The sequence below is a fragment of the Equus quagga genome, chromosome 8, assembly GCF_021613505.1.
Source record: "Equus quagga isolate Etosha38 chromosome 8, UCLA_HA_Equagga_1.0, whole genome shotgun sequence".
Taxonomy (NCBI): Eukaryota; Metazoa; Chordata; class Mammalia; order Perissodactyla; family Equidae; genus Equus; species Equus quagga.
The window spans coordinates 66,755,505-67,275,849 of NC_060274.1; the positions used below are offsets into that span (position 1 = coordinate 66,755,505).

General features: G+C 38.9%; 2 protein-coding genes across 10 annotated transcripts in view; one reads left to right on the forward strand and one right to left on the reverse strand.

Moving 5' to 3' along the window:
* ICA1 (islet cell autoantigen 1) overlaps window positions 1–60,318 on the reverse strand; it is a 141,329-nt gene extending 81,011 nt beyond the window's left edge. For 2 of the 9 annotated variants that reach the window (XM_046670318.1, XM_046670309.1), the window contains exons 1-6: window positions 59,849–59,923; window positions 39,920–40,018; window positions 36,639–36,804; window positions 33,314–33,386; window positions 28,174–28,297; window positions 24,051–24,249 (exon numbers count right to left, since the gene is read on the reverse strand). In XM_046670318.1, coding sequence (XP_046526274.1) covers window positions 24,051–24,249; window positions 28,174–28,297; window positions 33,314–33,386; window positions 36,639–36,804; window positions 39,920–39,936 — 579 coding nt within the window. In that variant the 5' untranslated portion in view covers window positions 39,937–40,018; window positions 59,849–59,923. Of the gene's footprint in view, window positions 1–24,050; window positions 24,250–28,173; window positions 28,298–33,313; window positions 33,387–36,638; window positions 36,805–39,919; window positions 40,019–40,441; window positions 40,549–45,346; window positions 45,400–59,848; window positions 59,953–60,196 lie in introns of those variants that run through there. The other 7 variants (XM_046670312.1, XM_046670319.1, XM_046670311.1 and 4 more) reach the window with 7 other exon arrangements.
* Window positions 60,319–207,295: 146,977 nt separating this feature from the next.
* Window positions 207,296–485,241, forward strand: NXPH1 (neurexophilin 1). Its single transcript, XM_046670372.1, has 3 exons — window positions 207,296–207,443; window positions 208,304–208,467; window positions 483,455–485,241. The coding sequence occupies exons 2-3, from the start codon at window positions 208,414–208,416 to the stop codon at window positions 484,214–484,216; spliced, it is 816 nt and encodes a 271-aa protein (XP_046526328.1). The 5' UTR covers window positions 207,296–207,443; window positions 208,304–208,413; the 3' UTR covers window positions 484,217–485,241.
* Window positions 485,242–520,345: the final 35,104 nt, after the last annotated feature.

Here is a 520,345-nt window from a genome sequence, read left to right on the forward strand (position 1 = left end):
TCCCCCCGTCTGGCTGGGATTGTATGGGCATCGTCTCAACCACTCTTTTGGCTACTTCAGCATTTCTCATTTCTACTCAGGCCACAACTGCCTTGAAAACTCCAACTGCAGATGGACTCCGTCACCCACTCTCTCATGTCTGTGCCTGCAACAACCTGCATGCTGTTGGAGAAAAATCACCCTCTGGGGCAGAGTGCTGTTACCCTGCAACTGCATGAGTACAATACAAGCATCCCAGATGGTGCCCGCCTGTGAATCAGAACAAGATGTCCCTTCCTCAAGGCACTTGACTTCTCTGTCAGAAAGCTGTGGTAATAACTTGATTTTGCAAGAACAAGATACTTTACTGCCATCAGCCAGAAACTTGTCATAACATATATAAAAATCTATGATGTTTATGATGTGAACAGTGCCCTTCTTAGAAATGGAGACCCTATGCAATACACAACTTGCACAGCTGTATATGGTGGCCCTGATGACTACTCTCAACCAGGCATTCATGCCACTAAATGTTTCTTTAGTCAAATATGTCACGCATTTTCCTATCTTCTTAAACCAAAATCTTCTTTTTTCCCTTTATTCTCAGGGGATTTCTATTCCTGATACTTTAAGGAGAAAAAGGAGCCATGATATGAGAACTCCCTAATTCTCTTACCATCAGATCCACAATCTTTCCACTGTTTGTACCCATCCTTTCTTTCTTTCCTCTTCCTACCAAAGACCAGTCCCTTTGTGTGGACTCTGCATTCCAATCCTTCTAATCTTCTAGATGGGACCCACTAGCACCAAGAGATTCCTTTCTCTTCTGTATCTTCCACTTTGTACCCAACCTCCTTCCCATTTCCCAACTGCAATTGAACAAGCTTTAGAGTCTCCTATTAGGAAAAACCACTCTCAGGCTTCTGTCCTTCGTCTACACTCTACTTCCCACCCTCGCTTCTTAAAAGAGCTGTTCTCACACCCATATCTCCTTTTCCTCAGATCTCCTCATTCTTCCTTCCACACATGCACAGTTACTCAATAATTCTACAAAACTGCCCTTGTCTGACGCTAAATCCAGGAACAGTTTTCATTCTTCATCATACTTGACATGGCAGTGGGGAAATTCAGAGTTGACAGAGTCTTCCTTTGAAATACTTCATTTTTTGGTTGCCATGACACCAAATAATCTTGCATTTTTTTTTTTTTTTTTACTTCTTTGGTTTCTCCTCTACCTGACCCTTAAAAGCTGAAATTCCAGTCCCCCTTTCTTTGTATTCCAAATCCTCTCCTAAGAGATTTCATTTTCTTCTCATGTATACCAATCACAGCTACCAACAATTCCTAAATGGGAATATCTCCCCTGGTCCTCCTCTTTGGCTCCAAAATGAAATACACAATTCCACTTGGATCTATCCCACACTCATCTCCTACATAATACCCTCAAAGAATGAATTATTGTTCTTATGCCCTAAACTTGCCTCTTATCCTGTTTTCCATGGCTCAGTAAATGGTACCTCTCTCCACTATGCCAGATGCCTAGGGCCCATCCTTGACTCTTCTCTCCCCATAAGCAAGCCTTCACCAAATTGTGCTCATGCTAACCCCAAAGCAGAACTTAGATGCCTCAACTTTCTTCCACATTAATCACTGTTATTCTTGTCCAAGCCACCATCATTAGTCACCTTACTTCTACATTAACAATCTCCCTCAATCCATTCATGCCCCCCACTCCCTCCATCATCCATTTCTCAAGATACTCTCAAAAATCCAGGAGAGTAACCACTAAAAATACAAAGCTGGGGCCAGCCTGGTGGCGTAATGGTTAAGTTCACGTGCTCTGCTTCTGTGGCCCTGCAAGGTTTCGATCCTGGGCATGGACCTAGCACTGCTTGTCCAGCCACACTGTGGCAGCGTCCCAAATGAAATAGAGGAAGACTGGTACAGATGTTAGCTCAGTGACAATCTTCCTCAAGCAAAAAGAGGAAGACTGGCAACAGATGTTAGCTCAAGGCCAACTTACACACACACACACACACACACACACACACACAATCTGATCATTTTACTCTCTTGTTTATAGTCCTCCAATGTCTTCTCAGTATACTTAGCTTAAATTCCAAAATCCATACCCATTTTACAAAGTCCTGATGACTTAGCTCCTGCCCTTCACTGGCTATGCTCCAACAACACCGGCCTCTTTACCCCCATCCTTTCCCACCCCAGGACTTTCACACATGCTGTTATCTCCACATGGAACTCACCCTGGAAACTTCCGGCTGTCACCAATGCATCCTCAAGCTCTCAGCTAAAATTAGTGACCCCACACAGAGAAGCCTGCTCTAACTCTCTTGTCTAAATGACTCTCATAGCACACTGTAGTTTTCTTTCACAGAATATGCCATCATTTTTAAAGATGTATTCTTCTCTATGAAATATCTATCATGTGTCTATCCCCTATTATTGGCATGAGGGCAGCGATTATGCCTGCTTTGCTCAGCAGTCTCCCCAGTGCTGTGTACATAATAGGGGCTCAAAATATTTGTTGACTGAGTGAATGCTAACACCTAATGGCACCTGTGAATTGAAATATTGCTCTTCCTCTTTGATTATTACAATGGATTGAATAACAATATTAATGGGAGCTTGTTAAGAATAAGATAGCCAGCTTGTCCAATTTATATAAAATAGTACCAAATAATGAGATGGTCAGATACCCAGGAAACGCCTTGGGGGAATGTCACTTGTCGATATCTACACATGGGTATCTATCCCTTACATCAATCTAGGATTTGTTTCCTTTAACTTGCTATCTCCTATTAAGCCATGTGCCCTCAAGGCTGCCCAACACCATGTGTACTCAATGGGTGGCACCTGACACATGTTTGGAGCATGAGTTAGACCACATCGTGGATGGAAACTTCCAAAGCACCAGAAGCAGAGCTCAAAGTAACCCCAGGACTATTTTGGAACAATGAAGAAGATGCAGAAAGCAGGCCAAACACCGTGGATCACAGAGGTGCTGACTTGTGAGGAGCTGTGGGGTTAAAGCTTCCTGCAGAAGCGTAGCACTCACACAGCTCATTGCTTCCAACTGAGGTTTAATCGTGAAGAGACAGGCAAGAAAAATGCCAGAAGCAGCTACAATGCTGGTTCCGAGCATGCGTGTGTGTGTGCTCTCACATTTGTGTGCACACACACACACACATACTTCTCTCTAAAACCTGGCAGTACCTCTAGATTTCCCACATAAGGGTGTCACCATAACACTTGTTTTTCCCTGTTACTTTCCCTAAGAATAAGCAGAGCCTTAGTATCCACCAGTAATTTCAAGCTTATTTCCTGTTATTTCCAGCCAGAAAGCTTGGCTGGTATGACCAGTCTTGCCAGTAGCTCTCTACCAGGTCACACTCAGGCTGAAGGGGCACTAGATGTGGAGTCAGCAGGAAAGTGGGTCTCTGCCCAGTTCTCTCAGGCTCTCCAGTGCGACCATGTGTAAATCAAACTCTGGGAGGCCCTCCCTTCCTCCTTACAATGTCTCTCACACAGCACACAAGCTATCACTTAAAAAAAGGAACAATGAGGGGCCGGTCCCGTGGCTGAGTGATTAAAATTCCACGCAGTCCGCTTCGGTGGCCCAGGTTTGTGGGTTCGGATCCCGAGAGCGGGCCTACTCCACTCGTCAGCCATGCTGTGGAGGCATCTCACATACAAAATGGAGGAAGTTTGGCATGGATGTTAGCTCAGGGCTAATCTTCCTCATACACAAACAAGGGAACACTGAGGATGATTAGTTATTCTTAGAGATCTTTCCCTCATCTGGTTTATGAATTTTAATTTAATAGAAATATAATTAGTTTAAAGAGGCAAGTTCTCCCAACTTAGATCGAGCTTCATGTCCCCCGTGAGATTCTGGGGGGACAGAAATCTAGAGAAATGCCCTACAATGCCCTACTTGTTGAATACCAAGCAACCAAGCATATTCTCTCCCTTTTATGAGTATACATGTTATCTCCCCAACTCAACTGTAAAGCTGAGGAGGGGGCTGTTTTAGATCTCTGCTCTATTTCTCATAGCATCTAACACAACAGGCACGTTCAGTAATTGGCCACTGAAGCCACTGAAGGAAGATCAAAGAATGGAAAGTAAGCCCAGAGTTTCTGCTGACAGGCGATTTATCTTTGAAGTGAGTATTCTTTTTGCAAATGTAACTTTTTGCTCCCGAATCAAAGCAGAATGGCAAAAAACACAAATATTGCCACAGAGAAGGGAGACATAGAGGCACTCAGGCTGGGATGAATTGGAAAGCATCTCCTTTTAAAAACGTGATTCCTTCCTCAAGCGACATTCCCATCAATTTTCTAGCTACTGCTCTTCATAGAGGGGTCAGTCTGTCCCTCTGGGAGCTTCTTTCTAGGAGACTGTGGGGAGCAGACCAGAATTCTGACCAGTATTTCAGGAAAAAACTCTGCCTTTAGAGAGGGAACAACATAAGAGGTGAAAGGGCCAAGGCAGGCCTTGCTGGCCTGATTCAAGAAAGATGATGAAGAACAGCAAGGCTATAAAGTGCTTCTAAAAACAAGAATTAGTCTCTAATGACAAGGGATTTTCAACTAATGCACAAATAGGCTTATAAAAATGTTTGACAGAATAAATGAAAAAGGAACAAGATTTCTGCTTGAAGCAGAGGGGGAAAAAACCAACAAAGGGTACCAATTGGAGTCACAAAGCATAGTCTCATTTAATTCAAATTCCTCTAGGGTGTCCAGGGCCCTGATCTAGAGGAGGCATGCACATTTCATTACTAAGTGGAAACAGTGCAGCCAGGTAAGGTTGATAGAGTACCTACCTCTTTGGCTTAAATGCTAAAGGCTTTCCAGTCTGCTTCGCTAGAAAATGCAACTATCATGTAGACAGGTATGCACTAAGATCTAAAGGGGACACAACAAGATCATCCACTGTCTTCTGCATCTAAAACATCCAAACAAGTCCACCTCTTACTTCTTTAAAATCTACAGAAAAGGGAGGGTGTTTTTCAGCTCCCTTAGGACTTTCCCACATTAACAGTTAATTTCTTCAGGACATTTATTGCCAAGTAGTGCTGCAATCTTGTCTGATTACCGAAGCTGAAGAGCTTCATTTTACTATGAGGGAGTGTGGGCCAGCACTGGATGGACAAAGTTGGCAAGGTCGTAGAGAACACGGGGAGTTGGGGGTTAAAAGATAAGCACAGTAGATCCTTGAGCAGAGATGCAGCATGACAAGACCACTGTTTGCAGAAGATAATATTTAGGTTAAGTGTGGGTGGGGGAGGAGAGAGAAGGCAAGGAGTAGGAAAGGGGCAAGGGAGAGCGAGGGAGTCACTCTGTTGGGAGTCTTTCATTAAAGCCCTGAGTGATGAAAATCCAAGACTAGGGCTGCTGCAATGAGAAGCAAGCGGAAGGGACAGTGCAGGTGCATTTTGAAGGAAGTCTCAGCAGGATATATATGGTGGCTGGCTGGATAAAGGAGATGAGGTAAAGAATGAGTCAGGTTTTGAGTTTCGGTCCTACAAGACTGGTAGGGTTATCGACAAAGTCAGGGATGTTGTTAAAAAAAAAAAGAAGAAGCTTGTCTGGGGAGGAGACTGGAAATGGACAGAGGGTAATGTCATGGTGAGTTTGGGCACAGGAGTGTGGACTGTGAGGAGACCTTAGTGTTTCCTAGAAGTTCTCATATATCTTAACAGAGAAATCGGGCTTAACGAGAGAGATCTAGCGGTCAACATGGAGACAGAGGAATTGAAGTTCTGAGAGTTGATTAGGTTGCTTAATGTGAGGATGATGAAGAAGAGAGGATCTGCTGAAGATTTTGAGGAATGCTCTATTCGTCAGTTTGAGAAAGAAAAGGCGCCAGTTAGTGAAATAGACAGAAGGAGAAAGAAAATTTACCAGAACAAGCAGAATAGTGGCCAGCTGAGAAATTAATCATTTCTTCTGTATTTCCAGGGCTTTGGGTGCAGCTCACTGCACTGGAGTTATCATGTATGTGTCTACCCGGCTGTCTGGGAGTCTATTCAAGGCAGCGACCCCACATTCCTGCTCTGTACCTTCACTGTCTATCTGACACACCTCCCGGATAGAGAAGTAGCTGCCGAGAAAGCCACATGTCAGGGCACAGGTGGAAAGGTGAGCTGCCTGTGTCGTCACACTGCTCATTCTGTGTGTGCTCGGTTCCCTAGCAACAAGAAAGCAAACAGCGACGGAGCTACCCCTTCAGATCCACAGTCCTGCTCAGGACTTCCTCTCCCCGGACCGAATCTTCCCCAACCTCCCTCCTTTGCAAACTTGTCTACCCTGCCCTCTGCCCTTCTAGTGAAGGGAGAAAGAACTCCCCATCTCCTTATCTCTTAATGTTTTAAGGGGAGGCACACGAAAACATCTCACTACAGATTTAGGCTGTATCCTACTCAAAAAGGTAAAACAGGGTTTTTAATACTAGCTTGTTCATAGAATTGTCGAGAAGCCTAATGAAGTAATGTATGGCCCAGTATCTGGCCCACAGTAAGCATCCAGTACGTGTTAACCATCACTACCCATTGCATACCTGATGCCTAACACAACTCTTGTTACACAGTCGTGGCTCAAAAATGAATGAATAGTTTAAGCTCAGTTACATAAAGCCTTCATTACCCCCACAGAGCTCTCATGTTTGGGTGATTGTGAAACAGGTATACATATTCAAAAAACCTCCTCCTAACTATAGATTTCTCTTTTATAAAGATGTACACTTTTATTTACAACCTGAAAGAGATATTCAGTGTTCTGACAAAATGAAATGTTAGAAAATTGGAATGAAACAGAAATAATGTTAGAAATATTTTCATCTAGTCTGATCCTCCCACCATACACTATAGATAAAAATAAATTAAGAAAGCAGGTCAAATCAAAAGCATTTTCTAACCATTTATTAGATAAAGCAGAGTGCTGTGTTTGGAGGGTGATATGGAGGTAAGGAAGGCGTCTTAAAGTCTTTGAGAGACTTTAGCGCAGTTGAAGGAAAGAAAATTTTAGGACAATTACAAAACAGTATATTAGAACAGTCACAAAGCAGTATATTAACCAAAAAGTGAATTCCTGGAAGTTCTGGGTTTTAAGCCAGGCTTAGAGATGATAGAGACCGTAAATTGATACGGAGGAAGTAAAGGAAGAGACTAGCTGTTTGGGGTGATACACCCAGGCGCGGGACAGAAGCACGAGTCTGTTCTTGCCATATGAAGGTTAATAAACGCGCAAAGAGTTTTGTTGAGAATCAAAGAGATGAGTCTGATGAAGGACAATGGAAAAGAAGTTGAAGGAACACTCGGATATAGAAAATTGGATTAGTTGACTACTGAAGGTCATTTAGATTCTTGAACATGATGAAAGAGCTTCACGAAGATTTAAGCCATGGTCACAAACACTAGCTGAGTTGTGAGCTGGTGGCTCTGGGCTCCTCTACCAGATGTCCAGCAGTATGCTTTCATGGTTTGTCATTCTTTTCTACTTTCTCACTGTCAATTGTTATTTCTCAGGAAATCTGCCGATAGTGTTGGTTTCTATTTTTGTAACTGCAGATACCTTCTGGATTACAGTGAAGTGTTTCATGTCTGATTTATTTTTATCACTGCTCCTTTCTTTCAAGCATAAAACCAAATTTCATTCATTCTAGTGGTCAGTGAGTATAGAGGATGAAAGCATACATTCTTAAATGAGAAGGCTTGTGTTCCAGGTGTGGGAAATTGAGGTAACATTTTTTGGAAATATGTCGACGTGCTTTTCTGTTTGCATGTCCATGCACCTGACCTTCTCCACTGTCAGCCTGGGGCATATATCTGCCTGGGGTATACAGGAGGCTGTTCAGTTAGATTGTTGTAGGAGAAATACAAAGAGAAAATGGTACTCGCCAGCTTCTACAGGCCCCAAATGGGGTTTTCAAGTCTGCAGCAAGATAATGAGCTTGAAACTCAGACTTTACCAGACAATAAAGGACTACCCAATTTTTATCTCCCACTTTAGCAGGTGGACTTGATCATACTTTTCTTATGGTGGGGGTGGGGTGGTACATGACCAGAAAGAGGAAGGGAGAAACCCTGCCCATCCCCTCCTGGGTGGTGCAGTCATCAGAAAAGTGGGCTGAGGGAAAAACTAAATGCAGAATGTGGCCTGCCCTACTATCTGCTTGGGCGTTTGCAAGGGGCTTGCCTTTCAGGCCCATCCGCTCCAAACAGGATCAGACGCATGCAAGTAAAGCAGCGCAGTTGACAAAGGAGGGCCAAAGTTAGCTCCCCGGTATCTCCCTGGGCTCTTAGGGTGTGGAGAGGAAGAAAGGCAGAGGAATCTCACATGACCCATGGAAAGAAGAGGCAGGTGGCTAAGGGTGCTGGTTACTGAGCTTGCCCAGGAGCGGCCCTGGGTTGGGGGCCAAATTGGAGTCCAAGGTAGTCTGAGTTGCCGTTAGGGTGATTCATCAAGGGAAAGTGGCTGAGGCTCCTAGAACATTGTTAGGGCTGTGAAAAGAGACGAGGCATTACCCCAGCCAGAGGCTTCAGGGACATGCCATGCAAGCTCAGATTGGCTGCCTGGCAGTAAAGACAAGAAATGAGCCAGGGGATAGAGGGTGGCTTCGAAGACGCCATCCGCCCCGCCCACCTACAGGACACAGTCAGCCCAATGCCCTCCTGGGGAGAAGTGAGCGGAATTCTGAAAGAGCATCTCAAAAGAGACTATCTAAACCAGTGCTAATGGGAGGCCAAATTTTGAATAGACTAAACATTTAAACTGAAATGAGGGAGGCTATTTAACCTCATCTAATTGACAAATCTAGAAGTCCCCACCACGCATGCTCATAAAGAAATCACTTCAGGTCTAGAAAATAAGGTAAGGAGATGTGTGCCTAGATGTGGCCTGAGTCAATTTACAATCCCTTCCCACTTGGCCCAGCCACATTCTGTGTGACACTGAGAAAGTTGTGTAACCTCTTTAAGCTTCAAAATCCTCATCTGTGAAGACAGGGCCGTAGTACCTACCCTTTGGAGAATTTAACGAGCCTATTCATGTAAAACACTTAGAACAGTAGCTGGCATATGATAAACTTTTAATAATATATTTGCTGATTTTGTTATTTCTACTATTAGATTCAACTTCAAAGTTTCTTTTGTCCTATTTAAGAATGGCTGAACATCTGTCAAGAAATGTCAAACTACCATATTCCTGACATTCTTCATTTAAGATGTCACAGCCTCTAATGCATCCCCAAAGGAAAGAAATGTCATTCTGGGACACATGAGAATTAATCTTTTCATACCATCCCTGACTCTTTCTCAGTGTTTTGGTACTTACTGCAGAAAGCACCTCAGAGCCAGGACATTATTTCTTATGAATAATGTTAGCTGTAACAAACCACAGAGGAAAATGATGGCAGTGTTGGAGGACCTGGCGGTGAAGCCTTCTCAGTCTGAGGCTGATCTAGTTCTAAGAGGACGGACCAGCTACAGGCAATGGAAAAGCCACAGGAGCCGAGAAGGATGCAGAGGGGGAGGATTTATTTGTGACGCTGCAGGCATTTTTTTAACATGCATATTGGGACACTATCAGTGCCAGCTTGCTCCTGGAAAATTCCCTGTGTTGAATACGTATAAATTAATTCTCAGAGGTGTTTGCTGCATGCCCACAAAGCAGCATGATTCCGAGTAATCAATTCTAGATATTGACTAACATGAGGCTCTGTTCTAGCTCTTTCAGTTTTCTGAGTTAAGCCAGAGAACACTGAGGACGGTTAGTTGAAATGGAGAAAAGATTTAATTAGCAAAGTTAGTACTGACTGTAGATGAGCAAAGTAAGTATATGTGAGTGCCTATGGTATACAAATCCCTAGGCTCTAGAGTTGAAAGAAACATGTATGGTGAATACCAAAAAGCACAATAATGCTTAATAGAGCAGGATTCCTGGGGAATCAAGTGTTTCATTTAAGCGACTTTTCCATATAATTCAAGTTTATTCTATTTTTTTTTTTTTTCTGGGGAAGACCAGCCCTGAGCTAACATCTGCCACCAATCCTCTTTTTGCTGAGGAAGACTGGCCCTGAGCTAACATCTGTGCCCATCTTCCTCTACTTTATATGTGGGACGCCTGCCACAGCATGGCTTGATAAGCGGTGCGTAGGTCCATGCCCGGGATCTGAACTGGAGAACCCTGGGCCACTGAAGCAGAGTGCGCAAACTTAACCCCTGCGGCACTGGGAGGGCCCCAAGTTTATTTTATTTAAAAAAAAAATTTAAAAATAAGAATCTTCACACATTTGACATCTGTCTAATGAAGACATCTTTCGTCTTGAACGTTGTTAAATAGAACAAGATCACCTTTTTTGTTGGATCAGCCATCACTGTGAGCATCAGCTATTCCACAGTGGTGCTCTGGGGAAATATGGCCCCAGGCATGGTCCCAGGCTCCAGCATGGGAATCACCTTGGGAGCCCATTAAATAATCAGCCTTCTGTGCCCCACCCCAGGACTCCTGCATCAGAGTCTTTAGGTGGGACCCAGGATTCTCCATGTCCAAGTTGCTTCTCAGAGTTGTTATCCTCAACGTAGGCCAGAGAGGCCCTAACTCAGGGTTAGTTGAATATGCAGGAAGATGTCCTTTACTGGAAACATCGCTGGGGGCCAGCTCTCTTTCTCTGTTACTTTCCTTTTATGAGTAAAAACTTTTCCATAGCGTACTGGCTTTAAACCCACAAGCCAATATGCACAGGACCCTTGGCCAGGGTGCTGGCCTTTGCGGTGTCTACTTTCCATCAATGAGCCTTATATCATCCCCTCAGGCCTGGGACCCTGAGCTTGAAGTGTAACTGCTGTAGGATTCAGGCACCTGACCCCAAGGAACTCGTGCTGGAGACCAGCCATTTCACATCAAAAGGGCAGTCACAGAACAAGGTGGAACGGGAGAAGTGATAAACGCTGAACACAGAAATATCTGACTAGATATTCAGAAGACAGACAGATTGATGGGCTGGCCTGGTGAGAAGGAAAAAAAAAATCCCAATACTCCTTAAGGGTGCTGGTAAAATGACTCCCTGGGGTCAGAGGAAATGAAAACAGAGGATGCAGAACATGCTGGAAGATGGGGCTGTTACTTTAATGCAAAGCTGGATCTCTTCCACCACAAAACCACTTTCTCCCACAGCAACCCAGCGCTACCCAGAGACCCATTTACTGGATTAGGAGGAACTTGGGGCTGAGTGTAGAAAGAGCATTGACTACGGAGTCAGAGGACTTGGGTTCGAATCCTGGTTCATACATGTGGCTGTGGGCAAGTCAGACTCCTGGGACCTCAGTGCTCTTAGCTGTGAAACGGGACAAAGACTTCTTACCCCTACTAAACTGCTGTGTAGATTTCATGAAGTAATGAATATGAAACAGCTTTGTAAACTGAAGACCATTTTACAAATATTTAATCAGAAATAGTCTACAGTATGTACATATTTAAGTAGCTGCTACATCTATCTATAAGGCAGAATGCTAAGAAAAACCCCAGGCTGGGAAAAAATTCAAATATGTTAATTATCTTACATAAATAAACCTATCATATTGTTCAGTGTGGAGCTTAAATATCTGCTGTGCTTTTGTATCATGAAAAAGATATATCTTTAAACAAAAAATGAGCAATATTTTGACTTTTTTCACAATTTGTGTTTAACACTCTCTTAAAATATGTTGTTCTTATTTTCTTGATTGAAGAATAAGTGAAAAAGTCGATGAAATCTTCATTTTCTTTTCAAAATCCTCTTTCCTCACATCAGTTTCTCAATGCCTACTTTACTTACACAAGTTATTAGCTGAAATTGCAAAATGGTGGGGGAAATGGGGATATGCCAGGGAGAAAAGAGGGACAAGTAGGTCAATACAGAATACAAGAGGTTTTGCCCCAAACCTAAAATACGCTAAGGAGAGGGAAGAGGAAGCCTCACTTAGGAAACCGAACCATTGTCTGGCTTCATGTCACTAATTTTAGCTGTTGCTTTTTATTTTCAACAGGAAGACGTGCAAAACTTTTTTTAAAAAAAGGCAAAGCTAGTTCTTTTGGCACAGAATTAAAATTAAAAGCAGACGGAGGCCCGGATAATAAGTACCAATAAAAGCTTTAGCTGACATAGCTTCAATTTACAAATCACTGGCTTTTCCTAGCAGGGCTTGGGGAAGGAGGGGGAGGAAGGATCCCCTACACAGCCTGGATGAGAAAGGTATGGAAGCTTTAAAACTAAAGATGCTTCCAACGTTCTATTCTAAAACACTTGATATGTGGTGACCATGATAAAATTCCAGTGAAACTTGAGAACCTATGCTGTCTCTGGAAACCCAGGGAGCAGCGATGGCCTTCTGCCTTCCCAGTTGTATCTGACTTTGACACACAACTCTGTTAGCAGGAGCCCAGTCCATAACGTGTGAGCAAAAAGATGTGTGATTTAGAATCTGCATGTATTTCAATTACTTTTTAAATGTGAGCATTAAGAGGCCCTTGTGAGAGTATTAAAAATAAACTAGTGATAAATACATACTAAGAAGCCAGAGGGATATAGATTGATTTGTGGCAACTGATATTACTTCTCAAGAAATTTTAATGACAAAATTAGGGCTCACAGTAGCCTAAATACTCTTGGTTTAGTTTGTAAAATCTGGAAGACTACCGATAAAAAGTAACTGATGAAACTGCTAGATTTAGAGGAAAAGAGTTGAGAGAGATACTGCAAGGAAAGATTTTGGCTGAGCATATTAAACAGCATGAATGAGAATTAAAAGTGGACGATGAACACAGCACAAGTCATTAAAGCCAGCAGAAAACTTCCAAATTAAAAGACCAAATATCAGCCTATATGATGCTACAACCCAACTCAAAGGCCTCAGCATGGGGTGGAAAATTCTTTGGGAAGGAATTTTATTTACATTCTCACTGGTGCAAAATAATAGAAGTTGTTCCTTCTAGGATGAAATTGAGGGGAGATAGGAAAAATTATCTTTTTACTTTCTCACCTTTTTCTAAACGCTTCAGGATAAGCATAACTCTGCTTATCCCAGTTCTCTTAGAACAGTAAAGGCTTTAACAGAAATGTTCTCATCTTTCTTGATTTTGGTGGGTTTCCCTCAGGCGTTGTTTCGATTCTTTCATCCCTCAGTGACTTAACCACCTCACATGGCTCTCCCTGCTGATGGCTTTCGAAAATGACTTCATCCTCCGACCTCCTCCATCGGGCTGCCCGTCTGACATCACCTTTGGAACTTAGTTTCCCATCTTGGCTTCTAAAGCCTGTCTTCTCTCTTCCTTTTATTATTATTAAAAAGAAACAAACAAAAGAACTGTCCCCATTTTTGTCAACTGAAGAGAGTTTTCTGTCATTCTCCCTTTCCTTCTACCAAATCTTATTTGCTGTCATTCTAATCTCATTAATTCTCATTATTTTTTAATACAAATTACTTTAAGGATAATACATGCACACAGCACAAAATTTTAAAGGCACAAAAAGTCATACGGTGAAACCTCCCCTCACGCTCATCTCTGCTTATCTTCCCTCCTCTCACCCCCTTCCACCCCCAATCTAGTTCCCTGCCCCAGAAGCAATTACTGTAGCCTGCATCCTTGTCCCCCTAATTTAAGATTAAAAAAAATGAAAGGAAACAAGATCCTAAATGTAATATATTTTACTCTGCTAGCTTCTTTTCAGTCTCCCTGTCTATTTGAGAAATTTCTTCATTTATTTCACACGCATTATTAATCTATGGGCTTTTCATATGGTCCTTCTTCCCTCCATGTGGGTATTTTCCAAGTCTCTTTGCTTGGACCTCTCTCAGAACGTGAACTAATACCCATGAACTATTTTTGCTTTTAAGAATGCAGAGTCTTACCTCTAAATGCCTAGAAAAAAGAGACAAAAACTATTTAAAAGAACAAAGCAGAAAAAAAACCCAACCAACCCATCCCTCAATTTGTTTATATAATTAATCTATCTTGAGAAGTATCCCTTATTCCAATGTCAGCAGTCGCCAGAAGAACCACAGTAAGGAATCAGCATCTAAATGACAATGCTTGTCTCAGACTCACAGCTGGGGAGTGAATTTAAATAGATGGATGGACAGATAGATGGGTAGTCGGATAGAAAGAGCCAATCAAGTGTGAAGTGTTACCAAGCCCTAAAATCATATTTCATTTGATGGGAACAACAGAAGCTTGATTAATGCATGTGGGAATTTCATTTCAAAGTTGTACTAATGGCCTTTCAAGGGCCTGCTTCTTTTTAGAGCTCCCTGAGTCCATGTAAAATTGGCCAGTTTAAGATTTTAGGGCTCCTATATACGAGTCTCATTTATCTTGTGCAATGATTAAGTGTGGGATAACTGCCGAATATGAAACAGAATTTTTTCACTTGGGGTAATTTTATTATACCTGGAATTGTCCTGAAAATTTTATGCTAGAAGGCTAAGCACAGATACTTTAAAGCTGCTTTCTGTTTGAACAAAATTGTCCCATTCACAACAACATGGATGGACCTTGAGGGAATTATGTTAAGTGAAATAATCCAGATAGAGAAGGACAATCTCTGTATGACTCCACTCATATGAGGAATTTAAAAATGTAGACAAAGAGAACAGATTAGTGGCTACCAGGGGAACGGGGGGGTAGGGGGTAGGCACAAAGGCTGAAGTGGTGCACGAACAATACGACTGACAAACAATAATGTACAACTGAAATTTCACAAGATTGTAACCTATCATTAACTCAATAAAAAATAAAAAAATAAAAAGCTGCTTTCTGTTTAAGTAATTTTACTTTTACCAAAACTCATTAAAAGAGGCAAAGTGAAGCTACTCTTTGAAGAAGTGAGTTGAAAGTGGTCAAGAATCCTGCACAATTTAGTGAACAGACCCACCCTTGGCTAAGTCATATGCTGGGTAATACTCCGGCCTCAACTGGCTAATTTCCCTCTTAAATTAGTATTATATCGTTCTCTGGAGATCAAGGAATCATCAATTTTTTTTTTTAAATCTCAGAACTATGAATGGAAAATACGAGTTTCCTATTGACTCATTATTTTGATAGTTCAAACAATCAAGTATGGCTAGACTTGGGACTTGGGATACAAGGGGATTCTGAGTTTCCCTGGGAGACAGGAAACCTGTGAAAGCACTGCCAGTCTATGACTCCATTAGGGGGCCAATACTGCTTGGGATAAATCCTGTTAGGAACACTTTGTTGGGGTTCACAAAAATAATTCAATCATTTAAAAAGTGCTATTCAAAGCTTCTCAATATCCCTTAGAACACAGGTTTTCCCTAAAGCAATTGTGATTTAGAGATTTCTTTCTGAAATATTAACTCTGCATAGCCAATTTATAAATCCAGTCTTATGTGAAAGTGACAATTTAGTCAACCATCAACTCATTATTTTTTCTGTCACTGAAAAGTCTGGTTGCAAAGAAGAATGTATTTGAAGGAAATTCTTTTAAACTCTAATAAAAGTAGCTTACAGGGGCTGGCCCAATGGTGTAGTGGTTAAGTTGTGTGCTTTGCTTTGGCAGCCCAGGGTTCACAGGTTCAGATCCCAGGTGTGGACCTATACACTGCTCATCAAGCCATGCTGTGGCAGCGACCCACATATAAAATAGAGGAAGACTGGCACAGATGTTGGCTCAGCGACAATCTTCCTCAAGCAAAAAGAGGAAGATTGGCAACAGATGTTAGCTCAGGGCCAATCTTCCTCACCTCCCCCCCAAAAAAGGTAACTTATAGTACTATAAAGCTATTGGCACTCAGGAAATAGTAGCTATGCTGCTCCTGTTTGAAATTAAATAAATCTTACATTTTTTATGTATCTAAGTAAATCAACATTTTATAAAATAAGAGTAATAACATAGTGAGATGAATCCCTAAATCATAAACATTTAAAATGAGAGTGCTAAGCTGACCCACGAGGGTGCAACTGTCTTTTTTCATAGTAAATTCTTGAAGATGGTAAAAATCATAACCAATTTGCCATGAGAGAATAAGAGGACTAGCTAGAAAAGATGATATTTGATGATATTTGAAAAGATGATATTTCCCAAAAGGAAAAGGGTAATCTAGAAGGATATAGAGATATGACAGACTTGGAGACTGCAACTAGAGAGAGAGTAACTAGTATATCACCCTACTTGAATACAGTAATTTTCCATTTAAGCATAATCTATAATGACACCTTCTTCAGGAGCTACCAAAAGGAGGCAGAGGCAGATGGAACAGCCTGTGGTTGGGCAGGAGAGTGGGGGAGGGTGTCATGGGCACCAGCCATCCCTCTGACCTTGCAGCCAAAAGCACAACACGAGGAAACATGGAAATAATGAATCCATCCAAGAGATTCTAGCTGCTGAGCACTGAGAAGCCCTTGTTGTAAGATGGGCTCATTATATGGCAGCATTTTGACCTGAAACCGAGGATTCTACTCAGTAAAATCTGTATATTTTGTATATTATCATCCACGAAATTCTAGAAACCAGGCTTGCATATGCCATCCAACAAACATAAGTCTTAGGAAGAAAAGCCAATCTGGCAAAAGGAAAACTATCTTGGGCCAGATCAGTTCACACTTCCATAACGCACTTTTGTCTAGAGTTCACTTTGAAACTTGAGTCAAGCAAGCTTTTCCCTTAAACAATTTAGACAAATGCCATAGGCAAAGATTTGACATCCGTCTCAAATAAGAAGTAGTCCTCTCCAGTCCTCCAGGAAAAAATATATTTTATACCGACATATTAACTTTTACAGTATTACATATGTTTATTTTTTAAAACTGTACCAATATTTATTATTCTTATAGGAATTAGATAATCTAAATTATGAATTAGTATGTGTAAGCAAGATGTTCTAGGATAAAAATCAAATGATTCCACCTAGCATAGCCTGAGTCTCATTTTTATTCAATGGCAGGATTAAATTTCATTCAGTAACACAAACATTTATAAGATGCATATTATGTTGGTTTATTGTGCATTTGGGGTTCACAGGAGGTTCTTAAAGAGTTATTTACACACCTATGTTCATAGCAGCACTATTTACAACAGCCAAGAGATGGAAGAAACCCAAATGTGTCCATCAATAAATGAGCAGAGAAATAAAATGTGGTATATACATGCAATGGAATACTATTCAGCCTCGAAGAGGAAGAAAATCCTGCCACAGGCTACAACATGGATGAATTTTGAAGACATTATGCTAAGTGAAATAAGCCAGTCACAAAAAGACAAACACTGCATGATTCCACTTATATGAGGTATCTAAAGTAGCCAAATTCATAAAAACAAAAAGTAGAATGATGGTTACCAGGGGCTGAGGAGGGAGAGAAGGGGAGTGGTTGTTTAATGGGTACAGAGTTTCAGTTTTGCAAGATGAAAAAGGTTTGGAGATCTGTTGTGCAACAAGGTCAATATACTTACTACTGAACTAGGCACAAAAATGGTTAAGATGGTAAATTTTATGTTATGTGTTTTACCATAATTAAAAAATTTTAAATTCCCCAAACTCCTTAACCTCAACATGTACTACAGGTGTTTTTTTTTTTTTTTCTTTTTTTACAGGTTTTTGGTTTTTTGGAGTTTTTTTTGTTTTTTACAGCAAACTCTTTTCTGTAACAGGGCAAAAAAGTAAAGATTTTGGCTTTGCAGACCACACTCTGTGTTGTAACTACTCAACTCTGCCATGGTATTGTGAAAGCAACCATAGACAGTAAGTAAATGAATGGGCATGGTTGGGTAACAACAGAAAGTTTATTTAGAAAAACAGGTGGCTGGCCCATGGGCCACAGGTTTCTGCCCTTGCAAAAAAGTATTAATATCTAATTAAGAGATAAATATTATCAGTTTGTAAATACCAGAGGCTCCTCTACCCAAGAATTATGAGTAAAACATTTTTCTTTTCCAGAGTCTAAGATTGGAGCAACAAGACTGAGCAGACTCAGCAAGTAGAACTTCCTTGCAATAGGAGGAAAACACCACACCAACAAAGGACATGTTAGCCTTGCCCCAGTGTCTACACTTCTCTGTAGATGCACTTAAGGATTTTAGAGCTTAATGATGTAGAGAAAGAATTAATAAAAATGTTACAGCTGGAACAGCTTGGTGATCATCTAGTACCTACCTCTCCTTTAGTGTGTGAGAAAATTGCAATAGACTTCTAGACTTATCCACACTGTTACAGCTGGTCGTAGGCAGGGCTGGGAAGAGAGTGTAGAGCCATCCCAACTCTGAGGTCATGTTCCCTCCTCCTCTCTACTTCTAATCAGGAGCAGCAGCCCGCCAGCCACCAGCTCTGCAAGAGTTATCTGTTTCATGCATGCTATCCCAAATGGTCTTGGCTTAACACTGAAACTAATTTTTGCTGTTCACCAAGTTCAGTGGGGGAAATCAATAAAAGATACACAAAGCCCCAAAGTCCTCATCTCATGAAATTCAGAAATGAAAGCAAGGGTGCAATTATTTGTTCCCTTCCCAGTGTGCCATAGGAAAAGGGCATGTTTTCCCTATGGCATTTAGGTAGTATAAAGAAACAGTAACCCAAGGGTGGGGATTAGCAGCTAGATTCAATCTTCTTGGGGACCACAAAAAAACAGGTACCCTATGGGCACAAGGAGTGCAGGGGCACATTTATATGGTGTTTGACAAATATTAATGTACAACTGAAATTTCACATTATAAACTATTTAGACCACAATAAGAAATTTAAAAAAAAAACCCCCAAAACAGGCAGCCTAGTTAAACAACCAAAACAAAGCAAACAACAGGCACACACCAAAAATCAGCAAATGAAAATGGAGAGTCATGAAACAGATCTGTTAAAGACAGTATTAGCTTTACAAAAGGAACTGTCACCTCATCAAAGAACTCAATCCAGAGCATAGACTTTTAGAACTAGAAGAGACAGATGAGACGATGGGTCAACCCCCGCTTCCCATTTATGTGTGAATTAAGCAAAGCCCTGGGAGTCCAGGTACTGCTTAAACTGACAGACAGTGCTGGCCTATTGTATGGGCCCAAACCGGAATGTTCCACATTCACTTTACACAACTTGTTAGGTGCTGTCCGTCCTGCCCTTGGCACTGAACTGAAGCAGAACACTGGTTTAAGCTGGAAAGCTGGATGGTCCAGGCAAAAAGGAAAGGCCTTTATCACAGGACGGGGAGACGGCTGAGTGGTGATGCTCCTACATTACTTGGCATCTCCAGTTCCCACGGGACCTGCCCTCAATTGCTAAGAGTCCAACCTCTGACAAAGACCAATGCTCTCAGCAGTAATTAATGATACTGTCAAATTAATTAACCCAAGTCTTTGCCCACAGGAAAAAAAAACCTCTAACATCAATACTGTTTACTAGTCTTTGACCAAGCTCTATAGACCCAAACCTTCGCTGGGACACAGGAACACCACTGACTGATGACCCTAATAAAGTCCCAGCTATTAAGCACCACCATTTGTTAATAAACCTTCTCTTCCTTGAGAATATGACTTAACTGAATGAACAGCTCTCCAAAACCTAACACTATTTTAAATAGATATAAGCCCGAGAATACCAATGTGTATCATTCATATTTCCTACCTTGCCTTTTAGATACCGTTTTGAATTATGATGACAAAACGCTTGACAAATGCTGTAGGATTTCACTAAGCCATTTAGAAACTGGCCCTCATTAAAACGCCGGTCCCTTGTCCTTGTCTATAAGGACTCCGACTCATACAAATGCCCACGTATACATTTCCATATTATCTCTTTAGGGGATTCAGAACTATTTTCTTACACCTAACGCAGCTTTTATTCCATTTAGAATAATTACCCTCCATCCCATTTCTGACTTTCAAGAAAAACAAGACACTTAATTGACCACAGGAGGACTCTCTCAAGGGCATCAGGCTGCAAAGGCTCTTCTGTGAGCTCACAACTTAAGCTGATGTAATCTGCTACAAGAAGCTGACTTCTATTTTTAAATTATACCCTTTTACTCTGCCTTCAAAGGACACATATATCACACGTTGTAACTGCTCGTAAAATACCCCGTGGTGTAGTCTCCCGTCCATTTCCCTCTGGGGTGAATCACACCGTCAGGAGGGGCTTCCAGTGTACACGGCGGCCCAGCCCTGCCTATTTAAATTCACCCACTGCTTCCTATTACTGGGTCTTCAGGAGAACAGCTACATATGGCCACACTCTCCAGGTGTCTTGTTTATCACGGTAATTTTGACAAGGAACAGATGACTAGCAGGGTCCTTCTTGAGGGCTGGGATCAAGTTTTTCCACCTCTTTGTATTTCCATCCCCAAATACGGGCGCTTAATAAATGCTTATTAATGTTGCTGCTGAGAGCTCTGTCATCAGGCCCACATGCTTCAAAGGGTGCCAGAATGAAAACAGATTATTTGCTTTGTTTAATTTTAAGGCTTTCATTCATCATTTCGGTCATGCTCACTGTGTGTTATTAAAAAAGTTTCTTAGCATTTCGAAGACTATGAAAAAAGCTTTGGTTGGAGGTGAAAGTACATTTGATCTTGCTATTTATTTATACTAATTCTGCTCTTTTCTAAATTGAACGAAGAGCTTGGTAATTAAAGTGGGGCCCTTATGGAGTGGGGTAGAGGTCAGAATGGGATGTTTCTCTCTGGTCTGCTTTCCTCTCCCTTCCATGGGTACCCAGGTCTGGAAGGGGCCCTACAAAAGCCTTCCAGCAGCTCTTGCAGCCTCAGTGCGCGGGTCCTTCCAACCCCTTCTCCACATTAAAATCCAAGTGAGCCAAGAGAACTTAACTTCCATCACGCTTCTCCCTTCTCAATACCCTTCCCTTCCCCCAGCCCTCAGGGAGATGGCCCTTCTGGTGTGGCACTGCTTACCTTTCCAGACCCATTGTCTGGGCACCCCTGTCCCCACACCCACCTGAACTTTTGTACTCTGCTCATGAGGACCTTTCCCGTCCTTGAAAGTGCCCTGTTTTCTTCCACCTAAAGGCCTTTGTCTAAGCTGCTTCCTCAGCCTGGAACTCCGCTGTGCTGTCCCTACACCCTCCACCCATCTCCTCACTCATCCTCCATGTCTTGTTTAGATGCCACTTCCTCCAGGAAGCCTCTCCTGTGGCACCATGTGCTACCCCAGAGAATGAGTCATCATAGTGCATCATGTTTACCTGCTCTATCCCCAAGTGACGACACTCGACACAAGGGCAGCAATCATGTCTGCTTGTTCACCACTATATCTTTCAGCATGTGGCCTAGCATGCAGTAGGGCTTCAATATCATTTGTTGCATGAATGAATAAATGAATGAATGCATACTAAAGATTGCAACCAGGGGAATCACATTTGTGAGGTGTGAATTAGAGTGCTGTCTCCTTAGGAAGTGTGAACTCAAAGAACAGAATCTACAGCAAAATACTACTATAGTTCAGGATTCACCAGTTGAAACGTGAAGGTGGCAGCTGGCTCTAAGGAGACTGAAATTTGCCCTCCCACAGTGACTCCTAAGGACCCACCTGCAGCTGGATGGCTCTCCCAGAGGACTCAGAAATACATTTCAGTAACACATTTCTGAGAGAGAAACAGAGACTCTGTTTAAATGGAATCCCACTGGGGCGAAACACTAAAGCTTGCTGGAAGTTAAATTTCATGTTAAAATTCCAAGCAAACAGCAAACTCCACAATTTAAATTCATCCCAGAGAGGGCAGCAGCCACAAATTAATAATGCTGCTTCTTACCTGCAAAACCACATGTCAATTTTCAAAGCATCACAAGATCAGTTGCATGTGGTGGGAACGCCCTGGAGGTTTGAGAAAACATGGGTCTGGCACTTCAAACTCAACGGCTGGAACCCAGCCATCCGATATGAGTGTTAACGTGGGGCCAGGTGCTAGGCTGGCCCTGGGGTTAATGGCAATGAAGACGACCAATCCAGTCCCTGTCCTCATGGAGAGTCTCACCTAATCAAATATACACTTGAATACAGACTTCTGAAAAAAAAATCTGTTCCCTAAATTCTAAGTACACCATGTTCAGCTATTAAATTAAATTCAGCACACATGGGATTGTGAAGTAAGGCATTGCTTCAGCTACTTTTGCATGGCAAAGGATCTTTTTTTAAATCGTATTTCCAAAATCAACAGATTGATGACACTAAAGAGTGGGAAATGTTTCAACATTCAAACCAAATGACGAAGGGCTTGGTTTCTATTTCATCCTTACACAGCGAGTAACCACCCACCAAAACAAAACTAAACACACACAATTCCACGTGAAATTTTCCCACCTTCCAGAATAATCATATGTATTCTTTTATTACCTGGCACATAGAAGGTTCTCAATAAATATTTGTTGAATGAATAAACCACAGGACAGGTATTACTATGAAAATGCCTTTCTCAATTTTAGGCATGTTCTTCAATTTCCTTTTTTTCTCTCTTAGGGAAAAAAATTATGCATATTTACTAGGATTCTGACTTTCACTGCCCTGTCTGACTTTGGGCTAGTTACTTAACATAGGTATCATTTTCTTCATCTATAACACAAAATCTGTGCCTTGGTTATTGTGAGGCTTAAAGAAGGCAGTATACATAAAGTGACTGGCACTGTGCTCTGCAGATAACATTGGGTTGGTTTTTTTTCCCCCTTTTTCTTCTTTAACCTTTCCACTCCATCCTCCTCCAACACCCAAATAAAGCCCTGAAGACAAACCAAATTACTGGCATGATTAGAAAGTCAGGTAACTTCAAATGTAGCCTGGGCTCACCAAGATCTAGCTATCAAGTCTTAAAAAGTTTTATTCACTATTTTGGGGTCTTTTCTCTTTTATAGAATGAGTGAATTTCACTAGATCATCTTTAAGGGACTTTTCATTTCTAATTTTCCATGATCTCAGAAACCTGTCTTACTGAGAAGTTAGATGCTGCTAACACATTAAGAACATCCATGATCAGAAATAAAATGGACCTTCATAGGGAAGGATTCTTAATCACAAACCAAAATAAAACTTGACCTTTAAAACAATTTGTATCAATCTAATACCTAGGTCAAGAATCGGTGACCCTATTCTCAAGTAATAGAAGGTCCCTCCTTACGTCCATCCCACACATCTAACCTCTTGCACACCATTCCATTTACAGCCCCACAATGATGTACTTAAAAAGAAATCCAGGGATTTTAAGCAATATCACTAATTATAAATGGATCCTTTGAAATGAGTAAGACAGTTGACACAATATTATGTCAAACCTCACATTTGCTTGATTTTTTTTCTTTCACACTCTGAAATTTATCCAAGTCGACCAAACAAAGAACTACCAAGATTGCACACAACAAAAATCTTACTGCATTTCATAAATACTCAGTTTATGACTGCCACCTAGTGGCGGGATGTACCCTTCTATGACAAAATCTCCAAACAGCTGAATTGACACAAAATAATTAAAAAACCAATGGAAGATTCTTCCTCTGCTGCTCACCAGTTATTTCACAGAAACTTAAGGGCATATCCATCTCCTCAGCTCCCTATTTTCCTCAGACAAATTTCTGAAGGTGTCCACTGCAGATGGAGTCAATGCCACATTATTTAATCCTTACAACTAAATCCCACTGCTTCTGAACTTCACAAAACAAAGGAGCATTACTCTTCTATTAATTTTAATATTCATTAGCAATTAAAAAAGATTTCCCCAAAAGTCTCTTCTCACCTTTCAGTTTCCTTTGATCTAATCTCGATTTTTAGTTATGCATGAAAAAGCATTTAAAAGTGACAACCTTACAAAAAGTGCACATTATATGAAAATCTGACTTCAATTAGAACCAGTTACTAAATCCCAGCAATTTCTAGCTGTCTGTTCTATCTCATCCTTAGAGAATTATATATCACATTAATTGGTATTCTGTCACATAAGAAGACACCAGCAATGATTAATTGCATCCTCAGTGCTTTGGAACGAGGTCTTCCTCACTAGAGGGGTTCAAATCACATCTCACTACCTTCCAGCAGGTACCCCTTTTGGTAACCCTCACAAAACATCGTACCTTCCTGAACTTCTCCATTTGCTTGTAGAGGTCTGGATCAAGCTCCTGTGACACGTCCTTCATCCATAATAATGCTCCTCTGTATTCAGTCCGGCACTGCTCCATGCGGTTCACCGTCAGCCAAGTGTCCGAGATGGCCCGATGCCGAAAAGTCTCCACTTCTTGGTGAAATCGACACAAAGGATTGCGCAGGGCCAACCTAGACGAGAGGATAAAGCCACAAGCTTGAAACTAAGTGGACCAGCAATTTGAATCCTTGACACTTTACTAATCTTAAACTCATGAGCCTAGAACAGTGCATGGAACATACACAATGCTGCAGAAATAGTTGATGAGTTATAATGGAAAGTATGTGAACTGATGAGTCAACCAGAGACGATTACCCTTAGATTACTGTTACTTGACTACACCACCAGGAAGTACTTCTATCAGTATTGTTAGGGGTGGCATTATGCCTAGGCAAAGAATGCTCTTTTGAAGCTAAAACCAGTCCTGTGTTAAAGGAGGACTAATCATTAACCAAGGCATAACCATTTCCCATGTCTACTCTCGGCCCCTCTCTGCCTTCTGCTCCTCTGAAGCCTGCCCTTTGAGGAGGGATGGACATGCGTATGATTAGAGCCTCCTTGGCGAGGCCATTTTGCATGACTTTCCAAAGGCCAGGGCATCTGCTGTTTGCTCCAACAGTTGCAGAGAATAAAGAATGAATAGAAGCATTTTTAAATGGTCTAGGAAGGGGGAGAAGTACATTTATTGAGGGCCTACTGTGTTAGGCACTTACAGACAGGTTATGTGACTTGATGATTATAAAAAAACAAAACCTAAGGATAGTACACCAGAAATGAATGTATATTATATAACAAAGTGTGTATAAAATAATTATAATATTTGCCATAATATATTGTCATTTATATGCAGCAAAAAAATGTTTGAGGAATATAAAACTTTGAACAAAATATCTATTTTTGGGGGGGAAAAATACTGCTTCTTCCATCTCCCTACACAAAATGAGTGTCAGATGAATTACACTCTTAAAATGCAGTCTTCTCCATGAAATTGCAAAGGTTCAAAGAATAAAAATATGATAAATATTTACGTTTCAATTTAAATGCAATCTTACTAAGTGGAAGGCAACAATGGTGCTGGCAGCTTCAGTCAGCTCTCAGCAGTCCCGGGAATGTCTGCAATGCCTCACATGTGTATAGCACTATAAGATTATAAATGGTGCTATCGACTTTAAGAAAAAAAATCCCTTTTTCTATTCTTTCTAGTTTTCCTCTTGTCTGCAAAGCATTGTTTTAAAATATTCAGCACTTCTCTAAAGATAGCTTGCTCACGCCATCCTACCTAGGTGTTGCAGGTTGTTTTCAAAGACATATTGTTGTGCCATAAAGTAAGCTTGTGTTTTATCACCATTGGATTAAATTTAATACTCACTTTTCATCAAATTGAATGAGCAGTTGTAGCAATGACTACCAAATAAGTCAGCGAAACAAATGCTGGTGTGAAGGTTTATACAACTGAAGCCTTCTAATTAAGAGAACGAGTCCTCAGCTGTCCCCCTAAGGAGCCTGTTCATTTCTGGCCTCCTTTTTCTCTTCCCTAGGATTTTGCCAATTTTCCTAAACTGGCTGAAAAAGAGTCTTGTGAATAAAATATTCTCAATTTCTTTGACAGTTGTCAAGTTTGACAGAAACCTTTGAAGATGTAATGACATGATAACGGATGTTAAGATCTTGAAGAAAAAGGCATACAAAATCATTTCATTTTTTTTCCCTGTAACTTGTTTCATATAAAATCAGAAAGGTGAAAACCCATTTACTTGTGCTACCAGGGACCGTCTGGACCAAGAAAAAACTCAATAACCAGAAATATCAAGCTTCAGTGAAAGACTGGCCCACACTTTCATTCAGGAAAATTGACCCAATGGGGATAGTTAATAAAGTGCCTAAAGGTCTACTCCAAAGAAATTTCTCCTTTAGTAGGAAAAGGTGGAAGTGACTTGAGTAGTGGCCAGCAGGCTGGGTTACGTATCATGGCACGCCCAGATAATGGAATACTATGCCACGGATGTTTTTAAAAATGTATATAGTGACATTAAAAGGTCTTAAGGTTATTTGACCAAAAAATCAATTTGCAAAATAATCAGTATGAAATATTATACAAAAATTCTATGGTATGATGCTGTTTATATTAAAAACACATTCTGGCATATCCCACATTATGTCCATTCAAGGTTTGAGAATTCAACCTCACGAGAGTTTTATGTCATCCTCCTACTTTCTTCAAGTCTAGGAGGACTGGTTTGGATTTCATGTGCCTGGTGAGCAGCTGAGGGTCGTGAAACCAGAGCCATCTTGCAGGAGGCCACCTTCCAAATTGCAAAGTTGTCCAAGCTGCATTAAATGATGGATATGGGGCAGTGTGCTGGTTTATAGTAGTAATACTTTCAAGTATCATTTGAGTTGTGTGGGTTGATTTACTTTACTGTTTTTGTCTGTATCCAAAGGTTAGATTATATAAAACTTAAGGTCATATGTGTGCTTTGTGAGCTAATCTGGTACACAACCATGAAAGGCCATTACTGGATAGCCATGTTATAAAATAATTATGTGATCGGTAACAGTAACTCTTGTAGTGATTGTGTCCAGAGATTTGGCTTTCTTCCCAAAAAATGGATGCTAATATTAGCATACAGGTATGTATAAGAATTTTTCCCACTGAAATTAGTGATAATTATATGTTTAACATACGAGAATAACATATGAAAGATTTATCAAGGATCAATTATCCTTGCAAGGCTAGGGAAAGCATATACGCATAGAAAGCGTCTACCAAAGGGTGCAGAGTGGGTCATCTCTACTAGTAAACTTTCAGTTGTTTTTTAATTTTCCCCGTTTGGTTTGTTTCTGTTTTTAAATTTTCCAATAATGAGTATGTATTATTTTTACAAGGAAAAACCATTATAAATAAGATTAAGAGGTACAATTCAAGATTATAAACACATACTTTTCTTGGAAAATGTAGAGAACTATTGGAAATGGTTTCACTCCACTCTAAAAGTTCACATTGCCCACAAAGTCAGGGTCCAAATGTCATTAGGAAGAACCAAAATGCCCAGGACGGGGACCACTGAAAAACTGACATGGTTTGTCTCTTTTTTTCTACTCCACCTTTCTTGGGTTTTCATAGGAACACCTGTGTAACAGGCCAACAGTCTGCCATGGGCCCACAAGGAGAGAAGTCAGTTGGGAGAAATTAACAGAAGAAAATGTCAGACAACTGGAGAAAGTGAAATTTTTGTAGCCCGAATATTTTTGGAAACTACCTACAAGCCTTATTTAGGTATAATCCTACCTAACATTAGTGAGTGCCATTTTGGAGGGCTTGTTAGTTACTGAGGGAGGGGGAGGAGAGAAGGAGCATCAATCTCTCAGATACAAAGTGCAACTGTATGCAGGGGCTTCTGCTCATTCTACCCCAACCATAAAAGTGAGTCATGGTAGTCTCAAAAAAGTCATCGATTTATCACAATTTTCTCTGCACCAGAGCTTCTCAAACTTGAATGTACATCGAAATCAACTGCATTGTTAAAACGCAGATCTGGATTCAGCAGTTCTGGGGTGGGGCCTAGACTCTGCATTTCTAACATGTTCCCAGGTGAGGCTGCTGATGTTGCTGCTCCAGGGTAGCAGCAGAACGATTCAGGGCATCTTAAACAGCACCTCTCTAGAGTTAATTTGCCCACAGAGAGGGAACCCTCCACTCGGTTTCATTAGATTCCTGTTTTAATCAGCTGCTGGAAGGGGACTGGACTGATGCTATGAACAATGCTGAAGGTCAAATATAAGCCTAGGACAGCACTCACAGTGACTGGCACATAAAACACCCCCTATAGACCAGAAGAAATATGAAAAAAAATGTTTAATTACTAGGGAGGAAAAAAGATCATACATGTTATCTTAATTAGAGATTTCACTACCAACAGACTAACAACTGAGAACAGAGCAGCTCCTCAGTCTCCGGCAACTTCTAGAGGACATTGGGAGACTCCCCTTCAAGAGTCAGCGGGTCCCAGATTCTTGGAAGATCCCCCAAGTAGAGCCCGAGTGAGGCCACACACCTTTGCTGGGAAGAAAAGCAGAGGGCCTTTCCTGTCGCTTGCATCATTTTTCCTGCTCTGGTTTTATCTTGGAAGCCTTGGGATCGGAGAAATTTTCCCAGTTCGTTTTCTTCTTGAGACAAGACTGGTGAAGAAAAGACCAAAAGGAGCCATGAACAATGAGCATTTTCACGAGAGAGAGAAGGAGAGAGACAAACTACAAGGTCTTCTCTCTTCTAGAGGCAAAGACAAGATGAAATTAAATCCAAGCGGCAGGCTACAAGGTAGGCACCCCCAACCCGCCACCCCATTTAACTCTCATGCTGTTCTTCCATTTACAAAACGAGAGATCAAATTCACTTGAGTACATCTGTCAGTGCGTTTGGTGACCTGTAATCAGAACCAGAAAATGACCTCTGTAGTGAAAAGCGAGCCGATAATGTGCTGCTTCGAGCTGAAATAAAAAAGTTGAGTTTGTCAAGTAGGACTGTGGGAACCTTTTGTGGCTGCCTATAAAGTAGGGTTGGTTTCTTCCTATTATTCTCTCTTGCTGACTTTTGATCTCTGCTTTCTGAGTTACATTCTACTTGATTGTAAAGCAATTCAAACGCCTTCTCCATGGCACAGGTTTTTGGCTGGAGGTGGGGACGGGGACTGAGGGTGGGTAGGTGATCAGATTGATGACTTGGCGGATTTTTAAAATGCAGAGCTGGAACCAAATCTGAATTGGTTATGCCCAATCTTGGCCATTTTTTTTTCAATTGAGGTATAATCGACTACAATATTATATTAGTTTTAGGTGTACAACATAATGACTTGATATTTCTATATATTTGGCATTATTTTTAAAGACAACCTCAGATGGCACTATTGGTGAGATAGTAACTGGTATAAGCTTTCTACAATTGATTTGGCAGTAAATATAAAAAGTCACAGAATTATATGTATCTTTTGACATTGCACTTCTGTTAGGAGTACCTCCTAAGGAAGTAGTAAAATAGGCACAAAGACGTACATACAAAGATATCACAGCATTGCTATTTATAATAGCAAAATACTCTCTTTCCCTATACTGGGGACTGATTTAATCAAATACAGTGCATCCATACAATGGAACAGTGGGCTGTTATGCAACCACTGGTCCGGAATACACATTCACCAACAGCTGAGCAAGGAGTGACACTGAGCTTCCTAGAATGTTTTCTTCTCTAAACACAGCATTTACTATGGACACACTTTGAACACTACTCCTATTTCACATTTCTGTATTGATGCATTTACATGTCATGTGTCTCTAAGAATGCTTTTAAGTGGTACTAGGATTCTTTTCTGTTTTCATGAACAATCCAGACTTCTTTCAGAATCCATCCCATTTCTGACACTTCTCCAACAATAGCTGTAGAATGTTAACCAAGAACCACAAATCCAGAAGTGAAGGTTGAACCCATTACTGCTTCCTTATTAACTTGTGACTGTACTTCACGCTAAACATGCCAGTGGAGAAGAGGCTTTCAGAAAGCATTCTTCCTGAGATAAATGGCTACTCTCCTTCTTCTTCTGTCTCTCAAAACCAAGTTCATCAGTCAAAGCCAACTAAAAGACTACCTCCTCTGTGAAGCAGTTGATCCCTGTTTCTCTCAGAGCAGCGCCCTCTAGGCATCTGGAATCAAGAGTGTTCGTGGTGGGGGGGGGGGCGGGGGGAGGCGGGTGGTGGGTGTGTGTCTGTCTTTCCCAGGAGACTCAGCTTTCTCAGGACAGGGACCTCATCCAAACCGTGGATTCCCCAGGCTGAGCATAAAGTCTTATTCAGGGCACTAGTTAAATGCTTGTGAAACTGAATTAACTATAATTTTCGCCTTACTAAACTTGTGCAGTTTATTTTATTTTGTGTTAGATATTTATGCCATAGTTCTATGTAGCTTTACAAAAATTCCTGTAATTACATGAAGTTTTGTTATTTTTTAATACTTTCTATTCTTTCTCTTCTCCACTTACTAAGATGGGACTCATTCAGTTGCGCAATGAATCTTTCCCCGTGGAGAGCAATTTCACATTTTTGTTCATAATAGCATGAGGCTACTGTTACCTTTTTTTATCTTGAAGCCTCAAGTCACAACCAAATGAACATATTTAGTTTAAGGCTAGGAAGAAACCGCTTCATGGCACCTGAATACACGGTTGGAGAAATGCACTCTTTCCTAAACAAATCTAAGCAGGCTGAAGCACCTGAAAAATCATTTTTCATTAGTTTATGGACTTGAGGATTAAACTTGGGGTGGTAAACAGGTTTCATCTTAAGAGCTAGACTCTGATTAATCGGCAGTGCTGCTCAGAGGGTGGTGGAAAAAGTTTGAGCTGCACTGGGCTCCAGGTTGGATTACTTAGTGATGACCATCATTTTCTGAGATGAGATAGTCATTCCTTAATTTTAATTTTAAAATTCAAATGCTGAAATTAATTTATAGAAGTTCAAAATTCAGGAGCAACACAGGTATCAAAAGTTTCTACTTATGAAAGTTTCACTTAACTGGGACTTAAGAATTCAGAGACAAATAAAAACCTATTCATACTTAACCACTGATCAGACTTTCAGATGTACCCTCAAAAGGCAACAGAAGAACTATAAAACCAATTAGCTTGGCAGCGTTAATTCACTTAGCACAGATTTATGGATGATCTATTACGCACTCTGCACTGTACTTGCCACTGGGAACATAGAGATGGACAAGACACACGAGGTCCCTGCTCTAATGGAGCTTACATTCAAGTAGCAGGAGACAGAAAATATGTAATCACAAACTCAAAGCACAAAAGGAAAAATACCAGATGGAGCCATAAGAGAGGGAGGGTAAGAGAGCATGATTAGAAGCTGCTTTGGGCTGAGCGGTCAGGGAAGGCATCTCTGAGCAGGCAACCATTAAGCTGAGCTCTGAACAAGAAGAAGGGGCCGCTCTTGGATTATTAGGGCAGGGACATTCCAGACAGAGGAAACAGTGAGTACAAGAGGCCTCAGGTAGTATGGTGGGTAAAGGCAAAAGTGGCTGGAGAGGTGAGCTGGGCCCGATCATGGAGGAGTTTATAAGCCATGGTATGGAAGTGCACATCTTACTTTAAGTGCTATTGGAGGCATTTCAGCAGACAAGCAATATGATCCATTGTACACTTTTTTTAACTTGTTATTTTGAAATAATTTTAGGCTTATAGAAGAATGGCAGCTAGAATCCAGAGTTTCTGTATACCCTTCCTCAGCTTCCCCTAATGTTAGCATCTTACATAACCATGGTACAATTATCAAAACCAGGAAATTAACATTGGCACTATACTGTTAACTAAACCACAACCTTATTTGAATTTTACTGGTTTTCCCATTAATGTCCTTTTTCTGTTCCAGGATCCCGCACTGCATTGGGTTGCCGAGTCTCCTTCAATCTGTGCTGTAACAGACTGCCCTCAGTCTTTCTTGTCTTCCATGATCTTGATGCCCTTTAAGAGTACTGGTCAGGAATTTTGCAGAATGTCCCTCAATTTGGGTTTGTCTGATTCCTCATGATTTAGACTGGGGTAACAGAGTTTTGGGAAGGAAACCACAAAGTTGGGGCGTCCTTCCTAGTGCATGGCATCGGGGCTGCGTGATAGCAACACGCATTATCATAGTGATGTTGACCTCGATCACTCGGTTCAGATGGTGTCTACTGGGCTTCCCCACTGTAAAATTATGATTTTTTCCTTTTGTAATTATTAAAAATCCTGGGGGGAAATACACAAGACTATATAAATATCCAGTTTCTCCCCAAACTTTTGCTCACTGATTTTAACATCTTTTAGTGAATCTTGCCTGCCACAATTCCTACTGTGGTATTTGCCTAATGGTGATTTTGTGGTTCCCTCATTCTTTCTATATTCATTAACTGGAATTATTTTATAAGTAAGAGCTTTCTCTTCTCCCTCATGTGTTTGTTTGTTTCCATATAGACTCAATGGATATTTATTTTACTTTATGGGTTATAATTCAATACTATCATTATTTATTTTATTGCTCAAATTGTCCAAGCTTTGAGAGCTCAACCAGAGAGCTCTCTGACTGCAGTTTGGACAATGGGCTGGAGAAGGCAAAAGTCTAGGCAGGGAGATGAGTTAGGAAGCTGATGCAGCAAATCAAGAGAGTGATGGTGGTGGCCTGGACTAAGGTAGTGGCAGTGAAGATGGAGAGAGGAAAGAGAATCTGAAAGCTAACTAGACAACAAAATAGACCAACATTTGAGACTGACTGGATGTGGGACAGAGAAATGGTGGGGGATGTATGTGATGTGTCTTGATTTCTCATAACTCAAGATTATAGAGTTACAGCCCTGGAGAAGTCTTAGCTCAAACACTTGGTAAACAGTAACATAAATAATTTATAAAATTCTGCCTCTAAGTCCAGGGATTTTTGTGCTTCCCCCAAATAGTCTTAATAATAGATTACTAATGAAGGAAAATTACCAATTGTTCATTTGTGATTACTGGAAAGGGGTTTGGCAGAAGTTGGAAACAGAAAAACTTCCCATATTTTAGTCTCAGAAATATAGAAATTGTACTATTAAATCACCTACAAATGGAAATTAAAAACATACTAACGTGCAACTTGATATTTAGCATTTCAGGGATAACTTTGTTGGTAATGATTTTAAACAGGATGGCCATAGGAAAATCTTGCTCCCTAATACCCAATATCCAACATAAAAAATGTTCATGAAGCAGCACTGTCAACAAAATACAGTCAATGATTTAACTGTATGCTCCCTCTCTCTCCATTTGGTCATTTAAAAATGAACAAAGTGGATATAAGAGAGCCAGGGCAATCAAATAAAAATAACCCCAAATTTAAAAAATCCTAAGATACAAAACTGAGAAAGCTTATTTATAATTAGGAAAATAAATGGCATGTACTCATGCATGGGAGACCCAATACAAAATTCTTGTTATGGTACTTGCATTGAAAGATAAACAGCCCATGTAAAGGATTTCCAACAAAATTATCAGAGACCCCCCTCCCCACCAAATAAAGAGCAAAGACAGACAATCCTAAATAGTTTCCTTGTCTTACTTCCTAAACACATAAATGACATATCCTATTTCTTACTGTCTATCTGATCGGTATTCATACTTATGGGATACTTACAACATATTCTCTTTTGATAGAGTACAATTGCTTTAGACAAGTCCAAACAGGTTCTCTGAATCGAGTGAAACAGCTATAATAAAAATACAAACAAAATGTTAAATAAAACAGACAGCAGTGACATAAAAAATAATTACATTGAACATAACTGCAGTGTGCGACGTGCCCACTAAAAACAAGGTCACGTGCTAGGTGTGCTTGGTGTTATGTGGTGTCCTGGACAGAAACTGTGACCAAAGCCTTTAAATGTGCTCCTATTAGTCCATATTTATTGGCATCCGTCATCTCTGCGATCTAAATTAAGATCTGCAGAACAATGATTTCCTCCAGACTCTTGAAATAATAGCTGAAAAACAGAAATCCTAAGTGAAGGGCCCAATTAGAGGACTCGGCAAACCAGAGACCCAATATTCATTCATAATCTAATTTATTTCTTTTACCACTTGCTGTCTTTTTTTTTTTAATGGAGGATCTGTCAATTAAGCATCATATTTAAAACACAATATTACCTTATTTTGTGTTCCTAATGTATTTTATGGCATGCTTAAACAACTCTATAAAAAGCAAACCAAAATCAATCAGCTGAATGTTCTGTTTGTTCAGAAGACATCTGGTAAAATGAGTTTAGCTAGCAGTCCCTCTCACTCCTTATTTTCCCAATGATTTCATAAAATATACAGAGAAGTAACCTAATGTCATGCTATGACCATAACAGAGGAAATTAAGGGAAAAGCAGGTGGGCTGTACTGAGAAGAGTCTAACTAGATTTTAACTCTTGGTGGTCTTGGTCTTTGCTTCAGAAACCGAGGCAGCTCAAGAGAAAATAAAATAGATACTTCACACTTTCTGCACCCCCTGTCTACCAACCCAGAGACTAGGGCTGGTATCAATTAGAAAACCCAGGAGACAAACATTTGGCCTCTGAAAAGCCACCCAGTGAGGCAAAGCAAGGCTTTGCTCCTCTCTCCTGACTTACTGGCCGTGGTGACATAGCAATTATGTGATTGTATTGGAAAGTACTTCACTATTTGAGTCAAAATAGATGATCTGCTTCCTAATAAATATGGCCAAATTATCTCATAAAAATAGACGCATGCATATATACTTAAAAGATTAAAACCATTCCCAGGAATGCTTAATACGATAAAACTTGGTCATGAAGAATATAAATTTTATTAAATCTCATTTCATTACACTGCATCCTCTACCTGTTAGAAAAAAAAAGACCCTTTACCATAAAGCAAAACAGAAAACCAGCAGTCTTATTCTGGGTCACAAACCACCAACACATAGTAATTCCTATACGTAGGAGAAAGGAAGTTCAAAAAGTATGTTCAGGAGCTGTTCTGTTGTTGCTATTCACTTTTTAAAAAACTGAGGTATAAATTAAACGCAATAAAATGCACACCTCTGGGGTTTTCAGTTCTGTGAGACTGACAATTGTTTACACTCTTGTAACCACAACCAAAATAAGAAACATTTCCACCATCTAGTCAGTCTGCTCTGCCCTGGCACCCACTGAAAGGCTCTGTCATCACTGGTTAGTTTTGTCTGTTCTTGTATTTAAGAGCTGTTGTTGAGAAAATGATTTTATTAACATGCAATTTTGACAAATATTTAAACTTAGTACATTTCTAGATTAACTTCCTGACAGATTGTAATAGAATCTGACCATTACTATGGCTTGGCACACACGCTTTCGGCGCCAGTAGAATAAAAGTTCTTGTTTTATAAGCTAGCCTTTTATGGATAACTTAGTAAAAGAACACATCAAAACGGTTTGCACATCATTTACATATGTTTTATGGATGGAATCCATTCTCTCTATAAACATTAACATCACTAGCAATATTTCTGTAACAGAAACCTCTATCATGTAAAATTATTAGTCGCAGTTAAGTATTCTGGATGCTATGTGCCTCAGATAGCAGCTATTTTGATTAAAGTATAGTTAGTTCAGTAAAAATGCTGCTGAAGAGCCTAAACATAAAATTACTATATTGTATTTAATGTACTAATAATTAACACATTAAATTCCTTTTTGAATAATGCTCATATTTACTAGGTTAAGAAGAAAAAAATAAAGTTCTAAGATGTGAAAAGCGTATGCAACTTATAGTCATTTCAACTGTATTTAGAATACTAAAATCAGAATAGATGCCTCCTGGCTCTACTTTTCTCCATGAGAACATCCCTGTCAAACCCAGCTTCTGTTTGAACAATTTCAATGACAGGGGGAAGGGCTGGGAACTAATCTTAATTGCATTACCATGTACACTTATGCAGTTACTACTTGCAGAATGTGCACTGTGTCTGGCTGAGGATACAATGGTGAATAAGGCTGACATGGAATTTGACCTCCTCGTGGAGGGAGGGTGGGCAAACAAACGAACACTTGAGATAATTTCATGAGACGAGTACTATGAATAGTGGCCCTGGGTCTGGTTCTACCCTCAGATGCATAGACGAATTATCACTCTTCACATGACAGACCTTCCTATGCAACCGACAACTAACGTATCTCCTCTTAAACCTCTCGGTCCCACTATAACCGTGGTTTCCACCATCCTGGCCACCCTTCTCGGAAAGCTTTTTGAAATCTTGAGCTGTTTATTTTAGTCCCACTAAATGTTCAGCTCAGTAACTTCAGCTTATATATTAAGTTTAGAGATCGTTTGATTTCTTTTCATGTCATGTGACACTATTCCTCTCAGTGCCCTGTCATTCGCAGAAGTGCTAAGTATGCTTTTCAATTTTTAATCTGAACTATTGGCAGAATGTCCAGCAAGACAGGAGTTAGTGGGCCTTCTACCAGTTATATTAGTATTTGAGGATCAACCAGATATGAATTCAGCTTACTGTATTATTAACTAGTCTAACTAAATATCTTATTCATTCTAGAATTTCCCAGGGTTCAATACCAAGCTTGTCAGACTCGCTTTCCAGGACCTTCTGCTGTCATCCTTTTTTGTTCTTTAAAATGTAAACATTTGCCTGATCCTAGTGTTGCTATCACTAGTGGTGGCTCTTTGCATTAATTTTTTTCAACAAACATTTACTGTGAATTTACCATATGCCATGCATTCCAACTAAGTGCCTGAAAAACAAATTAACTGAGACATACTAGAGGTTACATGAGAATTTATAGGTCTTAAAAACTATGCTGGGATTGAATTTATCTGATCCTAGATCTTCCTCATGAACTACTTGTTTGCAACATGTTTTCAAATAGAAAGCACACCTATGCTTGTCCAGGTGAGTACCCTCGAGGACCACGACCCTAGCAAGGTGGCTATGCTGGGACTGAGAGCAAGACAGCACTCACCTCCAGCTTGGCGTCCAGGTCTGCGTCGGAGGCAACGACATGTTCATCTTCCTTCTTCCCTGTGGCTTTAATAAAGGCCTGCTTTGTCTCCCAATACTTCTGCTGCATCTTATTCACAACTGACTTATCTTGTGCATATCGATCCTGTAAGTCCCAGGGGTAACTGCTAAAGAACATTTAAAAAGCCATTTTAAAAACATTTAGAGGGACTTGTACAAAGTTTAAGATATTTTAGTGTGAACAAATTTACCTAAATATTACACATTGATAGCATTCATAAACATAAAAATACTTTCTTACATGGCTATTACACCAAAAATTTAATCAACTCTAACTTACTCCAAAACCTTAAAAGTTAGTAAGGAAAGTAAGCAAGTTTTGTAGGAAATTGAGAAACTACACCTTGAAGAGAGTTTAGATTATCAACAGGTTGACAGATCACTTTCAGAAGTAGAGAACGGGGGCCAAGCCAGGCAGGGTGACGGGCTCACGCAGCCCAGTGAGTCAGAGATAAAGCCGGAGGCCCGTGTTCTCTCCACTTCAGCATCACAGCCAACAATGAAGTGACGGCAGAAAAGCAGAGATAAGGGCTGAAAAACAGCATGCTTAAAACCTGCCACAGAGGTACCTAAAACAGTCAAACTCACGGAATCAGAGAGTAGAATAGTGGTTACCAGGGGCTGTTTGGGGTGTGGGGGAAATGAGAAATTCTTAATTAACAGGCATAAAGTTTCAATTATGCAAGATGAATAAATTCCAGGGCTCTGCTGTACAACACTGTGCCGGGAGTTAACAACACTGTATTTTACACTTAAAAACTTGTTAGGAGGCTAGGTCTCATGTTAAGCAGTCTTACCACACTCAAAATTTTAAAAATAAATAAAATTTTAAAAACCTGTTTCAGATTTCTGATATTAAAACCTTAAATTTAAAAATATAGATAGAAAGCCATTCTTCAGGAGTTGCTTCATAGTGAAGATCAAATCAAAAAGTATGTAAAGAAGAAATTAGAAAAAAAACGAATTGAGAATGAAATGGAGTTCTGTAAAAGTGACCAGAATACCTCAAATATTGACAGAAAGTTTGCTGTTGATGCTCCATCCCTCACCATGTTATCTACACTGTCCTCCTGTTGAGAGTTCCTGTTCCAAAGGCCCACACAGGACCCCTCAGCCTCTTCCCTCTGCAGACATGTACCTTCTTCCACCCATCCTATAGCCACTCAGAATGTGCCAGACCTATGTCCCAAAACACGATTTGCTTTACACTACTATATCAAAACATCTGTATCTCAAAACCTGATGATTTATACTCTCCTTCTAGACAACATTTACAATTTTCAATTTGACACATTTATTCTTAAAAAGTCAGAAAGGGTCTCAGATGACTTCCTTAGCAATGGTTATCATGAGAGAGAAGTAGGATTTTGGGAACTGGCATGCTTTTGGCATTATTTAAAATTTTATTATGATGGGGCCGGCCCCATGGCCGAGTGGTTAAGTTTGCATGCTCTGCTTCGGTGGTCCAGGGTTTCGCTGGTTCGGATCCTGGGCGCGGACATGGCACCACTCATCAGGCCATGTTGAGGCGGCGTCCCACATGCCACAACTAGAAGGACCCACAACTAAAATATACAGCTATGTACTGGGGGGGTTTGGGGAGAAAAATCAGGAAAAAAAAAGAAGATTGGCAACAGTAGTTAGCTCAGGTGCCAATCTTTAAAATTTTATTATGAGATTACATCAGAGAAAATAAGATGAAAATATACATAACTTTTATGTAAAAGATAATCTCTCTATATAATATGTGCATTAAAAGACTGGAAGGATATACCCCCCACCACCGAAACTGTGGTTATATCAGTGGAATGGAATTTTCAAGAGTGGGGAATAGGGCAGACTTCTTTGCAGTGTATCTTTTTTTTTAATCAAAAGTCATGGATTACCAGAAAAAAAATTTCCATTTTGAAAAAAAAAAAGGAGGGGGAACTTTAAAGATGTAGTGAACATCCTTCATCCCCATCATTTAACAAATGAGATATCTTAGGTTTCAAAAGGTTAAGAATCTCGCCTGCAGTCACACAGGATGAAAGTCCAAGCCTCTAAATTCCAGTCCAGCGTTCATTTCAACGTTCTCCGCAGCCCTTGCACTTCAGCAACAGCAATGAAGCGGCAGAGTAAGTGGGAGAAAGACTTTGGGGAAGGGCAGCTTTGTGGGGCTCTTTAGTCCTTCTGGGTTGGTGACTACCTACTTCCCCGAGCCTGTTGCCAGGATATGACAGCCGTTACGAGGGTCACGAGATGCAGCCATCCCCCTGTCTTAATGAGGCAAGATGGAACAATTAAAATAACAGTCTGACAGCTCTTAGTTAGAGAGCTGTCAAATGGGGATACGCAGGGAAACTAAATCCCTTAGCCATTTATTAATTACCTTTTAAAATGCATTACATTTTAAGACGCAAAAATTCTTTTAAAGTTTGACATTTGACATTACAGAGGACTAGGGTCTGATTGCTTCTCTACTGAGAGAGTAGGGATTAAAAAGTATATTCTTTATTATAATTAATTGTACATTTGAAACACAAAAACACGCACCACATTTTTTCATGATATAAATTAACTGAGGTAAAACCTGACGAGATCTGCTTACACAGTGGGTCATGGGTTCAAAAGGGTTCAGAAACACTGCTTGAAGCAGATCTGGAATTTATAAGAGGTGTAACATGATGCTTAGATGTGTTATAGGCACATAAATGACAGTGCTAGCATCGCTATGTGGTACCCACATTTTATTCAGCAACATCTACTTCTAACCATGATTGGCTCCTGAATGTTCATGAAGTCGTGACTATAAATTAATGAGTCTGAGTTTGTGTTCATTCATTATTTTATAGCTGCCCTACATAAAATTCCCTTATAATCCTAATATTAGAAGTTGTTAAGATAGTGGTAAAAGAAATGTATCAACTCATTACATTTGAAAAAACGGTGGTAAGAAAAGCCAACATTAGATTCTCACAAGAAAAGTTATATGTAAACGAATTTCTTAGAGAATACACATTAGGTAAGTACTTACAATATTTTTGGATACTTGGTTTCCATATTTCATTTAGTAGGGATATTGAACTTGACTATATTCAATACTAGACAGGGGCTAACAGGTTATTCACTGCTAACGTGACTCTTGATTTTTCTATTCAATAGACATTTTTTGAGCATATACTATGTGCTTTCCTCTTTTATTAGCCTCTCCTGATTTAGAAAAGATAACAAATTACTTACCATTTCTGTCCTGACATGTTTTCTTCTTCTTTTTCTACTGTTGATGATTTGGGGAGAAGGGGCAGGGAAAAAGCATGAGAGGATAAGTTATATTATAACCTGAAATAAAACAAATATGTTTAACAGTTACACACTATATTACAATTATATGTTAATTTGACACATATAAAATTTTCCACTCTAAGCTATTTCTAGTTGTATTTTAGGGGCTACACACTATTATGCAGTAACACTGTACAGTGGTGTCGAGAATAGTTTAGCTAAGTAACCCTGGAAGAAATATCCCAAATGAAGTTTAGGAAGTATACAGGCAGGCTGAATGAGAAAAGCTGGTTGCAGAAGACTACATAAAATATGAGACCATAACCCTCAAAGCAATGCTATATATTGCTGAGGTATACAAATATCATATAGTAAAGGTACAAAGAATTGCTTAGGAGTGATGAACACTAAGTTCCAGAGAGCAGTTACCACTGCAATGGGGGTGGGGGACATTATTCCAGAGGGGTACAAGGACTTCACCTGTACTCATAACGTTCTTTGTTAAGCTAGGTGGTGAGTACGCATCTGTACGCCTCTTTACAGATTTGAAATAGTTCATAATCATGCTCACTTCAGCAGCACATATACTAAAATTGGAAAGAGATAGAGTAGATTAGCACAAGAATCCCAAACCAGGAAACCCCACCCACCCACTCATCCACCCAACAGAAATGGAAGGCAAGAAATACAAAAGATAATGTGGTAACTATAGAGCTTGTGTGTGTTGGGGGGACCAGCCATGGGGGTCAGACTCGCTAGGGTTTCTCTTCTTATCTGTTCTGGGTGCCAGGAAAGGCGGAAGAGTATGTTCTTGGTGCTTAGGATTTGATCCTGTGGTTGGCCTTTGGCCATGCTGATGCCCGACTCTGTGCCCTCGCAGGGACTGACCCCTAGCCCAAGTTCTCGTTGGTAGGTGGGCTCTGACATAGGGTCCTGCACTTGCTGAGGTTCCCCATCACAGGGGCAAGGAAGGGAATTATCACAACCCCTCCAGGATATGAGGGTACTGGCCTAGCCACAGGGAATTCCTTGCTCTGATCCCTTCCCCATACCCAGGGAAATAGCTCTCAACTACTTTTTATTTTTGTTTGAAAAAAGTCCTTAGCTGGCCAAAAAAGAAAAAAAGACAAATATTTCATAATCAGTATTTCTAAAATGTGAATCAGCACATTGCAAAAACAAAAAACAAATGAAAAAAGTTGATAAGCTACAATAAGATACCAAGAAGGGTTCAAAGGAGGAAAATGTGATTATTTCAGTTTTCACCAGCCTAGCATTGTATTTTCATCTCATTAGTAAATATGAGTAACTTCAAACCCTTGTCCTTCACTCCATTTGCCCACTCGTGGAAGCTAGCCAACCTCAGGGGCAGAGCCAACCAACCCACCCACACTTGCCTCCCAGTTGCCAGGAAGAATGGGGAGCTCACTACCTAAAGGAAAGGCCTCTGGCCAGACACAGACTGCCGGCTGCCGGAGTGAATGCTCAGCGTGTGAACGCTTCTGGCTACTCCACAAAATCAATCCAGTCGTTCTCCCTCTGCCTCAGAACAGAGCCTGGCAACTGGAACCCCTAAAATGATTAGAGTTTCCCAGGCTTTGAAAAAATGTCTTAAGGGAACTAAATTGAGACGTTGGCATTCCAGGCTTCAGGTATGGGGACAGGAGAGAGGAAGGAGGACATTTTCTTAGAGTGTCCAGTTGCCTCTGAAATGACAACAGCCCTTTAATCAGAATCTTCCATCTCAAGGGCATCCAGGTTTTTGGACAAATTGCTTTGGAAATGACATTCATGATGAGTAAGGCTTGCCCTCTACTCAGGAAATTACGGAGAGGCCACAAACTTCCATTCCTCTCACCACCCACAAGGCTTCACCAAAGGTACGCATTTACTTTATTTAGCTCAAAGCTTCCAATGAAGTTTCTCATAGAAAGATATTATTCAAGGAAACCAAACTATTGTACTCTTTCCTTGAGTTCAATTTCCCCATGAACTATTAGAATAGTTGGTACTTTTTGATTAATTTTTTTATTGAGGTAGAAAACACACAGATTTATCCTCAACAGTTTTTAAGTGTACAGTTCAGTACTGTTAACTATACGCACACTGTCGTACAACAGATCTCTAGAACTCTTTCATCTCGCAAAACTGAAACTCCATACCCATTGAACCATTCTCCATTTCTCCCTCCCCCCAGCCCCTGGCAACCACCATTCTACTTTGTTTCTATGAATGTGACTACCTTAGATACTTCATGTAAGTGGAATCATGCTGTGTTTGTCTTTTTGTGACTGGCTTATTTCACTTAGCAAATGTCCTCAAGGTTCATCTATGTTGTAACATGACATGGTTTCCTTCTTTTTTTAAGGCTGAGTAATATTCCATTGTATGTATATAGCACGGTTTCTTTATCCATCCATCCACTGATGGATGTTTAGGTGGCTTCCACATCTCGGCTATTGTGAACAATGCTGCAACGAACACTGGTATGCAAATATCTCTTTGAGATCCTGTTTTTACTTTTTTTGGATATACACTCAGAAGTGGGATTGCTAGATCATAGCAGTTCTATTTTTTATTTCTTGAGGACCCTCCATACTTTTTTCCACAGCAACTGAACCATTTTACAATCCCACCAACAGTGCTTCAAGCATTCCAATTTCTCCACATCCTCACCAACACTTATTTTTCTGTTTTTGGTTTTTTGGTTTTTTTGATAGCAGCCATCCTAATAAGTATGAGGTAGTATTTCACTGTAGTTTTGATTTGCATTTTCATGATCATTAGCAATACTGAGCATCTTTTCATATGCTTACTGGCCATTTGTATTATCTTCTTTAGAGAAATGACTACTCAAGTCTTTTGCCTATTTTTTAATTGGGTATTTTTTTGTTTGTTATTGCATTGTAGGAGTTCTTAATATATTCTAGATATTAACCCCTTATCTGAAATATGGACTGCAAATATTTTCTCCTTTTTTTTTGGTGAGGAAGATTGGCCCTGAGCTAACATCTGTTGCCAATCTTTCTCATTTTGCTTGAGGAACATTGTCGTTGAGTTAACATCTCTGCCAATCCTCCTCTATTTTGTACGTGGGACATTGCCACAGCATGGCTTGATGAGCAATGTGTAGGTCCATGCCTGGGATCTGAATCTGTGAACCCCAGGTGACCAAAGCAGAACTTGTGAACTTACCCACTATACCACTGGGCTGACCCCTTTGCTCCCATTTTTTAGGTTGCCTTCTCACCTTCTCACTACTTCCTTTGCTGCAACTTTTTGATTAATCAAAAATAAATATTTAACAACTTAAGTTCTTTGTATTATAACAGATAATAAAAATCACTGAGCACACTGACCCTTCTACCTGGACTTCCAGGCTATTCCCAGATTTCGATGCCATATGGCAGTGTCCTTGAAGGTACTGTTTACAGAGCACTTGCACTGGAATCTTCTAGAGTGTTTAACATGCAGACCTGGGCCCCATCCCTTACCCACTGAACCAGAATCTCTGGGAATGGATCTGGGAAACTGCATTTGTAACAGACTTTGTAAGTGACTCTCAAGGACATTAAAGTCTAGATATCACAGCTAAACGGCACATAGGAAAATTCCTTTCTGGAAATGCGTCTTCCTTGAACAAACTAATGGATTATATGGCACTAGAGTAAAGGAATCACAGGCGGCAAAATCAGGTCAACTCCACAGGGCACATCGTAAGTTCTCATAAGAAGACAGGTGCAGTCCTGGCCCGCATCTCTTTTAATGTAGTTCTAGCCCCATACACCAGAGACAATTAATAAACATTTTAAGATTTCCTGACAAAATCCATCTCATCTTGCTCTATCACTTTCTAAAACCATAGTGTCAAAATCACTACTTTAAAAAATCATTACAATTCTCATCCATTCATTCATTTCAATTCAGCAGTTTGGTTTATCAAACACACACTGAGCATCTAATTAATATGTGCCAGGCACTCCCCTTGGCCACAAGGAACTTATAGTCTAGATCAGCTCTGTCTAGGAGAAATATACTATGAGCCACACATGTAATTTTAAGTGATTTAATAGCTGTGTCAAAAAAGTAAAAATAAACAGTAAGATTTTAAAAATAATATATTTTATTTAGCCCAATATACCTAAAATATTATTTCAACATGTAATCAATAAAAAAATTACTAATGATATATTTTGCAACCATGTTTTTGTACCAAGCCTGAAATCTGTTGTGCATTTTACACTTACAGTACCTCTCAGTTGAGACTAGCCACATTAAGTGCTCAATGGTCACATGTGGTTAGTTGTGATAGTATTGGACAGTGCAGGCTAAGCAGGAAAGACAGACATACAAACATATTTCCAGATCCAGGAGACTCTTGACATTCGCAAGGGACATAAAAAAAGATCTTCATGATGGGGCCGGCCCGTGGCGCGGCGGTCAAGTTCGCATGTTCCGCTTCTCAGTGGCCTGGGGTTCACCAGTTTGAATCCCGGGTGCGGACATGGCACCACTTGGCACGCCATGCTGTGGTAGGCGTCCCATGTATAAAGTAGAGGAAGATGGGCATGATGTTAGCTCAGGGCCAGGCTTCCTCAGCAAAAAAGAGGAGGACTGGCAGTAGTTAGCTCAGGGCTAATCTTCTTCTTCTTCAAAAAAAGATCTTCAAGAATCCCCAAATTTGTAAACTCTTTTTTGGTTTTTTGTTTTTTTTCCCCAAATTTGTAAATTCTGCTATAAAAATGTAATTTCCCCTGTAAAATACAATGAAGTCTATGATTAGCTAATACTTCAGTTCATGATTCTGAAAGAAAGCTATTTTTCCACTTTGGCCACAAGGTACTTATGAAATAAGCCCAAAACGAATAGTATCACAGCTCAAGGTTTTTAATGGCGCAGAAACAACTTCCTAAATTTCTGCTTGTGGCCACCTTACCTTGGGAGATAAGCAAAGAAGAGTGAAGAGCAAGTTGTTTATGGACTGTGGGGGCCATGATAAGAAAAATAAAAGCACCAACATAGTTCAATTCAGCATGACTTGAAAACATGAATGTTTGTGTTTCCTTAAATTCTATCTCCCCAAGGAAGGCAAAGCAGATGAGCCAATGATAATTAAGACCTACTCAAAGAAGTAGGGGCCCAAGAGTTAACAGGTCAATGAAAAGCAAGTTCCTAATTTTGATGTAACGACCCTGAGGGTGGGGAGATGAGTTAGTGAGGAGCAGGCTCTGTGTCCAAGACAAGAAACAAAGAGGAGAGACATCTCCCAGCTCAGAGATGGAAAAGCTGCTGAGGTCAGCACCTTCTTCTTAGATGACACTACTACCGACCCAACCCTCTTAGAGCTTCCCAGGCTCCACCGTGACGGGGTTACAATACGCTCACCTCATGCTCCAAGGCCGGGCATTAAAACCACAGCCGTTCTCAGCCACACTCATGAGGCTGAAAGACCATCTTGCCCTGTGGGGAGAACAGGGAGCAGGTGCTTTGTTCAGATTTTGTACTGGGCTTCAGTGCAATAATTATGCTCATTTTTCCTCTATGCTTTTCTTACATTCTTGCTATGTTGAGTCTTCAATTTTATCCACTCGTGTGGACAGACTACAACTGTCCCACTTGCTTTTATTCCCTATAGCTGTTGAAAAGCCATTTTGAACAGGTTGCACGGCCAATACATAAGCAAAAGTTTTTTCCAAATACCTCAAGGTTTACAGAATGCTAAAGCAAGCCTGGTTTAAACAAAGTTTGATGCATCGCTACAAAGAAGAGGAGTCAGTCTGTCCTTGGCTGCCTTAAACCCTGATACTAGATTCTCCTCCTTGGAAATACAGGATGGGAAAGTATTTTCATCCCATATAGGCTGGCTTCAGCTGCACTGAACATTTGTTCTGGCCCAGAACCCTTTTATATGAGCTTACGCAGTTAGCTGATGGCACCTCCGATAACATTTGAATTATGCAAAGAATCTAAAATTCTTGAGCCAACCCTTACTCAGAATAAAGGTAGGATCAGGAGTTACATTTCACCATATCAGTACTCTCAACCCACAAACATATTTCAATAAGTTTCCTCTTGAGTCACATTTCCTAAGTGTGTCGTGTTTCTTGAGCAGGTTCATGTCTCAAATTAATTACCTTTCCAATTTTAGCAGTAGAATTTTCTCTTCTATCAGTGAGCAGTTTTCTATTAGTTGGAGTACTAGCTGAAACTGAGTCCAGAATCCCTTTTTCCTGTCTCTATACTGGGCATATGGCGGTTCTCTTGAATTGCAGATTTGAGCCACTGCCAAATTTGTTATCTTCCTCTCTAATTTATTCAAAATTTCTATATTCTAACTAAAAATTGTCACTGTCTTAGAACTCTTCAGTTCTGTTGTGCACAACAGCATTTAGCTTTCTTTGAGAAGTGGGCCATTTTTTCCCCCATGAGAAACAAACTTTCTAAGAGAATAGAACAGAGTCTTACAGCGATGTGGGTACAAAGTGATATGTTTGAACCACCCCAGAGTAAAGTCACTCATTCCCACACACCAGCTTCATGGCACCACATGTCACTGAATAGGTGCAAATCTGTTCACATTCTAACATTCCTGAAGCTGGGATGTGTCCTACAATTGATACCCTGTCAACTGTTTGGCAGTCATTTTTCTTTCTTCATGGAACATAAAATAACAAAAGATCTCACAAGCAATGGTTCCTTATATTTGATGAAATATAGAATAATTCTTTAAAATGAAACTCCAGTAAAATTGCACATCACTACATGCCACAGACTTTTGGGGCTATTTGTGTGTAACTGAAAAGGTGAATCTAAAGTCAGGGAATGCCAAGTGTTGCCTGTGATGTGGAATGAGTGACATGACAGAGGAAGGTACTGAAGGTTAGAGGAACAGAGAGGAGAAGGCACAGGGCTGGCTTCCTACATGGGCTCTGGGCTGAGTTTCTAAGAATCAGCAGTAGCTGGCCAGGCAAAATGTAGGAGTGTGTGTGTGTATGTGTGTGTGTGTGTGGGTGGTGATGGGGTGGAGGGAGTATTATTGCAGGCAGAGGGAAAGCAATGAACAAATTCTTCCACAGTATAACTGCCTGGTGTGTGCATGCAATCAACCATAAGCATTTGTACATTCCTATAACTTAAAGAAAGATGAGACGTGACTGAGGAGACACAGGGGCCATTTTTGGTCACTTTCAGTATTTAGATATATTCTGTAGCTACTGGAGGGTACACACTCAATGCTATTTATTTCACATTCAGTGTGTATCTTCTATGTCCTGTCTTTGCTAGAGAGCTCATCTTTGACTATCCATAACTCTTGGCGGCCTGTGGCATGTCTCTTGCATTTAGCTTTCAGTTGCACCTAATTTATATAATTTTCTGCTAGTTCCATCTTCCCATTATTTCAAAGATTAACCTCATCTAGAAATATTACCAGTTCTCGGTATTTTGTTTTGTATTTGGGTTTCTTTCTCTGTGCAAGCTCAGAGCTAATGTATGTCATATAATTTAGAGCTTGGAGGAAGTTGAGAAACAACAGAATGAAGCCCTTTCCTTTTAAAATAGGGACCTGTGATCCAGAGAGGTGACTATCAGGCCCGAGAGAGCAAAGCCAGTGAGCCTCAGAGCCAGGCTTCAGTGTAGGCTCACCAGGGCTTGCCTAATGAACAGAAGAAAGACAAATTTGTCAGAGGTTCTAGGTACTGGATTAGAAAATAATTCAACGTTTGTATACTTCTTTTGCTCAAAGTATGTTTCTTCTTTTTTTCTAGAGGTTTATCTCTAGTCACTTTCTCTTATGTCAATGGCGATTTTTATAATTTCCCATGGAGAAGGAAGTATGTTCTAAGTATAAATATTAAAACTTTCGTAAAAACAAGGAAAAAACTGAAATAATTCTTCCAGGCGTAATTAACTATATTTATTATTATTTTAAAAATCTTGATTCATCAAAGCAAATTCACACATAGCTGAGAAAGAGAAATCCCTATGGAGGGTGGGAAGTTGGATTCGACTGTCATCCTTTCAAGAGCTAAACTTAAGATACAGATCTTCCTCAACTTATGATAGGGTTACATCCCAATAAATCCATCCTAAGTTGAAAATATCATCGTTGAAAGTGCATTTACTACACCTAACCTACCAAACACCACAGCTTAGCCCAGCCTACCTTAAACGTGCTCAGAACACTTCCATTGGCCTAGAGTTGGGCAAAATCATCTAGCACAAAGCCTATTTTATAATAAGTGTGGAATATCTCATGTAACTTATTGAAGACTGTACTGAAAGTGAACAACAGAATGGTTGTCTGAGTAAGAATGGTTGTAAATGTATCGATTGTTTACCCTCGTGATTGCATGCCTCACTGGGAGCCACGGCTCGCTGCCGCACCCAGCAGCATGTGAGAGTACATACTGTACTGCATATCACTAGCCCAGGAAAAGATCAAAATTCAAAATCTGAAGTATGGTTTCTACTGAATGTATATCGTTTTTACACCATCGTAAAGCAGAAAAATCCTAAGTCAAACTATAAGTCGGGGACTGTCTGGAACGTGGTTTTGACTAGCATTTATGATGTTTTTCCTCTCTCTCAGATATCCCACAGCTTTTCCTTTCAGACTTTGATAAGGGTTTGATTACTTGAGCACTCCATATAACTTTAAATGGATTCTGTTTCTAGTTTTGTGTCCCCTACAAATGATTTTTGACATTTTATAAATTCACAAGTAAAAGTGAAACACGATCATGCTTTAATTTTGTGAGTCATACTTTAATTTTGTGAGTCAGCAAATCTTACAAGGGAAAACAGAATTCTAACTTTATTTAAGGCAGCTAAAAGATGAATAAGTTTTTATTTAAGCCCTATAAGGAAGTCACTGTTAAAATTTACAGTTTTGGTTAATAAATTGTGGTCTTCAGATACTTTTAAATGATCATTTCATTCACATTTCAAAACAGCTCAGGTATTATATACAGGCATTAATTAAGCTTAATGCCTCCTAAATCTATTAAAATCACATTCCTAATAAATATTTCTAATGCCATTATAACTTGTCTCCCAATATGCTTCTCAATATAAAAGCCAGTGAGCCCATGACCATGCCACAAATGTGTGCCTCCTCCAAGTCACTTCAGCCACCGTCTGACCTCACTTAGCTCATCTGTAAACAGCAGACTAGGCTAGCTGACATCTAGGAAGCCCTCAGTCACAAAAACTATAAAACTAATTTTAATTACTTTTAGAGACACTTATGTCAAAGTGAAAGCCTAGAGATCATGAACACATCTTCCTTTTTAAAGATAAGGAAATTGGGGTTCTAAAAAAGGAGACGACTTGTCCAAGATCAGGTTAAAGATCAAGTTCACAAGGAGGAATGCTGGGGTTGAAACACTCATCACCAGTTAGCACCCTGGTGCTCTCGTCAGTCTCCTCGTCTATTCCGAGAGATGTTTCTCAAAGGAAAATATCAAGCATAGCACCTCATATTCTAAGAAACTAAAAAAAATAACCAAGAGATTCTCTAAAAGGGTTTCATCCCCAACCTTAATATTAGTTAAAAATTTTATGTCCCCACAAAACAAGCTAAAAACAAAAGAAACCACAAACCTCAGACTGCTCACAGAGGGTCTGATCTAGGTCCTGCTCTTCTTTCTCTTCCTTAAAGCCCTGCTTGTTGCAAAGGATGAGGGAGGGCGAATTTTGTGCTATAACTGAGATCATGGCAGCAATAACAAAGAGGCTGGCATTGAAAACAACAACTTCAAAGAAATCTACAAGAGCAACTGACATAAAATAGATTAGAAGACTTGAAACAGAAAAAGAACAGATAGCTGTCTTTGCTAAAGAAAAGAGTAACTCAAAAAACCCTTGCTGTATAAATTATATTCACCTTTGATTTTATTTAGGTTGGTTTATGTAAGTTTGTTATATAATGTCAATTCAAATTTAGCATACGGATTTTACTGTCTAGTACTCATGGTGGCTTTTTCTGCAAAAGCTTAATCTCAAAAGGTGAAGAAGGAAGGAACACCTTAGACAGACAAAAGTGTCAATCAACTTCTGTAAAAGAAATACCACACCCTTCAACTGCCAGCACAGAACATCATTAAATGATAGGAATAAATGTTTTCCTTAAATTATATTTCAAACCTGCATTTTATAATTGGGATAAAATTTTTTATGGAAGAATAATCTAAGTTAACTTTTTCATCTAATTGTATTGTATTGTATTTCATCTAATTTCATCTGTATTGCACATCTGCATTGTCCAATACAGCAGCCACTAGCCACATGTGGCTACTGAGCAACTTGAAATATGGCTAGTCTGAATTCAGATATGCTTTAAATGTAATGCACACCCTGGATTTGGAAGATTTAGGTACAACCCCCCAAAAGGAAAATGTCTCATTAATAAATCTATATTTTGTATTAATCTATATTTTGTTTATAAAAATTATATGTATTTTACATTGATACATTTGTATATTATTTAAATTTTATATAACTATATTGCTATATTATGTATTATATATAAATGTATATTTACATATTCTGTTATATTTAATTATATTTTATATTTATTTGTATTTTATATATGTACTTTCACATTTTTTGTTGAAATAACATTTTGGATATATTGGGTTAAATAAAATATAGTATCTAATTTCAGCTGTTTCTTTTTAATTTTTTAAATGTGCCTACTAGAAAGTTTTAAACTACATATGTGGCTGCCATTACATTTTACTGGGCACCTTGGTCTAAGGCATTAAGCAAAGAAGCAAAGAGTTAAAAATTAATTCCATAACTCAGGTCACCAATAGTCTATACAGATACAAATACCTTTAAACAATTCTTTCTCTCCAGACTCTCTGATAATTATCCTGTTAGAAATATAATTACAAAAATAAAATCTCATATATATATATGTACATATACAAGGATTATATACGTATACATAAACTATATATAGTCTTTTTAAATGACCTACAAAATGGTGGCACTCCACGTTTTCATAAGTTGCTTTAAAAACGTCCAAATCTATGTGTGAAATGTACCATTTGTTTTAAATCAGATTCATGGGGTTAAGTGAAGTGGATGAACTACTATAAGACTGTCAAACGTGGGGGGGCGGCCCTGTGGCCTAGTGGTTAAGTTCAACACGCTCTGCTTTGGTGGCCTGGGTTCCGTTCCTGGCCGTGGACCTACAGCACTCATCTCTCAGTGGCCATGCTGTGGTGGTGACCCACATACAAAATAGAGGAAGACTGGTACAGATGTTAGCTCAGGGCAAATCTTCCTCAGGAAAGGAAAAAAAGTGAAAAGATAAGGATAGTCTCTCCCCACATACATATGTACACATATATAAATATATACCTACAAATATAAAATGTACACATATGTTTATACATGAAATATATATAATTCATATACAAACATATAGAAATATATGAATGGTTAATAATATTACAAATGTGAAGGAAGAAAAAGTGTGTGAATGTGGTAACCACAACTCTATGAAATTACACATAAGCATAATGTCAGCAATCAGAGTAATTACAGAGACACTAATGTTTACAAGGTTCTCTTTAACATTAAATTCATAATTTAAGGCATCTTATAGAGATGATCAAGTAATTTCTTATGCCTCCATAGGATCACTCAGAGCTTGCAGGGAATTTATATATCATTTAGTCCAATCTCCTCTTTTCACAGAGGAGGGAACTGAGGCCCAGGACTGAAGAAAATTTCCCAAGGCAAAGAATAAGCCTTTTTCATTAGTGTAAAATTACTGACACACACAGACACCAATATGTGGTTTATAAAATGTCTATGTTGTGCACAGGTCCTGTAAACAAACCACCACAGCTGCTTTCTTTAGAAATGGCATGCATTCAAGGACTTTCCTTGGTAAAGTTGTGGCCGCTAAATCATGTTTGAGTTTAGGCTGGCTTTAGAGCAAGGGATGAAGGCAGCCCAGGTAGGGAAGGGAGAAGCAAGAAGAGGCTCTTAAAATACAAGGCAGCAGCAGAGGGAAGCAGACAGAGAGAGAAAGCTCTGTATTTTCACATACCCCAACTGAGAAAGCCACCCTTGCCTGTACTGAGTCATTCTAATTGGTGTTATCTGAGAACTAATAAAAGATCCCTTTTCCAGGTTCTCTCTACTTTCTTAGGGAGGAAGCTTAGGGATTAAATAGCGATAATGCCCAGAATGAACAATGCACAAGACTGGTTATTCTGATGGGGCTCAGGAAAGATAGGGCTACTGGGCATATACCCGATAGGGCAGGTAGAATAACCAGGAAGGAGCCCAAAGGCACAGAGCTCCAGGTCAGCAGTGCAGAGAAGAGAGAAGCAGGAAGCAGAAAGAGGGGAGTGGTTTGGCACCAACACAAAGTTTCCTACTTCACAGTGATGCCGATGCTGCCTACGGCAACACGGAGGAAAGAGCACTGGATACAAGGACACTCAACTCCTGGCCTTCAGGGAGCAGCAGGTGGAAGAAAGCTCCCCAGGGTGATGATGACCAGTCTCCCTCCTCATGCACTGTGGGGAATCGTGGCCCTTGGCATTGCACTGGGCACCTCCTCTCATGGTTTCCACTCCTCATGCACCACTGCTCACTTCTTTGGAACTATCCAGCACCGTGACTAGACCACTGCTGTTCCTAGGGATGGGTCTCATCACCTTGCCCTTTCCCACCTTAGTCCATCTATCATCCTTTCTCTTTCAAGTTAATCAACCTTCCTTTCTGGCCTCAACCCATATTCTTCAACCTATGTCTTCCTCCAGTTACCAATCTCTTCCTTCTCTTCACTGAGTTCTTCTAAGTCCACACAGTCTGGTTCTTTTCTCCACCATACCAGAGAAAGATTTTCACTATGAGCCCAACTCAAGTCCTCATCTCACTTGACCTTCGACTAAGCTCCCCTCTCTTGATTTCTCAGGAAATACTCTCTACACTTTTGTCATCTTTTCACTTTTCTTCGTTAGCTTCTCCTCCTCTGTGCCCATATCTCAAATATCAGTGATCGATAAGGTTCTAACCTTAGTTGTCTTCTATTACACTTTACTTGCTGTTGCTAGGTGATTTAATCCACTTCCCTGGCTTCAACCAACAGCTGTATGTCAATGACTTCCAAAATTAAACACCTCACCTGAGATGACAGCAGCGAGATGGAAATGCGGATCTGGTGCTCTGGAGAGGTGTTTAAATTTCCATCTCCCGACTATAATCTTCACCTGGATGTGCCATAGGCACTTCAAATTCAGCACATCTAAAACCAATCTCTCTCTATCTCCACCCCTAAATGTTCTTCCTCCTGTGGTCCCTATGTTAATACCAGCATGAACTCCACTGAGCATCCCAAGTTAGAAACTTCTTTTTCCTCTTTTGCAGCCAGTCTCCAAGTTCTCTCCATTCTACCTCCTAAAAAGCTACATAATACATCCTCTCTTTTCTATATTCACATCCAGGACTTAATCTAGGCCGTCACAGGCAATACTGTCCCTGTGTCTGTGCACTCTAATCTTTACACACCATGGTCTGGACTATAATATGCAAATCTAACCATAACACCCTCCTACTTAAAACACTTTCATTGCTTTCTCCTGCCATTAGAGAAAGTCCAAACTTCTTAGCAAAAAACCCAAGCTCCTCCTTATTCTGGCCCCTCCAAAAAATTTTATTATACCTCACTCAGAACTATTCCTTCTGGTCATTTCAGAATGCTGGAGCTTTCCTGAATATATTGTGCCACTTCAAGGCTTTGTGAAGTTTCCTGCCATTTGAAATGCCCTCTCCTCCTTTGTCCAATTGGCCAACTTACACCTTACTTCAAGACTCTCCTCAAATGTCACTGCCTCAGTGAAGCCTTCTGCAACCCAATACTCACCCTCTTGCCCCTCCCTCCCAAGGGGCCTCCCACTCCTGTCCACCTCACTGATGAATTAACTGTCCTATGCTGGTGGTACCCTGTACTCCCACACTCTCCTGGGATGAGTTAAGTACATCTGCATCTCCTGCACTAGACTGCAAGCCCCTTGAGGGCAGGGACCCTTATTGGTTCACCTTTGCCTCCTCATACCAAATACAGTAACTGAAACACATCAGGCCTTTAGTAAATATGTGCTGGACAAAAGGCAATAATTACGTGCTGTCATTTACTGAGCACTTTACCTGTGTGAAGCACTTAACACCACTATCTCATTGCCACAACATCACCATGAAGGGGGTACCACCCCATTTCACAAGTGAGAAAAAAAGCTTAGAAGGGGGAAGTAATTTTCCCAAAGTCAACAACTGGTAAATTCAGGTCTGCTTTTGACTCCGGAGCTCCTGTTTTTAACCACTCCACTCCTGCATGAAAGAGATTGGATAATGGGTTCCATCTCTATAAAAACAATCCCTCCTAATCAAAGGCTCAGGTGCTGTTTTAGTCCCAAATCCATCACCACCACAGTGCTCGTGCACAACAAAACCTTGCTGATGGACTCCTGGTGGCCATCAGGCTTCCTGCCAATAAGGAGAAGAGGTGCCATGTATCACAATTAGCTCCTCGGTCTCTGGCTTAGGATGCACTACCCCAGCTGATTTCCCCTAAGTACCATTAGGTTTCAGATACTGGTGTACATGCCCTATTCTGGGAACAGAGAAGTGGGTGTAAGAGATCATGATGATGGTAAGTAATGGAATGAACTGTAATGTGTGCTCTGGGAAAGGAGCTGTAATACTTTATAGCTACTCCTCTACAAATACTCTCACCATCTAGAACGAGAGGACCTTTCCGCTCTCAAATCTAGACTCTCAGGGTCAACAATATACCGTCATGTATATATTTGATGGCTCATCACTGAACACACATACCTTGTGTTTCCCACTCCACAGTACTGTATTGCATTCAGTTGTCTTTTTCAGTCACCCTCTTTTAAATCTATATATTTTCTGAAGAGAGAAAACTGACCTCTTCAATTTTCTCTAGTTCTAACGGGGTTTAAATATCAGTCCCCTATTTCCTACTAATACCTCCACCACCTCTATGACTATCCAGCACGTAACTGAAATCAGTCCTGTGCTTTCCTGATTAACACATTTAACCTTCTCAACTCACAGATGATCAAACTTGCCCAAGGTCACTCAGCTAATAAGAGACAGCCATGAACACTGGGCTCCAGACATGAGGACTACCTGCCAGTATTCTCTCCCTTGGTACACCTGGATTCTGTGTTGGGAACTCTCTCTCTCCATTCCTCACCCTTTTTCATCTGTCAAATTCCTGTTGGTCCTTTAAGGTTCAACTCAAGGGTCACCTCCTCCATGAATCTTCTCAGGCATTCTCTGCCCTCTCTCCTATCTAGGTGGGGTGGGCTTCATCCCCTCCCTGCTTTCCCTGAAATGTAACTGTCAGGTGACTTCTCTATCTCCCTGAATAGGCTGCAGGCTCCTCCAGAGCAGGGTAGGGTCTGGGTCTTGTCTTGGAATTCCCAGTACTAGCACAGTGCATGGCCCATGGCATATACATGATAAATGCTTGCCGAATACTGAGTAATGACCCCACTTTGCAATGACGTCATGTGACTTAGCAGGAGAGACTTCTCATCATGAGCAGTGCCATTTTCTCAGCCTTTCATAAACTCATTTCCTCTCACTAGGTGTACATTGGGACAAATAGCTACCATTAGTTGAGGAATTACCACTTCTCAGACACTGAGATGTATGCTTCGTGCACGTTATGCTTATCCTGACAACCCTGTCAAGTAGACATCGTTATTTTATGGATGAAGCTCAAAATCAGTTATCCTAAGTAACAGATCTATAGTCACACAGAAGGAAGGCTTTGTTTTAAAGGCATATATAAAATGCCCCATTATGTACAGTCATCCCTATACTGGAGAAATTCATTACTATTTGAAATTACTTACACATACACACACACCACACACACACACACACACACACACACACACACAGCATTAATCTGGATGCTGGAGTAGGGAAAGCATGGTTGGCCAGTATTTATAGAGGTTCAAGGCAGTCCTACCTTATGCCTTATCCAGGCCAAATCATGCCTGTAATCTTAACTTTCTTATCTGATAGATAGGGATTATGATACCTACTTACTTCATAGGGGGTTGAATACCAAAGAAGCTCATGTTTGCCAAAGTGCTTTGTTAAGGAAGAGGGCGGAGGCCCATCTTAGTGCACCATGCTGGATAGAGCATCGTGCAGTGTTTCTCAAAGAGCAGTGGAAGGACCCGGGGCATCAGAGCCCCACTAAGTGTTAACAGCAGATGGGAGAAGGTAGGCTGGAAATCCACACTTAACAAGCCCCCAAATGACTCTACTGGACACAAAAGTTTGATAAATACCAGGTTAGAACAATGCTCCTCAAACTTTAATGCACACATGATTCACTTGGGGATCTTCTTAAGACGCAGACTGGAATTCAGTGGGCCTGGGGGAGTGAAGGTGGGTTGAGATTCTGCAGGTCTAACAAGCTCCCAGAGGAAGCCAATGTTGCTGGTCTATGGATCACATTTGAGTGGCAGGGGTTTGGAAAATCTAGCCCCACTGGAACAAATTAGCTTTGCTTTGTTCAGGACTACAGACTGCATTCTCCAACTTCAGGGAATATTCCACAAAGCCCAAGCTCTCAGTAATGCGTCAAAATCTCTTGAACTACTCAAAACCAAATTGGAACACATTACCTATCACAGGGAAAAGTAGTAGCATCCTTTTCAGATAGAGATAGCACATATGTCTAGCAATGTGAAAGAATAATTTACTGCTACTACTTGAGTCCTATTTACTGTGCAAAGAGGTTTTTTTTTTAAAGATTTTATTTTTTTCCTTTTTCTCCCCAAAGCCCCCCAGTACATAGTTGTATATTCTTCGTTGTGGGTCCTTCTAGTTGTGGCATGTGGGACACTGCCTCAGCGTGGTTCGATGAGCAGTGTCATGTCCGCACCCAGGATTCGAACCAACGAAACACTGGGCCACCTGCAGCAGAGCGCGCGAACTTAACCACTTGGCCACGGGGCCAGCCCCGCAAAGAGTTTTATATGTATTATCTCTAATCCCCACCACAACCCCACAAGGTGGATATTCTTGCTCTATAGATAAGGAAATGAGGACAGAGAGAGCATAAGTAACTTTCTGAAGTTCACATGGCTATTTAGGTGTTGCAGCTGGGGTTCCAATCCTGCTCCACTGGGATCTAAAGCCTGTGTGCCCTCTGCAAATCTTCCATGGTGCCAGATATGATTGCGGTAAAAAACATGACAGCTTAGGGAAATAAAATGGGGAAAAATGTTTCTCCTGTACCAGTCATTGAGTTTAAGGCTCTGCTGAGGCAGATTCTGGATGGGCGTGAGCACGCATATAAGGTTAATTAATTAGCAATCTGTGTAGCCGCTTGGACAAAAACATGCAGCTAGCATCCTTGCCCATGGTTCCCATAAATCTGATAATGGAGATGGAATAAAAAGTGACTAGTGCACTGATCCTAAATGTTGCCACCTACTCTCAGGCTTCTAGCTGTGGGGTCCACCAATGAAGAGGAAAAATGCTTCCTGATCCTTGTGGCCTCTCTACTTCCTCGCTTTCTCCTGTATGAGGTTTCTGTAACCTTATAGTTCACGCCACACAGGTTTACTCCACCATGTCATTTCACAATTGCCACACCTCCCTGCCTCTGATAAAACTGCCTACACCTGAAAAACTGGACTGTTCAGTCAAATATATTGAAAATGCAGCAATTTTGAAGGTTTTCTTTTGAGTAACAAAATTTTCTGTATTTTTCATAAGGTTGACATGGAGAGAAATGCAAGGCAATAAAGACACTTAGAGAAAGCAGTCAGACAGACACTGGAGTGTACCAAATGGGGGAAAGACAGCTATAAAATTAACTGCCCAGGTATCTACCATCCAGTGTCTTTAGCATTTAATGACCCATGGGTGGAGTATCCATGGTCAGTTTCTTTAACTTCACGTCTCTCCACTATCATAATTAATACTCAATAGCTTAACTGTCGTTTTCTAAGGATCCATCTTTAATAACTACAACTATTTACCTATCTAATGCAAAGAGATACAATTAGAGAGCACCATCTCCTGCAATTAAATATAAACACAGCAGGGGTTGGCCCAGTGGCAGTAGCGCTTAAGTTCCCCCGTTCCACTTTGGTGGCCCGGGGTTCGCAGGTTTGGATGCTGGGTGCGACCTAGCATTGCTCCTCAAGCCACGCTGTGGAGGCGTCCCACATAAAATAGAGGAAGATCGGCACAGATGTTAGCTCAGCGACAATCTTCCTCAAGCAAAAAGAGGAAGATTGGCAACAGATGCTAGCTCAGAGCCACTCTTCCTCCCTCTCTCCCTCTCTCTCTCTCTCACACACACACATAATATAAACATGGTGGTTAAAAACCAAACAGTGATATTTGAACTATTAAGGATTATAAACGGATTTTGCCCCTATGGTATTCTCCACACATGATGTTTCAAAAATAAAGACTGAAGCCTAGAAAGAAACTGGTTTCAAAACCCACTTAAAAGTATTTTTAGAATTTGTGTGTGTTTTAAATATAAGGTAGGAAACTGAGTCTGGAACGCTGACTTCAAACAAATAAGCATTTTCTATTTCACTCCCCAAGCCCCAGGAACAGTTCAGATCTCAGAAAACCTAAACTAAGGTCCACAGAAACCAATTAGAGATTTTTCTGGAGAGACTTTACTGAAATGTTTGCACAAGAACATGTTTGCAATGAGTCATAATTTATAGGACCTTAACGGCCAATGCCTTATGTGCCTTTCTTCCTACCTTCAATATCATTCTCAAGCCAGCTGTTGATGTATTTCCAAGGGCCTGATAATTTTTATAAAGTTACCAGATCTTAATTACCAAGGCTGCCAGCCAGCACCCCTTCTCATACTGATTTTTTATGCTATCAAAAGACAAGAGAACCTGATTCCCTTTCTAAACTATAACTCTCCCCAACCAGGCAGTTAATGGCTTTCGCCAGCGAAAGGGCGCAGTACTTTTAAGACCCCCAAAGAGACGCTGAGGGCCCTCAGGGGTTCTCCAAGTAAAAAGGCAGTGGAGGTTAACCAGGAGCCGCTCTGGGCAAAGGCAGACATCATAACAGGATATGTCCGTTTCTAAAGGAAGCAAGAGCTGCAATAGCCCGGGGGCAGGAAAGGCGGAGCCAGCAGCACCCAAAGGAAACGGGCGTACCAGGGTTTGCAGGCACCTGGCCTGCTTAGGGACTCTTGCTCTAGTCAGGTCCGAGGCTGGTGAGCAGGTGTCCGCGAGAGACCAAGCTCAGGCCTCCTGGCAGTAGTGGTTATCAAGACGTACCCATCTGCTCCATGCCACCTCCGCCAAAGATGGGCAATGGGAGAAGAGGAAAAGCCAACACCAGGCGCCTCGGCAGGTGAACTTGTCAACAAGTCAGCCCTGGACGCAGGTCCCTGCCCAGAAGGGACCTCGTGGTCCTGGGGCTGGAGCCGCCGAGAGGGCGAGGCACGGAGTGGGTGCGGTGGGCTGGCGTGCGCGGGAGTGCCGCCGCGCTGGGGCTGGAGATGGGGCCGGAGCCGGGATCGCGTCCCTCCCGCTCCCCCGGGACTGACGCACGCTCTCATGGCGCGCGCATCCTCCAGACCTTCCCAGGCCCGAGGGAGGAGGCGGGGGAGGGGAAGGGGCTGTCGCGGTTCCCACACGGGGATCAACGGCAGGAGGAGGCTACCCGCCTGTCACCCGCCGCCCGCGGAGGGCAGAGTTGGCAGCCCCAGGCCGGCGCCCCCGACCGCCCCGGCTGCCGGGCGTCTCCCGCTGCAGCCTGCAGCCCTCCCGGCGCGCTCCCGCCCCGGCCCCGGCCCCGGAGGGCAGGTACCTCGGAGCCCTGGCCCCCAGGAGCCTCCCGGCCGCGGTCGGAGAGTCCCTCCAGCTCCCTCATCCGACGTCAGCGTCAGCAGAAGGCGAGGGAAGGGGGCGGGGGAGCACAGGAACCGGCCCTTCCTGCGGCGGCCGCAGCCAGCCGGAATAGCAGCCGGCGGAGCCCGTGCGCGCCGCAGCGCAGCGCAGCGGCTGGGGGGAGCGGGCGCCCTCGGCTCCGCCAGCACCCGCCGCCGGGGCGCCGCCGCCGCCTCCCCTCCACCTCTCCCCTCCGGAGACGCCTGGCCGGGCGACCCCTCCCAGCAGGACCCCAGGACCCGGAGGAGGAAGGGGGCGACAGCCTCACCTTGTTTGGGGCGAGTCTGGGATGGAGGGAGTGAGTCTCCCTCTCTCTACTCCCTGGGGTCTTTCCTGGACCCCCATCTCCTGGGGTATCCCCCGCTCGGATCTGCAGCCCAGAGTGACCCCACCCTGCTCTCCCGCAGGTGTTCCACGTGTCCATAGCATTTGCGTCACAATGACCTGGCCGACAGGTGGGAGCCGCAGCGAACGCCCCAGGGTTCGCTCTGTGCTGCGCAGCGTGCGTGCTGCTTGCTTCCGCTGTAGATTTCTGTGGCTTTAGGGGACAGGAGACTTCATGACTTCGATGCCAAGAAAAGTTAGAGAGGCCTGTACCTGGAAATCAAGTTTGAGCTTAAAAGAAAAAGGGTATATATTTCATTCCCATATATTCATATATGTTTTATACTTAAGTTATTGACTTCTCTTATCTTTGTCACCGGGAAAGAACAAAACTCCTGTTTCTGGAGTACGCTGCAATGATCACCAGAAGAAAAAGTAATGGAATAGGTGCTTCCTAAAATTGTCTCTGCTAAAAGCAATCCCAGTGTGCTATGACTCAGTTCCTGGTTATATGTTTCTAAATAAGTTCGTTGAATAGTCACTGGTTGAAATAATTTAATAGAGTGGAATGAAAAATAGTTACTGAGTAATGATGCAAACAAATCTGAAATCCACAGCTAACGTGAATGGGCTGCTCCCTACTGTGCCAGACATGCTGTTTACTTTACATTTAATCCTTACAGCAACTCAGTTCTGGAGGTAAAGTGATCACCCCTATTTTACAGATGAAGATGCTGCCCAGAGTCCCATAAAGGCATTCAGCTAATAGGATATTGAGCAGGGTTTTGAATCCAGGGTTGACCGAACCAAGAGATTTGGCTTAATCTCAACATTAAAAGGTGCCTGGCCAAGATGGGTAGAGAAAAAGTACAGGAGAAGATGTTGATATTTTAATAGAAAGCTAGTAAGACGACACAGCTCCAGAAATTTATATAACCTTAAATGTTGACATTACTCTTTGGATATATTCTTTGGGGATTCTGTTTGTCATAGATTTGAACTTGTCCCAGTATGACACAAAATATAGAGTTGAGTAAACATTGAGTCCTTAATAAATGTTTATAAATAAATAATGAATATGGTCTACAAAATAGCAAATTGTCACAAAGCTGAGATTCAGGAGAAACTTTGGGAGAGAAAAACATTGCTCCCATATACTTGGTTTTATAAGAAGCATTCAGACTAACTTGTTAACAACACACCCAAATGATTTTGCTGTTTGTAAGAAAGAAAAAATGAAAAAAAAAAAAAAAACTCTTTGAAATGAGAAACAAAGACTTCTTTGCAAAAGAAACACAATTAAGATATTTTGTTTTAAAATATTTGATTCCAAAAACCATTAACTTATGTGTAAAAACCTATCAGGAGTTAAAAAGAAAGAGATTATTATTTTTAACAGAATGAAGTGCTATTTTTAACATAGTAGGTATAGGTGCTCCCTAAACGTTGGCTGAATGTATCAATCAGTTGATTGAAGTGTTGAGAGAGAAATCACAAAATTTCCTGACTCTGTAATCTTCTCTTTTCCACCATTCATGATTTACTAGTTCCGTGAATACGAGTAGAAACCCTATTTATCAAAGCCTGGCTTTGTGGCAGATATTTGCATTTGTTACAAGAGAGCCATCGGAATGGCAGGTTGCTTGTGTGTTCAAAGTATCCCCTGAAAATGCAGGTAATTGGAACACAAGCACTGGGGGAAGTGAGCCAGAAAGCTGATTTATGTAACTAATTACCAAGCTTTCCTTTTACCTTTCCAAAGGCCAAGGTGATAACCTGGGCATGAGTCTAAGGACCTATGATGGAAGCTAAAAGTGGCTTCCAAGACAACGTTTAAAAGCGAAAGGATGTGTGATACAAGCACTATCCGGTCAACATGGACTGAAATTCCTCGGGCTCCCAGAGAGTTTAAGATAAAGCTGTAAATGACTTTCATCACTATTAATATTGTCCTAATATTTAGGATAACATTTGAGAAGGAAATAAACTTATGCTCATTCTACATTGCCACAATGAGTGCTTTTCCTTCCTATTTTAAAAGTTGCTCCATCTATAACACTTCCATTTCTTTCTGGATATCAAGTTGTTGTCTCAGTCTTACAGAGCACCCACCAGGTGCTAGTTGGGCACCTGAAACCGTTTCTAAGAAAAGAATGGCTATTGAATGATGGAATCTGAAATAAAGAAAGAATGTGCATTTTCCAGAGTGCAACAAAATGACAAAGAAACTTTACAACAGAAAAAATCCTTACATACTCATTTGATGAGCTTTTTGCTTTGAGGATTTCCCAGGTTCAAGATATGCTAATAGGACCACATGATTTAGGAATTGTGTTAGGCTGCCATTAACAGAGACCCAGAATAACAGTGGATTAAGTGAGATAAAGGTTTATTTTCTCTCACATTAATGAAATTGGAAAGTAGGCAATCTAGAGCGGGCATGACCTCCACTAGGTCATCAGGAGGTTGCCTCTCTCCTTCTATTCTACCATTCTCAGCAAAGCAATATTGCTCAAAGGTAAATCCAGGTGAGGATAAGGAGAAATAGGAACCATCATACATTGCTGGTGGGAATGTAAAAGGATGCAGCCACTTTGGAAAATGGTCTGGCAGTTCCTCAAATGATTATACATAGAGTTACCATGTAACTCAGCAATTGTACTTCTAGGTATATATCCAAGAGAAATGAAAACCTATGTCCACACAAAAGCTTACACACGAATGTCTATAGCAGCATTATTGAAAGTAGTCAAAAGGTAGAAACAATCCAACTGTCTATTGGTGGATGAATGAATAAACAAAACAAAATGTAGTATATCCATGTAATAGACTATCACTGGGCCATGAAAAGGGGTGAAATACTGATACATGCTGAAACTTGGATGAACCTCGAAAACATTATGCTAAGTGAAAGACACTTACCACAAAAGTCCATATGTTATATGATTCCATCTTTATAAAAGTGTAAGATGGGAAATCTATAGAGACCGAAAATAGGCTAATGATTGCTTAGGCCTGAAGAGAAAAAAAATGTATATATATGGATATACATATACAAAGTATTCACGTACATACAATACATTTTAGCGGACCATTGATATATATTTTTAATATATATTTTTCATGTTCTGATGCTCCCTATGCTCTCAGCCAACATGAGCAAGTGAAGCAGAATGCCCTTCTTCCTCTTGGTGAATGGGCACCATAGGTGTACTCTACCATCCATCCAGACAGTTTCCTACAGCTCTGAGATCATTTTGTTTTCTGACTCATCTTTGACGGCATCATGTGTACTCATGGTACCTGTCCTAGTATAAGATGCTAAGATAGAGTGTGAGCTATTATTGTTAATCAATGTATGTGATAAGACCTATACATATAAATCTCTCCAAAGCTCAGCTCATTAGTGAGAAAAAAAATGACTTTTCCTTCAGAGTTTCTGGGAGATTAACATTAGATAATCTATAAGAATAAACTTTGAAAAAAGTTTTAAAAATTCTTATTAAATTTATTGTCTGATTTTTACTGGTGATAGAAATTTGAGGAAAGGTTAAGCTAAGTTTTATTGGCAAAAATAAAGTGATTTATTTCCTATATTCTGTGATACTTAAAGAGGAATTAGATGTAACATCCTCAAGAACATGGACTAAGCGTCTTGACCAATTTTGGTTTAATACTTGTGATCAGTTGTGCTCTCTACATAGCAAAACAAAGCTTCTGTTACACTCTTGGCAGTGGTAGCTATATCTTTAAGCAAATTTGTGTGCGCATGTGGAAATAGAACAAATGTTTAATTAATAGCATTAACTTTTGTTAATTAAAATTAACTTCCTTTCCCACAAAATTAAGGCTACAATAAAGAGAGGAGGCTTATTTTACGTTAAGGAGAAAGGTGATTATTTTCATTGCCACACCAGCTTAGATTTCTGCATAAATAACGAAGCTCCCCACCCCTTCACCCCCAGTATCATCCACTGGAACTTCTGCAAGAAAAATGCTGATGGTAGCATCAAAAAGGGCCATCTTACTTCCTGCAGGCAGAGAATTTTGTCTGTCATGTGCCATCTAGCGTAATCCTGGGCAAACCTTAGCCCAGAGTTCGAGCTATGTTCTGGTCTTGGCAGACAGACATAAGGCTAATGACCCCTCAAAGGGTTACTGTCCAGTAAAGAAGAAGACTTAACTGAAAGGTTAGGATAAAACTTTGGGTCTTTGTATCTCTCTCTCCGTGCAGAGGGACAGTTTAGAAGAATCACTGAGAACTCAGGTGGAGATGGTAAGGGTAATTCAGGTGAAGCATGGACCAAACATTTGATTTAATCGTGCGGTAAGAGGCTGAATGAGGACTATAACCCATATTTCCCAAGTCCCAATCAGATGCACTTTTCCTCCTCTACTTTTAACTCCATCACTAACTTGCTTTGGCAGAGACTGTTAATTGTTTTCCTATATTTATTCTTCCTTTTTTTCTACAGTAATATAAGTTTCAGCTGAGCACATTGTTGCCCAGCCAGAGACTACATTTTCTAGCTTCCTTTGCTGCAAATTGTGGCCATGTGACGAGGTTCTGGCCAATAGGATGTGACTGGAGTACATGCATCTAACTTCTGGATCATGCCCTTGAAAGAAACACACCTTCACCTTTGCCTGCATCCCTTCCCACTGGTTGTACCGCCTTTGGCCATGCAGGGGGCACAATACTTTAGGGATTGCAAGGAGCCTTGATCCCTGACCACCTGATCTGCTGTACTGCCCCGGTCCTCCTGCATGGATTGTTTTATGAGAAAGAAATAAAGTTCAGTTTCATTTAAGCCACTATATTTTTGGGTGTTATTATAGCTCATCCTTTCTCCTAATTAATCCATCTGCCCCATGATGTTGGGTTAGATCTTCATTTCTCATGAAGTTTATCTCCTAAAATAATGATTTTCAATCCATGGGTCACAGGGCCATGAGAGTCTGTAGTGTCAATACAAAGGATCATAGGATTCAAATCCCTAAGAAGTACTGTCTGTGTACGGATGCAACATCTGCTTGAGATATAGAGACTGCAATTTTTGTGTGTGTGTGTGAGGAAGATTTGCCCTGAGGTAACATGCATTGCCAATCTTCCTCTTTTTTTTTTTTTGCTTGAGGAAGGTTAGCCCTGAGCTAACACCTGTGCCAATCCTTCTCTACTTTGTGTGGGGGATGCCTCCACAGCATGGCTGACCGAGTGGAGTAGGTCCCCACCTGGAATCCAAACCTGTGAACCCAGACCGCCCAAGCAGAGTGCATGGAATTTTAACCACTTGGCCATGGGGCTGGCCCCTGCAATTTTTGAAATATATATGACATGATTATAAAAATTTATTTAAAATCATTAAGGAATTTCTTGAAAGTATGTTGGTGATGAATCTTTTAGCTTTGTACATCTGAAAAAATCTATTTCACTCTTGTTTTTGTAAACAAACACTGGTAAAGAACTCTAGGTTGACTTTTTTTTTTTTTTGGTACTTTAAAGATGTTGCTCCAAGGTTGTTTCCAGATTACGTTGTTTCAGATGCAAAGTCTTCTATCATCCTTATCTTTGGTCCTCTGTTTCTTTTTTTCCCTCTGGCTGCTTTTTAAGATTTTTTTACCCCTTTCCATTAGTTTTTAGAAGTTTGACTATGATGTCTTTGGTGGTGTTTTTTCTTTTTTCTTTTTTTCTTAAATTTGAAAAATCTTTTCTTGATCACCCTATCATATATTAAAAATACATTAAATATATATATATATTATTGCAGTAATATTGGATTATAACATTGTATAGCTTTCAGATGTACATCATAATGTATTTCCAATTCTGTGTAGATTACATCATGTTCCCCACCCAAAAACTAATTATTGTCCATCACCACACATGTGAGCCTAATCACCCCTTTTGCCCTCCCCCCTCCCCGCTTCCCCTATGGTAACCACCAATCCAATCTCTGTTGCTATGTGTTTGTTTGTCATTGTTTTTGTCTTCTACTTATGAGTGAGATCGTATGGTATTTGACTTTCTCCCTCTGACTTATTTCACTTAGCATAACATCCTCAAGTTCCATCCATCTTGTCACAAATGGCCAGATTGCATAATTTCTTGTGGCTGAGTAGTATTCCATTGTGTATATACAGCATATCTTCTTTATTCATTTGTCCCTTGATGGGCACCTAGGTTGCTTCCAAGTCTTGGCTATTGCGAATAATGCTGTAATGAACATAAGGGTGCATCTGTCCTTACACATTTATGTTTTCAAGTTCTTTGGATGAATACCCAGCAGTGGAATAGCTGGATCATATGGTAGATCTATTCTTAATTTTCTGAGGATACTCCATACTACTTTCCATAGTGGCTGCACCAGTTTGCACTCCTGCCAGCAGTGTACGAGGGTCCCCTTCTCTCCACATCCTCTCCAACACTTGTTGTTTCCCGTCTTGTTAATTATAGCCATTTCTGACCAGAGTGAGATGATACCTCATTGTAGTTTTGATTTGCATTTCCCTGATAGCTAATGATGTTGAACATCTTTTCACTGTTGGCCATCCGTATATCTTTGGAAAAATCTCTGTTCACGTCTTTTGCCCATTTTTTAATTGGGTTGTCAGGCTTTTTGTTGTTGAGATGTATGAGTTCTTTGTATATTTTGGATATTAATCCCTTATCTGATATATGGTTTGCAAATATCTTCTCCCAATTGTTAGGTTGTCTTTTTGTTTTGTTGATGGTTTCCTTTGCTGTGCAGGTGGTGTTTTTTCTTAACTTGGGAGTTTGTTGAGCTTCTTGGAGCTGTAGGTTTATAGTTTAAATCAAACTGTGAAAACTTCAGCCATACTCAGAATAGCCAACACAATATTGAAGGAGAAGAACAGAACTGAAGAACTGACACTACCTGACTTCAAGACTTACCATAAAGTTATAATAATCAAACAGTGTGGTTTTGGCAAAAGAATAGACAAATAGACCAATGGAACAGAATGGAGAGTCCAGAAACAGACATTCAAAAATATAGTCATTTCATCTTTGACGAAGAAATATAGACAATTCAATGGAGAAAGGATTGTCTTCTCAAAAAATGATGCTGGAACAACTGGACATCCACGTGCCAAAAAAATGCATCTAGACACAGACCTTATGCCTTTTGCTAAAATTAACTCAAAATGGATCATAGACCTAAATGTAAAATACAAAACTATAAAATTTCTATAGAAACGTAGGAGAAAATTTAGATGACCTTTGGTTTGGCGATGGCTTTTTAGATAAAACATCAAAGGCACAATCCAAGAAAGAAAAAATGAGTAAATTGGACTTCATTAAAATTAAAAACTCTGCTCTGCAGAAGACTCTGTCAAGAGAATAAGAAGACAAGCCACAGACTGGGAGAAAATATTTTCAAAAAACCATATGTGATAAAGGACTCTTCTTTAAAACATACAAAGAAATCTTACCACTCAACAATAAGAAAATGAACAACCCAATTAGTAAATGAGCAAAAATTCTGGACACCTCACCAAAGATGATATACAGATGGCAAATAAGCATATAGAAACCTGCTCAACATCATACATCATTAAGGAATTGCAAATTAAAACAACAGTGAGACAACACTGTGCGCCTATTAGAATGGGTAAAATCCAAAACACTGAAAACACCAAATACTGGTGAGGATGTGGAGGAAAAGAAATTCTCATTGCTGGTGGGAATGCAAAATGATGCAGTCACTTTGGAAGACAGTCTGGCAGTTTCTTACAAAACTAAACATACTCTCACCATACCATCCTGCAACTGAATTTCTTGGTATTTACACAAATGAGTTGAAAACATGTCCATACAAAAACCTGCACACAAGTAGGTGAGTAGATAAAAGAACTGTGGTGCATCCACACAGCAGAACAATAATGTGTTAAAAAGAAATTTGCTATCAAGGCATGAAAAGACATGGAGGAAACTTAAAAGCACATTGCTAAGTGAAAGAAACCAGTCTGAAAGATGACTGTATGGCATTCTGGAAAAGGCAAAACTATAGAGACATTATAAAAAAAAATCCGTTGCCAGGGCCTTGGGTGGCAGGAAGGAAGTATAAATATATTTTCCTAATATCCAATATTTCCAGTGGCATTTTGTCTGTTTTAGGTGTTTCAGGTGGGAACATAATTCTGGTCCCTGTTGTTCCGTGTTGATCAGAAGTAGAAGTCCCTCCATTAATGAACTAATAGTAGCCTTGCACTACGTATTTTCTTGATCTATGTTATCTGTGTTACTACTGTTTTATGGGAGAGATTCTAGGAATTTTTGATATTGAAGGAGGGCCCTCATAAACACTTCAGCTGAAAAATGGGCAAAGACCAGGGACAGGCAATTCATACAAGAAGAAACTGAAATACTAAAAATGAAAAAAAGACCATTTTTGAACTTAAAACATTTTTACCTATTATCCTGGCAATCATGAAAAACCTAATGCTCAGGGCTGGTAAGGATATGGGAAATGGACACTGTCATACTCTCACAATATGAGGAGAGAAACAAAATTTCTTTCCAGCTTTATTGAGAAATAATTGATATACATCACTGTCTAAGTTTAAGGTGCACAGCATGATGGTTTGATTTACATATATTGTGAAATGATTACCACAGTAGGTTTAGTTAACATTCATCATCTCACATAAATACAATAAAAAGAAAAGAAAAAAATTTCTCGATGTGATGAGAACTCAGGATCTGCTCTCTTAACACCTTTCCTATATATCATACAGCAGTGTTGACTGTAGGCATCATGCTGTTATGTTACATCCTAGGACTTATTTATCTTATATCTGGAAGTTTGTACCTTTTGGCCATCTTCCTCCAATTCCCTCTCCCCTCACTCCTGCCTCTGATAACCACAAAGCTGATCTCTTTCTCTATGAGTTCGTGTGGTTTTTGTTTTTGGTTTAGATTCCACATATAAATGAGATCATACTGTATTTATCTTTCTCTGTCTGACTCATTTCGCTTAGCATAATGCCTTCAAGGTCCATCCCATTTTTTCGCAAGTGATCGGGCTTCCTCATTTTTTTATGGCTGTATAATTTCCATATATCTACACCATGACTTCTTTATCCATTTATCCATTGATGGGCACTTAGGTTAGAAAGAAACGTTTTATACATCTTATGGAGGGCAATTTGACATATACAAAATGTTCATTGTGCATACCTGTGACCCTGCATTTCCACTTTTAGGATATTTTCCTGCAGAGATAATTAGGCGAATGTACAAAAGTGAAGATGAGCATCACACACTGTTTATAACCTTAAAACTTTGAAAATAGTAAATTGTCCATCCAAAGGAAGGATTAGTTACCTAAATTATGACACATTTACATATTGGAGCACTGCCAGCTGCTAAAAAGAATGAGGTCAAGGTGGTTTTTTTTAAGTGAAAGTAGCAGCTTCCACAAGACCATGTGAAATATGATTCTATTTAAGTAAATATTTTATATATAACATTAAAAGCATAGGTTTTTAATGATATTCACTAAAATGTGGACAGAGGCTGTCTCTGGGGAGTGACCTATTTTTGGCTGAGGTGGAGGTGGAAGGAAAGTTGCATTTTCACTTGCACTCTGGTGATGCTTGGCTTTTTTACAGCGTATATCCAGTATTTTATAATTTTCAAAAATAAGGAAGATTTAATTTGTTTTGAGGAAGACTGGCCCTGAGCTAACATCTGCTGCCAATCCTCCTCTTTTTGCTGAGGAAGACTGGCCCTGAGCTAACATCCGTGCCCATCTTCCTCTACTTTATATGTGGAACACCTGCCATAGCATGGCTTGCCAAGCAGCGCGTAGGTTCACACCGGTGAACCCTGGGCCACGGAAGCAGAATGCGTGAACTTAACCATTGGACCACCAGGCCGGCCCCTAGGAAGATTTAAATTTTGACGCTAGAAAAAAATAGGAGAGATCCTCACATTTGAAAACGGTTGGGACTACTGGTTTATATGATTACTAAAATTCCTTATTGATTTAATATTCTGTACTTCTAATCTCTAGACTAACCTTTCAGATTCCTCCTAACGCTGTAAGTCCGTGGCTTCCTCCTCTTGCTGCAGTGCCATGACAAATGTGAACTGCTTAGGGAAAGCATAGGCATTACCTGATGGGGGACCCTCATGCTGCCTCAAGTAATTGTTATTTTTCCTCATATTTCAAGTGGCTTTCTTCCTGGGTGACAATCTTGAGCTGGTTATGGGAAACATGCAGAAAGGCATTTGAGGTCGGAAAAGCTAGAAGTGGTTCGAGGAAACTTTGCACTTCTTTGGGGGTCAGAGGTTGTCCAGATTTGAGAGGAAACGGAGAAGCATGGGTTGACTTTTCATATATATCTAGACTTTTCTATTTTACTCCCAATTCAAGACATCACTACTAAGATGGCTTATCATTCATTCAGTAAGAATTTATTATCTCCAATTTGGTGTGACTGAACCATATTTTCCTCCCGGAGCTCTTTCTCTTACTTATCTTGGCAAGCTAAAAAACTCAAAATTATTTTGAATTCATTTCTAGTAGTTTGCCTCATGTACTCAATTAGTTGTTAAATTCTGATTCAAACTTGTAGTTTATGATTCACTACAAGAAACTAGTTTCTTTGTAGTGTCTCTCAGCTGTTCTGCCCATTTTTCTCAGTCTTATTTGTGTTGTCTTTCCAACTCTGACTGTTTCTTACTTGGAATTTAAAAATGTCTTTCCACCTAGAATTGTGAATTTAGACCAATACTAAGTCAGTTTAGATCATCACAATGTAAGTATTTTAAGTACTGTCATGCACCTCATAAGGATGTTTTGGTCAATGACAGACTGCGTATATGACGGTGGTCCCATAAGATTAGTACCATATAGCCTAAGTGTGTAGCAGGCTATACCATCTAGGTTTGTGTAAGCATGCTCTATGATGTTCACAACCATGAAGTCGCCTAATGACATGTTTCTCAGAACGTATCCCTGTCATTAATCACACAAGACTTATTTTTCTATCTACTTTATGCTAAGAATTGAGTGTGTATGTGTGTGATTGTGTGGGTGTGGTGGGTTATGGTGGGATGGTGGAGACAATGACGTGTAAAGTAATAGAAGACAGAACCCATGCCTTAGAATTACATGAAGTTGATTAAACTCTTTTGTGATCGTCTGGCTTCAGACCCAACTACAAAATCTCCCAAGAATTACATCAAAATAAAAGGCCTGATCAAGAAATTCAAAACTTCATCAGTCCTGGTTTGCCTTACGCTCCTTCCAACACTGATTTCTGCTTGTCCTTTGTTGTTCACCATGCCCCACATTCACCTGCCTCTCCCTGGACTCATTCACACAAGGGTGATCACTGGCTCCAATCACCAAGGTCAAACTTCCACTGAAGGTGTCCTTCAACTCCTGGCTTGTAGTGTCCCAGTAACTTCTGGCCCTCTTCTTATCACTACCACCACTTTTCCTATATCCCCCAAATACTTGTCGGAGTTCTCATTAGGTACTTGCTGAAGCAATCTTAAGTGATGACATTCTCAATTAGGAAAATAAGGACTATTGGACTCATAACCCAGAACCCACTCAAACAGTTTGCATTTTTCCACAACAGATGTACATATACATAAAACCAGGTCTTTGAGGGCAAGGGCTCTGTCTTCTTCATCTTGTGTGTCTTCTACTACATGTACCAGAGAGCCTTAGCTGTACAATCTTAGTTGTTTAACAAAAGTTTGTTGAATTAATGAACAGTGAATATTCTGTATACAACTAGACTCTCTGAGTGTGGGGTGTCCAGTTAGTTCTCTTGGCTTTGTTTTGGTAAAGTCTCTCCATTCATGCTTAGACGTTTTTTAAACCTAACTTTGCCGTTCAATATTATTATTTTCTATTACTGATAAGGTTTGATATTCTTTATTATAGTTTTTTCCACTCTTATTTTATCTTAAAAATCACGTAAGCACTTGTGCTATAGACTGTAAACGTTGTGTCCCGCCAAATTCATATGTTGAAACCTAGTCCCCAGTATGATAGTATTTTGAGATAAAGCCTTTGGGAGGTGATTAGGTCATAAGGGCAGAGCCCTCATGAATAGGATTAGTGCCCAAATAAAAGATTCTAGAGAGCTCCCTCTCTGTGTGAAGACATTGCAAGGAGAAAGCCGTCTATGATCTAGAAAGCAGGCTCTCACCAGACACTGAATCTGCTGGCACCTTGGTCTTGGACTTCCCAGCCTCCAGAACTGTGAGAAATAAATGTCTGTTGTTTATAAGCCACCCAGTCTGTGGTATCTGTTATAGCAGCCCAAATATACTAACACAACTTCTGAACATGCACATTCTCTAGGCCCTTTCCAAATCTACAGAATGGAAAATTCTGTGGAAGGTCCTGACAATCTGTAATTTTAACAGGTCCTGAGAATCTCTCTATTTTCTTTTACTGAGGTCATAATAGTTTATAACATTGTGTAATTTTGGTTGTACATTATTATTTGTCAGTCACCATATATATATGCCCATTTACCCCTTATGACCCCCAACCCCCTTCCTCTCTGGTAACCACTAGTTTGTTCTCTTTGTCCATGTGTTTGTTTGTCTTCCACATATGAGTGAAATCACATGGTGTTTGTCTTTGTCCGGCTTATTTCGCTTAATATAATAGCTGCAAGATCCATCCATGTTGTTGCAAATGGGATGATTTTGTCTTTTTTTATGGCTGAGTAGTATTCCATTGTATATATATATCATGGCTTCTTTATCCATTCATCAGTCAGGTGGGCACTTGGGTTGATTCCACTTTTAGCTATTCTGAATAATGCTGGATTGAACATAGGGGTGCATAAGTCTCTTTGAGTTGTTTATTTCAAGTTCTTTGGATATCCCAATAGTGGGATAGCTGCGTTATATGGTATTTCTATTTTTATTTTTTGAGAAATCTCCATGCTGTTTTCCATAATGGCTGCACCAGTTTGCATTCCCACCAGCAGTGTATGAGCATTTGCTCTTCTCCACAACCTCTCCAACATTTGCTATTTTTTGTCTTGGTGATTATAGCCGTTCTAACACGTGTAAGATGATATCTGAATGTAGTTTTGATTTGCATTTCCCTGAAGATTCGTGATGTTGAACATCTTTTCATGTGCCTATTGGCCATCCATATACCTTCTTTGGAAAAAATGTCTGTTCATATCTTCTGCACATTTTTGATTGGTTTGTTTGTGTTTTTTTGCTGTTGAGTTGTGTGATTTGTTTATATATTTTGGAGATTAACCCCTTGTCCAAAATATGATTTACAAATATTTTCTCCCAGTTGGTGGGTCGTCTTTTCATTTTGTTCCTAGTTTTCTTGCCTTGCAGAAGCTCTTTAGTTGGGTGAAGTCCCATTTGTTAATTTTTTCTTTTGTTTACCTTGCCTGAGTAGATATGGTATTCAAAAAGATTCTTCTAAGACTGATGTCAAAGAGTGTACTGCCTGTATTTTCTTCTAGGAATTTTGTGACTTCACGCCTTACCTTCAAGTCTTTAATCCATTTTGAGTTAATTTTTGTGTATGGCGAAAGATAACTGTCTGCTTTCATTCTTTTGACTGTTGCTGCCCAGTTTCCCAACACCATTTATTGAAGAGCCTTTCCTTTCTCCACTGTATGTTCTTAGCTCCTTTGTTGAAGATCAGCTGTCCATAGATGTGTGGTTTTATTTCTGGGCTTTCGATTCTGTTCTATTGATCTGTGTGTATGTTTCTGTACCAGTACCATGATGTTTTGATCACTACAGCTTCGTAGTATATTTTCAAGTCAGGGATTGTGATGCCTCCAGCTGTATTCTTTTTTCTCAATATTGCTTTAGCTATTTGGGGTCTTTAGTTGCCCCCTATGAATTTTAGGATTCTTTGGTCTATTTCCATGAAGAATGTCATTGGGATTCTGATTGGGATTGCACTGAGTCTGTAGATTGCTTTAGGTAGTACAGACATTATAAGTATATTTATTCTTCCAATCCATGTGCATGGAATATCTTTCCATTTCTTTATATCATCATCAATTTCTTTCAATAATGTCTTATAGTTTTCATTGTATAGGTCTTTCACTTCCTTAGTTAAATTAATTCCTAGATACTTTATTCTTTTTGTTGCGATTGTAAATGGGAGTGTATTCTTGAGTTCTCTTTCTGTTAGTTTGTTATTAGAGTATAGAAATACAATAGATTTTTGTAAGTTGATTTTACACCCTGCAACTTTGCTGTAGTTGTTGATTATTTCTATCAGTTTTCCAATGGATTCTTTAGGGTTTTCTATATACAAAATCATGTTGTGTACAAACAGCAAGAGTTTCACTTTTTCATTGCCAATTTGGACACCTTTTATTTCTTTTTCTTTCCTAATTACTCTGGCCAAAACCTCCAGTACTATATTGAATAAGAGTGGTGAGAGTGGACACCCTTGTCTTGTTACTCTTTTCAGAGGGATGGCTTTCAGTATTTCCCTGTTGAGTATGATGTTGGCTGTGGGTTTGTCATATATAGCCTTTATTATGTTAGTACTTTCCTTCCATACCCATTTTCTTGAGATCTTTTATTGTAAATGGATGTCGGATCTTGTCAAATTCTTTTTCTGCATCTCTTTAGATGATCATGTGGTTTTTATTCCTTATTTTGTTAATGTGGTATATCACATTGATTTTGTGGATGTTGAACCATCCCAGCATCCCTGGTATAAATCCTACTTGATCATGGTATATGATCCTTGTAATATATTGCTGTATTTGGTTTGCCAATATTTTGTTAAGGATTTTTGCATCTATGTTCATCAGCTACATTGGCCTGTAATTTTCCTTCTTTGCATTGTCCTTGTCTGACTTTGGGGTCAGGGTGTTAGGAAGTGTTCTTTCTTCTTCAATTTTTTGGAATAGTTTGAGAAGGATCGGTATTAAATCTCCTTTAAATGTTTGGTAGAGTTCTCCAGAGAAGCCATCTAGTCCTGGACTTTTATTTTTTGGGAGGTTTGTGATTACTATTTCAATCTCCATACTTGTGATTGGTCTATTCAGATTCTCTGTTTCTTCTTGGTTCAGTTGTGGGAGGTTGTATGAGTCTTAAGAATTTATCCGTTTCTTCTAGATTGTCCAATTTGTTGGCATGTAGTTTTTCATAGTATCCTCTTGTAATCCTTTGTATTTCTGTGGTATCTGTTGTAATTTCTCCTCTTTCATTTGTAATTTTATCTATATGAGTCATCTCTCTTTTTTTCTTAGTGAATCTGGCTAAGGGTTTGTTAATTTTGTTTATCTTCTCAAAGAAATAGCTCTTAGTTTCATTGATCTTTTCTACTGTTTTTTTTCTTTGTTTGTTTCAATTTAATTTATTTCTGCTCTAATTTTTAGTATTTCCCTCCTTCAGCTGATTTGGGCTTTGTTTGTTCTTCTTTTTCTGGTTCTGTTAGTTGTAGTTTAAGATTACTTATTTGAGATTTTTCTTGCTTGTTAAGCTGGGCCTCTTAGGACTACTTTTGCTGCATCCCATATAAGTTGGTATGATGTATTGTCATTTTCAATTATCTCCAGGTATTTTTTGATTTCTCCTTTAATTTCTTCAGTGATCCATTTGTTGTTCAGTAGCATGTTGTTTAGTCTCCACATATATGCCACTTTCCCAGCTTTTTTCTTGTGGTTGATTTCTAGTTTCATAGCATTATGGTCAGAAAAGATGCTTGATATAATTTCAGTTTTCTTAAATTTATTGAGTCTTACCTTGTTTCACAACATATGGTCTATATTTGAGAATGTTCCATGTGCACTGGAGAAGACTGTGTATTCTGCTGTTTTGGGATGGAGTGTTATATATATAACATATATATACATAATATATATATATATAACTATATATGTATATTAAGTCCATCTGGTCTAGTTTTTTAATTCCATATTTCCTTGTTGACTTTCTGACTGGATGATCTATCCACTTCTGTAAGTGAGGTGTTAGGGTTCCCAACTATTATTGTTTTGCTATTAATATCTCCTTTCATGTCTGTTAATAGTTGCTTTATGTGCTTTGGTACTCCTGTGTTGGGTTCATATAAATTTATGGGTTATATCTTTTTCATGGAGTGTCCCTTTTTATCATCATATTCTCCCTCCCTTTGTCTCTCATTGCCTTTTTTATCTTGAAGTCTACTTTGTCTGACACAAGTATGGCAACACTTGCTTTCTTTTCTTGGCCATTAGTTTGGAGTATCACCTTCCATCTCTTCACTCTGAGCCTGTGTTTGTCTTTAGAGCTGAATTGTATTTCCTGGAGGCAGCATATTGTTGGTTCTTGTTTTTGAATCCATCCAGCCACTCTGTGTCTTTTGATTGGAGAATTCAATCCATTTACATTTAGAGTGATTATTCATATATGAGGGCTTAATGCCACCATTTTATCACTTATTTTCTGGTTGTTCTGTAGTTCCCTTGTCTCTCATCCTATGTATTTTGGACTGCCAATTCAGTTTGGTGGTTCTCTATGTTGGTTTTCTCAATTTTCTCCTTATTTATCACTTGTGTCTCTGTTCTGATTTTTTGTTTAGTGGTTACTGTGAGGTTTGTATAAAAAGATCTAGTAGATGAGATAGTCCACTTTCTGATGCCTCTTATTTCCTTAGTCTGAGCAGGATCCATCTCTTTTCTCTTCCCTGTCTAATTTATTATTGTTACAATTTATTCAGTTTTGTGTTGTGAGTTTGTGGTTAAAATGCAGTGATTATATTTTTGTTTCCCTTCCCTTTACCTTTAATGTTATAATTGGTTGCTAACCTATTCCGATAGAGAGCTGCAATTTTCTGATTTTTGTCTGCCTATTCATCTCCTTGCTCAAGGCTTTTTAAACTCTTTCTTTCTTTTTCAGGTATGAGGGCCTTCTTGATCATTCTTTGTGGGGTGGGTCTTATGATGAACTCCCTCAGCTTTTGTTTATCTGGGAAAATTTTTATTTCTCCATTATATCTGAAGGATAGCTTTTCTGGATAGAATATCCTTGGCTGAAAGTTTTTGTCTTTTAGAATTTTGAATATATCATTCCACTCTCTCCTAGCCTGTAATGTTTCCGCTGAGAAATCTGCTGAAAGCCTGATAGGAGTTCCTTTATAGTTTGTTTTCTTCTGCCTTGCTGCCCTTAATATTTTTTCTTTGTCATTGACTTTTGCCAAATTTATTAATATATGCCTTGGAGAAGGTCTTTTTACATTGATGTACTTAGGAGTTCTATTAGCTTCTTTTGCTTGTAATTCCAGCTCCTTTCCCAGATTTGGGAACTTCTTAGCTATTATTTCTTTGAACAAGCTCTCTGCTCCTTTCTCCCTCACTTCTCCCTCTGGAATATCTATAATCCTTATGTTACATTTCCTAATCAAGTAGGATATTTCTCAGAGAATTTCTTCATTTCTTTTTAGTCTTAGTTCTCTGTCCTCCATCTGAATCATTTCTATATTTCTGTGCTCTAATTTGCTAATTTTGTCATCCATAATATCAGCTCTGTTATTCAAGGACTCCAGATTTTTCTTTATCTCATTCATTGTATTTTTCATCTCCAACATTTCTGATTGGTTTTTCTTTATAGTTTCAGTCTCTTTTGTGAAGAATTCCTCTGTTCATTGATCTTAATTCTGATTTCATTGAAGCTTCTTTCTGAATTTTCTTGTAACTTGTTGAGGTTTGTTTATGATAGCTATTTTGAATTCTCTGTCATTTATATTGTAAATTTCTGTGCCTTCAGGATTGATTTCTGGGTGCTTATCATTTTCCTTCTGGTCTGGAGTATTAATGTACCTCTTTATACTATTTGATGGGGTGGATTTGTGCTTTCACATAGTGGAAGTATCTGGTTGCAGATTCCACTGCTGCCACTCACAGAGGGGGAGTCAGGAGCTGTGTCTTCTGAGCCTGCTGCAATGCCTGTCAGCTGTGCCTGACCTTTGGTAGCTATCTTGACAGAGTCTGTCTCTGTTTGCCTGATCACCACTGCTACTTTACACCCTGTATGTGCTGGCACTCTGGTGGGGGCCCCTGCTCTGGCCGACTGGCACAGCTGGTGTGCCAGGCACGGGAAGGGGCACTTTCTCTCATGTGCAATCTTGGCGGGGGCTCCCACTTTGCCCTCGTTATCTGCTCTCCTGCACTGCTTTGCTCCATGAATACACCCCTGTGATTGCTTTGCCTCCTCGGGATGGAGCTTTCCCATGGGCTGTGAGCAAACTCAGAGAGCGAAGGTGTTCCTGTGGAGGACAGCTCCCTCCTCGCTCTCCTCTCAAGCCTTCATGGTCACTTGCCCTAGGCTGCTAGGCTGCTGCAATTGGAGGAGCGAGAGGATATCCCCTTACCTTCTTCCATTACCTCCTGGAGGGTCCAGCACCTCCACCTTCAGACATATGGCTGTGTAGGTCTTTCAGACATCTATTGTGTTGTGTTAATGTCCTCTGTTATTTTATGAATGTCCTTATCATTGTATCTCATGGAGGAGAGTCTAAGAGAAGAGCTTACTCCATCATGATGCTGACATCACTTTCTAAGAATCTATATTTTTGACACTCAACTCAAGTGATTCTTACGGACAGAGAAATTTGGAAACCCTGCTTTATTGAGAAGCTCAATATGTATTAGTTGAGGTTAATGATTATATTTGATCTTTATGCCGAATACAATTCCTTGAGTGTTAACTTGATGTCAAAATGCCTGAAGTCCAATCTCAGTAATTACCATTTCAGTGATTTGGGGCTAGTCCAGTGTTTCCCAAACCTGTCTGCCAATTAGAATCACAGGGCTGTTTACAAAAATTCTAAAACCCAGGCCACACTCAAGACCAGTTAAATCTCATTTTCTAGGGCTGCAACATAGGCATCAGTATTTTTTATGCTCCCAGTTTGGTGATTCCAACATGCAGACAAGTTTGGGAACAACTGGATTAATCATTTACCCTCTCTAAGCCTGTTTCTTTGTGAGTAAAATGTGGACAATAACTCCCATTCTAAAATGCTATTAGGAATTAATCTAATTAATGCATGTGACTATACATTGTAAATGATAAAACTCTATAAAAATCTAATGCATTATATTTTAGACTTCAAAATATTTTGAAGTATAATTAACATATGTGCAGATAAGAATTTTTTACATTTTCTTTATCTTTATAATTGTGATTGCCAGTTCAACAGTTTAGCTTGATAGATTCAGCTTGCAAAAGAAACCACCATTCAGAAAGCTGTCCTTACAATTTAGGTACATTTCCATCAGATGGCAAAAACATATCTATGGTCCCTGTTTAAAGCAGTAGTTCTCAGCTCTTACAGTGTATCAAAATCTCCCTTGGCTGGGGTTTGTCTCCAAAGATTTTGATTCAATAGGTCTTGAGTGGGATTCTAGCAACTATAAGTTTATGAAGATCAGCATGTCAATCTCATGCCCTGTTGCTAACCATGATGAGTTTACTCTTTCTGTTTAGGCCTTCTGCTCAATCCACCAGGTTTAGTCAAAAATGTTCTACTTTTTTAATGTCAGAAGTCTCTTCATCATGTAAAGCAGAAAAGAATTTTAGAATAGTTTAAAAAATATTTGAATCCATGTTGATACCATTCCTTATTACCACTGCCATTCAATCTTTTTCTAATCTAATCTTATAATTTTTATTTAAAATTTATCCTGGCCTTCTTGATATATACTCAACATTCCCAGTGGCCATGACCTCTGTTTGCCTCTTAAAAGAGGCAGAGAATGTGTGGTTCCCCTGCTGGTCTGGAATTTGTCTCTCCGGGGCCATGGTTCTTAAACTTTAGAGTGTATAACTAGTACCTGAGAGGCTCATTAACAATGTACAGTCCATCACAGACCTAGTGGATTAGCCTCTGGGTTGAGGCCCAGGATCCTGCATTTAAGTTATCTCCCTATGTTATTCTGATGCATACTAAATTTTGAGAACCATTGGCTCTATGGAACCAAGAGAATGGGATAGCTTTGGTAAGGTAAAGAACACTAAGGGAGGGCTTCTGGGATCCAGATGCAAAACTTATAAGGACTCTCTTCTCTTCTCTCCTTCCTGTGCTTCATCTTTGTGCAAATAGTGGTAAGTAACTATGTTGTTATTCAGGGACCCTGAGGAGAGTTATCAAGCATTGGTTGGTGTTAGTTCACAACCTCAGGAGTTTCCCAGGGTGAAATTGGGAACTAACCCCCATACACAGAGGACAAGGAGAGACTGAAGAAAGAGGCAGAAGATTTCAGATTGGCAGGTGGCAGTTTTAATGAGCAAGGAAACTTACATATGAGGCTTGTCTCCAGTGCCACAAGGTGGGTAGATCTCCACATCTGCCCACCAGAATCTTAAGAGTTTGGATAGAGGCCTTAATGGGGTTCAATCATAAATACCATCTGGACGATTTCAACAACACGGCTCTCTCAAGGCTGTGTCTTTGAAATGGCCCCCGCTGTGGGAATGGTGGGCAGAATGTAAATTCTAAGGATAGGGGAGGAAGTAAGGAGCCTCGGATTTCCTGGGTGCAGCTCAAGTGTCAGCTGGCAGTCAAGTCCTCTCAATGACCTCCTCTAACACTTGGTGAGTTTGTAACAGTAAGGCCTACCAACTTTTGTTTCCAGTCCCAGCACGGAGCCTGGGTCAGAGAAGATGCAGTAAATACTGGTTTATGTTGAGGAAATACTCATTTTCCTTCTCTTTCTCTGTTTTCCTTTCCTTCCTCAACCCAACCTTTTCTCATCTATTGTCTTTTTTCCCTGGTTTGTTGGTTTGTGGTCCACTCTTGAAGAAACACCCATTTAGAACAGATCTAGACATCAAAAAGAAAAACCCTATTTCTGAAATATTGATAACAATTAAATCACCCAATTCATCTTTAAATTGCACTAACAGCACACTTGATAATTCACTTGGGTTAATTACTTTTACTGTATGTATAATTGTGTTTGGCTCATCTTTAGTTTCATGACTATGCTTTTATTTCCAACTGTTTTCTTTCACTTACGAGCATTTTAATATATCCTGAGGCTTCATCTGCCTTTGATTTCAGATAAATTGTGCTCCTTCTGCAAAATATGCAGTAAATGATTTTCTACTAAAATATGTTGAATTGGTAGGAACGCATGATAAGGATGGATCATTGGATTTTCATATTTGGTATTTTATGTCTTAAAGAAACTTGTGAATTGCTAATCAATTTTTATGTTAAATTGGTATTGAATAAGGATTAGCTCCAGCAGTACTTGAAGCCAGCAGAATCTTAAGATTAGACTTAAAAAAAAAGTTAGATTATCATAAAAGCAGGCAAATTGATTAATCTTTTCCAAAAGCTTTGCTTAAAACTGCAATTATATACATCTCTCTGTCCACTTCCCCTCCCACCCTGCCGCTGTAGATAAGTTGTTTTCTTTATTGTGCTTTGGAAAGGACTAACCACAATAGCTAGATCAGCACTGTTTAAATAAGAACCATAATCTTATCCCCACCATCTCCACTTTTGTTTAAGCATTATTACTTCTTGTAAAAATTATGGCAGTTACTTGTCCTCCCAGAAGTACCCTCCCAATCCATTCTCTAGCCTGAGACTAGGATAATCTTTCTAAAGTACAAATTTAATTATTTCTCTCTTTTGCCTAAAATCTTCTGTTGGTCCCCTATGTGGTTGTTATCTGTTTTTCTGGCCACTCAGAACTACTTCTTTATTTAGAAATGAAATGAGATTCTTAAATTTAATACGAGAGGGAGCATGTTCTAGTCTTTCCTGGGGAGTGGAAGCTAAAAGAGGACAAGAGCAAGAGCTGTCAATGCCCATGTTTTTTTTTAACCAAGTGCAGGAAGCCAGTCAACAGCGAGAAAGATCAAAGCCAAGCCATGGGGAGAAGCAGAGATGAGGGATAGGGAGCAGTCCCCTAGTGGTGTTAGAAGCCCTGGTTAAAATTGTCCCTCACCCTGGGCTTACCTTTGTCCTTCCAGAATTCTGTTGTTCCACCCTTCCTGCATCACATGTGATACCCAGTACATTCCTTTAAATTCCCCCTTTCCACCTAAGCCAGTTGGAAATAAATTTTCATCACTTGCAAACAAAAGGGTCTTGGTTAGAATAGCTTGTAAGGCCCTTCATGAGATGGCCCCAGCTTATCAATTCAGTTTTCGTATAACCCTTAGGAAAATGCTCAGCTGCGAGTAAGAGAACACAGACAAGTGACTTAAATAATAAAACCATTTCATTCTCCCACATACGAAGAAATGTAGACAAAGACAAAGATAGTCTCAGGGATGGCTTATCAGTTCAACTAAGTGCTGATGCCTTAGTCAGGTCTTTATAATTCTTTGGATCTTTTCCTTGATCACAAGATGGCCATAGCAGCTCCAGACAGTCTCTAAGACTTATATGAGCATCCCAGGCAGGAAAGAAGGGGGCAACAGCTTTCTCCTTGGGAGGGTCTGTTTTTGGTTTTAGATTGAAAGAGAAGCTTCAACTGACTTCTCTTTAGATTTCATTGGCCAGAACTGGGCCACATGCCCAAACCTAGACTTATCATGATTGTGAACTGAAAATTACCTCAATTCATTCCCTTGCTGTCCTTAAATCAATGGATCTGTGCCGATTATCTGGGGTTCTGTTTGCAGAGAAAGGAAAGTGGGGCTGCAGTGTAGGCAAGGAACCATGTCTCCCATGCATATATTCCCATCACCCTCCTTACCCTTCCACTACTACTGTCACCACCACCCCAATTCTAAGAGCTAGCCTTACTGAACAGCCTTCAACACTCGAACAAGCTATGCTCGCTGTGGTTTCTGGGCCTTTGCATATAACTTTTGCTCTGCCCAGAACATGCTCTCTTTCCTTTATTTACTAGCACGCTGGTTTGCATGGCTCCTATTTCTCTCCTTAGGTCTCAGTTTAGATAGCATTTCCTTTGGAAAATCTTCCCTGACGCCCAATACCACAGCACTCTCTTGTTAGTCCTGTCTTAGAACTTGTCAAATTGTCCTGTAATTTTCTGTCTACTTTTTCATATCTCCTACTAGACTCTGAACTCTTTGATGGCTATTGACTGGCTCTTTTTTCTCTATGGCCTCACATAGAGCTTACACATGATAGATGATCAATAAATATTTGTAGAAGTAAATGAAGTGAAACACTTTTTGGGTGTACTCAAAATCAACTTGTGTTAAAAATCACTTAAAAAACTCATCGGAATGTGGGTTTTAATTTACTTCTGCTTTTTAAAAAGAAAATAGACAAAAGAATGATTTGCTCAAAAATTCCTAATAGACATTTACATTTAAATCTAGGTTCTGATGGCTTCCAAAGAAAGAGCATGATGAAGGATGATTTCCCACTTGGGTAGGTCAGTATTTATTCTGCTGGTCTCACACAAGAACTAAAGATTCTAAGAGTTTTTGAATGGTCCTTAAATAGTTTTTCAAATGGGCAGATTTCTGCATGTGGATTCATACCACTGAAACTAAAAGCAGCTAAGTGATGAACTTCCTTACTTGAATTTTATAAGATACTCTCTTACCCTTCAACTTCTTGCTACCATTTTATTAGGAAAAAACAATAATGTGATGTGACAAGACACTTTTAATCCCTTTTATAAGAAGATGAAGTTTTTTTTTTAAAGACTGGCCCTGAGCTAGCATCTGTTGCCAATCTTTTTTTTCTTCTTCTCCTCAAAGCCCCCAGTAGAGTTAGATATTCTAGTTGTAAGTCCTTCTGTTTCTTCTATGTGGGATGCTGCCACAGCATGGCTTGATGAATGGTGCTAGGTCCGCACCCAGGATCCAAACTGGTGAAACCCTGGGCCTCCAAAGCAGAGTGTGCTGAGTTAACCACTTGGCCACGGTGCCAGCCCCCAGTAGAAGTTTAAATCAGAAAGGAATAAATGAATGAAATGAAGTGGGAGAAAAATAATCACCAAATTTGATTAATATGATAGAGCAGCATTTTGAAATTTTTGCACTTTGAAGTTAAATATTGAGTTTGTAATTTATATGAGGTAATGAAACAGTCATTCACAAATTTTTAAAGAGAATTTACAAGACACAGTGATTTGAAATCTCTTTGGATTTTAGACACAGTATTGCCACTTTTGGGTGTCACATGCCGACCTTTTTCTGAGTGATCTCCAAAAGCTACCAGTTTGGAGTGAGGCCCAAAGTGAGAGGGGCTCTCCAGCTGGCCCAGGCTGGCAGGTAAGCAGCTTGCCCCAGCCCTTGTGAGCCAGCAGATCCAGTGCTGCTGGAATGGTCTGTGGCCTGTCCAAACACTGTACAGAGCCCATGACAAGCCCCAGCAAGGCCATCACAGAGGAGACCCTTTGTGTTTGGGAAAATGCAAAGGCTCCTTTAGCAGATTACCCTTCATTTTGAGAAATGACTCCTGGCTTGTTGCTAGGCTCCTGTAGAGACTGATTCATGCAACCATCTGGCCTAAGATGGCCGTGGTACCTTGATGTCTGACATAAAATGGTGCTGTCACATACACTTAGCCATAAAGCCAGGCATTCCCAGTAGTAATCTACATCAAGTGGATTGAGAAGGACGAGAAACCTATGAGGCTGAACCTGTGAGAAGCCTGAGGACACAGGTAAGTTGTGTGAGCAGGTGGTGCACTCCTATACTATTCTTTCTTCCTTGTGCCTCATAGGCAGTTTCCTATGACTAGTGTACCAGAGACAGAGTAACTTGAACCTGGTGTACAGATGACTTTGCACGATATCATGGCACCAGACAGATGAAAGGAAGTGCGGTTGTTCTTCAGGGTGGCCCTGAACTGTAATTGAGAAGAAAAATGCTTACAATACTTCAATTTTGAGTGGAATTTTTTTATTTTCAAAAAATCATTTTATCGAGGTCATATTGGTTTCTAACATTGTGTAATTTCAGGTATGCATTATTATATATCAGTTTCTGTATAGACTGCATCGTGCTCTGCACCAATGTCTACTTCTTATCTGTCACCATACGTATGTGCCCCTTTACCCCTTTTGCCTACCCCCCACACCCTTCCCCTCTGGTAACCACTAATCTGTTCTCTTTATCCATGTGTTTGTTTATCTTCTATACATGAGTGAAATCATGAACTGTTTGTCTTTCTCTCTCTGGCTGATTTCACTTAACATGATACCCTCAAGGTCCATCCATGTTTTGCAAATGGGACGATTTTGTCTTTTTTTATGACTGAGTAGTATTCCATTGTATATATATATTGAGCAGAGATTTTATTGTTCATTTTGCATATAAAGAAACATTTTATTGTCCACTTTACCTGAGGTCAGGATCTATACTGATTCTTCAGCTAATTGTTTGGCACAGAGGTGATATTCAAAATCTGTAACAAGTAAGGCAATTGGAATCTAGTACTGGAACTGGGGATGAAAATTCTCTGTTGTTCCAGACAGCCCTTTCATTGCTGGATTGAGGGGAGGTCAGTGATATCTCTGAGGGAAGGACCATAGTGACTTGGACAATGGTGGATGCTCTAGGGCAGGGGTTTGAGACAGTGGCAACATTTTAGAGATGGTTAAGGCTGAATGAGTACATAATAGGTCATTTTTAGTCCTGGTCTGACTAGATGGTCAGGGACTTAGACGGATCAGGATTGTAAAACTGATGCCAAGGAGGGTTTAGGGAAGGGTGGATGGACCATCAGAATGGGCCCAGAGTGTGAGGATATCTCTGTCCATGTGAATCTTCACTAAGAGGCCACTATTGCAGAAGAGGTTCTTAATAACCAAAAGAACGAAATGATTCCTTTTGAGAGTCAGTCATCCGCCTTCTCCAACCAGGCTTCTGGTTCATGGACATAACAGCTATGATGACCAGAATGGAAGTGATGCTTGGACTCAACAACATAAATTTCCTTTCACCGTGCCTGATCCCTAGACTGTTAGCAACAGTGAGCAGCAATGCACTTCTAGGAGACCTGGGTAACTACCCTGTGGCAGATAAATTATTTTGAGTTGGAAGTCCTCTTCATCATGGAGGAGCAGCAATTTATCCTCATTGGAATAGTCTTTCTGGATTTGAATTTGCTTTCCCTGCTTATATGCCTCTAAAGCATCACAGGATTCCATACGTAGGTTCTGACCGATGAACTCACTGCATTGCAAACAAGCAAGACAGTAGGCTGCTAACTAACTTCATGACCTTACTGCATAAATATCCAGTCATCGTGGTGAAGCCAGGCTTTATTGGAATGACCTATTGGAAATTTAGCCACAACATTTTCTAAGAAGTAGCACCTTGTGATATTGGTGTGCTATGTTGTAGGATGTAGAGCATGAGTAGAACCAGTGACCAATACATTTGATATTGTTTTCACAGCCAGAATACAACCTAGGACCTAGGGGTGAAGGCACATCTTGCAATTACACTTACTCTTTCACTTTCAGAATTTTTGCTTTAACTCTTTAAAATTATTTCTTTAACTCTTTTAATTCTAAGGAATTCAGTACTCAGTGAAGGAATGCTTCATCCAAGGGTTAAAAAAAATGTAGATTTTATTGAATTGGGAGCTGAGACTACCACCTGAACGTGTTGGATTCTTTGTGTAATCAGGGCAAAGATCCTTGGCAAGCTGTGGTGTTGGCTGAAAGCCGGGGGAACTTGGAACAAGCTGAGAAGGAATCTATCTTGTATGTCAGCTGCAGTCTTGTGAATGCCTGCAGAATGGAGGCCTGTAGCTTGTACCAGTATTTCCATGCAGAGTATGCTATTTAGTCTCATGTTTCATTTTTAAATGAGAATTATAATAATTAAATTTTTTCTTTTCTTTCCTCTTTCTTTCTTCCAGGGGTACATAATGTCGTGGATGTATTTATCATGTCATTCAAAGGCTGTAAACTACTGAGATGGGATTGTGACTGAACTGAAGAGGAATGAACATAAGCCAGGGGTCCTCGACTTGAAGGCTGATATCTCACCTCTGTGTGCAGTGGCTGGGGACGACTGTGGTTGTCTCCCATTGCAGCTGTGTGAGCATTGGTTGGAACATGTGTTATGAGTGTTTTTTAGATATAGAGAAGAAAACGTATGTATATGAGAGTGTGTGTGTGTGTGTGTGTGTGTGTGTGTTCTGGACAGCCAGAGGGTGGATTATAGCAGATACCTTTGGAGTGGCTGTATGGTCAGCTGTGATTTTTCCTTTGTCAGACAGATTTTTCCTTTGCCCATAGACACAGGCATCAGGAGATCAAATCTGTACTATGTGTTCTGTCTACCTGGCCATAGATGTTTGTCCAGGTTTTGCCACCTGACTTAGTTCTGCATCCTGACGATTAACATTTAGAATGGTGAGACAGAGAGTTGGGAAGCCATTTGATCCAAGTCACATTAGTGGCAAATTCTAGAGAGACATCTGTAAACTCCTTGAGGCCCTGAAGCCTCCCCCATTCTCGTCCTTTTGAGCCTTTGACTTTCGCTCCTTCCTTGGATTTCCTGCAATGCTCTAGAACACATCCCATAATCTTCCCGTGTCATCTAATTAGCCAGAGTTGTTTTCTGTTCCTCACAACCAAAGAACATTAGTTAACCAATATAGAAGTTAAAGACTACCTAGGTATATGGTGATCCTAGATGTGCTTGCTCAATTTTAACTAAAAATCATCAATTATATGTGAAGAGGAAAGCTACAAGAAGAAAAGCTTCCAAGTTAATCTCTTTCTTTATGGGGTTACCCTGCTCTCCTTCTTCCTTTAATTCTTTCGTGGAAAAAAACTCAACATTGATTACTGGAATAATAGTATTTGTTTTTCTAAAGTTAAAATTTGGATCTACAGAGGAGATGGCATAGGGAGGGATAAAAAAAGCCATCTGGAATGATCAGTAGCATAGGATAGCTAGTCTAGTGAGAGAACTGGGTCAGATGCACAGGAAGTGAAGATGCATAGACCTGGAGTAATGAAGGGCAGAGGTCAAAGCAAATGTAAATACAGAAGCTGGAGGAAGTCCTCCCGTGCCAGCTTCCTCATATCTGTACTGTTTTACCAGTCTTGCTGCCACTGGGGCAAAGATAGATGTTCTGGTGATGTTGGATACAGGCCATAAAGAAACTTGCCACATAAACAAAATTATATATTGGTGGCTTTAGGTATATTATTCAATAATGTCACCTCATCCTGTTTATTTTTGTTCACTGGCCTTTCCAGCTTTCTCCTCATTGAAATCTAATGTCTTCTCTTATCAATGCATTCAGTAATTCTCAAATTTTAGTAATCCTAACAATTACCTAGGGGATGCTTGTTAAAATGCATATTCTAAGCCTGCCCCTCGGATGTCCTAACTTATTAGGTTCAAGGTAGGACCCAGGAAGCTCTACTTTTAATAAGAACCAGGATTTTCAAACGTGTTTAGTCATTGGTTGAGTGACCATATAAATTATTTTCTAAACCAGGACACTTTTGAGAGTGAAGCAAGTTGCTGCTAATAATTACTCTGAAAGGACAGAAGCAAACCAGCACTGTTCTAGGAAAACCATGATAGAGTCAGTCATTGACCACATTTGAGAAACCCTGCTAAGCAAAATTAAATTTCAGTCATAGCGACTCAGACAGTTCATATTTAAACTGATTGTGCCATAAAAGTCTTTGTTTAATATGAGAAATTTTAGGCTGCAAGAAAAAATAGATCAAAGTCCATTTATTTTTCATATGGAGGAATGCCTGCCTGCTGTACCCCAGAAAATTCATTTAAACTCTGGTGGGCTTATTTTGCCTGTTGATTTGTGGGATAGTTCAAGCACTTTTAAGTCACAAAAGTTCTTTCCTTCCCTCTCCCTCCGCCTGTCCCTCCCTCCCTGTCTCCCCTTAGCCATTTATTTATTCAGTATTAATCTAGTAATCCAGAAGACAAAGTCAGAAGCTGAGAGAACACAACCATGGACCTCATTCCTCGTCCTATCCATAAAATGCAGAGACAACCCAGCTCCTGCAACCAGTGGGATTTGCTATTGCCTGGACAGATGCTTAGCTCAACATCACATAAAATAAAACAAAATAAAAAAGAAACCCTGTATTTTACTTTGATGCTAGCTTAGCAATTCAACCAGGAACACTTTTACCTTGAATGCTTACTTCATTCAAAGTTACTTCAAAGTATCTTTAAGTGATGTTAGACTGTAAATATGAAATTATGTCTCTTTTGTCTGGCATGATTGTCATTGTGTTTAGAGTCACTTTTGTGGTTGAAGATAAGGTTTCACTTTGTTCTTTGCCAGTTAATTTTGGGTTTGCATTGTAGAGAACAGATCAAGTGTGTCAGAAAAGTAGGCACCTACCAGGGAGGAGGAAGGCATTAACTATTTCGGGCCACTAATAAGAAAAGGTATTTGCTGCAGAATTAGCAAATTACACTCATGGTGACATGGACGAATTCATGTTCCTTAAAAAATTCCTGACTTTTTGAATTATTTGCCTTGTAGAAAATGACCTCTCTTCCCAATTTTTAAAGTTGAGAGTTTTAGTGAGCTTGGCAGAGCTTTATGATGTTTGCTTTTTCTCTCCTTTATCAAAAAGAAAAAGGATTTACTTAGGCAGATAATATCATTCTTTGATCTTTGTTGATGCTGTGTCATCTTATAGATGTTTTTAAAGGCTTGGAACAACATGAAACACTTTGATGCAGAGATATATATTTTTTAGACAAGTTATTTTTTTCTTTGTCCTTTCATCTTTCACATACTAATTACTGTAAACACAATTTAAAAATCATAAGTTGAAATTCTTTATTTAGATTGAGCTCTCCTTCAGGAATCCAACAAGAAGCAAATATCAACTCTAAACAAATCTTTCTTATGCATAGGCCATACTATGGTGTGTGTATTTTCTATAAAATAAATGTCACTTTCAGCTTCTATTAACCCACATTATGCCAGGAAATTTCCTAATGGTTCTTTTAGACATTTTCTCTTTCTGTAAATCTATTACTGTGAAACTAGTTCCTTCCTGGCTTCCTGTTATGTTTCTCCGCTATTGCATTATTGGTATTTATTGTGTTGGAATAATCTGTCTTTATAAATTAATTTTGCCTTTTTCTTCTTAATTTTTTTCAATACGCTTGAGTTTTTCAACTTATACCAGCATTTTTATTATTAATTCCTTTCTGAAGAGCCATTCATACTTAAATGAGATTTATTCTGTTTGCAAAATTTAATTAAAATTTTCTCCTTCCTCAATACATTAAACCTGTAATTGTTCTTGGATTTTATTATTTCCTGTCAGGTCAAATCAATAATGGAGAATGAAAATGTTTATACATTGATCTAAATGATTTTCCTTTACTTTCCTATTTTTCCAGGAGCTATTTGAACATTATTTATTTTATCGTCTTTGAGATCCCTTGAATGTAAAAACATATTCTTCTGTCTCCTCTATGTAAAGAAAGTTATTTTCTAATTCTTCATATATATATATATATCTTACACATCCCACATTTCTGTTATTTGTCTTCTCTGTGTCTGTTCATTCAGCCAGACATTTATGCATCACCTATCCTGGGTCAGACACTGTGTTAGGTTGTTTATTTGTTATTGTTTCTTTTCAATTGCAGTTTTTTTGGATTATATTTCTAACATTGCTCACAAAAAGTACACTTAAAACAAACTCTCTTACTCTGATTTGAACCTTACTCTCTTGCATAGTTAATTGAACTGTAGTGTGTTTATAGATCTAAGAGACATAACTACTAACTAAATACACTAGTGGTTCTGATAATTCTAAAAATACCCAGTGAAATCATCCATCTATAGGGTCTTTCTTCATGTATAAAATTTCATTAAGATCTGCAAAAATTATGGAAAACTTGATGACTGTTACTGGTAATACTTTTATTTAAAATGGCAAGTTAAACACATGGAACTATAACTGTAACTTAGTATCATTTATTATGCACCAACGTGGTCAAATCAATGATTTCATGTAGCATAAAAAAAGCTAGACACATGAAAAATTTTTGGCAGTCATGTTAAAATTATCCTACTCGCTAAAAACTGATCTTTTTCAAATGAAAAGTTTTATTTTTAGATCTTTATAGGTTATTCTGAGAAAAGTATCAGGAGAAATAGAAAATAAATTAAAAGTGGACATTTTGCTCAGATGGTTTAATTAATTGGAAGCCATTGCTATTAGCCAGGTCTTTTCAGCCAGCATTGGTAGAGAAGAGGGTACTGTTTAGAGCAACTAAATGTCCAGGGCATTCTGGAACAACTGTGAAAGGAATTCTGTCTTTTTTGCAGGGGAAGATTTACTCTAAGCTAACATCTGTTGTCAATCTCTCTCCTTTTTCCTTCCTTTTTCCCCCACAAAGCCCCAGTACATAGCTGTGTATAGTTGTAAGTTCTTCTGGTTCTTCTGTGTGAGCCACTGCTATACCATGGCTACTGACAGACAAGTCATGTGGTTCTGTGCCTGGGAACTGAACCTGGGCCACCAAAGAGGAGTGCGCCAAACGAATCGCTAGGCCATCAGAGCTGGCTCAAGAGGAATTCTTGACTTTGGCCTCTGCTGTCCTCAGTGTCCACATTTTGCCTGATTGGACCCAGGACTGGCCAGCATTTTATGAATTGTAATATGGTGATTTATAATAAGAAATATATGTTTTATCTTCATCTCTGTTTCTAGCACAGAGCTTCTAAAACCCTTGGACTTTCCTAAGTGATGAGAGCCATAAAGGTGTCTTGTTATGTGAATGAGGTGACGTCTGGAAGAACTAAGAATGGGGGCTGGTTGCTAGGAGAACCGACCATGTGATTAGAGGGTTGGAACTGTCAGTCTCACCCCCAACCTCCAGGGAGGGAAGAGAGGCTGGAGGTCAGATCAATCACCAACTGCCAATGATTTAATCAATCACGTCTATGTAACAAAGCATCCATAGAAACCCAAAAGCTTCAGAGAGCTTCCAGGCTGGTGAATATGTGGAGATTTGGGGAGCGTGGTGTACTTGGAAAGAGCATGGAAACTCTGTGCCCTTTCCCCATGCATCTCTTCCATCTGGCTATTCCTGAGTCATATCCTTTTATAATAAACTGGTAATCTAGTAAGTAAAATTTTTCTCTGAGTTCTGTGAGCCACTCTAGCAAATTAATCAAACCCAAGGAGAGAGTGGTGGGAACCTCTGGTTTATAATCAGTCTGGTAAGAAACACAGGTACCAACCTGGACTGGTGTTTGAAGTCTGAATTGGTGGAGAAGGGGCAGTCTTGTAGAACTGAGCCCTTAACCTGAGGAATCTGATGTTATCTCTGGGTGGATAGTATCAGAATTGAGTTAAATTGTAAGACACTCAACTGGTGTCCCGAGCATGGCTTGATGGTGGTGGGGGAACTGCTCCCCCTGACCCTCCGCATTGGAATTGGTGTCAGAACCATTTTAGACTCATGTGTTTAAAAGCCTCGTGTATAGGTCTTCTTGAGAGGTTAATATATGCAGGAGTAAGATAACTTCTCCCTAGTGAGATGAACTGATTTGATGAGATAGGAATTAAAAGTCACAGAGAAAAGTTGCCAATTAATGGTGGATGCTGGACCTAAAAGGTCAAATGGATTTGAGAACTGAAGTCTCCATTTGGCCTGTTGCAAGCTGGTGATGGAGGAGAGAAGTCTCTGTAACTCAGCAGAGGAAGCCAACTGAGGGCTGGTAGGGGATTGGGGGGGTAGACAAAAGAAGAATGGAACTGACAAACAAGGGAATAAGGAAAGGGGTGTGTGTGTGTGTGTGTGTGTGAGAGAGAGAGAGAGTTTAGTTGATCACAGCTAACCTACTTTTTGCCCTTCTTGAGGGCTTGTGATTTAGCTTTTCTCCTTTAGAACCTCCTCTTTTCTTCTGCTTTAGTTTTAGTGACTGTATTCCATGAATTCAGGAGACCTTAGAACTTCTGCTGGAAGCTTGATTATGACTTATGACACTACACAGGGGGAAACTTCACCTCTGCCCCTGTCACGTGGCAGCCTCAACCAACAGAGAAGGGGATTCTGGCCTTTTTTCCCCGTGAGGGGAGATATTGGCGAGAGAACTTTTTTGCCTCTACCCACATGCTTGGTTTCTGTCCCTGAGGGACAAATGGCTCATCTGATTGGCTAGACTCTCACGCTGATTGAGCCACATTTTTACTGCTGGGCAGGGTCTCCATGTGGAAGGCCATGGTTCATGTTTGGGGTGTGTTTTTCACTCTCTCGTCTGCTTTTGTAATCCATGCGCTGGTACAGTAAGAGAGCCAGAGCATTTTCCCTGTGTGGGGAGTAGCCCAGCCACATTCTCTCTGCATTCTCTTTACTCAGATGGCAATCTGACTTAGGCCGCTGGCACATAAGCCAGCAAGGGACAAGACAGCTTGGCATCAGGCAAGGGGACAATGCGTTCTTCCTTCTTAGACCCTGGTACTTCCTTTACCCTGGTGTTGCAGAAGGGTTTTGTGCTGGTCTCCTCTCTCGTTGCATTGTAATAACCCCACTTTGACATCAGAAGGAAACAGATAGCAGGTCCGTGTGGGGAAACAGGAAAATTACCTAGGTCTTCTGGCCTAAGCTGTGTCCTCCAATCTAGCTTTCTTAAAAGCTGCATCACAGACTGTCACAGTTACTTGCCAAAATTTATCAAGCTGTGCTTCATTTCCTACCTGCACTTGTATGTTTACTCTCTGGGTGGGAAATGCTAGAGTAAAGAAGAGGTGAGTGGCACCTGGGCCTCACAGTTAGCGCTCATTTCATTATTTCAAATAGAATTTAAATTTAAATAATATTTAAGAATTATTTTAGTCATGTATGTGTTGGATCTTGCATTTTAATAATGTGAAAAACTATCATTAACTTTATTGGGCCCTTTTTATAAAGTCTATTTTATTAGCTCAATTTCCATTAGGGGAAACACATACACATACATGAAAAGGACAATTAATGCCAAAATCTTGGGATGCAGGAACATGTAAACAAAATTCTAGTTCTGGTCAGTCTCCTCCATTGAAAACACCTGCTCTGAGCCAGGCAGCATGCTGGGGATGCAAGGGGACTCACCTGAATCATGAGCACGGACGTAGCCTTATTTCTGCTAGATTTAAGCTATGTGATGCTCTGTGGAATCACTTTGAAACCCTGCTGCCAGCTAAATAGGATGAAACACAATTGTAAGCATTCTTTAAACACTTGATAGTTTGTGTTTAAGCACACTTATTTCCAAAAACCCAGAGACATGGCACGATGCAAAAGAAGCCCCAGACTCTGCTCCTATGTCCCACCCAGGCGTCCCATCCCCTTTCTGCTCCGTCAGATGTCTTGCCAATCACTCTTCTCAGGGGAAGTTCCATCCTCTCCTCACAGTCTACAACTTGTGTCTTGAACAGTTGGTAAGTTTACTCATCTTTGTGGTAATCAATGTTCTCGGGACTTAATATTTTATCTTTGATCGTGTACTTCTTTCTGAGATTTATTTTTCACTTGCTTTTCCTTTGTTTACCGTTATTGTTGAAAAGCACCCACACTATTTATAGGTTAGATTTTTTTTCTTAAGTTAGACAGTTTTTTCTCCTCCCCAAATGATATAGGTTAGAAAGTCACTCGTAATGGAGGCTGAATCATTTTTGCTTCTAATCCAATACTTAAAATAGTGCTCTAGCTCCGTAGACTGTTTGTACTAGTTTTCTTAGTTCGATCCATGTGGCTTTGGCTTGGTAGAATTTGAAGTGCTCGTGAATGTAAAAAAGCACCCAATATAAGCAACTCAACATTGAGCAGGAGTAAACAAAATGTCCCCTGTGTGGTTACTAGTGCGATGTTTACTGGTCTTGCTCAGGAAGAATCATGGCATCTATAGCTTAACGTCTTGGAGTATTCAGACTATAATTAGGAAAGGCCACTTCTCACCCATTGGAGTTTAAAAATGTTGACACATGTCCCACTCTTAAACTGATAGTCTAATATTAGAGCTTTTTCTCTATGAAATAAAATGAAAAAATATTGGACATAAATATGACTTGATATATATGTCATTTTCTACTCAAATATGTTTTACTATGAAAAGACTTGTATATGAAAATTTTTATATATCTAGTCCTGAGATATTTGATATTGATCCATTTCCATTGCCATTATGAATACTTGAACTTCTTTGCAGATGGACCTGGATGCAGAGTAGAACAAGCAGCAAGCATCTTGACTGACCCACTATAGGATTTTCTTTTAATGAGGCTTATTTCTAGTTGGATATGTTGGGATTATACCTGATGTTTGCTAAGTGCTCGATAAATGATTATTTGAGTGAACATATGAATGAATGAACAAATGAACTTGAAAGTAGAAAGATAAAGCTAATTCTATGCTCTGCCTCTAAGGGAAATTTATAGAAATAGACAATTTAAATTACTTTCAGATGTTAAATCTAGTTAGGAGAGGGATAAGTTTTAAGCAAAACTAGAAGAATGCATCTAGAGTGGGGGTGAGGTAATGAGAAATGCATGTGAGGTATTGAAGCCTTACTGTGTACTCACATTATGCTACAAAGTTCCACAGATCTTACCCTCTATATATTAGATAATAACCCTCTAGATGAGGCATTACTAGTCTTGCTTTACAAGGGAGGATACAGGGGCTCCAAAAGTTAGGTAACTACCCAAGATTAGAAGTGATGGAAGCCAGATTTAAACTTCCATCGCCATATCCAGTGATCTTATGATGATGGCCTTGTCTGGATTTCAATATTGTTCTGCTGAAACATAATGGAATCCCCACAGCTATAAGGTGAGTTCAAGCGTGAGAAGGAATGAAAAAGACATACTGCATAAAGATTTCATTCATCAGGGAACCTTAGGGATTTGGGAGTATAAACTAGCCTAACAGAAACTAATTCCAGACCAATTCATTTCATTTATTCATTTATGATTTATTTATTCATTCAATAAATATTGATTTGGCGTCCTCCAAGTACCATGGCATGGGTCTCAGGTGTCTCTCTGGTACCATGTTGCATTTATATGGCTCGCCAAAGTGAAACCTGTGTTTGCAGGCTCTATTCTTGAATCCATCCACTGAAGTTGAAATGGCAATTTGCCTCAATTTGCAGCCAGGGACTTCCCAGTTAGTGAGAGAGGCTGACATAAAGAAGAGTGAAGAACCACAGGAGGTAATTTGTCTCTATTTCTGCTGATAAGACCACCCAAGCAAGTTTTCCTGAGGCTATGGTAATCTGGAAAGCTGTCTCTCATTTGCTATCTACAGAATCTAAAAGCTCTGTGGCCATATTGCAAAGATAAACTAATGAGCATATATTACCCAATAACCGACACTGAACTATCTAATCTTCCTTTGGAATTGGAAGGTGGCCTGGGAACGCCAGATGCTAGAGACAGGGTTTTCTTGTCACTTGTCTAACCAGTTGTATGTGCACTAAGTGCATGAGATAATGAGTAAAATACCTAAACCAGATTAAGAGTTAACTGGTTAACTGTGAGTATAACAGATAAAATGAGCTTTGAAAGGCCAAAGTGCTGTAAAATATTTGTTGCTGTGACAAGTCCTTTATGAAGGACTTCAATGGACTGGTTATGTTACAATTAGTAGGTATTAAAATCTCATAGACTTTCCTATGGACAGCTGGGTGGTATAAGATGATACGTCTCTAAATTTAATATGTATATGAATCCCCTTAGGATCTTGTTAAAATGCAGGTTCTGATTCAGCAGCTCTGGGGAAAGACGAGATTTGGCATTTCTAAAAAGCTACCAGATGATGTTGATGATGCTGGTTCATGGACCACATTTTGAGTAGCATGGATATAAAACTGAGGGTATTATCATCCCTTAGTTCATGGGAATTTATGAAACATTTCCCTAAAAATATACATATATTATGTATTTGGTGCAGTTCTCATTGTAAATCGTTAAATCATCTTTGTCTTTTCTGCCTCTTTAAAATTTATCCAGTAATCACTGAGTGCCCCTGGATGAAAATGTCTCCAGACCCCAAGACTTTTATGCTCATGCTTAGGTAATAGATCATCCTACTGTCAATTAAGATCACAAACCAGGCTCAATTCAGTAATTAGATTTGGGGGCTCAAGATATTAACCAAGCTCTGACCCTGATTTAACAGGCAAACCTCCCTCTGCCCAGCGTGGGCCTGCTTCTCCGGCAAGTCTGCCCTGGAAAGAGGTCCTCGGTAGCCTTTCTCTATTTATCTATCTTGGGTCTTTTGGTTTAAAGCTGATTCTTTCCTCAGGGCACACTTTTGTGGGGTCTTTGTGATTCCAGGTGCTGGGGACCTCCCTCCTGCAGTTCCCTTGTTGCTGCCTGGCAGAGCCATTTGGATTCCTGGTGGCCACTTGTTCCTCCTGCTTTGGATCCTAGGAATCTGGCCTCACTTCCAGCTTCTGGCTGCTCCCCTCTAGGACTCCTACTGGGCCAGACTCTCATCCAGTGCCCACCGCTGGTCCACAGGAAACACTGTAGTGTCCTGTGCCCTGAAAATGTTTGGGAAAAAAATGCAGATGGATCTTCCCCCCAGAGCAGTTATTCAGCTATCCCTGGCTCTCTAGATTTCCTGGGCAGAAGGCAGATGGCAGGCCCGGGGTTGCCAAAGTGCAGGGACGCACCACTCGGGATCACCAAGTGGAACCCCCGAGGCCTTCTCAATAGAGTGGGGTGGTAGAGACTACTAACAAGGCAACGGCTCTGTTCAGGGTGCTTTCTTCACAAATACTCCTTCTCCATCCCTCTCTTAATCCTTTCATGTTCTCAAAGCGGGTCAGAGGGTTCAGAAGTCATGGGATGGATTCTCAGAAATTTCCTTTGAAATACTTTATATGGCAGTTTGATACCTCACTTTTAAATGTCACTCTTGTTATTATTATTGTAACAGAAGTCAACAACCTAAGTTTAGCAGGCACAACACACCATCAGGTAGGCATGATGCATTTCCCCATTTTACAGGTAAAGAAACTAAATAACAGAGAGATTAAGTAAAAAATGCTGGATGTGAGCCTAAGAAGTTTTGCTCCTAAGTTTGTAATCTTAACCACTATGCTGGGTCTCTGGTAGAAAACTTCCCAATATTTGAAGGCAACTTAATGATATGTCCAAAAGAGAACATTAAAAAACAAGCGCTATGTCAGATCTGCAGAGTAAAATCTTTGAATAATATTTTTGGTTCTAAGTCTTAATTGCCTTGAAGGATATATCCTCAGACTGCATTTCCTAAAGTGTGTTCCATGAAACACTAGGCCCATGGATCCCTCAATCTTTCAACACACTCACTGCAAGCCGCCCAGAAAATTCCAACCCTCTTGGAGATTTACAATCTATCATTATGTTATAGATTCCAAGAAATCCTATAGAAAAGAAAAGTGCATTTAACCCCAAATTATTTGATATTGGATTTTTTTGGTTTGACTTTTTTTTGTAAAACCAGTGCAGTTTTAAAGCACTGGCTTTTGGGGATTCCGTAATGGATCTATTGGTTAATTCAGAGTGAGTAATTCATGAGTGAAGGTGCATCTACTAATTATATTTTCTTCTTCCTTTGACTTTAAAGAATGTTCATTTTGCAATCACCTTTGCAGTAATTAGACAGATTTTTCCCAAGCACATTTTAAACTTAACTTGAAGCTAAACCCCTTTATATATAACACTGATGATAACAAAGCAGTAACGTGTTAACATCTGTTTGTGTAAAATGTGAGGTTTGCTTCAGAGATGCTTAACCTCGTCTGTGATTAGAATCACCTGGGAAGCTTTTAAATCTCAGACGCTCAGGCCACTCCCCAGGCCAGTTAGAGCAAAATCTTCAGAGGTGGGATCCAGCACTGTCTAGATTGAGGCTCTGATTTGACCCTCCCACAGTCCACGTGATAAATAACCCCGGTACTTGGGTGAATTCAAACTGTCTCTCTGAAAAGGAGATCAAATTATCTACTACTAACAGATTTAGTCTGGCTGAAAGAACATGGTTAAAACATGTAATGTTTCCCTCCTTTTCTTAAAAAAACCTAAATGCATACTACTTAACGTTTCTACATCATGGCAATTATCTAGGATATTCCTTATTGAGGCTTTATAATTTATGACCTTTTGTGTAAGCCCCCTCTCCTCATTTGGCTCCCATTTGTCAATTTTATATTTTCAAGCTGCACTCTACTGAAAATAACGAAATTAGATCAATATAGTTACGTTAATGGATGCAATATGCAGCTCATTTGAAAGAGAATGGCAATACATATTTTCATAAGTTCTACATTATTCAACTCATTGACCAGAAATGTGTTAATGATATAATGCTGGTATTTTGAATGTCTGAGAGGTCTGTTGATGGTACCTTAGAGATAAAAAGCTACTTAATGTGCTTGAAACTGGAATCAATGACTTCACTGAATATATTTAAATTATCTTTAATGTCCTGTTTTTAGCAGCAAATTTTATTCAAACTCGTCAACTATTATTCCTAGAACTTAAATAAATCAACTATGCACTTTTGTTCATCTTGGCTCATGCAATTCCTTGTCATTTTGTTTGAATAGTGAGCATAATTCTGTTTACCAAATGAAAGAAAAACAAAATCGTGGAGCTATAAAAAACACAATGCTAGAATGGTGTGATTTAAAGAGAACAAGCCAGGAGCAAATTCCTACTTGGAATTTTCTTCTTCTCAATCTCTGTTGCACGCACTTCGTTGATTTCCCCATTGCTCCTTCCTTTGGTCGTGTATTGTTTCTTGGTTCCAGATTTCCATTTGTAGTGGGGAAAACAATACTGAGGGTTTCTATTAGTGAAGAACTTCCAAGATATCTTGCGGTATCTTCAGGAAATAGAAATCTATTAGATGTTTTCTCCCTGAGAAGGCAGTGGAAGGTACAAGAATGGGAAGGAGATAGGAATGTACAAGAATGGCTTGTTGGAATACTAGAATGTGGGTGAGGATGCAGAAGGAGTCTTGTTGGAGAGAAAATGGATTTGTGTAAATGAAAGACTGCTTGCTATTCTATAGAGAGAAGCTAAAGGATTAGCAACAAAAGATATTAACATTTCATCTTCTTTATACTTGTCAAAAAGTAGAGAGGGACCGGCGTGGTGGCATAGTGGTTAAGTTCATGTACTTTGCTTTGGTGGCCTGGGGTTCACAGGTTTGGATCCTGGGCATGTGACCAAGCACCACTTGTCAAGCCATGCTGTGGTGGCATCCCACATAAAGTAGAGGAAGATTGGCACAGATGTTAGCTCAGTGCCAATCTTCCTCACACACACAAAAAAGAGAAACTAATCACAGTCTGGCCTGATGGTGCAGTGGTTAAGTTCATATGTTCTGCTTCAGCAGCTTGGAGTTTGCCAGTGTAGGGGAGGAAGGCATTTCCTCTTCCCAAATGTGGGTTCGTCTGGCCGGAGAACGAATTAAATTCACATGAGACAGAATAGCAAGAGAAAATTAAACAAAGCTTTATGAGGAACCATGGCCCGGGGCCTTTCTTCCCGAAGCAAGAAAGGGCACTGAAGAAGTGGGGTGCACATAGTGGTTATATACCCCCAAACAGGGGGTTTCACATGTGATTAAAATGTCCCTCCCACAATAGTCACAAGATTGCCCTGTCGGCACAGCGCTTGATGGACACAGCGGGTAGTGGTCTGCTATCTCGGTGGGTGTAGCAGGAGGCAAGTCTATTGTTTGGAGCTGGGCGGTCACAGATGAGCGCAGAAATCAGTTCCTAGCCTAAGGAAAGATGCTTAATCCTTAAAGAAATGCCAAAGTTGGGAGGGGGAGGGAAGTCAGTTACAGGAGGTTACCAGACAAGCACAATAAAATGCAGATTTAAGTCCTTGCCTTTGGTATTGATTAAGAGTTTCTAGAGAGAAGGTCATCGCCTTTCTTCTTCCTGGTACAGAGAGGGAGGCACCTTTACAGATAGAGATTTACCTTACAAATGTAAATGTGTCCTAACAAAGGGCAAGTTCCATTCCTCAGAGCCTCTTTCCCTGTCCCAGTTTATCAAAAGCGATCAGCCTCAAATAATCCTGATGCCAAAGAGACATATCTTGGGGTGGCCAATTCCAGGTCCCCACACCAGTTTGGATCCCAGATGCAGATCTACACATCACCTGTCAAGCCATGCTGTGTCAGGCATCCCACATATAAAGTAGAGGAAGATGGGCACGGATGTTAGCTCAGGGCCAGGTCTTCCTCAGTAAAAAGAGGAGGATTGGTGGCAGATGTTAGCTCAGGGCTAATCTTCCTCAAAAAAAAAGAAAAAAGAGAGAAACTAAGGAATAAAGTTGTCCTGGGTACCCTCGTATAGTGAAGAAGTCACTTGTAAATTTCAGAAATATGAACAGCTTTCTAGGGACTAATGTTTAAATAATCACCTGACTGAAAAGAGTATATTTTAACTGGACTTTGATTGGCAAGTTCTTCACTACTTCCTTTCCCTTTGTGAAGATTTGTTTCAAATGGCAACATCCAAGAGTATGTTGTTTTAAAAAGGGAAAAGGTGACCAAACCCTCCTACCCAGATCTGAGCCCTGTGGCACAGACAACAGTTGTGATATAATTCTTTTTCCTAGTTGTAGTTTACTAGACAAAGAGCATCATTTAACTGGTTTCATTTTTTTTTTAAGTAAAAATACTTGAGAAAAGCACTAGAACGGGAGTTTGAAGATATTAGATGAGTCCTAATTTCTCAGTAAATAGCTGGGAACTACCTGGATCGTTGATGAAACCAACTAATGCCATCAAATGACTCTTGAGACCCAAAACTGTGTGAGTTAGCTTTGGGCTAGATAGAGCTATTTGCTTAAACCAATGGTGACATCTGGTGGCTAGATATGCTAATGACGGTTTATATGCCTTCAAGCTTTCCCAGGGCTGAGTGAGGCTTGTTTGTAAAAATGGCTGCCTTTTCCACTTGGTAATGTTTCACCGGCCAGTTGGAAGTTTTTTGGTTCAGATTTGGTCTCTCTAATTTATTGTTTATACTATCCATTTTTTTTAAAAAAAAAATTGTGATTAAGTAGGTGAATGAACAACATGTTTTCAGTGAGTGACAATTGATAACCTTTTTCTCTTAAATGCAATACTATAGGCAAAGCTCTCACTTCCTCTGGTCTGGAGCTACCTCTCTGAAGCAGATTGTGCTGCTGCCAAGCAACTGCTTGCATTAGTGCCAGCTGTCAAAAGATAAACTGACGCATATTAAAAATTTTAAGAGTTTATTTGAGCAAAAATCAATTCAATCGATTGTGGTGTTTCAGCTGGGACAAACAGTAAATATTCCTGGCAGAATTGAGCAACCCCTTGGACACAAAAGGCATCCCCAAAGAGGATGAAAAAGATACTCCAGAGCCACTCCCAAAGATAACCCAAAGAAAGACTCAAACAATTCCCCTGAGAGCTGGAAACAGTCAGTGGGACCGTACCTGCAAGTGGAGTACAGCCCGCATTTCCATATAGCCACATCCAGCTGCAAATGGGGGACAACCACATTGCTGTCTAGCCATACTTTTGGGGTCCCCAAACTATCTTGCCAAGCCAAGTTCTCAGGGTACAAAATGAGACAAACAAGAAGGCAATAGTTGTCCCTGAGAGAGAAAGAATTAACCTGAAAGAAATTTCCTGAGTCACAATTCAAAGATCTAATTCTTACAGATGTTTTTTATTGCCTGCCAATTTGAATTTGGAAAGGAAAAGCCAACAGGAAATGTTGTCTTGCTCTCTTGACCAGGTACCACAGATAGAGTCCTGGTAGAGGTGACTTTGGTAAGAATTGCATTGTTTGCCGGCTTCTGCCGGTTTTCCCAGGATCCTGCCTCCAGGCTCTGGAGCACATGGGGTGTCCCAGTGGGTCTCAAACTGGTCACTGGAAACTGTAGAGGAGGAAACGTAATTTTTCCTTTATCCGTTATGGTGAGTGTTTGGCTGAGACCCCTTTTTCTCTAGGGCACCTCATAAATGGATAAGCTTATCTGGGTTAAAAGTTCTGCACTGTGGCCACTGTGATCCAAGATTATCTTTGGTAAGGTTAACCTGCTTGGTCACCCTTAAAACAAAACTTTATTCACCTGAGGGCTCACATTGGACCCAGTCCAGCTTAAGTAGGATCCAGTCTGACCCCGACCTCATCCAGTTTCTAAGTCAGACCTTGTCTGATCACCAACCCCATCCAGTTTCTAAGCTGGACCTAGTCTGACCCTAAATCAGATCCAGTCTGACTTAGGTTGGTTTCCGGAGCCAGACTGGAAAAAGAAATGCTTAAATAAAGTCTGAAAGCTCTTTCACACAAAAGCTGTGGAGCAGGATTCAAGAGGGACTTACCCACCATCTCTAGAGGCAGTGAGAAAGCAGCGAGCTCAAGGACCTCCACGGGGATCTGTGTCTGGTTGATCATTGCCTGGGGGCCTTCGGGGATGTTCTTTGGTTCCTTCTTCTGACCCCAGAACTGTTAAAAGATAAACTGAGGTATATTAAAAATTCTAAGAGTTTAGGGCCAGCCTGGTGGTGCAGTGGTTAAGTTCACATGTCCCACTTTTGCTGCCTGGGGTTCGCTGATTTGGATCCTGGATGCAGACCTATGCACCACTTGTCAAGCCATGCTGTGGCAGGCATCCCACATATAAAGTAGAGGAAGATGGGCACAGATGTTAGCTCAGGGCCAGTCTTCCTCAGCAAAAAGAGAAGGATTGGCAGCAGATGTTAGCTCAGGGCTAATCTTCCTCAAAAAAAAAAAAAAAATTCTAAGAGTTTATTTGAGCAAAAATTAATTGTAATTGGGCAGCATCCAGTCTAGCAGATAAAGGAGATCCAAGGAGCTGTACAAAATGAAAGACTTTTATAAGCAGAAGAGAGCAGAACAAGGAAGTTATACTCAGCAAAAAAAGCAGGTTGGTTATTGCAAGATCCCTTTCTTTTGGGGCATGGTGGGCATCTATCTGGCAGATTACCTAACAAGTGCTGCTCAGGAAATTCCTGATTGACTGGTTTAAGATTCCATTTCTGGGAGAGCTAAAACTGCAACTTAAGTCTTGGTTTAGTAACGCGGGGCTTAGCACAAGCAACTCCATTTTAGGCCTATTGTCTTGTTTTTAACAAAGCTTAAACTTAAAGACAAATAAACTTGTTTAGGGCCAGCCCTGTGGCCAAGTGGTTAAGTTTGCGTGCTCTGCTTCAGCTGCCCAGGGTTTTGCAGGTTCAGATCCTGGGCACTGACCTAGTACCACTCATCAAGCCATGCTGTGGTGGTGTCCCACATATCAGAACCAGAAGGACTCACAATTACAGTATACAACTATGTAGTGGGGGGCTTTAAGGAGAAGAAGAAAAAAAATGGAAATAGAGGTTTTAAAAAAACCCAAACTGTTTATTCTCTCACTTATTCAACTCTTACTCTTCTGTCAACCTCGGTGCTGGACCAGTGGGAATTCAGAAATAAAAGCACACCCCCAACTGCTGAAGCCTCTGGTTTAGAACCTGTGGCACTGACAACACGCTGGCCTGGGTTTGGGCTCCCTTTTGCAAACATAGACAGCAGCACAGTAAGTCTTGATTTTCATTTTTTTCTCTATTTCCTGGTTTACCTTTCATGGTGGTGAGACCCTCACCCTGCTTTCTGAATCCCAATTCTCCTTCTCTCAGACAACTCTTAGTTTCTACACACCAGTGAATGAATGAGCAAGTACATTTTTATGGAATGTTTACTATTTTCCCTGTGTTTAATATTCACGACTCATGATGTGTAGAGTCCTGATGTTTCCTTTAGTGCAGAGTGACCAGCACCCCTGGCTTAGTCCTTCTCTGAACTATCTGGCTGACTCAGAATTCCCACCATTCCCAGTCTCTCCCAGGGTGCTCTATTTTATTTTTTTTCATAGCATTTAAAGTTATTTACAATGGTTATTTTTATTAATTTGTCTATTGCTGATTTTTTTTCTCCTATGAGGTAAGATGAGAAAACTGTCTCAGTGCACTTTAAACAATTTCCCTGAAACTTTACTAAGGGACAGAGTGAGGAACCTCATCCAGGTCTTTAGACTTTCCAGTCTGGAGTCTTCTCAACACATCCAAACTGCCTTAACTCCTGGAATGGCGAGATCCTCCCTATCCACTTCCTCCTCTTCAGACCCTCTTTTCTTAACTACTGTCTATGGTTTCTGGGATGTTTGTGGACAAGAAAGTGGATCCAAGGAGAGAGAATGTGGAGAGCACCTCTCTCTTGTCCACTGTGGCTTATGAAACAGGAAGTGGAGTCATAGGCAGGTAGATACTCAGTTTAGTTTCCCAAGGAACACTGACAGGTGGTTCAAAGAGAAATCTGAATTATTTATAAGTGATTGTAGGAAAATATTTACTGTAGGAACTCTTACCATTTTTCGCTGGAATCATTTATAGTCTCTACATTTTAGAGCTGCAGTTGGCCTTACTGTCATTTCTTCATTTGTGCATTGAGTCAGAGAGCCTTAATTCAGCAGCTCCTGTGGAGATGAGCCAGACTAGGTTATTTCTTAAGCATTTAGGAGTCAAAGTAAATTTGATAGACTTACAATTGTATTTAAAAAATATTACTCTTTCATTTACATTCCCTCAGATAGTCTATGGGGAGAATGGATTCTGGAGCACTCAACAGTGACATCGGGGATGGCCTGTTATCTGTCCCCAAATTCTAAGGTATGCGTGTGCCAGCACCTAGTAGTGCCTGTCAAATGGCAGATGTTCAGTGTATAATTGTTAACTGGCTGCCTGAATGAATATGATGATGCCATCCTTCTGCTTAAAATCCTCCAATGGCGTCCTATTGTACATGCAATGAAGTCCCAACTTTGACTTTCAATCCTGCTTATCTTTCTAACGTCACTCACGCAGCCGCATCTGCTCTGGTCCGTTTAAACTCTATCCCATCCAAGGACGTTTGCATATTTTTCTCTCGGCCTGGAATACCCTTTCCTCTGTCATTCTTCAGGTCCCAGTTCAGATGTCCCATTCTCAGAGAGGCCTTCTCTGACCTCACCATTTACGTAGCTCCCCCTATCACTCTCCATTTCAGCACTTTGTTGCCTTTGTAGCGTTTACCTCAACTTTCAATTATTTAATACGTAATATAGGTATTTAAAAAAATTCCTATTTGCCTTTGTTCCCCAGGCAGCTAGCTGAGGGTTGCCTCTAGTAGATCCTACTGGGATAGCAGTCAGGGATAGGGCAGTGCGTGAGCACCCTTGTAGGGGGATTGCTGTGTGCCTTTTTCAAACAGCTGGAGAGAATATGCGGGTAGAAAAATTTATTTTTTTCTCTCTGCTATAGACCTCAGATTTTCTCTAATCTTCTAGGGTTAAGGTTTCTCTAATCTTCTGAAAGATCAAGAAAATTTCTTCTTGGTCCGTGGGTCACATAATTCTGGTTTCCTATTTGTAGATAATCTTTCTGCTATTATAAGCTTCATTTCGTAGAAGAAAAGCACTGGTACTTTGTTATAGTTTGGACAAACAATGGACGCAGACACCAACCATTCTCACCTCTTCCACTGTCATCCCTAAATCTAAGCCCCTATCATCTCTGGCCTGGACTATTCCTGCCCTCCTACATTTTGTCCTCCACTTTGCAACCAGAGTGAATTTTAAAAATAAATCAAGTAGATGGTTAGGCCTAGTTACAATCCTGGCTCTGCTATATACAAGCATGTGTGATGATGTGAAATCTTTCTGGGCCTCAGTTTCCTTATCTGTAAAATGGGGATAATGATAGCATCTATCTCATAGGCTTGTTAAATGATTAAATGAGTTCATATTTGTAAAGCACTTAGAGCAGCCCAAGTGCATAGTCAGCACTATATTTGAATTTTCAGATTATAGCTAAAATTCCCATTGCTTCTCATTACACCCAACATAAAATCCAGACTGCTTACATGAGCTTCTAAGGCTCTACATTATCTTGTTTCCTGCCTCTGTCTTCAAACTAACTGCTTACGACTCCTCCTTGTTCACTATGCGGCCACCTTGGCCTTTCTTCTAGCCTCTAGGTCTGAAAACCTGCTTTCCCAAAGCCTAGAACGCTCTTCCTCTAGCTCTTTGTTTGGTTCTCTCCTCACCAATTCAGGTCTCTGTTAAAATATCACCTCTTCCAAAAAACCTTTCCTAATCCCCTTATCCCTCACCTTTCCTCCAATCATACTCTATTCCTGTATCTCTACTGTTTTTTTTTTCCCCCAGTTACCGTAACCTGCAATTACATAATGATTCATTTCCTTGTTTATTTCCTGTCTCCTACATTCCCGAGATATCTCCGTGATATCAAGCTCGTTGTCTGCCTGGTTTATCTTTGTATCCCAGGACTAGAACAGTGCCTGGCATCTATTAGGTGCTCCATAAATTTATTGAATAAATTTGCAAAACAGTCTTATAGGCGCACTTCACCATATGGGGGAATTGTTTTCATTTCATTCTTCTTGGCTAATGCATAGAAACTATGGTGTAATTTAATCTTCTTAAATTAGCTATAAACACTTAGCTGGGATTAAGCAAATTGCAAACTTACATAATTGTAGTACAAGGAATTGTTTTGACCTCTCATAGTTGCGTGTTTCAGGGCTTTTTTGTATTTTCAGTGCACTGAGTTATTTAAATAGGCCTGCAGTGTGATTTTTTCCAGTCAATACCACTTCTATTAAATTATTATGTAAAACTGTTATCTCTGGTCTTCCCTAATAGATGCAATTTAAATTTAAATTCTCTGAAATAGTTGAAGAAGATAAAGAAAGAAGGATGTAAGGCAGAGGTGTTCGCTTAAGACTTACAGCCCAATATGCTTTGAGGAAAGTGTATTCTGATTCATGACACGTTTTATCACTTTGGTATGAATGGAGTAAGCATAGTGATAGCCCACTGCAGTGTTACACACAAAATTGGAAAGGAATATGGAGGAGGGAGGCATTCATACTGACTAGACAGGGCTTTGGACATAATAGTAGTGAAATTAATTAGAATAAATGAGATAACTGTAACCCACCACACCAAAAGCTCTAAGGCAGTGCTGGAACAGCAATATTAGCATGATGTCTGCACTCAATGGGCCTTCTGCAGTGAACGCTATATTTCTGGAAAAAAAAAATCCAGTACTTATAAATATTCATAATCTTTTAGGGTTTTGCTTTGTTTCTAACGCCTTGGTTCTATGGATACATTTGTTGGCCCCTACGGCCAGGAATCTGTCAGAAGTGGTCCTAAAGCAGAGGGAACCAAGAGCTGCCCACAGCATTCTCAAGGGCTTTGCCAAATTGGGACATTAAGGAAATTATATAAACATACCCCTCTCTCTTCACCTCTAGTCCACACTAAGAATACCTCATGGTTGCCTGCAAATGAGTCCTTGATTCTTCCAAGCCTGGTTTGTGTATGTTTTTCCAGCAATATTTTAAGAGACTGATCTATTTGGTTCAGAACATTTCCTCTACTGAATCCATTGAATGGCCATTGTTTGTTATTTACATAACTCAATGTGCAATGTAAAATAGAATATAGAAGAACATTTGGCAAGCCTGTCAGAATGCAAAATCTCTGCATTCTATCTCTGATCTCTAACCAGTTGCTAGAAACTTTGAGTTTCTATTTTATTTATTGCTGTAATTATTGGGTTTTTAATGAAAACAGATTACATTTATACTCATAGCAAAACATGTAGTTATTTTAAATAAATCTTAAGTGATGTGGTAGACAGAGCCTAAGGTGACCCACAATGATTTTCCACTACTTGGTGTCCATGCTTTTGTGTAATACCTTCTCTTTGAGTGTCAGTGGGACCTGTGACTTGCTTCTAACCAGCAGAATATGCCAGAGGTGATGGGATGTCACTCCCATGATTAAATTATGTTATATGGAAACAAGAGATTATTGCATAGGCCAGACTTAATCTGAGGAAAGCACTTCAGGGAGGGCCTGAGCCTCCTCTGAGGTGAGAGACTTTCCTGTTGGACTTGAGAAAGCAAGCTCTTATGATGTGACCTGCTCTTTTGGAGAGGGCTGCCTGACAGGGAACATACAGTCCTGCAGCCGCAAAGAAATAAATTGGCCAGCAACCAAGTGAGCTTGGCAGAGGACCCTGAGTTTCAGAAAGGAACACAGCCCAGCTAACACCTTGATTGCAATTTTGTAGGCAGGACCCAGCTAAGCTGTGCTCAGACTCCTGATATAAGTACCAATTTCATTCACATGCACACAAACAGATTTTGTAATGCCAAATATAATGTAACCACCTTAAATGTGAGACTAACTATGTAAGAAGGGATTCTCTATATTCTTAGATGAATGTGGCCATATGAACTGCCATATGATTTAGGGTAAGGGTGGGAAAGGCGTCTATGTAAAATAAAGTCAAATCACGTGGGGAGATATGAATTTCTCTCATAGGATAGAGAGCTTTGGAAGAAAAGTACTCCTACTGGGCTTAGCTGTGTTGCTTTTGCAAATTGAAGGGCCAAATTCTCCACCACCTCCAACCATTTCCCAGGGACTCCCCCTGGGAGGGAGAGGAGGCCGCAGCCAACAGGACACCAAGGAGAGCCTACTCCTCCCTTTTCTTGAGCAACACTAAGTGCAGAGGAGAAAAGCCATTTGCAGTCTGTTCTCCAGCCTGGGAATTGTTAAAAGGGATTGATGGGGACCTAATTATTTCACTAGAGAGAGGTTAGAAACCTGGTACTTGGAAGAGGAGCACAGATGCAGTGGGGGAGAGGGCAAAAATGCTGGAGGGGGAGGAGTTATGGGGGAAAAGAAGCGAGAAGTGAAGCAGAAGAAGATGAGTTGGTAAGAGATGGTAGTGTACTTGCAAGCCCTGGGGAAAAAACAGGTCTTCCTTCTCCCTGTTCCACATGGTCCACCCCCTTCCCATACCCCACATCAAAAGAGAAGAATGGCCCCTTGTGTGAAATGATGGTGTAGATCTCTAGAACAGTGTCCACCATGCCCAAATCCCCGATTCCTCTCGTTTCCTTTCCTTCCAACATCCCCCCACACCTCCCTTCAATACCAGGCATCCCATTGCAGGACGATCTCCTGTGCACCTGAACCTGAGAATAGGAAATGTGCTCTGCCCTGATACCACCCACCCCTCCCTCATCTCTGGGGTCTGATAAAAACCTAATCAAATAAGGCTGGCCTAACAAGAGGAAAGCATTGCAAAAAAGCAAAGGAGTCCATCTTCTCATATGCAAAACAGAAGAAACTGCCCTTATTAAACAACTGAAGAAATTTAAATAAAAGCAAATGATCATTCAGTGCACAGATCTTTTGAGGCATAGGTGAATATTCAGAGAATGACAGAAATTCTGTTTAGAATCATTGATGTCCCCTTCTAAGATGTGCAAATGTGACACATATGAGTCTCAGAAATGGAACCTGACCCCAGGCCATCCCTCAGTTCATTCTTGGCCCTGCCTTGCCTTCAGTCTCAGTGCCTTGAATCTCAGAGAAGGAATGAAGCTCATCACTTGCAGAAAAGGAAAGGTGGGAATTGGACGGTTTGTTTTTAGGTGGTGTCCCCATGTTCCTGCTTCAAAGTGGTTCCCTCAGGTTAGTCTTGTCATATTGTCCTGGCATCAAAATGGCTGCATCAAAGCAGCTTCATACATCATACACTCAAAATAGAAAGCAGGCACAACGTTACCTCAACACGAGAGTAGTTGTGACACCATCTGCCCTTTTGAACACGCCTCACTGACACTGACGCTAATTAAATCAAGTCGATTACAACTCAGTAATGAACTAATTCCAAGTCTAGCACATCAACAGCTGTTTGTTTATCCCAGTTATCAGAACAGGGCTACCAAGCTGCAGAAGTAATTTAGGTGGCACTTTCTAAGCAATGTAGATCAATTTCAAATGAATTCACTGTGATAGGTGACTCACGGCAGAGTAATGAGATCAAATCTATAATACATAATGTCTACAAAAGGAAGAGAATGTGACAAGAGTAAAATATCTTAATTGAGTTATTAAAATTCTTCAGATGAGTCAACTCAGTTAATTGATTTATTAATTGATTTATGAATTGATCAATTCAGCAATTAATTTATTGAATGCCTCCTACATACCAGACATTGGGGGTACAACAGTGAACAAAACAGACAAAAAAAATTCCCTACCTTCATGTAGCTCTCATTTGTGTAGGAGGGTCAATAAGAACATTGAAAGTTAAATGTGTAGTATGTCAGAAAGTCAGTGCTATGAAGAAAAATAATGCTAGAAAGGGGAACATTTCACTTCTAATCGGTCAGCTAAATCTGATGTTTTTATTTTACTTCACTTTACTTTCATATTCAGAATCCAACCACTTTTGCCACTCCCCCTACTCAGGCCAAGCCACCAATATATCAAGGGCAGAATAATGCAGTGGCTTCTGGATTGGTCACTCTTTCAGTTTCTTCTTCTTTTGTTTTGTTTTCTTTTTTTGGTGAGGAAAATTGGCCCTGAGCTAACATCAGTTACTAATCTTCTTCTTTTTTTCTTCTCCCAAAAGCCCCACTACATTGTTGTATATCCTAGTTGTAAGCATTCTGGCTCTTCTATGTGCGATGCCACCACAACATGGCTTGATGAAAGGTGTGTAGGTCCACACCCAGGATCTGAACTGGCGAACCTGGGCCACCAAAGGGGAACATGTGAACTTAACCACTCAGCCACAGGGCTGCCCCCTCAGTTTATTCTTAATACAGCTTTAAGAGTCACCCTGCTAAAAAGAAGTTAGGTAATTTCATTTATCTGCTCTAAACTCTCCAGTGGTTACCCAGAGTAACAGGTCAAGTCTTTATAATAGCCATCAAGGCCCTGCATTATCTGGCCTTTCCTGTCTCTTTGTGTTCATCTCTTATTACTTTTCCCTCTGCTCCTGCCCCACTGGCCTGCTTGCTGTTCCTTGAACATTGGGCATCTCCTGCCTCAGGGCCTTTGTTCTTGCTGTCCCTCTGTCTAGAAATCATCTCATCTATTCTTTTTACTTTGGATGTCACCTGTGCTCAAATCACCTCTGGTATCTGGGCTGTGCTGATGGTTCCTTCACAAAGCAGGAGAAGCAGGGAATTTGACTCCAATTATCACCCTTCAGCAGTTTTGCCTGCCTCACTATCAAGCACCATGTGCCACATTAAAAGGGTCGCAGCACATGTTACATCTTGTCTTGTTCTGTTCGTCACTCCCATCCTGTTACTCTACTACGAATTTTCTCATTTCCCCATTACCCTGTTCGTTGGACCGATGCTCTTATCTTCCTGGAGTAAGCACTGGCTCCTCTGCTCTAGGACCCTGCCTCTCCATCCTCTGATGGACACTTGAACTGCCTTGGGAATGCACCTTCCTTCTGACTCAGATCCAGGGAATGTTTCTAACTGAAGGCTGTCACCTAGCTCACCCATGCCTCAGACACACCAGGCAGGATTTGCACATCCTTAGCTTGAGGAGGCAACTTCCGTTTTAGCGTTAGTAATAAATAGGAAAATGAGATCCAACATATAAAATTTTACCTTAGAGCTGGTAATGGCCCTTAGGGTGGAACGGAAGTTCTTTACTAAGCTCTTTGTTCTAGGAGGAGGAAATGTTATTTTGAGTGGATATTTAGATCATTAATCAGGCCATTAGTGGGCGGAGTATTAATAGCTGTGCCCCTGGCAGAGATCTGACTTTTCTGGTCTATCTCTTGCCCACACTGCAGCAGCGATAAATTCTGTTATCTTTTGCTCTCTTTGGTCCTTTCATGTTGCAGGTCTTTGGGTGGTAAGATTCAAGATTCAGGTATGGGCTTGGAGGAAGGAAGAAGATATGGTCCAACTAGCTTTCCAGAATCCTCTCCTAATATCTGCTAACAGATAGTCTCATTTGAATATTATATACATTTAAAGTCATTATACATATATAATGACTAGTTGGGGTAATTTCATTATTCCTAGTTTCCCATAATTTATGCCATAGTGTCTCAATTCCTCTTTTATTTCTAACAGTCAGCGTTTTAGTTATCTATTGCTGTGTAGCAAACCACCCAAAACCTTAGTGGCATAAAACTAAAACCACTTTTTTATGTACTTGAACTCTGTTGTTAAGAGTTTGCACAACACTTGACGGGGATGGCTTGTCTCTGTGCCATGAGGTCTGGGACCCCAGCTGGGAAGACATGAATGGCTGGAGACTGGAACCATCTGGAGGCTTCTTCCCTTACACGTTTGGTACCTGGATTGGGATGTCTTCAAGGCTGGACTCAGCTGGGATGCTGTGAGCTGGTGTTTCTGCCTGTGTGTCCTGTCCATGAGGTTTGGGCTCTCAACCATATGATTTTCATTACACGTTAAAATGCGGTACAGTGCTATCTAAAATAGAGCTGCCAAGTGGTAACAAGTAGCTTTCACAAGTTCTGTGCTCCAAAATCTCTTAGGCCCTCATTCGAGAAATTGTTACTCTTATTTTCACATGCAATTCCATTAGGGGTACATCTCACGTTACTTGGCTGATGGCAGACTATAAGCAGTCAATGAGACAGTCGAGGTGACTCCTACAGGCAGGTGAGCCGATAGGGCAGTAACTGTCCGATTTGTATTATAGTAACAATGGATTATAACATTATATAACTTTCAGGTGTACATCGTAATATATTTTGAATTCTGTGTAGATTACATCGTGTTCACCACCCAAAGACTAATTACATTCCCTCTCCATACTCGTGTGCCTAATCACCACTTTCACCCTCCTTCCTCCCCCCTTCCCCTCTGGTAACCACTAATCCAATCTCTGTTGCTAAGTGTTTGTTTGTTGTTTTTATCTTCTACTTATGAGTGAGATCATATGGTATTTGGCTTTCTCCCTCTGACTTATTTCACTTAGCATAACACTCTCAAGTTCTATCCATGTTGTCATCAATGGCCAGATTTCGTCATTTCTTATGGCTGAGTAGTATTCCTTTGAGTACACCACATCTTGAACATACCACATCTTTATCCATTCATCCCTTGATGGGCACTTAGGTTGCTTCCAAGTCCTGGCTATTGTGAATAATGCTGCAATGAACATAAGGGTGCATGTATCTTTATGCCTTTGTGTTTTCAAGTTCTTTGGATAAATACCCAGCAGTCAAATAGCTGGATCATATGGTAGATCTATTCTTAATTTTCTGAGGAAACTCTGCACTGTTTTCCATAGTGGCTGCACCAGTTTGCACTCCCACCAGCAGTGTATGGGCGTTTCCTTCTCTCCACATCCTCTCCAACACATGTCATTTCCTGTCTTGTTAATTATAGCCATTCTGACTGGAGTGAGGTGATGTCTCGTTATAGTTTTGATTTGCATTTCCCTGATAGTTAATGATGTTGAACATCTTTTCATGTGCCTGTTGACCATCCATATATTTTCTTCGGGGAAATCTCTGTTCAGATGTTTTGCCCATTTTTGTTTTTGAGGAAGATTAGCCCTGAGCTCACATCTGCCACCAATCCTCCTATTTTTTGCTGAGGAAGACTAACATCTGGCCCATCCTCCTCTATTTTATGTGAGACGCTTGCCACAGCATGGCTTGACAAGCAGTGCATAGGTTTGCACCCGGGATTCTAACTGGCAAACCTTGGGCTGCTGAAGCAGAACGTGTGAACTTAACCACTGTACCACCCCCGGGATTGGTCCCTCTTTTGCCCATTTTTTAATTGGGTTTTTGGCTTTTTTGTCATTGAGATTTATGAGTTCTTTGTATATTTTGGATATTAACCCCTTATCTGATATATAGTTTGCAAATATCTTCTCCTAATTGTTAGGTTGTCTTTTCATATTGTTGATGGTTTCCTTTGCTGTGCAGAAGCTTTTTAGTTTGATGTTGTCCCACTTGTCTATTTTTTCTATTGTTTCCCTTGCATGATCAGATATGGTATTTGAAAAAATGCTGCTAAGATGGATATCAAAGAGCATACTGCCTATGTTTTCTTTTAGAGGTTTCATGGTTTCTGGTCTTACATTCAAGTCTTTAATCCATTATGAGTTGGTTTTTGTGCATGGTGTAAGGTAATGGTCTACTTTCATTTTTCTGCATGTGGCTGTCCAGTTTTCCCAACATTATTTATTGAAGAGACTCTCCTTTCTCCATTGTATGCTCTTGGCTCCCTTGTCGAAAATTAACTGTCCATAGATGTGTGGGTTTACTTCTGGGCTCCCGATTCTGTTCCACTGATCTGTGTGTCTGTTTTTGTGCCAGTGCCGTGCTGTTTACTATAGCTTTGTAGTATATTTTGAAATCAGGGAGTGTGATACCTTTAGCTTTTGAAGAGAAGTTCTTAATTCAGTACAATTTAATTTACTAAGATGGTTTGGTGGTTTTCTTTTCTCTCTTTTTTCTTTCATTCTTTTGTTCTTTCTTCTCATTGTTTAATAAATCGTTTTCTGTCTCAAGGTCATGAAGATATTCTGCTGTATCGTCTTCTAAAAGCTTTATTATTTTGTCTTTCCTATGTAGGTCTATAATAGATTTGAAATCGAGTTTTTGTGTGGTGTGACATGGGGTCTGATTTCATTTTTTCCCCATATTGTACAATTGTGCAAACCCTATTGTGCAAACGCCATTTATGGAAAACATGGTCCCATTCTCACTGGTCTACACTGTCAGTTTTGTCATGTATGCACAGATCTGTTTCTGCTCTCTTTATTCCGTTTTCTTGGTTGATTTGGATATTCTTCCACCAATATCACAACCTCTTCATTACCTTAGCTTTATGTTAAGTGTTGTTATCCAGCAGAGCAAATACTCCCATCTCGTTCTTTCTCTTTTGGGTTGTCCAGAATATAAAGTATTCTCACATCTTTGCATTTCCATATAAATCTTGGAGTCAGCTTGTCAAACCATACACTCACATGCAATCTGTTGTTATTTTGATTGAGATCGTGTTGAGCCTGCGATCAATTTTGAGGAGAATTGAATCTTTACAACATTGATTCTTCCAATCCATGAACATGGTAGATATCCCTATTTCTTTAGGCCTTTCATTTTACTCAACAAAGTTTCATAGTTTACTCCATAGAGATTTGCATATTTTTTATTAGTTTTATTCTTTAGGTACTTGATATTTTTGTTGCTATTTTCAGTTATATTTAAAGAATTGTTTTAAATAAATTTTTTTAGTGAACTATGACATTCGAACAGAAAAGTGCACAAAACACAAGTATGCAATTGAACGAATTATCACAAAAACATACCCTGGTACCATCACCTAGATTAAGACATAGAATATTACCCAAACCCCAGAAGCCATCCTCAGGCCCTTCCCAGTTATGACATCTCCTCTGTTCCCCAGAGGTATCCGCTAAGCTGACTTCTAATGCTATAGATTGTTTTGCATGCTTTGGAATTTTCTATAAACAGAAGCATGCAGTATGCCTTCTTTTTTATTTGGCTTTGCCTTAGCAATATATTTTTGATATTCACCCACGTTCTTACATGTGGCAATAGTTTGTTTGTTTTCATTGCTTGTAGTTCAGATTTAAACCCTACCTAATGACTGTTCAGTTAACAACTCTTCATTTATAATGGCTCTTGAAAATTTATTCCAGTTTTTTTGAATGACTCCTTCTTATTCAGTAGAATGACTTTTTCAGCTTCAACACATACTAAATGAATATGCTATAGGAAGTGATGTTTTAACATTATCATTTCAGGCAGACACATTCACCAAAATTCTTGAACAATTGTTCCTAGTCAACAAATATCATATAGAACAAATTCTGATTGTATGCCATATGTGCATGAACCCAAAATCTGTTGTTTAGCATGGATACACTAAGAGAGAGGTTGAAGTGGTATCTTCCCTGCCTCTTCAGACTGCTGTGTGAATGTTGTATTTCCACTTGCTTTCAAGAGGTCTCATGTCTAGCCTTTATTTTGCCTTCTGTTTTATTTTACTGTGCTATTACTTTGTTCGTAGGAGCAGTTTGAGTGCAAAAAACCATCATCCCCCAAAGATTGAAAAGTTGTTTAAAGAATGGTGCAGAAAGAAGAAAAAAGAATGAATACAATAAGCCTTATATCACATTATATTTTATGCACAAACTATTTACTTTTAAGCTATTGTTTATTACTTATATAAAGTTGTTTTCATTATTCAATCGATATATTTTGTATCTGTGAATATCGTTTGGGTCTTTATGATTGGAATAAAACGCATTAGTTTTTTTCTATTAAAACTAATAGAAATAGTTTTCTTTGAATGTTTTTGATTTAGTGGCTATGATATTGTGATTTATAATAAGAAATATATATTTGGTTTTCTTCCACTGTTCCTGGCACATAGCTCCTAAACATTTGGAATTTCCTAAGTGATGAGAGCCTTAAAGGTGTCTTTTGTTATGTTAATAGGTGACTTTTGGCTCTCAGAAGGATGGTGGCTGGTTGCCCGGAAAACCAATCATGTGATTGGAGGGTTGGAACTTTCAGTCCCACCTCTCTGAACTCCAGAGAGGTGGAGGGACTGGAAGTTGACTCAATGGCCAATGATTTAATCAATCATGCCTATTTAATGAAGCCTCCATAAAAACACAAAAAAGGATAGGGTTTGGAGAGCCTCTGCGTTTGTGATCGTGTGGAGACTGAGGGAGAGTGGAGCTCTGAGAGGGCATGCAAGCTCCGCACCCTTTCCTCCATAGTTGCCCTATGAGTCTCTTCCATTTGGCTGTTCCTGGATTGTGTTCTTTCCTAATAAACTGGTAATCTAGGGAGTAAAATGTTTCTCTGAATTGTGTGAGCTGCTCTAGCAGATTAATCAAACCCAAGGAGGGGCTTGTTGGGACCTCCAATCTATTACTGGTTGGTCAGAAGCACCCGGGCTTGCCACTGGTGTCTGAAGTTACGAGGAGTGCAGTCTTGTAGGACTGGGCCCTTAACCTGTGGGATCTGATGCTCTCTTCAGGTAGGCAGTGTCAGAATTGAGTTGAATTGTGGAACACCCAGCTGGTATCTGAGAATTGCTTGGAACTGGTGATCAGAGTCATTAGTTGCAGTGTTTTAAAGAATGTATTAAAGTAATTGAACAAAGGATAGGTACATTCCATTGCATGACTATACCACAATTTATTTATTTATTCTATTGTTGGTGACCATTTTGACAGTATTCCTATTTCTGGTACTTAAGAATAATCTTTCTAGAAATATCCTATACAATTTGTTTGGTATACATATGCTCACACTTCTGTTGGTTATAAACTCAGGAGTGGTTTTTCTGGATCACATGCATATGTACAACGTTAATAGATACTGCCAAAGAATTTTCAAAACTGCTTGTACCAAATTACATTACCACAAGTGGTATGTGAGAGTTCTGGTTGCTCCAATCTTTGCAAACACTAGATATTGTCAGTCTTTTAAATTTTATCCATTCTGGCGGGTACATAGTGATATTCCATTGTGGCTTCAACTTGCATTTCCCTGATTTATTTATTGTTATTATTTATTTTAGTAATATTATTATTAATTAAGTTAATTAAATTATTTTGTATATTGTATAATGTTATATATAAATTATATATAATTAAATTAGTAAAATATTAAAATAATTTAATAAAATATTTCATTATTTTATTTATAAAACAATTTACTAAAAAGTTGAGCATCTTTTCGTATGTTTATTGGCCATTTGGATGTTCTCTTTTGTGAAGTGTCTGTTCGAGTGTTTTGCCCATTTGTCTGGCATGTGTATTGTCTTGTAGGCATTCCTCCTGCATTCTGGATACTGGTCTCTTGTCTGTTATTGGTGTTGCAAATATGTTCTCTTACCATGTGACTTGCCTTTTCACTCTATTAGTGGTGTCTTTTGATAAACAGAAATGGTTAATTTTATTGAAGTGCAGTGTGTCAATCTTCCCTTTATGGTCAGTGTTTTTTGCGTAGTTAAATAAATCTTTGCCTACCTCAAGGTCACAAAGTTGTTTTCCTGGTTTACCTTTGGGATACTTGATTGTTTCACCTTTCACATTGAGATCTACAATCCACCTGGAATTGATTTTTTTTGTATGATGTGAAGTAAGGGTCAAGTTTCATTGTTTTCCATATGGATATCCAATTGACTCAGCACCATTTTTAAAAAATATGACCCTTTCCCACTGCTCTACAGTGGCACATCTGTCATAAATCAAGTGACCATGTATGTGTGGGTTTTTTTCTGGGCCTTCTACCCCTCTGTTGATCTATTTGTCTGTTATTGCATCAGTAGCACACTGGCTTAATTCCCATAGCTTTGTAATAAGCCTTGATAATTGATAAAGTAAATCTGCCACCTTTGTCTGTTTTTCTGTTTGTCTTGGCTATTCTTGGTCTGTTGCTTTTTATAAAAACCTGAGTGTCGGGTGGTCACCTCACACACACATACACACACACACACACACACACACACACACTGCTGGAATTTTGATTGGGATTGCACTGGAAATATAGCTTAATTTAATTTGGGGAGAATTGATATGGTTCATCCTTTTGTTTATTTAGATCTTTAATTGCTTTCAATAATATTTGATCATTTTCTGTGTAGACTCTTTTATTAGATTTATTTGTATATCTTTTGCTAGATTTATTTCTAAGTATTTGACTTGTAGATGCTATTGTAGATGACATTGTTTCAAAAACTTCAATTTCTAGTTGTTTGATACTGGCATAGAGAAATACAACTGATTTTGGTCTGATATCCAGTGACTTTGCTAAATTTGTTTATTAATTCTAATTAATTTGAAGATTCTTTGTAGATTTGTAGATCTTATTTATAAGATTCTAATTTGTAGATTCTTTTGAATTCTCTACATTCTGAATTATATCGTCTGTGAATGATGACAGCTTTATTTCTTTGGGATTCCTGTTACTCCCAAGGTGGGGCATTTTGAGGACCCAGCCTAAAGCAGAGGGTAGTTGAACAAGTTCCCCAACCTTGGTGGGCCTTGGACTCTTACTTTTGTCTCTCCAGCCTGCTAACTGTGGGAGGTGCTGCTAACTGTGCAGCTCAGCATCTCAGCCACTCTTTCCTTCCAGACAGACAAATGTTAACAGGCGAAAGCAGCCCACTGTCTTCGTGTTCCCTCCCCTTTGGCCTGGTTATTCCTCACCCTCCTGTTAGGTCTTTGATGCTTTTTTTTCTTGAGGAAGATTAGCCCTGAGCTAACTACTGCCAGTCCTCCTCTTTTTGCTCAGGAAGCCTGGCCCTGAGCTAGCATCCATGCCCATCTTCCTCTACTTTATATGTGGGACGCCTACCGCAGCATGGAGTGCCAAGCATTGACGTGTCTGCACCCGCGATCCAGACCGGGGAACCCCAGGCTGCCGAGAAGCAGAATGTGCGAACATAACTGCTGCGCCACCGGGCCGGCCCCTCTTTGATGCTTTTAAGAAGCTTTTTAAAAAATATTCATCAAGCATTTACCAATTTGTCTTCAGTGGAAAAATTGTTATTTATTACTAAGTCTGTTATTATCAAAAACAGAGGTTCATTGATGTTTTCCGGGGCACCCTTGGGAGAGAAAGGTTGCGGAGCTCAAGGACTAACTCCTGATGTCTGTTTGACAGGAGATAATGAGTCATGGGTAAAGGGGGCTGACAGAGCCAGGTCAGAATGACCTGCTGGCTTTGGCTGTGCTCTGGGATTGCAACGATCATGGACAAAGCCAAAATTGTAGAACTCTGAGTGCTGGGGACAGGTGTAAGGAACACGCCTGGGTGCACATGGAAACTTCTTTTTTATCTATGCTGAAAACAGTGATTGGAGTCTGCCCAAAGCTGCTTCTCTCTCAAGCATCCATTTTAATGTTTAATTTCTGGGACTAGAATGGCACATGGGAATCAGTTCAAGGAAGTAAAATTGAGTTCTAAGTTGGATAGTTCAGACGAGTAGGTACGGTCATGATAGAGAAGGCCTTTTACACGTTCAGGTACCAGGGGTGCTATCTGTTGACTGGGCTTATTTGTTTCAGGGCATTTGCTAAGTCAGATCTACAAATGGTTGGCATATAGAAATAGCTCTGTTCTATAGAGACCTTACTTGAAATGGTATTTATCATCATAGATTTTAACTATAGAGATCCTGGGCTGGGTTTTCCCTGTATAATATGCATTCCAGTGAGATTCCATCAGAAAACTGACATAACACCTTGAACTAAGTAGCCTCCCTAGCAGAGGGCTGAACCTGGATGGGCACTGTTACTGAGCCTCCTTAAATGTTGGTCCTCCCCTTGCCTTCCACTTTTTCCCTCTTTGAAGAATATTCTATTTCATTAGGAAGTATGATCTCTTTAAAAAATTTCCTACAGAGGAAAAAAAAGATAAAACCCATCCTTTGCTGCCTACAGAGCTGAAGGATCAGCAATCAATTTAAATTTTCACACGAAAAGGACTGAAGGCCTCTGGGAGTCTCTGGCTCTGACATTCATCCAGCTTTAGTAGATTCAGGGACACCTGAATGCTGGAGAGTTGGCATTTCCCTTTCTTTGCTCTTTAAGAGTCTGGGACTTTGTACATTTCTTCATTAGCTTTTATGGAAACACACTTTTTAACTATATAAGCATTTCCCGTGAAGTGGTGTTTTGCAGTGTTATTAATGGCAGCATTTTAAGGAAAATAATATTTTCAATAAAACTTACCTGCTGTAAAGTTAGAAACTGTCTGGCTTAGGTTATTATTAATCCCACACAACAAAAGTATCTAGATGAACTGCCATAACTTATATTTTTCAAGTGAGATCCAAGCTAAAGACTGTCCATCGTGTTAAGATTCTTTTGACTAGACTCTACCCTTTGCACCCAAATATTGGAAATGAACCTTTAATCAGTAGTTATCGATACAATATAAAGCAGTACGTCCAGGATGCAAAAAAATCCTTTCAGGCTGTAAGAGCAATTTTATTAGGATCATACTATCAGGTATAGGAAGGAATAAGTAAGAACAACAGCAACAACAACCACAAAATCCTCAAACAGATCATCCATGCACATACTTGTGGAAGTATCCCCTTCTGTCCTCACATAATTAATTTAATCAAATGAGCAAAAGCTGGAAAGAAATTGATCTTGTACATTGTACTTTTGCCTAAGAAAGCCCCCTCTCTTTTGTGTGGTGGTGGATCCCCATAAATAATAAGGGAAGTCAGAAGAAAAGAGAATGCATTTATATTTGTACTTGGTTTAAAAGGGTTTGCACATGTTGCGGGCTTGGAAAACAGCAAATATTCAATAGCCATATTTTAAGCTATTGGCTTGATATTTCGATAGGAATTGAAAAATCCTGGATGTACTTTTTGTTTGCTGTTACTACTTGCAGTACATTCCCAAATAAAGCTTTTCAACAGGGAAGACTGAACTGATGTCATCAGAAGCAAGAGTGATATGACTCTCAGACTAAAGTAACTTCAATGGCAATGAGAACAGGAAAAAGCACTGGTATGGCACCTTGAGATTCAAACTTTAGAGAAATGTGAAAAAGGCACAAAGCAGTGGTAAAAAATCCCAAATTATAGTTTCTTTGGAATAACACTACATACAATGTCAAAATATGACAGGTCTTACTGTTGTGCTATATTGAGATACCTTGAGGCAATACGTTGGAGAGCATTCATTTGAACCGAACGAGATTTTCAAAGTTTACAGTCCCCAGAACGTATAGAGACATGCTTCTCCAACACATGATTAAATCAGCTCCATTTGGAAGGAGAGGAAAGAGAGGAAGGCAAGGATTGGACACTCAGGTGCTAAGGGCAGCCCTGTAAGAAAAATAGGGCATCAGACAACAGCCTCCAGACCCATGTGAGTACCAAGGCTTGTTGGGATTATAAACCATTACTCCAGACACTCAGGCAACTAGCTAGTGTTTTTATTACTTAATACTGTCTTCCAACTGTTTCTTGGCTAGTGCTGGGCAAAGAAAAATTTGGATTCCAAAACAGGCTTTCTTCCATCATCATGAAATCCCCCCAACTTGCTTAAGAGAGGCCTTAATATGTATGACTCTAATCTTCTAAGAGGGGAGAAACAGACTTGAGGGACTGCTAGAGGACAGTCACTGGGGATGCAGAGATGACTAAGGCGTAGTTCTTATCTTTGAAGTTTCCATGACTAGTCGGGAAGTCAAATATGTTAGCAAATGATTGTGAACACACTACACTGGGCACTAACTACAAAAAGGATTTGTATAAAATAGAGACGTGGGATAGGGAGGAAGCAGGGTAGTGGTGGGGGTGGGGAAGGTGTAGAAAGAGCCAAGAAAGTAGTGCCCTTGAGCTAAATCCCTAAGAATGCCAGGCAGGGAGGGAAGAAAAGGCATTCTGAGTGGCATGAGCACAGACATGGAGGTGTTTAAGATCAGAGCCCCACGTAGAGTACGAAGTATAACACTGGGAAGGACTAGTGAGAGGGCTGGAGAACATGCAGACTGAGGATGACAGGCTCAGGACTCAGATGTCCTATAAGCCAGGGGGGCACATGTAAGGGTTCTGAATAGGAGCATAAAATGATTTCGCTTGTTCCTTACAAAGACCATTCTCTCTGCCCTGTTGAGAGCTGATTGGAGGAAGTAAGACTACAGGAAGGAAGGTTAATTGGGGGACCATTGCCAGAAATCAGGATTTGAACCAGGACAGAGTTGCGGTAGAGGGAGGGGTCTAGATAACTACCAGATTTCAAACTGGAGTTACAGCAGTTTAATTCACTAGGACGGGAATACAGGTTTGGGAAGGAAGGTGCCTAGCTGAGTTTTGGACTTGTTGTGTTTGTGGTCCTGGCTGATATCTCGGTTGATAAATAATGGGGTAGAGACAGGTAGAGGGTGGCATGGCTTGACACTGACCTCAAAGGCAGAGGGATACTCATGCAGATAGGCAGGCAAAGTCCCTCTCTGGAAGGCATTCGTCTCTGTATCTGAAGTGTTGGAGAATGAGCAGCTTTCCCCACTTCACTCTAAGGCCAGTGCCAATTGCCTCCCCCAGCACTGCAACGGATGTGGATTTTAAAAGAAAAATAGCCCCTGGAAGTTTAATGGGCTACCAGTCACTCTCAGCCTGATGTTAAGTAAAGTAATTGATGATGAGCTGAGCTGATCTTAGATTTGGAGGAAGTGTGTGGAAGTAGTTTATGGATATGAGGGAAACTGCAGTAACGGGATGGTGGCAACTGGGCAGCTGGGGGTGAGTGATGCCACCCAAAATAGGAGGTTAGGGTGAAGAAATGCCAACTTCCAGGAGGAACAGTCCAGATAGGGTGGTGGGAGGGCCCAACTGTAACACCGTGGAATTTTCCCCTAGAGGGTCCTGTTTGCTCTACTGCTAACAACCCCCAACAACTGGAAGACAATTGAAGGAACCTAACATTTGTGTCCTAAGTACTTTTAAAGTAAATATGACTGTATCAGTGAGTCCATTTTACAGAAGGAAAACCTGAGGCTTGGAGAGTTAAATAACTTGCTAAGTGGCAGAGCCATAGCTCTTTGCCCACGAAGTCCATAATACTCTTTCTGCTCTATCATTTTGGATTCTGAGAGGAGAGAGGAAAGAAAATTAGTGGGATGAGCATGGGTGTTAAAGTGAGAAGAATGGGTAACTATTTAAATGTATTCGATGGATACAGGTCCTCAGAAAAGATGTCCCTATGACTTCTTGTTGTGGTGCCTGTGTCCAAGCCTCTTCCCAGATCCTCAGCTCTCCAACCAGGGCCCTGAGGGCTGCATTTGAAATAAGCCAAACCCCAAAATCATTGTTTTAGTTCCTCAAGATATCAATTAATCACTGGTTATAAGCTTTCCAGCCAGTGGCTCTGCTTCCCGAATTATCTGATATGGTTGGAACATGTTGACAGCACTATGTTTTGGGAGTACACAGACTAAAGGTTTATAGTTTTCAATGTGCTTAAATTTCATCATCTCATTTAGTCCTCGCATCAATCCTGCAAGATGATAGTGTTTTTCCAATTTCAAGGTTGAGGAAATGGAGGATCAGAAAGGTTAGGTGATTTGTTGAGACTGCACAGCTCATAAGAGTTGGTGCCAGTACTAGAAAGTGTGAGTCTTTGGACTTATTAATAATATTCTTCCCACAATACCACACAGATGTATGCGTGTGTGTGTGTGTGTATGTGTGTAGATTTAGAGAGTGAAGGAGGGGGAGGAAGAGGATACATAGCAGAGCAAAGGAATGCAAAGCAAGATTCAATAAAAATCCAGAGAACAAGGAACTGACAACTTCTTTGCTTTCAAATGCATAATTTATGTCTTTCATCCTTTTATTTTGTCCAACATTCTTCACAGATCCTTAGGCTCTCAGGAGTTCAGTGAAGAGCCACTTGATGTAGCCGCACAGGCTGTCACGGAAGGGTCCTGGGGGCTGCGGAGTTAATGGAGCCTGGAAGTCCACTGCAGCTGTGGTCAAGCACAGCACCAGAGTCACAGTTTTCTTGCTGGTAATGAGCTGAGGTTGCTCCATGGTCTAAAACAAATCCAAGGTACAATGCTACTTGATGCAAATCATGGCTACCATGAGCGGCATACACGCGAGGTGGACTCTGGGCATGGAATCTGCTGAAGCACCAGCTTCACTGAGTCGATTTTGAGTTTTCCCTTTGAGAGCCACTGCTGAGAGGGCACAGGATGTGGGCAGAACTCTTAGCAGCCTTGGATTACGGTTCCTTCCACCTGTCAGCTTTAGCATGTGCCAGTCGAAGAGCTTGAGTTTCCGAAGTACAACACTGAGTCTTTATGGAGTAGTGCAGCCATGAGACCCTGCCGGGGCTCTCCCGCAGCACCTCTGCACTTCTCAGGGAATATTTATCTCTGCTGATTGACCACTGTTGACCCAGGGTGAAGTGATTGTTGTTCTGTCTTTGGAGAAGAGCAAAGATGGCACCCAGGCATACTGACAAAACTCGAGGACATCTTTCCCTGCTTGTCTTCTTGCCACTGCTGTAAAAGGCAGGCTAATTAGTTAGTTTCCTCCAGAAATATCCATCTAAATCTGTACTAGCCACATCACAATATCTCTGTAATACAGCTTTTAAGGCACAAAGTGAACATTGATCCTAATGTCTCTTTCCCCTTGAATGCCATGATTTAAAAAAAAAAAAGTTTCCAGTCAAATGTACAAAGTAAATAAAAAAAGTCTGTCAAAGTACTAAATTAATAAGTAATAGGAAAATAGTTAAAACTCTGCACTTGCAGCAGACTCGGGGTCATTACTTTTGATGAATATTTTCCTTTCTAAGAGGCATTGCTAATATAAGTAAGTAGACCAAAGAGGATATTTAAAATATATCCATATATTACCTTTTGTTAAGATCTTTAACCCTGGAAAATCACGTCCACAATCATAGCTCATTATCTTAATTAGATCTGTCCTACATTATCTCACAATTTTTTCTCATTACTTCATAGGTGATCAGCCTTTCAAAAAGAATGCGAGCAGAATTTTCTGATTTTTTATTGTGATAGTGTCTGTGTTCTCTTTCAAACTCTACTTAGATCTTTTGGGTGTCATAATGGTGATGCTATATTTAATTAAAAATTACATTAGAAAGAGATTAATATTCATTCTGTTGAATGAACACAGAATTAACTCAAGAATTAAAATCTCTATAACGGCTAATGAAGTGGACTATGCTGGGATGCCCATAAAAACAGATAAATCATAAGAATGACTGAAAATATGAAGCTTTTCTTCCTATTGTCATGCTCTGTGTACAGGCATTGGGCCCTTTCAGTAACAAGTCACTTCAACGCCAGCTTGTCCCCAAGAAAGCGATGGCACCTGATATTCTTGACCCACTACCTTACCCTCAAACCCCAACCCCTAAAAGGGGATAAAGATTATGTCACCAGAAAGCTGTACCTTCCCTCTTGCTTTCTTCCTCTTGATCAAGTTAAAAACATAAGGAGCAGCTGTGTTTCTAACAGCTTGTAAGTTAAAATGGGTTTATAATCTTCGGAAGTGGGAAATAAATACTGCACTTTCAATTTTCTGGTTCATAATATAGATTCTAGAGAAAAACTACAGTTGAGGAAGGCAGAATTATAGCTATTTATGCCAAATAGGAAGGGAAAATAGGAAGATTAAGGTTATTAGCAACTGTTTGTGAGGGCAGTTCTCTGAAAAGCATAAAATGTTGAAGCAAATATAGACATTGTGGGGCAAATGCTGGGACCTTCTGGGGCAGGTTGGTTCTGTAGGGAGGGACAGTCATGTGACAGGGCAGATAATTAGGATGATGGAAGTTCACTGTGGGAGAGGGTTTGGGTTCAAGGGCAGAGGGCAAGTCCCAGCAGGGCAGGACAGGGCCTCAGTGAGGGTACCACAGGAGAAAGACCAACTGTCTTTGTTGGCTACTGTTGGTGTTTTTCTAGGTAATCATTTCATGGCGAATGTGGTGAGTAAAAAAATGGACAACAAAACCAAATTTTGTTGTACCTTAAAAGTGTCCTTGAAAGAGGATAGTACAGTGTGGTAGAAAGAGCTCTGAGCTGAATCAAAAGTAATTTCTAGTCCTCCTTTGCCTATGAGAAATTAATCGAATTGCATAACCTCTCTAGATCTCAGATTTCTTCTCTGAAATTAGGAGGTTGGACTAGACAGTGATCACCAAGATCCTTCCAACTTTAGAGTTCTGGGAAACTTATGGAGAATAAATCAAGTTTCTCCCGTACAAGTGATGTGATAAAAGCAATAATCCAGATGTCGTGGGTTGATTGCAAAAATGGCCCCAGTCGTTTCCCTGTCTGTATCTGCCTCCCTTGCAGTTGACTTTGCAGATTTTTTCATCAAGAGGTGCACCCCTTAAATATGACCTGGTCCTATGATTTGCTTTGATCTACAGAATGGGATGGAATTGATGGGATTCCAGGTCCAAGCCTAGATCTCGAGAAGTTTTGTGCTCTTTTGTTCTCTCTTTTGGAACCCTGCCTCCACTATGAGGACAAGTTTGGATTAATTCACTGGAGGGATGTGAGAAACATGTGGAGGAAAGCTGAGTCATTTCAGCCAAGGCCCCTGAGTTTAGTAAGTCCCCAGCTGACCTGTTCGCTGACACAGACACATGAGTGAGCCCAAATGAAATAAACCAAGCCCAGCCCAGGTCACCAGAGCTGTCCAATCCATCTAGACTTGTGAGAAATAACAAAAGGTTCTTGTATTATGCCAATAAGTTTTATGTAATAAAAGCTAACTGATACATGAGACAGCTCTGGCTCTACCCTCCGTTCATTCACCCAAGAATTCAGTTCCTGGTAAAGTCCTCTCTCTCTGACCCTGACTATTCCTTGACAATGTTTCATAAATGTTCACGAAAAGTCTAATGATAAGCCAAGTCCCATCCGCTTGATCCTGCCACCATTTCTCCTGGATCCTGCCGTTCCAGCCGGGCGTGTTGATACTGCACTAGCGGCAGCCGTTGCTCCCAGCTTCTACTACCTGGTACTCTGGCTTCAACCAGTGCTTCAAGGTGCCAGAGCTTTGCTGAGGGCAGAGTGACAATGTTACAGTAGTGCCTTGCCCCTCATTTTGTGTTATTCTCTGTTACATAGTTATCAAAGCTATGTCAATACACCTAATGTCTTGAAGAAGTTTAAATTAAATACATTTTAGGTTTTATTTACAACCCTCTGTTTTCCTAGGGCTTAGAGATTGGGCCAGGGAAAGAAATGAGTGAAAATGAGACGTTATACCCAGAACACTTCTCCCTTCAATGATTAAGGCTTTGCTGTTGGGTGAACTTTGTCATGGCCAGCTCTCTCCTTCGTAAGGATGACTCCGTTCCTAGAAGGTTCCTTTGTACTCCCAGTAAATACACTTCTGTAAGTTTGCCACACCACCATATGAGCCATACCCAGATGAAATCCTGACCCAGCATGAGGTTTGGATATTTTGTTGCAGTTGTTTTGAAATTTGCTTCCTGAATCCAGAGAGAGGAGCATTGGGAGCCCAAGAGGTAGTTAGGTAACTGTAACTTACACATCAACTGTTTTCTCATTGCAATGCGTCTGTCTTAGCACGTAATATCTAAATATTTTCAGCTCACTTTAACACAGACACTGAGGGAAACTTTTCAAACCCATCCTTCCTTATTCATTCACACCAAAAAATTTAGTCATCAACATAAACCTTGCTAAAAATATTGTGGGGAGAATGAGGATGGGGTTTATATTGCATAATATAGTAATTAGTCTAATCTAGGCTGTGCTGTGATAACATGTAAACCCCTGAACCCCAGTGACTCTCTACAAATAATTTGTATTTCTCCCTTGTGCAAAATCTGATGCCTTCTTCCATCTTTTTTTTCCCAGCTTTATTGAGATACAATTGACATAGAGTGTTGTGTAAATTTAAGGTATGTAACATGTTAATTTGATATACTTGTATATTGGAAAATGATTACCACCATAGTGTGGCTAACACCTTCATCATGTCATATAATTATCATTTCTTTTTTGTAATGAGAATATTTAAGATGTACTCTTCTAATAACTTTCAAGTATATAATACAGTATTATTAACTATACTCACTATACCCCTCCATCTTTGAGCTACACCATTTGGATCACGTAACTTCCAGGGTCAACAGAGCTGGGAAATGGAAACAACAGGAGAAGATTTAGGTGGAAAGTTACATGTCCCTTTTTCTCAACTTCCACTAGCATGATCTGGTTGCATGATCTGGTTGTGTGATCCTACTTAGGTGCATGGGGGCTTGGAAATGTAGAGAAACACATGAATATTAGACCTCTACAGTCTGCTCTTCTAGTCATCAAATTCCCAATTCTTCCCTTCTTCACACGTGAAGGACATCTCAACCTACCCTCAGGGGAGACACGCCAGAGACCAATCCAGTCACTATATCAAGCTCTACGGAACACAAGGGCCTCTCTGCCAGGTTCGCATGAAATTCTTCTTGATCAGGTGATCTATGAACTGAAAGGAAACTGTATGAAGTTTCCCCCTCCACTGGACATACACTGGTGGAAGGGGGCAGGACAACCACAATACACATTCCCACTTGGAAAGAAGAAGATTAGGGACACACAGCAAAGATGAAATCCCACTGGGAAGAAGAGGTGAAGGCGCCACTATCCTGGGGGTGGTGAGGCCTTAATTGTGAGCCTTGAAAGGAGTTCTTTCATCCATTGTACTCCATGGCTGCAAGCTGTGCCCTCGGAGATATTCTTTCTTTTCCATTATTCTCTGCCACCTCTGATGTGGGTATTGGGGATCATGGCCTCCTCGGGAGCTTCACAATTTTCTCAGTGACCTTTCTTCTGATAGGACACTAGGGACCCAGGAGTTGCAAGTCTCAAATGTCAGTTTAAGTGCAGATTCATGGTTTCTTTGGCAATACGGTTCCCTCACAAATATAGTAGGCTTCTGATGTATTTGCTTCCGGTAAGCTCCGTGTGCTAGTAATCATACCTAAAGTTCTTTTCTAGACAGAGTTCTAAAACTGCTTTGTTTCATTGCTTCTCACTTCCTTGTATTTCTCTGTCAACTTTATGGTGGCTACCCTGAAGATGTTTGAGTAATAGGTGGGAAATTCACACACTTAATCTGATGCTTGTCCTCAGTCATTTCCTCCAATTGGAAAGTTTCACTGTGGTTATGTTGCAGAATCTTTTGAGATCCCGTTTTACTGTTTGGGCTCTGGAAGTAGTCATTTTTTCAATTTGCAAGTCTCCAAATTTCTGAACCATTCCCATCCCTTTCATTTCTGTTTGTAAACCAGCCAAGATTTTCCTGAGCTTATTTCATCCTTGTAATCTTTTGTCAAACACAGCCAACATTTGTTTTCAAGATTCTCCCCCGAATCAGTGGGCTCAGAAGCACATGGTCTGCCCCCCAAATTACCATAAGAAATAATTATAGCAAATGCTTTCTCACTGCATAAAATGGATTACCGTTTTCCCAGTCTCCAACATTGGATTCCTCATGCCCTTTTGTCTAATTGCTAAGCCATTTCTACACATTTTAGGCTTCTTTGTTATAGCTTCTTATCACTGGTACAAATTCTGTATTTGTTACAAGGATAGATTAGAATGCACTGTGGAAATAGATATCCTGTCCCTACCTAGTTGTCGAACACAATGAAGTTTTACTTCTTCTTCATTGAAAATCTTCAGGATCCTGTCTTATTTCATGGGCCATGGTTATAAGCTGTCTCAGATCAGAGGGGTATAAATTGTGAGGAAAATGGATAAGGAAGTTCAGGGTGACATTTTGCTTAGCAAATTTGGATTCCATGACAGTGTTATTGTTTAGGTATGTTTATTTGTGTGTTTATTCAATGTGATTGAGAAAGTTTATAGTGCCTGAATTATTGGTTTCCCTCCATTGAGAAGAGCAACAGGTAAGAATGGGGAGAGGAAGATATTTGATCAGATTTACCAGGGTGAAAACTAGCAGAAATTTTGTGCCAGTGGACAGATAAAACAAAATCTCCTCTGAGTTATAATCATATTTAAACTTTTTGCAAAGGTGACTAAATGGCTGTTGCACTTTCTTCTGGTGGCTTCTTGGTGGAAAATACACACTATAGTAGTCCTTTCAGCAAGTTTGAGAAGTAGGCATGGCTGGTATCATTATAATCTTCATTTAATGATATGGAAGCAGAGGCACCTGCCATAGTTCCTGAAACATTGAGGGTCTTGAATAAATGTTGTTGGGTGAATGGAGGAGTGAACAACAGATTGAATGAGTCAATGAGGCAGATTAAACGACTATTTCTAGATTGGTTAGTAAATCACACAATCTAACCAAGTTTTGTAACATTCTGTCACCCCTGCCTCAGAGCAGCTTCAAAATGTAGGCTTACACTTCTGCTATAAATATTTTCTTTAGAGTTTTGCTGATGAATTGAAGTTTCATAACAAAAAGAAAGCAGATGGCTTTGGGGAGGGGCTTATGCTTGCTCTCTGAACTGTGTTTCTGGTTTGCTTGTTTATGCCGAGTGTGCACGAAGGTTGCCAGAGCCTTAATTTCAAACTGCATCGTTTAATAAAATACAATAAGGAGAATTAAGAAGAAAGCCTGCAGGGGAACATCCTGCTTATTATCTCTGTAATGAGAGGACTATTTTCTCTCCCATCAGTTGCCAATGATGGGGTTTTTTGTTTCCTCTCGTCCGGGCACAATTGTGATATTCAATGAGAAGAGTGCGAAGTGCCACTTTAAAGCCAAACATTCAATTCCTCCTAATTCACCAGGGACAGAAGGATCAAGTTGTGCAGCTGGGAGGTGATGTTTCTTCCCGGCAGCTGTCATTGAAGAGACACGTGCAAACCATAGAAGTCATTTGTCACAAGAACCCATCCAGAATTTGCTACGTGTGTCTCTCTTGCTAACGTGACATGAAATAGTGAAGCTTTCAAAATCAGGTACGGAGACTTCATTGTGTTGACATGGGCAAAATGAAATGGAGAGCTCAGGCAATTATGTGGATAAATCAGGCCAAAAATATCCAACGATTGAGAGAAAAAATTCCTTTAGCTCGAATTATTCAGAGTGACTGTCCATGTTCATCAATTTATCAGGATAATGAATTTTATTCTATACTTTGTCACTATAGATATATCTTTAGTCTATGAATTTGAATGACTTTGCAATTTTTTATTCCACTGGAAATTATAATAGGAGTTGAACGAGCAAGCACTATGTTAAAAGATTGCTACTGCAGCTACTGTAATAGTCCAAGAGAATTTAAACTTCGTTATTAAATAGCTAGCAGACATGGCTATTGGAATGGGGGTAGAGAAGGAAGTGTGAAATCTGTTGAGAATCAAATGCTTGTAACTAATCTGTCGCTCCCATTTAGCCTCCCATTATCCTAAAATATCTTGGTCTGTAACTCCCAGCTGCTTTTCTGGTCATTTGACAACTGGTTAAATGAGGCTGAAAATTTCATCAGGTTTCATATAAATAATAATATACTATTATATGTATACACAAGTGTATCCCTTTGTGTATTTTTAATATCCCTTATTTATATACAAAGAGATAAATGATTCAAGTATGTGAAGGATAAGCAAGGTCAGTTCTTATGTCTGCCCATGCATTGGCGTTGAACTTCCTCCCTGGAATCCTCAGCATGCTCCACCTTTAGCTGTCCTTCCTGTTTCTTCATTCTTTCAGAGCCACTAGAATCAGGAGGCCTGGGATCGCCAGGGGGTAAAGGGAGACCTTCCTGAGCACTGACTGCCTCGGGTGGCCTGGTCCGGCTCGAGTCTGCTATACATTGGGGACAAATTGCCACTTAGAAGTTACGAGTCATGGACATGTTCACTGAAGCAATAGAATACTAAATAAGAAATAAACACCTAATATTGACAAACTTTTTTATCTTTAGCATGAAATTATAACATTAGGAAGGACTCAGAAGAATGATTCTATTGCTTCTAGTCACAATAATATTGTAAAATTTTGTTTTGAAAAATGGAAAAATGTGTGTACTTTCTGATTGAAAAAGAAATATATTGTATAACATTATCAGGAAAATATAAAGGAGAAAATAAAAATCACCTAGAATTCAATTATCCAGAGATAACCAGTTGTTATGGACTGAATGTTCGTGACCCCTCTCCCACCCAAAATTCATAGTTTGAAGACCTAACCCCATTGCGATGGTATTTGGAGATAGGGCCTTTGGGAGGGAATAAAGGGAATGAAGCCCTAATCTAATGGGGCTGGTTCCCTTATAAGAAGAGGAAGAGATATCAGGGTTCTCTCTCTCTCTCTGCCACGTGAGGACACAGCAAAAAGGAGGCCATTCGCAAGCCAGGAAGCGACTTCTCACCAAAAACCGTGCTGGCACCTTCATCTTGGACTTCTATCCTCCAGAACTGTCAGAACATAAATTTCTGTTCTTTAAGACATCTATTCAATGGTATTCTTATGACAGCCCAAACAGACTAATATGGACTAATATTTTATATCCTCTAATACCTTAATATCCTTCTGGACTCAGAAATACATACACATACATACATACAGATATAGCACTATACATGCTTTAGATCAGCATTATCCAATAGAAATATAGTGCAAATCATATATATAATTTAAAATTTTTTAGTGGCCACACTGAAAATTTTAAAAAGGTAAAAATTGATAATATTTTTAATTTAATCCAGTATATCCAGAATTTTGTTGTTTCAACATGTAATCAATTTAAACATTACTCTTGAGATATCTGACATTCTTTTTACATTCTAAGTCCTTGAAATCTGATGTGTATTTTCCACGTATAGCACAGTTCAATTTCTGCTGGCTCATTTCAAGTGCTGCACCCACCATATTGGACAGAGCAGGTTTAGATCAACAGCTTTCAGTCCTGGGTTTGGGTTGGGACTCTGCTTTATTGCCAAATGGCCCTTGGCAATTTAATTAGCCCCTTAAGCCCTGGGTTCCTTGTGTTTAAAATGGAAGTAATCAAAGTATCTGTATCAAAGGGTTGTCAAGATGCCTAATTGATATGATATGTAAAACATATATAGTGCATGGTAAATAGCACTTAACAAATTTGGGCAAAAATTATCTTTGTAGTCATAGAATATGAATCTTTATTCTACAATAAATGCTAATTTGTGTATTTGAAACCATTTTCTCATCTAGTAATATCTTTCCATAAAGCCTAAGTTTGTAGACATATGCCAGAAAGTGAAATGAGTACCATTAAAGATCATGTCCTCTCATTGCAATGCTTTCTGTGTGTGTATGTATACGCATGTGTGTTTCTGTCCGTGCTTTGGGAAGTACACAGGTGAGAACATGCTACCATAAAAATTTTCCAGGGCTGAGATGTACCTTTATTGAATTGAATTGCAAGGTTGCCTTATGTTGAGAGCTCAGGCAAGTATTTGTAATGCTGGCAAATGATGAAGCATCTTTTAATTTCCTAGTTGACATACATCATATTACCCCAACCATTGCCGAATTAAATAGCCATTTCATTTATCGACAGTCTCAGCAAAAAGGCTAGGAAAATCAATTCTGAACATGAATTATGGCCTTTCTTTGAAAATCAACCATTTCTGTTGTTTCTAAAATCTGCATTGTGGTATCCTCTGTTTCTGAGTGGTCGGTTATTAATGAATTCCGGCTGCACCTTTTTTGCGTGCTTGTTATAATTTTTGTCAGAAAGATAATAGCAGTTCCTGGCACAATAACCTTTCCAGCAGTCTGTAACTTGATTTGCTGACAATTCCTATCCTCAGTTCTTGTAACTAGAAGAGAAGAGGTGAAGTGGAAGGGTCGATCAAGGAACAGAGATTATCAGAAGAGTTTAAGTAACTAAATCACTAAAATGCTGATATCTTCCCACATGACAAAGATATTAACAAGAAGAGGAAATAGTGTAATGTGAACACATTTTTCATGAAATGAATATAACGGGATTGTAGAAGAGGAAATTATCCCAACTACTTGCATTCATTATAGTCTGAATATTGGCCTTTCATACTCATCCTCACATGTCCTAGTTCTGCTCTCATTATCTGTCAAGAATAGCAAATCAGGGGCCAGCCTGGTGGCAGAGAGGTTAAGTTCACACGTTCCGCTTCGCTGGCCCGGGGTTCACAGGGTCGGATCCTGGGTGCAGACCTATGCACTGCTTATCAAGCCATGCTGTGGCAGGTGTCCCACATATAAAATAGAGGAAGATGGGCCCAAATGTTACCTCAGAGCCAATCTTCCTCAGCAAAAAGAGGAGGATTGGTGGCAGATGTTAGCTCAGGGCCAATCTTCCTCAAAAAAAAAAAAAGAAAGAAAAGAATGGCAAATCAATATGGTGTTTTGTGAAGACCTGAACTAGCCTTAAAATTATGTTCTTTTAAAAACAAAACTATTACGCTAGTCACTTTTAAATGTATCCTGTGGAAGCTAGCAAATCACAAGATGATTTGATACACACCACCATCCTTTTAAAATTACTAGAACAAATTCTTCTTTAAGAGTCAGTCAGGGGCTGGCCCCGTGTCCGAGTGGTTAAGTTCGCGCGCTCTGCTGCAGGCGGCCCAGTGTTTCGTCAGTTCGAATCCTGGGCGCGGACATGGCACTGCTCATCAAACCACGCTGAGGCAGCGTCCCACATGCCACAACTAGAAGGACCCACAACGAAGAATATACAACTATGTACTAGGGGGCTTTGGGGAGAAAAAGGAAAAAAAATAAAATCTTTAAAAAAAAAAAAAGAGTCAGTCATTTTACGTTGTTTTTTCTCAGTTCCCCCACATAATTTCATCCCAATAAAATACATATATTTTTGACAGGTTTTTTGGATCATCCTATCATATTTCTCTGGTACTGAAATATGTTCATAAATTGGAATTATTTTTTCCCCAATTTTGTAAGGCTCTGTGAGTTAGAATGTTTTTTTCTTTTGAATTATAATATTTTTATTAACTAGTAATTTATAAAACCAAAGTAAACATATTAATTTTTGGTACATTATTATTGCAAAACATAAAAAAGTTATTAAAAACTCATTTCTTAATGAGAGGAGTCATGTCTCCGTGTATGTTCCATGGGATGGGGAACTTAGGGTGTCTTAATTAGACATAATTAATTAGAGATAATGAAATAATGAAATGAAATACTGCTCGTTGAAGAGCAGTATTTCAAATTATCCCCTGAGACATACTCCATACGGAGGTAAGGTCCTAGTGGGAGGTGTGCTTTTCCTTTATAAAATGGGAAAAGAAAACTGTCAAAGGGGAGTGAGGTGGGGAAAGGAAAACCTAGTAGCTATAACTGCAGGTGTGTTCTCTCGCAGGGCAATTTTAGGAAAGAACAGACTGTATGTGAAAGCTGAGGATCTGATCAGGAAATCGAGTTCCTTAAAATTTTTGTTCCCAAAATCTCCTTTGGAATAAAGGTCTTGAAACCCCAGGGGTCAGCAATCCTTCTTGGAAGACCTGGATTATAGTTTTCCCAGAATTCTTGACAGAACATTGATGAGTGGAGAGGGTTTGAAAAAGAAAACCACTTTCAAGCCCTCCCTCATATTCTAGGCACAGCTGCTGTTTGACAGGGAGCAAAGCTCCATCAGCATGGCAGCGTGGAAGACCGTGGGTTTCGGAGGCTGGTTGTTACTCATTAACAAGAAAACTGCCAGTTTTGTCAGTGAAATTGGGATAATTAAATAGATGTTATAGAGTTGCTGTAAACATTCAATAAAATAGCATAGTTTAAAAACCTGGATCATAAAACATGTAGTAGGTGTTCAGGGAAAATATTCAAAAAGATGCATATTCTTGTGCATTATTTATTTTCAGCAAAATTCTTCAGGGGAAGGAGGGGCTCAAAAATGCCCGAAGATTGGTCTCAGATAACACTCACAGTGGTAACCAGGTACCTACCTACTGACCCAGGGATAATCTCACTAGTTGTTTTTCGAGAAAAGAGGAAGAAACAACAACCTACTGCTCTCCCAAACTCTGCTTGGAAAATTGTAGGAATTTTCTCAGCCATCTGTGAGCATGAGACGATGTATGCAAAAGCCACTCAGAGAGAAGGCCTCTTTTTCTAGACACTTATCAGCCGAACACAATGCCCAACAAGGAGCTAGAAGGTTTCGTTTCACCAGGGAAGAGCTCCTGCTTTGAAATGTTTTCAAAGTTTCCATGACAAAATATTCTTTCACAGTCTCTGCATCAGTGAGCCGCTTTGTATTTCTAGCTCAGCTAAGCAATTAAAAGAAGATGAATAGATGTATTCCGGCATGTGTGATAACAAATGGCATACTTAAGGTGACAAGGTTTTCTGTGTTAACTGGCTTTGCAGTCACTTGCAAGTTTTTGAAAAATATCCACTTTTATCGGGAGTTTTTCCCTGCTTAATCTGAGCTTAAAGGCTATTTTTTCTCAAAGCAAATTGGAGGAGGACTTTTCAAGTCATCTTTGATGGGACAAAATATATGTACATATTCCCTCCGTGCAAAGGAGCCGCTGCTTTTTTTATGACAGCTCAAAATTGACTAAAGTTTTAAGCATCAAGCTGTTCAACGTTACAAAAGATGCTCGTCCTGGCTGGAATGATGAGACTTCGGTAAGAAATTGAGGTGGTCCATTTAAATTGCTTCTCTATGGCTCATGCTTTTCGGTAAGGTCAGTGCAAACTAACGATGCTCTCCAAGGATTTCAGACTAAGGATATTTTTCGATCTAGACCATTCCCAGGAACAGGGAATAATGGGAATTTAGATACCATTTTGGTTGCAAATTGATGTAAAGAGAAGCAAACGACATTAAAGCTCTTTTAATTTTGTCTTCAGTTCTCATTGTCTGTTTTATTTTCTCTTGCTCTTTTGGAAAATTCACCTACCCTGGACTTCAGTTAGAATCTCTCTAGTTGTTTGAATTTATGTTTATTAAATCTGATAATTAAAATCATAGGGCATACTAACCACCTGCTTGTTCACGTGCTGTTTTGCAGCTTTGGGAAACAGGCAGTGTGGTATAAGGTGACATACACTGACTTGGAGGAAAATGAACCTAGATTCAGGTTCTGGCTCTGTCTGATAGTTTTGGCTCTGTGACCTTGGGCAAGTTCCTTGTCCTTGTATAGCTACTAATTGTAAATGTAAACTGAAGCCCTGGGATCAATGGCGTTCCCTAAGGGTGGCAATACTGTCTAGTGGTTAAGAACCTGTCTTTGCCATCAGGTGGACCTGGATCTGACAGACCTTCCACTTCATAGCTGTGAAACCTTGAGAATTTCATTTAATCTTCCCAGCTTGCTTATTTCCCTACTTAAAAAATAATTTGAATGTTAAAATATTAGTAATTACCTCATAGAGTTGTTGTGAGGATTAAAAGTGATAATGTATGTGCTTGATAAAGAGTAGCTCGTGAGCTCAGAACTCTTGCTCTAAAAAATTGTGTACCAATGTAAGATTGTTAATAAAGAATCAAATCACAGAACACTGGAATGCAATGCAGATTATCTATCTAAATTCCTCCTTTTACACATGGAAAAAAAAAAAAACCAACAACCCTAAAGCCAAGTAGAGACTAAGTGACATGCTCCAAATCCCACAATGATATCCCATACTTGACTCCAACTCCAAAGCACTAATTGTGTGTGGCACATTCAACAAATAAATATGCTGTTCACTCCAAAAATTTCAAATATAATATTTTACCCCCAAATCAGTGAACTCACCAAAAGTGTCTTCCTTGTGGGGGAAAAAGAGATCTTTAAGATCATTGTATTCACATTCCTATCTAAAATAGCAAATTTTTCATGAGTAAACAAAGAAATGGACAAATAAGACACAGAATTCACCCTTCAGCAGAAGAGGTAAAACATTTATCAAGACAGAGTCCTTTGTCTAGGGAAAATCCATCTGTGCCTTTCAGTAAACAAAAAAATACTGCAGACCACTCACAAGAGTTGTGATAAAATTTTTATATTAAATGTTTAAATTTTGTATTCCAGTTCTTGTGCCCTCCATAGAAGATGTTTCCAACCTTCTCTAACCATAATCCTTTCAAGAATTATTTTTATTGTACATTCACAGAAATGTTTTGTCCCTTAGTTCCATTTTAGATACTTCATTTGGGGGAAACTAACTAGGGTTCCCAATGGAGAAAAGGGAAAACGTGAAAACTCAACCATAAAACAAATGTGTATTTTATGACCTGCATTTTGTGAAGCTACCTTGCTGTGTATTCTGGCTAAATGGTGCCTTTAGACATAATGAATCTTACTGTCTGATAGACTACTCAAAGAAGTTAGAGCACTTCCCAGCTATTTAAAACTCTAAAGTGGGAACATTAAATGACAGAATGCCTTCCAGTGTTGTTATGGCCTGCATGGTAAACACATCTGCCATTTCACAGTTCTGTGCATGGAGTCTTTTAAAGATATCCCTTTCACTCCTTACTCTTTTCTTCTACAGTGGAAAAGAACCTTATGCAAAGGCATAGAGAACAAATATCGTACAGGATTTATCTACAGCACATGTTGAGGCTGGAGCTGTAATGTTTACCCATATTCTCCAATCTCCATCTGAATAAATAAAGTGGTATCGTGGGATAGGCTGCTTTACAGATAACGAGTTTTAAACTCATTCATCCTGAGAAATTTCAGCTGATATAGTTTGCCTATCAAATGGATTTAAAATTGTATTGTCACTGCACTGCTTTCCATGGTGATTGCTTCTGCTTTGTGATTCCATGCCTCAATAGACGGTTTGATTGTATATATCTGCTGCTTTGTTCATACGATTCTGTTTGTAATGGTCTATAATGCACAACCCTGCTATCCAGTAATAAAGCTGAACATAATCCCTTCCATAATTTTAACTAAGGAGTTTGTCTATTTCTAGTGCTATTATCTGAGAGTAAATGAGGATATCCTTTTTGCGGATGACTCTTTTTCTTTCTTTCTTTTTCTTTTGTTCTCTCTTTTCCTTCCTTTTTTCTGGCCCCCCCCCCCCCCCCCCCTTCTTTTTCTTTTCTTTTTTTCTTTCTTTGATCTATGTATCTTTCACAATTTGAGTCTGATGAATATTTCTGCTGAATTTTTGTGAAGAGAAGATAAGTTATCAATGCATTTTCTCCTTGTTAATGGCTTCAGTGGCCTCTCATTTATTATCTGAGGGCTCTGTGCCTTGAATAGACAGTGGGGTAGATGAGGCAGCCTTTCACTTGGTGATCTGCCCCCAACTGTCAGGGAATGGTCTTGGATCTTTGATCGGAATCAAGGACTGTCATTTGCCTCATACTTCGCTGGTTCCAGGAAGGAAGCCAGGATTATTTTCCCCTGGAAAGAGAATCAGCTATATTTCCTTCAGATGCCTAGATTTTACTCTCAGGCTCAATTATCTATAAAAAGAGCTTTTATAGCCAAGAGACTTCACCACAGAGAAATGATGTTAAGTCAAATGGAATATAAAGAAAACCATATTCCAAACTCTCTCTGATAAGTAATTTAATATTAACTGAAATCTGCAGTTGCAGAATATAAAAAAGAAATAAAAAATAACTCTGCTGCTTTCTCAAGGGAAAGATTACTAAGCCTCCTTGCTGAAGTTGGCCTCTGTGTCCTTTCCACAAAATCAGCCTCTTAACCACTCTCTCTGACTAAAATACTTAAAACATCAATATAGGCATTACATTTTATTAAATTTGATGCTGACTCAAAGTGACTAGGTGTAGGACATCATTGAATTTCAAACTGACCTTGACATGTTGAAGAAATGGGCAGCTATGAACAGGCTGAACTGGCTTAGTCTAGAAACAACGTGAGGAAGAAAGACTATGTGTACAGAAACCAGAGGGGCAGGACTGCTGGTGTACAAACAGGGCAGAAAACAGGTCAGGACACACATGAGCCACTTCCTTCCAGATTCTCTTTAAATATTACCTCCTCAGAGAAAACTTCTCCGACCACCCAATTAAATGTAGAATCATGTTCCATCCCTCATTCAGCTTTATTTTTCATTATATATATATGTTATTATATGATGCGGGGTCAGTGAGCCGAGGAGTCGAAAGAAAGATTTCTTGGACTCTCAAGGTCTGGCAGTAGTGCTCTTTTATTTAGAGAATAGTGTGGAATAGCATGGGGACAGGACCCATGGGCAGTCAGAGCTGCTGTGTGGGGACAGGGCCCACGGGCAGGAGGAGGTGCTGTTGCTGCTGCCGCCGGCATGGGGACAGGACCCATGGGCAGGCAGAGCTGGTGCTGGCATGCTGCTGCTACTCTGCAAAACATGGATGGAGAGTAAGGCTAAATTTAAGGCATAGGTATGTGAGTTATCTCTTTACAAGACAAAGGAAAGAACCTGTAAAAAAGTTAAAATGATATCAGTGCAGGTGGGCTCTGACCATTGGGTGGTCCCATAACTTTTAGATAAGAATCAAATTGGATTAAGTAAAGGCCAGAAGCCACCACCCTAAATCAGTTACATGAGGTTGCCAGACAGTAACCAACTTAAGTCCTTGCCTTCCCCATTAAGAGTTTCCAGAGATAAGGCCATCCCACCTTCCTCCTGGTGCAGAGGGGGAGGCGTGGAGATTTCCTTCATAAATGCAAATGTCTCTCATCAAAGGGCAAGCAAATTCCACTCCTCGGAGCCTGCTTCTCATCTGCAGTTTTAAAATTAACCAGCCTAAAATCCTCATCATTATATATATTAAATTTATATCATAAATACATATATTTAAAAATGTGATTATTATCTGAATTTCCCCTCTAGAATATAACCTCAGTGAAGACATTAACTTTATTTGTGGGTTCATTGCTGTAGACTCAGAACCTAGAATAGCACCTGGCACTAAATAAATATTTGTTGAAACAAAAAAATAAAAAATGGAAAATATAAATTAGTTATGTTATGTTGTAGCTGGAAGGTTTAATTAGGAGCCTTGATTGCTAGTAATTCTCCCAGTCACTCAGCATTTTTTAGGCTTTACATAAGAACCATGCTCTGTTTGGTACTCAATGGTGCGATATTAGAAACTTGTCACAGATCTTGAAAAGATAGATGAAAAATACATATAGTTCAGCCTTTGCAAGAATGCCCTCTGGGGTCTATCACAGTTGGAGGAGTCAAGGTGGATTATCTCTCTTAGGGAGGAAAACATAGCAGGAGTATGAGATTTAATAGTACTTATTGAATACATGTAGAAATATCTAATATTTAGTGAGCAATAGTAGCCAACATTTCTATAGTGCCAGGCAGTGTTTTAAGTACTTTACATTTATTTGCTCTTTTAACGCTTAAAACAAGTTTTTGAGGTAGGTTTTGTCCTTTAGCCCTGTTGTATAATGAAGATTTGGACTGACATTTCTTCCTGGTTCTTGGAAGGGAGCCTCTAAATTCTTGGAATTCCCTCAGTTATGGGAGTGTCTTTGTTATTCATGGTGAGCCCTGAAAGTTATGCTAATGAGATGACTCATGGTGGGTCCCTAGAGAGTTTCAGGATGGAGGCTAACTATGCCAGAAAGACCAACCCCAGGATTGGAGGGTTTGAATCATGCAATATCAGCTCATACTTCTGGGAGGGGAGGGGAGCTGGAGGTTGAGTTTAGTCATGTGGCCAATGATTCAGCCAATCATGCCTACATAATGAAACACTAATGAAAACTCTGGACTGAAGCTTGAGTGAGCCAGACAATGTGTGCTGAATCCACAGGGAGAAGACATGGAAGTTTTACATTTGGGACCCTCCCAGACCATGCCCTATGTGTCTCTTCTTTTCACTGGTTCTGAGTTTCATTCTTTTGCTATAATATAACTGGAATAGTATAGCACTTTCCTGAGTTCTGTAAGTTGTATAGCAAGTCGTCAAACCTGGTGATGGGAACCCCTAAATTTGTAGCTGGTTGGTTAGGAGTGCAGGTGGCCTGGGAAACCCTGAGCTTATGGCTGGTGTTGAAGTGATAGCAGTCTTGTGGAGGCCTGAGCCCTTGACCTGTGAAGTTTCACCTGACTCCAAGTAGTTAGTGTCAGAAGTGCACTGTAGCCCCACTAGACAGATGGAGGAATGCAGACATGCAGAGGTCAAGTAATTTGTCCAAAGTCTCACGGCTAGTAAGTGGCAACATCAGGAATTAAATCCAGGCTATCTACATGCAAAAAATGTCTGCTCTTAATCATTATGCTATTGTTGCTCTCAATCGAAGAGTTCTTTTCAGTTTTCAATAGATGTAGGATTGGAGTGAATCAATTAGAATTTATTACCCTGTCTACACTTTGATTTTGAGCTTCTGGCATCCAGAACTGTGAGAGAATAAATGTCTGTTGTTTGAAGCCTCCCTTTGTGTGTAATTTGTTACAACAGCACTAGGAAACTAATACAGTATCTCAAACATGATATGACCAAAACTGAACTCTTGCTCTGTCCCCAGCCAAAACCTGCTTCCCCTTAGTCTTGCATTCTCAGCAAATGGAAACCTTATCCATCCAGTTGCTAAAGCCAAAATTTGAGGAGTCATTCTTGATTTCTCTTTTCCGCACCTCCCACCTCTGACCCTTTAGCAGACCTACCTGTTGCCTTTATCCTCAAAACAGATGGACATTTTCCACCTCCATTTCTCTTCATCTCCATTGTTACTATTCTGGTCAGAACCATCATCATCTCTGGCCTGGATTACTGTAACATCGTCTTCACTGGTTTCCCTCCTTGTGTTCTTGCCCCACCACACTTAGAATAAAATCCAAGGTAAGAACCTTAGCTTACAAAACTCTACCTGATCTGGCCCATGCCCATCCCTTCTGAATTCATCTCACCTCACTTTTTCTCACTGTTGCTTTAGCCATACAGGCATTCTTTGTTTCTCAAGTCATTCTTACCTTAGGCTTTTGCACTGGTTGTTTTCTCTGCCTAGAATGCACTTTCCCCTGCTCTTGATGCAACAAGTTCCTTCTTGTAAATTAAATCTCAAGTTCAGTATCACCTCCCCTAAGAGGCTTTTTTCTGATCATCTGGTTTAACTGGACTTCCTGGTATTTACTCTTTGTCACACTAGCCTATTAAAATTTTTTGGATTGCACCCATCATTATCTACATTTTTCTTCTTTATTTGCATATCTTTCCTCACTAGAATTTAAGCTCTATGAGAACAGGGAACTTGCTTGGCTGGTTGACTAATGCTTTGCTAATGCTGGACAGTCCTCAGCATATAAAAGGAACTCAGTCAATATTTGTTAAGTGAATAACTCCCATTCTCCCTACCTTTTGCAATACCATGTAAAAAATATTGACACAATTTTTCAAGCACAGAGCCTTGAAGTCTTGGGTAAATCAGTAAGAGAGGGGTGAAGAATCATCTAACGTGCTCCTTTTTTCTTTATAAGAGTTCTTTATACACTTTAGTTCTCTTACTGAATTTGTAGAGTTCTCTCTGCTGTTGGCATATACTGAACACCTAATTGGGATGATTACATGTTAAGGAAAAAATACATATTTATTTTTCAAAAAAAGTTTGGAAGCTCTAAAATTGCTTGTATTAAGGGGATCATTGTATAAAACGAATAAGTTTGCTTTTAAGTGGTATCTGCAAGCCATTAAGACCTATTGAGGCATGCCTAATTTAATCATTTTAAATCACTTACACACAGGGAAAATAATTTTTCCAGTTCACTGATAGTTTTAGAAATTTTTACTGTCATTAGAAAACAATGAAAAACAAGTCAGTAAATTTCTAAAAAAGGATTGCCTTTCAAAGAAGCATTTATGATAGTCTTCACTCTGTTTTTAAAGTATGAATTTCAATTTAATAGCTATTTAACTCATGCTTTCAGAAGTTGAATTTTAGGTTATGTAAAAATGCTTAATAAATTCATTTAATATCTTAGCACAAGGAATATCCCAACCCACAAATATCCTGACACAAAAAATGCCTGTGTTTGTGTCATCTTAGCTCAGAAAAACATTTTTAAATGTTTGAAACAAAAATCAAAGAATATTGCAAATGGATTAAAGACTTGAATGTAAGACCTGAAACCATAAATCTCCTAGAAGAAAATATAGGTAGTACACTCTTTGATTGGTCTTAGCAGCATCTTTTCGAATACCATATTTACTCACGCAAGGGAAACAGGAGAAAAGATGAAAAAATGGGACTACAGCAGACTAAAAACCTTCTGCAAGGCAAAGAAAACCATGAACAAAATGAAAAGACAATCCATCAAATGGGAGAAAATATTTGCAAATCACGTATCTGGCAAGCTGTTAATTTCCAAAATATATAAAGAACTCATACAACTCAACAACAAAAAACCAAAAAATCCGATAAAAAAATGGGCAGAGGATGTGAGTGTTTTTCCAAAGAATATTTACAAATGGCCGACAGGCACATGGAAAGATGTTCAACATCACTAATTATTAGGGAAATGCAAATGAAAACTACGAGATATCACTTTACACCTGTTAGAATAGCTATAAACCAAGACAAAAAATAACAAATGTTGGAGAGGATGTGGAGAAAAGGAAACCCTTATACATTGCTGGTGGGAATGCAAACTGGTGCAGCCACTATGGAAAACAGTATGGAGAGTTCTCAAAAAATTCAAAACAGAAATACCATACAAGCCATCTATCCCGCTACTGGGTATTTATCTAAAGAACGTGAGATCAACAATACAAAGAGGTTTATGCATCCCTATGTCCAGTGCAGCATTAGTCACAATAACCAAGACATGGAAGCAGCCCAAGTGCCCATGAACTGATGAATGGATAAAGAAGATGTGGTAGATAGGTACAATGGAGTACTAAGCCATAACAAACACAAAATTGTCTTTGCAACAGCATGGGTAGATCTTCAGGGTAATCTGTTAAGCTAAATAAGCCAGACAGAGAAAGACAAACATCTGATTTCACTCGCATGTGGAAGATAAACAAACACCTGGATAAGGAGAAAAGATCAGTGGTTACCAGAAGGGAAGGGGTTCGGGGGAGGGTGAAAGGGGTAAAGGGGCACATATGTATGGTGACTGATAAACACTAGACTATTGGGGGTGAGCAAGATGTAGTCTATACAGAAACTGACATATAACAATGTACACCTGAAATTACACAATGTTATATGCCAGTATGACCTTAATAAAATAATTAGAAATTTTAAAAAATCAAAGAGTATTTTGAGACAAGTGAAAATTATATGAATTTTAAATTTCAGTATTCATAAAACACAGCCATGCTCATTCATTTATGTCCCATCTGTGGCTGCTTTCCCATGGCAACGACAGCAGTGAGTAGCTGTAACAGAGACCACATGGCCTGCAGAGGCTAGCTATTAATTATCTGGCGTTTTACAGAAAAAGTTTGCTGACCCCTATTCTAACGTATAAAAATATTGGAATAGTTTTCTCTCTCTGTTCATCTTAAACATCTAATTAGACAGCAATGCAGTATGTTCTAAACTCAAATAAGTATTTTCTTGTATCCAAGAACTTTTGCCGTTCAGTATAAGGACAGCAACGTGACAAGAGATTGTCACATACTGAGGTATATAGGGTAACTATTTGGGTTCAAAACCGATTCAGCTTGAACTAAAAAGCCTGACTTAAGGCCTATCAAGTATACACTGTCCATCTGCTTTAACCCTTTAAGTAAAGAATGCACTCTCTCAAGATAAGAATGCATACTTGCCCTCCTACACCCTATTGGTAATGCCCACCGGTATTAGTCCATTTCTGGACATCAGGGTCATGTTGACCTGCTAATTTGCACCTGAATACCTCTTGAAATTTAGATGACTGTGTATCCTGGGCATGTTTAATGTATGTTCTTTGTTCTAAAAAGGTGTAAGACGGTACTGAAAACTACTCTTCTCCGGAATGCTTTCTTCCTTTCTGGAAAAGGCCTCCCCAGATTATAATCCTCACTCTGGTTCAAGTAAAACTCATCTTATTTCTCTTATCTGTAGAATGGTTATTGGTTATTTTGCATTGACAAACACAAACAGATATAGGAAAATGGATCTATCCACGTCAACTGTAATGGCATGTATCTCTAGAACCTATTAGTCAAAATGTTCTTCCCTACACTGTCTGGGGGAGGGGACTGTCTTTGTTAGGGCTTCTGTTTATATTCAGGTGTACCATTCAATCAAACATGCATATAGAGTCCTCGGTGCTGTGACACAAAGATGAATGAGGAAGTCTCTACTCTCTCAGAGATCCTGACCGAGCAAGAAGTTCATAGTTTCATTCCCCACATAACTCAATGAGATACTTATTATTGCTATTTTGGAGATGAGGCAACAAAATGCAGAGACCAGACAATTTGCTTAAGACATTGTGAAACAGTGGAAATTCCTATGTTTTTTCTGGATTTTGGTTAATATAGTAGTGAAGGATAAATACATCTTTACAAATAGCATAGTGCTGAGCAAGCGTGTCGGAAGAAGGAAGACCCTAAAGAGGTCCAGACCCGGTAGGGGAAATCTGTCAGGGAAGACCATGCCAGAACGAATTCTAGGCCCATGTTGTTTCTTCCAGCATCTAACGGATTCCTGTATACGCCCCAGGTTTAATATGGGTGAGGGTCAAGCACAGGGGACATTGGGAGTGGGAGGACATCAGACTGGAGTCTGTCCTTTAGCACATATATTTCAATGGATCACAGACACCATACCAACTTCCCCATTAAAAAAAAAATCTCAAAATAGACTCGGTGGAGCCCTGGAAAGTGTAATGATATGAGGAAGAACAGCATGGGTGCTGAGAGAAGCTCTGAAGTCTGACCTTTCTCAGATGTGGATGTGGTGACCCGCTTCCATTCCAGGCGGAGAATGAATTCAGATAAAGATACGTGCTGCCGTCCTGTAGAGCCACAGTGGCCTTACAAATGAGCATGCTGCCGGAGCTCGGAGCAACCAGGCTGATACACAGTGACAGTCACTTCTCTCGCTCCAATGGGAAAGGCAACTCAAATGAATAAAGGTCTAGACAGACTGTAGACTCTGCCAATGTTAGAAGGAAACGGCTCCTCCCTCTGGCCTCTGCTATATATATGAAATTATATATATATAAAATTACACACACACACACACACACACACTTTTTTTTCTTTCCCTGAACAATTTGAGTTAGTTGCAGTCTTGCGGGATTCATGTAACTTCCCCTTTCAGCCCACATCTTCTGAGAAATGGGCATTCTTTGACGTAACTAAACATTGTTATCATGCTGAAGACATCTCATCTAACATTAACATAGCAGTATGGTCTAATATACTGTCCATATTCAAAATTACACAGTTGTACCAATAATGTCTTTTATAGGTTTAAACATTTTTTTTTAATTTAGAAATTCAGGATCCAGTCAAGGAGTACGCATTGCATATACTGGTCATGCTTCTTTAACGTCTTTTTAGGATAGTTCCCTGGCCCTTTTGGGACATTTTTGAGGTGTCATGGTTAGTTGTTTTGCAGATTGTTTCTTAATTGGGATTTGTCTGATTGTTTTATTGTAATTCAGGTTAAGCACTTTTTTGTTTTGTTTTCGGGAATACTACAGAGATGATGTTGTGCCTACGTTTAGTTAGGAGATACATTAGGCTAGTTTGTCCTAGAAGTGTGATGTTAAGTTTGATCATTTAATTAAGGTGGGATTCATCGGATTTTCCCAGAATCAAACATACTTCCTCTTTGAAATTAACGAATAATCGGTAAAGTGATGCTTTCAGACTGTAAATATCCTCTTCTTCAACAATCTTTCACCCATGTTTTGGCATCTATTGTTGATTCTTACCCACATCACTTATCACTGTGGTGGTTTGCCAATGGTGATGTTCTAATTCTATCGACTCTTCTACAATTGTTAGTTATAATTCTTCCATAAAGAAGAGCTTTTTCTTCTCCATTCCACTTACAAATATTATGTATTTATAATTATAATGCACATATATATACACAAACACATGCAGATAAGATGTATTTTATATCTGTATGGACTGATGAATTTAAAAAAATTCATTGTGTGGTAATTGGTTTCTGCCATTCTTCATTATGGTTCTCAAATGAGAATTAGTTTAGTACAGAGGTACACTAACTTCTGCTGCTGGGAACCTGACATCTGTGTGATTGTGAGTCCAACCTGGACCAGAGCTCTCCTGGGAGATGTAAGACTATGGCTCTTAAGAGTTGGAAGAGATCTTAAACATTACCTTCTCATGGACAGTAGGAATCATCTATATAATGTCTTGTATCCATCTGTGGAAAGTGTCCATACTATTTGCTTTCTCTGGAATGCCTATATTCTTCCCAATCAAGATGCCCTTATGCATCTGATTCGTCACACACCTTCTGCCATCTGGCGGTATGTTACTGAGCCTACAAGAAGAGACCAGACAGACACAGCCCTTAGACATTTGGAGACCAAAGCAAGACCTGTATTGTCTAATACTGTTCACACATCAAATGGCAATGCCTAATTAGCAAGTCATTTCTTTGTAGGTAGGAGTCTTTCATTCTAAATGCTCGTGAGTTTTTGGAGGAGGACAGACAATGGGATATATTCACTGGTCTCTGTCACAAGTGCTATCTAAGTTAAAGCTCAAGAAGCTCTATGAGGTAGATGTTATTATCCTCATTTTACCGATCAGAAAACAGGGAGTTAACTATTCTGTCAGGGTTGTGCAGATTGTAAGTGGTGGAACCAAAATCTGAACCAAATTTAGCTAACTTTGAAGCCTGTGTTCCTTCCATTCACTACACTGACACTAAAGTGTGTTATCCGTGTGTGTGTGTGTGTGTGTGTGTGTGAGAGAGAGAGAGAGAAAGAGAGAGAAAGGAAGAAACAGAGTGCTATTTACATTGTAAATCATTGGTTGCCTCCCAAAATCCCCAAGTAAAATTAATTGGGTTATAAACAATTAAGATATATTAGAACATAACATTATATACATTTTTAGGTGAATGCTGTTCATTGATATCAGATTTCCTCATTTCTACAATAAATTTAAGGGAAGCAGCAGGGTTAAATATTTAAGAGAGCCTCTATAAAGTATTAAGGATTTGATAATCAGACCTGACTTTGTTCAGATTTGTCTCTGCCACTTGAATGGGTGAATCTGGACAAGTCAGTAAATGTCCCTAACCTTTAGTGTGCTCATACATATAATGGTAACGTATATATAATGTTTGGTTTACGGGGTTGCAAACATTAAGTTAGATAATATCTGTAAAGTGTTTGGTTTGGGTCCTGACAGAATTTGTGCTCAAAAACTGATGATGATTACCATTGTTAATTATGAGATGAGTAGGAATCCTTTTAGGCCAGTAAATATTCCTCACTTCTGAAGACTTTCTTGATGCATCTTCTTAGAGATGAAGCAATGAGTTACTTTCGCTTTTTCTCTTTGACTCTACTTAACATTTAAATTAAAGTGGTTCTTAGGCAAACATTTCCAGTGTCTTAGTACCTGTTAATCAGACAGACATCTGTGACTGATCCATGGAGACTCTTAACTTCCTTCCTTCTCTGATTGTTGCTGACTAGAGTTTTCAGAGACCACCTGACTTGGGAAGAACAATTGTTCAAAGGTCATCTGGACATAACCTGTGACAGTTTTAAATCATTGGAGGATAAGCTTATTTTAGGTGACATTTATAAGGCATATTTTGATATTTATATTAATGTTGCTGAGACAAAGAAATAGAGCATCAGCTTTTATTGTCATCAAATATTCTTAGTGTGACGTTTTTTGCATGAATGTGTGCAATTCTTCCCTTATCTACTGCTTACCAAATAGAAATACATGCCATTTTAATTGATTTGATACATTTATTTTCCTGTTATATTTTATCATTTTGTAGAGTAGTTTGCAATGGACTCACTTAAATATATTTATTGAGTATTTCTTATATGAGAGGCACAAAGTCACTTTACATGTTAGGGTATAAGAAAAAATTAGTAAAATGTGTCAAGCACTCATGTCTGGTATATGTGATATAAAAATTAATAAGATATGGTCTTTTTCCTCAATGAACTTAAAGCCTGGTTTATCATTATAATTTAATGAAATTAGTATTATTAAATACATTTACTGGGAGATGAGGAAACCAAAGTTAAAAGAAGTTGAAAAAACTTGCATAAGGTCACACAGAGAGTAACTGGTGCAATTGCGATTTGGGTTAATCACATATTTTTATAATATTGTTTTATTTCTTATATTGGGTTTGGAACTATATCTCAGTTTTTTTAACATTGATCTGGGATGAAAATAAGCATTCTTAACTTATTAGAGTCTGCTTAGAATCAGTATTGTACAACTTCACACATAATGTAATAATCATACTTCCATTTTCCCCTTTTTTACTTTCAGTATTTTAAACATTTTGCCCCATTGTATCCTTGCTTGCTTTGTTTCAGATGAGCAATCTGTTCTCATACTTATTTATTTATTGTTTTTAAGGTAACACACTCTCCCTCTCCCCACCCCTGCCTCCTCCCTTGGTTGCTCTTAAGATTTTTTCTTTATCACTGGTTTTGACTGATTTGATTAGGATGTATCTCGGTAGTTCAATTTACATTTCTTGTTCTTGGGGTTTGTTGAGCTTCTTGGATCTGTGAGTTTATGGTTTTCACCAATTTAGAAAAATTTTTTCATACATTTTTTGAGTCTTTCCCTTCTTTTCCCTTTTTTCCTCTCCTTCAGGACTTAAATTACATAAATATTAGGCCACTTGAAGTTGGCCCGCAGCTTACAGATGCCCTGTTCTTTTTTGTAAATTCATTTCTTTTTCTGTGTTTCATTTTGGATAATTTTTAATCTTACTTCTTCAAGTTTACTATTCTCTTCTTCTGGAATATCTAATCTCTTGTCATCCCAGCCACGGTAGTTTTCAAGTCTAGAAGTTTGATTGCCCCAGATTTGTGGCTTCAGAGAATTTCCCTTTTTAGAAAATATTTCTTGTCTCTACTTAATATTTTATACATATGAAATACAGTTATAATAATTGTTTTAGTATCCTTGTCTGTTAATGCTAACATTAGTCTCAGTCTGGGTTGGTTTCCTTTGATTGATTTTCCTGCTCGTCATAGGTTGTATTTTCTGGCTTCTTTGTATCACTGGTAAATTCAGTTTGGATGCCAGACACTGTGAATTTTATCTTGTTGGGTGCTGAATATTTCCGTATTCCTATAAATGTTCTTGTGCTTTATTCTAGGTTGCAATTAAGTTGCTTGAAAATAGTTTGAACCTTTTGGGTCTTGCTTTTACATTTGGGTAGGTATGACCAGACCATCATTTAGTCTAGGGATAATTATTCCTCGTGTCTAATACAATGCCCTTTTGATACACTACCCAATACCCCATGAATAATATGACTTTCCAGTCTGGTTGATGATAATGGGCACCAGTCTTTTTCCTGTGTGACCACTGGGTACTGTTCCCTTTAATTCTCTGGCTTCAGGTAGCTTCCTCAAATGAATGTGCTGCATACTTGAAGGAGACACTCTGGAGATTTCCAGCGTTCTGTTTATGCAGAGCTCTCCCTTCTGGTACGCTGTCCTGCAAATTCCATCTGCCTTGTTTTCCCTTGACTCTAACCTTCATCTTCTCAACTCAGAAAGTCTGATGGGCTCTGCCTGGTTTCTCCCTCCCTTCTGGTGGCCTAGAAGCTCTCAAGCTAGGAAGCTGGAGCAATAGTGAGGCTCACCTTATTTATTTCCTGTCTCTCAGGGATCACTGTTCTTTGTTGACTGATGTCCAGTGTCTTGAAAACCATCGTTTCATATATTTTGTTTTTTCCTTCGTCTTATTTTAGATTATTTTGTTATTCTATCTTGGCTGGAAGCAGAAGTCCCCTCTTTTAGCACATTAAAGATGCTGTCTCATTGTCTTCTGTCAGTGTTTCTGATGAGAAGTCAGAGTCATCTCTATTATTGTTCCCCTATATGTAATAATTTCCCCCCTTTGGCTGCTATTAAAATATTTCTTTAGTTTTGGTGTTAAATTGTTTTACTATCATGTGCCCAGATATGATCTTCTCTGTATTTGTACTGTTTTTGGTTTGCTCAACTTCTTGGATATGTAGGTTGATATTTTTCATTGAATTTGGGGAAATCTCAACCATTATATCTTCAGTCTTTTTATGCCCTAATCTCTCTCTCTCTCCTATCCTCATGAGACTCTAATTGTATATCTCTTAGACATCTTGCTACTGTCCCACAGAATGCTTAGGTGCCGTTCACTTTTTAAAATTGTTATCTTTGTTCTTCAGTTTGGGTGATTTCTATTGTCCTATCTTCAAGCTCATTGCTTACTTTGTTTCCATTGTCCAATTTTCTCTTAAGCTCTCTAGTGAGTTTTTATTTCACATATTTTATTTTTATTATTTATTAAAATTTTTTGTGTGTGTATGAGGAAGATTGGCCCTGAGCTAACATCTGTGCCAGTCTTGCTCTATTTTATATATGGGATGCTGTCACAGTATGGCTTGACAAGTGGTGTGTAGGCCCATGCCTGGAATCTGAACCCACTAATCCAGGGCCACCAAAGCAGAGGATGCAAACTTAACCACTATGCCACCAGGCCAGCCCCCATATATTTTATTTTTTAGTTCTTGAATTTTCATTTGGTTCTTCGTTTTAATAGTTGTCATGTCTCTACTAATATTCTCTATCTATTCACTCATTCTATCCACCATTTCCTTTAAATCTTTCAAAATGTTTATCATAGTGTTTTAAGAACACTTCTCTGATAATTTCAACACCTGCATCATCCTGGGAGACTACTTGTATTGACTGTTTCTTATTTTGACTTTAGGTCATACTTTTTTTCTTGTTTGCATGTATAGTAGTTGTTAAAAATGTATACTGGATATTGTGGATAAGACATGATTTACAGATTACGGTGTTTTATTTAAAGAATGTTGAGTTTTTTCTGGCTGACAGTTAATTCATGGTGGGTCATTTAGATCTTGTAAAGTGGCAGTTCTCAACCAGGAGTAATTTTGCTCCCCCAACCCCAAGAGAAATTTGCCAGTGTAAGGAGATATTTTTGGTTGTCACAACTTGAGGGTGGTGGTGGCATACAGTGGGTAGAGGCCAGGGATGCTGATAAACATCCCACAATTCACAAGAAAGCACCCCACAACAAAGAATTATTTGATCCAATATTTCAGTAGTGTCGAGGTTGAGAAACTCTACTGTGATGTTTTAGATGTTATTAGAAAGGGTGTATTTCAGTTTTTTCCCCCAGTCCTAGAGCATGTCTCTTATTCAGTCCTTATTTCTAATGTGTGGCCTTTCTGGGGTCTTAACTAAATGCCTAAAGTACTAAGTGAAGTACCTTTATTACACTCTGACTGGCTAGAACTCCAAAGTCTCCTAGCACTTTACAACCTCCGGTATCTTCATTCAGGAATCACTGCCCAGCAGCTGATCTCTGGTTGACCTCATTGAGTCTCACCCTGCACAAGTGTAGTCCAGTGCCTGGCCAACGTCCTGAGAGGTGTCTCCGTGCAGAGCTCTGAGGATACCACTTTTTGCATCTCCTCCATCTCACATATCTTTCCCTATAAATTCTAGCCTCCAAAGCAACCCTAAATTCCAAATTCTGTTTCCTCTGCCTAATGCACTCATCTTTTTGGTTAAATAAATCCCTCTCTTGCTTGTGTTTGTGTAGCACTTTGTACTACTCACAGTCTGCTTTGTGTCCCATCTTCTCTCCTAGGGCACAAGCTCCTGGGGAGCAGGTGTCTTGTGAACCTTTCTATCCATCTCCCACAGTGCCCAGCATCACACCTTGTTCAACGAAGATGCTTAGAAATGCTGATTGGGCAAAATTAAAAGCAGGATGTGACATTAACTGTACAGAGACCTTTTCCCTGAAATAACCTGGAAACTAATAGCAGACTATCCTCAAAATCACTTGACAATATACTTGAGATAAACTACTTATGCACAACCTAAAAGTGCATCTAAATGTTCTCTTTTTAAAAAAATAAGAAGTAATTCCTTCAAACGGTTAACTTTTAAATAGATCTATAGTTTAACACTCTGCATTCTCTTGAAGATACTGTTATATGCACTCATTAGGTAGGAAGGAAGGTGGGAACTATCCCTATAAAAATGTATTCTAATTTCCAGTTTCCAAAAAGGCATCTTAAATGATAGATATCGAGTGTGCCTGGGATAGTGTCATTGTAGGTGGCTTCTTTAGCAATGTCATGGATACAATTTTGCATCGAGATTGGCTTTGCCCAGGAGAAGCACAACTTTTGTCGGAAAACACAACTACTGGTGCAGCGGGGCCACTGGAAAGGGTTGCCTGTGAGAGATCCTTTAGAGAGAATGTGTATCTTCATCAAAATTCTAAATGCATTGAAACTGTCATTCAAAGAGTTAACATCTGTGAAGAATAAAAAATGCAATGGAGAGGTTTCAGGCAAAGCATGGGGAGACTGATAAAATTATCAGTGAATTAAATTCAGACAGATGGCTTTGGAAAGGAATGAAGTACACAAACCTTATGTGGAGTATAATGACTCTTAGCCTGACAGGGGCTTTGTCAACAGGGTAAGCCTCTTTTTTTTTTTTTTAATCTGGATTTTAAAGCAGTTGGAAGTCAAATTCTTCTCCTTTTCTGAAGGTGTTGTTTACTACTTAAAGCAACAAAACAACAATAGCTTCTAAAGCTACCTGGATAGCCTGAGACGCTAACGTGCCCGGTATAGCCGCACAGCTTGCCAGAAGGCACATGGTAGCCATCATGCGGGCTGCTCCTCCTCGCTGGCCTCACAGTCGCTGACCACATCAATAGGTCCTTGGCAGTTAAAGTATTTCTAGAGAATAGAGGCCAATCATTAGCTCTGTTTACAACAGCTGGATGACAAGAAAGGCTTTCAGCCATTAAACACACATGTGCGCGCACACACGCTAAAGATACAAATCGACTGATTTCTGCTTTTTAAAATTTCGATTTTATCATTGTTGTTGGTTGCATTAAAAAAAAAATAGAGTGACTAGAAAGAGTATCCTAGCTGATTCTAACTGTCCTACATTTAGACAAAAATGATGAGAAAATAATACGTTAAGTCTCTCTCGGGGTTTCTTCTTCCTTATAGTTTCTATTTTATCTTCACTTATTTGGTTCCAGGGCCCCCCTCTTTCAGGTGACAGGCGCTGGCATATTCACGCTTGGATGCGGATGGCCAGGCTGCTTCTTAGCGATGGACTTTGCCTTTGTTCCAGACCAGATGTTCTGTTTCTCCCTGGTAACAGTTTGCATTGTGGTACCTTATTATACGGCGCTCTCTGGAACTGGTGCCAGGGTAGACTCAGAATCAGCCAAGAGCAGTGCTGAATCAATGAGGCAGCTGGCAGCCTCCCTGGGGAGGGGACCATTTTACCTTTTCTGATTCATGCAGTCTCTGCTAGTTCAGATCAAGGATGCCATGAATGATTTTTCTTAGCGACAGGTGAGAACAAAAAAAGCTCTGTAAACCTAATTCAATAGAAGCTGGAGTCTCAGTGTGCTATTGATTAAAAGGAGAAGGCAATGGAGAGGTAGTGTACACACAGTCCAGTGGCATTTTCCCCATAACCGACTTCTGTGCTTCTGCCTGTGTTGGAGTTGTCAGGGTTGCTGGGAGGAAAAGCTTGAAAATCAAGAGTATTTGTTTATTGACCTAAGATTAGGGTTTTAATCATGTCTCTGAGATTGCAGGTCATCTACAAAAACAACAAGATTATTCCTTTTTCATCTTTTAGCTGTAAAATTCACTGATCTATTGCTAACTTTGCTAAAATTCGAGATTACTTTAATGGGCTTGTTCACATCATCCACGCTTCAATATTTTGGATGTGTTTATTTATTAGGGCTATGGATTTGTGTAAAAATTGTCCTCCTTTATACTCAAGCAAAGGATTACAACTCAGTTTGGGTCCTTACCCTAGGTCATACACATGTTAGCATGCTTTTTGAGTCAGGAAGAACACTGGTCTTGCACTCCCTGGCCTCCCACTGCCCCATGAAAGCAGGCCAGCTCTTGAGCCATTGTAGCCAAAGGACCATTAGGAGACAAGATGGCACAGTGCCTGGGAGCTCCAGTCCTGGTATGGCTGAGAGGCAAAAATGTGACAGTAACAGAAGTCAGGGACCCTGCAGTGCATCATCCTCATCAATCATGGCAGACATATTGGCAACATGATGGATAACACTCAACTATTGACCTTGGTGAGTCAGCCTTTGTCACAAAAGTAACCGAATAAGTCAAAGCAGTGGGTCTACCTACCATCAAATAGGAGTGATAAGCTGTGACAACAGCAGAGAGAAAATGAACATTAATGTCAAATGTTGTCAATATTTCTGAGCCGGGAGAGTTGGGTATATTTTTGCTCAACTGATGAATAGGATGGGGTAAAAAATCACTGCCATTGATGCACATTTGTGCAGTATGAGTTTTTCTCTCTTAACTAAGGTATTATTTTGAGAGTAGCAGGTCTGTAGAGTAGACATGCTCATAGGGTGAAAACTATTATAGCATAGATTTCTTTAAACCTGAGAAAAAATTAGTCTAACCAGTGAGCAAATCCCACACAAACTAAAGTTTCAAGCGCATTTGCAAGACATTGGCTCATGTACATGCATACACCAACATTCAGTTGGTGACTGATGGCTTGGCTTGGGAACAGAAATAATTTAGTTTGGGATTCCTGGAGATTCTCCTATGATGGTCTTAGAACTTGTCTCTCAAGCAATCTCCCAAAGCTTCACAGTTACAAATGACTTATCCCAAATCCCTTTTCTGGGTTTAAATATTACTTGGTTGGTCATAGAAGGCAAGGAGAAATTCTCAATGAGATATCTCAATAATGTGCAGCAGGACATGTGGAGGGTCCAATGGCTACAGAGGATAGAGGAAACAGAGAAAAGGTTATAGTCAATTTGCTTTTCATAAGAAAGTGAGGTTAGATCAGACTGAAGCAAGATCTGCCCATTTATTTTCCAGATGGCTTTATGCCATGTGGTAAGGAATTTGGTCAGCCTTATTAGTGGAAAGCGTTAGTAGTCCTAACCACACTGCTAAGCCAGTGATCACTGAAAATCCTATGCCATCTCTTTTGGGATCAATATTAAAAAAAAGCGTGTGTCCCCTTCCAAACCAAAATATTCCCATTGGCATCCTGAGGCACCTAGAAGGCTTTATAAATTTTTGGAACTTCAAGAGGTGGGTACAAGCTGAAAATGCATATAGGGTCAGGAAGGATTTTGGGAAAAAAGGAGCAATATTGTATGCATACTAGCCTTATTAAGGAAAGGAAATCTAGAGGTATTTCAAAGCCAACCTTCCTTCTTTTAAGATTGATGTCAAGGAGGATGAATGAACGTATCCTGCAATGGATGACCTGATGATATAAGCCATTTGTCTGATCCAGTAAGACATTTCTTATGTTCTCCAGTTCTTGTGATGAGCCTAGACACTGAGAAGCCAAAGCATCTGAATGCACCGTGTTTGGCCGTGTGGACTGCTGTCTCGACAGAGAAGATATGGAGGAAGCCCTGATGGTATTCTGAATGCGTTTCTTTCCTTTCTGGATGAAAGCCTAAGATGCTGCTAGACTGAAAAGTGAATTAGTTCTCTTGGTGATCTTTCCCATTCTTATCGGCTGCAGGGTTTATAAAACATTGCTCCTGGGGTCTAGGTATCATTTTGGGATCACATAATGATAACTCTATGTGCGTGTGCTGGGAGGGCAAAGTTGCAAAGCAATTACTCAGCAGTGCTGGGGAAAGAGGCAATTACTGGAACATGTTTTAGCCCTGCTTGTCAGAGTAAGTCTTGCTCAGTCACAAGGGAAGCATTAACTTGGGCAGTATCCCTTTTTTGAGGCTTAATTTAGTTTTTTCTTCCCTTTAATTGTGTGATTCCAGTATTTTAGCTACAATCCCTAGGCTGTAAGAACCTTTAAACAGCTCTTTATTATGAAGCAGGGCATGGGTTTTTGAAGAAGACTAAACAGGGAGCTGCATAATTTATAGAAAAACTGCACGATGGACTTTTTCTTCACAAAGAACATTGGGCTTGCCTTGGCACAAGCCAAATACCTTTTTAATGAATAGTCAGTAATCAGCAGCAGCTACAGTAAGTGCTTGAATTTTTTCTTTTATGTCCTATGAGTCCAGAAATTAAGCATCTGATTCTGATTGCTGTCGTGAATGCCTCTGCCTAGCGCTACCCGCCCCCACTGCTCGGATCTCCTGCATCAGCTCGCACTCAGTTCAGAGCATTATGAAAAATGGAGGGCAAGTCTCTTTTAATATGCTCAATTCTCATTCACTTTAAATACCATAACGGGAAAAGAATGTTGACAATGCCTTCCACTTTCCTTTTTGGATCTAGAGCAGCGTTTGCATTCGAAGACAGCAGTATTACCTTCTAGAATGTTAAGAAAAAGAGTTTATACCAAGAGCCATTAAAATAATCTGAATTGCCAAGGTGTCCTTTTTTTCTTTATTTTCAGCAGAGTTTTATCTAAATTGTGGGCTTTCAACTTGCTCATTCCTCTAAGATTTTGCACAGGCTATTTTCATCACTTGGAATGTATCTCCCATTTTTCTATTCTCTGCTGCTCAATATTTCTAATTCTAACAAAAATCCAAACAAAATACTTTAGAAAATCATCCTTTTCTAATCTCATTTGCAGCAAGATCCTGTTCACTTCCCTGCTTAATGGTTCCTTGGCCTCTCTGAAGTTAATGTGAATAGATAGTTATTAATTTATAACAGATGCTTTCTAAAAGTTTGAGTATTTAAAAAAATCTAAACATATTTTCCAATCAGAACAATGTTACATGTAGTAGTTCTGGCTCCAGGTCAAGCCACAAAATTCATTTAACCCAAAGTAGGGTTTAAATACAAATATTTAAAATTAAAAAGCAGCATCACAAAATAATATTGCAAAATTGACAATAAAATAGAATATTAGAACTTTATATATGCCAGCACTGTTTAAGTCTTTACAAGCATTAATTGATTGATTTTTTTCACCATATTTCTGGAAGGTAAGTACTGTGATTTTGCTCATTTTACAGTGGCGGAAATTGAGGCACAAGGAGGTTTGAGTAACTTCTGAAGTTTGCATAGGTAATAAGTAGTAGAGCTGAAGTTTGAGTCCAAATTTAACACAAAATTCTATGATTTTAACTGTAATGTTCATTGTATTTAATTATTATTATTTTTACTTTGGTAATTGAGGTATGGAAGAAAGAAAGCTTAGAAGACAGTTTTAGTAAATATATTCAGAAGATAATCTTGGGACACTAAGTGCTTCAGAAGGTGGGAAAAATGATTCTATTGAAGTTTAGATAATTTCAGCCTTCTTATCAAGTTTGGTGACTCACAAACGCAATAGAGAGAAAAGCTGTCAAGAAAGTGGGAGAAAGCAAGCGAAAATTTTTCTATGTAAATTTGGTAAGAATTCAGAACAGACAGAAAACAGGATGGAAATTGAAGAAAATTTATGAGAAACAGATTTTTTTTTAAAGATTGGCACTGAGCTAACAACTATTGCCAATCTTTTCTTTTTTTTTTTCTGCTTTACCTCCCCAAACCCCCCAGTACACAGTTGTATATCTTAGTTGCAGGTCCTTCTAGTTGTGGGATGTGGGACGCCGCCTCAACGTGGCCTGATGAACAGTGCCATGTCCGCGCCTGGGATCTGAACCCTGGGCCGCCACGGTGGAGCGTGCGAACTTAACTACTTGGCCACGGAGCTGGCCCCGAGAAACAGATTTTTAAAAAGTAAACAATGAGCATTGAAAGAGAAAAATATGAAATTGTAACATGTGCCCAAGTTCCCTTATAACTGAACCAGGAAAGAAGAAAAAAAAAGCTTTCATAAACGTGGGATATGATAGTTCCCTCAAAGGCCACTAGGCGGCAGTGTTGTCTGAGACAGCTTTGCGGCTAAAGCCGCTTAGCCAGGGCCTAGGGTTTGTACGGGAAGTGAAGTGAGAAAGTACGGGAATTTTCTTATTCAATTGTATAACTTGGAGAGTGCCTTATTAACGATTGTCAATTGTTTTTATCCCTAAATTTTTTGTTTCATTATATTTTTCTTTAATTCAGTAAATTATAATATTTTAGTGACAGAGAATGTTGTATCACTCCATAGCTCCTGCAGTTGACTTTCTCATATTTGGAAAAATGGCAGAGGTTGTTCCTACAGAGCGAAAGCTAAACCTTGCCATTGGAGAATCACCTTCCTGATCAAGGTATTCCCTCGCCCAGGTAAGTTTCTTACTGGACCTGAAGTAGTGGTCTGAACATCATGTTTACCCGTTTAGTATTGTTGACTAAATGTCATATGGCATTTGCAACCTTGATTTTGTATAAGCACAGTGATTTTGTAGTTTAAGTCTGAAAAGTATCTGTTGTGTCATTCCCTCAGCTGAAGACAGTGGCTTTGCTGCTTTCTTTTGTATTTCACTGTTACGTGCCTGAGAAGGGAGCAACATGGAATAGAGGAAACCCAGGAGATGATTTAGGTAGAACGTAAACACGAGGAAGTGAAGTGTTTAGCTTTGCATTAGGTAAGCAGAATTTCAGCAAGTCAGGATCAGCAAATTCGTGCGGCATTCTGGTAAGCCACTTCCCTTCTGCAGCCCACTCGTTAATTTTCGGAAGCCTGACAGAATGGCTAAAAGGATGATCAATTTCAAGTGTCACTCCTGGCGTGTTTTTAGCCTTATGTAAAGGGAGCTCCTGACAAGTAACCCTGTTAGTGCCCTCAAAATGTCTTCTATTATTAAATATTGAGAATAAGCTGAAATAATGAAACGAGCTTTTTTCTGTCACCAGAGTGGTTAGTTTAGAAGGTGAAGTGATTAGTGTCTATTGCTGACTTTTAGGTGGGCTTGAGCACTCAAACCAGTGAAACTTGGAGAAAAATGAACAAATTTCAGGACAACTACTTTTCCTTAATGGATTTGTGTGGAACTAATGGGATATCTCTACTCATTTTCCAAGCGATTGCATGACATTGTTACCTAGTAGATAAAATTCTAACTCTCACCTCCTCCTACTCCCTATGCATTTTTATTCTAATGGTTGCTTTAATCCTGGGTAGATGCCTGGTGTCACTGGGGCCCCTGAGGGAGTTGTGGGTGGCACTGTAGGTGTCTCTCTACGGAAGGGACAAGCTCTTTCCCTCCTTGTATTTGCTTCTTCTCTCTTTCCCCTTCTCACTCACTCATTTTTTACCTTCTTTCCTGGATGTCACCTTTTCCAATTGACGGCACTTTCTACCCTTAAACGTTTAGGCCAAATCAGAGGCAATGTTGAGACATTTTGATGTTTATTGGCGGTAGAGCATTTGCTGACATTGGTCTTAATTCCTTTTATATCTTAATACTTGGTGAGCTCATTCTCGATTTCCTTTATATCCTCATACTTGGCAAACTCATATTGTTCCCTGTGTGCTTGGTGAGGAAAGGGGAGAAAGTTATTGCAGACCCCAGTTACAGAATCTCTATTGCAAAGATGTGGAAAATTCTAAGAAAGCTAGAGCTATAAGATCAGACAAATAGTGCATGGCTCTGTGTGTGGATAAGTAGTGGCCACAGGAGCCAGGCAGGTAAAGCAAGTCAACGGCACGGGCCTAGTCAGGGTGGGGAGAACGGGAGAGCAGCTAGTCCACTCAAGGGGCGGCTGCTACTCAACTCCACTGCTACTGCCCTTCAGAATGCGAGGTCTATGTGAATTGACTTGGTTTGATGCTGACTAATCAAAAAAGTATACATTGTCCTGGTGACAAAAGAAAAAGAAAAGGAAAGAAAAGAAGATAAAGGTAACTAAGAGAACAGAAAAACTGTCTGCAGGCCTAGAGTATCATAAGCACCTTGTTTGTGACTCCTACCATCAATACTATAAATTCTGGAGACGGAGTATTATAATTTTGTTACACCTGGGAATCTTAATGTTACCACAGCATTTGGACAAAAGTTTGAGCACAAATACTTTTCTAGATGAATGTTCATCCACTCAATTAAAACTCTAACTCATCAGAATGTGAAATTCTGAAATAAGACTGGAAACAATAAACTGACTAATTAAACAGCATCACCTACTGTTAAAATACAAAGAGCCATTAATTTATAAAGCTAATTGGATTGGAGTTCAACTCCACTCAAACCAGAGTTACATTCTAATTGCTCTTCTACTTCAGAGAATATCAAAGACCATGAGATGATATTTGTATGGTGACAATTCTTAACAAGCCATGCATGTCTTCAGTAGAAGCCTTTGTCAGAGTGGTGGCATTTGAAAGAATTAAGTGTAAAAGGCCAACTTTATGGAATTGGTTCAGAGTGCATTAGAGAAAAAGAATTTGAAAGGACTTTTACAAACACAGGCTTCATTTCATATACACTAATATCTTATAGTCTCATAATGCATTTTTTAAAACTTTTGTTCTTTGCGATGTGGTCTGAAATATCTGCTTTACAAACCCAGTCATCTTCAATACTTTGAAGCAGTTAAGAATTGTTTCCTTTGTCTTCACGGAGCTGTTAGGCTGTTGATAATCATGTGCCTTTGATGTCTGTCAAGGATGGACACACAGAGAGAAGGTTGGGAGACCTGTTTGACATGACACTCCCCCACAGATGCAAAGTGACTGACTTAACCAAGTGGAAGAGCATGTACAGGCAATGTGACATGGAGTAGAGGACACACAGTCTCTAGTCTGAACGCCCACTGATGTTTGAGCGTTGGACCGTGAACACTTCCATTCGGATATATTTCTCGGATGTTTGCCTTCAAGGAGGGCCTCAGATCTCAGGTGCTCTTCCTTTCATAACGTAACTTAAAATGACCTCAGACAGACCTGTGAGTCATTTCAGTTTTCCTCCTCAGTGAGTTTCCTGTAGCTGTTACCCAGCCCCTTGCACCTGTGCAGCCTGCGAGCTTTCTTGGGAGTCCTGAGCGCACCCACATCCCTCACTTCCTTACAGTCTCATCAGGAAGTGTCTGCTGCAGCTTAACCTTCAATACTGAGGATTATCAGAACACTAATCCTCACCCACTGGGGCTCTCAGTAAAGTGAAATAACACCCAGGAACAGGACTCCCAAGGCTGGCAAGGGTCGGGGTTGTGTCCTCTTGGGCAGCCCCCGCCTGTGCTGGCTGCCTGGGGAATCCGGAGCCTCCCCTTTCCCAGTCATTGCTGCTGCTGGCCATGGGCAGGTGCCGCTCAGGGCGGGCAATTTACCTTCTTGGGCTCTGTCAGTCATGCATTCTGCTAGTGATCTTTCCTGAGCGTCTCTTTACTGGGTGCCCGTTTATGGGTGCAAACAATGCCTCCTTATCAGGTCCCTCGCTTTGTCTTTTGCCAGTTTTGTGTCAAGCACATCCTGTCAGCAACCTGTCACCCGTGGTTCAGAAGCAATGCTCCTGCTCATTGTTTTTCGCGCACATCTCCTCTCTGTCTGGCGTTGGATGGAGCCTTAGTGCCACACTCTGGGAGCCACTGTGGAGCATGAAGGAAGACAGGGTTAGGAGAAGCTATGAACTCAGTCACCTGTCAAAGATTATGTCTCTATGAGGCAATTTCAACTAGGCTTTAGTATTTGGTTTATGGTTCTTTCCTGCTCCCCTCCCACCCACTTAGCACGTATCCAGGTGCCCGCAAGTGAGAACTGTGGGACATATGTGGGACATATGGGATTTTAACCTGAACAACTTTAGGACGTGAAAGGTGGAAGATGAGGGCAATACCAAGGCAATGAACAGGAGGAAAAAACGATTGCAATGAAATTGCCACGGATATACCTCTGTGGGGAAGGTGATAAAGAAACAATGGGCTTGGAGGAAGCATTCATAAGGCTCCTTTAAAGTTTTGCACAAGAAAAGAAAGAATCTATTTTGTTTTAGGTATAGGCATATCACTTCTGAAGCTGAATGGTCTTGTCATATGACTACACTGTCTTCCTTTCAAATGTTTCATTTCTCTCTCTTTTTTTTTTACTAGACGTAGAAACCTACTTCTTACTTTAATGGCACTGAATTCAGTAAAGCTGCATTTCCTTGACAGTAAAAGACTATGCAACCCCAACAGGTGTGTAAAGTGCACATATTTCATCCCCGGGCTTGTCTTTCTGTGAGCAATGCGTTTGAACACACATACACACTACTCCATAACAATCTCTTTGTTATATCTTTGCCTAGGTAGGTAATGTCTTATGTAAATCAAGTCTTTAATTAATTTTACCACCTTGGCAGCCTTCTGCAATTCTTTTCCTCGGCACCATTGTGTACAGAGTTAGCATAATATTAAATTGTTTTCTAACAATTTTTATTCCTTAATCTGCTAATCTATTTCTAATCTGTGGCACTTTAAAAATCTTTCCATTTTCTTTTTTCTTTTGAAATCTTTTTTTCCCCCTTAAACTGGACAGTTTTGTAATTAGGCACCACGATAACATCAGTAAAATAAAAAAGGATTTCTCCAGATTTAACCCCTTATGTGCTATCTTTAGACAGCAATTTGCAAGATGCTGAGAATGCGTGGTCTGCGAATTTGTGTTTGGACTGTGCTTTTTTCAATAATTGAAGTAATAGCTCATGTGTGGACACAGATTATGAAGTCCTGTAACAGTTCCAGTTTGTTCCTATTTTTATCCTTGCTGCCAGCACCTGCTTTATTTTCTGACTGCATTTGTAAGTATTCTCTAGGAGCTGTATGAGAATTTAGCCTTCTGTCTTCCAGAGGTCAAGGGAAGACCGACAGATGAGGCTCTAAAGTGATTTTTTGTATCTTCGCATTTTCTAATCAAGTAGTGCATTTTACTGTTTTGGTTTTACGATTCACAGAGAGTGAAGACAATTTCACCCGTATCACCTCAGTCAGGGACGTATGCCAACAGGCCTGTACCTCACGCGCTCAGAGGAATTCTCACCGCTGATTGCAGAGAGCTGCTTTTTAAAATTTCCCGGTAGTAGGATTTTTATTCTATTTTAGTCTGGAGACCGAAGCATTCCTCTGGGTTCTTCTGTTTTGTGTGTGTGCAGCCAGTCTCCAGAAGTCAGAAGCTGTATCTTCCTTTGCTTTGTTGTGGATAAACTGTACAGGCTTCTTGTTATAGACTGTGTAACTTGGCATCATCTTTACAATAGCGACAGAACTTTCCGCTTGGTTAACAGGATGTGTTTCTGAAGACAAACTAAATCTTTTCCACTGAGAGCAGAGAGATCTTTTTTTTTCCCAGCCAGAAAAGATCTAGTTAGCTTATTAACAGAATGCTCCATATTATGGCATAACTTTCTCACTGTGCATCTTCTGAAATGCTGCTCACGTGATTGGGTGTAATCAGGAAGTGGGTGGTACAATTAAATAAACTTATTCTATCTTGGGGGTAGCCTGGAGCCAGAAGCTTCAGAAACTGTGTGTAATAACTCCTCATATTTCTGTTATTTTATTCAAACAGTTTAACATGCATATTTTCCAGAATTTGATACCTCATCCTGCTCCTGATCCACTAATTATTCTATATTGTAAATACATTGAATTCTCATAATTGATCAGAAATTCTAGAAAAAATACACTGATTGCTGGAAGAATCGTTTTGTTAAAGCATCTAGAGGGTGAGGCTGAAGCAAGCACAAATTAGAGGCAAAGATCCGATGTGGTTATTTCCATACATCTCAGGTCGGGTGCCTCAGGTTAGGTCTAACGCGGAGATGAGGATTCAGCTGTGAGTGATTTGCTAAAGAGACGCTCCCTGGACAAACATAAAGGAGTGAGGGAACCGAGGGTGTGATTCCAAGCTAAGTCCTGGAGGAGAGACTGGCTTCTGTCTACCCTAAAGGGAAACACTTGAGGCAAGAGAGCTGGGCTTTCTTGCTCCTGAACGCCATGAGTCATTGGCTAAGTACCCTGTGAGAGCAAAGCAAGCTGATCCAGCAGCTTGAGGGCCATCTTCCCTAGAAGAGTAACAAGTATTATCCATTGGAGGTTAAGGCACAGTGCAGTCAGAAGAGGCCACAGAAACAGCAAAGGAATCTGAGGGCAACTGGGCAAAGCATGATACAACCACATGCTACAACTCCTGTGAAAGCTGCTTTTGGCTGCGTAGTACCACCTTGGTGTTTCCTCAAAGGCTAATTGCTTTCCCTTTAGTTAAGCCTTCTAGGATCCTAGTCCGTTAACAGGAAGCTTGAATGCTAAGTTGGAAGGATATTCTGGAGCCCACTCCAGTCTACTTGCAAGGGCTGATTGTGCGCATCTCTTCCTGACTCCTTGTTGAGTGGTGCATTGGTAGCTTGACATCAGCTATGGTGGGAATATTCATATATGGAAATCTGCAGTCACGACCAATCAAGGCTTTTTGTGGGGGCCAGTTAGGGAGGGAAGCTGGTTCTCAAGTGATTACCATCATACCACTCTGATGCTAAGCTAAACTGTTAATAGAGACAAAGACAATATTCAAAGCGAATCCATTAAATAAAGTATATATTAAATAATGTATGTGAAAACAATTTGTAATCCTGAAGTGTTATACAAATGTAACTCTTGAAACAATAGCCTATTTCCAACATATGAAACATACAACAGACAAAATTTCTCCCCAATGCAGCTAAATTGGCAATATACTGTAAAAATAAATATGAAAAGCGAATTCTTCAGTTGTTCTTTTATAACTATTGCTGATATTAGGCAAAAACCACCCCAGAATAGAGTTTAGTTACCATTTTCTTCTTCTTCTATTTCCTTTCCCAAGATGCCTTGTTAATTGCATTATGACTCATGTCTTATGGGCTGCTTCTCTCATAGTCAGATATAAAGTGTTTTATTAGGAAAGGTCACCAAATAAATGTGTAATACCCTCTTGTCTGGTGGGTATTCTGAGGGAAATAGGCTAGTTCAACAGAAAGAAGCCCTAACAAAAAAATCAAGAATTTCAAGCCTACCCAAGCATTTTAGAGGAGCACAGTAGTCTTCAAACCTTAAAAAAATTCAGCAACAAATCTCTTAAAATACGATGTCATGAAGCCCTGTTGAGGGCTGAGAGGGTCACTTCAGTTCCTTCAGCAGCCCCTGACATGCCATGACCAGTACCCAGGCCTTGGGGAATACAGTGAGGAAAATTGCCCTGAAAGGATTGATTCAGACCCTCTCTCCTTTTCCAGAATGGCAACGAGTCCTAAATTTGATAGCTGAGGTTTTGAAAGCTCAAGGATAGTAGAAAAAATAGTGTATTCCCCCTCAAAAGATGTCTACATCCGAATTCCTGTAACCTGTGAACATGTTATTTACATAGCAAAAGTGACCTTGCAGATAAGATTAAGTTAAGGATCTTGAGATGGGGATATTATCTGGATTGGCCTAATGCAGTTGCAAAGATCCTTAATAAGAGAGAAACAGGAGGGTCAGAGTCAGAGATGGTGTGATGATGGACGCAGAGGGCTGAATGACACAGGAAAGGGCTATGAACCAAGGAATGAAGGTGGCCTCTAGAAGCTGGAAAAAGGTAGGAAAGAGATTCTCCCTAAGGGCCTCCAGAAGGAGCACAGCCCTGCCAATACCTGTTTTAGATTGCTGACCTTTAGAACCGCAAGATACTGAATGTGTGTTGTTTTAGGCACTAAGTTTGTAGTAATTTGTTATGGGAGCCATAGGAAACAAGTGCACAAGGTTCTGGGCTCGTCTCTCCTTTGAAGGTGGCCCGTGTACTTCCTTTTTCACAGTGCTGTTCAGTGATTTCCATGAGCTGAACAGGGACACTAATAAATGCAGCTCCAGAGGAGAATGCTACATGTGACTTTTAATGAGCTCCAAGAACTTTTCTGTGCTGATTCATTTATCCTAAGAGATTTTTCTTTATTAGAAAGGATTTTATTCTAACTTAGCACACAGAAACATTAACAATTTCTAATATATGGAGTCTTTTCACATTTTATCTTCCTGCAAACCTGAGTTTTACAAGATAAGCATTTCCTATCATAAATGAATTAGGTATTCATTATAGAAAATTGGAAATAGAGAAGAAAAAAGAAAAAGCATCCATTTTCCCGTTATTAGAGAAAACCGCTCAATATTTTGATATATTTCATTCTAGTGTTTTCTATTCACTTTTATATTTATTGCACTCGTGTATAACATTTTATATCTTGCTATTTTCACTTTACATTGTATAAATACTCACTGTATGCTTGTGAACTTATTGTAACTATAATTTTTTCTGTTCCCCAACTTATTTTCTTCAATAAACACAAACCCAGAAAGGGTTCTTGCATGGAAATGTAAAAAACCAACTCAGGCTATGGAAGCAGAAAAGTATTGCATTGAAAGGGTATTCAGGTGGCTTATGGAACCGATGGGGAACCAGGGGAGACAAGATGTAGCCAAGATCACGCTGCACAGCCCAGTTAGGGTCCTGGTCTTGGGCTTTCACTACTGACTGCCTGTGCCATCCTTAAATGTGGTCTGCGATGACCAGAGGGGCCCAAGAAGCATTGTGCTGGTCTTTGTGGTAGAAGGCTCCCTATATAGCAACTTGCCCTTTACGTTGGAGGGAATATTCTGACATTGGCCCCCATAAAATTCCTTACATTGTCAGGTGCTTATGTTTTTATCAGATTTATCTGCCACTTTGTGATACACAACTATCTTCCCAAGGTTTCTAGGATAACTTCTACCTTGATTTCCAGATCATTTCATGATATCATCCATATAGGGAAAAAACATGATGTCCTGTGGAGGGGTGTGATGTTCAAAACCTTTTTGGACCAAATTGTGGCATGGATGTAGAGATTCATATGATTCTGAAGCAGGATAGGAGAGATATATCATCTTCTTTGCCAGATTATTGCAAACTTCTTCTGGTCCTTTCTGCGTTTAGTGATACAGAGAGAGCAAAATGCTTTTTTAAGATTAAAAGCCAAATACTAATGCCAAGACTTGTGTTTATTTGCTTCAGGAAGGACAGCACAGCTGGAACTGCACCTTCAAAGAGGGCAACCAACTGATAAAGCTAACGTGTCATCACTCCTTAAGTTCTTTAAGACCCACACATCTTCTGCACAGGCTAAACTGGAAGGTTACATGGAATTTTCCATTCATTTGTTCCAAAAATATGTACTGAGTGCCTACTAAGTGCCAGGCCTATTCTACATCTTTGAGGTACATAAGTGAACAAAGCAGTCAAAGGTTCCTACCATGTCGTGGCTTACATTCCAGAGGGAATCCTCCCTCTGCATTTTTCAGGTTCGGAGGAAGAAACATCCCTGAGATTCACTGTTTTTGGAGAGAGGGAGAGCACCGGGAATTTCCAGGTGGCCCTTTCTGCTGTCGTAACACTTTCTCCCTGCACTTGTCCTCAGCGTGGGTAGTACCACCCTGAGGGATATGTTGGAAATTTGTGGGTGCACTTTTGATCACTGCAATGATTGATCAGTGCTACCTGATTTAGTAGGCAAGGGCCAGGGATGTTAGTCATCCTGTAGTATACAAGACAGACCTCTGCAAGGCAGAATCATCCTACTCCTGCACAAACTGTGAATGACACTCCAGATATTCTATAGCCTAAAACCTCATGTCGTCTTTCACAAAAATACCAATTATTTTTGCACAGTTTTGATACTCTTTGGATCTTCCAGGAGTGGAACTACCATGTAAATTGGCAGCTGATTTTACTTTCTTTGGTTGGAATTTTTTGGGGGACTGTAGGAGGAGGGGGAGATTACCTTGAGCGAACATCCGCTGCCAATCCTCCTCTTTTTGCTGAGGAAGACTGGCCCTGAGCTAACATCCGTGCCCATCTTCCTCTACTTTACATGTGGGACACCTGCCACGGCATGGCTTGCCAAGTAGTGCATAGGTCCATGCCTGGGGTTCAAATCGGTGAACCCCGGGCTGCTGAAGCAGAGCACATGAACTTAACTTCTGCACCACCAGGCTGGCCTCTGTTTAGAACTTTTCTTTTTTAAAGATTGGCACCTGAGCTAACAAGTATTGCCAATCTTCTTTTTTTTTTTTTTCTGCTTTTTTCCCCCCAAATCCCCCCAGTACATAGTTGCGTATTTTAGTTGTGGGTCCTTCTAGCTGTGGCATGTGGGATGCCACCTCAGCATGGCCTGATGAGCGGGCCTTGTCTGCGCCCAGGATTCCGACTGCTGAAACCCTGGGCAGCCGAAGTGGAGCACACAAATGTAAGCATTCTGCCATGGGTCCGGCCCTCTGTTTGGAACTTTTTAAAAGTTGCAAACGGGAGCCAGCCTGGTGGTGTAGTGGTTAAGTTTGTGGGCTCCGTTTCCATGGCCTGAGGTTTGTTGGTTTTGATCCTGGATGCAGACCTACACACCGCTCATCAAGCCATGCTTGATGAGAAGAACTAGAAGGACCTACAACTAGGATACACAACTGTGTACTGGGGCTTTGGAGGAGGGGGTAAAGAGGAAGATTGGCAACAGATGTAAGCTCATGGCCAATCTTCCTGACCAAAGAAAGAGAAAAGTTGCAAACCATTTTGCAAAATCACATCAATGGTGGCAACACTGCTTCTGGCCCTTGAGTTGCCAACATAACAGAGTATGTCAGTTTTCATTGGCAGCTGCAACATTCATAATGATTCTATGTAGGGGGCAAGCATCTAAATCATTATGACTGCTAATGCAATCATGCCTACACATTTGCTTTATGTAACTATGAATTAATTTCCTTTTATTTCTTCTTCATGTTATAGGAGGCCATTCTATTGTCCTTTTTAAAATTATGCGTGTAGATTGGTTATATTTATGAAATTCATTCCAGGAAAGTAAAGCAGGCTTTAAAAAATGTTTGAAGGAACCTTGGGTCTGATTGACTTGAGATTCACCACTTCATTAGCCCCACAAATCAAAGAGCCAAGGAAGGGATTCTGCCAGCTGATGAACTGGCAATGGACACCCAGGAAATGGGGAAATAACTCATGTTTTGGGTTATTTATTGCATTATCATACCCAGGATAAGTTTAGTGTTTCACCAAAACTACTGTAATATGCTCTTGGTTAAGAATTTATTGATATTTATCAGCAGACCTACATAAACTCCTATTACAGGTGAACTCCAGTGGTGCTCTCGGTGGCCAAGATTTGAAGTGAGCTTTAGCAAGTGACCCAAAGTCCTCAGTGCCACAGGTCCCTTTGAAGACTAGGGGGGAAGGTTCGCATTAAATGCTTGTATTGTTGCAAAGACCTCCTCAAGAATCTTGCCCTTCCCCTTCAGTTAAGGAGCTCTTCGTCTGTGAGGTAATGTGACTGTTGACACTTGCGGCTCAGGTTAGGCCTCTGTGCACCAGCCTGGAGACTTACCAGTTATACAAACCAAGAAGCGCTGTGGTGATCTGCTCATGTGTTTTGGTGCTGCGGACTAAATGGTCAGTTGTTCTCTGCCAAAGAGAATAACTGCAAGTCAACCACTCCAATTTTCACCTTGACTCTCCTTTTTGCTTCTGGTGGCCACTCTTATCTTGTGTTGGGTAGTTCAGCAGTGCTCCCAAGTCTCTGTCATCTCTGGATCCTCCTGTCCCTCATGGAAGTGAGGGAGCCCATTTCCCTGCAGTGTCTCCCACCAGTGTCCTGGCCTTAAGCAAGAACCGCTTAACGCTTCTCAGAGATGCTAGCACTCTCCTTGCCAGGGTATTTCTCAAGGCCTTGGTTGAAGCATCAGAGTCCCTGGAAAGACATAGTTAGAGGATGGGTGGGGGATCAGTTGCATATGATTAATCCATTCCAGTGTTCTTATTTCATTAGCTCTTTGTATATCTTCCTGTTTATTATACTGAGGACTTTCTTTTCTGGCATCTCAGCTTCATTTAATGTTGTCCACTATTATGTCCAGATTTCAGGAAAACCATCCATACACTGATGAAAACAACTTGTAGCAGGTTGAATTAGTTTATCCAATGCAGAACCTCTGGTGAATGTTCTTGTGCTGAATACATTTGTTTGAGCACCTTCAGAATTCATTTCCACACACATTCCTCAGATTTTTCTGATTTAAAATTGTAGGGTCCAGCAATTCTTTTGGTGTATAAACCTTCTCTGCGAGTGTTTGAATTTATAATCGTATTCCTAAAACATACTGGGACCTGACTCAAATTATGAGATGAGTGGTGGAGGGAAGTGAAGGATAAAGAGAATCGGCTTTCCCTTGCAAAGCAACTTCTTCAAATGAGGCTTCTAGAGGGTCTTCAAGTGTAGTAGGAACAGCTTCATCAGACAAGGGTAGCAGTTGAAGGCTCAAGGTACGTAGAGGTCTTCAAATCTTCCCATGTGTATTAATTAGTCAGGGCTGCCATAACAAAATACCATAGACCGAGTGGCTTAAATAACAGGGAAGTACTTTTTACAGTTCTGGAGGCTGGAAGTCCAAGATCAGATTGCTAGCTGAGTCTGTTCCCAGGTGTGGGCTCTCTTCCTGGACTGCAGACAGCTGCCTTATTGCTGTGTCCTCACATGGCAGAGAGAGAGCAAGCTGTCTGATGTCTGTTCCTACAAGGGCACTAATACCATTATGAGGGTCCCACTCTCATTTCTTCATCTAAACTTAACTACCTCCCAAAGGCCTGATCTCCAAATACCCTCGCGTTGGGGGTCAGAGTTTCAACACAGGAATTTTGGAGAGAAACAATTCAGTCCATAACACCATCTATCCTCAATATAATTCACAAAGTCCAGTTACTTTCCAATCAATGCCCTGATTTTCACATATGACACATGGTGAACACATAAATTCAAATGATATTGTGATTCAGTAAATTCCAGGATAAACATCCTCAATTACTGTCAATTTCTGACCATGCCCTGGCTTCCTGGGTCACTCTCTCAAGATTCAAAATTCCAGATGTTAGGATCCAAGCTACTGGGCCTACGTTGCAGACACATCCCCTGGTTGTCTTCCACAGTGGGAGACAGGGCCCTGAATTCTTTACCTCTGGGGATTTCCCCTACGTCAGAAGGATGTTCAGGTCCTGTGCAACCAAAAAATTTCCAATTGTTTACTGTAAAGATCTTTGGATATTTTTCTTCAGTTTTCTTGCTATTTTAGATGACACTGATAAGTAGCAAGGTTTTCAGATCTTTCCTAGGATAGATTCTCAGAAGTAAAGTTTGGTGTCAAAGGTTTTACAAAAAATTTTAGGATGTGTCATATATACTGTCAAATTGCTTTTTAAAATTTTTGTGCCAATTTATTCACACTCCAGCAATGTTTGAGTGATCCTGTTTCACTGTGTCCTCATTCCCACTGACCTGACTTAAGATATTTTCTTTTCTGTCAAGAGTCTGTTCTTCTTTCTTGAAAGCATCAACTTTTCATCTTTTAAAGAAACTTAACATTTCTCCATGCCAAAAAAAATAAATCTTCCTCAAGCCCACCAACTCTCATGCAAATTCACTCTTGGCAGAGCTACTCACAGCATCAGAGTAGTTTAGATACTTCTAGACTCTCCAGATTGAGTCTAAGGTGCACCCCTGCCATCTCTTTATGTCTTACGTGGTACCATTATTTTTCTTATGATGACTAAAAAATTGAAATGTGCTTTCCTTTGGATTACACTGTCTGGGTCTCTGAGGTGACATCTCTGTTAGCAATATTGGGAGCCTCTGCTGAGCCTGCTCCGTGTACAATGTCATGGAAGACACAGCAATGCATGGAGATGCTGAGTGGATCCGTAATAGGAAGGATTTTCATTTCCAGATTTTTTCTCATAACCCTTTTCCCAAGGGAACTTGGCCAGTTCCCTTAAACCTGTGTCTAAGGCTGAAAGACTCTTAAGGGCCTTTATAAAATCTGTCAGTGAAGCTCTCCGCCCTTGAGTACTCTCTCTCTGCTGGAACATTTCTCTGTTATGCTTCTGTTTGTTCGTTATGCTCTTCTCTTCTCCAACACACCTCCACCCCCCAGACCACCCTCCTTAGAACAGCTCCTCAGTGTTTCCAAGAAAATGAGTGAAAGTTCCTTATGAAGCACATTTGGTTGTACTTTTGACTATTAATCTTTTCTCTGAAGAAATTAAACACACTTTCCATTGTGGGGGACTTTCGTACACTATGTTTCCAACCTACATCAGTTTGTTTTCGTGATGCCTCAGGGTCTCTCCTGCTTTCCCTTCTGTCTCCTGGCATGGACACAGGGAGCCCTGCATGTGATCATGGGGCTTACTGGTCCCTCCTGCCTCAGAAGAACATGCTCACTGATGAAAATTCTTGATGGCATTTTATGCCCTTGGACATAATTACTGCTGTAAGACGGTCAGGATAGTGTTTGCTGTCTGCAGTTCAATAGATGTACAGTAGCATTTCCACAAAGCGTGGCCCATGGATTACCTGTATGAAAAATCCTAGGGATGCTGGTGAAAGTGCACATTCATTTGACTCCTGTCAAACTACCACTCAGTTAGAGTCACTGAAGTCTTGAAGAAATATTTGCATGTCTGAACTGTCTTCATTTTTCTTATTTACTTATGTATTTGTTTGTGAGGAAGATCCACCCTAAGCAAACATCCGTTGTCAATCCTCCTCTTTTTTTTTTTGCTTGAGAAAGATTCTCCTTGAGCTAACATCTGTGCCAATCTTCCTCTACTTTGTAAGTGGGATGCCTCCATGGCATGGCTGATGAGTTGAGTAGGTCTGCACCCTGGATCGGAACCTGCGATCCCGGCCCGGAGCATGTGGAACTTTAACCACTCGGCCACGGGGCTGGCCCCGTTCATTTTTCTCTTAATCTTTTTTTATTGAGGTATCATTGACATACACCATTGTAATAGTTTCAAGCATACAAATAATGATTTGTTATTTGTATATGTTTTGAAATGTTCACCACAATAAGTCTAGTGAACATCCATCCCCATACATAGTTACAAAATTTTTTCTTGTGATGAGAACTTTTAAGATTTACTGTCTTAGCAACTATCAGATATGCAATACAGTATTATTAACTATAGCTACTATGCTGTACATTACGTCTCCATGACTTGTTTTATAACTAGAAATTTGTACCTTTTGACTCCCTTTACCCATTTCACCCACCTTCCATCCTCTGCCTCTGGCAACTACCAAGAAATAATAAGTATTGGTGAGGATGTGGAGAAAAGGGAACCCTCATGCACTGTTGGTGGGAATGTCAGTTGGTACAGCCACTATGGGAAACAGTATGGAGGTTTCTCAAAAAATTAAAAATACAAATACCATACGATCCAGCAATCTCACTTTTGGGTATTTATTCAAAGAAAAAACCCCACTAACTCAAAAAGATATAAGAACCCCTATGTTCATTGCAGCTTTATTTACAACAGCCAATATATGGAAACAACCCAAATGTCCATCGACAAATGAATGGATAAAGAAAATGTGCTGTATATATATATATGTATACACACAATGGAATACTACTCAGCTGTAAAAAAAGAATGAAATCTTGCCATTTGCAGCAACATGGATGGAACTTGGGGGCATTATGCTAAGTGAAATAAGTCAGACAGAGAAGGCCAAATACCATATGATCTAATTTTTCTCTTCTTCTTGATTGAAAGTTTTTCTGAATATGTAATTCAAAACTGAAAATAGTGTTTACTTAGAATTTGAGAAAAATGTTTGGCGGCAAGAATTTCCTGGCTTCTTTCTTTGTAAACCTGGAACTGTAATTGGAAAGATAGAATGTTTTAATCAGAATCTCTTGGTGTGAAAACAAACAATCTATATTTTTAATAAGAATTTCATATTTTTATTATGGTTTGTCTTGTCTTTGAACACAACTACTTCACTCTGCATTTGACTTTTCTGGCCTTACTTTTACACCTCCATTTAATGAAAAGAGTAATTGATTCATTCTTTTAACAGACATTTCTTCACTGAGAATCTACTTTGAATTAGACACTGATGCAAAGAAGAGCCAAGGTCCCTTCAAGGTATATTCAAGGAAATACCCCTCTGAAGGGGAAGACAGACAAGTAAACAATCCACCTGAGAGGGCTGCGGAGGAGCCTGAGAGGTGGAGGAGGGCACACGGGAGAGGTGTCCGGTCAGCCTGGGGGATTAGGCAGGGCTTCCTGCAGGGGCTAACACCCAGGCAGGCAAGGGTTGAGGGCAGCAAGTGTGCTGTGGTTTCTGCTCTGTGTGTGCACATGTGTGCCTCTCTCTTTATGCTAGTTTGATTTACTTTAGTCGGTTCCTCTTTACTATTTTTAGTTTTATAGTTAAACCCCTTTCGTTTCTTACATCCCTCTCCACCTCCTTTCACCCACCCCTTTTATTTCTTTAATTAAACCATTCTTAGGACCCAAACTTCTCATCTTCAATGGCCTTGACCCTGCCAGATTTCTCCAAGTCTCAACCATTTATTTCCTACTCTGTTGCTTTGTTCTTGTGGGGCCTCGAGTGAGTAAATGGATGTGTTCCTTCAGGATCCTGCATTCCCGCACCCTGTGCTGTGGGCCCCGCCAGCGACTGACAGGGCTAGTCTCTGACATTGAATGAGGAGGTATGATGGGCCCAACACATGCACAATGATTTCTCTCTGCTTCCTGGTGAGAGCTGGGAGCACGTGGTTTGCCACAGCCCTCTCCTGCCCCAGCTCCCCCAAACATCAAGTTCTCCCAGTCTACTTCTGCCTCATTTGGATGGGTGAAGGCTGTGATAATGCCAGCCCTCCAGAAAGACTTTGTTCATAAAGTATCTGTCATCCTCATTGATCTCTGGATCGAGTCTTGGAACATTTAAGGTGACAGTAATTTTGGTTCATTTTGGGGTCAGTTGCTGCCTTCTGTAGCATGTCCATAGCTGAATGGCAAATTATCTTATGATTGGGCCTCCTCATCCTTTCTTTCTCCTTTGGAAACCATATTCATCTCAATTTCCTTCTCATTATCCTTTGAGGCAGGCTTTAAGGTAGGCAAAGGTAAGGTATTGCAGCAGTAAAAATTTGGAAGGATTTGAACTAAGAAAGATTCAGAATATGGTCAGGAAGAAGGCCTCAAAAGCAGGCTGGTCACCTGTATAGGACACCACTTCGGAACCACTTTGCATCCCATTAGCCACGTTTCAGTGACCTGTTCTGTGGATCACGCAGGAGGCTTCTCACAGGTGTCATCTGGTAGCACCTCACCTCAGGTGCTGCATCTATCTTGCTTCCTGCCCCTGAGCTTTTCTAGTGCCAAGAGCTTGACCTCCGTGCATGTGCATCCTGGAAGTGCATCTGTGGAGCCATCCTTGACCAGTGGAGACAGAAGCCAATGGGTAAGATGCATCTGTCTCCCTTTGTCCTCAGGGTGGACAGTTCTGATATTTCCTAGAGCTACTCAGAAGGTTGCAGGAGGGTCAAGCACGAGTCACCTACAGCAGTGACAAACTCGGCAATGTATCTTTGTATTGTTTTTTCCTTTTCCTCTGTTTCACTCTCATTGGTCCCTCGCTGCTGCTACCTGTACGTATTCCCCAAATAAACTGCCTGCGCCCAACATTTACATCAGTCTCTGCTTTCAGGAGAAACTCAGACTGTGACATCGTGAGCAATTTTAGCACATATGCTTAATAATGCTGCATTTTGTTTCTCTCTCCTTTTTACATATTTCTCCCTTCATTCTTTTACTCCAAAAGTATTCATTGAACATTTACTATGTGCTAAGCATTATTCTCCACTTTGGGATACATCAGTGAATAAAATAAAGATCCCTGCCCTTGTAAAATTTGCATGCTAGTGAAGGGAGACAGACAATAAACAGTAAATCACTGTGTGATAAGTGAACCACAGTCTGTTAGAAGGTGGTAAAAGCTGTGAGAAAAATGCACCTTAAGGGAGGGTTGGGGAAAATCAAGCGTTCTGGGTGTGGGGTGGGGGTTGCAAATGTAAATAGGATAATCAGGGCAGGCTTTCCAAGAAGACGGCATTTGATTAAAGACCTGAGGGAGAGAAGAAGTTACCCACGCAGTTAATGGGAGGAAGAACTTTCCATCAGAGGCAACCACTGTGCAAAGGCTCTCAGGCAGGAGCACGCATGCTGTATTCAAGAAACAGCAAGAATGAACGCCCCTTCTCCAGGTGCTTTTCCTTTTTGCTATTTGGCTATTCACCTTAAGGCAGGTGTGAACTTCACACACTGCGAGTTTCTCCATCTGGTTATTCAAATCTCCTGCTCTGTCTCCCATCATTCTCCTGTTTTCTTCATGCTCCTCCACACTTATAGGAAGATCTGGCCATTTCTTCAGAAGTAATCTCAGCTATCATCATGCCTCTCATACAGATGGAGAAAACATGTTTGTTTTTATTCTGTAAGATAAGAAGGAGAAGCAATAACCCAATTTTGCAAAAGTAGTGACTAAAACATACAAAATTTGTGGTTGGCCCGACAGAGGGGGAACTTCCAGTCTCATGCATTATAGATTTTCCTAGTTTGATTGTATAAAAATAAAATCTAGTACCTCACACCCATCAGGAGGGCTACTATTTAAAAAAAAGTGTTGGCATGGCTGTGGAGGAATTTGAATCCTTGTGTACTGTTGGTGGGATTGTAAAATGGTGCAGCTGCTATGGATAACATTATGACAGTTCCTCAAAAAATTAAAAATAGAACTACTATATGATCTAGCAATTCCACTTTTGGGTATATACCCAAAAGAATTAAAAGTAGGATCTCGAAGAGATATTTGACACCCATGTTCATAGTAGCATTATTCACAGTAACCAAAAGGTAGAAGTAACCCAAGTGACCATCGACAGATGAATAGATGAACAAAATGAGGTGTATAATACAATGGTATATTATTTAACCTTAAAAAAAAAGGAAATTCTGATATATGCTTTAACATGGACCAACCTTGAAGACATTATGCTAAGTTAAATAAGCCAGTCACAAAAAGACAAATACTGTGAGTATAGCATTTCAGATTCACAAGACGAAAAGAGTTCTGGGGATTGGTTGCATAACAAAGTGAATGTACGTAACTGCCAAACTATACATGTAAGATTGGTTAAGATGGTAAATTTTGTTATGTATACTTTAATAAAAAAAATCTACTTTTACCAGAAGTTTTCTAAAGGCTTTGATAACCAATTTATGGATGGTACTTTGAGAATCAACAGGATAGAGGAATTATTCATATCCATGACCCTGTCATCAATTTGCTAGTCCAGAATCTAGACTATTTTCAGGGTCTGTCTGGCCTGAACTGTGTTAGCGAGTGAAAACGTGGGAAGAGGCAAAATCAATCCAAGGCTCAGATGACCTAGTTGATTCTTGGAGTTCCTTTCAGGCCAGTACCCTAGAGACTACAGCCTAGGAACCTATGGAAAAATTCACAGGCTAAATTGTGTGCTTGTCCTGAATACCTTTGAAGTGGAAATGGACCCCAAGGAGGGACCAGGGACTAACTCTCAGGCCAGATAATCCCCAAAATGGAAGATGTAATGATCACACTAACAGAGGATGTCAACTCTTGTTGACAATCCAGATTCTACATTCTGGAAACAGACAGAAGAATTGGCTCTTTCACCAGGTCAAAATGGTTGTGCAATGACCAGTGTTTACAACAAGGTAAACAGAGCAGTCAGCTGGGGTTCTGCAGTTTGCGTACTGCCCAAAGGTGTGGCTGAGGAATGATTGGGGGCCTAGAACCCAGCTCATGCCATTCACCAAAACTTATGCCCTCTTGCAGGGCTCCATCTGCCTAGAGAAGGGGCAACATTTTCTTCGCATAAAGGTGTCATCTGTTTGCAAGCTCTGCATGAGGGTCTGCATCTTCCTAGAGGGAGCCTTTTCTAATTCATCTGCCCAGAGTGGGAGCCTTTTTAAAATTTATACAGGTACCTTATAGACTAGCATTGGCTCTCATTCCAAAAGTAGGTTATCACGTTGGGTGATTTGGCCAAGATTAAGTTCACACTAAAAATCCAAAAGTATTTTTCAGACCTTGGGCAGAGGGTGGGTAGAGGGAAGAAGAGAGCCTGAGAAAGATAATAGTTGAGAGACATCTTATAGGAGGAGGAAAACTCCTATATATATATATAATACAGTGGGTGGCCAGTGTACTAATGATATACCTAGTTGACGTACTAGTTCTGAGCATGGCCTCATTCTCAAGTCATTTCTATGATGCCACATGGGCTGAGCTTTTTAATGGATGCAAAAACACTTTGGGGGCCATCCCAGTGGCACAGCAGTTAAGTTCGCATGTTCTGCTTTGGCGGCCTGGGGTTCACCAGTTCAGATCCCGGGTGTGGACATGGCACCACTTGGCAAGCCATGCTGTGGCAGGTGTCCTACATATAAAGTAGAGGAAGATGGGAACGGCTGTTAGCTCAGGGCCAGTCTTTCTCAGCAAAAAGAGGAGGATTGCCAGCAGATCTTAGTTCAGGGCTAATCTTCCTCAAAAAAAAAAAAAAAAACCACTTTGAAATCCTCATGTATACTGATTGACATTTTTATTGTTCCCTCTATACCAAGCCTTCCTCTGCAGTCTCTGCAGTTCAGGCACATGTTCTGTTTTGTCTCACATCTGCCTGCATCCCAGCATTCCCCATGGCTCCTGGAACTTCGACTGATGCACTTCCATGGACCAAATGTCCTTCCAGCTCACAAGGACACCACTTCACATGAGTAAAGTGGGCACAGTGATTTTTTGCTTTCTGCTATATTGGTCTTCAAAAGTTTTCGCTTGTATTTTCACCTCCAAAAATTTGTAAAACTATTTACAATCTGATATCTAAAAATAGGTATATAAAAATTTTAAATGGAGTTTAAATAGTTGCAGAAGATGTATTTTCTGGCATATTGCATATACTTTAAATATATTTGCATCAAAACTTTACAGTCTCAAATTTAGCTCATTCAGTTGATTCAAATGCCCAACATGTAATTTAATTAGCAAAGTCAGTCCTTGCAGTGAAACTTGCAGCCAAATCAGTTTATTTTCTATTAGAAAAATGTTAGACTTTCTTTTTAAAAAATTCAAGTCAATGTGTTAACACATCCCTGTAATACCTTCTTAGTTCTGAATTAAAATTTTTAATTTGGTAAGTTTATCAGAGTAATGAAGTAAACAGGGGAGGAGAGAGAGAGAGAGAGAGAGGTTGATTTGCTAGAGTTTAAAAAGGGTTCGGCTCTCATGATTAGTGCTTCCTGCTGCTCTTTTTGCTTTGCTCCCACTGAACTCGCCCTCAGAGGCATTTCAAATTTGTCTCCTGGTTTGCTTTTACAGGTTGTTTTACACCCTAGGGCAATTTACCACAGCAAGATCAAGTATGAGGAAGAAGTGTGTTTTCTTTTGTCAAGTGGGAGAAGGATCATTGTGAAATAGGAAGAAAGAAAAAGAAAACTTTCAGAAGGAGAAATATTCTCAAGCAAATCAATTTTAAAAAACTTTTATTTTGAAATAATTTTAGATTTATAGAAGAGTAGCAGGTACAGTCCAGAGAGGTTCCATAAACCCTTTACCCAGCTTCTGCCAGTGGTAACATCTCACACAACCAGGGGATAGTTATCAACGCTAAGAAATTAACATTTGTATTGACTTTACAGGTTAGTACAGATTTCAACAGTTTTCCTACTAATGTCTTTTTTCTGTTTCAGGATGACAAATTGCATTTAGTCCTTGTGTCTTCTTATACTCTTCAATCTGTGACAGTGTCTTGGTCTTTCGTTGTCTTTCCTGACCTTGACACTTTTGAAGCGTACCTGTCATTATTTTGTAGAATGTCTATTAATTTGGGTCTGTCTGATGTTTTGTCATGGTTAGACTGGGGTTGTGCATTTTTAGGAAGAACACCCCGCAGGTGAAGAGCTCTCATTGTGTCAGATCAGGTGGTGTGTGATATCAACATGACATCATCCGTGATGTTGACCTTGATCTCTTGCATAAGTGGTGTATGCCAGGTTTCTCCACCATAAAGTTACTATTTCTCCCTTTCCATCATCCATTTGACAGAAGAGTCACTAAGTCCCACCCACACTCAATGGGAGAGGATTAAGCTTCACCTCCTGGAGGGAAGAGTGTCAGAGAATGTGGATATATGCTAAAACCACCACAGTAATTCACAAATATTTTGGAGGAGTTTCCTTGAGTCTATTCAACTATCCCTTTTCTCATTCAAGCTTTGCTCATTAATTTTAGCATTCATCAGTGGATCTTTTCGGTGGGAATTATTACTGTGGCATTCTAATGGTGATTTTCTAGTTCACCCATTCCTTCCTGGCTTCAGTCATAGCCAGGCTGCTGTAAAAAAAATTAGTGCCTTCTACATTGATTTATTTATTCCATCATTTTTTATATCACTACAGATTCATGGACACTTATTTTATTCTTTGGGCTGTAAACCATTATTATTGTTATTTATTTTGTTGCTCAATTTCTTCCAGCTTTGGCCATGGGGAACTCTTTCAGGTTGTGTCATTTTTGACATGCTCAAATCTTCCCTCCCTCTAACTCGCCTTCTCTTTTTCTCTTTTTCTTCCTTCCTTCCTTGCTTCCTCCTTTCCTATGTTCCTCCCTTCCTCCTCCCTCCTTTCCCTTATTCCTTCCTCCCTTCCTTCTTTTCTTCTTTGCTTCCGTCCTCCCATTTTATTTTCTTATTTTCTGGCATTACAAGATATTATAGGCTCATCTTGTATTTTCCCTTCCCCATCCCTAGAATCAGCCATTTCTCCAAGAAGCCCTGATTCTTGATTGGAATATAGTATTTAGAAACCAAGATCTGAGTCAGAGTTAAGCAAATAAATTTTAAGAAAGAGTATATGTGAAAGCTGATGATCTGGAAATGGATTCTCTTAAAGCGATCTATATTCACATGTCCTTGGAAATTCTTGTGTGTTAAATATTAGGGATTTTTAAGGCTTAACGATATGATGTGTGTAGTATAGTCTAAATTTCTGAGAAATAAGTTCTATAAAATGCTAACACATTGGCTGGCTGTGGCTGAGTGGTTAAGTTCACGTACTCTGCTTTAGGCGGCTTGGGGTTTGCTGGTTTCGATCCTGGACGTGGACCTAGCACTGCCATGCTGTGGGGGCATCCCAAATAGAAGTACTAGAATGACTTACAACTAGGATATACAACTATGTACTGGGGCTTTGGGGAGAGAAAAAAAAGAGAGGAAGATTGGCAACAGATGTTTGCTCAGGGCCACTCTTCCTCACAAAAAAAAGCATGAGCTCTAGAGCTGAAAAAAAAAAAAAAGGCTAACACAGTCAGTATGTGTTTACAGCCTATGTTATATGGGATAGCTACCATGCTTTGTCAGAAGTGAGAGCAACTGCAGATCAAAGCTGGTAAGGAAAAATGATGCCTGCTAACTAAATGCTAAGGATTAACCCCATTCCTTTATTCATTAAATCCTTAAAGCTAATCAAGCTTAAGTCTATAATTAATTAAGTGGCGTTTCACTTCTTGAATGCAATCTCTGAACCCTTTAGTCTCTGTTACAGGCGCTTTGGGTTGGTGTTAAAATCTCGGCATCTTTGCTTGGTATCCTCACGTTTCCTCCCTTCTTCCAAATATGTTGCATTAGCAATTTCCTGCTTCACGGCTCCTCCCTATAAAACAAGCTGTAAGGTTTTGTAGTCTTACAGCAGAGTTGAGTAACAGCACTTCCATTTCTCTTTATAAAAATCAACTTTCTTTTTCTTGCCTGGTATCTGCCTTAGCATGATCATTTAGGCTTTGAAGATATTTAAATGAAAGCAAATGAATCCAAGAAAACCACCCCATCAGCTGATGATGGATCAGCTTCCCTGTAATTCTCTTGACCCTGCACCGACTATATGTGCCTTCATCTACATTGTGGGAAATGTATAGATCAATGGCTGAGATTGGACACACACATGTAGTGACTGAGGGAGGATCCGGGCTATGCTTGCATTCACCCTGAATACTGTGGCCTTAAGGAAAATTTTGACCCTGAAGGTGGGTGCTGTTGTCATTTTATTTCTTTTTTTAGTTTGTTGAAGTATTTCTTATTAAAAGATGATGGTACTTGAACTTCTCAGAAAGGTATAAAATAATTAAATTTTAACCCAATATAGAACACAGGATCATTTGAGTGACAGTTGGTTTAAAGTGTTCTGTAAGTGCATACCTTACCTAACACCACCAAATTTACACACGTACTCTGACACCTGTTTAAGTAGTTTCCAACATTTTTTAATGTAAAGAAACATTTTTAATGTCCCCCAATCTCTGAAATCTCCATAATAGTAGTTGTGTTTTTATGATCTTCTGAGAAAACACTTGATGATAAAAGCTATTATGAATTGGGAAAGGCTTTGAAAAAATTTGTGTTTTCGAAACAATATATAATACACACTTTGGAAAAATAGTGGTTTGTCCTTACAGGATACATAATATTTATTCAATCTATAAATAACTCTTGGTTCACATATTGATTCTGGGACCCCTCACATAAATTTAGGGCCTGGATCAGAGCCTGATAACCAGGTAACTGCAGATGTAAACAGTGGTTGATTTCTTTAACTGATATTACCAAGAGTTCTTAATTAAAGGGTAAGAAAACTAAGATTAAACCTTAGGGGAGTGCTGGCCCCATGGCCAAGTGGTTAAGTTTGCGCGCTCCGCTGCAGATGGCCCAGTGTTTCGTTGGTTCGAATCTTGGGCGCGGACATGGCACCGCTCATCAAACCACGCTGAGGCAGCGTCCCACATGCCACAACTAGAAGGACTCACAACAAAGAATATACAACTATGTACTGGGGGGCTTTGGGGAGAAAAAGGAAAAAAATAAAATTAAGAAGAAAAAAAACCTTAGGGGCGGAAACATGTCCCCTCAGAATATTTATTAAAAAGAACAATACTTTACACCATCAAGAGACGCACATTCTTTTTGCTGTTTAATCAGAATTCTATACAGATAGCTTAAGTCTTTTTGGAATCACTTAATATCTGGAAGTAAGAGGTGAGTAAATTAAATTGCACTTGGTCATAAGAACAAGACTCAATTCTAGTGGCCATTTGCAGAGTAGAAATTGATCTTAAACAATAATATTGAAATGTGGCAGTGAAATAATCATTCTGACAATATTGAAGAAATTAAGTTACGACAGCTTCCTATGATAACTATTTGGCAAAAAGCATTAAAAACCTTAAACACTTTTTTCAAGTAATTCTATCTCTTGGAGATATAAAATTAATTTCAGCATTTTTTATGTTGGTAAAGAATGTGAAACTCTACATTTCCAACAATAGAGACATGGTTAAGCTGATTGTGGTCTATTGACTGGATGGAACATTAAGCAGTCATTAAAAATTATATTTACCAAGAGGTCACTAGGTATAGAAATGCACATATGTTATTTAGGAAAAAACAGTGTACCAAATTGTACATATTATACTTAAAATGACTGTATAAAGAAATTTTCCCAGATTTTTATAGTAAACCTGAATACTTGGGGGCTGGCTGGTGGCGCAAGAGGTTAAGTTTGCATGTTCAGCTTCGGAACCCTGGACCGCCGAAGTGGAGTGTGTGAACTTAACCACTTGGCCATGGGGCTGGCCCCTCTCCATTTTTATAATATCGCACAGCGATGTGTAGAATAGCAAGATCATTGGCTTTTTAAACAGGCAGACTTGGGTTCAAATTCCACTTCCAGACTTGGTATATGTATGACCTTGGGTGAGTAATTTAAAAACTCTAATTTCAGAGTTTCTAAGTTCCCTAATTTCTAAGTTCAGAGTCTCCTTATCTATATGATGGATTGTTGTGATAAGATGTAAAACTTATATGTAAAGTGCCTAATGTAAAAAGTGGTAGCTATGGGTTAACAGTTCAGAAACTGGTAGGAATGTATGCTGGACCCGGACAAATGAATAAGTGGACGGTGGATCATGGGAGCCAGGGTTCTCCTGCTGGAGAAGGAAGTTATAGACAAGCAGGGAGGAGGGACAGGAGGCTAGAATGGACCATGCGGTACTGGATTAGAGACAGAATCATCAGTATGAAATCATGTTTAACTTAACACAGACAAAGATGGATAGATACAGAAATAATTATAGATGTTGGTATAATAATAATTATGGACGGGTTGGTATATACACATATATTTTTCTAATTCTGTCTGCTGAGAGGGCCCAGAAGCAGTGACACCCCAGTAGCAACAAGCACACTTAGAGCGTAGATCTTGGTTTCTAATACTATTTTCTAATAAAAGGAACCAGGGGTCCTTGGAGAAATAGCTGATTCTAGGGCTGGGGCAGGGAAAATACAAGATAAGCCTGGAGCCTGGACACAGGAGCCAACCTGAAAGAATTCCCCATGGCCAAAGCTGGAAGGATTTGAGCATCAAAATGAGTAATGGTAGTACCGGATTGTAACCCAAAGAATTAAATAGATATTTATGGGTCCATACTGATCTAAGTGATTGATTGAATAAACCAATAAATAGGGAGAAGAGAAAAATCTTCCTTACAGAAGAACTCCAAATAATTTATGTGGATACTGTACCACCACTTCCAGGAAGTGGAGCTAATTCCTCTCACCTCCTAGGGAGGCTGTGCAGTGACTCCCTTCCAAAGAGTAGAGTATGGAAAGGAGCAAAAGCACAACTTTACAGTGGAGAAATCGGACAAACACTGCCTCAGCCAGAAGATCAATATTAATACCTACAGTCATAAGTCAGGTGGATAACACGTACCCTTAATGTACTGCGATTAAAAATGATACTTTACCTCTGTGGTCTTTCTCCCCCAAGCCCACAACCCCAGTCTAATCATGAGGAAAACAGACAAATTCAAAGAGAAGGACATTTTACAATAGACCTCAAAATATATCCTGAAATTGGTAAGGTCATCTGAAACGAGGGAAGCCTGAGAAACTGTTACAGTCAAGAGGCACCTAAGGAGACATGACAACTGAATGTTATCGAGTATCCTGAGTGGGATCCTGGAACAGAAAAAGGACACTAGTGGAAAAGTTAGTGAAATCTGAACAGTGTGTTCAGTTCATAGTAATGCACTGATGTTCGCTCTTCAGTTGTGAGGGACGTGCCATGGTAATGTAAGAAAGATGTCATTTTTGCTGCCCCCAGCAAGTGGTTCAGAAGTTCCTTCTTGAATCTTCCTACCCACAAATCGTGGGTGACTCACCCTTCATTCCCATTCATCCACTCAATTAGCCATGATTGTACACCTTAAGGCCCCATGCTCGGGCATTAAGGTAACTTGGTGGAGAAAATGACTAGCCTCTGCCCTCCAGGAGTGATTAGAAAGTGCATCCCTGCAAGGAGCAGACATCTATTTCCATTTAATGTTCACCCAATGATCCTGGTTCCACCCATTTTGGTGTCACAAAGTATTTGGGCATCCGTCTTGCTCAAAATAATCTTCAAATTTAGGAAGACAATGACGATGTCTGCCCTGGCCTTCCTCCAGACAAAAATGCCCTCTTACCCTTCAATATTTTCTCAAATGTACAGTTTTGGTTTCCCTCTAAATCCTGTTTGTCTTCCAGTTTTTTCTTGTTCTTCTTGGGATATACAGTTCAGAGTAATTTTAACTACTATTTAGCTATTCTACTAGTTGTGTGACATACTTTCATGAGCTGTTTATTTTTGATAATGCCAAAAGTTGATATTATTACCTCATGTTACCAATGAGAAACTGATACCTTGGTCAAGGACATTAATTCATTCTACAAATGTTTGTCGAGGAACCACTTTGCTCCAGGCCCTCCTCAAAGTGATGGGGATAGAACACGGAATAAAGCAGATTACGTCCCTGCCTAATGGAGTTTATTATTCTAGAGCAGTGCTGGCAAAGGACCATCCTTGGCTCAACCCAGTATCTGTCTCCTGTTTTTGTAAATAAAGTTCTATTGGAACACAGCCGCACCCATTTCTTTACATTTTGTCAGTGACTCCTTTCCCTTACAAGAGCAATGTTGACAAATTGTGGCAGAGACTCATATAACCCACAAAGCCAAAAATATATACTATCTGGCTCGTTGTAGAAAAAATTTGCTCACCCATGTTCTAGAGAGTTGAGAGTGTGGGGGATGGTGGTTGGGCATCAAGGGAGACAGAAAAAAATATAGTTATATGTGTCAGATGATAATGACTGCAGTTGAGAACAATGGAGAAGGGTAAGGGGGACAGGGAGTGCAGCCCTGGGGTGTGTGGGTGTGTGTGATATAATTTGAGATTAGGGAGGAACTCTCTGAAGTGGTGACCTGGAAGCAGAAACCACAGGGCACTGAGGAGTAGACTGAGAGGATACATAGAAGGACGTTCCAGCCAGTGGAAACTGCAAAGGCCCTGAGGCTCGGGAGAGTGTCCCTGGGTTTGAGAAACAGTGGCTGGAGAAGAAAACCTGAGGGAGGGTAGGGAGGAGAGTGGGAAGAGATGAGGTCAGAGAGGAGAGGGGAAGAGGAGGGGTGCAGGGCCTGCCTGCCTTAGGGCCATTTTACCTCTCTGGCTTTCCTGCTGGCTGTTGCGGGGAGTCCTGAGAAGATTGGGGCAGAGGAGTGAGGTGACAGGGTCATAATGTAAAGGATTGCTCTGGCTGCTGCTCTGAGGACAGACTAAGAAAGGGCAAGAGCAAAAGCAGTGGTCTACTGCAGGGATGCAGGCAGCTGGTAACTGTGGCTCAGACCACAGTCACACACGGAGTGAGGGGCAAAGCAGGACTGCAGCCCCAGATCTGCCTCACCCCAGAGCCATACTCTGTCAGACACGGATTCTAATAACAGAACCTGATACCTCAGGCCTGGGTCAGGCACAGCAGCACTTACCTGCAAAAGATGTCATGCCGTCCTTGATTCCCTGTGTCCTGTCAGAATTGGCGACACTGATAGGTAAATCCACAATGATGAGATAATTGGAGGGGACTGTTAAATCCTGTGGGTGGTGCTCATTAGCTCTTTTGAGTCAGAGCAAGGCCATGCTTGAGCATCAAACTAAAGCTTTGAAACACACTTTCCATAAAAGAAAAAAAAAGGGACATATATACTAATACATTTTACATACATTTTTAGGTTCTTTACAACCTATGCCTCTAGCATTTAACATTGAGAACCCATTCCTTTGGGGTTATCTAAATGAGAGCTCTGACTTTAAACTTGGGAATCTGAGGTTCGGCAAGAAGGGAAGATGACACTTCACTGACTGAGGGGAGATATTTCAGCACATGTGAAGCTTATGGCACCCTCTTCGTCACACAGAGCAAGTCACTAGGAACGGACTATTTAGCCTGGATGTGTCTCCTATGGTATTGAAATAAAATGGTATATTTATTAATCATTTTTCGCAACATAAACTTGTTAATATTCTAGAATATTGTAAATTTTCTTTGATACAAGTCAAAACAAATGTCCCTTTTGACAAGGTGAGTACAAGGTGCTATCATAGCTCCCCTTGAGCATCAAACGCCTTTGTTGCATTTCTGATTCTGTTCATATTCTATAAATGAAGAAAATGAAGCAGTTTTACAGGAAATCTAGATTCTTCTCCATCATTGACTTGGCTGGAAATGTGGGAAAAAAGGCCATTCAGGCCTAAATGATGAGCTTTCTCCTTTCTCCTTTGTCACTTGAGTGAAATTGCACAGCAATGTTGGCTTCTCCATGAGCAGACTAAGCTGGTTTATTACCCTGGTGAGTATCAGGATTTGAAAGATCCAGACTGCACTTCTATTTCCTTAGACAATGCTTTTATCTGACCCAATACTAGCACTTCTTATCCAGAAGTAAAGACGTTTTTCTAGTTGTTGGATTACTTTGATAACAAGATTTGAGAAAGAGAAAGCCAGAATAAGAATAATAGGATATTGCCTCAAGGCACATACAGAGACCATCTCATTCCCACATATGTTTAAGACGAGTAGGGGATTTTTTTTTTCTTAGTAGGTGTTGTGCTGTGACATACCTAAGGTATCTGGCACTTGGAGTGGATCATTTTTTAACACCACCTTTTCTCTATATGGCAAAATTATTTTCCGTAATTATAATGAAATAAGATTAGAGATCTATAGCTTTTACTTGTAAGGATAGTGCTTAAAGCCTTATCTGTAAGTGGTGTTGTGTCCAGCCGCTGGTTCCGGATGATTTCTGGTTGCCTGATGCTGGTCACAATATAACAAAATTCTGCCTCAAGGGTGTTGCCACATCTGCCTCTAGTGAATATTTCAGACAAGGTAGTTTTTTGAACACTAAAAAGAAGAGAGCTGGGACTTTCTTAAACTTACAGAATAGACTGAATGAACAGTTTTGTGCTTGATAGCTGTTGAATATTTAATAAATGTCTATGTATGTGGCATAATTTGATCTGAGACATGGTTTCATTATAATTTGGTAATGAGGTTGTAGGGGAGTAGCTGTCACACACCTTAACCTTGTTTTTTTTAAAGTTTTTTTTTTTTTTTAAGATTGGCTCCTGAGCTAACATCTGTTGCCAATCTTTTTTATTTTTCTTCTTCTCCTCAAAGTCTCCCAGTGCATAGTTGTATATTCTAGTTGTAGGTCCTTCTGGCTCTGCTATGTAGGACGCCGCCTCAGCATGGCCTGATGAGCGGTGCTAGGTCCATACCCAGGATCCAAACTGGTGAAACCTTGGGCTGCTGAAGCGGAACATGTGAATTTAACCTCTTGGTCACGGGGCCAGCCCCTTAATTTTCTTTTGTGACCACTGTTTCTAATAACAAGAACCTGAGAGTGTTCTCAACCAATTTTGTTTAAGTCAATTTGCAAAAATTTGGGTATTCAATGGTCACCCCTTGTTTCCGTGTAACCTTGGCTGTTTCTGTAAACTCAGCACTTACGTGTGTAAGTCTTCCACCCTGAAATGCTCAAATGGATCAAGTATGAAGTGACTTACAAAGGTCAAACAGGACCAACCTTATAATTGCACCAGTTTGCCAGGAAGCAACAGTAATTATGCATTTACCAATGGGAATGGACCCCAAAGATGTAAAAGAATTTCTATTCAACAAAAATGACAAAAGCCCTTCAGCAATTTAAAAGTATTAAAAGAAAAGAATGGGAAATATCTTGATTATAAGATTTAAAAATCAAGCCATGAGGTTTTCCTGTTTCCTTTTATTTAGGATGTATGAATACCTTTATGAGAAATTGTTTGGTTTTATAGGTGAGCTGGGCTACAGCAATAAGTGGAAAACACTAGGTGGTGCTGGAGGACTATAACAATTGACCACAATTAGAGACCGTTGCAATTCACACAATCATCGGAATCAAGAAGCATGTGAAATTTTACATTAAAAATGACGCAAATGATCAGATTGCTTTCTCTTCTGACTATGGCTTTGCTCACTAAAAATCCGAGTGCAGTTTTCTCATGAGCGAAATAGAGTCTATGCAGTGCTCCTTGGGCAATAACTTTTCAAAACAAATTACACTGGAGAAGCAACGTCCCTTTTTGGTTTGGATGCTCCCATTTTCAAATTTTGTTGATCCTCAAAGTCATGGTCTTAGTTTGGCTAACAGTCATCAACTCCTTGTAAACCATCCACACGAAAATATACTTGATAGTCACCTCTCCAGTGTCTGACGGTTTCCTTATTTTGTACAGCTCTTTCTTTTTTTAGTGTAGAGGGTCACTGTAAATCTTGGAGCAGAGCAGAGCATATGATGAAAGGTGAAGGCTGCTCCTTCATCCTCCCTTTGCTCACGTTGTAAAAAGAATGAAGAATGTCTGCTGCATAAGCTGATCTTCATGTTTCATCTTCACTCTTCAATAGGAAAATCCATTTCGTGATCATTCCATTGAGAGTTATTTTTGTCCGTTTTCATTGAAAGGTATCCACTTTCTGGAAGTCAATTAAGAGCTGGCAAATGATAAAATAGTATGCAAGGTTAACTATCCTTACATTCCTATTCTCTTTTTGAAAATGTTAAAAGAAAGCAAAGCATATACCTAGTTTTTAAAGACTTATTTGTCAAATTCCTCTGCAATATGTAGAAAGGGTCTGTCTCATTAATTAATTCTGAAACCCAAGACACAAGGTAGAAATAGTGAACTACAGATTTAAAATATAAAAATACATAGTCTAAAGATGTAATAGTATCTTAGTCAATGGGAAGATCATTTCCGTAAAATTAACACGTCTAATACAGTTCATCTTATTTTGAAATATAGAACCTAAAATCCAAAATCTCTACATTGCAGATTCACAATTTACCATGGAAACAACAAAGACGCATTTAGTATTATATGAAATGAGAAAAATAATTATTAATATACAGTAAATATTGTTAAATTATCTCAATTTTATATTTCTTTATCAAAGATAATTTTAAAGATTAAAAATAGCACTTTGGTTTTATATATAACTCCTCTGAAGATCTTCAGGTAACCTCAAGTTTTGCGGCAGATGAATTTAGGGCATAAATTACAAACCAAGAGCACCTTGGTGGGAGATTGAAAGGCTGAGTAAACTCCTTAGCTGCCTTCACTAATTGGTCTCTCACATTAGAGAATATATTTCCTTTATAGCATCACATGTTGCCATATATCTTTTCTTAGAGTCCGTGACCAAAAGGAAAGCAAATAAAATTGCCAGGCTTTTGTTGTTAACCTTGAAGGATTCAATCATGTTGACTTACCTGAGTAAATTATTCACTCAGATCTCTAATGGTGCCCCAGTGACCTAAGAGGGTTAAAAAAAGCTTTCAAAATTCACAACTTCCCACGCTGAGGAAGTAAACAGAATATCTTTTTAAATATATCTGAAGTCTGGAGTTCATATAGGCTCAGAAAGCCCTTTCTTAAACTATTCTTTGTTTTCTTCTCTTAAGATCAGAAATCTGAGAGGAAGTTCTTTCCGTAGAAAGAAGTCCACTTCGAAGAGGAAATGTATTCCCAGCGAACATGTTTATCCTAATTTTCAGAAACTAAAACTTGTGAACTATTACTGTTTGAGTCAGGGGTAGTTTGACAAAGCTTCTGAGCTACAAAAGATCAAAAGCAAAGAGAGTTGTTAAAGAACAGCATACTCTGTTTTGTTATTTTGTTCAGTTAAATGATCAAACCAGTGGTGAGACTAGAAGTTCTCATGTTATTAAAGAGGAAATGAATAGAATTAAAGACGTACAATTTCTCTGAAAAACAAATTCAGCAAAACCTCGTCAATTCTAAATGAAAAGGCTTGGAGAACAGCTTTGAGTTAGGTTCCAAGTGGTTTTATATTTTTATCCAGGAAGCAGCTATTGTGGAAAGAGGAAAGAACTGGATTCTATAGTTAGAGATTTAGGTTCCAGTTATTCCTGGAATAACCTTGGGCAAGGTCAACCTCTTTAAGACTATTTCGTTACAGTCTTTTTTTTTTTTTTTTGAGGAAGATTAGCCCTGAGCTAACTGCTGCCAAGCCTCTTCTTTTTCGCTGAAGAAGACTGGCCCTGAACTAACATCCATGCCCATCTTCCTCTACTTTATATGTGGGATGCCTACCACGGCATGGAGTGCCAAGCGGTGCCATGTCCGCACCTGGGATCCGGACCGAAGCAGAACATGCACACTTAACCACTGGGCCACCGGGCCGACCCCTCATTATAGTCTTATAAAACGTATACTACTCACATTCTATGGCTCTTGAGGGTATTAAAGAAGATAATGAATGATGTGTGTAATAACTGTACAATGTAAAGCCCTTTGCATCTATCCATCCATCTATCCATTCATCTTTTTTCATTCTATCATGTATTAATCCTTTATTGAATGTCTTTATGCGTGGTAAAATTTTTTTCTCATTTGATTTTTCATTGATCCTATAAGTGCTATTTGATGGATAGAATAAACATAAAAGTAAGCTAAATCTAAGATATTTTTTAAAGGGAAGGTATATAAAAGTAGAATTTTTGAATCCAATAGATAATACAATAAAGGTCATTATGTTGAGGTACAGCTCAGAAGCCCCAAATCTGGAGTAACTATATATTAAAACAACGAGCACCAAAAAATGAGATTAGGGTTCTGTCTTGGTTAGTGTCTGAGAGGAGAAAAGCACTTGGGTTGGAGGAGGAATTTCCCGACAAGAAAAATACCGTAATTAAAATGACAGGTAAAAATAAGCAACCTCTTTTACAAAATGATCAAAAAACTATCCTGACTAAAGCAGAGGGCTATATAGGAAAATACTAAGAGAGAAATTTTGGGTAGGACCATTTCATGAAGATCCTTAAAAGTTAAACTAAAGAGCAGAAATTTGACCTACAAGTTGCCTAAATTACAGTCAGGCAGAAGAGCTAGAAAAAGGGTCAGAGAATGTCATTAAAAATATTTATTTAGTTCATTACGTATTTTCTAATGTTCACGATAAGCATAGAATTGTGCAAAGCACTGAGGGTGGTTTGTAGACGTAAAAGGAAATATTGATTCTCTGCGCTAAGAGCTTCCAAATTAGTTGGAAAGAAGATATAAACATAATGGGAGTTAAGGATCATTGATGGTGAAATATGGTAAAATACTGAAATGAACAGACTGGTATTAGATGGTACAGAGACTCAGGGAGAAGGAAAGTAAGAGGGATGAAAGCAACATCTTGAAAGAGTGGTCTATACTCACTGTGTATGCGCTTTCTCTATAAACATTTCTTTCTTGAATCTACTCCATTCAGCTTCTCCCTCATCCCTGCTCTGAAACTGCTCTTGTGAAGGTCATCAAAAACTCCCATATTTCTAAATTTTGTGGTCATTTCCAATCTTACTTGACCTATCAAAGCATTTGACTGAGTTGCCTGTTCCTCTTTACTGGCTTCCTCCTACATCAGTGAGTGCTCATTTTCAGTCTTCTTTGCTGGGTCCACCCCAATCCTGCCTTTATGAAGTGCTCAGGGGCTCTTTTCTTTTTTACCTATCCTGATTCCCTTGATGACCTCATGTCTTTAAATACCTCTTATATGCTGATAATATCTAAATTTTTGGTTTCAGCCCAAACATTTCACCTGAATTCTTGACTCATCATACTCAATATATCCACATGGATGTCTAATATACACCTCAAACTTAATATGTCAACATGTCTCAAACTCAGTTGTTGACTTCTCCTCTCCCTCTGCCTACCTTCTTCTCTCACAGTCTTTCTCATAGTAATCAAAGTAATGAGTGCAAAAACCGTGGAGACAAGAGTGTCTCTCACATTCCACATTCAATCCATCAGCAAATTAAATTATCCGTCCCTTCAAAGTATACCCAGCATTGGTTCACTTCTCATCACTTCTACCACAATCCATGTCACCAACTCATCATTGCCTCTTGCGTGGATTATTGCAATAATTTCCTAACTGTTCTTCCTGCTACTACTCCTTCCTCCCTTCAGGCTGTTTTTGACATGGTATTTGGAATACTCTAGTTAAAATATAAGTCAGACATGTCATTCCTTTGCTCAATGTAAGGGCATCCTTATGAAGCCAAGTCATTCCAATGCCCTTCAGATACTACTCTGTCACCTCTGACCTCAACACTTTGCCACCTCTTCCTGGCTCACTCTTCCCCAGACACATTGGCATTCTTGCTGTTCCTCTAATACATGAGATGTACTCCTGTTTCAGCTTTTTTCACTTGCCATTCTTTCTGCCTGGAAAGCTTTTACTCCAAATATCCACATGGCTTACTCTTTCACCTCCTTCAATTGTTACTCAATTGTCATCCTCTCATGAGGCCTTCCCAATCATGACATTTAAAATTCCCTTCTACATTTTCACTCTTGTCATTATCCAGCTCTCTTCTCTTCTTTATTTTCTCCATAGAACAATTTATCACCATCTAATGTACTGTATATATTTAACTTATAACTTATTTATTGTCAGACTCTCCTCACTAGAATACAAACTCCCCAAGGACAAGGATTTGTGTTTATTCGTTCACTGTTGTATCCACAGGACCTAGAACCACTGCTCCTTCAATAAATTTTTATTAAATGGATAGATAGATGGATGGATGGATGGATTGGTGGGTAGACAGGTGGATAGATAGATGGATGGAGAAGCTTCAGGGAGGAAGGCCTTCATCTAGAGGATGCATAACGACTGGATTTAGAGAGATATAGAGGAAGAGGAAGTGAATGGAGAAGGGCATTCCAGTTAGGGGAGCAGTAGAAGAAAGAAATTGAGGTTTGAATTAAGTCTAGTATGACTAGGGAACAGTAGGGCAATCAGCTGAAGCTAATGTTCTTGGGAGCACTGTGTTATTAAATCTTGGTGAGTGGGATGAATACTAGACTTTGACAGACCTTAACTGCTACCACAAGACGTTCACGTGTCATCCTGTGAGACCGAGTTTTTAAATTCCAATCCACCACATTCTAGGGTAAGGTTTCTCAAAGTGTATTCTTCTGACAGTGTTCATCAGGATCACCTGGATGCTTGTAAAAATTCATCCCTTTCGAGGTCAAAGACCAATAAATTATAATTGAAAGTGAAGCCTGGTAACGTGCATTTTAATAAACCCTCCAGGTAAAAATTAAGCAAACTAAGGTTTGGAAACTACTGTCTTAGGGTATTCTAGACAGTTACTAACTCTAGGATTGCTTGGGGATGGGACAGAGGAAAGGACGTGAGGTAGAGAAAGCTATAGGTATGGATCTAAGCATTCTACCCCAGATTCAGCCAGAGAAGCCTTGAGTAACTGTTTTACTTACCATGTTTCTGAGTGAGAATTCTCTTGAAGAAATGGTTTCTTGGGAAAAAAAATAAATACATAAAAATAGCCCTGATATAGACATGGGAAGATAAAAGAAGGAATTTTTTTTCGCATGTGTACAATGGAATAACAGGGAAGATATATTGTTTAAGAAATAATCTGGAAGTGGTATAAGGAATTGACCCATGCATCAGGCAAATATTTATTGACCATCTGCTATGTGCTAGACACCATATTAGGTGCTGAAAGTACAAAGGTGAATAAGACGTAGTCCCTACCATCATGGTGCTCACAGTAGCGAGATTAATGGGAGTTGAGAAAGACTATAGCCAGGGAAATCAGTTAGAAGGTAGCTATCCAGATATGAGATGATGAAGGTCTGGTCTAGAGTGGTGGATGCAAGAGACATTCTGAAGGAAGACTTGATGAGGTACTGTGCCTGACGGGTCTATGAGATACACACAAAAAAAATGAAAGCTAATTCTGTGGTTTAAAGGCTGTGTGCAAAGAAAATTTGGATGCCACTAATGAAATTAGGGTTTCTTTGAATAGGAACATGTGTGTGTGTTGGGGGTGGGGTGGGTGTTGATGGTACCGGCGAGTTCACTCTTGAAAACTTGTGTATCATAAAACAGTAGGACATTTGAATGAAGATGCCCTCTGGTAGATAAAGATATTAGACTGCAGTTTAGGTCAAAGTAGAGGGCTTGAGATAGAAAGTTGACAACCTGGGGAAAGTTAGTTGGAAGAGCCATCATAAGTGATAAGAAAGAACTGTCAGAGAGGTTGGAAAGAAACCTGGGAAAGATAGTTTTGTGAGAATTGATGATGTGAAAATTGAGAAAATCCATGAATTCAGTTAAATGTAGGCTACAGGTTACTTTAGAGTCCTGTCAATGAAGGGATGGAAATACGATTCAGGGGTGCTTAGCAAGACCTTGGAGATCATGAAGCGGGAGCTACTGTTGTGTATCATGTCAGGAGTTTAACTGTGATAGGAAGAAGTGCTAGTGGTTTTCCTTGACCAAAGGCCTCACAGTTCTCCTTTCTGCCAAAAAGATTTATTCAGAAGCCCAGAGCCATAAAGTCTAGTGTCCTATTTTTCTATGGGAATGCCTAACCCCATTTACCAGGTCCAGAGTTGGTGGTAGTCACGATAATGGTGTTCACGCTCCTTTCTTGAACTCCTCTCTCTCCATCCCCTTCCCTCTTCCACTTGGTCCTGAAAGCAGAGGGATAAGACAGGTCTGATTGTAATAAATCTTTGGGTAGGATACTAATAAGGGATGAAACGACTAAAATGTGAGACAGGATTTGGGGTGTACCTGGGCAGGATGAAGCTAGCATTTAGGAACATCTGGAGATTTTTTGGTACCAAGGCACACTTGGCTCTGGAAGTTGGGGAAGTTAATGAGTCAATCACTGCGAAACCCGTTCAGGTCAAATTTCTCTTTCAGTCCCTGATTCTGAGAGGAGTCTTTGAGGGTGTTTGGAATAAGGGATCTTGTGCCTTCTGGCCCAAGTCTCCCACTCTGGTCCTGTTCCTTTTGCTCATTTCACTGAGCTGAGATTTTCCTGAAAACTTTTTCCAGTTATGCACAATTTGAGCTCTTCATAGATGAAGATTTGCTATTCCAGAGTCTCTGATATGCTCTCTTGCAAGAGGTGCACCAGGCTGCTTTCTGGACACTGTGCTTTCCAGACACTGTGCTTTCCAAGTGTGCCTGAACATTAGCTCAATCCAGTTCAAGGTAAGGTAAGGGGTACAAAACTGAATGAATCAGTCCAGTAGAGAAGACAAGTGTACAAACAGCATGGTGTAAATGATTTAATAATACGTTTTAGTGCACAAAACTCTGTGAAAAGTGGCAAGGATAGGAGGTGATCTCTGAGCAGAGGTTTGTGGGATGATTAGGATTCACCTAAGAGGTTGAGTTGAGAGGATTTAAAGCAAAGGAAAGAAGGTGCAGAGGCCCCAAGTTGGGACGTACAGTGTGTGTTGAAAGCTCTAAGGATCTTGTAACTGATGAATGAGAAGTATGTATGCAGTCAAACGGGGACCAGGAGGCAAGAGATGAAAATGGAGGAGTGGACAGAAGCCAGCTTAAAAGCAGTGTTCTTTGCTGAGCTAAAGAGTTTGTCTTGATTCTGTGAGCAATGGAAAGTTGTGAAGAGATTTAAACAAGTGTGTGATGTGGACACAATTTTGTTTTAGCTCTGTCATTCAGGTGGCACTGAGGAGGGCATGTGTATGGAGATAGAAGCTGAAAAAGGGGAGATCAGTGAGAAGGCCGTTGTCAGAAACCAGATGACTGATGAGATGGGCCTGAGTCAGTAGCAAAAGCAGGAACAGAGAAAAGAGGAGAGATAAAAGAGCTACTTAGGTGAAAAATTGAGAAGTGTTAGTAATTTCACTTTTGATATATAGGGGGAAAAAAAGGAAGGCATAAGGGAATCTGATCCTTAGGTTTTCCAGTAGGGAGTGGTGTCACTAATTAGTCAGCTTTGGCTGTGATAAGGGCATAAAACAATCCCCAAATCTTGACGGTTAAACAACAAACATTTATCTCTCACTTTTGGATCCGTGGGACTGCAAGTAAGCTTGGCTCCTAAGCTCCAGATCACAGGTCAGTTTCTAGTCGGCTTCTTGTGTTTTTTAAATTTCAGGTTCCATGCCAAAGGATGCAGGTTTTACCTGGTGTGCGCTGTTCTCCCGGTGGCTGGAGGATCAAGTGGAAACATGCTATACCTCTTGAGGGCTCAGATTAGGATTGAAAGGAACCTTAAGGAAGGATTTCCTAGGAAGTAAGGAGAGGAAGAAAGAAAGAAATGTGCATATATGGGGAAGTATACTTGCCTGTTCCACTGTGAGATCACTTGGCAAAAGATGTGGGCTTAATTCTATTATGAGTAGAGAACTCCAGAATCTGTCACACAGGATACGTGTGTAACGTAATGACATAATGTGTTCAGTCTGAGGGATGTTAATTCTAGGTATCTCTAGTGCATCTAAGTGGACATGTAGACAATTGAATAGTTGGATCAAGAATAATATCGGAGCTGGACTTATGACTTTGTTGGTCATTGGGTGTAAGTAATAAATAAAACCATGGAAACAAACAGCATTGCCTAGTCAGAGTGAAAAGAGAAGAAGAGATTTACTAATGGAGCCCTGAGAAGCACCAATATTTAAGGTATGAAGAAGGGCATATAGATAATCTGGGAAGGAATGCTTAGAGGGCTAGTTGAAAAACTTGAGAGAGAATGGTGGTACTGAAACTAAAATAGAAGAGAGAGCTACAAGAAAGGAGTGGGAATCAGTGGTCCAATGGCTCTCAGATTTGTTTTAAGTCCACCTCAGTGGAAAACAAGTGTAAAGAAGGAGATTTTATCTAACGTGAGAGATTTCTTTTCAAAACGAAATTGCAGATTGATGCTCAAGGAATCACTGGGGAAACAGCAGGATCATGTAAATAAAACCCAGGGTGTAGTTCCTGGCATGTGCCTGGCACTCAGTACATGGTAGCCATTATTATCCTATTGAAAACTGTGGAGTTTTGAGAAATTACCATCTGTTTAATACAAAATTTGATGTTAGACCATTTTGCTTTGAATTTTATCAAGATAATTTTATTATTAGAGCTGCAAGAAGCAGAAAAATATAATATTATGTGATTCTTATGACATAGACCTTGAAGTTAATTATGGTGAAGTTCTGGTATAGTTTTTTTCATTAATTTGATGTTAAAAAGGCAAATTGAGAGGGTTGTTGCATCCCAGTGTTATCAACTATTTAAAAGACGTCTAATCTCAAAGATGCTTATCATTATGATTTTGAGTTGAAGCAGTCACTTGTTCCCTGCCTGTATAAAGCATCTTGTTTTAAAGTTCTGGCTTCATATTGCCGAATCAGGGTAAAAGTTGGAAAAACATGTATGTTTCAAAATATCCAGGTACTTTAGGTTATGGAGATATATGCATTTGCAGACTTGGTTTCAGTTTTCAGGTAACCACAGAACGTGCAACCTTTGTCCTCGTAATTTCTTCCATCCCTACATGATTCAGAGTCCCAGTGTTCTTTCTGACTGAAAGCAGATACTGTATTTGGCTTTGTTAACAGAACATTGGTTATCAAGTTCTTTGTCCTTAACAATTCTATTTAGGGAACTGCCAATTAATTCCTGGAGGGACCACCATGAAGAATTTCTGTAATTAGATTATTATGCAAAGGTTTCCTTAGTCACATATTTTTTAGGAATTTTAATTACAACTTTTGAGCGATGACCCCAATCTTCCCATCTTTTACATTCAACTGCCTTTTTAATGCTGACTTTCCTCAATTTCTCTTTTCGTGTTCATTCTCTTTTTAAAGTTTGTGAGTACAATTAAAACTACCCTACCTTTGAGAACCCTCTGTCCTTACCTGGCAGAGTAAATGAAATATGGTTACAAAGACTGAGCATTTAAATTACCTCTAAAATAGAAGATGCCTTCTACATAAAGCTTTTTGATTCCCTTTATTTTTTTTAATTCTAGAGCTTGATGGCTATTTTTTCTCTCTAGTCCAGTGATCTTTTTATTAAAGCATTCTTGTAACGGTAATTTAGCACACATACCTCATAGTTATTAACCAAGGTATACTACATTCAAATACCAAATCACTTTACAAATCATCCTTCTTTCCTTCCACTAGCGAAAAAGCTTGGGGTGTGTAGAGGCCAGGGTGTTTCCTGGTGGTCCTGAGTGGCATTTAACAGCTCTGCAAAAGTAGTGGAAATGGCTTTGGGTCTTTTAAACAAAAATTCATAGGTACAATAAGGATGCCACTCCGAGTGTAGATTCTCATAAATCAATGACATTAAAAACATGTGGAGAACAATTTATGTGAAAAAATGATATAATTAATATAATAGAGTCAATTCTTGAACTAGAAGAAAGGTTATGGGGGTGGGCAGAGACGAAATGCACAAAAAAGGCCTTGGTCCAAACCCACAGACAATTGATTTAAAATCTTTGAAATGCACTGAACAAAACATCTTCTTTTAAATTGTTACTATCTTTGAAAATCACAATGTAGTATACAATTGTTATTTGTGAGGTAAAATTTATCACCTAAGTTTTTTAAACCAGAGATGACTGTCACATTTAATTAAACAAAAAATAGAACAAAGGAATTTTAGAACTGGAAGTCACAGTAGACATCATCTAACCCCACTCCTCATTATGTAGGGGAGGGATCTGAGGCCAGGGGAATCTTCGGCACTTCCTCAAGGTCATGCAATGCAAATACCAGGTCATACTGAGGTGAAGGCAAAAGAATAATACGTGCTTTGTAAGTTTTTTAGCACTATTAGGGAAAAAATAGGTACAATGCAGTACTATGTACAAAGTGATATAATTTGGCCTAAAGCTTAAGCAAGACCACAGCTGGGTGCTTCATAACAACAGTTTTCTGTTTTTACTTGGATTTTGGATAAAAGATGATGATATTTGTGTGTTTTAAGACAGGTTCATTTTAGAACAGAGTTTTGTAGAATTCAAAGCTAATCTCTTTCTTTCTCTCTTCTTCCCAACCTCAAGATAATTCAAACTTGCAACTCCTGTCCTCCCTCTCTGCCTCAGAAAAAGAGAATCATATAAATGAACCAAACCAAATCAACCAAAACAGCTAATTACAGTTAACAGAATTATCAGTATATTTCAGATGAATTCTAATTCTAATTTCTTCTGGCTCTAATTATCAAGAAAATGGTTTAATATCAGTGTTTCCTTTTTGAGGTCAGCTCATTTTAATTCTTTTAAAATATATGTTTACTGGAAAGAAATGTATATTATTGCTTTATACTATTCATTTCAGATCAGATTGGTAGACTTGGGGAAAAGCAGAGGGTAGAAGACTGAATTTTACTGTGGGTAACATTCATGCTAAGTTTATAATGTTAAGTTGTATCACACACAAAATTTAGAAAGAGAGTGATTTCTGAAAGGATTTTTAACGTGAGGATAGTCTGAAAAAAATTGGCACGAATATTATTCTCCTAAAGAATAATCACACTTTGGTTCTATCCTGGTAAGGCTGATTGTGGATGTATTCTAAGAGTACGTTTTAGAGTAGAAAAGAATGTATGAGAATTATGCCCTTATTGTTTTTAGGTCTTTTTAAAGCAAATGATAGGAAAGAAGGAGGGTGAATAAGCCCTTTGTCTCCCCCACCCCAATATTATGTCATTAAAATTAGGGAGGCTTTGCAGAAACAATGCTAAGTTTTTCAGGGTTATTTGGCTTTGTGTGCTTTTCTGACTGAGTACTACAGGAAAAGAAGACTCCTGCAAAGATGGAAAAAAATGACAATCCACTACTGTTTTATGTCCCAGGCCAAGTGTCTCATAGAATCCAGTGAAAGTTGAATGTCTGGGCAGAAGGTCTCAGGTCATTACTGTGAAAAGCTCTTTGGCACCCTGTGTCATAGAACAAAGTGTCGGGCCAGTTCCCATTACGAGGTGCCTGGGGTGCTTTTCTTAAATAATCAGTCCCATTCAGACAGAGATTTTAAGGTCCTTGATCGTCTTTCTATTTCTCAAGCAGTAATTTTTTAAGGCTAAATGGCACTAGAGGCAGAATGTTTTTGAAGTAAGGTTTAGAAAAGAACTTGGTATATCCCAAGGCTGGCCTGATTCTTTCTCTTTTTCCCAAAGGTCAGATGCAAGTTCAGCTCTGACAGCATTGTACTTGGGCATCTGGGTAAGGAAAGCAACACTCACTCCAGCTCCACACTCCTCCAGCGTGGGAGGGCCTGGGAGCGCATATAAATGGGGATCAATTTTAGGATGGCCTTCTGAATCCTCGAGGGTGGAATCTGACAAAGCTCCCTTGCCCTACAGCCTCAGATACGGGTGCCCTAAGACATTTACTTTTCTTCTTTAAACTTTTTAAGAGCGTAAAAATCCTGGCAGGTGAAGATAGCTAAGATAACATTGCAACGATGCTATATATAAATGTGTATTTTTTTCTAAAGTGCATTTTCGGAGTCCCAATTAGATAGCGTGCTCCACTGCCTCACTCTGCATATGCCCCAGTGAATTCCAAGAGGTCACAGCAGCAGAGTACAACTTTTGAGATTAGAAGAGCTTGCTCTTTAAAGACCTATTTTTAGCTGGAAGGGAAAGTGTAGGCCTCAAAGTGCCTGGCAGGTATGTCTTACAGAGGGAATCTAAATTGGAGGTCTGATTCCAGACAAAGGACTCAGCGGGGCTCCTCCTGCATCTTCTCCAGAAAAGGGTGGTTCTGCTGATTGTCACTGCTATGTTGGGGGGTGGGGGAGCTTACCAGCTCTCCCTAGGGGAATTCAACCTATGGTTGCTGGGACCTCTTGTGCAGAGCATACATTGTTTCTGGGCTCTGACCCATCTAAGTGGCCACAGTAGAGCCTGAGATGTCCAGAAGCTGAGCTTGGGGCAAACACTCCCCAAGATTCCTTAAAAACCATGATTCTAGTTTGATGCCACCAACTCGGGTTCCTGAGATAAATTTCAACCCAACTCTTATGGATTAATATCAAATGTCATCGTGCAGTGTACATCATTCCGGGCCAGACTGGCAAAGGGCAGGCTTGGAGAACCGGCAAGATAGGGTAAGAAAAATGCCCTCAGCTGCGCTCAGACTTGTAGACTGAATCTGGGCACGTTAGGAGGCGTTGGCGGCTGGCACCAGAGGGGCCTGGTCCTCGGATCTCAACAGATATGGGTGAAGCTGGCTTTCACCAAAGGACGAAGTTTGAGAGGTAGTGGCGGGGGTGTGGTAGAGACACAGATATACAGAGTAGAGAGAGTCAAAAATCATGAGAGACACACAGAGAGAGGTAGAAAGACGCCAAGGGACAAGCATAAAGCCCAAGAAATACGGAGAAGAAAGATAGAGAAAGATATTGAGAAAGACAGCAAGGGAGAGATTGAGAAAGACAGAGGCAGAGATAGTGAGAGTCAGAGCAAAGAGGTGAGACTGGGAGACGCCGGTTGAGTAGGAGGTGTCAGGAGGGAGGAGGTGGCAAAGCATCTCCCCGCATCCTCCCTCTACCACCCGGCCGTCTCCACTCCCAATCCGCCTCTCGCTTGGCCCAGCCCGCCTCGAGGAGTCGAGAGCGCAAGGTCGCCCAGTCCTCTCCGCTGTCGCTGCTGAATGGCTGGCAGTCCGCAGAGCCCCCGCCTCGGGCCGGCAGCCACAGGTCGGCGGAGCCCCGCGTCGGCGCCCGAGGCGGGCTGGGGAGCCCTGCACATTCCTGCGCCCATCCCTGCCCTACCCACCTTCCCGCTACGCTCCCCGCCACTCTTCTGGCGGTCGCAGTCCTCCCCGCACCTCCTGGGAGGGGGCGCTGCGGCCACCAGAGACACCGCAGGAGTCTGGGAGCGGGAGCTATTTACATGGGGTGTTAATTAGTCTCTGAGGAGTCCTTCACCCACGTGCCAATGTAATTGCCGGTGTCGGGAAGGTAGGCGTGCCGAGCGGCGGACCTGAGGAGAAAGCCCCACAGGGTCAGCGCCGCCAACTCCAGAGCGTCCCCCAGTGGCGGGGCAGGACCACGGACAGCGCCTGCGACTCCGCTCCGGAGTGGCTCCCGGGCTTCCCAGTGTCTCGGGTAGAGAAACAGCTGCTCCGTGCGCCAGGAGCCTCCAGGTTCTCGCCACCCCACCCCTCTCTCAGAAACTCGGACTGCCTACGACTGCCTCGTGGCTTTTTCCTTCCGAAAGGCCAGTGTCTTATCTCTCAAGTTCACTGGAGGACTTGCCCAGTCTCCTCCCCTTAAGTCATTTCTACCATCCTTCCGCGGCCTCGGGAAGCTGGGAGCCCTGGACTGCTCTTCTCTGTGCCAGCGCTGGCAGTCCCAGTCCATCCGGCGCAGTAGCCCGGTGCATTTGCCTCTCTCCCTCCCTTTCTCTCTTCCTCTCTTTCCTCCTCTACTTCCCCCTCCCTCTCTTGCCTCTTAAGTTTCCTGCACCGTGTATTCAACTGTGCCAAGCTTAGACTTCCACGGAACCAATACTGAGCGCGACCTGGTCACTGGGACGCCGACTACCGAGGCTGGACGAGGCCGCGGGACCTGTCTGCACCCGAGCATGGAGACGAAGCGCCAGGGAGGGCATGTTCGGGGCGCCGGAGACACCAGGCCCTAGTAGCTCCTCCATGGAGCCTGCCCAAAGCCATCCCTGCTCGCCGGATTCGCCTCCTGTCCTGTGCGGTGCGTACCCTTTTCTTCCACAGTCCCAGAGGGGATACTTTAGGGTCGAGTGGCGCGGCACCATGAAGGGGCGGCAGGTAGGGCCACTGCTTGGGGGACAGAGTGCTCCTGGAGGGTGACCCTCACAGACCCGGGCAGGCTTTCACTCTAGAAGTTAGCGACTGGCTGTGCCCCTTGGATCGGAAAAAAAGTAGTGACGGAGATGTGCGTGTAAGCTCCTGTATCTCTGTATGTGCAGGGGCCTCAAATGGGTAAACTGAGCCCGCTTTCCTGTATGCAAATTGCATTCCCTTTCCCTACCCCCACCCCACCGAACCTGTGGAGACACCCAGCACCTAATCCTGGTCAGTTCTACCTACCCCTTCTTCTTCCCGCGCCCCCCTCGCTCAGTCTCTCTCGCTCGCTCTGCCTCTCTCTTTCTCTCTACATCTCTCTCTGCTGGTGTGTACGTGTGTGAGCGCTGCCAAGGCTGGCGAAGAACCAGCCGCCGCCTTTAGTCCGAGCCGCTCGGCCATTAAGCATTAGGGCAGGTTTCGCCGCCAGAGACGCTTGGGCTCCGAACCAGCCTGCACGCGGCTCTGTGTGCCCCGCCACCTCTTGTCTCCACCGCACGGGAACTCTCACTGGAGGAGCGCAGGGCGCAAGGAGCCCCTCATCCTCCCACCCTTTCGCCCGCCTGCCTGTGGACCGCGCGCTCGCTGGTTTCAGGCGCTGGATTTACTCGTTTTTCAATTTTTCCTACCTCCCTCCCCCGGGTTTTTTGGTCCACCCCTCCCCGCCACGACCCTCTTTCCCTGCTTGGTCGCCAAATGTAACCTTGCCCGCGTGGTCATGGGATGTCTAATTTCATTTGTATCTAGGCTGCTGAGAGCGCTCCTTGTTCTGTAAAGTGGATGTCAGGTGGATCTATGTTTTTGAAGGAACAAAGACTCAGCGAAGGCACCGCCGAGGAAGTTTGAGACGCGGGAGGATGCAGGCTGCGTGCTGGTACGTGCTTCTCCTCCTGCAGCCCACCGTCTACTTGGTAAGTCGCTGCGGATCCGGTGCCCCCGCAATCCCACCCTGGCCGCTAGACCAGGCAACTGCGGGCGCGCGGGAGTGGGGTGAGACCGCCACTTCAGCGAGAGCAGCGTTCCTAGCGACTGTGTTGGAACAACTTTGGCAAGCTGGTCTCTGGATCCCTGCGGGATTTTCCGGGGTTCCCATCTACATTTCTCGCTCCAGTCCCCCTCTTCTGCGCCTGATTCTGAACAGGGTCTAGGGCGCCCTAGACACCCAGAAACCGAGGAGATAGGGGGACTGGATGCTCTATGGGTGGAGAGGGCAAAGAGAAGGGGTAGAAGATGTGGACCTCTCATTAGTTCATCCACGGAGTTTAGACGAAAGGAAATGGAAGAGTAGAGTGGGGAGAACGAATCTGTCCAGGTCTGTGACTTTGAAAGTGAACCCACCCACCTAGCCTCCCAGTTTGGAGTATGGCACATAAAGAAGTGCAGGTAACTTTGTTCGACTTGTAGGGTTCAGGCGGGACAAGTTTATCAGATAGGAGCACCACAAGATATCGGATAGTTTGATCAGAGATGCTTCAGCAAATATGTAGCAGCTCCTCCTCCCTATCCTCCCAATCTCTCCTTTCCATCAAATAACTGAACCCCAGTTCCAATGCCTAGCCCCTTATTAAGGAATGACAGACCTTGTCCTCAGGGAGAGAATGCTAACCAAAGCCACCGTCTGAGTCCTCCTAGAGCTGAGTTTTTGGGAGTCTGGACTTTGCACTCTGTTGGAACTGGGGGTGGGGGCGAAGCGCTTTATTGTGGCGGGGATGGATTGGTAGCTGTGGGCACCACGCAGAGCCAAGACGTAGAGTGCCATCTTTCGGGTCTGGCTTCAGGGAGGGCCAGGGACACTAGTACCCAGCTGGAGAAGTTGTGCTCAGTGCACCGATCCCATATCCCATCTCTGGGCCCCAGAAGCGCCCTGAGGGCTCCGTGTGTTCTGACTAGGGGCGAGGAACGCTGGGCGGTCTGAGCTCTCTGACGGGGCTGGATAAACGGGATGGGGCGGGGGCGTTGCCGTCCCTCAATCCTCAGGGCTTCAGAACCCACAAGTCTGGTAGCAAAAGAGTTGCTGTCCCTGCAATTGAGAGCGTTTTCCAGCCGTTGCCCTGGTGCATGTGACTGCAGAGCTGCTAGTTGTGTGAACTCTGTGTATGTTAGTGAGTGTGTGTGTATACGTGTGTGTGCGCATATGTGTGTGAGGGTGTGTGTATTTAAGGGGTTTCTGCTTCAATCCACGAACCCTCGGTGTTGCCTGTCTTTGCACCTTTATCGCCCGACCATGGCAACCGTGGACGCCAGAGGGCGCTGCGCGTCAGTGTCCTCGCCCACAGGACACCTTGGGGTAAACAGGTGAAAGCCTGGGCAGCCAATCCAAAAGAACAGCCTTTCTGATTCTCTCACCGAAGTCTGTGCCTTCCCCGCCTGGAACGCAGACAGAATGCAAAAAGTGTCCTTCTTATTTCTCATCTTCAGTTTTTCTTGCCCCCACCTGTGTCCAGTAAACCCACTGACATTGAGAGCCCAGAAACAGAGGGCAGAAAGTTTGGCCAGAGGAAATATAGAAATTGTTTATTGAAAGAGGCGGGGGGGGGGGGGGGGGGGCTTCAAAGTGAAAGCTACAGAGGGGGAATAGTAACGATTCCATCGACCATGGAGACCCTCCCGCCCCTCTCCTTTGCGCACCTTTACGCGTGACCTGAACCTCAGGACTGTCCTTACGTCCTTGGACCGTGCTCACACACACGGTGAAGGCTCGCGGCTGTGGTGCAGTTTATTGCTTGGAGCAAGTATTTCGATAGTCTGGAAAATAATCTATCAAAAACAGAAGTGAAATCAATACGTTGTGTTAAATTTTAAATGTGTTTGTTGGCAGTTAAACCGTTTTCCACTCATTACAACAACAGTGCTGGATTTATTCTAATGCGCTGCGTTCTCAACAACAAGCGCATTAATTCTCCTTTAATTGTAAACTGGGAGCATTTGAAAACCATTCAGTGTGCAAATTATGCTGATTCAATTACCGTTTAGTTACAGACTTCATTACCTGAATGCCTTTTGGCAACACAGGGAAAGGAGACAATTTTTTCAATTTCACTCAAAACAATACGAAATGTGAACAATAAAATAGAGAAGGCGATTTAGAGGTCCATTCTTTTTTCTCCGATCTAAAGTTGTTTTGTGTGTCGGGGATTAGAAGCCACACGCACCACAAAAACAAAAGGCTGGTGGCTGTGACCCAAGGCAGTATTTCCAGAGATTGTAATCCCGTGGTTATTTGCAGCAGAATCGTGAGCTATTTCCATGGAGCAGCAGGAAGCTGACTCTTACCATGGAAATGAATTTAACAGGGTGTATTGGGCAGTCAGGACAGGTTGGTTTTAGGAGAGTAAAGAAGGAGAGAGCCTTGATGAAAGCTCCAGGGCAATGAGACAGACCAAGAAGTGGCCAAGACTTCTTTCTCCATCTATTTTATTAAACACCAGATACAGTAGCTGAATTTATCATTCATTTATAGCAGAACATCCCAGACCTTTGTAAGGAACTGCAATAGATGCATGCAGGTTGTCAGGAGCTGCTTAAAGTTATGCTCCAAGGAGGTAGAAGTGGCAAAAGCATCACTTTATTTTTTTCCCCCCTTGAATTGACATAAGCCAGGGAGGAGCTTAATGAGTAATTTTTTTGCCTTTCTAAGCTCACACCACAAGTGAGGTGACAAGGGTGCTCTATTTACACATTGTCTCCTAGCTGATACCACAGTGCACCTTTCCCTTAAGCCCCTGGAATCCCAGTTATGTTTCCCAAGGTGTAATCACCACATTAGGTCCAGGGAGAAAGATTTGTTTAGGTATCTCCTATGTTAAAAAAAAATAGGCTTCTGCTTATAGAGAAATGCCCTAAGTACTCCCTAATTTGGGAGGAATTTTTAATGAAAAGCTTCTCTATCCAGCAGATGAATGCTCCATACTTAAGCCTGTATTCATGAATGTTTTCAAAGTATGTTTATTGGCCCAAGGTTCTTTGAATGTCTGTACTAGGTTGAGGATTTTGAGGCTACTTGTGTTTATTGAGAGATAGGTCTGTCCTATTGCAAACTAGAAGCTTATTTTAACACTGCAATGGGAAGTTATTTAGAAATGTGTCTGCAAAGTTACCTTTTGAAGCATATTAGTTAAAACACTCAAAAATCAACTCAGGGCTAACTCTACTCATGAATGTAGGGAGACAGGAAACCATTTTTTAAAAATAAAGGCAAAGAAATTTGTTTACTGAATGTTGTGTATTATAGATTTAAAAGTCTGAATTCAGCAGGAGAAGAATCTATGGCTTAACAATACCTGTTAAAAATAAAAAAGTCTTGAAATCTTTATTCTCCTGTCAGTTTTGGACAAACTCCAGGATATTTTCAGTATGGTATAATGGGGTAACAGAAATACAGCTTTTTAACTGAGTTGAAGCATACACTGGATAAACTAGGGAATGGTGGTTTCTGGCTCTGAAAAGTGGGAGTCTGAAATTGAGTTATTCTCAGTGGATCAAGCTGAGGGATAGGCCACTGCACACACGGAGAGCACCTTTCAGCAGAAAGCTGAGGCATCCTGTTTGGGGTTCACCTGTGGCAATTTTCAGAGTTGAGAATTGAATCTAATGTCTGCTCCTGGGGCACATCAACAAAAAGCTCCTCAGAAATTGAGTCCAGAGAAGCTGACAAGGGATTAAATGATGTTATGGTGATCAGTCATGCATCTAAAGTACTATTTTAACGAGAAGAGGCCCCTCATCCTCCATTATAGTTCCCACCAATTCGGCTAAGAATTAAAATTGCTAATAATCTAGTTGCTTTTTAAACCAATATGGACATGAATGGAAAATTCTTTCTACACTTTGTGCTTAAGTAACATTTTGAGTCATCTATTCCCTCGAATTTAGGGTGTCTTTAAAATGTGAATTCCACACCAATTGTTTGAGATTAAAGAGTGATTAATATATTCATGGGTTACTACCTCTACACTGTTGGTAGCCAGACCCTTTGCGTGAATTCCACTCATCATGAAGGTGGCTGTTAAGAAATGTGGAAGCTGAGGGAAAAGCAGCAGGAGAGAGACCACCAATGTCTATCCTGTGGCCTAGGTGTGTGTACTTCTCATCTTTTGAAAATTAAGCCTGCTGCCCACTGAAAATTTTAATCAGTTTGAGTTTATTCCTGAAAAGAAAAGCACATTAACTTAACTAACAGTGGCTATTCAGTGTTCTTTATTAAGGCCAGTTCTTGGATGCAGTACTAAAAGTTCCCCAACCCTACCACATTTCCCGATTCTTCTATCCCAGAACAGCCTCCCTGATAGAAGATTAAACCTAGAGTTTTGGAGGGATCTATGCTCCAGCAGCACAAATGAGAACTCATTTGTCCCAAGACTATTCCAGGGCTCTGTGAGAGGAGAAGTTGCTGCTATTCCAGGCATTTCCCTGAAATGTTTAACTCTCCACTGACCAGAACATCCGCTCCCGGCTGTGAGGGAAGCACTTTGGCAGACGCCCTTCTGCGTTGCTTCCCGGAGGATTACCGTGGTCTGGGGCCTTCTAGTGATAGTTTTGGGGAAACTGCCTTCAGTATTAGAAGGAGAGAACCAGAATTGCTCCAACTTTCTCAGCAGTATTTTCCCAGAAAGCCATTAAGTTCGTGGCTCCTCTTTGTGTGAAGTTGATTTCTATTTGGCTTTGAATTGTTGACGGCTATTTCCTCTTTAATGAAAGTGTTGTCTGGGTGAAAAATATATCGGGTGGCAGGGAAATTGGTTGATTTTTTTGAGATAGGTGCCCAATGTCCTACTTTTCTAGCTGAGGAACGATTTTCTGCAGACTACAGAAATTGACAGCATTGTCCGGGTAATAACCACCGTCGACAATATTTTCAAAAGGGCATTTGAGTGATGAAAGCATTTGGATATTGCTTTTTCAAATAAGCAATTTTCTGTCTTGGGCTTCTTTGATTTTATAGGGGACGGGGGAGAAGGGGCCACCAATTGGCAAAGGGATGCCTTGCCCCTTTCGCCCAGTCCTGAAATACCCAGGTGTTTGCCAGCCTCGCTTAGAATTTCCGGGTCTGAAGAGCCCTCAGTGAGTCTGGCTGTCGCGGCGCTAATATTGTGTCAAAAGGGAATCCTGGGAATGAGGAATAACACTCTGCTTGCACTTCTCCACCCATAAAGAAAGCCGATGGAAGCTCTGAAAGTTTGCCTGCTCTCAAGTGGCGAGTTAGGAAATGTGAATTCTTACTGGTTTTATTTTCTTAAAAGAAAGAGCCTAGCTTTGCTTCGATTCAGAAGAGTTCCCTTAAAGCGACCACGTCCTTTAGGAGCTTCAGATCTCCTTCTAAGACCTTAACAGTCTTCTCCATTTTAACTAATAGAGAGAGGCGGGCGAGGCCGCCGGCCGGCTGCCGTCGGGTCAGCGGCCTCCCGGAGCAGCCGGGCGGCTGGGCGGGTCTGCTCTCTCGCCTTCCTCTGCGTTCTCCGAGCAACCACTCGTCTGGTCCCGCCGCGTGTTTGCAGGAAGCTGCGGTCTTGATTTATCCGATACTCAAGCTCTCGACCAGCTTTTTTTCTCCTTGTCAGCACTAACCCCTCCCGGAGCTTGGTAAACACGGCGCTCGCATTTTTCTGCTGCAGATTGGCATGTTGACGACTCTGCTTGAAGGAATGTGACAATAAAGTGGGAAACCAAAGCTTGGCAAGCACTTAATCAAGGATAAAAAGGTTCCGCTGTAAGGATGTCACTCAATTTATTGTGAAAGTCGAATGAATTACGTTTAATGAAAGTGCTCCCCAGATGAATATTACCAGCAATTTCCTGAGTTGGCTCTGTCAGCTCGAGATGAGGAAATGCCAACCCAGATCAGAAAAGAGCGCCCATCTCAATTACTATGCAAGCTTTCCAAGAGCGGCTTTTTATTGAGATGATATATATTGGCGGCTTCTTCATGCCCCTCCGCGCGCCCGGCAGCGCGTTTGCGCATTTTGCAAGTTTGCCGGTTACTGGCTGTTGTTTAAACTTCTGATGGGCGCGCCACGCTTCTGCTGCGGGCTGAAAACCTAATTAACTCCTCTGTAAATAGCTTTCCCTAGTATATTTTGTTTGATATGGAGGTGAGGCTGGCAGGAGTGTGTGGGGCGGAGAGAATTCACTTGCCCGGGTGCCCTTTGTACAGAAAGTTCCTTAGGCGTCTAGTGAGGGCTCCAGATGGTGGAAAGCGAGGTGGCGACTGGAGCCCGGGCATTGGGATAGTGTGCGCAGTGGGGTCCCAGGAGCAGCAGGAGTGCAGCACGTGCCTCTCTGGCCGCAGCTAGGCGAAAGCCTTCTCTCACTCCTACTTCCCACATTAGTGAGGGTATTTTACTTCTTCAAACCGGAAATACGATGAGGAGGGGATACACAGGCCGCAGCCACAGCGCATCGCTTCATCTGCATGAGAATGAAGAACCAAGAGGCTTTTCTTGTGCTGTTTCTCTCTCCTACAATAAGACAAATTGCTGTTTAGAAAAACCCAGTGTTTCCTTAGAAACTGGCTCGTGGGGGCTCTGCTCGTCCCTGTTAAACCTGACTCCGGCCGAACCTAGCCCATCATCCCCGCCACCTTAGTGGATTCTGACGGGAAGGATCCGAGGCAGCGGCGAAGGGCGCAAAGGGAGGCTGGGCGCCCTCTCCCCAGCGGAGAGTGAGGGCGGGCTCCCGATAGACGTCTCAGATCCCCTCCCCATCTATTGATTTTAAAGGTCATTTCAAGTGGTCTTCAACAGTTAGGAGCAAGAAACTTTCTTTTACGTGGGCTTCATACCCTTGACTCGGAAACTCAGTCCTCTGACCGAAGCCACAAAGTGTTCCGGGCCCGGGGAAGTTCCCCAGTCACCGCCGTCACAGCTGCGCGCTCTATTTTCTGCTTTCAGCCTCAAGTGACCTCGAGCAATCCCAACTGGTTTATGAAAACACAGGTGCAGCTCTCTCGTGTCCGGACCGCAAGCCGTCACACCAAAGCGTTGCTTCTAGGGAACTTTTCTTCGTCCCTGCTGAGCTTTGGTGCTCCTGGGGCAGCAGGCAGGACTGCAGCAGTTCTTCGGAGAGGTCGCGGGCACCGAGATGAATCGGGCGTAGCCGGCGGCCTGGCAAGTCTAGACCCGCAGACCGATTGTTCAGAACCACGGACAGCGCCACAGGCTCCGCCCCGCCTGGGGTCAGCAGCTCACCTTCCCTCCCACGCCGCGGCGCGGTCTGCGTCCTTCTGGAAGTAGAGTTGGCGCTTTCTGCAGACACCTCCCTACTGCCCAATCGCGACTGTAACGACCCCCTTGCCCCAGTCATTCGGGAGCACTAAGCTCCGATCTTTAGGTCCTCAGTGTTTCCTGCGGTCAGAATCTCTCTAGTGCACCCGATCCCCACCTCCGGTTGCGGCGTCACGTGATTGCCACAGAGTTTATCCTGAGGGGAGGTGAATCCTTTCCCTCACTTTCTCCTCTCCTGCCTCTATTCTCTCGCACAGTTCGTTAAACTTACCCCTCCCCCCAAACGGAAATATGAATTGTGTAATGTAGAGCTGTAAGCGTCTTTAACAATGTAAAAGCATGGTTTAACAGACAAGGAAACTGAGATGCGGAGAAGGGAGTCAACTTTCTCGCAAGAGCAAAACCAAATGGGGAGTAAAACCCCTGCCCTATCTCCCGCTAGCGGGGGCACTGCTGGAGCCTCCAAGACGCCCTCCAGGATCAGGCGCCTTTAAAAAGCCGCGCGGGTTGAGGGGGTGGGAAGTCCTAATTATTATGAATTTCTAAAAGAGCAGTAATTATTCACGGCGAGCAGTACAAACCACGGCCCGGGCAAGGGAATCGATATATTTGCTATCGAAAGTGCCTGGCTCGCCTTTAATGCAGATGAATGGGGATGCAGCCTCATTATTTTCCATGGTGAGGCTTCCCGGCGCGGGGCCTGATGCAGCACGGAATCTATCATTATTAGCCCCGGCGTGGGGTGGGGAGATGTTCTCCTTATTTACCTAGCAAAACTACCAACCAACCAACCCCCCCACCCCCACCCCTCAAACTCCCAGACAATCCCCAAAACACTCATACATAACCATTGTCCCTCCTCCCTTTCCCCTCCCCCCAGTCCCTTGCTCCGGCTGCAGTTCCACAGTCCCCCGGGGCCTCTCGGAGCAGTCTAGAGCGGACACTGCGGTCACTTAAAGTGTGCTCAGCTCCTCCTTGGCGGCGGTCACAGCGTTGATTTGGTCCAGATATAAGCCAGAGTACCGAGCGTTGGCGCTAGGGGTTCTCTGTGTCAAAGGCGAAGGTTGGTCGGGAAGTTCTGTCCGTTTCTCTCGCCTCAGTGTAAGAGTCAGTCCTTTCAGGGCACCCGATTCTGCAAATCCCCGCAGTATTAAAGGAACAGAGGTCTGGCAGTTAGTGCTCCACCAACCCGTGTGAGAAGCCAGCTTGGAGGAAGTCAAGCTCTCGAGAAAAGAACGAATCTGGAGGTGAAGAGAGATCGAGATTTCGATAGGAAGGGAAGGGCAGGGAAGGTTTAGGTGCAACGCGTCCAGGGTATTCTCGAAGGCGTGGGTGAGACGGGCCTTCTTCCTTCTCCAGGCGAGATGCTGGCCTTTAGCCTGCAAGCCAGCCCGCTGCAGTTTTCCGGGGCTGGGAATGGGTCTCACCTCCACCCACTGAAGTCACTGAACTGTTCAGGGTCCCGCCTGCTGGATTGCACAGAGTTTTCCCATTTCTCCTCCTGTCTGCAGCCGGCACTCTCTGGCAGTCTTTCTCACTCTTAGAAGTTGCCTGACATCCCTGGTGGGCAGCTGCTGGGAGGAAACTGGTATTCCTGTGCGGGTGGCTTCACTGTTCCTTGCAATGCCATAGTTCTTAGGGTCAATTGAGGTATATGTTAGAGTGTGTTTCTCTGTGTGTATTTTTGAGTGCTTGGCCTTCATCTGGCATGCCCCTCCCTTATTACAGCAGATCAATTGCTGCAGAGAAGATAGGGTGTGGCACTTAAATAAAACTAACTCCTCCTCAATTGCATTTGTAATAACATTAATGAGAATAAAATAGAAAATTGTGGATTTCCAGGCCTTGAAGTAATAGTAATGCTCTTCTCCACTTGGATTTCCTTTCCCTCAGAGCCTGGCCTTTCATGGTGTATTGTGATAACCTGAGTGTCTTTGTTTCCTTGTGGACTGAGACAGCCAGCCAACATAGTACCAGGGCTGTATGATCTACTGGCATCATTTCCTCCTGCCATCTTCATTTTTAGAGGCTTTATAATTAAACTCTGTGAGATATATGTAACATACGTCCAGTGGAGAGCCTTTTTATTTATATTTATGTAGCACGCTGAGGAAAATTAAGGAAGTGCTTATATTGAAGTAATAAGCCTGCTTTGATATTAACAGAAATGTCCTTTTAATTTACTTTTCTCAAGTCTAAAAGATTATCTCTGTGAGACCAGACCCCACAGTCATGCTTTTTTAAGGAGAAATCTCAATAAAGTGAAAAAGACATTTATTAGCTTGTACTCACTTAGTGGAATAAAAGGCCAGGCTAGGCACTCACTGGAAATGTACACTAGGCTTAGCATGGCAAAGTTGTGGTGTGATACAGGAAGCCGAGCAGAAAAAGCCAGCTGGAATCAACTGCAAGTCCCTACATTTTTCTGCCTCTCCCTGCCCCTAACGTATCACAATGCACACATTTACACGTAGTGGAACAGGGCCTTCCAGAGCTAACACAAAGACGTCACACTGCAAACCGGCAGGAATTTTAATAAAATTGAAAGTCACAGACTAAAAGGAAGGAGGTGCAGATTTTCTTCTCTAAGATAAGCTATGCCAGAAAAATTATGATAGAAGGGCTTGGAGAAAATTTCCTAGCTTAGAAGAGCCTTTTTCATTTACTGGTTAAACACGCATACACACACACAGAGCAGAGCAAGACTGGATATATATCTGTACATCTACTCTTTGAAAAATTCCATGGAAAATTTTAGTGGGAAATTCTTTTGTTTTCGTAAGCTGTTGGCCTTGAAATTCCATCCTAGGTTTGACAGTACTATTTCCTTGATAGGAATCTGGTACCTGACACTGCACTGTTGTCCTATTTATGTCAGTATTTTCAGCTATAGAATGAAAGCAAATTTGGTAAAGAGGAACTACTGGCATGATAGCTAGAATTGTAGTTACGTATATATATATATGCCACCCTCTCCAACTGAACTTTCGAAAATTGTTCGTCTCCTTGTAACCTTGTAGCTGAATGTTATTAGAGGCCCACAGGTATATAAAACAGCTTATATAAAATTAATGGACTGCTTTACATTCACAATCTCTTACTTGTGAAGCCCTTGTAAAATATCACATCTATTTAAAACAGGAAGAATATAAAGTCAGGTTTGGTGTGCAATCAATAGTTGTAAATGGTTCGATGAAATGTTTGATTGTTTTGAGTGAGTTTGACAACGTGCTGGAAATTTATCATCCGCCTTTGTGCACTCATGTGCTAATCATAAGGATGCCCCCTTTTTTATGTACTTGACCAGTTTTGAAACTGATTGTAAGATTCCAAGGCAACATCCAAATATATCTCAAAATTTTAGGAAAGGTGCATTTATTGACTTACCAGATTTCAAAGAGATCCATGGGTCACCACGAAGTCGCAAATGGGAAAGAAAAACCCATCCAATATTGTTTTATTATTTTCTTTAAAATGATCAACATAGCATATTTATTAGAGTTGTGTATACTGTATATTTTTTATGCATCTTTGAAGAAGGAAATGAATAGAGGTTTTAATTTAGCAACAAACTTCATAAAAGTGAGACTTTCTGAATATAGTGGAATTATTAAAATAAATCTCTTCTTGTGTTCCATAAATGTGGGCAAAGTTTGGAAAAATTGGAAAATTGGAGGTCCTTTTTCTTTTCTTCCTCCAAACATATATTAAAGACTTTTTCTTTCTCTTATTTCTGTTTCTTGGTTTATGGATTTCCAAGACATGCCATAAGCCTACTATGAATTTATTTTTTTCCTTGCTGTGCATTTTCCTTTGGGATGAAGAAATTTCTCTTTTCTCTTGCCGTATTGGACTGAGAATTACACATGGCCAAAAACCATAGTGACATTTTCAAAACCTTCTTCCTCTTTCCCCCCGTTTCACTTGAAGTTTACCCAGAATAGTCATACTTTTTTTTCTCCTTGTAAAGATGGCTACTGAACTATTGTGTTAACATCTCTTCTAAATAAGAAACAATGCCCTAACTTACCAACTAGCTGCATACATTTCTGATGCGCTCAATACTTGATGTAAAACTGTTAAAAACATGGGCTGGGTTTCATGAGATCCATTATACTTTCTTTTTGAGAAGTTGTCAATGAAAATACCATAATTAAATCCAGGTTTGATTCTAAAACCCATTTGTAGAATGATGCACTGTGATTTGTTGTTGGAGTGGCTGTGATGTTGGTAATTAGGCTGACTACATGATCTCTGAAATTGAAAATGTAATATACCATTACTCACCTATCTTTTCCAGTTATTTGTGAGTAATTTCTTGCACTGTTTATTTATTGTTTTGCAGAATTAAATGCAGAGAAAGATGCAAACCACTGCATATGAAAGTAAGTTATTCATGCGTAGTCAGTGTAGTGTTTCTCTGGTCTTGATGTGAAACTTAATTACTATTGATGTGGAGATTTTGCAGAACATGGCAGAGTTTTTGCCTCTTTCTCAGGAAATACGTAATTGAATGATGAGTGCCTCGTGTTAGATTTTCAACCTTATTTCTTTTGGTTTAACACGGCAGAGTTATGGATAGCTGCACCAAAGAGGCAGCCACAATCTCTAGCCATTATCAAACTGATGCAGATTTGGAATTGGTGCATGTGAGCTGAGCTCCCACTTTTGGATCTGCAGCTCTGCTCTCAGGTTGAAATGTTCTGGTGTGTGAAGCATGAAAAGTGGATGATTTGGCCTGAGATGTTTAATCCTGCCTTGCATTCTTGACTGGAATCCTTCACAATTATAATGGCTCTAATTAATAGGTGGCCAGATGCATTTGCACGGCTCTCAGATTGATGGATTTTTCCTTCCCTGGTGTTCCTTGAACAAACAGTGAAAAAAATGAGAGGCTTTAAAGGGAAATCCACATGCCAAAAGATGGCTGATATCCTGCCAAAGACCACTACTTCCAGCTAGGTGGGTAATGTCGCGACATCTGTGCAAGTGTCAACACTGGATTCATGGTAGAAACAGAAGAGTTATGATGAGAAAGTGGGTGACTTCTTGGCTTCGATGAGAACCTGGCTACAGGAGAGAGAAAACAGGCCCTTTTTCAGTCATCCCAAGATCTCTTTTTTTGTCTCTCTCAGATCCCTCACTTCAATTCTTAAGGGAAGCAGCATTGAAAAAGATTTGTCAGGAGAAAAGAGGAGCAGAGAATGGCAAAGTATTTTCTTAATTCTGTGACCTTGGGCAAACTTTTTAACCTCTTAGACCTCAATTTCTTTATCTGTAAAATGGGATTAACAATACCTCCCATCCCATAGAGTTACTACTGAGGATTAACTGAGTTAATGTGTTATAAAGAGTTTAGAAATGTGCCTGGCACATAGCAGTGGTGAACTAGCAAACAAAAAATGTCTTGTTACCCTTTAGAGAGAAAGGTTTCTTAACCAGGTTCCCATGCGCCCAACACAGCCCTGATAGGGGTGAAATGCAAGGGCTAATTCTACCCCAGGACCATCCTACCTTTTGTTTTCCTCTTTCAGCTGGTTGATTGCTGTACAGTTGCACAATGCTGTCCAGATAACCATACGTATTTAATGTGAATAATAGCCATTATGACTAAAGCCAGAAGAAAAAGTCCATTTCTACAGCAACTGGTCAAGTGTTTATAGAAATGAAGAGACAAGACAGGCCCAGTAAACAGGTTGCCTAGTTGAGATGATTCTTGTGATGTTTTAATTTTGCTTGGCAAATGCTATGGACGTTTATTAAGATCTGATTTAAAATATTGATTAATTTAGGAGCAGTATTTGCTTTTAATTACTTTTAACACTTGAAATTCTCATAAAATTTTCACCCCAAGTAATCAAAATTTATAGCCCAGTGGGTTTTAAAGTGCAGGATGTTTGGCCAAAGAATACAGTCTGCTTTTCTCCTTTGAAGTTAATTCTAGCTGAATGCCTGGATGTGGAAGCATCTCAGCTCCCCAGAAGTACTAGATGGAATAGTTTCATGGGATGAGAGCCACAGTACCCTCTCACATGCTGCTCAAAATAGCTCCTGTATGGCACCAGATACCTCCTTCCAAGGCATTGCCCTGGGGACTGAAGCAGAGTTCCTAGGCAGAAACACTATTTTGTGTCTCAGATTTGACATGAGAGTGGGGAAGATGTGGGGATGACTGTAAAGGATAAAATATTCTGTCTTCCTGTTTACACCTTGAGCCAAGCACTGTGCCAGGACTTTAGCATGGTTTTTTTTCATTTAGTTCTCTTAATAACCTTATAAGATGATAGGTACTATTAATATCAGTAAGGTACTGTTGATATCATTAATATTAATATATTCATATGCCCATCCTCACCATATCATTAATAATACACCATTTTATAGATGAGGAAATTGAGGCATTGACAGTGTATCTGGTGCAAGGTACAAAGATTCTATCCCAGGCAGTCTAATTTTGAGCCAGTGCTTTTAATTACGATACCATATTATGTGTGTGTGTGTGTGTGTGTGTGCGCGCTCACACTTGCGTGCATGGGCGCATATAGTGTAGGGGAAGGACAATGAGTCTCATTTGAAAAATGTTTTTAAAGAAGTCGCTATGTTGCTTTCCACTTTAACGAATAGTTCTTTTCCCTTCCTCTCGGTAACCTTATTTGGGTAACTGGAGTGTGCATAAAATTGCTGTTGGTGCTACTCTAATTTTCTAGTTATATTAGATGTAGTTCTTATTCTTGAGGGACTTCCCATCAAATGAGGGATACAAATGTCACAAATGTAGGTTTGTGATGGTTGTGACTCTAGCTTCTATCGATGGCATGGGGGACACAATCTCTTTAGGAAGTCTGCATCTATTGACTTGACCGATATGAAAAATGACCCTTGGGCCTCAGGGTAAGGTAATAAGTGAGACCAGGGCATAAAGCACAGCCCTCACAGTCATCTGTGATGGAGTTTAAAATGATCCATAACATCTGTATCTCTCCTAACAAATCACACACCTGTTTTTTGAATTACTTGCCATGCCTGGGCTGGAGGAGGTGGGAGAGGAGAGCAGAGTTTACTTGTAAGGGGCTAACCACATGTAAGAGGCATAATCTCTATGAGTTCTGTGTTTCTGACAGCTTACCAGATACAAAAGGACATGCAAATCCATATTCTTTTAAAAGAAAAATCTTTGCACAATGTTGCAAACTAAGAAACTTAAAAAAAAAATCTGTTTAGCTTAATCCCTTGCAGTCAAAACAGTCCCAAACATTCAACTAGCTTAGCACAGGTATTTTCATTGTAGTCTGGATATGTGATTTGAAAATAGAGTAGAAAAATTCTCACAAAATATTTTATAGAATTACACAGTCTATGTTGGATTTAGAAATTTTTGTGTTTCTGAAGCATGAAGGTAGATCCAAGATACTCCTGCCCAAAGTGAGAGCTCTCTGGCATGAGATGATGTGGGGAGAGGCCGGCTTCATTTCAATCTTGTACTACATTTGACCTTGGGAGAGCTTAGTTATGCCTTGGGGCAAAAAATTAAATGTTCCATTTTGCAGCAGTATCATCTTTCACCTTTATGTGGATTTAAAAATGTAAATAAAATTGCTTTCTGTAAATGGTACACATGAAGGTCATATTCATATTCTCTGCAAGAATTCAAAATGCCATTTGACCCATCATTGGCTCAATAGATAATAATGTGTTCTATTAGTTTCTAGTAATCTACTTTTTAAGCATTTTATGACCCAATATTTTTATGCCAAGTTCCCAGTTTGTGAAATAAGAAATAAGAAATAAACCTTTTAGCACTTCATTGTAGATTTATTTATAGAACGTGTGCCTTCAACTTTGAACTTTTAAAAATGCCAAATCTTCCCAGAATACATTTCCTTAGTTATAAAAGTGGTCTGGCTGAAAATCTGCAATGAGAGAAGAACGTACTTTTGAAAAATTTCAAGGGCTCGAGCTTATTCCAATTGTCATCCCTGTTCCTTTTGCGTATTATTTTCCTTGTAGCTCAGTCAGGGAACACGTTTTGGGAACCCTATAGCAGAGTGCAACCGATGGGCTTAAAAAGTAAAGTAGATGTTCTTCTCTTTGAGAGAGAGGGTGTTTGAATTCTTTTCATTGAAATTTCGATAATAAGACCCTGATAGATCCTTGTATTTAATTGTCATGATTTTGATCGTTAATGACTTTTGATTGCTTCTTCTGGAGGCACCTGTCAGCCGTTTCCGAAGCACAGATGGCTTTATCAGCAGCAGGAGGAGTTTCTTTTTCCTACTAACCTTGAGCTGAACGAATTATTTTGGGAAGATGAGCGGACCAATGTCATCCCAAGTTTTTCTGTCTTTGGGAGGTTATTTTGTTTATCGAATAGTAATGAACTGAGATCACTCTGTTTCAAAAGCTTCTAGTTATTTTTTTAGTTGTGAGGAGTATTAGTCCTCTCTCTGAGTAGGTATGTAATGAATATTCAGTGACCAAGGCCATAAGTGTAAGATGATAAGACACCCTTTTTACTTTGGGTAGTTCTATTTTATGCCTATTATTTATATCAAAAATACTTTCTCTTATTTTCAAAAGTGTCTTGGTATGGATGATAAGTTATATAGTCATCTTACATACACTTCAGTATTCAATGGCTGACTGAGAAAGGTTGAGAAAGGCTTTATGAAAGGCTTATGATTATGAAAGATTGTTGAATAGGCAAGAAGAGTGTTCCTCTCTCTCTTTTGTGCTCTCTTTTTCATGAGGCATTCATGGTCCTCATGAACTTTGGTAAACAGGGTCTGCTACCATGATGTGCTTCATGGAACATATCCCCTACACTTTTATTTCAAAGTATAGCAAAACTTTTTATTAAATATTGTGCATTACACACTCATGGGTAAACCTGATAGGAGAAGACTGACTGATCAGCCACAGAGGTCCTGGGCACGGCCTCAGCCTGGTGAAATTGCTTTGGGCTGCGGCCCAGAAACGGAACTTTGGCAGTGCTTCTAGAGTGAACACTCAGAAATAGACTCCCTCTAAGCAGAATATCATTTTGATAATGCCCTTTGCCTGTGAGAAGAATATCTGAAACGTTATTCAGAGCACGTTCCTTTCAATATGGTAGCTCTGGAGAGTCCAATTAGTAGTCAAAACTTGACATATAGGTATATATAAATATTAACATATTAATATAAATACATAGGAAAAGCTTTGAGGTTATTTCATAAGAGGCATGGCAGAACCCAAAGTAGAGTTGAAGTTTCCCTTTTTCCATCTTGTGTCTTCCTGTCTTTGAGAGTGGAGAGCATGCATCAGTTTGCTTGCTTCTCTGAGTCCATTTTCTATGCTGACAAACCCGTTCAGTTTCTTTGATACTTTCTTTCTCTAAATGTGTTATCAGTGATGAAACTTCAAACAGCTGCTCCTGTGAACTGTTGAATATTCTTCCTATTCGCATTTTGTATTGATTTCCTTAGATCTCCTGAAGGTGTTGTTTCTCCCTTAATATCTTGGTTCTTGTGGGCTAGAATCTCATTGACACCCTTGACTCTCTACCATGTTTTACATCTTTCCTTTTTTAGGGCTCTGCAGGCCTTGAGACTGGGAATGTGAACATGTGATGTTGATTTAATAGCTTTCTCTTTCACATCTCAACTTGGTGTTGTTCATGGTGGGTAATTCAAGCGATTAGATGAGCATCTAGGCAAAGCCATTTAGTGTGTGGTGGGAAGAGGGGGGAAGAAAGCATTTTCCACTTCTCTGTTCAAATGCTTCACTTGTTTTTACAGTAGGCATCCTATAGACATGTCTTGGTTTTTCCAAATTTCTTGGGATTGTAGAAGTTAGTGCCTGGTAAAGCATTAAAAGGAGTGTGGTGGGGTGGGGGAGGGGAGGGTGAGGTGGCTGTGGGATTGATACTAGAGCCACTTCACAAATCCTCCTCTGTTTTGCAAATACACTGGCAAAAATTAACTGGATTCTCCTTGGTAGGAAGCATCAATGCAGATGGTTCCTTCTGACAGCTCAGGAGGTGAATGTGCTTCCTACTTTTCTCCTCTGGGAAAATCTCATGAGGAATTGTTCCATAGGAATCTACATTGTGCAGGTCTTTGGCGAGGATAGAGCTAAAAAGTTTTTTAAAATTTATTTTTATTTTTAATTGTGATATAACATAATTGTGATGTATAACCTAAACTTACCATCTTAGCCTTTTAAAGTGTGCAGTTCAGTAGTGTTAAGGACATTCACATTGTTGTGCAACCAGTTTCCCAGAAATCTTTTCATTTTGAAAAACTGAAGCTCTATACCAATTAAACAGCAACTCCTCATATCACCCTCCCTCAAGCCCCTGGCAACCACCATACTACTTTTTGTCTCTATGAATTTGACTACTCTAGATATCTCATATAAATGGAATCATACAATATTTGTCCTTTTGTGACTGGATTATTTACCCTAGGGTAATGTTCTCAAGGTTCATCCATGTTGTAGCATGTGTCAGAATTTACTTCTTCTTTTTTTTTTTGAGGAAGATTAGCCCTGAGCTAACTGCTGCCAATCCTCCTCTTTTTGCTGAGGAAGTCTGGCCCTGAGCTAACATCCATGCCCATCTTCCTCTACTTTATATGTGGGACGCCTACCACAGCATGGCTTGCCAAGCGGTGTCATGTCCACACCCGGGATCCCAACTGGTGAACCCCGGGCCGCCCAGAAGCAGAACGTGCGAACGTAACCACTGCGCCACTGGACTGGCCCCTCCTTCCTTTTTAATTAAAATGTTTTTTAATGTGGTCTTATTTAGAAACCTTTCTGTTGCCTGTTGATTTTGAGTCAAAGTTAGAAAAATTTAGCCTATACCCAGTTAATATAGGGATTGACCCATATTTTCTTCTTGTACATATGTGGTTTTATTTTTTTACATTTAGAACCCTCATCCATTTGGAATTTATGTCTTGTGTATGGTATAAAGTATTAGTCTAATTTTTTTATTTCAAACAGCTAACCAGCCATCCTAGCATCATTTAAAATCCCCTGTTTGCTTTAGTGATTTGAGATGACGCTTTTATCATATACTAAATATCCTTTCATCTGTTTCTATTCCATTGGTCTGTCTGCCTCTGTATGCGCCTGTACCACACTGTGTTAATTAGAATGACTGTCTAGTTTTACTTAATATCTGTTTGAGCTGGTCTCCTCCCATGGCTTTTTTCCTAGCTTTATTGAGATATAGTTGACATATAGCATTGTATGTGTTTAAAATGTACAATGTGATGATTTGATATATGTATAAATTGGGAAATATTTACCACAATAAGTTAGTTAACACATCACTCACCTCACATAATTATCACTTCATTGTTGTTGTTGTCATGGTGAGGACATTAAAGCTCTACTCTCATAGCAACTTTCAAGTATTCAATACAGTATTGTTAACTGTAGCCATCATGCTGTCCATTAGATCCCCAGAACTCATTCATCTTAAACTGAAAGTTTGTACTGTTTGACCAGCATCTCCTCATTTCCCCCATCCCTCAGCCCCTGGCAACTGCCATTCTACTCTCTGTTTCTATGAGTTCGATGTTTTTAGATTCCACGTAGAAGTGAGATCATACAGTATTTGTCTTTCTCTGTCTGACTTATTTCACTTGGTCTAAGCCCTTCAAGTCCATCCATGTTGTTGCAAATGGTGGGATTTTCTTTTTTTTATGGTAGAATAATACTCCCTTTGTAAATATATATCACATTTTCTTTATCCATTCATTGGTTGATGGGTACTTAAGTTGTTTCCATGTCTTGGCTATTGTGAATAGTGCTTCAATGAATATCGGAGTGCAGGTGTCTCTTTGAGACAGTGATTTCATCTCATTCTGATTTATATCCAGAAGTGGGATTGCTGGATCATGTGGTAGTTCTATTTTTTATTTTTTGAGGAACCTCCATACTATTTTCCCTAGTGGTTATACCAGTTTACGTCCCCACCAACACTGCACCAGGGTTCCCTTTTTTTCACATCCTTGCAAGTATTTGTTATGTCTTTTCTTTTTGATAATAGCCATTCTAACAGCTGTGAGATGATATTTCGCTGTGATTTTGATTTACATTTCCCTGTTGATGAGTAATGTTCAGCACCTTTTCATGTACTTGTTGGCAACTTGTATGTCTTCTTTGGGAAAATATGTATTCAAGTCCTTTGCCCATTTTTAAATCAGATTGTTTGTTTTGCTATTGAGTTGTATGAGTTCCTCATATATTTTGAATATTAATCCCTTATCAGATAGATAGTTTGCAAATATTTTCTCTCATTCTGTAGGTTGCCTTTTCATTTTGTTGATTCCTTCCTTTGCTGTACAGAAGCTTTTTAATCCAATGTAGTACCACTTGTTGATTTTTGCTTTTGTTGCTTGTACTTTTGGTGTCATATCCAAAAATCATTGCTAAGATCAATGTCAAGGAGCAAGGAAAGAGTTAATAGAATATGCCAAGAATTTCACTCCAGCCTGGAAACTAAAATTGACTAAAAGATAGAAATCATCAGTTTTTTTCCAAAGATACTTTTTTTTTCTTCCTATAGAGTTAGGAGGAAAGAGAGAGGAGGAGAAAGAGGAAGAGGAGGGAGGGAAAAATTTGCATCTATTCTGTATTTAGAAGCTATCATCATAAAAACATTACCCTCTCCAGTGAGCTGAACAGTTGATGTGAGCTCCTGCCTTCTCAGTCACTCAACATCTGAAAATGATTCTAAATATTTTAATCAGCAGAAAAGAAACCAAAGATAGGGGAGAACCCCCCCCCCGCAAATAAACAAACAAACAAAAACCATGTGCAACCACCAAAAATTTTATGAACGTATCTTGTTAGTTTCCAAGCTGGTTGTATATCCTAAACAGGGCATTTTGCAGTGGAGTTGTTTTTCTAAATGTGGTAAGTGGGCAAATATACTCTTAATCAAGAGCTGTAAAGAACCATTTGCCCTAAGAACACTCAGTGTTTTATTTTTTAAACTCCTTTAGCTGAGGAATTTCTGATTTGTGCAGGTTACAATTGCTCTGAAGACTATCATGGTATTGCTATTAGTGAATTCCAAAAGTGAATGACTTTCTGACATATGCCTTATACATAATTTTGAAAGAAAAAGTTAGAGGACTGCCTTTGGGGCCTGGCAGAGTACCAGTGAACAAGATGTGGCTGAAATAATAGATTATTTTCTATGTATTAGGTCCTTAGAGTTTAAAGGGGGTGATCAATTTTAACCACCACAAGGTCTGGGACAAAGCATTTCTCCTCTGCACTGTGCATCATGCTTCCCCTGCTACACAATTTTTCATCTTTTCCAAGCCCTTAGTTCTTTTCCATATTTGGCTTCCAATGACTGTGGAAGTGGTAGAATTAGGGCCATTCATGGAGAAGGATGTAGAAGATCCTCTGATGACGTATTTTGGCCACTAACTCCTCTTTCTGACCTCTGTTGTATCTCTCTTCCTTCTATCTATGATATACTGAAAGTTAATAATGACTGAAAAAGGGATCTTTAAAAAGAGAAATGTGGTTCTAGAGAAACATTGTTGGTTCATGGTAAAGGCAGAAAGGATGCGTCAACTTTCCTAGCAATCAGTGTTCATTGGACTCCCAATGTTGAAACCAGAGTTCACATCCCCATTGGGCAATATAACACTTTTTGGTTTTGTTTGGTGAGGAAGATTAGCCCTGAGCTAACATCTGAGCCAGTCCTCCTCTGTTTTGTATGTGGGATGCATCTACAGCATGGCTGATGAACGGAGTAGGTCTGTGCCCGGGATCTGAACCTGTGAACCCAGGCTGCCGAAGCCAAGAATGCAGAACTTTAACCACTCTGCCACTGGCTGGCACCTGGGCAATATAACGCTTTTTGTGAATTACGAATTTCTCTATTCTTGGGGGTTACCACAGCTAGACATTTGTCTGTCCTAGGAGCCATTGCATTATGTTTACGTGCTTATGGTAAGTTGTGTTTCAAAGACTGGAAACAGAGATAAGAAGAGATTGTGTAGAAGTCTTTTTTCTTTGGTAAATACGAATGACAAGGACAATTAAAAAATAGAGTCTAGAAGTCTCACTTATGTTACTTATTTCATCATTTGAGTTGCCATGCACTCTGCTGTGGATGGAGGGCCAGAAGGGCTGGATGTTAGTGCCTTAAACTATCAGAGGTAAACTTGCAATGGTATGCTGTGCCAGTACTTTCCATAAGACCCCAAATGAATCAATGAATTACTCCATGAACTATATTGTTAGCTCTCCTATATGTAAATTTAACAAAAGGAGACTAAAGCTGTGTTTGCAGAACTGTAGTATGGGGCTGAAAAGAAAATGTATTGGCTTAAATTAAAGATCACTTTAAAAGACTAATCCTGAGACTTTAATCAGCTGACGTAGTAGTCCATGCATGAAGAAAATTGATGTACCATATATTGTGTCTTGGTGAGTAATCTTGGGTCCTATTTTAACTTTGTGCTGCCATTGAAAAAGGAAATGAGTGAAAAAGGAAACAGCTTTAGCAGAAGGGTGAAAGGTAAAGCTTTATTTCCGAGCCAGGGCATTTCAGCTCACAATGAGAACAGACTTCCTTCTTTCTGTATGCCATCTGTACAATCTTGTGTCCTGGGTTGCCATTACTGTCCAGAGAAAATGGCACTTCCCAGAAAGGATCAGAATTTGAGCAATGTTCCAGCCAGGAATTTTAACATTCACAAGCTGTTTGTGAGCACAAGTTGGGAGGAAATTGCCTGATGCTTATCAGGGTCCACTTTTTGTCACTTCTTGCAAAAGTGTTTGGGCCAATAGTCAATGTGAGATGCTGTTGGAAGCCTTTAACCTATGAAATATTAAGTGGCTTGTTACAATGCACATCAGTGTGCTTGTCATTCGTTCAAACCAAATATGAGATGCCAGGTTTTCTTTCCATGTGTCCTAAGGGCTATTTCTTTGCCAATCATTTATTTGCTGACCCTTACAGAAAAGAGCAATTCACATTACACTTGTGAAGTCATTAGGCACTTTTCTAGATGTAACCTCTGCTCTGAAATGGTAAGAGAGGGAAGCTAGGTGTTGGTAAGTTACTTTATAAGTGGTGAAGCTGAGGCACAGGATTGGTAAATGTCTTACCTGGGTCACGCGTATTGGAGTTAGAACTCCAGTCTACTAAGGAAGAGAAATTAAGAGCCACAGGATTTCCTACTATTTGAGTGTTCCCTGTCTACATAAAGGGGAAAGCCTAATATACTGATTTAGAGGGATCTTACCTAAAAGCAAAACATTTGTAAGGGAGATAAAAATTCTGGTTCATCCTGGTGGGAGCTGATTACCTCATTGATCCCTGGCTTGAGCATAATAAAGCATGAATAATTGTGATTGTTTGTCATTATTTCTTGATTCTAAAGTTTCCATAGTTTGAGCAATTTCATGAAATAACCTGCCCATCTCTTTAGAATTCACAGAGGCTGTGGGACCTTGAGTCTGATCCAAGTGGCTGTGTGTGCTCAGCATGTGACAAAAATGATGAATGGAGATGCAGGTTCAAGGAAACAGAGGTCTTATTGGAATGACATCTGCTTCTCTTCCAGGCCAGACATGACATACCAGGGATCAGTGAATCATGGTGGAAGAGGACTTTGACAGGCTTGAAAACCTAACTGTTTTTCTGGTATATTTGATTTTGAGCAGAAAAAGCAACAAAAACAAAAGTAGTTGATTTTTCTATTTTCCATACTTTGAAATCTAAATCTATAAAGCTACATTACATTAACTGTAAAAGGAAACACATTTTTGGCTTTATGAGACTTACAATTTAAGCCATGGTTGCCATTTTATGTCTATGCACTTATTAAGGTCCAGCTTGTTGAAAGCAAACTTTCGTTTTCCATTTGCGTTTTCAGTTTATTTCTTTGCCAATCATTTCTAACTCTCTATTTGCAGCACTCCCCCTACCACTGTCTAAATAAACTCTCCAACTCTCAAACCTTATTTAATGGGCAAAATAATGACCCATTATCCTAGGTACACTTCCAAACACTGGACCTCATGTCTGGAATAGAGAATCTCTTATTTCCACACAGCTCTATTGAGTATTTATGCTCAACAGGTGGACTTTTATTTTATTTTATTTAATTAATTAATTAATTTATTTATTTTTGAGGAAGATTAGCCCTGAGCTAACTACTGCTAATCCTCCTCTTTTTGCTGAGGAAGCCTGGCCCTGAGCTAACATCCGTGCCCATCTTCCTCTACTTTATATGTGGGACACCTACCATGGCATGGCTTTTTCCCAAGCAGTGCCATGTCTACACCCGGGATCTGAACCAGTGAAAGCCGGGCTGCTGAGAAGCGGAACGTTCGAACTTAACCGCTGAGCCACTGGGCCGGCCCCTCAACAGGTGGACTTTTAAAAACACGTGGGAGGTATGGGTTTTCACGTTTTCAAATGGCTTTTAAGAGGTATTTTAAAATTCTTTAGTGATGGAAGAGGCATTACTTCTTGGTTTTTCACTTAATTTATGGTGCATTAAAGAAATGTCCTTGACTGTGCAACCATTTTACAACAGTTGGCAACTGATGCAAATGAAACAAATCTTTACTTCTCTGGTCTAAGTAGTTTAATTTTCTCTGGCAGTTCCAGAGCCTCTTCTTAAACAGGGGAAACAAACAACCCAGAGATGCAGTCTGTGACTGGTATACGCTGGATCAGAATTGGTACCCCGACGCAGAAAATATTTGTCAAGCTATGCAGCTAAGACTCATGATGCCTGTGACAGCTTAGCCTGGAGGCCCACATTCTTAACATAGTTGAGAAATCAAGGATCTAGTCACACACTATATTTTTCATTGGTAGGATACTTTTCATTGCCCTAATTCTTACTGAATTTTTTTTCAAAAACAGTTGAAAGGAGCCTCAGAAGGCAGGTAAACCAATTTTATTGGTCCATTAGGTCTCATAGCTTCTGGCACTCTCCCCCGTTGTTCATACTTAGATTTCGTCAGCATTCTCTTTGAATTGAGCTCTCAGTGAGGGTGCACATAAAGTGCTTGTGTATCTATCCCTTGCTTCTCAGCCTTCTGGCAAAGACTGGGTGCAGGCTATTTTTCCCCCTCTGGATGTGCATATGTGTGCGTTTTCCTTTGAGGACTAAGGTAGGCATTTCTATCCTCTTTGTTGCCATTGATTCAAATAATTAAAACATTTTTTAGAGCTTTTTAATTCAAATGATTAAAAACTTTAGAAGTTATTCAGACCAATTCCAGTCCACTTACTCTTTAAGTTCAGACAGCTGGTCAAATGCCTGAGTCGGGTTCTCAGAGCAGTTCTTAATGATATCATATTAAATGTTTTTGTTTAATTCTTTAAGACATGTTTTAATTCAATTGATATATTTTAAAAATTGTGAAAATAAGTGCTAGCCCACAAAAATAGTATAGTGGTCCTAATGAACTGATGTCTAATGAGATTGCATGTATTCTGCTCTTTTTCTGTCACAGTCCGTAGGACTGTGCTTATGTGAAGTGATGAACAAAGGTGTTCCAAGGAGGCTTAGAGGATCCTTTACTTTCAGGTTTATTGACTTGGGGGGAGAGGACTAGATGAGTAATTGAAGACCTGTATCCTAATTCTCATTCTCTCAGTCTTGGAGAAGGCTTAGAGTTTAGAGCTAAAATGCACCTTAGAGTTAATTTACACTAGCTCCTCACGTTATTGCTAAGGAAAGTGAGCCAAAGAATGATGAGATGACTAACTCAGGAACATATAGTCGAGTACAGAAGGAATAAGGAATATAGTCCTGGCCTCCTGATGTCAAATCCTTCTGTATTTCTCCTCCACTGAACTGCTCTCACAGTCATGCAGCTTCTCCAAGCCTCAATTTTCTCATGTGTGAAGTGATGATTGTGGTATTTGCTCAACTGTTTAATAGGGTTGTTGAAGAGAGTAACCTGCCCAGTAAAAAAGAGAGAGCGAGAGAAAGAGAGGGAGAGAGAAGAAAGGATATGTTACAATAATTTAGTGGAGTAGGAATTATGAGTGAAACATTGCAAATTTAGCAGGTTGAAATAATCTTAATGGAAACGACCACCTTACATAACTATTTGAAAAGATGCTTTCTGGCATGGAAATGGAATTTTGGGGCAAGGTTAAGAAGGAGCAAATGATCCCTTCCCTTTCTTAAACCAAGTTTATTAATTGATTATTGCCTTGGGGACATTTTTATCCATAAACTTATAATTACATAAAACAGCCCCCTTACCATATAGTAGCTTTTTGATGCTGATCTATTAACGATTTTTTTTCAAGCAGAAGAAGTTAACTTAATGAACATCTTGGGTTGTCTCTGTGGTCTAATAATTTAATGCTTATCTAAGAATTTTAGTATTTTGTAGGAAAAGAGGTTAATGAGGACATAAAATTATGCATTTTTTTAACCTGAATTCTAGATGAAATGATATGAGAGAAGGATGATTAATTTTATCATGTGGAGGCTTTACTGGATTTTACAAATTAAAGCCAAATACCCTTCATGAAAATTCTTGGAGATGTGACAAACCGATTTATATTCCATTAATTTAACTCTATTTAGGCAGAATTGTGGACTTTTGTAATAAAACACAAAATTAAGTAAATTGCCCAATAGTATAATTACAGTTTCATCAACAGTGAAAACAACTTTGAGTGCCAGAGTTCTGAAATGTTAAACTGCATTTTCAGTTCAATTTGGAAAATGTGTAATTGTGTGCTGCCCTGCCATCTTCTTCCTTCTAGAAGTATTAATGCAAATGCACACACTACTTTCCCCTACTAATGACTTCAGCTTTGATTCCAGTCTATTAATCGTGTCCACTGTGGTTCCTGAAGGCTGGAAGAAACTGAGAGGTTGGGGAGATGAAAGCATCAAAATGGAGTGGAAAGGGTAAGGGAAATTTAAGGGGAAGAGAATAAGGTTAGGTAGTAGATATAATTCCCATTATGAAGTCTGTGTGTCTGTGAAGAGAATGACGGAAAGCAATATAGAGCTAGATAGGCAATAAATATTTGTTGCATGAATGAATTCATGAATGAATGATATAGGGCTAAAGACCCCTTGAAAATGAAAGCAGCCATGAGGTATATAAAATATGGATGCTTAGCCAAACTGAGCTATGCCATGATGACCCACAAAGTTTAATAAACTAAACGGCCTTCTTTAGGATTACAGTTCAATATGCGACATTTCCTGTTTTCATATTAGGTCCTCTGTTAGTTTCGTTTAGATGAGTAAATCAAAAGCTTCCTTGTCTTTAAAAAGAACGTAAACATTTTATTTACAAATATAAGAATGATGTGCTCTATCATTTTTTACCCAGGCTAAATTTTTGAAGTTAAACTTTTATTAATTTTATCTGAAATTTATTATTTACCAATTTTGCATCTCTTTTCTTCTCAGTTATTCTCATAGTCCAGGCTTCCCATTCTAAAGGGAGATGAAGGTAAAATGGAGCTCTCTTTATATCTTTTCTTGCCCATCTAGTCGTTGTTTTGGACTAGATTCCATTAAGAATCAATGTAAAAAAATTTTTTTTAGGAAGATTGGCCCTGAGCTAACATCTGTTGCCAATCTTGCTCTTTTTCTTCCCTCCCCAAAGCCCAGTACATAGTTGTATATCCTAGTTGCAAGTCATTCTAGCTCCTCTGTGTGGGATGCTGTCACAACATGGCCTGATGAGCAGTGTGTTGGTCTGTGCCCAGGATCCGAACCAATGAACCCTGGGCCGTCAAAACATGCAAACTTAACCATTTGGCACAGGGCCAGCCCTAAGGATCAATTTTTAAAAAATCAAACAGCAGTTCACAAATTTAGATGTTTGAGCCTTGAGAGAAAAATGGATTCCTCTTTGTATGATACTTTGCTTAGGAGTTTCCTGAAGAAGGTCTATTTCATTAATAGTAGAGTGGGAGCAACGGGGAAGTTTTCAGTGGGGAGGCTAACTTTCAAATCTTACGTTGACCATTGGACATACCTAGCTCAGATCTTTCCAGATGAGCAGTACGTTAGGAGAAACAAGTCCACAAGGTTTTAAGTGGTTTTTACTTCTTGTACTCAAGGTTTTTATCTCCTGGCATAATGGGAAGTGGAAAGTAAAACAGCATGAGCCTTGGACTAGACATACTTGAGTTTGAATCTCAGCACTCCTAATTATTGCCTGTCTTCAGCAAAATTACTGAATAGCCAAGCCTCTGTTGCTGCATCTGTAAATAGAAAGATTACAGTAACGATCTCCTAGGACTTTGTGAGGAATAAATGAAATAATGTATGTGAAAGTATCTGGCACACAGTAGGACTTCATTACGTTTCCTCATCTTCTGTGTCCTTTCCTTTCAGTTCTTTCTATCTGGAACTTTTCAATATTAGGTACTAAAAATGACTGGCTTACACTGCTGACAGAGTACTGGATTTACTAAAAAGATGATAGCTACTGTCTGCTTAGAGGATTGGGAAAGCACACGAAGATCTGAGAGCTGCTTCGAGATGATCTCAGCATTGAGTTGCAGGGGAGGAGAACATCTGGAGAGCGGACACTGTCCTCCAGCCCTTGTGCCTAAATGTTCAATTTTTAATTCTCCTTTCTCCTTCTCTCACGTTGCATGATCAGGATGCCAGCTGGCACAAATCCTTTTATCACTTTCCAGTTCTGTCTCTCTCTCTTTGTTTAAAACATCAGTTGAACAAAGAGAAACTTCAGTGACTACCATGTTCTAAGGAAGAGGAAAAGAAAAAGAAAGACAGAAAATAAAAAAAATTAAGGAGCATAGAAGACAAAGGAAGGCCTTGTGGAGACTCTGGCAATGGTATCAAGTATCATTAATTTGAAGTAAATAGTATATCTGGGTCTGAATTTCCCCCAAATCCAAGTAACTTTATTGTTTGCTAACTTTAAGAATAACAAACACACACACACATACTTTCATGTGCAAATATGCCAATAGTACAGATTCTTAGAAGTGGAATTGTTGGGCCAAAAGGCGTGCAAATTTAAAATTATGATAGATATTTCCAAACTGCCCTCCAAAAGTTTTGTCCCAAATTGTATCTCCACCAGCAATGGATGAGAGCTATTTCTCTCATCCTAAATTTTTGATCATTAGTGTTTTCACAGATGAAAAATGGTAACTTACTTTTACTATTTGTACTTATTTAATTTTGACTGAGTTTAAGCACTTTTCAAGTGCTTAAAGCCATTTGTATTTCTTTTTCTGTGGACCGTTCATGTCGTCTTTTGGGTTGGTCACTTAAGCTTTCTAAACATTCTTGTCCAAGTCTGTAGACTGAGGGTTTCGAGCACTAAGTGAGGATGTAAGAGCCGTCTGCACAGTACCTCGCAGAAAATAGGCAATTAACAAATGCTGACTGTTACTGTTGTTTTATTATTTCTACTACGCTATGGCAGCACCTTTTTTCTCTGTCCGTCATTTCATTTGGACCTTTCTCTGGAGTTCCAGATTCATATTCCTATCCCTCTTTTTTGCTTAAAACAATATCTTTCCAGAAACTTTTCTCCTTTCTCCCTCTCCTCCTCTCTGTTCTCTACCTTAGTGGCTCCTTCGTGCTCCTATATAATCACGTTTGACAATTTTCAGAGCTCTTGACTCCTCTTTCTCCTTCCCTGTATCTAATACACTGCTAAATCTTATCAATTCCACCTCAATAATCAACCCATTTAATCTCGCTCCCTAGACATCTTCTTTATACCCATTGGTAGAGCCTTCCCTACCTTCCTTAACTGTGACCTCTTGTCTCTTTAATCCATCCTTCTCACTGTTTTGGTCATTTTTCTTTCTAAAAAACAAATTAGCTGTGATACATCTTTTTCAAATTATTTGGTAGGTGCCTGTTGCCCACAGGCTAAAAGTCCAAACTCCTTAACCAGGCTTTCAAAGCACTTTGCAATCTCTTAGCCCACTACCCTAGTTCTCTCCAGGACCCCAAAGCATCTTCCTGATATTTCACCGTTCTAATCACTCTGTTCTCTACTTCCTAAACATGCACAAGCTGTCCCCTCCATACCTGTCATTTGTTTCTTGAAGCTTACCCATCCTTTAGGGACAATTCAAATGCCTTAAGTGGTATTCTTACATGTATGGGGCTAGAATTAAACGTCTTTCTATGAAAACAGCGCTTGGCACCTATATAGCCTTGAGAAACAATGTGACTCGTTTTAAAGTAGGAGGTAAGCAGATCTCGATTTGAATCCCAGTTCTGTTAAGGTAAACTGGGAAGGTTGTTGAGACTCAGTTTCCTCATTTATTAAAATTTAGGATAATAAAGACGAAATGATGATTGTCAAAGAGTTGAGTGGATGAGAGACACTTAGCAGATATGTAATGCATGTAGTTTTATTTTCTTATCCTTGAAGACTGTTCTTGACAGCTCGTCTGGAAGTCTCCTGAGAATTCATATAGTGAGTGTACTGCTCATTGGACTGGCGCAATTTATTGCCAAGGATTCATATGCACATGCTAGCCTAAGTAGTTTAGACTTTGGACTTTTGATGTTTTTGAGTAAGGGAGGGATATGATCAAAGTGTACTTTGGGAAATTAATCTGGCGGTGTGATCTAGGCCACATGGGAGAGAAGGAGACACGGAGGCCAATTAAGAGGTAGATGTAGATACTAGAACTGGGGCTAGGGGGCTGGGAAGCAGCTCTAAATAGAAATGGTGGCACTTATAACAGAAAGGACAAAAGGAAAAGATACAGCACAAGAGGTCTTCCAAAAATCTAAAAGAAAAGTTTTCAATTGCATGAGGAAGTCTTAGTTTGATGGAAAAGCATGAGTGAAATCTAATTAAAACATCCAGAGGATTGTCATGGCATCCTTATAGAAACACTTGGTTTTGCTTTAGAATTTCTGACATAGCCCCTTTTCAGTGTGATCTCTATAAACAACGTAGAATAGTGGAATTTCCTACTTGCTCGTCTATGTTCAGGTGACATTGGGGATTGTGCCTCCTGGAGGATTAATTACCATAAAAGTCCTCTCACCCCTGAAAGGCTTCCTTTCAGGTCATGGTCTAGCTTAGCCCGGGTCAAGCTGGGAAGGCTTGTACGTGGGATGCCTGCAGTGTCCCTGACAAGTAGATAGATGAGCTCTAATTTCCCACATTGTGCTGTTAGACTCCTGAGTCAGTGTAGCGCAGGATACCAGGAAAGTATTGCAAAGCAGGGGGCATTGTCACAGTCCCTTTCCAGCTGCTGGCTGTTAGCAACAACATCCATTCTGCTGCTGACACTCTGCTCTCCCCAGCGGCACTTATGCTTAGGAATTATTTAAACTACTTAAAGACAGTGGAATATTTAAAAGTCAAAATGCCTGCTTTCTAATTATTCCCTAGACCTCACTTAGCAATAGATGGCTTCATGTCACACAATGTGACTCTCATGGGGATTTCAGCAGCCCCCTGAGCAGAGGTGATGGTGGCGTGCTGTGTATTAACAAAGCTGGAGGCTGCTCTGCCCGCAGCTTTGAAGAGGAAAGCGAGAATTCCCTCCCCACCCTCCCCCTCCCCATCAGTTCCAAGTCTCTAATCCAGTGGACAGGGCAATTTCAGTGGGTAGTTCCTAGGTGTTGAGGCGGAATCTTGAGGCTATTCCTTGGTTTACTTCAGTTCACTTAGGTCATTCTTAATGAAATTATCTGTGAAAAAATGGGAAGTAGTGAAAGGGAATTTGATACTCTTGGCCTCTCTTGACTCTTCCTGACTTTCATGAGCATCTTGAAAAGTGGTTACAAAATGCGAAGAATTAATGAATTAAAGAAAATCAAGACCAGCACCATCATATTGTCAGGAAGTTTGTTGAATGGGCTTTTGAATTTGCTTTGTTAAATCTTGAAAATGACATTAAGCAGCTAATGGGGTTGATATATTAAATACAGTCCTAGTCTGTACACACATTGGACGCAAGCTAATCAGTGATTTGGTCCATCAATTAATATGAGGAAGATGAGCTCTTTTTATTAGGTCAGCAGAACCAGTGATGTATGGAGGCACTAAAACAAGGGAACAGATAAGGCTGTTCTTTGCAATTTAAATGATGAATTTTTTTGAAAAGAAAAATAAAATATAGACATCTTTGGGAGAATAAAGGTGTCTGCAGTGTTAGCTGGAGTTATGATTTATTCAAGTTCCAATTTTCTTTAGCCCCACATCTAGATAAAGATTCTAAGGGATATTATGAATTCATATATTCTTAGTTTTTAATATATTATTGAGGAAGATGAGGTGTGAAAAATCCTTTTATCTGATTTCCTGTGATAGTACTCATATTACCCATTTAGAAAAAAAAATCAGAATTTTAGACCTAGAAAAACCTTAGGAGATGCTGAATCCTAGTCCTCTGTTCCCTAGTTCTGAAAATTCACTTTTCTTTCCATTTGTGACCCCAAGTTATCAGTGTGGGAGCTGGTGTAGAGCAGTGGTCATGGGCCCAGGATCTGGTCATCAGGACTGATGCAAATATGGACTTTGCCACTTGCTAGCTATGTAACCTGGGACCTTTTCCCTCATCTTTCTAGACTGTAGTAGTTTCTACCTCTGTAAAATGGAGATAATAGCTCCCTTAGGGCTGTTTTGAGGATGAATAATATAAATGAGGGAAATATAAACACTTCGCACACTGCCTGACACTTAGTGTTGAATGAATGTTTTTTATTATTTGGGTACGAGTCCTGCAAAATCCTCCCATTGTGGAGTACCTTTTTCTGTATGGAAGCCTGTGATTAGTTTGGGCCTCTTCTGTATAGCCAAGTTTAACTCAAATCTGGTTGAAAAGGTCAATGTATTTTATAGGTCTATGAAAGGGTATTAGTAGCTAAATACTGCTAAATGAGGAACCATAGAAGCACCAGGTGATGAGGCCTCTTCTAGAATCTCCCTAAGGCCATATCATGCACATTTGCATATAGTTGGCATATGATTTACAGAGGCTTCCTATCTGTTCCGAGACATTTTCAACTTAGGCTTTTATTATGGCTCCCTTTAGGACACTAATTTCCTGAGTTTCCCTAATCTTCTTGCAGACTTTCTTATATCTTATGCTCTTTATGTAGTTAATTTTCTAAAAGCATGAGCCTGAGACAGCAGATATATAAGCTAAGCGAGGGCTAGAGTAAGGAGGTGGCAAAACCTTTGCCAGGTTGAACTGTTGAATTTTCAGTAAAGCATCTTTAGATCTTGCTAGAGCATCTTGGAAGTTCACAGGTATCAGGTTGTAATTAGGACCAGTTGGTTAATGTGGTGAGCAGTAACAAGATAGCAACCATTCTCAATTTAGAACTTTTTGATTTAAAGTGAATAATCATGAACAGACATTTTCTTGGAAGAAAGGCATTACTGAGTATTCTGCCTATTTTCTTCAAGAAATTTATTACCAAGCACTGCTGTTTATTTTGAGGCCCTTTACAAGTTTTTCGGGCAACTCATGCTATCAGTGTTATTGATTGCACTCTGTAGGGATGCCCGTAATTTGAATGCAGTTAATTAATAAAGTTTATTGAGCATTTAGTTGTGAAATAAATGGCAGAAAAATAAAAAGGAGAAAAGAAATTGTGATCTGTCCATACTCCATTTAAATGGAGCAGAAAAAATAAGTAAGGAAAGTATTTTGTACCATGTTTTAATATGCTTTCACCAAAATTTCTAAGACAAACATATCAGGTTATAGGATAAATGATAAACATAAATCCTTACAGAATATGATATATAGGATGCTATGTGAAATCAAATCTAGAAGTTGGCTAGAGCTTTAAAAATAAAGTCAGACAAATGTCAGCAAATGGCCAAGTGAAAATGATCTTATCTTAGAGTTTCTTCTAAGAATGATATGCAGATGAGTTTGGAGAAGTTGAAGAGGACTTAAAAGCAGTTAAAAAATTTAAAGCCCATTTGCATTTTGTCTTGAAAAGCCTCTTCTCTGAAAATGCTGACTATTAGATAAAAGTCATGCTTGTCGCAGTCTGCATTTTTTTTCTCGTATCTCATTCTATCTATGCGATTTAGTCCATAAATAGAAAACCTTATGCTTGGTTTTTGGTTTTGAACTTGTGTTGTTTAACCTAAGATGTGTCCCATGTCCTGCTACCACTACTCACCATTGACCAGGGAACTCTGGCCTGCAGGCGTCGCCTAACTTAACGCGCCGCACTTTCCCTGGCAGCCTCTGAGTTAACACCAGCCTTAGACAGAAGGTTCAAAGTTTTGGATTAAATTTCTGTGCTGCTTGCAGCTGATCTGTTGAAGATACTTTAAAAAAATTTATTGGTAAATTCTTCTCTAGTAGTTATGCTATCATAATTTTAGATCTTAGATTTGAGCTATAATTCTAAGTGTGCTAGTATAAAAAATTACCTGAGATGAAATTCTGGAAAGGTGGTTTCATCTAGAAGAATTTATCTCATTTCCTTCTATTTCTGGAAAAACACATAAGGCAGTTAATCAATTTTTTAAGATTGTTACATTTTATCTGTGGTTTTAAGACTATTTCTTTTCCTTGATATTGATATACGAACCTTGTTTTTAACTAAATGCTTCTGTTGAAATGCTTATTTTTTTAATTCGTAAATTCAAAACTCACCTAAAAGTAAATATTTAAGTCAGAAAAAAGATAAGATATTTAAAATGCAGAAAAAAGAAATGTTTAATTTAAGAATTTAAATTAAATAATTTAAATATTTAATATAAGAAATCTTATATTTAAGACACAGAAAAAAGATATTAAAATGTAGAAAAATCACGTCAATATCCTCAGAGTTCTATATCATACAAAGAAAAAGGTGAACATGTTAAAAAATATTTTTTAAAGCACTATTGTGAATTTTGGAGATCCTGCAATCTCTGGAATTTTAAGACTTGGACTTTTCTAGACTCGCACGATGAGTTTATCTAGACTTTGAAAATGACTTCTTTTATAGCGACCCATGGACTGTCTGTGATAATAGTCACACGAACATAAATACAACCCTTATTTGTCAATACATTTTTTTTGTTATTCTTTTGAGGAAGATTATCCCTGAGCTAACATCTGCTGCCAATCCTCCTCTTTTTGCTGAGGAAGACTGGTCCTGAGCTAACATCTGTACTCATCTTCCTCCACTTTATATGTGGGACGCCTACCACAGCATGGCTTGCCACGTGGTGCCATGTCCGCACCCTGGATGTGGGCCGGCGAACCCCAGGGCACTGAAGCAGAATGTGTGAACTTAACCACTGCACCACCGGGCTGGCCCCTCTTTATTTGTCAATACATTTTTATTGAGAAGTTGTTGGGTGCCAGACACTGTGCCGGGTGATTCCGTTCTAGCTCAGGAGCTCTCGGCTTTGTGAGAACAGTCATCTAGGACATAATGATACAAAGGGACAAATAGGTCTTTGTGCTCTCAGCTGTTTCTTTCCTGAGTCCTGTTTCCCGCAGTAATGGTTCCTTCTCCCCTTACCCTTTCGTGAAACTACTGGTCTTTCATCTTTCTTTTTCAAAGTATCTTCTCAGGAAACAATCTGATAACTTACATCTTATCTTGAATAAGTTAACTATGAATAAATAGAATAAGTTCACTATGAAGGCTCCCAGAGATCTTTACACATTGCTTCTATCTAGTTGTGGATTGAAATGCACACTATGTTGAGCGTAAAATACACATTGTTACTATTGTTGCTACCTCTAGAAGTCTACCATGTACGTAGCATCTACCATAGGCTAGACATTATGGTGAGCATTTTATATACATTGTCTCTAATCCATGCAACAATCTCTGTGAAATGTCATTATCATTACTCTAATATTACATGAGGAAGCTGAACTTTAGTGATCATGGGCTTGCTCAAGTCCATGTGGCCTATGATTGGAAGAGCTGTGATTCCATCTGAGTCTGATCTTTTCCAAAGCCCATACCCTCCTCATTCTACTACTTGGCTTCTGAATATATCTTAATATTGAAAATATTAGGCAATGTGAATTGTATCTCTTATCTAGTTAAATCTAGTTAAATATCTCTTATCTAGTGTGTTGTGAAAATACAGTTTAGGTGCAGTCAAATTCATTGAAAGTACTTTTGGGCTGAGTTTAGCTTAAGAATCTAGAGTTGGCCATGGCTCAACTTGTCAGGCTTACAGAAGAGACTCTATTTGCCGTTCATGCTGTACTTGCATTGCCAGATGGATCTTGCAGAGACCTACGTTGACCACTAAGATGGCTGAAATATAGATTCTAATTGATGCATGTATGAGTGGTGTTAGTAGATATCTAAGAATGAGAGGGATTTAAGGAGTTGAAGTTTTTGATATGTGGTCAAGAGTAACAGACTAAAATTTCTGACAAATCCTGAATCTGGAAATAATTCTCCTACAAAGGGAAACATTTCATCTTATTCAAGGTGTGCTGTTTCCAAAATTCTCAGAGAATTCATACTTTGTTTAAAGCTGAACCACTTTTGAATTTTAGACCATTTAAGGCCAACTTCAGCTTTGTAGGGAAAACTGCAAAGTAGGAATAGGGATAGATCTCAGGAAGGGACACTTGGCTGGGCCAGCGGGGATGGGGCAAACCTGTACTGGAGGTTGATGTGGGTGTGAGTATAAAACAACACCCACTTTTAAGATCCTCATTTATGCATTTCATAGTCTTGTTTTCATACGGATTTTTATAACGGTTCTTTAACAAGTTCTTTCAAATGCCCTGTAATAACCATAAAAACCTTTTTGCAAGGGATTGCTTTTTTTTTTTAAAGATTGACATCTGAGCTAACATCTGTTGCCAATCTTCTTTTTTTCCCTCTTCCTCTCCCCAAAGCCCCCCAGTATACAGTTGCACATTTTAGTTGTAGGTCCTATCTGGTTGTGCTATGTGGGACACCAACTCAGCACAGCCAATGAGCGGTGCCATATCTGCGCCGTGGATCCAAACCCGTGAAACCTTGGACCATTGAAGCAGAGAGCACAAACCCAACCACTCAGCCACCAGCTGGCTGCAAGAGACTACTTTTACACAATGTTTTCAGGGCCGATTATTATGAACTCTGCTCCTCCCCACTAACTATGCCTCCAGGGTGACAAAAAAAAAACATTTTGAATAAAAAAGAGGGAAATGGCAGGATAGCGTGGATGTGAGGATGGGATCTTACAAAATTCTGCGGTTTAGGAAGATAACTGGAGGTTAGGGCAAGGGCAATAAAGGGAGTAACTACTTGGACCTTCTTGGGTTTCCTTTTTGGACAATCAGGCGGTGGGCAGATGCAAAGTGATGGCATTTCGGTTTCCAATGGTTTCATCTCTGAAAATCAGAGCTACTTCAGCAGGCCTGGTTTTATCCATATTGGGTCTGAATGACTTATGCGGAACTGCCAAGTTTAGCATCTCAGAATTAACGAGAACAAGCAATGGGACATCGTCATCTTTGTGTTTCACTCTTTAAGGTGGAGATCAGGCCAATGAGGCAGCACTCTACTATAAAAGTTGCATTTAAGGGAATTTGTAGGTAGAATGAGCCCTCACTCTAAGAGGAAGGATTTGTGAGGAGTGAAAACTCTGGGTCACAGGAATATCATTAACATAAAAGATATAGTCTCATAAAACTGACCTTTAGTTCAGAAGAGAGATGGAAAGACAGAGGTTTGAGAAGGATGAATATTAAAAAGTCACAATATCTCGGTTTTGCTACTCAGGGTAGGAGCTGCTGAGTCCGAGATTGCTTTGGAAATGGATTTCAATACAACAGAAGTGACTTCTCTTGCAAACTCATTTTGTTGCTTCTAGAGACCAGATCTTGACTTAGCATGGAACGTTAGGAGGATGGATTTGTCCATGGCCTTCCACTAACTGGAGAAACCATTTTTTAACTTTTTCATTCATGTGCTGTCTATATTTATTCTTTGATTCCCTGGAGAATAGATCAAGAACTTTATGGAGGTTTCCTTTTCTCATGAAACCAAGTGCCTTATAACTCTTTCATTTTTTCGTTATTAACATGCTTCACAGATTTTACTTTGTTGGAAGACATAGAATAGCATTTTTAATTCTTCTCATTCAAAATAACAGATTACAAAACAGTAGGTAGTGTGTAATCTCATGGTAAGTGGTGTTTACCATCGTGTTAACATTGATATATTTCTTGAGAGATGGATGATGAGTAATTTTTATTCATTTATTTATTTTATGCTGCCCTATAGTGTGGCCATAAAAACTGAAAATGTAAATAATATTATTTTATCATGCTTACAGTGTAATAACAATAAGCCATTTATTATGTATTCTAAACTTGGTGGCCTCCTTGATTATTTCCTTTTATTTCTATAGGCATTTTGGTTTTTTTTTGTGCTAAGAAGAAAGAAAAATAAGCTATTAATATATTTGCAGTCACACTGGAATTGTACTCATTTGTAATAATTGTGCTTTGACTTGTATAGAAGCTCTGCTTCTGTTTGACTTTGTTCAAGTGATGTCAGCACTTGGGGACTGTTTCCTCATCTTTATAAGGGACTGCTCTAAACGATCTCTAAGGTCCTTCTAAAATTCTGTAGTTTTATGAGTGAGCATTTTTCAAAGTACTTTCATATTCGTGATTTCATTTGATTCCCTGACCACCCAGTGAGAGAGATAAGATCATCACTGTTTCACAGATGAGGAGCTGAGTCACAAAGGGGTTGGATGGTCTGTCCAAAGTCACCCTGCATCAGAGTCAGAGCCTGTGTGAGGCTGTGGCTGTCCTTGTCTCGGTCTGTGTTTCTGTCACTGGACTGCCTGCCTTGTTGCCTCCAGTGCTCTCAGAGGTTGTGGTGTCTGGAAATGCTGTGGATGCCATCCTCCTGGATGGGCCCAAGTGCCTGGGGGGAAAGAAACTCTAGCTGGGACGCCACACCCAAGAGTGCCCCCATGGCAGGAGAGGAGATAGAAGAAATCACCAGGCCGAGGCAGAGGAGCTGTTGATCGCAAATCATCCTTAGCCTAATAAAGAGTGAAACCAGCCTGTGGAGGGAACCAGCTCATTAGCCACAACAGATTCCACTTGCCTAATGGAGGCAGGAGGTTGAATACAAAGATCTGGACTAAAAGAGAGAAACTCACTTGGTTTTAGCACCCAGTCCCAGCTTTCCCGCAGGTTTCTAGAAGTTTGGAAAAGTCACTACTGCTCTGATGTTCTGTTTTCCCCATAGTTCAATAACAGAGCCAATCTACCTCTTCACTGAAACATCACCTCGTGGACCTTACATAAAAGGGGTAGATTACTATTAGTGTTCTGTGCTGCCCTCTGATTCTAAAAGAAGAGAATGATCTGTGGCCAAGAGCCACTTTTCCAGTTATGGCGTTTAGCCACGGCATAACTGATGGTCCTTTCTACTCTTTCTTACTATTACCACACCTGGAGTTTTCAGGGAACACCTCTGGATTACTTCTTTGATGTAGGGAAATGGCCACTGTCAAGTGCCTAGAACTGTAAATGCTTTAGCAGTGCGGCTGTTCCCAACCAAGGCTTGAAAATCATTGACCGAAGCAGACTGCATCATCTAAGTTAGTTGTTTCAATGCATTACACCCAGGCTGTGTTATCCATCATAAACGTACAAGAAAGGCTTTTTCCCGCTGCTATTGATTTTCCATGGTGACTATTTGTCGGCGCTCTTGACAGGATGACAGTTGGCTGACATTGCTAAGCTTGAGTGTCCTTTTATGCCCTCCTGCAGCCTAAAACTAACATGTGGGTGGGAAGATTCAGATGAAAACTCACTTAAATAATTGCTCTCCTATTGGAATTTTTTGCATATCACTTATTAGTGTACAGTACTGTCTGTTCCAACATCTTGTCTCCTTTCACCAAACTTTGGTGTTATTTTTTCAGTATTCCTTCTCCTTACACTGTTTTCTATCTAAATAGATTATATTCTCATTTATTAGTTCTAAAGTCATTCTGAGGCAGTAGACAGTGACTTGAGGCAGATATTAAAGTGCCACGCTTTTCTCGGAGAGAAGGCAAGTTGCCAAACCCCAGCAATGATAGAGCTTCCTCTTAGTTAACTTCTCAGTCCAATTTGACTAGCCTAGATGAATCCACCCCCAAAGAACAGACGTTTTCAGCTTGAGCAGGATGTCATTTCCCCTTTATAGGCTACTCAGATTTCATTTTCCACTTGAACTGCTGCAGGTATCCTGAGCTTCTTCCAAATTACCCAGGGGCTTGATAAATAGCTGGACTCACCCGTGAGTGGACAGCTCATTAGCCAATCTGTGAGGGCCTGCTGTGACTATTCTGAATCAGAAAGCTGGGTTTCTAATGGTGGATAGCCAATTAACAGCAAAATGTACCCTCATGAATTTTAACTGTTGCCTTGTCAGAAATCTGAGTTTGATGTTCTCTTTCATGATGTTTATTTTCCTTATTGTAATTGGGAATATGGGAGGATTTGGTTGGAATTAAGAATCAGGCAGGTAAATACAATTTTAGGATTGTGATGATTGTTACGCATACTTTGTGCTATTTTTTTCTTTCTCTTCAATTGGTACAAACAATTTTGATCACAAATTTTCATCAGATGGGTGATGGGAGAAAGATGCGGAAAAAGAAGTAGTAGCAAAGCTTTCTTGTTTTTATTAATTACTAGTATTATTGTATGTATTGTAAAAAGTTGGAAAGTATAGAGAAGCACAAAAAAGAAGAAAATTGTCAATAATCCTATCACACAAAATAAACTTGTGTTAGTGTTTTCTTGTACATCCTCCTGTCTTCTTGGCCTTTGTCTGTATTCCCATCTCCCTCTCACACACCTAATATAATACATACATGAGTATACTAACCTCTACATGTTTAGATATATTTACAAAAATGAGTAGATACTCTGCAAACTATTTTGTAACTTGCTTTTATCATAAACCAGTACACTGTGAACATCTCCCTTGTATTATTGCATATATTAGCAAAGACAATTTCCATAGTTGCATAGTAGTTCACAGGGTTTGACTCAACCCAGGCCTAATCACTGACCATTTTCTTCTAGTTTGCTTCATCCAAGCCCACTGTTTTTCATTTTTCTTTTTTCCAACTTCACTTTCATGCACCTCTCTCTATCCTTAGTATATTATGCAGCTCCCACTGGCTTTTTCTTCCCTCTCAGCTGGAGTTCAAGTTGAATATGTCATGAAGTTGGGGCCACACTGGTTGTTGCAGGAACCTTCTCCCAAGGTGAGCAGAATACATGTAAGTGAGGCCTGAGGAAAAAGGTAGAAGCAGGTCTGAGAGCAGGGAGGCCACAAGCAAAGTCCTGACTCTGGACATCACCTCTCCTTGTGGGAGGCCGGCCTTGGCTGTGCAGAGGCACTCTGATTTGAAGGGTGATGAGGCATGGTTTTCCTGTAGCGTGTTAGTCTCTTTGCTTTTGCTTCCACCTTCCTAGACTCCTCCAGAAATTCCTAAACTCCAGTTGTTTAAATCTTGTGTAGAGAGTTCTAGGATGTGAAGCCTGAGTCCCATCCAGGCTTGTCCCCCACAGGCTCCATTTCAGCTCTTCTGCTTGGTCTCCTTAGAGGGAACCTCAGAGGCTTTATGCATCCTTTGATGTTTCCCTTTAATATGAATCTTCCTGTTCCATAACCAAACTATAAGGTTGTACCACTTAACTTTGGTCTAAAAGTAATGGATCATTTGAGAAGATTTGAGATGAAGTATATGAAGGTAAAGTTGGATGTGATTTACCGTTATATCATAATTAAAGAAACCCATGGAATGGAGAGCATTTATAAGAAATAGCAATAGTCATATGGAAAAATCAACTAGACCAAAAAATAACCCTCTATGAATTACATGAAACTGGCTGCCTTCATATGCCTTCCCTGTGTGCTGCCCAGAGCAGGGCAATCATGACCAATTATGGAAGAAATTTTAGTGTGCCAAGTGTTTCCTCTTTGGTGGGAAGATCTTTCCTCCTTCAAGTTCATAATGCTAGTGTTTTCCAATGTTTTTATCCTTTTACTTCTCTATTCCTTCTTTTCTTTCCTTTTCTCCCCCATTAAAATAAGGAGGATCTGATATCACGTACGTAATCATTGACTAGGGACTGCTAAACAATTTTGTTGAAGTAAAACTTACTCATAGTAAAATGTTATTGCAAACAGGCTTTGGATTCTATGACCTTTGTCACTAATTGTTTTTATTCCAGCTAGTGGCCATGTGCCCCACCCCTACCCACCCTCTCCAGGTTCCTCTCACCTTGCCAACGGGGAATATGTTTGTTTGTTTGTTCTTAGGGTGATGCGAGTGGGAGTGAGTCTGAAATGATGCTAACATTATTCTGTTGATGCTGAAAGTAATTTAAGTTCTTCTATGGAAGATTTCTTAACATTTGGGGGATTAGAGTCCCTTTTCAGAATATGAAAATATTTATGGATTCTCCCTTTTAAAGATGTGGTATTTCCTTCTCCCATTATGTATATATTTAAAGGAAGTTCATGAATCCCTCACTATGGTACCCATTCTTAGCAACACGTTGAGTGGCATCAGTGAGTATGAGAAAGCCCTGATTCTTTCTCTATCAGCTGACCAACCTCTTCACTGAAGCACTTGACCTACTTTTTAAAATCTTTTTCTCTTCCTTCGGGCCTGGGTTTGTGTCTTGATGTCCCCAGCACGGATATGCTCTTTGGATCTCTCCTAACAGAACCCTCTTACCCTAATTCATTTCTTATCTGAGATCAGACTCAATTCATTTTCTGCCCTTTCTAACATTATTCAGATCTTGTCTTGTTTTCTTTCCCCTCAAGACTCTCAGATTCATATTTGACACATAGTGTTATTTTAGTTAATGTTTAATGATATTTTAACACTAAACATCCTCTGATCTGACATCCTGAAATGCAACTCTATGCAGTTGTTGTTTTTTCTACCTTAGCTATGAAGTATGTCAACAATAGGCCTGCTTTCTGTGAATAAAGATAATGACTCTATCATTGCATTTAAAATCTAACAACGTGAAAGTGTTCCATGAGCTGACTTCTAGAGCAGATTGCAAATGTTCCTCACTCCTTGCAGGCACCACAAATTTATTTCACTTCATATATTGGCTGGGAATTTTGGCTAAAGGTAGGTATCTAAGTTCAAATGTGATCACATTTTTGTGAGACTTGGGGCTTGTCTGTATGTTAAATAGTACCCCAAATGACATTGCGTCTGTGTAGTTGGGAGAGTGAACAGATGAAGAATTCATCCCCTCCTTCTTGGTTCTAAAATGGAGACAACAGTCTGAGGCACAACTCTAAAAAGGTACTTCCCTGGTAGACGGCCTGGGACAGAAAACTCCCACAGTTCCCATAAGCAATAAAAAAAGAGAAAAATCTGATCTGCCCAAAGATTGGTGTATTTGTCCACCTGGCGTTTACTCGCCCTTTCTTGTTTCTTTATAATTATGTTGCTAGGGTGCAGGTTACTGATGACTGTAGGTTATCTCTTCAGCTGAAGGAATATATTTCCTTGAGGTGAGGGCCACTGGGAAACAGCAGTAATTCTCTTTCCTTCCTAGCTTTTGCCTAGAAGTGCGTATTAATGTACCATAGGACAGAGAGAACTATATAATTAAAAAAAGGAACATGCAAATGTGCCTAATTTTGTCACAAGCCTTTAATGGGCCTCTTAATATATTTCTAGGTTTAATGGCATTTTAGTGCTTGAGTTAGACCAATAATTCTTAATAGGAGTCACCTCCTGCCGCGGGGGGTAGTGGTGGGGAGGATGGCTGTATCAGAATCAGGTGGAGAATGGTTTGATGTGCTGCCCTAAGGAAACATGTTTTCTGAGCTGAAGAATCATCACTGCCTAGTTAGCCTATTGCCTATTGCTGTTCTATCCCTCATGTATGTTATGGTAGAAAAAAGGTTGGGGACCACAGAGGTGGATTGTCTTTAAGGATTTCATTATAATTACCTGTTTGATTTTCTGACTCCCTTATTAGGTTGTAAAGCTGTAATGGCTGAGACCATGTCTGTCTCATTAAGCATTCATTTTATTAGTCATTAAGAATCTTATTAATAATTTGATCCCCATTCCAACACATATAGTAGGTGCTCATTAGACATTGTTGGCTGAATAAAAGAATGAATGCATGATGACTGGGGAGGTGTAGCAGATGGAAATTTCTCTGAGGTTTAAGTTGGATCGTTTAGTTAGGAGTTAACTTGCACGGGCACTTGCAAAAATTTACCACTTCCCTTTACCCCTCTAAAAACCCACCAGAAAAACATGGTTAAAAACTGTAATGTATTATTTAAAAGTAAGCTAAAACATTAAGAAAGGGCTTGATGTATGGATCAATCTAATCCAAATGAAAAATCCTTAGAAATGAGGAAATGTGACTCAAGAAAGAATCAGAAATAAAAGAAAACTCAGCTCAGAAATAAAGACTAAACTAGAATAAATACAAAAATGAATCAGCATAATAGATACTGCCTTAAAAGAAATATAAGGTGAAAAGGAGAAAAATTTTAAAAGTCAAAGAGAAATGAAGAAAGAAGCAAAAAAGTTTTGAAAAAAAGAAGATCCAGCATCAGTATAATAGGAATCTCTGAAGAAGTAAACCAAGAAAACAGAAGAAATTCTAAAAAGTACAATTCAAGAAAATGTTCCTGAAATTAAAAAAAAGATTTGAAACTCCATATTGGAAAGATGTAGCTGAGAGTCTCAATCCAGAACAATTAATGCCAAGACTTATTCCAGTCAAATCTGATGAAAAAAATCCTTCAAGCATCTTGACAAAACAAAGTGACTACAAGGGAAAGAAAATTAGATCATCATCAGACCCTTTTCTGTTTTTGACAGCAGTGCTCTATGCTGGAAGAAAATGGAGTAACATATTTAAGAAACTCAAAGAAAGAAAATACGAACCAAAGATTTTTGTAGCTAGAAAAACTGACTTTCAAATGTGAAGAGCATAAATTTTTATTAACAGACAATTACCTAAGAATATTGTTCCTATGAGATTTTTCTAAGGAACCTGCTAGAGAATAAACTTCAGGCAATGAAAACAGCTAGAGAGTCATTGCCATTTGGACTAGGGAAGATTATTAAATGTACAGTTACTTGTAGAATGAAGACTAAGCAAGGGCTAAAAGGGAATAAGTATTTATAAAATACCAGTATGCTGTAAAATGTAGATAAAGAATAAATATAAAAATGGGGACACAAATGAGGGAAACATTTGGAAGTAAATGTGTCAAAACTGTTCTCATTAATTATATTGGTGGTGGTAGTATCAGTATTGTTATTCTGAGAATTATGTATGTAATATGGGAAAAAGTAAATGAGTATGTGATTTTCTAATTCTATCATCCTATGTGTCTTCAAGAATTATAATTTTTGGTGTGGAAGCAAGGAGATATAGATGTAATATTGAAATGATTGAATAAAAAGCACTATTTCTTGAATTAGGAACATCAGTATGAACTCATGAAGTATTGCATATGTATAAATATACGAATGTATATCTATTTCCTATCTCTGCATACTGGAGAGGCCTAGAGACAATGATCAACCCAGTGGCAAAGGGCACACCTAACATCCAGATTGTAGCTTTGAAATAACATTTCCAATTGAAAGAAAGTAGGACTTGGAGAATTGACTTCTTCTAGGTCTGTGACAAGAAATGTACAGGATTAATCTGGAACATCTTGTCATACCATATAGCTAGGAAGCTATCAAAACTACTGGAGCTATGTCAAAAGAACTCAGGAACCAACTTTAACAGCTTCCCATTAGGACAATTTAAGCTTCAAAAGAGATAATAATTGCAATTAAATGAAACCTATAAATTATGCTTAAATTTTTGAGTACATAATTGTATTTTAAAAACTTGGCCATTTTCAGAAGATTCTAGAGAACCAATTCATTTTCTTGAAAATGAGTGAGTAGAAGGAAAGAATCAAACATTTATCGTGCTTTTCCAATGTGGACCACTGGGAAACCAAATAGTAGATGAAAGGAAGCATTTCTTTACAAAAATATTTTAACTAATAAATGAAAATAAATGGATAAAATTTAACTATCACCATTTTACAAACCCCAAATAAATTACTAGATTTAGGCATAAGCCTCAACAGCTGCTAACAGAAAAAGAGAGAGAGAACGAGACATGAAGTGCTTTTTGATGAAAGACCACACTAATTAGGGTCTTTGCAAAGGGGCGGAACCCAAACCTACTCAAGGTTCTGGATCCAGCTGTTGATTTGCAGGGAATACACAGGGCAGAGGAACATGTTGAACTGTACTGTGTCTGTCAGCAGCATCTGGACTGTGAGAAACTCCGCAGGCCAAATGCCTCAGATCCTTGGACAAATAAATTGTAAGGCAATGAAAGGGATAGCTGAGAAAACTGTGAATTAAAATAGACTTAAAATATGTATCCAAATAATAAAATGGCCATGACTAAAATATAGCTAGGAAAGTGCACTTATGTGATAAAACCATAGAGAAGTGATTATTATAAAAATTAGTATAGTGGTATCTTTTGGGAGGAGGATGATGTTTGAGATACGGATGGGGTGTTTTAGGTGACTGGCAAAAGTCTCCATCTTGACCTAGGGGGTGGTTGCAGGACGTCTGCCTTATAATAACTCAAACTATATATAAGCTTTGTGTGTTTTTCTGTGTTTTATTTTACAATTAAAAAGTTAAAACCAAAAGGGAAAATAAGATTGGATGGGATTTTTATTTCCCCTCCCAGGTAAATTCTGTGATTCTTCTTCTGCTTATATATGTGGTCTGAGATCTTATTTAATGCCTAAAGTCCAAAGACTTTTAAAGTAGAGGGCAAATCCACTTTTGCATGAGAGCATACCCGATGCTCTAGAGAATTGACGTGGTTCAAAACAGGTAATTTCTTTTTGGAATCGAGCATTTTTCTGCATTTCATTTGCCTCCAGGGAAAACAACATGACTTTATAGGCTTGTTGTCTTCAGTGAGAATTTCTAACACTGAGGCGTCAGGAAGCTGGGCAATAAATCTCAGTGGACTAAACCACTGCCTAAGTGGCTTTCTCATGCCTTAGCACTCCTTGAATAGCTGCTAACAATGACTACAAGCTGTACTTTGCAGAAGCTAGAGTTGGTCTTTATTTAATCTATCCATCCTTTGTGTGAACTTGGCCACCTGAGAATTGTAAGAAGAAAAATGAGTCACCAAGACTTGTACATTATGGAAGGCAAACTCTCCTTCTCCCACAAGCAGTCCTAGAAATTAAGTCTTTTTTTCCTTAGTGATTCACTAAGTGTTTGCAATCATGGTGTACACATTTAGTCGTTGTCAAGAGGGATGTTTCTAAAGGAATTATTTTTTCATTTCATGGTGAGATTCTTTTATCTTCCAGACACTTCAATTGCTGACAGAAACTGGACATGAGGGGCTCAAGTAGTGAGGTTTCATTTGCACACCAGTGCTCAGGGATGAGGATCACACATGCCCTGCATCCTGTCCAATGTCTGAGGAGCCACAGTAGCCTTTTCATGGACATTGATGGAGACTTCTGAAACCCCATTCAAGGTCTACCTTTTCAGTCAACATCTAGAAAAAGAAAAGGAATACCCAGCTATGATTACACCAGTCAACTCTCTTTTCATCTTTGCAGAACTCATGTAGAATAAACTGCTTCATAAATAATGCCAGAGTGACTGGAGAGGACTGAAGGGAAATTATTTGCATTAGGCCATGGAGTATCTATCAGAGGCACTTGCAAAGGTGCAATTTACTCAGCTGCAATGGTGATGGGATGGGTATAGAAACATCCTGGGAGAGAAAATAAACTTCCATAAAAATATTTGTTGGAAAGATTTTTTTTTTTTTTGCTGAGGAAGATTTGCCCTGAGCTAACATCTGTGCCAGTCTTCCTCTATTTTGTATGTGGGTTGCGACCACAGCATGGCTACTAACAAGTCGTGTAGGTCTGAGCCTGGGAAGTGAACCTGGGCCGCCAAAGTGGAGTGTGCTGAACTTAACCACTAGGTCACAGGGTTGGCCCCAGGAAAGATTTTTTTCTTCTTCTTTTTAATTTTTTTTAAGAACATTAGCCCTGAGCTAACATCTGCTGCCAATCTTCCTCTTTTTGTTGAGGAAGATGGGCCCTGAGCTAACATCCGTGCCTATCTTCCTCTACTTTATATGTGGGGTGCCTGCCACAGCATGGCTTGATAAGTGGTATGTAGGCCCACACCTGGAATCTGAACCTGTGATTCCTGGACTGCCAAAGTGGAATGTGTGAACATAACTGCTGTGCCACTGGGCCAGCCCCAGGAAAGATTTTTGAATTTGAGGGCTTGGGAGTATTAGAGAATGAAATAAATAATATAAAATGAAACACAGAGGTCAGAGGTGAAATGGAAGCTTGGTTGCATTGCTTTTGGGTTTGTTTGTAGCTTAGAGATATTTTACTAGGAGGAAGTTAGTATTCAGAGGAAGCAATGTAACTTATACTAAAACAAACCAACCAACCAACCCCTCTACCACCGTAAAAATGCTTTATCTTGCTCTAAAAAGTGGTTTTTAAAATAAATTCTGATGACTTCGGTTTCGAGAGTGGTCTGGAGTTTTTGCACAGACCAGACTCTGTGCTGTAGAACAAGTTGACCAGGACCCAAGGCCCCCTTCGGGCTTCTTAATTTTGGCCTGGACCTAGGAACATGGAGTCCTGTTGACTTTATGGAGCTCCGTCTAAGACTGGCTCGGGAGGCCCTGAGCATCTGGCCAATGTAGCAGAATCCGTGGGCTGGGACTCTGCAGAAGCTTTGGCCCAACAGAGTGAAACTGCTGAACCTGAGGTTTTCACCAGTTTGCTACACTTTAAAGAGCAGCCTCAGCTTGAACAGCTGGGGCTAAATTACAGGGGAGAGTGTTTCCATGAGCCTCGCTGGCTTTCCCAAATGAGTGCGTGGAATCTGGCCACTGTCAGCAGTGCCCAAACACAGGCATCTGATTGTGCCTCAGTGAAATGAGGGTAGTTTCATTTCCCTTTTTAAAGTCCATTTCCCACACAATCGAACCTCCTCTAGTCAGGCCACTTCAGTTTTTAGCAAGGAGCTGTTTAGGTGAAGGAAATGTCTGGAAGCACTTATTGTTCATATGACTTTGGGAGACTTTAGGTCCCCTTCTGGGCTTCCCAAGCCTAAACTGGCAGATAATGTGACTTACATGAAGAGCTAGCCTGCCCTACCTCAGGATTTAAGCCTTAGTATTCCAGCCTTTTACTCTCTTCTGAACTTTTGGCATTTTAAATCAAGAATGGTGACAATGACATGCATGCCTCGTTTTTCCTTTCCTGTGCCAAAGGCTCACATTGGTCATGATCATTGACTCCTTTCTGCTAAATCTGTAATTAACCTCAGAGTACTTATTAATATGGTCAACCAATGAGTTAGCCTATGTGTTGAGTCCTAGTTTCCATCTTTGGTAAGAGGCACTTGAGTGACAGTGGAGTGGAGTGGCCTTGCCTCGGTGTGGTAACGAATGGAGTCTTGGATAGAATGGTTAGAAGAGCTGCGTTCTTGTCTCAGCTCTGCTACTTACCGGTTAACTACAACTGCATTTGATCTCTTCAAAACTTAGTTTTCCTCATCAGAATAAATGGAATACTCGCTCTAAATACCTTGCAGTTTGTTGTAAATACACAGGAATAAGCAAATGGATATGAATGCCTTTGCAAACTGCCCAGTGTGACATGCATAAAAGCTGTTAGCAACATAATATATTGCAAACTTCTGCTTCCCTATTTCCTAGACTTAGGAACTTTTAGGTGCTAGGTACTATAAGTACCTAAAGTTCCCAGTATTAATAGTGCCGTGGAAGGAGCACTAGATTGGGATTTAGCACATCTGGGTTTTTGTTTACATCTTGCAACAAACTGCTTACAACATTTCAGGTGTTTGGGCTTTACATCCAGATTTGTAAAATTAGAAGGTTGAGTTAGATGAGTGGATCTTAAATGTTATTTTTAGCACTTGAAATCACACTGCTAATGAAATCTTATGAAAGCCTGATATATAAATGAGATATATAAAAGGAGCTATACTAGATCATATGGGAGTGGGGTGTCCAGAGGCCTGCCTGTTTGACCTCTTCTGCAAGTGTCCTAGAGGCACACTTGTGGCACCCTGGGGTCCCCTGGAACACAATTTGAAAACCACTAGGTCAGGTGTTCTCCAAGTTCCATTCAAACTTTAACATTCTGTTATTCCAACTGGACAAAGAAGACTAATTTCTCAATGTCTTGATCAGCTTTTTTATTATACAGTAGAAATAACTGGAAATTTATAGCCATGCCTATGTAAGCACAGCCAGCAGCTAGACTAAAATGACATACTCATCCCTTTGTTTTCTTTTAAGAGGCAGATTATAGAGGGCATCAGAAGTGTCTCTTACAGTCTGTGGAACCGTCTTGTGTATGGAGCTATCTGTTTCATTAAGCCTTGAATCTGCCATACTCTCTCCCTGCAACAAATTCAGGTCAGAAATTTGTTTAGTGTTGTTTATGTGCTGGGCACAGTGCTGTGTGAGGTAACTTTGTGCTGGAGTTACAAAGGTCACTAACACACAGCCCTACCACAAGGGTCTCACACAATCACAGTAGTTTTCAAACTGTGCTCAGCAAATTACAACTGGAAATTTATATCTTGGCCATTACATATCAGGATTTTACTAGATTTTTAAGAGTTGGTACAACAAAATAGTTTGATTTTTGTACCTGAAATATTTGTTCTGCTTTATTTGCTATAGTTTATCTAGGTGTATACCATCAGGCAGGACGATGGCAATGCTTGTGACTCAGAGCTCAGTGACAGCAAATGTCAAGGACTAGGTTTTGGCCCCGTGTGTGAGTTCTACAAAGCTTTTGGATCTTCTTTTTAAAAAAAATAAGAAAAAAAGTTAGAGATTTAAAAAATACACTTTTTAAGTTTTACAAATTAAAGCAATCATGAAATAAAATTAGCCCTCCCTTTTCTAAACTGTACACAACATAACCACTCCATTATGCTTTAGGGTTATTTATCCTGAACTTTGTTGAGTAAGTGTCATATAACTGAGCTTTTCTAAAAATGATGAAACAATCTTCCATAAGCTGTCACTTTGGGGAGTAGTAATAGGAAAATGGGCATCTATCTGTAGGTGTGTTTAATTTTCTCTTTTCCTTCAATAAAAATACTTGTCTTCCTTTTTCATCCAGGAAAAATATTGTATCATTCAGTAATAGACTTTTTACCTTTCAGATTACATTCCAAATGTAATCAAATTCCAATGATGATCTTTAAGCTCTGTCATTTCAACTATGCTTAGATATAGAGACCAGCACCTAAGCAACTTGCAAAACATGTAAGCTTCTGACCAAAGGGAAAAGAGGACCGGTGTGGTAATCATGAACATGAAGTACACTTGTTAGGATACCAAACCCTGAACTGAAGTCAAACTAAATGTCAGTCTCTCAACTCATCCTTCAGCGTCCTGTTCATGGAGATCTCAGAAGTTCCTGTGAGAGGGACTTTTGATTTCTCATCACCTGCCCTCGCTCCACAAAAGGATGACCCAGAGAGCTACTTATTCTCTAGGTCCCATGAGACTCCATTCTCTCTCAGGAGGTAGGTGGAGGTGGAGGTGGAGGTGGGGTAGGCTGGAGGTATAGGATTTTGGTTAAGTGGGGGAGGGGGCTCAAAAGACAACTTGCCATTTGGCAAACATTTTTTGTGATTTAAATACAATATTAAAAAAGGGAAACCTATTTTTTTAACTTCAGGCTAATACATTTCAGGGGATACATCAGAACACCAGCGGCAATAACTACAAATTATTTTCCTGAAGTGAACATTTTGAATTCAGGTATTGATTAGGGCCCTCTGTGAAAACTAGAGGAAGCCAGGATTGATAAGTTCAAATCAATGCCATGAAAACAGGAACAGTAGCTGCCAGAACCATTTATGGGTTAAACATCATTGGTGTTTATCTGGCATTGATGCTGGTTATAAAGATCAGTTTCAGCATACCTGGTTTTCTCTTTCCAACCTGACTAGCTAGGACAAAGTGCTTAGAAAAAGAGTTCCTCCTTAGATGTTAAAAATATACATGTGCTATGGGATTTGAGATGCCCCCCAAAATATCACTTCTTTCCCTACCTAAGTGTGAACCAGCTGAAATGTGTCAGGAAAATGGGTTCAAAAATATCATCTTTATATCTGATGAAACTGATTTTGGAGAGGGTGGCTTTTATCTGCTCACAAGGAGATTTCCTCATCTGAAGGCAGAATTAGGCAGAATTCCCATCAGCCAAGGCAGCAAAATGGTATGGTGTGACTCCTGATCTAGCACATGTAGGACCAGTGGGCTTCTTGAAGGAAGAGAAAGGGAGGAAGCGGAGCCGAAGTTCTGAGTGCCCCCTTTCGCCTTCCAAACTCACCTGTTGGATTAAGTTGCTCGTTCTGCAGGAGTAGAGAAAGGCTGGCCCGTTCTGCTGATGGAGTCTCTCATTTGGAAGGAATCATCTGTAGGGTAAGGAACATTTCCTCAAAGGATATAAACTTATAATAAGACCACTCTCCCACTGAATAGCTATGTGAACTCAGAGAATTCACTAATTTTTCTGAATCTTTTTCTCGTCTGTGGTAGAGACATAATAAAGACCTACCTCTCTCACCAATTGAGATACTACACACATGATAAGCTGGATCTAGCCCCTGCCTACCTGTCCAAACGCATCCTGTGCTATTCCATCTTTATTCTCAATGTTCTGGCTTTACAGTCTTTCAGTTCCCGCACACATCAGGCTCTCTGTCTCTCGAGATTTTTGGTACGCAGTTGTCTCTGCCTGGACAAGCCTTCCCACTTTTCTAGATCTGGTTAATTCATACTTATTCTCAGTTTAAATATAATTCCCTTAGTTAAGCTTTTCCTGACCCCCTCATTCTCTAAATTATCTGCCCTTTATTGTTTCTCACTCATAGCCTTTATGATTCAGAATTTCTGTTTATTTAAATGATTCTTTGTTAAATGTCTATTTTCCCCGACCAGATGTTATACATGGGAGAACAGGGACTGTATTTATTTTGTTTTCCATTGTATACTGGGAGCCTCGCAGAGTATCTGACATATCATAGTTGCTCAATAAATATTTGTTGAATGAATATGTTGTGTCTGGCGTGTAATGTGTGTCTCATCAGTTAGTTTCCTTCTCTTCCTCCTCAAAAGTCATCAGCTCACTGGTTTCTATGATGGTAAACCCATCACAGGATAGCTTCTCTCCTATCCTTCCATTTTATGACTCTACCTCCAAAGAAGAGTACTAGTTACAAATTATTACTATATCTCTTTAATCATTGTTGAAGATTTTTAAGTTTTTTGAAATATGAATCTTTTTATTTAACTTTACTCACCAACTTGCCCTGAGATAAGTAACTCTACCCAAAATAGAAAGTCATAGTAAAATTGTGGAATTCACTTAATGAGGGAAACTTCCCCATCTAGGGTGAGACCATGGGACGTTGTGACAGTGTGGGGCAGTGGAGAGAGCTCAGAGTTTAACATCAGAAGATGTGGTTCTGAGTTCCTCTTCCCACACTAAATCACTTGATTAAGTCGTTTAAACTTCCAAACCTTAATTTCCTCATCTGTAGAATTTTGAGGGTTGCATGAAATAACGTATGTTAAAAAAAACTGTAAAAGGCTGTTACAGGCTTATAGAGGTATAGCTTGGTGGGATTAGGGGCTTATCAGGCCCTACAAAGCTCTTTAGGGAAATCGTTTAACCCATCATTTTATCTCCCATAGTTCTTGTTCTTAATTTGTTTAACGATAATAGTAGTATCTAACTTATAAGACTCATGAAGACACTGCATGGAAAGTATCAGCCTATAGTAGTCACTTCTATTCTTTCCCACCATACCTTACTATGCTGCCTTAGAAATATATTACATCTGAGACATTTATGTACTACCATAATTGATCTATCAGTTTATAAATCATACATTAATTGTGATATCAAAAAAACTAATGACTTCCCCCTCGTAATACCTACAACATCTGACCACTTTATGAATGGTTAACCCTAGAGATTAAATTGATTAAGTGATTTTCTTGAAAGCATGAAGCTAATCTCATAGAGAGCAAAATGACTGAAATCCAGGCCTCACCTCTCTTAGTTTTGTGTTCTTTCTTCCAACTGTGGCCACTTATGGTACTGTCAGGAGCTACATAGTGGGAATTCCATTTTGTGTCTTTTATTCTCTCTCTCTTTTTTTTTTTTAAGATTGGCACCTGAGCTAACAACTGTTGCCAATCTTCTTTTTTTTTTTTCCTGCTTTTTCTCCCCACATCCCCCCAGTACATAGTTGTATATTTTAGTTGTGGGTTCTTCTAGCTGTGGCACGTGGGACGCCACCTCAGAGTGGCCATACCAGTGGTGCCATGTCCGCGCCCAGGATCTGAGCCAGTGAAACCCTGGGCTGTTGCAGCGGAGCATGCGAGCTTAACCACTCGGCCATGGGGCTGGGCCCTGTGCCTTTTATTCTAATTTAGATTATTTTGATCTTCTGAAAGTTAATGGAGGATTTACCTCTTTCACATATCCTTTCACATCGACATCTAAGACTATGTCGGCCACCTACTAGCTGTGGGACCTGGGATAAATGACTTAACTTCTTCCAAACTGAGTTTCCTTATTTGTAAAATCGGCATGATGGTAGTACTCATCTCAAAGGTTATGAATGTTAAATGAGATAATCTATGCGTTGCACACTGTACAGTTTCTGGCAGATAGTAAGAGCTCAATAAATAACAGCTAATGCTATTGATTCTGTTATGCAATTGTCTACCAACTCTGTCTTTGAGCAGCCTACTGAACCTCAATAACTCTCTTCTGAATTCTGTAGTAAGTCTTCCTAACCTCTCAATATTTGTTCTGATGAAGGGTCTTCAGACTCAGACCTTTCAGAGGCATTTTATTGACTTCTTCAAATTTGCAAATCATAACATATTGAGCTCTGGAGGATGGGGTGTGGATACAGAATCCTGCTTAAGGGGATTTCGAGTGATCGGCAGTCCCATTATCAGAGGCTGAAAGGTAAAAGTAAAATTAGAGTGACATCTACCTCCCCGTGTGCTGCGTGGATTTAGCCTGTCTGCTTTCAGCATGTTCCCTTCTTCCTGCTGTGCTTCATATGGGACCTTCAGGAAAGTGAGTGTCCTCTCCAGATGGAAGAGAAGACTTCTTCATTCAAGAGTGTCTGAATTTTTATGATGTCAGTAGTCATTTTTCCAGTTCCAGAAAATTCTGCTGCCGTAATAAAGGGCATTAAATCACTAATCACCATAATGAAGGAAGGGAAAGGAACTAAAATTTATTGAGTGTGTGTGATGTCTCAGGTACTGTACTTAGGAGCTTTAGAGCCATTCTCACAGTTTGTGCCTACAACAGCCCTGGAGGTCTGGCTGGGGCTGACGGTTGAGTGGGTGGCACTGCTACTATAATTGAGTGGTTGATTCATTCATGAGTCCCTAGGCTGTGCAGGGGGAACATTCTCTTAGCTAACAGTAGCCCCTCTGAAAATAGCTGTCTATCAAACATCAGGAGCTCCCAATTTAAAAAGAAAAGCTCAAGGTTTCTGCCTTGGAATTCCAGTCTATAAAACCACCTAGACTGGTGGCTTATTAGTGTTTTGAGTGGCTTGTTGAAAGAATCTGACTCAACATACACTCAATTCCCTAGCTGGACACCCGATTGCAATTCAGCTGTGCTCCTGGTTCAGAGACCAGTTTAACGGTTGGATCAGGAGGATTTCTTTGCATCTCAATAGCTTTTCTGGATCCTGTTTTGACTTGACATCTGGTTCAGGGTAATTGAGTCCTTGATTTAATTAAGTCAAATTCCACCTTATTCTCCTGAGCCTGTATCTTGGTTCCTCCCCAAGTCCTGTTGCAAACTCATTGGTAAAGCCAGAGACTCACAACCCTAAGACCCAGCTTTGAGAGGGGTTCCTTCTGAGTTACCTGCTGACTTAATCTTGCTGTTTGGAACATCTCTCTCAAGATAAGCTCTTGATTTGGGCATTTAAATTCTATAATTCTCCAAACAATATACTCAACTACTTCCCTAGTAATAAAAGGGCTTTCAGAAAGTTCTCTTACAGAGGAAAAACCAAATCACCGTGGCAGTACTTCAGATTAAGAATAAATGAAAAAAAAAATCAAGAGAAACTAAAAGAATCGAAGAACAGTATTCTAATTAGTACAGAAATTGCTGGACTAACTTTTCACTTCACTTATTCCAATATTTTAGCGGAAGGCCTGGGGAGGGGAGTTAACTGTGTTTGTCCTCACATAGACACAGGCTGTTTTTCCAACACAGTTAACTCACCAACTGCAGCTTTGTAACCAAACTTCCTACTTGGTACTCTATCCAAAGGGCCTTATTTTCCATTCTCACTCAGCCTTTTGTGAGTGAGGAAAGTGGAAATGATGATTCGTTTTGTGTGGTACTACACTTATAACTGGGAGCTCTTGGCTTCCTGTGAAGCAGATCGGTTCCAACATTCGTGGGAACTTTTGACTACCACTGTTTATTAGCATAAAAATCTGTGTTAAAAAATGTGAGAATCACGCTTTTCTATGTAGGATGTCAATAGTTTTATAATGGAAATAAACATTTAAGGGAGGAAGGAGGCACAGTGTTTAACTTATTCTGAAGCTTAACGTCCCAAGCTATATAATTTAATCACAACAGCCCCACCCTCCAGTGCTTTAATATTTTACCAAGTACATTTCATGAATAAATATTAGCCAAGTACTTCTGGAATTTGTGATTAAATATTAACAGGGTTATTTTTACAAAATGCACAGGAACATTTCTCAGGATTGTGTCTATGAATGTAAATAGGTCTACAGACATTTTGACAGAAACTTGTGGTTTCTTTTAGCGATACCTGCCCTAGGTATTATTTGTTGTTAGAAAGATTATTTTTGCTAATGTACATCATTTGCCCTCTTCCTCATCAATGTAGCTTACAGTTTATCATCATCTGAAAGTGTGATATTACCAGGACAATGAACAATAAAAAATTTTGTAATTTATTCTAATAAGCTTGAATGGGAATCCACTTGCTCTGGACGTTTCCAGCCAGGCATAATTTATCCCCATCCTTGGCTGTGAAACAGTGTGGATCTTCTTAACTGAGTCCCTGACAGATGGTTTCAGCGTTTTCAGGACTCCATTTCCAATCATTTTGCCCATATTGCAAAATTGGCCTTGAGAAAGGGTAAAGAGTTGTTATGCTGCATTAACATCCCTTCAGAATTGCCTGCTGTGAAGGGCATGAAGAAATGAAGGAAATCAAGAGAGCAATGCTTGAGAAATATGCTTCTGGAAGTTAGAAATGTTAGCGACATACTGATGGCCCCAGATTACATCACAATCTCCATTTAATTTTGATTATAAATCACAAAGACACCTTAAATATAAGAATAAAAACACAAATATTCAGTTAAGTTGGCTCATAAGCCATTCTGACGGCATCTATAATGTGGAAAGTTAGAAAGGGCTCTAGTTTAGGCTGGCTTCCTGTCGTCTTAAATCCTGCTGACAGTTGCCACTACTGACTATTAGGTGAACAGGGATTCTCATAGTACCGTTCAAGTCTTGCTACCGGCTCATAATGAAAGCACTCAGATATCTACATTCATTTTCCAAGAAACATGAATTGATCACTTTCAGCATGCCAAATTTTCATTTTCTTTTGCAGCTTCAGCTGACTGACTTCTTCATCTAAAGTGCTGTTCTTTTCTTTTTGTCGCCTTTTAGTTTATGATCAAAATCAATGAGGACTGAAGCTTTCCACAGCCATCTATAAAATGCAATTACTGTATACAACACACAGTAAAACTCCTGTGGTGTATATGTTAAGACATAATTTATGCCACTTACCTCCAGAGAGGTATCGATCTTTTTCTGTGAATGTTTTACAAAAGGGTCTCTTGAGTGCAAGTGCAAGGAAATATGTGGCTATTGGGGCTGATCTATAATTTGATTAATAATGACCAATCTCTTGAACTTGACTCCTCACTGCACTTTTATTGTGATCTGACCTTAGATTTTTTTCTTGTGCCATTCTTTTCAGAGGCATAGTTATTGCTACATTTTGACATGCTGATCATATTACTTGCCCTATCCATGAGGTAGCTTTCATCAAACTTGGCAGTACTACAGGGGGATGAATACTAAATTTGGAGTCAGAAGACTTTAGATTGTCTTCTTAAGTTTGTCACTTAGTAGCATATACCTTGGGCAAACTGCTTACCTCCCTGGGTCTCAGTTTTATACTGTGTAAAATAGAACCAATAATCCACTTCAGGGGAAATTGTTTTCTGAGGATTAAATAAGGTATTTAATATTTTTATTGAACAGACATTTACCAACCAGGCATTTTGACAGGCATCAGGCATTTTGACAACCTCTGGAGGACACAATGGTGAATAAGACAGACATGATACTTGCTTTCATGGAGCTTGCTTAGTCAACTGGTATGTAAATAAACTCCATATCCTTGAATATGTTATACGTACGGAAGGTGGCATCACCATCATTATTGTTATATTGCCGTTGCTGTTGTCATGCCTGACAGTGGAAAGCAAAATAATGCTGATACTGTTCCTGACAGTCGGTCCCATTGGCGGAGGGAGCAGTTAGAGCTAATGACATGGAAATTGTTCTGAAACTGCACAATGAGCTTTCTTAATGCTCCAAAGCTTAGCATTTACTAGTTTATCCCCTTAAGTTTGCCTGGAAGCTCTGTTTATTGATCATTTCCCTTGTAGCCAGAGTGTTCTAAGTGAAAGAGACAGAAAGAAAAAGAAGGAAAGGCCTTTTCTTTATACTCTTCTAAATGTAATCTATCAGAGTCAATGAGCATGGGAAGTTCATTTTCAAAGAATAAACGTTCCTGTTTCACCAACAATCCCTCAGGATCTTACCTTGGGTCACCATGTGATGGATAATCCGCCATTGTCTCAACTGTCCTTGTAAGGCAGGACAAATATGTGATTAAGAGGTTGTGGCCCTTTGAACTAGAAGGTTTTAGTCATCACCAGGGTTATATTATAGGAATTTACGTCTCCCAAGTAATGTGGGGACAATGGTTAGCTTACTTGGAGGTATGTCTCCTTCTGACCCTCCTGTACCAGCCATGGAAGGAAGTGTGTTTTAAATTACTTGCAGTTTCAACCCTATAGCTCTGGGTGTCTCAACCCTGCTGAATGAAAGGTAGGGTTCAAACCCAGTACTTTGCTGGTATAAGAAAAATGGCAGCAGGTAAGAAAATGATAAATGATCAGATTGCCTTGTACTTTGACTTTGCTTACTGCTGTTCTCAGAACCTCATATTCTCCTGAAATATTTGTTTGTACCTTGTGACGAAAGAACATTTTGTTCTGATAGAATGAGGGAACAGCTCAAGCTAATTTACCTTGAGCAGAAACCTGGGAAGTAGTATAAACTTCATTGTTACATGACTATAATATATTTTCCCACCTCGACCTGGTGTTAGGTGTCCACTTTTGGGATTAGAGGAAAATTAATTGCCTATTTTCAGCTCACTGAGGTCAGCAACATAATATATGCAACTAGAAAGATTATGTGGTCAAGGAAACTTTCCAGTGAGGTCAAGGTCCATCTTTTGGCTTAAAAACACAAGTCTGGAAGAAGCCACTTCTAGTCAGATGAGATCTTCATGTATGCATGAAAGTGAGAGCTCTGTCTCTTTTAGTTGAGAGAATTTTTTGCAAGTTTGAAGCACTGAGAATTAAATGGGAGTGCTGCTGGATAAGATCCATAGAATGGAACAGTTTACCCTAATTTTGTTTGCTCACGTAAGAGTGAGAATCCAAAAGCAAAATGAAGGAGAGCATATGGAGCAGTTAGCTGATTTTTAAAACCATTTCTTTATTAGGAAGGAACATACCTATGTATCTTAGGTTTTTCACTGTCCCCAATGTTGGAGGCCCTTCCTGAGAATGAGGTAGGCTCACAGGAGGTACTTATTGGCATGCTTTGTTTTCTGATTCCTTCTTGAATTTTCACAGCAGAATAATTTTTGGGGGGCAGATAAGTATATTTTCTTTAGCTGGACATTTATTTGTGCAAAGAGGAGAAGGAACTAATATTTCTTGAATACACAGAATGTGTTAAGCCCCATGATGGTACTTTTACACATATAGTTCCATTTTCCTGTCTTTGTATCAAATTCTGAGGTAGGTATTATTTTTTAATTTTACTGTTGAGGGAACTAGGATTTAAACTTACTCATTTTTCAACCTTATTTGACATTTGTTACCCTCTGTTTCTTACTTTTTCAAGGAAGCTAATAATACTTTCTTCATAGATGTTTAATGATAAAATATCTGTAGAGAAAAATCACACATGGTAAAGATTCAGCAAATGATTGCTTTTTAAAAAATCTTTCCAATTTTTTTGCTGAGGAAGATTGGCCTTCAGCTAACATCTGTGCCCATCTTCTTCTATTTTATATGTGGGACACCTGCCACAGTTTGGCTTGCTAAGTGATGTGTAGGTCCATGCCTGGGATCTGAAATGGCAAACCCCGGGCCGCTGAAGCAGAGCGTGTGAACTTCACCACTACGCCACTGGGCCCGCCCCCAAGTCTTTACTATTATTACAAGTGTATTTCCTCCCGAAATACCTTGACAACGCAAACAACATGCAGTCAGTCATGTGAATGGTTTTCTTTGCAAAGTGCCAACCGATTGGTTCAAACAAGTTGACAGAATTATCTTGAGCTTAAATCACTGCATTAACCGTTCTTGTTTTAGGCATACATAATTTCCTGGGTGAATCCACATATGAGATACAACTGATTTAGTGGCTCAGCTTTTATGGGCATGCGATAATACTTGTGGTGGGGAGAACATGGTCCTTGGAGTCTGAGAGACTTATTCAAATCCCAGGGCTACATCCTTACAATACCTTCACTGAAAGCTGTCTCCTTGATTAAGTTTATACTTTATTGCCTCATCTGTAAAATGGGAATAATATAGATTTTCATGACATTTAAAAAAGGATGTTAACATAGAAATTTCAGCAAAACATGTATTTGTCAGGGTTCCCAAGAGAAACAGAACCAATAGGAGATACATATATATGTATATATATATATATATATATGTATATATATGTGTGTGTGTGTGTGTCTATGTATCCTTTCTCACACTCTGAAAATACGAAAGAGGTAGGGAGAAGTAAGAGGAGTTAATATTTGTGAAGAGATGTAGTTGAAGGGAGGTATAGGGTATAGTGTGTTGTGGACCTGCACCTCCCTTACCCCAAGGAAGGGGGGTGGGTGTTACCTCCTTTGTCTCGAGCTTTGTGAGGGAGATTTCCATAGGTCTACTTGGAGAACCTGAAATGTGTTCTTTGCAGTTGGGAGAAGACCTAGAGGACCAGGGCTTACATATTCATGAGAATGTTAAAGTGGGCCTGTGGCAGCAGCTTAGAAGTGGCTGCTGTGGGATTGGTGTGTATTCCTGGAACTTGTTGGGGCAAGATATGTAGCAGTGTTTCTGGTGAGCCACAGGAGAGAGAGTTAACGTGAGTGGTCATGGCCTCCTGAAGGGAGAGACGGACCCTGTGGCAACAGTCTAGAGGGTCAACACTAGATTTCTAGGGACTGAGGAAGCAGTAGGTGGCAGCAAGTTAGAATAGAGGTATACCAGATGACTTGCAGCACTGCGATTCTCCAAATTACCAGCTACAGCAGCCGCTGGAGAGTCAGCTTCAAACTTTGCTTGAGAGTGTGTGAAGGCTGCTACAACAAGTTCATGTAAGGTCTTTCTTCATCCTTTCTGTCCCTCTCTTTTCTCCACCCCCACAAAATACCCTCCACCAACCACAGAGGAGCTGGGTATGTAGAGGAGAGGAGAGCACGGGGCAGAGAAATCCAGAAGCCAGCCATGCCCCTCTTTCCCACTCTGCCGTCTCCCAGCCTGAGAAAGCCTGAAGAGGAAGAGTGGAGAAGTTTTAATATTAAGTTCAGAGTTTTAATTAATATCATAAACTCGACATTCTATTTTTTGAATGAGGTTGTTTATAATTTAGAGCAATTGTATTTGCAATATGAAAGAACTCAACAGAGAGCAGAAAAGCCTTGGGACCTGCTCAGGTGGGATCAGTGGGAGACAAAAGAGAATTGTGTTTTGAGTACCTGACAAATGGTTCTCAAAGTGTGGCCCGCAGACCCTCCACATTAATGTTGCCTGGAAACTTGCTGGAAATGCAACTCCCTGCTCCCTGTTACCCCTCTCCTGCAATTCACTGACTCACAAACTCTGGGCAGTGGGGTTCAGCAATCTTAAGCCCTTCAGGTGATTATGATGCGTGCTGAACCTTGAAAACACTTATCCTAGAACAATGCCTGACAGCAGCACGAGAAAAAAGTGGTGCCTTCCTTCTATGCTCAGATAAATCTATGTAATGACCAATGCCCATTAGCAAATATAAAGGAGATGTGTAAATAACGAAAAATTTAACCTGTTTCCTTACAGCAATGTATTACAACTGACATTTCCTTTTCTGTATGAGATGATCATCTCCGTTATGCTTGTTTTGTGAGAATATTATATCAAATGGGCTAATATATTGGAAAATGCTTTTTAAACCATGAAGCAGTGTGCATATGCAAGTTAATATTGTTACACGAACCTTATTTACATGGACATCAACTTCATTTTGAAAGTGATATCTCTGGGATTTGCTGATCATTTAGCTTTCATTATCACACCTCTCAACAAGTTCCTACCACTAACCAATAAGGTAACACGCAGAAGAGCCAAATCAGAGGGGAAAAGTTGTCAAATCATGGCTGAATGCTTTAATTTTAGTGAGAAAAAAATAGAGTTGATGGATTTTGCCAAGGCTGAGATTGGATATTAGAGCAAGTTAATGACCACGGGTTTATCGATCCCCCTCTTTTCTTCCCCCATGTTCAAAAATGTTTCTGCCCGTCACATAGACACAGTCTCGGGTGAGGTTAATACATTTGCAAACCACAAGGAATTTAAGGATGAGATCAACTGTTGTTGAAAGCCCTTTCCATGTTGAAAATAGTCTCTCATTTTGCTTGTTCTGATGGGAACACCTCTTTTTCAGTTCTGTTGGGGAATTTGAGCCCAATGGGATTTTTGTCTTCATAGATACTGACAATCGTGTGTCATGAACTTCAGTATTGCTAGCAGTTTATGATCATACTATTTTGAGGAGCTATTATGTGCAAAGTCCCAGGGGGACATATCAAATGTGACACTCACTCTAAGTTGTTCTCAGAGCTTAGTTAGATAGAGGGATAAGATTTAGACCCAGGGAAAGCAAACGTGATGTCAGTCAAAAGAGTGGTATGAACAAATAGAGTCTAGGTTTGGGTAAATATTCCATGGGCGTGAGTGGCTTCATTGAGAATTTGGGATTTTAGCTCTGATTAGTTGGTATGTATTTTGTTTAACACGAGAGTATAATATTAGCATTTGGCATTTCAGTAGCTTGGACTTGTGAATATTTAGCATAAAGTAAACAAGTTCTGCACAGTGCAAACCTCATATCAGGCAAGATGAGATGAAGCAGTAATGCTAGTGGGAACCCTTACTACAGGTGCCTGGGTGATGATTAATGGAGTTAGACAGGAAAAGTCTTTGAGCCGTACCAGTGGAAGATTCTTTTTCAGTTCCTACTTCAAGCAAGAAGAGACCATTCTTAAGGAAGCGGCTTTAAAACCCCTCCCATCACGCTACGAAAGAGAACAAGTGGTTTGAGCACAAGAATACCCCCTCTGGCTGAGGCAGCTTAGACAGAATGCTCAGGAGACCCCCAGACAGGGCAGTTTCATACAGCCACTCATGAGGTTCACAGCAAACAGCCAGTACTGCAATACTGTGTTTTATCAAGTGCCCAGGCAAAGACCAAGACTCGATGGTAAGGGCCCTGATGCAAACATCAGCTAGCCCAGCTGAGCTATGCAGCCCACAAAGGCCTGTTTGGGTGTGAAGATTAGCAACAATGAGACTTGGATTTGGCTTAAAGTGCTTATAGTTTGGTTAACTAGTGAGCTACTAAAATATGGAACATAAAGATAAGGGTAGAATGAGTGAGTGGGTATAGCAGCTTCCAGGTGCTTCTCAGGTTCCTCACAAAGATAGACGCCCCCAGGTTCTGCAATTGATACTGATGCCTGGTGGGAAACTAGGTCACAGCAGCAAAGGCTGGGCTTGCTATACCACTGGGTGGGAAAAGGCCCGATCAGCCCTCAAATGTCTATTTTAGGGATCTTTACTCTCCATGCCGTAGTTGCACACTTCTGAATGTGGGCCTGTGCAGCTGGCCTAGCGATGGCTTCCCACACCACCACAAACTTCTTGGGAGAGGGAAGGATGGGGCTGGCAAAGAGACTCCTTCTGCAGCCACATTAGTTACAGGTGATCTCCACTTCCCTCTTGAGGAAGAACCACAGACAGACAGAAAACTCTCCCGCTCCTTTATATAAACTTTGTTTCGTATGAAGTCAGTGAACTCTAAAATAAAACGAATAATGTTTTTACAATAGAATGTAGGTTCCAACATTCTGAATGAATCTTTTTGTCATTTTCATGTATTTGTGGGTTAAAATACTGCATACAGCTATTGCTATGTGTAGATTTGCCCTGGCAGAAGTGTCCTGACCATTAGGGTCAGGATTCTGGAACCCAAAACAAGGCAAGGCTTTCTTGGTGTCTGGGCATGCATGGGTTTAAAAAGACGGTGAAAGCTCAGTGTTCTGGATGTGTGGACGTAAGTAGTGGTCCTTTCTGCATCTTAAGTCTCAGTTTCCCTTCAACAGCATTAATTCCCATCTGTCATATAGCTTCTGATGGGAACAGCGTTGGATGAGGCGTTTGAATTTCTTTATTTATGGTTTCTCAGGAAAACTGATGACTCACTGATTTGTGGAAACGATTCCTGATTGGAAATATTTTTGTTTGGTGAGCTGGGAAGAGGCAGGATATCATGACGATTAACAGCACAGATTTTAGGATTAGACTGTTGAGTTAGCATCCAGCCTAGTATTTCCTAGCTGTCTGACCTTGGGCAGGTTGTCAATATCTCTGCGATTCAGAGATGGCACCCGCCTTATTTGGCTGTTGTGAAGATTAAATGAGTTGCTGTGTTTTGAAACTTTATAACAGTGCTGACATGTAAGTGTTTGCTATTATTATTTCCAAACACAAGCCTCCTCTTTTGTGAAGGGCACAGTATTGTCTCGAGTGCTCAGGGTTTTGCTTGCCACTGTAATACAGAATTTTTGAAAGAAACTTGTTTTTTAACTAGAATGCTAATAACACTGTCTGTACCCATTGGAACCAGCTGATGCATTATCCATAATCCTGATAGAAAAATACCAATTCAAGATTTTTTACTTTCTTAGCTTTACCTTTTGAAGAATCATAAAATTGTAATGCAGATTTTCTCCAGTTGGACCTCTTCGTTTTTCAGACATATGACCAAAGGTTAAGGACACAGGTAGCAGTCCCCTAGCTTGTACTTACTGAGTCAGAATTTGAGCGCTAGTCTTTATACTCTTAGCTCTAAGAAGTCTCTGGTAAAACATAATGTTCAAAGATAAATACCATAAATGAGGTCTCTGTAACTCTGATCTTGAAAGATTTGGTCTGTGATCATGAAAGGTGTCATTAAATCCTTTCATGATACTTGTTTTTGAGTTGGGATCTTCAGCATATGTTTTTGGATTTTGCTTTTAGAGCTTTAAAAAATCTGTCAGCTGTCACAGATAGGATGATTTCTGTCATCTGGCTCTTTCAAGCGCTAAGGATCTGTCATTTCTAAATTTTGTAATATAATGTGGCTATCAGTTCTCACTGCTGAACTGAAGTCGGCCTTTTCATGTGCACAATGCAAAGATGAGAAACTGTAATTTGTAATTGAGTAACGAAATGGCAAATAATCAGTTTCCAGAAGCTTTTAGAAGTTGTGCTGTATGAGATATGAGTCTAAAACAATGAGCCTGAGTGCCTGGAAGCAGAGATTCTCACACTCAGCCTTGCAGTTGCTGGTACCCAGGACATTTTAAAAATCTAGATCTCTGGGCCCATTCAAGCCCTTGGAAATGGTATATCTCACGGATGGAATTATTCTTAAAAAATGCCGTGGTGATTCTGATGAACCACTTTCCCAAAAGACGCATTAAGATGGTCGTGAAACTCTGGAGTCATATTTTAAATATTAGAATCAAAGCGCTTGGGCACTGGTAGGAATTTAATGTAACTCCAGTCCAATTCCACATTTTATAGATGAAGAAAGTAAGACTGGGAATGCCTTAGCAATTTTAGGATTGTAGAGATTTAGAGGAGAAAGAAAGCTCATAGATGATCTGATATGTCATGAACACTTTAGAGAGGAGGAAACTGAGACCCAGAAGGCTGTGACTGACTCCAGGTCACAGTCCGAGCAGCAAGCTGAGATCTGTCACCTTTCACAGAGATACGGGCACTATAGTGGGACATATTCAAGGTCCTTCCGAGGCCGTGGACACATTGGTGGTGGAGAAGGGAATCAGAGGGTAAGGCCCAAAGCCTACATACCCATCAAGTTGGCCTGCATGGATCTTGTAAACTTGTCTTGCAATATTTCACATTTAGAGAAAAAATTAATCAAGATGTCACTTGCGGTTGGATCAATCTTGATCATTGTTGTTGGGGAGTTCATACAGCAGAGGGAAAAAGTGTTTGGCTGAGAATCGAGAGATCTGAGATCTGTCCCCACATCCATCACTCAGTAGCGCTGTGGGATCCTAGGTGAGTCGTTTGACCTCTTCTAGCTTCAGTTTCCCTGTCTCAGAAATTACAGGGATGCTATCTTCCCTAAGTACTTTACAGGATCATTATGAATAGACCATTAAAAAAAATCTATACGGAAGTACATTGAGAAGTATAATGTATTATCCATTTTAATCTTGTTATATGGAAAACATTTAAATAGAAAAGCCTTTTTATGAAATAGGGCAATGTTAGTAAACTTGAGTTTAACTCATCCTCCAGCCAGTGCTAATATTGCCCACCAATTAAAAACACTAAAAATATATATGCTTTCACTATATATTTGTTTTTAGTATCACTTATTTAATGTAAATGCTTGGTCTTTACCTAACAAGACAGGCAATAGGTTTTGTTGCACTAAATATATTTAATGGCAAAAATGGTAAATAAAATAGAGGGAAAACATAATTTTTCTTTTCCCAGAGATACCAGATCATAGAGGATGTTTACATGATGTTAAATCTAAAACTATACTTATTCCTTTCCGTTCTGGCCCTCATATTAAAAGATTAATGTAACAAACACTTTAAAAGTGCTTATTATGTACAAGGCACTCTTTTATACTTAACAAATAGGATTTTATTAATCCTCCTGCATCAGTCAGGGTCCAACCAGGAGACAGAAACCACACAGTAATGTGAATAGTGAAAGTAAAATATAAAGCATTAATAACTCTAACAAGGGATTGGAGTAATGAGGGATTGGCTAGAAGAAAAGAGAACTCCAAAAAATATAGGATTAGCAAATACAGGAGCAGCCACTACCCCCAGGCTGAGATAGAGCTCCCAAGGAAGAAATAAACTTAAAAGTGGATCCCTTCTCCTCAGGATTAAGATCCGGACCTCACTGGAGAGGGCGTGGCAATGGCACACTGGATGGCAGGGGAGATGCCAAGGTGTGTCACTGGAGGAACCTCCTGGAAGCACATCCACTGGGCTGCTAGGGAAGCTAGTCACAGGGATGTGTGGAACGTCAGTACTTGTTGCAGTATTGCTCAAGGAAGTGTTCGGTTGGTGGGGGAGGCTGCTGGGTGCTGGGTTCTGGGTGCTGCTGGCTGCTGCACACTACAGAAGCTGAGTACTAGAAAACTCATTCCGTAAAGGCCTGACACTGGAAAGACCACAGAGAGAAGCCTGATGAATGAGACAAGCTGCACTGGGAGGGAAACCCCTTCCTCCTCTAGTGTCTCTCCAGTGCCCTCTAACGATAATGCTTAGCATCCCTCCAGTTAGCAAAGGAGAAATATTTAAAGAGCCCAACTCCATTTGGTCAGAGTAGGCAGCAAAGGTTGAATTTGGAGCTTTGAGGGAAGAAATTGATAACTGGATCACCTTTCAACAGTTCTGTGAAATAGTTACTACTATTATCTCTATTTTACAGGCAAGCAAACTGACACACAGAAGGGTAAAACAACATGCCTAAGGAAGGGCACATGGGTAGTAAGTGGCAGAGCCAGGATTTGAACCCTGGTATTCTGGCTCCAGTGTCTACTCTAAATTACTCCCCTGTGCAACCTCTGTGTCTGTGTCCTCAGCTGAGATGCGTGTTCAGTGTTATTTCGTGGCTTCCTGTGCAAGGCTTGCTATAGTCCAACTTGACAATTGGTTCCCATATCTATAGACATTATATAAAATCCTTAAACTTTAGCACAAAGTTTTCTTGTTGCTTTTCCTTTGTAACTATTCTCCTGTTTGTTTTTCATATTTGTTTTTTTCTAAAATCATATATCCAAACCAAACCTCAAGTCTCCTCCTTTTTAACATTTCCTGTTGTGTACGAGGGAGAAAATGTGAAGGATCAGAAAATGTAGATTCTCTCTGTAACATTTCTAGATCTATACATGTCTATACCTGCTTTCTGCTTTCCATCTCACTACAGCAGTGCAGACCCTTAGTCTCTCTTACCTGACTCTGAACACAGCCTGCCTACCAGGCTGTTTGCTGCCAGTTGGAGGTCCGGTTCATCTTGAACACCATCACCGCATTAGCCTTCATGAAGAGCAGCTCTGCTCTGATCACCCCCTCCTCCAGCGTCACCAGTGGCTCCTCAGGCACTACCCCATCAAAGCACATTCCCTCAGCCCAGCCTGAAAAGCCCTCTATGCTATGGTCCTGACCAACAGCTTTCCAGTCCTAACTCTCTTCCTTCTACTGGCGCTGATTCTTCTAGCTAAAGTGACTATTTGGTGTTCCTCCAGCTTTGTTTCCCACTCCTGTCCTTTCTTTCCCGTGTACATTTTGCTGGAAGCTTTCCTGCCCAGCTTCATGGATCCAGTCCCTCCTCGTCTCAAAACCATCTCAGAAACACTTCCTTCCACAAACCTTTTCTAATTTTCCAATAATCTTTTTCTTGTTTGAAGCTCTATAGTGCTGGATTTTTCTCCTATCATAGCTTTTTAGGACAGCAATATTATTCTTGCATTCTACCCCATTATTAGACCACAAGTTCCTTGAAGGCAGGGGTAATATTTTATTAACTTTTCTTTCTTTTTCCTATCTACCTACCTACCTATCTATCTCTCTATCTATCTACATACTTACCCAACTAATTAATTGATTGTATTTCCCAAAATCCAAGAGACCACCAATGTAGGTTTCAAGGTCTGGATCATCAGTCAAGCTCACAAGACTCGATTAGATTTACTTAGCATCAAATTTACTTTGAGAGGATATAGAATAGGGGATACAAGTATGTACAGCAGCAACATCACAGACTGCAGCCATTCAGATGCAGTTTCTGTCTCCTGATCGTTGTTGGGACATGTTTCCACCTCAAGATTAACAGTAAATGGATTAAATAGAAAGCAAGGTGTATCAAAGAAATCACTGGTTCTGGGGTCCAGCAGGTTAAATGCCCTGTTAGCTACACAGCCCCAAAAGGATTAAGGACATTCCATAACATGGTACCCTGCATATAATAGGAGAATTAAAAACGTTTTAAAAATTTAATTTTATGTCATTTTTGGATTAAGTTTTTGGTTTTGCTCTGTACTGAAATCAACATTTTCCCCTGGGCCTCTTTCTGGCTCTGCTTCTGTCAATATATACCCTTACCAACCTGTTTCTAATTCCTAACCTCATTCATACCTCCAACTTGATCTTTAAAACATTCCTAATGACCTGGGCTCATTTTCAATGCTGACAACCTGGTTGATCCTTGAAGACTTGCCTCAGCCTCCTCTCTATCTCTAGTTCTAGGTCCTTATTGTTTGTCTATAATTTGCCCGAGAGTAACCTGAGGGGCCAAAACCGTCATTTATGAGCAATGTGCCACTAGAATGTCCATGTCTAGAAAGAAATAATAGAGTTCAACACTACAGAGTGGATTCCTGAGCCATTCAGCAAAGGTTCCTGGTGGGAGCAATATAAGAAAAAATAGTTTTAAAATCACATTTTTCATATTAGCAAACTTTAGAGATATATCACTACCTCTAGAGAGTGTATATTTATTAGATAATTTCCATAAAAGTTTTTGTAAAACTTGTACCTTTTTGTGCCCATTAGGTTTTCCACGTGACTAATTGAAGATTTCAGTTTGCACTAAAGTTTTACATACACTAAGCATTCAATAGCCGTTGGCTGAATAACTGTGTAAGATGCGCAGGGTGTTTTTGTTCTCAGTTATCAGAAATCTCATTGTTTCCTAGAAAATTAACTTTGAAGAGCAAACAGGTATCTCTATACAAGGTCTTCAACAGGTGATTAGGCTTCTCCTTGAGGACACTTGCCTTGTAAAAGCAGTCTTGCTGCACATAGATCACTGCTTCCAGACTTTGATGTGCAAGAAGAGGGTGATGTTAGCATTGTAGGTGAAGGAGTCGGGGACAATGTGGCAGAGGGTACATGGTACATTTGAAGGATGTAAACAAATGCTGGGGTAGCTGGAGGGTGAAGCTCAGGGGAGAAGGTGGTGCTAGGGAGCAGGCGCCAGACCCTGCATGCTCTGCAGCTCACGTAAGGTTCAAAGCCTAATCCTTGAAGGGTGTTAAGTGCATGGGCAGGTGTGTGTGACATGACCATATTTGCATTGCCAATGCCCACTCTGGGAAGATGAAGGGTTATGGGGGGAGGGCAGGGAATGCCAGAAGGCCAACTGGGAAGTTATTACGACCATACAGGTGAGAGACGATGGGTGACAGTGGTTGTGGTAGACCTAGAGCAATGCTGGTATATTTGAAATAGATTTAAGGGATGATTAAATTTGGCTAGGGGTTCTATGTGGAAGATGTGAAGAGAGTGGTGTCTAGAGGACTCCTAGATTTCTGACTTGGTTCATTCACTAGGATATGGAACACTACAAGACACAAAGTTTGAAGTCAAAAGAGGAGATTACGCGTAAAGCATATGAAAAGGACTTAGAACTGTGCCTAATGGTCAATGAACGGCAGCCGTGATGATCATGGTGATGATTTTAAGATGCCTTCAAGGCATCCTAGTGGATATCTTGAGCCGTAATGAGCAATACAAATGTTGGTTATTACTATTATTTTGGTCATAAAACATGGCTAGCAATATATTAATTCATATTTTAATTTCTTTAACTTATCTTCAAAATCACTCATAACATGAATCCTTCCCCCAACAGTATAAAAGCAGGATTTTACTGCATTAAATAGGAGCCCATGTTTCATAATCTTCCAAGTTTATTGATTGAAGCTGAAAGCTTCAACTAGATCATTCCTCAGAGCTCCTCTAGGGAGTGTTACATTAGAAAGATAACAGCAGGCTTGTAAATTAGTACAGTTTACCAACCCACAAACATTTGTCACACTCTCCCCTCTTCACAAGAGAGCAGAAGGAAAATAAGCAGTCTTTCCTCAGTGCCTCCTGCCTCATGATTTGTTTGGCATAAATTGCTACCTGCCTTGTGGCTGGGCAGTTACCTAATTTACAGGCCGAGTGAGACAGCTCTGAAAACAGCCAGAATGTTCTATTGAAGTAGATGGCCAGTCGATAGGGAAAAGGGGCAATAAGCTGATTAATGGTGAAATCAGGAACACCCTTTGAAAAGAATCCCTACGCTTTGCCAAGCTGCTTCAAGTGGACCTCGTGCTCCTGGTCACCTGGTGCCTATCCAATGTTTCTGATTTCGACTTTAGATAGTTCCCACCATAACATTATTAAATCGTGGCTGATATTTTTTCAGTGGACCAAGACTCAGATAATTGTGACTTAACTTTTATTTTTATGTTATAAATTTAGTTGCTTCTCCACCTGTGAAGCAAAGTCATAATTAGATGAATACTTGCATGTTGACAGGTGTTTTTCAACCCAACAGAAAATCTAGGTGTTTTTGGCTGTCAAAGTTAGAAAGATTGCTAAAGGCACACGGAGTTAGTGGTTCTTTGATGTCTGACTTAGGTTAGCATTCTGATTGCTTCATTAATTGTGTGGCATTGGCCATGTTGAGTAACCGCTCTAAGCTTTGCCTTTCTCATCTGTAAAATAGAAATGATAATAATATTACCTCCCTCATAGGATAATTGCCAGAATTAAATGAAGCAAAAGTCTGTTGGAAATAGCTACAAAATGTTTTGAACAGTGTCTACCACATGATAAATGGCTTAGTCTATTTGGGCTGCTATAACAGAATTCTGTGGACTGGGTGGCTTATAAACACAGAAATTTACTTCTTATAGCTCTGGAGGATGAGAAGTCCAAGATCAAGTCGCTGGCATATTTGGTGTCTGATGAGGACCCACTTCCTGGTTCAAAGATGGCCATCTCTTTGCTGTGTCCTCACATGATAGAAGGGGAAAGGGAGCTCTCTGGGATCTCTTTTATAAGATTTTTTTTTCAAGCTTTGTCTGCTTTATTTCACTACATTAAATTAAGCAATACGGCAAAACATAACCTGTCATTCATAAAGCTTAAGGAGTGCCTCTCATTCCCAAAAGGAACTAAAAAGAAGTTTCTTCACAGACATGTATCACATTTAGCTCATTCATGAGGGCTCCACCTTTAGGACCTAATCACCTCCCAGAAGCCTCACCTCCAAATAATATCACATTGGGGATTACGTTTGAACATATGAATTTTGAGAGGACACAAGCATTCAGTCTATTGCAATAAACATTCATTCAGTGAAGGCTATGGTTATTGGTAAAGAGTCCCTTCCTAGCTCAAAATGGAGAGAGAGAATGTAAACATTCTTCCATCTTTGGGTGAGCACTGTGGATGGAGTATGAGCCAGACGAAAAGAAGTTGCTCTTCACTTACGACATCGCCTGTTTGCTCAGCATCTTTCTTCCAAATTTCTAATGTTTAGAATGTGATCCTGGTGGGCAAAGTCTCTACCTGTTTCTCTTTATAACCCCAGTGTCTGGCCCTGTGCACTCTATGGAGTCAATCAACGTGTGTTGCATCGATGAACACTGAGTACAGTGATTTGTCAGCTTTTCGTTGGTCCTCAAGTCTCTGTGGAAGGAACAAGTCAGGGTCTTTTAAAAGGAGAGGAATCAATCTGAGGCTCTTACTAACATTCCCATGGTCATTTGGGGATGTGGGAGGCATTAGAGGAACCACAACTGGATCCATGGCAAAAGAGAAGGCTGATTCTCACAACATGATTTCTTGTAGGACAGTCCCGACATTTCTGGCCCTCATATTTGTAAAAATAACTCCATATTTGTGGATATTTCCTCATTTTAGATGATCAGATTGGTCTGAAGTAAGCGTGAAGCACCATGAAACAAAAATTCCAACTTTGCATAATTTTGATATCTTTATTAAATGATATTATCCAGTAGTGCATGACTGCTGAGTCTACTGTTTATCAGCCTGAGATGAACTGCAAAACTTGCTCACATATATTATTTAAAAATTAAAATATTGATTCCACAGGGTTATTAAAAAATCCAAGTCATGCTGATTTAATATTGCAAGACGGAATTAATTTTGGAAGACACTTTGTATAATTTGAGTAGCTTAATCCCACATTAATAAATATGTTGCCGTGTCTAGGATGAACACCTTGCTTTGGAGGAACACGTTTATTTTCCAAAGTCAGTGTCAACTTGTGCCCTGTCATAGAGAGTGATATCACCCTATGTAGAGTGTCTTTTTCTTTCTTCCTTTCTCTTTTTCTTTTTTCTGTCTCTGACAACAAATATCTTCATTTGCCTAGGGTCTATAGTAATCAGCGTCACCTTGAGGAAACTGATGATGGGTTTGGCTCTTCCTCTCTATTGTGTTCTCCACCCTTTTCCTGTGTGTGGGGTTTGGACGGGGGGTTATAAGGGTCAGCTGTGGGCAGAACCTTGTGTTTTATTTGAGGGAGAGGAGAGTAGTAAAAGGGGACTGGGAAAGTTGGGCGTGACGTATCCACTCAGGGTGACCTGAGTTTCTTGGGATGTTTTTAACCACAAGCTTCGCTAACACCAGTGAAATGGTTAACACACATTGCAAGAAAAGCAAAACCAATAGGGGGACATCTCATCAATGCCTTTGGGTGGTAAGGAACAGGAAGTATGGGGGACGACATTTTATCGCGTAGCTGAGAATTAGCAATGATTATTTCTTCTTAAAGCATCTGCCTAATGACAGCTCTTTTAAACTTCTTCAGAAAGAGTTAGTGAAAAATCCGTAGTTATAAATCTTGCTTTGAAGGGTTCCATTTAGATGTTTACTGTTTCAGAGTCACTAGCTCTGAGCTAATCTCAAACTTTAGGATGCTTCGTATAGACCCTGACAGTCTGACTATGTGCCAGGCACTACTCTAAGCAGGGCTCCAGCATATGGCTGGGAAAGTCCTTTATATACAAGGGAGCCTAACTGAGGGCCAAGTGGGGCTGACACCCAGGTGTGGCAGAAGAGTACGCTGGGGAGGCAGGAAACAAACTTGACCTTTTGCCTATTTCTGGCCCTAAAATGACTATAAGTCAGCGATGAATGTAATCATAATCTTATTCATAATTCCTGTTTATCACTGTACACAAATGTTAAATGCAATACTTTCACCAACATTATTTCGCATAATTCTCACAACCTCTCTGTGAGGTAATTATTATTATTTTCATCTCACAGCTGACAAAATTGAGGCTCAGAAAGGTTGAGATATTTGTCTGTAGTAGAATTGGGACTTCAATCCATGAGTTTTTGGGTTTTTTTACACACTTTGCACATATGCTTCTAGTATTAGCCCCATTAATAAGATAGGGTCACAGGGAAATGTATAACAATTTCAAAGTTTTTGAAGTTTGCTGATTGAAGAAATATTACATTTCAGTTTTAGGTAGGATGAGAAGTATGGGAACAAAAGCATAGCAAGCCTGCTCCTTTTTGGGGAATTATATAAATATATACTCATGTAAAATATAGGGATGTGTAACTTTAAAAGATACTGTAGGTGCATATGTTCGCGTATGTATTTATATATACCCACCATTAATATATATTTTAAATATTCTGTTATTGGGTCAAAGTGAGGGAATAGTACAGATTTCAGGTAGTTGTTACTCCTCGCTGAAGCTATAATCTCTCTCAATAAACACTTGCCTTTTGACTCCAATTAATTTAAGTTTGAACTTCTGAACCCATTCACTGGAAGATTCCATTTATTTTGTCATGGGGTCTTGGGAAATAAATATCTGTAGTATGTGCTACTGGTCTGATCCTCTTTTCTTCCTTGACCTTGGATCAATAAAGGAGAGGCTGCGGTAGAGGTTCTCAACTTTGCAAACAAACCTTTTAAATAGAACAATTGAGCTTCGTTTTACCTGGAATCCAAAAAGAATAAAACTTGAATTACAAACAAGTCTTCTGAGGAAATAATGCATTGTGTATAGCATTAAAGAATCCTTCTAACCCTTAATGATAAAAGGCAAAATGGGGCGCTAAGAATACCTCATTTATGAATCCTTGCTGTATAACCAGGCTTTGTGTGGGTGACTTTCTGGGTTAGTTCCTGAAGAGTTTATCTCCTTTTCTATAGAGGCCACAACTCCTGTGTTGGAAGCTGCCAGACACAATTTGGCATTTCCTTCTTAAGTATAGAAACTGTCCTGACTATGAGTATAGTTCTGGCCTTTGATTTCGGATTTCTGCTGCAAGTGGTCTTTGGTTCAATGGTGTCTGGCACCCTGCCTCTTCTCTCAGGTGTGAGGTCATGATGTACAGCGTAAACCGATCACTCACTCAGCTCGAGACTTTGATATGTCTCCCTCAGTTTATAAAGACTGGGCAGGAGCAGCCTAATAGTAGAACCAAAGGGAAGCTGCACATTGTACCCAAGGGGTTTGAGGAAGACTGTCCACCTCTAACCCTACCCTCTGGCCCCAGAGAGCGGGTGGGCTATACGCCACCGGCACTACCATAATACAGCTAATAGCAGTTGTTTCTGTTCTGGTGCTGGATTGGATTCTTAGCTTCAAATCCTCACACAGCGGGTTTGTAGACCCTGCTGAAGATTCTGGCACAATTTCAGTCCTAGTACAGGCAGCTTCAAGAAAACATGGGCCAGGGGACTGAAGTGAAGGCATATTTCCTTTTATCAAGGTTGACTGAAAGAAAGTAGCCACCAGGAGGTTCTGACAGCCCAGGAATGGGCGACCCTGCCTAGGCAGTTCTGGCCTTGGATCCCGGCCAGGGCAGACACTAGGGACGAGTCTCGCTATAGCTGCAGATGCCAGGGCTCAAGATGCATAATCCAGAGCTTGACAGCTGCCAAACTAGCCCCCTGAGTGCCCAAATGAGTTGGCTCTTCTGAAGGAGATGACAGGAAGGAACCAGAGGGATTGCTGTGGCTCCTCTCCAAACGTAGCATTAAAGGGAAGCCAAGACAACCTTGCAGTTTCCTCTGTATTTTAAGAAGCACAAGGAATACAATAATCCTAACCTAGTGTATCATTGCAATACCTGGAGGAGGTTGTGAGCTAAATCCTGTACATTTTTGTGATCCTTTTTGCTTCTTAAAGCATTGATTTATTCAATCAGTTGATAAACATTTATTAAATGCTCACTACATGGCAAGCAACAAGGATACAGAGCTTCAGTAAAAGGATGGTAACTTACCTTAAGGTAGTGGTTCTCAAACATTCTGAACAGAGCCCACTTAGGAGGGGCTGAAGGCTCCATGGCTCCCCAACCCCATCTTTTTCCTCCTTCCAGTGGTGGATAATTTGAGAGAGTGATTATGATGAATTTACTTTAGGATTAGCGATATATATGGTTCATATCTGAATCATAATGCTTAGTCTAATAATGTAAAACTATAGGTTAAAGTAATTTTGATGCAAATATACATTTCTTTGTACTATAGAATTAACTATGTAACCCAAAGTAAATTCATGATGATGAAGTTAAATTAATAGTAAATTCTTACTAATTGTAACAAATGCAAGGTGTTTTTCCTCCAAATGCAAAATTTCATTGATTTGCTTGTGTGTGTGTGTTTAGAGGAGGAGGTTTGCAATGTTGAGCAGCATTGCATTGCAGCCAGACTTCTTAGCGGAAAACAATTAGAACTCTCAGAAACACTAATTTTCAATTGCAAATAGTAAATGTTAGAAACTTCTGGTACCCTTAGTACTTTACTAGCAAGTAGCCCTTAGTGCTATGTTAAGATGAAGCTGTATAGTATTGACCTTCGTTATCCCTAAGGACCTGGAAGAAGGTGTTCTTTTTGGATGTGTACACAGTCAATACAAGAATTTCTAAAATAGAGATATGCATATAGAAAGTATCATGGAAGAAGGAGGGGAAAGTGCCCAACTGCCTAAGTAAGGAGGGAAGGTTTCTTGGGATCAGTGCTCTTTGAACAGGATTATAAACAGGGCATAATAATTTTACAGGTGACTAATGATACCAGAAGGGCATTCTGGGTGAAAGAAACAGGATGTACAGGGATATTGGAGGAATAGGATGATCTGTAGGTTCTTAGTCAATTACTTGCAATTCTGAAATCCCTAAAGCTTTAAAACCTGAAGGTTTTCCTTAACTTGTTTGGCAACAAAACTGACCTGACGTGATGTGAGGCTACACGTAGTTTCTACATATCTCCATTAGTATTAATATTCACATATTTAGTTGCAGAAATATTAATACGTTGATTATGGGGTGTACTACCATACCCTACTGGGAATTTTACATTAAAGATGCTACATGCACTATACTTTTGTAAAGTCTGAAGATTTCTGAATTCCACATCACATCTGCCCTAAGGGTTTCGAGTAAGGGATTTCCTGTCTTTGGGCAACTACAGGCATTTACTTGCTGTTTGGGGAACAAGGGACATTTGGAGTTGTGGTGGGAGATAGGATCAAAAAGGTAGGGAAGAGTCATGTGAACCTCTTGATTTCCCTTAGAGCTCACCACTGAGGGTTTCACCAAGAGCTGTATATGTCATATGGTTTGTTAGACTCGCCTGTGTCTTGCTCCATGTGTTGGTTTCCTAGGGCTGACATAACGAAGTACCATACACTGGGTGGTTTAAACAACAGAAATTTGTCTCTCCCAGGTCTGGAGCTAGTCTGAAATCAACATGTCAGGAGGGTTGGTTTCTTCTAAGGGCTGTGAGGAAGAATCTTTTTCAGGCCTCTGTCCGTGGCTTGCAGTTGGTTGTCTTCTCCCTGTGTCTCTTCACATTGTCTTTCCTCTGTGCATATCTCTGTGTCAAAATTACCCTTTTTTGTAAGGACACCAGTCATATTAGATTAGGGCCCACCTTAATGACTTCTTCTTAACAAATTGTATCTGTCAAGACTCTATTTCCAAATAAATTCTCATTCCACGGTACTAGGGGGTAGAACTCCAACATGTGAGATTTGAGAACTCAATTCAACCTATAACCCTCCACATGTTGCCTGTTCTCAATTCCTTCTGTTTCTTATATTACTAGACTGAAGATGTAATTGTTGCTTCTCACTCATGGCTACTCTTCCTCTCCAAACATGTATTAAGCCTTTAATATTCACAAAACCTGTAAGTTACTTATTATTGTCCTCATTTCTAAGGATGGCTCAGAGAAGTCCAGTAACATCCCTAAGTTTATGCAGTAAATAGCAGACTTGGGATTCCACCATGGGCTTTTCTACCTCTATAGACAAGCTTTGGGGTTTTTCCTGACATATAGGTATTGGAAAATGGTTAAAACAAAAAGAGGAATCTGGGGCCGGCCCGGTGGCACAGCGGTTAAATTCGCACGTTCTGCTTCGGCGGCCCAGGGTTTGCTGGTTCGGATCCCGGGTGTGGACATGGCACTGCTTGGCAAGCCATGCTGTGGTAGGTGTCCCACATATAAATTAGAGGAAGATGGGCACGGATGTTAGCTCAGGGCCAGTCTTCCTCAGCAAAAAGAGGAGGACTGGCAGGAGATGTTAGCTCAGGGCTAATCTTCCTCAAAAAAAAAAAAAAAAAAAAGAGGAATCCGTCCCCTGTACTACCTCAGGATGGTGTATAAAACCTCACTTACCCCTTTTGCTACTTGCATCATGACCATGGATTCTTAAAAGTCATAGGTATAGTCATGCCAGATAGGTAGGTCCTGCCATCTCTTTCGTGTTTTACACTGTCAGCTCTGATCCAAACAGGCACTCTGCAAGGCAGCATGTCGAGGTTTCCATGCTGTTCTGTTTCACCAGGTGAATGTCTATCTCACTACACCTCTTACCCATCCACTCCCCTCCCCTTGCTAAAAGTCAGTGGTTCAATTGAGATGAAAACATAGATTACACACTCTAAAGAAGTTTACTTTACTATCTTATTTTCCAAATGTTTTACTATCAACTTGATTCCTGTCACTCTGTGTCCTCTGTCCCACACAGAAGCAGCTGCATGCTTCGTGCCTCTTCTCCCTTTCCAAAGAACATTAGAATAAACAGAGCATTGTGGAGTGATGTGCGCGTGCACACACACACACACACACAGACACTCACACACAGGCAAGAGAGAGAGTAAAACTGAGAAAGAAAGAGAAAGAGATGGTTTATGCTTTACAAAATGTTTGCCAGCTAAAGTGGCCCTTTTCACTAGTTTCTAATCTAGCTGGGCTGAAGATGTTTCCATGGGGACTGATTTTGAGTGAGGCAAAAAGTCCGCATTTCTGGGCAGATGTGTGTCTAGGTGGGAGGTGGGATAAATAAGAGAACAGCTCTGCAGAACCCCCACTAGTCTGTGTGATTCTGCTTCATCATCATCAATTAATATTTACTGAGTGATAGCTCATGGGGCACATGGCACTGGATGCCGCTCCAAAGAGTAATATTTTATTTCCTGCCACGGGATCCTGGAGAGTTGCTACATTTCACAGCTAAATGGTGGATACTTGAACAGTTGGTTAAAGGACTCTTTCATATGTTGTTTATAAAATTATAAACAGTTATAAAACTGTGAAGTCACAGTCCTTAGAATCAAAGAAGGCTTTTATGATGATGTATCATTTTAGCTGATTATCACAGAGAGGAAGAGGGATGTATATATTACAGTAAAAACTAACTTTTAATTTTTCTGCTAAGAGTATAGTAATAACACAACTCATGAACTCCATGCTACTTTTTACCAAAGTGTTCTGGAGTGCTTTAGATAAGCCCTAATACATATTTAGAATTGTTGCTGGGAAATGTATTTATTGCAAGTGTTATTACATTTTCCATTTAACAGTTGGGAGAACTGAGACACTGAACATTTTAATGATGTCAATAAACTCACACATGGAACATGGGTCTGATCACATGGGCACTCTAAGCCAGGGAAAATTGAATACAATATAAATTTCTTTTCATTGTGGCCCAAGGGTTACATGTTTCTCTATAGTTGTATCACCCTCTAAATCTTCTCCCTTTCCCTTCTAACTGCCGCTTGACCCCCCACTCCACACCCCGGCCCAACTCCCAACTCAGCTACTCACACACTCATGCACCTGGTACTCTTGCTAAGATAGACTATTCAGAACCTTCTATCTTAGTCATATATTTTCCTGCCACCAAACCTTAGATTTTATTGTTTTTGCATCTGTAACACTGTGTGCTATTATCCAAATTCTGCTTGCTTAAACCTTGAGCATCTTTAAGGAGCTGCTCAAATTCTACCAGTTCTCAAGGCCTCTTTAGATATCCTTTCCTTTTTTTGCTCTTCTACCATTACACACCGTTTGGATCATGTATTATAACCACCACCGCCCCCCTCCCAGCCCCGGACCATTTCTCATGCTCTATCTACCTGGGATTTGTTTATTAGTGGGTAAATATCCTGTGTCACTGGCTGGATGCTCTCTTGGACCCTAAGGCATGAGAATGATCAATCAATAAGCCAATCAATCAAGAACACTTGTTCACTTGTCCACTGTGAAGTAACAAAACAGACACAGATCAAAGAGCATTACAGTGAGCTTCAAAGGACTTTTTTATACTGTTTTTGGTGATTCGGAATTAAATTGTTTTGTATCAAGTACCTTTTGAAAGTCTTCAGATATTATCTGGGGCTCAGAAATATCTTGATCCTGCTGAGATTTTCATCAGGTTGATCAGTAAAAGTAATGGTTTGCACTCAAGGAAAGTATTTGCCCAAGGTCAATGCCTGGGTGGGGGAATTGCTTTATTCAAGTTATTCTTGCCCTTATGTATGTGTCCAAGTACATAAATGGCCAAAGGGAGGTAGAACACTAGAGTCTTTTGAGTTTAGAACTTCAAAGAGAATGAGTCTCTTGTCATTCATTCTCACTCAGATGGGCTTGTAAAGCTCTTTATCAAACAAGACCATGCCTAATTGCAGATGGGTTCAATACCCAGGATATAGAAGGGTTGATGGAAAAGAAAGAAGGCAGATATTTTCCCATCATGACCCATGTTTGACCACCGTAGGTTTCTCTTTTGGCCCTTTTGGGAATAAATCTGATAGGATTCATCATTTAATATTTAAGAAAGCATGCATAAATTAATAAAATATGAGCAAACATTAATTTCTGGATTCATTCAATCCAAAAATACTTACTGAGCACCTATTTGTGCAGGCATGCTGTGAGGCACCGAGAATACACTAGCGAAGAAGAAACAGACAGCTTTTGCCCTACCTGAGCTTGTGGACTAGTGTGCATAACAGCAGTTCAGCAGTGAGCAGCAGTGGAGTGTGACCAGGCTGTTACAGGGGAAGGACAGGGTACTGCGGAGGCAAGGAGAGCTACCTCACCCAGATGTGGGGGCTCAGAAGCAGGGTCATCCATAAATTGGGGACTGAAGGCTAAGTAGGAGTTAATTGGTTAGAATGAGGAGAAGAGGGTTGCTAGTAGAGGAATGGACGTGTGAAGGCCTGGGATGAAAGAGAACGTGATGTGTGTGAAGGTCAATGTGACTGCAGCACAGAGGCCAGGGGCACGATTCAGTGCTGCCCAGATGCGAGGTTTGTTTCTGTGGGAGCGCACTTCCTGGATAGGGGAGAGAGAAGTGGAGTCTGGAGTGGTCCTTGTTCAGTAGCTTTTACATAGGTTGCTTAAGATCTGACTGAGTTTGAAACAGAAACTCACACAAAGACTAAAGAGGTGTTCTGACAGTTTCTCTTTAAAAAGACCATATGGCGCCGGCAACCTGAGCCCTCCCAGAAGAGAGCTCTACCCATATTTGTGCCTGGGCTTCTGTTTATAGGAATAGTAGAGAGGGGTTCAGGGAGGGGAGAGGAATAACATTTATTTTTTTAATACTCTACTAGGGACATTTACGTAGAGGTAGTTCTTGGCAATTCTTGGAGATAATGTAAAACGTGCGCTGGGGAGAGGGCTGCGGAGATGATCCTGGACATCTCTGAAGAGCTGCTGGGAGCCAACAGAGCTTCCAGGATTGAGTTTTGGTAAGCAAAATTGTGTTAGAAATTGAAAGTTTCCTGTATGTTTGATGCCCTGAAGCAGTTTCCACCATTGTGATATTTGTCAAACATGCAGATGAAAGGTGAGTAGAGAGGGTGATGATTAGGTGCAGAATTTGAGAAGTTGTATTTCTGGTACTTAGCAAGTCTGAGGTATGCCTTCATCTAGATTAGGATACAGTACTTTGTGCATAGTAGGTGTGCAAAAATATTATTGAATTGAAGTTGACTTTTGAATATGTCACTAAAGACTACAGATCAATATGGAATTTAAGGAAAATGCCAGATTCTTCTTCCATCTTAAGAACAATTTATTTACTTCTTCTGCATTATCTCAAGTACTGAGCCAGGTACTGGATGTGTAATATTCACTGACATGATGAAGAGGGGTACTCCTAATTAAGAGGAGCATAAGAAATGCCTTCACCATCAACAACACAGTTATTATGATGTCTCACTGTTCCCAAGGCGTTTTCATATGTATCTATCCTAACTCATAAAAAATTATAAAAAAGAGGAAAGAATATTGGTAGTAAAAGCAGAGAAGAATTTGTAAAATACACATTTTTTTCAAGCTCCAAGTAGCTCTTTCTAGTGCATGGATTTTGGAGCCATGCAAATTTGTGCTTAAATCTAACTTTTTCACTGGGAAGAATATGGGGCAAGTTCTTAAATTCTTTGTGTCTCCTCCAGGTCCTCCTACCTCCTGATCATTTTTTTTTAAGAAATGGAGGTAATGCCAATTTCATGGGATTTGGTGACGATACAATGAGATATGTCTCTCTGTAAAGAGGGCCGGCCCAAAGCAGGTGTTCAATTGTGATTTGTCTCTTCTTTCAATCACCCTTTCCTTCGGTCTGAAGATCCAAGCTTTTGAGCAGCACAGCTCAGCCTTATCAGTGCTATCTATTTGTTCTGAATTATTTATTATTTTGCCAGGAATAGACAGAGGTTTACTTTTGTAAACTCTATAAGGGCAAGTTTTCTTAAATAGTGTCAAGAAAATTATAGGAAATGTGTTAAATACACTTAAAAAATACTTTTCTAAAAGGTGAAATGAATAACACAGACATTAATTAAAGCTGCCCCTTTGTATATAGATAGTTCCTAAAAGAGTAAAGTGTTACACACTCTCTAATTCACTCCTTCAAATTCAGAATGGCTTTGCCATGTTGTTTGACTTAGTAGCAACCTTTCTTAATGTTACAAATGCTATTTTGTTTTTAGCAATGAACACACTAAACTGAAAACACATTTGACCTGGGGGATTCCAAGGAGAGAAAAGGAATAGACTTCACAAAGAAAGAGTGATAATACGGAACAAGCACGTTCACCACTTTTTCCCTATGAAATTGAATTGTCAATACTCCTATCTTGATAAATTGCAAAACGGCATTCGTTTTCCTCTGCTTTCTTCTCCCCCTCCCCCACCCATCTTTTTACCTTTTCATATTTGTGTGCATTACTTGAAAGCCAGGTATGGGCTGAAGGAGGTTGAAGTAGAAAAAACAAGAAAAAGACGAACAAAAGCTTATTGATTTTCATGGTTTTTTATCATGAAAGAGTATATATTGTTGGATATGTATATGAATTAACATATAAGTTGGAATGGGAAAGTTTATGAGAAAATATCATCTCAAAAACTCAGTACTATATATAGCTATATAGTAGCTATAGAGAAATGTGCTAATGCTACTCCCTATCTTCATGATAATGCTCATCAATAATTATTTAAAGGTATATATAATATATATTCTTTATTATATAAAAAGAATGGGAGTTTAGATCCCAAATTTAAAATTGAGAAATCTGGACTGAGAAGCTGCTTGCCCATGGTATCATGGGACTCTGGAATAGTCTTCCAATCTTTCACGCTGACCTGGATGGGGCACTTAGAAAATCCATTGCACTGATCCAGCCTCTCCTAGCAGTGGCTAGACAACCTAAAAGAAAGGTTTTTTGCAAGTCACTGTCTGACTTTTCCAGGCAATTCAACAATTTCTTTTTAAGGAAAAAAAAAAAGCAGCGTTTGTTTTCCTTCAAAGCATTTTTGTTCTATGATTGAGATGACATGGTTTTCGGACTGCTCCCTGCAGGAGGAGAAGCCAGACGGAAGGCAGCTTTCTCTCAGCTCTGGCAATTATAACAAAGTCATAAAACCCCAGGTAAATGGGAACTCTTTAAACATTTGCAGATATAAATCCGACACAGTAGGAAAGTGACCCAAAGGGAAGTGCTTATTGATCCATTTTCCCCCAAAGCTGTCAGTGACGAATGAACATCATCTAATTTAATAGGAATGGTTCCAAGTCTGCAACCTTGCAGGTACTCTCCCTGGCTTTTCTTTGGTAGCTGTTTGACTGTGACCAAGAAACTTAACCTTTTCAAGTATCGCTTTCCCCATCTGTTAATGGGGATAACAATGTCTCAACTCTGAGCCTTCCTATCTAAGGCAGCTTGAGGGAAATGCACTGTTGTTTTGTATTGTGTCATAAATACATTTCTTGCCAGGTTTTGTCACTTCATTTTCTCTTCAGTAGGGCTTTGTCCATCATTGTTGATTTCTTTCTGTCATAGAGTACAAAGTAGTGAAGGGGGAAGTTTCAAAGTTGTGGCATTCACATGTAGTCAATTGAGATAGCCACAAGAAATTCTGACATTCCTGCCATAATCATTTGTCTTGTAAGCTGCACTGTTTCTGCAGCTAGAAAATGGTGCAAAGAGCTCTGGAAGAGACATAACTTGATCAGATATGATGTTTTCCCTGTCAGTGTTCAGATTAAATCCATCAATGAACACTTTTTAAGGCAATTCTAGTATATATGAGGCATAGTTCTAGGAACTCCAGCAGAATCCCAAAGATGTGTATGATGAGTGCCTTACACTTAAGGATCCTAGAGAGCTCAGACAAGCCAACCCTTTGCCAAATGACCTAAGTGCAGTTTAACTCCAGTTAGCATCACTGATGTCCCCGTCTATTTGGGAGACGTGATATAAACTCACTGTGGTAGAGAATACTAGGGCTCACCCATATCCAGTTCTCCTATTCTTTTGCAACATTTGGGAATACCATGCTCCCCAGCTTCCTTGTTGGTAGGTGGGCTGTGTGACTAGCCAATTACATGTCAGTGGGTGTGATGAGTGTCTGTTCGGGGCTGAAACATTTAAGAACTGAGAAAGCTACCTCCATGCTTTCCTTTCTTACCATGGTGTCTTTGAGGGTCAGGTGTTGAGATGGCAGTATGTCTAGATGGAGAGAGCTTGGATCTCTGAGTCCTTGAATGGTGGAGAGACCCTAATAATCCTCATTGGACTTTATATGAGTGAAAAATAAACTTTTGAAAGATTACACAATCAAGATATAGGGTTTCTTTTTTAGACGCCACAGCATAGTCTGGCCTATTCTGCCTAATGGAAGGTTAAGTAAAATCCTAAGAATTAAGCGGCAACATAAGACAATGAGAAAGTAATTGTCACCAAGAATAATCATCAAATGAGAAGTAAGCTCAGTGAGTTTCCTTAATACAAGGAGGGATGAGATCAGTGCACATGGAAGTGGTTTGAAGGATATGAAAGATTTGGATGAGTGGAGGCAAGGACAGGAGGAAAGATGTTCCAAGAAGGCAATAGTATGATATTGTGAGCCAAGACATGCATGGCTGCATAGGAGGGCCTCAGTGTAGTACACTGGCACTGCTACCTTGGAGAGGGGAAGTGAAAGGAAACAAAAGCTCCTATCATTAAATATTGAAAGCTACAAACCTATAGACATATAGGTAGTTATTGTTCTTAACTAAAAGGCAGGGTTTCAAGATTTTGGGCTGCATTACATTACTAACATTCAGGGGAGAGAATATCAGAGTTTATTATTTGGAAGAGAACAACTGAACAAAGACAATAAGGACCTCTTAAGTGGGCAATAGGCCACTCTTGTGAAATCAATGATACCAGCTTGAGTCTAGCTCTATCCGTTGGTCCCACCCCCTGCTGAGCCGTTTCTCTTGTTTGGACAACAGCAAACTTTCACTGCACAGTGTTTGGGCCTGTAAATCAGTTAGTTTATACAGTTGAATGTGATGACTAACTATGCCACAACATTGCTAAAAGTCCCACAGAAAATGTATCTAATTTGTTTTATGCAGTTAATATTATTTTATTGAGTATGCATTATTGATTTTACAGAGTAGACAATTCTTTGAGAGATATGTTCATGAATTTGTATCAACTCCAGCACCATTCTTTTAAAGGACAGAAGATGCTGGTGAGGGCCTTAAAATTCAAGTCCACATTTTGTGATTGTTAATTTTATTCCATTGTCATTTAGATTAATTTCCTCCTAGGTTACAGAAAACTAATTTTCCTGTTTAAAGTCTGAATTGCCATCTCAAGCCTGGTTCTCTCAGCCTGTGTCTTCCATAAATGGCTACAGCTGGGTCCACTGCTGCTTCCCACCTGCAGGGCCAGGCCCTATGTGCACCCCGTCTCTCTGACGGTGATTGTGATTAAACCAGGCTCTGAGTTTAAAGGCCTGCAGGCTCTGCAGTCTGTTGGACACCTGTGGGGCTTCCCTTTGAGAGTGTTACAATGTGACAGAGATGTGTCTTTGCAGGCAGACAGACCTGGATTTCAATCTCAGCTCTGTCACGTATTAGTTGCTTGACTTTGGGTAAATCAAGTTACCTCTATTTGATTGAGTTTCCACACCTGTAAGATGGGAACAGTGCAGGGATAGTAGTGGTGAGAATTAGAAGAGATGACGTGATTCCTGTTTGAAGATAACAGGTACTATATAATCATTGCATGATCATAACTGGCAATGCTGGCAAGGTGCTATCCCAGGACTTCCTGGGCTACATTGGGCCTGATTCGGTGTTCATCTTGAGCCTACATCTTCTGGATGTACTTAAGGCAAACTCCTCTGGAGTGAAGGCAAAGAGCCTATTCCTGCCTCTCACACCTGGTGCCTTACCACAGTTACACTCAGAATTCCCTAATATTGGGAGATGCTGCTAATTTAGCCTTTGTGATATCTGCATCTTGAAGCCAGGGTCTTCCTAACCAAGGTACCCCATATGAAACTTCTGAATATAGTTTTTTAAAAAAAATTGAGGTTATGATAGTTTACAACCTTGTGAAATTTCAGTCGTACATTATTATTTGTCAGTCATATTATAGGTGACCCACTTCACCCTTTGTGCCCACCTCCCACCCCCCTTGCCCCTGGTAACCACTAATCTGTTCTCTTTTGTCCACGTGTTTCCTTATTTTCTACATATGAGTGGAGTCATACAGAGTTTGTCTTTCTCTATCTGGCTTATTTTGCTTAACATCATACCCCCAAGGTCCATCCATGTTGTTGTGAATGGGATGATTTTATCCTTTTTTATGGCTGAGTAGTATTCCATTTTATAAATGTACCATATCTTCTTTATCCAGTCATCAGTCAATGGGCACTTAGGTTGCTTCCACATCTTGGCTATTGTGAATAATGCTGCAGTGAACATAGGGGCGCATGGGTCTCTTTGAATTGCTGATTTCAAATTCTTTGGATAGATGCCCAGTAGTGGGATGGCTGGGTCATATGGTATTACTATTTTAGTTTTTTGAGAAATCTCCATACTGTTTTCTATAGTGGCTGCACCAGTTTGCATTCCCATCAGCGGTATATGAGAATTCCTTTTTCTCCATGTATTCTCCAACATTTGCTATTAAAATAGTTTTTTTTTTAATCTTAGGATTGTATGAAAACGACTGAAGGATTTGATAAATATGACTATACACTTGCCTTTTAATGAGAATTAAGTACAATTTACTCTATACTAGCATTTCCAAAACTGTGTCCCAGGAAATACTAATTCTCTGAACCGGTCTAAATGTTATTAGAAGGATAAAACATAGGATTCTAAGGATTAAATACAATTGAAAAATGTTAGGTTAAATCACCGTTTTCTTTTAGTTCAGTATTTCTCAGGGCTTTTGTATTCTAATTTGCACCATGGATCTCTAAGAGACCTGATATAGAGTGGGCATGCAACAAACATTTGTTCCATGGGTGAATAAACAAATGAATGGCTGAGTTAAACCTAGATTGCTTTTCTGGATCCAGTTTTGGAGCCGTGTCAGCTTCCCTGTGCCCCTCACCTCTCATCCCTTCCTAATGCAGGCCTAGACCCAATTTGTTCTCCTCCTCTACTAGCCATGTATTTTTGCAGAACTGCGTGTGCCTGTCCCAATTCTCAGGTTTGAGAGAAGACACCAGGGCTTCTGGTTAAGGATTCAGGAAAGCTACTTTCATGCTTATGAGTCCTTATAGCATGGATATAGTGACCCCAATAAGTCTCAATCAGTATCCTGTCAAGGTAGACCTCTTTTCTTCCTGGAATGCTCGGCTCTTAAAAGAAGCACCCCAGGTAGGCCTTTGTCTGTAGTGGTCAGTCTTGCAGGTCTTCTTCAGAGGCTCACCTGTCTTGTCCTTCTGTTCCTTCTCTACACAACCTGGCAATTACCCTTTGGAAATCACCAGGTGGTTTGTTAACTTGTTTCCCCAAGCAAAATAAGGGGTCCTTTGAGAAACTGAGCACCGCCTTTGCTTTAGAGAGACAATTCTAGAGGTGTCTCAGCAGAGGTAAGGCACAGGTAAAATGGATCATTCTGCTTGGATGATGTGGGCTATTATAGCTTTTAATTCCTATTCTCCTTCTCATACCATCCAGGACCACTGTGATGTGTGTGTGTGTGTGATGTCTCATCGGGAATTTTCCCATAGTCATTTACCAATAGAATTTCCAAAAGAAAGTACATAGAATTTTCCTACTACCTGACATTCAACTAAACCAGACCTAACAACCCTCTCCTCTCTCAGCAGTAGCTGGAGAAATAACAGCCATTGGATAGGAGAAGGTGAAGCCATTTTGAGTGGCAGCTCCTTATTATGCAGAGATTCTGGCTAGGGTCGTTGTTGCCAGGGCCCCTATGTTGACCTATCACTTCACATGCAGAGCACCAGGGACTGAAGGCCTGATCCATGCATGATGACTGGGCAATAGACAGGGAGGAGAGGGCTCAGTGAAGCTCAGATGGTCTCTGCGTTGCCCTCAGGATCTTATCTTCAGTGCTTTCAATTGATATTCCTGCTTCAACATCTTGTCCTTTCAGATAAAAGTAACAAGTCTCATTAAAAAAATGACAGCAAGGGGGCTGGCCCCGTGGCCCAGTGGTTAAGTTCACGCGCTCCGCTGCAGGCGGCCCAGTGTTTCGTTGGTTCGAATCCTGGGCGCGGACATGGCACTGCTCATCAGACCACGCTGAGGCAGCATCCCACATGCCACAACTAGAAGGACCCACAACGAAGAATATACAACTATGTACCGGGGCGCTTTGGGGAGAAAAAAGAAAAAAATAAAAAAATCTTTAAAAAAAAAAAAATGACAGCAAGTATGGATTTGGCAAACTGATATAGAAGACAAGTCAGGCCCCAGCAATCAGAAGGGGAGGACCTATGTCATTAGTTGATTCGAGGACTTAATCATCTATAAGTTTGGCGTGAATTAGTACAGGTGGTCCATAATTTGAATGAGACTTCTTCTCCATGAGCCCCCAAATGGACATACTTTCACGGATCCAGACTATGGCAAGGAGAGAAACGCACTTGCTGGATTAGCCGAATCTTTAATGTGTCCTCCAAATACCTCATTCACACAGAATCCAACCTGAAGTTGTTTCACAGACATTTCTCCCTCCTTAAGAGGCCCAGCTATAGTGATTTAAGATGGCAAAGAGATACACACAACTCGATGTAATTTTTAGTGGGAGAGTTAGGGAAAGAAGGAGCATGGGATGTGGGACTTGATTGGATGGATTTTGATCCACTATTAATGGCCCGTGACATGCTAATTATGTTTCTAACTGTTTGGTGAAAAGAGTTTCCTGGGGAAGACGCTTCCCTCTCTTGACTGTTTTCTTTGCTTTAGTCTTCACTTTGTGGCTGACAGAACTCACAAGGGTGGTTCTTTGACCCAGCTCCAAAAGCATAGTAACTGATGCTTTGAATGAGAGAGGAGCTGTGGTGTGAAGGAGCAGTTTCATGTATAGAAAACAGAGGCTAGAGGAGGGAAGGAAGCAAAAGCTTCTCTTGCAAAGGGCTCTTTCCGAGCTTGGAGGCCTGTGGTGGTGCCACCAGCAGCAGCACAGATTGTGCCCTTCTCTTCAAAGCCTGGGCTGCCTGCTGTGGTGACAGCTCTGTGGGGAGCCCGAGTGGGTGGGAGCACCCACCCGGCCCGGGGCTACAGGCTGGACACATTTCGGGAGAATGTGGTGGAATTTAGGCATGACTTCGGATTGCAGAAACGCTTTTGTTTTTCCAACAGATTGGATCCCACAAGTAAACAACACACGCAGACACATGATTCGTTTTAACATGAAATCTGCGCAGATGAAGTGCAAGGCATGGACCATATTGAATTGTCTTTGTTTTAAGACTCTTTGTCTGGAATGATGCCTCATTTGCATATGAAAAATATGTTCCTTTTTGCAATGGTCTCTTCCCCCTCATTTTTCTTTCAAGGAACATCTCCCATTTACCACTGAGAAGCATAAAGTTTTTCCTTTGTTAAAGAGTAGAGGGAACGGCTTAGTGGCTGAAAGGAGAGATGTCAGGAAAATTGCACACACTTGCTTAAAATTTTAAGTTATATTTTAAGATTGAGGTATCTGCTTTTCTTATCCCGGGTGGACTTTGAAGGAAGAGTAGAAGCTTACAAGACAGAAGGCAGTGTGTTAATTTTCTATTGCTGCCATAACAAATTGCTACAAATTTAGCAGTTTAAACAACACTCATTTGTTATCTCACAGTTTCTGGAGGTCAGAAGTTCAGCGTGGTGTATATGGGAAGGTAAAGGGAGACATAATCAGTATTTTTAGTATTTTTACAATCATTATGATGATTTATTCTATTTTAGGAAGAACACTGGAGATAAGGAGACTAGTTAGGCGTCATGATGTGGTCTACACTTGCTAAGACCCACTCTTCATGCTGTCAGCAAAGGACCTCGCTACTAGTACTGTGTAGTGGTTAAGTGGGGAGTGAAGGATCAGATGGCCTGTGTTCAACGCTTGGCTTTGCTATTTATTAAATTTATTACTGTGGTCAAATTATTTAATTCTACTTAGCTTGAATTTTCTCATATGCATAATGAAGATAATAATAATACCTAGCTTATAGGGATGTTGTGAGGATAAGTGAACTAGGGAATATCCTGGCATAAAATCAGTAGTCAATAAATGTTTGTAATTTTTGTTATTACTTCCTTCTGTCCCTGTATCAGAAAAATGGTTCAGAGTAATCCATATCAAGCCAGGAATGGTTTGAATTTAGCTTCTGTTCTCTCTCTTCCATCAGTTAGCTGTGTGATCTTCCCTTGTTTGTGTCACAGCTTTGTCACTTTTAAAATAAAGATGATGTTACTTATGCTAATCATGTCAAAAGGAAGTTGGTGATGTGAGAGCACTTTGAAATAATTGTTGGTTATTTATGAAATGTATATGATTATTCAGAAGAAAAAAAATCCTAATTTCTTTTAGCTCATTCTCTATGAGAGTCACCCTACAACTAATGGAAGAAGTCCAGGAAATTTCCTGTGGGCCCATCATTCAACAGGACGTAGAGAAAACCAATCATCATGAAGAGCATGTTGGGAATGGACTTCCCAATCGATGGGCAAAGTAGCTGGCTAGCTAAGGGATGTGAGTTAAGAGGTGTCAAAAAGTCAGACTCCCCCCAAAATCTCTTCTATCAATCCATAGCAAATGCCCCAAATACTAGAGATTTTTTCTTTTCCAATATTAAGACCTAAAAAGCAATGTGATAGAGTACAAAGGACACTTGACTCAAAGCAGGAAATCTGCATTCTAGTTTGGTTCTAGCACTAAATAGCCATAAGTCCAGTACCCTTTTGGGTCCTATTTGTGAATGATGGAGGTTGGTCTAGGATGATCTCTAAGGTCCTTTCTTTCTTGAAGATTCTGTGAACTAGATTGCTGAGACAGGGTGGATTTGTAAAATTTTTGATCTTAGTGTGTAAAAGTTGGACAACCATTGTGGTGAACAGCACATGCTCCAGGAGGATTACTCTGAGAGAGGGCCATTGTAGCGTTTCTGCAGGCAACAGAGGAGATTGGCTTGGATGGGACCAGAGTTGGGCCTGAAGGGGCATGAGGGAGAGGGTGAGGCAACAGAGGAGATGGTGAGGTGCAAGGAAAGGATGCCATGCAGGCCCTTGACCACTTTCCCAGCCCTGCTGACAATCTCTGAATAGAGGGATCATCTATTCAGACATTTGATTCATACTACAAAGTTATCAGCCTGTTTCCTGGGGTGATTGAACTCTATTGGAGAAAGCTGCATCTATAAATGAGGCTAATACTAATTTATTTGTCTGAAGAAAGGGGGTCAAGGTATATAGCTTTTGGAGGTTCATTTAGCAATGAGGTACATTTATTCCGGAATGTATGTTATTTTGCTTGCCTCAAAAGAAGCCCCAAAATTTAGGGTTTGTATGTCACAGTTTGAGGAAAACTAGAATGGGGAGCAGAAAACCTGATTTTAGTCTGAACTCTGGCACTAAACAGAGATGTGAAGTTGGGCACTCTGTAACCCATCTGGGTCTCTTCCCTTAACAGTGATGTAGAGATAATAATAGCTGCCCTACCAGTCTATAAAGGTATGTGAAGTGCTCTGCACAGTCCTTTGCACTTAGTAAATGCTCCATAACTATGAGCTATCATTTTCCCAGCCCTGGGACAGTACCTGGAAAATTTGAGACAGTCAAAAACTAGTCATTGAATCAAAGAATGAAAAAAAAGGAGTGTTGTGAAGTACAAAATAAGTCAATGTGTGAAGTGCCACATAAGAATAAGCTATACTCTGTTAAATGAAGCAGCATTTCCACACATATAGCAACATTGTAGAAAAATTCTTTGACGTTAAAAATCTCTTCTTATCAAAGTGAAGTGGATGGTATAATTGCTAGTCTGTTACCTTATATCGGAGATAACTTCCCTGAACACCATATCTAAAATAGAAATCCCTCTAATTACTCTCCTCCTTTTATTTTGCCTTATTTTCCATCTCAGCATGTACTGTTAGCTGATAAGTCTATTTTTATTTGTTTATTATCTGACTAGCCCCACTGAATGTGAGATCCAGGAAAGTAGGTCCTTTACCTGTTTTTGTCTTTTCTCATTGCTGTAAACTGAATTTGTAGAAAAGTACGTGATACATAGTAGACACACAAGAAAGATGATGAATTAATATCTTTTGGGGATGCTTCAGCTGTGAGAATGGCTTTTCTTACTTAGTCAAGCCCCTTTTACTCTATCAGCCATTACTGAAAGCCTATAATGCATTACATCTAGTTTTAAAGCAATAGCAGTCATTTTTCTGGATGGCTCATAGTAGTTATCATTGCATATAGATGAATCTTATGATCAGGACCTGGAAGTTGTTGTCGCATTAGGGATGGTCAGGATAATTGCTTCCCAAATGGAGGTACCCTAATCCCAACAGCTACAGGGTTGTCTAAGTTAGGAGCAACACCAATAACTCTGCTCTGTGCCACATAAAAAATTAATAGCCATAAAAGTCAAATTGGCTTCCTCACTAGCAAATGAACTTTACTACCCGCTTTAGCTTACAGACTCTTAGTAACCAATATGTAAAGAATACCAACCAGGGAAAGATATTTTCCTGCTTTATAGGCTTTAAAAAAACCATTTAATTCAATCTGGCACCCAGGCTGAATGTAAAATAGCTGCAAAGCAGTATTGATGGGACAACACATGATATAATTAAATCTATGTATCAATCCATCAAGTGTAAGATAAAAATCAATCCCCTGCAAACAGACACCTTCAGGCAGGAAAAAAAGCAGAGGTTTGCTGCAGCCCTGCTCCCACATTGTTCCCTGTTGGTCCCTTCTTGGAACCATGCTCTCGCCTGCTCCAAGACTATCCTTTGGTATTTTCTGGAGCTTTGGTATTTTGTGAGGCTCTGAATAAAATCTGAATTTTTGAGCTTACATGGAGCTTTTGAAGTTAGCCCTCTCTGGAAAAATGACAGAAAGTGACTTTCCCATGTAGATCACAATGTGGCAAGAAGCTCTGACCTAGAATCTAAAATCCACCTGGAGAAATTGTTAAACTTGCAGATTCTTGGGCTGCATTCCAGAGATTCTGATTTTACTGATGGTGGTCCCAACACCATACTTCAAAAAATAGTGTCATTGGCAGCCACAAGCCCTGGGTGAGAATCCAGGCTCCATCATCCACAAATTCTATGGTCTTGGGCAAAATAATGACTTGTTTTCTAAACTTTAATTTTCTCATTTGTAATTTAAGTTTATGGATGATAAAGTGCTCTGGATACATTCTCATTTAATCCTACTTTATAGGATAGTGTGGGAGTAAATGAGGCAGTGGATGTAAACCATTTAGCTCCGAGTCTGACAAATGTTGTACTATTGTTGCTGCCTGTAGCTAGATGTACTGAGTTCTTCCTGTATGAGGAGCACTGTTGTAAGCATTTCACATGGATCCGCTTTCTTAAATCTCAGGTAGGTACTGCTATCATGCCTGTTTTATACACTTGAGAAAACTGAGGCACAGAGAAATTGAGTAACCTGTTTTAGGTCAAAGAACAATGAGATGGTAGAACAAAGACAAGAATCCAAGTTTGTGTGATGTCAGACCCCACATACTTCATCTGCTATCATTACTTATTTTCAGCTGGATCCCCCCTTTTTCCTTCTAGCCTTACGACTGGTTATCATTAGCCCCACATTGATGTCATCTTCTTTATTACTCTGTTGTTCTCCTACACGTTCTGTCACCGAGACATTTATTGGTGAGGAGGAACTCAACATATACATTCTAAAATAAGAACCTACCTCACAGAATTTAAAAAGTGCAAATAATCTACTATTCCAAAAAGTTCCAAATAACCTACTATTCTAAACAAAAAAATTACATATTTTTATGTTTAAAATCAACATTAGGTGACAAGTCAGAAAAATTATTGTAGGTTTTTTGGTTCAGGGTAGTATGCATCCTCAAAAGGGATCAGTAAGGAAATATCTAAAAACCAAATTGAAAATTCAGTATAACAAATTTAGTTTGTTTATGGATAACTATGACCAGTGGAATTGTGGGTAATTTCTTTACTCCTTTAGAATTTGTGTCTTTTCTGAATTTTGTACCACGATGAACTCATGTTACTTTTGTAATCAGAAAAAAAAAATGCTTTCTTCAAATAAAAAGCAAATTAATTGCAAATAGAACTTCACAGTATTAGTCCTGTATTTCTTCAGGCAGCTCGCTCCTAGGCATGCATCCTGGTCACCTCCATAGGACACTGAGAGAAAAGCTGATCTATATTTTGGTGCCAAGGGGAGGAAGGAGGGGCTGGTGAGAGAGGGAATATTTTAAAACTCTGTGAGCTCTGTTAGAAGCATGCCTCAGTTCACTGACCTTGAAAATTAACCTAGGGTAACCAGAGGACTAAGCCCCAGAATAAACAAACAAGCAAGAAAATTCATTTCCACTTCTGACCAAATGTTAACAACATGTTGTGTTTTCATGATGCCAAAACTTATTAATTTAATGAAAAACAACATCAGTCAAGTCATTGGAAACACACAAAAATCAATATGGGTGTTATTTTATAGATCAAGCTATCACTTTATAGGTGGAATTTCTCTACTGTTTATGTATTTGTTTAGTTACCACTTGACATAGTTAGAGGTCATACTGGGTTCTGAACAGATACTGGTGCCTCCAAGAGAATCATTATGAAAATACTACGTTGCAAAAGGAAATGTGATGAAGAAGGCCCTAGTACCTTTCAGGGCTATAAAAGAACCATTGGAAACGTTCCATTTTCTAAAAAAGTGATCGCTAAATTTTTTTTGATAGCACAGTGCAATCCATTTACTACTAGGTTGGAAACCTTTTGGCATAAAGAGATTGTAGACTGTATGGAACAATCTTCCACACCAATAACAATCTCCCAGTCACACTGATGCATTAAACTACTTATAATAAGAGTCGCTTGGTAGCTAATGGGAAAGGAGGCTCTGGAATTAAGCTATTTCATAATCTTTTATATTAAAGCAGAGCTTCTGAGGAGAGACATTATTGTACATTCCTGAAAGTGTGGAGAGGAAAAGCCAATTACTTGAGTTAGCTAAAGAAGACATACCTACAATGATGATATTTCACATTTATAAATGATAATACTCTCAAATATTTGATGTGTTTTCTGATCTATTTTATCTCTCTGTTCCTGTCACAGCTCTACATCAGGTAGACATTTTCACTGCAGATTGGTGAAGAAACCAAGGCATGGTTAAGTCATTTGCTCAGTTACTGGGAGCGTAAAAACTATAATAGAGGCCATTATACCTGCTAAGTTGGGCCTTACTTACACACCTTTTTTTGTCTGTCTTGAGGATTTGTGTCATAGCTTAAAAATATCTGTGTGAAAAGTAAAAAACAAATGAGCAAAAAGAAAAAAAAAACCCAGCACCCAGTTTTCTTTGCCTACATATCATTTAACATCAAGACTTGCCCAAATCAATGAATACAAAGTGCAGTGTTCCAAAAAGTTTGGGTAATTGACTACTACTTTTCTTCTTATCCAGATGCTTTGACTTCATTTATACCCAGCTGAAGTTAAGATATGGGCAGATGTAGAGATGCACAGTAAAGATTATCTACATCAAATTATGCATTTTACAGGAGTTGTGATTTAGGTTTTAATATAGCTAGATGTTTGTCACCTTTATTTGTACCAAAAAGCAATCAGTGGAAATAATGAGGACAAATCGAGTGATACATAATAGAATCTCATGCTTCATGTAGGATTTTTGGAAAAATTTATTAAAAAGATTTTCCAGTTTAGGCTCTTGATGATATGTTGCTGACCACCCTTGGCTATTAACAGGAAAAGAGATTGAAATGAGGTAACTGGGATTCCTATCATATGGGCCTGATGTGCTGACACTGTCTTTGTGCCGGGGATTGACTGAAATACAGCACAGAAAAAAACAAAAATAAGAACAAACTGAGACTCTGCTCCCATGGTGCTTAGAGTCTAGTGGGTGAAGAAAGAAAGAAAAAATATATACCATCACAGGTGGTAGTAAGTAGAAGGATGAAAAATACAAAGGTAAGAAGAAAGAGATAGTGACTGGGGTGCTCTTTCAGATAGGGTGGTCAGGCAAGGCCTTTTTTTTGACAAGGTACAATTTTAATAATATATTTCAATCAATTTATGGTTATGTTAAAAAGGCTGAGATTTCCAAAGATAGTGGACATGAAAAGATTAAAGCAATCTGTGATGACACAATCACATTATGTTCATCTTTTGTCCACCATGCTGCTTCCTCTGCTGGAAGCTTCTCCTTTGCTCCCGCATCCCAACCTACTTTCCCCTTTACCACGATTCTGGTAAGTTCTGTTTATTCTTCAGTCTCAACTTAGATGATCCCTTGCTCAGACAGGCATCATCTTTTCAATTCCCCCTAAACACTCCATATTTGCACTTTTGTCATAGGAATCACACTTGCAATGGTGCGTTTAATCATGTGAGTCAGTTACTAGAGTGCTAGATCGTTCTTCTCTATTCACCTTTGCATTTTCTTGCTTTTCTCCCTGTAAATGTAGAGACTTAAGATACGAACAGAAGAGTTTATTTTCTATTTGGAGGATTGGAGTCGCATGTCTAAACATATAAAATAATACAGAATGTTTGAAATTCAATTATAGTTACATTAGTGAGGGCAGCAAAGATGGGCAACAGTACGTGGATTCTAGAGTGACAAGAAAATGGTTTTAGAATGTTTCTGTTTTTGCATTGTCAAGATGGAACTAGCAGTGCACTTTTCTGCTGTTGTTGTCTGCTCTTCTAAAGAACCATATCATGTAACATACTCTGGTAACTGAAGTCACTAATAGCTCTTTCAGCTAGTAGGTTGAAGTTGACTAGGGATGCTAGTTGCACCTTCTTGGGTTTATTTGGAAAAGCACTTCATAAGCTCAGTTATAAACTACAGAAAGGAGCCTATTATGACTATCAGTAGACTTAAAAAAGGGAGTGACATCTCTAGCTCACCTATCATTAAAAACATTCTGCTTGCTAGGTAGAAAATGTATTGCAGGGGATCAAAGAGTAAGAAGAGAAACTATTTAGGAAGCTATGTTAATAGCCCAGACAAGAGAATATGGTGGCTTAGCCTAGAGTTGTGGAAAGGGAGAAGAAGAGAAGTGAACATATTTGAGATGTGTCTTTGAAACAGGATCAAGAGGACTTATTTTATGGATTAGATACAGGGTGTGAGGGAGCCAAAGGTGCTTGTTGTTTTTTCCATGAGAAGCTGGCTGAAAGGTGGTGCCATTTACAGAGACAGTGAAGCTTAGACAGTAGGTGAGCGAGACTGAGTTCCGCTATGGATACTTCAAATTCTAATTGCCTGATTATATGTCCAATTATCCTTTTTTGGATTTAAATTTGCAAATTATTACATTTATAATATTTTAAAATGATTTCCTAAACTGTTCTTTTCTGTTTTATTTGAACTCCTTTTAAGGATAGAATACTTTTGTACTCCTTGTATTTCTGGGGAATTAGTTCCACATTGCTTACTCTTTGTCTCCCTGTCTTGCCTCTTTTTTTTCATTCACTCTATGTGCCATCTCCCTGCTTTCCTTGGTTTAAGAAAAAGCACCAAACTGAGAACATCACATTTTGGAACGAGCCTCCACCAGCTGTGTGACTCTGGAAGAGCCAATGAATATTTTTCTGAGCCTCATTTTCTTCATCTGAAAAATGAGGCAATTAGAGGTGATCTCTAAAGTTCCTTCTATTTTGAAAATTCTGTAATTGGTATTTTTTCTCTGAGATGTTTCAAATCCAATATATACTTGTAAGTTTTACTTTCTAACTGTTTCAAAGGAATGCATTTTTATTACTTATTTATTGATTTATTTTTTAATTTTTGAGGAAGATTAGCCCTGAGCTAACATCTACTGCTAATCCTCCTCTTTTTGCTGAGGAAGACGGACACTGAGCTAACATCTGTGCCCATCTTCCTCTATTTTATATGTGGTACACCTTCCACAGCATGGCTTGACAAGCAGTGCATATGTCCGCAACTGGGATTCGAACCCTGTGTCGCCGAAGTGCAATGTGTGAACTTAACCATTGGGCCACTGGGCTGGCCCCAGAATGCATTTTTAAAAAGAGACACTTTAGAGGTAGTCAATTCAACCACTCACATGAAAGGCGAGGGAAGTAGAACCTTGAGATATGCTTCCCTACTTAAAAAATGAGACTAAAGATGGTAATGGTCGTAAGAATAATAACAATAATGTAAGAAGAACACCTACATCAAAAGATTCTTGTGGGACTAAAATCAGATGAAATATGCAAAAGTGCCTAGCTAGGAATAAATGTTCAATAAATTTTGGTTCTCACAATGATTATTATAGTTAGATATCATGTGACTTGGCCAAGGATGTCTGACCAGCAAGTGGCAGAGCTGGAACTACACTGTTTCCTTCAGAGACACAAGCCTTCCATTTCCCTTTGAGGCCCTTCCTGTCTTCTCCCCCAGCAATCAGAGCTGAACATGCTTCACACTCTGTGCAGACAGTGCACTAAAATGGTGATGAGTCTACTTTAGGGAAGAGATAAAACCTGGGTTTGAAACCAGGTTCTAGGACTCTTTATCTGTGTGACCCTGCATGAGCTACTGAATGTTTGTGAATCTCAGTCTCCTTGTCTGTAAAATGAGGATAATAATAATGGGTACCACGCTTAAAGAGATGTAGTGAGGATAAATGATGTAATGTATGTCAAGTAATTGGCAATGTTCATGGCATGATAAGGTCAATAAATAGTATGTCTCCTAATTATCTGCCCTCCCAACACTTGCTAGGTGGCAGAAGTTCTCCACATTGCTTACGTGGAAGATATTACATGTATTCTTTTTTTTTTTTTTTTCAGGGAAGATTCACCCTGAGCTAACATCTGTTGCTGATCTTCCTCTTTTTTTTCCCTCCCCACAGCCTCAGTGCATGGTAGTATATCGAAGTTCTAAGTCTTCCTAGTTCTTCCACGTGAGCTGTCGCCACAGCATGGCAACTGACAGACAGGGAGTGTGGTTCCACAACCCGGGAAGCCGAACCCAGGCAGCCAGAGTGGTGAAAGCGCCAAACTTTAACCACTAGGCAGGCCATCTGAGCTGGCTCGTACATGTACTCTTGAAGGAAGCTCTAGACACTGCCAGTGATGGCAGACAAAGATATCAATTTAAACACTGCCCTGGGAAATACTGTCAGAGCAGTTCAGTTTGGGTAGAAGATGACAACAGTGCTTCAGGCCTAGACAGCAACGAGAATGGATTGGACAGGAGGATGGAGGGCCATTGGAGGGAGGTCTCCAGGAAAGAAATGAAACTGTTAGATTATCCAGTGTGTTTGAATATGAAGAATATTATTGGTATTTGACAGATCTGTTGAAACATTTAAAAATGTTAGTGATACATCATGTAAGTCTAACTAAACAACACAAGTAATGTCAAGAAAATATGAATAGTAAAGAAAATATTATCATTATACGTCATTTAGCTTGATGAAGGTTATCAGACAGTCAAAATCATTTAAACACGGATACCTGTGTACCTAAAAGTACTAACTTCACTCTATTGGGAAGATGGGGGGGGGGGGGGGGAAGGGATGGAGTTGCGGCTGGTGGTGAAGAAGAGCTAAATTTTCATCCAAAATGACAAGACGTTAAAGAATAATATCTAAATTTAATAAATAAAAAAGCAGTATTTGTATTTAGAAACATGAAGGCAATTGTAAGAAAAAGCAGCTAAAGGAGTTGAAAGTGGTCATATGCGGAGAACAGGACAGGGGAGTGGGGAGTGGTGGGAAGGAGGCCACTGTCTTTTCTTGTATGCACATATGTACCGCTGGACTTTTAAAATGATGAGTACTTTGATTAAAAAAATAGAAAAAAGACGTGATTTACATGTATCTTTACTTTTTGTATCGTTCCTAAATGAGATAAAAATGAGTGATCTGTAAAATTTGTGTAAAGCTTTTTCTTTTAAAATGCTTATCAAGACTCACAGTGGTTTTAGAATGATAAATCCCACACATTATATATAAGGATGTCTATAAAATGCAATATTGAGCAATAGATTTTTTCTGACATTTAGATACAAACTTATTGTTAGTGTTGGAAATAAAGCTTGTATTGATTATATTATATATGCAAGATAGTAAACCTTTATATTTTAATTTAGATAATGGTTTACTTAGCCAAAAAGATGATTGTGATAGGCTCATTTTCTGGTTTTGTTTTATACTTTTCAGGAAAATATCCTACCATGCATTAATTTTGTATTTATTAGCAGATCCTGTAATCTTAAAAACAATATACTGGTAATTCTTATTTGGGGAAGGAGGTGAATGATGTGCTAGTGTAATCATAGAACCAAATGGGAAGTTAATTTCTTAAATTACTTCCCACCTTGGGTATTCAAAATACATCTTCGATGCCATGGGGAACTCAGATGTAGGTTCTTATCAGAATATGAGAAAAGTGGTTTTTGAAAATATTCCTTAGGTTGATTCTATTAAGACCTTACTGAGACCTACATTATAAACTCAATCCATTATTTTCACGGTTATATTAAAACCTGATATTCCCATATAAAGCTTAAAAATAATATTAATGAGATTGACTCAAGTAATTTTTAGGCATGATAATATATTTAAAGTAATCCACTTGAAGTGGGGCTTCTGTTTCCAATAAAAACGAAGTAATAGAAACTGAATTTACACTTCTACCTAAAACAACCAAAGATGGACAAAATGTGTGAAACAAGTTTGAAGACATTGGACCTCACATTCTAGGCTATAAAGCAGTCTCAATAAATTTAAAAGGATTCAAGTCACACATTCTCTGACCACAATGGAAATAAATTAGAAATGAATAAAGTAGTCCATTTAATAAATTAGCAAATGAAATTATTTATATTATACAACAATTCAAGCAAAAATATCTTTGAGTTTTAGGGGAAAAAATCCTCTCAGTTTCCATCCCTCAGGAGGAAAAATCATGTTGGAGTACAAAAATGGGCAATATAGAAATATCATTTTAGGTATGAGTTTCACTGGCAAAATAATGTGAGTACTAGAAGGAAATAAAACTTATTCAGCAAATAAACGTGCTCTTGAGAAATGAAATGAATTAGGGACTTTGAGATCTAGAAGGTTTAATGCATGGGGTAATTTTATTTTCTTCTTGAATTGCGTATATATCCTAAAAATCAGTGAAACACATTTCAGTCAGACAACATTTAAATAGAATTTAAATGTCTTTGAACTAATTTTTTTCCATAATGGCTGTCCTTTGGGAAGGATAGACATTTTCAGATTAGTTCTACCATACGTGTATACAGCTAACTCACTTTATCTATTATTTCTGCTGAACACATCTATTGCTATTGTGGAACTCTTCACTGACTTCCAATTACATCTCATCTACTCCCACGTCTGTGCCTTTGCTCATATTGAAACTCCACATGAGTGCCTTTCCTGGCTCTTTCGATCTTACTCTCCAAACCCTGTCTATTTAAGTCCCATCTTACTTGCTATAGACTTTCCTTCAACTATTCTGACCTGCCAGTGATGTTCCTTTCTCTGAACTCCTATAGAATTTCGTATACCGTCATGTGCTGCATAAGACCGTTTCTGTTAATAATGATCTGCGTATATGATGGTGGTCCCGTAAGATTAGTACCATATAACGTAGGTGTGTAGTAGGCTATGCCATATAGATTTGTATAAGTACACTCTGTAATATTTGCACAATGACGAAGTGATCTAAGAGGCATTTCTTAGAACATATCCCATCACGTGCCGCATGACTGTACAATCAAGACTAAAGAAGTATAATACAGACTCTCTTATTCATTAATTTTTAATTCAGTGGGTTTTAAACCATAGTATACATAATAATTATGTGGGAGTGATTGTAATAATGCAGGTTTTGAGCCAAATTCTCAGAAAGCTCAATCCACTAAAACTAGAGGATTAGGAATTTGTATTTTGCCAAAGATCTCAGGATATCCTGATGTGGTCTGCACATTACACTTTGGAAAAAATCCCCACCTCTTAATGATTTTCTTAATGGATTTCAATAATTCAATCTAGTTTACTGATGGAGATGCACAGTGTCTAATCCTTGCTTTATATCTTTATATCAACAAGTAGAGTGCTAAGCACATAATGGATGCTCAATAAATGCTCTTCAATTTATTGAAGCAGTGCAGTTACCCATTTAATGTATGTACTCTTCACTTATTTCTGTTTATAATGATTGTATAGCCAGGTATCATAATTTCTAAAACTTTTTCTAAACTTGTGATTTCGTTCCTTATTTGAATAGTAGAATTTTAAAACTGGAAGGGATTTCCCAAATTAACTTGGCTTAGTTCTCTCATTTTTTGATGAAGCTATTGAGGGCACGGGAGGTTAAGTGACTTACCCAAGTTCACGCAGTTCATTAGTGAGAGAGCTACATCTACAGAAGCCAAGTCTCCAGGCTTCCCAGCCCAGGGTTCTTACTGCTGCACACGTCTCTTACTAAGAAATTTGCCCAGTAACTCTAGGTAGTGACACACGTGATGAGATTTCGAACATCCATTTCTCAATAAGTTAAGTGACTAAAGTCTTCATGTCATTCTAAAGAACTCACAGCAGCTGTTGCCTTAATTTATTTGGTCTGGATAATTTTGGGTCAGATAATTCCCTGCTGTGAGCCTGTCCTGTGCACTGTCGAAATTTTAGCAGGATCCCTAGTCTCTAATCGCTGGTTGGCAACAGCACCCTTTACCCTAGTTGTGCCAATAAAAAATGTCTCCAGACATTGCCAAATGTGCTCTGGGAAACAAACTCACTTCTAGTGGAAAACTTCTGCTTTATGCAGACAAGGACATAGGATTCTTAGACTCTTCGAAGAGTCATAAAGGGTCTTTCAAGACCCTTTCAAAGCAGAGATTTGTGCATGCAAGGATGCTTTGCATATGAAGCAATCACCATTTGAAGAAACTGTACACATACATTGTAAACATAAGGATAGTGAAGAGTGCAGTGTAATGTTATAAAGTAGAATGTACTAAGGCATATGATGGTGTGAGTTAGATGGATTTTTATGGCTTTTTTATTTATATGAATTTTTATTACGCTCCTTTTTATTTGTTCCTCGGTGCTGCAGAGCCTATTATTTCTTTAAGTGGTACATTATGGTGTAAAGAGTGGTTTTCATCTTCTATAAACCAACGTATATAAATTGTAGACATGAAGTATTTACCTTGTGGATTTTTCAAAAGCCAAGAAAAATTATGTAGATACACTCTTTGGAAAATGTAAATACATGTAATGCTTTGTTATATGTGTCTTATCTCTTTTTTTCCCCTCCCCTTTCCTTGAACGCATATTAGGGAAGCTTATTTGACCACTTTAGTCAGATTTGACCTTAATGGAATAATTCCTTAGTGGACGTCTGCTCATCTTTGCTGCTGTGCTGAAAGAAACAGCATCTTTTTGTTCTCACAGGATAGGAAATATGAACTGAAATTTAACAGACGAACAACGTATTATTGAACAGCTGCCAGAAAAAAACGTCTCTTTAAGAGTGTAAGTAAGAGTCCAAAATAAGAGAAATACCACTTAAGGAAAACTTTATCCCAAAGAATTGCTTCTGAAATAGAAGCTGCATCGGGGGAGTGGAAGGCGGAATTCCAGTCCTGGCTCTGTCACAAGGACACTCTCTGATATTGGGCACATTTTTATTTGTTAATGATCACAGTGTTTGGCTGGATGGTCTTCTACATGCCTGTACGTTGCATCTACAGAACAAATTCCAATTATTTATATTGCTCAGAATAGAACATTTTTCAGCGGAAGGAAGAAAAATAGCACTGTAGAAATGCTCTGGGTAATAATGTAAACTCCATCAGGAAAAACTATCCCCTGCTAGAGAGATGAACATGGAATTTTACTTAGAAGACACACACACATAGAGATCTCATACACAATGGTTCTAATTAAAATAAAACAAAACAATAACCTCTAAATGATTTTCTTCTTCTGTGGCTAAAACAAAATATTGTATTTGCTCTTAGCAATATTCTGCTCAATTAAGTCAATTAGTGGTTTATACTTAAAGGAAATAATATTCAGTGATTATAATGTTGATGATTTTATAATTAAAATATAGAAATTATAAGTACCAAATGCCTAAACTCCATTTAGCTTATTAACATACAGTAGAGAATACATACCTACATTGTTGACATAACTTTTCTTATTTAATCCATGACAACTAAGCACTGTCAGCCCTTAATACGATTACGTCAAGCTCTCATGTAAGTTAGCTCCCAGCCAAAGTCTGACACAGGCAGTCAATATCTGGGCTTAATTATGTTGATGAAGAAAAAAAGTCACCTTTTTGTGTGTGGGCTAAATACTCACCGTATGTAGAGAGACCAGTTGTCGCACTTTTGATTTCACCCTAAAGATTGGAACAAAAGGTCAGGGATCTTTTGATGCAAGCTAATTAAAATATCAATGATTCCGCACACCTTGTAACCTTGTTCTTGGATCAGTGTGAAAAGCAGAAATTTCATTTTAATGTATATTATGACTGTGCACTTTGGGCTAATGATATAGACGTGTAAGTGCCAATAAGATCTATGTGTTAACCTTTGAAAGAATACTCAAACATTCCTGGAGCTGTTTTTTCTTCCTTTACAAAATTGGGTACATTAATGTATGTTCCTCCTACTCATGCCAAAGGGCAATTGAGTTTGGGAAAGAAAATTGTGAACATGGAGAAAAGTAGGTTCCATCAGATCATTATTGAAACCAGATGGGGATATTCTTCACTGGTGATTGTCAGGCCTCTGGTGGTGTATCTGTGGATATTCCAGCTGAGGCAATTGAGTTAGCTTTCTTAGAAATTTTTCTCCTTAGATCAAAGTATGCTCTGTGGACTACATACCTTGGAATCATCTGTCTTTCTTAAAATGCACATTCCCTGGCCTCACAACCAGGTATTCTTTTCCCATAAGTCTGGAGCATTGCTTGGGAATACACTTTGCCAAAAAAATTCCAGGTGATTCTGACACTCATTAAAAGCTCTCAAACCACTGGCTTAGGCAGCAGCAGCCAGAACTCAGTCAAGGCAAATATTTTGTCTTTGGCTTGCCTGCTTTTCTGCTCATTCGTTTCCCAGTGACCACTCATCCCTCTTACAACCCCTACCATCAGCTTATCTAGGTTTCAGCGAACTGTCAACTAATGTGTGCTAATGAGAACTTAATGTATTAGGCTTTCTAGGGGACATTTCTATTTTAACAACAATGACAATAACAATATTTTATGGCTCTATACCTTTCAAAACTTGTGCCTCTTCTACACACATACTTCTGGCACCAGAGGCTGCAGGGCATTTTCATATTGTGAAATGCTCTTGGCTCTGGACTTCCGTGTGACCACCTGAGATGAGTGGGCATATTGGGTAGTAGGAAGTACTCCTGGACACCCTCCTAAAGCGAGATGGTTAGCAATAACTTACGTCTAAATGGAAGTGACTGTAAGCCACACAAATATATTCCATTAAGGTCCAACTAAATGTAACTATTCACAACTCAGTTTCCCCTCAGGTGGATGCCCCCAGATCCCTGCACTCACTCCAAAGCCACAGTATACAAGGAGAGGAAGTGTGAGAGAGGGGAAGTTCAAGGGGAAAGTGACAGTGGCCTTAATTGATTGTAGTTAAAGTATCTTCTTTTGCAAAGTTTTGAAAAATATGTGATTGTGAGAACACATTATTGTCCCCCCTCTGTCAATTCTTCCCTTGAAGGGGCCCAGGAAGTGTGCGGCCCTGAAACTCAAGCTTCATTAGCTTCTCAATAAACTCACTTCTGCCTAGCCCTACTTCAGTGATAGACACCTCACAGCTGTACAAAATAGATATATAATAAATAGATGAATGAATAGAAAAGGTATAAATCTTATTCTCACAGCATTTCAGATGAAGAAATTAACATTCTTGAAGTCGCATGACTTAATAAAATGACATTCACATTAAAAAGCAAGTTTCCTGTTCACGGATTTTGCTATATGTCTCAATGATCGAACTTTCAGTATTGTTGCTTGAGTACCATGTATTAGCAATGCTTTGGGTTCAGGGAGTAAGCTGTACACTGATAGTCTCTCTCTAAGAAAATTTTCACCCACATGAGTCCCATTCTCTGTTAAAAGTAATCCAGAAGAATGTGAGGGCTATCAGGTTATTTTTTCCAGATATCAAAGCTCTCTGACCTAGTTAACTTGTGAGTTCTTAAGAAGGCTATTAAGTGGTTGTATAAATGCTGGAGGATGGAGAGAGAGGGATACTAATATTTTCTCGTGATGTTCCAATGGGACTGCATCATATGCCTCTGTTGCTACCTTTGCCGTGAGAAGGACTTCCATGTCAGTTCACTAGAGTCAGTGTGCAATAGGGGTTGAGAGTATGGTTTCTATACTTGGAGTTCCTGGGTCCTCAGTGCAGCCTGCTGCTTACTATGTGATCTTTGGCCAGTCATTTAATCCTATTATGCCATCGAATTTTTGTTATCTGTTAAACGGGACTAATTTGAGCATTGAATGAATTAATATAATGATTTGTAAGTGCTCAATAAATGCTAACAATTACTGTCATTATAGTTGATCTTGTCTTTGACATTAACACCTCTTGACTTTGGCAAGCAAGTTATCTATGTGGCCTTCAGTTTCCTCATCAGTAAAAGGAGTAGTTAAATTATAGTTCAGATTCATAAAATTCTTTAATAAGAGTAGCCTTGAATCACTATGCATCTCACTTACAAGACATTATTTTGAAGTCAAAATTGTTGTGAATCTCTTGTGTTTAATAATTGAAAGATAAAAGCCCACTCACTCTCTAGTATCTTGAAAAATAAATGAAAAACATCCAACAAGTTGGCTTCTTTCTTTCTTTGTGGAAACAAGTATATTGAAGAGCCAGTCTTGCTGCCTAATGAACCAAGAACCCAAACCTTGGATTTCATTACTGTTATGACTCTGGATCCCACCAGAGTCTCTTATTAAATGTGGCCTCATTAAGTGCAAAAGGCAATGCACTTCTCCATGAAATTGTGCTGAGCTGACTTGTGGCTGACAAGAGCCAAAATGAAATGTAATTATTTTAAGTCTGTTCCTATTGGACTGTAGTTGCACATTACAGACAGGTATAAACACATGCAAAACTATTGGAAATCCTCATTTATCCAGGCTCTATTCTGAGAAGGAAACTGAATATCAAACCTATTTAATGAGGCTTTATCAATAATAAAAACTAAATATAAAACCACTCTAATGTGTTATCCTGTTTTGAGTAAGTTACCTCTAAGACTAACCTAATTGCCTGGCTTATTTTTTTCTTTTGTAGAAGATGGAACTGTTTATAAAAAACCCCTCTAATACTTGCTCTATACCAGAAATATTTTCAGTTCTATCCATCCATGTGTTAACTAATTAACTCAATTAACCTCTTTTACAGAGGAAGAAATGGAAACACAGGGAGACTATGCAGCTTACCCAAGATCATATAGCTTGTGAGTGATAGAGTTGGATTCACAGGCAGGAAGTCCAGTTTGGGTCTCTGGTGGTAACCACTAAACTATTATTTCTCAAATTTCTCCTAAATTATATTGGTTTCCTTAAGGCAGAGAGACACACTAAGCACTGAACAGTGAGAAATGAAACTAGAGAATGCAAATTTGTATCTGGTGATATTTATGTCTTATTCTGTTTCTCCGTGAGGAAGAATATGATATCAAATGCAACCCGATTTTGAAATAGGAGAACCAGCTAATAGGTGGTTATAAAACTTGCCTGAGGTGAGCTGGAGATGTTAGTGAAAGCAGGGATAGGTACAAGCTTCCGACTGACTCTATTTCTTGGCTAAAACCACTAGAGAATGTGTTTTTCCAGTGACAGCCATCAATGGCTGTAGGGGACAGAAATAACTAGGAGATAATTAGTGACTCCAGAGGGAAGTGACAGAACATGATATGCTTGGGGGAAAAAGGGGGGCTGCAGAAATCTGGCTTATGCTTATAACTTCACTGGAAAGCTGAGCTTAAAACAAAATTAATGGTATGTTTTCAAATGGCGTTCCAAAAGGATCTTACTATTCAACTCTTGAGTTTCAAGCATCTGTATTACAGAATTAGCCCACAGTTTTCATCCCTGAAGTCTTTTTTCAGAGGCAATGACACATGGGTGGTCCTACAAACTCTTCCGTAGACTTATTGGGAAGCATTAGTGCTTCTGCATTTCCTTGATTTTGAAAGTACAGTAATAATTTATATCAGAAACAATGGCTTTTGAATAGATGTATTTTATGCAAAACAAGCTAAAAATCTACACAGATTGGAAAACAAAAATCATTTATAATCCCACTATTCAGAAACTAGAAGTTAACATTTTTTCCCATGCATATTTACAGTTACAAGAACTTTGGGATCACATGCATCTATAATTTTGAATCTTGTATTTCACTTTACATGAATATTTCTCCAGATGATTACAAATTTTTAAATTTTGTATTTGAAAACACCATTTAATCAGTGGAGAATAACTCATTGCACATTGCACCATAACTTATTTGATATACTCCTATTGTTGGACGAGATTGTTTACAGATGTCTGTTATTTTGAATAATAAGTATTTTTATACATGAATCTTTGTCTGAACTTTTTATTATTTTTAGGATAGTAATCCTTAGGATAGGTCTTCATTCTTGGAGACTGTACAGTTTAAAATAAAACATTTAATATGTATTATAAAATTATTTTACAGAAATTTCTCACTAATTTTTGCTCTATTGTTGTATAAATGGGTTTCGGTTTCACCAAATCTTCAACATCACAAATAATTATTTATATTTAAATGCTAGGACGTTATCATTAAAAATGTCTTAGTTCATTTAATAGGCCAACCATCAAGTCCTATTCAATTCCTATTTCTCAAATAAGTTTATCTGCCATCTGGATTTCCTCTTTTGCAAATGAATTGTCTACTTACATCTTTTGTCTAAGATCAAAAATATTAAGGAAGTATTAAGTTGTTGTGATCAAAACGTGGGAAAATCTGAACAAACTTGTTTCAAGAGAAACATACTAAGTGTCAATCAAACAATTTCACAGGAGTTTAAAAGTTTTCCTTTACCAATGTTCATCAAGACTGTTTTTATGAGAAATGTGGAAAGATTTAGTCCAAGCAAATAATGTTTATAGTATCTTGTAAATGGTGGTAAATTGTAAATAAGGCAGAATTATAGTTTACAATTTTGGAAGAAGGGAAAACATTCTTTATATGTAGATATATTCGTGAGCCTTATTTACTACTCTTAGGGTATAATCCATTGCTTCTGCATTCCTATAACGTTTTATAGTAATTTGGGAGAGAAAACAAATGAGCCAGAAAGCAGAGTTGTACAAACATTGTCAAATGTCTTTTCCCCATGTCCAACCTCTATAGGTTAAACAGTCTAATGGCTTCTTTGACTCTTTTCATCAAATTAGTTTCCATTTGTTCAAGTAGATATACAGCTTTGAAGATGTGCATTTTCTTTGAACCTTTCCCCCTTCAACTCCCTGGTGTCTCTTTTTCTTATACAAAGGTCACAAGTTTGCTTAGCTGCAAAATTTGTCTGTATTTTTCAGAAATTAATGTGGATCTTCCCAAGTCTGAGAACAATAATTCCATTTGGCTTAACTCCAGTGATCTTCAGAAAAAAAAATAGCAAACTGTAAGGAAAGTAATGATTTGTAGAAATCTGCAGGAGGGCTTGGTCCTTGGTCCAGCAGTATTACTGCTGACAATTACACAAATGGTGTTCCTATGCAATTATCCAGGCAATAACTGATAGCAAGCAAAAATTATAGAGGCCTGATGCCATTTATGCCCAGAGGTTTCTATGCAGTACTTTGAAGCAAAATGGCTATCTTTATTTTTTCTTTTCTTTAAAGAAAAAAATCAGTCAACTCCTTAGGAGAATATAATTTTCTCCCATCTAGTTTTAAATGGCATTAGCAGAGCAATCAGATGCCAAGGTGAAAGATAAACAAGTCTGCTCCTGGATGCATAAATGGTGAAAACACCAGGTAATATGGTACCATCTCCCTGGCTTTTGCATTTTAAATAGCATTAACCTTGTGCAGTGTAGAGTTATGATTTCTTAAACTATTTTCTCTCTACAATGGACAATCAGTTCCATGGTTTAAAAATATACTGTGTACTGTCAAATATTTCCATTGGATGGGAGTGCATAGAAGAAAATTCAATTTGTTTTGTTCTTCGTTTTTGCATGATTACTGCATTGTATTTATTTCCACGATTCCTTCAATGTCACCATTCCACTACTCTTAATTGAAAACCGCTCATGTTTACTCTTTGCCCAGGAGATTAGGTTTCAAGACACGTGCAGTACACTTTAAGCAAATCACATTGGAGGAAAAAAATATATTTTTTCCTTTTTAAAGATACAAATATTAATGGTCATGTGTGAAGTGTGTTTAAAAGTAATAATAACCTACGGGTCTGTTTCATTCTGGTAGCCATTTTAACAAAAACTAAATGCAATTACAAAATGGAAGAAGGAAAAAAACACCTGTGTACCAAATCTCCCTCAACCAACCCCTCTCAAAAACGACTAGAGACGGAAAGAGAGTTTTAGTGAAGCTGCCTTTGAAAATTGTGCAGACTCCGTTTGGCTGAAAGAGAAAAAGGCAGAACTGGAGAAACAAATCTATTTCTCTACTCTTAACACACTGAGTGGAAAATGGATTCCGCTGGACAAATAAGTTATCTCCTCATTGGAGTTAAAAAAATGACATCTCAAAGGATTGGACATTTGATAGCTTTTTATACATTTTTTTTTCTGAGAGACATAGTGGGCATTTTTTTGCTTGTTATATCAATTAGAAAAGCAGAACCAACCTAATAATTTTTTATATTTAAATACTAGAGTGGAAATTGTCTGGTACATGGTTATTGCTAAATATACGCTTGTTAGTTTAAAAGTATTATTTGGCATAATCTTGGCTTGAAGCCTGAGCCCGTTTCATAACTACTTGTGTTATTGGGACTACCTCCAGGTTTTAGTCCTAATCCAGGATGGGTCTTAAAGGGATGGAGGAACTGCTCAACAAATTTTCTTGGTGTGCTAATTTAGCCTATAGGCAGCAGTCCATCTCCAGGTTGATCTATCCACCCAACATTTGCTTTGTCCTTCAGTCTTCCAACTAGCCTATCTCCAAGGATTTAATGAATCATCAAGAAGCATCAGGTTAAGATGTTCAAAGAAGGGAATCAATCATCCTGAGTCCTGATCATCTTAATCATTTGTTCTGTTTTATAAAGACTATGAAGTCCATAGGTCCTCCCCAGTTGAGCCACATTACTAATTCCATATCATTGCATAGTCCTCTGATTAGTGTTGAGATTCCCCGTGGCACTGGGAAAACTTTCAACTATATTTATTTACAGGCACATTTCTTAGAAGAAATTCTTTGATTTAACTGTGGAATTTAGTATTGAATCCCTAGAGAGCTGAAAAAGGTCATATTAATAGCCAAGGTGTGATTTTAATCCGCAAAACCTTAAGAGGTGCACAAGATGTTTAGGATGGGAGCTAAGCTTGTTAAAAGCTAAAATCTTGGTCCCCACAGGATGTGGGATCTAGGGAGCTTATAAAATGAAGGAGAAAAACAAAACAAAAAAATAGAAAAAATGTTATGTAAATGTTTGCTAATGTCATTGCTTAGGTGTTAGCCTTCTGGCATTTAGGATGATACCGAAGTTGTCTAAAAATACAATAATAGCCAGGGGCAGTCCTTCAGTCTAATGAGACAGATGTGATCCAAACCTAGAAATGATGCACTCATCAGTGGAGGAGAGAGGTGGACCATATGGTGTGAGATCAGCTCACATCCATCAGGACGAGCCCATCAGTGTTCTTTGGATTTGAAGCTGAGGGTGTTATGTTAATGGATTATGCACATGTTTGGGTATATCTGGGTAGGTAAGTGAGCGGCAGTCCTCAGCACCATGAATTGTGGTACATAAATACACTTAAAATAGAAAGGTTCTTATTCTCTTAGCATACGTTATTTACATTTTCCTCATACTTCCACATCCTTTCTCATTTTCACAATTCAGGAAAAGTCAAACAGTATTTGGGAACAAAAGAGGCTCTGGAGATATCTGTTTAGACATTAAAAAATAAACAGAATATGGCTGATCTGTTTCCTAGATTCTTTAGCTTTTTCAATTTTAAGTCTTCCTGTTCCCTGGGAAGGCTCTTTGCTCGACATGTGTAGTCTGTTACCAGAACAATAGGGTTTGTAACAGAATGTGAAGGAATATTTTAAAGATTTTAAAAAAGAGAGAAACAGTGAGACCTCAGCTTTTCTAATTGGAATTCTAACTGGAATCAAGTAAAGCTTTAAACTGCAGAGAGGGATCTCATATTGGTGGGAAATTGCCATGATTTCCTGATTTTCAGGGATGTTAAGTTCCTTTTGGATCAGAATATATCTAGATGCCATTTTCTGCCAAAGCTTGACTGTAGAGAAGGATAGCCCTTGGATGGCATTGTGGTTGGGCCCTACAGTTTGGCTTCATTTCTGATAAAGGGTAGGTCCTCAGTGAAAGGCACTGAATGAAACGGTAACAGGTAACCCAGATATGCTGGTGTCAAGAACCTGTAGTTTGAATGGTCAGGAGCGAACAGAGTCCACTGGTTTGGGAACACTGACACACAACTGATAGACCGAAGTCCAGTGGGAGTTATTTTCTACTCAGCACTCCATTGGTGACTGCATTTGTGAATCAACTAAGAGCAGCTTTTATTGATATGGTCACTTTGCTTTTAGTTCCCATTTTGAAGTGTTCCCCTTTGATGGATGTGTAAGGAATCTGCTTAGACACCTCTGACAGAAGACACTAGGCAGAAGATACAACTAGATTTTGAGCAATCCCAATTCCACAAAAGAGATGACATAGACTGCTGAGTAAAACACAGCAAGCCAGTTTGTAAAGAGACCAAGCATTATGTGACAGAAGCACCTAAGTCACTGTTCAGCCTGCTTGTCTTTGAGGGCTGGAGAGAAGGCTTCTGTCTGGAAGGGGAAAAGAAAAACTTTCTCAAGGCCAAAGCACACCAGGTTGTAAAAGATTTGAGTAGAGATTTGTTGACCCCTTGTCCCGATCTCCTCAACCTCATTTCTTTGTTCTTCTTGGCAAGGACCCTCTGCTAGAATTTGGACAGTCTCCTTCACAGGTCTTGTCTATGGCTTGTTCATTACTTGTTTTGAGCCTTCACCTCTGTCATTTCTAACTTACAGAATATATTCTCTGCCTGCCATTTGTATATCTATTCTCTGTTTTTGCTCTCCTGCAAAAATTTGGCTTAAATCTAACTCTTGTGGAAGCATTTCACACCTAAGCCAGTCCTAGCTGTGTACTCCTTGTTTAGCCTTTCATCTGTATTTGGAATAAATGGATCTGGTTCAGGCTGCTATAATTTGTAACCCCTGCACTGGGGTTAAATATTTGATAACTATATATTTTGGTTACTTCTGCATCACCGACTGAGGACAGGAACATTTACTTATACGATGTATTCTTCCCTCCTCCCTCCATCCAGCACAGACCAGCGATTGGCAAACAGCAGGCGCTCAGCATATGTTATAGTTATAGACCCTAAAATAAGAAGTATCTTTATGATGGACCCCCTTAGGAAAGGTAAGTACCAGGGAAGTGGAAACAAAGAGTGATTACATAAAGTGCTGTGTTCTGGGTATCTGCTGCTGCATAATAAATGATCCCAAAATGTCATGACTCGACACAACAATAATCTACAATTTAGTCAGGGTTTCAAAGGAACTGCTTAACCCTGCTCCATATGGAGTTAGATGGGCTTTCTCAACTGAGGCTGGAGGATCTCCTTCCTAGATTGTTTACTTACCTAGTAGGCAAATTGGCTGTGGTTGTTGGCTGGGAGTTCAGCTGCAAGTGTTGGCTGGGGGCCTTGGTTTCTCTCCGTGTGAGTGCCTCCATGAGGTTACTTGTGCTTCCTCAGCACAGTGGATGAGTTCTAGGAGAAAGCGTTCCAAAAGGCAGGAAGTTAGCCTTTACTGGCCTCTTAGCCAGTAAAGGGCTGTGTCTAGAACAAGTATAGCCTTACTTCATCAGACACAAATTCTGCCTCTTTATGGGGGAGTGGGATGGTCGTATTGTAGAAGACCACATGTGATAGAAGATATTATTTTGATTATATTTGGAAAATACAGTCTACCAAATGCTGCTTCACTAATGAAACTACATGAAGTCACATAGTGTAAAGGGAAGAAACCCCTTGATAGTGAACTTATCTCAATATTAATTGACGATAGTTAATGTGCATTTGTTTCTTATTCTGTATCAGGCACTGAGTTAAAGGTTTATACATGATTGCTCATTTGATTCTCACAAATTTGAGTTGGACATTTCCTATTGTCCCCATTTTACAGATGAGGAAAATGAGATCAAAGAGATAATGTAATTTGCTCAAGGTCACAACTATTAAATGGCAAAGGCAGGATGTTAAACCAAGTGGTCTAACCCCAGAACTCACACTCTTCTGTCTCCTGTTCAATGACTATATAGAACGAGACGTTGTAATGTAGCACAGAGACACAAGAAATATCAGCAGTCATTCGTGCAGGGGTTAAGAACCTGGGTTTGGGTCCATGTGTTCATGGGGTACTAGAAGCCTCTGTGAATAATGCACAACATAGTCATGTGTGTGTTCTTTGCTTTTATCAGTCCTAAAAAGTATGCATCATAAACTCTTGAATGTTAAAAAAAAGCAATGTAATTAGTTCCCCTTTTATTCAGGCAAGCTTACTCTCAAATACCTTTCAACAAGATCAGTTAACTTCAGCCTTTAAACCTTCAGAAAGAGGCATTCATAGTCCATTAGGGGCATACCTGCTTGGGGCCTGTGATTTGGTCCAAGTCCCAGCCACTCTCTCACAATCCTTATAATTTTGTGTTAACTACTGATCCCCACTTCCCCACCCCGGTCCTGGTTTCCTGGTTTATAGGATAGGGCTAATCACCTTTAAGGGTTGGGAGGACAAAATAATATACTGTGTATAAAGTACCCAGCAGTAATAGGTTTTCATCACTGTTATTTCCTTTAGAGGTATTTTGAGTGTTGCACAGAACTGGTGCAGCAAAACCATTTCCTTCTCAAGGTGCTACCCTCTAAAGGCAGGACCAATCCCCAAAGAAATCCATGTACCAAATCACTACCTGTGACTACATAGATGGCCCAGCTCACGTTTCAGTATTCAGTAGCATGCTAGACTCCATATTTTCCTCCTTGTGTGAAGCATTCTGCAGATTTAGTACCAAGTGAAGGGATACAGAAAATCAATCCAGGCAATTGCTTCTTCACTTTCTGATCAGTTCTTCCCAGTTTACCCCCAGCTTTGAAAACACTTAATTTCTTCTGTGTAGACCAATAACTACCCCAACCCCAGTCCTGTGATAAAAAGAAAGACTCAAAGTGCTTCACACACGTAAGAAGACTTGTTATTAAAATTTCCATCTGTCCTCCCTAATTTGATACTTTCTTTGTAAAGTCTGAGAGAGATTTTCACTTGAAATTGACATCTGAGCAACACTTTGATTTTAAATTCTTATAATGACTTAGGTTTTGGATGGGTTCCTTTGTTATCAGCTTTTATGAGGCAGAATTTCATCCGTGTTTTTTAAGAACGAACATGAACGTATCTTCGTGGGAGGCGGGAGCTCTTGTATGTGATGGAGGTGGAATGGGTAATTCTTCCAGAGGGCTTTGCTCAAGTGACCACCTGGACATCCTTCTAGACATGAAGAGTTGGAGCAGCTGAGGTTTGAGAGAGAAGGTTAATAAAGGTTAAGGGTGAAATAGGCTTTATCCTTTTAATGTCTAAGAGACAGAAAAGTCAATAAAACTTGGTTATTATTTGGAATGACATATATTAACAATACTTCCAGTCTGGTCTCTTTCTTTGTCCTTGAGACCTTTTCTTACAGGTAGTTTCACTTCCTCAAAACTTTGAAAATGGCTGAGCTGGATTCTTAAATCTCTTAGGTCCAAGTCACCTATGACCCCAAGCCATGCTTTTGTCTTACCTGTTTTCATTAAAATTCACAGCAAACTCATTATTTGGATACCAACATTTAATAGAAGTATAAATGCTTTTGGTTTGCATTTTCTTCCTAATTCCTTAAGACATAGTAATCGCCTTACACTGAGAGCACTCATTTTTATCTCATAGAAGAGTTCCCTAAAGCTTTCAGCTGTTAAGTCCATAGGTGCATGTGCTTTTCAGCTTTTATTAATAGAGCGCTTGGTCTGATTCTGGTGCTTAAGCACAGCCAAATGTAACCTCTATCAGTTTAGGTGTGTAAATTTTATTCTTCCTTCAAGATAACTCTACAGAGACACAGACTTCAGTCACAGAACCTCGGTTACTTCATTCAATACAGAATGAGTCATCATCATGGCACCAAGTTGAAGTGGTCATGACCTACTGGGCCAGTTCTCAACTTGCTTGCCGACTCTGATCCATTTGTAGTGGTTGCTGGAAGCATTGGTTTTCTGAAATCACAACCGGGCTGACATGAAAGATTGATGATTCATGTCTTTCATGGAGGTAAAAATGGTAATGAGAGAGCCATATATTTGCCATCTTTATTATAGGCATTCATTATTTATTAAGAAAGCAAAGGTCTCCTTTTCATTTCATTTAGATGCCTCCACTGCAAAACAGGATCCTAACCTGAAGGGTTACCATAACACATTTCTGAACTTCTTAGTACTCACTTAACTTCAACATATATGTTATAGTCAGGTTGTATTAAAAAAACAGCAACATACGCAGAAATTTGTCATTATCAAAAGATTTCAAGTTGTGAAGTTTGATTTCTCAGACTAACCTTCTCATTTTATGAAACTAAAGATAGTCACTGACCTGCTTTACTCTGTGGCAGCAGATACCTCAAAGCCTGCTGACATTTGAAAACCAGAGAAGCTGAACGCTGACTCTCTCAAGAACACACTCTAATTCTAGAAAAAAGGGGATCTGATCTGTATGACTGTATTTGATGTGATACACTGCAAGGGAGTATACTCTGCAGCCACAGAGATGCTCTCATTTCGACAACAGCCACTTGCTTGAACCTGTATTATTTCTGTCGCGCCCTCCAATGGTAGGTTGTTGGCAAGTATTTATTACCCGTTCTGCAGTGTGTAAGTTAAATTCCCTTTCTAAGGCAACTGGGCCCTGAGGGAATGTCAAGGAGAAGGGGAGAGGGAGAGGAGTCTGGGATGAGACGTCTGGTTCTGTAACTTCCTTCCAGGCCATTAGTTGATCTATTAGATCAGCTTTTCTCAACCTTTTGTGTGCAGCTTTCCTGGAAGAGTTCTTGAATTATGTGCAGCCACTCTCAGCAAGCTGCTTAGGTCAGGGGGCTTTTCTTTGGCATTTAGCTCCCACGTACTTAAACAAAACCTCAATTTGCTAAGGTTTTTAACACTAGAAGCTTGTCCTCCTTATCCGTTTTTATTATTTCTTCCACGCATTGTTATTCATAACACATCTGGCTGCAGGTTATGGCACTTTGGCTGCGTTTCACCGTGCTAACCTCTGTTACCTCTCCTAGGGTTTAGGAAACAGTCCCCTCTGGATTGAAATATTAATGATCATAAGTACAACAGCAACCCCTCTGCTTTTCAAGTAATGCAATTCTAAGCCGAAGGGCAGCAGCGCCAATTATAACTACAGGAATCCTATATACTCTCCCAGTAGGATACACAGATGCACACACGGGGACTCAGCTGGCCTCTGATACTTGCAACTCGATGCTTCCTTGTGCTTTGGTGTTTTGAGGCTCTAAAAGAGAAAAATGATGCCAGCAAGGAGATTTGGTTGGTGAGAGAGAACCACTCACAACTGCTGAGCTAGCTGTGTAGGCAATTGCCCTTAGGTGCATGGTGGGGTCTCCTTATCTCCTCTTCTAACACTCAGTTGTGGAGATGAGAGAAGCCTGTGTGACTCACTCTCTCAATTTCTCCTCTCTCCTTTGGGCTGTTTTCAGTAATTAGAATAGTGTACCAGGGAATGTAGTAGTAGATTTTATTTTCAGTTCCACTGCTACCTGAGAGACAGGCCCTCTGCACCTGGGGACATTCAGCCCAAGGGTGAAAACAAATGAGCAAAGATTATAGAACGGGTTGAGTCACATGGTGTAGGGAGCCTGTTGGCAGAAACAGATCCACAGACCAAATCTTTTAAGGCTGACTTTTCTGCTAGACTACTCCCTAACTCCAGGCTGACAGTCAAAAGCCTTAGACTATTAGAGGGCATAATCAGGTTTTGTAAAGGTCTGTGAGTTCTCAACAGGAAGAAAGGAGAAAGAAAATGCAGAGCAGAGCACCAGGCAAGGAAAAATTGAAGTATTTACATAAAAGGAAAGTTATGCCCAAACAGTAAAACTAGAGAAAATGGGAACACAAAAATAATTGCCAAGAAACAAAAAGAAAAACCCACACGTGATTAAGGAACCAAATGAGAGTTACAGATAATGACAAAGCATTTACTGAGTACCTGTGGTGTTCCAGGCACCATTCTAAGTGCTTGATATACGTTGACTTATGATCCTTACAGCAATTTTATGAGGAAGGGAATATTTTCATCCCCATTTTACAGATGAGGAAACGGAAGCACACAAAGTTTAAATAACTTGCTCAAGGTCAACGTTATTTTCTTAACCATATGCTTCAGCTTCCTCCCAAGAGATAAAAAAACCTTTCTAAGAAATGATTGAAGCAGTTGGTCAGGTGGAGAAGATTGGTCCACAAAAAAAGGTAGAATTGTTCTAGGCAGATGAAGAGTATTAACAAAAGTATTTTAGCAAAAGGATGTCTTTACAAAAGGGGCCTGTGTAAATTCATGGCTTTCAAGGCTTGGTTAATTTTCTTAAAGTAATTGATGAACTTACTTTCCTTTGCCTCCACAAGTTTGGATTCTACACTAGATACAGTGAAATGCTGAATTTTTCTTTTCTTTTGCTTAGACTATCAGCTTCTTTTTTCTTTTTCTCTCTCTCTCTCTTTTTTTTTTTTTTGCTGAGGAAGATTCACTCTGAGCTAATACCTGTTGCCAATCTTCCTTTTTTTGCTTGAGGAAGATTTGCCCTGAGCTAATGCCTATGCCAATCTTCCTCTATCTTGTATGTGGGTGGCCACCTCAGCATGGCTGCCGACAAGTGGTGTGGGTCTGTGCCTGGGAACTTACTCAGGCCACCAAAGTGGAATGCACTGAACTTAACCACGAGGCAACAGGGCTAGCCCCAACCATCAGTTTCTTGAATGTGATTTTTACAGATATTCTTTAATGACTATCATTTTGGGATTTTGAAGAATGTTAACTGGAACATTAATGTAAAAATAAATACTGTTGGTGGAATAATATTAAGATATTTAATATAATTGGGAGTGCTCATTGTATACAAATAATATGTGTATTATGAGCCTAATTTTGTTTAAAAATGTTTATATGACTGTGCACATATTCTAGAAGACTGGAAAGATATACCTCCAGTTATTTCTGGGTGATGAGAATATGAAGGATTTACATGATTTTCTTTTTCTCTTCTGAATTTCCCAGTTTTTAAAAATGACATGCATTACCTATATAAGCAGACAAGATGCTATTAAAAGTGGAAATAAATACAGTTCTGGCATCCTGTTTTAGAGATGGCTCTGGTAGATACTTAATCTAGTTATGAATCCTGACCAACCAGCATACACATAACTCTGCGTTTTTTTGTTTGTTTTTTGTTTTTTGTTTTTTTTGGTGAGGAAGATTGGCCCTGAGCTAACATCTGTGCCAAGTTTCCGCTGTTTTGTATGTGGGACGCTGCCATGGCATGGTCTGATGAGCAGTGTTCAGGTCCACACCCTGGATCTGAACCCACAAACCCCGGGCCACTGAAGTGGAGTGTAAAAAGTTAATCACTATACCACTGGGCCGGCCCCGAACTCAGCTTTTTATTTGAATTAAATCTTCTGAATTTATAAGCAACATAGAACATTGACTTCCAAATCTAAAATAGGATTTGTCCAGCTCCAGAAGGTCAGAATGGAACCAATTCTCTATCACACATCGCAACGAAAACTGTCAGCTCCCATTCTAAACTTTGGGTCTGTAGAGTCTTTTGATGCTTTCTTAGTTTATAGCACTATTTATTTAGGGGAAGAAAAACAATTTTATGTGTGAAATAGAGAAGACACTATATCTCAAGGCAAAAAAATCAGCCTTATTTTATACAGGTTATATTCAGCCATTGGTTCTGAATTCTCAGAGCTCTTAGAGAATGCCCACTCATTGAGAATTTGGATACACACACTCCTAGTTAGCTCCTAGATTGGAAAATGGAATTGGTGTGTAGTATCTGGAAATCAGCCAACTTATGAAAGTATAATATGTTGATGTTACCATTTTCTTTGACGGCATAAGAAGGGAGGGAGCAGGGGGACTGAGATGAGACTCTAGGAAGCACCTTCTGACTATGACCATGAGAACATTCAGAAGCAGTATGAGGGCTGGTGAAGGAAAAGGATTTCAGGAGAAGTAAAACTGCTTGGGATGATTCTAGTAGGGGGAAAGGGTACCCTCTTGAAAATTCCTCCTTTTTATAGATTGAGACAACCTTCACCTGCAAATGCTTATCTCTTTACCTAGAGTAATGGCCCCTGTGATCTCCTAGTAATGTACACAGAGATTCCTTAGGGATCCCTCTTATCCTGGTTAACTGGCCTGCCCAAACTATAAACCCTGGAGAGAGCTTACTTAAAAATTGATGGGCCATTGAAATTAAAAGAGCAAAACAAACAGCCACAAAACAAGTGAATAAGTGATACTTGTTCAGTTAGCTAAGACAGAACTGCTCCTTGCCAGTCAGAACTTGTGCAAAGGACAGGGGAAATGTCCATCTCAGTTCCATTGTGTGGAACTCAGAGCCCCTCTACCCTTTCTATTGCATCCAGAAGACAAAAATGATAGATTTAGCTTATGCTTTTTGCCTAACTGCTCACTCCTTGGGCAGGAAAACCAATAACCTTGCCAAACACTTGCTCTGATGGGGCTGTGTAGTCTTTCCTTGTTCATTGTCTGCTCCCCATCCTAATTTTTTCTAGTAAAACAGATTCATGCCAACTGCAAAAATAATAGAAAAGTAAATATTTTAAACCAGTGTAGCAATAAATTAATTTCATGCCTGTTCTAAATGGTCCTGTTAATAAAAATAGAACTCCTCTGGTGCTTGAGAATGTACAGAAGATGTGATTTTGTTGGCTTTCTCCTAGGGATGTGACATTGCTCACAGCTCTTTCCAACTGCTGCTAGAAGCTGTGTCGGTCGTTGGTTTTGGGTGCTTAACAGCCATCTGGAAGGAAAGTTGGCATCACCTAGTTGAAGGCATATCTCAAATCGAGGGATTGTTGTTGCCATCTCAGTTAGTAAACAGTGTAGCTTCCCCGTTGGATTGAATGTCGACTCCAAATTCCTGACGGGAAGAGAAAATCAAGAAGGAGAAAAAAGGATAAGCATCACCTGAATGCTTTGCTGCCTGGAATTCATTAAGGCACGATGTTTTTCTTTTATTCCAGAACTCAATCCAGGCGAAGTGTGGCCCATTTTTGTTCTCAGTCTCATTAGCCAGAGCTAGCCAATTGCCGCCCCTGCTTAGAAAGAGTGTATGGACTGTGTTCTTTAGAAATCAGAGTTTGAAACAATCTTTGCTGGAAACAGATGAAGGAGCAGGAGGCATAGGATTATTTTGTTTTTTGTTTACTTGACACTTCAGTTGCCAGTCCCAGAAGACATGGGCGGTCATTCTGTCGAATCTTCTATTATTTGCTGGATTGTGTCTTCTCAGGAAGTGGACTTCAAGAGTCCCCTTAAACTTTGGATCAGAGGTAACAAGCAGTAGAGATAAAACAGGAAACTTTTCTTAAGAACTCTTCTCAACCTGATCACCTCTGGCTTATAAAATGGTACCTCAAAGCAGATGTGACCTGGTGTATCCTTTCTCATGATTATGCTTGCAGTTTTCAGGGTCATTCCGAGAAGCTTGGAGAGTGAAGATGGATAGATTCCAGCCCTCTTTCACCATGGGTGGTTTCTTTCAAAACAAGCAAAATGTGCTTTTGCTGTCATTAGAGTGTTCTTCTCTTCTCTCTCAGGAGTTTTTCCCCAAGAAAACGTCTGGATAAAATTTGTCTCATACTCATCTTTTAAGGATGCATACAATATAGGATCTTGGCATTTTTAAAGCCAAAAGCACCAAGGAGAGCATGAGCCAACAGAAAAGAATCCAGATTTGTTGCTTAAATTAGATTAAAGAGCTCTGGATTTAACTGGGGGAATAAACTGATATTTGGGGACTAAGCTGATATTGTCTTTTGGCCCACAGTTGCATTTTACTAGAGTTTTGGGGACAAACAACTTCACAGTGGGTTTGCATTTCTAAGGTCATAGCCTAGCAGATTGTAGGGTCACAGAATAAATACCAAACTATTCTTTAGATTCAGTCTTCTCCCACAAATCCCACTGTAGCATAACTCCTTTCTTTGGATTAGGGATGGAGGATTCCTTGTGCGCCTTAAAATGCTGACATTTCTTTTGAAATTTCCATTGGCTTTGACCACTCCTAACTAGGTGGGGTCCCACCAGATAAGATTTCCAACGTCAAGAGAATCCAGTTGTTATTTGCTTCTTCCTTGTCCCCTTTGGTTTCCAAGGAAGCACAGCATTGTGTTTTCTGAGTCTCCCAAAAATACCAGCAAAAGAGCTTTAATCTCTCTAGTTCCTTAGCGCCATCTCATCTGCTGATGACTCAGGCACATGTCTATATGGAATCATTGGAAGGTTCTCTATGTGACAGCACTATGATGCCCTCTCTTGTATGATCATGAAATTCTTCCCAAACTAAACCTGTTGCTCAACTTCATTTGAAAGTTAAGGCCCATTATTTACTCAGATTATTTCAAGCAAAAGGGTATTTAGAGTAAGGATTCTTGTGGCCTGGAATTTCAGTGGGAATACTGTGAGGAATCTGGGCCTCTCTGTTGACTAGTTGGCTACTTCTTCTCTCCCACAGACTTCCATCTTTGATGGAAGTTTTGCTTTTCTCTTACTTCTGTTATACCTTCTCTACTAACTGATTTTCTTTACTCTTGTCTCTGGTCCCCAATACTTTCAACTTACTCCAAGTCTTATGGTTCTAACTCTAACTCTGGTTTTAGGTCTCTCAAGTAACTATTACAAGTCTTCTGGGGTTTCCAGAAACTATATCCTGAGAAGCCCTATCCCATTTTTATTTTAAATGGGAAGTCTTCTCATAGGTCAACTGCTAAATTTGAATGATTTGCCTTGGGTTTATGTTTCCACTTCTGCTCAAATCATCTCTGGCAGGGGTCTTAGAGTAAATACTGTACCTGCTTATTGTGAGCAGGACATTTGTCATTGGAAAAGACTGTGGGCAGGGCCTAAGATCATGGACATCTATGTGTTTGATTTGTCATCCTTAGAATACATCTGTTTCTATAGGACCACTACGAGTCAGACCTACATTTAAAGATAAGTGAGGGACAAACTTTATTTTATTCTAAACTTGAACATTTTTATCTGCGTTATATTTTCATGACTTTGAAAATAAACAAAAAATGTGAAATTAGGAAACAAAATATTCTGACCTACACCAAATCTTTTCAAACTCTACCATTCTCTTTGTCTTGGGTATTCAGTGCTACTAGATTGAAGCCTGTGCATTTCTCTGAGGTGGACTGTATTTGCTGCTCTCTGAGGTTACTTCTCTGCTAGTGAGGCTATGTGGAGTGTGATGTTCATTATAGATCTAAACATAGTTTTGTTCAAGGAGAACATATGGTCTTTTGGTATTGCTCAGGGCATAATTTCATTGGACTAATTTCAGTCATGTACTTTTTTTTGTTTAGCACTTAGCAAAATCATAGACAGTTTGAGCTGGGAGTGGCCTTGTACTGCCTAGTCCAATCTCCGAACATTGTAGGAAAAGATTTGTCCAAAAACAAATAAAATGTGGGTGTGGAAATTAGGAGCTAAGTCTGCTGAATTGCAGGACAAGGCTTTTTCCAATGCCCCATGCTATTTCCAAGGATGGATGAAACATAAGGCTTTAAAATTGATGCTCATCATAAGCCTTTTAAATATGGGTAAATAGGATAAAGCAGATTAGGTAGATACTAACTAGAAATATCCTGAGGATAGTAGAGAACTCTGACACCCATAACTGGTCCTGGACCAGCATACTAGGCTTTAATTTCCTCAAATGCTTTTAGTATTTGATATTTCCCTTGGATGTTTTTCTTTGGGACACAATTTCCTCCACCAAAGAATAGGCAAACAGGAACTAATAATGTGCTTTCATTAGCTACATTCTCCTCCTTGATGCTATGAATTTCTTTATCTGATGTTCTGTGTAAATATTTTAGGTGATAAGTTTTTACACAATACCCAGCACAGCGGCTTATCATGTAGATCCGCAAAGAAAAGACTATATTTTGAAGAGTAGGCTATGTTAATGCAGTCAGGAAAATATTTCATTTAAGTTTCTCTTCACAGTATTATGACCTCTTGACTATGATTCTATGTTTTGTGTAGATCTCCAAAACTGATGTTTTGGTCAAACTACAGGTCATCAAATATCTCTTCTGTGATGCATAAAAGAAGGTTTACTTCCTTTGCAATATCTTGGTTTTAACATGATAAACGTTTATTGAATCAGTGCCAAAATGTTCTGTGAAGAACCAAGTACTCTGCTGGTACTTGAGGTCTATTTCAACTATAGTTTGATGGAGGCCTTTTTCGTTTTCCCTGCTATGGATAATAATTTCTAAGACTAGAGACCTTTGTTTATCTCTAAGGCAATACGGAATGCAATGTTTGATGTTTTGGTGTTTATACCCTGATCCATTTACTGAGTAACCTGACAGGGGGTTGATGATCAATAAGAATCCCAACTTACAAGTGCAAAAGAAATTATAGAATTAGAAAAAAAAATCATCATTTCAAAAACTCTTAAAATATTGGCCCTTGAAAATGGAAGTCGATGACTTCTAAAACTGTTGATAAATTTTGTTGGAATGCAGAATAATTAATAGATCAGGCTGACAATTCTTGAATCCACTGATGGATCTTACTCTCACAAAATTTGGGACCTCCAGACATATGTGCATCTTGATTGGTGCCATAGGAATATATAGCACTATCCATGAAGATTTTGCCAAAAATAATTGAACCTGAATTTAATTAAGCCCCTAGACATAGCTACCAGTTTTTCAACAAATAAATAACATGAGAAAAAAACAGGTAAGGAGAATTATTATAGATTAAAAGAAATTTAACATACTTAACAACCAAGAGTGATGGGTTGATGTTGCTAGGATCTTAAACCAAACACATCTCTGTAAGAAGACATTTTTTTGAGATCAAGGAATAGACTGGGTATTAGATTATATTACAAGAAATTTATTAATTTTGTTAAGTGTGATGATTATCTTGTGTCTAGTTTAAGATACCTGGTAGAGATATATACTGATAAATTTACATGTGAAATGACATAATATTTGGGACTTACTTTCAAACAGTTCAGTGATAGACAAATAATTGTGGGAGGTAGATGAAATCAAGAATTGTGTACTGTTGATAATTTTTGAAGCTGGGTAATGGATCCATGGGAGATTATTATGGTGTTGTCTCTATCTTTGTGTATGTTTAAAATTTTAAAAAGTTACAAAGTAAGCAAACAAAGAGGACTTTGTCTTCTTCCTAGAATGTGCAAGAGTTTTCAAACTGGAACCCAGGTTTCCCTTGGTAAGAAAAATAGACATTCTTCAAGGTCCCACACTACTCACCACTAAAGACTGAGAACTTGTCTCTTTGGATAGGCCTGCTTTAGGTACTGTTTTTCTATGTTGCTGGTTGTGTGTCCATGGGCATTAACCCCTATCAGCCATAGAGTTAGCATCTGTATTATGAAAATAATAGTATCCACAGTACATGGTAGTAATGTGGTTTAAACATGACTTTGTGTGAAACACCTGGTATGATGCCCAGCATGCCTTCACTCCTCGATAAATGGAGCTGTTACTACCTTTGCTTCATTTAACAAAGACCAACTAAGTGTCTCGCATGTGCCAACCTGTGCTGAATCCAGGAGATTTTTATGGAGAAAAACATGTGGCATCTGCCGATGAATTGTTCTTAGTATTGAAAAAGTTGAATCATAGGAAGTTGCTGTTCATAGGGGTAAAAGAGTCAAATGCCAGCAATTTCACATGGTTCAACCTGATAACTGAAGTGAGATATTTTCATAGAGGTAGTGTGGTACAATGGTTAAGATGATAGAATCTGCTATCAGACTGTCTTGGCTTGAAACTTGGCTCTGGCACGAACAAACTGTGTGATCCTGAGGAAGGTCACCTTTAGTGCCTTTACTCATGGTCTGTAAAATGGGGATATAATAATATTTACCTTATAGGATTGTTACGAAGATTACACATAGAGTACATACAACAGTACTTAGTATGTAAGTCCTGTATATTATTGTCATCAGTGCATGTACAAAGTAACACGTGAATGTATCCAATTGTGGGAGGTGCAGAAAATTGTATTAGGTGCTGAGGATTGGTGCTGAGGGGATGATAGGAAGTTTCACAGAGAAAGTGTGACATTTGAACTTCACCAGGAAGAAGGAGCCACTCAAGCAAAGAAGATGACTCTAAGGACATTTTAGGCAAAGGGCCTGGAATGGACATGTGCCTGGAAGTGGGAAAGGAGAGTTTCAGGAGGAGAAGGAAGTGGAGTGGGATTAGAGTTTAGAATGTGGGTCTGGGGGACGGAGAGGAACTGGACATGAAACTGTCATGGTAAACTGAGTGGTTTATATGACAATTTTACTGAGAATAGTGACTGCAATGTGACAATTCTTTGTAATGAAAAGAAAGCTTGCTGGGAATCTACAAAAATAACCTAGAACCTTGCTATTCAAAGTGTGGTTCCTGGACCAGTAGCGTCAGTATCACCAGGAACCTGTTAGAAATGGGATTCTTGGGCCCCACCTAACCTAGGAATCAGAACCTGCATTTTAACAAGATCTTTAAGTAATTCATGAGCACACTGAAATTTGAGAAAGACAGCCTCGGAGAGCCTGGGCTGAGGCAGGGACAGTGGGGACGGAGAGGAGAGAATAAAGACCACTAACAGATAATTTAAGAGGTGAAACTCAGAAGATCTGCCTGATAAGGAGAGGAGGGGGTGGTTAAAGAGGATGCATTGAGAATAAATCTGTGATTCCTCACTAGGATTTCTGGATGGATGACGGGGAATACAGGCAAAGGGGAAGTTTGGGGGAACAAAGGGGAGAAAAAGAATTCATTTTACGGCATGTTGATTTTGAGCAGCCTTTGGGATGTAGAAGAACATCTGTAAAAAATGGATTGAGGAAAACGGAGTCATATTATTAAGAAGAAAATCTGAAGGAAGTAGTTATCTTAATGCCAAGGAAGAATCCAACAATGACAAATGCTAGACATATTCCCTCTACCATTCTTCTATAAAAGAACAAGGGCACATTAGAATTGGTTCTCTAGTATGCATTGAATGCTCTGAAAAATTTTGGAGCTCACAAAGTCATACATTTCTGGCTCCTCTGTTAAGTATAAATGCATAAAAATAAAACTATAAGGCACAACAGAGCTTGATAATTTGTGCATAATTCTCTTGTATAGACTTGGCAAGAATTCAGGCTCTGGAATTTGGAGAGGTTAGGGAGTCCTGGTGATTCCCTGGCATCAATATTAGTGGATTTTCTTTTTTAAACTTGGTTTGGAAGGATGTGGAGAATTCAGACATCCGAGTTGACTGTCTGCTGAGTTTAAAAGAAATGCTGCCCAGGGGCAGGTTTGAGAGGTTATTTAGCCAGATTGTGGAGTCTCTAAATATGCAATCACTCTCCCATCCAGAGATGCCAGACTTAGCAAATAAAAATACAAGACCCCCAGTTAAATTTGAATCTCAGGTAAACGTGAACAATTTTTTAGTATAAAAATATTATACCGAATATTACTCGGGATATACATACACCAAGAAAAGATCACTGTATTATCTGAAATTTAAATTTAAGTAGGTGTCATATATTTTATCTGGCATATGTACATATATACACATATATATACTGCAAATATAGCAAATTATAGCAAATATTAGTGTTTAAAGGCAAAGCTGAGAATTTTGCAAGATGTTATGTGAAAATTTATAGCATTAATTCACATGCACATCTATACATCCAATTTGGAGGAAAAAAGCAGAACAGACTTGGTGAGAGAATTATGCCATGATTTTTCTTGCTGTGCTTGTGATAGAATTACTGGTTTATTCTTTTTAACCCCTGCATACATTTTGGCACCTTGTTCTGTAATGTCAATACAGCATTTAGTGAGAAGACAGTCTATAATTAAGGCATAAGTTTTCAAACAAGCTGCAGATGTAGAGCTGCGAGGGCAGCCTTGATGCATGGTTTGTAAAGGACACTCTGATGTTAAACAGATGTGCCATTACTGAACAAGGCAATATTGAAAATGAAACTGCATTACAGGTAGCATCTAATATATATAGAAACCTCCTCTTCAACTGGGTCTGTTTTTAGAAATTCTAAGACATGGATCTATGTTGGGTCTTTTTTTTCAATTAAATTCAACAAATACGTCAGGCAGAAAATGTGATGAAAAATAGTTGAAAGTATTATGGGACCACAGAGAAATAAGGAATTAATTCCATCAAGGGTCTTTGGAGAAGGTATCACAGAGGGTGGCATGTGAACATCTTCTTAAAACATAGGACTTTTAAAAAAATCTTTTCAATGTGTTAGTTTTTTCTGATTATTAAGGTACTATATGCAGAAGTTTTGTATAGCAGAGGAGAGCTCATAGAAGCAGCAGAAAACAATTACCCCCAAATCTCAAGACCTAGATATACCAGCATTTTAATATAGTATTTCCTTTCAGTCTTCTAACTCTTTTTTATGTATATCATATTACGTACGTGAATTTTCTATACTGCTATTTCACTTAACGCATGTCTTAAACATTTCCTCTTGTCATTAAAAATTCTCTGTTAATATCGTTTAAACAGCTAACCAATAATCCATTATATGAATGAATAATGATGTTTTAGTATAATCCTCTAACTTTGGGTTGTTAGGTGTCTTCCAGGGTTTTTTCTTTTGCTATTATAAAGCACATTGTTGTACATTTAAAAAAAATATAGCTCTGATTATTTCTAACACTTAGAAGTAGAATTATTGGGTTAAGCATATAAAATAACATTAATAGTCTTGACACGTACTACCAAACTGCCTTCTGAATAGAGTGTCCCAATTTAGACTTGAAGAGTCAACAGAAAGGATGAAAGGGGAGCGTTGAAGCACAAAGGTGGGAAGGTATGGTGTGTAGTCAGTAACAAAGAATAGTTGGATTTGTTTGGAGTGTAAGGAATAAGTGACGGATGGATAAAATCAAGCTAAAAGGGTAGTTTAGAATCAGATGATGGAAGATCTTCAATAGCAAGCTTTTGTAACAAGCCTTCCTTCTGCAGGGAGTTGTGAGCCATGGAAGGCTTCTAAGCAGGAGAATGCCATGACTTTAGAACTTTCTTCCAGTTAATTATAGGTTATTAAATGTCCCTGAACTTTTGGATCAGCCCCAAATAATATTTAAGGTCATCACCTATCAAAATTTGAATGTCTGGAAATAAACTATGCCATTGGCTCATCATGTTTAAAGATATCATTGACATTTACCTTATTGAACATAAATTGATTTTTACACACTTCTGTCAGTGACTGCATAAAGCACCTGGAAGGTAGAAAGTGCTAGGTCAACTCTATGTCATGGAAACCTTTTAATGTGTTTGCCGGTGGTGTATAGAACTGTGAGTGTTATAAAGATTTATTGAGGATTTAAGATGTTTCTAGGACTTTCTTGTTTAATGATGTGCCCTGTAACCGTTCCTGGCTCAGAACAGGGCTAGAAGAGCAAGAATGCTATAAAAAAGTCAACTCAGGTACATATTGTCTATTTAAAATCAGGACGCAGTGTACTCTTTTTCCCCAAGTGCTTCTGTTTATCTACGACACTAAATATTTATATGAAACGTTAAAGAAATAAATTACTCAAATATCTAGATTTATTTTATGTCTTGTAGGTAAAACTGGCTGATTTTATTTTCTCCCAATGCACAGATGCTTTCATGGAGCAAGTATAGACTCAGATTAATGTTGCTCAGTCTGGTCAGTGGAGATTGTCTCTTTCTGAAGGAAAAAAATAGAATCTGTGAATTTCTTTTGTATGAGTACATGCCCACAAAAAGAAAGATGAGACACTGTCTGACTCTGACAATCACATGCTTCTTACCACGGGTTGTTTTCCTGGTGTTGTTGTATCCTTTACGCTGGAGAATGCAAGCTTCCAAATTTGAAATCTGTTTAAACGTTGAAGGTTCTGAGTTTCAAATTCAACTTGATCTTTTCAGCCTTTGGATTCTGTCTCCTGCTGTCACAACATCACTTCTTGATTCAAAGGGGAAAAAAGAGATTCATAGCACCTCAAATAGAGCTTCTCTGGCATGGCCGTACATCAAGAGTAAATGAATCAGAAAACCGAGCGTTAACTTTTACTTGAAATAGATAAGACTTTAAAAAGTAGAGATAAACTTGCATTGATGGTTTGAAATAGCTATTCAAGTGTTATATGACACCTACCACCAGATATACTTGGTTAAAAGCGTGAAGCACTCCTTCTACGTTACAACAGTCATTGAAGACATTTTGTTAAATCTAAAATGTAAATAGCCTCTCCCTTTTATTCTATGTTGGACTCTGACATTAATGCTGCATCATTTAAGTGACTAAAAGAGTATTTCCGACCAGGCTCTCTAATTTGTCACAAAATTTTGCCCAGAATGTATTTTTGCTTAAAAGGCCAACCATTCAATATATTTTTCTTTCAGCCAATTTAAAGCAAATAAATCAGGTCAGTTCTTTTTATGACACAAAAGGGAAAAATGATAAGTTTTCTTACTTCAGACTCTTTTATTTTAAATTTGTACAACTGAAATGTCTCTTCTGTCATTTAAGTACAAGCTGACAGGTCATTAATCCTTAATGTGGATTTGTACCTCTGGGTATTTTGGGGAGAAAACTCATTAAAATTCTTTTGTTTTATATGTGACTGTCCTAATAGAAATTTGGAGTTCTTGTTTAGAATTTGTTCAAGTGAATAGAAAGCATAGAAATTCTATTTAAAAGAGTTGAAGTACATGAACTCACTTATACCTATAGTCAATGCTGCCACTCTATTCGTGACCGTTTGCTGCTAACTTTCCTACAGAAAGAACATAAGTTCCGTAAGCTCCATATTTTCAATATGAATATATTTATTCCATTTGCATTATCTGGGAGGGTCTTATGCACTCAATGTAATTTTCTATAATACTTTCCTGTATTTCTGAGAAGCATTGGGTATGCTTTTCTTTAATTCTACCAAAAGGTGAGGCATTGGGCAACCATCTTCCTTTTCATTTTAACGAAATAGGCTTTTGTTTGGTGAAGGTTAGCTAGAAATGATTTCTCGGTAGGCAGTGGAGAATGTTTTACTAATACTGGGGGATCTATTCTGCACTGTGTGGCCACACCATATTTTCCCCTTATTTCCTGTTTCTCCTTTCCCCTCTCTTTTCTATTGAATGTTTGAAGTCCTTCTAAATGGAAAAGAACTGTCATCCACAAACTTACATTTCAAGCCTGTCTAGAAAGATTTTACTCTCCGTAAAAACCTCCCGACTAACTTGGGGACTGGGATTCCCCATTCCCTGATTGTCCAAGAAAGCTTCTATCTCTTTCTATTTTAGCCATTGATAAAAATACAAGAATTCATAGAGAGAAACATTGTACTTTGCTTTTTATTTTATTTTTCTTAAATAAGTGTGCCAAATTCTTCTAAGTCTAAGCTACATTTTGCGTATGCATTCGACATCTTCATTTATTCAATCCCTCTGTGCATCGTGAACATTAGCTCTGTGTTGAGCCGGGTGTTGGGCACTGGAAGCACTATAATGAGCACAGTAGTCACTGTCTGTGCCCTTGGGTGGGACTGGGGAGAATGGGGAAAACGGGAGATCAATGCTGCTCGATCTGTCTCACAAGGACTAAAAATTACAGTTGGGATAAGAGCTACCTAGGAGATACAAGGTGCTGTAAAGTGTGTAATAGAAAGAACTAATTTCCACTGAGGCCTTTCCACTGAGAAAAAGCTTCCTGGGAGAAGTGACTTTTGAGAAAGGACGTAATGATGGACGTTCTAGACAAGGTAGCTCACAGAATAAAGTGGTAAGAGAGCATGTATTCAAGGACTGAAAGATGGCTGTGGCACAGAGTGTGAGGCGGGGTTCTTGTCAGGTGAAGCAGGAGAGTTATATCTGGACCAGATCATACATGACTCTGCAAGTCATGTTAATGATTTTTGTCCTTAGTCCATATTTAAGATGTAAAAACCTTAGAAAACTTTCGAAAAGGAGAGAGAAATGAAAGATCCTTGTTTTTTAAAATGTCAGTCTGGTTGTTAAGGGAGTACAGATTAGAGTCAAGGGAATATGTGTGTTGAAATATGTGTGGGGCTATTGTGATGGTCCAGAGTGGTGGTCGCAGAGAGTAGAGAATGGGTTTAGGGGATATTGATGGATTAGGTAAGGCAGGTGATGGAGAGTGAGGTGTCCAGGAGAACTACCAGGTTTCTGACTTGCTCCCTATGTGAATGGCAGTTGTTCTTCATTGAAATACTGTCCTACTCTTGGGTTCATTAGCTCATAAACTCCTATTGGGTCAGAGCTATGTTTCCAGAGAGAGCTAATAAGCTTGAATATTAAAGTAATCCATTCTGGTCTGCAATGTTCCCTTCTTACTCTGAATGGTCTTTACTGTTTCATGGTCATAATTTACAAATATTTACTCAAGTATTTAGAAATTCTTTCAAACAACAGTGTCAAAGAAAATGTAAATAATGTTATTATTAGAACTTTGAAATGATAATTATAGTAATGCTTGTATTAGTCAAAAATTCTAAAAGCTCAAATCCCCCTGTATTGTTTAATGTGTTTGCATAAGATTCATGAGGGTATCTAAATTACAAATTTCCATAACAAGAATAATGCAAAAAAAAATTGACTTTGGCAATTGCTAAGCCTCTCATCAAATTTTTTTTGTAGAAGTAAAGTCCATTTATCTGTACATTTTGTTCTCAGCTATGCTAGAGGGTTAAGAGGAAGTAAGACTGGATTCAGAAACTTGAGAATTACTCCAGGGGCACATGTACTCTTCCACTATCACTAACCTCTCTTTTTGTACTCTTCCTAAAACTGGTAGTTACAATCTTTGCTGTGGTGATTGGGGAGTATGTGTGTGTGTGTAGCTTCACTAACGGCTTCAGTCTTCCTTCTGATTTTTCCATCACTAGCATCAGAAACTATGCAGCATCCACTACCTGCCCACCCTTTTATCCATCCATCCATGATTCCAGCCATAGGTCCTGTTAAACATTTATTTTAGAGTACATACTGTGCACGAGGCACTGTGTTAGTGACTCTGGACAGAGAAAAACTCTATGGAAGCCAGACCTAATGGCTCCCAATGTTCCTTGCTTCCTGGTGTTCATGTCCTGTGTAGTCTCATTCCACAGTGAATCAGGGTTTGTCTGTTTGGCCGATCAAGAATGACAGAGGTAATGATGTACAATTTCCAAGGCTTGGTTTTAAAGGACATTCTATCTTTGATCTTGTTTCCTTGGATCCTTTGCTCTGAGGGAAGCTAGTTGACATGATGTGAGGACACATAAGCCACCTTGTGGAGAGGCCATGTAGGGAGGGACTGAGGCATCTGTTCAGTACCAACTTGTCAGCCATGTGAATGAGCCCCCTTGGAAGTAGATCTCCCAGCCCTACTCAAGCCTTCAGATCACTGCAGTCCCAGCCGACATCTTATTGCAATCTCATGAGAGACCCCGAGCCAGAATCACCCAGCCAAGTGCCTTCCAATCCTTTCCCCACAAAAACTGTGAGAGATAATAAATGTTTCATCTTGTTTTAAGCTACTAAGTTTTGGGGTAATTTGTTACACTGCAAAAAATTCTCATACTGGTCCCTACCATCATATTGTGCTTCCTTCTATAGCGGGGGAAAATAGTGTTTACATCTCAGCTATGTCCCCATCAATAATAAAGAAAGCTCAACCATGGCTTCAGCTTAGAGAGATTTAGTTATAATTTGAGGTTTTTGGAATTCAGAATGTACATAGATAATGGTAGTGACTTAGATTTCTACAGCAATTTGCAATTTACTTTTGCAGTTTTCAAAGTGCTTTCACACAATATATTATAACTACAACCCTCTGAAAGTAGTGAGGATTTCAGAAAAGGAGCTAGTTACTAAATCTGTTTTGAGTATCTACCATTTGCCAGTCAGTGAGCTAGGTACTGGGGTCATGGCAAAGATCAAGGCAGAAAAAAATCTCTCTGTTTTCACTGAAGAGGGCAGAAACACTTAAATGATTACAAGAGTGATGCTTACTGCCAAGGTTCAAGTGCAAGTTTCTATGAAAACATAAAATAGAGGGAAGCCGAAGTAATACGAGGGTAAAAGAAGGTTTCTCTGACAAAGCTATAGTTTAGCTGAGACTTAAGATTGAGGTAGTTATCTAAGGGAAAAAATGTGGTAGGTGAAGGTAAGGCCGAATATTCTAGGTATGTAAAGCCCTGAGTCAGGATAGAGCATGCTTTGTTTGACAAACTGAAAGAAGTCAGATATGGATGAAGTAGGATAAAGAATGGGACAAATGTCGCTAGATGATGATAGAGAAGTAGGCAGGAGTCAGCTATTCACTACCTTAGACCGCGTAGTACTACATACTTCTAAGAGTTAAGGGGAATCACTTGAAATTAAATGCAAGGTTGTATGTGCTTGAACTAGGATTTGAACTCAGTTTCTCTTTCTACCCCCTTTCATTTTATAGCATTTACTATTTCTTTGTTGTAGTATTCTTGACAGATAGACAGTAAGCAAGCAAATACTTGCTTTATAAGAGATGAAGGAAACTAAGTTTCGGTGAGGGCAAGGAAAGGCTTACCTAAAATTATAACCTGTCCATGGTAGAGCCTGGAACTTGGATGTTGGTCTAATGGTCACGGAGTTCAGGTTTCACGGCTGAAGATTCAGTATGTAATTCATTTTATCCACTTGATTTCATGTGATCCACATGATTGTTCCACCTGATTGCTAGAGGCATCTTTAGTGTGTGTTGCAGAAGATCGATCACTGGGTGGCTATCAGAAACCTTGGCTTGTCCAGCTACAGCCAGCCCTGACAAACCCCTCAGGGACTTCTAGGGACCATCCAGAAGGGAGTCAGGCATTTGTCAGCTTTGAATGCCTCTAGCTTCAGGATCTATAGAGAGTGGAAGCAAAGTCTTTACATCAAAAATGACTTGTGTATTTGTCATCAGGAGCAGTGAGGAGAGACAGTTGGGAAGAGTCTATGCTATTCCACAACTGCTTTGGCCAAGAACTGAAAGGTGTAAAACGGGTGGTGGCTGCCAGTTAAGGAGTGCACGTTAGATTGAGCCCTGGGGCCTGCTTCACTGGGGAGGGGGGACATAAGGATATGGACTAGGCTTATGACCTTTCATGTAAGAGAACATAAAGAAGGGGCATAAGGGCTCCGGAACACTGCTAGAGGATGGATAAGGGTGACAGATATTGCTAATGGAATATGGAGCTTACAGGAGATTGTCACAGGCTGCTATTATTAAGAGCTTATACTTTCACTGTCTATGACGCTTTGAAAGATTGAAGGGACAGAGAAGGAAAGAGGGTTTTACATGGGCTCTTGCATTTAACTAGCATCCATTGATTTATTCCTGGTAGAAAAAGATTAGGAAACCAGGGATTCTTGAATTCCTAACCAGAGACTTCTTCCCTAGGCAAAGAGAAGCTATTACTCTGTTTGAGATTAGGAGCCTGAGAATAGGAGACGGGCTGATCCTTGGAAAATTGCAAAGCTGCTGAAGAGGCAGCAGCTGAACATATTTTCCTTTTATTTTTGAATGTTGCAATGTCTGAAGAAAAAGATATCAGTCATAGTAATGACTGGCAGTGATCCAGCCAAACCTCTGGATAGCTTAGAATTCTGGTGATTGGCACTTGAGTGAAGTTCCCTGACATCCAAGCTAAATCTGCTGTATTCATGCAGGCTGACTTGTGTTGGTCATTTTTTTTCTTCCTGTGGGGAGGGAGAAAAGTATCTGTACATGGTACTGGGCCATAAGGAAGAAGCTCTTTCCTTCAAGCTTCAGTCCCTCTATTAGTGAAATACTTTATATTCTGGAACTTAGCAGACAGAATTATTCTTATTTTCTTAAGATTTTCTTTTATATTTGAAGTCTTTTTTACAAAGATCTAATCATCAATTCATTCAGTCCTCTGGAATTTCTGAATACATCTTCACCCCTGAGAAACGTCAACGCCCTGAGCAGGAAAAAGAGTTGTGCTCACGGACCAAATGCAAGTCCATTACACCCACCTTCCACCTCTGTGATCATAGAGTTCGTTGGTTTAAAATCCTACGATGCTCCAGGTTTATTGAAATTTTCTCTACAGAGGGATTAGGATGGAAGAAGAGAAAGCAAATCTTTTACATTTTTCTTTTCTCACTTCCTTTCTTCCTTCCCTTTAATAGAATTTATCAAAGACATAAATGTCTCAAGCATCGGGGGAAACAATGGTAAGCATGATATGCTGGAGTCCTCACAGAGTTTAGTGTCTAGAAGGAAAAGTACTATTAAAGTCTCGTGTATTAAGAGCCATAATAGGAAATTGTAGGGAGCTAGAGGACAAAGCAGTGACACTCAACTAATTTGAGAGGAAGGTTGGGAGGGGATCAAAAAAACTCCCCATAGGAATGACTTTTAAACGAAGTAATAGGGAGTCAGGTGAAATGGAGCAAGGCAGAGTGTTCTCAGCAGAGAGAGCAACAATTTAAAGAGATCCCGAATAGAGAGATGATGGGAATGTGATAATTTGAGGCTTTGAGAGAAGTTCATGTGGGCAGGGTGAAGTTTGGTGGTCAGAGTGTTGGAAGAGGGTGTGACTGTGGATGGGGCTGGAGATCATGAGAAATGGTGCTGGAGACATAAGCTGGGCCAATCCATGGAGAATATGAAGGTCATGTTTAGGAATCTGTTCAGTTATAGGCTAGAGGCTCTCTTACGCACAAGGCTATAATGAGGACCCCTGCGGGGACTTCTGTATTGTTTGCAGAGTGGGTATGGAGACCTGGCATTTACAGAGCACCTGCTGTATTGCCAGGCACTGTGCAGTGGTTTATAGGCTCTGGAATCACAGTGTCTGAATTCAAATCCTGGTGCTACCTATAGCTATGTAGCCTTAGGCAAGTTACATGAACTCTCTGTGCCTTGGTTTCTTTACCTACATGCAAAGCTTAAATACTAATAGTACCTATATCATATGATGGTGTAAATTTTAAATGATACAGTGTGAGTGCTCTATAGATTCTAAGCATTCAATACGTGTTTACAGTTATTATCGTTGTTATTATCCACGTTGTACAGACAGAGAGACTGGGCTGCAATGAGTTTCAGTTGTGTGTTGCTCAACACTTGGTGACAGAATTGGGGTTTGCCCGAGCTTGGTGAAGGATGCTGCTTTTCTCTATTCTGGAAGAGGGAGCAAACATTGAACCAAGGAGTAAGACAGCAAGTCCTGGAGGGGTCCAGAGCAACAAGTGCAGTGATAATGGTTCACAGATACTTGCTAGATGGTTAGCACTTGAGACCTGACAAAAGACAAGGGGGCAGGGAGCCCAATCGCGTTCTCTCCTCATCTCCTGTTGGAACTCCTCTAAGAGGTGGGGGAGAGGAAGCTGTTCTTTCATGCTGCAGAGCCTAGTAATGTGGCTCTTGTGCAGAGATGGGGAGATATAAAGAGGTCTTTAAGTTTCCAGTTGCTAACGGCATGCAGTCAGAATGCACTTATCTGTGTGGTCTTGGGCAGGGAATTGAACACATCTGAGCCTCTCAGTTCCCCAAATCCGTTAATAAGCTAATAAGCTAACTTTTCTTCAGATATGGCTCTGTATCAGGTGCTGTTTCATATACTTTATATGCATTAACTCAATGAGTATTCATAACAAGTCTATGAAGTTGTTGCTATTAAGATCACCAATTTACGTATGATTAAACTGAGGCACAGAGAGGTTAAACAACTTGCTCAAGATTGTACAGATAGGAAGTGGAGCCAGGATTTGGCCCTAGGCAGTTGGACTCCGGAGCCTGAACTCTTAACCTCCCTATTTAGAACCTTTTTTGTTGTGAACATTAAAAGATACTGTTGAAGCATCAATAACATTGTACCCCAATCACTCTTGGAGTGCAGAATAAGTTAGTTTCCTTTTTTCCCTACAGATTTTCTTCCTCAGCAGGACAAATTAGTTCTTCCTGATTTAACAAATGTGCATTCATATTTTTATTATGTGTAAGTTATTACTTTAGGTCTCATTGGGGGATCAAAGATGAAGGAGATGTCTTGCAAGAGGTCAAGATCCAGTGAGCCAAATTTTCGTACAGAAGACAGACTTACACACAGAAGAAGTCTAACCCAAGACAAAGTATTAATTACTATCTTAGAGGGATAAAGTGACATAGAAATATTATCAATGTTATGGCTTCTGAGGACTTGTTCAAAAGGCATTTGTGACTTATTAGATCTCTAACCACTGATTCCAAGCAGAATCTGTGGAATCAGAATGGAGACTGCCCTTAAGGTTTGAAGCTGTTTGTGACCATCTTTTTACGAATTAGTTCTCTTTACAATCCTATTGTGGTCAAAGTAGCCCACTTCAAATTATTGTCTATCTCAGTGGCCTTTTCTCATTATTCACAATCTTATATTTCTTTGTGTTGCAGATATTGAAATATTTCTCTGCCTCATTTTAGTTTCTTTAGACTGATGATATAAAAATTGCTTAGGTAACCAGTACAATCTATGTCTCTTTCTATGTTAAAAAAAAATTGACTGAAGGCTATTCTACAGCACAAGAAATGCTATCATTTTTCATTTTGATTGCTTTTCTGTACCAGAGATTTCAATAGTGTTCAAAGTCTGGAGAATAGGTCTACGCAGTATTTTTATAGATCTCTTTTCATTGGGGAATGTCAATAATTTGTGGGAATTTCTCTAAAATCAATCTATTTCTGCAATGTCTAGTAACATGAGATACTTCACCTGGACTGCTTATACTTCAATAAGACTCTTTCTTTTGTGTTTTTAAGATATCTAGTGATATATACCTCTTCAATTTACTGGTGCCTTTCAACAAGAAATCTAACCTGCTGATAGGTGCCCATCCTTGCCTGTGGTGTCCAAACGAGTTACGCTTGCTCAGCCAAGGGTGGGGAGCTCACTTGATTTTGTGTTTCTGCTACAAACAATATTTCATTAAGGATCTTGAACTGGGGTTTTCATATAATACAGAATTTCTTATAGAGTAACTCAGTTTTTTCAGTAAAACTTGATATGCTCATCTATGGGTAAATCATAACCAGGATCATTGATGGCACAGTCAGGTTTAGTAGAGAGAGTCTCAGGAACTGGGAGACCATGCTCAGTCTTGCGACTCTTACATCTAAGTGTTTCACATCTAAAAAACCTTAAATCTTGAATCAGTTTTATGCACTGTTTTCAGTCTCACTTGCAGTCTGGCAATGTGATATGCTTTGGCTGGACTGTTTTATTTCAAAAAGCTTCTCTGTGTTTTAAAAATAAAAGGATGAGTATGCATTACATATGCCAGAGCATTTGCAATTTGTTGGTGTTACACTCTTCAGTGATTGGGCAGGGAAGGCTGACTGCCAGCCTTGGCAGTATTTTCAGATTCTTTTTCATGCCAATTTGCTTTTTGTGACAGTGCCATGTTTTTATCAGGAGGGTTTTATTGAACTTTGGGAATGACTACTTCTTGACCTGACTAGGTGGATACTTAGCAAGAGTCACAAAACTGATTCTTCTTCAAATATTTTTCCATAGAGTTATTTGGGAGAGTAATTCAGGAAGCTTGGTGTGGCATAGATATTGCCTCATTACCAGCTATCATGGAGGGATTTGGAATCGAGTTTGCTATGGAGATCTAGAAACAGTGACATAGATAGTCACTGTTTGTAATGGACACACCCTGTCTTAGTTGGTTAGATAAGAATGGAACTGGCCAACTGAAGTCAATTGAAAATTTCAATCTCCAAACACTGAGGAACCTGAAACACTGAAAATTCTGATCCAAAGACATTCTGTTTGGGAAATTGTACTAGAACCCCAGAGGGTGAGAGTGGAAGGGGAGAAAATTGTGGAGGGAGGCTATGGTAAAAATGGGTTTAAGAATTAATTTCTGGTATTACTTTTTTCTTTTTTCTTTTTACATTTGACTCCTTTCCCTGTTTCTCCCGCCTCCCATCCTCCACCTAAGGCAACCACCAATGTGTTCTCTGTATCTATGAGCACCTCAAAGAGTAGGTAGTTTAGTTTGGAATTCAGACTTGATTCACAGACACCCAATTAATAGAATCCCATGTCATATGCTCAGGGCCCAATTGTAGTGTTGGAGTGCAATGAGGACCCTGTGTCTGAGAGGAAATGAGGTCCCTGAGTACTGAGGCAGGCAGAGAGGATGCCAGGGAAGATGGAAGTTTTGGTTATTCTTGAAGGTAGATACAAGTCAGAAAGGGGGAAAGTGGGTCAAGGAAGAGCATGACTAAAAATTCCAGGGGTAGGAAAGCCATGTAGAGAATAATGAATAAATACACATTGAACAAAGGCCTACAAACTATAACATAAGTTGGAGATTTGTTTTACAATAAAAGTAGCGATTGTCAAACCTTTTTTCAACCTCTCGTATTCCTGTTGGAGCAGCACCAAGGTCTTTCTCTGGGTTCGTTTTCTGTCTTGCTTTTATGTATTCTCACAGAAGCCATATCTGATATGTCCCGGGTAAAGTATTTCAATTGATTTGAGTTGAAGACTTTAATTCATAAGACGATGAAGGAAAATATAAAACACCATGTAATAATCTAGCTCTTAGAAAAAAGACCGGTGTTGACATTAGGTAAATATTCAGGCAATTCTCTATGAATATGTTAAGGTGGGTGGATAGATAATTGATAATCGGAAATAATTTTACTAAATGGGATCACGCCGTACATGCTTTAAAAATTCTATCCTTTATTATTTTTAGTGATAAATAATTTCAAGATATAATTAAACATTTACATGTTAGAGAACTCAAAATAACATTTCTTTTCATTGCCTCACTGTATCTTAAGTACCATGTTCCTCATAAACTTTAATATGTTGTATATGACATTTATTTGAGAATAGTTGTTGTGGGATCCTTCATTTTTAATTTTCTGGGCTTGTGTATGTAATTCCAAGTCTTATCCACAATGCTGCATTTATTCAGGGGTGGATTTTTTTAAACGTTAAAAATATTGTATTAATTGACACTCTTGGATTCAAGTAGCAGAAAGATAACTTGAACTCACTCAGAAGAGAGAATCTACTAGAGCTATACTGGGTTGTCTAATGTAAAGCAAGAAGGACAGGAAAGTTGGGCCCCCAGAACGGAAAAATAAGGAATTGAATTTCTGCTTTTCTCTGCGTGTCTGTCTCTCCTTGCACAGTAGACCAGGCATCCACATGGCCTGATATCCCACAGCTCTCCAGAGAAGGACTGACTCTCTTCTCTTAGTTCTAGCTTGAAAGATTTTGAGGAAAGTCTGATTGGTTTGGCTTGGGTCAAGTGCCCAATCAACTTTTAATGGAGTCACCTGGCACATGTTGCAATTAGAGTCCATTCTTGTATATTTGGTGTGTTCCAAGATGAAAGAGCTGAGCAGCCACACTCCCCTAATTGGTGTTAAATATATCTATAAAACTACACTTGGCTTAAAATGTAGAGAAACAGGGAAGGGGCAGTTAAAATGCTATTGTAAGACCATAAAAGTTCAGAACATCCTAGCACTTCATTTTTACAATTATAGAAATAATGTTTGATAAATGTACAGTTTATTTACATGCATGCTATCATCTTTCTTTTTAGCCCTTTACATATTAGCATTATATAGAAATTCATGGATAAAGTATCTAGGCTGTTCAAGTTTATAATTTAAGAATAAAGCAGTGTGTTGTCAGTACGGAAAAAAAGCTTTAAAATAAGTTTCTGGTGGGATAAAGTTTGACTGCTTTCACACCTGGATAACTGACCTTTAGAAGAAGAAAATTTAACTTCTAAAGTATTTTTCCTCTGCTCTGGGCTGTGGAAACAGACTATAGATGAATAATCAAAAAGGGAGACTTAATCTTAAAGTATAAGATTAAAATAGACTCCTAAAATAGAATCTGGGAATCGGAGAATGATAGGTGGAGCTGAACTATCTTTCTTTGGCAGGCCTGGCCACTTCTATTATATTAAGCCATAGGGTGTATGATTGAAGAGCAGAGCTTCTCGAAATTATAATTTTTTTATGGGTCCAATATTGGTTCCTAACATGTACTATCCAGAGGGAGAAAGTAGCTATGCTCACCAGTAGCCCGGAGAAGACAGCTGAGGGCTATGTGGGTGGAAGCTTGCTAAAGACAGGACATGGGGAAGAGGGGTTTCTGAGGGCGTATGCACCAGACAGGGTACCAGGATCAGCCCATACCCAGCAAAGGTGTGTTTGTTAACATCAGCTCCAACACTGGGCTCCAGGGACAGGAGAGGACAGTGTGGGCCACACAAACAGGTCAGGTCGGCAAATCAGAAAAAGAAAAAAAGATAACCTGAAAAGAAGTGGGTGAATAAGTATTAAATCTTGAATCAAATATGAATGTGAGGCGGGCTGGTGGCTGTTAAAAAATATGTTCAGGCAAAGGACAAATAGATTGGATGGCAGGGCTAGTATTCCAACTGCACTGTCCAATAAGTAGCCACCAGCCACATGTGTCTATTGCACTATATTAAAACTAAGTAAAATAAAAATTAAGTTCCTGTTTCACTAGCCACATTTCAAGTGCACAAGAGCCACATGGGGCTGTGCAAATATAGAACATTTCCGTCATAGCAGTTCTATTGGACAGGACTGAGAGGCTCTGGCGGTGAGCCTGAAGGCTTGACCCAACATCACAGCTTTATTTTTCTTTTCGTGGTTATCGGAGACTGACTGGGTTGGGGATCTGCTTGGATCCTAACACTAAAACGACATGTTGGGGCAACTGAGACTTGGTACCTAGCATCACTAGAGAGACAAATACTGGGATGGGTTTACATATGTAACTCTGCATCTAGAATCTTCCACTTCTTCCTTCCAAAAAAGTTATGCCTCTCTGTAGGCCACCAGGCAAAGACTTGTGTTAGTCATGGTTAGTCAAACCCCAGAGCAAGTCCCTCTGCTTTCAGCCAAGGGTGTGCCTAAGCCACATAAGACAGTTGACTAACCAAGCTGGTTTTAGATGTTGCCTCACTTCCCAAAGAAAATTCTTCCTACATTTGGGATTTAGTAGAAAAATCAGATCCTTCATCTATATCAAGCAGATACCTTTCCAAGTCTCTTTTCATATGTAGACGGTTCCTGCTCTATTCTAAGAATGTAGTAGATTAAGATTCTGAGACTAAAGCCATATATTTTCTTGCAAAAATTTAATCTGTTCAAGGGGAGAAAAAAGATGTTAAAAATTGGAATCCAGGGCCTGGCTGGGTGGCGTAGTGGTTAAGTTTGCACACTCCACTTTGGCAGCCTGGGATTTGCAGGTTCAGATTCTGGGCGTGGACCCACACACTGCTCATGAAGCCAGGCTGAGGAGGAGTCCCAAATATAAAATAGAGGAAGACTGGTACAGATATTAGCTCAGAGACAGTCTTCCTCAAGCAAAAAAAAGAGGAAGATTGGCAACAGATGTTAGCTCAGAGCCAATCTTCCTCACTAAAAAAAAAAAAAGGTATCCACATTTTACCATTTCGAAATGTTAATTCTTTGACTTGGTGTATTTATTTTAGCTAGATTTTAGTTTAGATTTATTTAGCTTAGATTTATTTTCCTTGCCCTCATCAGTGATTCTTTCCAGGGATATAAACCTCTTTTCACAGTAATTGACTCCAATTTTGTTGAATTGGTGAGCAATTTGGATTTATGTATTTATTTATTTTTTGCTAGATTTTGCTCTTTTTTAAAGGGTGTTGAGGAATAATGTCAAGGCAACTCATAGAAGCTCATTCTCCCACTCCCTGAACTGTTCCTATTTTTAGCTCCTTTTTTTAAAATTGCAGCAGCTTTCTGAGGCTATTAGGCTACTATTCAATTAGGTACTGCTTCTGTGTACACAATGGCACCCCAAGAGCTCTAAAGTGCTCATGCAGTTTCAGAAATGCTTAATTTGCTACCAGGGAATAGTTTGGTTCAGAATAGCATGAGGAAAGCAGAAAGAGGAAAACAGGATAGCATTTCTCACACCTGTGAGTACTAAGGAAAGATAATAAGAACAATGAAAACTGACATTTACTGAGCTCTTATCATGAGATAAACATTGTGTTTTCTCTTCATGCATTTTATCTTATTGGACCTGCACAAGAACCATTTGAGGTGGGTAATATTATTATTTCCATTTTGCTGATGAGGAAACTGAGGCTTGGAGAGAGAGAGTAGTTTCCCCAATGACACAGAGCTAGTAAGTGGGGGATTTAGGATTCGTTCTCAAACTGTTTGGTTCTAGAAACCGCATTTTTAACCACCCCGTTTCCTTAGTTGACTAAGATGGCTAAGCTGGTGCTGAAACTATTCTGTGCTTTCCCAAATGTCTTTCCTTGAGCTGGGCTGGAAACCCTTCTTCTCCTACCTGACTTTTTAAGTTCTATCATCCTTGAAGATCCAGATTAAATCTCATCTCCTCTAAGAAGGCTTTCTATAGCTCTTCAGCCGAAATTAGCATTCTCTCTTAATCCTATAACACTTTCTGTTTCCATTATTGTCATTTTCAAAGTCTACCTTGTATTAGAGTTTTGCATCTGTCCTGTGAACTTTTGGAAAGTCAACATTTTAACTTATGCAAATTATTTTTCCCCTGGTGCCTGGATTAGTGTCTTGAATATAGTAGGCACTCAAAATGCTTCTGTTGATAATGATTTTGAAAACACGCTAACAACTTAATGAACGTTGTACTTTTCTAATTCTGGGTTAAAAGGTAGGGTACAAAGCTGAGTTTTCTTTTTTGATAGTCTCTTCATTGCACTTCATTATGTTTAAGGACACATTGTCTTTTAAAAGTGATCTCCAGGGTTGCAAGCGTTTATTTACCAGATACTAATTGTCAGTTTTCAGGTTTCTAGGAGCTGGGCACATAATGGTGACAGAGAGAGATTGTATAACTCTTTTCTTGGAGTTTAGAATCTAATGGGGAAGACAGATACTCGTAAGCAGGTTGCCACCTAAATATATAGTTATAAATGTGCTGTGAAGGAAAGAGGAGATGCTAGGATGGAGTAATTGAGGAAATGGTCTTTAAGGGAAAATGATGGGTGGGGGCAGGAGAGAGCCGAGGGATGAGCAGAAGGAAGATTGTATTTAGCAGACAGGACATCATGTGTGAGAGTCCTGAGGTGGAAAAGAGCTTGAAGAATTGAGTCGCCATCCACTCAAATGTCACGGAATAGATAATACAGCGACAATTACTTTCTGGACAATTACTCCATCACGCATGCATGACAGGCTCTACATGTGTTGTATTGTTATGCTTAGACCATGTCAATATTTTAATTTTTTTAGGAGCCTTATTGGCTAATTACTTAATGGGTAAGTCATGCCTTTTGTAGCCTTATTTACCTTTGAAGTTGTACATTTGTTTCAAATTATAGTATCTCACAAAATAATCATAATATATACTATTTATTGAGTGCTTTTATGCCAGGTTCCATGTTAACCATTCTATTCATATTATTTCTTTTAATTCTCTATAACAGGGTTCTCTGCAAATTTTTCTGTAAAGGGACAGATAGTAAATATTTTAGGCTTTGCAAGCTGCTTGACCTCTGTTGCAACTGTATGACTTCCCTGTTTTAACACAAAAGCAGCTAAACACAATATGTAAATAAGTGGATGTGGCTGTGGTCTGATAAAACTATTTCTGGATACTGAAATTTGAATTTTATATAATTTTCAAATATTATGAAATATTCTTTTTTTAAAAGAAAACCAATTTATCCTCTTAAAAATGTAAAAGCCATTCTTAGCTCACAGGTCATACAAAATCAGGTGTTGGGCAAGATTTGGCCTATGGGCTGTCACTTGTTTGTCCCTGCTCTGCTCATTGTCCCCATTTAACTGACAAGGAAGTGAAGGTCAGTGAGAAGTGAGAATTCTGTCAGGTTCCTGAAATGATTTCCTAATTGTTTCTGGAGCATAAACCCTATTCCCCAGCCAGACTCCTGTTTCTTAGAGGAAGAGACTCTTTCTTCCATTTGTCTTATTTCCCTCCACAGCCATGATGGGGGGTTTGCACTTTGCACTTCCAAAGTGGCTTAACTGCCCTTCAAATAATTTCTCTGAAAGTGACTCAGAACTGTAGGATTTTGGGGAATACATGGCAATCGTATTTCTATTTTAGTCTCCTAAAATACAGCCCTGAAGACTGATGAGAAATGTGATTAAAATTCTAGTGCAACTCTCATGTGACGTTGTAGAATTAGTGTGATATTATCTGTTTTCACATGCAAATCTCATAAAACACAAAAAAGTTGATTCTCTTCCTTTGTGGAATAAATTGCCCTCTAGTCCCCTAAACCATGGGAGATTCTTTAATTTCTTGTTTTGAAATTGTGCCTGTGGAGTCAATTAAAGGCGAATGGAGCTTTTAAAACCTAAAAAATGAGTAAATAAATGGAAAATTCTTGAAAAGATTCATAATTGTCAAATAATATGTGGATAGACTGTCTTGCTGTGTTGCTGTCTCTCTGTTTCTCTTTTCATGTCCCTCCCCAATAACCTTAAAATTAGAATTGAGATGTGACAAAGTTGTCACAGGGATGTATTAACATCTAGAAAACGGCTAATTGTTTTAACAATGAGCGCAGTCCTTGTTATTTAGGGTACTGGTTATGGCAGACATTTTCTATAAATTGAAAGACCTAGAATACAGAGTACTGAGGTTTTGGTAAAAAGTACATTTAAAGCAGATATACAATATGTCACCTGCCAGAATACATATCCTTTTACACACATTTCAGCTTATGATAAAATTGTAAGATGTCAACTTAAAAATGTGCGAGAAGATACAGTGTTTCAAAATTCTTCTGGAGGATAGGATAGCAACAAATTTTGGAGACTGCTGATTTAAGAAATTCCTTTTAAGGTGGTTTCTCTGGAAGCTGGACTTTCAAGATCCCGAATGATGATCTGCCTTTAGAGGCGTACTTTTTCCTGGACCACCCCTCTCCACCGTCACATTTGCTTGAATGGTGAATGTAAGCACAAGAAGATGGAGAGCCAATGACATGCACATAAGCTACAGTGGTTTTGAAATAAATCTCTTTCACTTTCTAGTATTTGAAGGAAGAGGAAATGTTTTGATGTTTACTCTGGATAGGAACATGAAAGGGCTGTTTTGAAGTTTCCTACATTTCAGACATGCAGAAGTATGTCATTGTTGAAAATGGTAAACAGCTGGAGAAGATAACTGCCTTGAACAGCTGGAGGAGGGAGTTAACAGTGCCGTGTTTAGAAGTCTGGAAACAGAGAAAGCATATTTTCTTAACCACAGTGTACCTCAGCAGCATAGATGCATAGTCTATATGCCTATAAAGCAGCCATTCAAGCTTTAAAAATATGCTTCTCTTTGCTTATTTGCGGGACAAGGCTGTGGCCAAACATAGATTAAGCCAGTAGGTTCTGACCTCAGCAGCGAGGACTGACGGGAAGAGAAATGAAGTTTATTTGGCCTCAATGGGGTCTTCTCAAGAGAAAGTTGGTGGCAAGTTATATTTCTTTGAAAGTCGACTTGACTTTACTGTGGTTCAGTGAAGGAAGATTGTACTTTAAAGAGCCCAGATGTCCCCAAAGAATCAATGCTGCTTCCAATTGGCACTTTCAAATCTAAACAAATTATCGTCTGAGCCTCCACTAGGTTTTCATGGAGGATAAACTTCCTGCATTTGCTGCAGGCTGAGTACGTATGTATTTCCATTAATTAACTAGGCAGAAAGCAAAGAAGCCAAAAGATGAGCCAGCCTAGGTAAGACTCAAGGTCTTCTTGAACCTGACTAACAGCTACCTGGGTTGACAAAAGCAAAATTATAACTTCTACATGGTTAAGTAGAATCCCAAGGTGACTGGCTGGTGAATTATTTGGCCACAATTTTTTAATTGCAACATGATCACAATCTTCTTTGGAAAAATACTTTTATCTATAGTTTTAAAAGTGATAGTTCTCTGTGGTATAAAGAAGGAGAGTAATGAAACAGTAAATAAATAAATAAGCATTCAATTTTTTTAATTTTTATTTTTTTCGGATGTACATCATAATATATTTCGAATTCTGTGTAGATTACATCATGTTCACCACCTGGAAACTAATTATAGTGCATCCCCTCACATGTGAGCCTAATCACCCCTTTTGACCTCCCCCCTCCCCCCTTCCCTTATGGTAACCACCAATCCAATCTCCAATGCTCTGTGTTTGTCTGTCATTGTTTTTATCTTCTACTTGTGAGTGAGATCTTACGGTATTTGACTTTCTCTCTCTAACTTATTTCATTCAGCATAATACCCTCAAGGTCCATTCATGTTGTCACAAATGGCCAGATTTCATCATTTCTCATGGCTGAGTAGTAGTCCATTGTGTATATATACCACAGCTTCTTTATCCATTCGTCCCTTGATGGGCACCTAGGTTGCTTTCAAGTCTTGGCTATTGTGTATAATGCTGCAATGAACATAGGGGTGCAAGTATCTTTATGCCTTTGTGTTTTCGAGTTCAAGAATTTAAGCGTATATCATTTTGAGCAATCCCAATACAATAAAATATGAAATAAAGATGACAAATATGGATTTAAAGAAGGCATGAAGAGAACTTTAGAGCATTTAAAATGTGATTGGATTCACAAATAATTATTTTTGACAAGAAAAAAATGAATGTTAAATCATGTTTACAAGTTGAAAAGCTGAAAAAGAACCATTTGGAAATAATTTGGTGAAATTGTCTAAAATTAAAAAGTATATGTAAGTACCTCATAATGTAGTCTGTATTGTGGAGGTCCAGTAAACACTGTCCATCTAAACTGGTAATGGGGTATATGATATTGAGCTAATCTGCTAGGCATTTGTTTGGAAGGTGTTTGATGAAAATCAGTTTCTAATCCTGTAATTTCCCACAATTTGTGAAGGTATAACTTACTTGTATAGATTCCAGAGTGTTCTTAGTGTATTTTAGTTGAGCTTAGTTTTCTTATTTGTGGTTTTTGGGGGCCTATTTTTGTGTTGAATTTTAAAGCTTCATGTTCCAATGAAAAAAAGCATTGAACAAAGACCATCCTTCACCATCTCTTTTAGTGGGTCATGTAGCCATTTATGGCTCAATTTTACAACGTGTTGTCTGTTCTTAAAAGGTTATCATGAGACCACATAAATAATAGACTCAGTGATTTTTAAGTTACTCAGGTGAATTAATTTATAAGTTAATGTTGCATTAACGCAAAACTCTTTTAAAAACTTAGTATATAAATTTAATATGTCTATAGAGTGCATGTCACAGAAAAGACAAATGGTATATAAACACAGTGTATTTTTTTCTGAGGACCTTATATTATTCCTCTGTTATAATGATATAAAATTCGGTAAAGTTAAGGACTAGTGAAACTGGATTTTTTTTCCAAGGTGAGCAGTGAAGCTGAGACTGGGAAGTTATTTCCTGCTAAGTAAGTTCATTAGCTCTTTCTGACTTACCTGGGGAAGTTCTGCTCAGGACAAGAATGACAGCATTGGTACAGAAATACAGCCCTAGAAAGGATGAGTGTGTTTGAGAATCAATGTTTGAAAAGAAACAGAATAACATTACTGAAAGGAGTTAATGAGGACATTGAGGTATTAGGGCTCCTAGAAGAATGTTTCCTGCTAAAATGGCCCACAAAATCTGGCATCGACCATTGCCAGAATGTTTCTGTTGGAATGAACTTTACTATTATTTCTTTCCTTAGGTCGGTTTACACAGTCTAGTTCAGTTATCATGCCTAGGTCTTTACCATGTGTCCATTGCAGATTGAATACAAACGCCATTGGCATTTCAATCTGATAAATAACATTCATTAAACATTTACTATGATTTACAGAAATCAGATTTTCTAATCTCACAATAGCTCTCTAAGGTGTACATTGTCATGGTCCTCATTTTACATTTGGGGACACAGAGTCACAGAAAGTTTAGGTAACTTGCCCTCAGTCACACAGTAAGGAGTGGTACCAGGATTGGAAAGCAGGGTGCTCCAGATCCCCTGTTCCTCATCAGTGCTTTTTTTCAGGAGCAGCACTTGAAGAGCTCGCCCTCTACTACAGGGGAATAGGAAACACGTGCTTTAAATATGGTAGGATAAGTGCAATCAAAGAACTATGCACAAGATGCAGGAATACTACAGAAAAGGGACTGTTAATATTGTTTATGGGGGTAGTCTTGTGTAAGGAGTTTACAGAGCCAGTGACATCCAGCCAAAGAATTGAGGATGAAGAGAAGCTTTGCAGGAGGGCAAAGTGGGGATGAACATTCATGGCTGGGGGAAGGGTACATACAAATGCAGGAGACCTGGCTCTCCAACATGAGTTTGTGTAGCTACGAGTAGTTCAGTAGTGATAAATGTGAATGGCGTGGGAGGGGGTGAAGTGAACAGGAGATGAGAATAAAGAGATTGGCAACGACCACAAGAGATGAGTCTTTTCAGCCAGAGTAGGGGGCTTCAGCCATTAAAGCTCAGATTTGCTATTAGCTAGATTGGTTAGGTGGACAGATTTGTGGTGGCAGATGGGATAAGTGGGAGACCAGTTAGGGGGCCAGTGCAGGAATCTAACCAAGGGCAATACTAGCTCTGAGGTGGGCACGTAATTGCATGGTGGAGCATCTGTGTTAGAGAATACAGAGCAAGCGCAGGCTTGGGAAAAGTAGTGAATTTGAATGAAGGTTATACAATTACTGAATGAGTGACATCGTAGTATTTTGTATTTCCTTTTTGTCTAGAATTTCCTTTAATGCAAATTTAAATATACAAGTGTTCTAAATATTGACTCTGAATGATCCATTTCGTGGGGACAGATAGTCAGGAGACCCAGTGCTAAAAACCAAACAGCCTCTCTCTATCTGCTCATCCAGACTTCAGAGTTGTCTAAAGAAGGATCAGACCACTGTGACTAAGTGCCTCCAGCTCTGCTCATAGGGTCAGAGCCAAGACACAGACAGAGGGGGCAGGGAGGGGTGAGCAGCAGCTGTAACTTTTCTGTTTGGCAACATGCCTTCCTACTCTGAAGACCAGTCATTCTTTAGCTGCTGCTAGTGCTGATTATACAGAAAATTGCACAACACTTCACTTTGATTTGGCCAATTGAAATGCCCTTTTAGGAACACGAGTGGCATCACCAAATTGGTCAATTCCTGGATCAATGCAAATCTGAGAGGTTTTTTGCTCCAGACAGTGGTCGTATTATTTCAGTGTAGTTATTTAGCAGAGGTGATATGAAAACATCTAGCTTTGCTATAGAAACCACATAAGCTTTGGATGATTATTAAGGAATTTTTCTCATGTGTTCCTTCCTTGATGGAGTTAAAGGCATTAGGTCCTGAATCCTGCCCACGCTCATTGTATAGAGCATATGTCACTCTCTCCATCTTTATTGCTATTCAGATTGAGGTCAATTATGGGCTGCTGTTTAATGTCACCATGAAATTGTTCAATTATTTTCTCTCAGCATCTAAGCAGCTATCCTCAAAGCGATTTAGAAGGAGTGGCATTAATACTGAGGAATTCTGAGGAAGCCAGTAGCCCTAGATGGCTTTCCTTTTGTATTTCACTCCATCTCAATTATGGGATCCAAAATGCCTGGTAAGTTGTTAATGAATAACTTAGTAACCAATCTTCTCTTTGGTTAATATTGGGGAAAATAAACATAGTTCCTTTCCTTGATGGTGGAGTCATAATTAAAGGAGAAAAGCTGTTATCTTTGCCACTTTTCCCCCCCTCCCTCATAACTAGACTTTCCTTGATCCCCAAGAGCTTGTATTTATTCTTGACTAGGGAACCATTAGGGTGAGTTTGCTTTTTCCATTTTAATGTTGGAATGGAGGGAGGAGAGAGGTAAAAATAACATTTTTTTTTTTTTGCTGTGAATCACAAGTTTCTTTGTACAATGCCAGTATTTCTCAGTTTGCAGTTTACAAATAAAATGCCCTTGGATCTCTGTTACTATTGTCATGATTTGCAGGAGATGCACAGAGAAATCTTTCAATAAAGAAACAAATATCAGTGCTTACCTAGAGATATCTCATGTGTCAGTTCCTCCTTTTTTCTCTGTAGCCTAGCTTGGGTCTTCTGAAGTTGCCCTGTTGTTCCTCATCATTTTATGTCTGCTCTTGGCTCTGGAATTTGGTTATCTCTGTAGCAATGCAAAATCAGCAAAGTGTTTCCTTGAGGCACTTCAGTTTCTTCATTTATTCATCCAAACTATTATGTGCAAGGTACTGTACTAGGTGTTATTGGGGGAGGGGAATAGCGGGATGGGATCAGCCAAGGACCCTCTTTCAAGGAGTTTGCGGTATAATGGAGGCGGTACACATGTGAACTGCTAGATCTAACACAAGGCAGAATGAACTGAATGTTATGAGAGGCAAACAAAAGGCTGTGGGAGAACAGATGAAGTTTTAGAGGGATGACTTCATGGAAAAAGACGCATTTGAGCTGAAGCCTGATAGCGAGAAGGACTTTTGCAGGCAGTGTGGGGTTGGGCTTTCAGGCTGAGGAAAAATCACAGCAGTCACAAATGTCATTACCCTCTATGATTTCATCTTCTTAACCATTCCCTGCCACTGCTTTTGTCCTGGTTTTCAGGATCCTTCTCTTTCCTGTTGTTGTACCCTCTTCCAATCCAGTCTCATTCACTTTCTTATCTCATCTCCATATTGCTACCACAGTAGGCTTCATAACTCATAAGTTTCATACTGTCTTCTGTGCTTGACAAGCACAATAGTATTCCATTGCCCCCAAATAAAAACTGAGATTCCTGTCTTAGTCTATAAGGTCTACCATGATCCGTAGTGCCTGTGTCTGCCATTTCATGTCTTTCTGCACTCTAACTCAGGATTACCTATTTGGAAAGCATACCTTTGCACCTATTTGTCTTTCTGCCATTAATACCTTTCTCTCTCATCTGCCTGTCAAACACTGAGTTCAATCTCTTTTATCTCTACTATAGTTAGCCATCAAGACTTGGTTTACTCAACTAGTACTGCAGGCTAGCATGACTGCAGCAGCTAAGTAGCACCATTACAGAGCACTATTTAACCAATCTTATTTATATTTAGTTGTGCCCATGTTATCCTCTATGGTAGAGATTTCTTTTTGTGGGGGAGGCGTTGTTGGTGTTAATTTATTAGTAAATAGAATTTTCAGCTTTAGTGATTATTTATGTACTTTTCTGTCATATTATGATAATTAAGCAGATACTACAATAGGTTAATTTTGAAGAAAGCTTAAGAAATGAAAGAGCAAAGGAATGGAGAAACAAGAATTATCTGAGAGGAATATTGGTAGTTGAAGGGGAGGAGATGGCATGGTGGAAGGTGTTTTCCAACATCCACAAACCCTTTAGTAAGAAAGTATATATTTATACAATCTTGGTCTTCAAATGAAAAGTTGGATTCATTCATTCATTATTCAGTAAATAATTATTGAAAAAAGGCCAATTGTAAGACACTGGGTATATGTTTGATCTGAGGCCTCTGCCTGTTTTTTTCCCTACATTGACTCTTTTAATGGATCCCAGTAAACCCATGCCAGTGGTTGAAAGGAACCAAGTAGAAAGCTGATTTGGAAACCTGGAATCCAGCTCAGCGGATTTTGCAAAGCTCAGTTTATTTCCTCTTTATGCTTCACCTCACTCAGAGCTTGACCCACTTGGCTTCTAGTGCTGTTGGCTCTCCTTTCTGATCTATTTAGGCTTGGTTACTGGGGTTCAGATTGCATTCCCATACCATTCACTTGACAAGTGGGAGGTCCATTGGTCTGACATAGAGTGGCTTGCAGACTCTGTAGTCTGGACCTGTAGCAACTTGCAGGCTCTGTCTGCCCAGGGTGGGGTGGGGGAGATCAGACACAGATGTTCAGAGCAGACTTGTGGATTATATGGTATCATCAACCAGACCTAGTCCTGAACTTTAAACCACTTGCCTTCATTGAATCTTCTTTCTACCCTAAGCTAGGATTTATGTTTGACCTTTAGTTTGAGAAGAATATTTCAATTTTGTTGCATAATATAAATGAACTGCTTTGCTTTCTTCAGGAGACTCTATACAAATGCAAATATTCCATTTGTTAAAGAAAAAGTATGTATATATATATTTCACATATTGTGATCATAAATTTTTCTTTCCTGAAGATTATGTAATGTTACTATCATTCCTCTTCTATGGGTGTTTTCTTTTTTAATCTAACTTTAAAAAGTAATCAAACTTCTTTTTTTAGTATATGAATTTTAATCTACTGTGGTGGTAGGTCATAGGGAAACCAGACTAAGAGGAAGTAAAAAAGAAGAATTTTTTTTCCCCAAATCACTTCTTAATACATTAAGAGAAAAGAACTAAAACAATGCCACCAAAGTGGTAAATCCCTGAAGTTACCTAAGTCCTCAGGACAATAGCTCCCAGAAGTCTCTTCACCATTTTCCTTTTCTTCTCCACATGCAGCGCAAGTAATATTGCACCAGGAAGGGTAAATGATGCTGATCCTTGTCCTCACAGATGTTATATCTAGATTGCCTTTTATTAAAAACGGGGACTGAGCCCTTAAAAGGAACCTCTAGTCACCCTGGAATATATCACGTCAGGACATGATTTCCTAAAACCCAGGAAGTCAGTGTGTCCTTGAGCTTTTCTAGTACCTTCTTGCTTTCTGATAAGAAACTCCTTCACTTCCTAGATTTGTGATCCAATTGGTTCTTCTTCCTGTAACTCAAGGAGTCACAGTGCTATTCTAGGACCAGACCTCAGGATATTCAGGAAAGTGCCATCATTTCCCAGCTGCTGGAAATATTTGGCTTTAAATCAATTTCAGTAAAAGTCTTGACCAAAGACCAATAGCTGCATTTTGGCTTAATCATTACTGAAAGTTAAATACTTACATGGCTTTAGATTTTTTTTGCCTCTAACTTCTTATATTTATGTAATAGTAATAATGGTATATTTATATTGATGGATATGGTATGTCATAAAAACTTACAATTTGCTTTAAAAAATACACCATTCGTGTTCATTGTAAAACATTTAGAAAATATCAATAAGCAAACAGGTAATTGCTGTCATCATTAAAAAATATGACATATGTGAGTATTTTGATATATGTTTTTTATTTCTCTCTTTATTTAAAATAGCTCAGTAAATCCTTCATAAATGCTTTCCAAACTTTTCTTTTGAACCAGAGGTCTGATAACATTACTTCTTAACTCAAAAATCTTCCCTTGCCTTCCTTTCTTACAGAATAGACTCAGATTCCTCGGCCTGGCCATTGAGATCTCTCATGATTTTCTGACTGTCTCCCTCAAACCTTCTGATCCATCTTCTGGTGTCTGTCATTTGAATAGGTGTTGCTTTGGTTACTAGATCCTTTCGTCTCAGATCCCCTTCCCCCATTGTTACCCATCTCACTAAACCTGTTGAAATGCTCTTTCCCTTAGAATGTCCTCAGTTAGAATTAATGCCTTGCTTTACTCTGTTGCACAACTCACTTCTCTCTATTAAGTGTATCTCTCAGTCAGCCTTACCTTAGCTCTGTGTTTGCATGCCTCCTTTCTCTACTAGATTTTAAGTCTGGGGGGAGGGCATTATCATTCTCATAATTTGTCGTGATGTCTTGTTTAATGTCAGTTTCTCTCACTTTCCTATAATCCAAATAAACACAGGAGCCACCTTCATTGCTCCGGCATCATGTTCCTGTGGTTGGAGACAGACTAGCACAGACTCAACAATATTTGAGTCCCATTTACCCTTGTGTTGTTTGCAGCTCCTAGCATAGTGCCTAGATCATGGTAATGCCTAAGAGATATTGGTTGAATTGAATTATTTGTTTCTGACCACAAATAAGGAACATGCATAGGTCAAACACGGAAGGGCTATGACTTGTTCACATTCTTTGGAACATTTTCAAAGGAAATAAGCTCGTTACTTTGAAGCTTATTCAGGAGTATAAAGCATTTTGAATAGAAATACAGTAAGTAAATATTCCAGGCAGCAGGGGTATTACAGGGTGTTCTTAGTGACCTCAATAGCCACCATAACCTTTTGAGACATTATTGCTCTTACTATTTTTGTGTTTTGTTCAGCTGGCCACATCATCATTAAGACTGGATCAATAATGGTGTCATCAGCTACATTCCAGGTAGAGTACCACTCCTCTACTTAAGAAGATCTTTCAAGCCTGCCTTCCTTATTTTGGGTTTTATTGGTCATCATTGTCATTTGCTTAGCTCTTCCACAATTCATGGTACTTTTTCATATTTTACCTATTATGGTTGGAATTATCTTTCCAAGTCTACTTTTGGACAGAAAATGATTTTACTTTTTTTGGTCGCTCTCTAAGTGACATTGAAATGTACAAGCTTTTCTTATTCTTTCTGGGAAATAGGAAATAGTACATTTTATTTTCTATCACACTGTGCAACTCCCAAGTCCCTCTTTCTTTATTTGTTGGATTTTTCTTTTAATTAAAAAAAATAATGTCTGGTTATGTTTTTGCTTATTTATCTTTCTTTCCTCATTTACTGTCTGGCAAACTAATTAAGAAAGGTTAGTCTTCAATTCTGTCTGAAAAAATATAAAAATTCTTGTTGAAATCTATTCCTTTGTATTCCTTAAAATGAATGTCCCAAATCATTGCTCTCTCATGGAACAGATGCAATGACATTGGAGTGTTTGCTATGTTGTATTAGTGACAGTGCATGTAATTGAGAAAAACATTTTAAAAATGTGAGTAGTCCTATCCTTTCTTCTAAAGATTGAGCTGATAGCTGCATTCAATGTTGGTGGCATTTTCTTGGTCAGCATCTTGTGCTACTCAATGAATTCTGAATTTTTTCTAATAAGAGGTGGTTTGGATTTAGTTGTTATGAAACACCATGTATTTAAAAAAAATGTCTGTTGATTTAACATTCTCTACAAGCGTTTCTAATGTAGCCTGGTCCTTTAATTTCTAGTTATCTTCTGCAAGTCTTTCCTGAGTATTTATAATACCCAAACTGAAGTAGACTCTCTGAGGGGCAAAAACAGAGTATAAGATGTTGCAATTAGAGAAAATACTAAATTTTCACCTGTGGTTTCTCTTTAGTTGCATTGTTCTTACTTTTTGACTACATGATTTTCCTTTCCCTTCCATAGCAGACTGCTTTTCCCTCACACAGTTTTGGTTAAAATTGACTTATGCAAAAGGGGCTTTGATACCAACAATATTGGAAAAATATAATTTCCAGTCTGACTGAAAACATATAATTTTCAGTCAAAGTTGGCACTTCATGTTTACAATTTTTCCTTTGCATTTTGGAATCTCTAATATTTTATCACATTATATATATACCCTTTCTTGATTGAAGTTTATATTGAATCCTTTTTTAAAACAAAGTATTGTTGTCAGGTTCTAGTGCGGTAATGGACTAATGCTGACAATAGCATAATCAAATATCAGTCTTTGGATTTGTGAATACAAATTCCTTACAAATTTGTGGCTCGTCAAAAGGCTGACATTCTGATAAACTGGAAGACTGTAGCCTAAAATAAACCGGACCTGACTTACTCATTTCATAAAAGAGTTATATAGGATACTTCCAAATAATTTACATTATGTGAAAATAATAACATACTTGTCATTTTTACCATTTTAGATTGATGCTTAAATGTCACAACATTATTTATCACTGCTAATTCTTGGAACTGCCTAGCATACACCATGTTTATTTTTAAGGCTTTATACTTGTATTTAAGATTTGAAATAACATCAAGTGAATTCATTCAGATTCATTCTTAATTACTAGATTGTAGTAGGACTGTTTAAGGAATGCCTTCTCTTTGGTGTGTGGGAAATGAAAGGTGATATAAAAATGCAGTATTGTGGGGTGGCTTCTGTGTAATTTTGGCTCACTAGAGTGCCAGTTGGGGAATGGCAAAGGCTAATACTCAGCAGATGGCAAAGTCCTAAAACCTATAATAATGGTTGCAGTTATTTTCATTACTGTCGTTTGATGACACATACAATAGTGTGAAAAGGCTTGAACTGGGTAATCACAGTAAATATACTCAAAGGGACCAGATGCATTTGAAACAATCAAAACAGTGATGGATATTCAGGCTGAGTGCCACTTCTGCACATATTCTAGGTGCATTTATTGCTGGGAATTAGAAGCGACATTACTTGTCACAGAGAGGAGCTCCATTTCCCCTTTTAGTAATAACAAGCAACAAAAATTGACATCTGTTGTAACACAGACAGATTATTTCACATCCTTATGATTGTGTGTCATTATCATGCATATAAATTTAGTTTGCAGATGTTCAACGTCAGAGATCAAAATACCAATTTTGCCTACAAAGGAGTTGCAATGGATACCGAAAACCTAAGCACTTTTGAAAATAGATAAGTTAAATCTTTTAGAGACGGGACAATAAAAATCAAATGAGATTAGGAAGAAAGAGCATCAAAAGGCATCAGAAAGGGATGTGTGGAAGTTTCACAAGATCTTATTATTTTTATTTCTAACTTTGTCAAAGCACCTGTTCTTGATTTTAATCTCCAGAAACTGCAGTTTTGGATATCTTTGTTGGTTTCTTCAGTACAATGAGTAAAATGAGGCCATATTTTTTATTGAAAGACAGAATCTGTCATTCTAGAACAGTAATTAGATCATATTTGAATGTTAATAATTCTTCCTGTGTCTAATAAGTAAAAATAGTTCTGGGTGATTGTCTGGGGGAGGCGGGGTGGAAATGACCTAAAATGATGCTGTTAAACATAGTACAACAGACAGTTTTACCTTTTGAGGTGTTTAATACCCAATTTAACATCATTGTTTGTTCTACGTATATTTTGCCTTAATTTTAGGAAATAGGGATAGAAGATGAGAGGGAAGTTTTTAATATTTTGTGGTACAATAGAAAACATCTAAGAATACAAAGATAATTGTCTTTATGGAAAACACTTCTCCTTTTCCTCACCCCCAAGCAACCCCAAACCACAAACAACTTCATCCGAAGGAAAGAAACCCAAGCCGTTCATTTTAACAATCCTGTGCCTGCTTCAAAGGCACTGTTAACAATGTGGATATATTTTGTATTTGCCTCTGGGGATTTACCACTCAATATTAAAACACTTCCCACTGTGACATTTTTTAAACTGTCTCTTTCCTCTGCTGAGCTAACAACATAATGGGGATCAAGAAACAGTCTGGAACAAGCACAGCACAAAATCCCTGCCAAGCACTGGAAGCTAAGGCATGGTTTTGACCCTCTCTTTGTAATGGGCGAAGGTACAGGACTGCTGTCCTCTGATACTCTGCCTTTTCAAGACTTGTTAAATGAATTGGCTCTGTTATACTGTAAATTTGAAATATTTACACAGAATCCTTAGTTCAAATCTACGTGAATATCCTATTAGATCAGTGAATACGTATAGAATAATACATGTAAATCGAGAAGTGATACTGATGACAGTATTTGAAGAATCTAAAAGGGCATAGAGTTGGGAGGATACTGTGATTACATGAGGAGAACGTGTAGTTCCCTGGAATATTGAAAAAGATTTGTTTTCTTTTTCCTAGATATTTTTCTATCTTGAGAAGTAGGTCACTAAGTTTAATGATTGTGTATTTTCTGGTGCTTTTTGGATATAATCTATTCTTAGTAAATTTGATAATCTGAGGATGTATTTTATTGAAAAATTTTACTTAGGGCTTTGCTTCTGGTTTGTTCTGTGACCAAGAAGTTTAAAGATACAGTAAATTTTGATAAAATTAATTCAAAGAAGTTTGAACCTGAGCAACATGAAATCTCATTGGATCATTTTAAATTTAATAACAATATTTGGCCTATCCGTAATTAAAGAAGTACTAATTATTATTGCTCACATAGCTATTTAAATTTTACATGCTCTGGATAATTTTAGCTTAAATGGGTTAAAAGCACAGTTTAATTAAGACCAATGAGATGCTGAAAGAATGCATTTTGCTTCATACTTTGCTCTCTATACAGTACTCATTTACCAGTGGCAAATAAAAAAGTCAATAAATCCCTGTTTCCATCAACTAGACTAATGAACTTCATTAGTTGATCATGTTATCAGTATAATTACTACAGACTACATTTTGCCCTTGGTTATTAATGCAACAGACTTCTGCAACTTATTCTTAGGAGAACTGCCTAAGAAGACAAGAACTCAGTTTAGCTCTGGGAATAACATCAGCTCTTCTCTTTCCAAACTCATCATTAAATCCACCTGAAATACTTAGAATATTTCATATGCCCAATTGCAATGATTTTGACACTCCGTTTTGAGAATACTTTGCTGGACACCTTTGTGTTGTTATGGTTGGCTATGCCTCTATGGGATACTGTTATGAGTTGAATTATGTTCCCCAAAAGATATGTTGAAGTGCTAACCTCTGGTACCTGTGAATGTGACCTTGTTTGGAAATAGGGTTTTTGCAGGTGTAAGTTAAGATGAAGCCATACTAGAGTAGGGTGGACCCTTAATACAATATGGCTAGTGTCCTTATAAGAGGAGAAGAGACACAGGGAGAAGGCCATGTGATGACAGAAGCAGAGATTGGAGTGATGCAACTGCAAGCTAAGGAGTGCCATGGATTGACGGTGACCACCAGAAGCTAGGAAGAGGTAAGGAAGGATTCTGTCCGGAATCTCAGAGGAAGCATGGCCCTGCCAACACCTTAATTTTGGACTTCTACCCTTCTTAACTGAGAGAGAATAAGTTTCTGTTGTTTTAAGCCACCCCATTTGTGGTACTTTGTCAGAGTAGATTTCTTACTTGAATTGCTAACCATGATAGATTAACTAGTTAGGTACCCAGGAGGATGTAATCAACTGTTCTCAGCGATGAAGGGGAGGTTCAGAAGTCAAAGTTGTTTATCAGGACAAACTTTCAAAAATGAAGTGAGATTTCTAACAGAGCTATAGGAATGGGGCTAGTGGCAAGGAAGGGGCAGAGACGGAGAAAAAGATAGAAGTAAAATACAGAAGTTGGAGGAAGTCACCCAGGTGAAAGAGCCCTTTCTGTGCCTTAAAAATGTGTGGAGTTTGGTCTTTTTTTTGATATGTCACTGTGAAAACTTTCAAGTTTTTCATGCATTATATGTCGTTACAGACAAAATTACCCAACAAAATACTACTGTGAACTTCAGATGAAATGAACCCAAAATAAAAATTTTTTTGATGTGATAAGAATGGCAAATGATTACAAGTAACTTTAACAATTTATTTACAAATCTAATGCATCATATCATATGGTTGATAGCTATGCTAGGGGAGTTTGGGATCACATTTAAATATCATCTGTGTAAGTAGGTACAGCATTAAATGAGAACCAGGGAGATACAGACACACACACACACGCACGCTGAGTGTTATTAGGTCCAAAGAAATATTAAGGCCAAATATCGATCCTAATATCACATATATTAGGTCCAAAGATATATCTCAGGCTTTCTTACCTTTCTACGTACAGCTGATATCTACCAGCTATGCTAGCTAAGCCAGGAAAAGCTTAGAAACTCAATATATGTTAACAACTAAAAACTCCAAAAACATCTTTTTGATGATTCTTTAACTTTTTGCTTCAAAACTATAGCAGGTGTTATGAAGAAGAGCTTTACAGTTTTTTTCTACTGTTTGTAAATGAAAAATATAACAATCAGGAAACAGTATAAAAGACTGGCAATGGAAGGGAGAAGGAAGAGAAATGTAAGCCTTAGCTAATTCATGGATTTGCTTCAAATAAGAAGCTGGTGTTACCCAAACAGATCTTATGAGGGGGAAAGAGATTGGGATTGTGACTGTGAGTACTTTGAGATACTCTCAGAAGGGCTTAAGGACGAAGATATTTCTTGGTACAAAGTATGTTATTATCGATGACTGTTTTTGGACAGTATCTTTGAACTAATATTACAAAGGAAAATCATTATCACTTGTGTAATCCTCCATTGTGTACCGAGATTTTGGTGGTCTCAAGTTTGTATGCGAATAAAGAATCATCTGAACATAATACAATTTTAATATTTTTTCTTTGCCAAGTCCTCGGAGCTATTTTTTCTGTTTTAACATAACAGAGAGTGTAGTTTTCTGATTGTGCCATTCTAAAGGAGAACTATCTTCGTCTTTTACTTTATGCTAAGTAAAGGAAAAACATTTGTGCAGTTAAAACGAATGAGGATGATTATTTTTGCCATTCAGACTTTCAAATCCCTTGGTGAAGAAGGTATTGCATTATTAAATTTTACTTTGATTTAGAAGTCCTGCTTTTGGACATGGTAAGAGTTTTGAACTTTAATTTTGATTTATTTGCTTGCTATAGTGATAGCTTTGAAGAATTCATAACATTTATTTTAACTGGAAAATTACCAACAGAAATAACTAGACTTTATAGTCTTTTTGAGACAGTTTTGGTTGCAATTTCACATTTGAAGATGGCATTAAGAGAGACGATTCCAACGAAGGGAGGTGGCAACTATTTCCCTTTGAATTTTCTGAAAAGCACTGAGTGCCTTTCTATGAACCAAAGCCTAGCTTGACATACATAGCTATATGTAATCCAAGCACCCTCCGTAACATGACAGAAAGGTTGAATTAGCTAGGAATTTACATTTCAATGCCATTTTATTCACTTATCAACTTTCTTCCCATCTGTTTTCATTTCATTACTGTCTATTTCCAACTCTTCATTCCCATGACTATGTCACACTTGACTTAATAGAAGGAGTACAGGCACTATTGCTTATGACTTTTCAATTGAAGGCCAGGCAGCTATCTACGTGGTATGATTTGATAGGTTCTGTGAGGTCTCTCTTACCCCAAATCTCCTACCAGGTACCCCTACACCTTCCAGTCATCCTCCTATTCCTCTGGGTTAAATCATTGTGTCTTCAGAAGGTGTCTTAGAAAACAGACGTGTTACATGGGAGGGACAATCATTCTACACAGATTACCTGCCAGAGAAATGGACTTAAACAAGAATCTTGACAGAGGAAAGGGGACAGATAGGTTTGGATTGTGGATCACTATCGGTAGCAATCAGGTGAGGGGTTCTGAGCCACTGGGATTCAGTGTGAGAATCCAAAATGCTCAGTGGGAATTTGTGAAGGGAGACACTGAAAAAGAAAAAGTAAAACTAAGATTGTGTTCGGTCAGTGAATCCTTGTGACGCATTTAACAAATATGCTTTCTATATTCCAGGTGTTCTCTTAGTATGCTGTAATTTCTAATTTTCCTGAATTTAAATCAAGTTCATGGTGAAGTGATGATAGGAGGCTTGGTTAGCTAGTAGACACAGCTAACCAACCACACTGCATGTGCTTCTCAGCAGAGATTTGTTGTTTGTTCTAGCACTATGAAACCCACAGTAACAATAACACCATGGAGAGTTATTTTAAAATGGTCTCCCCAGTGAAACTTCAGGCAGTTAATTTGTGGTGTCAGGAAGTTCCCAGCACACACATACCTCTGGAAGGAAATGTGATTTCAGAGTAAGCCAGATGCGCTTAGAAATTTTTCAAGACTGCGACTTTCTTGAAGTTTTCAAAGATAATAAAGAATATCAAGAATTGACTCCCTGGGAATCCAGGGTGTTAGGAAGGTAACTGAGTATGTGAAGTTTATTTTATAAGCATGTTCAATGTTCGAGTTTCTATTCTCTATTTTCTTTTCCCTCTTCTCTTCTCTTCCCTTCTATTTCTTCCCTCCCTTTCTTTCTTCCCTTCTTCTGTTTTTTTCCCTTTTGAATATTTATAGTGATACAATCAACCAGCTCAGAGAATTTGGCTACAATAAAGAGTTTTTTGGTGAATGTCTTCTACTCTTTCTTTCTCTCAAAAGTATTTGTGAAGAGAGGAGATTGAGTAAGGGCTAGTAGGAGCAGTAAAGAGAAGTTTGTCTTATCTTGTAATTTTATCAGCATTCCACTGCTATCACATTAGACCTATAAAAGTATTGATGAGGCCAATTTTGCCAAGAGTGAATTAATAAGCATTTATTTATCTTAGGTTACAAGAGAACCTAATCAGTGCTGCAACCTTACAGTATCTCTTGTTCTACTTCTGTTACAGTTCAAAGTGAATATTTAAGATATTCTCTGTTTATGTTCCGATTTTTTGCTGTTAGATCACTACTTATTCTGTTAGCACTTTATCTTCACAGTACTTCTCTTTCATTCATCAAACCCTTCTCCCAGCATGGTATCATTAACCTTGTTTTGTAGACAAAGAGACACAGAGGTCAACAGTCTTGGCAAGTATTTTTGTCCACTCATTGCTATTGCTGATATTAGATAAAAGTATTGAAGAAAATACAGCTTTATCTCCTTGTTTACCTTGCATGAAGTTAGGTCTCAATTATGTATCAGAGCCTTATATGCTGCAGTGAAACTGCATAAATTGAATAAACCATAATAAAGAAGATCAACATGTTGCCAAATTACAGATATATGTGTTTTTACCGGGGGCTATACACGTATCTATCCACGTTTATATACCCATGTGTTTGAGTTTCATGCTACTAATACCTTCGATTTGTTTGGGTGAAGAGCAGATGATCCTGGGTCTTCCTAGTGTATAAGATTCAGAGGGCTTATTTCATCATTAGCTCCATTACTTTTATATAGCCAATTTAATAATTATAGTCATGTTTTAAAGTATTTGCACATTTTGTTTTCAGCCAGATAAGCTTCCTTTTAAATTCTATCAAACTCACTAAGTTGAAAGCTTTCAAATATAGTCTATTGTCCAGGGCTTTCATGGTGCATTTCAACAAAGACAATCTCTGTGCTCACTCAATTTGCAAACATCTGGAGGAAAATAATGTGATAATTAGGAGGCAACATGGGTTCATCAAAAACAAATCATGCCAAACTAACTTAATTTCTTTCTTTGATTTCTTAACAAGCTGAATGGGAACACAGTGGGTATTTTTATTATAGACAGAAAGACACTTGATGTAGCTTCCAAACATTCTTAAAAGACCTAGGGAAAATGCAGATTAGGTAAAATGACTGGCTAAAGTAGGATATCTTTGTAAAAATGAAAAAGCAACCATTATCTATCTATGGCTCAATATATAATTAGGAGAGACTGTTGGGTACGTTTTATTTTATTAATTGTATCCTCATTAAGTTTCTTAAGCCTTGACTCACGTTGTACATATTTTATTTCTCATAGTTTTTTTTTTTTTAAGGTAACTGGCTATAGGGATTTGATTTTTAAAAATTAACAGTGGTAGTTTTCTTTTCAGAAAGAAACATACCCTGGCCAATTTTTTTCATTGGAAAATTGTGAAAATCATACACACACATATATACACACACACACACACACACACACACACACACATATACATTGTAAATACATGTGTTTGTGTGTATATATAATAATCCATAATCCCAGTTTCCATATACAACTAATATTATTTTGATAGTCGTTCTTTCAAATTTATTTCTGTTCATAATATGTATGTTTTTACAAAAGTGGAAATATACCATGCTTACTATTTTCAAACTGATTTGTTTTCACTGTTAAACATAGTCCCAAGTCAAGAAATGTGCTTCTGTAGCATCTTTTCTAATGGCTGCATAGTATTTCAGGATCTAGATGTGCCATAATTTATTGGCTGATTGTCTCTTGTTAGACAGATTACATCTTTGTTATTGTTACAATAAACCATACCAGAAGAACCATACTTGTAGTTGTCTTTCTGTATCATCACAAGATAGATGCCTAGAAATTGTGTTATTGGGTCAGAAATATAACATTATAAGAATTTGATATATGCTTCCTAATTGCCTTGCAAAAGTTTGAATCAGTTTACATTCCTGTCAACTGTTTATGAGAGGAAACTGTGTATATGTATTTACATCTACAGACATGTGCATATATCTCTGTCTCTCACGCACTCTTGCTATATATATATCTTCTTGAAGAGAAAAGGAAAGTTTCTCCTTGGGAAGAATGAAGTTCACTGGAAATATTTAGTGGTGAAAGTTTCCATAAATATTTTATAAACTACATGTTTCATTATGCAGCTGTGATGTAAGAATTCCAATGTATAGCCTTAAATTGACTTTTCTCTTATTTCTCTCTAAAGATTTCCCTGAAGGAGAGATTCATTTCTGTGGCAGTTATTGTGCTTATTGAACATCCTGAAATAAGAATTATTCTATGCCTCAAACTGACATCAAATTACATTCTTTGTTAATATATTAAACAAACCAAGGTCTTTTAAATGGTGTTTGAGATGAAAGATTCTGTTTTGTGCTTTAATACTGCGGCAAATACAATTTCTTAGATTCTGTTAGGTGGCTCTGATTTTCCATTCTCTTCGCTTCCTCCTTTTTACTTGTTGTGCCTCATTAAAATTTCAAATGAAACTGTGTGACACTGATTGGAATTGTTTTTGTTGTGGAGAAATGTACACACTAGATGTGCGGCAGAAATTCATCTGCTCTTGAACCCTGCTATTTCTTTGACACAATGGATTCTCAGGAAAGGGGTGGCAGGAGCTAAATCTTTAACAAAATTGCTATTGACTGTCCCTGCAGGAGGCAGTGTGCATGGCGGCTAAACAGGAAGGTTAGAACCCACAGCTCTGCAGCTTATTGGCCATGTAACTAATCTAAGTACATTTACTCATCTGAAAAATGTCATGATACAAACCCTTAAGCCCATTGAGAGGATTCAACAAGATAACTTAAATAAACTACCTGGGTCCTAGTAAGCTCTCAATAAATGTTAGCCTTTACTGCTATCTCTTGGTGATCCACACTTCCCTTGGACGGTAGGGCATAACCCTTCTTATGTCCTTTGCAAAAAAAATTCTACTCTGTTTGCCCCAGATTATTGTGTCATTTTGGAGCAATTATACCAGAATCTGTAAAATAACTCTTGTATCAATATTTTACCTTTCTCCTTTTCCTTTCTCCCTCCCTCCCTCCCTTTCGCTCTCTCTTCCTCCCTCCATCTTTACCCTGCCTGCTATGTATTGCATGCCAAGAGTTTTCTACACTTTTCCAGGCATTGGAGAAGGACAAACTGATTGGATCCTTTCCTGAAGGAGCTCATAGACAAGTGGAAGAGACGAATATTAATCGGATAATCACACAAATAATATGAAATTGCAAGCATGCCTATTGCTACATAAATGACAGATACATGGGTTATAAGAGCATATAGGAGACTGGAAAGACTTCTTTGAGGAAAGGAAACAAGGATACAAAGAAAGTATAAGAGTTAAATAGGTGAAGCAGTAGACTTCTAAATAGTATCCCTATTGCTGCCATTTCCCTTTTACAGTCTATTCTCCACGTGGAAGGCAGGGTTGTCCCATTAAAATGAGTCAGGTTACATTAGACCTCTGCTCACATCTCTCTCATCATGACTTCCCATCTAACTCAGAGTAAATCTCATAGTCTCGACCTTGGCTTATAGAGCCTTATGTGATTGGCTTCTGTCTATCAGCCTGACCTCTTCTTCATCCACTCTCTTCTTTCATATTCCTCTGCAGCCACACTGGCCTCCTTGCTGGTCTCTGAACCCATAGGTAAACTCCAACTGAGTATCTTTCACCTGGCTGTGCCCCATAAGCACGCTCACCACATCAGTGAGGTCTCCCCTGATGATCCTATATAATATAGCAAATCTATCTCCATCAGCACTCCCCATCACCCTTACACTGTATTTACCACCATTTCACATTTTATAAATTTTGTTTGTCTTTTTCTCCCTCCCCATCTCTACTGAATTGGAAAACTCCGTGAGGTCAGGGGTTTGTGTTTACTGATGAAGTCCCAGATCCCAGAAAAGTGACTGCAAGGTATTAGGAACTCATTCAATATTTGAGAAATGAATGAAGGATGAAAGGACATGGAGGTAAGACCATTTAGGACAGAGGGAGAAGCATGTGCAAAAGCCCCAAGACAGGCAGAAGTGTGCCAGCTGAAGGAAGTTAAGGGAGGGACAGTGCTACTGTGAACAGAATGAACAAAAAAGAGTGGAGTGATAAAGGCTAAGAAGGTAGGAGAGGACTGGGTGCCGCAGTTGTTAAGAATTTTTTCCCGAAAGCAAATGGAAACTACTATGTTTGTTTTAAGCAGGGCATGAGGTGACCTAATCAAATTTATGTTAAAAAAACCCTCACTGTGGCTACGGTGTGGATATAACATTATATAAGATTGGAGGGGGCAGAGTGGGTGTGGGTAGGTCAATCAGGAGTCTGTTATAGTAATTGTGTGTGCCAAGAGACAGTGGCAGCTTCAGCCAGTGGCTTCAGTGGATCAGAAGAGGAGTAGATAATTTGAGACCAGTGGTTCTCAGTTGGGGTGATTTTGCCTCCCAGGGGATATTTGGCAATGTTTGGAGACATTTTTTGCCATCTCAATTGGGTGGGAGGTGGAGGGAGGAGGTTGCTAGTGGCATCTAGTGAGTAGAGACCAGGAATGCTGCAAAACATCCAACAATGCACAGGTCAGCCTCCACAACAAAGAATTAAGTATTCAGCACCAAATGTCAATGGTGTTGAGATTGAGAAATTCTGTTTCAGAGGCACATGAGGCAAAAACTCAGAACTTGGTGCTGGAGTAGATATGGGGGTTAAGGAGGGTAACTCCCAGACTTGGGGCTTGCGTAACTAAATGAATAAGAGCATCATTCACTGAAGAATTATAGTACTTCTGCCCATATGGAATCATTGATTTCTGTCTGCTTTATATTTTGTCTTTTCTTTGATAGTGACAACAGCAACTGAAAAGGTAGAATGGTAGTCCTGTCTGTACTTTGTGACTGGGATGTGAGCATTCTGGGATATATTTTATGGCAGTGGTATGGAGGTTAGGAATGATGACATTTGGTTTTATATTTTCACTCAACCAACTGGTGTCATTGAGTCACTATTTTTGCACAGCTGACATGTGTAGTACTGATTCTCAGAGCATGCTCGAATAAAATAACCATTGAATCTATCCTTTGAGAACATTAACACTCTACTAACAACTTGGATGTCCAGCTAATAAGTGGCTATGTAAAGGTAATTAAATATCTTATTAAGTTTCTACAAAAAAGCCCAAAGCATTTTGGTATCCAGTTTTCATTCATACTCTTCACATCCTTATATTGACAGGAAGAGGCCAAATTAGCTGTATTGTATTATGGAGGAAACTTTGAGGTGCTGAGACATTTGTGAGGCTTCAATTTCACTTGCAAACTAGGAGAGGAGCTGGAAATGAAGTCAGGATTTAGCCTTTGCTAATGTATTGTTTTCCCGGAAGTGTGTCACTGCAGCGTTTTTTCCTTTTGAGGGCCTCCTGGGGTTATACAAGATATTTAACCCAATATCTTTGTGTGTTGAAAGTATTCTAAAACTTTAAATATAGAATTTGCTCTATTCTTTCTGTATTCTTTCTATGTATTTTTTTCTATTTCGTTTGTTTGAATTTATGCTAAGCACACTATCCAGAATTCAGGTAATGTTTAATTATGTGCACCTCAATTGAAGCTATTTGAACCCCAGTTCCTTCTCTTCTCTTGCTGCATATTTCACAGTAGGAAATTTGTAGAAGAGGAAAATTGTAAAATTCAGGTCTTTTCATTTTATATCTTACAATTTTCAAGCAAAAAATGTTTAGTATGAACAAAAGAGGTGGGGTAAATTTCTGTGGCATCAGTTGGTTATTTTCTCTCTTTGCAAAGTTGAGACGTCGCTGAGCTGGATTTGGAGATTGTGTCGGCCCTGGTGAACATTTCTTTGTGTGCCACGTGTTCACGGTATGGCTCTGCATTTTGGCGTATGCATTTTGCAGGAGCATTCCTTTCTGTTTGGAAGAAATCAGGCTCTCTGTCTAGTCAGCACTCTGTGTCTTGTCTCCTTATTCAGGTTGCCCTCTAAATCTTCTGTTCCCTGCACTTAACTTCTGTAATTTGCTCCTGTGCTCTTATTAACATTTGTCCCTGCTTAGGGAATGAAGCTTATAATTATGTGTCCGTTGTGAACCCTTCACTATGGTTTTGGTTAATCCTGATTTTATTTTGTTTTTGTTTGCTTAGGCAAATGATGCTCTAGGCTCTTTCAGATAAAACGGGATCAATAATCTAAGCTTTAACAAGTTTTCAGATCCTGGCTGACCCTGTTCTACCATCATGTGTCCATGGTGTTAGTTGTATCTACATTGAGCAACCTCATTGATCCCTATGGATTCATTTAGCTACAAAGCAGAATCAGATAGTAGTGCATCTGAGGGTGGATGAATGCACACTGTGGAAACATTTCCAGGACTCACAGACTGTTATGCACATAGTAACCCTTCAATAAACTCATTCAGTGACTTAAGCAAGTCTCTCTTTTCTTTTTTTTTTTTTAAAGATTTTATTTTTTCCTTTTTCTCCCCAAAGCCCCCCAGTACATAGTTGTGTATTCTTCATTGTGGGTTCTTCTAGTTGTGGCATGTGGGACGCTGCCTCAGCGTGGTCTGATGAGCAGTGCCATGTCCGCGCCCAGGATTCGAACCAACGAAACACTGGGCCGCCTGCTGCGGAGTGCGCAAACTTAACCACTCGGCCACGGGGCCAGCCCCAGCAAGTCTCTCTTTTCTATTATACGCAAGGACTGTGCTTCCAAGCTTTTTTAATGTTGTGATATACAGAAAATAATAGTGCTGTGTCACACAGCCCAAGCCACTCTCTATGCTGAGAAAGTTGGTATTTCAGCACAGCACAGCAGCAGATGGGTGGGGAAGTTCTGTCCCTCTATCCAAGACGCAGCATAGTATTGTGGAAAGGGCACCTAATCAAGTGAGGCCTCAAGTTCTAGCTTTTAGGTCCAGGTTTACCACTTACTTGCTGGAAGCAGTTGAGGCAAGAAAGTCTCAACTTCTTTGTATCTTAGTTTCCTCATTGGTAAAATAAGGATAGTCCTAGCCTACTTCCAGAATTCTGAAAAATAGCGCATAAAGTAACAGCTATCAGTGTATTTTGTAAACTATAAAGTGTTACACAAATGTGAGGTCTTATTCTTATTTTCTGGGACTCAGTTTCCCACTTGAAAAATAACTCAGAAGATAGGAGATCTCTACAATTCTTTCTTACACTGAATTTACACTACTATCCTTAGAGGAACCACCCTGCCGCACTCGGTCCCTGTGGTCCCAGGAAGCCAACTGGCAACACCTCTGACCCAGGTTGGAGATGTGGGCCTCAGTAGGTCTATGTGCTGTCTCCTCTTGTCATGGTGATTGGCTCAAGGGTAATCATGGGATTCAACCAGAGTTAACTGCATCTCATGAAACTTTCTCTGTGATTTTTTGGGAAAGAGAATATTGCTACCCATTTGGAACTGAACCACAAAGCATGCAGGCTGGTACTACTGACACCACTTGGCTTCTCCTGAAGCTAACACTGGAACTGAGGGGAGGTAAGAGATAAACTGTGCCCTACTATATCATTTGATGTCAAGCTGAACAAAACAACCAAAACTAATTTTGTGGAGTTATATGAACCAATAAATTCCCTCTTTCCTGAAAATAATTGGATTAGATTGTTGTCATTTGAAGCCTGAAGAATCCTAATATATTTCTGGTCAAACAAGAACGAAAATCATCTGCACTCTTTCAGAAATGGTTAAAAATTCTGATTTGTCATTGTAAAGGCCTTGTGGAGACATTTAGAAATGAATGTTCTAGGTTGATCTTATCTCTTCCAGCTTAAGTGTGTTTTTCTTCTACCTTTAAAAACATGATTCGTAACCTACAAATAAAATCTATCACTATGTAAAGATTCACGTAATCTATGAGTTTCCAGAAGGTGCTTTTTTCATGGTCAGTTACCTATATTAATTCAACAAATAATTATTGTTATGACACTGAATGATGCTAGGGAATAAGACATAATTTTTGCCCTCAAAAAATTTGTAATTTAGTTAGTAGAAAAGATGCATTATTACGGAAAGAAAGGTAGGTAAAAGTCAACCTATAGCTAAATGTGATATGAGTGTCACTGTGGAAGTCAAAGGAGGACAAGTCCATCAGAGAATGAAAAATGACAATCTCCCTTAAAGAGACAGAGATGGCATCAAATCATCAGACTTTGGCCAGGTGAAGAGGAAGAAGGCGCTGCAGGAGCTGAAGCATAGCACAGGCAAGGACTCAGAGACAGGAGAGAACAGTGATTGAGGAAAGCAGTGACTCAACAAGACGGGCTGCGGCAGGGGAGGAGGGCAAGGAAAAATATAGCTGGGAAATTTCCATCTATTATTTTTGAGAACAACTTTGGAACAAAGCCCTTTGCTTAGGGCTTGTATTGAGAAACAACACCACGGTAGGAACACTTTATTGAGTACTTACTATGTGCATGGCATTAGATTAAACACTTCACACGGATTATCTCACTTAATGATAATACCTTTGAAGTGGATGTTATTGTGGTCTGCATCTTATACAGAGTTGCCCGTGTTTACCAAGCCTGGAAGTGGTTGGGGCAGAACCAACCGAGGTCAGTTGGCCTGAAGCTCATGCAGTTCCTCTGGACATGAGATTCCCTCTCCTCTCTAAAACAAATGGAGCAGTGACTTTGCACAAGCAAGCTGATGACAGTGCTCTGCATGGTTCAGTGAATGTTCATATTTTTGGAAGTTTAATATTCGGTCTTACTATCTGCAAATTCTTAGAATAACTGAATTTCAAGCATTTGAAGAGCCTTTCTTTTAACAAGAGATTCATTGTTGTTTCTTCTAGTTTTCAAGCAAGAGAGTAAAATCTCATAAATTAGATTCAACTTACAATTATCGAGAACATCACAGCAGATAAGGATTAAGTTAATGTAATTGTATCATTATTATTTCATTTTTTCCCCAGCAGACTGGGAAGGTGTCATTATTCCCATTGTGTAGACAGTAAAACTGAGATCAAAACTATTTAAAAGCTTGCATGAAGGCGTATGGTTAGTGTGGGCAGAGCTGTGAACTCAGGTCCTTTAAAGTTCAGTTCTTTCTCACAACTTTAGGCCATCAGCAGCTGAGGGTATGTTTCTGAAATTTGCCATTTGGATTTATCACTAGTTAGTATGAAAATTCAAAGTAATAATTGAATATTGATGATTTGACAAAGGTTAAGCTTCTTTCAAACTCTAAGTTTGCATTTCTCACTTGTCTGGTTATTTTTCGCTATGGTCTATCAATAAGTCAGATAACAAATATTTATTAAGTACCTATTATTAGGTGAAATTATGCATCAACTTAAAAAGAACTTTGCATGACCCGATACTACTGGAACTTAAAATATGATTAAGGAACAAGGTGAAAAGTTATACAACAGTACATGAGAAGTAATATAGTATAAGTGGTGAGTAATCTATGAGGAAACATCAAACGACTGTTTTGAGCCAGTACATAACTAATTGCCAAATGAATGATATCACATGAATTCCAAGGATTATGAGTTCAGAGGAAGAAAGTAATTGTAAGCACTGGAGTGGTCTGGAGAAGCTTCATGAAAGAAGTGTTTGAACTTGTTCTTGAAGGCAGGACTTGAAGAGGTGAGAACGTCCAGAAAGCAGAAAGAGTAAAAGCTGAGAGACAGAGAAGTACGTGGTGTGCTCCAGGGAGCGGTTCATATGAAACCAAGATTTAAACAGGGGAACGGCTAGGGATAAAACCATAGAAATGGGTCAGGACCAGCTTGAAGAGGTCTGAAAAGGGAAATTCAGGGGCCTGGATTTTATGATGCAGAAGGAATGGTGGGTGGGAGGGGTTGGTGCAGAGGGAGGAACAGGGAGGATTTTAGCAGAGGAATTAAAACGTGTGGAAAGTAGCGATAAAGATTCACTTGCTATATAAAAGACTGGGAAAATTAGAAGAACTAAAAAGGAACAATTACGGTTGGCCTGATGGCACAGCGGTTAAGTTCGCACTGCTCTACTTTGGTGTCTTGGGGCTCGCTGGTTCGGATCCCAGGCATGGACCTATGAACCGCCTGTCAAGCCATGCTGTGGCAGGCATCCCACATATAACATAGAGGGAGATGGGCATGGATGTTAGCTCAGGGCCAGTGTTCCTCAGCAAAAAGAGGAGAATTGGTGGTGGATGTTAGCTCAGGGCTAATCTTCCTCAAAAAGAACAAAAAAAAAAGAAACAATTAGAAGGCAACTGGAACAGATCAAGCTTCTACAAGTTATGGGGAAAGACGTAAAAGAGAAATAGTCTTTTAAGGAAATAATCAGATGAACCCAAGTTATCTGACATTCTCTTGGACGAAGTAAACTGTCATGAAAAGTAAACAGAAGGGAGGGAAATAAAAATGAGATCAAAGAAAGAAAAATTAATTACAACTTGTGAACTGTGATTGAATTGTAGTTTTAAAAAGAACAACAACTATAAAAGCCTGTTAGGAGGGGATCAGTGGGGACTTTTGAATGTGGATTGGATTTCAGATAATATCAGTGGATTATTGTTAATTTTTAGTTGTGCTAGTGATATTGTGGCAATGTAAGAGAAAGTTCTTATTCTTAAGAGATGTGTGACATGTGCTGAGAAGTCTTACGATATCTGCCCCTTACTTTCAAATTGCTTGGCAAAATATTTGTGTATGTATGTGTGTATCTGTACTGTATCAGTATCTATATCTACAGCTTAGCTAGGGCTATGTCCATGCTCTTACCTATACCCAACCCATACTCACCCCATCTCTATCTCTATCCCTGCAGCTATCCAGATATAGATGTAGAAAAAGAAAACATGATGTAATGTAAAAAATTATTAAATCTAGTTTGAGGGTATACAGATGAACACTGTGTTATTCTTTCAATTTTTCTGTGTGTTGAGGATTTTTATAATAATAATTGAGCCAGAGGGAACAGGGAAAAATAGGTCGGGCCTTGGAGCTGAAAGCAGAAGTAGTATGAGTGGAAAAGAAGGAGCAGATGTGCAGGGATAATTGGTAACGCTGGGTGATTTGTATAACCCAAAGCATCAGAGGACTCTCTTAAGCATGAGTCTTGGCTGATTGGATATGGTCACATTTTGTGTCAAGACAGGAAAATCTTCACGGGAAGTAGGGTGGGTGGAGAGTACGTATTCAGTTTCTGAAGGTTTAGTTTCAAGTGAATCTGAGCTTTCCAGTTGAGGAAAGCTAGAGGAAGTTGGCCCAAGTTCTGAGGAGATGTGGGCTAGAGATGCCACTTTGTCATTCAGTCTCAGAGGGTGAAGGCTGAAATAGTGGAATTGGATACAAGTTATGAGTAAAGAAGCTTATAAAAGGAAAACTTAGAGAAGCCTTGAGAAATGACCATATTTAGGTGGTGGGAAGAAAAAGTGGTGCCAGCAAAGCAGACAGAGCAGGTCAAGTCAGAAGGAAATAGGTTGGCGTCATGTGGAGAAATTGAGGGAGGACATGACACACAGTAGGCACTCCATAAATCTTTTTGAACAAATAAATGAGTGGAGTTTTACAAAAGAGCGAAGGTCATCCAAGTAAAAAGATACGGAGCAGTCAAGAAAATTGGGAAGCAAGAAAAGGCATTTGTGGTTGGTAGTTAAGAGAGGTAAGAGGTTATTTTTAACTCAGACTAGAAGTTTGTGAGAGGATGTTGCAGTGGTCCATTGGTGAAGCACAGTCAGCATCAGGAAGAGAGAAGCTGAGGTGAGGAAGTCTCCTCAGTGCAGTCTGGAGATAAGAAAAACCCAGATTCAAGTCTTGGCTCTTAACTCACAAGACTTCCCTGGGCTTCAATTTTTATTTCCCTAAAAAAGTGGCTGGACTAAGTGATGTCCAATATTTCTTCTAACACTTACATTTTATTGGTCCTTCTATTAAAAAATGTATTTAGACTGGAATGTTCTAAGTTCCATATTATAGTGTCATTTTGAGAATCCTGTGTGTAACAGTTGTGCTGACCATTGAGACCATATGCAGAATTAGAAACATTTCACTCTTTTTTGCAACTTCATTGACTTATAATCAATTATTGGAATGGCCATTAAATACATCCCTATAACATTTTGATAGAAACAAAATGTGACTTGGTTGAATAGCAAAACTATGCTTTAATTTTTTATTTCCAATATCAAAGATTTCTTTTTAAGAGCTAAGGAACTGTCACGATAGGTTGCTATGCATTAGTACCTATTTCTAGTAGGAAGTTTTGGGGAAGATCTACTCAAAAGTTTCTATCTTGGGGCTGGCCCCTTGGCCGAGTGGTTAAGTTCACGCGCTCCGCTGCAGGCGGCCCAGTGTTTCGTTGGTTCGAATCCTGGGCGCGGACATAGCACTGCTCATCAAACCACGCTGAGGCAGCGTCCCACATACCACAACTAGAAGAACCCACAACGAAGAATATACAACTATGTACCGGGGGCTTTGGGGAGAAAAAGGAAAAAAATAAAAAAAATCTTAAAAAAAAAAAGTTTCTATCTTTTTCCTACTCCATTATAAACTTTTCGACATCTTGTTAGGTCCAAATATGCAGGAAAGAATTATGCAGACAGTACCATTCTACTTAAATGACAAACCTGGAATGATAGATGCCTTCCCTAGTCAATTAACCTCTGCCAGAGCTCTCAGTGACTAAAAGAAATGCTGTGGAATACAGTCTCAAGTAGACTATAAAATACACGAATTACAGATCTTCTGAAGAGGATAACATTGCGTTAGAAATCTACCAACTCCTTTAGCTCTAAGGTTCCCTATTTCTCAGAACATTTACCAGAGGCTTGAGCAGAAATTGGCTCCTAATAAGTTTTCCTAACAAAGCTTTTAGATCTTTGTTATCACAGAAAAGAGATAAAAAGTCTGAAATGCTCCTTACGATTCAGGTATCATCTGTTATCCTAGGTCAATGTCGAGCTAAAGATTTTTGGAAAGGATTTTGGCAAAGTGCAATTGTAGATTAACCCATAGCATTCCATTAGATAAGTGACATAATGGGAGAATTTAAACAATGAGTCAGAGGCCTGGGCTCTAATCTTGAGATGACTGATTTTCTCCATGACCTTCAATTAGTTGCATAATCTTCTTTAGGTCTGTGAATCAGTTATGTTATCTGTGATAAATGGAGACTGTTTTTCTGTTTGTTGGTTTAGGGCCATAGGAAATGCAAGGTGCTATTATTTCTCATGTTTTGGGGAGATCCATTCTTCTTTACATTTCTGCCAAGGGACCAATTTCTCTTTAAGCATTCCAGAATTCACTGACAAATAAAGGATGCATTAACCTGAAGAGGTAAGTCAATCCCAAAAAGAGGAAGAAATTTTGGTACGAAAAGTGCTGGCATGTCCAATAGTTGGACATGCATAATGAATCTTTGGGTCTTGGTCTCTGTTGTAACCTACAACTTTGTTGAATTTCGTGGATCGTAAAACTGTATTTCAAAAGAATATAATCATTTTCATGTAGTTTACTTTCTTTTTGGCAACTTCTAATACTTTCCCTACTCCAGGTCCTTATTCTGCTGAGGGTAACTTGCCAACCAGCTTAGACCCCATGACTTTTTCACTGTCCTGGAGGACTCCTGACCAACCATTTGAGTTTCTACTTTTTTTCTTTTAAATGACTTTTTACAATGACTGATAAAGACAGGCTTCATTAGCACATTTTGCCAGCACTTTGTGCTAATATTACACTTGAGTTTGCACGACTCAGGTCAAACAGTTACCCTTTTTGCAAGTTCAAAATGCTACATATGGCCTTCATAATCTGGTTCATGATAATTGATACCAAACCTCTTAATCTCAGGATCATGTGCCCGATGAGCAGTAAGCCGATCACTGAGACACTGGTGCTTGGAGGTACAGAAAGGTTTATACAAATTGGCCGAAAGGAGAAGGCAGATCTCTCAAGTCTGCCTTAACGAAAGAAGACAGTAGGGGGGATCTGTAGAGCTAAGGTGCTTTGGCAGGAGGAGTTTCAGAGAAACAAAGGGGAAATCTATGCTTCTTTCACTCCAGATAAGCCCTTGGGCAATCAGACTTCTTGTTGTCAACAGCATCTGGGGACTGGTTATCTGGTGATTGTAACTTCCTTAAAGGCATTCTGTTTCTTCAAGGCAAAACAAGCTCATAAACACTTGTGACACTTGAGTCACCCCTCAGGTTAAACAAGAAAACAGCAAATTAACGAGATTAACTTTTTTTCATTTGTGTCTGTGTTGAGAACAAGGTCAAAGGGTAATCATATTCTTATTGAATATTTATAGTAACATTTAGGTACCCGGCTTCATAATGTCTTCCATTCTTTGTACTGGCATACTCCACTCAGATTTTATATTTTAATAGGAGCAAACAAGTAATTCTCCAGATGCAATGTGGTGTTTATCATCTCCAAGCCATTATTCATGCTTCTCTTCTTAGAATGCTTTTTCCATTATTTTGCCAACTTAACTCCTCTGCTCAGACTTTCTCTTTCCCAGTTTATCTTTCCTGACCTTCTCATTCTCTTCCTCAACTGGGCTAAGGGCCTCCCTGCACATTCTCTTAATATCCTGTAACACCTCTGATCATACATCTCCCATCTTGTTTATATTTCTGTTTATGTATGTTACCTCCAATAGACAATGATCTCCTTGAGAACAAGAGTAGGATTTTCTTAATCATTGTATTCTAATACCTAGCTCAGTGCTTGGCACACAGTAAGCGATTAATGCATGTTTAGGTGAATGGCCTACTTAGAAGGAAGAATAAAATTGGAGATTCATGCAAATTTTCATGTACATTTGGTGTCCCAAGAACTATCATTTGGGTAGCTGAGCCCTTGTGTGTGACCTTAGGGAAGGTAACAAGGAAATGATCATTGGACAAATGAAGCAGGATAAGACACCACTTGTTAGTCTAGAAATAAAGGCCATATGTAGATAGGCAAGCATATATGGGAGGGAAAAATGGACTCAGAAGAAGTTGGCAATGAAAAAAGCTTCTTTATTATGCAATACATTTTTTTCAGGTAATATCTCATATAAAACAAAGAAAAGACTTCCAGGCCTTCAATGCTCCAAAAAGCTGTGGCAGCAGCACCATCATTCCTGGCTCTTTGAGTAGTAGGATTGCAAGCAAGAATGGCCTGACACTAGTAGGCAGATTGCCAAGGGGCTGGGAGAGGTTACTGAAGCATTTTATTACTGACACTGAAGAAATGATTATAGATCTCGAAGCAGGAGAACCTACCATACCGTGGCAATGAGATTCATTGGTTTCCAGAGAGCTGCATTTTGACTTTTAAAAGGAGATTTTAAAAAATGATAGTCAAATACACTTCATTGGATTAAAAAGAATAACCATTTTAAAAGAGAAGGGTAGAAGCTGCTAGAGAGTGTATTCAAATCCATGCCTCTTAGCAACCAGACTAGATTTCACCCACAAAGAAAGCTAGAGCTACAATAATAACAAAAAAAAGCTTCTTTGGTTCTCTAGAGAATATAAAGGCATATTAGAGAAAAAAGAACCACTCTGAGATCCTTAGATGAAAGGCACGGCATGGGCATAAAGTATTTTTATAAAAAGAGAAGGATAAGGAAGAACTGATGTCTAGACTGGACAGGTTATCTTGGATATATGTGAGAATAATTGCCAAAGTCAAAATGAGGGAAGATCACGATAACTAGAATCAGTGTGTTCAGAAGTTACTATTTTTTTATCGTAATGGATATGGTTTTTTTCCTGACTCAAAGCAAGGGAAATGTAAAGGGTGAATATGTGGATGACTTGGCAACTTGAGAATATTTCCTCAAAAGGTTTTCACAGTGAAGAGCGATGAAAAGGTGCAAATAAAAACGTCGCTAATGTGTTACAGAGTTAGATGTCATCTATTTTCAGACAAAGTTTCAGTGAAATCCTACCCAAGCACTTGGTTCTTAGTGATTCAACCAGGTAGGGAACATTGGGGCACTTATCCCTAGTTCTTTGATAATTTAAGGTCAGAGGAGTCACCATAAACAAGACAGAAACCGAAAAAAGACAAAAAACCCCAAACCCAACAACAAACATTTTTTTAAAGAGGACAGTCAGTGGCAAGAATGTCATTTCTGGTGATAAGATTGAAAAAGTTTACTAGCTAAACTAGAACTTTCATTTTCTTTGATTAAAGGAGGCCTTTTGGTGTACACGGACAGAAGGAGCACTATGGGCTGTGAAAGAAATGATTCTATTCACATGCCAAAAACAATGCATAGGTTATCTGCAGAAAGATTCAAGCGTGTTCTTGAGGGGTATACAAGAAACTTGATGTATTTGAAAGAAAAGAAATGCAAATCAATGTTTTCTGGATAAACAAAGAACCTAAGTTTGGAACTAGAATGTGTAAATTTAGCACAGATTTGATGCCTTGGTTGGAACAGACTGTGGTGCAGTTGCTATCTGCCGAGGTTATTTTGTGATGGCTGCATTTTCCCTTGAAGCCAGACCCCATATGGGGTGGGATGACGAAAGCCTCATATATCTCACTATCATTAGGCTAATGAGATTGGTCAAGGCCACATGCATTCTAATTCTGGCAAAATTTAAGATAAATCCAGTAAACACTTCTAATCGCTTTCTGCTATTTTTGGAAAGAAGGAGTAAAAGAACTAAGGAATGAATAAAAACAAATCTTCACTAGATTCTACTTCAGAAACACTGTTGTATTATCAAAATGATTCTAAGAAAGATATTTATTCACATTATTGTAGAATTTTATGGTCACAGAAAAATTCTAATCAGATGTTTATGAAAATCCAATATGGAAACAAAAAAATTATACAAAATTTGTTTCTTAAGCATTCCTTTTATACAAAAAGTTTCAGATTCAAAGTTAAGAGTTTTGAAAATTATGCATGAGTACTGAAAATAGGTTGGCTTAGGTCTGGAAAGTTTATTCTTGAAGTAAGGTCAACTTTTGGAAATGATGGCCGATTTATAATTACTAAAAAAGTTGAATTAGTAGGAGCCATAATGAATGCTTTCTGATATAAGGCTTATAATGACTTACGTGTAGTCGGGGGAGATATCGTTTCATTTAAAATCTTTGGATAGGTTTTCATAGCTGGTTAAAAATAATGCAAGCTCATTTTAACTTTGGTGTATGAAAATAATAGTACAAGCTGTTATGTGGATAATTCATTGAAATTACTGAAATTGTTCTTTATTGTGGGTAGGTAATAAGTACATTGTATTGTCCATAAAGTGGAGGTTACTGGTGAAAAATGTTGAGATTACTGTCCAAAGGCTGAAGTTATGATACACGCAGAGCAACACTCAGTAATAGATGGAAGTACCGTCTGCAGTATATTACAAATGAGTCAGTTTAAAGCCATGTGTGGGACTCTCTAAACACAGTTGTAGCTACACAGACAAAGTGAAGTGAAGAGTTTAGAAATTATCTGGTACATTTATCAGCTTAGGCAGTCACGGTGGATAAGTTAAGTCCTACAACCCCTCTCTTCTCTGAGAATTAGATGTTCTTGGCCTGAATATTCTATAAAATGGCTTTAGATTTATATATTTCTTTGCCTGATTCGGTTGTACTGTGCTAAAGAAGGCAAGATGGATGGGTTGGTGAATATTTCCCTCCTTCACATTCTACCTCCAGGTCTTAGAAAAAATATGCTGTTAACTTTGCCAGAACAGCTCATGTTGTACGGCTTACTGAAGGCAGTTCAGTAGCATCACACTGACATGATGTTATTGTAGTAGATTCAATTAGAGTGACATTATAATGCTGGGTCCTGTGCTTATTAAGAGACTTCACATAGAAAGCCATTCCTAGTAAGAAAATTTCTAAAATTATAAGGGTTGAGTTAAATTCAATCCAACACTGAATGAAAAACCAATTGAAGCATTAAAATTATACAATGTTTTGTAATTACTCTCTATTCTTAAAGACATTTAATGCTACATTTTACACCTGGTACTGGATGTTGTTCCAAATGCAATGCATTCCCATGAGTGCTCCAAGATTTGACCAAGGGGAAAAACGAAAGCAAATATTTTGAGGAATTAGTGCAAACAGAACTAGACATTTTGGTATGATATTTATAAAAACTTTTTATAAGTATAGGTAATAAAATCCATTAATGTTCTTAGTAAGTTGCCATTTTACCAGAAAAAGAAATATGCCCAATTTAATTAAAAATATTGAACTAATTTTTTATGTCTTGAATTTCCCAGTTCTCTTTTTGTCTGTGATATTAATGAGCCAAACAAAGTCAAACTATTGAAGATTATGCATAATTTGACTTCATTTTATTGTTTGAAAGTACAAATGCAGGGATTTTTTTTTTCCAGCGTGCCATTATTAATATAATTAGTTCTATTTCGACTGTTTTACTTTCAATTACTTTGCTTTGATTTGTTGTTTTGTTAGCCCATGAAAATTACCTCTTACAAACACTTTACCAATTTTCAGTCATCCAAATGTTAAGTTATTCACAAGTACTGTGGTCAACATCCACAGGGCCATAGATTATTGGATATTCCAGGTATTAATTCATTTAAATTTTATTCCATTCTTTTCCAATGTTCTCTTGTTAGAAGCAAGTTATACCTTATAACTGTTGTTAGGACATGAAATTGAAAACCACAATTCTAATTTTAACGTGTCTTTACATTATTTCAGATAGATTTAATTAAGATGAGTATTGCATCTTTCATAGTACAAATATCCTTAGTCCCTGCTCTGACAGAAGACACTGTTATACATGTGTAGGGTGCACCCTGAGATATCTACAATACTGATAAAGAGCTAGAGACTCAAGTAAGCTCTGAAACCTTTGATCTGCCATTTGGGAAGCTGCCATCAGAGGCTGTGGCAAACCTGAAAATTGCTTGTTCTTCCTTTTCTCTCAAGGGACAAGTGGCTGGGGAGAAGGGATTTATTCATAATTGCAATTTTCTGTCTTCTAATTAATCTCTATTTAAAATAAATATATTGAATTAGGAAAATCTCTTTATGACGATTAAACAAGGAATTTTAGCTTGAAGAAAGATTTTATATATAAAACATCTCATGACTCGTCCAGTAATATTTTCTCTGGGTATTTTATCTATTAAGGTTGCTATTTACTTCTGTATTGGTGGTCTTGCTTCTGTTGTTCATTTGTTTACATGTAACTGTATCTGTGACTCTGTGTCTTTGGGTCGTTTTTCTCTGAAAGCCTCATTTCTGGCTACTTTGAGTTTGCCGGAGGTGAGTGGGATATGAGTCACTTTAGGTGCTTGCCTTTGATTTTTCTCCCTTATACGCTCACTGGCAAGTCTCCCTGTTTCCCAAATGTAGCAGCTGCAGCAGTGACTGGAGCATGGACTCTCTCTGTTTTTCATTCCTCCTGGTTCTTCTGAACTAGAAAGCACTCTCGTCAAAGATGCTAGCTGTGTGACTAGCTTTCTTCTTGTAAGTTAACATGATGTCATCTCAACTCACCTTGAATGCCTCTTTCCAACACAGGGATTTCCATGGTGTAGAGTTGGAAATATAAAGTAGGGCTCTGAAGGCTCCTAGAAATCTTCAAGTTTGTTGGAAGATTTTTAATATATCTTCCTGGGAATTTTTTTTGAGACATATTCTATTTAGATGAGCATTCTAGTAGATCAAATACCTAGTGATGAAAAGGATACATGGTAAATATATTTTGGACAAGACTGTTTACTCCTCTGTGCAATGTTCTTTGGCCATAGAACAATGGGTGATTCTTTTTCAAATTGCTATGGATTCCTGTGTCTAGTATGTGGAAGACTAGTTGATGGAATTTTACAGACTTTATCAGTGATGAATCCATGCACTTCCATATGCAACCAAGCAACTCAAATGAACTCAATTAATAATAATGAAGTTAATATACCCATAATGTATCATTAAAAGAGGAACAATAGCAAGCGAAAGCCGTAGTCACCTCCAGACATTCCTGTTGGTGATCTGACAACAAAGATTCCCTCCCTAAAATTGTGGGAATGTGAAAGCACATCCACGTTGTACCCCACTGTTGTGTGACAATCAAATTTCTTAATAGAATGCTTAATTTCAGCCACAGTAAGCTCTAGTGATGTGCTAACATTTGTTTATGAACCCCAAACTTTAGAAACACTTAATAAATGGTTCAAAAGAATATTTAGTAGCCTTCAACAATTTGTAAGAAGAAATTTCCAGCCAATTACTCATAAGAACTGAGAAAAGGACTTGTAATTTTTATACAGTCCCCGGCTCATCAAGCAGGCCCCATGTGAGCTGAGAACAATGAACATATTTGACAATTACTGTTTCAGTTGAACCCTCCTTTTGCAGATGAAGAAAGGAGGTCTAAGATGGAAGTGACTTGTCAGGTTGTACTAAAGATAAATATTTTTCTTTTACTTTGTCAAGTATTTGCTGAAGAATCTGAATTCCTAGGTTATATACTGGGCCTGGTTTCCTTATTTATTGAAAAACCTTTGCTTAAAAGCATCTGTAAATAGGGATTTCTCCCCATAATGGGGCCATTTATTCCATTACAGAGCAATTCGGATGGTTTGAAAGTTGAGTTTGATGTTAGGCTGAAATCTGTCTCATGGTAGCTTCTATTTATTTTTTCATTTCCTGGGTAATGGTAAAATTTGTTCTGTTTTGCTATCACACTTGTCTGAGTGTCTCAGGCCTATATGATGGCCACATCTGCATTAATTTACAAAGTAATAGGAATGAAATTCTTTGGAGTCAAATCTTTCTTCTGTAGTTGTCTGCATTGTAGAGATTGTCCAGAAGATTTCTTTCCAAAGAGAGCTGCCTCCTCTTCACCGTGTGATTTGCTTTGAGATGGAAATGGCCCAGGAAATGATAGGGTTTATATTTGTTGGCTTACCTAATAGGAAAGCAAGCAGACACAAAGGGTTCATCTTTGGTACAAATCTCTGATAATTTTCCCAAGAAGAAGTATTGAGAACTCCAGAATTCAGAAGTTCAACTCCTTCACCAGGCATTTTTGAAGTACTTGAAAAATCTAATAATTCCTATATCACTTTCTACCGTGTATACAAGTGACTCTTTTCTTCCTACCATCAACATATTACTGAAAACACAAACAATATTTGAGGATGTCGTTATAATATTGGGAATTTGTTAAAATAGTGATCTGTAATCATTTTTGTCAAAAGCAGTCTATAAGTCTTATCTGCCGAAAGCAGTCAACCAGTAGGCAATTTTTCAAGGGGCAACCTGAGGTGCTGAATAAGACTTGCAAACAGAAAAAAATGCTATGTCACTGAGGGGGAGGTAAACTTGGAGCCCAAGCGCTATACGTATTTCTTCAAAGGTTATGGGAATGACAGTTATTAGCAGGCTGAAGGTACAATTCTTTAAGAACTAATGCACAGCAGTATTTGCTGCCTTTTGCCCTAAAATCTCACATCACATTCTATTTAGTTAGACAGCTATTGAACTCAAAAGAACTTTAGAGTTTCTTTTACGTTTCCTTTTCTCCCTTTCTCTTTTTGGTGTTATAAATACAGTGAATCTCTTGGGTACCATTTGAATGATTCCATTAAATTCTACAAGATCTTAGTAATTGGTTCCTGAGACTTCCTCCATTATCAAGACCACTGTTAAATCTTAAGGGCAATGCCATGGCCATAGAAAAAAGAACATAAAGACATATCAAAATAGATAATTTGGATGAAGAACCATTGTTCAGTCACCTGCCAGAATGGTGGACAGTGACTTGGCAACATTGGGTCTAGACACATTTGTAGTATTTAAATAAGTGAAAAAAATATTTAAAAAAATATCAACACCCTGTGGAAATCATGTTTCATTCTACTGAATTGTTTTTTGAAAGCATTTGTCTTAAGTCTTTAACCAATGGAAAGATAGAATGATTTTTTTTGACAATTAGAAAAATTGGTCCAACTGAATTTAGAACATATACAATTGCAGTTGAACCAGTTGCCCAACTGTTTCAATTAATTGGTAGAGTTTTAAAATATGTATTAATTTTACCTCCTATTTACTAAAGAGTGTTACTCTTTAAGAGAGAGAATCCAAGGAATATGATGCTTAAAAGTAATGCTTTTTACTTACACCTACTGAAGGTCACTTTATCCAAGGGTAAGCCTTTCTTTTCTTTTATTTTTACTGAAGTTGGACTGCAGCCTGCATAGACTTTCTTTTTCCTTTAAAGATATCGTTTTTTGCTTAATTGTGCCCAGCTTCATTTACACCCTGAAAAGGATTGTGTTTGAGCTTATAGACTCAGGAGACTCTTTCACTCAATAGCCAAACTCCAGCCATAGCCCTTTGGGATATTTGAGTAAATGTAAGGGAAAGCTCCCTGTGTTTGTCTCTGTGCTCCCTTTAAACAAAAGTTTAACTCAGGACACTATGGGAATAGTTAAAGAAATTTATCTGTAGAACTGTCTTCTAGATAAGATATGAAAAATACTTTTTGGCCTGTAACAGTGTTCATCAGTCAGCAGAATTTTCAATTGCACCGCTGATGTTTTCAAGCCACCTTTTCCCCACATTAGTAGGTAAAGGGACTATGTCTGCCTACAGGAGATGATGAAACTTCTTTAAAATTTTCCACAACAACCTAACAGCAAAGGATTATAAAGGAAAGGGCAAATCAAGGATAGCAAATTGATTTCACTTCCAATGGAGTGTCAATTCCAATCAATTAGTGATTATGACATCAATTACAGGCTAAGGCAGATAATGAGAATCTATCTGCATTAGATGGGAAAGCATTCTGTGATTGACTTTTGATGTCTGCCATGGGCATGGGAGAGCAAGTCCATATTTGAACATATGTTCCAATGTTGACATATTCTACCTCTAGCTTAAATCCTCAACATCAGGTTTGAATAGATCTACAATTATAGTGACCTGTTTGGTTGCCTGATCTGCATCACTCATCTTCTCTTAGTTTAGGCTGTGTGGACCCAACTGAAGACTCAATTCATTAGACTAAAAAGCCATTGTACCCCTACAATAAGTGAAATGTTAGGATCTGAGTAATAATTGAAGCTTCAAATAACAGGTTAACTTTGCTCGCTTGGTCCTCAAGTTCCAGAACTAGGGGTTCTGACTTTAATTTTATGATCATAACCTTACGTTGTGTTGCAATTCTAATTGAACAGCTGGCTTCCTCCCCCTTGGAACCCTGTGTATCGTATTCCAATGCTTTTGTGTACTATTTTGGTCTACCCTCTCCTTCCATGGAGTAGAGCCTCGGCACAGATCACAGCCTGTGGGCAGATGTTACATACAAACTGAGGAACTTCCAGGACCTCTGCCATTTGTCCAGCTATAATCCCTTAAAACCATGTTCCTCACGCCTCATGTCCTTCATCTTGACTGTTGCTGGGACTGACTCACTTGCTGGTCTGGCCAGTGAAGCTGGACTGTCCTTGGTTACCCTGCTTTCACCACAGACTGATCTGCTCCAGTAGCTCCTTTTTGTTTAGATATTGTACCTGCTGTCTTTTAGGCTTTGAGCTACTCCAGCCTTTATTAATTTGAGTAACAAACTCACAGTGTTTCACATGCTCTTCAGCTTCCTTGAATTTTTTGCTAAAATAGAGATTGGTATTTCTATTGGATATGTGGTTTAAGACAGAAAAGAAATAAGTTATCCAACTGGGTAAGTATATTAATAGGAGGGACTCCAGTGACATGATGTAAGCAAATCAAAGGAATTTATTTTAAATGTGGTGTTGGGTTAAAAAAATGCATTGTACAAGCTCAGTGCTTACCTGAAGTAGAAATCCCATTCTAGACTATCAAATCAAATAAGACAACTTCTCTAAAAAATGAAAAGCCTGCTGAAGAAAATTGAAGAATCGAAAACAAATATGGATATAGTACAGGGGGCCATTACTTTGAATAGAAAATACTCCAGCTTGTAGTGATGAAGATGAAGAGCCTGGAGAAGAGAATGCTGATCTAGTGAAGCAGATGGTCCAAACAAACATGAGCTGGGAAAACAAAGCAGAAAATCTGGGAGGAGAGCCAACATCTACAATGGATTAATAAAAGCAAACAAACACCTCGGCAGCCGTGTCAGACAGCTAGGAACCTGAATTGGCACTACTCAGCTCATTGTCGTGGACATATCAGAAAAAGCAGAGGGACCGCCCGTCTGCAGATGCTTACGGTCACTGTGGCCCAGCAATCACTGGGGAGAGTTAGAGTCCTCCTGGCACCAGGAAGCTTCTTCAGCTTTGCATATTAGCCATTGCTGGTACTATTTCTATTTTAAATATATTAGCAAACCAAGGAATTATGTGATATTATATGAAGAAATTGTATTTTACAATGGGAATGTTTAAAGAAGGAGAATGGGGAGAATGAATAAACTCCTTATTTAGGGATTGATTGTTGTATCATATTTTTCATAAATAGTAATGTTTTTGGGTAGATAACACTTTCAGGAGTTCTTGAGAGAGAAGGGCACAGTGAAAACTCCCTTGCTCTGTGCAGTGCTGTACATATTAATTCAGTGAATGATTTATTTTTTAATGTTTCAATAGTGTAATTCTAACGGCGGATCCTATAGTTCATTCTATGCAATAAAAATTCATTATATAACCAATCTTGACTGCATTATTCTTTACCCTTTGCAATTTATTTATTGCTTGTATTATACAATCATAACATAAGAGTTGGGATCTTTGGAGACAGTCAGATCTGGGCTTGAATTACCTGCTAACTTGCTGTGTGACTTTGGACAAGTTACTTAGCCTCTCTAAACCTCATCTCCAAACTGGGGATAATAATACCTCATAAATATTAAAACTATGAAATGAACCATATATAAAGTGCTTAGTATAGTTTCTGGCATGGAGTAAGCTATCACTAACTGATAGCTATTAACATTTTTTTCCTGTCAGTGTTGCATATACATAAAACTAATCACATAGTTGTTAAAAAATATTTCATATAAACTAAAAATGAAACCTCTAGTGACTAATTAAGGATGAGATTAGTATTTTGAGAGTTCTGACTTTTCTAATACCACTTTATCAAACTTTAGACCTGTCTAGAGCTTGTTTAATGTGGAAAAAGATTAGTCTGCTGGCTGCATCTCTATGGGCAGATGGAGACACAAAGAATGATCTGGTGAATTCTACTCTGTGTAGTCACGTAGACTTTCACACAGCTTGACCCCAGACACTATGACAAAAGACATGAGCATTTACTTTAGATAGATATTGCTAAGTTGTCTGCCAAAAGATTGTACCAATTTGCCTTACTACCAGTATTGCAAAAAAAAAAAAAGACAATATTTTTCTACATCCTTTTTAATTTTTCCCAATTTGTTGGCTAAGAAATTGTATCTCTGCATCTTGTTCTTGGACATTTCACTAATTATGAGTGAAGCTGAGCTTATTTTTTTATATGTTATTGGCTATTTACCTAGCTTCTGTGAATTGTTTGATCTTATTCTTTGACCACCTTTCTATTCAATTATTTGTTTTTCTCATTGATTTATAGGAACTTTTTATATAGGTATTGATTAATAACATATATAGCAAATCCTTATTCTCAATGTTGCTTGCCTTCTAATTTTTGATTATGTTGTATTTTAGTCCATAGAAATTATTACTGTTCATGTCAGTGTAAATCTTTTCCTTTAAGGCCTCTGGGTTTTATATCCAACTTAGAAAGATCTTTTCAACTCCAAATTTAAAGAAAAATCTGTATTTTAAATGCTTTTAAACTTTTAAAAAATGTCTAAATTTTTTTCTGAAATTGATCTTTTAGTGTTATATGAAATAGAAATCGAAATTAATGATTCAAGTTAATATTTTCCCTTTAAGAATATCCACTGGTTTTCATGTTATTTTTGAGTGCTCCATTTTCTCCCCACTGATTTAAATATTACATTTATTAGTGTATTTTTTAATTTCTGTGCCCTATGTCAATAACATAATCTTTAAATAAATGTGGCTTTTGGGTATATTTTAACATAGTATAGTAGGTGCTAACTCCTTATTCTTTTTTTTAATGATAATCTCCTATAATTCTTACTCTTAGATTAAATTTAGAATCCACTTATAAAATCCTATTAAAAATCTATTCAGATTAGATTGAGCTTTCAATTAATTAAAAAATTAATTTGTGGAGCTTTCACACTTTAATTATGTAGTCTTCCATGTAAGAAAGTAGTCTCTTTTTGGCCTTTAAATATCTTTAGTTAAGTTTTCTAATTTTCTTGATATGGATCTTTAACATTTCCAATTATGTCTATTTCTAGGCATTTTATAATTTTTATTACTTATAATAATGTGATCATTTTTATTACATTTCTTTTTTGTTTTTTTGTTTTAAGCTATCACACCAACTAATCTATTAAGTATTTGTTTATTATTTTTAAAGTAATATGTGTACAGAGTTTTAACATCAAAACACAGAGAATAGCTATCCTTGGATTTAGAACACTGATGCGCTGGGGTCAGTTCATGTGTGTCTCTTCCCAACTCTGTGCTCAGCAATGACGCGCTGGTAGCTTTAAATCAGCCATGATGGGAGTATCTCCACCAAGGAAACTGGCTCATGCTACCAGTAGGGCTTTGCTTTTTTTCCAGAGAACAAATTTAAATTTTTTATTTTTTATTTTTTGAGGAAGATTAGCCCTGAGCTAACTACTGCCAATCTTCCTCATTTTTGCTGAGGAAGACTGGCCCTGAGCTAACATCCATGCCCATCTTCCTCTACTTTATACATGGGACACCCACCACAGCATGGCTTTTGCCAAGCAGTGCTATGTCCGCACCCGGGATCCGAACCAGTGAACCCCAGGCCCCTGAAGCAGAACGTGCACATTTAACTGCTGCGCCACCGGCCACCTCAGAGAACAAATTGTAAACATTTGCCAGCCTATCACTGGATCAACACTACTCTACTCCAATTCCTACCCCCAGAAACAATAATTTTCAACATATTTAGCAGTTTCTTTGGCTATGTATAGCTGTTTCTAAATATCATGCTTTACTGGTAAGGGTTTTTTCCTTCATTTTTTAGACATTGTTTATGATATTTACTTCATTCTGTGGGCGATGAGAATTTCCCTTTCTTATACCATCCCTCTCTTTCCCACCCTATTACAGTTACATCACATTTTAAGTTAATTCATTATTCAGGTACGTTATTATAACTATGCTAATATTTTTCATGAGAGCTGTTTTATTTACTATAATTTTGGGGTTTTATTCTTTTTGCTGAGGAAGAGTCATGCTGAGCTAACATCTGCCGCCAATCTTCCTCTTTTATTTTTTGTACACTAGCTGCTTCCACAGTGTGGCCACTGACAGACGAGTGGTGTAGGCCCATGCCCAGGAACGGAACCTGGGTGGCCTAAGTGGAATGCACCCAGCTTAACCACTAAGCCACCAAGGCCGGCCTTTGTTTCCATTTTTAAACAATCCTTTCATTCTTATTGGAGTTAATAATTGTCTTATTTTTCTCTGCCTAGTTTTCTATGAATCTCCTACACTCACAACCAAATATGTGAAACTCCTTTCAATAAAGTCAAACACACTGGGCAGTCAATACCAGTTTTGTTTCTTCCTTCTTGGAGACATTCCTTCGGGATCCTTCCATCTTCCTGTTCCACTCTGCTCTCTAGGTCTACAGTACAACTGTCAACCTTGGGCTTTCCTTCACCATCATTCTGGGAATTTCTTTTACTTCTGTTCCCTTGGATTTCTTTTTCCTGGGCTATTCCTTCATTCTGAAGCAGTCTCAATTAGCTTCCTTAAAAAAGTGGATGGGAGGCACACTTTTTTCTGGGACTTTGCGTAACTGAAAGTATCTATTCTTGCCTCATACTTGGTTGATAGTTGAACTGAGGCTAGCACTCAACTTGAAAATCATTTTTCTCTCTGAATTTTAAGGGCATTGCTCTATTTTGTTATAGTTTCCAATGTTGCTGTTAAAAAGTCTGATGCCATACTCATTCCAAATCATTTGTAGGTGGCCCCTTTCATTTTCCCTGGAAGATTTTAAGATCTTTTTTTTATCCTGGGAATTCTCAAATTAAAATGGTATGTCTTAAATGGGCATTTTCCCTTCATTTGGTAGGTTTTTTGAGAATGAAAGTGAATGACCAGTTCCCTCTGGGATTTATTAATATTTAAATTGATTACCGATAATATATAGAAAAGGTTTTTTTTTTTAATGTTGTCTTTTAGTTGGCCTCTTGATTGATTTTTTTTTCCCTAAAGTTTTCTGTTGATTTTTTTGGATATTTTAGGTAAGCAATCCTATCATCGACAAATAATGACCCTTTCCCACTATATCTTTTCATATTTATTCTTCATTTTTTCTTATCTTATTTTATTGGCTAGGATGTCTAGACTAATGGAGAATAGTAACTGGAGTAGCAGATAGCCTTTTCTTTGTATGACTTTAATGAGAATGTTCCTAATATTTTGCTATGGATATCTGGGGCATATATTTTTCAAGTCAAGGAAGTTGCCTTCCATTCCAAGTTTAGTATGATCAGGATTAGGAATAAGTGTTAAGTGTTTGCAACAGTTTTTAACTAATATATATGTATATAAAATTTTGTTTCTTGGATAATTCATTTGAAGCCATGATGCATTGTTTTCTTAAGAAACTGCTGGATTGTTGCTAACATAGTTTTTAGGAATTTTAAATAAATCCTCACAAAATAGGTGTTCTGAGACTACCTATTTCATGCTTTTCTCCTCCTGTTTTGTTATCAGGTTATAGTTGCCTTTAGAAATTTTCTGGCTAGCTCTCTGTTGTTGATATGAGAATTTGGCTAGTTTATTTAAATATCACTTGTATGAAGGTATTGAGACTTTTTTTTATTAGCCTTATATGTCTTCAGATTTTATACTTATTGCAAAGGACAATTGAAATAATGTATAATTTCTGTCATATACAAAATTTCTCTATATGTCTACTTATTGTAAGCTTACTAATTGATTATTATTAAAATGACTAAAATCTTACTTTTGGATACTTTCTTACTTTATAGTTTTTGTGAAAAGGTGTATTAATGTGTCCCACTGTGGTTTTAACTTGTGCCAACATCTTACATATCTAAGAGTGTTAACTTTCAATGCTTTGTTTGATCTACAAAATTTACAACCATGTGCATTACGCCTTGTATCAATATAAACATGCATATTGTTTCATTTAATGCTTTGGTCTTGTATTGGTCTCCATTTTATCCGACAGCAAAGGTGTGCTCATGGAAGGCTTTCTTTGGGCTTCATGGGCGACAGCAGGCTGGCAGTCTGCTCTTGGGGTAGAGAAGTCTGGTGTGTTTCACTTCTGGGCCCCCCATGCTACTTAGTTATCTCCTTGCCCTTTGTGAAAGTTTGGTTTGCTTGTCTCTCTGCCCTGGATATCTAGCCTTCTCAGGGAAGATTCTCCTTTGTTGAAAGTAATTCTCGAGGTTTTATCCTTGGAAGCAAATGCCAGTGTTGCTAGCTGCTTTGTTTTGTGTCTTGGAGAAGGAGAAGGAGGTCCAGTGCTGGCACAGCAGCTTCTTTTTGAATGATGGTCTTTTAATTAATTGCCCCGACGGTCGTCCTGTTCTGTGAATTTGCTGACTCCGAGCTTTCAGTTTCTCTGGAGCTTCTTTGGGGAGAAAGGTTCTCACCCTGGCAATGACCTTCTCTTAGGCCATGTGGGTTGAAGTTTTCTCACTGTGGTTTCTGTTAGCTTGATCCATCTTTATTCTCTCTTCTAGAAATCCTTCAGTAGTTCTGGTTTGTTTATGGCGTCATTTTTTCTTGATCACTACAGGTATTGTTGAATTCTTAGGATCTGTTTTTTTCTGCCATATTGAGATTTGCAAGAAAATTTTTGCTCAATCTGCTGTCTTGACTTGATCTTGCCACATTCTTTAAAGGACCAGAATTTCAAAAAATGAATATAAATTATCTAAAATATCTAAATATAAGAAATAATATCATAAATTCCACCCAGTTTAAGAATTAGAAGATTATAATGACCATTGGATCCTACTGTGTATTACTGCCCAATACCCCTCCCTCCTTCTCTCTAAGTGGTAACCTGCATCTTAAATTTTGTGCAAATTGTTCCCTTGCTTTTATAATGATTTTACTCTGTATGTTTATATCTCTCAACACTACATCTAGTTTTCCATATTTTTGTTCTTTACATAAATGGAATGACATCTTTGGCAGCATATGTTTTTGCTTAACAAATTGTTTGTGAGGTTCATCCCTGTTGATAAACGCAGTTCTAATTCGTTTGTCATTTTTTTCAGATGTAGAGTATTCCACTGAATAAAGATGGCGCTTGTTCTCTTGTTGGTGATCATCTGAGTGGTTTCTAGATGTTTTTGTTAGAAACAATACTGCTATGATTCTCTTACTTTACTCCAAATGTATATAGGGGAGAATTCTCATAGTTAGGATTAGAATGGGTGAGTAATATACGTCTTTGATTTTATTAGATAAATTATAAATTTTTCCCCCCAAAAGGTTGTATCTATTATGTTCCAAGTCCTATATAAAAGTTTGCAAACTCCACACCCTCAGCAACGTTTTCAAGATTTTAAACTTCTGCAAATATGTTGTATATGAGATTGTATTTCACTGTGCTTTTAATTTACAGTTTCTTGATTACTGATGAGGTTGAACATCTTCTCATATGTTTATGGATGTTCAAATTCCTCTTTCTACGAAATGCTTCTTCATATCATTTGCACATTTTATTTGTTTTTTTGTCTTTTTAATTCATTTGTAGGAATTCATCAAAATAAGTTTCAGATATCAATCCTTCCTTGATGATATGTAATGAACATCACATGTGCTACTAATATATTCCCTCTGATTTTTAGTTCATCTTCTAATTTCTTCAGGCTTTTTCTTCATGATTTGTGCTATTTTTGTCTTTTTATGGAAATCTTTCCTTATCTTGAGGTCTTAAAGTTATTCTCCTATATTTTCTTCTAAAAGTTTTAAGGTTTTATTTCTTATATTTAAGTGTTTAATCCAACTGGAATTGAGTTTTTGGGTATGTTATGAGGTAATTACATGATTTTATGGATTTTTTTCCATATGAAATTGGAAAATTTCATATGGAATTCCCAGCAGCATTATTTCCCCCACTGATCAACAATTCCTCTTCTTATATATTAAGTTTACATATATTTGTGGGTCCAATTTTTTCCATTCTGTTTGTCTCATTGTCATCTTTTTGCTAATCCCATGTTTATTATATTTTTCTAATAAATGCTAATATCCTGAGGGAAAGCATGTTATCATTTCTGTGTACATTTTAGTATCATCTTGTCAAGTCCTTTGAAAATCCTGTAGCTATTATGATTTTGATATGCATTAAATCGATTTGAAAAATTGCCATCTTTTAAATATATTCATCCTATCCATGAATATGGTCAATTTCTCTATTTTTTAAAAGGTCTTCTATAATGTCTTTCAGCAAAGATTTTATTTTTTCCATGAAGATCATGCTCCATTTTTCTTAGAAGAGTTACCGAGTATTTATTATTTTTTTTATTGTAAATGAACTTATTAGAGAAACATTTTTAAACTCTTTATGGCTGTTAGATATAAATGCAATTGATTTTTTTCTACATTTATCTCATATCCAGCAATTTTGTTAAACCCTTATTAATTCTTACAATTTGCATATTATTTCAGGCTTTCTCTGTGAAACTTTCGTTAAGCAAAAAAATATACTGCCAAAGATGACATTCCATTTATGTAAAGTTTCTTATTACAGTCTGTGAATAATGACAGTATTGTTTCTTCTCTGCCTATCTTGATCCATCTTATTTCATTTTCTTGTCTCATATTCCTGGCTAGGGTAATACAGAGTATTTTCTTGCTTTTAAGGGAAATATGAATATAAGCTTTGTTGTATTGTTTGTGGTTATATTTTTAAAATTATTTTCAAGGCATTCTCTTCTACTCCTAGTTTTTGAGGTTTTTTAAATCTTAAATGTCAATTTAATTTTCCCATGTGCTTTTCCTAATTTATCAAGGTGATCATATCCTTTTTCTTGTTACATGTGTTAATATGATGAAATATATTAATAAATTTTATACTAGTAAATCAATCTTCATACCTAGAATAAGCCCAATCTCACCATGATTATACATATATAATGGTTATTACATTTAATATGCTAGTATTTTGTTTGGGTTTTTGTGTCTATATTCATTAGTGGGTTTGTTAGTAATTTTATTTTCTTGAAATGCTTTTGTCTGATTTTGATATCTGTAAATGATTTGGTGTATGTTCCCTAGTTGTTAGTCTCTAGTGACATTTGTATAATATTCGAATTATGTGTTCCTTCAACTTTGGTAGAAATTTCTTACAGGCAAGGTGTTTTTCTTATGTGAAGACTTTTAACTACTGATTTCATTTCCTTGATCATTTAGGTCTCTTTCTTCTTGCATCAATTTTGGTAAGTGACATTTCTTTTTAAGTAATTTGGCCATTTCTCCTAATTAATCTTGACCCATTAGTTACCTACAAACGTGTTTAAAACTACCCATATGTGAGTTGTTGTAGTTATCTTCTTGTTATTGAGTCCTAGCTTGATTTCATTTTGGTCAAAGCAAGTACATGGTCTGTATGAAACTGTCAAAACTTGCTCTGTGCCTTTTCATGGTAAATTTGCAAAATCAGTCACGTGTGCGTGAGAAGAATGTTTATTCTTATATTGTTGGGAGCAGACTTCTTTATATTTTTATCAGATTAAGTGTGTTAATCGCCTTGGAAACATCTGAACCTAATTTATTTTTCTTTTGTTTGCTTAATCTGTTAATTACTGAGAGAGGTACCTACTTAGAAAGCCAATACTATGATAATGGATTTCTTAATTTCTTCTATTTCTATTAGTTTTTGCTTTATATTTAACTGAAGCTACCTGAATAAATAAATACAAGTTTAAATTTGACATGTTCTTGCCTTAGACTAAACACTATTATTATGAGGACCCTTTTTGCCACTATGCTTTTTTGCCTTAAAATCTGTCTTGTGTGATACATTTATACCCCTTTGCTTTTGATGGTATTTAATTGATTAATATTCTATTCTTTTTCCTTTATATACATCTCTTTAAAACAACCCAAAGATGGATTAAAAAGATTAAAATTCTGTGTGCATATCTTTGTCATTTAACTACAGATTTTAGTGTATTTACATTCATTGTGATTATGAATATAGTTGAATTGTTTTTTGCTACCTTTTTTTGTGCTTTCTGTCACATGAGATTTACAGTTTTTAAAAAAATTTCTTTTCTTTTATTATTCAATGTTTATCTTCTTTAATTTTCCCCTTCATTTTAGAATTTACACTCAACCCACCTATATCACACAGACAAAAACCACCATGCCTCTCCACACCTGTGCATGTGCATACACACACACACACACTCATATAACCAAGAACAGGAAAAATATTCCCTTACTATCTCCCTTTGGAGGGTGGATTTTCTTCTTTTTTAGCTTACTTTTTCACTTATTGTGTAGGCTTTAAAGAGGGTTTTCTTTTCCTGCTTTATATATCCAGATTCCAAGTCTACTGCAAGTGGGCCAAAGCCTTGTTTTTTGTCCCTATTGGTTATTATCAGAAATAAATTTCCTGGGTTTTAGATACCCTTATAATAGCCACAGGCTTAAATTACTCATTAAAATTTTCTACTTTACTCCTACTTTAATTCTTCTCTTATAAGTATTTTCCTTACTTCTTTGCAGAATCAGCTCTATATTTTAAGAAACTTAATTTGTAAAATCCAAAACTTTTTGGTGTTTAGTAGTGGGAGTGTCCCAGAGGATATCAAACACCAGCAGGGTCACTCATAGTGGATAGGTTTCAGCAGAGTTTCTACACTAAGACAGACTTGGAAGAAGGACCTGGCCACCCACTTGCAAAAAGAATGGCCATGAAAACCCTATGAATAGCAGTGGATCATTGTCTGATACAGTGCTGGAAGGTGTGAGGATGGTGCAAAACACCGGGCCGGGTTCTGCTCTGTCATACACGCGGTCGCTAGTAGTTGGAATCCACTCACTGGCACTAACAACAGCAAATACAAATAGAGAGCAGTGAACAATTTTTATTTTAATTTCTTTTTCTTTAAAGAAGAAAAAGAAACAGGCTTTGAGTGATACAGGAAAAATTTTATTCAGTGACTTTTGTTCTTAATGCTTCATCTGCAAGATTTAAGATTAAAATGAATTGAAAACTTCCAGGCTTGCTTTTATTCTTCTTTTCCTAATGAAATGATTAGTTGAAAATATGACAACTTAAAAATCGCTTAACGAAATATTAAGGTTTACTAGGGGATTTTCGTCTTTCAATTAAAGCTTCTATCACATGTGATTTCTATAAAATTTAAAAAGATGTGATGTAAAGACAGTCTCTTTGAATGAGCAGTAATCAGGAAGATGGGCCGTCTGAGCTTTAATATTGTCTTGGTCACTGAGCCAAGTCGGTTGGTTTCCATGTTTCAGTTAGTTTCAGATGTTGGTAGATTGTCTAATACTTGCCCCACTTTATTCGAAGAGGTGTGAGAATATAGCGGGTTCTCGCAGACCTCTTCTTTTTATGTTTAACTTTCAAAATACTTGCTTGTCTATAAATTACAATATAATATGCTCTTTTTGTCATTTAATAAATATTTTTAGTTGCCACATGGCAATACTCTTTTCCAGGCACCAGTTCAGTTTTGACAACATACCTGTCATTATTCATTAGAGTACAGGCCATGATTTAGAAAAAGGGAAATAATGCTGTTATGACAAAGGTGGGAGCCATTAAGATGGACTGAAACAGCAAACATCTAGCCCCAGTCAGGCATTCACTGTACTGATTATGAGTTCAATTGTGAAGAAAATGAACAAAATTAAACTGCATGGGTAAAATGTTGGAAACATATCATTGAAGATTTATCCAAAAGATAAGGTCTAATATGAGACATTATAATTTTAAGTTGTCAGATAGAATTCCTCTGTACCTGCAAGGCTTTTGGTGACCGATTTTAGAACATTTAACTTTACGTCATCATTTCAGGTTCATATTTCGTCTTTATCACATGTTGTGATACTTGAAAGAAATGTTTCAAAACAGTTCTAAATTAGAGTATGATCGACTTTGGGTATTATTAGAGTACTGGAAGTATTTTTCAATACATTTTTTGTAAATGGTATAATGGATAATTCATGGTTAAAATATGTGTCTTGTCCTCCTTTTTGTGTAGTCTACAAATTATTGAGAACGAATGCAATTTTCTTTTGGAGATTTTCTCCTACTTGGACTTTTTCTGTATTATTTTTCTGGCACACAGACTAGGGTCATTTATCCTCCCCCATTCCCCCCACACGCTTTTTTTCCTCTCATTTTTTAATCCCAGAAGGATTTTTAATTCTTTTTATCCCTTTCTAAGTTTTCAGCAATCTGTGAAGGACTTTTTCACTTTCTGGATCTCTTAGATTCAGTCTCAACTTTTACTTGACCAAATCAGCCTTCCATGTAAGCATATATTGGGCCAAGCTTCCTTTTAAAAGCAATATAAAAATTCCACAAATGATAAATTCTTTTTATAGAACATAGCACATGAGAAAAAGCTATAATAAAATCACCTGTATCTCCAACACCCAGAAATAACCAATGCTACATTTTGACATACACTCCTCAAAGTATGTTTATGTGTGAATATAGCAATTATTGTATTTATTTTATATACAGAAATGAATGGGATCATATTTGACCTATGGCTTTATAATCTTTTCATTTATTCAAGATAGAGAGCAATCTACATCATGGGCGTCTTTCTACATCGATAAATATACCTCTAAACCTTATATTTTCTATATGCCCAAATTCAATTACATGGATCTACCAAGATTTACCCAACTAACCCTCAATTATTAGAAATTCAGGCGGGCCAGCCCCATGGCTGAGTGGTTAAGTTCACGTGCTCCACTTCGGCAGCCCGGGATTTGCTCATCAAACCGTGCTAGGGTGGCATCCCACATAGAAGAACTAGAATGACTTCCAACTAGAATATACAACTAGGTACTGGGGCTTTGGGGGAAAAAAAAAAGAGGAAGGTTGGCAACAGATGTTAGCTTAGGGCCAATCTTCCTCACCAAAGAGCCTAAAAAAAATAAAACTAACTAACTAAATAAATAAATAAAAGAAATTCAGGAGGTTTCTAAGAACATTAATTTATTGAACACATGTTTTGAACACCTACTGTGTGCCAGGCCCTATTCTAGGCACTGGGACTTAGCAGTTAACAAGATGGGCAAGTTTTTGCCCATATGGAGCTTATTTTTGGAGCGCAGCATTCAATTAATCTCTCTGTTTTTTTGAGTGAGCTACTGTCTCTCATGATCACATAAGTACCTTACTTTGTTGTCTACAGATGATCCTTTTAATACAAATTAAGGGGAAAATGCCTTATGTATACTTCCCCATCCCTCTCCCCCTAACTGTATGAATAACTGTTAGCTTTCTGTGCTTTTGTTTGGAGACTTTGATGGTATAGAAAAATGAGCATTCTTGTAGAAATCTAAAAGCATAGCTGGAATTATTAGTATTTATTGACTTCAGAGTCATCTTTTAATGTCACTCATTAAAAATAAATGCTCCTAATTGAACACATTTTAGTATGGATGAATTATGGTATAATTGTATCTGATTCTCATAGGCTACATACATTTTAGTAGTTGTTTTGGTGGCAGAATGTAAAAAACTGATTTGTACTCTAGTGTTGCTGTGTGGCATTGCTCTATATCCTCAACATAAAAACAGAGTTTGACTAGATGATTTCTACAGTGCTTGCCAGCTCGGGCCAGGGAGCCATTGCGTTATCATAATATAGTTCTTAAGACTTTGGCTCAAATGACTTCAAATCCTTTTGATGTACACATATCCATGCCATCTCTCAGCTTCTGGTTCTTATTTTTGTTAAATATGATTTACTGTCTTAGTCACAGGATGGGCAGGATTTTCAATTAAACATAGTCTAAACTAAAACCTGTACTTAACTTTGATTTCTCTCCTCTCAAAGCTGGAGAATGTTTGCTCTCTCAAATGTAGAAGGGCCACCCATCTACCTCCTCAGAGAATTTTCTTATCTGTTAATTTGGTCCATAAACTGATAGAAGAAATTTTCACAGGATTTTTCATTTTATCAGAAAAATGATGCACCATTGGACCTCATTCATTTTCTTGTTTCCATTTCTAATAATACATACGTGAATATTTCCCCTTCTATATACTTTTATATGGCCAGATTCAACTATTATCATTAGGAAAATGTAGACTAAAGATGGTGCTATTAACATACCCCTAGTTAACCTTGTTTGGATTCAGCATGTGGAAGTTCAGAGATAGAGCATTAATTGGGCTTTCATTGTAGTTTTGCTTTTTAATCTTTTGATGTATAAATCTATTTTCAGAGGATGGACTGCCAGTAGGACAGTAGAAATCAAAGATCTCTCTAGCCTTTAACTCTTGGCAAGCACTTCAGGTTACTTTTGGATATTCTCAATTTCTTCTGCCATTTCTCCTGGGAGAATTCAGAATTAGTGTTCAAGAGTTTTTCTTCTTTTTGTCAAAAACAAACTCTATTAGGTTCTTTCAAGTGAGTCACTTACTACAGATTTTATAAGGTCAGATTGCAATTAGTATTTATGTTTTTAATTGACATTCAGGAAAGATTTTTAGTTGGAGTTAAAGACAAAGAGAGGAGGGATAAGCACTTATTATAGCTCAATTGTTCTGAAAATGGTCTAATTTTAAAAAGGCCACAAAATGAATATGATTATCCTATTATTCCTAATCTGAATTTACACCATTAAAGACACATTCTATTGAAGGAATGTATAATACAAATTCATTACCATATAGTGTCTCATTGAGGGACTCAGGTGCAAAGGAAAGACTCAGTCCTTTGAAAATCAGTCCACTCACCGCTGTCGGTAGAAGGATTTGCCTGGGCCGTCTTTGTGTGGTGCAGAAAATATCCCATGGGGCATGTGGCAGTAGCTGTAATGATGGTAGTCTCATCTTCACCCATCTTTTCACTCCCACTTAACTCACCTCTTTGCTTAGCTACAGACTTTGCGATTGGAGAGATGTGCTGTAGGTGTGAGACCTCCGTCTGATCCAAGTAATTCCTACTGACATCCATGACAGGTTCATTCTGTCTCCCAGAGCTGGAGACTTTGGTGTTCTGGAAAAGAAGTGATTTGGGGTAATATCAGCCTAATGATTTTGGCAGTTTCTTCCCGAGGAGGAGGGGATGGGTGGGTCTAATAATCCAAGGGGAATGAAATGCAAAGGAAGCTGTATGAAAGATCCAAGGGCAAGACATCATAATTATCCAGACCATTTATTGTATAGTCAGAAACATTCAGCTATCCATGAAGGCAAGACTCTCCACTGTATCTTTTTTTCTGGAAATTGACTAATTTCTGAGTACGTGAAAAAAAATATGAGATGGCAGCATATGATCTGTTACTATCCAAAGAGATTTTCTTTATAGAATGCTGCCCTTTTATTGAAATAACTGTCCAAAGAAGAGGACAACAGGCAGTTCAAGAAAAGGGTAGGTTCATATGGCAGCCATGTAAATAAGGCTATCTTTGCTCAGACTCTCCCCTGTGCCTAAAATTCTCTCACCTTCTGCACATGGAAAATGTGACTCACTCTTCAAAGCCTCTTTCAGATGTTAGATCATCAGAAAAACTTTCCTGGACCTTCAGCAGAATTCATGACTCACCCCAATGGCATTTTTTACATACTTTGATTGTCAACACAATTGTGTTTTAAAATATCATATTTTGTTGTTCTTGAGCCTTTCTCCCCATACGTTAAACTATATAGGACTAGGAAGGCATTTAATTTTGTATCTCTAGTGCATAAGAATTTGCTGGCACAAATTAGATGTGAGATAAAATTTTATCAAGTGAATGCTTTTTTCTTTGAGGAAAATTAGCCCTGAGCTAACATCTGCTGCCAACCCTCCTCCTTTTATTATTATTTTTTTTAAAAAACCTGAGCTCTTTTTTTTTTTTTAAAGATTTTATTTTTTCATTTTTCTCTCCAAAGCCCCCCGGTACATACTTGTAGATTCTTCGTTGTGGGTCCTTCTAGTTGTGGCATGTGGGACGCTGCCTCAGCGTGGTTTGATGAGCAGTGCCATGTCCAATGAAACACTGGGCCGCCTGAAGCAGAGCGCGTGGACTTAACCACTCGGCCACAGGGTCAGCCCCTGCCAACTCTCCTCTTTTTGCTGAGGGAGACTGGTCCTGAGCTAACATCCGTGCCCATCTTCCTCCACTTTATATGTGGGACGCCTACCACAGCATGGCTTGCCAAGTAGTGCCATGCCCACACCCGGGATCTGAACCGGTGAACCCCGGGCCACTGAAGTAGAATATGCGCACTTAACCTCTGCGCCACCTGGCTGGCCCCTGAATGCTCTTTATCTAAAGGATAAATATCATTGGCTTCAGTTTAGGTTTACATCTTGGTTGCTTGTACAAGGAAGATATATATATATATATGTATATATACATATATATATATATATTTGCATGTAGGAAATATAGCTAAGTTAGACTCTTCTAGTTCATTCCTGATAATATGAGTAGTAGGGGTGATTAATAGTGAATATCTAAATATTATTTCCTTTCTATTACAAAAACACATAGCAGGTTCTTAGTAATATTTGTAGAATAAATGAATAATCAATAAAAACTTGTTTTTTAAACACATGTGCTAGACACTGACTAAACTGCTTTATTTATAATATCTCATTTTACTTATATTACTCTGTGAGTGAGGCTATGATAATCTCCATTGTAGAGATGAGGAAATAGACTCAAGGAAATTAAATAACTTTACTGAGGTCAGATAGCTCGTCCGCAGTAAGGTCAGTATTTGACTGAGATGTGTCTTATTCGCTTTCTCGCTATGCTCTTAATCACTCTACAGGTTGCCCATGAATTTATAGCTCTTCATTATGGACTTTTAATTTTGGTCCTCATTCCAATTATGTGTGCCAGAGTGAGTACTGAGTTTCCACAGTTGATGCCTCTTTGATTCAATAAATGTTTATTGAACTTTTACGTACATGATATTTGCTATGGGATGTACAATCTTAGCTACTTAAGGGCAGGAATTTCTTAAAGCATACAAACACTTAATATGCAATTCTGAACAAACGTACCGCAAACAAAAAAACAGTACCATAAATTCCATAAGGTAGTATAAATGCCAAAGAAATGTTATAGGCAAAATGAGCCATGAATTCGGAAGTGAGACAAACCATTGTGGGTGGGCGTAATCAAGACAGTTGGATTGGTAAATTTGAAGGTATTTTGAAACTTCCCAACTTAGGTTGCTTTTGGTAGTTCCTAACTGCTTTGCAGCAGCAATGTGCGGGACATTTCCTTACATGAGAAAGCTCTGAGCACTTGTCTTGGGAACAGTGTGAAATGTGAGAATGGAGGAGCCCTGTTCCACTCCTGGGACCTGGGTGGGGGATGGTGGGCGGGGACCAGCACCAAATCAGAGATGAGGTCATGGCGGCTGAAAGAGAGTGGACAGCAGGCTGGAGGGTAAGATTCAGGTGTCATTTATAATCAGTAGTCCAGCAGCAAGAGACATCAGAGACCACTGCAACATCATAAGCTTCAGAAACGAAAAATTTCAGGGCCTCAATAATAATGGGAATGTTGGGAGAGTAGTTGTTTTTTGAAGGAGAAAACAAATTCAGTAAAACGCAACTGTTCAAAATTAATTTCACTCCAGACTCCTGTTTTCAGACGAGTATTTGTTGATTTTGGAAAAACAGTATTCTTAATAGGTACATTCATGTATACTTTCCACATCAATTTTGAACCAAGTAGTCCTAATACTTATATGTCATACACTATCTAAGTGCCTAAATTATGATTTCTTAATGCTATGTTTTATTCATCTTTTTATCCTCGGTACTTACCATCATGTCTAATTTATAGTAAGTGCTCAATGGGTGTTAGATTAATGAACAAATTTCCATTTAGTGTATTAGCATTGTTAAGCACTGAAGAAAGAAATTCGTTCTTGAGTTTCAATTTCTCTATTGTTTCAGAAGACATTGTAACCACAGCTACAATAAATCTACTATGATATGAAGCACATGGCACATGGCAAAGCAAACTTTGTTTTATTCTGATTGCTTGTTATAAACTGATTTTGAGATTTTTAAAGAACATGTAAATTAAATGTGACCACATTCAGATATCTTAAAAAATAAGCCCCTTATCTATCTTTGTCATTGATTTGTACAATATACAATCAAGTAAATTAAAGCACTCATTTGAAACCCATCTGGGTCCCTACATCATCACTTATTTTTAGCAGTTTATATCCAGCTCTCATTGAAAAATATATTTAAAAATACTTAATATGGTCCTGCTTTCCAGGTGCTTACACTCTGGTAGAAAAAAAGATCAATCGATTTAGGTTACATATGAGAAAATAAAATAGTATAAAATAACATTTATAAAACAGTGTGAGGGGAGGGTAGATTAGTTTTGAACAGTCTGAAAGAAATGATTTATACGGGCAAAATTTGTATCTGATCCTTAATATGTGAATGCTGTGACTCATAGAAGAATGGTAAAAGGGAAGTTGGCATGAGAATAATATTTTTTGGCTGAAATAGAAAAATTTGAACTGGATAGACTGGCAAATGGGTTTGTTTCATGGCTTGGAGCCAAACGACAGGTGGCTTTGTGTAGCCATGATTTTGAGCCCTGCTTGACAGGCTATAGGAGAATGCTGGCAGTTTTGAAGGCTAATTAACGTACTTAAAAAGGAAGATTACCAGAGTGCTACTGACAAGAACTGAGTAGAGATAAAAAGGAGCTTAGACAGGTTTATTAGTCTGGGAAACATTACTAATATCTAGAAACACATTGGCTGTCCCCAGTACTAAGAGTTATTGTTTCTTAGACCCTCTATAAAGAGCTATGAGAAGGAAATAGCCTTTAAGAGGAATGGATTAGTATAATTTAGTAATAAATGCATTTATTTATTTAATCAATCAGCTTGAAATTTTATTTATTGTGAAGTTTCCTGAGGACGCACAGTAAACTAGAGAGTCTCAGCCCTGAGGAACTCATCCTTCAGGGCTAGGCATGTGTGAATGGTTGCACAGACAAGTGATCCGGGACACTCCACAACACAGAGAGAAGGGCAGGACGGAATTGCGGTAGGGTCCTTGGGAACATATAGGCGTGTTACAGTCCTGCTTGGAAAAAAACATGCATGATTTCCTTCAGCTTGCAACATTACTCTAAATTAATTTATATTGTTAATAATATGATAATGAAAATGGCTGAACGTATATTGAGCATATTATTATGCGCCAGCCCTGTGAAAATGTTTTATGTGCATTCTCTGATTTTAATCCTCAAAACTGCTCTACCAGAAAAGCACTATTTGTTTGGTTATTGTTACTATTTTACAGATGAGGAAAGTGAGACTTAAAAAGATTGAGTAACTGTCTGATGGTCACAAAACTAGTCAGGAGTAGAGATGGGCATAAACTAAAATGATACTTTAACTTTCGTAAACACGTGTGAAACTTCTGAAAGGAGCCACTAAGCAGGAGCACAGAGTGTGTGTAACTAACACAACTACTGCTCAAAATTAATTAACTGCAAACCCTCCCACACTCGAGGAGCGATAAATCTTTAAAATTACAATGGTACACTTGTTGAATTATTGAGATCAATAAGGCTCAACTGTAAAACTCACTTTTTGGCTTCTGAGGACAGGAAGTGTAAATTTAAAATGAATTGGACAGGCCACTCACTGGAGCAGAAATTCCTTTCAATAATAATAACTGAAGGCTTCTTTGGCACAAGAATAATTGTAAAATATTTATGTATGATTGAAGCAGCAGTACCAGACCAAAAAAAGACTCACAACTCTTCCAATAATATGTTTGGAAGCAGGCAAACATCTTTTTAATGTAGTGCAGGAAGCAGTTGAAGGTTAGTTTTGAAGGTTAAACATTTGATTTTTAGCTTTCTTATTTGTCTTCTGTATGTCAAAAATCTCCAGCTTAAAAATGGTTAATTTTACAAATAAAGGGAAATGCCAGTTACATGAAAATCAGAGAACCTACTTTATATATCATTCCCTTATTTAAACAAATGGCTAACACTGTTACACATAGCCTAGGCTTAGATGGAATGATCTTTTCCTCAGGTAATCTCTTTTGATTAAGAAGCTGCTCAATGGCATAGAAAAGGACAGCAGAGTGTTTGCTTCCTCTCCGAATCGTGTCTGAATAATAAGTAGTCAAAGCAAGAATAATTTGGAATATTGAGGTGTCTTTATTTTGTAACCTCAGAACATTTCATCAAGTGTTTTATCCTTACAATATAGATTTGAGACTTTTAGCTGTCTTAACGTTACAGCACATAAACGATATTGATGAACAGCTGGGACTGTGGACGGCTTATAAAAAAGACACTTTTTCATCCTGAGTAGTACCAATATCAGAGTGATCATCTCCTGCATCTTATTCTTAAATAACAATTTGGCTCATCAAATACAGACTTATCAAAAGAACTCAGTCTTACTGGATTTAACAACTGCCTAGAGCAATAATTAATAGATAAAGAGGGGGGACGTTAAAAAGGCAGTGCAAAGCAGGGAAAAAACATAATGTAAGTGGAATTAATGACTTTGGTCCAATTAGACCCAAAATATGTAGTAACCACAAGAAATAACCAAACTGAGGTAAAAATTCTAAGAGTTGCTAAGGTTTTAATTTCCTAAATGATGAGAAGTCCTAGGTCCTGTATAATATTAAAATAATCCATTGCTCATGTTTTCAAATAGTTAACTACCACGTATGAGTGACACATAGAATTTTGCATCCCAAAATTGAGGAAAACTTACAGATATTTGATACACACCAAGTACAAAAAAATAAACAACTTAAAGTTCTAAATTAACGTACGTTAAGTAAATAAAATATAAAGACTTTTCAGGTAGCTTCCAACCAAAAACTTGCTCAGGATCTTGAAAGTGACTTCATAAGTGCCTTATGCCTTGGTTCATATTTAAATGATAATTGCATACTTTTTAAGATATTGCATCTATCTATCTATCTATCTATCACCTATTATCTATCTATCTATATCTCCAGAGGAGATGCAAAGTCTGTATTTGTTTCCATGTTTGATTCAACACCGCTGTATAAAACACAGTATACAGTATACAAAAAAAATGTTGTATACAACAGTACTTGTAACTAGCACTAAATAATGTTAATTCGTTGTAATTCCCATAAATAAGCAAGGCAGGCAGTTGCTTATCGTTTAGTTCAGTTTGTAACTGTCAGAATAGGTTCCCTTAAACTTTGGAGATAGATTTGGCTTAAGTTACTAGAACTTATTCGTGAGCTTATTTAACCACAATGAGAAAGTGTGCTGTGACAATTTCAAACGTAATTATGATTTTATTTCTTAAATATGAATTGTAAAAAATTAAGAATTTTACCTAGATATATTTGTAAAGTTTGTGAAGGAAAGGCTTTTAACCCTTCATCAGTTCTGGGTGATAGGTCAGTGTAATTGCATTGCCTTTTTGCCAATTAGAAAATCAGGAAGTGAAGTTCCTTACCTAATGTCAGACAGAAAGTAAGTATCAGAGTCAGGGCTTAAACCACAGCTATCTGACTTCAGGTTGAATACTTTTCTCTGCCACACCACAACTAATGTTTAAAATCTATTCAATATTGCAGTGTTATCTAAAAGTTATAATCTGTGATGTTTGTGCTGCTGCCAGTGCTATTACTTAAATATTAATAAATACGTGTAATTATTAAATATTTGGAAGATGCAACAAAAAGTTTATTCTTTATTTTCCAAATTTATTGAGGTATAATTGATAAATAAAAATTATATATATTTAAGGTGTCAACGTGATGGTTCAATATGCAGATGCATTGTGAAATGATACCATAATCAAGCTAATTAATGCATCCGTCACCTTGCATAGTTACCCTTTTTTTTTTTTTTTTTTTGGTGTGGTGAGAAAACTTAAGATATGCTTTCTTAACAAATTTCAAGTCTACAATTCAGTATTATTAACTATAATCACCATTCTGTAATTAGATCCCCAGAACTTATTCATCTTGTAACTAAAAGTTTGTACCCTTTGACCAAACTCTTTCCATTTTCTCCATCCCCAGCCTCTGGTAACCACTATTCTACTCTCTGATTCTATGAGTTTCAATTTTCTGGATTCCTCATATAAGTGAGAACATACAGTGCTTGTCTTTCTCTGTATGGCTTATTTCACTTAGTGTAATGCCCTTAAGTTTCATCCGTGTTGTTGCAAATGGCAATATTTCCTTCTTCTTTATGGCTGAATAATATTCCATTGTATATTTATACTACGTTTTCTTCATCCATTCATTGGTTGACGGATACTTAGGTTGTTTCCATATCTTGGCTATTGTAAACAATCCTGCAATAAACATGAGAGTGCAGATATCTCTTCAAGATACTGATTTCATTTCCTTTGGATATATGCCCAGTAGTGGGATTGCTTGATCATATGTAGTTTTATTTTGAATTTTTTGAGGAATCTTCATACAGGTTATGCATTTTTTAACAAGTGAAGGCATTTCTAAATAAGATCATCCATGCTATCTGTTTTTATCTCTATTAAGATGTTCAGTGGTTGTAACACAGTAAGTGCTAAAGAATGGAAGGAATGGGTGCAATACTCCAATCTAATATGAGTGCAGTATTTCGTTGTGTTGGGAAACAGAATGTCTGCCTACAAAGGATTGACAACAAGATCAGAGGGCATCAAGGTGCCATCCCACAGAGAGCTTTAGGCTAGAAAATTGGGACCTGGGAGTCACTTAATATAGACGGAGTCACTTAATGTATGTACGTATCAAATGTTGTTACTTGTGAAAATGAGGTGACTGGTGGAGTTTAGGGTACCCATGGTGTCTGCTGGCTGATTCTTCCTTCTCTTCCCTTTGGCAGGCATGAGGCACACAATTTTCCTTTTTAAATCCTATTTTCGTAACACACACTTGACATTTCACCATGGGTCCCTTCACTCTCTCTAGTTTTAACCATCTGTCTGATTCACACGTTTGTTACTTGTCTGACCCCAAAATAGATGAATTCCAAGGTCTCTTCTTGCTCAAAAATTCTGTAGCTTTTCCATCTACAATTAGCTGATTCTATATGTCATTGCTCATAAATAATAGCTAAGGTCTGCTTCTGTTACAGACTGTACCATTTGGGGGCTAAAAAAATCTGTTTTAAATGTCTTCTCTGTTCCTCAATTGCCAAAAAAATAAACATATCCCTCACAAAATTAATAAAATTAACCTAATATTCCAACTTATGGAAATTCTTAAGAAGTATATTATTTACTGGACTTATCAGCTGGGGGAGCCAAAGTGAGCTTTCTCAAACTTAACCGAGCTGATGGGAGTCTGATCCTGTGACACACAGAAACAGTCTGATTTCCAAGGTCTGATGGTCACGATTCATGGAGACACAGCTGCCCTCTCTTGAGGAGAGGTAGTCATCTCCTTTTTATTTCTGATTATGTCTGGCTATCTGGGTCTGTTAGCCCCTCATCCAAATCCTGATTTTCTTTTAAAAGAAGATCCCTTTATCTGTTTTACTGAGTTTAGGACGCCCAGTAGGATGCTTTAACCTTCCATCCCTAACACGTTCTCTCTATCTCAGGTTTTGGTATTTTCACTCATTCTCTTCATTTTGTCTCCTATCTCAGAGGAAGACAAGGCTAATCCCATCCCATCTCCTCCCTCAAGTACTGTCTCTCTCTTTTATCTTTCTCTCTGCTGTTTCCTTTCACACTGCCAGGACCAAGAAACCCTTTCCTGGGGCCAGCCCAGTGGTGCAGCAGTTAAGTGCGCACATTCCACTTGGCCGGCCTGGGGTTCACCAGTTTGGATCCCAGGTGCGGACACAGCACTGCTTGGCAATCCATGCTGTGGTAGGCTTCTCACATATAAAGTAGAGGAAGATGGCCATGGGTGTTAGCTCAGGGCCAGTCTTCCTCAGCCTAAAAAAAAAAAAAAAGGAAAAAAAGAAGGAAAAAAAATGATCAAATTAAAAAAAAAAGAAAACCTTTCCCGGTGCTCCCTGGGACACTTGCCCTCTTTCTTCCACCTTTCATTGCTAAACTTGTAGAAGAGTAATCTGCACGAAGTTCACTTCACGTGCACCTCAGCTGCTCACTCCCTAATAATCTCTTGCAATTGGTAATCTTCTCCTACCGCCCGTCCAAAATCACTTCTCCCTCTCCTTGACTGCATTTATTGTTTTCTTTCTGATTTTAAAAGTGATCAATCATGGTACAAACTTAAAAAGATGTAAAATAGAAAGAACAAGACCTTTAATTCCATTCTCCAGAGATGGATATAACCACAGCTGATATTTAATAACATTTGGTTTTATATATTTACATTGATAAATTTGCTTTCAGTCTTTATCAGTAGTTATGCATATATTGTCTGAATATAGGAGTGTATATGGATATACATAATATATGCAAGCATATATTCGTGTATACATGTACACTATGATATATATCATATGTATGGAAAAGTAGATATATGGAAAAGTATATATATATATATATACTGTTGTGAAATTGTTGTAATATTAATAGATATTAACTCTTTTTGCATATCTCTATAGCATGAAAACTTTCTCACTGCATTATTATTTGAAAATATGATTTTTAATGGTTGCTTAGCATTTTGTTATGTACCATAACTTCAGGACTTAATCTTCAGTCATTAAGCATTTAGTATTTTTCTATTATACCCAAGTATTAGAATTGTTCTCTTAAAAGTTAGCAACAACCACTGGTTATCCAGCCCAATGCCACCTGGCATTTGGAATGGCTGCTACATCTTCTGCGGTGAACTTCTCCCTCTGTCATCGATTCTTCTTCTTTGCTCTGACTTTTCATTCCTCTCCCTGTCCCTAAGTGAAGGTGGTCCTCAAGACAGCGTTCTTGGCTTTCTTCTTTTAATAGATTCTCCTTCGAAAAATTCGTTTTTCCAAAATCTACATTTTAAGTCTTGAAATCTCTCACAAGTTCTGTCACCTCTTTTCTTACTAAACATTTCTGCCTAAAACCAATGTTTAAAACCAAATTGGACTTATACAAGCTTACATAAGATTGAAGTGAACTAACGGAAATTCAGGACTTTTTGTGACCTCCAGATTTCTTTCAATGGTACCAACTCTTGCTGGTCTGTTGTCCGATGAATTGTGCAGTGCAGAGCTTCTTATGTAAACTCATTCCCATTCATCTTTTCTGCCGACATGTCCAAGTTCTTTCTTTTTCTTCCTTTTCTTAATCTCACTGAAATTTATCCCTCACTGTTTCATTTGAATGTGCTTCTATTTACTTCACTATTACACTGCCCAATGTCCTCATTAAAAACAAAACAAAAGCTAGTCTTTAAAATGGAAGTCAGTGGTAAAACAGGCTCTCACATGTAATATATCCCAATATAAAAGCAATTTGAGGAAATTTTTGATACTTGAAATACCTGCATCACAGAAGAGTTTTGTTTGTCAACACAGCGGGATGGGGACAGGGGTATCTTTCTTCCTGTTTCTCTAAGGGTTTCTGGCCTGTAAGCTCTTTCACTATGTGCACCCCTCTGGGATTGCTTTCTAATCCTGAGATCAATATGCAGTGTATTCGGTGTACTCAAACTGATAGCACCTTCAACGTTGTCTGACTGACCTGAGATGTGCCCATCTCTCTGAATCGCCATCGTGCTCTTAACAAGAAACTCCCCTAAAATTGCCCTATCATGGTCTGTGGACAAAGTCAGGTCAGGCCTTCCACAGATGCGTGTCATTCAGCTCTGATAAAGGATATACATTTTTCAGAACTCTTTATTTATTTATTTAAAGATTGGTACCTGAGCTAACATCCATACCAATCTTATTTTTCTTCTTCTTCATCTCCCCAAAGCCCCCCAGTACATAGTTGTATATTCTAGTTGTGAGTGCCTCTGGTTGTGTTATGTGGGATGCCACCTCGGTGTGGCCTGATGAGCTGTGCCATGTCTGCTCACTGGCAAAACCCTGGGCCACCAAAGCGGAACGCATGAACTTAATCACTCAGCCACGGGGCCGGCCCCAGAACTCTTATTTATAATGGCAAAAATATTTCTGTACAAAATTGTTAAATAAATAACATGTACTATTTATGTGAGTTGTGCTTAAATAAACAGTTTGATTTCTATGTGAGAAGAAAAAAATTGGGAAAGTTATTATAGGAAAGTACTATTACATGGAGAAGACCATAGGTTTGCCCAAGGATTTCATCATATTAAGTACCCAGTTGTCTTTGGCCATTGCAGCTTTTCTGGACAGACATGTGCCTGGGTGTTCTAAAAGCACTTTTCTGATTGCCAATAGAAAGTTTGGCTTCAGGGACTATCTCTCATATGTTTGCCAGAAAGAATGAAAATACTGATGCTTTTCCAGAGTTTCAGTGAGAGAGACATTTTAGAGCATTGGAATGAGGTACTGTGGAAGGTTGTATAATTACCTCCCATTAAGGCCTTTTAAAAACAGAATAGCTATTTATATTCCTGGAGTTCTTCATGAAGCTCTTTTCTACAGTGAAGGAGCAATTCTGTGATGGTTTCTGAGGTCATTCTGGGTCTTGTTTTGAATGGTTCTAATGTCTTAGATAAGTTTGGTTCAGGAAATACTCTTGTTCAGAAAAATTGGGTCTGGCACTGGCTTTATCATAAAGTTATTGCATAAATCTTAATTTTTTCACCATTTCTGAAGAGGGCCTTTAAGGATAAAAGAAATAATAAATGTAAACAATTTGTTGCCTCTTTACAAAAGAGCTTGAAAAAGAAGTTCACAATCGTCCTGTGCAATTGCTTTCTAATCTCCGTACAGCTCAACTGCTGTGATGGTTGAGGCCATTAATAAAGGAGGTTTGTATTTTGAAGAAATAAAAAGTGAAGCCCAAAGTTGAAGAAGAAGCATTATTTCATAGAGATGACCTACGTGCTTTCAATTCATACGGACATTATGTGCTAACTGCCGTGGGTTGCAAGAAGGGTCTTTTCTCCCTTTTCAACTTTGAGGATTTTGTTCCTTTCTGTCCCACGGTCCCCTCTGCCATCTCTTTCTCCATTACTTTTTGCAGCCCCAGCATCTGTTTCTTTCCCCTGTGTGCTGTCAAGGGAAGAGGCAAGGTGGTAGAGTGAAAACCACATGGGTTTTGTATCAGACAGACCGGGGTTTGAATCTTGCTTTGTCACTTAGCACCTGGACTGCCTTAGTCAAGTTACATATCCTCATCTGAAAACACTGAAATAATTTCTACCTCTCAAAGTTGGCACAAAATTAAGTGATAACTTGAAAACATCTTAGCACAGTTGTTGACACAGAATGAATTCTCAGTAATTATTAGGCATTATTGTTTTATTTTCATATGCCATATCAAAATACCACTGCTCATTTTGAATATAATTATTTTAAGCCTGAAAAAGGATACAAGTTGACTGTAGAAAAAGGAGTAAATGATAAATAAAAGTGAAAGATATTTGAAAGACAGAGTCAAAAATAAAAATAAGCAATGAATATTAACACAATTTCAATTGAGATATATGCTTTTAAGCCAAATAAATACTGGCAATAGTGTTAAATTCTCTAATATAATTTGATGATGGATGCCTCTGGTAATCTTCCTAAATTAGAGGCCACCATGGAGAAAAATATTCTAGAAGTACAAGTGTAGAGGGAGGGTGTATGTTTGTGAAAGCCATGTGTTCGTTGAGCACGGGGTGTTTTCCATATTAGAAAAGGTATGTAGCATGGAGGTTAAGAGCATGGGTCTGGAGCTGAGTGCCAGGGTCGGTACTCCAGTTTCACCAGTTAGTAGCTGTGTTACCTTGGACAAACTACCTAACTGCTTTGTGCTTCATGTATAAATTTGGGATCATAATAGCTCTCTGCAATATAGTTCAAATGTATGTGGTCATTAATTGTTAATTATCAGAGTTAATACATGTAAAGGGATTACAACAGTGCTTGGCAAAGAGTAAATGCTTCATATTTATGAGGTGCTATCATTATTATTAGGAGTAATAGTAGGAGCTACAGGAAGATAGTGCTACTTGGAAATGATTATGTTTAGTAAACTTCCAAGAATTATCTCATGGCTAACATTGACTAAGCATTGCGTATCTTCAAAGACTAGAAAAGGCCACTATTTGAGCCTAAAATAAGGAGATTAATATTATCAGTACTTTATTTATTCATTGATAGAGAATTTAAAGACAGCTACAGTTCTTAAATCTATACCATAGGACAGAGAAAGATCTATCATCCAGTTCCATTTGCAAATAAAATACAGTATTGGGGTTGTGTCTAAATTTACAAAATATTTTTTCAAGGAGGTATAAATCTATTGTGAAGACATGAATCACACCTTCACTTTGTTGAAGGATGCAACTCTAATCTAAGTCCCTAGTACACACACACACACACACACACAATCAACTCAATCTTTGCTGCAAATCTGCAAGGCAGATATTAATATTTCTATTGTACAGCTGGCAACACTGAAGACTAGAGAGATTTTGTGGCTTGCCTAAGACATGCACTGAGCACGTTGGAGATTTCTTGACTCTATTGTGTCTCTTTGTCTCTCTAAAAGTATATTCATTTCCTGAGAGTATTACTGTTACGCCACTCTGTGGACTTTTGCTATATTTTACTATGTTTAGAAAATGTATCAAATTTAAAAGAAAGTTCATTCTTGTAAATCAACCTCTATTAAGAAACAAGGGTGGGTTCAGATGGGGATCCACTGAAGCTCTGAGGCTGCACAAGCAAAGCTCTGGAGGCAGAAAGGGGAGTAAACTTGCTCTAGAGGAATCCAGGGCTCTGGCCTCAGAAAAGCAGAAGACCAGAGATGAGAAGCTGATCAGTGGAGGAACTGGTAAAATGTGAGCACAGCGACAGAGAGGGGGGATTGCAACCACCTTAATGAAGCAGGTTCTTGTCAGTTGTGGGTGAGTCATGCTGACACGCAGAGGCAGGCACCAAAGAGTAAATCATGCTCCCTGGAGGCCAACCCAGAAGGGATGCAACTAATGAGATTCCGTGCATCGCTCTGATGAGGAATGAATGAACACTCATCAGGAACAACTGACCTGGAAACTGAGGCCAGTATTTCAAGGGGTATTTTACAGCCAAGCCCCTACCCATGTAGGCAGTTCCAGATGAAATATGTGATTTTTCTAAGCCAACTTAGTGACAGAGCAGCCCTGACTTTCTCCTACTATTGCTGACAGGGCTTTTTGGACACAGTGTGTGTGGGTAAGTCCTAAATGGAGCAAAGCAAAGGTAGACTAATTCTTCCTGGTCTTGGGTGAGGGAAGGGAATAGGAACTCTGGCGTCAGAGAGCCCTGGCTTCAAATTCCAGCTCTTCCATTTATTTGCTGCAAATTGAGTAGGTTACTGACTATTTTGGCAAATTTATTCATCTCTAAAATGGGACTAAGAATACTCACTTCAAAATGCCTAAGACAACATATGTAATACCCTGGCAAACAACATGTATTTAATAAATATCGGTTCTATCTGTCCACTTCTATTTAGAGACAAGAATTGATATACAGTGAGCTATTCATCTTTTCCTGATTACAATTTCCTCTCATTCTTGCTCCTTTGCTACAATTTAAGATTCTTTCATTCATTCATTCATTCAACAATCAGATATTGAGCATTTATGGTGTGCCAGGCACTGGGCCAGGTCCTGGGATTATAGAAACAGAGGACACAGCCTCTGCCTCCACATGGCTCACTGATCCCTGCAGAGTAAGTGGAGAACTTCAATGTAGTGTGATGAGTACAGGCCGCCAAGGGAGCATCTAGGCTAGATGGGGTGGTGGGTCATCTGTGGAGCCTTTTAAAGTATGAGTGTGGGTCATCCAGGTAAAGGAGGGTGAGGTTGATGGTATACTCCTCAGCAAGGGTAACATATACAGAGATATGAAGGTCTGTGTAGACAACTACGGCTCTCTTGCAAGTATTTTAAAGGCTGTTTGTAAGGTTTAAATGGCTTCCAATAAATTAGTCAATTCAACTCTAGTCAAGGACACACATTTCCATTTAGTCTCCTCTTTTGCTACTCATTGCCTCCTACTGTTGGCTCTATCTACATCTAATTATCAAAAGTTTTCCATGATGCTTGGCTGTGTAAACTAACCAAGCTTTAGGGCTGGGCCAACTAACCAAGTTCTAGGGCTGGGCCTTAGAATTGTAGGCACAGTCTTAAATGTTTTTCTAAAGAATTTAACAATTTAACCACTATGGTCAGTGCTACAGATGTGTTACATGCAGCCTTGAAAAAGAGTATTATAGACTGAATAAGCAAAAAGGATTATGATTCCTTGTTCTTTTTCTTTTTTTAAAGATTGGCACTGAGCTAACATTTGTTGCCAATCTTCTCTCTTTCTTTTTTCTTCCCCCAACCCCCCAGTACATAGGTGTATATTCTAGTTGTAGGTCATTCTGGCTCTGCTATGAGGGACACTGCCGCAGCATGGCATGATGAGCAGTGATAGGTCTGCACCCAGAATCCGAACTGGTGAAACCCTGGGCCACTGAAGCAGAGTGTGCAAAGTTAACCACTAGGCCATGGGGCCGGCCCCTTGATGCCCTGTTCTTAAGATGCATGTTATCCTAAGCTTCTATGGTGTGCTATAATGGAACTAGCTTAAAAACATGTTTTAAGTTTTGTTCAAAATATTGTCAGAACAAAGCATAGAGTTCTGAAGCTCCATACCTTCATTGTGTTGTGTGAACTAAAGTGAGTAGCAATAAACTAAAGTCATTTATTTGCATAATGACCCAACTGAGAGCCCCAAATCAGTATTCACCTCTACACTTGTGGGGTTTTTCTTCCTGCTTTTTCCTCCCCAAATCCCCCCAGTACATAGTTGTGTATTTTAGTTGTGGGTCCTTCTTGTTGTGGCATGTGGGACTCCGCCTCAGTGTGGCCTGATGAGCGGTGTCATGTCTGCGCCCAGGATCCGAACAGGTGAAACCCTGGGCCACCGAAGCAGAGCACGTGAAATTAACTGCTCAGCCACTGGGCCGGCCCCACACTTGTGGTTTTTATTTTAGCTATCAAAAAAAATGGTAGAAAAGATGTTTTGGACAAAAAAGTCCTTTTGTTTGTATGTTATTGGAACACATTTCTTTAAAATATTACTCTGCTGAGCAAAGTCTAGTATAGGGAAATGCATGGATATGTAGAAAAAATTCTGAATATATACATTTACATTACTAGAAAAGAAGGGATGGCTAGTGGCTCAAGATTTCAAGGGGTGCTTATTTATTTGTATGGAGCTTGGCTGTGTCTGTATAGTTCCCAGTGCTTCTGAGATACTGGTTAGTTGCTTAACTGGATATAGGAATAGCGATTTAAATAAATCTGATACTTCATGATATGGGACTTAAAGGCCAGAAGAAAAACATGCTGATGGGACCTGTAGTTTAATACTCTGTTGTTTCAAATCTTATTATTTATCAAGAACTAGAAAAAGCCAACTAAAGTGATTAAGGAGGAAAAGGCTCTGAACCAAATATAACTTTACTTATCATTCTGAAATATATGGGTCAGTGCAGAAAATCTAACCCTGCTATAAATTTATGCTCTTGAACAGATATTAGGTGTTTATATTTTGCATTTCAAGAGCCTCATTTAACTTGTAGTCTCTGAAAGAGCATTACAGGTTAGATGTGGTGTCCACCTCTGGTGTGCTGTCTGCTAGATCAGAATTGTCTTGATGACAGAGAGCAGTAAGTTTAGAGATGTTCTTTATTCTTCCTAATGTGGTGTTGAAACCTAAGGAAACTAAGACAACAATTACAAAGGGTATTTTTTGAAGAAATTCCCCATGCTACGTTTAACCAGATTGATAATGGCAGAACTGGAGAATAAAATTAAAACTAAAAATTTCCTAAAATAATTATATTTATATCAGAATCTTGACTCTTTAGAGAGTAAATATATTAGTTGGATTCTATTTAAGTAGAAGGTTATCAGAGTGTAAAAATAGAGACTGTATAGATTTTTAATGGAAAGATATTTAGAGGTAAATTTAAGAAATGACTGTCCAAAGAGAAAGCATTAGTTTATTAATAGGAACAGTGGATATTAAACAAATTATTTGCTAAGAGATTTACAGGGAAAAGCAGGGGACAGATGCCAGCAACAGACATGAAGTTCCCTGGAGAGGAAAGAAGAACTGTGATTGCACAAACCCGCATGATCAAGGTATTAGAATGGGAAGTCTGACAAAAGCTCCAGGCCATATGGAGCCCATCTCAGAATCATGAAATGGAAAAAGGAAGCGATAACCTTCTCCCCAGCCTTGGTTTAGAAAGAAGCAAGACCTCATATCACAAGAAAACTCAAATATATTTAATTTAGAGCACGGAAACCAAAGATAAATTTAGCTATAGAAACAAGATAATTTTTATTGATAATAAATCCATGCATTTTTCCAAGCTATAAATTAATTAAGGTTTATTTGAAACTTATAAAATGAATAGGTAAAATGTACTCTCAATGTAATTTATTATGCCATGATGTGATTAGATTATAGTATCTCTCCATTGCCCAAAGTATTAGTGCATAACAGATATAGATTATATTAGGTTATAAAAAATAATCCTTAGCATCAGAAAATATAAGCATTTCAATTTTATATATTGGTTGATTTTTGATTAATGAAAAATCAAGACTAATTAGAGAGAATGCGTTAAAGCGTGAAGGAGCTGGAGGAAACTTCTGAGAAAACCTGTTGAAAAGAGGAAGAAATTCATCCTTATTTTAATCACTCTCTAAAGAAGGTGATTTCCTAAGGTTCTTAGATTGCTAGCACTATTGTTTAGTAGACCAAGGGTCTACAGGACTCACCAGGTTATGGATGGAGAAGGAGGTTAAGCTGGCAGTTAGTCCAAATTCTCAATAAACCCCACCACTTTGGTGTTTGGTCTAATTGCCAACATAGAAGTTCATGTTTCACTCCTTGAGTAGAGAAACTTTTCCTTTTTCTGCATTCTGCTTAGGACCTCGCTCGGACTTGGCGTTTTGTCTCTCTGAGGTGCCATCCCCAATTCCAGAATATCTCTGGAAGTCTGTGGGACTTTGTCATGCGGTTTTTCTCCAGCTGCGTCTTTTCTTCCTCTGGCTGTCGCTCACTGAAGCCTGCCCTGGAGCTGCTCGCATCGATGGGCAGCGCTGCTAGCTTTCGGGAACGACGACCTCCCTTGGATCACTACCTCTCATGCCTCCCACCCCACTGTCCTCAGTCAAACTACAGACTCTCACAGGCCCCTTGAGGCCTCCTGCTGCATAGTGGGTCACTTTGTACGGGTTGCTGCTTCTGCCATTTGCAACTCCTCAACACTTCACCACTGCCTCCAGGTTTGTGGTCTGCCCATGAACCATCATAAGAAATAAATAATTTTCTCTTTTTGTTATTGTCATTTTGTTTATGTGGAATGGACCCACTGCAGAGTTGCTTGGGGCTCTAGTATTACATTTATTTTATTCTCACGGTTCTCTTTCTTCATTTTGGTTCACTTTTCTAGATTTATCTTTGCTTTACTCCACTCACCATGATGTCGCAGTGTCTCCTAACACTTTAGGAAATATTTACATTTAAATGTAATTCACTACAATTTTCAGCTTTATGGACTAGACAAATATATTCTCAAGGTACTAAGGTACTAGAAATCTTTATGAAAAAGAACCTGCCTTTTACTTGTCTGTGTATCTCACGTATTGGCCAGATTTTTATCTTAATCAATGTAATCTGTTTAATTGATAAACAATGATCAGGTAGAGTAATGGACACTCCAGTCACAGAAGAATTGTTATTAGTTAAAATCTTATTTTCAATTTTCTCTCTAATTTTTATTTGTCATCAATTAATTCTTCTTCTTATTTTTGGTACGAGTTGAAAGTCCTTTGGTGAAGAATAGATATGTATTTGATCAGCTGTGTCTGAACTGGCTGAGAGACTGTTTCTTGTTGGACATAATCACACAGGTCTATTTGTTACAATCTATTAAGATTTAAGCTAAATCAGCTGTTTGAAAATCTATTATTTTTTCAGACATGGAGTTGTACTCCTTCAAGCTATGGTTACTATCACCAGCATCAGAAACCTTTCATTCAGTGCCATTTGTGGGTTTGCCCATGTTGGTAATTGTACAAAAGAAGTTAAATTCATTTCAAACATTTCATGCATAAAGTTCTATGACAGGTACGGGGGCTATGGAGAGGCATTCACCGTGGTAAGGGTGTGCTATGGTGAAGACAGAGAGGGAGAGTTTGTTTCAGAAGGAGGGAATAGCACGTGCAGAAAGCATAGAGTGTGGAAAATACATGGGCTGTGACATCGGATGAATGGTTAGCCACAGCTAAAGTGACAAACATAGGGGTCTGTTCCTCGAAACCATATAATCTAAGATTGCACATTGCACTGAACAAAACAAATCTCATGTCTTGCAAATTATTTCCCCAAATGATTCAGGAGTAAATGCCGGGTAGTATACACAGATGCCTCAGTAAAACTCATTTGATGACAGGAAAGCATTTAAAAACAAAACAAAAACATGTTTCTGATAGAATTAGGAAGATGGTGTATGTGTGTTTTAAAAAGTGAAGTACTTTGTCGAGAGACTTAGTAGTGACTGAGGAAAACTGTAGAATTATCATGCAGTAATCAAAGGAGGGAATTCACTTAATACAACAGATCATTGTAAGAGTTAGTGACATGAAGGTAACACCTGGAGCTGCCGCTGCTAATGAGGTAGCTTCAGTTGAAAATACCTGCTATCAGCATCTTTCATAAGCACAGAAGCACTAAAAGACTCCCACGTAATCCAGGAGGGAAATTTCTATTAACAGAATGTAAGTGCAGGGAAAGGATCATCGTGATCTGCATCTATCAGCAACCTTCTGAGTGCTTCAACTGGGACCCCTTAAGAGAACATCTAGTTCAATCGCTTGTTTTACAAATAGTCAAAGTGAGGTTCAGAGAGGAAAAGTGGTTGCTCAAAATCACACAGCTGGTTAGTAACAGAGATGGTCCTAGTGTCCAGCATAGTGCTTGTCTCATACATTTTGTTGCCCTTGTCCTGTGCCTTTACTTTTTTTCTGTACCGTCAACACGTCAGACATCAAATGTGTGGGTTTTCCACACATTGCAATTCTGACCCTAACTAGCTGGAGTTAACACAGACTCCACAAGTTAAGATCTCAGTCCTCCAAGACTGACATCCACTTCAGATGCCAGTTGCAAGCCCCAGGTTGTTGCCTGTACCTCTGATCAACAGGCTATAAATCAGGAGTTCCCACAACTCCCTCTTCAGGTTCCATAATTTGCCAGAATGGCTAATAAAACTTAGGAAAGTGCTTTACTTCCTGTCACTGGTTTACTAAAAACAGTCAACTCAGGAGCTGTCAAATGGAGGAGAAGCCCAGGGCAAGGTATGGAATGGGGTGCAGAGCCTCCGTGTCCCCTCTCACGACCTCCATATGTTTACCAACCTGGTAGCTCTCTGAGTCCCGTTGTTTAGGGTTTTATGGAGGTTCCATTACACAGGCATGATTGAATTGTTGGCCGTTGGTGACTGAACTCAATCTTCACCCTTCCTCCCCTCCTGGGTGGTCTTGGAGGTGGGCTGACAGCCCCAACCCCCTAATGACAAGCACTTGGTTAGTTCCTCTGGCAAACAGCTTCCATTCTCCCAGTCACCTCATTAAAATAAACTCAGGTGTGGTTGAAAAGGACTTGCTATGAATAACCAAAGACACTCATCACCTCCACCATTCATGAAATTCCAAGGGTCCTAGAAGCTCTGTGCCAGGACCCTGGGACAAAAACCAAATATTAATTTATTGTATGACATTGGTAGTTCTGTGACAGAAAGGGAGGGGTAAAGAAAAATATATATATATTTCTTATTATACCAGCTATTAGGTAGTTAGATAAATAGATATTTGTGGGAGAATTAAGTGACCTTTCCAAGTCATTTGATTTCTGAGCTATAATCATCATCATCATCATCATCATCCAGCCTTTTTACTTTTAGATTTGTGATCTTTCTACTGTATCACACCACCTTTTGTGAATAAGTACTTATTTTCTGGTCAAGGTGATATATGATGCAGCAATACCAAATTCCAACTAGAATTGATTTACGTTTCTTTTTGTGAAAGTTAAGTGATTTTGAGATAATTTTACCAGTGACGTGGATTGCTTTAACTTCCCGGAGATCAAAGGGACCTTATATTTATTATAATAAATATGTATGATTTACTGTTTAATATGCAATTTAATAAAACTACTCAGAGTGGGGAAAGCCCATTAGGTGGGATGGTGCCACTGTCCTCACCTCCACTGGGTCAGCAGACCACGATTCTCCCTGACTAGACGTAAGGTCACGGGACTTCTGAGAGGAGTGTGACTTGTGGAAGGCAATTACATTAGGCGAGGCATTTCTTCAGTATTAACAGTCATGTCTAAGGATTTCGATTTCATGTTATAAAATGTATGGAAACATCCAATCTTAATTATTTTACTACATTAAGAAGTTTGTGATTGTTCCTACAGGGAGGTTGAGATCCTTGAGAAACATCAGCCCCATGTCAGGCCGGGTCCTAGATGTTTTTGAGACATCGCCTGTTTGGCCCACTCCATCCATGTTTGCTCATTCTCCCTCTACTACTGGGAGATCTTGTCTGGCTCCTATGGGCCCTGTTCATTGCAGTGAGACTGGTAGAGGCTGTGGGTCTTTTCTAGAAATCTGAAAGCTGAGATCCAAAACCAGGAGGAATCCTGGAAAAAAATAGCAGCAGCCAGAGGGGAAAAGGAGGAGAGGAAAGAAGCAGGAGGAGGAGAGGAGAAGTGATGGGTGAGCGGGCCAGCAGAGGGTGGTCTGGATGAGTTCTGGGGGTAGATGGGGTTGATCGCCCTCCGTAGTGTACTTGGGTGAGCCTACTACATTGTAAGGGCAAACAAGGGTCAGAGTACATAATGGGGATGGAGTGGTCACTCAGGGTCCAGGGAAAAGGCAGAGAGCAGAGTCTAAGGCTGAAACCAAACACAGGGACATAAAAATCCCCTCGGATACTTTGGGTGAGCATGTGAGAATGCAGAGCTCCCAGCCAGGGTGGCTGGTGCAACAAGAGCAAAATCTGAGTGGATATACATAGGTGGAAAAAGAATTCAGACTTCTATAAGAAGTGCAGGCCTTTGGAGTAGTAATTCCCTAACTTAACTATGCATCAGAAGCTCCTTGGGATCAGATTCCCAGGGTGGTGCTTAGGAGATGCATTCTGACTTCATAGGTCTTGGGTCGGGATCAGGATTCTGTTTTTAAAAGCTATCTTAAAGGATTTTGATATGCAACTGGATTTGGGAATGTACTTCTCTGGAAATTCTTTACAGTGCTAACAAAATTATTCAATGATTATAATTTAATGTTTAATAAAGTCTTTGGAATGCTTACAAGAGATTATTTTCATTTTACCAAATTTCTTTGGTCCATAGAAAAATCATAAAAATAAGAGGCAGGACTTTACTCTCCTACTCTTACACTGTTGGAAAAAAAAATTATCACTTGAAATAAGCATAAGTGGGATCAACATACAGATACAAAATTGAAACAGAATCTCATGCCCCCAGTGCTTGATGGAAATGAGTACCCACTGACTAGACTCCGGGCATGAATAAATAGAAGTATTGACCACCAGTCAGAAGAAATCATTGTAGCATTTTATAAAGGGTGAATGATGCCTCTTCAGAAATGTAGCACAAAATATGCCATTTAAAGGAATGCACACACTATTAACCTTTTTTATACTTCAAGTCATTAGAATGTGATGTTGAATATTTTCAGACATCAGAGAAGATATATTTACCATGAGGCAGCTTGTTCGAGGAAAAAGAGCCCTTGATGTTAGTTCAAGAAATCTGGGCTCTATCCCTCATTCAGCTAGTGACCCAGTGTCCCAAAAGAAAGGAGCAGGGCTGTGTCTCCAAATTTCCCAAGATCTGATATGCTATGATATTTGTCATTGTAACCGAGGATTCTCAGACAGAAATGGGTCAGATGACAGCAGTACGGTAGTGGTTGGCAGAAAGAGACCGTATCAATACAGCTTATGTACTTCCAGTCAGGCTACACCTGACAAGATCATTTCTGTGTTTGCCATTTATATTCCCTAAATCCTTAAAGCTCTTTTAATTCTTTTAAAAAAATGGCAACTTGTTTTCTCTTTGCTCCTTAATCTATTTTCTTTGTATAGATCATCCTAACTTGTCATTCATTCATTTAACAAATATTTGTTGACACATATTGTGTTCAAGATACTGTGATACTTACTATGAAAAATCTACTCCCAAGGAATTTAAAGATTAGTAGAGATGATAAGAAATACACAATGTTCCAAAAAAGTGGAAACAATATATTAGAAAATCATGATTATCATAAGAATTCAAACTAGAAGATCTTATTTCTGGTGTGATTCATATTTCTAGAGATGGCGTGTTTGTTGCATCCTAAAGTTCAGGTAGGTTTGGGGACTAGAAAGTTGGTGGGGAACAGTAGTTCAGCACAGAGAGATGGAGGAACTGGATCGTATTTAGAAAATAGTGAATAGTTTAGCTTGATGTACAGGATATGCGAAGGACATCCCTGGGAAATGAGCTGAAAAGATGAGTTGGACTAGTAATGGTGAAGTGCCTCAAGTGAGGCTCACAGGTTTGAGTTTTCAGGAAGCAATTTTCTACCGATCAGGCCATTTCTGAGCTTGTTAATTTCTTATATCTGCCTTCGAGGCACCTTTGCCTTCCACTGTGATCACCACGATCGTGTGTGTATGTTGCCTCACATCAGGGCTTATTTTCAGGAAGACATTTGACTGGTATCCTGGCTTTGAAATTTGGCCTTTGATATGTGAGACTGGGATGCTAAAGGTTAGCTTCAGTCTTTCTGCTTTCTTGACTGTTTTTTCTCAGGCCATACTCTGATTTTATTAATTCTTAATCTTATCCCTTCAGTATGTTTCAAGATGGTATGTATGTTGGAAGAAGAGACTGTTGCTTGAAATAAAAGAGAAAATCTGGCCTCCTGGTACTAAGCACTGGAAATCCTAGGTGCTCAGAGCTTCATTATTGTCTTACTAACAACTTCGCATACTTACAGATGGGTAACTGCGGGAAGAGACTGTACGTGTTTGAAGAAGCTTTATCTTAAAGAACAACCCAGACCCACTCATTAATTACATTCGAAAGCCTACTTTTGTCACTGAGAGAAAAAAAATCCAAATCATTTCCTCCAATATGCAATGTCTCATATTTCTCTGGAACTATTTTGCCTACTTCTTTTAAAGCTATGAATTTTGCTCCCTCAGTGACATTTAGAATCTTTCATGGGATGTATTTGTTGTGTTAATTGTTTACATATCTTCCAAGAAAAATAGGACGTGGGTTTGATTTCAAGTGTGGCTAATCTAGAATGTGACTCAAATTCACTGTGTTGCTTTGTCTAACTGCATTAGGTGTATTTGGGGCTGATTCTAGGCAGGTAGGAAGTAGGGAACTTCGTCTTCTGGTTCCTTAGCCTTCTCTCTTTTTCCTTCCCTATCTTGCCAGTGGCTCTGGCTTTTCTCTCAGGTGCAGTTTCTGCTTATTCCCTTCAAAACCTGTGCTTTGGTAATGCTCCCTTAAACTCACTCACACAAAGGTTTAATAAACTGATAACTCTCTGTGGGTATCCTTCTTCATGCCTATTTGCTTTTAACAACTTCTAATATGCTAAGCTAAAGGAGTTATTTTCTAGTTAGGTATGTTTGAAGTAGAGAGGCATTCCTGGCTTTCTAAAATAACTAATACACCCTTTACCCTCTCCCATCCCAACCAAAAAGAATCATTTTTTGATTAAGTACTTGTTAGATATTTCTAAAGCTCCTTGTTGGGTATGACCTTAAGTTAGGTGAATGTGCTTGATATCTTATACCTATAAGCTTCCTGCTTTTAGTTTGCATTTACAATATGTTCTATTCCTCAAGTGTTTGGTGTTTTCTGCTTACCTCTAATGAAAATTCCATACTGCTGTCAAAATTCAGAAAGCACAGTTATCATTTCACTGTAGTAGTTCAGGAAAATTTAAATTAGATTTGAGCTCTTCAAAATCATAGTCTGTTTAGGTATAAGCAAATTACATGCAAATAATGTTGAAAATATCAGGTGTACTTTTACATTTGGATATGACTTTTGGGAAAATAATATTGGAAAGTGCCTGGCTGTGATATAGGACCAACAGAGAGGTCTGGCAGAAAGGGGGCCATCTGCACACAAAGAAACTATAGTTTCTTTATGCAATCAGTCACTTGAGAATTGGTTTCCTGCTGTGATAAGCAAGGGAAGAACCAAGGAAGGTTAACCCAAGAATGTGCTCAAGACAAAGGGACAAGTGGCATTATGTCAGCTGTCTTAGTGCTAACCTTCTTAAATCAAGGAAGAAAAGACAATGTTAAAAATGCGATGTTAGGAATGCCACATGCAACTCAAATCTACTTGCTTCAAATCAGCTTAATTTTATGATGAACTTGAACTGAAGTAATTCATGTCATTATTGTATTTGTGGCCCAGAATGCTACATTTTATTCTGATTTACACATTATGGTAAACAAATTATGCTAATTTTGCTGCCTATAAGAAGTTGTCTTAAAGACAAAAAGCAGGCAAGAATTGCACTGTTTGGCAAGATGAGTTTTCCATGAAGACAAAGTAAATCCCTGTCAATGTGAGATAGTTTGGGAAGTGCTAACTGAAGGTCTCTCAGACTCGCCCCTGCCCCCTTGACTTAAAGCTATGCTATGTGCTAAAGTTATCCCTCAGCTTACTACTCCTTTAGGTAGATCTCACAGTACGTGATCCGCCAGTGCTCAGGTGCTGAGGATACCATACAGGTAAACTATGATGAGGTGGGCCTGGGTGGTGGAGTGTTGGGATCCTAAGGCTGGGTCTGGATTTTAGAGGATTGGGCACTGCCAAGTGAGCTAACAGAGGTGCTGGAGGCACTTGTGTAGCTAGGAGAAAGACAAGGAGAAAGGGGACTCCAAGGAAGAGGAGTGTTAAAAGGGGGACACGGGAAATCCAAATTTTGTCAAATCTTTAATATCGAGGAAGACTAATTGTACATCTAGTTGTTCATTTTTTCCCATTTGATATTTAACTTTGGAAAGTCAACATGAAGACATTTGGTTGGGAAAAATATTGTATTAAAACATCATTTTAGTCTCATTTTTCTAACCATAGAAACGTGGTTCTTCTTTCTGTCATATTTATGTCTCTGGGCATTTCTTTCCCTCAAAATGCGTAGACACAGAATTAGAGAGAAATGGGTTTAAATACTAGTATTGCTACTCAGGATCATAGTGATCTCGGACAAATGAATTAGTTTCACTGGCCATCCATTTTCTCATTTGTTGAGGAGAAATTGATATCTGTGTATCGTCTGGTGGAGTGCTGGTACATAGTCAATATTTAACGTTAGCTAGTATTGTTACTATTGGTACAGCTCCCTCTCTGCTGACACATTCTGAAAATTATTTTTTCCTGGAAATAAGCCTATTGGTCAGATTTAACACAAATGAAAGAAATTTCATTTCTCTACAACTTTGAAATCAGAACCATTGAGCTGTGTCATTCTCTTTTCCTCAAATGGTACAAATATATGCATAGTTAACTTGATGTCAAATAAGTGAGTTAAGAGAATCTTAGTCTAACTTTTTTGTCAAGAAATTTAAAGGTTTCATTTTTGAAAATGGATGTGGTTCTTTGTGCAAATATACTCATTGTGAAATGCATCTTATGACCTGCTTCTCCCTGGCATCTTGGGCAGAGACCCCTGCCTACTTTGGCTGAGCTCTATCTGTAAGAGGCTATCTCCCAAATGTCGAGCAGATGAGCTGATAGATGTGCTGGGATCTGATGTTTTAATGTGGACAAAACTTATTATTCAGAAAATTGATAAAAAGAAATGTAAACTTTTTAGTAACACTAATACAATTAATAACACTAATGGTTCATTATATGTCATAAATGCCTTTACACGTCTTGTGGTTAACTCAACATTTTCGATAAGTTTATTCTTTCCTTTAGTCAATGTACTATCATATGTATCTTAGTAATGCGGTTCTCATTTTTTCCAGTTATCACAATATCTTAGACTGCTCCTTCTGCTCTTATTTTGCATGTCCTCCTCTTCTTAGTCCAAACCAATCTGTAGATTTCTCAAATCCAAAGTTTCCCAATAGAACTGGGAAGAGTAGTAAAGGAAGCAAAAGGTCGTAGATCATTGATCTGGGACCAGCAGACAAAAGACGTGATAGAAAGTAAGTGACATTTGAGCTTAGTGTGTTGTGTTCAAATGAGATAAATGGATTTAACTTCTTTTAAGTTTAAGACTTTGGTACTCATCAAAAGTCAGTCATCCTTATATGAAGGGAGCCCATGCTAGAAAGACCATGATAGGTCCTGTTCTTATCCAGCTCATCATCTGACAGTCTTATTGAGAAACTGGCTTTGAGATTACAGATAGATTTTCCTTGTTAGGACATAGCTAACAATCAGGATTTCAATTTATCAGAATGTAATCAATAAGAATTGCAGAACTGGGTTATTACTTTCAAACACATCCTTCTAAAGATGCTCTTGGCTGCTATATTGTCGCATTTTAAAATTGACATCAGTTAACATTTCAAGGTACTTTTGTTTTTTATGGCCTTTGCTTAGACCTCTTCTAGTGTTTTCCTGAATTAGCACATTACCTAATTCATACTGGTCACTTGCTCAAATAGTGTTTGTTGAATGAATGTATGTTCATATATCATTGGAATTTTAGAGAGCTTATTGCATCCTTCATTATCTAATATAGGAAGGGAGTCTACAAGTTCACTAACTTGACATAGGAGGATAACCCATAGGTTTCAGAGTCAAGGCACCCAGATTTGAATCACTTCTATCATGTACTAGCTGGAAAAATAAAGTAGCTTCTCTGAGCCTTAACTTTTTCAGAAATAAAATGCATATGCTTTCTACTGCCTAGGATTTCTGTGTAGATGAAGAGAAAAAAATAATTCTCAGTCAGCTTCCTGGCAGGAAACATAGGACACATTCAAATGAGAAATTGAAAGGAGAGACTATTTTACGAAGGTATGGGCAAGTTAAAGATCATCTTCAAGGAATTATGAAGCATCCTGACATCAGCAACAGTGGGGAACCATTGCTATGCCTAGGTCCAAAGGAGCAAGGGTAGTGAAGAGTTTACAAAACCCAGAAATACTGCTGTGCGTGAAGGAGAGAGCCATCTGAAACTGTGGCCTTTGGTTGAGGGATGCAGCTAGACCATAGCCATGTGGGGAGTGAGATCAGGGAATAAATATCCTGACTTCTCTATATTCCCACTCTCCCACTTCCTGCTAATGCCTCTGACTGGCCAACACACTCAGAAGGACCATGATAATACAGTTCATATGGGTCAGCCTCTGGGGAACAGAGCAGAGTGGAGTAGAGAAAATCTCTTTCTCTCTCTCTGCCGATCTATGGATCCATCATCAGCGTAGTGATTGCTACCTAACACACAGGGTAATCATTTAATTTATTGTCTAAATTGCAATATTTTGGAGACTGAAAGGGGACACTACTATTAATAATTACTCTGGGACAACAAGCATAGAATAGAACTGTGCTAGGCAAGTCAGGGCTTACTGTTACCTTACTAACAGAGCATAGTAAGCCTAGGTAAACGTGAATTTCCTTCCCTTCCTTTATCACTTTTCTCAGGTTCTTTCCTCTTGTAATTGAGTAACGTGGGTATTTTGAGAAAGAATATTGGATTATTTTAATAAAGCAATCTAGACTTATCCCCCTGTGGCAGGTTTTCTAAATTTGGTAATTATTACTGAGTCCCTTGCTAAAATCTGCCAGAAGAATGAGAAGGATTTAAGTTACTCTTTAAATTTAAGACCTGATTATCTTGTTTGGTAGTCTCCCTCTGCTTAGAAACCTCAGCTGAACACTGAAGAAAGGAGAAGCTACAGAAAGTCTATTACTCAATAAATGGGATGGACGTACTATGCACAGGGGAATTTGGTGAGCTATTTATTCTTCTCTGGCCATGGCCTTTCCATCTTGTTTATATCTTAAAACCAATTACTACACACATTGGTTGCTTTGATTTGGAAGACACCTGTGATTAATATTTTTAGTCTGGGTAAATATTGATGATTGACCAGGAATGGTTTTCAATGTCATTGTATATAACACAGAACAAGAAAAGGGAGAATACTAATGAACGCAGGGAATTAAGGAGATCAACAAACATTTCAGCATACGCTGATAGGTACATATAAGTTCAAAGACAAAAATAATTTTAGTTAAGCCAAGCAATATCAATACAATCAAATGTGACAAAGTAGATTTGGCAGAAAGGAAGCTGTAATTGTGAAAGTTGTATGTGGTTTACCTCCTACATGTACATTGACTGGAATTTTTGATGACATACTTGGGAAATAAATACCCTTGGTATTTCTGTTTATCAATATTTCAGCTTTCATATTTATGTTTTTGCTGCCCTGTTTATGACAGCCCTGTCAGCATTAGGGCTGATGCTTCCCTTGGAGGTTCCTGAGATCGTGGACAGCCAGGGCTTGAACTCATCTCCAGTGCTCCTGCTCCTGGGCTGCTGACTTTCTTGACAGCATGACCTTTGTCCAGCTTGCATGAGTCTCTGTGCTTATAGGCTCTTGCACAGCTCTTTTGCCATTCATTCAGTTTTGAATAAGGTCTCTCCAAGTGACTTACTCTTTCCTCTAGAGGCTTCTACTTAGTTAACAGTCCGGAAAGTCACTTGACTGTGACTCTAATTAGTTGGGATGACATATGGCTCACTCAGCCCTGGTGTTTTCCACCCCTATTGGAAGATAGGATATATTATTTAAGGAAAATGTGTACTAACTTTCCAGTGAATTTTTTTTAATTAAACATTTTATTGGTGAGCAAACATTCAACCTGGTCATTCACCCTGTTCTGTGCCTTCAAAGAAGTCTTAACTCTCTGGAATTAAGGTGCCTTGGCCTTACACTATACGAAATTGTTCAACTAGGCACAGATGCAACATTATAGAGGCAGGATTTTGTGTCTCTTAATGGGTGTCATGCTATCAGCTCTCCTAAACCCAGGTTGGCCACAGCCCCAATTAAGGGTCAAGTCTTCCTAAAAGTACAGATTACAGGCCTCACCAGTTTTTTATAATATATTTATGGAAGGGTTTGTAGTTTCAGTGAATTCTTTCTACAACTTTTTTTTTTTTTGTGGAAGATTAGCCCTGAGCTAACATCCGTGCCCATCTTCCTCTACTTTATATCTGGGACACCTGCCACAGAATGGCCCAACAAGCGGTGCGCATGTCCTCACCTGGGATCCGAACCGGCGAACCCCGGGCCTCCGAAGTGGAACATGTGAACCTAATCACTGCCCAACGGGGTTGGCCCTTCTTTTTACAATTTTTTGAGGTCACCTCCACAAAAAGGAATCAAGGAATTTACACAATTTGACATTGGTAAACATACTTTTTAAAGTCATATATAATTATAAGGAAAGATTTTTTTTTATTGTGTTTTTACGATTTTATTTTTTCCTTTTTCTCCCCAAAGCCCCCGGTACATAGTTGTATATTCTTCGTTGTGGGTCCTTCTAGTTGTGGCATGTGGGACGCTGCCTCGGCATGGCCTGATGAGCAGTGCCATGTCTGCACCCAGGATTCAAACCAACAAAACACTGGGCCGCCTGCAGTGGAGCGCGTGAACTTAACCACTTGGCCATGGGGCCAGCCCCTATAAGGAAAGATTTTTGTTACCAAATATGTTTTTACATTGGAAAGTGGAAATTGAAAAATTTAATCCCTTATAATTATCATATAAAGGTAAAGCAAAAATTCATAAATAAATTGGTTGACTAATTTATTTGTTCACCAAATGCTTTCTGAGGCCTGTTGCGCACTAGATGTTCTTCCAAACACAAGGGACACAATGGTGGCTAAGATGGGCATGTTCTCTAATCTGGTGGAGTTTACATTTTCAGTAGGGAAGACAGGCAATAAACAACTACAAAACAAGTTAATAAAAAATAAACCATCAGAGTATCAAGTGCTATGTGGAGATTGCTATGTTAGGAAATAATGGAGTGGCTGACATTTAGGTTAAGGAAGGTCTTTTGGAGGAGGTAACTTTCAAACCTTGGTCTGAGTGACGAGGAGCACCAGCTAAGCAAAGATCTGGGGAGACAACCTTCCAGTCAGCAGGAGTAATGAGCACAAACGCCCTGGGGCCAGCACCAGCCTGGCACATTCCAAGCACTGGAAGAAGGTTGGGGAGACTGGAGCAAGCAAGGAAGAGAGTGCAATAAGAGGTAGGAAGGGTCTGCAAGGTGCTGCTGGGGTTTGTGAGTCAGGATAAGGAGTCCAGATTTTATTCTAAGTGCTATGGGTTGTAATTGGAGGGTTTTACGTAAGACAGTGACGTGATCTGATAAACAGATTTAAAAGATACTTTGGCTGCCCAGAGGAGAAGTAACCATAAGGAAGCAAGAGTGGAAGCTTGGAGACCACTGACAGGCTATTGCACCACCAGCGACAGACGGTGGTGACTTGCACTGGGGTGCTGGTGATGTGGAGGGAGAGAAGTAGGCAGAATGGGGAGAAGTCTTGCTTTGTGGATATTTGACTTTAGAATACACTCTACATGAATATGAGAGTCAATGGCTAGCATCAGAGGATTGTTTGTTTCTTAAGAACAGAACAAGATTTCCTAGGTAAGAACTCAAGAGGGATTTATACGTGTCCTTGCCATACTACCTCCTCCTTCCTTAGTTTCCTCGGCCTCTTGTCTAGAATAGTGCTACTTAAACTTTCTCGTAAAACTGTAAGCAAACTCCCCATAGTTACCTCTCAATCTACTCATATTGATGGAATGCTTTGTGTTAGCCTTCGTCCGTGCATCATTTGTGTACACAATGTAGTATAGAGATTTTCATGCTGTTTAGAAAGGGGTGATGATAACTTCTCAAGCCAAGTTGAAAAAAGGACAAGTATGACAGAAAGGGATGCCGTGGATAAATTTATTTGGAGGATGAAATGACCTATGCCGAATAAATTTGATAAGAAAGAAGGGGATTTGAACAAACCACCCTCAGACAAAACACAGCCTGTAAGTGATGTAAGGGATAAATTACAGAAGCTCCTTACTAGTAAGCTAAGGTTTCCGACAAGCCCAGGCCTGACATCTTGATTAAATATTTAGAAGGAGCTCTGAGAAAAAGAGTAAAAAAGACACAAGCGAGAGGGCAAGGAGGGGAAAGTTTAGAGTGGAAATGGAGCTCAAGCAGAGTCAAGCAGGAAGAGGGGAGGGGTTCCACTCCCCGTTCCCCTCCCAAAAACCCAAACCCAAACCAACCAAACAAACAAAACCTCCGTCTCTGAACAAAGCCCAGTCAATATTTTGTAGAAAGAACACTGGAGTCAGGCAAGTCTGAGTTTGAATCCACATTCCAGGTTATATGTGAATCCTTGAACAGAGCACCGTCTCTGAGTCTGTTTCCTCATTTATAAAATGAAGATGCGATGCTTAAATCATAGTGACCTTGGAAAAAATGTAATGAGCTGGCACAGTGTTTGAATCCAAGTTCCATCTTTTTATCTAAGTGTCTTTGGCAAGAAACTTCACCTTTTCTAACTTTGGTTTTCTTATCTGTAAAACAGGATTAATATCTGTCACAGATTGTGGTCCAATAAATTATCGCTACTGTGCGTGTTATTCTTCTTGGAGTTTTTAGTGTTTAACAGCTTGGCCAAAAGCAGGCAATTAATCAATATTATTTTCTTTCTGCTATTTTCTTTCCTTCCACTCTTGTATCTCATTACCACTCATCCTACATTAGAGAAAATCTTTTTATTCTCCCCACAATGTTTACATTTTAGTCTTCAAGTTTGAATAAATGAGTATATGCTTACTTTAAACTATTTTTTTCTTAAGATCACTGCATGATTTCTTCCTCTCTTTTTGGTATAATTATTTATAGTTTCCCTATTTGCTCTCAAATGTCCTTGTTTGAACAACAGATTATATGGTCACTCCACTTATGGTTCTGGTTACTCATGTAATTATTCAATATGTAGTTGAAAATATATATCTTTGGAAAACTTAGTGCTCTGTGAAGGAAATTTCAAGTCAAGATTACATTTATAAAAATGGTTTTCTGAGAAAAGCACTGTGTTTTTTTACCGGATAACACAATGACTCCACCAGCAAGCTCTGATTGACAGGGACACTCATGATGACCTGTCACTCCTAGAACATTCTGGGGCAAACCAGATGCACTCCTGTGGGCAGTCTCCTCAAGCTGCACGTCACAAAAGTGCTTATGATTTTGGAAAACATTCATGGCTCCACTCTCTCCCAGGCGCAGGTGCAGAGTTGCCTGTGTGATTCAGGCGCCGTTACATACCTGTGGGGGGAGGTTGAATTGTCCTTTGCCACCCATGTCATGTGTGCATGTCAGAGAACCACAGCTTCCTTTGGGAAAGTGAGCTTTCTATGTCCCACCAGAAACTACACCAGGATGTGACATTTTTCTGGGATGGTGATTTCATTTCTCAACCTGTCCATTGGTGGAGAGAAATGCTCTTTTAAAAATTTAGTCTGGACCTGGCCATAGCACCATGTCAGATTGGAGAAAGCATGAAACTTTGAACCCTGAATATTTCATTTCTGTCTAAACAGGTTATAGTAACACATCTATTTTCTTCATAGGGTGATATTTGATTCATAATTCAGTTGATTATTGTGCATTCCAGCAGGAAAGGGGTAGATGAATTCATAATGTTATAATTAACAAATGTCAGGCACTTTTAGCATTCATCTCATTCCCCTCCCGTTACCAACCCATTCCTCACCGCGGTGTAACTAGAAATTCATGTCCAGCAATCACACGAAATAGCCTCTGCCTTCAGGTTGCTTGCTAACTTCTTAGAGGTATACACATGAAAAAAAGATGAAAAAAATGGGAATATGTTATAAAATAAGTGCTCAATTAAGTTAAAAATGAATGCTTCAGGACAGGATTTGGAATTGTGTTGACTATTCAATCCATCTAGCAAAGGAAATCTATGAATATATTATTCCTTTAAAACCAAATATTAGATGGTTTAGACTTCTAAAAGCATTGGATATAATTTTAGATGTCTGGCGGAACTAGGGTATCAACTTTTATTAAAACATTTCTTTTAGGAAAAAAGATGAAATATTCATTGCTAATATTAAACCAAACTTCCTTTTATATTAAATCTGGAATTAGAATACTTTTAATTTTTGTAACAGTAGGTATATTATCCTGTAACAATAATAGCTGCAATTTAAGGACTTGGTGGGTGCTGGATCTGTGATGTATACTGTGTTACATAACCCTCCCAATCTTCTTACCAGTTAGAGATTGTTATCTCCATATCACAGATGATGAAACAGAGGTTAATAACTTGGTCAAAGTCACACAGTTATTTACAGAGAGAGTTTTCAATGCCAGGCCTTCGTGTTATTCACTATGTTGTGGAATGCTGTTGTTTACCAGGGTTATTATTATTCTATTTTTCTCCCAGATGTTATCATTACTTTAGTGAAAGTTACAATTTGCTGCTGACCTAAATGCTTGCGGAATGCCTTTTTATCCCTTACTTATCAGATAGTCATTACCAGTCTTCACTGCATTCCTATTTCTGTGACCCCTACCTCTTTGCTCCTGAGGGTTAGGTACCTATGAGACAACTTGGGCTTTCCTTATTAAAGAATTTTGGATATCTCTTGGTCCTCGTCTCCTAGCTTGACCTCTAATACACTAAGCATTTGGTGCTGTAGTTAACATTTATTGCCACCGACAGGAACTAGCAGCACTCAAAGCTTTTCTAGAAAGAAAAAAAAAAACCCTCACAAATGTTAAGATTCAGAATTTTGTAAATTACCCAACAAACAGGAAATTTCGTTTATCTCTATTGATTTTTTTTAATAGAGCATTTGCTTGCTCCAATTATTGTTCATGGAGTCATTCCTTTGTTTCTTAAGTTTTTTTACATCAATGTAATCCCTTACAACTGAGAACAATATACATCGGGAGATCTGGAAGCCTGGTCTGTAAGAACTACTAACATTATGAAATTTCACAGAGACCTCGTTTTATATTAAAAACTCATATAAGTAGTATGTTCTAATTCACGACATTTGTTATCTATTTTGATATATACATATTGTTTTAAATATTTTCACGTAAAACTAATGTTTCAGGAAGATATGCCACATTTTCCAGTAGTTTGAACTATTTGGCAAACTAACTCATGTTTTCTAGTGATGCACATACTCTAGTTTGAAAATCATAAAGTTAAAGAATTTTATCCAGGGAGATCCTGTTCCAATATTGAGCCGCTCATTCGTTTATTCATTCCACAGATGTTTTTCAGCATCCACTCCCAGTAATGACTATTCAGGCATTGGGTACAGACTTATGGCTAATTTAATCAAGGTTCTTGCTTTCATGGATCTTATATTTGGGGAAGGGGCATTAATAAATAAATAGATATTGTGAGATGGAGTAAGTGGGGATTCCTTCAGACCTGGTAGGTCAGGAAAGACCTCTCTAGGGATGTGACATTTTAACCTGACACCTGAATGATAGGAAGAAGCCAGCCATACAAACATATTTTGCAGTAATTTCCAGATATATAATTCCATGATAGAGCAAAAGTCATAGAGTGGGGATAAGTGTGACTTGTTCTTTTATCAGAAATAAGGCCAGTTGCATATAGAGAGAGTGGAAGAAAGGCGGATGATGAGGCAAGGGAAGCAGATTGTCAAAGCCCTTATAAACTATGGTGTGCAGAGTTTGGATTCTATTGTAAGTATGAAAATTCTCCATGGAGGGCTCGAAATGTGGGAGTGACATGATCTGATGATTCTTTTTTAAAGATCATTCTGATGCTGTGAGGAGAAAGGATTATGGAGGGTAAGGATGGAAATAGCATAACTAGTTAGGCAGCCTGTGAAATGATACAGGTGAGAGATGATAGTGGCTCAGTCTGAAACAGTAGCCATGGCTCTGATAAATTTGGGATATATTTTAGAGGTAAAGATAAAAGGACGTACTCATTGATTGGGTGGGCAGAAGTGTTGGGCTAAAGAGAAGAGAATTGTCAGAGATTTTAGCCTTAGCAACTGGCGTGCCATTTGGTAAGACAGGGAAGATGATGATTTGAGGACAGAACAAAATCTCTGCTGTGGGAAATTCAATATCCAGGTGAAGAAGTCAGGTAGGACACAGGAGCCAGAGAAAGGGTCAGATGAGTGTGTCCCAGACAGAGAGAACTCAATACACAGCCCCAAGTCTGGAAAAAGTTTGATGAGTTTTAAGACCAGCAAGAGAGACACTGTGTCTGGAGCATGAAGCAAAAGGACACTGGTAGAATTGAGGTCACAGAGGTTGGCTACAGGTAGGATCGTTCAAGGCTTGGAGGTTGTGAAAAACATTTAGACTGTATTCTAAGTGTGACAAGAGATCACTGGTGGGTTTAGCCCAAGTAACACAGTCTGATTAACACTTTTTAAAGGATCACTCTGGCTGTTATGTGAAGAATTAGTAGGGGTAGGGTGGTTCAGGAACAAGAGTAGAAGAGGAGGAAGAAAGAATTCAGTAGAAGGCTTTTAGAACCAGGGATACAAGACATCTTGCAATGTGTGGGTGAGTTCTGCACAGTCACACATTTTTTCAACCATATTCCATATGATCTTTGAACACCCAACTGGAGAGTCATAGAGGTGAAAACTCTATTTACAACTATATTTTATATATAAACACAAATTATTTATGCATAGTTCTAGTCTACACTAAATTTTCTAGGAATGCAAGTTTTATGTATATTGAAGGAAGTACTGTACTAGTTTTGTTCAGAAATGTACAAATAGCTGTTCACAAATTTGGAAAATCAAGTCATTGATGACCATATCACCCATGGTATTTAAGTGGCCAGTACTTCACATCTATGTCTATTTGCATTTGTAATTGTCATCTTATTGATGGCTCTATGTATAGGTACAAGCATCTGGTACCAAAGTGTCTTGTAGAGTAGCAGTATCCATACGTTTACATATTGAAATACAACTTATGGGACGTGATACTGATATTTTGAAAAATGTGTAGGTTGTAATATTGATGAATTTTATTTTAGAGTGATAAACTAATGTTATATAAAGGGAATCATGAATCTGATAAGTTGAGGACCACAGATCTAGGTAATGATGGATTACGTGGGAAGCTTAGGTTTCTTGTGATGACTGATGTTAAGCAGAATAGAATTAGACCTGACAGTCTCTTAGATTAATGTAATTTTCCCAAGAACACATAGCTAATTAGCCATGGATGCTTGTTTTGAACCTAGCTCAGAATGTCTCCAAAGCCCATATTCATTACATTATACCCATCAGTGTAAAGACCTGTTTTCAAAAGTTCGTTCATTCATTATAGTGGAGTGTCTTGCTTAAATTCTTAGCCCAAGGCAAGTATACTAAAACTGTGTCTCTACTGGTAATAAAATAAAGTTGTTAATTCAGCCAATTTTGTGATTAAAATAAATTTGGAGGGTGAGAGTAGATATAATAATTGTTTGGTCCATAATATGAAGAACAAATCCTGATTGTGGCTTTTTTTCACTTCTGGTTGTTGAGATGTCTTATAGAAAAGCCTAGGTTTTATTATGGTTTCTAATTTAAACTTGAAAATATGTTTTACTAGTTTTTAATTATCTTCCTCTTATCACAAGCTTCTCTCATATTGGTTAGGTAAATGCTTCATGACTACTACCAATAGAAAACACATATAGATTTTTTCCTTTAAGATTTTAAAACTGAAACTTTTTTTACTACAAAAACTGTTCAGTTTTTATTTCTGATTTTTCCTTTGTAGAAGTTCACCTAGTAAAATGTTCTTTTGCATGTCAACGTTTTCTCTCATGAAGTACCAACAATATTATAATTCTGTAGAAGAATAACTGAGAAGAAATTAACTTGGCAGTAATTCTCATGTAAAAAAGTAATTTTGAACAGGCATGACAGCTTTGTGAGCCATAGTTCTAGGGACTATCACCAAAGCATTTTAATTTTAATGTTGTAAGAATTTGCAACATTTAAGAAAAATAGTTGTGAGGGAATATATCAACCACATTTTCTTACTATATCAAGGGATTTTTTGATACAGTTTTGACAATGGGAAAAATATAAGTTAAAATACTAAATCTGTCTTCTGTTTGGGCCATTTTGCACCAGAAATTGACATAATATTAAAAGTGTGATTTTTAACATTTCACTTTCATTGTGAGGCGATGAATGGCTTGGATCCACAGCATCGTAGGAGACTTCTTAATCTTCACGGTGCACCTTGCTCTTCATGGTGATTTGTGTCTGGCTTTGTCTTATGGATAGAAAGAGAAGATCCACTGACTGTGTTGAAGATATAAAAGAAATTAATTACATTGCCTGTGGTTACTATCTGCACAGAATCATATTACTTGGTTTAGGAACTATTTCATCTGTTAGAACCCCAGTGTGGGCTAGAGATATTGCACCTCAACCAAATAATGGTGAAACCTCAAGATAAGTTTACTCTTCGTTACTCTGCCTGTGAAAGGCGGGGCAGCACGTGTCTAGAAAGCTCGCCAGTGAGGCACTGAGACACTGTCATTCTTTCTTCACCAAATTGAATTGTAAACTATTCCTATTTATGATCGTTTCTGAGTGATTTCAGTGTTACTTAACAGGCATAATGTTGTGGAGTAGTGTTACATATTGCCTAAGAAGGGGGTTTCTATGACTTCTATTTATCTTTTGCATCAGTGTTTGACAGGTAACAAATGAAATTCCTTTTCAAAAATTAAATCCAGCTTCATTTCTGTCTTTCACTCATAAAGGATGAAGCATTATTTGTTTCTTGGACAGTTCCTGTGCTCTATCATCTTTCATTACTTTTATTAGTTCTGTCATAAATGTGTTAGCTCTTTGGCCTTGGCTTCTAACTGCCTATTATAGAGATAAGTGTCTGGGTTTGATAATATAAAATCCTCAAATGTTGCTTTACCTTCAATTAAAAAGTATTTTAAAAGCAGCATTAGAGTACGATATCGTCTTTCATTTCTCTATTGTTTTTACCTTCTCACATAGTTTGGGTTCTTTATGACCACGAAGACCAGTATTTCTAGAGCATTTGGGACAGCTCCCTTTACTGAGGTCCAGACCTGCATACCTGCCTTCTGGACAGCCTCACCTGGGTGTCCCACGGCACCTTAAACTTAACCTGAATGCTGTTCTTTCCCATGTTTTCTCTATTGTAGAGGCTGGTAATTTATGGCCGTTGGGTCAAATCTAGCCCACTGCCTGTTTTTGTATGGTCTTTCAGAAAGGTGAGAATATTTTTACATCTTTAAAAGAAAATGGAAAGACTGTTATTTTATGGTGTGAAAATTCAATGAAATTCAAATTTTTGTATTGTCTGTGGCTGCCATTGTGCTTCAATAGCAGAACTGAGTAGTTGTGATGATGCCATCTGGCTCTCAAAGGCTTAAAATAGCTTAAGCTATCTGGCCCTTAACAGAAAACATTTGCTGACTCCTGATCTATTTGAATGGAAGATTTCACCACTCTCTCAACTCTTAATCTCTGAATATCAAAACCTCTGAATTATGCACCAACTTTTCCTTTTATTCATATACTTATCTTGCTGTTGTATATAAGGAATATCTCCAGACCAGACTCCTCTGTTGCTTAGACAACTGCAGTAGCTCCCCTTAACTCCAGTTTCTCCCCAATAAAATTCAAATTCTATACTAATACCGAAGCTATCACATGAAAATTAATAAATTAGATTATTCACTCCCTTGTTAAAGATGTCACTGGGACCCTGCTTTCCCACAGAATTGGGTCCAAACTCCTTAGTATGGTAACAAATCCCTTCATTCATTGGTCCTGACTTCTTCTCCAGTTTCATCTCCCTTGGCTGCCTGTACCCTCCACTCCCACTCTTGCATCCTAAATTCCTGCAGCACAGTACTTCTTATTGTCCCCCTAGAATGTTGCTGCCTTTCATGACTCTCTGCCTTTGCAATGCAGCTGCCTTTTTCTTTACTGCCCTTTTACTACTTTCTAAATAGCCAACTTGATTTAGGTTTTTGGGATTCAGCTTAAATGTCACATTTGAGCATTCTTTCCTGGAGCCTTCAGGTAAAGTTAATTGTTCTCCCACTGCATCTCAGCACTTAGGTTGTAATCATCTGTGTAGATATCAGAGCTCTTCCTCATTCTCATATCCTCAGAATTTAGCATTGACAAAGAAGATAGTAAATATTTTTTGGCTGAATGAACAAGTGCTCATATACTTTTAGAGAGATTCTCCAGTTTAATTCAGCAGAGTTAAAATTCTAAAATGGTAATAATCAAGTCTGTTAATTCTATCTGGTCTGGATTGAAACTCTGAATCTTTGTGGGTGATTACCCAGAAGTCTCTGATAGGCATCAGTAAGTGCTACGGTCTTCATTATTTAATTTTATGGTTCTCTCACTTGCAAAGTTATTGCAAATGCACCGATTTATCTATTAACTGTTTCCTTCCTAAATAGTTATTCATGACCTCATTTTTTTAAAAAAGTTCCCTTCTACTCCAAGTTTTGTTATTTGCTTTACGTTGGCCTACTTTTTATTCACCTATTTATTTATTTTTAATTTTTGCTATTTGTGTAGTCAAAGGTTAAATTTTCACATTCAGCTTTCAAGAGGAGCAGGTTGTGTATAAATAGTATGTGTCTGTGTTTCAGTTGTTCAAATTGGCCTATCATTTGGAGAATCAGCTAAGCTTCTAACATCCTACCATTCTCCCCTGGTACTACTCTTGGATTCACATACTGCTCATTAGTATCACTGCAGAAGGCTAGACATGGGGTTTGCTGAGCTGTTTTGTATGTGCCCTGCAAAGACTGGTTAGATGGGAAAGAATATAAAGCCGTCTAAAAGAAGATTTTAAGATTATCTATGAGTTTCAGTCATCTATTATTTTCCTGGCTCCATTTAGTATAGATAATAACAGTGAGACTAGCTTATGATTACATAGTGCTGTATACTCATTCAAAGTGCTTTCACCTACGTTATGCCTCCTGTGAGGAAGGCATGGATGATATTGTTATAGTGATTTTTTCAAGGGAAACTGTTGCTCAGAAAGGTGAAATCACCTGCTAAAATTCTTACGGCTTGTTAGAGATGTGGCTGACACTAAACCCTAGTTCCTGACCCCAGGTTATTTTTCTGTGATTCTGTTTTCTTCATATAAAATACATCGTGGTTATCAAGTTATTGTCTCTTGGCTCTAAAGCTACCCTTGCATCCTCTGATTTGTGGTACTCAGGTTTGGACTCTGCAGAGTATTGTTCTCCTTTATCAGTTGGCTTCCTGTTAGGTCCTGCCAGTAGCGGGTACATGAGCGAAAATGTATATGAGGAGGGGAAGAGAAAGGACTTTACCATTCCCTTTTAGCTTGCTGTTCCTGTCAGCATATACTTAGCAAGAGAAGTTGAACAGAAGCTCATCAAACCTCCTCAGAATTATCAGCACCTGCTAGGCAGTACCTGTATGCAGGGGTATGGGTCTTAGTCCCTTCTATCAGCTTCTAGATTCTGAAAACTACAATCACTTCTCTTCATTTCTCTAGCTTTAGAGATGAGAGCTGTTTCTATAATTATTATCTCTGTGTTACTTTAGTGTTCCTTTTGTGTTTTTTCAGTCCTTCAATACCTGTGAAATCAATTCCCCATGCTATCGGCTCTTTGTTGAAATACTTGGTTTGGTTTTGGTTTTCCTGACAAAATGCTGAATGACAGCATACCTCAGATGTGGTCCCAGGAAACACGCTCTCAAAGATGATATCCTAGCACTGGTTAGGTTATGTATTTGTCTGGAAAGTAGTGCTGACCTCCTTGCTTGTTGTGTGTAGGGGCACACAACTAATTAAATTATTATCTGTGTTGATCAAAGTAAAGTGTCTACTGAAGCAAAGTTTTGGGGGGATCAAATGTGTGTTGAGCTTGACTTGTACGGTAATGATAATGACTACAAACACTATGAGGTGGGATGGCTTTTTATGACTATCCTGGGGATCTTAAAGAAAGAAAATAACAAACTCACTGCTTTAAACCCTTATTTCAAGTCACTGTTAGAGAATCAGAGAGCTTTCATAGCATCCCTAATAGATTCCCTTATTTCATGTTGCTTCTGAGTCAACTTCACTAAAAACAGACACAAAATTACGCTAGGCTCCCCTCACTTGATGTTCCCGCAATTATGTACATGTTGAGATGGCAAACTTGGTAGAAATTTGTGAGTTAGTGTTTTAGTCTGTGCAGCTGGATGCGGTTCTAAAAATTTACTTGGTTAGTTGACTGAAACTTTGATTCAGTGGCGGCCTACATTTAATGAGGCTGAAATTCCTGTGGTATAATATTGAGTAAAGAATTAAAAGGTAAATGGGAGTTGGTATTTTGGAGTAGACTTATTTTACATGACCTTCACAATTAATCCCTGCCCCCATCACTGTCACCACTACCACTACCACCACCACCACCACAACACGTGCACACTATATTTCCAGAAAGAACCCAAAGACATTCCTTCAATTTAGGCATTGGAAATACGTTATTGAGTAGAACACCCCTGAGGTCATCGTCTTTTATAGGCCAGATCATGGGAGATGCTGACATTGAGATAGGCTTCTTGAATTCACTGGGGATGTTAGAATTCTGGAGGGGCAAAGTCCAAGTGGCAGTGCCTTTAGAGTTAAGGTGAAAGCATTAGTAGAATGCAGTGGGGGTAAATGAGTATTGAGTATTTGTACCTACATGGGTTTTTGGGTTGTAATAATTATCATAGTATTCATAGAAGGAAAAGATATGATATGGACACCTTACTAAAATATCACTTAAACTATAGGAAGACAAAACTCTAGGTCTGCTGCCCAGAAACCTGACTTAAGTCACCACAATGGAGGGTCCTGGTCTGCCACTAAATTTCCAGACTAAGACAGTTCGCAGACCTAGAGGCCAAGTCCTTCTAAAGATAAACCTTGAAACCCTGCCACAGTCTATGTTTATTCTTCCTCGAAGCTTTTCCCAAAGGGATCTGCAACCGCTAACTAGGGCAATTATATACTTGAGAGAGGAAACACCCAGAATTCTTAGGGATTAGTAAACATTGTTTCTAAATTTATGCTAATTCATGGGGACCCAAAATATTACTGCAATTCACCATTTGAATTAGGAATATGGTCATGGTCAAGCGACACGGGGCTTAGACTAGGGTGAAGCCAGAGAGGTACTTAGGGCACCAGATTAGATTTTAGAATGCACTCACAGGTGTATGCAAGTCCCGATCTGCCTGAGGTCTCAATCCTGAGGTAACAAATGGTGTTTTGGACAAAGCTTATCCCCTCAGTGAGTTTATGGAATCACCCTGTGATTATTACCCTGGTGCCTGTGGGTGTAATTGGAACACACTTATATAGTAACTGTAAAGTTCCACGCATTTGACCCTGACTCCTGAAATAAGGACTATTCTGGCATGTGTAAGCTTCTGGAACTTTCCTTCTCTGACAAGATGGCGAACCTAAAGTAGTGTAGTAGCCCTAGGAAAATTGCAGATTAGTGACACTATCAAAGACTTGGAATATGCAGGGGTGGTTATTTCCATTATGTCCTCATTTAATTCACTTGGTTGGACTTTGAAGAAGATGGATGTATTTTAGAGAATTACCGTGGATTATCTTAAACATAATCAAGCAGTGTTTCCAATTGCAGCTGTGGTTCCAGATGTGGTTTCTTTACTGAAGCAAATCAACACAGCCCTTTGGACCTGGTGCACAGCTATTGATCTGGAAAATGCTTTTATCTAACAATTTGTAAGGATCAGCAGCAGCGGTATGTTTTTACCTAACAGGATCAGTAGTGCATCTTCATGGTCTTGCTTTAGGGTGGTGGCAACACTCCTTCTCTCTGACCTAATTTAATCTTCAAAGATTAGGGTAGCACAAAGTTTGGTTGGTTTATTTGGATTTGGAAGACAGTATATACCACATTTGGGTTTGTTACTCTACCACATTTACTGAGTAACTCAAACCATAGCAGGAAAAGTCTCTACAACTAGTAATGTGGCAGTGCAAACTGCTCTTCTTTTTGAGCCCAATGACCCATCGGACCCAATAATATTTTCTGTGTCTAGAAATAGAGATCCTTGTGAAACTTCTGACGTATCCTTGTAGGAAAATCACAGTTATGATTTCTGAGGTTTGGAGCAAAGCTATGTCTCCTTTTTAAGATATCTTTTTGAAAAACAGTTCCTACAAGGCTCTCAGCCCTTGAAAGAGTTGGAATGCCTGACCATGGGCTATCAAGTGGCCATGCAAATTTAGCTGCCATCATGAACTGGGTATTCGGTTAGGCACGCGCAACGGTGGCTCACCACTAATGGAAAAATGTGTTCAAGATCAGGCTTCAGCAGATCCAAAAGGCATAAGCAAGTGGCTCAGACTTACTACACATATTCCTACTATATTACCCCTCTTCCCTCAATGCATAACTAAAGCCTCAGAGGGGAATTTCTTATGACTAGCTGAGTGCTAAGGAGTACTCAACTTGGTTAAGGTGAGTTCACAATCCTCTTGAAATGGTCAGAGTGTAAAGATGTTCATGTTCCGTGTGAATGTCCAACAAAGGGCATTTACCAGAGAACCAGCTCTGAATGATCCTGTCGTCAAGATGACCCTTGCTCTGATTGTCAGTTTTCTTCTTTCCTCAGCCACTCTCATTCTTGCTCAATGGGCCTGTGGACAGAGTAACCATGGCTGCAGAAATAGAGGCTATTCCTGGACTCAACAACATGGACATCCCCTTACCAAGACTGGCCCGGTTACTGTCAGTCCTGAGTGACTAACCTGACAACTACAAAGGCCAACACTATGTCTTCAATATGGCACCATACCCAGTTGGGGAGGGAGGAGCCTCAACTGGGGGCAGGTTGACTACACTAGACAGAACTCTTTTAATTATCTAAAAAATAAGTATTAAGATGTTTTAATGACTTGTTGGCTCTATTAGGTTGACTGTTACTATTTAAGCTAGAAACCTATATGTATCTTTGATTTCCATTTCTCTCCCTCCAGCTCATTACTCTCTCCCAATTTCCTAGAGTTAAAAGAAACTTATTTGGCCTTACTCAATACATTATGCTTTTTTACACTTTTGTGTTTCTGGCAGACCCAGCTTCTCTATCCTACCTACCAAAATATATCCAAAATTCAAAACTCATCTCAAGTATCACCTCCTTTAATTCCTACAACACTTTATACGCATTTGTAGCATAGCACTCCTCAGGCTGTATTATAACAACTTACGATAAGTGCATGTTAAATTGTGTGTCCCAAGAGGAGTTGGCAGTGCTGTCCACTATTGCATACTGCCCTTCTATTCCCAAGTCAATGACTATCATGTTCATGGTTCTCCATACATATTCAGTGAGTGAGTGGAATATACTCCTCTTTCCTTTTTTTTCCCCTCTATTTTTAACACTATATTGAGTTACAATGATGTTGGGGTCAATTACAATGATGTTGGGGTCAGTTTGAATAATGATAGTAAAGCAGTGTGACATATGGGAGACAAGCAATGGTCTTGTAGTCAAAGGCCTAACTCTGGGATTTGTTAGCTGTGTGACTTTGAGAAAGTCATTTCAGCTACGTGAGCCTCAATTCCTTCTTTTCAAAAAGGAGGCTTCTTTTAACTTTGTAATTCTACTGTTTCATGATTTACTTCAAAAAAGAAATAAATTACATTATAGAAATAATTAATTTTAAAAATTTTCCTTTCTTTTTAATTTTTACATAGTTTAGAATAATTGCTTAAATATTGCAGATGAAAGTTTTTTTTCTTTTGAAGATGATCAATGCTTGAAATTTTGCTTAGAAAGAAAACATAAATCTTTAAATAATTTAACATGCATTCATATATATGAATATGCAAATTTTACATTGAATTAATTTAAAACTGTTATTACAAAGGATTCGGCCTACATTTTGAATCACTATGATGACAAAAAACCAAATCATACTCTATAAAGAATTCTTAATTCTTTTCTTCACTCAGAAAAATCATCAGACATGAGGAACTTAATGCCTATTAGTTCATTCATTCAACTGACATGAAGGAAGATATATTGTTCACCCTTTGCTTGTCCAAGTGTTTTAAATTTTGCCTTTGGGCCAAAGTAGACATTCAGAGATATGTGTGCCTGGGACACATGTTTTTATACTCCATCTCATAAAATTACTTTTTACAGAATTTCACTTACTGTATTGATGTTATGCCATCAGCATACCATGAGGAACGCTATAGGAAATTAAGTTCATTATTGATGGATTGCTAGCAAGAATATCCTTGATATTGTCTATATCCTGCTACTCAACATGCTGTCCACAGACCAGCAGCCTTGGCATTACCCAAGAGCTTATTAGAAATTCAGAATCACAGGCTCCAACTATAGATGCACTGAGTCAGAATTTGTCTTTTAATCAGACCCCCAAGTGATCCATCTGCACACTATAGTGTGAGAAAACCAGACAACATCACCCAGTAGTGTTCTTTTTCTGAGATTCCTCATAAAATTATTTCATGAAATTTATTTACCATAAAATAATAATACAATTATTATTATGAGTACACATAATCAAGAAAAAAACCTGTGCTTCTCCAAAACAAGAGTTTTTGTTATAGTTGTGTTTTAATCTTTTTAACAGAGAATTTTTTGGTTGATTCTGTTTCCCATTCTGCCTTGTCCACATCTTGTAGCCTAGGTACCTTTTTTTATCCTTTTGCTTGATCATTTATATGTCATCCACATTTTCCTTTTGCCCTGATACTTTCAATTAAAAAAAAAGTTATGTGGTGTATTAGATGCCTCAAATCCTTTGCAGAATGAGGTAAAGTATAAACAAATAAGACCAATATAAAGAGCCTAAATATTTCCAGCTTTGTTATATGATTTGAGCATTGCAAACCTAGGCTCTTCCTTCTTTGCCACTTACCCTTCTGGGCATGATAATTAATGTTCAGTATGAAGATCTTAGGCACTCTGGGGCTTACAGTTATCAGAGAAGTATTAATTATACTCAGCACATTATACTGTACTTACTGAGCCAGAAACATGGACTAATGTGTTTTATAAAGAGTGGAAAACCCAAAAGATTTCTGACTAAATCAGAACATTCCCTTCAATTGAAACATCCTATTTCATGAGCACACTGGTAAATATCAGTCTTTATGTCTTTTATAGACAAATTATTTTTCTTCTGTCTTTTTTTTAACCAGGTACAATAATTTCCCGGGAATTTAGAAATCATTTACATCAAACATATACTGATAAAACAAGTAGCAGGTAAATTCCGAGCTAGTGTCGGGCTATATATCTCTACCAGCAGGCAGCCAAATCGCTGAACTTACTGCCTCAGGAGGCCATTGAACCAAGTATGGTGGCTGAATAATTTTATGACCAGTAATAAGACTCACGCGTTATACATGCTAAGAGAGGGGTAATCAAATCTTACGCTTCAGGGCATAAATTAATCACTGCAGGGGTCAGAAAAGAATCTCCTTTGCTCTATGAACAGAATTGAATAATTAGGCAGTGGCTGTATTGATATTTTAAAAGCCTTCTTTGTAAGGATCAGCCCTGGTTTTAAGAACAATTCTGAGACTTCATGGGGGTGTTTGAGCTCTTGATTAGAAGAGGCGGGCGCTGCAAGTTGAGCAGTTTATTCTCACAGACAGACAGGTTGGGCAGCTTCCTGATACCACACTGTTCAACCTGATTTTCATTAAAAGCTCAAAGTGCCTGCTGTTAAAATGTCTCCAGGCAGCTGGGGCAAATGGGCCTTCTTGTCTATCTGGAAATCTTGAGGTGGATTTTCATCTTTTAATCAAGTCTCGTTGTAAGGCATGGAGGGTGCTTTACTAAAGTGTGAGGTTCATTCTCTTTCTTCTGCAATTCACATTTTACATTTTCAAAAGACACATTTCTCTGGGATTGGGGAATTAAACCTTGAATTCTTTTTCTGTAAAACAAGCTCAAGAGGAAACCTGTTAATGAAATGGCATTGAAGACCAAGTGTGATCAACTGCCAAACACATAAATCTTTTCCGGTTTGCCTACCTGGTTATTGGACAAACATGTCAAGTATAGTTTTGTGATAATGCAAGGATGCTGTATTCCATGGAAAATAAATTTTATTTCCTATATCCTTGTGCTACACCTCTATATTCAGCAGTTTTAAATTAAGATAAAGCAAAATAACTTTCAACTCATATCCTAGAGTGTTCCTAGTAAAAGGAAAATTGAAGAATGACTCGTTTCCAAATGGTGGCTGCAAACAAGTGACCTAGATACTCAATACTCCTAGAGATGAAAACAAAAACTTTATTGACATACCTATTTATTGACCCTGGTAGCCTTTCAGATGTTTGCGTGTGTAGTTTTCTTTGCCTTTTCCCTGTCTTAACTTTGAAATCAGTCAAATATTACTGTGTGGTTAGTCCAGCAGTGGGTTATTTACCTGTGGTGTAAAATAGTATGATTTTTTATCAAAGGATTGACTGTATCCTTCCTATGAGTCTAACACTGAGGCAGGCATGGAAGTTGAAATGAAGGCAGCAACTCTTCCCTTTAGAAGCTCATGATCTGGTTGGGAACACAGAACATAACAACTAAATACAGTTAAGTCACATTACAAGCTGCGTCACAAAAAAATGGTGTCAGAGAGGCCTTTGTATGTTCAGAAAAAGGGAGATCAGCATGGTCTGGCGTGATTCTTGGCAGGAGACAAGACTATTGCTGGGCCTGAAGAGTACACACGTTTTGAAGGGCAATGGGGAAAGAAGTTTTGTGTATGGGCCTGAGAGTGTGTGTGAATGTTTGTATATATGCCTGTGTGGGGGCATGCACCTGGTAGGGGACACAGATTGTTGAAGAATGAACAAAGACTTGAACTTAAGCAGGAGGTGAGCATGAACTGGGAAGGACTGAGGGTCTGTTTTATTGATAATAGGGAACAGGTTTAGGTAACTAGAGAGGAGCCTGATCCTTGTGGAATTTGAATGCCAGGCTAAGAAATATCCTACAGAAATTAGGAAACCATTGACTGTTTTGAGTAGACAATTGCTGTGTTGAAAGCAAATTTTGGAAAGAATACTACGGTTACAGTATGGAAGATGGACTAATGTAGAGAGCGGCTGAGGTCAGGGATACTGGTTTGAATGCCGTCCGGTTGTGAGACAATTATGTTTATATTATCTGCCATTAATTTTCTAGCTTCATAACCAGAAATTCTACTCTATCATATTGTTTTGCTCATTTGTTTTTTTCTGAAAGCTCAAGATTGTCCTTTAACAAAAGAGAGATGAAAGATGGAGTTTGATTTACTGGATGTGTGCTAATGTGACCACAGCACTGGCATTGCCTGTTAGGTACTGGATTCAAGTGTTTCTATGTATATTGACAGTGGGCACAATTAAGTTATGTGTCCCTAATTCAATGTTGAATTCAGTCTGCTTAATTTCAGGATCACTTCTTTCTCTTTTTCTTTTCTTTTTCAGTAAAATATCCAAAAGTTTTACCAGGCTGTTTCTGAATTAAGTCTGCATTAAATATCTCATCTAGATAATAAATCTTTGTGTCAGCAGCTATAGTAATCCCCGCCAGATTTTGTAATGCTACATTTTCATGACATTCTAAGATAGCAAAGTAAATCAACTCTTCAGACAAATGAGTAGTTCAAACTCTTCTGAAAAGTCAGTCAATATTGCAGAGTGCCCAGTGAATGAGGAATTCTTCCCTCTTGTGTCTTGGGAAGATATGAAGTTTTAGATGAGTAGTCTGCCCTTCATAAGACTGCAATAGAATGAAAGAAAGAGGAAAAGTACAAATTAAACATTAAACTAAAACCTAGGAAGACCCCTAAAATAGCAACAGCTCTGAATCAAATAATGACTCTGTACCAAACAGTTCACAAACATGATCTCATTTACTTCTTGTATCAGCCCTATGGATTATATGATTAGCATCCCTAATTTTGCAGATGAGGAACCTGAAGCTCAGAGGGGATGGCCATCTTGCTAATGGTCACACAACGGCAGACCCAGAATTTGAACTTGTGGCTCTCTAAGGTTTGAGCCAGGTTTCCTTGCATGCTGCTATAACAGGTTACGGAAAGGCAAAATGCCAAAGTTACTGTTTTTTGATTCCAAATAAGGTGATTTGGGAAGGTTATAAAGAGACAAGATTTGAAGGCAACTGGGGTTGTGAAAAAGAAAGTAACACAGGTTACATAACAGTCTTTGGGAGAACATTCCAGATCAGGAAAATGGCAGACTTGTAATCAGAATACAATAAGCTACAGGTGTGGGATAGTAAACAGGAATAGTCAATTGAAGTAGGAGATGAAGGGAGATGTGTCCCCAAATTAAGAGCATTATCAGGACTTGAAATCCTGATCAGAAAATTTAGTGCTGGGCACAGGTAATGTGATTGACATATGCATATTGAGACGATGATGCCTTGCGGGGCTGAGCACTGTTGGGGGTTCACGTGGTGAAGACAACAAAGCAGGAAAGCAGACAGGGAGAAGGAACTGGCATCTCTAGGAGTTAAAAAGAAACTCAAATTATTCTTTAAAACTTTCTTCACAGTAGTGAAGCAATGTGAGCACCGGGTGAACTTCAGCTTCCTCTTTGCCATATCACACACCCCAAAACATCACTGAGCCTTCTCATTTCATTTCCCCTTCAAGGTGGCTCTGAATATAACTTTAGTCTATAATTCTTTGTATAAAAAGCACTAAGGAAGGGAATTTAGCTAATATAATTTTTCCAAATCCTAGACTCTGTGATTAAGTTTAATGGATAAAAAACCAAAAAGACAAAAAAAAAGAAAAAAGAAAAAAGCATCAACATTGTTTCATAGTCTCATGCAAAGGTAAGTTTAACAAAAGTATTTACTTAGAAAATTCATAATTAAGTACAGTAGATTTTTATCCAATTTATCATATCAGTGATAACGCTAAAGAATTCTACCTATGCATTACAGAGGGTAAATGTTAAAGATTAAGGAATTTTTTTTTTTAAAGATTTTATTATTTCCTTTTTCTCCCCAAAGCCCCCCGGTACATCGTTGTATATTCTTCGTTGTGGGTCCTTCTAGTTGTGGCATGTGGGACGCTGCCTCAGCGTGGCCTGATGAGCAGTGCCATGTCCGCGCCCAGGATTCGAACCAACAAAACACTGGGCTGCCTGCAGCGCAGCGCGCGAACTTAACCACTCGGCTACGGGGCCAGCCCCAAAGATTAAGGAATTTTTAAAAGTGCGCAAAGTGTGTTTCTACGCTTTCCATTGCCTTTTAGCCATTCTGAATTCCTTGGCTTTTGGCGTTAAGTGGATATTATTGAGATATATTTGTGTTTCTAGACAGATGAATGGTGAAGTGTAACTGATGAAAAAAACGGGGTAGATATTTAGCTAGTATGCACCGGTGTTAAAATATTTAAATACTTATGTAATAGTTGGTAAATAGCCACTGCCTTGAGCCACTGGAGTGTCCCCACTCCCACCCCGCCACTCCCACACCCATTGCTATGCTGGCCACTCTGGTTTCTGGCTCTTTCCCCAGGATAATTTCCTCACCTCCCTAAGGTCCAGCCTCTAAAGCGTCGACTAGCACAGCAGCAAGACTCCAGGACGCTGCCTGGTGCCCAGCATGTATCCTCATGTTGCGCAGGTGTTAACTATTTAACATGCCAAAACAACTGGTTGAATGTGATTGGAAATGTGTCCATTTCTTCTCTTACCCAAGTTGTCCTATTCCTATTTCTTTCTCCCTCTATCTTTTTTCCCTTCATAGGCTCCCAAAGGAGCATAAAAGCATGACTTTAGGGGTGATGCATCCTTTGTCTTGAATTAAGGGTGCCTCTAGGCATACTAATTTCCGATCTTCTTGCCCTATTTTATGCTCTCGCTTGTGAATATGATTGAATAATGAGAAACATTTTGCTTTTTACAACATTTACATCTGATTTTAAATGACTTTGATAGTAATGGATTCTAGATTTCCCTAATAAATGTTAAACAATAAAATGAAAAAATTGCATCGTGTGTATATATACATGTATATGTGTGTGTATTCACAGAAAAAATCTTGTTGATACGTGTGTGTACACACACACACCCCTATATATATACATACATTCATTTTGACTTCATAGTTCAGGGTTTGAAAAGTCATAGCTATTAATAATTAATAATATAGGAATGTATTCCTGAAACAATATTTCTTTAGGTGCTTGTAACACTCCTTATGATATGGCACTGTTCTTTCTTTGCGTTTCTCCTTGAAATGCATTTGCCCCTTCAAATTAGAGTATTTATGCAGTCTTACTTAATGTGAAAAAGGAATCTTTCTTTGCAAATATTATATGTAAAGCAGGCTTGAACTCAGCTTTTGATTAAAACGCAGTGTGGCCTTCTAGCTCAGCTTTAATTGCATTTAAAATTTCTTTCTGCACCTGTACTGAAGATTGCAAACCAATATTAATAAAGTAGCTTAGAGCAGTGCGGCACCTGAGCAATAGGTTCTTGACAAAAGTTATTTACCTAACTAGAGTTTCATTTCAAAGTTAACATGTCTCTGTGCTACTTGAATAAAGCACTCATCTGAAAACTCTGTTAGACGTTTTAACCCAATTTAATTTATTCCCTGAAAGTTTAATCCCCTGCTGAAAAGAGTAGTTGCAAATTTTCCAGAGTCACAATCCACTGAAGTGAAAAATGTTTAATGACATCATAGGTACTGAGCTTCAAGAGTTTAGTTAAAAATCTTCTTCAAAATGTAAAACAGGGGGCAAGAGTTAATAGGATATTTTATATAGTTATATTTCAATCCTATTCCAAATCTTTCTAAAGTCACTTCCATCTCTACCATTAAAGCAGTATGAAATGAGTTACTTAGACTTCTCCAGGGAGTAGGGAAAAAAAACCACTTAAATTTTAAACCATAAAAGCAAACGTCTTCTGAGCTTTGACATTTAAGTGGCCCATTCAGTCATTTTACATTTTATAAAACTCTCTTTGTAAACCCATCAACCAAACAAAGGAAATATGAGGTGCTGACCATCCACAGCATTTTACCCAACTGTACAAGAAAGCAGCCAGAGTGCACAGCACAGAATGCTTTGGCACCCACGTAACATCAACCCAGACTTGGTTCTATGTGCTAAATTGTGCAACAGAAGTCTATTTATCTGTTATTGAAATATTTTTGGTATGACTGCCAGAGAGTGAGGATAAAAACAGAGGAGGAGAGAAAATAAAATCTGAATTGACTTTGTTTTTGGCACAGTAGAAAGCATTTTGGTCCTCTTTATCGTCTCCTAAAAATCTAATTATTCATTTGGCAAATATATCTCTATAGTGCAACTGGATAGTTGTTTTAAAATATGCAAAGCACAGATTTCAGATTTAATAGGAGATAATGACCACTTTATAGCCTGTCAGGTCATGGCCTATTTGGCCTAGCTACAGAGATATTGCTTCATGGTTCAGTGCTCCCAGAGCTGATGATGGCTCCAGGCCAGCGAAGGTGTCGTTGACATAATAGAAAGTAAGGGTTTCTCTGGAACTCTAATGGGATGCTGTGTAAAGACTAGATCAAAAATGTCATGGCTTGGATAGTACAACTCTGATGGGTGGCATTTCTCTCTCTTGTGTCTTAGAAAGAAAGAAAGGGAAAAAAACCAAACGTAATAATCTATTGTTTGAATCAGGTTTCTCTGTAAAGTCATAATTTCACTTTCTAAAACTAAGATTATTAGTGAAAATCATATTATGTTTGGAGAATTACTACTTGAAAAAGATAACAGTTCTCTGGTTGCCAGAATGACTTGGAGAGTCACCATTTAAGCAATTCCCATGGACAGGGGCATCTGCCTTAGAGCTGGGATGTGAGCCCGTGGCCTGGCTGCAGAGTCCGCACTCTTACCGCTATGCCAAGACACGTAAAACGTGAAAATTTTTCTACATGAATTTAAATTATGGAAATTAAATTCTTTCACACAAAGTTAACTACATGAACCAACATAGTCATCTTGATGAGTAAAAAAAAAACAAACAAATTAGAGAAAGTGTTATTAATATCTATTGTTTATTGAGAAGAAACATTCACATACATTGTCTCAAAATAATGCTGGGGCAAGGATATTAATATGTCTAATTTCGAATGAGACAATTGAGGTTTAAGAGATTATGGTTTTGAAATTAATTGTCATTTGGCCGTGAAGCACTTGCTGGTTATATAATTGAGGGTCTGTATACCTGAGCACCCGGCATATAATGAACATTGTGATCTGCAAGTCAGCTCTTTTTGGAAAATGATGATTCAAGTTACATTTGAACTTGAAGTTCTACATCTGGGGTTGAAGCATGAGGATACCTCTCCTTGGTCAAGGTCAATTGGCTCACACCCATTCAAGGAATTGAATCACTATGTATACTCTTATTAAATAGTAGATGGTATAACCACTTTTCTTTTGCTAACAGGAAAACAATCGTGGGATTTTCATTCAGAATTTGAATGTTGCTTCCTGGATGTGTAATTCTAAGGAAGTCTCTTTGCCAGCAAGGCTCAGTTTCCTCCAGTCTGTCATTGGGTTATTGGTATCTACATCCAGGAAGGTTGTTGGAGATCAATCCACTCACATAACATGTTAATATAGGAAGGAAATAATGAACACTATTCAGATATTGCTTTAAAAATCTTTCTGATTAAAACAAAAGAATGTCAGTTTCAGACTGATAAGTTTAGTGAATCAAGGAAATAGATGTTTCCTGAAATATTAGCTTCATTTAAACACAATGTGAAATGAAAGAAGCCACAAAATGACAAAATTTAATGAGTTTATTACCAAAAATAGGAAGAAAATTATATGTAATGCAAATTAATTACCTGTAAAATTATATTAAATTGTCTAAATGACTTACAAGGCTATGGTTTAGCAGAGTCCAATAATATTCTCTCTGCAACTACTCAAAGCTTTGCTTCCTACACTCTCAAATCAAGGAACACGCTTTCCCCACTACCATCTTTGTCCATCAAAAGCTCTAGAACTTTGTTATAAAATGATTTGCAGTGTACATCAGACAAATCCAAATTGAGGAACATTTTACAAATTAACTAGCCTACAATCTTTATATTTAAAAAAATGCAAATGTAAAGAAACAGAAACAAAGGCTGTGGAAGGGTTCTGACAATCAAATGCAGTGCATGACATTGGACTGGATCCTGGACCCAACAAATTAGTAAGTGTAAAGGATATTACTGGGACAGTAGATGGCATTTGATATTGACTGTAGATTAAATTATAATAATGTATCGAGGTTAAATTTCCTGATTTTGTTAGCTACATTATGGTTATATAAGAGAACGCAATTTTTCTTAGGGACTAATATAAAACCTGTTTAAAGGTAAATGGGCATGATGTCTCCCACTTACTCTGAAAATGGTTCAGAAAAAATCTCTATATATAAATACATACATACATACATGCATGCATATGTAGAGCAATAAAGCAACATGTGATCAAATGGAATTAATTGGTGAATCTGGGTAAAGAGTACATATAAGTTTCTTATAATTTTTAGTAAGTTGGAAATTATACCAAAATTTAAAAATTACAAAAATATAAACATAAATATTATCTTCTGTGCAAATTCGAATTAAGATGGATTATCCTTGCAGTCTATCTAAAAAACAAAGAGTACTTAGCAACATGATTTCATTTGTAAATATATTTCTTGACTGTTTAAAACTAACCTCCACTTTAAGAAAAACACATAAATCTCACAGCTTCCCTTAACATCACGTCGAACCATGAAATAAATATTTTGACTGAAAGCAAATCAATGGTACATTTGGAATATGCTATTTAATACTGTATACATTCCAATACCCCCACTGCCAATTACAACAAGATCCCCAGCACACAGTACAGCTCACGTTACCCCGGCTTTTCTTTAGTGCTCCCAGTTGAGCATCGCTGACTTTCAAGGCTCATAGCAGGAGGGGGCCTCCAAAATCTAGGACCTTCATCTGTTAGAGAGTAAAAAGCACTGATGTAGGTTATCGAGAGTGAGCTTAACAAATGCTTGTGATGAATTTACAGAAGAGAGAATCTGATAAACTTTGCCTTAACTTTGCTTTTTTAAAAAATAAATCTTCTGAAAATAGGAGCTAACAAAATTTTTAGAAACAAATATACAGCGTTTTCTCTTTTAGAGACTGAAGAATGGTTCCCTCTGTGTTATAATTTGCTTAACTGAAAACCTGTGACAATGGTTTCCTCGTTTTGATCCTTTCTTTCCTTAGAGCAGTCACCATTCAGACTTAAGTCTTGGAAGGTCTGAGCCTGAGTCTGTGTGCACAGTCAACCCAGGGGACCCCAAGCGGTAATTGCAATGCACTAGATTAGCGTGCGTTTGTTTTAGGGTTGGCAAATGATGCGAAATTTCCATAGTATTCTTTCTTTTCACAAAATTAAGAGACTCTTTAGCCAAGATAAGCCAATTTCTTTTTTTGAAGTTGGCATCCTGATTTCTAGAACTTTAGTAAACTGTGAAGGACATGTAAAGTACCAGCTCTCAATAAAAGAAAACTTTAGAACACAAGAAGAGTGGACTGGCTGCCAGAAAACCTTCACTACCGTTTTAACTCTGCCCCTAATCATCTTGTGAAATTTAGGCGAGTTACTTCAGCTCTATGGGACTTAGCTTCCTTAGTTGTGAAATAATTTCTAAGGCCTCTTCCAGCTTCAGATGTTTTGTAATTCGTACTCTCAATGGTCATGGATTTTTGCAACACAGCCACAAAGCAGAAATGTCAGTCATACTGTATTTATTTATACTCTGTCAGCACTAGGGTAAAACCAAAAATGCCTTTAAGACTCTCATTCTTAAGAGCAATTTAACTTGTACTGTTAATGGACACTTTTGCAGCTCAATTTTGAGCCTTTGCAAACACATTCATAAAACTGGTTGTGTTGCTTCACATTTATTGCATTTTCCAAGCAGTATTTATGCAAAAAATAACCTAATACATGTGTAACTGTCTGTTTCAAAGCAATTATTATTTGTCAATAGAAATGTCCACTTGAATAGTGCAAAGAACATGCCCCTAGAAACTCTGTTAGGCTCTTAGTGAGGGAACCTCTGCTTTTAGAATACCATTAGCATTTTCTTTCATTACTGTCTTAGGATCAAATTTCTGGAAATTCAAGGAAGAAAATCTAGAGTATGGCACTAACTTTCTTTCCACCCAAGGGAGCACACTTGTGGTTTCATTAATCTTTTCTGATGTTTCTCAACCCCCCAAAATACAGTTACGTTCATATAGGCATTTTTGCTCTCCTTTGCTTTTCATTTTTATTTAAAACAAAATACTCAGATGTATTTGGAAATTTTTGATGTAACATTCTCAACTCATTATAATGGGCTGTAGCCACCACTCACTTGTATTTTCTTAGAAAAATGTCACTTTTTCTCTTGCATCATTGTGCATGGTACCAGAATTACACAGAGCCTCCATGGAGGCTTACAATATAAAGACGCTGATCTATGTCAGAAAATGAGCTGTCTATCTGCTTGTGGGGCAAGCTCATCTGCAAAGGGATATCATTATGTGTGGGTAGACATTCCATTCAAACATGCATTTATTCATTTAACTGATGTTTGCAGAGCACCTACTTGGAAACTGGTATTTTATGAAGTATAGTAAAAAATAGTGACCAAAGTATTGAATGGCTCCCCCGATGGAGATGACAGTTCGGGGAAAGAAGATAGATAAATAGATAGACAGACAGATAGATAAACAGATAGACAGATAGATAGATAAAGAGTATTACTTTTATGAACAAACAGGACAGGGTACTCTGAGAGGATCAACGATTCCTGTGGAAATGTTTAAGCAAGGCTAGAGAATAAGTTAGCTAAGCAAATGGGAATGGGTAGAAAGGATTCCAGGATAGGGAAGCAGCCTGTGCAAAGGCCCTGAAGTTGAAAGGGAAGGAACACATAAAAAAGTCAGATGTGATCGAAACTCTGAGGCCAAAGAGAAGAGTAGCCAAGATGAGTGTAGAGATGTAGAAATATGTTGCACTGACCCAGATTATTTTCCAAATAAATAAATATAAATACCTTACCCCTGAACACACCCTCTACCAGAGATCAAAGTATCACAACAGCTTCTTTAGTTGGTAATGACTTCTGTAGTAGTTCCTTGAGCAACAGCAGCTCCTTTGTGGTCTCTGCAGCTCACAGAAGAGGTGGCTCCTACGGGTTACGTCAGTTAGCAATTACCACAAATGTTCCTGGCCCATTTTCGTTTTCCAAAGAGCCCTGGGACCCTTAGTGACGTAATTCTGTCTGACTTCAGTACCCTGAATAAAGACAGCTGTCAGATGTCCTACCTATGCCCTCTAGTGGTAGCTGGAGTGTTACCCAGCTCTTTTGAAAAGGGTAAACTACCTCTCAGAGTCTGGAAATAAGTGAGTGTATGGACTTACTAGGGGAGGAAATTCTATCCTAACAACCTGTCCTTCTTTCAGTTCTCCTGTGATACTTTCTATCCACAGTGTTCACGGCAGTGCAAACTACTGATGCTGTGATAAGTCATTTTAAAGTACATTAAAGGTCAAGGGGAACTCAGAGCTCTGACTGTGCACGCACTTTCATCCAACTGCTCTATTGTGACTTCTCTTACAGCATCCTCAGTCATTTCTGAGCTCTGTTTGCTCCATTCCTTCCATGACCTGTCTCCTCCTATGCCATACTGCTTGAGTGAACGTTCTTCTTTGATGTAGGGGAACTGTTTACTTAATTCCCTTCGTAACAAAAAAAGCCAAGTCTTCTTCTTTTTGGACTCCAAGTACACTACTCCATTTGATATCTGATTAACTTAAAGCCCCAGCACCTAAATCCAGGGGCCATCTTTTTGCTTGTTTATGAGATTTCTCTGCCTCAACATCCTTTATCCTCAGCCCCTGGCTCTTTGGTATGAGATTCCACATGTCGTACTTTAAAAAACTAGGAATAGGACAGAAGGCAGATGCAAGACTGAAGTGAAATCTAGCCCAGACTCTAGACAACAGGTGCATCTGGTTCCAAAGCTGGCAGTAACTGGGTAAGAGATCTGTGGAGGACAGAGTGTGCTTACCCAGTGATAGGAATCCTTAAAGGAAGAAACAGAAGGTCAGAGAATGGATGCTAATCTTCTTTAGAAAATAACAGGTTGATTTAAGAGCTTTCCAGGGAATTGTCTCCTCATGGACATAGCAGCTGTCAAAGTTCCCTCAGCACATGAGCTGTGTCTTCCTTGAGCTATACTTAAGAGCCATTGTGGGGCCTGGTGCTCTAGGCTGGATGTGCTTTTATCAAATCATGCTCTGGCTAAGGCATGATCCAAAAATATCTAATTACTCAATGTTAAAAATTTCTGTATAATTTGAACGCCAGCATCACCAATCTTTGATGAAAAGGGGAGCGATCCATTCTCTCTACTAGGTTCTATCTCTTCTTCTCAGAATATGGATATGCTTCACTTCAGCAGGTCGGAGATTCCCAGTCCACCAGACTTTTCCAGGACTGGGGAAGGACCACATTTCTAGTATCTTCACCCCTTTTGGTAATTCTGGGATGACTGTCTGGCTTGTTGTTCACTCCTCTTCTTCCCAGTCTGTCTCGGAAGCTCTGAGCAGTGTCCATGCACTATAAAGCTATAAGAAAGAGGTCCTAGAAGAATTTTTGAGCTAATCCAGAATCTAAATGGCACAGGGCTAATATTCCCCTGCAACTAGTCTCTATCACTTCATTTATATAATGATTTCTTCCTCGTCTATTGGAAAGTTTCCAGATCAACCTCTGGATAATCAGAGGGTAGGCATATCCTTTCAAAAAATATCAAAGTCATTATTTTCTCAGGAATTTGGGCTCATATTGGATAAGGTGTACTATTGTTACTACTCAGTATGTTCTTATATACCATACCAACCTAAGGTATAGGTTGCTGAAAATAGGGTTGGAAGGTGAGCCAATCCTTCCTTATTTGGTCCATTCTAGACAGATATTCACTTTGTCTTTGAGAAGCTATAAACTTCCATTAACATCCATATAACCAGCCTTGTTTTGGACAATCACTCATATCGACCTTCAATTCAGATAGAAAGACTCTGGATCTAACCCACCTATTCCTATATGTGCAACATGTCTCTTTTCCTTAAAGACATCTGAATTTACTGACAAATTCAAATCTCTTTATGGGTAATGAAAAAATGATGATTAAGTGGCTTTGTTTTAGCCAAGAAATAGTCTTTCAACATGTTATTTAAAACTTATGTTTATTATTATAAATGTGTACCCAGGGTCTCTTGCCTTATATAAGCGGCCTTCTCTATATATTTTAAATGGAAGGAACACAAAATACTAACAAAAGGAGCAAATTTTGCAGTTCAAATCTGGGTAATCTGTAATTATGTTTTGAGAGAATGGGCTAAGCAGAGCCATGTGGAATAATATTTCTTAATTTCTCATCAATATTGTATCTGTATGTCAAAACTTATTTGTATGTGTGTCTGTTTATAAAGTGAGCATGAGGGAGGGGACAATATTTTCAAAGAATAAAAAATTCAATATCTCAGAAGCAGAAACAATAGTTCATGGGTCTTCACAAAGCATGCTTTCCTCCCACGTTAAAGACCTAAGAACGTTTTCAAGGTAATTTTTGTAAGAGTACCTACAGGAAAAGGAGTTAAAGGGAAGGATAATTATTGTGGTTCTACAAACTTGAGAGGAGCTCAATTACCATGTCTCCAATACAATAACTTAGGGAACAGCTGGTACACTATGTTAGACGTGAGCCTTCCTCCATGGGGTCAAGAGAGCTCACGGGGTAACATACCTAAAATTCCTAGTCATTTGAGGATTCTTCAAACTGATAGAAACATACCATGTTTCCAGTTCTTGAGGATGACTTGGAATGCCCAGGCTGGTCAGAATGTTTTCTCTTAAAGATGTTATTTTAAAGATAAATTGCCCACATTTGCCAATACTAAATCATAAGATAATCAGCATGGTCTCCTCCCACCACCTACTGCTAAAGATGATCACAGAGTTGTTATAATTATGCTAATTTCCATCTCAGTTTGTTTGAACCATTTGAGCAGATGTGATGTCTCCAGTCAGAAGACAGGAATAGAACAGTAGTGTGCACTCTGAAAGCCTTGTTTTCCTTTTATTCAGGGTTTCATGACCTAACTAAGTGCAATAGCTCTCATGTGTTGAACTCAGACTAAATTCCAGACTCAGTGATATGTGCTACATATAAAATGGTTTATTTTATCTTCGCAAAAACCCAATGAGTTAGATATCATCTGTTTTCTAATTGGAGAAAATATGGCTCTAAAGGGTCATTAGTGATAAAGTAGCAGATTTTCGATTTAGCCCTGTGATCTCTGACTGCAAAGCCCAATTTCTTACTTTCTGTGCAATATAGCCTCCCAGCACCTTCTGGGTTAAGGGAGAGACATGGAGTTCCTTTTTTGCTTTTCCATTGTTAACACAGCACAGCTGCTCCTAGAGCACTGCTTTGTAGCAAAAGGAAATGGTGTATTTTTGATGTACTAAAACACTAACCCATTTCCTTTGGCTTATCATATAAGTTAAAGGCACTCCAGGCATTGTAAATGAAGTGCAGGCTGTAAACTTGTAAGAGAGAAATCCCTGAGGACCACATGTCCCCCCCAAATTTTGATTGTGACTAAAGAATCAATGAATCTTCACTACTGAAATAGATACAAGTAAGAATATAAACCATGTAGGTAATTTATTGAGTGCTTACTCTATGCTAGGCACTCCCCTTCCCAACGTACAAAATAATATTGAAAGAGTATAGAATATAGACATATAGAAAAATCACTCAAAGATTTTGTAGTCCCCTTGGGGAAACTTTAGGAAAAAGAGCCTAACATATGTAGAAATATTTGCATGCTTTTCTCTAATCTAGTTAAGAAAAGGATTGGAGAAAGCATAGTACACGTAGCTCCTAAAAGTATTGGAGAGAGGGGCTGGCCCTGTGGCTGAGTGGTTAAGTTCGTGCGCTCTGCTGCGATGGCCCAGGGTTTTGCTGGTTCGGATCCTGGGCTCGGACATGGCACCATTCATCAGGCCACATTGAGGTGGCTTCCTACATGCCACAACTAGAAGGACCCACAACTAAAATATGCAACTATGTTCTGGGGGGATTTGGGGAGAAAAAGCAGAAAGAAAAAAACAAAATAGATTGGCAACAGTTGTTAGCTCAGGTGCCAATCTTTAAAAAAATAAAAGAGTTTTGGAGAGAAAAAAATAAAACAGAACAATATGAGTTAAAGGATGAATGAATATTATACCCAGTGTAACCCCATGGCCAACAAAGGCATTTTTAGGCATTGGCAACTCAAATTGTTTATCCCCTATTAACTCTTTCTAAAAGAATCACATAAACTTGTATGAAAACGAAAATCTCATGAGAATGAAATCCAACTCAAGAGAGAGTGGAGTGAGGTATGTGAAATAACAGTGAGCAGAGACAGCAATGGAAGCAAGGCTAAAAAATAACTGTAGGTAACCTGGATATGAAACAATGCAATGATTGAAGACCTATCACAAAAGATACACGAATGTGGAAGTATGATATATTCATATTATAGAATTCTATATTACCAGTTAATAAAGATGGTATACTTGGATATACTAAGATGTGTGCATCTTTAAGATATTCTGTGTATTGGAAATTATATAATGAAATTAATAAAATATGGCATTATGTATGAAAAATATTTATAAATGAAAAAATAGTGAAAATATTTAGGAATGATGTGCACGAACACATTTGACAAGTTTTACCTCTGGAGAGAGAGGTGTATTTGCAAGAGAGTGGGGGTTGATGATGAAGACAGGCTTTTACTTTTTACTGAATAAATCCTATAACATTTGAATGCTTTGATAAGCATATGTTAATATAGAATTGCTTGATTAAAATGATTTTTAAAAATAAAGGACATACCTTGTGGAGTAACTAAGAATTAGATCTTTCACTTACCAGTGGTGATCTTGGATAAGCTCTTTTTGAGCTTCCATATCCCCATCTGTAAGCAGAGGATAACAATATGGACTTCAAAGTTTGCGTGTGAGTATGTGCGTGTGTGTGGTTCAATGAAATACGATGCCATGTGTAAAATGCTAATTACAATGTCTGGAATATAGTGTGCCTTTAACCGAGAGCAGTTAATAGTATGCAATATATATTCAACATAGCAAATCATAAAACTGCCAGAATGAAGTTGTAATCATAGAGCCAGGCCATTTTGTTGATTGGTTATTCACTGATGAGAGATATTGCTTAAGCATCAGGTTGTTTAAAATTTTTGTTTGGCTTTAAGTATTCATACATTTGATGAAATAAATACATGATTTTCAAAGTAATCTTGAGATTATTTATATTGAACACAGATCAAGAGTAAAATGTGCAGATTGGTAGAAATTAAAGGGTATCTTATTGCTCTTTTATAAAAAGAGGTACACAGGGACCGACCCAGTGGCACAGTGGTTAAATTTGCACATTCTGCTTCAGCAGCCTGGGGTTCGCCGGTTCAGATCCTGGGTGCGGACCTATGCATTGCTTGTCAACCCGTGCTGTGGCAGGCATCCCACATATAAAATAGAAGAAGGTGGGCACAGATGTTAACTCAGAGCCAATCTTCCTCAGCAAAAAAAGGAGGATTGGTGGCAGATGTTAGCTCAGGGCTAATCTTCCTCAAAAAAAAAAAAAAAAAGAGGTACACAAACATCTGGAGACACCTCCAGTTGGAGATAGTGTATGTAAGAGAGTGAAATTGTTATGTAAAATCTCATAAGGTCAGGAAGCATAATTGAGGTGGCAGTGAAATTGAGGAAGGGTTATTTTCCAAAAGTGATGTCTTTCAACAATATTTTGAAAGATAACATATTGACATTATGATTGTAAGCTATAATGAAAAAATATTAGAGAAAGCAATGTGAAAGTAACTCTAAGACGTATAAAGAAGGAGCTAGATCGAAGTGTGGAAACTCTTTATGTGTTTACACTCCCACCAGCCAGTGGTGGTCTTTTCTCCTTGGCCCCTTACACAGGCCCTTCACTAGACATGCTCTCTTCATGTTAGAGCCGAGCTCTATCTTTGTTTACAGTTGAAGGAAGTGACCCTTCTTTTTGTGCCTATTTCTGAATGTTCTCAAAAGTAACATATGCTTTAAAATGAATATACCTACTTATGTTAAGAATCCTTATGATCCTTGGTGTTTCTAAAACAGTGAGACAAGCAATGCATACAATGTGTGGAAATGGTATCCCTGAAGCGGGAGCCAGGGCCTTTCTAATGAGCATTGGCCACTTTTGACAGGAAAATTATATTCAGTTAGAGGGAATGGTTAGTGTTTTCATTGTTATATTGTAGAAAAAATACTATTATTTGTAGAAAAAGCCTCGCAATGCTTTGCCTTTTTGGATTTGGGTTAATTAGAAGTTGTCAGGCTTTTCTTTTGTACTCATCTTTATGCCATAGTCCTCATCACTTCTGTTAGTACTCAAAAGACTGACAGCAAAGGATCTTCAGGTGACTTTTAAAAAGAAACTCCTTTAATATGTTTGCAAAATCAATGGTAGAGGGTGTTCTGGGTATAAAGTTTTCTTTTTCAATGATATTGCTTATTCAGTAACATTCAAAATCTGTTTCAATTTTATATGTATATTTATGTGTTTCAAAAACAAAAGCTCTTAAGATGCCAAAGAATATGATAGAATGAAAAAGCCAATGATACCTGATTGCATCTGGGAGTAGACATATTAAGCTGGTTGCTCTTCTTTCTCATCTTGCATTATCTCTTCACCACTATGGAAAGTAGACTTAATAAGGTGGAATTCAAAAGTCAAGAGGCTTCTTTTTAAGTGCTTGTACTATTAGACTTTCCTTGGGATTTGAATCTTACCCATGCCTGCTTTTCTTCCTCACCTCTTCTCTTTGTTTCTACAACATTATTTTCCTTCTAATACCCCCTTTTGTCTGTACCTAGCCTGGCTCCTCTTCTGCCTGTCCTCAAAGAATTGGCATTTCTTAGACGTTGTCCCCAGCCTTCTTCTCTATCACCATGCTCTGTGTGCACAGTGCCGTCTACTCATACCACAAAATCAATATCACCATCCCCTTCATTTCTCCGGACCTTCAGACCAATCCTACCAACTTTCTTTTTGAATAGCATCATCAGAATGACTTGTAGGAACATCAACCTCCAATGTCCTTATGAGATTTAATTTTATTTTCTAGCTAACTTGTTACTTCTTTATTCCTTATGGTTGCAAGCAAACTCAGTGATTCTCAACTTTTTCATGTTCCTGGTTAGGCAATAAATCATCAAGTTGAAATATCTCTTATATCCACTTTTTCTCTCTAGCATTGCCTTGGTTCAGGCTCATTTACTTTCTCAAATAAAGTATTGCAATTAGTTATTTAACTAGTCATTCTTCCTTCAGGATCTGTCCCTACCAATTCACCCTTCAATGTCCAGTCAGTGATTCTTCTAGAACCAAGATGACCTACTTAAAAACAAAACAGAACAAAATTTAGTGATTCCCCATTATCTATAAGTTTAAGTGTAAATGGTTTAGCAGGACCTTCACAGTTGACATTCACCTACCTTCTTCAAATTCTATCAGCCTCTTGCAAGTTCTTCTATTTCTCCTCCCTATCAGTGATCCCTAAGATTCAGCAGTAAGGAATTATCTTCCATTCTTACATTTGACATATGCCTTCTCAGCTCTGTGCTTCTGCACAGTATGTTCCTTGTGCTTAGAAGAGCTCCTTTGGCCTATTCTCTGTCTGTCGAACTCCTAAACCTCTTTGACCTCCCAGATCTGAGGATCATCTCTTATGTTGCATCTTCTCTACCTTTTAACTTTGACTATGTCTCTAAGAATGTCGTACATAGTGTTGATCACATCATGCTGTTAGTTGTTTAGCTGATTCCTCCATTAGACTGTGAACTTCTTGAGAGCAAGAACCACATCTCATTATCTTTTTATTCCTATGTTTAACTTAATATTAGCAGAGTCTCACTATATAGTTGTTGAATTAATAAAACTAAATAAATAGGGTTGTTTATACTGGGCAGGTCTGAGGACTTTCCTAAGGACCCTTCCTGGTTTTCCATGATTGATATTCTCTTTTAGACACTGCCCTGGTCCTCTCCTAACCTAAGCGAAAGGGAAGGGAAGAGAGAATAGGAATATTCAAGACAGTGTTGACAATTAGAGCTGAAAGCTGCTTTGATTCTGTACCCAAACTGAGACGTTCCAGAGAGGTTTCTTGACTGTCGGCACTACTGGGGACCTTTCACATCATACCATTGAGGGCAAATAAATTCATTGCATTTCGTAGTTGAGCAGTTTAATAGATGAACTTATGTTCATCCTTTGTTAACCTGATATCTACTCGACCTGCCGTATTTTTTAGGCTATCAGAGCAGCACTTTCAAAAGTATGTGCTTTTTAAAAACATTGTTTGCTTCAGGTTTTTGGTTATGTAAAAGGGAGATTTTCTTATAAAAATACTTTTTACTCACAAATCCTGTGATAAGTTATTCATTTGCATAAAGTATTACCCAGTGAAATTCAGACTTAAAAATATTTGAAGACGACGATAGTTAGTCATACTAACGTTGAGCACTCACCACGGTCCAGGTACTGTCCTTAGTGCTTCAAGTGGAATGTCCTATTTACTTCTCATGACAGCTTTGTGAGGGAGGTAGGTATTATTCTCCTTTTCTCTAGAAGAGAAAAACAGAAGCTTAAACCAGTGAAGCAACTTGCCCACATCCTCCAGCTGTTAAAGATCCCAGTCTGGATTGGGTTTTGGGCAGTCTGGCTCCCAAGCTCACACTTGTAATCACTACAGCTGTGCAGAGTATAATTTAAACGAAATTTCTATTCTACCTGAAAACCAGAGGTTTGTCTGCTTGTCAGAGTCTTAGCATCTTTTTGAATAGATTGGTTATTCCTCCTTGAAATCATAGCTCCCATTTCCACGTTTTTTTCTGTCCTTCCCCATATGCCACTGGTAAATTGCACTCTAATTCCCTTTTACCTCCTTCTTTGGGACAATCTCATTACTGCTTCATGAGCCAGTGCACCATAGATGCATCTCATTACAGCTCCTCTCCTTGATCAACTGTGTTGATGCTGAGATACAAGTACCAAGCTGATATCAAATGCATGCCTGTATTTATTCTTCTTACCACCCAAAGAATGGGAAACTTTCTATGCAATTCCAGTTAAAAATCAGAGAATACGTTATGCATTTATGTCTTTTATACTAAGGATAAATATAGAGGCTGCAATAAGAACAATGCTTATCTAATTAGGCAAGTACAGATTTGGATGTTTGACCAATCAATTAGATTTCATTGAAACAAAACAAACAAACACACACACATGCAAAATAAACTCCAAAACCAAAGATCTATACTACTCTTATCAATTAATGTTTGTCTTAAATTTTCTCTTATAGCTACTCTATATTATAGAAAAGTAGCATATGTTGAAGTGTACTTCCTTCTGTGAATTAGTAGAACTTTAGTTGTTTCTATTAGTTTTATAATTATAATGATATAATATTAACAATAGAACTACTATGAAACTCTTACAAAGTACAAAAGGATTACACTTTTTATATTAGAGTAAAAATTGTCCCATAGAGTACTGGCTTTATTATCAGGCAGTGAGGATAATGAGAAATTTCATGCTTTTCCCTTAAGAAAACTCGTACATTTCTATGCATCATCCCCCTCCCTGAAGAATATTGCCCTCTCAATTTCATCCCTTTAAGACTTACTATTTAGTCCTTGTTATAAAACAATACAAATCTTGATAAAGCAACTACTTTGCTATCATTCATATACTGCTTGAGTGTGATCCATTTCTAGAATGATGTTTTGGCACGAAGAGAATCTGTAAAGAGGAAACAGTTTGGGTGTAGAGGAAAGAGGAGAGAGAACAATTCAAAGGTTGAGCAGAAATAAAGGGGAGTACCTAGAACTAAAGAAAGTGGCAGCAAACAATCTTCTCTCAATTCCCAATATTTTCCCCCAAATCAACAATGGCCCATCCGATAGCCATCTTCAATTCCACACAAGGGAGGTTGTTCATTTTTGTTAGGTGATATGTTTGAGAGTTTAAAGAGTGAGTGTGTACATGAGGCTTGTCTGTGCTCCCTTAGATGTGACCCCAGTCCCACCATAATCTGTCCATCATTTCTGGGCCTCATCCCATCCTTAGGATCTGATTTTCTATTGGTTAGCTTTTGTCTCTGTTTCATTAACCCATGTGAAAAATGGCCTTCACGATCTTTCTATGAAGTATCACTGTGACCTCGGGGATCACAGGAATGCAACTGGACCAGACAAGTAGCCTGAAATAGTTGACATGCTTTTGTGTTAACCTATCCAGTGTTTTAGTCTTGGTTTTTCAGAGTGCAGTCATGGGACATAAACCCGTGATAAAACCTCATTTTCTTTTAGATGCAATGAATTTATGTGGGGCTAAACTTGCAGGGTTTCTTAAGCTCAACATTATTGGGAAGAGACCAGCTTTGGCCTGTATTTTTTTCCAGCTGAGCATAGACCCACACCATTCATGTTGTCCCAGTTTGAACTGGGCAGAGAAGAGACTATTTGCCAGCTGGTAGGCTTTTGTTAAAAGGCAAGATTGCAAGATCTAAGTGACTTTGTTCTAGCTTATATTACCAGGAACCCCTGCATCTATGCTTCTTGGGGAACCCATACCATGTTGGGTTCCAAGTACTTGGCTGTACAATCAAGAGCAAAGCTACTCTCAGGAAAGACTTACGTCTGTACCATTTGGTGGACTTCTTTTTCTAATTGTCTTTACACATAGGCTTGGGATTCATAATAACAGCTAAATTTAATTGAGCCCTTCCCATGTACCACGTACTGTTCTAAAGACTTTACATGTCCTGGGTCACTCAGTCCTTACAGCAATGCTATGAAGTAGGTACCATTATTATCTTCACTTTATAGATTCAGGAAACTGAGGCATAGGAAGGTTAAATAATTTGACCAAGAGCATGCAGCTTGGAAGGGGCAGAGCTGAGAGTAGATCCCAAGGAGTCTGGCCCTAAAGTTTGTGCTCTTACTCCCTAGGGATTGGGATAGAGTCCTCCTAGAACAAGTGGCAAAAAAAAGGCTATTCTCAGGCCAGGATTGTGTCATAGCAAGAGGCCTTCACAGCTATGTCTATAGCGAGGTCTCTAGAATGCATCTCTAGTTCTTAGGGGACCTGAATAAAAGCTCTCCAGGATTGACCTCTCACTTCGAGAATAGTTTGGAAGGAGACTAGAGGGTCCAATGAGACTGCTGAGTGGTAGTCAGGCTCATGTCTGAGGCAGGATTCAGAACAGGTTCTGAAAGGGCCTGGCAATAGAGGTTTATTGTGAAACTTAGCTTTTTAGTGGGCAGCTGAGGACTCCCTGTGGTAGCCCTGCCCTAGAACAGTCAGTCCACATCTTAAGAGGTTTGTCTGTATGGCTGGTTTGGTTCCTGTGGGTTCTTGGCTGTGTTCTCTTCTGTCCTTGAGCCCTCCATGTCAGGAACAGAACTTTAGGCCAATCGGGCCATTATGGATATATATTTATTTCTTTTATACTAAGGCATAAATATAGGGGCTGCAATGAGGACAATGCTTAACAATTAAGCAAGTACAGATTTGGATGTTTGATCAATCAATTATATTTACGGTACATCTGAATCCCTGGTCCAGTTGAGGATCTAATTCTTTTCAAAGAGGCAAGACTGGGACCCCAGGAGAGCAGTTTCCGAATGTGACTGTCACAGTCTGACCTCAAGTGACCTCTCTGTCATTGATCACGTGTTTTGCTTCTCTAGAATGACAATTATTTATAAGACATTGTGTATTAGATGTTTCATTTATGTCCCTGTTTCCAGGCTGCATTTTAAGCCCTTTAAGATAAAAAATTACATCTTATGCAATATGTCCCTTACTTATAATAGGTGATAATCAACATGTTATTTTGTTTGACCTGTTAAAATATACTAGAGTCTCTTTGCAAAACTAAGCTTTCTAACATGATTGTGGCATGGACTACTAAATAGGATGTTGGTCAACATATTGCAGAGAATCATATGGTTTTAAAGCTTATGGTAATTTTGAAGTAGAAAAATAACAATGGTTTGCAAAATTTTACCTCAAAAGTGTTTGAATTTTGGTTCTAAAAATAATTACTTTAGTTTGATTTATGTTTGAATTCAATTTGCTTTATTCACGTAGCCATTTCCTCATCCAAGTCAATGTTTTTACATAGTTTTTCAGTCATGTTTAGTGGTTTATATCTGCCTACATTTCCTCACTCCCACAATTACATAAAAATTGAAGTGGTGTTTTATCACATCTTAATAAAGATTGGCCAGATGCTGAAGGTACTTTAAGAAGAAGTGTCATCATTTAATTCTGAGCCTCTGAGAAAAGGCTTAGATCTGTGTGTTGGGTGTTCTCAGATACAGAGATGTAAACGCCATTTTTCTGTTCCATTTTCAGGTCACATGTGCCAATTTAACGAACGGTGGAAAGTCAGAACTTCTAAAATCAGGAAGCAGCAAATCCACACTAAAGCACATATGGACAGAAAGCAGCAAAGACTTATCTATCAGTCGACTCCTGTCACAGACTTTTCGTGGCAAAGAAAATGATACAGATTTAGACCTGCGATATGACACTCCAGAACCTTATTCTGAACAAGACCTCTGGGACTGGCTGAGGAACTCCACAGACCTTCAAGAGCCTCGGCCTAGGGCCAAGCGAAGGCCCATTGTTAAGACGGGCAAGTTTAAGAAAATGTTTGGATGGGGTGATTTTCATTCCAACATCAAAACAGTGAAGCTAAACCTGTTGATAACTGGGAAAATTGTAGATCATGGCAATGGGACATTTAGTGTTTATTTCAGGCATAATTCCACTGGTCAAGGGAATGTATCTGTCAGCTTGGTGCCCCCTACGAAAATAGTGGAATTCGACTTGGCACAACAAACCGTGATTGATGCCAAAGATTCCAAGTCCTTTAACTGTCGCATTGAATATGAAAAGGTTGATAAGGCTACCAAGAACACACTCTGCAACTATGACCCTTCAAAAACCTGTTACCAGGAGCAGACCCAAAGTCATGTATCCTGGCTCTGCTCCAAGCCCTTTAAGGTGATCTGTATTTACATTTCCTTTTATAGTACAGATTATAAACTAGTACAGAAAGTGTGCCCTGACTACAACTACCACAGTGACACACCTTACTTCCCCTCGGGATGAGGATGAACATGGGGATGAGACTGAAGCCTGAGGAATTAAAGGTCATATGACAGGACCGTTACCTCAAAGAAGAAGGTCACATCTGTTGCCTGGAATGTGTCTACGCTGCTGCTCTCGTCAACCGGCTGCAAATACGCTAGTGGAAAACAATCTGATGTAATTTCTGCCCAGTCAGCTTCATCTCTCAGTATAGTTGTAAATCACCACAGATTTTAAAGTCACACTTGAAGACATGCTCTCACACGTAGATGTACACAAACACACACTCCTACACATTTCAGCTTGCATCTGTCATGATTCCTGTCGAGAGGGCTTTCGTTGTCTGACTCATAATGGTTCAGGATAAACTATCATCAAGCAAAAGGATTAACTTGACAGTGAATGGAAATCTCTTTTAAAGTCTTGAGTACATGCTAATCAATAATCCCCACTCATGCATTTCCTACTGCTTGGAGTAGCTGTACTGGTAAATACTACTGTAGGAGTATATGCTTGTTAAAATGGAAAAAATGTGTCTTTAGAGCTCAGTATTCTTTATTTTATGAACACAACAAAGTGTAGTAACTTTTTTCCAGCATACAGTAGGCACATTCAAGGTGATACAAGATGGCTCTTTTTTTCTATGGAGGGAGCCTGTTCTCAGTAAAGATGAGCAAACATTTGGAATTTACACGTGGGCAGACATCGGATTACAGCTTTCATCACGAATCACTGGACTTGTGCAAAGTGAAGACCAGCCAAGGTTGCTTGAAACAGGTTCTGATCATTATGTAAGAAGGGAAATGCCTGACAGACACCATGTAAGTTATAAGTGTCTGTCTTATCTTTACTACACATATTGTAACAAACTCAATACCCTAGTCTTCATTTGTATGAATGGTTTGTATTGTACATAGTTTAACCAAGTGTTATTCAAGCTGCTTATTAATATTAACTTGTACTTGTCTCTCTGCTTGTTATTGGTTAAAAAAGAAAAAAAAGATATGAGGAATCCATTCTATCAACGTAGCTGTGAACTCCATAAAAAAAAAAAAACAATGTACAAAGCATTTATTCAGCTCAAGTATCGTTGAAAGCTATACATATACAACATTACAGTCTGTCTGTATTTAGATATTTTATTTCTGGACAAAACAAAATGTACATAAAAATAAAATGCTTAAAGTTGAGTTTCAATATGTACTTGTGTAAGATGATGATTTAAATGGTTCTGACAAGAAGAATGTGCTGGAATACAGTCATGGCTTTGCATTTCATGTGTCTAAATTCGTACAGAACTATCTAAATTGCTATTAGTTGTCCAGTCAAAACAACTTAGGAGTTTCAACCTCAAGCCTGGGAAACAGTTGTGGCATACAGCATTGCACACATTTTTGGTTTACTGTCATGCTAGTTATTCAAGAATATCAGAAATCAGTGAGCATAAGGACATAACTGAGGTCTCCTAAATTAATTATAACTAATTGGTTTTTTTCCTGTATAGAGTCTCTAATTAACAGGGGGATTGAGAGGAAGGTAATTTTTTTTCTTTGAAAGAAAGTCAAGATATCTGAAGATTTTGGCTGACTTTTCCTGATCCTACCGTAATGACTCAACTGAGAAAATTATAATAGCATTGGAGGGCTTCGATGCTCAATTTACCCATACCAAATGGAATCAATTTATCTATATAGCATTATTTATGGACATTAAACTTTCTTTTTAAAAATAATTACTGTACATAATCACAGGAAATAAACAGAAGAAGAAATATGCAAAGTAATCCATTTTTAAAGTCACCAATCGGGGTTTGAGATATGAACAGTCTTAAATGTTAACCAAAGAAGCCAAATTAAGAACACTAACCCATTCTCATCTTCCCTTCATACTGCATAGGGATAAGTGTGTTTTCATATAGAAAATAATAGAAGGACTACAGGGAACAAAACCGCAGAGTTCTAAAGTGAGAACTAATTGACTTGGCTAAAGATTGCCTTCAACTGCAAATGAAAGACATATCATTCTGTTAAATGTCCATCTCTCAAAGTCCTCCAATATATCTAGACAACCATTTACATCAGTGTGTTAATTAATTTGCATGGAATTTGGAAGCTAATGTTAGAATGCACTCTCTTTGGCACAATAGGCAATAATAGCTTCTTCGGTTCTGGCTGTGGGACATATTTGCCACGGATAAATCTTGTTATTCTGGGTTTATTTATCCAAGTGGTCACTTAGGAATTAGTTTGCTCTTAGCAAAAAGGGGAATAAGTGAGAAGGGGAAAATCATTTTTTTAGGGTCATTTGATAGTGGACTGTGACTTTCTTTATGTGGTCTAATCTGTCTTTTGTAATCCAAAATTCAAGATGAGATAAAAATATGCTTTAATCTCAACCCATCTGCCTTGTTGTGCAGCCTCCTCATGAAATGTCACTTCTACATTTTTATAAACATATAGAACATAAATAACTAATATTCAACAAATTGAATTTATTTTTCTGTTGTTTTTCTTTAGAAGAAAAATGGAAAGAAAATGTAGCAAACTTCCAACAAGGATTTCAATTTTTAAAAATCAAACTTTTAGGTCTCTTTTTCTGGGCCTGTACACTCTTATCCCAAACTCCTACATCTGTAATACAGAAAAGTCATGAGGACATAGAACTTTGTCTCAAAAGAAAGTTTACTTGTATCCAATATACTCTTCCTGTTTTAGGCAAGGAAGTAGGAAAAGCAAGATGATGTATACGAAGGTTCAAAGGTTCAGATTAAAAGCTTTATTAGAGCAACTTGTTGCGTCAGCAAACTGGTTACTTAAGTTTTAATTATGCTAGAAAATTATTTGCTACTTGGAAAAAATAAACTTTAAGCTGCACTAAGGAGATTACCTTCTCTAGAATCTTAAATATTATTTCACACTTTTGCTAAAATATAGAAAAAACTTCAAGGTGGAAATAGATAGCATCTGATGCAAACATGGGTTTGTCATCACCTATTGTTCTTTCCAGAAATATTTTAGTAAAGTTGAAATTGTTAAAGAGAAATGATTATTGCAACTTTTTGCCTCATGGAAGAAAAATGATACAAGTTACTGGTTTATCTGTTTATGATGAAAACAATGAATTGTCATGGTTTGGTTTCAGTTGGGCAGTTTTTGGGTCCATGGCTCTTGTGAGACTTGCTCTGCCTGAGTAGAAGGGGTATAACTGTTAACAGCACAGCACTGAAGTTCCGGAAGTGATTATTCTGCAAGTAATGGAGATACTTGTTAGATTTAAGACTGTGGATTGGGAATCTTCAGGTTCCCACACTTCAGCAATAAACTGTAAGCCATATTTTTGCACAGAATAGATTAAAAGAAATCATGAGAAGCCTGAGAAAGTGTTTGTCTTTTCCCTCTTCCCCACTGATTTACATGTAACAAGCAGCTTAACCAATAGAAACAGCTCTTTGCAAAAGCAATTTGCATCTCCACCATCAACTTTGAATGTCAAGTTTTAGCCTGAAGCAAACTCAAATGGTTGTGTTTATAAACCTTTGAGACACTTGATTGATATGGCAGTTTCAGACAGTTATTGACATTTATTCAATTATCAATCTATTTTCTATTATTTATCTTTACATCTCTATTTAAATTAAATGCAAATCAGTAGATATATTAAAAACTTAATGAATTTAAAAACATTAATTTGCATAAAAATGATTACTATTTACCTAGTTTGTAGGTGAGGAAAACTGAGTAGCTTGGTAGCCAGCACTGAATCCTCAAAAGCTGATTGCTAAGTCAGGCTTTTCTCAGGAGTCCCATGCATATCAAAGAATGATTTCAGGGGTTAGGAGCATAAGGAAAACAATCTTCCTTAATTTAAAATTGTGATATATCATTGAGTTTTACATCCAATACCATCAGAAATATTTTTAGGTAACAAATTTATGATTACTTTTCGTTTTACCAGGACGCAATGGACAGAAATCCCACGAGAGAGCTTTAATTTCAATTTGTTTGTGTGAGCAACGTCTAGAGAAATAGCCTCAAATTAGGAGACTACAGTTTCTGAGTAGTTGTCCAAGTGTCCCAAGTTTGATCAAAAGCACTTTAATATTTATAATTCTGCACTTGCAGGAATATGCCTTTTATCACTGATGGATTGGAGGATGACTTTAAAGGTCCCAGAAGTGATGAATGCAGAAGGATTTGAGACCTTCTGTCATTGACTGCGATGGTTGTTGCCATTAGAAGTGCCAGGGTGTTGATTCTCCCAAATTCTAACCTGTGAATTAGGCATACGGCTAAAGCTCTGTTCACATCATCCTCACCCAGCAGCCTCTGGTTTCTGTTTCCTAATCCTATGTCAAGGCTCCAAAGAGACAACTAGAATGTTAACTGCTCTCTGATGGTCAAACTCCTTGACTCAAACACAGGAGTAAACTTGGCCATTGAGATGGTGACTATTTAAAGAAAGAAGGCAAGAAAGTTGTTAGAATGCCACTATTGTCAAATAAGTATTTTTTAAAAGTAAAATATCTACTATCATTTGTTACTGTCAAAATTCACTTTGCGAATTTTCTGAAATCCAGTTTTATTATTGCAATTAATTTCTTTTTGCATATTATAAAAGTTTTTAGTACAAAGCATGGTCAAGTGACATATCCTAAGCAAGTTGAAAATATTTCATGAACTTTTTTTTAAATTAAGGTATAATTGATATATAACATTATATTAATATCAGGTGTACAACATAATGATTTGATATTTGTATATATTGTGAAGAGATCACTACAAGAAGTCTAGTTAACATCTATCTCCATACATAGCTAAAAAAACTTTTTTTCTTGTGATGAGAACTTTTAAAATCTACTCTCTTAGCAACTTTCAAATATGCAATGCAGTATTATTAATTATAGTCACCACATTGTACATTATATCCCCAAGACTTGTTTATTTTATAAGTAGAAGTTTGTACCTTTTGATCCCCTTCACCGGTTATGCCCACCCCACCTCTGGTGACCACCAATCTATTCTCTGTATCTATGAGCTTGCTTTTGCATTTTACATTCCACATACAAGTGAGATCATATGGTATTTGTCTTTCTCTGACTTATTTCACTTACTAGAATGCCTTCAAGTTCCATCCATGTTGTCACAAATGGCAAGATTTCATTCTTTTTTTATGGCTGAATAAAATTCCATTGTATATGTATATATACCACATTTTCTTTATCTGTTCATCCATTAACGGACACAGGTTGTTTGCATATTTTGGCTACTGTAAGTAATGCTGCACTGAACACAGGGGTGCATATATCAGGATGTGTGATGCCTCCAGCTTTTTTCTTCTTTCTCAAGATTGCTTTGGGTTTTTGGAGTCTTTTGTGGTTCCACACAAACTTTAGGATTGTTTGTTCTATAGAAATACAACAGATTTCTGCAAATTGATTTTGTATCCTGTAACTTTATTGAATTAATTTAATAGTTACAACAGTTTTTTTGGTGGAGTCTTTAGAGTTTTCTGTATATAATATCATGTCATCTGCAAATCGTGACAATTTTACTTCTTCCTTTCCAATTTGAATGTCTTTTATGTCTTTTTTTTTTTTTTGCCTTATTGCTCAGACTGAGACTTTCAATACTACTTTTAATGAAAGTGACAAGAGTGGACATCCTTGTCTTCTTCCTGATCTTAGAGGAAAAGCTTTCAGCTTTTCACCATTGAGTATGGTATTAGCTATGGGCTCATCATATATGTCCTTTACTATGTTGTGGTAAGTTCTCTCTATATACATTTTGTTGAGAGTTTTTATCGTAAATGGATGTTGAATTTTGTCAAATGCTTTCTCTGCTTCTATTGCGATGGTCATATGATTTTTTATCCTTCATTTTGTTAAGGTGGTGTACCACGTTGATTTTATTTATGGGTGTTGAACCATCCTTGCATACTCGGAATAGATTCCACTTGATCATGGGGTATGACCCTTTTAATGTATTATAGAATTTGATCTGCTGATATTTTGTTGAGGATTTTTGCATCAATATTCATCAGAGATATTGGCCTGTAATTTTCTTTTCTTGTGGTGTTCTTGTCTGGTTTTGGAATCAGGGTAATGCTGGCCTCATAAAATGAGTTTGGAAGTGTCTCCCCCTCTTCTATTATTTGGAAGAGTTTGAGAAGGATTAGCATTAATTCTCCTTTGAATGTTCGGTAGAATTTATGAGTGAAGCTGTTTGGTCCGGGACTTTTGTCTTTTGGGAGGTTTTTGGTTCCTGATTCAATCTCCTTAACAGTAATCAGTCTGTTAGATTTTCTATTTCTTCATGATTCAGTCTTTAAATCTGGAAAACAAAACATTAAATAACCAGTAATGATTTAAATGAAGTCATAAAAATTATAATCATCTTTATCAGTTAATTCTGTCTCCTGTAATTAATTCTTGTTTTGCTTCATCTTGGGTTAGCAGCTTTATGAATCAATCAGTTTTCCATTAGAGCTTAGAAATTCTTACCTCGTTCAGTTGTTGTGATCTTAAAGTTATCAAACCTGTAGTTTTCAGAGTCTTTCCTATGAATCTCCTTGAACAGTTTACCCATTTTCCAAAAAGGCACAAGATCCTGTCCAGAGTGGGTATGCATATAGGGAATAGGAGTTTTTTGAGGGAAGTGGAGAAAGAATTTTAGATCAAGTGGCACCCATCTTTGCCTTTAGATTCCCTAAGACATCTTAAATATGAGGGGACCTATTTCTTAGCAGCTGTTCCAAAACACAGAATAGGGTGACTTACCAAGACATTTCAGCAAACAAAATACAGGTAAGTACAATAAAATTGGAGAGCTCAAAACACAAAGAAAGCAGAGCTTGGATGCAAGAGACACCCTCAAACTCCAGAGTAGGTGAGAAAGCAACAAGCCCAGTAGGCTCTGTGGGTACCAGCATCTGTTTGCTCACTGGCCTCGAGGTTGCTGGGGTTGTGGAGGGTCTTCACTGGATCCCACATCTGATGCCATGAATTGTCAAAAGTTCAGAAATAATAGAAGAAAAGCTATTGAATCATCAAAGCAGTAATTAGCGACAGTTTATTATGCACATACCAAAAACACAGTTTGCAAACTGTAAGCATTCAAACCAAAACATGGAACGAGGCTCAGGGGTATATTGTTATAAAGCGGCTCATATAATGAGAAGGCAGTGACTGTTTGTTCTTCATAGTGATTGGTTATAATATTCAAATTTTCTTAAATGATAGGGAATTGACTGGCGGTTATCTCATATCACTTTTGGGAAACAGTTTAAGTTTTGCTTATGATTTCTAGAGGCATAAACAAGAAATGACCCAGGTCAAATTCGTCTTGCAAAATAAGCTAAGTTAAGCTTTGTTTGTATGACTAAACTAGTTTTGTCTGCTCAGGAAATTTTCAAGGCTGGTCTCTGATTGTTTTTAATGTTAACAAGCAGAATAAAAAAGAAAAAGATGGTGTCCGCAAGCTTTAGCGAGGCAGAGGGAGAGTGTGAAGATGGCACCCACCAGCCCCGCTCCGCAAAGAGTACCCCAGCAGGCCTCTGGCTCTCAGTCTGATGCTTTACACTTGGCAAATGCTAGCCTCTTTCATGAAAACCCTGGGTGTTTTTTGAAGGGCTGCTTCTGTGCCGAGCCCTGCACAGGCGAGTCTGCACACAAGCACTTTAAAAACCATTCCTCAGCTCGCCACAGTCCAGCGGATCTCGTGGCCATCGGCCCTGTTGGTTTTCAAAGCTAGATGTTTTGGGGGCTTGTCTCTCAGGTGCAGATCTTAAAAGTTGGGGTGCTCAATGTAGAGTATGAACCCTTCACTTCTAAGATAGAAGCTCCAGGTTTTGTGTTCCCTCCCGATTGTGGATCTCTGCACCAGGGTGGGGTTTATGATGAGATTGTGTCTTAGCCTTTTCTACCTGCTTCAGTGTATTTCCCGCTCTTTTGCCCGACGTGAAGGAGTGGCTCTGCTAGTTTTTAGTTTTTTTCAGAAGATACTGTTCCATATGTAGCTATAGATTTGGTGTGTCTGTGGGGGGAAGCAAGTTCAGGATCTTTCTGTGTTGCCATTTGAATTGGAATTTCCTCACCAACTTTTTTAAGAGAGGTAAGCAGTGGTTATTCTCTCTTAACTACTTCCTTCACCCAAAAGACAAAGGGATACAAATCCCTGATAATGGCTAATAGTTATTGAACAGTTAAGGATGAACCATTTCATGTGCTAAGCAGTTTCCATGTGTTCCCTCATTTAAGAACCTCAGCTTTATGAGGTAGGTACTCTTATTAGGCACCTGTTGCAATGAGGAGTCTGATGCTTGGAGACAGGAAGCAAATTGCCTGAAGTAGCACAGCTCTTAAGCGATATATCCAGGAGTCAAATCCCAGCTCCTTGACTCCAAAATCTGACTTTTTAAACTGTTACTCCTCTCTATTACTCTAATTGTTCATTTTTCAAGTTGCATTGAAAAAACTTATATGCAAAAGTAGCATATTTAATGTGAACATAGGCATAGCATCATTACATGGAAAAGAGATGAATAATCCATTTAATCCATTTGTTTTTCTTCAGCTGTTTGCTCTTTCTTTGATTTTTTTCAGGACCTCTTAGAGTCCTGTGGCACATTCAGTCCTCGTGCCTGCTTCGGCAGAAACCAGCTCGGCCCCAGATTGCCCATTCCAAGCCACTGCTGTGGAAGCCGGTGCTGTTCCTAAACCACTTTTTGTGAAATCATTTTGATTTGGGGCCAGAAGTGTTTTTGAGTTTGATGAGTATGAAAGTTGTAGGTCCGGGATGAATAGAGTATAATGCAATCTTGAATTCCCGTTCTCTGCATAGGAATCTCGTCTCGGGCAAATCCTACTGTATGTTCAGGAAACTTTCAGCAATGTGTCTTCATTCCTCAAAAATGAGTCAAATAATTTTAATACAGTTTTTAGTCGACTCTTTTTATGTCATTTCATAATGTGTCTTTCTGCCCTTCTCCTACAGACTTTGAATTGGTTTTTTTCACAGAAGGAAAACAAACACACATGATGGCATTTTCTGCATAAAGCTTAAATGGATGGAGAGATTCAGAAAGATGGCTCAATCCTCTTTTCTGACATGCTTCATTATTCTTTTGCCACGTCTTATTCTTAAAACAAACACACCAAAAAATTGTAATGATTTTCGGGCTTTACTTCTTCATGTTTTTTAGAGACCAGGCTCTACACACAAAGCAGGGATTGGAGTACTCTTAATGGTTTCTCCTGTTGTATCCCTCCGACTATCATTGTGATACTTACATTTGTTCCAGTTTTTTCTCTTACTCATGCTTTGCTTGTGTTCAAAATTACCATTCTTTAAGAGAAATTATATGTGTGAAGGCAAGTTATACTCCATTGGTTTAACTAGAATCCTGGCCAAATTCTGTCATGTTACAAAGAATTTATGAGCTCTCCTTTCATTGTTAGCTATGCCTGATCTCCACCTTTTCATTTTTCCCTAAATTTTAGGGAAAATTGCATTTATCATTAAAGCGACATTGTGTTCAAGTCTGAAGCATTTATAATATTTTACTTTACATAAATTATAAAAACTAAGGGATTAGTTGAGTTTACAAATGTCATTCTTCATTTTCTTTAATTCACAGATTTTTTTTTCTTTCTTTTTTTCAGTCAGATATTATTCACGCAGGACATTTTGAAGAACATGCTCCCAACCCCTTCACACAGACATTTCCCTCTTTGGAACGTGTGGGTTTTCCTCGAATTAGGCAAATACAGCTTTTCATATTCAGGCCTCTGCTGCTCCTGCAAATTTGTTTTTGAAAATGTAGCAGACCTAGTGAGTTTGACCAAAAAATGTTTCTTTGTTGCTTTGTTTCTTTTAGCTTGAGTTACGTATATCAAAAGGGAGGCTTTGGAGCATAAGGGCACAAATTCTACATCACATCTAGTAGAGTTGGAATAAGTTATGATCAGATCAAACCAGTCCCTCCTCTCTCATTACCTCCACTCAGAGCAGGTGCTCCTTATTCACACTATGAAGAAGAGGAATTCACGAGTGGAGGCAAGACTATGAATGCCAGCCTGTCTCTGGGAAAGAGGCTTGTGCTCTGGGGCCTTGGGGATTTGAGAGCAGAAGATACTTGCTTTGGGATGGAATCTGGTGAAACAAGAAGCCTTGCAGCGGAGTTGAGATGGCTGTACAGAGTATCTAGGCTGTCGGGAAAGGGGTATAAAAAGTGTCATGAGAACAGCAGAAAATTTTCTTTTGTATCCCAGAGTGGCATAAACTTGACAGAGCCCAGTGTACCCAGGAGGCCTTGAGGTTGGGACAGGAGTATGCAGGAGCAATCTACCAGACCTGACTACTGGAGCCCAGATGAGATCTGTATCTCTGGGGAGGCCAGCGTGGGCTGATGACGAATGAGAATCAGGTGCCATCTCTTGCCAACACTATGGCGTTATATATGCTCCATGAATGTTCTTTTGCAACCTAGGGGACAGGTTGGGAGAACCCCTAGATGGACAGAAATTGGCCTTAATAGGCTGAGAGTTTAGTGTCCTCCATATGGTAGAATTTGGGCTTAAGATAAAAATTAAGTTATAGAAAGGTAAAATTACATTTATTCCACAATTGACTATGTGACTTGAAAGTGACATCTGCCAGATATTATTTCATTCATTTGATAGAACTTCTTGATATCTGTTTTGTGGAAGATGCAATGCTGGCACAGTGATTCTGAAACAGAGGAATTTTAATATAGAGAAATCTATATTGAAGGACAAAATAATTTATTAAAATGCAGAGAGGATTGTGTGACCTTATGATACTTTCCACCCAATATAAATCATTAATTTTTTATTGCCTTAAATAACATCATAAGTACTAGTTTTGAATTAAAGGGATAATTAGAGAGATATGAAGGAGATAGATAGATGGTAAATAATGTTTTCAACTCACACCTTCAATCATTCTTTTTTCCTCCCTTTTCAGTCACATTTTTACAGTTTATGGATAAATGTAGAACTTAATTCCAAACACTGACACACTGAAAGGAACTCAGTTTTTAGGAACTCTTATAAGACCCTGCCAAGGGAAATGCCCTGCAGTGGGAATAGGGCTCAACCTAACTCATCAGGTTTCAAGTCGAACACTACTTCCACCACACTCCAATTACACTTTCCCCACTCCCTGGGAGCTCCTACTTGAATATTTGTACAATAGTGTTTCTAGACTAGAGTCATGGTTTGCAAGTATGTTCCAAGAATCCCTAAATTTCCAAAGTGGTGCCTCCTGGGCCTCTGGGGTGGGACATGAAGGAGGCTAAGAGGGAGTAGTACTGAGCCATCTGCGTAACTTTTCTCTCGAGTATTTGCTTTTTCGTTTGACACATATTCGTGGAATGCCTATTATGTGTAATGCACTGGTATTTGTTCTAAGGTATAGCAGTGAACAATACTGACAAAGTCCTTGCCATCATGTAGCTTAGAATCCGGCGGGAGAAGACAGAACTGACCAAATAAATACATTATGGTCTGGTGGTAATAAGTGCTATAAAGACAGAGAGAGGGTGTAGAGGTTTATTCCTATTTTGTTGTTCTTTGTTTATTTTCGTATTGCTGGTTTAGAAAAGTGGCTCTTCCACAGTGACATTTGAAAGCAGTGAGGGAGCTAGGCATATGGATATCCAGGGCAAGAGTATTCCGTGGATGGGAAAAACAATCGTACATGCCTGAGCCAAGGGCTTGCTTGGTGTGCTTTTAAGGAAAGGCAAAATGGCTAGAGTGGTGGAGCAGAGTGAGCACTGGAGAGAACCTTAGAAGATGAGCTGAGAAATGATGCAAAAGTTGGACTTTACCTACGAATGTGACAGGAGTCTTCAGAGGGTTTAGAGCAGATGAGTGATCTGATGTGACTATGGTTTGAAAGGATCACTCGGACTGCACTTGGGAGAATGGACTATAAGGGGGAAGGGTGGAAGCAGGGAGGCCAGGGATGAAGCTACTGTAATAATGCAGGTGCGAGGTGATGATGCCTCAGATCTAGACCATAGTGGTAGCAGTATTGGCAGTGAGAAATCATTAACTCCTGGATGTATTCTGACGGTGGGGCCTAGGATTGACAGATGGGCTGGTTGTGATGTGTGAGAGAAAGAGAGGATTCAATGATGCCTTCTTTATTTTTTAAATTCAGATTACATATAAACACAGATGCTTTATAAAGACAAACATATTTTAAACCTCTTTGAAATTAACTGGAAGTTACAGATACACATGAACCTTCTGATCTCTATCAACTAATAAGTTTGCTCTACCTCTTTGGAACCCGTAGAAGGAAAAAGAACTAACCTGACATTTCAAAAAGTCTGTAATATCATCTTTGGGTCCATTCTGACAGTCACTTTACGGCTCTTAAAGCATTACGAGATTAGCATAGTTCTTTGTTTATGTGTTGCTTTTTAAAAATACATGAAGAATTTTTTCATATAAGTCTTTGTATTGATCTATTGTTGAAAATTTGCTTTCATGTAAATTGGAAGAAACAAGTGAACAGAAAAATGCTACATGTAAATCTCTTCGTGTTCAATTTTAAGCTCATGTTATCCAGTTCATGTCTAAGCAGATCTGACTATAACCTGAAAATGGGTTAGGATTTCCAGAGCTGACTTTTATGGGAGGCCAAGAAACTCCAAAAATTGTATGTATATTCCTTTTTCTTGGAAGAGAGATTCTATTTTCCATCATATTTACAAAAGAGTTTTTAAAAGTAAAAAAGTTGAAGAACAACAAAATTGGGTGATAAGGAGTTATGCACTAATGGGAAGGACCAAAGCTATCAACAAAGGGAAATTTTGAAAGATTTTAGAGAGGATTACTTAAAAAGTGTATCTACAGGAGTCTCCCCTTATCTGCAGTTTCATGTTCCATGGTTTCAGCTACCTGCCCTCAACTCAGATCTGGAAGAAGATGACCCTCCTTCTGAGGTATCATCAGAAGGTCAATAGTAGCTTAACACTACATCACAATGCCTGTGTCATTCCCCTCACTTCATCTCAGCATGTAGACATTGTATTATCTCATATCATCACAAGGAGAAGAAGGAAGAGTACAGTACAATAAGATATTTTGAGACAGAGAGACCACATTCACGTAACTTTTATTACAGTATGTTGTTATAATTGTTCTATTATTTTTTATTGTTGTTAATCTCTTACTGTGCCTAATTTATAAAGTTTATAAATTAAACTTTATCACAGGTATTTATATATAGGACAAACGTAGTATACATACGGTTCAGTACTATCCTCAGTTTCAGGCATCCACTGGGGGTCTTGGAACATATTCTCTGCATATAAGGCGGGACCGCTGTATTATGTACTTAGCAATCTGTAATTTTAAAAATTATTTTTGATGCGAATGGAAAAAAGGGATCATTTTTCATATATTTTTAACGTCTGAATAAAAACTGAGCAAATAAAATAATAATGTAAACTTTAAAATATTACCTCATCCTAAAATATCTGAAAACATATTTGAGGCATACTTTAAAATCAGATGTTGGCATCAGAATTATCTGTTGTCCTACAAACCTTTTCAAAATCTGTGAGTACTAACATTAAACTCAGATTTTCCAGAAATGTGCAATCAAAACTTTGAAAAGTGAGAATCTACAAATCACAAAATGGAAAGCCTTAATAATTCATATGGCTAGAAAAAATGAATTAATTGTGTAATTGGGCATGTCATTGTGCTCTGGCTAATGTATTTAATCTATACAAATGGGCCATAGTGGGACAATTGACTCAAAAGTATTGCTCTTGGAGATTAAATATGTAGAATTTATATTCATTTGGAAATATAAATATATGTCGTGGTTGAATAGCCTGTTATAGCCATTGGTTGATGCTGATTCTTCTCGTGTCATTAAAAAAGAAAACAAGACAGTGACAAGTCTAATTGTTTCACTTCCTGTGTGGGAATTTATATTCTCTTACCTTTCTTGGATAACATCTAGTGTTCTTATGTTGCAGAAAAATAGTTTGATAGCTATAACAGTTAAGTGTCTTAAATACCCTATTTATCCCTAAATATATTGTTGCTAATGATTGATCCTGGGAGAATGTAATTCTATGCCACATAAAGACCACTGCAGGAAAAAATAATTAGAATATTTCTAAATTGTGTTCCTATTTTGTCTTTTCTTTACATTGATGTGTACTTAATCTTATGATGACTAAATTTGATGATATTTACATTTTCCAGCATATTTGAATAGTGTAAACCTGACTTTCAAATCTGTGATCAGTTCCTGTGGCTTACATCTTTAAAGTTGTAAAAGACGTGTTAGTCTTGCAAACAAAGTGGAAAAGAAAGTATAAAGTAAACGTGAAAATCAAAATTGTCTTTATAATATCTGTATGGCTGAAGTTTCTGAATTAGCAATGTGCTTTGAATTGTTGGGTGCTATTTTCCAGTAATATTGTAGCAAGCAGTGACAGTGTCCCCCCCAAGTCCCCACTCCTCTCACTACTTCAGTTGATATTAGCTCAACCTTCCATTGCCAGGCACCTGCATTTCTTTTCCCAGAGGCTTTCTCTGTCCCCTGGGGTCTGCTTTGCTCCTTGTGCAGAAGGCCAGATGTGCCCAGGAAAGAATGCTCTGCAGGTGCACAGGGACAGCTTCCAACAACGACTGGAGTAGCCCTCAACCAGTGGTCCTCAGGTGGTATAACTTCGATGTGTGTTTTATATACTGGTTACGCCAAACTCCACAGTAGTAACTTCCTTCATGGAGCACACTTTATTGAATTTCTTCCCTTCTCTGCCTTACTTCTTTATTCCGTTACTGATGCCTCCTTTGATCACCTCCAGTATAAACCGCTTTCATTCAAATCTTCGTGTCCGGAAATGCTTCTGGAGAATACACATTAAGACAAATGTAGCTTGCAAAACTTTCGTTTGATTGTGATATTTGCTGTCAGTCATAAATGTAAATAATATCCTTAATGAATACAGATTTCTAAATCACATTTATTGAGGTATACTTCACGTGCAATAAAGTGAAATCCTTTTAGATGTGTGTTCAGTAAATTTACATGCAACTGTGTAACTGCCACCATCGCAATAAGACCATCACCCTGAAAATCTCCCTCACTCCCCTTTGTAATCAATCTCCCATCACGTTCAATCTGCCCTCTCTTGCTATAGATTAGTTTTCCTTATTCTAAAATTTCACCTAGAAGGAATCATGCAGTGTGTACTTCTTTTGTCTGACTTCCTTTGCTCTGCATCATGCTTTTGAGATTCATTCTTTGTGTGTCTTATGAATCAATAGTTTGTTTTTTTTAATTGCCAAGCAGCATTCCATTGCTTAGAAATACTACAGTTTGCTTATACATTCGCCTGTTGATGGACATTTGGGTTGCTTCTAGTTTTGGGCTATTGTGAAAAAAGCTCTTTGAACTCTTGTGAACAAGCCTTTGTGTGGACCTATTTTTTCCATTCTTTTAGGTAAATACCTGTGTGTGGAATTGTAGATTGTATGATAAAGATATGTTTACCTTTAAGAAAAAAATAGACTCATTTACAAAGTGGCTTTACACATTTTACATTCCCACCAACAGTCTCTAAGAGTTACACTTACCCTGTGTCTTCCCCAATACTAGGTATTGTCAGTCTTTTTAATTTTAGTAATTCTGGTGGATATGTAATAGTGCCTCATTATGGTTATGATTTTAATTTTAATTTGCATGTCCCTCATGATCCCTCATGATATTGGGTATCTTTTCAGATGCTTATTGGCTATTTAGATATCTTCTTTTTGTGAAGTGTCTGTTAAAATATTTGACCATTTTAAAATGATTGAGTCATAGAAATTCTTTATATTTTCTGGATACCAGCACTTTGTCACTTATGTACTGCAAATAATTTCCCTCAATCTTAGCTTGCCTTTTCATTTTCTTAACAGTGTCTTTAGAAGAGCAAAGTTCAATTTATCTTATTTTTTATGGTTTGTACTTTTTGGTGCCCTGCCTAAGAAATCTTTGTCTAGTCTTAATTTTCTTCCAGAAGTTTTAGAGTTTTGGCTTTTTAGTTTTGATCTATGATGCATTTGAAGTTAGTTTTTGTTTGTGGTGTGAAGTAAGGGTTGATGTCTTTTTTTAAGTGGATATACAGTTTTTCCAGCAATATTTGTTGAAATATTTCTATCTTTTCCCAATTGGATTATCATGACAACTTTACAAAAATTAATTGAACATGTATATGGGGTCTACTTTGGGACACTATTCTGTCCCATTGATCTATATGTCTGTACGTTTTGATGTGTTTTGATATATTTTCTAAGTTTCCTTGTCATTTTTGGGCCCATGGTATATTTAGAAATATGTTGTTCAATTTCTAAATATTTGTGGATGCTGCAGACATATCTTTGTTATGGATATTTACTTTAATCCATTTGTGGTCAGAGAATATACTCTACAGGATTTTAGTCTCTGATTTCCTGAGATTTATTTTATGGGTCGGCATATGGTTTGTTTTAGTGAATGGTTCATATGTACTTGACAAGAATATGTGGCCTGTTGTTTGTTATAGTGTTGTATACTGTCAATTATGTCAAGTTGGTTGATAATATTTAAATATTCTATAACATTACCAACTTTGGTCATACTGTTTTTTCCATTACCAATAGAAGATTGTTGAAGCCTGAAACTATGAATTTTAGTTTTATCTGTTTCTTTTTTCATTTTTACCACTTTTTGATGCCTGTCTTTTGAATTTCTATTATTAGGTACATGCGCATTTAGGATGTTATAGCTTCCTGGCAAATTAAGACATTTTCATTATGAAATATCCTTCTATTTTCCCAGTAGTATTCCAAATCTTAAGTATACTTAAAAAAATTAGTGAAGTCACTCTTTTCTTTTGATTAGTGTTTTTACAGAGTACTTTTTAAAAATCCTTTTATCATTAACCTATCCATGGCTTTGTTTTCACATTGTGTTCCTTATAGACAGCCATATATTGAGTGTAGTGGATACTCTGATGTTTCACTCCTATTCCCCATCAGTAGAGGACTTCTAGCCCCAGCTTTTTAGAGTGCTGTCAGTGGACAGGCTTTAGCTTTCAGCTTTTTCATGAATTGCCTCTGCTCCCGAAGTTGGCCTCGTCATATCTTTTGAGAAATTACATCTTTGTCTCCAGCGGACTTATCAGGAGAGGATAAGGCTAATTTGAGTATTTTGGTTCCTTGTAGAATACTCTTTCTTTGGAATCACTTTTACACTCTACCTTTGTTCTGATGCTTCATTAAATTCTATAGGAAATCAAACAATTATCTGCAAATGTTTAAGAATTTTAAGAGGCATTTGTGCGATTAAACTTCTTCTTCTATATTAATCAATGAAATATGGCCTTTCAGTTAGTTTCATGGTGTTTGGAGCTGGGAACAGATCATATGTGTTAATCTAGGGAGGGTCATATTTTCTGTAAAATATGCCAGTTCTTTAAGGAATTGATTTAGATGAGACAGAACAAAATAAAATATCAGAATCATATGGAAAAATCTTTTGGTAAATTCTCATCAGCAACCTCAAAACAGATGTACGGTTAGGTTATCCCTTTTTCCTCTAGAGGTGTTGTACAAGAATACTTACATAGTAGGGGCCAGCCTGGTTGTGGAGTGGTTAAGTTTACATACTCTGCTTCGGCGGTCTGGGGATCGTATGTTCAGATCCAGGGCACAGATGTGTGCACCACTTATCAAGTCATGATGTGGCAGGCATCCCACATATAAAATAGAGGAAGATGGGCACAGATGTTAGCTCAGGGCCAATCTTCCTCACGAAAAAGAGGAGGATTGGGGGCGGATGTTAGCTCACTTCTACTCTTCCTCACCAAAAAAACCCCAAAAAAACCTTACATAGTATATATGAACTGTTAATTTCTGTAGGTAGTCAATTTCCAATTTGATAGCTGAATTGAAAAGGCAAGAAACAGTAACTGAATGTATATTAGGTCCCAATCACTCTCCTAGGTATTTTACGTAAGTTAACTCTTTTAATCCTAAAAGTAGTGCTGTGAGATCTATAGATACAATCATTCATGTTTTACCGATGGTGAAACTGAGGTTCAGAGAAGTTAAGTCTGATTCTAAACAGAGTGTTGCTCTTGCACTATCATTTGTTTTTAAGTTTTGGACATAATTAAATCCATGTTGGATATAAACATGTTTTAGGCACTGATTTCCTAGATGCCTAGTGAAAATACTGACATATCTCTGAGTGTGATTTTATTGTTGGTAAAGATATATAAAGAAATTATAAATACAGAATCACTCAGCTTATGTTTGAAGAAGGTGATATAAGTAGTTTATTCCAAATAATGTGCATGAACTGTTTAACTCTGATGACCTAGAAACATTAATGCTGTACAGTGGTATCTGAATAACTAGCATTGAAAAATGCACTCACTTTTAATAAAAACCCTTATTCTGAATCAAAGGGTCATGATATAACATTTATACTAAATACCCATCAGCAATGGCAGAGGTTTGACATAACTAGGGTTGTGACTTGAGGATCTTTTTCTCTCTCAAGGTAACTTTTTACGCTAACCCTTGCCTAAATATAAGGATAGGAATGTGTACATAGCATAGTTTGGCATGAGTAGCACATAATGTGCAAAACAACAGTCTTTAATGTCTGAAAACCAGAGAAACTGTTATTTTCTAGGTTTATTTTTTTTACCTCACGTGAATAAATTGCATGAAAATACATTTTAAAAAGCATATGGATTTTCACATAAAAACAATTAGTTTACGACATACCACAGATGTAACTGGCAAGCTAATACATGGCTATAATTTTGGCTTAATATTCTGTTTCTCAACCATTGCTTAGCTTTCTCTACCCAGACTGTTTGTCTTTTTTTCTTGCATAATGTTGATTTCTCACTTTATTAGAAACATTTGACGGGATCAAATAATTGTTCAAATACTGGGCTCTTTGTTACACTTCTATTTTTTTCACTTTTAATTTTTTAACTGGCTTTACTTTATTGGAGTAGTTGAGGTTTACAGCAAAATTGAAGGGAGGGTACAGAGATTTACCATATACCCCTGTCTTCACACATGATAGCTTCTCCCATTATCAACATCCCCTATTAGAGTGGTACATTCATAAAAATTGGTGAACTCACATTAACACATTATTACCACCCAAAGTCCATAGTTTATATTAGGGTTCACTCTTCGTGTTGTACATTCTATGGGTTTAAATAAATGTACAATGATGTGTATCTATCATTATGATTTCATATAGAGTATTTTCACTGCCCTAAAAATTTTCTGTGCTCTGCCTAGTCATCCCTCTCTCTTCCCCAATGCCTGGCAACCACTGATATTTTTCCTGTCTCCATAGTTTTGCCTTTTTGCAGTTATATTTTTAAAATTTCGTTTAACAAGTAATTATTGAGCACCTACAATGTTACAGGCATCATACTCATACCAGGTACTGAGAACACCAAGGTGAATGTTTTTAGGAGCTGACACGTTATAGGGGGATAAAAGCAACTTATGTCACATGATTGGTAATATAAAATAATGTAGCATAATATAAAATAATATAATATGATATGATATAATGAACAATAATGTGATATAATATGTATGATGTATTGCTTTGATAATCCTGGTGAAGAAATAAAATATTATGCCTATAGATAGTATGAGAGGGCATTCTAGTCTATGTTCCCTGCTAGCATACCCTGAAAGACAGGTTTGAGTGAAAGTATTTATTTGAGAAGTAGAGAAGCGAGATTGGGCAGGAAGCACAGCCAATAAAGAGGTCTTATAGGTAAGCAGAGGTGATTGTTACACATGGGACTGAAACAGCATAAAAATAAGCTGAGCATTCTCTGAAAGCTGTGACACTAACTGGGAACCTTTATTAACACATTCATCCTTGGTTCTAAGATAAAGAACAAAAAGATTTCAGTGGCCTCAGACTGAAGATACTTCTTTAAGAAAAAAAGTGATCTATTGAGTTCTTTCCCAATATGTATACATTTCAGAATTTTCTTAATCAATCCAAGGCATTTTGAAGACTTAATGTGAAAATATCAGACCAGTATGAAGCTGATGTTCTCGCCTGAATATCTCATCTGTGGGCAGGTTGTATGCAGCAAGTGGATAGCTTTCATTATTCTTTTTTTGCTTAAGATTTGATAAGAATCTGTGAGGCAGATGGTTGGAGTTGATAAGAGAACCTCTGAAAAATAGCAACATTCTTTGCTCTCCAGATTCTACACAATTGGAGAAATAAATAAAGTGTAAATTTGGAGCTCAAAAGAGCAACTCTCATTGACAGTGGCTCTCTATTAGGATGTAATTTATTGTGAGAGCCCAATCCATCTGATATTCACATGCCAGAATTAGGTTGACTTGTCCAATGGTCGGGGCAGTGTGCTGTACGTGGATAGCCTGCCCAGGGAAGACTGAACAAGTTGAGAAGAATCCCTACTCTTGTAGGGCAAGCTGGTTCTTTTTTTTTTTTTTAATTTTTTAATTTATTTTAAAGATTGGCGGCACCTGAGCTAACATCTGTTGCCAATCTTTTTCTTTTTCTCAAAGATTGGCACCTGAGCTAACTTGTCACCCCTCCCCCCGTTTTTTTTTTTCTGTTTTTGCTTTTTCTCCCCAAATCCCCCCCAGTAGACAGTTGTATACTTTTAGTTGTGGGTCCTTCCAGTGGTGGCATGTGGGACGCAGCCTCCACATGGCCTGATGAGTGGTGCCATGTCTGTGCCCAGGGTCCGAACTGGCGAAACCCTGGGCCACTGAAGCAGAGCGTGAGAACTTAACCACTAGGCCACGGGCCAGCCCCCAAGCTGGTTCTTTAATAGAAGGTTGGAACTGAGTTGGACACGCCCAGTCAGTCTTCCTACATTTACTCATGAGATATGTCACTCTGCTCTGGAAGGGTAGATAGTGAAGGGGTAGAGAGGGGCTGGGGGTGTCTGTAGAATAGATTTTCCCTTATGGAAATGAGGGTTTGTGTTGAAGTGGTGGCAAGGGGCATATACGCCCTCTTTTACAGGGATTATGTAAAAAAGATAGAGATTAGAAAGGTTAGAGAAGACTATAATCTAATATTTTTCCCATTAGAAGAAACATTTGAGGGTTGTTAGTGTTTAGCACAAAATGAATAAAATCCTTTATTTTATAACCACTCATAATGCTGACAATATGGGAAATCAATATCAAAACAGCCCTTAAACTGAGAATTTTCTATTTGTTTAAAATTTGATCATTACATTTTAGACACCACCTTTGTTCTAATTAGTAAGTTTAAAACACAATTTTAATAATATACTTAACTGAAATTTAACTTTGCTCCAAATTAAGCCTAATTTAACAGTATCACAGTGCTTTTTAATTTAACATACTCTATACCATCTTCCAAATTATACTCTATAGCGCATCTAAGCAGCAAGATGCTCACAGTCAAAAAAGGGCATGGTCAAATTAGTTGGGGAAATACTGAGTTAAAAATTAAGTTTTACAGATTTCCTCACTATGATTATAGGACTTCTTAAAATATTTAAAATTTGAATATAAATTGTGAATCTTCTAGCATTTTCAAAACTTACTTGACTGCTGTCCTTTCTTTCACAGACTACTTCATGGGACCAATTTTATTTGTACGTGCTTTGGGAAATAGTGTTTCAACTTTTAAAATTCCTTCATACATGTTATTTTATTTTGTTACTGAAGTTTTTTGTTCAGGTGGGTCTAATATTAGAATATGAGAGTTGAGAAATTTTAAGTGTTAGGTTATGTCGTTGAATCAAAGCTAGAGAAACCTGGGAATTGAACTTGAGTCTTCTGACTCCCATTCAATTAGTCTTCCCACCATGGTGTTATTTCTTATTAAGTAAAATATAAAGTCCACATACACAGGTCAATACAGTCAATAGAAAAGTGAAGAGAAAAAGCTAACTTAAGCACTTTAATAATAATAGAAGAAATTTATGTTATTCAAAATAAATGTTTTAGGTATATTTTGTGTTACTGGATTGATGAGTTAGTATGGAGTCATGCATAAAAGATTGAATTACAATGTTTTGTGCCAAATGGTTTCCTTGAACCTGAATCCAGTTCATTTCTTTGACTTTGAGATAAAGTGCCGATGTGCTATCAATGTTCTAGAAAAACTCTGGCATGATATGAATAGAAGAATATCACTCTTTCTTATAAATATGAGAAAATTTTCTCCTTCACTTGATATTTGAAGATGAAGTGTTCATTGATATATTTTTTCCATTAACCAGTAGATTTCAAACTACTATATAAGAGGTTCTTTATTCAAGATTGTAAAGAAAATAAACATGAACCTGATCTTGATTTCTGAAAAGCTATTTCTTGTGAAATAGGAATGGGATAGCTTGTTAATGTAACCTCTCTAAAAGTGATTTTATAACTTCACTGCGAAGGGCTTTACTCATAAGAGCTTCATCTTCTACTCGTTTGCATGACATTTTATAAGTAAAACATCCCCTTTAGCTGAAGCTAGGATGGTGAAACATTTAGGCTAGAGGAAAGATTTTTACTTTTGAACAAATTTTGTGTATCAGCTGATAGCAAAGGATTCTACAGTTTTGGGTTCTTTCACTTTTTCTTTAACAAGTGTTTTTGCTCAGGGTTGGTGTTTACTAGTAGCTGAAAATTGCATGGAGATACATTGAATTTCAGTCTGCTTCTGAGATGATTTATGTGCAAGTAAATCCTGTAAACCGTCACTCCAAAGCATATTTATGGCTTCAAATATCTGTTTCCTCTGCTCTTAGGCAGGCGGGAAGCATCTCATTTTGGATTCAAGTCTTCCAAGAGGGAGAGAAAGTAGTTAATACTTGCTTTTGAGGATATTTTCTTAAAGTTTGTTCCCATTATTGAAATCTTTTTGAAGCCAAAATACAGACAATTGTGTAAGCATGCGATTCTTTACGTTAATTAGTTGAGGAGGACAGTTCCCACGCTCTGTAATGTGTTGACTCGACTCCACGGTGAGTAGATATAAGGCCAGATCAGTTTTTGTTTGAGAAATTGGAGATAGAATTGGAAAGTAGAGGGACGTTGGGAAAGACGCTCCATATGGATTTGCTTTGTAAGCTGTTTTGGCTTCACTTAGTGCAAATCGTTTTACCTCTCCCGAGTCTCAGATTCCTAATCTGTGAAATAGATGTAATAATACTTACCTCCGAGGGTTATAAGGATTAAATACGATAAAGTTTATAAAGTTAACCTAGCCTGATACTTTACACATAGTGGACACTCCAGGAATGCTGGCTGCTGTTATAGACTTTAGTCCAGGATATCTTTTAACCTGAGAATCCAAATGTAATATTAATGACAACACAATGTTGTTTTTGCTTTCCACAGAAGAAAGCAAGTAGGCTTCTGCAGGTCTTAGGTCAAAGTTATTTATAAATGACAATACTTTTCACTACCTAAGTTTATATGTTCATAAATGCATCTTTAGTCTAAAGCAGTCAGTTCTCAACCAATTGCATATTAGATTTGACAAGGGAGCCAGAGAACTTTAAAAAAAATACAGATACTCAAACCGCCACCTCATACCATTTAAGTCAGGATCTTGAGAGTAGAGCCTGTGTATCAGTAGTTTGTAAAAGCTCCTCAAGTAAGGAGCAGACATAGATGAAAATCTTTGGCCTAGTGTCCATCTGGCCCCAAGACTGATGCATCATTCGCATAAATTGTCTGCAGTAAGACAGTCAATGTAGGTTGAAGATATGAGTGTCAGCTTAGGTTGTGATGCCTAATGACCCACCCTAAACACTTACTGCCTGGTTATGAGCAAGATTAGAAACTTGCAGTGAAGACAAGTTTAGAAGAATCTGCTTAATAGGCGGTTGGGAAGTGCAAAAACTGTAAGCAGACAAGGGAATTTTCACTTGGGCAAATGCTGAAAATCGTAGGTTAATGGTTACTGATAAGCCTCCTAACTTACCATTATTTGAAGAAAAGAAGAAAAACACGATCAACTCCTAACTAAGGCTGACCTCAGAAAATTTTCATAGGTGAGATCCAACAAGGTCTGAGGCTTTTATATGGCCGGCTACTCTCCTTTGCTATAAGTTATCTGCCTGGAGGCCCATTCGGGGTTTGGTCTACTCAGCCAGAGTGAAAAATGGAAGAGGCATGTTCCATTAGCAGATGAATTTGGAATTGACCAGCTGCCCAACGTGGATGATGCAGCCAGAGTTTGCTTTGACTCTGACACCCTGGATTTAATCAGTGTTTGTGAGCCTAGTTCATACTAACATCCCCTAGGCAGTCAGCAGCAGTGGAGTTCATTTAGGGTGTCAATCTTTCTGCCCACATTGGAGTTGTAAATCTGGACATTCATAGGACTCTTGCAACAGTAATTTCAATGTGGGTAAGAAGTGATTTTTTATTCCCACGAGATTTGGATAGCTGTCATTTTATATAAAACTGTTATATCCTTGATGACTAGAAGACATTTCTCCTCGTAGGTACATATGTATTATAGTGAATGCATTCACAGACACATCTAGATAGCACGTGTAGGGAGAATGCATCTCTCTGTTTCTAAAAAGCATAAAGCCATAGTTAACATATATCACTCTACCTTACTCCTTCTGCAAAGACTATACACTGGTCACAGTATTAGTAAAGACATACTCTGCTATACTTTGTATAAGAACTGAGTTAAGAAAATCACAACTATTTGCTCTGCTGGAATCGATGCAAGAATTAACTATTTTAATCCATAATGTTTTGTCCAGTGATAAATGAAGGTGTTGGTGCCCAAAGGAAGGACATGGCATCCTCTGGGATGCTAGATAGATTGAGATATGGACTACTCTGAGAATGATAAACATAAATATGAAAATTTTTTCCAAAATTATGAAATATAGTATTAAAAACACTCTTCATTCTTGGACAATTTAGATTGACTATCTACCTTGAACTAAAAAATACGCAAATTACAAACTAAAAAAAATGCAAAAAGAAGAAACTTTCCTTATTCTTTATGTCTGAGTGAGCCATTTCTTTTGATATGTGGTTTTACATTGTTGGACCTTTGTTGTTTGCGCAGCCTTGTGTCACCAAACTGCGTCTCCTTGATGCCTTACTGTAACCCAGTAGAGTCTACTACAATATTGAGAGTATGTCTCATGTGCTTAATGAATTTGCATCGAATCAAATTATGCCATTCAGTGTTGCTCTGGATAAACAGTAGTTTCCTTGTTGTTAATTTCTTAGAGAAAAAAGCTTGTTTTCTAGTTAAAATATATGTTCTTATATATAATTGTATCCCAGAGATGTTAAAAGTGTTTCATACATTTTGAAGGTATATTCACTTTGAGTATAATAATGGATTGTATTAAGCAGTGTAATTTTATCCACGAAGATCAAGGTAGCTTAGTTTTATTATATGAACTTTTCTGTGAATAATTTTATGAAAAAATGTTAAATACAACTTGGAAGAAAAGTAGTGCACACTGTAACTTTCCTCTGTGCTTAATGAATTTCAAAACAAAACAAAACAAATTTATGTGTAAGGAAGCATCTTTTGATCCAACTTTGTTTTTGAAAATTAAAGAAATTCTTATTGCTTTTTAAAAAATTGTTGTTCCAAATTACCTTATGTGCAGTCAGTAAAAATTATTCAGACTCAATGTATTTTGTATATTTGCTTGTTTTTTTAGTGTAAATTACTTCCAAAATGCTCATAGTGGGGTATTAATAAATATTAGTTAAATTGCTATAATATTTTACCCACTCTTTCCATCTTTGCCGCCTGTTGTCCCTCTTACAACAGAATAAGGAGAGTAAATTGGTATCAAGATTTTGAAGGACAGTTTGGAAGTCTGTACTGAAAGCCTTTAAAAATGCTCATAAATTTTGACTCAGAAATTCTTCATCTAAGAATTTATCCTTAGGTGATAATCAAAATTCTATACAAAGATTAATGTACAAGGACCTTTATTACATCTTTTAGCATGCAAAAAGACCATGTAAAATGAAAAATGAAAAAGGTTAAATGTCTAATAACAGAACTATTGAATAAATAATGGTATATGCATACTGTGGGATAGTATAAGCTTTTTAAATTTATCTTTCCAAAGGGTATTTAATGGCATGAGAAAGTCTCATAGTATGATGTTACCTGGAAACCTCAAGATCGCAGGCCGTTTGAATACCAGGGTCCTGGTTGTTGTGATGTGGCGGTAGCAGCACTGCGAGTGTGACATTGTATGTTTCAATACATTCAGAAGGAAATATGCTGAATGTTAAAAGAGAATATTGCTAGCTAGTGGCACAGCAAGTAATTAAGAATTTCTTTCTTATAGTGTTGTATCTCTTTTCAAAGTTTTTAAAAGTAAATATGTGTATTTTTGCCATGAGAAAGATGTTACAAAAGAAAACTGTGTCACTCTATTGCTCAGCAAAGATAACAACAGACTCCAAGACCATCATTTAAAAGCACAGTTTTTTGTTAGTAGCTGAGGATCAGCCTGCCAGGTGACTGCTCCATAACCACGAGAGCAGAACATCGCAGTCAAACAGAGGCAGATGAAAAGCATTCAGAAGCCGCCACTGACCTCATGCCAAACTCAAAGACTTTGTGTCAGCTCTGTTATTCGCAGGTTCAACAGCCCTGCTAGCAGCAAACATTTTGTTCAGATCAAACAGTAAAAAAGCTGATGTAGTAAAGTTTTAAACACCATACTGTGAAAAATAATATAACGATTTCAGAAGTAATTGGCAGTAAATATCATGAGCCTTAAAAAGGTGTGTATTTTTGGACTTATTAATTTCAATTCTGAGGATGAATCCTAAGGAACAAATCTTAAATATTGAATAAATTTTATGTACAAATCTGTTTAACCAAGTGTTATTTTCCCTGGAAAAATATTAGATGGGAGCAAAGTATCTACTAGGAGAATCACTAAATTGATTATAGCATGTTTACTTGGACTATTGTGCAGATATTAGAAATATGACATTTTTGAAAATGCTTAAGATATTTTACGTGAGAAAGCAGAATCTATCAATGAATCTACATAGAGAATTTTAACAACTTTGTGTAAAGGAGGCTTTTATGGAAAAAAAGAATGGAATAAAATATACCAAAATGATTTGTGCTTCTAGTTGAAGGTAGGGTAATTATTTCTTTTACTTTTCTCTGTCTTCCAAATTTTCTTTTTCTGGGTCTCCTTTTATAAGACGACACAGGAATCTGCAGAGAGAATGTTTAATTGCACATTCTTTGTAGTGGAGTAGTCAAAGGAATTTTAAGAGCTGAGATAGAGTATTCAATTCCTGTTTGTTTATTCCTCTGTCATGTAAATCTCATCCATTGACTCTAGTCTCCAGTAAAAGTCAATTGCAGACATAACCTTTTATCAGTGACTGTTTTGGGGAATAAAGGAATTAGGATTTTTTTCCAATATGTAGAGATTCAGTGAAGGAAGAGGACAATATATATGGAACAGCCAGGCAAACTGAACTAATTAAGAGGAAAGAAGGACTTGAAGCCAGAAATGACTAGGTAGGATGTAAGCTCCCAAGAATTCCAGGAGAGATTGAGAAAGATACCCACTCCCATTTGCTTGCCAAAAGCAAATTTTATTTTTATTTCAAAAGGCAAGTTGATACCAGTTGGCATATAATTTATAGCTGTAAAGGGTAGAATTTATTATATAAGCCTGGGAACTAAATAACAATCTAACTGATATTGAGTAAAATCAGAATGGCCAATCTCCCTTGCCTCTGCCAATTTTCTTTTACTTCTAATAGTTAGAAGATGGTTCTAACATCACAGAGATAAGGGAATTTATTTTCTAAAATTAATTCATTCACTCAACAATATTTTACACTGGCTAATATATGCCAGGCACTGTTATAGGCACTGGGGACATGTCGATTAGCACAACATACAGAAAGCCCCACCTTCTTAGAACTTACAACTATTATAAAGTTGGAACCTCAAAGAAAAAAAAAATCAACAACAGAACCAGTGAAATACAGACAAGTTCATTGCATTTAAGCGCCCATTCAGTCACATTCTAGAAGACAGTAGTTATCCTGCAGTGATGTTAGAAACTTTACCAGGTCTGGAAAGATGAAAACATTATCTTTACACAACTTTGAGTTATGTTGGATTCTTGCCACCAAATGGGTGATTTAAGATTGAAAATCCTAGAGTTTTAGGGCCAAAATAGAGCCCTCTCAATTCTTCTAGCTCAGCTAATTTACAGAGTCGTTGGATTGCGAATACTTACTCCACTCTCTGGTTGAAAAAATGGAAGTAGATGTGGGTAAGAGATGAGCTATGGAGCTAAACAGTGAAAATGCTGTTCAGAATGGATCTGAAGATAATTTGATATTTTCATCTAACATTACTGATTTTATTTATTTCCAAGCCAAATGGTCAGACCATATGGTTAGAAGTCTCTTGACAACATTGAGAATTGGTTCTCCCTGAATCACTGCAATATACTCACATAGCAACTGAAGCGAAACAAAACAGAGAAACACAGAAGCAAATCCAAGGAAGCACCATAGAGATTGTGTGTTTTTATTACTATTTGGCCACAAATACTTAATATGGCTGTTATTAGGAAAATGTTGTAAAATAGTAGCCTCTTATGAGTCTAGAAAAAAGATTCAACGGTCAAACTAGTTTGGAAAACCACGTCTTTCATGGAGGTTCACAACGCATATTGGTCCAGTAAAGTCCCAAAGACATCCAACAGTAAAGAAATCTCTTTACCTTTGCTTACTTAGAGTTTTCTGAATTTTTTGATCATGAAATATAGTTTATTTATGTATTTGATGTTTTCTTGTTTTGAGAAACATCAATTATCATCCCATGAATATACTTTGAAATATCACTCTAAAATGATGTAAGTTTTACACTAAAGGGATAATTATGTTAAGAAGAGAATTCATTTAAAGTTCATGAATGGTGCATAAAACAACATTTGATAGGCCTTGACAAAACTGAAAAATATTTTTGAGGTCTTTGTTATTCTTTTTTTCTATTCAAAGTCAAAATGATTTGAAAATAGCAAACAGGTTCCTGGGCCATATGTGGCTGTTAGCAATTTGTTGCACAAATTTGTACTGGTACATAATCGAATTTTTATCACTCATTTCAAACTGATTACACTCTTTGAAGATGTTCTACTTTTTCCCGACTTTGCATCTGAGGCACACATTAGCTGGGCAATTGCTTGCAGTTTTTGTTTTCCTTTCTCTAGCTTTTAACGGCATTTGAAGATCCAAAAACTTTCGAGAAGCAGCAAAGCAAGAAAGTACTAGCCTGCTTGCTAAAAGAAAATAAAACCGTTTTCAAGGTATGCTTATTTTTCCAATTTCATGGATGCTAAAGTCCATGAATGGGTTCCATCTCAAGGCCATCTTGAGCAGAATTACACTGCTTTGCATCTAATGTTGCATTTTTCCACCTGGGAGTCTTTTTCCTGGAAGAGCATTTCTTATTAAAGATGAGCAGCAGCATTTCCCACAATTAAAACACTCCGTAATGACTTGAGTTTTAGACACCTGACAGGATATGTTAATAGAAGCAAAACTACTTCTCTGAAAGAGTGACACCATCCTATGGGCAAAAGAAAACAACACTTTGCCGTTTTTACTTTTGCTGCTAATTAAAATGTTATAATTATAAAGCCAATGAGTAGATTTCTTATCCTGTATAGAATTATCTTTCCTTATTAAAATATTTTTAACATTTAAAATCTATTTATATTTCATTTGTGCAGAGAGACCACTTATTCTGGACTAAAGTTCAGTTGAATGGCTGGATCATGCAGGAAATTAATATCAATCATATATTTTGTTATCTCTAAACATAATCCAATAAAAGAAGTCAGCTTCAGGGGTCAGCCTGGTAGTGTAGTGGTTAAGTTCGTGTGCTCCGCTTTGGTGACCAAGGGTTTGTGGGTTTGGATCCCAGGCATGGATCTACACACTGCTCATCAAGCCATGCTGTGGTGGCATCCCACATGCAAAATAGAGGAAGACTGGCACAGATATTAACTCAGACTCATTAAATCTTCCTCACCAAAAAAAAAAAAGAAGTCAGCTTCAAAGTAAGACAAAAACAGCTTTTAGTTAGATTTTAATCCTATTAAAAAGAAGACCCAAAGTAAACTTGCTAGCTATATCAGCTATCAAAGCAAACAAAAGTTAATTAAACTAATATCTATCAAACTGACATGTATTAATCTTATATTATGGGCTAGGCATTATGATAGATGTTGGAAAGATAGAAAGCAAAGTCATAGTCCCTCTCCTCAAGAGGTTACAGTAGAGAAAGCACAGTAAATAGGCAATTCTGCCTTATCCAGCCTTAGGAAGTAGGAAAGGAATGGCAATTCTTGAATGTTTCCAGAGCAAGTAAATCTGAATTGAAGTTTTAAACGTGACTGATAGTCAGGCATGGTAAGCTGAAGAGAGTAGGACACTCCAGGTAGAATGTACAATATATGCAACAGGGCAAGATGAAAGGAAGCATGTTGAGTTCTGACAACAGAGGTTAGTTAGGACAAGGCCAGAGTGTAAGGGATTGGGATGGAATGATGCTGGAGAAGTGGGCAGGAACCAGATCACAAGGAACCTTGTATGCTGTGCGAAGGAGTTGAGATTTTATCCTGTAGGCAATGAGGGTTGTTGTTAAATCTTATTCAGGGATCTCATAGGTTAGGCCCTATCAGGCATGTGGCTATGGTTAGGGTGGGTGGCATTCAGTATATCAGATGATGGTGGTGGTGGTCGTGTGTGTGTATGTGAGAGAGAGAGAGAAAGAGAGAGATTGGTTGTAGAACTCAGCAATGGAGGGGTTTATGGGGTTTGGTGGTTGAGCAGCAGTAGTGGTGCAGAGTGGATGTTGGGGTATGACAGGCATGCTACAATGCTAGTAGATGCAGGTAAGCTTCTTTTTGTTATTAAGAATAATTCAGCATTTGGAGCCAAAGATTAGAGGTTTTCTCTGATTGTTCAAGGAAATAGTGGTGATTCCACTTGTGGTGAGTCAAGAAGGTGGATGCCTCTGGGAATTGGACCTCAGTCTGGGTGGTAAAGATGCCTCCTTTCCTGCTGCAGTCACTCTTCTCTTCCTTGATAGACTTGTTTTACTTCTTCAATCACTTATCTATTTTATGTCTTTCAATTTTTCTTCATTCCATAATGTAATTTAAATTTTTCCCAAAGTGAAATGTGCAGTTGATTATGAAATAAAAACTAAAGCTGCCTTGTGCTGAGAGTATATCAGCTTTATTAATCAAATGTTCAGACATTTCTCCCTAATTAATCCTTCATAGAGCTGTCAGATTCTTTCCTCTTAAAGTAATTTTTTCAACCTTCTGTGTACGTACAGTAAAATCTTTAATGACCCTTTAACTCCTCTTTGATGCAACACGATTTCCTGACATCTGGCAATGTTTATTTTTTAAAAATCATTAATACTGATTGGGCCCCAAGTTTTCTTAATACTTCAGTCAAGATTTTTTTTTGGATAAAAAGTGTTCTTTAGCTATGAGGAACAGCATTCACTTAAAAAATAAAGACATGGGGTGAGGGGACTTTTGGAAGGGTTCGGGAGTCAGATTTCAACTCAGGGTCAGGAAGTGTTGGCCAGGCACTGGGAGCCACAAGAACCAGGAATTTGAAAGTCAATTGTGCTGTTTCTTCCTCTGGGACTGCATGGTCTCTTAGCCCTGTTCCTCTTCAAGTACCTGTTTCAATTCTTCTGATATGAAAGAATAACTCTGTTTAGGCATGAGTGGAGGTCTTAATCTGGACTGGATGTAACCTCTTCAATCAAGACCTCAATAAAAAATAGGTAATGTGTCTGTGATGCATTTCCAAAATCACAGGAAAGAAATCCTAATTGGTTCATCTCAAGTCAACTATTAGCCCACTCCCATCATTTAAGAGGAGGGTCCTAGGTCAGGTGGGCCAGTGCCCACTCTGTGGGGGTTTAGAGCAGAGTGTCTAAGAAGAGAGAATGGAGAGGTTCTCCAAGGAGGGAATGTTGGGGTAGGAAGAAAATAATTGGCACCTGTGAATCAACAGCTGAGCCTTATATCTGAACCTGCTCCTACTCTCCCACCTTTTTTTCCTTAGAGCATCTAACAAACCTCAACTTAACCTAAGTTCCAACTCTTTAATTTAGATTCTAATGAGCAGTGAAATGACCAAACTATGGACAGGAATAAGGAAAAAGTAGAGAACAAAGGTCTAAGGGGAAACTCATGAAGAAGATAATGAACACTTAAATAATCCAGCATTACCTGGAATATCTGTGACCTACTGTCTGTAGGGCAAGAGGACTCACTCCATTGATGTGGTTACAGGAATCTGAATTTTTGCCTGCCAAAATAGAACAAGCTGAATTAGTTCTATGAATCTTTCCTGGAAATCACTTGGTACTTGACCTCTCCTCACCCTCTGCTAGCAATTCAGAAGTGGTTATTTGTCTTGTTTCTGTTTGTGCTGTTTTATTCTTCTCTTTTCACAAACTGCACCCTTAGTATATTTCTTAGCTTCCTTAGTAATGAGAATATAAATGTCTCTAGAGGCAAAGCATGTAAAATTTAACCTTCTCTGCCTTTTCATGTGGACAAAAGTTTTCTGGAGTTTCTTTCCTCCCTTTTGTATGCGTGTAAGGACAAAGATTTATAGGTACAGGAACATTTTCTTTCCCCTTTGGGTGATCCAGGATTATAACTAGGAGTAAGGAGAATGGTCTTCTAGTCACACCACTTTTATCTTTGGGTGAAATAACAGTAGATCTGCTGGGCACAGGCAAAACCATTTTGATGCTAAAATAGTGGCTAAAAAATGAAAATACCCAAACTAGTTTTCAATGGGTTTAAATAATTGTGGTTTGATATCTGGTCTCTTTTCAGGGTCTACCTTCCCTAAACGATACCTCTCCATTGGACAATTGTCTCCTTTGCCATTGGCAGAAAAATAAGGGCAAAGAATTTAATTTGTTTAGAAAGATTAGTCACTAACTTAAACCAACATTTTCTCAAACTTTGGATGCCAGGGGTTCCACAGAGGTATGTCTGAAGCATTAAGAGAACATAGGAATGAGGTTGAGTGGCTAATTCCCTTTGAATTAAAGGAGCTCCATAATCTAAAGTGTTTTATAATCTATGTGGAAGGTAGATCACTATCTTTCACTTGTCAATTCATCGATCTCATTTCTAGTTACCTCTTTTTCCTTCTCACCTCAACAACCTACCTCTATAATCATATCTTGCCCCATAAGTGCTCCCTCCTATAATTGCTAATTCAAGAATACAATTTCTGACCCGAATCTCCTCTCTTTCCAGTGTATTTGTTCACTAACTCTCATGATCCTTATTCTTAGATCTTTTCAGCTCCTTCTATGCCCAGACTCATTTCCCAGTTCATCAGCTCCCTCCTTTCTTCACTGCCCTCATACACAGTTTAAATCCCAAGACCTATCACATCAAAAAACTCTCACTAATATCATAATTCCCTAGATGAACTCAACTATCTGCTTTATTTGTACCTGTGTCCAGGTGAAACAAATGTCCTAGAGAAAATTTTACAATAAAACAGATTATTGCTTCTATAAATTCATGATTTTCAACTGCAGATCGACTCAATATTGTTCAGCAATCCTGGATATTTCTCTGGCCAACTCTCACACCCTCCATATTGATATTCAAAGTTTCTCCACTCTTTTCAAATCTCTAATGTTCACTGTCCTACTTCCAGTTTGATTCCCTCAGTCTCAGCATATTATTTTACTTTCTATTTAAAGAGACATAAAGGGATAGAAATAGACAAAAGAGAACTCATTCTCAAACTTAGTTGTACTTCTACTCATTCTCCTCTCTTCCTATTACAATGGAAGAACTGGCCCTCCAAGTCCTCTTGGCCAAGACTAAAATAACTCCATCTGTTTTCTCAGAAACAGCACACTATTGCTTATTTCTCTATTCTTCTTTTTAAACGGCTTCCAATTTCTCCCTCTCTACTGGATTATTCCCAGTGACAATTAAGTGTGCTCAAATCATCGCTGTTAAGAACAACAAACTCCTACTAAAAGAACAAATAAACAACGTTTTGTAACATATTTTCTGAAAGGAATTGTCCATACTCACTGCCCAATACTCAATAAGTGGTTTGGAATAAATGAAGAAATTATTTGAAAATATTTGGTAATTTAGCAATATATTTTATTTTGAGAAAGGTCATCACTGCATAAAAGTTTTAAAACAACTGAATAAATATTTATGGAGGTCCTACTGTACTAAGTGCTGTGGATAGAGAATATGTAGCAGTCCTCTCTCTATTCTGGTGGGCTTACAATCTAGTAGGGAAGACTGGCAAGTAAACAAACATTAACAACACAATTTGATATACGCTATATGAAGGTGTATGTCTGGGACTATGGAAGCACGTCCATAAGCAATTGAAAATTTAAAATGGAAGCACAACACAGTTTTCATGGAAGAAAGATAAAACTAAGACAAATGTGTTTTTGAGTTAAGATAGACAAAAGTTCTAAAAAAAGACTCTAGCATTGTGTGTTCTGTCTACAAATTTTATATAAATTCCATTTTGTGATATCTTTTAATTTGGGTCAAAAATTGAACTAGGGATTTTAGTTGCATGCCAAACTCTACTTTAAAATCATCTGCTTGGCCATCGAATCTTTCCAATGTTTAAATGAGGTCTGTTTTTTCAAGGTACTGCTGTGTTTTCCTTCTCTGGTGAGTCCCTGGTGTTGATTCACAGTTCACAAATTCCTTTTGAGTTTACCAGCTTTGATAAACTTTCTTGTGTCAGAAAAAACTTCTCAGGAGGAGCAATTATTAACACTGTATTCAAAAATAATCTGAAGCTCTTGGGAGATTTACCAAATCACATAGAACTTACAATATGAAAGAGTAAATGTGTGGGCAAAGTCAAATAAATACTGAGTGATCAAAATAAAAAAATAATTTGTTGTGGAGGCTACACATGTATACACAAAGATGTGTTTGTTTATATGTGTGTCTGCATTTGTGAAGTAGTAATACATAAACTTTGAACTATCAATAATTACGTTAAATGTAAATGGACTAAATAGTACAATTAAAAATATTGCTAGAATAAATGAAAAGATTAAAATCATTTAGATATTACTTATAAGAGGGGTAGCTTAAATTTAGTCATGGAAAACTTGAAAGTAAAATATAAAAGATACAAACCAAAAAAGGCTAATACCACTATCCAGTATCATAAAAAAGCAGATTTTAAGATAAGCCATGTTCTAGAGATAGAGGGATAATTTATAGTAAAAGTGGGTTAATATATCAGGAAGGTATATTATAATTGTATGGACCTAATAACAAATCTTCAAAGCATATGAAGAAATAATATGTAGAGAGAACTAACCAAATCCATAATCGTAGTCTGAGATTTGAACATATTTTTCTGGATAGATGATAGAATAAGCAGAGAAAAGATAAGTACATAGAAGAATTGAAGAACGTAATCAGCAGATGTATAATTATATTAACACAAGTTTATATAATATAAATGTTCACGTGTACATACCATAAAGTATATGATTATATAAATATATATAAATATAAACACAAAAATATGTGTGTGTGTATGTAGGTTATAAAACCAACTATGCAAAGCACACAATCTTTTCAAGGGCATTTGGAAAATTTGTTAAAATTGACCACATGATGCTGCATATAGCAAACTTTAACAAATACCTAGGAATTGAAATATTACAGACTATGATTTCTGACATTGAATTAAGCAAGGAATTAATAACAAAAAGATAAAGATAAATTAAAAATTTTAAGCAATACTTTTCTAAAAATTTTTTTGATTAAAGAAATGAATCATAATGAAATTTACAAAATATTTAAATTGAAATACAATGAAAAGATACATTTCAAAACTTGTGGGATGCAGCAAATCAAGACTAAAAGAGGAGTTTATAGCCTTAAATGAGTATACCAAAAACAAGATTAAAAAAGTATTGATCCCGGGGCTGGCCCCGTGGCCGAGTGGTTAAGTTCGCGCGCTCCGCTGCAGGCGGC

Bases quoted from the DNA above. Each gene is read 5' to 3' on its own strand.
- NXPH1 (XM_046670372.1), top strand. From the start codon at position 208,414: ATGCAGGCTGCGTGCTGGTACGTGCTTCTCCTCCTGCAGCCCACCGTC. The intron at 208,468-483,454 runs GTAAGTCGCTGC...TTCCATTTTCAG, and splicing joins TGCAGCCCACCGTCTACTTG to GTCACATGTGCCAATTTAAC.